The sequence below is a fragment of the Lepisosteus platostomus genome, chromosome 2 (assembly GCF_059453375.1).
Source record: "Lepisosteus platostomus isolate fLepPlt1 chromosome 2, fLepPlt1.hap1, whole genome shotgun sequence".
NCBI classification, from domain to species: domain Eukaryota; kingdom Metazoa; phylum Chordata; class Actinopteri; order Semionotiformes; family Lepisosteidae; genus Lepisosteus; species Lepisosteus platostomus.
The window spans coordinates 72,918,714-73,495,429 of record NC_142612.1 but is presented as its reverse complement, the minus strand read 5'-3'; the positions used below and the strand labels follow the sequence as shown (position 1 = coordinate 73,495,429).

The 576,716-nt window shown below is 36.7% G+C and overlaps 10 protein-coding genes and 2 long non-coding RNA genes across 21 annotated transcripts; 8 read left to right on the top strand and 4 right to left on the bottom strand.

The window, feature by feature from the left end:
- Positions 1–28,147: 28,147 nt before the first annotated feature.
- Positions 28,148–72,556, top strand: LOC148677079 (SPRY domain-containing SOCS box protein 4-like). 2 transcript variants are annotated; one of them, XM_088617620.1, is made up of 3 exons: positions 28,148–28,362; positions 36,968–37,865; positions 71,555–72,556. In XM_088617620.1, exons 2-3 carry the CDS (start codon positions 37,172–37,174, stop codon positions 71,680–71,682), a joined length of 822 nt encoding a protein of 273 aa, XP_088473746.1. In that variant the 5' UTR covers positions 28,148–28,362; positions 36,968–37,171; the 3' UTR covers positions 71,683–72,556. The 2 variants fall into 2 exon arrangements, with proteins under 2 accessions (XP_088473746.1, XP_088473754.1); XM_088617628.1 differs by having other exon boundaries at positions 28,148–28,886.
- A 20,714-nt stretch (positions 72,557–93,270) lies between these two features.
- On the bottom strand, positions 93,271–99,421 carry LOC148677078 (tripartite motif-containing protein 42-like). Its single transcript, XM_088617608.1, has 6 exons — positions 99,173–99,421; positions 97,634–97,828; positions 96,523–97,226; positions 95,342–96,084; positions 94,644–94,874; positions 93,271–93,435 (listed from the first exon to the last, which is right to left on the bottom strand). Exons 2-6 carry the CDS (start codon positions 97,795–97,797, stop codon positions 93,406–93,408), a joined length of 1,872 nt encoding a protein of 623 aa, XP_088473734.1. The 5' UTR covers positions 97,798–97,828; positions 99,173–99,421; the 3' UTR covers positions 93,271–93,405.
- Positions 99,422–101,564: 2,143 nt separating this feature from the next.
- On the bottom strand, positions 101,565–337,264 carry LOC148677077 (calsyntenin-2-like). Its single transcript, XM_088617597.1, has 17 exons — positions 336,997–337,264; positions 227,921–228,043; positions 170,348–170,543; positions 167,435–167,643; positions 164,866–165,015; positions 157,698–157,883; positions 155,201–155,458; positions 153,466–153,587; positions 127,275–127,437; positions 123,755–123,921; positions 118,989–119,137; positions 112,531–112,742; positions 109,940–110,110; positions 109,477–109,622; positions 108,046–108,169; positions 106,255–106,439; positions 101,565–104,329 (listed from the first exon to the last, which is right to left on the bottom strand). The coding sequence occupies exons 1-17, from the start codon at positions 337,067–337,069 to the stop codon at positions 104,126–104,128; spliced, it is 2,838 nt and encodes a 945-aa protein (XP_088473723.1). The 5' UTR covers positions 337,070–337,264; the 3' UTR covers positions 101,565–104,125.
- A 24,554-nt stretch (positions 337,265–361,818) lies between these two features.
- On the top strand, positions 361,819–380,496 carry nmnat3 (nicotinamide nucleotide adenylyltransferase 3). 4 transcript variants are annotated; one of them, XM_088617528.1, is made up of 6 exons: positions 361,846–361,928; positions 366,665–366,724; positions 368,321–368,469; positions 372,703–372,919; positions 376,701–376,795; positions 379,352–380,496. In XM_088617528.1, the coding sequence occupies exons 3-6, from the start codon at positions 368,355–368,357 to the stop codon at positions 379,720–379,722; spliced, it is 798 nt and encodes a 265-aa protein (XP_088473654.1). In that variant the 5' UTR covers positions 361,846–361,928; positions 366,665–366,724; positions 368,321–368,354; the 3' UTR covers positions 379,723–380,496. The 4 variants fall into 4 exon arrangements, with proteins under 4 accessions (XP_088473645.1, XP_088473654.1, XP_088473664.1 ...); XM_088617519.1 differs by lacking the exon at positions 366,665–366,724 and having other exon boundaries at positions 361,819–361,928; XM_088617538.1 differs by lacking the exon at positions 361,846–361,928 and having other exon boundaries at positions 366,593–366,724; positions 372,736–372,919.
- A 3,456-nt stretch (positions 380,497–383,952) lies between these two features.
- LOC148677075 (retinol-binding protein 1-like) lies at positions 383,953–392,109 on the top strand. The gene is made up of 4 exons (XM_088617573.1): positions 383,953–384,111; positions 386,421–386,599; positions 389,633–389,734; positions 391,659–392,109. Exons 1-4 carry the CDS (start codon positions 384,039–384,041, stop codon positions 391,710–391,712), a joined length of 408 nt encoding a protein of 135 aa, XP_088473699.1. The 5' UTR covers positions 383,953–384,038; the 3' UTR covers positions 391,713–392,109.
- A 2,749-nt stretch (positions 392,110–394,858) lies between these two features.
- Positions 394,859–397,101, top strand: LOC148677074 (retinol-binding protein 2-like). The gene is made up of 4 exons (XM_088617560.1): positions 394,859–395,049; positions 395,525–395,703; positions 396,311–396,412; positions 396,974–397,101. Exons 1-4 carry the CDS (start codon positions 394,977–394,979, stop codon positions 397,025–397,027), a joined length of 408 nt encoding a protein of 135 aa, XP_088473686.1. The 5' UTR covers positions 394,859–394,976; the 3' UTR covers positions 397,028–397,101.
- Positions 397,102–400,006: 2,905 nt separating this feature from the next.
- On the top strand, positions 400,007–410,827 carry copb2 (COPI coat complex subunit beta 2). The gene is made up of 22 exons (XM_088617396.1): positions 400,007–400,155; positions 401,077–401,214; positions 401,461–401,547; positions 401,917–402,043; positions 402,670–402,818; positions 402,966–403,112; positions 403,463–403,562; positions 404,045–404,187; positions 404,303–404,502; positions 404,694–404,804; positions 404,905–404,993; positions 405,086–405,192; positions 405,457–405,600; positions 405,831–405,961; positions 406,988–407,195; positions 407,414–407,524; positions 407,825–408,039; positions 408,613–408,705; positions 408,804–408,987; positions 409,069–409,137; positions 409,777–409,884; positions 410,499–410,827. Exons 1-22 carry the CDS (start codon positions 400,153–400,155, stop codon positions 410,592–410,594), a joined length of 2,760 nt encoding a protein of 919 aa, XP_088473522.1. The 5' UTR covers positions 400,007–400,152; the 3' UTR covers positions 410,595–410,827.
- A 66-nt stretch (positions 410,828–410,893) lies between these two features.
- mrps22 (mitochondrial ribosomal protein S22) lies at positions 410,894–415,808 on the bottom strand. 2 transcript variants are annotated; one of them, XM_088617409.1, is made up of 8 exons: positions 415,642–415,808; positions 415,189–415,346; positions 414,565–414,729; positions 413,597–413,740; positions 413,227–413,310; positions 412,845–412,990; positions 412,633–412,741; positions 410,894–411,260 (listed from the first exon to the last, which is right to left on the bottom strand). In XM_088617409.1, the coding sequence occupies exons 1-8, from the start codon at positions 415,769–415,771 to the stop codon at positions 411,171–411,173; spliced, it is 1,026 nt and encodes a 341-aa protein (XP_088473535.1). In that variant the 5' UTR covers positions 415,772–415,808; the 3' UTR covers positions 410,894–411,170. The 2 variants fall into 2 exon arrangements, with proteins under 2 accessions (XP_088473535.1, XP_088473543.1); XM_088617417.1 differs by lacking the exon at positions 414,565–414,729.
- Positions 415,809–416,964: 1,156 nt separating this feature from the next.
- On the top strand, positions 416,965–427,753 carry LOC148677071 (uncharacterized). The gene is made up of 4 exons (XR_015929657.1): positions 416,965–417,084; positions 418,614–422,353; positions 424,082–424,246; positions 425,021–427,753. It is a non-coding gene; the product is annotated as an uncharacterized LOC148677071 (long non-coding RNA).
- Positions 427,754–484,435: 56,682 nt separating this feature from the next.
- On the top strand, positions 484,436–486,528 carry foxl2a (forkhead box L2a). Its single transcript, XM_088617506.1, has 2 exons — positions 484,436–484,722; positions 484,865–486,528. Exon 2 carries the CDS (start codon positions 484,873–484,875, stop codon positions 485,749–485,751), a length of 879 nt encoding a protein of 292 aa, XP_088473632.1. The 5' UTR covers positions 484,436–484,722; positions 484,865–484,872; the 3' UTR covers positions 485,752–486,528.
- Positions 486,529–500,512: 13,984 nt separating this feature from the next.
- On the bottom strand, positions 500,513–503,290 carry LOC148677069 (uncharacterized). The gene is made up of 2 exons (XR_015929680.1): positions 502,461–503,290; positions 500,513–500,891 (listed from the first exon to the last, which is right to left on the bottom strand). It is a non-coding gene; the product is annotated as an uncharacterized LOC148677069 (long non-coding RNA).
- A 194-nt stretch (positions 503,291–503,484) lies between these two features.
- Positions 503,485–576,471, top strand: pik3cb (phosphatidylinositol-4,5-bisphosphate 3-kinase, catalytic subunit beta). 5 transcript variants are annotated; one of them, XM_088617464.1, is made up of 24 exons: positions 503,485–503,761; positions 520,492–520,571; positions 541,010–541,196; positions 543,410–543,638; positions 545,777–545,985; positions 551,490–551,669; positions 554,035–554,202; positions 556,141–556,230; positions 557,339–557,590; positions 558,347–558,443; positions 558,894–559,024; positions 560,123–560,176; positions 560,437–560,625; positions 563,961–564,082; positions 565,325–565,468; positions 565,822–565,921; positions 567,640–567,836; positions 569,455–569,564; positions 569,978–570,056; positions 571,930–572,097; positions 572,290–572,413; positions 573,364–573,509; positions 573,878–574,010; positions 574,505–576,471. In XM_088617464.1, the coding sequence occupies exons 3-24, from the start codon at positions 541,044–541,046 to the stop codon at positions 574,640–574,642; spliced, it is 3,213 nt and encodes a 1,070-aa protein (XP_088473590.1). In that variant the 5' UTR covers positions 503,485–503,761; positions 520,492–520,571; positions 541,010–541,043; the 3' UTR covers positions 574,643–576,471. The 5 variants fall into 5 exon arrangements, with proteins under 5 accessions (XP_088473590.1, XP_088473601.1, XP_088473611.1 ...); XM_088617475.1 differs by lacking the exon at positions 503,485–503,761 and adding an exon at positions 510,426–510,540; XM_088617485.1 differs by lacking the exon at positions 503,485–503,761 and adding an exon at positions 519,780–519,799.
- The last annotated feature ends 245 nt before the right edge of the window (positions 576,472–576,716 follow it).

The following is a 576,716-nucleotide window of genomic DNA, read 5'->3' as shown; positions in this document are numbered from 1 at the left end:
TTGCTGCTACTTTCAAGGAATAATGGTGGAGCTGGGTTTATAGTAGGGGATCTTTACTTCTGTACATTATTTTGAAAAGCCGATTTTAAAAACTTAAAAAATGATATTTATAAAAGCTCTGATAAGTCTTATCTATCACTCACTGATGACATTTTACTAAAGTGGTGCTTCTTTAGTAGGCTTTTCTTGTTTGCTTTCTTCTTGTTTTTCCTGAGATGAAGAAAGTGCACTTGAATGGATTATTTGCAGACGTAATGAGCAACCTAACGTGGGAAAAGTATATTTAAGTGCTCTGTTGGGTAAATAAAAAGTAACACATTTTCTCATAACTTCTAATGTCTGAAGCAATTTGAGCTGTTTTAGCCACTTTACTCATGAATTAATGACGATGTTGTGAGAAACGTATTTGGTCATTTTAAGCACTCATATAATGTGTAAACTGTATGATTCCTGTACAAGTTCCATGCTGGAAAGAAGAAAGGGAAGATGAGAAAGTACAGCGTTTCAGCAGTGGAGCCTCTTCAGGAGTGTGGGGGCTGAATTATGAGTCAGAGTAGTGGGGTTGGTGAAAACAGCTCTGGGAGGTTAAAAGGGGGCTAAAGAAATGGAAATGTGGGGGACGAATTTCAGGGGGGGTGTTGAAGGCAGCATCTGGGATTGAACAAAAAGATTTTGTTTCCTATCCGTTGCTCTCCCTATCTCTCTCCTTTGCCTCATATTCATGTTGTCTCTTATTCCACACGCCTGGAAATAAGGCCACTTTTTTTTTTAACTTTGCAGCAAGGAAATAACCCCTGCTTGTTCCTATGTAGCTCATAAGCTGACACGGTTCACTGTAACCTCTACTCAATATAGTCCAAATGTGTGTTGCCGATGGGTCTGTTTAAGACATTGTCCTGTGAACCGAAATGAGTATAAAACTCATGTAGAACTGATCACTTTTTTGGGGGGTTAAAATAAGCACTTATTTTTATTCTTACTTAAGGTAGGAATAAGATTATTGCTTGTAGAAGGCAGTAGTCAGGCAATCAATGTTCCTTCACAGGAAGCCCTGCTCTTCTTGGATCCCATCAGTTTTTCTCTGCGTTGCTGTTAGCTTATCGCAGAGCTGTCTGGTTTTCAGTCATCCCTCCGTAAGCCTTTATACAAAAAGCCTCTCACTGTCTGTCATTTAAACTTAAAACTGAAATCTGTAGAATGTCCTCTGTAGCAGATGATCACAAGGTGGTTTTGTGTTCAGCCCATCTCATAACATTAATCAATGAATAAAAAGACATTTATGAAGTGGCTGCTGGAGAATTGTTTGTTTTTTCATTTTGAATGCGATGGCTACATATGTTGTAGCATATTTTGATTTATTAGATAACTGATTATTATCAGTAACGTTAACCCATTTGATCTTTAGAATAATATAAAAAACTGCATATTTTGCACATTTGTGTTTAATTCATGCTATATTTGGCTGTTTACAAAGCTATTATACATTGTAGGATGTATTGCCAGAAAATGCAAACTGAAAACCTCTGACTCTTTGTGTGGGATAGGTTAACTTGTTTTCCCATTTTCTTTAAACTCTTGAAGATGAGTTGTGTTTTATCTACCGGTAATATGATTTACCTTGGTTAATACTAATCTCATTAGTAGATCTGTGTTTTGTTGTACAGCATTGCAACTAACTAAGTTAATGATCAATTGTTTTTGAATCTTACAGACATGCATAATATGAATGGATTGTTTTGGTGGGGAAATCAAGGTATGTTTATTTACTATGAGATAACATTTGCTTAGCTTTTATCTTGTGAAAGAAGTCATATGCTGCTAGCAGTTGAACCTTGTCAAAATGCTGTATTGTGCAATTATTGATGACAGTTTTTTGTCTTTGCTGTATTGTTTAAAGTTGCAACAGTAATATTAGAAGTCAATAGCTAATAAAAATATTTAACAGAAAATAACATTCATTTAATTAAACATTACATATACATTGTATTAATGTTATGAACATTGTTTTTATTATTAGTAACATTTTACAAATGTTATTATGAAAATTTTATCATGTTAATATTAAAAGGTTTCTGTTGATAATAGATTAGAGGGTTTTCATCTAATATCAATTAACATGCTTGAGAATTGTATTGTTCTGTAGCTCCCAAACACTAACAACCAAAAAGCTCTGAACCTTTTGTATTGCAGAACAAATTAATTGCAGGAACTGTTAGCACAAGAAGTAGAACTTTGTAGTTCTGATTTTAAATATGATAAGAAGGACAGCATTCTACCTCAGTGCCGTTTGTAAAGGTTTGTATACTTATACTGACAATTGAACTCATTCTTTGGTGTTTTTGACGTTCTTGAACTTTTTAAAACTTGTTCAGTCACAGTAAAGAGATGTTTAAACACTAACACTGAGAACAATTTAACTCTGATTAAGGGTATACAAAGGATTATCCATAACAATATTGTAGTAAATAATTAATCTAAGAGATAACATTTAATAAGTTTTATTTTACGATTTTGAAGATCTGTGTCAAAGCTATGCAATGAAGAGACTTAGAAGACAATCACCTTTGCTGTCTGGTGGACAACAGACTTCTGTTTGAATTGATTAATTCATGTTTTGACAGAATGGAGGCAATCATGGACTTTAGCAAAATACATTATACAGTTAACAAAATATTAATCCATCTGGTAGTTTTCAGTTACCAGCATAAATTCAATTTAATAGTTATCCAGGTTATAACTATTTGGTAAGCTAACTCTGTGTAAATCCAGGAATTTGACCCCAAATGACTGGAATTATGTTTCCTTTATTCACATTTTGAAGAGATTTAGTGGAATGTGAATCCAGCAATATTCTTTGTGTCTTGTTTGCTTATTTATAATATGTTCCTTAAATCCTAATTATATCAATCAAAAGGCACCATGCACAATTGTGATTTTGTCACAGAAACCTATTTAAACAATATTAATCAATTATGTTGTAGGCTAGGTAAGACAAGTCCAATGTAGCACAAAGTCCAGGCCTCATTAGAATCAGCAAACTATTAACTTCCTTGTATCTGAGTACAAGCCAAACGTTTCAGTTTTACTTGTTACTCAAAACAATACTTTTTGGAACTTTTCTCTTTCAGTAAAACTTTGGAAGAGTTTGGAAGAGCTTGGGGAAAACATGTTGGGGTTTTGGAAGAGTCAGACGTGAAAAGGGACTGGAGGATTCCTATTCAAAACATGGTGAAAAATAGGTCATCAGACACTTAGATCCCAATCATCTGAAAGCGTGTTCACAGTGGATCATCAGTTTTGAGTTACCAAAGGCATGGATACGTTTTTTCTTGAACTATTTTTTTTTCCCTGGATATAGGCATTCAATCAATCATAGCCTAAACTTTGTTGATGCACAGTCAAGACTGCCAAACTCAATACATCGAACTTTGGAGGAAAAATAGCACAAAAAAAACCCTTTCTGCAACCTTTTGCACAAGGTTCAGTTGGCTCATAAAAATAATCATCTGAGCTATCCAAGTGCTTAAAATAGTTTTCTTCTATCTCATTGTTCCCTCAAGTAATTTTACTCAAATTCAAAGACAGAATCAAAGAAAGAAGAATGCAGTATCCTCTGAAATATTTGTCAGTAGAAGAAGTGTATATACAGCTTGAAAAGAAATTGATCGTTTATTAACAATAAATTCACACAATCATTATCAGGAAAATGACATTCTTTTTGTAGCACTTGCAGTAATGTTTTATTGCACAGACCGAACATAGGTAAACTCATTCTGCTGATTAACCTCTGTCATCAATGGGGCTGAGTAACAGGGAATCTACTGTGATTATCACAGGCTAGTAGTGTTTGAGGCTACTTCTGCAAGCCATAAAATCTGTACATCTGGAAAAGAGTGTAGATGCTGTCTTGTGGGCTTCTGCCCCAATCATTTGATAGAGTCTGAACATAGCACCATGGGTCTATTGACTGGTGTCTGTGACCTATTGTAGATGCCACATGTTCTCCCAGCTGATTCAACAAATGTTCAGTGAGACTCATGGCGGTCATACCTGCCACATTCTCACCTCTCAAAGAAGCTGCTGCTACACAAGCTGCATGAGGACATTCCTGCTGAAATGTTGGCACATGGAAATGAGCTCATTGAGGGCAGCAAGAGAGTTCCCAGGACTTGAAGATAAGATAAGATCATTTTATTGACCAATATACAATTTCTTGTACTAGGAATTTTTCTTTACACATACCCCAACTTGCTCTCCATGAGACACACAGACAGCAAGAGAAGCTTGGGGTCAGAGTGCAGGGTCAGCCATTTATACGGTGCCCCTGGAGCAGTTGGGGGTGAAGGGCTTTGCTCAGGGGCCCACCAGAGTAGGATTCCTCTGCCAGCCGTGGGATTTGAACTGGCAACCTTCCAGCCACAGGTGCAGATCCTTAGCCACAGAGCCACCGCACCTATGAAAAGCATAGGTCTGTGCAGCTAGGTTGCTATCAAACATTACAAGCACAGTTTTTTAGTTGTTGCACAGTCCTGGCCAGATCATGCTTGGATGTCCCCAGCAATTTGTCTGTTGTACACAAAAATTCACATATCCTTCTGCACTTTTGCGCCTCATTGTAAGATTTGTCATGGTGGTTTATACCTTGACATTCAACAGTTTGAATCACCTCCTCACCTCTTGTGACCAATCACTAATGAGTTAATTAAGTGTTTTAGCAACAGTTAGTCAAGTGTATCATGGTCAGTCACAAATGATCAATTAATTACAATTCTGCCAATTACATTGAATCCATATCCTACTACTTATTATTTTATTTTGATATAAACATATTCATATGTTTAAAAATAGCCATGTGTTGAAAAGTGAAGCACAGAAGGGTCTCAATGTGTGTAAGGGTTTGCAAATAGCCAAATTCACATATAAACAACTCCAAGTCTATTCCATTTGCAATATGCACTATAGTGTATAGTATGTGTGGTTAAAGACACAAGTTACCTTACACGATATTTAAGGTACTAACGCATTGGATTTAAGATAATTAGAATAACAATTACCAAGGTAAATACTAAGCTCACAGCCATCATGAACAACGCCTCTCATCCGCTTCATGGGACTGTAATTGGGCAGTGGAGCACTTTTAGTAACAGACTGTTCCAGCTACAGTGTTCAAGGGAACGTTTCCGCAGGTCCTTCCTCCTGGCAGCTGTCAGGGTGTATAACACTGCCCTAGGCTAGGACTGTTAGTCCTTCATTTGCTCGTCTATGGACAGCATGTTGCTCCATTGTACTTTTTTTGGACACTCAATCTGTATATACCTATGCACATTTTGCACATATTTTATTGTTTTTACAGTGACTATGATCGTATTTTGCACACACCTATGTATTTATTTTTATTTATTTATTTTATTTTATATTTATTTTGTATTACTGTACGTGTTCTAATTTTTCGTCTATTCTGATGTCTGTTTTTTTTTGCTTGTATTGGGCTTGACTTTTCCCTTTGGGATCAATAAAGCCTTATCTATCTATCTAAAACAAGCAACGCTAGTTGCAAGCCTACAATAATCACCTACAGTGAACAACATGAGTCCCTCTGCATCAGGCTGACAAAAACTGGACTTTCTCTCTCTGCCTTCCCAGCCGTTTCCCCGCTCTGTGATCAGCACGCCCCACTGTAATGGAAAGGGCAATAAAACTGTCATTCCCCACACCACCAGCACAGAGCCAGGGGAGTTATTTACATTAGTAACTACAACACAAGAAAGACCACGTTGAGATTTGGGTGCTGGGTAGTGGGTACCTGGGCAGGGGGCAGGGAGTGGCTCTCTGGCTAGCTACATTTGTCTCACTATCCTAGTCTGTTTTACAGCTAATTTGAAAATAGTCCTTTACAACGCTCGCCTCAGTTTCATCTGCTCTGCTTCCATCTAAAACCCCATTGGCCAGACTTAATCACGAATGATAAAACTCACAAATGTTAAATCTGCAAAAGTCAAGACTACTGTATATTTTAAAAAACAAAAAGATTAAAAATATCTAAGAGAAATGTAGTGCCATGACATTTTAAGGAGATTGTATACTTTGAAAAGTCAGCATATTCATGTTTAGAAACACGAATATCATTACTTCTGAATGGATGTCCTCATGACAGCTGCAATCCATTCTTGTAACGATCGCTTTGAAATTGTTTAACACTGTTTTCAGGGTAACTTGTCAAAGCTCGGAATTCACAGCAGGAAGCTTCGGGAAGATGGTGGAAAAGCAAAATACGATACTTTTGTTTCAGATATAAATTATCTTGCTTCTAAAACATTGTAATATTGTTTTGTTGTTTGACAATTTCCAGAATATCCCTGCTGTGTGCTTGGAATCTTTTGTTTATACTCCAGTGCAGTTTTAAATCATTTCGAATTAAGATGTAGAATGTGACAAATATCAAAACATGTGTGGATCATGACCATAATTAGGGCATTTATTGCTAATGTGCACAAAAGGCGGAGCGGTGGCTCTGTGGCTAAAGATATGTGCCTGTGGCTAGAAGGTTGCCGGTTCAAATCCCACAGCCAGCAGTGGAATCCTACTCCGTTGGGTTCTTGAGTAAGGCCCTTAATCCCAACTGCTCCAGGGGTGCTGTACAATGGTGGACCCTGCGCTCTGACCCTAGGCTCTCTCCCTGTCTGTGCGTCTCATGGAGAGCAAGCTGGGGTATGTGAAAAGATAATTCATACTGCAAGAAACTGTAATGGGTTAATAAAGTGATGTTATTATTATTATTAAATACATTTATATAAATCTTGAATTATCCTGTGCAAATATACTATTTTTATTCTAAAATGTGTTTGGTGATATGTACATGTATTGTGCTCTCCAGATTTAGACATCACTTGAATGAAGTAGGAACAAAAAAGATTATGTAATAAAACGATTTATAGAACAGATAATGTGTCTTGCTAAAGGAATTCTAAAAATATTGCACTGCAATCTTGAAAATGTGTTGTGAAAGTTTTTTAACTCTTTCTTTACATTTTGGAAATCACACTTAAGTCATGTGATGTTGTAATCAGATCAGAATGTGAATTAAATCACACTTTGCAGAGAGAAAAGATTCTGTTGTACATACTTTAACTCTTTAGGATGAACGGCTTCACTCCCTGTTGCTGAACACTGGCTGCAGTTAGATTTATAAGAGTGCATTGTAGATATAAAGTCATACTCCTGTACACACTATGTACAGTGTATCGCAGTACACTGGGCTTTCTGTATGACATCCAAGATTGCCCTGAATGTTGTTGGAATGCTTGAATTCAAACTGAAAAAGGTTGGCTGCTTGTTTTGTTTTTTAAAAGCAAAAAACATTGTGGTCTAAGTCTGAACTAATCATGAGCACTGAGGCTAAATGGTATGCTGAAACAATCTGACTGGCTGTGACCTTTGAATTGAAGTGTTTGTTGGTATATTTTGAATATTCTTAACTGTGCCTTGTTATGTATTAAGTTTCTGTAGATGTTAAAGCAAATGTCATTAAACCTGCTAGATATAGCAAACAACAGATTACATGAACAAATAAATGAAGTATAAGCCTTTGCAAGCATTGTGTTATCACTGTGATATTAGCTCTAATACTGCAGATATAGTGTACATTAATATGATTTTATTATTTTCCTCAGGTTGATTTTCAGACAATATGCTACCACAAAATGTAATTTTTTTTCATATTAAATTTGTATAGTTTTGTTTTGTAAACACTATTAAACTGCTTTAGAGAAGAGATATTACAAATATAGTGTTTTCCTTTGTTACAGTTATTTTTCTATTTGAAGTTGGCACTGTATGGTCCTACCAGAATCTACCTTCCCATTGACTGTTTTTTTTTATTTAATTGCATGTTCCCCTGCTACAATAGCGACTTGTTTATCTCTTTATATGTGTAGATGTGAATCTTATTCATTTCTGTTGTGAATTGTTAGTGTTTCTTCTTCAGTTAAAACTTTTTCATATGTCTCCATATTTAGGGAGTCAGTCCATAGGCTGTTTTAATATTCTTAGGGCACAACATAGATAATTTATTTCTCCTTCTTTGATTACTTATTTTTCCTTCGGTGATGTACTCGCCTGACTCCTAAAAACCTTTACACATATAACAGCTTTTGTTAAGCTTGGCTGTCATTCGGTGGTTTCCATGGAAACTTTTCTATTTAAACAACTGCAGTTATAACCTGCATGGCTAAAGATGTCTAAAAAATATTGATTGATTTTCTTAAATTATGGTTCAGGAGATGCTTCTTTTTACAAAACGTACCTTACTTCTTGCCTCACATCTTTAGCCAGTAGCTATATCACCATGTAACTCACAACTGGCAACCTACTGAAGCTGAGCAGGTGTGAGCCTGGCCAGTACCTGGATGGGAAACCTCCTGGGAAGGCAAGGTTGCTGCTGGAAGGGGTGTTAGTGGAGCCATTAGGGGGGGTGCTCACCCTGTGGTCTGTGTTGGTCCTAATGCCTCAGTATAGTGACGGGGACAGTATACTGTAAAAATATACAGCCGTCCTTTGGATGAGACATAAAACTAAGGTCTTAATTTTCGGTGATCATTAAAAATTCCAGGGCGTTTCTCGAAAAGAGCAGGGGTGTTACCCTGGTGTCCTGCCTAAATTTCTCCCTGGTCTCCACCACTTATGGTCTCCTAATCTAATAATCACCATCTATAAACTGGCTTCTTCACTCTCTTCTCCTCTCCATTGATAGCTGATGTGTGGTGAGTGTACTGTGCATACTTTGGCTGCATCATCCAGGATGGGCTACACATTGGTGGTGGTGGAGGGGAGTCCCCATTACCTGTAAAGTGCTTTGAGTGGAGTGTCCAAAAAAGTGCTATATAAGTGAAAGGAGAACCAGGAGGATCAAGCCAGGTTGTCGAGAGACTCCTCAACCTGTATCAGGAGGTAAGAGTCCTTCAGAGTAACCACATTCACCCTCTGCTAGTCCACACAGAAATACCAGGAGCCATCTTTTCGCTGGACCTTCATGATTCGGAACCTCCAATAGTTGTCGGATAGTTCAATGATCTCTGCTTCCTTCATCTAAATCAGGGCCCGGTCAGTGGCTTGCCATTTAACCTCAGATAGCTGGCGTGGTCTCTTTTGGATGGCAAAATGGTGTTGGCAGAGTCTGTGTCGTGGAGAAAGAGTCTTGTCTGGGCCAGGTCCTGTGGGGACCTGCGGAACCACCGCACAAGGTTCGAGAGGCTTTATCCCTGTTTCTTTGACTCTCCATCAAGCATGCTGGCTGAACGAAAGCGGGAAGTGAGACGGGGAGGTCACTGCAGCGACTACAGGAAGGCCTTCGGTGCTGCCCATGGCTGGGAGAAAGTCCTGGTCTCACCTTCCAGAATGCAGATGAAAAACGGGGATCCCTGGGGCGTGCAGTGGCTGTACCTCAGGATGGCTGTGGGCGCTGTCCGCTCTGGTTCTGTCTACAGCAACGTTTATTTATGCAGTAGACTGTGGGGATGCTAAAGTTCAGAGGCTCACTGGCAGGGGTGAGGGAGGAGGAGGTGAAGTCAATGGGGATGCGGTAGGAAGAGTTGTTGATACTTTGGTAGCCTTTTCCGCAGTGTGTGTAGGTATGTGTTGGGTCCTCTTGAAAGTGGATGGACCCTTGGCAGAAGTTCAGCTGAGGAAGTCCAGCCCCAGGATGCATGCAGCGTTCATCCATATCAACCATAATATTGCTTATTCCTATGTAACATTGTTAACATTTTCTGCTTTTCACAGCAAACGTTCACATAAATGTCTTCTATGTAGTATAAATATAGCGAAAGGGTTGCATTCATCAATACTGTCCCTGGTAATACCTTTTGAAACTTTGCTAATAGAAGCTGTGTTCAATGGGTGTCCAAAAACACTAACAGTGTTTATGTTTAACTCGTGTTAACTCACTCATGTTTAAGCGTGGAAAATGGGATCAGATTCTTTAGGTTTGCTCTGAAATCCTTTCAAAATTTCAAGGGACTAATGTTTACCCTAGAGGATTTTGCATGCTTTGTTTCTGTGCTCAAATATATTATATTAAGTCAGTTCTCTAAGGCATTTAATGTACCCTTCTGAACTATTTTCAAGCTCCCATAGTTGGGGTTTTATGAACCAGCACAAGCAATGACAAATATACCTATATAGGTTGCTAAATATTACTGAACAACGAGTATGATTATCTGCATTACTGGTCCTTCCCGTATTTTAGATATTTTCCAATAATTCAGATATTTTTATGAATATATTTGTCAAAGGTATTAGGGCAAGCAGAGTCTTATTGAATTTTGTTCTAGAAATGGGATTCCTTAGAATGATGACATTTACAAAACCAACAAAAAATAAGTTGTAGCCAAGTGATGATATGAGGTGAAGTTATGTTGATAACATTATGTAGGTAAGCATTCTAATAAAAGTACAAATAGTCTCTTATTAATGTTTCTTTTAAACAGATAATGAGTGCTGCTGGGAAAAGTATTTACATTCTGAAGCTGTTGAGAAAATTGCACTGTTTTTCCACAATCAGATCTATGTTATGAGAATTTCATTTCTTATTTTTTTGAAGCTTTGGCATTTTTCTTACAGTTTTTCAAAGGTTGGAAATAATCATTTCAATGCATATTTAACAGCTTTGTTTTTCCATAACCAAAGTGAGCAATGGCTTAATGAAAATGACATGATGTGTTCATTAAAAAATGGCAGTTCAGATTTTTTTACATGCCTTGCGAAGTTGAAATGCAAATAGCAACAGCAGGAGTAGCAACTGGTGAATAAACTCTAATTAAAATTATAAATACCCATATAAAGATGTACAAAACCACATTAAGATGTACAAAATCATGACAGATGAAAGACTTTCCAGTTCACAGTACTTTTATAGTCACAGTTTTCAAGAAGATGGCAATAATTTTACTTTAGAATCTAAGATACCTGTACATTTATGCAAGTAACATTTTGTTTCAATTCAAATAATAAAGGTTTAGGAAATATTCTTGGGAGTACTACAGGTAATATATATTATATAAGTATAATTCATGTTAACTCGATTGTCATTAAATAGATTGAAAGACTGCACAGCTAGCGGTCTAGGTAGGTGGTGTTTCATATTTACTTGGCTAAGGATATATTCACACATCTTTTGATTTTTTATGAGATCCCAAGTGAACAGATGCTCTCCGGTTCTCAATATTTATTCTGAAACGAACACAAAACAACTTTGAAGCTTGAGGCATTCTCTAGCACAAAATCTCAGCTGCTGTCATTGTGCTCCATATTGGAACTTCAAGTATTAGCAATGTATTGAGTAGTACCATAAAGGAAACAAAATACTAAACAAATTCAATCTATAATGTCAATTTACGAATCCTTAATTTCATTAATTTCTTGAGTTTATTCACATGAGGATGCCCCTCATATGAATAAAAAAATATATTGTTTATTTACATTGTTAATATAATTTTTAATAAGCTTTTGTGCAAAATGCCCTCCTTGCCTTTTTGTCTCCTTGCTCTTTCGGATACATTCTTACCCAATCATTAAATGCAATTTTCTGGAAAAAAAAACAAGCAACAAGGGGTTGCACAACCCAATGTACTGGCAAATAGAAAAGTACATTCTATAGTTATGAATTACCGCAACTTTAATCTTCATGTATGTTCATACAAATCTCTCTGATACAAAGCCAACTGAGTAATAAGAACATAATGTGTAAAAGAATTCGCTTTTAAGGTGATTCTGTACCTCTCAAGTTGCTTTACATTTTGCCAATATACCTTGTTTTCCTAATTTACCTGATGGTATAGTAGAAATTACACTGTAACCCACCAACTGGTAGGTACAATTATATTAGATAATGATGTGGTAGTAATGATAATGGGGTACTACGATGACAGATGACAGGTGAGGTTGAGGATAAGCCCAGTTATGTATTTCTTAGTTGTCTAATACAGGCTTCAACAGATTTAACTTGAGCTTTTCTCCACTAGAGAGACATAGAACCATCTGTTAAGAATGGCACAATTTAAATTGATTCCTCGTACAGTGACAGCTAACCCTCCAAGCTTCCTGACTTGTCTGTGAGGCTAGTGTTGAATGTTATTTCTTGTTGCATTGAGAAGTCCAACCATTATTAACTTTGTTCTGTGTAAAAATAAGAAAGGCATTTCTTTCTCACTGTGTTTTTTTTAGTATTATAACTAATAACTAGGATTTGTAAAGAGCTTTTCATCCTAAAGGAACCCCAAATGTTTTTCACATAGGAGCGGACCAATTTACAGTTTAACATTAGCTGATGTTCTTTTTGCTGGTTAGTATAATTTGTTTCTCTTCTTTTGTAACATTTATGTAGAAAGACAAGTCAATGTTTTATGAACTATTGTTGATTACTATTCATTGTGAAATTATTAATCCACCATAGCTTTGAATGAGACCAACCTGATAATAAGACTTTCTGGCAGATAGTGATTTTCCAGGTAATTATTTGCTGTAACTGAGAAAAAATGTACTGGTTGTATGGTATATTAATAATATCCATTGAAATATATGCTATTTATAAAGTGGAGATAAGGAAAAATGTTTGCTGCCATTAAAACTTTCTCAAAAGTTAACAAGTTTGTGCCAGTTTTAAGAGATCTGTGTGAAGGCATTCTTGTCGCATACAATGCTCAGTTTGAGTATATACTGAGTTTTCTTTTTTAGGATGACTTACTTATTATACTACCCTCGCCCAGGACAGAGATGATCAGTCAAAGGAAACGTATTTTCAGCATGAACTTAAATTGTGCATTCAGAAGCTTTATCTCTAAAAATGTCAAGGGACTCCTGTTTACCACGGAGGGTTTTGTATGTTTGCTTTGCTTCTGTACTCTTGTATATCACATGAAGTCAGTTCTCCAAGGCCTTGTCATACAACTTCATAAACTATTTTCAAGATCCCACAGTTGGTTGGAGAATCTGATATTTTTAGGAACAGCACAAGCAATGATAAATATTCCTATATACATAGTTAAATAAATATCTCATAGTAATGATTATGTTTCTCTGCATTACATTACTTCTTCCCTGATTCAGATATTTCCAGCTGAATAAACCTGTCAAAGCAAAACAAAAGATTTACTGTACTGAAAATGCTTTTATGTACTGTAAGATTTATGTGCATATCTTACTGTTAGGACAAATTGTTATTTTTGTTTTAAACAGTGATCAAATAGGTATAGAGATGGTTGGAGTAATACTGAGCTGAAGTCCTGTAATTCCACAAAAACACCAGTTTTTCAATGTTTGGTATCGGAGTTGAGTTGAGTTAAAATCAACTAAATGAGCTTATGTAAGAATGTGTATAAATAGCCTTTCAAAATGACAACATTTTAACTCAAGAACCGTGAGAATTTTAACAATGCCCAGCATGAATAATGACGATAGCCTGGCTGCTATCTGTGTGCCTGAAGGAGGCCTGTCTGTGAGTTGTGAGCAGAATGAGATGAGTCCAGGGAAACCAGCAAACTGGCTTTGAGATGGACAGGTAATACCTCAGAAGGCTAAGAATCACCAGGCTGGCCCAGGACCATCACATCTGTCTGAAATATCTGTGTAATCATTCTGAGGCTGCAGTGGCTACAGCACAAGATATTTCAGGAAGCAATAACCTGCGTATCAGCAGAATAACTGTAGCTCGCCATCTGTATGAAATGATCTGTAAGCATTGGAGGCTGTGCAGGGGTAACTTTGAAAGCTGAGAGCACCTTCCGTATGCAAAGTATATCTGAGATGGTTGTAAAAAAGGGTGTGTTTGTGCATTGGTGAATGTTATTTTGCCTTTAACAGATCTGATTGGAATCAACATGCACCAAAATATTATGGTGAGTGTTATAATGACAGTTGTATTTTCAAGGTAACCAGCTGGGCAGTGGCAGGAAGTTTGATCATTTGAGGAGGAATCTCCTTTAATGCAATAACACCTTGGGTGCAGATTAAGAGCACGTTTACTGCTCAGTCATTGACAAGGTCTTTGCTCCAACAGTTTTGGCTATCGTAATGGTATGACTTCAGAAAGCAATGTCAGGGCCTTGCTGTGGTAAGGTTTTTCACCTGACCTGAATCCCACAGAACAGTAGGCAGGACCAGCTACAGCATTCTTTCAACACAAGACAACTGTGACCAGCCTTGTCAATTGCTTGCTATTGCACAGGAATATCCCACAGCAATCTATCCAGAGGCTGATAAGGTCCATGCTGCTAGGATTGAGTCAATACTCAGGAAGGTCATACTCAATATTAACTTTGCAATGTTTCTTGACAGAAAAAAACTATCATGATTTTGATGCATATTTTGTTTATATATATGTGATTTTGTTTGAAATCTGTTTAATATGATTTGATTAAATATATTAGACCTGAGAGTCACTTTTCTTTTGCTATCAGTATATACTTTTATTTACTTATTATTTTGTTTGTATTTGGATGATGTTCTCAATGCAATTTCTAAGAACTTTTCATGGCACGCTGTGTGTGACAGATATGCTACATTTTTTACCTGTTTTTACCTGTTACAATAATGAAGAGTTTCCTGATGAAATATAACTTTTTTTTTTCTAAAAAGAAAGAAAATATGGCTGGGTGAATAAAATGGAAGATATTAATTCGGGAACAAGTAATAGTTTTATTCCATGCTGAAAAGGGAAGAAAGAAAACACAACGTTTCGGCCGTGGAGCCTTCTTCAGGTGGCTTATTTCCACCTGGTTCACCTCACACCTGAAGAAGACTCCACGGCCGAAACGTTGTGTTTTCTTTCTTCCCTTTTTAGCATGGAATAAACTTATTACTTGTTCCTTTGCAGCCTACGCATGCTGACGCAGCTATAGTACCCACCTGAGATATAAATTCAGGTCTAGTTCGCTGTTTTTACCCCTTTCACAGTTTGAAAACCATGTTTCACAGACACTTATCTGATATTCCTCACTGACTGTAATGAGGGAATCGTGTGTCTAATGAGGAATCATGCTCCCTAATGGACAGATACTGGTTTAGCTATGGTAATAACAACAAGGAAATAACTTATTTTGCCAAATCTAAGGGTTTGGCTTACATATTCTTGTTTAAGGGGCTTTTACAAATCTCAGTGAGGTGAAATGATTAGGATAATATATATATATGAGCAGCTTTCTTTAAACAAAATGTTACTCAGTCTGCTTCAGTATTCTAGTATCCTAAAAATTACAGTTCCTAAGAAGGTTTGTGAACCCTCTAGATTGATCCATGTTCTCATACATTTTACGCCAAAAATGTAATAAGATCATCATGATGACATTGAAGTTAACAAAGTCCTTGATTTAATTCTGACTTAAGGAGTCCTCTGTGTGGTTTTAGCAATGTTCGCTCTGTATCTCTGTTTTCTCAGGGTGCTCAAGTTTCCTCCCACTTTCCAAAGACACACAGATTAATTGGTGTTTCAAATTATCCCTGTAACCTCGTGCTTGTGTATATGTAACCCATAGTGAACTGAGGTCTTAAGTGTCATTCTTTTTATAAATAGCTGTATCCCACCGCTTTAATATTAATATTATTTATAAATAGTTTGATTTAGAGACCATATGGACTCCTGCCATTGGCTGACCTGCAAGCTTAGAAACAGAAATCTGTGTAATTAGCAGCGATTCAATTTTTGAAAAAAAAAAAAGTCAGTGTGCATAATTGTAGAAAGGTCAATGTACATACTGTAAAATTACAACAATACTCTAGAAGCATCACATCAATCCCCAGGTGCCGAGAAATGTAATTTCCATGCTTCATTTCCGATAGTTACATTAACCTTCGGCCATTTTAGTTCCATAAACATAAGCAAAATCAACAACAGAGAATCCCACAGGACTCCCATGAAAGTGCACAGGCCAATTAAGAAATAACAGGGACACGCGAGTGCAAATTAATAAGAATTCTATATCTCTGTGCGTGCATACAGTATAGTACATACAGGATCTCTCTAATATTGCATTCAGCTTGACAATAAACAACATTTGCAAAGCTTTTGCAGTGGGAAAGCTATTTTCCATTGTCTGGTGAGCATATGGGGATATACGAATAAAGGAAATGAAAATTCAAGGTAAGCTCTTTTTATAAAAACTATTGGGTCTTGGGTCCGTAATACCTACAGCGGTCGATAAAACTAGTATATTATTTTATGATATATTCAATGCTAAAAATCTATGATGCTATAAATTAAAGTCTCCTTTTTTTAATTATGGAAAATTCTAAACCCATAGATTCATTTGAAAGATAATGCATCCTATTTTGACCAAGGGCTACTGCTGCAAAGTAGACATTACATCTAGTCTCAGGAAAGATGTTGATTCATCTCAAGCAATAATCTGTGAGTGACACCTGCCAAGACTTCTCCGTCTCTTGCTGAGTCTTCAAACCTCTCATTTTTTAAAAGGTTTAAAAGCAGACTGAGAGAGATAAAGCACTGGGTATCTTAAACCAAACAACTTCTTTGAAGACATTTATGCCAATCTTCATAATTATAGTCAAATTAAAAATGCACATTGTCCAGCAAGTACATAGATGAAGTTACAGGCTTAACAACATTTCTTACCTCACAATTGAACATGAATCGCAATGTAATTGTAATTGGCCAATTCAGTAATTGACCAATGTACTGTAATTGTTCTGTTATTGAAGTTAGAAAGAGAAAAATGAACAGAGAGCTCTTTGCCCTGTTGGTTTTTAAAAAATCTGAGATTTTAGCGGCTCTTCCCACAAGTGGGTGTAGGCTGTACTGACTGGGGATGAGTGGTCTCACTGAGTAACATGGATCGTATTCAGAGTCCCTCTGGTGGGGGGGCTGTTTGACAGCTGTTCACCATTCACCATTCCTTGGATTTCTATGTGATCCATTACTGAAACAGCAGCCTCACATCTTGCCTTCTTTTGAACATTAGTCTTCTTGGGCTTATAGGTGCTGGCCTCAGATCCTGAATTGTACCTGAAGGCTATAATGGATTGTAAAAATGTGTATCTATATGTAAACATTGCGTCACAAAATTAGCATACATACTGTATCTAAAGCCAAATAGCTAAATAATATTAATTCTCACTCACTCACACTACTTGTTGTTGGTCAATTTCTTCTTCGTTTGTGCTTTTAAGGTTTCCATTTATTCCATGTGATATGTAATAATAATAATAATTATTTAAACTTTAAATGTGTTTAAATGTGTAACTTTAAAAGGTATTATTAACACGATTCAAATGCTGAGATATAAGCTTGTTTTGCCACTTCAGGGACAGGAGGGAGGAATAAGATCATCTAACAGATTGCCAGAAATTCAAGGTTTACTCAATACAATGTGATATTCATTGTTTTTCTTAATATAGTTATTGCATATCTTGACATGTTTCAATATTAAGTAAGCATGGTTATAAGCTAAAAGTAATTAATATTTAGGCCATGGGCAACTTAAGGACAGTTTGTAAGACAAATATTGAATACAAACCTTCATTCTAACAATTCCAACATTTTTTTGAACTTTTTGAAGCTGTTTGACATTCACCTTTTTGGTTTTGTTCCTGCTAGAAAGCTGGATGATTTTCTGGGATATGGATGGTTTTTGGCACATATTTATTATGTATAATACAGTGTAAATGTCAAGACCATTAATCATTAGGAGGTATGGTGGACATTGTTGTTTTTTAACTAGTGGAGATTATTAATAGTTCAGATTAGGTAAATACAATTAAAATGAAGATGTTGGACGACAGCCAGAGAAACAAGCACTTTAGTATAATTTAAAAAAAGCATTAATTGTTGTTTTCTGTCATTTGTACTCAATTGTACCCTGCTGAGACATACTTGAACATTTACAAAACGAAATACAATGTGTTATCTTGTTCTGACAAAATTAAATTCAAATTACATTTAAAAGAAATTGCAGGAGTATCTGTACTTCTTTCAGAGCCAAAGCGGCATTTTAAAGGATAATTACTGTTGTATGTGCAAACAGTCATAGCAAGAGCCCTGGTGATTAATTCAATAAACCAAAAATATCAACTTAAGAACACAGCATAATTACAAGGTAAGTAATTACAGCTGAAATTGTCTTATTAATAAAGTGCTAATTTTATTTCTCGATTAAGATGCAGACACCAATTTGGTCTGTCTGTACATTTTATTCATTTTTTTTTTTTTGGCATATGCTCTCCATCCATTTGTCCCAGGTGGCATCCTTATCAGTGACAGCCCTAGGGCTGTTCTGTAGGTCCTGAGTGAGGATAAAGAATTTAAAGCAGTGTCTGTTACGTGAGATAGGCCTGTGCTGGATGATAGGTCTATCTGGCCTTTAAGATTAGCCTGTTCAGCATTCAATCACCATCAGTTCCATGTTTTACTACTGAACCTGAGGAACTGTGGGAAACTGCAGACCTCCTTGAAGATGAATTTATTTGTGATTGAATTTGACTGTAAGTAAATCCTTTTACAAATCATCCCTAGTGCTCAAATTGAGCAAATTTAAGAATGCAGTTTCAAATACCATTTACTGTAAGTAACTCGTTAGTTTTTTTTCTGTTTTTGTTTTACCTTATTGTACGAGTATGATATATGTACAGTACGATATAGACATGATTCTGATCATGAATTTATAAAGGCAAAATTGTTTTATTAGACCATAAAAATTAAAGTTGGCTTTAGTAGACAGAGATGGCTTAATCGTCCTTGATGGAAGAACAAGCAGGTTTAAGCTGACCACTCACCATTGAAAACTAGATGCTTGCAAGCCTGACTGCATGTGTTCATCTTTTGTCAGGGCATTGACCTATTTGCTATTCTCTGCCTCTTTTATGATGACTGAACAAAGTTAAAGCGACAGTTAATAGATGAGCTTAAAGCATCAACTCCATTTTTTTCTGTCATACACAGTTTCTGTTATTGTATTTGTTTATATCCTGGACAAGAATAATTTTACGAGGGGATGCCAATTTATTCATTTAACACAAAAAATAAAAACTCGCATCCATTGTGTATGAAGACCTATACAGCTAAAACTACTGGTACAAAAACCGCAGGACAGTTAGTGCATTCAATAACTTTACATTTCCCCACTCCAACAATATTGTAGATTTTGCCCTGTAATCATTCTGTTGGATATTATATTGAGTGTATGTGCTTAATGGGTCTAGTTCTATACTTTGATTATCTTCACACTCCCACTGATATTGGCTAAATACATGCAATGTGCTTCTTCCTCTGTGTATCTATGATTCATGGTTTACCCTAGCAGGATGCAATAATATAAGGTGTGATTATGGTACCATGTTATATATGGTATTGTATTGTGTTTACTTTTCCTTGATTTATACTGTAATTATAGTGAAAAGTATAGTGACGGGGACGCTATACTGTAAACAGGTGCCGTCCTTCGGATGAGATGTAAAACTGAGGTCCTGACTCTCTGTGGTCATTACAAATCCCAGGGCGTTTCTCGAAAAGAGTAGGGGTGTAACCCCGGTGTCCTAGCCAAATTTCCCATTGGCCCTTACCGATCATGGCATCCTAATAATCCCCATCTATGAATTAGCTTCATTACTCTGCTCTCCTCCTCACTAATAGCTGATGTGTGGTTTAGTCATGAGTTCTGGCGCACTATGGCTGCCGTCGCATCATCCAGGTGGGGCTGCACACTGGTGGTGGTGGAGGGGAGACCCCATAACCTGTAAAGCGCTTTGAGTGGAGTGTCCAGAAAAGCGCTATATAAATGTAAGAAATTATTAATGATTATGAGTATTATTATTATTATTATTAATTGAATTGTTTCAATTATTACCTGAATTATATTGTAATATCATTACAATTTGTATTATTGTAATAATATTATAAAAGTTCAGAAGGAAGGAAAACCAAGATTTCTCTCCAGCTCTAACTTGTAATCCCATGTGACATCACTTCCTGAAATGCTATGAAAATGACAGTAAGCCCCTCTCTTGCTCTCATTTATCTTTTCTTTTTCTTTGAGTTCCTCCACTACCCCATCTCTGCCATTCCAACGACCCCCTTGGTCAATTTTATTCTGCCTAATCTCTTTGACTCCTTGTCTTACAACCAGGTGGTTGGCTCCCAGCCAACACTCTTCATGCTTTTTGTGTTTATTTTTCAATAAACATTCATAATTCATATCCTTACTGGTTGTCATTAGTAGGACAACAAGGGTGTCTATGGATATCTTAGGATGGGTGTCATAAACAGAAAAAAATCTAAAACATCTTCTTAGCACATGGCTTTAGTATGTGTATTATTTATTTATTTCCCAGTGCCAGTAGTGTGACAGGTAGGATGAACCTGGAAAACCATTAAACACTATAACATTCGGCTACAATAACTCTCTACTTTAATAGTAGATTGTGCAGACAAAGTATGTCACTGATTCTTGCTGGCAGTGTAGCACAATTAAGAAAGGAAACTGATCAAAGGTCTGACTGATCTTTGCTAGGATTGAGTACTTTGCAGCACAAAGATGAACCCTCATTTTCTTTGACTTGAGCCCATATTCGCTTGTGCTGTTACGTAGGCCTGGCTTTTGTCCTTTCTGTGTTACATTTTAAAAACATATATTAATTTAATTTTCTACTCCACATATTTTCTATCTGTTTTTGTCCAGATGGACCAGAGTGCTGCCCTGGAGACTGTTGATTATACCATCTTGCTGAATAGATTAGAAGGTTGTTGATATAACAGAAACTGCTACCTTAGAAAATTGCAAACTGGGCATTGTTCCTTCTCATCAAAGTGGTCACACCTGGCATCCCACAGAAATGTGTTCTTGATTTGATTGCATTTTCTTTATATGTTGTCATTGAGTCAGATTGCTCCTACAGCAAAGATTCTTAATGGTTTCACCTTGTTAGTAACTGTACTATTGTTCTAAGAAACCTTAATTGTGAAATATGGATTCCTTAGGACATGCACTGTACTTAGTACATTTCACGGCCAGTTTGGTATTTTAAAAATCAGTAAAAGAAATGTAATCAGTAAAAGTATAGACATAACTTGTTTAAATGGGGCTTGTTTCTTCTTTTATAAATCGGGGCTACTCTTCCAGAATTCTGATACCACCACACCATAATATTCTAACTAATAATCAGCAGGAGTAATGTAGAAATTAAAGAACTGGGTGTAAAATATTGTGGAAGAGCAGATTGGAAGGACCATATGTTCTATAGCCTAAATGTAAATCTTCTTTGTTGCATAGCTTTGATTCATGATGTTGCATTGACATATACAGTCCAGCTCTTCAGAGTGTATGCTGATGATATTAGCCAATTAATTATATCTATTGCTACAGTGCTGATTGCAATGAAGGCTGAATAATATGGTTGTGAAGGAATGATTTGGTCATCTTTCCAATTACGTTCATCTAGAGTCACAAGCCATTTGGTGAACTATTTGGCCTCTGAAAAAACCTCTGGAGGATCAAATTGTTCTACAAGGATTTGGTCATTTTTTCTCTTTTGAGGAATATTGGATAGATTGTCTTGTCACAGTATGTATAACTGGAACCAATCAGTCAAGTGTTTCCCAGTCCAGGCACTGTAGTAATCCTGTGATTTTCATTCCAGCTGAGCGCTATCTCATTAGTCTGAATGAACCTTTTAGTTGATCTGTTTCAATAGTTTTGGCTCTTAAATAGTAAGATGACATTAGAAGTTTGTATGAGCCCTGTAGTATATGCTGTAGTAGGCTTCAGAACTTTTCAATCAGGATTAGGCTAGGACCAATTTAACAATGAGTCTATATATATACTAAGAATATGTATAACGTGAATGTTTGAGACAGTGTCATTTCTACCTGTAAATTATAATTAATTCATAGCCAGCTAGGAGGCGGTTAGGAACCTTTGTGAGAGCAACAGTTTTAAACCAAACTGTTCTTTTTGCTAGATTTCTCTGAAATAATACACATACATTTCTGGATGTTTCTGACAATTAACACCAAACAGCTGATGAAATTAAAGGTTTAATCATTTTAAGATCAACGGTGGTGACCATGCATCTGACTTGGGCTGGTAATCCTGTGCAAAAAGCAGTTATCCTATCACAACTCAAATGTTACATATTCAGGCTGTGTCCCAAAAAAGGTACTTCTGAATGTAAAATTTACAGTTAACCACAAATTCAGATGGACAAAAAAACTAGAAGACACAGGTGCAGCAGGCCCAGGAGTGGAAAACCCTGCGGTAGGTTATTGATCATTATACTATTTATTGAAACACTTAAGTGCAGTTAGCCCAACTTTAATCCTTGTATTGACTCCTCTAGTCAGCCCCTGTGCCCATGAGTAAAGCAGAAGCAACAGGAACCTGAGTAGAGCCTGGGATATGCCTTCTAGGTAACAGGAGATTGAGTGTCACTAAATATTTCACAGAGACTTAGTACAGACTGGCTTCCAGGCCACATCTGAAATGAGTCTTGTTTTTACCACTGCACTGATCTGGTTGCTTTGCTTAAGTTTCTGCCTTCGTCCTGTATTATGCAAGCAGGGTAGCTCTATCCGTGTGGTAAATTTAGTCTTATTGAGATAACTGTAGTCATTTTTATCTTGCAGATGTAAAATAGGCAGTAAACTGCCTTGTCTTGATTCCTCCTCCTTCTTTCTTGCCCTCCTTATGTTAATGTCACACTGTTTGACTTTATTGCTCTTGCTGCGGTTTGTGAAAGGTTTGGTTGTTTTTGTGTTTGATCCCCCTTGCAGACTTGTGCATTTTCCAATAGCTTTTCAACTTTAATGATTATAAATTATTAGTTCCTTGCACGTTTCTGCCAAATTATCTTTCATGTGTTTATGTGAAAAGCTCTAGAAACACACATGATGATACTGTCTTAATTTGAATAATTCGTACCAAGTTGTACCCGGTTGTACATTTTTTACATGGGAGTAGTGTTCAGTCATTCTGTTTGTAAACCATTTATAAAAGCTCGTCTGTGCATTGTTATAGAAGGATGTGCTACAGCACAAGTTTTCATTCCAAACCAGGATACAGGTCATTGAGGTCATTGCTAGTCTTCTATCATGACAAAAATGATCCAAAAGCTCTTCAGTGGCCTCTGATCACACCTTACATTTTAGGTTCCATTATAATAAACATCTGTCACCCCTCTTTGTTCTGAGGCAGTTACATAAACAGGCATGGTGGATGTCATTAGCCAAATAGCGTTCTCCTTTCAGAATGAAATGGTAGCTTATTGCATGCCTAAATAATGCAGTGGTCTAAAATAATAACAAAGCTGCATTTTGTAGTTTAATTTCAACTGCAAATCATTAGTTCATGTTGTCTCATGTAATTTAATTTCTTCTTCTTGTGGCTGAACTGGTGAATTATTCCTCACTACCAATGAAGTTCATCTCTTCTTTGATCATGCCCTGTGGGGTTCTGCAGTCTTGCCTTCTAACAACATTTGGCACTAGTGAATTTGCAGCTCAGATAACTACCTTAGCGGGTAGAATATATTGAAAGCAAACAAATGAATTAAAATTTCTTTAAGAATACGTTAGAATTTCAGTTTGTTTTTCCAGGAATTTCGAGCTGGGTAGTAAGAGTGTATTTCTGTATTGTTTCACCTTATAAATGTATAATGTCTGTATTTTCTACAAATTCAGCTTTTATGGCTTTTCTATACTCCAACGTCTACTTTGTGGCAGTTTTTACTTGATGTGGAAAACCAGCTGCTGTGCTGTTTGAGGAACAGATCATCCATTAGATTAGTTAGTGAACTTTGACCTCTTGAAATGCAGCCGGTACCATTCTGTCTTTTTCATAGAGCCTGAATGGTATCATCAACATCTGTGGCGTCAACAGAGAGATTTCTCAGTCACACACAGCTTCGACAGTTGACTTAGGCCACATACTGTACACCATGTAGTGATTGCTGTCATTGGGCCCAGTTACAAACATGTACTTAAGGTTTAAATATTTTGGTTTCTTTTTCTCAAAAGGAAAACACATATGCTCTGTTCTGGCCATCCTAGCAATTAAGAGTCTGGATAAATGAATGCTTGATGAAGGCATAATATTTTTTTCTATCTATAAACTGTTTACCTTGCAAATACTCTAGCAGCACAATCTGATTCCTTTATTTAAGGATGGTATTTTGGTTCTCTGCGGCAATGTTTTGACATGTGAAACACAAAGGAGACAAATTATAAAACTGGAAGCTTAACAACAATCTGCTATAAAAATAAAAGAGAGCTGTCAAATATTATCAGTTTGAATTTAATTCCATTGTTCAGAATGACATACAATGTAAACACTATTGTTAGAGAAAAAAATAACGAGACCAAAAATGTTAATTTTGTTTAAATAGTGTAACCAGTATGTTAAATTAATTTCCTCAGGTAGCAAATGCCAAGTCATTGTCTGTGCAGCCATGGAGATGAGGCTTCTGTTAGTAGTTTTATAACATTACAAGCCATTTTTTAAAAAAAGGGGTGATGATTTTTTTTCTTTACGTTGATAGTGTTCAGTGAGAACTCCAGTTTACCTATTAAAGTTATTATTACTATGCATTACTTTTACTATAGCATGTTTATTTGTACTTAATGAGATTGCATATCTCTCTAAAAACTGAGTCTTGGGAGAAGCAGTGGGCAAGAACGAGTTATATCTATACTGTATGTCTGCGCAAGAATGCTCAATTAAGGATTTCATGGTTGTGGAGATATCACTCACCCCAAAATTAAATTTTTACAACAGCAAACATGCACAAATATAAGAAAAAATAAAGTGACAAAAAGAATCAACGGGGCTATGTAAGAAACTGACTTAACTGCAAGATAAATTTTAAACTATGTGAAAATACACAATGCTTTATTTAATCACACAAATCATAGTGTTCAGAATAATATGAATTGAATCTGTTGTCTACATGCCATGTCACAGGCAATCATTTGCATGTTGTTAAAATATGAATAACATTAAATATAGTTAAATCAAGTTTCTCCTGTGCTTTATACCTGAGCGTAACTTGAGAGTACTTTCATGGTATGAGAAATAATCCTACTCTTTCATACAAAATGACTCAACCCAATGAAATACGAATGATTTTCTGTCTGCTTCTTTTATTGTAGCAGTTTTATAGAAATAAATGAATATTGATGCCATATGAAAAAGCTGTTAGACAATGCCACTATCCGAAATGCTATATGATTAAGGCCTGCTTAGAAGTGCAGGCTGAGAATCCAAAAACACTGTTTTAGTGAAGCTACAAATCTTTAGCCTGTAAGCTCTGAGTTATCTCACCTTTGGGGTGGAAGAAACGAAAACAAACCGGAAAGTCACTGCTTTTCCAGCAGCTTTTCTGTGTTGTGCATTTCCCCCTTTTGATCAGAATTGAGAGCAGTTCCGCTTCTCTTAGATATCTTCTGCTCAGTCTAAAATTGAAGTTGTAATGATGGAATACGAGTGCAGAAAATCATTATGACAAATAGCTTTCCATCGACCTTGTCTTCCGAAGCACCACTTCAGCATTTCCAAACAAGCTTTAAGTTAAAATTATTTGATTTTATCCAAACTAGATTAATTGCACTTTAAGATGCATTAGATCTGTGAAATTTGTTAATAAGATAAATAATTAACAGTTCCTTTGATTGGTTCTTGGCAGATATGCTTGTAGGTCTTTATTACAATTTCAGTGCTTTTAAAATTCCATTTAGTATGGAATAATAAATTATTCTTAAGACTAAGGACTGAAAGCATGTGTTGCAGAAGCAATTTTTGGTAATGTTTTTCACTTCTATGACTTGAAATCTGGCAAAACTATTATTTTGCCTAGGAATACCTATTTTTGTTTTTCTTTGCAATTTTTTCTTTTGTTTTTTAGAACACTTTATTTTGCTACATGATTTAAATATGTAGCCGCTGTCTTTATATCTTTATATCTTCATGTCCTTTTAGAAATGAATAACTTAGGACTGTGTAAGAGCCACACTGATTTAGATGGGTTCTTGAATGCTGTATTGTCTGACACAGAATGTGCCTTTTTTCCTTGTTATCTTCCTCTTCAGGAGGAACTTTCTTGCTGCCTTTCAATGAAATAAAAAATAAACTTACCATAGAGCTGAAAAGCTCCAGAGTAACCATGTTTTATTGTTATAGTGATCCTTTATTAAAGGTTTAATTTGATTAACCCCTTTGTTTCCCAGTTTAGCAATTCAGACAATAAACAATGCACTCTCAGCTACAGACAGCCATAACCATATTGTTCTTATAATGTAGATAATGAGTTTGGGATGTATCTTTTGTTTCATTGTTTCATTAAATTAAATAGACATCATAAGTCTGAGTGGCAGAGGAGTAGGAAGAAAATAAATACAAGTGTTAAGATCTGGATGGTCTGTGATGAAGGAGGGCACGTTTAATTTAATTTTTAATTGAAAAGAAAACCCCATTTATTAAGGCAATGACAAACATGTTTAATAAACTCTGCATGATCCTTTTAAAACTACCACCCCATCTTTGCAGTCACTCAGATTATCCACTTCTGAAACACACTGACAGGCCAATGCACAAATTTTGGGTATTGTCCTCCGAAGTTTATGTGTACCTTTTAAACCCTTCTGCACTGTTTCTGCCCCCTCTGCACCTCCCCAAACACACACACACATATACACTCAACCCCAGTGGGGATTTCCACCATATGCTCCCATCGTTGGCAGGAAAATGATAAAAGTATAAATTGCGAAGTTTTGATGTGTGCAGTGCCATAATTGTGTGGGCAGACAACAAAGCGAACGGATTCGCTCCCTGTCTCCATCCACTTTTGTTTGCCATCTGTCCTGGGTCATTCTGACGTCTGCCAGCTGAGACCCCCTTCCTGCTCCTGCTTGCTCCGTTAATCAGATGCTCGTGTCTCCCTTTAAAGCTGAAACAATAAATTGGCTTTGTCTGACGCCCATGTATAGCCTAAGGGGGCTCTCCCTATCCTACCCCAAACTGCCAGTGTGACGTGAGCCCCAGATGGCCTCCTCCTTGGAAGAGCGCTTTTCTTTGGGAAACCATTGTCCTGCAAATTACAGGTCGCTTGTTCTTTACAGTACAATGCAAAATGTTAATCTGAGGCAGTTTACACTCATCCCTGTTTTGATAAAGAGTTATGCAATAAAGATGGGTTTGTGACAGCTTTCCTGGGAGAGAAAAAATCCCTTTATCCCTTAAATCTGAGGCCTAATTCTGTATTGTCCATTACTTACATTTCGTTATAAAATGTGTCAGACTCTTTACCTAGGTCTACTGTCACAAAACTGTTTAGATTCATTTAGAAGTGTAATTTTATGTAATAGCATTTTTATTGTCTTTGTTTATACGTTTATGCTATTTAGACCTACGTGCTTGCGTTTTAAAGCGTTTTAGATTCAGTGTAGCTAGAAAAACAAAGTTTCAACTGTGCTGTTTGTTTTATAAAGTAGTTTTCAAAATATTACACGAATGTCAATGCAAACAAATCAAGTAAAGGTCTTGTAGTCGCTTCTGTTAGCAAACGGGATGAACGGATACGAGTGGTGAGTACTATTACCCCCACTGGGGTAATAATTTTTCAAGATAATCTTTTTTTAATCCTTCTGAAAACAACATGTTGCAAATATCGCACGCAATCAAGTGGGTTTCTTAAACTAATCCTGAAAGGAGTTAGGCTAAACACATCTCATTGGCTTGCCTTTTATATAAATATACAAACTTTACTTCTTTGCCGAATTCGTGTCTTCCCTTTACAATGTTTTCGTTAGAAAGGGGGAGAAAACTATCCTTTATCTCTCTTGAATTTGTTTTTTGGTTTCACGCAATTGTTGGATATATATATATAACTAAAATTACGCAATAGTACAATAATAACCCATATACAAACCAGTCTGTACATACAGTAGCTAGGATCTCAAAGGATAATATAAGGGAGAAGGGTAGCGGGATGTTGCTAGTTAAAGAAAAGGGAAAAGGTGTTTTTGTACTAGTTCACTCCAGTACAAAAGAGGTTGTTGAAAAAGACGAGCCATTTGCATGGGGAAAGAGGGAGAGAGGGCGATATATTATCTTTTTGTAGTCTGCTGAGCGGTTGATCTGTGTTTGCGAGGAGGGGGGGAAGGGGCGTCACCATCTGTTCCTAATTCCCTGGCCTCTGCATTACTAGCCCTCCGTGATGAGATCAGCAGGATCAGCTTTCATCATGGGGAAGTGCTTTCGCTCCCCTCACAGGCTTTTCGCACTGGAACTGCTGAGAGAAACGGAGGAGGAAACAAACTAACTCCGCTCCTCAGACACCACAGCAAAAGCCAGCAATCCAAGGGGAATCCTCAAGGTACATTATTAGGTTTTCGCTTTTTTTTTTCTTCATGCTGTTTTTTTTCCGTGCTGAGGTGGAAGACGGGGTAATTATTTGAGACTAATTTGCTGAACAGTTCCCTAGCTGCGCTGAGTCTGGCAGCCTTCTCCCATAATCAGCTTGTGTCCCACAAAGCGAGCCCAGAAGAGAGTGTTTGTGTTTATGCTTTGACCGTTCGGGGGACCGACTGTGCCGCACAGATGTGTTATTCCCGCAGCTTCTGGACTTTTTTAAAGTAATTGAGAAGACTACCTAAACCCAACAATCTGGTGTCTTGTTTTTTTTCTTCTTAAACCTCAAATGGTACTAAGGACGATATTGGACGCACTGAATTCTCGGAAGTTTTCTGTCTGTGGACAGCAGTTGTAGCATATAAGCTTTATATATAAAAAATCCTAAACAATTACGGATACCATATACATTTACTCTTACGCACCTTACGTGTGGGTGTTACTTTTTGTGTACTTAATGCTGGAACAGCCTTGATGTGAGGGCTAATGGTAAGACATTTTATTTCATTATTTCAGATTCCGTATATATTAGTGCACTAAATAGCTGTCTCAGTTTTTAACCTTACTATGCCATGCTTAAAGCTGCCTTAGAGTTCATTTTGTTTGCGATTGCGAATGGTATGTTTCGTCTGAAGAGAACAGAAGAGAATACTCGTTTCACAGTTTTACACCGTACAACTTCTTCTAAAACGCTTCATTTTAACATAATAGACCCAAGGGTCACCCTACAATACAAGTTAAAGGCAAAGGGGACGTGTGATTAAGAACGTTTTAATTTATTATTTTTGTTTACACATAATAGCCTTTAGACTTTCAAATTGCTGTCTGTAAATCTACCCTTTAAGCTTGTCTTTTTAAAATCGGCTTTAGCTCAATGCAACCGGCAAGCATCCATTGTTGGATTTCATTCAAACTATGAATGAAATCTTACAAACCTGACTTGGCAATCATTTTGTTATTCAAAATGTCCAGTGTTTTCTTTTGTCAATCATTAGGGCTTGACCCCCAGGTTAGGTCATTCGTTCAAAAAATATCAAATGTCAGGAGACTGAATGTAAGATCATTCCGTGCCTGGAAAATAGGTAATCACTTCACAACACAAACCGGAATGACATAAATTAATGAAGAAACTGCTCAAAAGTCCATAAAAAATCTGAAAAGGGTTAAGCCGTTATCAGACCCTATCAGTATGTGCTCCATGCTCGACAGTGTTGTTTAAGAATTTAAATATTTGTTGGTTTTAATTTGCCCGTTTATGATAAGATATCTGTTTAAAATATGCACTCAGCTTTGTCACTTTGTCTACTTCTGTTGATAAGTTCTAATAGTCATTCTACTGTAGAACTCAGACAATTTAGGGGAACACATTGCTTTAGTTATTTTGAACTGATTATATTTAATGAATAATTGATTTTACTTTAAAAGAAGGCTTCTTTATTTGTAAGGTTGTATTGTTTCTGGAAAAATTGGATTGTATTTGTAAGAGGGGGGGATGCAGATTCCTTACATGTACAGCTATTTTTAAAAATGACATACTTTATTGACCAGACGAATGAGGCTAGAATACCAAACCTGTTTTAATAAAAGTTATGGCAGACAGAAATTAGAAAAGGGCACAAGCCTGTAAACAACAGATGGTAACTGCTGTTGGGAAGCATTCTTCACAGTGCTTGATAACTTCTGTTAATTTGCCTTTAAAAGTAACAGTCTATCACGGTGGCTTTGATGTAGTAGCTCCCATGCTTGTGATAATGGAAGAAATAGTGCAAAGGACACAGCAGATGGCTGTAAACAACAGTGAGCTAGTAAGGAAACATTCTAACAAAGTGTCTTCGAAATCCATTGGCAAACAGGGGCAGGATTAACCTGCACAATGGGAGAAGTCAAACAAGGTCAGGACACGGCTTCAAAGCAGGGAAAAACCTCCCTCCTGCAGCACGTATGGATGTCTTAGACAGGTTATAGCTGAGAATCAATATAGGAATGAAACTAGTAGTTTTTTTTCTTTTTTCCTGGGAGAGCACTGTAATTGGCACATTGTCGCAAGCGGTGCACCGTAAGAATATGTCTGGGTGATTGTGCCAGAAGAAAAAGTGCCACAGACTATTTTCACTTCTAGTTAATTGTGTATTACACTAGAGAGGGATTAATGCAGGGCTATGCAGTAGTCCTGTTGCAGCAGTGAATCCTGCTCTTCATTGTATTGTTGCTTCTTTCTTTTTTGACAGCTTATAGCCCTATAGGGTTCTGCTTTTGTTTTATATTGCAGTTTTTTAATAACAGTTTATGAAACTCTGTATGATTGGTTCAGGTGGGTAGCTGTGTCAGCATGTGTAGGCTGCAAAGGAACAAGTAATAGGTTTTACTCCATGCTGAAAAAAAGAAGAAAGAGAACGCAACGTTATGGCCATGGAGCAGAAGGCTCCATGGCCGAAACGTTGTGTTCTCTTCTTTTTTTCAGCATGGAATAAACCTATTACTTGTTCCTTCTGTATGATTGGCTGTATATATATTGCTGCTGCTGTTTTTTTTGTCCTTTCCTGTAATCATCCCAGAACTTCAAAATATCAAAAGCTTTTAGTGTCTGATTTAATGGGAAACTCAATATTACAGATGTTGGAAGATCCTTTTACCTTCCATCTTGGGGGAAACCTGAGGAGTGAGGTTTTTTTGAGGCAGTTCTGAAAATGCACTTTATACTGGAACATACTTTGCCTTCTGCGTACTGGCTGTTTCCTGGCTGTTCCACAGGACCACCAGCCTGAGGGGACTACATATTTCTCCATGTGTTTATGTATTTGTTTTGGCCTCCAAGACTGCCTCAAATTCTTGTACGTCTCAGCACAGTAAAATCTCACATGACCATTATTTCATCCACATGAAAGTTATCTGTAGCTGTGTGTGTGTGTGATGCAGTAGCTGTGATAATGAAAGTCGAATTTCAGTGATTATGCCAAAGCTCTCTTATTTTTGTTTAATCTTTTACGATTTCATAAAAAGCAACTAGTTAACTTTAAAGGAAGTAAGCCGTGGTTTCGAAGGTGACCTTATCTCCCCCGAGTGGATGAGAAATTGTCTAGTGAAAAATCTACTGGTATTTGTGTACTTTTGTAGTACTTTTGTGTCCCCAAAGGGATTTTGATTTCCTGTTCCTTTTCAGATAACCCCTGCATACTTAGTTGTTAAAACCCATCATGAAAGTTGTTACAGTATGTACTCCTAGGCAAATCTCATGATTATTGTGAACAAAAGCTGAAAGCCCGAAAAGAAATGTCATTCATTAAGACCTGACAATTAGCCAGTGTGGGCTAGCCTTTGTATATCCGTTATGTAAATTAATTGAATGCCATTTCTATTGTTTTCCAGAAGAAATTCATTAGCAACTACTGCATCCCTCACAGATCACCTTAATAAAAAGCCCACCAGACAACGGGTGCTAATGTTCTCTTAAGCCTTTTATTATGTCTGCTATTCATTGGAAAAGAGCAATTCTGAGTAACAATTTATGTCAATGTGAGGTCAGTGTTGTTGAAAAGCCCAGGGAGGTTTATTTGTAAAAGTTGAAGTTATTTCCATACTCCCTGGAGTGCAAATCAGAATCATTGTTAAAAAATGAATTTGACTAGCTCTTCATTTTTTGACTACTTCTTTTGAGGTATAGTGTACCTCAAAGAGGTAAAGTGTTAATGAAAAAATTGTGCCTGAGCAATACAGGGTTACTATAATCTTACAAACTCCAGAATAATCTTGCCAGGCCTTTGTACAAACTATAGAATTGTCTCTCTAGATTTTTGAGTTTACCCTAACTGAAATGCAATGCTTTTTTTTCGCATAAAAACAACTAGTACGATGATTGACTTACAGCACTTATACTCCCCAAAACAGTAAATTTATTATCTTGTAGCATGAAATATGTATGTATGTATATGGACAATGTGTAGGCTTTCTTCTATCAGAAAAGTGGTAAAAACCTATTGTGTAAAACATAGTGGATACATTTAAGTAATTTTAGAGAATCTGTGGGTAAATGATGACAGATGTTGGATGTAGAAGTGGCACTATTAATGTTCACTGTATCGTTAGACCTTGAAGAGACCTGGGTACTATCACTGATGTCTGCCAGTATGTAGCTGGAAAAAGCCACAGGTGGCAAACATGTATTTCTATTATCAAAAGCCAACAGAAAATAATGTGCTATTTCCCTTTGGTTGAGGTGTGTTAGTGTGCAGCCACAGAATCTGTAGAGTTCTCTATACAGCTTCATTGAAAGTGTAACAGAGCAGATTACATAGAGCGATTTGTTTTGATTATACACGCCTTGTCTATTCATGTAGAAAAAATGTTTTTGTAAAAAATAAGTCTAGAAGGGAGAGATTTTCAATGAAGTTTAAGTGGCAATGAAATATTTTATTATTTCGGGGGCACTTGAAAAGCTATAGTTCCCCATTAGAAAAGCTTATATTCCGGTGAAGTGTTCAACTGTGGAAGAACTGAGTCCTAGGATTAGGTGGCTCCTTGTCAGTTGCTTCCCTAGTGCTGCTGGTTTACTGTACCTTTTCATTAACCCTGCTTTGTACAGTGCATGAGTCTAGGAGGACATGAGCCATGTCTCATGCTCCTGCTACCTTAGTAGTGTTCTTTTGTCACTTAAGTGGGTATAGAAAGTCACCACCCCCTTTCAAAGTTTGTACCTTTTATAAGATCAATTTATTGGCCAATATATAATTTCTTGTGTTTGGAATTTGTCTTTTCGCATACCCCAACTTGCACTCCATGAGACACACAGATAAGGAGAGAAGCTTGGGGTCAGAGCACAGGGTCAGCCATTTATACGGTGCCCCTGGAGCAGCTGGGGTGAAGGGCCTTGCTCAGGGGCCCAACAGAGTACGATTCCTCTGCTGGCTGCGGGATTTGAACCAGCAACCTTCCAGCCACAGGCGCAGATCTTTAGCCACAGAGACGCATTAAATTAGGCTTGTTCTGTTTTTATTTTCAGTAACCCACATTAGCCAAGTGAAAATGAAATTCTGAAAGTGGATTAATATTACAACAGTAAAATACCTTATTTGGATAAGTGAACACCCCCTTACAAAATTGCATTTGTAAACTTGTTCAGGAACTGTATAACCAATCACCTTACAGATCACACAACAAACTAATTAGCTCCCACCTGTGATCAATTGTGTTGATTTTGATTAGTTGAATAAAAGCAGCAGTCTCTAGAGGATTCCACTGCTTGGAAGTGCATTTCAAAGCAAAGAGTCCACTATGGGTGGAAAGGTGCTTTCAAAAAAACTTTGAGATAGTTGTGGAAAGGCACAAGTCAGGAGATGGGTATAAAAAGATTTCAAAGGCTTTAAGTACCCCATGGATCACAGTCAAGATTTCTCGTGTTTGGAATTTGTCTTCACCATCACCATCATGAAGAAGTCGAAGGTGTATGGCACCACCCAGACCTTGCCAAAATCAGGCTGTCCCTGGATGACCAAGCAAGAGGGAGACTGGTCAGAGAGGCTATCAAGAGGCTGATGGCAACTTTGAACGAGCTACAGGCCTTTATGGCAAAGACTGGTCATTGTGTGTATGTGACAATATTGCAAGCGCTCTACAAATCTGGCCTGTACTTGAGGGTGGCAAGAAAAAAGCCACATCAAATCTAGTTTTTGTTAAAAAGCATGTTATTGATTCTGTGGCCAAGGGGCAAAAGGTGCTGTGGACAGGTGAGACCAAAATTGAACTTTTTGGCCGGAATGCAAACGGTACGTTTGGTAAAAACCCAATGTGTCTTACCATCCAAAGTACACCATTCCTACAGTAAAGCACAGTGGTGGCAGCATCCTGTTGTAGGGGTGTTTCTCTTCAGCTGGGACTGGGGCACCTGTCAGGATAGAAGGGAAGATGGATGGTGTAAAATACAGGCAAATTCTTGAAGAAAACCTGCAGCCCTCAGTCAGGAAGCTTAAAATGGAAAGATGGTTCACTTTTCAACATGACAATGACCCAAAGCACACTGCCAAAGCAACTGTACAGTGGCTGAAGGACAGGAAGGTGAATGTCCTTGAGTGGTCTAGTCAGAGCTCAGACCTAAATCCCATCAAATCTTTGGAATAACTTGAAAGAGGGCAGTCCATTAATAGTCACCACACAGTTTGACTGAGCTTGAACAATTCTGCATGGAGAAATGGGCAAATATTCCTCCCTCTAGGTGTGCAAAGTTTTTAAGATGTATCCAAACAGACTCAAGGCTATAATTCAAGTAGAAGGTACTTATACCAAGTAGTACTTTTTTTTAGGACATTTTGTGTTCTTTTTTTCCACTTGGATGTTGCAAGGTACAATTTGTGAATACAACTGGATAAGGTCTGTTTTTATTTTATTTTTTTGGGCTTAAGGGCCACAAAAGGTGAACATTTTGAAAGGGAGTGGTGACTTTCTATACCCACTGTGTGTCTATTTCTAAAATTGAATGCGAGTCAGTATCACTGCAGTATTGTCCTGTTATTTCTGTGCCTGTCTTCTCGTTTTCAATGAGTACATGGGTATCCCCTGAGATTCTAGCAGTCTTTTCCCAGCAGGCGATGGACACTACGGGTGCACAGGAGACTGACATTGTTAATCTTGCAATCACATGCCTCCTCCTCTCATCATTCCATTAGTATTATTGTTCCAGTTGGGGTTGACGGGTTATCTGTAGCTTCCAATGCCCTTTAGTTGCCCTGTAGCAATAGTGGAAATATGAAACCTTTCTTGTTGGTGCTGTTTGCTTTTCTTTGCTCAGACAGCTGCTGTAGAACAAACTAAAGTTTCCTAACAAACATTGTGAAGCAAAGCCGTTGCTTATTTTAAGAATTTATTTAAAAATTGCTGCAGAGCCGAAAGAATAGATTTCTCTATTTGTAGTCATGAATGGATTAAATAAAAAGCAAACTACAAGGGAGGAGTGTTTTTGAGAATACATTTGGCTTTCTGTTTAAAGACACTGTGAAAAAGATATGAAACATTCCTCTCAGCTCAAAGATTGTCATCATTGGCCATAGCTATTCTGTAAGAAGCCCAGTGATTGAGAATACTCACTGATGTGCTGAGAGAGCATGGTTTTTCAGCATGGCACTGATTCCCCTACTGTGAGCATTTGACTGAAATCTCTAAGGGTGTTCAGTGATGTGTTAAGAAGTGAGATCACTGCATTTTTTCTTCGACTTCAAGGTTAAGAAGAAACAACTTTTAAATCCAAAAAAGTTTTAAAGCAATGCATTAACTAATTGCACTAAAAAATCTTGATGGGTTTTATTCATGTCCCCATGTCTCTTAAAGCAGGAGAGTTGATGTAAATATCTGAAAAGCATACCCTGAAATGTCTGCAGTGAAAACAGGTTATTGTCAGTTGGGGGAAAATAATTTACAAAACCACAGCACTGCTCAGTTATTTATATGAATAAAAACAGCTATTGAAAATATGACAATGAGAATGTTTTGATTAACACGTTAAGCTTTACAAATGGGATATATTAATTTATTAATAGACCATAAATGTAGTAACTCTACTGAAGACTAATTGTATGTCAAAACCATAATCCTGACTATATCCTATACTACACCTCTAACCCTGGGGTTATTTGCAGAGGGAGCATGTTCCCTCTATAATAAGCAGCTGTCTTATCAACTTATGAAATTTGATTTTGCAATTCCTAAGATGTGACTGTGAGCAATGTAAATTCAGATCTATTTGTAGTGGTCTTTCCCACTTTAAATCCTTTATGTTATCAACTTACAACTCATAGGCACAATAAAGTGTTTAACTGTGGTTGTAATATCTATTTGTTAATTATTCTATAATGTCCAGTAGCATCTCACAGTAGTGCTTATTAGTCTTTGCTTTACTTATCAATCACTGTAGAGAAGATTTAAGCAAAGACCTCTCATGTACTTTGTCTGCATTTTACAGTTTGTTTAATTTTACTTTTGTCAATTGTCATCCCGGAATCAAAAGCTGCAGCTATTGATGTTTTTAAAACTTTACGGAAATACTTTTTATCCTTGTTATAAGAGCGGTTAAAATTTCCACAAAATGCAGTTTTACAGAATTGTCCTTCTTTCTTTAAACGCCCTTATAAAAAAAATACATTGCCAAAAAAAAGCAAGCTCTCCCACTGTCTCAAAACTAAGGCAGATGCATGACCATGGTTTCGGCAGAATCCTATCCTGAAACAGAACTTCTGCAACATGGGTTTCCCGTTTATTGTATGAAAATGCCGTTTCATTGCTGCTGGAATGTTTAGTGTGCCTGTCCTTAACGTGACCTGTTCCTGACTGCACTTGAGGAGGATGTGTGGACATTGAGACAGTCTGCATCCTATAATGAGTCAGAGGAAGTTTGTGTGTACAGTTTGGATGCCGCTTATTGTTGGTCATTTATGCGCTTTCTTGACTCAAAGGATAGTGTGATATACAGTTCAATAAGAACACTTTTATCAGAGCCTGTTTTGAAACTTCTATTGCATGAAAAATGAGTGGCTCAGTCTGATTGCTTTTGATTCATGTACGTGATTAACAGACACTTTCTTTTACAGGGGTGCAGCCCATTTGAAGGTGGAGTGTGCCTTGGATAGGGGATCTGAAGCACAGCCAGCCAGCTTGTTTGGCGCCTTGTGAGCTGCTTTCATGAGGTAACGGTGGGGAAAAGTGGAAAAGGGACCCCCACTCCCCACCCCCAAAACAACCAGTGCTCCCCCACCCCCTCACCCCCTATCCTCCTTCAGCTCTGCGGTCGAGCGATGGGTCAGAAAATCTCAGGGAGCATAAAGTCTGTCGATGTGAGGGAGCCCGCGTACCGACCGGTCAAACGGGAGCTAAGGGGTCCTGACTTTTGCAAGCCAGCCCGCCTTGACATGCTGCTGGACATGCCATCTGCGACCTTGGACGTCCAGCTGAAACACGCCTGGAACAACGAAGACCGCTCGCTTAACATCTTCGTCAAGGAGGACGATAAGCTGACCTTCCACAGGCACCCTGTCGCGCAGAGCACGGACTGCGTTCGGGGGCGTGTGGGCTACACTAGGGGCTTGCACGTTTGGCAGATCCACTGGCCCACCAGGCAGAGGGGGACTCATGCTGTGGTGGGGGTGGCGACTGCGGAGGCCCCCCTGCACTCTGTGGGGTACACCTCCCTCGTGGGCAGCAACTGTGAGTCGTGGGGCTGGGACCTGGGGCGCAACAAACTGTACCACAATAGCAAGAACCAGCCAGGGGAGACCTACCCTGTGTTTTTGGAACCGGATGAATCTTTTGTGCTGCCTGATTCTCTGTTGGTGGTGCTGGACATGGATGAGGGGACACTGAGTTTTATAGTGGATGGGCAATATCTGGGAGTGGCCTTTAGAGGACTCAAGGGGAAAAAACTCCATCCCATCGTCAGCGCAGTGTGGGGGCACTGCGAGATCACAATGCGATACATCAATGGCCTTGATCGTAAGTTTATTTTTGTTGTTTTTTTGGGGGGGGTAATGCTTTTGCACGGGGAGTGTGTAGGTGGTGGCTTCTGTATTGTTTGCATTGGTTATTGTGTTATGCCTGTAGTCGAACCTTAATACAGGATGAGGCAAGCCTTTGCAGGAAGGTGGTTTCATATCTGAAAGCTTCCCTGAGAGAAGGCAAGACTGCAGTAGACTTCTGGAAATCTTGACTCGTCCACCCTCATAATGGATAATCTTCCCGTTATGTGATGAAAGTTTATTTGAAGCGTAGAATCTCTATGAAACCTGGGGAAAAGATGTGCCTGCTGCGATAGGCATGACAAAATATTCTAGAAGTGGATCAATCATGCAGGAGATGAGGGTAGAATATTTTGTACCTGTGCATTTATATAGACTTTATAGAATTGCCCACTTCTAACATCTGATGCACAAAGCAGTTATTAACCTTGGGCTACTATAGAGCATTGGCCTTTTAATCTCTTCACAGTCAGGATGTTTAAATTTGGATTACAAAATAGCATTTGACTATTCCTTTTAACTGGGGTGGTACACAGTGGTGCTTAAAACCAACAATGTTTCAAATGCTCTTGGAAACCATACTGTAGGCAGAATTCCAATCGGGCTGACTCGTCTCTTTGATTGACACAGTCCTTTCTGCTTTGCATGAGGCTTGTGATTATGATTAAAATAGAAATGGTAAGCGCTCTTACTTCCTGGAATTAACTTTTTTTTTTTTACAGTTTACCCTCAAACCATTCTAAAGGCAACTGGCTATTGTTTTCACAAAGGAATTAACTCATTGTTAGTGAGTCTTCCGTTAAAAATGGGAAGAAACTGATACTTTTACATGTTTAAGGAAACCTTTTGTTCTAAATATACCACAAGGAACAAATTCTGTGTCATGTATGTATACTTCACAACATCATATTTTTCAAAAAATAAATCTTGCTAAATGTTTGAAGTGAATCTGTGTGCCTATATTAGAAAATAACCAAATTTCTTCCAGGGTAATGTCTAGTCAACTTAACAGATGGAGTACAGAGCTATTATACAGCACTGTAATTTTCAACAGACATCTATAAAACCGAAGTAAATGAGAGGGAAAAGTAGTGAAAATTACATGTGACTGACAGGGTGATGGCTCATAACAGGATGAGGAATTTACAGTCTGCAAAACCTGAGTTTCCAGCCAAGACCTTGTTAAACTGCAACAGAAAAAATTGTGATTTTGGTTTAATAAAAGCACTTTAGGTTTGCAGATGAAATGCCACTTTGAAGGACCTTACATACATTTTTTTAAGACCTGCTTTAATGGAGCGTGAAAGTAGGGTTTTAATAGTCCCATCAGCTCCTGAAAAACTTTTGAATGCTAATTCCCATCTCATTTGATAACAGTACAGTACACAGAAGTCTGTGCATGTACTGCCAGTGACGAGCATTAATCTTTTGTATTGGGGAACTCAAGCTTACTTAATATCAAACATTTTAGTAAAGCTACAGATGAAAAGTTGTTGGCAGAAAATTTTCAAATGTGAACTGATCATCCTTTATAATTCTCTGCAAATTCTTAACATAGGACTTTGATTGAAGTCTCATTTTATGTTGTCAGCTTATTCTACCAGTTACACCATCGAAACGTGCTATTATTACTTGCTCGTGGACAGGATCCGTAAAAAGGAGGTAAATGTGAGTTTTGAACATTATGCCTCTTCCAAAAGTTTTAAGTTAAATCAAGCTTTTTCTGAATGAAAACAAACTTGCATTTTCCCAAACCCTTTGCTTTCTTGTTAGCATATAAGAAATATGAATGAACCACTTTGAAAAGTGAGTTTTCTGAGGAAAAAACAAATCATGAGTCGGGGATGATGGCTGTGCATGGAAAGAATAACAATGAGAAATGCAGTAATTCATCTTGTGATGCAGGACAAGGTGTGTGGACATTGAATGAAAGATCTTTTAATTGAGGAATGGTTTAAAGTGAGATATATTGCACATTGTTAGGATGTATAATTGATTCCAAGTCATTATTCTGGATATGCATATTAACTGGTTCAGTAAATCACTAATTTCAAGTGCTCATCAGACATTTGGTCACCATTGTCTTCATTTGCATGAACAAAATTACAGTACAGAAAACCTATTGTGCTTTTATCGTATTGCTTAACTTTCTCTTATCAGTAATTGCAGTATTTCAGAAATACAGTAGCAACCTGATAGCAAATCCTAGTCAATCAGTGATACAGGTCTAATCTCCCAATCTCAGAGTTTGTCCCCAAGATTATGGCTAATCATTTATTATTAATGTATGGTGTTTTGTATGAGAAGGAGATTCCAGGATTTATCCATCCATCCACCAATTTTCAAATTGCGTCATCCCGTACGGGGTTGTGGGGGAGCCAGGGTGCACCCTGACCGGGAAGCCTGTCCATCACGACACGCACACGTGTGGGACTGGGGGAGGGAACCCATGCAAAGACGAGGAGAGCATACAAACTCCACACAGATACCACTCCAAGCCCGGAATTGAACCCAGGGCCCCAGTGCTGCGAGACACATTGCTAACCACTGTTCTCAGATTTACAGGATGTTCAGTCAAATATATATATTACATACATGTTGCAAGTTATGATCCTTTGCATCTTTGTAGCCATATTGTTCTGGGAGCAGAACAGACGAGGCTGAATGTCGGTCCCTACTGTTTGCCCTGATTAGAAACTTGGCAAAGTGTAGAATCTAGGCCCAGTCTCGCCAACTCCTTCTCTTTGCATTCGGTCAATCGAGTGGTGCCACAAAAACTTCTATTGTTCGATCGGGGATAAATTGGAAGGAAGAAAGAATTTGGGAGTTGACGTTCCGTTCGTTCTAACATATGTTTTTTGTTTATTAAACATGGCATTTTTTCAGTTGGTCTTTTTTCCCAGTGATCTCTTAAAAAAAATAAAATCAAATCAGGTTTGCTCAACAACAGGGAAACAGATGGGCAATCAAAGACCCGAGGTTTGTTGAAACCAAAGGGTATCTCATCGTTTGTTTTTTTCACTTTCCATCTCCCGAACATATTACACAAAACAAAACATGAGACAACTGTGGATGGAAATGAACAAAATGTTCACAACCCTGTGCCAAGAATCTCAGAATCTGGAAGGTTTCCTGAGCTTTCTGTGTAAGGCAAAGGAACTAAACATCAAAAAGTCTAGTGCTCTTGAAATTCCTGAGATGGGTAGAAAGCTCTGGTAAATAACTATTATGTACGATTGTAAAAAAGGATGCCATTGTACATGGGCATAACATTGAACTTGCCCGAATAAAACTCCCAATGTGTTAGACGTATTCAGAATTTAGCTTGGAGGGTAGGTTTGGCAATAATACACTACCCTTGCTTGTTACCATGCTGTGATATTTAAAACCCATGTAATTAAATGGCTGTCAACAAAATAAAAACAAATTGGTTGGGTGGCTTTAATGGAGTGCAGCCCTTATAATTAAATATGTAATATTCAGTGTATCTTTTCAGTTGAATACCAGCTATTTTTGTTGCGCTTCTGGTAACATAATCTACGTTCATGCTAGGCAGGAGTATGACTAGTTTATTGGTGATTGAATTAGCTAATGAGCTTTTTAACTGTTAAAGCTCATCTAACTTGTAATTGAACCTGCTAATTAGTTTTTAAATACAGTATGGCACATGTACCAATTTATTCCAAAGAAGATCATGGGAAAAATAGAAACAACGAAAGCTTATTTGTTACAGTGTCTTTTCGGATTCATAAAGAAAACCAAGGATTACGACCTGCTACCTTGGGCAAATAGTCCTATATAATTATCTGGGTCACTAGATTAAAATGTAAGTGTTATGCTAGGACACTTATCAGTGTACTGTCTGCAAAAGTGTCTGCTTGGCTTCCTTAATGCACTCACAATGGAGCCTTTGTATGTTTGTGTCTCTCAATAGTGCATTTGTTTGTCTCCCTCTATCCAGTATGGGGAAAAATGTAAACCTTTTGTACCAACACAGTCTAAAATGCAAGTGTCCAGTGCAGGAAATGATATGCAGTTACAGAGGTATAATGTTGCTCTCCTGATAGGCTAAGCATTATTCTGTCTGAATGGCTAGCTACATGTTGTTCACTCCAATTAAGGGTTTATAGATGCCTTGTGTTTTCTAGACAATGTAAATGACACAATTCTGCAGCATATATGACATAAAAAATGAATTGATGAACCAGCTTATGTATAATGTATCTTGTTAATGATGAATTATTGAAAAATGTAGTGTTGCGTGTGCAGCACATTTAATTAATATTATGGGATATAGTTTAGATCATTGAAGCTCTTTGAATACACTACTACTGCATTTGAGGCCATTAGGTTACTTGTGCCATCCCAAGTTCCTGCTGTAAACATAGACATTGCATTAATTCCTCTTTTATTTTTTATGATGCTCCAGCCGCAAATGAGTTCCCTCCTTACAGGTGGCCTGCCTCATTATATATCACTTTATGGCTTGGACTCTGACGGTACAACAAAGATGCACTTCGTGCAGATTCCAAGAATGAGCGCTCGCATTACGAATATGATTTGCAGCAACTGCTGTGAAACGTTATACTTTGCCAGGTGTCGTTTGTCTTGCGAGACGCGAGTTTAATGACTTTGCTGCCCTTCTCCTGACTTCCTGCAGCCAATGAATTTTAAAGCCATTCCACATAAATCTCAAATCTGTGAGAAATTTGATTGGTTGCTGAAAGCAATTGGACAGATTTTTATTTTTTTGTTTTTTTTGGTTACCGCATAAGGAGGCTGCTGTTCTTTAGGCAGAGGAGTAAGTTTAATGATGTCGTACAAAGACAGCCTGGCAAGAACAACTTGAAAGGAACAGTTTTAAAATCTAGTAAATCTGGTTTGCGAACATTGAAACCAGCCCATTGATTAAAAATGCAGGAAGCAATGCTTATTGGTTGTGTTAAATGGTGGAGTCATTGGTACAGTGCAGTCCTGCACTGATAGGAGCTGGATAGAGTTATTGTGTTCTATCCTTGTGCTGTTAGCTGATGTCCTCTTAATCCCATTAATTGTTAGAAATAGGCACTAGAATCTGAAGTGATGAACTGTTAATGCAATCAAAACCTCATCTTGATTAAATTATAGGACTTTGCCAGAGATAAAAATCATGACAGACCTGCGGATTGAAGTTGACCTATTTTGCTTCTTTTGACAATGAACTGCAGAAGAGGCTTCGACTAACGGCTGCAATTCTGCGGCAGAGATTTAGGTTTAAATAGTCTCTTAAACATTATTACAAAAGGGCAGTGGTGAAATTAACATGATTTTGGCATAGTATAACCAGTCAGTGGAATTTTGTGAAGTATTGGGGGGGAGGAATCTGTTTCTAAATACAAATGCAGCACTGCAATACCATATCTCTGGCCAAAGGTGGTGATTTTTTTTTTAATGATAAGCATGATATTTTCTTGTGGGAATTTTGAAAGTGTTTCTAGGTGGGTGAAAGACTCAAAGGCATTAAAACCTAACATAAGGTAGTGAAATAATTTCATAAACAGTAATTAAGAAGGAAGTACAAAATAAGTACATATTCCAAAACAAATTCATTATTGTACATGTGTAAAAATTTTTCTTCTTGATCAATTGTTTTTGTGATATAAACAATATTCTTAATAATCATGATAGTCATTGAAAGCCACACACCCCTTAAAGACTGACGGCGAGCCTGGTGTTAAATCTGTTGTACAGTTTACCTTCCAGCCCTGTGCAGATGCCTTAGGTCTTGGCCTTGTTGATAGGCCTCTGTTTGTTTTTGTCTTATTTCATTAATAAAACATTCAGATTCTACACAGGATGTGAATGTATAGGAATCACATACATTCCACAAATAGAGCACAAAAAGCCTGATTATTTTGCTGTTGTTGTTGGCATCACGAAAGGCAGGTGTTGGAGGTCAAAAGTTAATGTAATGGCTTTGCTTTGTAGACCATAACTTTTAATTTGCCTTTCTGCATTTGATGTTTAAAGTATTGAGTTGATGAAGGGTTTTAAACACTTAATTCATCACTTTTGAAGAACCATGTTGGAGAAAAGTTATAAAATACAAAGTAGCATTCAAAGAAAGTACTTTTTTGGTGGTGCAACCAGATTCAATATTCCTTTACTGTACATAAATTCAATACATTCCTTTAATGTGGCAGTGAAGTGAGCTAATGCTATCTTTTTCATGCGTAGCAGATTTGAGCTCAAAGTTCATACAGAATGGGAAAGTTTGTTTTTCTTACCGTCCTTTACCGTGCTACACCTGAAATAGTTTAGTCTGAATGTGGTGAAAACCTGTTGGCTGCTGTCAGTTCTGACTAGCACCCACATCCAAACAAGAACCACAGAAAAGAAGCCATTGGCACTCAGGTTGCTTTCCTTCACAATGGTGGCGAATTTAAACCAGCAAGTTGCCGGTTTGTAATATTCCTGTTGGAAGTGTCTGAGGATCTGTCCGTCTGCAGCTTCGCCTATACACAGTAGATTGTGTCAGTAGACAGAATAATGGAGCTGATTGCTGCTCTCCAATCCACATCATTAAATGACCACACAGGCAAACCCAAATATGTTGCTTTACACCTCACCATGCAGTTTGATCGCTAGTATATTAGCCTTTTCCCCGTTAATATTTCTCTATTTACAATGTACAGTGCTAGTGTTCATAACTATAACAACATTCAAATACGATATTTAATAAGAATAAAAAATCAAACGATCATGTCTGTTCTCCAATATTTATCCGATTTACTTGCTCTGATCTTAACGACATATACAGGGGTGTGGGGTTGAGCTGACGATTTAAGATGTTATGAAATGGTAGCTTAATATTAAAAATCGAAAAAGAAAATGAATTTTTTAACTTGCTTTTATTCTGTACCCAAGCCTTGTTAAATGTATTATGTATGTGCATAAAGTATACAATTGGGTGTTCGGTGTTAATGAAAAGCTTCAGAATGGTGAGGGCTTAAGGAGTTTAGACCTCTTTCTTTTGTTGTAAGAAATGTATACATCTACACAGAGTTGGAGAAATTGACTGTTTGTTGACTGAAAAGTGTATGCTGTTAACAGCATTTGAAGCGGTTGACTTGCCCATTAACTCAAGCCCCGACACTGTATTAACCAGGAAGGTTAATTGTAAGCAGGAGTATCACATGAGGTACAGTGGGACTTTTTCAATTTGAAGGAAACACTATTAGTAGGGACAGGACTGGGGAGCAGTGGTTTGGTTTCTGGACTGGAAACCTACAGGCTGTGGGTTCAAATCTCAGATGAGACTGCTGTCAGTTGTATCCTGGAGTGAGGTACTTCTCCCAAATTGCTCCTGAGAAATATCCAGCTGTATAATAGGGCAGTTTTGCCGTTGCTAAAAGGGGGCACTTTCATGCTTTTTTTCATTGCTGCTTTGGTATAAGACACCCATGAACCTAAGTTACTATTGTGAGAGCTGTTATGTTTCCAGTTATTTTAAAATTCAAACCAAAATGAAAATTCCTGTTTTTGTTACCTTTTGTGTTAGTGTTGGTAAACATCTCTAACCCTTACTGTTTCAAAGGATGGTGTTTTAATTCAATTTTTTTTTACTTTGTGTACTCATTTAAGTGGCAGTTGAAGTTTTATCAATGCAGTAATCATAGCTGCCTTTGCCTGTTTGTGCGTTGAAGGGCTCTGTCATTGGTTGCAATTAAGTTAATGGAAAGTGTTCTATTCAGTACATAAATGGTGATCTCTTGCCTCTTTTTTTTCCCCCCTTGGTGTGATCAAAGGAAGGCAGAAGGTCACTGTAGCTGACTGGCAGGCATCTCAGCACCACTGTTACATAAAAGAGACTCAGTCTAGTGTGGCTGTAATTCCAGCCATGTGGTCCTGTTTGGGTAGAAGTCCAGCCTGGGGGGTTCATGTCTGTCAGACATGTGGCACTTCCCAATTGCTTTTTCTGGCTCTGGTGCTGCATCATCATCCTGGTATTTCTGAAACTAGATCAATTCCCAACTAGTACATTTTTGGGAATTTGTTACATAAATCAAAAAACAAAAAAAAAAACAAGCAGCTGATTGTGCAATCCTTGTTTCTTCCCCCCATTTTTTTGAAAATCATAGCAACTACAGGTCATGAACCTACTGCAAAGCTTTAGCCAAGTACAAAATAATGGAAGATGCAGGTTTTCTAGATAAATAGCTACTATTTGCTTCAGAGTCACTTCCAAATGGTTAAAATAAAGTATAACATAAGTATAGTAAATTCCATTAGAATACAACTATGTATCAACTGCTACTATAACTATTATACTAAGCCAAAGTATAATTTATAATGCACATTGTCTTTTGACTCATCTTGTATGGTTTTCTTCAGTTTGTAAAAAATGGTGTAAATTGGTTCATAATTAATATACTTGATTTTTCTGTTAATTACATTTACAGTTTTTAAAAAGGTATGTATAGAGTTCAGCTTAGTTGCTTTTGAAGCCTTCGAAGAGGGCGCTGACAAAAACTATACAGTTGTTGGTCGAGTGATCTCATCTCCTCCACTTCATTCCTAATGACTGGACTTTGAAGGATCCCACCCCCTTCTTGTGAGAAATATTTCCAGGTCATTAGGGAGTAGTTTTCAAGGGGTTATGCAGAGTTTAGAGAGTGTAAGCCCTACTGTGTATGGCTGAAAAAATGATGGTGCTCTGTGGAAACTGTTTTCTTTTTGTTTCCAGAGAGCTCTGCTCAGGATTGCAGAGAAACTTGTGGGAGGAATGCATTGAAAGTTACGAGTCATTAATATTCCATGCATATCATTTTACTCTATGGCGCCAGTTATTTTCTCTGCTGTATTGATTTTGTGCTTGGGACATTCCTCAGTTTTCTGGTATCAGATAGAAAACCTTAATTGGCACTTTCTCGACAGTCATTTAGTATTCGATAATGATAGGCCCTTTGCACTTTTTTCTTTCACCTTTGTCCATTTTTAAATGTGTTGTGAAATCACTTTCTTTTGTAAGCTCCTTTCCGAGTGGGTGAAGCAATGAGATGTATGATAAGAACAGTGCTAAACAAATGCTTCCTATGATTGGTATATTAACTTAACATTTTGTTTGCAAGTGAACACTCGCTGTAGGGTGCCTGTAACATATGAAAGATGAGATTTAAAGAATATATATTTTCAAGTGGTTTTCAAGTACACTAATCTTTTTTGACATAGCTGTCCTTCAAAAGACTAATGTTTAGTATCTTGAAAGCATCATATACCTGCAGAAAATCTTCATATGTAATACTTGTCAGTCTGAAATGTTTTGTATTAAAAAAAAAACCTACAGATATTTAGAAGAGCAGTGTTGTCAATTGTGTTTTCCAAATGAAAAGGCAGTTATGCTTTATTAAAATGAGCAACATGGGGAGGTGGTGCTGAATCAAAGCAAAAGGTAATTAGTTGTAGGTATCAATCAGGGAGCAGTCCTGTCATGAGTCTTTTAGTATTACCATTTCTTTCTTGCTGATGTACTTTCATTTTACACACACTGTCAGTGTGTGTGTGCCCTCTGTTTTATTTTTTGTTTGTAATTTTAATGTAGCTTAAGAACCTCTTTAAATGTGATGAAGTGACTCTGTGACCTTTGGTGCATGGAAGAATGAGGGGAGGGCTCAGAATGAGTTGGATGGTTAAAATAAAAACTGTTTTCAAAAATTAAATTTTTGATTAATTCCCAGTAGTGTGGTGCCCACTGTTCTGTTTTTTTACCTCTATTCATATGTATGTTATTGATTTTAGTTTCTTGGTTATTCCTAACTTTTATACCACACTTTTCAATGTCTGGTGGGGAAAAAAACGATCACACTTCTAAATAGAGAACTATATCCTGTTAGCAGCATTATAAAATTATACATTCTGTTCTGCCTACTTGAGTGTGAGCCAGTCTGAAAAGTATCACACTAATGTTTATCAGAATGACCATGATCAGCACTTTGTGCAGCTCCTTGGAAACTGTCAGTATTGGTTATGCTATACAACAATACACATCTCAGTGCATTTGCAGAAGTGCCATTTAAAAGAGCTCCGTTTTAAACAACATTAACATTTTATCATGCAGATAAAGAAAAGCTAAACTGGGGGGTCTCTGATATGGTTGACACCTTGTACTTAAAATCTTATGGGATACTAAGAGTAACAAAATGAACAGAATGGGCCAAATGGCCTCTTCATCTGTAATCTCTTATTTCTCACTATGAACATTTCCCATAGAAATTCCTTGGCTGGTCAGACCCTGAGGAGTTTGTAGTACTGTTTTGTCCAAAATTTGCAGTTTTCACCTTTAATAGTTAATGTACCTTAAACTCATACGTTTTAAAATTCTCTTCCCTAATCTAAGAGGGAAGTGGTTGTCTCCAGAAAAAGAAATAAGATGACTTCATGCTCCTCAGAGGGAAGATGAACATGCTAATAGAGTCATACTATACACAGAATTATCTAGGGCTTCCCAGATTGTAGCGCACAAAAGACAAAACATCACTGTTTCAAGTAATTCGTTCCTTTTATCTTGTAATTAACAAATGCTCTGGGCAAATGACTAAATAATACTTTAAATTAAACTACATGCAAGTTGTATATTGGCTCCTTACATTTTAACCCATGGTTAAAACTCAATTTGCGAGATGAAAGGGACTTGTCGAGAAATGATAAGCTGCTTCACTGTTCTTTCAGTTCCGTTCAGTTCAGTGTCTGAGCTGTGAGGTTTTGTAGCTTATGTAATGTCTTTGCAGCATTTGCATGCTGAAGTTGTTTCTAACAACAAAACATTTATAGCATCTTGCAGAAAATGAAACGTCTTGGTGGAAAACCGTTCTCTCATACCAGAGGTACGTGTGCAGATTTGAGCTGGAATATTCTGCTTTTAAGGCATCAGGTAATGTTAATCTTCACAGTTGGGTGTTGGGCACAGACTGTTGATTCCCATGTGGAACTTACATGACCTGGTAGGTAAATTTTGTCGTTGGGTCATTTTGAACTATTTAAAGAAATGCAGGGCACACAGTCATGTGCTGGTAACTGAAAGATGGTTCATTTTATTCATGGGGCCCATGTCTAGTATGTAGGGCATCTACATGTTTCTAGGAAGCTGCTGTTACAGAAGAAGTGTGAGTTGTCCTGCAGGAATATTAACCTTAAAGCCGCAAATGAGGTCAAAAGATGTGATCTGCATAGTACTGTGCAGTAAGGTTGCCATTAAACACTACAAGTGCAGTTCTGGCCTAGGACTAGTTACTACAGGTCATCACTCTCCTCATCAATTATATTAAGCTATGACTTGTGTTCTCCTACATCATGGTCATTGATCGACTGTTTGGCTATATTATCTTGCCAGGTTAGAGACTGCTGGTTATGAACATCTCAGATGGATAGCGACAGTGTTCCGATTTAGTCCAGCTTCCAGCATACTAATGACATGAAGGAATTGTTCTCTTGATAGGTGGGGCTTATTCATACTTTTGTGTTTTTTTTCTCTTGTTTTTCCACCAGGCTTCACATTCTTAAATCATCACATAATTAAATCACCTCATCACCTGTGCCCAATCATCTCTCAGTAATGAGGAGGTTTAATCACTTGAGTATATAACAGTCAGTGATGAATGATCAATTAATCAAAACCCCACATTCTTTATTTTTCTGAAAACATGAATAGTGAAGTTTCTTTTAATGCTCAGACTCTATTTAAGTGATTTGAGCTTTTGTGTGTAAACTGTTACACAGTTTGCTGCGCATCAACAATTACATCTTGTTTTAGAAATACACATGAGCTTTGACGAACCCCCTAAAAAGGCACTTTTCTGCTGGTTCTCCGACAAGCCTTCTGAGCTGAAATGTAGTAATCAAAACACAGCATTTTAAGGAGCAATCTTGTTTCATTGCTTCTTTCAATTTCTTCTTCTTCAGGGAAAAACAGAATTTAGGAATGACTTAACATTGAGCAACACATCATATTTAATGATTAAACATAAATAGTGAAAAATAAAGCCTACCAAATAGAAAATGGCAGCTGCAAGTACAATAACAAAATGAATGTTCAGTTTCATTTTTAAAGGCATTCTGCAATAATTAAAATATATACTTCAGTTTCTTTTTTTAGTGTGTGTGTAACCGATCCATGTCCAATTCATTTATGAACATTAGTAATACATTTGGAATGCTCCTGCTTTTAATGTAATTTTAATTTATTTTTAATGTACCCAAACCAATGACTTGAATTATAATATTTTAAACTCAAAACAAATGGCCTTCGGAGTTGATTGTTTATCCTTGAAGAAAAACGTACTTGTAACGGGGGGAAAAAAAAAGTCATCAGCTTCTTCCTCCGTCTGATTTTTTTTTTCTTCTGGTGACCTTTACTTGAGGCCTGAGTCTTCCTGCATGACCTAGCTGTGGCCATCGGAGTGCATGGTCGATGTCCGTGTGCAATTATCTCTAGGGAGAAGAAGCATGCATTTGCTAAGGTTCTGCTGAAACATATGTCGTCCAGTAACCTGAAATCTGTCTTATTTACACAGTTGGCTGGATGGCGTACCCTAGAGCCAGCAAGAGGTTTTTGGTCCTCCAAGCCTGTCTGAGCCATGAATAATGTATGAAGGGTCGACTTGCAGCTGCTTTAACCGAGACAGTTTTTCGAGTGCATCCCCATCCTGTCTCATCAGAAAAGACCACAGGAAGGGCACTACAATCTTAGATTTTTTTTTTCATTGTTCTATGCGTTTCATCAGATTTCACCTGCGTGCTGATTTCTATTTTAGAGGTCACACAAACGGTATTACAGTCAGACTACACCAAATTCATGTCCGGTGTAGAGACTGCTTATGTGTATTGATATCTGTGGGGGTGTGTGCAGATGGATGCAGCTAGAAGCTTTCTGCTGCCCTTATTTTTGTTGGATTGTGACCATGTCAGAAACAATAAGCCGGGCTCTCGAGCTGAAGAAAAATGAAGGATGCTTGGTGCTAATTGGAGGCCTCTCAGATAAGGGTTTGATGACTTCCCAGGGAGACAAATGTTTTCAGTAAACACTGACTGGTGTACCCAATGTTTAACTGCTCTGAAAGGGTCTCATGAAGAAATATACTGTGTCTGAAATATAATTGTGGTAGTAGTTAATACGTTTCTTTCCTTGTTTTTCTCTATACAACAGCAACAGAGTAGATGAGCTAAAAAATACAGGTTTAAATTTACCACTAGTCTTGCACAGTGGCTTCAAAAGGTTGGTACTTTTGGGGGTTAAGCAGTGCTCTTATAGCTCTGCTTTAATGTGACAATTAATCTGACTCCTCTGTAAGAGGAGTCCTGCTAAATTGGGTCCCTGTGGCCAATAATTCTGGTTTTCCATGAGCACTGATGGCCCATTAAGTTTTTTTTCATACTGTGACTAATGGACTGCCTTTTTTTGGCTATATTTATTTTTTTAACATTTCTCAGTTTTTTCAGCGAGACTTGACCCAAACAAGGCAACAGCCTCATGTGAAACTAAATGTAATTTAGAAGGTGGTAGACATGTTTGTACCACCTCAGTTAAGCTAAGAGGAGATTGGAATGAATGCTGAATGATGGCACAAGTGTATGATCGCTAACCACATATGTCAGCAGTGCAGTCTTGAGCCCTACACGCGTATGGTGGATGCCGTTCATCTTGAGCTGCAACACATTAAATGACATTGATACTTTGCTTTTGGACAGATAAGCTGAAAGTTTGGGTGGATGGGTAGTGGAGAACTGTTCCTCTGAGATTTATTTTCATAACTTAATAGGGCCTGTGAGAGCACATTGCCTAATGAACAGTAACCTTACTTTGTCACTTCTGCTTTATCCCCTCTATCAACAGCAATGCTGAAAACTAAGGTTGCTGCAGAGAATATTTAACGTTTTTTTGTCCCCACTGTATTGCCAGTGAGAAAATTCTTTGCCTGAAGAATTTGACAGCTCTCAAAAATACACCATTGAGAATCCCGTGAACTAATAATTTGCAAGCTCAAGGGCTCAGCATTCTCAGGTTTCTTGAGCTACATTCTATAATGCTGAAGCTGTAAACATTTATTTAACCCAGTGTAAGAAGGCATGTAGCTTTGAGTACATTATCCTATTGAAATAAAATCTTAAGCCAAAGCAAATAGTTAAATTGCATGTCCAATTTGTTGTACTTGCAGTGTGATTATGATGACACTACTAATGGTCTTCCACCCAACAAATTATGCAAGTACTGTTACAGTATGCATCTGTTTTATAAGATGAGATAAGATCACTTTATTAGCCATATACAATTTCTTTATTGCATTAGGAATTCATGTTTTTGCATACCCCAGCTTGCTCTCCACGAGACACACAGACAGGGAGAGAAGTTTATGGAGTGAAAAATAAGCATTTTTCCTCATGGTAATTAGATTTGTAATGGATAATGTTGCATCCTTCCGTGGGTTACTGATAATTTTGTAGCATCGGTACAAACAGCAGAACCTCTGGCTCTTCTTTAGCGTTTTGTATCTGTATATGGGTTTAAGTACGCTCACTGTCAGGGGTCACAAAACTCCTGGTATGAAATACTTTGCGACAGACTGTCCTGCATACATTGCACATTCATTCAAATACCCTTTCAATGACTTATGTCAAATATGTACAAATTGGCCGGACATCTGTTTGGATCAATCACTAAAGGAGGAAATACTTTCTCAGTGATGCTCAGTGCTCCAGATTGTAGAGTACTGCTTCATTTATTTGTAGAATGAAGTATTAAGTATTAGTTTTTAATAGCTGATGAATAACTGATTGCTTGTTCAGATAATTCAAGGAGAATGGTGTGAATTTATCATTGTACTAGTAGTAGTGTGGTAATTTGCAGTAGTCTTCAAAAATATTTCCATCTTTTAGACAAAGTTTTTGTTGTATTCCTTTACTTCAGAACTTCGTTGGTTTTTAGTTTGTTGTTGTGTCCCGAGTTTGTGTACATTCTGCAGTGTTTTAGCCGCTAGCCTCCTTTTTTAATGAAAAACTGCTTTAGTCTGCAAAATGTAGCTGTGTGGAAATGCAGACAAATACGGACAAAATCCATTTCACAGTCATCGGATAACCACTCAGTACTTTGCTTCAGTCACATTCAGCAATTGCTTCAGGAACTAAGTCTTTGTGGAATAGGGATTATTACATTTTGCTGGCAAGACTCCTGATTAACGCACGGCTATTGTTTGTTGTTTTTTGCTTCTCTGAAAAGGTTTGCTCCGGAGTCACAAACATGGATGTGTAATTTTATCTGTACACAATACTAAATTAAACGCGTTGTCAGTAATAGATAATCTGCCTTCTGTTCGTGTTTTGAGCCAAATACAGATGGATATTACTCTTACATCAGCAGCGTGCCTCAAGTGCCAAGAGCTTATGCACCCGTCATGGGTTTAAATTTGAATTTGGAATTCCTCTTGATAGCTAACTCAGTCCAAAATCCCAAAGTGCTTGTGCCAGAGTAGTGAATCCATCTTTTAAACAGCATTAAGTCATTGAAATTCATGTGCATTGCCCAGCACCTGCTAGTAAGCAGGTGGACTGCAGAGCAGAGAAGGAGTAAATAGTTAAATGAACAGTTTAGGACATCCCATCACAATTATTTTTTGTTCTTGTTTTTAATATAAAGATAAAGTAAGCCTTCATGTTTGCAGTTCCGATATCACTCTTATAATTTTTGCATTATAATTACATGAATGAGAAATCTAGATCCATAACCCAAACTGTGGTTTAAACAAGTATTTGAAAGGAGCATTTTATTTTATTTTGCTGTATGTGTGGCTTGTGAATAAAAAGAAATATGGATTTCCTGACTGTATCCCATCTGTAGTTTTTTTTCAGGGGAAAAACATCCAGTCATTTATGGAAATGCATGATGTAGTGAAACACAGTAAGCACTGCTTTGTCAGTATGTTGGATTTGCTTTTTTCTGCGGCCTTGTATTGGTATAATACAACTTTTATTATATTTCCCTGAGAGTCCTAAAAGTATATTATTCTTGACTTTAAAAAACACTTTGGTTTAGGAGAGAGAATATGACCTATATATCATTATCAAATACAATTGCACTGAAATCCTACTTTCTCACTAAGTAGTTAATGCTCATTGTAACCAAGATGTGCTGTGTGTTAGCAGATCTACTTGTGTAAACTGTAAGCTGTTTTTGTGCTCCATTTGACATTGAGGTGTTTTCTGTCTATCATGTGCACAATACTTTTGGAGGTAAGCTGAATCTGCTACTTCTCAAAGGACACTGACTTTCCATGAGAAAAATAGCTTCACAGACTCCCCTGCCACTTTAATGAAAGTGCACAGTCCTTTCAGAAGTAGGTTAATTCAAGCAAACCAACCAGAGAAGAGTTGCAGACCGAATACCTCAGCTGCAATCTTTGATGAAGAGTCGGAGGTTTATGCTTATTGTACTTCCTAATGTCTGTTTTAAATATTAATGGAACAGTAGCTTAATGTTTCTATCGGGATTAGGGGATGTTTTCTCTGAGCTTCCTACAAGTTTCCGATGTAAGGAGTACTGAGTCTGTGAATGTGTTTTATTTAACAGTCAGCATACAGTGCTTGTAATTCCAAGTCTGGTGGCTGGGCACATTTTCTTTAAATCTGATGGAAATACTGAAAAGCTTTCACTGTAAAATAAAATTCAAGTAAATGTTTTTCTTTTCTTCACTTGCTTCCTAACAAAATCGAAGAATTTTCTGGACCCACACAATGCTGAAGAGATTTAATTACGCCTTTGAAAATGTGGCCTTTTAATGTAAGATTTCTTGCAGAATGTGTGGTTGTCTGGCTCTAGAGGTTTCAGTAAGTTGAAACCTTACAAAAATATTTAAAGAAAAGGCTCATTTTTGCTTCTTTAGTTCCATAGACCTTACCTAAACAGAAGATTTAATGTGAAATAAACCAGTAGAAGATACAGTAGTGTTTTGTAAAGTTGGAAGCCCTATTTGATTCATTCGTTGTCTTTTTAAATGTAAATGTTTTCTGTTATGACTACACAATGGACAAAAACTGTTAGTGATACCTTTAATTATTGTGTGGAGTCTTGTGGGAATACTAGACACTGTAGTCATCGACTTTCATTGTGGATTATTCAAGTACTAATAATTTGCGTAAAACAATGAAATGGCTTATTAAACTGAAACTTGAATAAATTGAGTGTATTAGCTAACAGATCCTCTACTAAGTTATGTTGATGCATGCTTCAGTCTATTTGTTTCTTGAATACATCCATAATCTACCTTAATGGATATCACTGTGAGTAGCTGAAACCAATATGAAAAGGATAGTCATTTACTGAAATCCTTATTAACTTGTAAAGGTTTATTTTCAGTATATGCATTTTGTCATTCAAGGTTAATTTAGATGTTAGAGCTATATCAGTTGATAGAACTTATGATACCTGGCTTATTTTTTAACAGGTAAAAAATAAGATATTAATCAAACCCTATAGAGGATGCACTGTGATGGACTTGAACCCTGTCCAGAGTGAATTCTGCCTTGCACTTATTGTTTGCCGTGTTAGACTCCAGGTCCCTTGCTACTCTGTATTGGACTAAGTGGTTATTGAAAATGGATATGTTTTATCCTTCTGCTTTGGTATACAATTTTAAGATGTGGCAGATAGCTCATCCCTTCTACAATGATTTAACTATGCAACTTGAAATTTAAGCTTCTCCAGAGGAAGGAAACTTGGGTTAGATTATAACCAGGAGAACATTTACTCATAATCTAATTTTAGCATAATTCTTCATTGTAAGAATATTTATCTGTCAATATGTCCTGTGCATATTGATGTATTGTATGTATGTTGATGTTAAGCCTTGTAGCACATTTAGTTAGAGAAGTGCACCTTTTTTTCTTTAGTGTAAATGTACAGTAAGTCATGCATTTTTGAAGTATGTATCATTTTGTAGCACATGGAACCAAAATCCAGGAACATGCTGACGGACTGTGCAAATCGGGCTGAAGATTTGTTACTGGCGTACAAAAACTCTGGTTGTTCCAGGGCAGTTTGCATTGGCCTGTTGTCTCTCTGTAGGAAAAACGGAACACAATTCAAGCTCCAGTACTACTAATCTCCCATTTAATTTAATCTTGTGATTAAAAAAAGGTCCAAAAAATGGTATTTGAGATGCTGAAGTAGTCAAACAGCTGTCCTTCTCTTGGACTGTGTTTATTTTCCTGGGCAGGTTTTACCGCTGAACTCTGAGGTCAAAGATTGCTGTTTCACCAGGCTATCAGATATCAGGAAGCTAGAAATAAAAAAAAATGCTTCCAGATGGTGCACTTTCATTTCCAGTCGTTCTGACATATGAAGGGTAGACCCTATCTGCAAGAGGAATATTGGCGTTCAGCGTGTATAAATAAACCTGCTGTGCGATGGTGAAAGGTGGCATTGAAAAAATGCCAGGATTTTCACCTCAGGCTCCCCATCGCATTAGTAACTCATTGGCTTATTTGGATAATTCTTGAATAGGCACGCCTGTCAGTTTGTGATTTAATGGGTAAATATTGATGTTGTGCTTTTCACAATCGCACACTCTTGACTTAACACCGAGGGCAGAAAAAAACGAATAACTTTGACACGGAATCCAGAGAAGTGTGTTCTAAATCCTGTGGTTTTCATCTTCATTTCTGGCTAAAGCTCCCATTTTGTTTGTTTTTAAAATATTTGCGAGGGTTAGGGTTTTTACTGGGTGTTTTGGAATAGACCTGTCCCTCTGGCTGCTTGAAAACAAAAACAATATTATAACAGTCAAGATGTACCTAACTTATTTTTTCTAGCCTTAAATTTTGAGTTTTCTTTTCTGCTATTTTAGATTTAATGTTTCTGAATTGTTTTAAGTGGTTAAGTTTTTGCAAGCTTGGAGAAAGTGCTTATTTTAGAATGATAGTGAGTGCTAAAATCTGGCAGCCAATGTGTTGACCTGCCTGTAAATTACAAATTTTACTAATATCCATATTTAGATTCAATGCTTTACAAAGTCATATGCTGCGGTATGAATGCTGATATCTAAAGTCAAATCAATTTTACAATCTTTAGATTGCAATTTTCATTGGTACCCAAGACAAAAGATGAATTGATTCCGTGTTAACTTCCTGACACGAAAAGATTTTTCTTTTCAAGAACCTTTATCATTTTCAAAATGAGTACCGAGTTTCCTCAAAAACATCCTTTTTACAAAAAATTACATTAAACAATGAAAGCATGTCCTTGCCATAACCCATGTGTACTTCACAGCAGGCATGTTGTCATTTCCAGACCTGAAAAATGTGTAGATAAATAAGACAATATAGCATTAAGAGATTTTTTTTATGCTTTTTGTTTTATATAAATTGGGAATTTTTTTTTTTGTTATCTTATAAAATCTAGATAATGTAGCATGTGATTGATTGTGAAATGTGGATATGCAGTGTTCTTGTTACAACAAATTGTGGTAGTTGTAACCTTGGCTACATCAAGAGAAGTTGAACACAAGTAAGCAGCATTATTTACAGAATTCTGTGCACTTTGCAGTCTTAGTTGGCTGGGCTGTATGTTAATTACCAGTATTGTTCTGCTTTTAAAAGTGCCGTTATTAGATGTGTAATCTTTTTTCCCCGTTGTGTGTTGATTGTTTCAGTAGCTGCTATTTTATTACCATGTTTGTAGCTGCCTTGAAAAATAAAACCAATAAAATCTCAGATGGAACATTTTCTGGTCACTCTGCTAATTTGGTATTCACTGTTTTTATTCTTTAATTTGTACGAATGCATTATTTAGCAGAGTGACACACTAGGAGTGTCATAAGGTCTTCTCAATTATGACTCTCCTGCGCCCTCCATTTACTGACCTTAATCTTTAATTAAAGGAGCGGGAGAAGTGTGGATGATTTCATGAAATGACTAACCTTATGTATGGAATTGTGAAAAATTACGTATGTATGAAAACTTTCATTATCTGGCTGGATATGTGAGAAAAGAGACTGAATACATTATACATTTTAATCTCAACCTTCAATTCCTTTTCCTTTTCAGTGAACATACCATACAGTATATTCATTTCCAGGTGACAACAGATAAAATATAATTAAAAACTTTCTTAACATACGATTTATGATTCTGGGATTAAAATGTTCCACTTCATCACCTCTTAGAATGTTATAACCTCCTTTGCTCACAAAATTTCAAATAGATTTTATATTAATTTATGAGCCTCAAGCATAGTCTTTGAAGGGCTCCTTGAAAGGCTTTTGGATTATTTCCTGTGTGGATTATAAACCGGTTAACAGCAAATACCTGTGGTCCTGTGAATAAAGCATATTAAAGGGTAATTGCAACACTATTTTTATGTTTCAGGGTTAGAAAAAATCAGTATTGATTGCATTTCAAACCAATGAAACTAAAACGTACGTTACCGTGTATATCTCCAATTAACATCACCAACTAGATTAAATTTCCAGGTATGCACAGCGTCATGTTCTGCGATTTAGTACGAGGCAACCAAACCTTCGCTGAGGCTTGCGAATACATCTTTTTGTAATCCAAAAATCCTTGCTTGTTAACTATAAACTTATCGCATTGGAACATTTCTGCGGTGAAATGACTGCTGCACAACCTGTGCTTATGCAGTGTACGAGCAAATTGCGTTAGTCATTACAGTGACTAGTGAGCAGAAAGGGCAAATTCACGTGAACTCTCGCTCTTGCCCGCGATGAGACTAGCAGTTTGCCGCAACATGGCAACCATACAGTACAGTACAGTCACAAAGTTCACGATTTTGTTCTTAATTCACAATGTATTACATTTTGATGCATCAAGGACCAAAAGATTGCAAGAAGATTCTTGTAGGAAAATTTCTGATTTTGGCCAAATAAATTTCCACAGTATTTTAACACACATGATCTGTTTACATTTAGCAGAGTGACAAATAACACTTAACTATTTTTTAGCTTTTTTTGTGAGTGGGAAAAACCTGACTTGGTCTTTACCATGATTAACTGTATAATCAAGAGATCCAAGTTAGGAGAAGATTTCATCACCTGTCCAGATTGTGTTGTGTGGAATAAGAAGCAAAGTTGTAAACCTTGTCCCATGTCTGTTGGCCCCTGTCTTTCTTAGTCAGTGGACCCTACTGAACGGTACGAAAAAGGAAGTTTGGTTGGGATGCTTTATAAAAGAATCTTTCCTGGAAAATGTTTGATGGTACCGGAAACAATTCTTCTTGCTGTGCTTTGAAGAACTTGCTGTAATTGCAAAGATCTCATCAATCTGTTTTTTCTTTCAGTTCATTGGTATGGTGATGTAAAACTGAAGTGTTTTGCTTTTCTTTAATTAGGAGCCTTTCAAAAGCATAAGAGATTTAGAGCACACTGTTTATTCAGGCAAAATTCACTTCATTTGCCCTATTTAAGTTCAGAAATTCAGAAATCTCTTTACCCATTCCCCATCTATATATGCGTCTTGTGGTATCACCATATGGATATTTACAGTATTGTGGTACATGACCATTTATCTGTCTTTTCTGGGAGGGTTCTTGTTAATGGTAACCAAGGGATAGACTACATGAGGTCATTGGTAGTTATTAATAGAAATTTACAATCATGGATTTAGGACACTAAGAGATTAAGAAATCATCAAAGGCTGTGATTCCTGTGTAAATTAAGTTTAAGGATTGCTCTCTTCCATCAGAAATCAGGTAAAAAGATATTTCAACTTCTTGCTTTAATTTAAAGTGATTAGCGGATCTAAAAATAGTCCATCCATTTGAAATGACCTCTCGCGTATTTGAAGGGATAATGGCTCACTGGATGTTTTAGAATACAACCGCATACACAGTTTTAGGCATTGAGCAGTGTTGTAGTTCTCAAAGCAGGCAAAGTTAATTTCATGATAAAACTCTTTTAAGGTGACAGGATCATCCATCACCTTTTCCCACAGTGCCATTAATATTTGAAAACCCAGTTTTCACTGCCTGTTTTATTTTTGGATTTTAGCCTGATCTCTCTGAAAACCTGAAGTTCAATTTTTTAAAACAAATTGTGGTTTGAAGCTTCCTCTTATAAAAAAGATGAACATGTAAAACTTTAAAAGTCTTTTCAGATTTAAGATAAACATGGTAAAAATAAGAGAAGCAATTGTTTGATTGATGCAGCACCACCAGTGTGGTTCTGATGTGTCGCTCTGTGTCTCTTGTTGTGTGGAGAAAGGCAAGGTGAGGAACAGGTTACCATGAACTGCAGGAAGCTGAAGGTGTCGGGTCATGAGCCTGGTCAGATCACAGGTTTGCTTCTGAATCGCTCCAGGCTGCTGGAAAGAAAGGTGTCGCTTGGAAAGCAACGACAGTGTGGCAGGTCTGGGGTATCAGAAGAGTAATCCATCAATTTGTGAATCCTACCTGCAGTCGGAAATAGAAATTCCAGTTAAAGGAGGGCAGTGTTATTATGGAGCTTAGGTCTTGCAAGTTTACCGATACTCATGTTTGTGGAAAGAAAATAGAATATTTTCTGAGAATATAATGAATCAATTGAACAGTTTTTTTTCCTATTTTGCCTATACTTGATAAAATGCTAGATATTTTCCATCTTGAAAATGATACCTAGTTAAAGGGTCTAAAAAGCAGACAATACCATGGGAACTGGATAAAACAAAGCAGGAATTACGTACTGTAAAATGTTCAGTCAATGACCAACTTACCCCGTTTTCTTTAATACAATGGATATTGAGTTTCTGTACAAGTAATATCATCGTCATGGAAATAATAAAGGGTTTAAAATAGATTTTCTAAATTAATTACTAGAAACCAATTCATGGAAACCATTTTGTTTCGCTTTAGTAATCAGCCATGTCCTGTTTGTAGCGACTCTGGTAATAAGTCATGTAAAAAGATCCGAAGCTCCAAAAGGAAGGGACGTCTACTTCATCTGCCGCTAAAGTGCAGCAGACATTATTTGTCGACATCCCCCATACACAGCAGATGAAGTGGAGAAGTAAGAGAAATTGTCAGTTTAATGAAGGGGGAGGTTTTGGCTGCAGATCTTACAAGCCCAGAGCAGAGTTTAACTTGACCAATTGGTCAGGGCCCTTAGTTTAATATTTCTTCACAGTTACCTACTAGAGCACCATATCCCATGATCGCTGTACTGGGTTATTGATTTGTGGAGAAATGGGTCTGGTGGGGAAGGCGCCACCTAGTGTTCTATCATGTACCACAGCCATACAGCTTTCTTTAGAGGTCTGAGGCCCAGCCCACACAGGAGAGCTGGTCAATTGTAAGAACATTGTAATGAAAGCCAGTCCAAAATTGTATTTCAATATACCTGCCATCTACACTTGCTGTTAAAAGCTTTTGACCTTGCTTTCAAATGTGAAGGATTTATGTATGCCTCTGTACAGTGCAAGATGGGGATGACCTTTTGCTCGAAACAAGTTAACAATCACCCACAGAATCTGCAAATTGCCTGCTCCTTGTCAAGGAGGTTTGCAAAGTAAAGAATCACCTTTCCTCATTTGTTCAGCTCTCAAACAGAAAGTGAAAGGTTATGGAAAAAGAAGAGCTTAACTTGATCACCTGGTCTTCCTTTAAGCTTTGTGAAGCACTGGTAGACAAACTAAAACTAGCCTTAGTACTTTTGCCAATTGCAGATGAATAAAATGATACGTCTTCTGTGTCATAATCACAGGTTCAGATCTTAACCTGAATGAACAGGATTCCGGCTTTTCGCTGAATACCATAACTGAATTATTGCACTAGAGGCTAGTAGGTCTACAGAAATATGTGCTAAAGTGCAAATGTTGGTATGTAAAAAAGCCAGTTGCCAAAAAAGTACCTCAATACACAAAAGCCTTTCTATGCTTTCAATTTGACATTAATGTGCTTAAGTGGATGATCTTTGTTCAGACTAAATTCTCTTATACCCCTTCTGAAAAAGAAGGGCTTTTCAGCTGGCCAGGGCTTCCAGTGTAGAATTATTTAATTGAACTGATTAACAATGAAAACACTGTTATGGTGGGTGGCTTCAACAAAGTCTATTAAAGGATTGAAACATTAGCTCTTTCCGTTATGTCTGGAGCTTATATTCCAGAAATAATATCAATTAAAAAAAACAATATTTTATTTCAGACGTTACGAACCACTCTGTGTAAAATGTTATCCTACCCACTGTTTTGCAGCCATTTCATTTTCTTATGAATTATTTGGTGGTGCGTTAAAAGCTCTCTTTCTCTCTCATTAAGCTGCAGAGACGCTGACTCTGAGAAAAGCCTCACCATCCCCTGTGGGGACAATATTCTCCCTCCTTTTATATTGAACTCTGGTGGGTCTTCAACTCCTCCTAATATGGGTTAATGATTATATCTTTGCCTTGAAGCCATGATGCATAGACCCATTTTATTGATCCTTTAAATTGCTCGTCTGTAGGATGAGAGAAGAAACTAGTAATATACCTCAATTGGAGGTGAGCCTGCAAAGGCTTTCTCATGGAAGAAGAGATTTTTGTATCTCAGATAAATAAAGGCAGTCGACAATTATATTTTTTACACACTGTATGCTCCATGGGCAGCATAGTGGAGTGGTGGATAGCCTGATGGTTAACCCCGATGGCGGCACCATGGTTTGGACTTGGGGCCCTGTCTGCGTGGAGGTTGCAAGTTTTTCCCTGGGTACGTGTAAGTTTCCTACAGGAGACATAGTGGTAGGTTAACTGGCTTCTGAGAAGATCAGCTCTTGTGAGAGTGTGCATCTCTGTGCGCCCTGTGATGCACTGTCTAGGGTGTATCCTGCTTGTGCTTGTTGTTTGCTGGGATGGACTCTGGCTCCCTCATGGCCTTGTGTTGGATTAAGCGGCTAGATGGATCCGTGTTCCGTGTCGGGTTTGCTTTTTCTTCTGCACTTTTCTTTCCCGCTAAGTAGTTGTGAATAAGAATTACTGCATAATGAGTTAATGTGATAATAAATGAGGGGTTTGAATGATTGCCAAGTTAATAGTTGTAAGGATACAAAGTGGTTATTTCAAAGTCTATAGCCATCTGATTTAAAATGTTGAAGGTTAGTATTATGTGCACTCTAATCCAAGGCAAAGTGTGCTGAATTCGTTTACTCCAGTTATAACTGGAAAGTCTTCCCTGTTTGTATAAAAACATGTTATTGTACTTAAGAATCTAGTTAGCCTTAGTCTATCTAAATCAGGTATAGCTTTCAGCTGCATTTCAAGTTTTGTTACCGCATGCCCTGACATTAGTCTTGTTCTGTGAATGAAGGGCTAGAGTGAAAGTAGCCTGTTTTTTTCCCTCTACCTCCTAGTTTCCCATCCCTTCTATAGTATTTGGATACTAATTTGAGTGAGGCTTCATTAACTCCAGTCATAACAGTTAAAACATCCCAGCAAACTGCCTGCACATTCCGGCACACTCCAGCACATTTTAAAATCCCTGGCTCCTACACAAAATAACATTTTTTGGACAAGTCAGTTTGGGAAACGAAATACGTTTGTAGTCATAAAAGTAAACTGTAGTAAAAAATATGGTCCTGTTGAAGTTTTGACTTTTTTTTCGTTAAGTGCCACATATTACAGTTAATGAGTGAAGACTATACTTACCTACAAAAGTGTAAAATATTTCTCATTTTACAGCTTACACCATTACTGAATAATGTGATATTGTTCTTCTACGCTGTATCTAAGCATAAAGAATGAAAGTATTTTGTTATGAATGACTTTTTGGCTTGATCAAATGTTTCATTTCAAAGAACTAAACTATACAAGTTTCATGATTAATGAGCATCAGAAATTTAGTCAATCCCTTCTGTTGTGATGTAGTAGTTTCTGACTTGAAATCTGATGTAAAGGCCACAGGAAAGTCTAAATGTTGTCTAGAACTGTTACTGAATCTTTCTGTTTCCCTGTTTGAAGTATATCTGCAAATTTTGCAATATACTGTCATTTGTAATTGAGTCACCCTTAGCCATTGAAATGTTGCAATTTTAAAGGTGGTTCTACATTTATTAATACCGTATATTGTCTTTGTTAGTAAAATCTGAATCTTTGTAATCTATACTTCATTGTAGATCTGGGAGGATATAGCTAAGAATGCTTAAATTTTGTTTCAAAAAGGCTGAAATTGTTAAATGATAGATGTCTGAACCAGTGCATTGTGGTTCAGAGGTTTGTCCCACATTGTGCGCACGGAGTGTCTGTCTCTGGATCCCTTCACCCTTTCCTTACCAATGTACATGAACTGTGATTTTTTTATGGACCTTGTGATCTTTTTTCATTCCCATATTGGCCTTCTTTTCTCCAGTAAACTTATTTCTCCACCTTCTAGTAAAGTGATTTTAAATTGGTATTCCCAGAATTTCTTTTTTCATTTTTGTCTTCTGGGATAGGTATTTTCTGAGAATTGGAAGAAAACACAATGTCAGACAATGAATGAAATTTGATTTCTTTGTTTGTATTTTGCTCTTTTTCTTGTTGATACAGTATGGCGTGTTTTTTTTTTCCTGTAACTTGAAAGGACTCGATCTGTAGTCTTGGATGATGAGTCAGTGCTAATTCATCACCACCATGCTTTCAGTGTCTGTGGAGCAAAAAACCGGTACTCATAGTGTGAATCAAGTGCTGTAAAAGATTGCATTAGTAGGTTTTGGCTGGCTGCCTCTGTGACCCTGGTTTCCTTCTGAAATAACAAGTGTGATTATAAGTGAGCCAGGTTATATATTGTATAAGTCACCCGTCTTAGCCACTGACATTTATGCTGTGCTGTGGACTGTTTTAGCATGCTTTTAGTGTATGGGAAGTCTATAATTTTGTGGTGCAATAAATTGACTTATTTCAAGTCTACAAATTGACAAGACTAATGATAATGGGACATAGGAAAGCATATTGTTAAAATTTGCACTTGAAACCTTGTAATTCATCCTAGTCCATCTATAGTCAGATGATGCATTCCCTTATGCCCTCGAAATATAGTAAAATAATAGCACAAACAGAATAATGCTCAAGTAGTAATAAACACTACTAGTAATATCCACTTTCTGTGTGTAAATTCTGTAGTATAATCTGAACATGTTTAAGAGAATTGCATCTACTTTCTCAATCCTTCAGTCTAGGATAGAGTTGCTTGAAAAATACTGTTCTTTCGTAAGGTGCAACATAAGAAGCCTTCTACATACAATGTGAATAGGTTACACTAAAATAAGCAAATAGAAAAATAAATGTATCTTAATATTAAAAACACGTGTTTGTATTTTTTAAAAACATTCTTTTCTGACTGTTGAAGAGTGGAGTGGAAATATTTCTGTGGCAGGAGATTTCGTAGACTGCTGAGAAAGCAGAAGATGTTCAGCCAAAGCTAGATTCAATCTCCTCATGTGCTCTGATGAATTAAGCACACATGCAATACCTTGGAGTGCATGAGAAGATGAATGGCAGAGCACAAGGTGACAGTAACTGTTAAATTTGTTGCTCATAAACAGCCCTTTATGTAAATCCTTCCCTCGTTGTAGTGGTACAAGGTGATATGCCCGAAAATCACATTTTGTACTCTAGTAATTTCTAATTTATGCATATACGGTAGGTGCTCCAAAGAGACTTGTGTGAGGATCACCTCCTGGATTTGCCAGTGCGTGTAGAGCAAACACAAACACTGGTGTGGACAAGAATGTAATTAAACAAGTGTTCTACAAAGATAACATTTTAATGGAGGGCATTTCAATCATTAGTAATCCACAAAGCAGCAAGATACTAGATTATGAGCTAAAATAATTGAAGCAATCCCTTTTAGACCAAACCATATCAGGGAAAATTCTGAAGTGCCCACACAAAAAAAACATTCTAAAAAAACATGAAATAACTTCCAGTCATTCTTTTTCATTACTTAATGAAGCCACAGTGCTTGCTAGACATGTTTTGTATAACTTGAATTTAGAGTACTTGAAATACAACACAGAGGGTGTATGCTGTGCTAGATTGGGGTACATCATAATCTTTGATTTGTCTTCAAAACTGTAATTCTATGTATTCTAAGCCATCTTCCGACTTCAAGCATTACTTCAGTGTGGGTTGAATTTGTGATAATCAGAAAGGTCTGTAATATTAAATGAAGCTGTTTTGCAAAGCTTAGTGCAGTATTTTTATATGGGGAGTAGTGCTCTGTGTCACACTGTGTCCAATCACTAAAACACTAAGGGCAACACTTGGGTATGCTATGTAGTCATGTTAAGAAATTTATTTTTGTCTGAAAATGTCCCTGACATTTGAAACTGGAATTTCTCACCCGAGTTCTGAGTTGCCATTTTTAAAAATGGCGTGAAATGTGGAGATGGTGGGCTTGAAATTTGAAAAGGGGAGGGTTGTAAATGCAATCTGAACTACTCTGGTCAATTTTCAAATTGTAGCCTTGTGCCGCAGCCCTTAACCTATTAGTTCATGTTCGTGACTTAGGTGCCTGAACCATCTTATGTTTTAAGGCTTTTGACTTGTATGTGATAGCTTCTTTTGTTCAGCCCATTTAAACTCAAGAAACTTAAGAGGCTTGGTGTCACAGATTTTGTGCTATTTTAGCAGCATAGTTTTCTATTCAGCCAATACTCCATGATTTCTGTTTTACTGGGGGAAAAAGGTTTATTCAATAAGTCTTTAAAACTGGGTCCTGTACGCTGACTTTTGAAGCTCCTTCATGTGCTACTATCCCTTACATGGTTTTCAAGCAGTGTTAAGCAGGATAGATGAATTCATAATGCAGTACCTCTTTCTACCTTTTTTTTAAAGCTGATTTGATCTCCTCTTCAAATATTAGATCAAAGATTTTTTTTTCTCAGATTCACCCCAATGATGAGAAAAACCAAGTCCATCCAAATGTATAATTTTTAAAGGGAGCACAGCCAGCCTGTGGGACATCCATTTTGAGAAAGATAAAGCACTTCAGAGAAATGATTGAGGATTACATGTCCTTTTGTTGTTCAGTGCCTTGTCCAATATGCTATTCTTTCATCTGCAAGCTTTGAGGACAGGAGAGAGAAATCAATAGTCCCAATTCTGCAGTGCTTTGTAAGTTGTCAGTTTGTAACCTTAATGTTCAGTAAAATTAAAAATAAAGCATTTACCTTACTATACTGGTTGCATCAAATATAACCTGGGTTTAAGGATGTTCCTTTTTTATCTATATATTTATGAAAATAGCTGTATATATCCTTTTCTGTCTGAATATTGCTGCAGAACATGACTGCTTTTTGTTACCCCAATGAACACTGCTTCTAATTCTACTGATTTACAGCATTTTTTCCAATTATTTGCTTCTAATGTGAAGGCGACTTCTAAGAATTATTAATCTGTCTGAATAAGCAGTGATTTTCAACTGGATTATAAATGTTTACATTTTGCAATTACCACAGAAATGGTTATTTTTAATTTTGAGTGGGGAGCTGTGTCAGCATAGGAGCTGCCAAGGAACAAGTACTGAGGTTAATTCCACACTAACGGTGAGAGAGGAAAAACAAAAGAAAACGGATTGTGAGAAAGTGTCCAAAGAAATGGAAATCTAGGAGAAGAATTCCAGGGGAAGTGTGAAAATCAAAATCTTGAAACGAATGTCAGTCTTTTGAAAGCTGGGGGAAGGTGTAAAGCTAGTTTAAGGATTGGAAGCCACATTTGTCTTTCTGGAGTAAGAGTACTGGAATTAATGTAAAAAGATGCAGATAATTCAGTAATGTCTAGTGTAGGTACGGTAAACTGCAATTAATGGGTTGCAAGAACAAAGCCAATAGAAGAAAAATAAATTTCTGCTGAAACATTTGTACACTTGGCATGTAAAAAGATGGCGACACTTGGTTATGAAACCCAACCTGTAGCTGCATCATTCTCTTTTATGAAGTGTTTTAGTTTTACAAATGTTTTTCTAATTTTTTTTTCTGTGTACATTGTTTTTCAATGAAAAGGTTAAAAGGAAAAAATTGAGAATTTATTCTGACCCTCACTGCTCTAAATGCGTCAGCCTGGTGTCTTCCTGTCCGAGGGACTATACAATAAAGGCTTCAGAGTATGTTCAGGTGTGTTAAAATGTGTATGCAACATTGCAGAAATATGTTCCCTGTATTGCATACGCTATTTAGTACATTCTCTGAATTCTGTTTTAAAAAGGTCTTGCTGATTCTGCAAACGCATGTAAAGACCCTTTTTTAGAACAGATTTGATGTTTTCTTAGATGAGGAGGCATTTACCTTGGTTCTGTCTCATTAACAACATAGTGAAGAAAGCTGAGCATAGCTTTGAAAACAACTTGTTCCTCAGCAAAGCTGGACAGAGGGCTTCGCACCAGTATGACAATAACCGGCCTCATTATTGCTCTTCCATGTAAATGGAGCTGAAACAGATGGTTATCACAAATGTAATTTTAGAAACTGTTTTTCTTTGTTTTATTGCTTATGAAAGGATGGTGTCATCTATTATTTAAGCTGCCTGTCATCTGTCCATTCCAATAATTGCAGGTGGCACAACGTGGCTCTTATCAGTTTGGACTCACTAGAGCTGTGCAAGACTTTTGCCATCTGTTACTCTTTGGAGACTTCTTTTGCAAGAAAAAAACCAAAGAACTATAGATGCCAGAAATAACTCTATTCTTGATTCTAGCATTTTGCTATTTCTCCTCAGACCAGTAATGAGAACAGTGAGCTTTATAAATAGTTTCATATAAGCCAGATTGTTTATATGAAAAATGCTAGCATATGTGAGGAAATTATCAAGTGAAGCTGCTAAAATGTTTACAGTTGGTGATGAGTTAAATGCTTTTTTTCTTGATCTTGCATCTGGCACCACAATGGAGAGCATTATTATATGTAGACTTCATTTATATAAATAACCTTTACCTTCTGCTGCTGTATTAGTAACACCTCAGTGATGTTGTGCTGGGCTAGGTCTGTTACTGTGGCACCATCACATCAAGTGCTTTGTCATGCAGTAGTATGGAGCTGTGACTGCTGTTTTCTGTGTGTTTAACAACCGTTAAAGGTTAAATTAAAAAAAACGTAATTACCTGATTTTCTTTTTTATCCTTATTTTACTATTTTTGTTTGTGTCTGCAAAACACCTAAAAAATCAAATGCAATGTTGCGTGGGTGGGCTATGCTGGTGGGGAATCTTGAGGTTTCCTTCATAATGGGAGAGGTCTTGACCTGTGATGTCAAGGTCTCCCATTACCAAAGAATGCCCTCTTTCTTTCTGTGCCTTCCCATACGCAGTCCTCTCTGTTCATTTTCCATTTTCCCAGGAGATTAGTTCAGGCAATTATCTGCTTTCCAACTGCCTGCATAACCAACAAGGTGGTGTCCCCCCCCCCCCCACACTTGTCTTAAATGGCACGGTGGCATGACAGAGTTTGAGGGTCTGAGGTTTGTTTCCAGCCTTGGGTCTGTTTTGAGAATCTGCATGTTTTCTCTGTTTGTGTGGGGTTTGGGTAGTCCGGTTCCACATGTCTCGCAGTCTGGGTTTGATTGCCAGTTCAAAATTGTCCCTTTTCTTCATGACCCTGTGATGTCATCCTGTCCAGGGGAGAGCAGTAATGTGCTTCCTGTCCATCCTTGCACTCCTGGGTGCTCTGTGGTCATCTTTAGTTTTCTCAATCCTTGAATCTAGGATTTGAAAAGCATACAGTCCCAGACAACATGATAATATTTGGAGCAAAAGCTGTATGAATCAGAATGTACATTTTTTTTTATTGAGATACAAAGGCTTCTTTTGTGGGACATTAGTCAGGCATGCAAAGCGTTGCTTTAGTCTGTTAAATTTTGAGTCTCAGCGCTTTTAGTTATGCTCTCTGTTTTTGCAGGCCTATTTCAGCTGTCGCTTCAGTGATCAAGACCCCTTGGGCCTTATAGTTGCCACATTAATATTGCAGTAATGATTTATATTCCACAATACATCTGTCTTTATTTCAGAAGATGGCAAATGTCTGTCTTCCAAAGAGCTTTAGTTGTAATAGTGATGACCGTAACAGCATAGGCATTCTCGTTCTGATCCTGCTAAATCCCACTAATGACAGAATAGCAATGCTTGAGTGTTGATGGCCCCTTTGTTATTGTTTCTGTTTGGTGGTGTTATATTAGTATTTTCTAATGTGGGGGAATTAACTTTAGAATGTATCATTAAAAACCCTAACTTTTTTTTTATTCATACCTCGGGTCAGAATGTATTTGACATCGGGGAAAAAAATAACCCACACTGAACTTCTTTATAATTAACATTACAATTAGATAATATAACGATTAATGTGAACAGACTGCACAATCAGTTAAGTATGAAAATCGCATAAGGAGTACATCTTACAAACATATGAACACAGCAGAGATTGAATAGCTCACACAACATTATGACTGATCTTTACTGTTATTGCACTTCACTGTTGAAATATGCCAACATTATCAGTGTTAATGTTAAAATGTCTCTGGCAAGTTTGGTTACAGTAGTGTAAGCTGGCCTGTGAACCAGATCTCTGCTTCATGAGATCTGAACCCTGGTTGATTCAGAAAAAAACTTTTAAGGTTACACAAAAGAACATCATGTTCATTGTACTTTTCTGGGAAATGTGGCAAGGGTGAAAGCATTAGAAAACTTAGAAATTACCTTTGCTTAATGGTTTAGGAATGCTTGAAAGCAAGACCTATAAAACAGGGACAACTGTAGATGTTGGCACCCATATTGTATACATTACAGCAGTGTGCTAGCAACTGTGTGTAATTTTCTTTGCTGGTTAGCACTGGAGCCTGAAAGGAAACCTCAGGTTTCCTGTGAAAATGCCTTGAACAGGGACGTGTTACTGTTTAGCCCACTGTCTGCCAAGTGCAGGGACTGAAAAGGCCCTTTTTTGCACAGTCTGTTTTGATTACTGTTTTATAAAGAATGTTAGGAGCCTTTTCTTTTGGCTAAACACATGAGGCCTTTTTTCACTGCTGTCTGTGTTCCAGTTATTCCAACCTGCTTGTTACCAAATGCCAGTTAAGTGTTTGTGCAAATAGATTATTCCCTGGAGATCTTGGACAGCGGACACAAGTAGGGAGGTATTCTTTCGTTTCAGAAGTCCACCTTTACCCTACGTCTTGTCCACCACTGCATGCTTCTTAGATAAACACAAAGGTCTGTACTATAGGGCTTTTCTTAAATGTGCAGTTCTGTGCCACATTTGAACAAGGGAAGGTTTCACGGTATGGGAGAGTTTTTCTTTTCATGAGAACTAATGTCACAACAAACACTGCATGACTCATTTTGTCTAGTTCATTGTGGTACAAGAGCATTTAAATTATATTCTGAATATATATGCCGGTGTGTGAAAGTCATGGTTCTGCTGGGGACATTGGTTTTCTCCCAAGTTTTTAAGACATGCTGGCTAGGTTAATTGGAGTCTCTAAATTGCTCTTGTGCCCTGTAACGGACTGGTCTTCCATTTAGGGTTTAATCTTGTCTTGCACCTTGCACCACTTCTGGGGTAGGATCCATTTTGCCATGGCCCCTACTACAAATAAGACTTTCTGATAATAAACAGATGTTAGTTATTGACATGATTGGTTGCAGAATCATAGAATTGCTCTTCAGATTTGACATTTGACGGCAAAGGAGAATCCCAAAAGTAATTTTCCTCTTTTTCTCTTTCCAGCGGAGCCTCTTCCCCTAATGGACTTGTGCCGGAGATCAATTCGCCTAGCCCTTGGCAGAGATCGACTGCATGAAATAGAAACGCTACCCCTTCCTCAGTCTTTGAAAAACTATTTACAATACCAGTAAATGAGGAACGCTTCTGGACCTGGCTGGACAAAATCAATGCAAACAGCGGAAGCTATTGTTTACATTGAGAGATGCGTCTCTGTGGTGGACACTTGAGTTTTATTTAATATATTGTTATTCTTAATCAATATGGGCAGAGCTCTACAGAACTGTATAGGAACTAATGCAGGAGAAAGATGCACCAACCCCCCTTGAACGTTGTTTACATGATCAGAAAAGACAGTAACCTTGGGATGTCTACTTTCTTAAATATCGAGCCTTGTCACACCCTCTGTAGCCTTCTACAAGGCACTTGAGTACTATTGCTAAGTAGTCATTCTATTTAAAAATGAGGGTCCAATCAATTGCAAGAGTCTTCAAGTGTGAAGTATTAGCTAGGTCCAATACAGTATAATTTGGTATTTGTTTGAATTTAGCATAAGCCTGGCTAAACAAATTATGGCAATTCCAACTTAATTTCAAGTTCCCTGGAAGTTCTGCATGACCATGTGTCATTGAGCTCTTTGCTAAAGTGAAACTTTTTAGACTAATCACCTTTTCAAAGCTTAAGTCACTTTTTTTATTTCAAACAAAATTTAATTTGTACCTTTTAAACTCTTAATGTATGTGTGATTTCTAATGTTTATTTATCTATCCAGACGATTTCTTCTTTATTTAAGCTGTTATCCAGGTAAAAGACCTGGCTGAGATCTGAAAAAATATTTTTCTTTTTTTTAACAAGATGCTGCTTTTCCTTTTTTTCTAATATTAAAAGTTATCTGCCTGATCAGTTATCTAGTTTGTGACTGGAAATTGTTGAAATGGCAGGAAGTCGAATGTATGGACAATGCTGCCCTTAGCATATTTAATGTGAATAAAACAAGAATGAAGGAGACTTTTCTAATAATGTTTACTGCTCACTTTGGAATGACAGTTTTACACTGGATTGACTTTGCATCATGGGATTGTGAGTCTGACTTCATAAAAACATTTGAATAATCCTCATATATGTTTATTACAAAAGCATACCCATTGGGTGCTTAGTTCTTTTTAGTTAGTTTATATCAATTATGAATTATAGAATGGCCACTCAGCTTTCAATAGAAAGAAGGCTCAAAAAGGCAGTCTAATAATCTTTCTTCAAGATGCACACAACCTGGCTTCCAAAAAGATTCACAACAAAAAGTGATAACATCAGTCAACTTCAAAGATGTTTAATGACTCATTATTACTTGGATTAAAGGCAGCAGCCCTCTTTCCAAGAGTATTCCACAAATCTGTGCTTTAAAATCAGAAACTCAACAACTTTGGTAACTTTCAATGACTCTTATGACTGCATAGTGCTGTAATTCTTCTGCATATGACTGCAGAAGCACTTATTGCCAGACATTTCCATTCTGGTAATATTCCAGATAGTCTCATCTCAGGGTCCCTGTTGGGCATCAAATTCTTAATGTACAGTTTCTTCAGACCTGACATTTTATCTCCTCTCTACTTTAGGAAATTACTTTCTCCTTTCCTTTAAATAATGCGTCTTGAGAGAGCTGCTATAGTTGAATACATTTTAAAATTAATCAAGATTGCAGTCCATTTTTACCTGCAAGCAGCTTATTTAATTTGCATTTGCTTCCATTGGAAGTAAATGTATTTCGCAGCTTCACAGTGTGGGTGATAGTTATTGAGTGAAACGCACACTGGTATGTTACTTAAAGTCCTGTCGTTCCATACTCTTTCCATTAGATCGTGACTGAGCCCTGGTCTGTGTACACCACAGTCCTTCCTGAATGTCCATACATAATGTCATTTGCAAATAAACATTTAAGTTGTGTCAATCTGCTGTACACAGGACTTATTTCTAGCACTTGTAAGAAATGATATCTGAACACAGATTGGGGTCGCAGCCATGATGTGGGGTAAGACTTTTGATCTATGTGCTTTAAAGTATTTTACATGGTGTGCATGGTTTAACATGCCATCAGTGCTGATATCATAACCTAACAGTGTCTTTAGCATTAAAAGGTCATTAGAAAGTAAAGCTACATTCACAATAAAATGTAAGGAATGATATCTGTATTAATTGGAAGAGAAGGGAGCGTAAAGTTTCAGAAAATAATAAAGAACGTTGTTTTGTGCAGACAAGCTATCAGTAGGGGCAGATTAGCAGGACTTCCCCTGCTAATGGCTTTCTGTACGCAACACGGGTAACTGATGCCAGATGCAAGTTGTTTTAGAACTGGCTTCGGAGGGTTTTTGAATTCTTCCATTTAGCTCGACAGCTTAAATTTCTCACCCCATGTCCTGTCACTGGCCGACTGTTGTGTGGCTGGCTCAGCACCTTCAGGGCTAGTGCTAGTGCCGAGATTACCTGGCCAGGGCTCTCTCAGCTCCCATGGAAATGGTGACACCTGCCTCTTCCTGGATGCCTGGCATTGCTGAGGAACACGCCTCTCCTCTAGTTGGAGCTTGAACCTTCTGTATGTCCCTGGAGACCTGAAACAATATCCGAAGATAACTTGCTAGATAAGTGGGCATGTTGGAAGAGTATGTCTGCACTGACGTCATCTTTTGTCCTCCTTTTCAAACTGAATGCATTCATTCCAATAGGTGCAATGTGAACAACATGACTGAAATGATTCAAAGTTGGCTAAGGTTGCCGAACAATACTAAAAATTGAGAGGTGGAACAAAGTTGTTTAAGCTAATGACTCAACTCCTCAATGACTCCTAATTATATGTTAGGAGTGTGACTTTGTATTAATCACTCTGCACCTTGACACAGTGTCATCTTCTGAAGCAATGTTTTTCCTAATGTTACTCTACTGTTGTTGCCAGAAGGGAATCTGCTGTTTTGCAGTATGTGTGTGTAGCTCAAAGCAATGTGGCAAGTTACTGACGTTCAGAAAGAAGAAACCTACAACATTTGGGCTCTCTTTTCTGTAAAGATAGAAGAACAACAGTAAAAAATAAAACATAGGGGATATCCTAATGGAAAGAATTGACCTCAATAGGTTGTATAATTCATGATATTGAAGAGGTATTGTGGGCAAATTTATGAAGTGACAAGTGTTTGCATGTCTGGCTGTGAAACTCTGGAGAGTGGCAGAGGGCAATTATGGATGCATTTGGAATTGTTTTTATTTAAAAAAAATGTAAATAGCCACAGCAAGCCAATTTTCAATGCTTCGTACTGTGTTTAGGCTCCACTTATGCTACCTCACACAGAAAGTGTGCATTATTGTCCTTATATTTGTTACATTTACTTTCTTGGTCATTAACAAAGATGGTACAAGATGCACCTGAAAAATTGTTCACAGCACAAAGGAAAACTTCAAATTTTTAGCAATACGAAACAGTAAATCAAATATTTGAGTAAACTGAAGTCTCAGTCGCTAAAACTAAGCTGTCAAACCTGTAAATTAATGTCATAGCTGGTGATTCAAGTTATTTTAAAAAATGTTTTACAGCTTTGCAAAATCTTTTCTAGGTTGAAAAACTGGGTGTTCTGAATTGAGGTACACTAACTGGTTTTAGTAACACAACTCTGAAAAAGGTGACTATTAAGATAAATGCACAATATTTTCTAATGTTAATATGAAAAATATATGCCTATGCATAGGTGGTGATGCTTGGTATCTAGAAAATTAGATAACCTTACAGATTTGCACACTTGTCTATAGAAGGTGGGTACTCAGGTGATTATAGTAATGTGCTTGCATGTTAGTTAGGTTAGCTAACCTGGATTCTTTCGTAGATTTCTCAAAGTCTAAAAGATTGGTTATAAGATTGGTGATCATGTCACTCTATACATGTGTTTTTACAGGTGTGTATGGATGGAGGAGGGGTTAAAGTTCAACATTCAAAGCACCTTTTGCATTCTCCAGCTTGAGCTGGATGAGTGAATTAAATGTTAACATTAATTTTAATACAATTCAGAGCACGTTATAGATACACCAAAGTGAACAGGGGGTCTTGCGAAAAGTGTATTTTGTATCTTAACTAGAGCACTGAGCTATAGAACATCTACCTTTAATGTTTCAGATTATATACGTGTTTTATATTTGCAGTTAGCATGCAATTCTAAGGCTTTCTAGATAGTCCCTATGGTGTTCTTTAAATTGCAACAGTTAAAGCCATTTTGGCAAAAAAACAAAAGAAGTGGAGGACCAGATGTGAAAATGCAGCAACTTCCTCTGCTGTTGTGAATTATCAGCTGTATTCAACCAGAGCATGTAAAGAAAAGGCACTTAAGTCTGTCAGGATCTTGTAGGCTTTTACCACCCGGTCCCACTGGTATTTATGGCACTCTTAACCCATATCATTTGACGTGTCAAAAACGCAATCGTGAAATAAGCAGAGTTACTACTATTATTGGTATGATTGTCATTTCTGTGTTTTTACTGATCAGTGCTTTCGAAAAAGCAATTATGGTACCCAATCATAATTTTGGAACAGGTGAAAATTATACACCAGTTTATAGCCTCCAGAGTGCAGAAGACTTTATTGCAGTTGCTGTTTGCCTTTAACAAGAAAAGATTGTTACCTTATTTCTCCTCTCTAAAGTGCTTTGATTTCTTTGAAATTGAAGATTGACTTGTTCCCCATGACAGCCTGGGCATAACATGTAGATGTCATTCTGTACACCATAGATTGTGACTCATCCTTATGCAGATCTTTAAGTATATTCTTCGTCCTTTATGTACGATTTATCAAGATTATACCCACTACTAATGATCCTTACATTAAGTATAAAGATATGTGAACAGAGAGTAAAAACATGTTTTGGAACAGAAGGTGGAATTCTGATTTTTTTTGTATTAGAATAAGAACTTCCAAGCTTTGATGTGCCTAATATTTGAATGTCAGCTCCTGCAGTGATGTCATTTTGTTAACTCAGTGATGACTGATTAGCTTGGTTACATGCTGGGATCAATAGCAGGAATCAAGGCCTGTGGTTGGCAAGTCATTCTAGCTAAGCCCTAGCTACAGAGGTCAAAGATGAGAACAACACCATATTTGTTGGTATTTGTTCTTTTAAATTGTACATCTTTTGATTTTTTTTCTAAAGGCTGGCGAATAAGAAAATAAATGCTAAATTTCCCATCTCCTTAACTGTTTTCTCTAATCATGTGGATTGCCTGGGAATTGCCCTGACATACAGTTGGCCCTTTTCATGTTTGGTTTTGTGAAGATGTTAGCTTGTAGATGAAAGATAAATGCTAACACAGTGATTCATTGAACAGGATACTAATTACAAAGTTTTCATTTCCCCAAAAAAGTTTGAATCCACCTATCAAACCATCTATAGGATGACTTACAGGAATCGCAGATGAGTGGGATGAGCAGTCTTCCAAAAAGTGATTCATTGTTGCCTACTTTACTGAAGTGTGGCTTTCAGTGGTAGAATGTTTTTGTAGAAAATAGTTTTGAGGTTTCTTTTCACAAAAGTTATGTAAGAACAGGAGGATACAGAAAATAGCTAAAAGCAGTGTGCTTTGAACATTGAGACGGGAAGTTTGGAATGTTTTACATGCATGAGGCAGAGAATCATCACACTAGTTTAAGCCTGTAGGGTAGAGAACAAATTGTGTGTAACTCAAGAAGTGAAAAGGAAAGCACCCCAGTTACCTGAGATTTTTGGAACGCAGTTTGAAAACTTTTGTTTTTAAATGAAGTCCTAAAATCTTAGAATCAAAGAACAGACTCACAGTAGGTGCCCTTGTGATGTCTGAAATTTAGTTATAACACAGAGTTTTACTTTGTCATATGACTATTGTTGGTTTTATGCATCTCTCATAGAATAGAGAGTAAATTTCAGTTTTGAAACAGTATACATCCTCTCTTAAGTAAGATGGCAGTTTCACATTAAGGCTTAAACAATTGTTGTTAAAGTTGCAAGCTATGTCGTGTCTGGTTAATTTGGGTTGCTGCTCCTTAATCAGTTGCACAGAGTGGGAACGTGTATATACTGTATATACAGCACACATTATAAGGTTCACTTGTCATTTCTTTTTAATGAAGCCTCGGTCTGCGACATGGTGGCACTGCTGAGTACTTTGTTTTAATGCAAACAGATGGCTCAGGGGATACCAGCACGATAAAGAAAATTGTGCCAAGAAACTCCTTGCTGTCCCCATATGAATTAAAGTTTCAGTCGTCTCTCCAAGTTCAAAATGGTAATTTGTAAAACTGTGCTAGAAAGACAATTACTGCTGACAGCAAAGCCTTTCTGGGGAATATATTTACAAGTCGTGTCTTCTAAATTGTTTGTATGTGGGAACCAGGACTAGAGGTTTTCAGAATTTGAACAATTGGGTTTTTTCTGTCTTCTGTACTATGTACTTATTATCTGCAGTTTGCTAAATTAGTGTTCTGTCATTGACAAAAGGCAATGTATTGTTTACTTGTCATCGTGTATTTTCTTTTCTTACATGGTTTCCATGGAAACTGGCCCAGTTTCAGTTTAAGTTAAAATAATCCAGAATTGCAAATTGTGATATTTCTAAGTAGAATAGTTTTTTTTTAAAGTTGACTATAATGTCATTCTGAACAACCTGACGTATTTCCCACTCAGAGAGTTCCATCAAATTTGCTCTTTTTATAGTATCATAGCATCACACACAAAAGTGCATCATGTTCCACATAGGAGTTTCTCCTTGACCTATCCACTGTGAAACAAAATGCAGAAAGAAAAAAGTGTCTGACTGCAGTTCAGTGGGAAGATGGGATCCAAGGTCTTCCAGGGTTAAGTATTAATTTTATGCATTTCTTCAACACCACTAAATTATGCTGAAACATTTGTACCCCTTCATTGTCCTCCATACATCACAAGGCCTTAGTCTTCTCAGAAAAACAGTCAACTAGAACATGTTGAGATGTTAGTTATTTAACTTTGTCTAGAACACGTCAGCAGTGCTGCTGTTCTTTAGCTTTGTTTTTCAGTTTAGAACACGTTGAGATGTTAGCAGTGCTGCTGTTTTTTAGCTTTGTTCACCAGTCTACAATATTTTGAGATGTTAGCAGTTCTGCTGTGTTTTGCTTTATTTTTAGTCTGGAACATGTTGAGATGAAAGAAGTCTACTATCCTTTAGCTTTGCCTTCTTGTCTAATGGATTTAATGGTGGCCTGTGAACAACAGATTGTACATTGTACATTCTTTGAAAGAGCACACACAATAATGCTCACATTTTTAGTTAGAAAGTTAGACATTTTTGCTCTTTTTCTGGGTGCATTTTAAAATTCACCTTGTTATGATTACTTCACAGATGTGGAGTGGGATATATTTATAAGGTGCAGAAGTCACAAGGTCAGGCCAACAAAGTTTACACAAAACCTTCCTGATATTGATCCAGGAAATCGAAAATATTCGATTAAATTAAATTTGAACATTATGATGTGTATGTGCCCAAAAGAAAGGACACAGTGTAAAAGAACTTCCAATAATTGTGTATTAAAGCTATTGCATATGGGATTCCAATTCTTCTGGATGAAGGAATTGTTTAATTTTTGTTAATTTTGGATAATTTTCTTTTAAATCTGAAGGAAACCAAGAAGAGATTTTCACTTAAATTAATTAAACAACCTTTCACTGTAAGCCAGCAGCTATATCACCCTGCAGCTCTCAACTGGCTACCCACTGAAGCTAAGCAGGGTTGAGCCTGGTCAGTACTTGGATAGGATAGACCTCCTGGGAAGCTATGGTTGATGCTGGAAGTGGTGTTAGTGGGGCGAGTGAGGTGTGCCCACCCTGCGGTCTGTGTGGGTCCTAATGCTCTGGTATAGTGGCGGGGACACTATACTGTAGTGGGCGCTGTCTTTCGGATGAGATGTTAAACCGAGGTCCTGACTCTGTGGTGATTAAAGATCCTCGGGCATTTCTCAACAAGAGTAGGGAGTTATCCCTTTACCGTGACCTTTCAAAGTGTCCCCATGTACGATTGGCTTGCACTGGCCCTGCGATAGACTGGCACCCCATCCAGGGTGTACCCTGCCTTGTGCTCGTTGCTTGCCAGGTAGGCTCCGGCTTCCCGCGACACTGTATGGTATAAAGCAGTTTGCCAAATGACATGGCATAATCTTTCACTTTTTGGTCAAACGTAAACAAAGTACATTTCATGGCAAAAATGATGCAAAGCATTTTATTTCTTATTTTCCATGTTATAGCATGTACTGATCAACTGTTACTTAAAGCAATTATTAATTTACTAATGAATTAGTGTGTTGAGACATATTATGGAGTACTAATAGAGATTAAATTAATTATACAAAAACAAAGACCTCAAGATAGACATACTAATGCCTAATCATCTTTAATTATTTTTGGACCTTTTACCTATTACTTTTGTTTATGACATGTTCTGAATTGTTGAGTACGTGAAACCCCTTGCCTTTTCTCCAGGTGTCTTGTCTCTGCTCTGCATCTGTTCGCTTTTCCTTTTAAAGAACTTCCGCAGTCTATTGATTTTTTTTCCTGCTGGAAAATTGATTCGTGAGACATCATACAGTGAATGCATCATTGAAGTAACCTAGAAATAACTGAAAGCCTCTTTAGTGTCAGAGTCACAACACTGTGGCACATTTACTGTTCGAATGCTCTGGTCTTTGCAAGAAGAGCTCAACATTTATGCTATTGGTCTGTAGTCTAATGTCAAAAAACTTGAAAGCAATTTTATACAGAAAAGACAGCCTTATAAATATTGGCCTTTGGTTGTTATGGAATGTGTCAAAAACAAAAAAGATTCCAAGTAGAAAAGGGAAAGTAGACTGTTTTATACCTCGAATTTGGACTGATAAAGACAAATAGAAGAGAGAAGATGGCAAGACAGATTAATTGTCCTTTATTTAGAAAAAAAAAAAATCTTGTTTCATATGCTATAAAGCACTTGTTTTGTCAAGAGTGTTTTATCTTGCTAGATATTACAGTATATAGAAATTGAAGCTGCTTTGCTATTTCCAATTACACCATGGAAAGATTGTTGGGATTATGTTGTACAGCTGTAAATCTGCACATCTTTAAATCAATGGCATTGTGTTGTTTTTACAATTCATTAGATTGCTTTCCCTATGAAGTAAGGAGTGGCCTTATCTAAAGATTCTTGCCAAAAGAATCCTGTTTCTGGTGAACACTGTATATTCTAGCCAAAATGTGTAATAAGGAATATTGCAAGACATGTACAATAGCTGTTTTTAAAGTCAAAGCAAATCCTAAACTAAAATGCCACACTACATCTTTTTGCTTTCTCAGAAGTTCCATCCATTCATTTTCTAACCACTTTATCCAATACAGGGTCATGGTTGAGCCAGAGTATCCTAGCAAGCTGCAGGTGCAAAGCAGGGTACATACCAGTCCATCACAGGACAGAGACACACACTCACTCACTCACTCCCTCCCTCCCTCCCACAAGCCAAATAGTGGGAAGAAACCAGAGCACCTGGTGCAAACCCTCACAAACACTGGGAGAACATACAGACCTCATGCAGATAGCACCCCATGTCCAGGATTGAACCCAGGGCCCCAGTGCTGCAAGGCAGCAATGCTCACCACTGAACCACTGTGCCACCACTTTCTCAGAAATTATTCATTTTCAGAGTCAGTGATTTGCAGAATTGCAAAGGGTGTCCAGAGCTTTTAGGAACACAAGAATCCCCTGAACATTTAGGATTTCATTATGGTGCTTCATGTTGATGAAAATTGGTCAGAGGGGACCTAAGATGCAGCCTTACCTGCTAATAGGATAAAACAACGTTCTAGTCTGTTTTCAGATAAAGTTAATAAATACAAAATACTAAAAGGACAAATCTTTTTTACAATGTGTTACTTATTATTGTAATAAGTAAGGTACAGTACAGGTTCTTGAGCAGTTAGTTGTTAAAAAGGCATTATCAAATTATTTTGTAAATATATACTAAAAACAACACAAATAGTTAAAAACAATGTTGCTGCAGCACTAATGCATTAATTTGCTCAGAAACACCTTTAACCTACCTAAAAATTAAATTGTGCATATTTTCTGTTTCCTCAGGCAAAATGTTAAATGGTTAAATTAGTTCACCCTTTTGCAGCACAATCCCAATCAATCTGGACATTACTGCAAGACATTTAGCAATTTTTGTTTCCTGACAACAGCTTAGTATTTTCTGCCCGTTTGCTGAAATTGCATGATTGCGTCTTCAATGAGGCAAATAAATTTGGTTAAATAAAAAGAAACAACTGATCCTACCTTAAAGCTGGCATCTGATTCTCTGCTGTCTATTGCAGAATAACAGGGCAAATATTTCCTATTCTATCTCATCATTCAGATGAGATAAAATCACTACTGTTTTCATGTGGCCTGATAGCGTAAATGCAGAGATTGCACGTTAAGTCTATTCTATTGTGCAGTATTTTGTTTAAAAATAATTTGTCTAGCCACAGCATAAAACTATGGAAGTCCGTTTCCGCCAGGGAATAAAAAAAGAAACGCGCTATGGTATCTCAGAATTGCCACTTAGTATCTCAGAATTGTGACTTAATATCTCAGAATTGCGAGCCTTCCTGACTTTTAACTTTTTTTCCTGGTCATTTATGCAAAAATCTCTTAGATAACATGTAAATGAGTAAGGAACTCTTCAGCCCGTATGCAAAGCATCTGATAATTTTTAGAGTACAGTACATGCAAAATTCAGACTTTAAATTTTCTATTTTTGAGTTGATGTCGTGCATGCACTGATGGTGATAATTTATTTAAATGTGCTCTGTACACAGTGCAAGATTGTGGCTGGGCCAGCCGTTGGCCTATCCTTAATGAGTTAATTAGCAGGATGTCTCCGTGGAGTTGTCTGACTGACCAGCATGAGAATGCACCCAAATGTCATACATTGTTTGCAAAGGAAATCAATCAGCTATTTAAAGATGCCATCTCCAGCTATGTCAGGCTGAGCCTGCAGGCTTACAGTTAAGCTTCAGACACCTTAGTGCTGAAGTAGGCCAACTGGAGGCTCCGTGCTTTGCTTGTGTCCTTATAATTTGTTGAACCTACTGTGCTTTATTTTCTAACTAAAGGCCAATATTGTATTGTGCAATCTTTTAAACATTTTGATTATTTCTGAACTGCATTTGTGAGCTTGGTCATTGTTATGACCCTTACAAGGCTGAGCCTCCTAAAATAATTTGCTTTTCTCTCTGATTTCATAATGGTTGCATGTAGGCTGTTTACATGTGTATATACTGTACAGTTCCCTCCTACTGTATTCATATCCTCAATGAAATAGGAAAAACATCATATACTGTAGCAGAATGAGTTGCAGATGGAAAAATGTCTCACTTAAAAGTAATAATGTTATACTGTAATCATAATTGTATTGCACAGACCAAAATCATATTTTTTATAAATATATTCCTGAAAACAAGAGTCACATTTATTAACAGCCCTGTAGTTAGTATTTTGTAAATCCCCCTCTGGCAGGTATTACACTGCCAAGATATCTCCTGTACTATGCTATGAGGTTGTGGAACTTCAGAAGGGAAATATCCAAAGACTTTTTGTATATATGTGTGTATATACATTAAAAATGTATTACCTGTAGTAATTGCAAATTGAAGCTTACCAAATAAAAAATTCTTAGATTTACAGCTGAAGGAAAAAAAATATTCTAACTTTGACAAGAAAATGAAACAATGTTGATTTAGGTCTCAAGAGAAGAGAAAGGTTTGCTCCATAGAGTAACAAGTAATTGGTAAAAATTAAAGTCATTTGGCCCTTTAATTGAAGTTCTGCAAATTGAATATTTTTGTTTATACGAGGCTTCATAGATGAGGGTACAATGATTCAATGTCTTTAGCTTAACAAATTTAACGATGTACAGTATGTAGTACCTGCAAATAGTACCGATAGAAATAATTACAAATAACTTTCTGAGATACGTTTTTACACCTTTCTTGAAAATAAGTTCTATCTCAAGGTATATAACAATATATGGTTTGAGACATTGGACCTACTGTATTCTTAACGGAATGTATTTTTTGGTTAGAAACTGGAGAACCTTTATTAAAATGTAACAGCACAGCATTTCCGAGTACTTGATCCTTCTCTGTTTTGTCAAGACTTTCAAATGCTTTCAAAACATTCTATCATTTATAAATAAGCTTCCATGTAAAATGTTTCAGGTGTTGCAACTGAATATTAAAACAAAACAGGTTAATTAGATTTCCAAGGTTGTCCATTCCTGTTAATGCCCAGTATATGCATATTAATTAGGAAGAGCTGTGGTCCTATTACTGATCTCTCTGGCACTAATTACTGTCCAATTCATATTTGAGTACTTGCCCCTTATATGTACTCTATTTTGTAACTATCAACCAAGTTTGCAATCTGAACACATCCTTTGAAATTAAATTTTCTTTTTCTTATTACTCAGCAAATGTGTTTTGTTTTCACCGTCCGTACAACAAAAAGTTCAAATCTATTTGAATAAATCTATCTACCCATCTGTCTCTGTGACAGTCAGTAGGATAGTCTCTGAAGTGTCAAATGCTGTAGGTCCTGTCTTTTGAAGATTTCTGGTCAGATTATTGAGCTGTAAGAGTAATTCAATCAGTGAAGTGTTTAGAAAAAAACAAAACACAAAATATGGTCAATCACTGGTATATCAATCAGTTGTACTATTTTAAAGAAAGAAAAGTCAGACTGCTATTTAGTACAGTATACAAATATTTTCTGGATTTGGTGCAGCCTTAATTACATTGTGGGTTTGTTTTATACTCTCACGCCTATGTTTATTTTGGTGTTTTCTTGAAGGAAAGCCCAACCTAACTGCAACTGTGTCTCCTCTCTGTTCTACTATAAATTCCTGACTGGCCTAAGCCTTAAGTTGAGAATAATGTGTTGATATTTAACTGAAACTCCAGGGCAATAAAATTTCCTTCCAGGAAGAATTTCTAATTGAGGCAAAGTTGAGATCCGCTAGCCTGGGACAGGAAGACAAAATTTCTGGGATAAGATCTTTTGTTGACTGTACAACCACTGAAATCGCTTTGCCATGTTATCTTACTGAAGCTTAGCACTTTCACAGCACTGCCTTCACAAGTGTTTCACAAGTCCTGTACTTCTTCTGTTGCAGTATTTCAGTAGTTCAGTCAAACCTTAATTAAGGAGAAAAGGCATGATTCAGATAGTGAGCTTCACGGGGGGCAATTCCCCTGTCTGAGGAGGTCTTTGACCCATCCATAAAGAAGGGTGTTCCTTTAATGAAGGATGAGCCAGATAGGGGTTGTGAGGGTGAAGATGGGGCAGAGGAATGGATGAGAAAATAAAACATGCACGTGAGTAAACAAGAACCGTGATATGTCTACATGGGTAGGCGGACATGAGCAAGATTTGACCTCCTCCATAACTATTATTGTAAACTCCTTTTTGTCTGAACGATGATGGATATGTTCATGGGTGCAAAAGGTAATTGATTTGGAAATAGAAACCAATGAATAATGAATAGTTATTTCAATTATTTTTATTTATGAACAATCAAGGAATTAATCTCATTTCCTTGGTACAGAAAATACAAATATTTAACCATGTCTGAGAAAACAAGAAAATATGCCATGTACTGGCACCCAAACAGTAAAAGATAGGAAAGACGAAAGTTAATGTTGCACTTGGGTACAACAAAGAATCCTTTTAAAGAACACTGCAATAAAATGGAAAAAACAAAACAAAAAGTAAAGCGTACAAATTATTCAAATTGGTAAGATGACTACCTTTACAGCTTTAAACAAAAGTAGCATAAAACAATTTTTCAGCTTTGGTTGAAAGCACTGAAAGCATTTTTTCTGTACAGTTGTGGGGTTTTTGAGAGACATCAGGAAATGCTAAATTTGCTCATCCATTGGTTTCTGTAATCAATTTGAACAGGAACAGGGTTTGCCAGCATCCCTTTGTAATGTTTAATGGACTAATGTTCCATGTAGGTATAAACCAGCATGAATACTCTCCAGAATACTGAAGCATGCTTTCTGTATTTCTGGGGACTGGACTACCGAAATTTCACTTAGATTAAGTAATCCATATTCTTTATCTGTTCATTTTTAAAGCAGTGAGAAATGGTTTAAACATTTTTAAATGCCCAATATTTATTTATGGAGTGAAGGTTTTCTTAATTGGTACTGTTATTGTAGGACTGAAGGGCCTCCCAAGCGAATGCCACTACTTAATTTACTGTTTGTGAAGAGTGTCAAACGAATGCTACCATATCAGATACTCAGACAGTCAACGTAGCTGTCTCCATGGCAATAGGATACTCTAATTGAATCTGAACACTTTGCACATGCAAATACATCCCTTGAGATGACAAATGCTTTTAAAGCCCTGTTGACAAGGGGGTTTGTACAGTCATGTGTTCAAAGCTTGTAATTTTGTTACATTATCTCCATCTGCTGGTGGCATTGAAGAACTGCCACAGTGGTTGTGATTAACATTGTATTTCAGTCTACTCTACAGTAGCTCCAACTGGTATGTACACAGCAGCTACTAATGTTAACTGGGCTTATAATAATATTTTCAATACACGTATTACATTTCATTTGTTCACATTATGCCATAACACAGTCATGAACAAAAATGACCACTGTGCTTTCATCCCTTAGGTTTATGTAATTTGAATGTTATGTAGTTTATTTGAATTTTGTGTAATCATGATGACTAAAATATTTTAAGTGGCAGTATGACCTACTTTATTGGGTGGTTTGTGAGGAGAGTCACAGAGGAACAATGTCACCTTGAAAAAATGTTCTTCCAGTTTTAAAGGTTCTGTAAAATCTAATTTGGCATTGAAAGGTATTGAATTCACAGGTTATATATGGGGTCCTTTAGCCCTTCTTATGCGATAGAAAGAAGAAAGATGATAGTGGTATACCATATGATTATGTGCGATGTCCCTGAGCACAGTAACAATTGCCAGCGTCTCCAACAATAGGAAATGCATGAACTGTGGCAAAAGAATTACTGAATTACTGAGGTAAGTAATTTTAGATAACGAGAATCTGAGGAGCATGTTTTGCCTGAATGAAATGAACAAATTATGCAAAAAACAAGTGCATGCTACAGTGTATGGCAAATATGCTTGCTACTGTTTTGTTACTATTATTTTTTCTTGTTCTGGCATTCAGATGCTTTGTGAATTACAATGGTGCTGAAGGTATATACTGAGCTTAAGAAAACATATTGGTCTTTTTACTATGCATGGATATCCTCGTGAAAGTATGTGGATTTTGGAAAATGAAAAATGGGTTGGGCTTCATTTTAATGAGATGCTCATTCATGGCTGTGGTATATCCGCGTGGCTTTTAGCTTGTTGAATGTCCGGTGTGGAAAGCATCAAGAAGAAATAACAGCCAGGAGCAAATACGCCCCACTTACCAAGAGAACAACCCCTTCATGTCACCTTATGTGTGTTAGAGGCTGGATTAAATTAGAGCTCTGTCACTCACTGCCTGGAGGGTTCACAGCCAGCCAGAAAGGCACAATGACCACAGCCACAGTCTGTCAATAAATGCCCAATAACCCATGATCTGAGACACCATCAGTCACAACACCTCGTCTAAATCGATGGGGTCCAAGCACGGTAGTCAGGCCGGGAGTGTGTAGACCAGTGGTTCCCAGTCCTGGCTCTGGTGACCCACACCTGCTGGTTTTCACGTTTCTAGTCACAAGTTTGGGGTTTTATTTCACTTACAAAATACAGCAGTAAAAGCTCCAACATGTTTAAGACCTGGGAACAAACAGTTCACCTTTATCGAATTATTTTGAAGTTAATGAAGGGTTTGATTGTGTAACCGAAGCCTCGCCTGGAACAAAAACCATCAGGTGTGTGGATCACCGGGGCCAGGAGTGGGAGCCACTGGTGTAGACGCTACAGGAGGCAACGTGTAGGGATCGATGTCAACCAGACTACAGGGCGCTGTAGTGATCATGCCCTGGGACTTGTAGCACAGCCCTTCCTGACAGCTCATCCTGACATGAAATCATTCCAGGACAACACAGGTCTTCACGCTGCTCAAGGGAAATGTTGTTATGCAAGCTAGTACGATGTGTAGGATCTAGGACTCGGAGAGCAGTAGTTACATGGTCATCCAGGTTCCACTAGAGGAATGGGACAGAACCCCAAAAGACATCTTTAACCTCACAAACCTGTGTTGCAGATGTGCTGCTAGTTTTGTTTCCAACTGTGACCTCATGTTTTACAAGCCTGTGACTTGCACAGTAGGTACCCTGATGATCAACCTTGTTGAAATTCCATTTTGTATGTGCCGAATGAGCTAAGGACTTATCTTATATGTAAGTTACTTAGAAAGACTTTTCTATGACTATACAATCACAATACATTTATCATGATCTGTAAATATACATAAGGTGTGAATGAAAATGATTAATTCACAGTTCAATTAAATTCAATTAAAATATTTTTTAAATTTGTTTTACATCTATGTGAAGCATTTGGTAATTATATCTACAGAACATTTTTGATGTTTCACAATTGTTGTTTTCTAATGCTTTTGAAAAAAAGATTACAATTTTCTAACATTTGCAAAAAATAAGGATGGAAAATGCTTTTATTGCCATTATAGAGTAATATAACTAGAAACATCTGTTGTCTACTAAAATGTAATTGGAGATCACAAGGATGAGCTATATTGCCTTTAATATGCTGCTGAATCTTCTTCAGCAATTTTAATATTTCATTTATTTTGTAGATAACATTTTTCATTACAGCATTATCATTACAGCTCCTGTAGTTATTGGATACAGCTCATAGTTTAAATCAGGTGAAATAGAGTATTACAGTACCCTCCAAAACTACAATATTGTCAACTAGGTTTGTCATTCAGAATTTTCTCTAGATTTGCTCCCAGTGGATTGCAAACCATTAATCCAAACAGCCATCTAGTGGTCTCACATTATTATTGCAACCAGATAATATTCTACTGAGTGTAATGGCTCTCTATATTGGTTAGGCACTTTATACAAAACCACTCATGTCACAGGAAAGATTAAAACAGTGTAAAGTAAACATTAGATTTGTTCCTAGCATTCTCAGAATTCCAAGGGGCTATAACTCCAGAATTTTTTTTCAAATGCTTTCAAATTTTTTCAAAGAAATCTTGTTTTCTAATTTGTATACCGTCATTTGTAGTGCTACTGCCTCTCCATGTTTAAATTTAAGTGCTCATGTAGTAGAAATTCATGCTCATGTTTTTCAAAAGTGTCTAAACGAATGAATTTGTGTTGTTTTGAGTTCAGAACACTTTCAGTTTGTACAAAATACCACTCTGACATCTGACATTTTAGGGAATACTAGTAGCAGTGATCTGACTTTTAGTAACTATTCAAGGTAGCATATAGTGTACAGTGTTCTGTCTGAATACAGGTTAGGCAATGTCTCAAATAACATTATGGTCTCATTGACATTACAAACTTTACAAAAATTAATTTTGAATTCAAAAGAGGTTAAAAAACGACAGCTAAAACAAATGTTTCTATATAATATTGAAATACTGTTGAGCTGGTTAGCACTGCTTCCACTCTGAGATTTTCTAGTCTGTGGCTCTTAAACTGCCCTGACTCGTATCAAGGCTGGATAGGTGAAATGATGCTAATAAGATCACAAAGACTGAAAGTTTATTATTAATTATAATGTATTGACTTATAATAATAAAACCCATAGGGGTTTTATTTAAACTTGGATACATTGCTGCAGTTTTCATATTCATAAATAAAAATGACACCTTTGTCTTTTTTTAGCTGCCAACAAAAATAATCTTATAGTAAGGCAATAAACATTAGTACATGGAAGAATTAATCCACAATAAATTTCAACTATAGCAAATAGCATGCTGTCATTTTCTATCCTTTTATTTAAAAAGACATTTATACATGCTTAAGAAATAACTTTGAATTTCTGGTAATTTGCTAGTTACAAAAATGTATTAAATTACAATACATGATTAAATAAACTACCAGTCAATTACTTTTTGTTTGCATTCATTACATTGTCTCCTTTTTGAATTTTCATAGAAATCTGCAATTCCTGTTTTATGAAAAATGCTAATTATTAAACTAAAAATGTAGATATTTAGATCTTAAGTAATAAATGGCATGGTAGAAAAATACATGAAATATCCACCCATCTTCTAACTGCTTCTTCCAATTCAGGGTCACGGGTGAGCTACAGTCTCTACTGGCAAGCAATGAGCACAAGGCAGAACACAGCTTGGGCAGGCTACTAGTCCATTTTAGGGCACACCCACTCACACCTATGGCCAGTTTTTCCAGAAGCTAATTAACCTATCAGTATGTATGTGGACTGTGCGAGAAAATCAGAATATCCAGAAGAAATCCACACTAACACGGGGAGAACATTCAAACTGCACAGACAGCAAAGCCAGGAACTGAGCCCAGGGACCCAGTGCTAACCACTACTGCAGGTGTAGGTTAGCGGGTGGTGTGAATTTAAAATATTTATATAAGAAAGCCTCACATCTTTCCACCACGCTGCCCCATAAATTTAATGTGAGTAAATAATCTTTTTTTATATTTTCTTCAGCAATAATGGCTTTAGCTTGACCTTTGAGGAAAATGTCAAGAATAATTCTTACTTCGCTTCAGTACATTCATTCCTCGGGCTACAACTTAGGGTGAGTCCATCTTATTTACTCTAGCCGGTGACTATTCACCTTGTTAATTTGTGAATTTCTGATATCAAACTCAAATGATTCAGTCATTGGTGACATGTTGTGCTTTAAGTGGGGAAATATCCCCACCAAGATCCTAGAGGTGATGTTTCGGTTTCCATAACAACTTCTTTCAAGAATTCATGTATTTTGTTATTCAATGTCAGTATTATGACTGTCAGAATCATGCAAAGATGAGCTCAATTCATTCACTTTCCCCAGATTATCCACCAGGCCAACAAGTCTGCACAGCCACATCTTGCCTTTGCAAACTTTCTCCAGGGGAGGCCAATGGACTTTCCATTGCTGGCGGAGTATCAGCTCAGTATGCAGTGACCCATTGTGGTATATAAAACCTCGACTTGATCAGATTTCTAACTTTGCCTACTGTTATTAGGCAGCAGAGCACTTTTAGCAACAGACTGCTCCAGCTTTGGTGTTCAAGGGAACGTTTCTGCAGATCCTTCCTCTGTCAGGGTGTACAACACTGCCCTAGGCTAGGACTGTAAGCCCTTCATTTGCTCGTCTGTGGACAGCATGTTGCTCCATTGTACTTTTTTTGGACACTCAATCTGTATATACCTATGCACATTTTGCACATATTTTATTGTTTTTACAGTGACTATGAGCCTATTTTGCACGTACATATGCATTTATTTTATATTTATTTTGTATTACTGTACGTTTTTTAATTTTTCATCTGTTTTTGCTTGTCTTGGGCTGGGCTGCTGTAACACCTCAATTTCCCTTCGGGATCAATAAAGTCTTATCTATCTACTGTATTCATGCTAATCTTCTATTCTGCCAAGGCTAAGCGCGTGATGCAATGGCTCCACTGCACTTCTGGATTCTCTATTTTGATCCATGCAATCAAGAACATTTTCCTTTCATTGAAGGAGTACCATCAGCAGACACAATGACCATTTCTAATATGTGCCAAAGGACTTTGAAAGAGACTGTCAATTATTTTGAAAAGTTCTTCACAGGCAGTTCTGGTGTGTCCATATTTTGTAAAACAGAAACTGTTCCTGCTTAACCTCAAACCACTTAAGCTTCACTGGCAATATCACTTTATCAGCAGGTTAAAGAACTTCATCTGTCTTGGACATCACTGGATTGATGGAGTATGGCACTTTTTAATTGCTGTAACAGCTTCTGAATTTGTTAGCACTACCAAGAGCAACTGGGCCATAAAATGTTTCTACTATTGTGTGTTTGTAACAACAATACTAGCAACAAAGAAACTGCTTTTGACAATTCCAGTGCTTTTGGTGACTGAGAAGTGGATATCTTTAAAATTGAACTGCTGGTATTTAATTGGTTCAGTTGCCTTTTATAAAACATGAGCGATATTTCTATACTTAATTCAGGCTTTGATTTTAAATGCCTCTGAAGATGTGAAGCTTTCTTATATAAATATTTGACTGAATTTCACACCACCTGCTAACCTTCAGCTGCAATAGTGAATAATTTATAGTCAAAATGTCGACACCAGTTCTTGTCAGTTTTAGTTTTTGTCTTTTTCTTAGTAGTTGCTTCAGCGGAGGAAACTGTGGCACTCAGTTCACTCTCTTTACATTTTTATTTCACTGTCACAAACTGATCCATCCTTTCTATTCACTTTCTGACCCAGTTTTTTAAAGACCTCAATTCTATGTTGATATAGCATGAAATGATTACATGAAATTAATCTCTGAGAAAACAGAGTTAACAATACCTGTAAACTGCAAAAAGAAAAAAAAACAGGGTTTTTCAGTGCTTCACCTTATCTGTGTAAAAACATTTTCGTAGCATTTTAAGCACTGTTCTTATACTGAACAGTTATTAGCCATTTTTATGTTTAGAACCTCAATTCTGCATGGTAAAAATCTGCGCTGCCATTTCTTTTCTGGTCACAGCACTAAAATAAACCCAACAACATAACTGTTACTGCTACTGAGCTGTTACACCTTTATGTACTATTTCGTGTACACAAACCATAGGTTGAAACCACTGACATACATTATGTACAGTTCAAAGCAGCTTATTAAACCACAAGAATAAGGGTCACTGTGCAGAACATATAATCTGCGTAAGGTCTGGAATATTGTTTACAAGGTCAAGCATTTTTTAAAATGTGCAAATTTTCATTTTTTTAAAAAAGGTGGTTTGCCCCAGACTAAGGTCATTGTCTTTGTTGACAATGTTAGTGGAAGTATGCATCATATCTGCATTCAAAGTCAAATTGTTCAAGGAGTGCTTATTCTTAAATTACAGCCAGCTGGAAAAAAAGTATGTTATAAAGGAGTACATACAGGTAAAAGATCCAACATTGATCAGATTCCAGACTTTGCATGCATTAGCATTAATGCCTGACTACAAATACAATTAACCCAAGTTCAGACCATGAACACATGCATTTTTTAATTGGCTCATTTAGTTAATTTTATAAGTGCAGTAATGTTTTCCAGCCACTGCACTTTACATTTCTAATTAAAATTACAGACTAATGATGCCCTTGATACCACAGTGGCATAAAAAACGATAATGTAATTATGTCATGATGTAGTGGTGGCAGTTATGCACGATGCCCTGCAGAACACATTACCTTGCATGAATGTTTTTTTTTAATTATTAAAACGTGCACTTCAGGTTTCTGATCAAACTGTTTACTTTGATTAAAGGTCCATGACTAAAAGCCTATCTCTGCATTTATTATCTGGGCCTATACCTCAGAGGTTATATGTAAGGGTTTAGAAATTCATCTGCCAGTGCTACAGCCTTCTTATTTAAAAAAAATCTATGCATATCAAATCTTATTAACTTTCTAGCATCTTGCACAAGCATATGTCGAATCTTATTAAAAACTGTATTCCCTGAAATTAAGCAACAAGACTAAAGCTTGGATTTGACACCAACATAGGAAGATAGAGATATTACGAGAGCCATTTTTAATACTTGAATCCAATCAACAAAAAATGGCACAGTTGAAGCAGGTCTGGAGATGAATGTCAGTCTTCTCAGGTTGCTTATTGGACAATTTAAAGTTAGTTTCCCTAGTCCGTCCAGTCATTCTTCATCAGCATCTTCAGTCATAACCTGGAATTTACAAAATACATTATGCATAAACAGTTTCCTTTATTTTATACAATAATAACTATACCAGTCCTTCATTCACAATTGTTCACCATTTGACACATTTCTGCAAATCAAACACTTTAAGGTGACCTAGAAACAATTTTAGAAGAGTCCTTTTTATTGTGTATTTAGTTGGCCCTAATGGATCACAGCTTTAAAAGATATTAACTGAAATGAACAGCTGGTACTGGATCTGATGTATTTATTATTTATTGAGCAACAACCCTAGAATGCTACCCAATTACAGAGGTAATATAATAGCAAGTCCTAAGCTACAGAAATAGAAGCTAATACTTTATATTGTACAGAAGTGATGGATGTCTGTCTCATTGATCGGCATGAAAAAAAAAGATTTCCTGCGTCATGAATGTTTACAATGAAATATTCACTAAGTTATTAACCAGTGAAATTTAGAATTTACAGTAAACCACAACATAAAGATGGAGCAAGCAATAAACAAGTATTTTAAAATAAAAGTTCGAATCATCCAAACACATATAATACCTCTGGATATTACAATCAGTGTCCTTCATACATCTGTCAGATGTTCAAAAAGTGACAGCTTCATGAGAAATTATGAGAAACTGACAGTTGATATTCAGCATTGCTCAGTCCACAAATACATGGAATATTTAAAAATAGAACAGTTTATTTTGATTTTAAATGTTATGCTACAATTCAAATGCTGCAGACATGAGTTATTGTCACATCAGATTATGCCTCCTGTTCCTGACCTTGGAATAAAACTGATTAAGGAACCTGTTGTGCTTGGTAATCATTTTCATTAAGGAAAGGTTAGGTCATAGTAAAAGGTCAATGTAAAATTAGCATTAAGACTCCTTACACTGCTGTAGCCAAAGATTATTTCCCAGTGGAGACATTTTTTCTCTACAAAAGAAGGTAAAATAAGTATACTTAAACCACTGTGCTTAAATATGCCTTCAGCTTTTTAGTTTTAAACCAACTTTTACAGTTACAGCAAATATTGAATCAACATCCATCTAATTTTTTTTTCAATAGAATACAGTCTAAAAGAATCATAAAATTAACAAAGGGTCCAGTTTTCTTTTTCTCTTAAACTCTTATATTGTTTAACCAGTAAAAGTATGACAACACAAGGTGCACAAAGGTGAAATAATAGAAACTTCAAGAGAAAAGTAATAACTCACCCAGTAAGGACAGCTCCATTTTCCATGGCCATATTTATTTAGTGCTCGCACAGTGAAAAGATACTGGGCTTTGGGTTTCAGAGGGCCTGCTCTGAAAGAGCACATCTTTATGCCGAAGACCATTTCACCTTGATCTTGAGGCAGAACATTGGTGGAACGGATAGAAACTATTTCTTGAAACTTGACATCAAAAGTATCCACCTGTTCTCCAAGAGGCACCATCCAAAAGATCTGAGAAAAGGAATCACATACAGAATTACCTTTCAGGTCTAAAAATTATTGCAAGCAGACATCTAAAACTTTTCCATCTGCTGTAAGGAATCAGGTTTATAACAAAATTAGATGATAAAAACCATCTGGAGTATATTTGTACAAAAGTATAGAGCATAAAACCTATCTTAAGTAATTTATAATATAAATGTATCCTTCTCAAAATAGCTGAAATATATTTCTGTTAAACAGAATAGTCTAATGTTTTGACTGACACACTTAATGTCTTAATTTCTTCTTTGTACAGAAAAATCATGAATGATCACTTAGATAATTTTTCTCTGCAACATTTGTGGACCAATACTTTTCCAAAGAAATTACTGTAATGCCGAATATATTAAGTAATAATATTTCAGTTCTTTTTGGGGTACAGTTTGGGATAAGTGTGTTTTTGATGGTAATACAGTATATTAGTCCAAAGGTAATACCTCAGCTGAGACTCCTTTCACATTGTGCTGGTAGATGACTGGTGGTCTGGGCAGGTGTATCTTACCCTCAGACCTGTCCCCAGCTGGTAAAATCTCTAATTCCTCACTGTTTGAGTTACCCCCAGTATCACTGGAAACCACCCTCATATTGTTTTCCTCAGGCCTGTCCTGGATTGAGTTTTGGGATTCTTCTTTCTCCACTACTTCTGCAGCAGCGCCTATTGATGTGATGGATTGAGCAGTCAGAGTAGCGCTATAGGTTCTTTGGACATTTGGTTTCTTGATGTTTTTATCAAAGATGAGGTACTTAGTATAAAGATCACTCAAACCATCCATGACACTTTCAAAATCCACTGTTAGGTTTTTAAGAGGTTCTTCTTTTAAGCTCTTGTTGGGCTGGTAGATCTCATCTAAAACTGTGTAGATTTCTGAGACGGTGTTATCAATGCCCTGCAGGAACACTGCTTTGTTTCTTTCCTTCTGTGCCTCTTGTGAGTACTGGACCAAGCCCTCCAGGAAAGACAGATGCTTAGAGGAGTAGCTGATGAACTGATCGGCCTCCTCTTGACTTTTCATCAAGAGCATTTCGATCACCTCTGTTATCTCTTCCTCTTTTTCGGTGAGTTTTTTGTGCAAGCTAAGAAATCCTTCTGTTACCCTTCGATGCAGCTCCACACCTTCACACTTAAGCCTGCATGTAAAAAGCTTTACATCCGTGATGTCAGCTTCACATGCATCTTTAACTGAGGAAAAATAAATATTGTTCCTTATTATTTTAGATATATCATATGCTTAGCCCCTGATGAAACCAGTGAATGATAATTAATATGAAAATAATATACAGTATGACTTAAACAACTTCTGGAGTTCTATTTAAGTTGTGCATTGAGTCCTGTGTACATCACACCCTTACTTGAATGTGTGTAGCTTCTGTAAGATATTAATACATAATAGTGACATCTATTTAGAAATATGAAAGATTCCAAAGTTTTTCAGCTATTTTGAGGGCTTCTGAATCCTACTTGATGACATGCATTATAATTGCAAAAGGTTTTGACCCATTTTGCTCTTTATTTTTACAGAAAGCCATGAAAAATAATTTCACTCTTACTGTATATACTTCTGTGGAATCACAGAGAAAACAAATGATCATTGTTGCAGTTAAAATACAAAATACTTACTTCTCCCTGCTTGCTCAAGAGCTGCATTTAGGCTTTTTACTCTGTTAATATAAGCCTCTGAGATCTCTGCTCTTTCATGGCTGATGTGGTTGACTTTCATACACTCTTCACAAATGGTTGCTCCATCAGTGAAGCAATAATATGTCAAGACCTTTTCAGGGTGGTAGAAGCATGCTAGTTCACCTTCCTCTTTGTTGACAGGTTCTGTCAGCATGTGAAACTGGAAAGCAGGGTTACTGTGAAGTTTCTTCAGACATTTCTTGCAGTAATTGAGCATGCAGGTCTTACAATATCTCTCAGATATGTTCTTGTCCTTGAGGCATAGCTCACAGTTGACAAACTCCTCAAATGCCAGGCCCTGCTTCTTTTTAGAGCTACGTGTCTTAGACTGTTGAGAGTATCTTTTCACAATATTTCTAAGAAGGCGGTTTTCCGGAAAATTAAATGTGCCATTGTGCTCACATCTGTGAAGCAGGTTGCAGACTGGACACATGGCAAATTGCAGGTTGCTCTCATCTCGGGATGCCTTTTTCTTAATGGCACCCAGGCAGTGCTTGCATAAACTGTGATTACATGGCAGTACACATGGCTGGGAAAAGATCTTTTTACAGGAGGGACATGTAAGATGTTGGTAGATAGAGCCATCGAGATGAGCAAGTTCTGTTCTGGAATCTGTTGCTCCTGGGGCAGAACCTACAGGTAAACTGTGACAAAAAAGACAACACTGGAACATACTTAAAAGATTGCACTTAATTGTTTCTGTGAAGAAAACTGATTTGAATTAGTGAGTCTCTCCTTGTCTTTAAATGTATGCATTGTTGTTATATAGTACAGACTTGTCAAGCTTTGTGTTAACATGTTTTTCACAATTGAATCTGTTGCCACTTCAAATAGGCAAAGTAAAGAAGGTTGTGAATTAGTTTTTAAATGCATAGATATTAATAAAATTAATAAAATTCTATTAACTTAATAATGACACTGCAAAAGGTATACATATACACACCTAATAATATATATATAATATATATTTAATAGAAGATTTTATATCTCACACAATAAATGATAATGCCGCATTACAACAAGCCTGAGTTTTAGCAAATATCAATTTTACCGCTCATTTGATGTCTCTTTTTTGGGAAGATTTTTCAAATACAGTTGTTTTCCAGGGCTTTTCGGCAAGCTTTCTGTCGATGGTGTCTTATCACCACTGTTCTCTCTCTCTGTACTGCCTCTCCTCCACCACCTGGTTTCTGCCTCGTCTTTTGCCTCTGACATTGTCGTCCACAAGTCTTTCTCAACTCCCCCTCTTGGAATAAATAAATAAAACACATTTCCTCGAAAAGGGGTAAGCTAACAGAAAAACGTCTGAAAACAAAGTCATTCTCAGAACTCGTACTTGACTGTCAAATTTCATTACAAAAATGAGGTTAAAAAAATTACATTAGGGCCCACAAGCCTGCAGAAGGCTCTCTTATTCAGTGCTTTCCTGCACTGATCCCGGGGGACTACTGTCTCTTCTGCGTTTTGCTCTTCCTGAGTTCTTAATCGCAGGCTAATTGATTTCGGTTTTCTATTCAGGGCATATTTTAAAATTTGCGTTCAGCCCTTAAAAGGCCGAATGGGATTTGGAATCAGCCATGTACCAGTTTCTGACTGTTGAAACTCCCTTCATTCAGGTGTGCTGCCTGAAATATGTTCAACTGGACTCCTCGATTTGAAGGAAAATTAAGTTCAGCCCCACCTATGTCCTGTGCATCATAAATTGATACTGAGAGCTATATAGTCAGAAATGAGGATAGGAAAATGGAAGGGATCCTGTTTAAAGTTATGCTTGCTTAAGCTGATTGCAACCATTACCCATGAAGTAGGGTATTTTTGAAGCTCAAGACTGAATACAGAAACAAATTAGCCCTAAGTCAAAACCAGGTCAATTCACACGAATAGCTGCAGCTCGGCTGAAAAGAAAATCAGCAGATATAGAGGTGCCCACTGTCGCAGTTGGAAACCACTGATCACTACAGCCTGTTTTCTTTTTCAGATTTCATGAGTCTGAACTTGGACAAGGAAACAAAGCAAAACAAGGTCATCACACATATTTGCGTAAATGGAACAGGGCTTTACAAGTAGGAGTAGGCAAAACTAAAACTTCGAGTGTATTTTAACTATCATGTACGTACGCTGCACGGTTAATATGTTCGCGAAGTAAATGTCAGGTTTTGACAGCTTAAGATGCGAATGCTCTCAAATTCGTTAAAATTATAGCTCATCTATATCAGGCAGTCTAGAAAATCACATTATTATAAAAAGTGGAATACCTACTCAAATTATTAGCACAAACCCATTATTACTGACAACTTTCTCTTAAAGCTATAACATCTATAGGAAGGTTACACAGTAATACAATCAAAGATTATTTTACATACAGTACATGTATCCATTTAATTTGATGTAAAATGCTAACATCAAATTAGTTTTAGTGTAAAGCCCAGTGTATAGTTTTAAACAATGAGCAAAAGAAGGACCAGCTAATGGCAGAACTCACTCACTAGTATAACTCTAGTTAGTGAAGTTAGAGAGTCACTACGGCGGTCCAAAACTATAGAAAACACTCGTTATATAGAAAACAATATCGTTTATTAAATTAACTCACCAGTCTTCTTGCCTTCACTCTCAAGACATGAGAAATTATAATCACGTTAGAAATTACTTCGGAAACTTAATTATGCCTATTCGTTCAAATGTAGAGAAAATAACATAAAATAAGATAAAAATAAAATAAAATAAAAGAGAAAAAAAGACGTTCACTTTCTTCTGTCAGTAGGAAGTCAGCAAGCAAACGGATAAGAAAAAAAACCTCTAAGGCAGTGTGTTTATAAGCAGACCCACCTGCGACAAAAGCAACATCACAACAGGCTGTATCTATGACGCAATGTACATGCAAGCACGCTATTAGATAATTCAAGCCATAATGATTCAACACCATTGTAATTAATTGAGCTGACGTTGCTTTATGTTTATGACTATTATTGCCATATTAATATTACAAACCTTCGGTTTATGTCCGTATGCAAATTCCTTTCTGCTTCACCAGTTGCGCTATAGCGTCGCGTTAAGAATTTATTTTCTTTAGCCGCTGTCTTAAATGGACGTTCCGCAGTAAACGATGCGTTGGGACATTAACGGAATACGTAAGCGCCATACTCTGCAGATTCATCCATTCATTTTCTATCCGCTTCTTCCAATGCAGAGTCGCAGGGGAGCCGGTCCCTGTCTCGCGCAAGGCAGGATACGTCCTGGACGAGACGCCAGTCAATCGCAGGGCACTCAGACACAACTAGGCCAATTGTCCCAGAAGGCAGGTAGAAACAGGTGCACCCAGAGCAAAACCACGTGAGCACAGGGAGAATATACTGTACAAACTGCATGCAGATTTCACCCCATGTCTGCCACTGAACTCAGGTCTCTAGCCCAGTGAGGCAACATTGGCAACTACTGTGCACTGTGCATCTCTTAACAGAGTCTCCAATAGTAAAAACACCTCTACAGCACATGATTAGCTAATTCTCAGCAAACTCCCCAAAATATAGAAAGATGGGTTGCTTGTGTGAAATTCATATATAACATTATAATTTAAAGCTTTTGACATTATTTGGCCAATATAATAGACCATATCATTTTGACAGTTTACACCAGAATACTTTCTTTCAGTCATCTCTAGTTACAGTTAATCAGACTGAGTTTAAAAGGTAAAACATCTCACTGGTTATCCTAAACACACCTTTCTGGAATGATAAAACAAAGGCGGGGAAGTGCTGTATATCAAGAAATAAGAAAGACAAGGCTCTATGCTCAGTTACTGAAGTCACTCAGGTCAACCAAAGAAATATTTGTCCATGTATTGCATTTTCTCTCTAAAACATAGAAAGTGTTTTGTCTCCTGTAAGAGCAAGTTTATCATTCTAATCCGGTGCTGTTTTACAGCAGTACTCAGTCAGGACTGCATATAGGATTTTACAAAAAGCAAAGATGACCTGCACAGGGCCTAAAACTGTTATAAAAAATGATTTCTGGATGGGTTCTACTTGTGGAAGTGTATAGGGAATTAGGGCTTCACACACTTTCTGTGCCTGAAACAATTGCAGAATAGAAATGATGAACAAAGGAGGTCACCCTGGACTCCCAATTTGGTCTGTGTTGCTCATAATGTTATGATTCAAGAAGCCTTGAACTTTGCCTTGAAATTTCCCTGTGAGTCCACATACAAAACTACAAACTAGATTGTCGGCTCATTTCATACACCCACCTCATTGTGTGTGAAGGCATCCGAATATGTTTATTCCTGAATCTACTTCCAGGTGTTCCCATTGGCCCCGATGTCATCAATCCTGCCGAAAGTATGGGTAGTTACAATCCGGACTTTCTCGGCATTAGCCATCCCCAGAGACTGTACCATGGTCCTTTAAAGTAGGTACAATAACAGCAGGAGATGATAGAAATTCAGTCTCCAGACTTTCTTGGTCTTTGATGTGTTCATCTAAAGTTATGATACAGCTAGCTGTTATTGGGAGGTATAAACAAATTGTTACAGCAAGCTCATGGACAGTTTTAAACCCATCTGAAATCGGACCTGAACTGTACTTGTCTATGTGGGAATACATTCTTTGTCAGATTAGAAATCCACAATTTTATAATCCAGGTTGATTTTTTCTTGCATTTTAGGGAGAAATAGACCTAGAAACCCCAGGGGATTCACATCATCAAAAACAAAAATGCCTCTATTACTTTTGGAGTGTTTTAAAATGATTAATAATCCAAGAACTGAAAATGATTTTAGTCAGTAATATACTGTAATTAAATATTCCAAACATCTAGTTAATAACATTCAATATTCCTTTGTCACAGTTTTCCTAGGTGAATTCAGTTTGGACAATCTAAACAAATATTCCCGCAAGTCTGTGTTCTAGCAAAATGAATTTGCGGTATCATGTTTTACTAAAAGGTGTGCTGTTCTACGAATGAGTGTTCTTTGACAAGAACCAGCTAGATTCTAAAACAAGGTTTTATTGGCCAATGTACAGAAAGTGCTGTAGTGACCACCAAAAAGGGAAAACGAAAAAAAGACACATTTGTTTTACACATTATATAGGGTTGATATTTTAAACAGCCTTTTTTCCTCTATAACAACAGACATTTTGAAAACCATGAATCATATGTAAAAATTTGCCGGAATCTGACAATACAAACATAAAAGCAAAAATAGCAATGAGCAAGGCTCACAACAGTGACATCACAAGCACAGGTATTAAGCATATGAAATCCTAATCACTGCCACAAACTTCACTTGTACCTATACATTTCAAAATTACAGTCTCCCAGCTAAATCACAGGGTAAAAAGCAAGCAAGGTCCAATCGTTATCTAGGAATCCTCTGTCGTGATTTCTTGTGAGGGGAGGAGGGTAAAATACACAAACACTTTTAGCCTTTGCAAACATATTTAACCAAACTAACCCCTTGACTTAAAGTCTGTTTCGTGAAGCCCTTTGTCTCCAGTTTATTACCAACCATTTCCAGTCTGTGCATCACTGAAATGGAGGATGTTCTTTATTAAGTGGAAATTAAAGCCATTATGTACAGTACAGTAATTACATAATATTGTGCTGTACTCACTTAAGTGGCCTGCCATATTTTTATCTACAGCCTCATTTAAAAGTGTATTTATATGCAGCTATCCTGTTAATATGGTTGTTTTTAACTATAGCATGAGCTTTTCATCTTCACAGTTTGCACCTAGCTAATCTTTTAATCTGATCTTTTGTTCAAATAAGCGTTCCACATTTTTTTTTTCAGTTAAATGTTTGAGACCGTTAAGATGTCACAAAGGCTGAGAAAAAAATGAAAATTAAACTATGGCTTCCTGACTTCATAATATGTAGTCCTGGAGTACAGACTGATTTATGTGAGCTAGAAAATTATACTGTATATTTTTTAATGGGAAATAGTTAAAAGACTTTGAAAACGACAATGAGTTTCTGCAAAGGATATTGGCTTGGCTCGTGTGTTTTATCGTTTCAAGGCATATAGCATGATCATGCAGTACCCACCATTTCAAAAAAAGGCAGAAGAGAATCACATTGACTTTCCATAGATTTCAGGTTTTAGTATTTGCACTTTAAAAATAAAAATTAATGACAAGCAGAGACAACCTTGAAGATGTTAAGACAGACATAGGATAAGCAGGTCATCTACAAATATAGAAACAAGCTGAGCTGCCTTTCAAACAAGCAATTGGAGGTAAATACAAACGTAAGAAGCCTGGATCAGGCCTTCAATTTCCTATTCTAAGTGGTATTTACAGAATAGTATATAAAAATGTAGATATTGTCTTTCCCCTTGTAATGTGCCATCAAAACCTAAGAGAAAAAAATAGACCTATCAAGAAAAGCAGAAACATCAAATCCACAGCTCTGAAATCAAATATTAACTACGCACAAAAGAAAACCTTTCAGTGCATTTGAGCCAGCCAACGTTTTTAAGTGTTAAATGAACAAAACATTCTTAAAATACTAAAATATTATAATTAAAATAGATTCCATTGAGAAAATTTAAATATTAAAATATTGCAAAGAAATGCAATAATGTCTTTATCAAAGAAAATAATTCAACACTTGTTGTATTTAACTTAGGACATACAGTACATCATACAGTGTATACATTGCAAGGGACATTTTAGAATTGTGTTGATTTTCCCAACTTCACATGTTGTGGTGGTTTTAATTTCGTGGATATTGGAAACTGATTACAAATTCCAGAGGCTGACAAATTACTTTGGACCCAGAAATATGTGAAAAAAAGCTATTAACAGGCAATTGTACTTCTAGCATCATTAAAAATTAAGCTGTTTGGGCCAAGACTACAGATTGTTTAACAAGACTAAGTAGACATCTTAGGAGAAAATAGCTTCACATGTGCAAGATCACTGAGGTTAACGCAGTGGAACAGAGGTCTGTTACCCATGTCCTGTAAAGCAAGCAAGCCTTCTGTTTTAAGATTTTGCTCTGAAGGACTTAACTGGATTGAACAGTTGTTCAATTATTAGACCTTAACACATTTTCCACATCTCTGTTCACTGACCATTTAAAGCTACCTAAAAAACCCACAAGACAATGGCTCTCCAGGCCCAGGGGTACAGATCCCGACAGCAGAGGGAGCTGGTATTGAGCAATACCATTTTATGGAATATCGGCCAGAGCATATTCATTAACTGCCATAGTACTACAAAGTTATGTCATGCAATCATCTGGATTTTGTATAAACACAAATTCACTGTGATAACCATTGAAATATATTATATATATCATATAATATATATATATATGGAATTATGATAAATTGCTATGTTTTGCCAATGGAAGTGCAAACATGTGGCCAATATTAATGCTGTATCAGATAATGTAGTGGTACACATTTCCAGTCAGCAGAGGGCAACATTTCATTAGGTGTGAAGCTTCTTGTCAGACTTGAATTCAAATAGGTTGATAGTCTTGCCAATGAATCAGTAGCCTTAGATTTAGGCATAGATTTCAGAGTATGTCTAAAGGATGTCTAGTAAGGTAACGTTGAGGTGTCCCACTCCAGATGTTCCCTCCTCTTGATGTCCTGCTGACCCCCAGCCCTGACAGGCTCCTCCTCCTCACTGTCTTCTGACTCAGCACTAGTGATGTCATCTTCCTCCAGCTCGTCTTCCTCCTCCTCCTCTTCCTCTTCCTCACTCCCATCTTCCTCAGCTTGCTGTGGCTCTTCATAGTTCTATAACAGTGACAGACACGTTAAATATCAGGGTACTAAACAGTGTCAGTGGAGCTCTGTGTATAGAAGACTGTATTAACATAGGCGTGATTGATTGCACATGCATTCAAGAAACCTTTTTTTTTTCTTCTGAGGACAATAAATGAAATTTCTCAGATTCAGTGACATTAATCTATTTACACAGCAGATGGCTTACGTTGAAGGAAGAAATATTAGAGCCTGATGTAGCTTTAAAGAAACAAGGAATGGTTGATTCCAGACTGAGACGTAAAAGAAAAACAAAACGGGAATCTTTTGAGTGTCGAGTCTTCCTTTCATGTGTTGGAGAGAATGAAAAAGAGCAGAAATATGAGGCAAAAGGGTGAGGTAGGGGAGGCTAAAGAAAGGAAGTATGAAAATGGGCAACAGGATGTGAAAATATGACTAAGGTGATGGGAATCCGGGGAGCGAATTCCAGGCGATGTATGGAAGGCAGCAATCTTTAAATGAATGAAGTGATTAGAATGAGATTAGTCAATTGCAGTTGCTGGGGGAATGTGTGCATCAAGTCTAAGTCAAAAGTAGAATGCCCATATTATAGGACTGCTGAACACAGTGTTTGGATTATTAATAGATGATGAGCAGAGACTTTCTGTAAAACATCACATAATGGAAACGAGTTACCACAAAAGAGGAGTCATGGAACTTATAGTACCTCCAGAAATATGTATTGGAGGTGCCAGAGACCTTGAAACATTTATTTATGTTTGGTCTAATTCACTGGTGTGGAGTTAATCATTGTAATTTCAGTATTTTCTTGTTAGAACTATTGGCACTCTCCTTCATGATGATGTTAATAAACAAAATGTCACATTTTGAAGTTTATTTTTCAGCTCCCAGAAAAAGTTCCATTTTTGCAGTCCCTAGACAACTTTTCATTTGTGTTTCATTATTCATTGTTTTCCCCACTATGAAACCACTGCTCACATTGCTTTCTTATAAACACATTTGTTCTTTTCACTCAGACTGCAAAAAAAAGGTTGTACTGCCCTGAAGCATTGTTAATAAAAGGCTACGTACTTATTAAAGTGAGGTTAGAATTTAAAATCTGATGAACAAGAAAAGCATGCCGTTTCTAAATAAAAACAACAAGTCTGTACTGCCAGTGAAGCAGTGAGTAGCTATGTAAAGAAAGGGTTTTCATGACTGAGAGGATATTGGCAGGAAAAGAAAGAAGGGTGATGAAGATATTAATCAGTTTGACAGGTGTGCTGGGGTTTACCTTGCACTCCTTAATTTATTTATGTACTGATGCTCATTCTGCTTCAAGAACAATACTAACTTAGAAGACCAAAAAGAGACAGATTTTTCAATCATGGACATCCCTCAAGGGCAACACTACAGAGCAATACTTTAAGAAGAGGCCAGAATTAGTTCAATTAAGGCTTAATCAGACCGACTGAAGGAGATTGAAGGTGCTGGTGATTTAAGGAGATCTGCTAAACCCGCTGGGCCTGATTTTCTCAAAGAACAGGCTTGAAGAGCCCTGTAGACCAGCAGTTATTTTGTCTACCCGACTCATGTTAGCTTCATTCAACACTGTAGTGTGTACTGTACATTACTTCACATCACAGTGTTATTCATATAATCTGGTTATGTGTATGCCTCTAGGTTCTGATACCACTGTTAGTATTTTCTTACATCACACTGCATGGGACCTGTTGGAAATATGATTTTGTGTTTTCATCATAAAATCATGTAATGCTTTGACTACCACATTTAGTCAGACCTTAGATGTGGTTGACCTAGCCATCAAAGCCTAAGATCTCTCAGATGGGTTCAAGTGGATGCTTTTATGAGACCCAATGTAGTAATGTCACCATGACAGGCTCATTTTACACTATGCTTTACTGTACGTGAATACACAGAAAAGACCATGGACTTACTTCCATTGGGTTTACAGTAATCGTCAAAGCTGAATCATCCCAGTCCATCTCATTTTCTTTTGCTTCATCTCCATTCTTGGAGGATCGTTGGTGAGCTACATGGATCCTGTAGATGCCCAGGACTACAATCAGGACCAGGGAGCTGATGCATACCACAATCACCACTGTTGCAGCACTTGGGATTGCTGAAAAAAAAAACAGATACATCTTGTACACACATCCACTGCACACTGCTAACAAACAAAAAACTTACAAACATATACTCAGTTGGCTTAAAAAATTTTTTGGAGAAAAACATTATTAACTGGAAACAGAATGAACATTTATTCCATGAACATGTTTGCAACATCTGGTTAAAGTCTGGAATGTGTAATTATGAGCTGGCAAATGGATGTCTGATATGTGAACTGGTACCACACTGAAGGTATCCTCCACCCAAGAAGAAAGACACAGGCTGAAAACTAGAAGACGAAGCCTTCACGATGGCAATTGTATCTCTTGGCATTCTGCTATTCAACTAACTACTCAGACTATAACTGGATGGATTTACCAAACGTTTCAGAAAAGTTATTCAAATGCCTTTTAGAAATTTGGGAACCTGGTCACAAAGTAATAATATCTTTACTCATGCAGTAGGGACAGATGTCCTGGGAGGTACCAGGTGGCTAGCAGGCATCATCCCCCAGCAGAATGCATGGCAAAGGGAACATTTGGAAGGCAATGGACAATGGACAATGGATTTAACTGGATCTATTTCCAAAACAACAGTGTGGTTCCCATAGACCGATAAGAAGTATTTTAATTCATTGCAGAAACCTTCTCTCACTGACAAAGTCTTATTATTTTGATCAAGTGTAGGTACAGACAAGTTGTCTTATGTTTCATAAAGTTAAAGTAAGCATTTTAAACCAGTGTGTGGAGAAAATGGAACAAGCAAAATTCACAAGTATTTTTTTTGTGAATTGGAACACACTGTCTATCTTAATTACTTTCTTAATCCCTTGTAGTCCACACGAGTGACAAACCTGACATTGTTATGAAGTCCTTACAGCCAGCCAACAGAGCAGTAAGGTATGAAGGACTCACTTTAATTGACCGTTTTATTCATTTTCTTTCTTCCTGTATGTAATAAGTATTAAGAAATCAGCTGCAGCTTTTGATCTTAGTTGAGATTCAATGTTTCTGCCTCTGTGAGGTGATCCCAAAGGATGTATAATAGAATAACTCGTATTATCCACCTTGTTAAAATACTAGAAGAAAATCGTTTTTTTCCAACTACTGCTCTCATCTGCAGCCTTCTTTATGAGCGAAACTTAATTATATTCACTTATTGGACAAATATAATAACCTCGCAGCAGTGTAAAATCATTGGCAGAAGTGTTAAAGGCAACACATCTGACAGCTTCCAGTCAGACTGTTTTTTTTATAAAAACCAAAACAGATTTTTGGAACAGATTAAATTAGTTAGCCTTTTCAGCATAACAAACATCTTCTATTTGTGTGACTGACTTCATTTAGCTCTAGGCAGCACCATATACTGTATGTACAGTATTACTGTATTAACCCTTTAATGACCCATGTTGAAGGAATGTGTTAATGTGCTTGCTTTATTGAACACAAGGTGTACAAACGTACTAAGGGTTATTCCACAACTCTAAAGTCCCATTTCTGTAATACAAGTCATAATATACATTGAGAATGCAAGGGCTCAGACTGGAGACATCATGCAGAATAAAGTCCTGTACTGTATGTTGCAGCCTTTAATAGCAAAATGCGGCAGCAGTTTGTTACCTGAGCTGTGAGCAGTGTTTAAATTGTGCCCCATCACTGGATGGTGAATTGCCTGGAGGTACTGAGGCTGAACAGCCATGTGATTTACATGCTCCATGAAATTCGAGCTGTGTAGGACATTAACCTTTAGAAGGGAAAGCAAGTGTTTCAGTTAGTACAAGCTTACAAATCCTGGGAGAGAAATACCCTGCAACTAAATAGAAGGCTGTTAAAAAGAGAATAAATTAAGGAAGGGACACAGTGAGGTTCAGGACAATTTTGAAAAGACATTACAGTTTAAAAATATTGGCCATGAAAAATAGATTATTTACCATTTCACTAATTTTTATTTGAAAAAGTTTTAAAAGGTGTTCAGACAATGAAGTACTGGGATCCAAATGTGAGCTTTCATACAGTTAAATAACTATTCGATATTGCTGCTTGCTTTATAAATTTGAGAAAAATATATTTTTATTTTCTAACCACCTAACGTGGAAATGCCATGTTTTCAGACTCATGGCTCTCAAGCAACAACTCCCGTGTCCACAAAGTGAGAACAAGAACCATGTTTTTGCAACACACCCCCACAAGACAGAGACATTCATCTGTTCCAGAGCGGCGTGTATGAGGGCTGGTGTCGACTGGATGCATTTGTGCTGCATCTCCCACTAATGTAGCAGCAAACTTGCTGACATCTGGCACAAGACACTGGCTGACTAACACCCCAACACTAACTACCCCAAAACACTCTGACAGTAGTGTGCTCTGCCACTTGGGGAATCTCATTCAAAGTCGGCTACTAATATGAATCAGCTTTGATTTAATAATATCTTGTCCATAATTCTCAACCTGCTCCCTGAGCAATCACAATTTAGGTAGGGTAGGTAGGTCCCCTTTTCAGGCCATAAAGGCTCATGAAGGAATGGGGGGCAAGGGCCACCATTTTTCTCGACCATCCACCACTGGAGGTGGAGGTGATGTGGTCAGCATCACACTCCGGCCGGCCTGTTACCCCTGGAAGGATTAACCCCCGGTACTCGTTTAGAAAGAAGGCTGAGTGGACCTGGGAGCCGTCTGGAAGGAATTAGAACAACTACATCGCTTGACCCTACCTGGGCTTAAACCCAGAACATTCCAGTCAGGAGCTACACGGCCTTGTCGTCTGAGCTACCACGGCTCCAAACACAATTTACATTTTGGAAAATATTGTAGTCTTTGCATCAGCAAAGAGCCCAATTCTATAAAACTAAGAACTAATGTTGCTTTTTATAGCAGTATTATTCCGAGATCCACTTTTAAACGGACAATAAAAACAATTAGAATATAATAAAAAAGTGCCTAATTCAACATTAGTAAACCTGATTTTCCAAGAGCTATATAAGTTACCCATTACTCTTAATTTCTTTAACAGTTCTTGGGCATTAACAGAATATTTAAAAACAATGTACATACCTCTAAATTAAATTCATTACTTGTGTATCTTCCATTCAGCTCTGAGCATGTTAGTCTAAATTTCCTCTCGAAAAGGTCACCAGTGTGCCAGTTGCGGTATCGCACCTGTCGGATAACTTGCTCATAATTTGACATTGAGTCCACACCTGTGACAAAAAAAGGATTGATATTAATGCAGAATATCCATCTGGGTATATTACGCATTATGCTAAATAAAATAATGAAATGTGGTTCCTTAAAACGAAGATTCCAAAACAAAATTCTTCCAGTCGGTTTCAAACCTCACCTTTATTCATCTGGGGACAAATGTTTAGTAAATACTGCTGCCTGCAATTTTTATTTTGTGACTGGAGAGAATTCATTATTATTGAAATATAAGCACTGTTCACTGCTCCTGTGATGTACAGTAATTTCGTCTGGTCAATTATTCTAGGAAATTCCCTTTGATAATTCAAAACCATACCATAAACAGAGATTCCTGATGTGGAGTTTGTGGCATCCAAATGTTTTCCACGCAACTCATTGCCATTCAGCTGAAGACACTCCCGGTCTGGGTTAAGTTCCTCCCCAATAACCAGAATATCACAGTAATCCAAGTTGTGAATGATTTCCTCCAGCACACCAGCCCCGTGAGCTGCAAATGCAAGACAGAGAAATCATGGGCATGACTATGAATCAAGATAATGCACTTAAATCTCATTGTGACAAGCTGCGAGTATGACCAATTTTACTTTAACTCTTTCTCATTTCTGTATAGCTTGGCGACACAAAGTGTGAGGTTGGCTTCATTATTCAAAGGTGACTGTGGCTGATTGAAGAAAACCCATTTAATACAATAGCAATATCCAGCATTATGTTGAGCAAGGGCCAGCAGTCTTCTTAAGTAGAGGGCACTAAGATTTATGGTGGGTTATCCTGGCAAACAATGGCAAACTCCATCCTGTTATTCAGCAAAATTGATTGAATGATACCTGAAACCCTAAACCACCACATGAAAAATATGCTAAAAAAAATTAAAAAAATTAAATGGCACTACAAACTAAACACATTTTGGTTACTGAATGCACTGTATAAAACAAGCCCTGTTTGCCAAGCAACTGCCTGAACATTATGAGACTTCTGAAATATTTGTACATGTAGAATTATTCTATGCAGCCTTTCTCTAAAGAATCATTCCACCTCTTGCGGGTAAAATCATGTTTTTATTTCAGAACATACGATTGTGAAGGTCCCTAGCGAGACAATAATCTTTTTCAAAGAAGATTCTTGGAGGTGTGAGTCATTTCTGGCTTCTTGCAGATTCCCTCAGCTCCTTTTCCAGGTGTCTGTAAAATCTTGAGACTGTTGCTAAGAGGGAGCTCCTGGACAGCGGTGGTGATGTGAGATGCAACTTGCAATTTCAGCTGTTGCAAACAAGAAGGGACAGGCTATTTCTGCCCCCCATGAGAAAATCTAATCTAAAAGTGTTTCTATCACCACCTGAGGCTACCTCTTGACTGACTGGTTGTGTGAGGATCACTGAGGAACAGGGAAACAGGCAGTGGAGCTTTCACCTGTACACTTATTATTTAGAAATCAACAGGGACACTCAACACAATATGAAGTGAGCTAGTTTAATAAACTTTATATTGAAGACTTCTTGTAGCTTGTCTTTTATTCTTTTGTCTTTTGTATTTTGCATATTTTAATATCTCAGTTTATAGAACTTTTTATAGTAAAGTGATGTGCAATTTTGAATCTTTTTGAATTGTTTTGTCTTGATTGGAATTGTGTATGAAAGACACCATATAATGTGGATGTGATAAGTCAAGCTAGCGATCGAGTGACTAAAAGCAAATTTGCACAATTGCTTTATGACTATGAACCAGATAGTGAGAACAATAATTAATACTGTATACAATGGACTTGTTTAATAGACTGATGATTAACCATGCATCTAGACTTGTTAACCAGAAATAACATTAGGCAAAGATAAGTGCTCATCAGGTCGATGAAACCACTGTAATTCTTCAGCTTCTCATCAGAAGTGATAATGTGAATACTTCTAAGGTGTTTAAGATTCTGATATGGATATTTTCCTCATAAAGGCATTTAATTTCCATCCCATTTATTAATTATGATAGTCCTTCATAATTTACAGAAAATTCAACTTTGAATTTTAATTTTCATTTCAAATTTTATTCAGAGTCATTTTTAGCTAGGCAGAATCCTTACTCAGCATGAGAGCTGATGATGTCCTGATTCTGTATCCTGAAGGTTTGTTGCCCTTCATCTTTCCTCAAAACCCTGTGCCTGACAGGTGATTGAAAACTGGACTTTAAATTGCACTCAGGTGGAACCCATCATTAGTAACCTAGCAAAGCAATCTTTGGAGAATAAATTCCTATAGCAGAGCATGATAACCAACACTTTATAATACATTGTAGGCCACAAGGAATACATTCCTTTTACTGCATTAGTTTAAAAATATTTATAAATTTACTTGGAATCAAATCAATGCATATTCAATATACATTATGTTAAAAAAGAACTAGACACATCAATCAAGAACATTAGAGACGAGTTGTCTTTACACATTGGGAAAGAGACAACAGCATTTTAATGCCACAATTTTCATAAAAGGAGTAAGAAGGACTCTTTGTATCATAAGCACATGGCTAAATTATTTTATTATAAAACTATCTCAGATTAAGCTGGTTTCCACCAAAGCCATTGTGGGGAAAGAAACAATTGAGGTTGCCCCAATGAAAATGTATAAAATTGATGTATGTGGAAGCAGACCTAAATCATGGCAGCTGTTCAATTTTCTTTACATTTAGGACCAATACTGTATATCTGGATCGATTTTAGGATGCTGTGCCTAGTTTGGGAGGGTACAGAACAGTATAATAAACGAACGAGAGGCATTCAATGAGAGAAAGCAGAAACACAATCCATCAACGGCCGAGAGTATGAGCAGTTATTGGATACTTTGTCCATTGTACGGCATTCATGTGTCCCTGAGGCTTGGTGTGTCTTAGTTTCCCCTGCTGCTGGCTCATGAGGGCGACTTGCCTGGTCTTTCTGCCGGCTGCTCAGATTTGATGACGGTGCTGATGATCCGAATGTCAGGGAACAGCACGAAACCCTGGGAGCTTTCAAACTCAGCCGCCGGGCGTGCAAAGTGGTCCACTCCATTGATGGTGATCCGCGGCTCACTGGGCTGGAGGACCATTACAAAGGCATCAATGTCAGGGATGGTGATGCACGTGTCTTCCCCAAAACACCTGCAAGTTAAATAAAAACAACAGAAAACTATGAACGCTGACCCATCACTACATGGTGACCTCAGATCCATGAAAGTGTCGCAGAAAGATTTTTTTTATCAGAAGTGCATGATGATAAAAATATAGAGCAGCCGGTTGACAATTTATGACACTAAATGGATACTTCATAATCTTCATGTGTAGCCAAGTGCAGGAGTTCTTTGGAGTCCTTTCTATCAAACGTGTATAATTTATCACAGCATAGCTTAAGCAAGAGGCTAGGCTTCAGGTAAGATTCTCAATATCATGTTCCAAATTGTACATAAAGAGAAATAAATATCCTAGAAGGCAGAAGTGACAGATAAATATTTAGTATACTGCTGTAGCTATAGCCTACTGGCATTTACTGTCAAAATGGTTGTCATAGACTGTACAATACTTAGATATAGTCTGTGAAGAGGACTTAAACCTGAACTCTCTATAAACGAAAAATCAGGACGCTTTATGAAAACTTGGCACCATCTACACATTAACAGAGAGCTGCTTAATCATATTAAGGGTCATGGCAATTCACTACCCAACCTGGAAGGACAGTGTTAGGGGGCAAAGTGAATTTTATTGAACATTTAGGTTTTCAAATGCCAGTATCAGTATTCCAGTACACATGTAAAAAATGCAAGAAGTAAGAAGTGGGTCAGTTAATCTATTTTCCTTAGATCAAAAATATAAATATTAATATTTTCCGAAGCTATCCTCTTTATTGTTCTTTATTGGGGATTCTTACAGACCAGCTGTATATATTAGTACTTTGGTGAATGCTACAGACTAACTTCTTTAATATACTTCATTACATCCATGTAATTTTTACTTTTCTGCAATGAATACCACGTCCAAGACAAACGAAAGAAACGTGCAATACTTTCCACCAACGAAGTTGCTGTTTCCAAGTTTTATATTTATTTCCACTTTGTTTAATCAAAACACCATATGACACAAGCTTTTCCCCTTTGTTTCACTTGCCTTTGTTGTGCTTTAAAATGTGTTGTTCTGGAAAGATTTAGGCAGTGAAGTGGAAAGACTGATTTCTAAAGCTGCTACTTAAGACTTGGAGGCGATCCAAATTAATTAAGAAGAATATGAAAGAAAGAAAACTTGAAAGATTAATTCAAGCTACCCTTTTGCCTCACAGAATAATTACCATTATTAAGACTGTGAAAGTACATTTTTAATCAATTATTATTTTTGGTTTTGTTTCTATTGATATTGTAGAAGCAAGCTAATTTTAACACTACTCATGTAGCCTGTGGAAAATGTGGTTGCAATTTTTTAGTAAAAATTAAGAGCATAAGAAAAGTAATGAGAAGAATTCCATTTACCCCACAGAGGTTGCCTGTCTGCTGCAAAGAAAATACTATTTTCCTGGAAGATTCATAACAGCTTCAACAACGTGTCCAGGTAGCATGTTTTACACTTCCTGTGCCCTCGGTGTAATGAAGTTATTTTCAGTCTTAAATACACTTTCTGTATGTGTTCTCTAGTGTGCATTTTGATTTTGCTCCTGTTAGCTTATTTTTGTTGTAGAAATTCAATGGGTTACTTGAAACACATAAAAGTGTAGAAATTAATGAACCATATCATATATGTTTAAGGCAGCAAGCTCACAACAGTCAAATCTGGTGGGATCAGGAAAGCACAGTACAACACTAAGATAAGACTTAGAACAAACAGCAAATCCATTCCTAAATACTTACTAGAGTGCTAGAAGCAAAAGGAATAAAAAAATCAAAGCTTCTGCATTCACAGTTGAAGTTATAGAAACAATAATTAAACCTAAACTAGAACAATACAGTACTTTCATAACAATGACATTTTAAGAGACAGTAAACATAGATTTAGAAGGGGAAGATCTTATTCAATTAATGTAAGGACTGACTTCAAATTATGGACAACAGTAGTGGGTAACACTAAAGCATACAACATTTTGTTATTAGATTAGCATAAAGCTGTTCATAAGGTCTCTCAGAAAAGAAAATGATCATTTTAAATTAAAAGCCATAGTAATTGACGTCAAAAGATGCACATAAACTATGAACTGGTTTAATGAACACAAAAGAGTATGCCATCTTAAAGGACATAATATCTAGTTAGGCAGATGTAAGCAGTGGTATACAACACTGATCTTTCAATTGCAAAAACGCCTAGGCAGCATCATGGACTGGACAGACACTTGTCAATGAAAATTTAATAATATACTTCAGGAAAATAACACTATATCTCATGGGTGATTCTGAGCTGTAGGAAGTTACGCATGAAGGGGATCTGGGTGTTTATGTCTGCAATAAGAAAAGTAAACAAAAGAAGAGCAACAAGAATGATTCCTGGCCTCAGGAGATTGTCATAGACAGTCGGGTTAGAGGAGTTAAATCTCTTCGGTCTAGAGGAAAGGAAAATGAGAGGAAATGTGATCTAGGTGTATAGAGCCCTTAGGAGTGAGCCAGAAGGAGAGAGGCTGAGGTTATCAATTGCAGGTTGATTAAGCGAATTGTGTTGTACAAACGTTTATGAAGATAATCCGAGTGAACTCTCTTACATTCAAACCCTCCACATTACAATTTAAATGAAGCCCTCTGCGTTGGCTTTAGCAATTCCTTTTCTGTCAGTACTAGCTACTAGAGAAACACATAGCTATAATATTGTAGAAAAAGATCACTTCTACTATTACATATTATATATAATATCATTAATTCATTAATGTTGTGTTCATTTTTATTTGCCTGTTTATTGTTTCACGGGCAGCACTGAAAATGTGCAAAGGACTTTGACAGTGAAGGCACGGTATTCAGATACAACTAATATAACACGCAGGATAAAAATAAGAAGGTGCAGCTAATTGCTTTACACTGAAAAAAAAAAGTAGCAAAATCCCTCTTTTTGTGAAAGCAGGAACATTTCTCCATTTGCTCTCATTTAAAAGAAAAAAAGAACTTAATTCAGACATCTATTTCCTTTCACTTCAGGCCATTACTTCTTTATTAAAAAATATCTTTTAAAATTCCTTTATCTGGTCTAGCCATGACATTCTTAAATTAGGTATCTATTAAATCTCCCCTTTTCAGATTTGTTATTGATCAGGATTGTCCAATTTGATATGACCAATTCTCCTCACCATTTGACCTGTAGACGTTTCCTAGAGCCTTGGATTCCGTTATCAGAACAGTTTCATTTCAGCTAAATTGGGTTACCGATGTAAACTCAATAGACTATATTAGATTCTCCAGGTGGTTCCTAGGCTGTTTGTGACTATATCTATCACGGGCTAAATTCTGATTTTTATTGAATAGCCCAAACATGTTAGTCATAGAAAATGCATTTTTGTACTACAGAAACAAGCTCCTTGGTGAATAAAATACAGAAGCCTTTTATTAAGTATCCAACCTGGAACTCTGAAATCTACACAGAGTTTAAGGTGCTTCTCTAGATCTTGACTTATTTAAGATGGAGTGTACCTAAAGGTACTACATTAGAGTTTCTATCTAATAAGAACAAAGAGAAAAAAAGAAATAAAAGAAAATGGAAATGAAAACTCTGGAAAAGTGGAAGACAACTGATTAACAGCATAGAGGTTTTAGAATCACTTGATTACTTGCTGGACCTTGACAGAACCTACATGTCATTTTTAATATAACAATCAGAATAATTCACAGGCACAGCTGCGAGTTCGGAAACAACAGCTAAGCATTAAAACTGGATTTTAGTACACTTTTACTCACACCTAAGGAACATCAAAAATTTCACATGGAGCTCTTCAAAGCCTTCTATATTCAACAGACATACTTGTGAGGCATAGCGCATACACTATGTCCCACAGTCCATATTGTCAGTCTGATTTAATCCTTTAAAGAGATAAAGATAAATCATACACAGATCCAAAGCATAATTAGTTGCAGGGAAACAAAATCAAGAACGACCTGGTGTTAAGAAAAGACCAAGTGAACGTTTGCTTAATTCTATGACCTCATGATAAGCTAATTAAAAAATTCCCAGCTAATGGAAAACATTCAGTTGATGAATCTACAGAAATATTCAGAGACTTCTTGATTCAACATTTTAAAGAATCTAGACAATTCAGGTAAACACTGTCACATAATATAGATATTAAGTAAAAGCGTAACCCCATATTTAGCAACTTCATATATTTTAATAATTATGACCATAAACCATCATGTTTATAAAATAATGCTAACAAGATAAACACAACACAAAACACAACGAGAAGAGACAGCAGATGGGGGTACTGAATACTGAGCAGAGGGGTATATAACAGAACCAAAGAAAAATTAAAAAGAATCCATACTAGTTTTGCAACAATGATGTGTAAGAATGTCCTGATCCCACCAGATCTGGTCTGTTGTGACCTTCCATGCTTTATACTGTATATACAGTAAACATATATGAAATGACTCCTTAATTGGTAAATGTTAATGAATTTAAAGTAACTCATTGTATGCATAGTGTCTTTTTCTACTTTCCTTGTATCTGTTTAACTAGCAGGCAAATCTACTGGGAAGCATGAATATTTGATTTGATAATTATAAAAGCAGAACGGTACTGGGAATTTACAAGTTTGTCCTCTCAAAAATATAAAGAGTGCTTGAGGGCACATGCAGATATAAATCTAGATGGAGCATCTACAGAAGCACTAAGTAAAATTTGTCCTCTGGGTTTTGATACTGACTTTCTGTTATGTAGCTAAACTGATGCATATATTTATGTGTTTTAGGCTAAAGGTGAAGATAAAGTTACATAAAATGGCAGAGGATCTTGAGAAATTAAAAATAAAACACTTAATAATTTATGAAGCAAGATTACTCATATGAGTTTTATAAAAATAACTGGACTAAATTAAACCAATATCAAAAAGAAGTGTGTGCTGATAAACACCATACTTGACAGAGAAATAGAACTAATGAAACGACTAATACTGTAAGTATCTAATGAAAAGTTGTGGAAAAATATTTTAAGAAAGAACATATCACTCATCTACATCACTTTGACATTTTCTCTTGAGCCAGTTGTGCATGTTCCAAACTTCATTTTCAAAGGCTTACATTAATCTGGAGATTTTCAATTTAAAACAGAATATTCAACATTAGTCTGCCTCTGTTTTTTGACCTCCTAGACAGTCTAGCTAGTTTTGCTGGTAGACTTTCCATTTGTGAAATGTCTGAAATAATTTAACTGGACAGCTTTTGCTAGACTTGGAGGGCAAGTACACTGAAGCTCTTGGGGTTGTCAGAACAGCAGTGACAGTACAACATTCCAGAGTAACCTAGGCAACCTCATGAATTAAATATGTCCCTGGCCTTGCTGGAGTGAGAGTATTCTGTGTCAAGCCAGACACGCACAGCATTAAATGCTGATTTTTAAGTATTTGTTTAGAAAATCTGTACTAAAGCATAGGCATTGTACTGTATATAATGCACAGGTTAACCTTACCTGTATCAAACCAATCATTGGGTCGTAAAAATATTACATGCCAATATCAACAAAGCCTAATAGTTGGCACAAAATGCTAAGACAGTACTTCAAGAATACTAATGAATACACATTTACTGGTGGCATTACTTTTTATATTTAATGTTGAAAAAAATCATGCTTTTCTTAGAAAAAGTAATTCCAATATTTCTTTCTGCTTATATTTTATGTTGGTCTCAATCCAAAAAACAGAACAGGTTTAAAAGTGAAGTTGTCCATGAAAACTTTTTATTCATGCATTAGAACTGTTCATAAAAATGAAACTGAAAAAAATCTGAATTTTCCTCAGTCATTTTCAAAATAATGAGGGATAGTAATTACCCATTGGTCATTTGGAGGTCAATCTACACAGCACAAGAGGACACTTTTTTAAGCTTCTATATTCACCTAAGGGCGGAGCGGTGGCCTTGTGGCTAAGGATCTGCGCCTGTGGCTGGAAGGTTGCCAGTTCGAATCCCGCGGCCAGGATTCGAACCGGCAACCTTTGGGCCCCTGAGCAAGGGCCTTAACCCCAACTGCTCCAGGGGTGCCGTATAAATGGCTGACCCTGAGCTCTGACCCCGAGCTTCTCTCCCTGCCTGTGTGTCTCATGGAGAGCAAGTCGGGGCATGCGAAAAGACAACTTCTTAATACAAGAAATTGTATATGGGCAATAAAAGTGATCTTAATGAACCAGAGAAAAACTAATCAAAGAAATCATAAGCAAACCCAGACCCAGGTCTGTGGACTTACTGCACGGTAGTTGAAATTTTAAGCCGTCTGATGCCGGGAGTTGGAAACTGCCTTGAGTTGATGTAAGACACCTTCCTCAGGGCTTGATTGATGTTCTCCAGGTCATCGCCTTCCATGGCTAGGATGGACTGAGCAGGATTGAAGTGGAACTAAGAAAAACAAAGAAACAAGAACAAAACTGCATTAATTCATTAGCAGGTTTCAGAAATATGAAATTCAAATACTCATGGTGGGGCAATTTCTGTTCTGCTATTCATGAGTTAGTTACATGAAGCTGTTTAAAAAGCATTCATTGTTCAATGTATCTCCACATTTTGCCTTTTGTTCCAGGTAATTGTGAAACTCTGCTAGATCTTTAAGAAGAAAGTATAACAAAACCTTCTTTCAAAAGGTCCACACTGCTTACTCCCTACTTCTAAATGTATTTAAAAAATATAGTCATAGAATAGGAAATAGGAAATTGATTTACTCTGTTTGCTACCTTAGAACCCCATTATATAAACAACGTGGTATTTTTCAGTTTGCAATTGTGAAATGCACAATTTCTTTTTCTTTCAAAATGAACATGAAAAGCAAGTCAAGTGCCTACTCCAAGCATATACAGTACATGTTTTTTATTGTAGTATCTGCCAAAGCGATACTGCTTCCACACCGACTGAAAAGCATATGGGCCTCTTTGTGTTTGTACATCCTGCAACACAGGCCTATTGTTTAAAGCCAAGGATCACAATCTGTTCATGCTGAAAAGACAATGCAGTCCCAGCAGAACAAAGTGAAGCTGAAAAAGCTCTTCCTGTAGGAATAAATCCTCTTTAAGTGTAAATGTAGTAAAAAAGACTCATCTGAAAGAGTGTACAGTGAAGCAATATCAAGTGTACACAGATGATCATATTATAAAAGTTCCCAATAGATCTTACACTGTTCCACTTTAGAAGCATTGGGAGGTACAAAAGAATGCATTAATAAAGTTTCAAAAAGTACTTACTAGGCTGTGAAATTTTCCCTTTAAAGTTACAAGATGTTGCTGAAGACGCTTGGGTGATGCCCAAGAGCTTTTAAAGATTACAGAATTTCATCACTTATCGCTACATAAAATGTCTTTTGATAAAACCACATCAAAAAGAGTTACACAGGATTAAACTCTAATTTCTACATAAAGGTCTTTAATGACTAGAACTGGGGTAGACAAACAATTAGATGGGTTGTTCCTGCAGCTCTTTGATTTTCCTTTTCAAATTGCAGGCTATACAAAACCTCACCATGTTTATTTGTGGTCTGGTTGTTTAATTCCTTAGTCATAGTTATTAATCACTTGCTGTTCCAAACGTTAATTATACATCCAAATCAATTACATGTTCTTTTATCTACTAAATAATCAATGCACAGTTTACATAATTAAGATGCTTTTTGCAGATATTTTAATAATCTGAACAATGTCATGACTCTATCTTCTAATAACTATTCTAAAACAAAGAACTCTTCAGATTTTAAATTCTGAATTTCAATTTACCTGAATATAACAAGAATATAAGCCAACCACTATTTTATTACACCAGCAAATTATATCAGTTAATAAAAAACTTTTCGTGTCATCTGTTTTGTCATATTAAAGGAAATATACTTACACTATGTTCCATGTTTATATGCTATATGATTTTAGTTGGATTACTCTTTAAAAGCATGTCCCTTTATTTATGGAGCTGATAACAGAAGTTCGGGAGGAAGGTTAGATCACAATCTCCCATAGTTCCACTCGTCAACATACAGCCGACTCAAAATTTACGCAGTTGGAGATTTATGTGGTCAAGTCCAGAAAATAAAAAATAATGAAAAAATGCTTTATTCTCTGAAACATTCATCAAGCACAACTATGAGAGCTAGTTACTGAGCCTATACATTCGTCCCCCATGAAGTGAGTCTTCTCCCCTCATCACTCCCACTCAGTGATTCAGCGACTCAGTGACCCAGCATCAGTACTTCTGTGTAGAATATCAGTGATCAGCTCCTGCATTTATATTTTCTTTTTGTGAGAAAACTCCAATGTGAACCCTAAACTATGGTTCCTAAGCAAAAGTCAAGTAGTGAATCAGGTGGTGAAAAGAAGAAAAAAACGTTCAGTGCCTACATTAAATGAAAAAAAAAAAGAAATATTAGACAAACTCAGAGGTGGCGTGTCAGTGACCAGTGACAGAAATATGGCTGAAATGAATCCAGCATTTATGGCAATAGTGTAAGTGTCAAACTCATGGAGCTGTTGTGCCAAGTGCCCCAGGGACTGCAAAAGTGGCAAGCCAAGTGCAAGACAAATATTTAGTGAAAACTGAAAAGGCACTGAATGTTGGGATCAAAGACCAAAATCAAAAGCATATACCTGTTGACAGATTTACCTTGAAAGATAAGGCTTTTAGCCTTTACAAACAATTCATACCTCCTGGTGTATTTCCTGAAAAGGAGTTTAAAGGAAGCCCATGCTGGCTTAGTAACTTCAAGAAGAGATAAAACCTCAAAAATATGAAGGTAACTGGTGAGTCTGCATCAGCAGATGAGGAGGCAGCACACGCTTTTCCAGGACAATTAAAACTAAAAAAAAAATAATTGAAGAAAAGGGTTATTGTTCTGAACAAGTCTTTAATGCTTATGAGACTGGGCTGTTCTGGAAAAAAGTGCTAACTCGCACCTACAAGACAAGCATGCACCTGGATTCAAAGCAGCTAGAGACTACATTACTCTTGTTGTGTGGGAATGCAGCTGAGGATATGATAAGACCCGGGTTCCTATTTCAGGCAGGCAACCTGCATGCACTTCGTGAGATAAACAAAATCCCCTGCCTGAGTCCTGGCAACACAACCCATAGGCTTGGATGATGGTCGCTGGAGTGGAGTTTCTGGAGTGATTCCATAAGTGGAAAAATATTTAAAATTTAAAGTGTTGCTGATTATAGATAATGCTCCTGAGCAGCCAGAAACAGTCCAGTTCGCCCATCTAGATGTTGAAATCATCTTTCTTCCACAAAACACCAGTTCAATCTTTCAGCCTCCTGATCAAGTCATAATTCGTTGCTTTAAAGTAACATATACCCGCCTTTGTTTTGGCCATACAAGGAATGCTTCGGACACAGATCAGGACCTAGATGTCATTCAATACTGGAAGGCTTTCAGCATTGCAGCTTGCATCTTGTATGAAAAGGAGGCGATGAATGCACTGAAGCCAGAAGTGGTGATTGAATGTTGGTGTTTGAGCCGTTTTAGGTGAATGTGTGGGTAACTTTAAGGGCTTCCCTACCACTGACGTGGAAGTGAAGAACATTGTTGAGCTTGCATGACAATTGGGAGGTTAGGGAAGATGAAGTTGACAAATTGATCGAAGGATATAGAGAAGAGCTGACAATGGAAGAATTAGAAGAAATAATACAAGTCTCTAGTGAAGAAGGAGTGGAAGAAAGTGAAGAGGAAGAGCCAGAAATCTTGAATCTTGAAAAATTTCGGAGGTTTTCCAGCTAGCCAAAAGCCTCACAGATTTAATCTCCGATTATGATCCATCAATAAACCAGTCTGATGTTCCCATCTTATTAACAAGGCTATTAGGCCATATCAAGACGTTTTTTGGGAACTGAAAAGAAAGGAGGGCTGATTGCAATGTTCTTCTACAATAATTCTGATGAACCTATACCATTTACATCCCAGACGATCCCCTGCCTGTGCTCTTGGAGGGAGAGGACGAGTCAATCCACGGAGTGCATACTGTACATCGCCCATCTCACTTGTCTCATCATTCACCATATGGGCACAGTACCAATCATCCTCATCATCACAGCAAGACGTTCTAGGATTAATGCTGAGTATTCGTAATGTTTCCTTTTTTATTTCGTTTCCATGCTTGTATTTAATAGCTTGAATTACTGTGAAAATTTAGCTGGGTTTTTATTAGTGTTTTAGGGTCAAATCTGACTATGGGCAAATTTGGGTTTATGCGCTACTCAAAATCCTTAATCCCCGTAAATTACGAGTTGACTGTCTTGTAGCCAGAACACCCTTTGTGCATCCCCAGTCTCCACACACACCTTGCTCCTACTCTCTAGTTTAATCCTTGCAAAAGTGAGGGTAGCGGGGAGGAGGTTTGGCTGTCAGATAGGCTGTCATTCCCTTAGCGAGTCACACCAAATACGCTCCACATATTTGTCCCTCTATCTCATTCATCAGGGTCTAACTGAACTCCTGAATGATTTTATGTAAGAACAGTCAGTACCTTTACTGCAACTGGTTCTATGAAAAAGTCACCTTATCTGAATTCAGGTTCTAGGATGAGAAATAAGAATTAAACAATGAGTATAAAGATTCAATTTATGAATGTTTGTTACATTTACTTGTTCTCTGTGAAATGTACAGGTAAAACGCTCTTAAAAATGGGTAGGCATTTGAACACGCACACATATATTTTAATATAGAATAAAACCTGTCAAATGTAACTTAAGTGGGGGAGAACACTCATTTTTTTCTTGATTCGGTAAATGTGATTTCAGAGGAGACTGTGATAAAAAAAAAGATCTCTGCAAAGAACTGTTGTTCATTTCATCTGACAATGCAAATGAGGAAATAATGCAATTTTTGTTCCATCTACAATGTATTTTTTATTGACTGCTGGTAATCTCAGCCTCTGGGAAGAGGGACTCAGAAAAACTACCATTGCCTTTAACGCACTTGAGCTCTTCAGACACATAAATCAGACAGATAATGTTTTATTAGAGGTGATGTGCTCCCATTCTTTACCTTTATTCCTTTCCCCAGGCTCTCCAAGGAATTGATATCCAGACCCTCCTTGCAGGCCTGAAGGCAGGAGATCACTTTCTGACTCTCAATCTTCCCTGGGCGAATGGTCAGACCAGAAAGGCTGCCTCGGAAATACTGGGTGAATCGAGGTTTCATCACTTCACCTCCTATAAGTGCAGGTAACAGAGGAGTTAATAAATAGCTTTTACATTTTATTCCTGTAAAACATCTGTTCCTGCATGAACATGGTGTTAGAAGACCACAGAAGACCATGCCAAACTCTTACCTTTTCTGACGAACTGCTTGTTCAGTGTTCAGCTGCTCAGTTATGCCATGCAGAAAGCAGTCATTTTTCTGCACTCCAGCCTAATTGGTTCAGATTTTCTATTATTTTTTGACAGTCGTTATCAATTAAGTGTTAATACATCAGGAAGAACCCAAACATACCACAATAAATGCTGAAGCAGAAAAGAATGTATTTTCTACCACTTCCTGTCATGCAGAAAAAATGCTGATTGCTCAACTTGTGCTTTTGTGTTTTCATTTTTTTCCCCCTTTTGCAAGGTCTTGAATAAAGCTGAAGATGAAATGATAAGACTGCATGCCGTATAAGGTGGCTTAAAAGTCACTTGTCTTGATCAATTTTGTTTGATTTGCCTGGGGAAGAGTATGCAATGCAAAAAAAAAAATGCTGCTTGGCAGGGAGATGAGAAAGAAAATGGAAAAGAATCTTGTGCCTCAGAAGGAAATGCCTTTATATTTCTACAGATAAATTGTGACAAGTATCTACACTGCACATGACAATTCCCCTGATATCACACAAAAGCCATATTTAGCTACGTGTCAGAGGTCAAGTTAAATTCTCTAAAAAGCTGTTAGGCAAGCAAGAAACAAACTAATGTTCTGAAAATGCTTTTCACAACATGTAATTTTGTGTTGAATACTTAATAGGGTGTGCTTTCGCAGTGATGACTCTTTCTCCATTTTGGCAGTTCCATTATTTTCTCCAACTCAACCATGTGTTATAGGCCCTTGTAGTCTTAGTCAAAGAGATCATAACCTGGGCATACAGTTCATTTCTAAAAGTAATCTATTTATTGATATGGTTTGCTAAAGAGATTTTCTGTATTCTTAAGAACTGTGGAAAGGCACCAAGAGAAAAACTAAAATAACAGATCTCCCTTCAAGAATACTGGACCACATCACATTTCCTAGTCTTGCCTCAGGAGCTTCTGGAGGGAATTTAGATCTGAGTTTGCTTAAACATATGCAGGAAACCCTTCAGGTAATGGTTGGTTTCATTTGTTTCAATATTATCCCTAATCAGTGATTGGATTCTTTTCTGCAAAACATGAAGTAAACAGTGTCCCTGGCAGACTGATGAATAAATCTGTTGGAGTAAAAACTGTTTACAAGCATTTAATTTATACATGTGTGTAATGCATAATGAATTTCACATTTTAGTGTATTACTATTGATTTCTCTATTCTTCCATGGACCGAAAAGATCAAAATCAATACTTTTAAATCCTTAAATTACTGCTTTGTTGTGTGTAATATACAGTACTGTATCCATCTTAAAGTTACTTTCGCAAATATGCTATACTATATGTCTATCTATAAAATCAGGGCATTGAAGCATTGAAACATCTTTAAAATATTGACAGTATGTTAAACAGTTGAACCCTTTAACTTGGAAGACACCATACAGTACATTACTTATTTTCAGAAAAGGAAACACAGGTTTAGCCACCAGAAGAAAAGAGTATTTAAGAAGATTTTGAATACTGCTTCAGAATGACTTGCAGGCCGGGCTTTGCTTAAGAGTAATACATAAAGAGGAGTTTTATGCTCAGTCAGTTATCTCTGTTCTGTTTTACAGCTTACAGATCAATTAATTAAAAAAGTGACAAATAGTTGAGTAATAATAATTCTGTAAAGATAAGAAAAATGAATACATTGTCTTTACTGTATGTCAGAGGCAGAGGGCAAGCTGTGCTTTTAAGAATGTGTCCAGAAGTTAAAAATGCTCCTGCTTATTATTAGTTTGTAGATTAAGTATAAAAATGACCTTGAAAGGCAAATCAGTGTTTAAAAGCCTAAAAGGCTCTCGCGAGCAGCTTGGTACAGCTACAATAGGCTATATAACTACAAAAGTATGTCTACAAAAGGTATATACAGTAACAGCAACGGATGTTGTTTTTATTCAGAACATTTAATCTAGACATCAAGGTGTTATTTACTAATGCTATTTTTTAATAATGATAAAATAAATAAACCAGACTGTATTTCCTAATTTAAGAAATTTAGTTTCCAAAAATAGAAAATACACAGCCTGGGACTATCACAAGTCTAACTTCTTTTGGAACTAATCTATGAAATGTAGAAAAAAACTGCTGACTCCCGTTAAAACTGCCCTCCTTCATACAAGCCTCATTTGTTGTTTCTCATTTCACATTCCCACGTTATAAATGAACACCGATTCGGGTATATTAATTACTTTTCTGTTTTCTTTTCCACCCCCCCGTTTGAGGAACTTTCAATATATTCATTCAAGAATTGTTACACCAGTGACCAGCAGGCCATTAGAAAAACAATGAAACATAAAAGCTTCTCAAATTAATCTTTGTTAGTTCTGCTTGTCTCATGCAGACAGAGTTTCATGATTTCAGAGTACTGGGTTAAGAAATTCTAACATTTATTTTATCTACCAGGAGAAAAACTTCACAAAGTGTAATGTCAAAACATGAGCACTGTTTAAAAGTATACCCAGACCCGCTGTTAAAAAATCATTTCAATATTTTAACATCTGTTTGTTTTACTATATAGTTTGCCCTATCTCTATAATTGTTTTTACTTTCTTTTAAGGGGGCAGTCTTGTGGATCTAGACTCACTTGGTCTTTGAGGCTATTACAATGACGTAATCCCCTTGGGACCTCAACAGTCCTGGATTCTCTTGATATGGCAAGCCTAGATATTTAGTACAGCACCACTGCCTGAAGAGGCTCTGTGTGGTGAGCTCGGGGCTATGATATGTGTAAGAGATGATGAATAAACCTTAGAAGGATGTTTAAAAAAATGGGAAGGGGGCTCATTCGAGCACAGATTAAGCTGTATCTGAAGACGGCTTCGAGTCTGGGTGATGTTGCCAGCCGACTGTGACTGGAACTCCCCCAGGAGCAGCTGAGTGCCATGAGATTAATCAGACAGGGTCTCTTGGCTGTTAGCAACACAGTGATCCCTGTGTCTTCTCAGACATGCAGTGCTGTCAGTGAGAAATGCACCTCGCTTCCAATCAGCGCTGAACCTCCGGTTTTGGGCCTGTGTTGCCGGCAACATGTTAAAAGACAATGACTCAAAGGTAAAAGGGTTGGAGGAGTCAGCCTACACTTCCTCATTCTGCCCTGTGTGGAGTCATGCAGCTTGTAGCTATGAAACTAGTGCTGTTCTAAATCAGGCGGTTTAACAATTTCTGTAAAAAAAGGTCTCAAAAAAGAAAAACATAACCTTCTCTTCTTACCTTGCCAGCACGCACCAACAGTCAGCTGCATGTCAATTTGTGAGGGGTGGATCGGCCAATCATCAGTCACAAGATACGGTTCGTATGTAACTCCATCCACATACAAGGTCACCACGGGAAACTCCACATTTATGACATAATAGTGCCATTCCTTGTCACAAATCTATAAGAAAGAAAAAAAAATCATTTTGACATAATTTTTATAATGTGCCCGAGTAACAGTTGCTATCCTTAATATTTTGAGCAATTCCCCATACGAAAACCTAAGAAAGGTTTAAAGTTATTTTTAATGAGAATAAAGCATGGATAAATAATTTCTTTTGGACAAATGAGACACCAACTGTTGAGAAAAGGCGTTAAACCTAAATTCTCCCTCGTTCTATGCATTAGGATTCTCTAATTGCCCCCAGTGGGAACATCCTGATGAGAATTACCCTCCTTCAAGAAGGCCTTGCTAAATGGTCCTATAATGGTGTTCCTGCTATCATACCAGATGTACAGTGTATAACTGTTTTCTGGCATGTTCAGTCACTACTGGCTTTAGTGATTAAGCATGCACATAGTAATATGTTTAAATGGTCACATTACTATCTCTAACTTATCAAATGACAGCCTAACTTCAGAGAAAGACTTCTAATTATCAAGAATGCCAAAAGGACAGAAAAGTAATACATTGCATAATACATTGTAATACATATTGAATTTACAAGTTGTGAACACTGTGAACTGTCTTCAGAGAACAGGTGTTATGTAAGGCCAAGTACTGAACAATGCAGGGAGCCAGTTTTTACCAATACCGAGAAACAGATGAGATGGTGCCTTGAGCCTCAGTGACTAGGTTGCATGAGCAGCACAGTATTTAGAGCTGAATTCTTGTCAGGATCTACAGTTGATCTGTTTACCAATCGTGTACTACAAAGGATTTTAACTAAAAAACACACATGCCTCAAGAGACCGGGGAATGTATCTTGGCCTTTGTCTAGATATTTAAGCCTCTGCTAATGCAGCCTGATTTTAAATAATCAGCTTAACTTTACAACGTGTTTGCTCATCTGTCTAAAGTGATGCATTTCAACAGATGCTGGTCCCTATGCGTCCAATTAGATTAGCTTTTTATCTCCAAGCAGACCAATCTTGAGCAGCAATTGACACATGGTACAGTATTTCACAGTCTTAAATTTAATCTGTACTGTATTTCATTTGTATGAGAAGAGAAGAAAAGAGACTGCCAATCATATGGACAAACATTTATGTGCCAGTCAGCTACCACTGCAGGGTCTTTTCCCACTGGGTTATATAAGCAGTGCTCATCTAGCCCTGCCATTTCATACAAATACAATCATTTTCTTATTGTGTTGTTTTATTATTCATTCTATACTAGAAAATAAAAGACGGGCTTAAAGAACTGCTAACTTTATTTGTTGAAAAATTTGCATGAAGCACAGAAATGTGTTATGAGCCAAGCATCCCTACAGTTTCATAAATCATCAGGGAATACAAGCTGCAATCTGCAATGATGCAAAGAACTTAAAACATTAAATGCAGTTTTTCATTTATACCTTAGGAAAAAGTATGTTCAATTCTAAGTTAGGGGTTTCCAGCCATCGTAATGGAGAGGCCACGTTCAGGTGACCACTAAATCATCAATTTCTAAAGCCTTGGAACAAATTAACCGTGATCAAGTAAACAGGTAGCTTGTTCTATTAAGTAATTTAGAGATCAATTGGAACTAAAAGCAATATGCCCTTCAGCCCTCAAGGACCAGAGTTCCCTTAATTGAACAATGTACTTGCTTAATTGATCAATAACTTTTAAGTGCCCCTAATCTTCAGAAATAGGTGATTTAGAATTTAGAGGAGGACTGGAAAGCCCTGTGCTAAATACATCATGTAAATAAGTACATACAGTACTGTATGTCACATACTTGTAATTTTTGCCTTGTATATGAAACACTGTTAAAAGTGCTGCTCTCAAACCTTAGGGCATTTTGCATTTTATTATCATTTAAAGAGAGCATAAATAGCACCAAGTTATCACATGTAAAGCCAGTCTTAACTAAATATCTTTAAATCAGACACTAATTATTTTAAAGAAATGAATAAATAAACAAGCAATTAAAACAGCATGAGGCAAAAACATCATCAGTATTAATGAGCAGGTGTGAGGAACTGACATTTACACAATACGTCCTGTAGATCATTAAAACAGATTACACATTCTGTGAGTATCATTTACATTCTGGTAAATACAGCAGCTTTTAACTGATTGCATATGCATCATAATTTTGAAATCGGAAAAAATAACTGACAGCTTTTAAAGTACAACTGTCTTCTATTAGGAGCTACAATTAATTTGGTCAAGGAAGACATCACAACCCTAGACAGTAAAACACACAGTCACATCTGCACTCAATGCACAAAATACAGTAATTATTAAAATGCAGTAACAGGTTTTTATGGTGTTCCATTTCTTTTTCATTTTCTGTCTGTCAAAGTTTGTAGAACATTTTGGTGAATTTCCAAATTATGTGAAACTGTAACTGGAGAGTTTAAAGATTTGAGCTAAGGGCGATTAATAACCTTGGACCTAAAGGTGAAAACAACATCTTACTGAAAAGGACTATGTTTTTCTCCTAACAAAGCCTTACACATAGTGTACGTGAACTAGATAGTTAATTCTGGTGTAGGCAGGCACCCCTGCTGGGCTACTTTCAGATTAAAGTCATAAGCATCATCTGCCTCTCTAATAAGGTACTGGTGATAACAGCATGATAAGGTCACTTAGAATTGAGCCAATTCCTCCAGGTTTCTTTTAAAATGATAAACATGTTTCCAGTAGGCAGTACTGCCCTCATGTTACTTTGTTTTCTAACAGCTAATTTAAATGCACAGTGTTTAGATGCATCATGTTTGAACACTGGAATCTGGTCATTTGCAAAATACAAAGTTGCATTCAAATCAGAATATTGAACTGCATTTTGCTTTCCACAAAAAATTCAGTGCTTCTTAAAAAGGGGTGGGGTGTTGTCCATTGATGATATCTGGTTGACTTAAATTATACATAAAATAAAAACCACTGAAGAATGCAAAGGTGTAAAATTCAGATTTTATTAACTATTTATGAGTGTTGTCCAATATGGACAGAAAAAGAATGGGCCCTCTTTTTCTAAAGTCTTTTTCCACAGACAACAACATTTTATTTAATTTCGTTTTTAGTGATTAGAAAATATATTGGCGATTATATAAATTCCTTATTCAGCTCTTCGTTTTGCACTGGTAAATGAGAATGTCTGCAAAGCTGCACTGAAGAGCAGTCGCATCCTAACCCTGCCCTGTCTGGAATCTGGCTGACCTTTACTAAAAGCAGTGCTTTATTGCTAAATGATTTCACACTGGAAGTGGGAAAATCCCAAATGACTGACACTTTCCCTCCCAAGGAGACACCTGAAGATCTATCTTTGCCCCTCAATGCATGCTGTGCCAGACTTCATCCATCAGACTGCATATGGAAGAAGGGGCCACACTCTTTGATCCTTTATCCCCTACATGATCTGAGGCTAATGTAACGGGATAACAGCCGATAATGGCCTGAAGCTTTCTCTTCAAATTTCTCTTATCTTTGTCCCCCAGAGTCTATATTTGTTATTAACCTTTTCTCTCCTCATCTTTGTGGAGACTGATACACTGCATATTCAGGATCCCGGCCGTCATTCATGTTCCACCATCTGAACAAAAACCCCGCTGACATAGGGTTCTGGCAAACTGAAGGAATATTTTCACACCTTCTTCAAAAATGTAGTTACCTTGTCATGAATAAATTAATAGTAATAAATAGTTAATATAATTTTCAGTTCCTTGTTTACAACTCCCCTTTCAATTAATCAAATGAATGCCAATAATTTATTTTCAGCTAAAATGAATACACACTAGTGATAAAGTTTAGGAAGCCACTGAACTAGAAAAACCCATTGGTTCTTCATAGTTACCTAGAAAGGATATTATAGGTACACCTACTACTGCTGCTTTTACCATTTATATTACTACTTAATTATTACGGTATTATAAATAACAACAGTGCTGTAATTTAGAAACTATGATAGGTATAACTTCAGTCATAATTTTCTGAAGGAATCTGTCATTTCCAGAGTTATGTATCACACAGTTTGATGGCTATGGTATAGTGAAAAACTGTCATTTTTGTTAAGTCTCTTTTGTGTGTGTATAAATTAAACGCAGGAACATAAACTGGCAGGTTTATGAAACTGAAATATAAACAACTAACACACTTTAAATGCTAGTAGTCATCGTTTCTACAGAATATGCAAATGATAGCAGGGCTATGAGCTACTGGACAGAAAAAGGCAAAAAAAAAAAAGCACTAAAATTCCATTGTCTACACATAACAATGGCTGACTACAGGAAGGCCAAAAGGTGGATCTGTTCCAAACATTTGAATCACTATTGGCTGATAAATGTATTGCAGGTGGATTGTGTGACCTACATTATCTCTGCAGCACTGCCACACTTCTGTGTGTAAACATGTATTGTCGGTGCCATGGGTGGATGTCATAGTACCTTGCTCTTCATTCAATGGATATGCAGCATATTCAGAATGTTTCATTTGCATTTTGGACTATTTAGTAATGAAGTAATCAGTAATAGAAGAAGAGCTACATTAATAGATTATTTGATTATTTGGATGGTGTTCACCCGGAGGAGGGGTCAGTATGAATCAAACCAAAGAGATTCACATTACACATTAAAGAACAGCTACAAGAATCTGTAATGATTCATCACCACCCTGAGGGGTGAAATGAAGGAAACTTATTTCATCCGGTGAGAGAGGAAAATGTATGCTTCCCGTAACCATGTTTTCAGGTTATATTTATTGGTCCCGATCAATTGCAAAATCATTTTTTTTAATCCCAGTGCTTTTCACTTGATTGCATATCTAAAATAACCTGACAGCTAAATGCCCAGGAAATGGAATGCAGAAACTCTCCTCATGAATCACATCTAACACCTCCCAGTAAGCGGATATAGAAAAAATAGCTATAAAGGGAAGTACCCAAAAGTTTAACAGAAGGAGGTGCTTCGTTTGTAAGGCCATGAATTCCAAAGTCTGTTAAAGCACAGCAGAGTAGTACACTTGATTCTACCTGATTCTCTGTATTCGTAAAGTCCATATAAAATCTAACAGAGGAGTTTGATATTAACCCTTTAAGACATATACGGCAAATTCAAATTTCTATAAGTAGCCTTTTTTCCCCGTTTACAATGCCAAGGGAATTTTAAAGACATTTATTTCTGCAGAGTCTGTTTCAACTGGTAATTAATCAAAATGAGCTAACACTCTGCTGTGCACAGGCTGTAGGCACAATAAAATAATACAGTTGTAATTTCTTTTTCAGGTATTTGAATCGAAAGTTATTCATCATTGAACTGAATTGTAATAAAAAATGTGAGCACCGCCAACTACAGTTCAATGGGTGTGTGTGTTTTTTTTTTGTTGTACACTTAATTTAAAAAAACATTTAATTGTTTTGTACAGTATTGGTTATCAAATCTGTGAGATTTTTAAAAGAGCATTTTACTCATAGCTACAAGGATTACAGCATAATCTGAATAAAATGAGATGAAAAGCATGTGCTAGAGTGCTTTCTAAATAATAACACATTCTTATAAGCTTTACATACAGTAAAATAATCAGCCTTTTGCAGAATATCACATCCATTCTAGACGATTTTCCACACCTCACCTATTTATCATGCTGCACTTAATGTCCAGTGGTACTGCCAAGTATTGGAGGCACATTTAAACCAAATGATTTGCCTTTATTTTAGAAGACTGATCATTAAATTAAGTTTCCTTATTGACAACATTAACTGAAAAAAATCAAACATAAATCAGGAATGCTACTTCTACAGATGCAGTATTAAAAGACCTGTCCTGAGGATGTTGAAATATGTAAAATGTTCAAAAATATAAGTGAAAAACAAGCTAGCAAAAATAAATTAAAATAAATGAAAGGCTGAATCTCACTGGAGAATTATGCAAAGCAGCAAAACACACTCCTTAACAATACATACAAGTTTAAAGTTTCACATTACTTACATCTGTCTATGTCTTACATCTTTTTAGAATACGTATTTAATTTACAACGACCCACAGTAACTTTTTAAGTTGTGGAAGTAAGATTAAGGACAGAGAAGAACCTCGTGAAATTCTTAATAATACACTACTGGGTTCATTTTATAATCTCACAGTGCTCCACCCCAGTGTCTAGACACACACTATGGTATGGTGAAAATGGCAGCCCGGTAGCTCGTTAAATTCCTGTGTGAGCTTGTTGATTTACTGCATCAGGTGGTAGCAGTTCAGCCCTGCATTGCTGTTTCTGTCACAGAACATCTTAACAGGTCCTGATGACTAAGCAAGCTTTCTGTGGCCCTTGGTCCCAAAGTAATTAAAAGAACAATAATGCAGAACTGAAGTTAAAAAAAAGAAAATAATGGAAAGTTTGGTGACTGGTTAAGGGCTAGAAGTTAGAAAGTTAGAACAATTTTCTTTGCAATGCTCAAGACATAGAATTAAAAAAGATACTCTTACCTCACCCCCCTCCCCAACACACACAACATTCATCCTTGAACTGCACTGCTTTCTGCTCTAAGTGGCAGGATCAGTCAGTCATTGGGAAATTGCTCTTTGATTTGTGGCTGGAAGGCACCAATGTTAACTGTTCTGCCATGTTATCTAGATCAAATAAGAGCAACTGCTGTGAGGAAAACCTTAGACTGCGCTTCTGCAGCTGTGTTCACCTGCCATTTCTTTAAATAGGCCAGCTTCCTCCGGGGCAGGTTACATTAAAACAGGCTTACAAAAAGTTAGGGTATGTTGAGCTTTCTTGAAGTATAAGAGAGCAGTTGATGAGGTGTTGCAGCTGTACTAAACTTTGAACTGATGTACTAAAATACAAAAAATACAACATTATTTTAGATACAGAATAACAACAAGGAAGATTCCACATGACATCAAAGAGACTTTATCTCCTGGGTATGTTACGTTAGTATGAAAAGAAGCAATTCACTTTTTAAGTTTTTTTTGTCTTCTTGCAACGCAGGTATTAAGTAGTCAAACTTTTACAGAGTTAGATCCAGCACCTACTCATTAACTTCAAACAAATTATTTCTCAGGTTGGGTTGTAAATTAAATTGGAGTAGCAGACAAGCTCTCGCTATTTATAGATTTGTTTGTCAGATCTGAAGACAAAACCGGGTCCGGCTTTTGTGAACTGATTCGCTGTGAAAGAGGAGATTGATGAGGCCCAGACGAAGGTGACTTGAAGGTGAGAATGAAAAGCAGGCTTTCATGTACTGTGCAGAATTGAAAATCCCCTGCTCAATTTTCAGCAGCAACCAAAAAACGTCAACACCAAACAAAATTCCATTGAGTAGCAGTGAAAAAAAAGGCCAACCCCATATGTGTACATTCGGAGGAAGATCTCTGCTTTTTTTGTTGGCTGCATCTGAGCTATTTCAGGAAAGGGTCACAGAACTAAACTGCATGCTCATTTTCAAACGAGACATCCCTCAGGCAATGTAGAACTGTGCAATGACTTGAAGGTCGAAGACCCAGCTCCTGTACAGAAGGTTCTGGGGGGATTTTTTCATCACCATGTCACCGAATTATACTCTGTAATATTAAAATGGGTGATTTCACCATGAGACACAAATAAAAGCTACTGCACTACTTACTGACAGCCTAGTACCTTTAAGCATCCTTTCAAAGACAGGGAATCAACAATACTATATTTGCTAAGCTAATGTGGAGAAGCAAAGATGTATATCCCTTTTTAATGCCATTAAAACAAAACATACTGTCTGCTTATCTCAGGAACTCAGAGATTCACACATAAGGTCCACTTTTCACTCATTTGTGTTGTGCTGTATTCCGGCTAGCATGGCAATTTAAACTATTGAGAGATAAGGAAATCAAACAATTTTATTGAATAATATATTGGCAGCTACTCACGAATTGTTCTATTACAAAACCCACCTTGACAATTACAAAACATTTCTAAGATGCATATTATATACAATATAGAACATATGCTACTAAATAGAGTATGAGAAAAAAAACAGAGCATAGTCAATGACTTCAATGTCAGGGTTTTGTAAAGGTTTAAGAAACAATAATACATCAGAGCACACAGATTTTCAATTTCCCACAAGGCTGTCATTCTTTATTTCTGATAGGCGACAGTTTGGATGCCACAGTACGCATAGAATAAAAGAATCTGGCTTGTCAAACATCACTTTCAGAGCTGTAGAAGAGATTTCCCTTATCTTACTCTGAAGACATGTTTCACTTTACATGATAACTTCCCATAGGAATTCATTGGGCTGGATCTGTGCACATTTAAAGACAAAAGACTCACATCAAAGCCATCAGTACCATTAATCTTCAACTCTCACTATGGTATTGTCATTAACATTCTCCAAGCATGAAACAAGACAATGTATCCTTTAAATCAAAATGCTATTAATGGGTTAACTTCCATTAATTTAGTAATCAGTGCAAAGCATTTAATAATTTTCCAACTATGCAGTCTTATTGTTTTAGGTTTCTTCTAATTTGGGCCACCTTGTAATTGATTAATGATGGTTATATTCAGTCATTTACCATATTTCTTTTGTTAAACAGCCATAGAGGGCTTTGCTTTTGTGCTTGACCTCAAAGAGAGAGGCAGGCACAAGGTACTTTGTGTCTAATATGCTTGAAGGTGACTATAAATTATTGCTAGGCAAAGTGACTAATTAGTGCAGCAATTACAAGCGTTTCCCTTGGGGACAAAAGTCAACAGCAAAATGACCCTTTGCTGCCACCTAATTTTGTGCTCTCAATTTTAAGTGCTTCTGACTGTAAATTCTCAAGGAATATAAATGACCAATGAAGAGCCAGAAGAGGTGGTTCACAAACTCCCATATTTGAAGATTGATCATATGACACTCTCAATGCTGTCTAAAGCATTGTAGCATTAAGCAAATTCCTGAATTCGTATTTAATTCTCAAATCGTGTGGATTAACACATATAAAGGCCAGGGATCACTTTGACTAAAATAAACACAATTAATCCAAACCTTATATCAATCTGAGAACAGTGTTGTCCTCCGGTAGTGAATCTCTTTATTAAATGGGTCCCAAGTATACATGTTATACATACATTCAAAACTAATCTGCAGAATGCAGGCAGAATTTACACTGAGTTCTACAAGCATTAGTGCCAACGAGCCTAAATCTTGACATGATATCTAAATTTCTTGAGGGTATTCTTTTTTTGGTTTAATATAATGAAACATTTAATAAATTAGTCTATGCTGCTCATTCTGTGGTTATGTGCATTAAGTTCCTTTGAATAAATTTTGATAAAGCCCTCTATCCCAGTAGAAAATCAAATTCCCTTCCCATGGATTCAATAAATATTTTCATTTCCACACTGGCACTCACAAATCACAACCTCAACTCCAGGCTCTGCTTTAATCTCTTCAGGTATTGTTCATGCAAATCTTGTTGGCTGCAGGTCGACACCAGCATCTCATTTACTTTGTCATTAAATGCGTCTGCTTTTCAGGAGGAAACCAAAAGGGAGAGCCTTGGTTAACTTTTCATTTGGGATGCTGTAAAGAACTAATTTCTCCTGGTGCCACATTTTCTCAGATTGCCATTTAGACATGAGAACTTAACTTAAGTGATCCTCACTTCCAAAGCAGAAAAAGTAATTGAAAGTGAGGAAGCAAGAAAAAGAAAAGAATACAAACTAAATCTATTTAACAACTGTTGCAGGACATCGTTTGTCCTGTTTATTAAGGTGATCGGAGCTAACAGTGTAGTTTCATGGGCTCAAGGACATTATTTAATACTGTACCTCAGCTGGAAGTCATAAAGTTGGTATTTTATATTGTGTCGCCCTTCAAAACGCATTGTTGCATTCTTAAATTATTAATGCATATACATTATGTATCAGTGAAGATGATTACAATTATCTGGAAGCCGACAAAGCTGTAAAATGCATCATGTTTCTCATAAATGCAGACTAAATTCTTGAAAAAGATTAAACATTTATTGTCTTGAAGTTTGGACTGTGTGCAGTAGTACAGTTTATGAGCAAATGCAAAACAAAGACAATAATAGTTATGTAGTTTTCACACTATTTTATGCAATTTATGAAGAATTACTATTCTACTCTAATTCAATACAAAGGGCAAAGTGTACTTAGTAAATACATATTGAACAATGAAAAAAATGGATTTCTTCTACATGGAAACACTGCCTCTATACAGACCTATCACATTGTCTATCATTTTTTTCTCTGATTGATTTCTCTTTTCTAAATGCAGATGAGTCACAAACTCTTTGATCAGTTTATCATACTTAGCAATTTGGATGGAAGTGAGCCAGATAAAGCATTTGCTTATTTGGCAGCCTAGTCAAATTAAGTCATTTCTGTAAAACTAAAGAAGCTCTTTTACATGACCTTGCAGTCAGTGCAAAAAAAGCCATGGCTGAGCAGATTTTTTCAAATTTATCATTCATCACACTATGACTGCTTTCTTTAGGCAATTTCTTTTTTAATTAAATTCATTAGAATTAATTGCTTGCATTTGTATGGTGCTTTGAATTTCAAAGCTCTTCACATACAGTATAGGAGGAGATCCACTTCATGCACAACTGAAGAGCAGCACCCACCTAGGTCATGTGTGGCAGCCATTATATGCCAGTAGCCCCACTACACAACAGACCAGGGAGAAATGGAGCTCAAAGTGGAATTTAGCCAAAGACATGCATCTTAACATTCCTGTTCTAATGAGCAGTACTATGCCATCAATGTCTTAAAGCATTAAAAAATGCAAAGATGAGAGGCAAAGATAACAGTCAGTGATTGCAACTACATTTGCATCACATTTGTCATACTGCAAAATGATGGCAAAGTACAAACCTAATTTATTTTCAAGGGAAATACAATTTCTTTGGGGCAGAAAACTATAAAACTGAATTTACCACACATCTAAATCATGCAAGAATAATCTACTTTTTAGTATCTCATAATCCTTTAGGGACACTACTGTAAAGACGCAATGTCATGGTACTAATAAAAATCAGGTGGAATATTGTGTACAAAAATGTAGCAGCATGATGTGCATATAAAATAAAACATTAAAAACCATTTTAAAAGTGGAAAAGGTTCACCTTCCCCTTTGGCACAAATAACAACACAAGAACATAAAAAACATTACAAACAAGTAAATGGCATTTGACCACTTTTCCTTCTTTGGTTGCTAATAATTTAACGAACCAAGAATCCCATCAAGCCACTACTTTAAGAATACTACAAAGTCAGCTTCAGGAATGTAGCTAGGGAATTAGTTCTTTTCTCTGCTGAATGCTCCAAACCGTCCATTTCTCCAAACATTTCCATTTGTCTACTGACGTCCTTGATTCAAGATTAAATAGGATATCATTACTTGACAAGTTTCCTTCAGGTGGTAAAACCCTGTCTGTCAAGTGCTGAGCTGTACCATTTGAGTCTGTCTACATAATACTGCAAGACCTTTGTGTTTATACAGACAATGTGTTTTTTAATTAAACGGATGTGCAGATAAAATTAGCTTCTGGTTTCTGAAATAGAATGCAAACTGTGAACTCTAAATTATTTGAATGGCTAATGAATTATATCCTTTCATATTACAGTTAGTTTCACACTAAAAGATATACTGATCTCTTACACTGTAGGTAAATGGGGTTTTTAAAGATAGCTCAGGAGGGTTGACAGCAGCACGTTTTCCTTCATCTCTGCTGCATTAATTTATAATCCACCATGATGATGATGTCACTTCCTGAAAATACAATAGTAAGGCTGTCACTTCCCAGCATCCCACTGCCACCTGTACCTAAGCATCGGCACCTTGGTTATCTCCTCAGTCTGAATAGTGAAACTAATGTCTTCCTCCTGTGAATAATCCACTGTCAACAGCATGCTGTTTGCAGTGCTAAAAAGCTTTAGTCACTTCGTGAAGTTTTGTTGAAAACATTTTTTAACTGCCAACAAAAGCTAATGAACATGGGCAAAGACCAGCCTCCCCCTCTATTTACTTTAACACAGCAAGGAATCAGAATATGCTAACTAGGGAGCTGGGGAGAGTGAATATGAGCTTTCTTTTCTCCTGGGTCTAAGAGTTGATATTGAAATACGAGCTTACTAAATTTAGATAAGAATAAATTAGCGGTGACAGACTTCAAGAGTAATGATGTTTTAATTTTAAAAAATCCATTGTACTAATTGATGAGTCCATTATTTTGACTAGTTGAATGTTTTGTGCTGCCCAAATTGTAATTAGTTCTTTCTATAATGTATAGTACACACGGATATAATTCTGTCCAAATATATGTGCAATTATGATCTGTTGCTTTGCTGATTTTGCATTTTCTATCATTTGCTGAGTTTAAGTTGATATGTGTCAACCAGCTGAATGTGGTCACATGAGCACAGGAACTAGTGTGCAGGTATGAATGTACCTTTAATGAAGGGACTTTCTAATGTAATCTTTAGCAATAATAAAGGTCAGAAATACAGATATAAATTTCCAAAAGAATCATACCATCCTTTGAATGTACCCTTTGATCCTTTACTTCTTCAATCAGAGACAATCTGTGTCTCACAAATACAGATAAATCTTTTATGAAACAAAACAAAAAAGAACTAGGAATTTAACTAGTGCCTTTTAATGCTGAACATTATGTTTCATTTTGCATCACTAATGATGGAGTAAATATATTGCAATGGCAATAGATTGGGATAGATAGATTGATTGCACAATGTTGGCATGCTCTTGGAACAATAAAATATGGCTGCAGCAATTACAGTATTTCTGGATTGGACATTTAAATCCTGCTTATGAGTTGTGTTATCTTGTTCAAATGTCAGTATTATCAATATACAGGAAAATCAATGAAACACAGGATATTGACATGTGCCATAATGAAATACCTGTAATTCATCACTCAAGTGCATGCTTTCTTGTGACTTTGTCATTATTGATCCTTTTCAATGATATTTCTACTAACAAAAGTTGGACCTTGATTTACATGTGTGAGAGAATCAATGCATACTAAATTGCTTTCATACTGCAACTTTCCACCATCAACTTAAATCCAGACAAAAAAACATATAATGCTAGAACAATTTTTATTATGGATATACTGTAAATGTGGGATTTTGGATGGAAAACAATCAGTTTTATAGGTTTATTCAAAATCCATTGAAAACGAAAGAACCATCTGTTCTATTTTATAAAAAAATGTTATGTGACGCACAACCAGGTAAAGAAATGAAGGGTGTTATTTTAAAAATAAGAAAAATTATTTTCTTTTTGAAATGCATTTGAAAATCATAGCTTTGAGACCCCTCAGCAGTGAAGGCTGATATTCAGATATTCATTATGATGTCATTAGATTTGCACAGGGGATACTGCTGTCAGATCCCAAGCAGATAAACTGCACATTTCGCCTTCTTCATTCTAAATTATGCAGTTCAGACATTCAGCATAATTGGGGAAAGTGCAGGAAGGTTTCCCTAATCTTATTTTACTAGTCATTCTTCTGAAGAGGCAGCTCTAGTAGGGGCTCCTTATCTCTGTTGGAACTAAAGGAGGCAGTTCAGGATGTGACAAAGAGTAAATCTCCTGGCACTGATGACATCCATTCTGAAATCTATCTAATTCTTTGGCCCCAATTAGCTTCCCTTCTGCTTGAAATGATGCTTACTACCATTCAAAAAGAATAATTTCAGAATGTTAATATTGCCATCACCCACCTGTGATGACCATGAAAGACAAAATCCCTCACTTGTGCAAGATATGGTCCTATATCTCCTGACTAGGGACTTCTGACTAGGGACTTCACATCTAATAACATTCCCCACCTCCTCACCATTCCACACACAACTACAGGATAGTACCTCCTCCTGTGCTGTTTGTTCATTGGATAGTGAAAAGGCATTTGATCAACTAGAGTGGGAATATCTATGACCATTTCAGATTAGGTTTCACTAATATTGTGACAATTTTATGACAGCTTTCTTGTCTTCTAGGGGGCACTTATCAGAGATGCCTTGTCTTTAGAACCATAGCTCCAACTATCTGTCAGTATAATGTTTTCTACCCCTATTTCCGGTAACAAAATTCAACATTGCATATTACTCTGTGCAAATGATATATTGTTACATGTAGACAACGTTTCCCAATTTTTAAACAGGTGGGCACTGAATTGAACATTTTCCAAATTCTCTTCAGGCTAGCATCTCCATAATAAGAATGAATGTGCTTACAAGCTAGTATTTTTTTTAGTTTCATGACTCCATTTTCTGGCCTTTTAGAGTATTAGGACAGAATGCACACTTGAATTTCCAAATTCATCCAGAAAGGGAAAGGACCATACTGTATATTATATTTTCCACTCTGCAGCATGAAATATCTGCAGAAGGCCTAGTTCTGCCAAATTTTAAACTTTATTTTTATGTCTTAGTTTTGCACTGTTTGGTTTAATCCTGACATTCCTGTATCTTGGCATCCATGTGAAGTAAATATGGTATTTTTATATAGAATTCTAGATTTAATTTATTCTAGTCTCTCCTTAGACATTGTACTTAGTGTTTTGGCCCCAAAATTTTACAATTACTGTAATTATAAGCAGGAATTTGTTGCAAAGATGTAAGTTCAGGAAAACACAGTATGCTATCCCAACTATTTTTTGTAAACATACTGTAAGCTCCGTAAGGTATTTCCCATTTCTCGAATTGACTATAGAGAGATAAAGAGATTCACACACTAGCAGATATTTTTAATGAGGGTCTTCCTGAGGTGTTTTTAATGAGGTGGCTTGGAGTCCTGCAGCTAATTTGGTCAAATACTTGTTGACAGTGCTCCTGTCACTCCTGTCATAGCTGTCTGATTCTTGCTTTTTGTCTTTTGGTTGTACCCTAGAGGAGAGGGGAGAGTACCACCAGTTATGGGGCGGAGAGGGGGAGAGATGCTACAGTATGTTAAACTGTTGTTTTCATTTTTGGTGCTTTTTTTTGTAAAATATCGATAACTACTTTAGAACATTTCCATTGAAAATCAATGTGCAATAATATCTTTTTTAAAACATTGCTCACATTTTGAATCTGAGATTTAAAAATCACAGAACGTTCTATACCAGATTAATTACTTTGCATTCGTCTTTTTACTTTTTACCTCTTTTCCTGAATGCTTGAATAATGACGTTTGAGGCAACTGTTATAAGTACTGTATCTTTCCTTATTGTGTGTAGGGGACTTGATTGCACTCCTTTTAGCCTAAGGAGAAAATAATTTGTAATGTCAGTGTTCTGTATTTGATAAAAAACAAACCAGAAATTAAAAAAGTTTAAAGATAACATATATAAGATAGCATATTTTATAGCAATGAATTAACCACTGAAACACTTCAATGTCCCTTCATACTAATGAGTATGTATAGCAGGCCAGAGGCCAATTAATACTTCAATTAGACACAGCCGGATGGAGCATGAAGCTTCTGGTGCAGTGATTAGTTGATCAGCAGTATTCTCTCAACATTGTCACTCAGTCACTGAGCATATTCTGATATTCTGTGGACTCATCTCCAGATATAACACTTGCATGCTTGCTGTGTTTTTTGTTAGTATTAGCCTAGAGAGATGTTTTTGTTAAGCCATCATGTTGTTTTCTTTATGTTGTGCCATGTTCCTCAGTGAAATCCTTTTGACCTCATTATGGTCTCTGGCTTTGCTTATCTAACTCTGCCTGGACTTCACTCTGCCACAGTCATGTTTGACAAACACATTAGAAGGACACTGTCAGGAATTTGCCTTCTTTCCTTTAGACTTCAATCTTTAGCCCCCCAACCAGATCAATGACTTATGTAGAAGGGAAAGCATCTGACTGCGCTGAATTAACAGCAGATCAGAAGGCTGTGTAAACGCAATTTGTAATAGTTTATAAAAGTATGGCTTTACAAAACAGAAAAGAAGAACTATTAGGTGTGCATTCTAATGAAATGTAATAGGATATAAAATTTGGAAAACCTTTGGAAGGTGTGAAGGAGAATGCTGTAAAGTGGGAATGTATTCTGGACTGTGATGTGGGAAAAAAGATATGGGACTGTTATCTTGACCCCACAAACTGTTGAAAGGAAATATGCTTCATAATGTTCTGTGCATAACTCAGAGATGACACTGCAAACAGCAGTACATGGTGAGCAGAATGATCTCATAGCCATCAAACACTGGTATTGCTAATCAGATTAATTCAAACTGAGGGACATTTTCTCCACTGGGTCCACTATTCTGAGTTTAGAAAAGTTGCAAACAAGTCAACAACCCATAATTCCTAAAAGGTATGTAGATAACGACATAATTCTGTAGGACAAAGCAATCAAGTACTTAAACCCAATTTGAGACCCAGGGGATGAACAATCATCCCTTATCAAACATTTGGTATGGTTATGATTTTTTCTTAAAGCTATCAGACACCTCATCTCATTTTCAGAATTCTCTGGGTGCCATGAGTCTCAATTCGAATCTGAAAGGAACAGATCTTAAATTTCAATATCCTCAAAATTGATCTCTCAGCCATCCATCGATAAGGCATAACTGGTCATCACTTCCCTGATTTGGTTAATTATTCCACAGGTGCACATGAAAAACACCTTTAGGATAATGTTCATGCATTTCTTAATTTTAAATCGGGTAAGCACATATAAAGTCATGACTGTTTGAACCAAAAACACTGTGCTGAATTCCCTTGAGAAACAACTTTTTTAATGCCCTGCAATAAAGATTGCTTCTAGATTATGAATGTCTCTTTAGCAGTATTTTACAAACATAATTCATAATGTCAATGAAAAATACCCTTTTGTATACATTGAATTCCTTTACTTTGATGAAAAACCAGAAAGCATAAATAGCAATTAATTGTGTCATTTGCCGAGTTATTTATCTGACAAAGTTTTAGCACATTTTCATACCTTTTTATTTCCACCTGTGTTACATATTAATTAAATCAAGGTACTATTCAATAGTAATTACACCATACTATATTGGATACTGGCTCAGTTAAAATGGAACATCTACCCTAATAACCCAATGTAAAATCCAGTCCTTAAGTGGGTTATGAGTACATAGGTCCAAGACACCTTAGGGAAAAAAAAGCATCCATAAAAGTTTTAATCTGTGCTTATTATGTAGACGTTTACAGGAATGGGTTTTTGTGTTTCTATTTTTTAATTAAACCCTTTCTAATTTCATTTCAGTAAATTTAAGCTTCAATGTTGTTTATTTCTTTCACACAATACAGTACATCAATACCAACCAGACCTTCTTTACCCACAATGTTTCACATTTATGTAGTTTTGTTCCCCGCCTTGGGGAAGTAAAGAAGCTGTTATTTGTTTTATTGAATACAAATCATGAACATTTTTGAGTAAAAGTTACAGCACTGGCATGTTAGTGACAAAAATGCATTAGAGATATAATCAAGTCAATATTTTTTGAAAGAAACACATTTTTCAAAGATCCTGCAAATCAATTATAGTGAATGATCAAAGCTAAGAAATTCAGGCTCTTTAATACACTGCAATAAAGCTGTAAAACTATATTACAAAAGCAATGCTCAGTGTGAAGATTTAAGCTGTCCTTCATTCTGAAAGCAGCTGTTGTCTCACTGATGAATGTTATATAAGTGCGTGGAAGAAAAGACCTGCAAAGGTAGAAAAGGGAATACTAACCTTTTCTTTAGAAATATCATGTGTATCACATAAAAGTTACATTTCCAACAGAAATGATCAACGGATGGAGAAAAATAATCAGCTAATGAAAGTATATTTCGGATGCTTACAAGTGTCGACAGGAAGTGCCTGACTGAGTGACACAGCACTGTATCTACTATTTTGAGTATTTGAAGAAAATTAAAAGCTTACACATTAATCATGTCTTCCTTTACACATACATCCCCGGTTTCATTATGTAAGGCTGCATTATTCAAGCTTTCAAAATCCACAAATGCGTTAACAAACAGTATCGCACAAACCAAAATTACACAAGTGTAAACTTCAAGGAAGACGCAAGTGAAAACTTCAAGGCAGTGTACTTAAAACTGAGAACAGGAGACACTTCTTTGCCCAAACGAAACCATCTTTGATGAGCTGAATGGTCTGCTTTCGCCTGTAACCTTTCTTATGTTCTTATTGTAACTGGTGCAGCTTGAAATCATTCCATGTCAGACGTTCCCTAATTACCTACAAATTATTTTTCCCCTGAATCAACCATAATTGCAAAACAGTGAGTCTGTTTATTCAAATATAATATTGGGTTTTCCTTTTTCTGTGTTGCCAGCATATACAGATACCACAATTTAAATAAAAACAATTTTCTTCAAGGTTAGTAAGCTTAATGAGCTCCGTGAAGTTGGCCCCTCTACAGACACCACAAACGATGGAACCCACCTCATTCGTAAGTGCTACGTTTGTGCTGCTTTCGTTTCTGAGATAAAGCGCCTTGTGTTTTTCGGGTGAGCACGTGACCATGCACGGAGACTTTGACCTCCAGTAACCCCGTCTGTCGAGTTCAAGCGCTCTGATACTAATATTGAGACGTGCTAGTTAAAGACTCTTTCTAAGAACCAGCAGTTGCTTCATAATGTTCACCTTTTAAGGCTACATCCGCAACTCTTCTGATTAGGGAATGATATTGGTGACAATTTTAATTTTCCTGGTCACACAAACCCTCAGAAGATACTGGTATTAAAAGCACAATCAACCGCCACCCTCCACCCGGTCAGAGACACACAATTGCAGAACTGTTACTCTAGCAGCAGTAATGGAGCGATTGAACCCAGCAAATGGGGTCCCTGGAGGTCAAAGTCATAGTGCACAGTCACGTGATCACCCCTAAAAAAAGGGGGCTATATCTCGGGGAAGAAAGAAGCTGGGAAGTTACTTTCAACGGCACAGACCGGCACAAACGCAGCACTAATGATGTTGTAGGGGAGCTGAGTGACATCACGACCTCGAAAAAAACAAGGCGCTATATCTCAGAAACGAAAGCAGCACAAACGCTACTTTCGACGGCACAAACGTAGCACTAATGAATGAGGTGGGTTTCATCGTTTGTGCTGTCTGTGAGGGGGGCAACTTCACAGAGCATCTTTAATGCACTATAGCTGAGTTTCTGTATGGTTTTGCCATCAATGAATGCAATGGACAGTAAAAAACATTCCTCTATTACCAACAGAATTAATTAGCACTGGAACAGCAAAAAAAATGGCTAGAACTGCTTGATATGTCACCTTTTTTAGAACAGTTTATATCCAGAATTTTAGTTTTGAACAGTAAAACGCCAAAGAGGTGAACAGAGTTGCCACACATTTTTTAGGAGCATCATCATTAGTGCAGCTGCAATGAGTTGTGAGGGAGAACCCAGTTTGTGTGCCAGAATGAGCTGCTGCCTTTCTTGCTTGCTTTCACTTATAAGTGGTCTGGTCTCGAGACTCAGCCAAACCAGGCACATCTCCAGACGTTCCCCGAGTCTGAGCATTCTAAATAATTTTTTGTTCAAGTTTCCGTGGAAAAGCTTAATGAAGTCACAGCACCCTGGGTGTTTAGTTTTGCACAGCCAGGATGCTTGCCAATCTGCATTCCATTAATGAAAAAGAAAAGTCCAGCAGCACAAGAATGCATTATTGGAGTCATAGAGCATCTCTTTTTCACTTTCTATAGTATTATTTCAGCTGCTGCTGTGGCATGATAGTCAACACAGAAAGGGGATTACAAACGGCAGAAAGAATGGAACAAAGGTGAAGAAAATGTGTTAGCTTTGAATTGCGGCAGGCGGAAATTAAAGACTGAGGAATTTTGTTGTTGGCAACTTGTTCCGTTTTTGGGATGTGTTAGCTGAACTCATCTGCAATTTTTCATTTCTGATTTATCTTTTCTTAAAGGTGCTTTTCTGATTTTCTCATTGAAGATGTCTTATCTAAGGAAATGCAGTTTCAGACCTTCAGTGTCTTCTGATATTATAGTTCAAAACCACATAACTGGCATCCAAACTTTAAGAAAGCATGTTTACGGTATAATATCTGTACGATACGAGGACAGTCAAGTTTTAGATAATAGGGATACAGTCTATTAAACATCCCTTTCTATCCCCACTTGCACTATACTGTGAACTTTTACTGACACATTTTATGAAACATCATTTGACAGGTAATTGAATTTTTTTATCACTTTCAGGTGCATCAGAAGAAAGGAAAGCTTTGAATTATATTTATGTCCTTTGAGTTACAAGAGGTGCTGTAAACAATATTTAATGTCAGTTCCAAAAAGGAAATTACAAAAATACTAGGATGGGAAGCATTCATTTCTAAATTAAGACTGAAGGCATAGAAGGTAGATGCCTAAAATAATAATAAAAAAAACTGTTAAGTGTTCAATAATTTTTTCATCTGTTTCTACAATTAAAGTATGCCAGGAGCCACACTGTGATAGGAATTGTATATAAGGCACATATGCACTGCTGTAGTTAACATTCCAGAAGGCTTTGAAATCCCCAGGAGCCTAAAGTTTTTAATTATGTTTATCCAGGCTTGATTAAATCAACTGCTGTTTTGCTTCCCTTGTTTGTTTTATTACTTTTCTTTCACTTTCCTTAAATATGGCAGCCTGTGGTTAACAAGACACTGTGTTTATCCAAACTACAAAGTCCTGACCCATTTTATAAAAGACAGCAATGACCAATCATACCTGAAGCATCAGAATTGTCAGTTTTTCTTTCAAACACCATGAATTATGTTTGATAATAATATGACCTGTTTTTACACATTGAACAAACAAGAGTATAAGAAGATTTCATTAAAGTATTCAAAATCCTCAAAGACTGTGGTAGTCAGTCCAACAGGCTTTAGAATCAATAGTGAATCATACTATTCACTTAAATAAAACATAATAAAATAAAGTGCACTTAAAACTAAGAACAGGGGAATATTTTTACACAAAGTGTTGTAGTTTTGGGATCAAGATATCCAGCAAATGTCATCAAAGGTAATTCTCTGGCCCTTTTCAAGAAATCCTTGAATTGGTTTTCAACCAAATGATTTTGATGGGCCGGGTGGTATCCTTTAGTTTGTAACCTTTCTTATTTTCTTATGTTTGTGAATATTGAATGCAGTCAAAATATTTTATGGCTTTCTCTGTTTCCATCAGAATTTAACAGTCTACAAATGTATATGCATTCTGTATGTAATTAATTTTTCCATCCCACGGGCCTAATTGAAGGCACACTTTAAATTTGAAAGTCTTTATACTTCAGCCTATGATGTTCTCTGTGTTGTAGAAGGGTGGCATGGTGGCAAAGTTGGTAGTATTGCTGGGGCCCTGGGTTCCATCCCAAACCTGTGGTACTGAGTGGAGTTTGTAGGTTCTGCTCTGGCTTCCTTCCACTGTGCAAAGACATACTGATAGGTTTATTGGCTTCTGGGTAAATTGGCCCTGGTGGGAGTACAGTACAGTAGAGTAGTTTATTGCCATAAGAACACGTACATTGGAATTCTCAATCTCGCTGATCCCTAGTAGTGAGACAAAAGAAAAATAAATGGTAGACCATGTAAAAAGTACGTACTGCAGACGTGTATTAAGGCGCCGCAGTTAGCCGTTGAAGATGCAGAGGGGTAGAAGCTGTTCCTGAGTCTAGTGGTCCTTGCTTTAACAGGTGTGTGCATGTCTGTCTCTGTGTGTATGGCCTGTTTGCTAGCCAGGGTGAGCTCTGGCTCTCCTGCAATCCTGTATTGGATAAAGCACTTAGAAAATGGATGGATGAATATATATACTCAGGTGACCAAAGTGCTTCTTGCAGCTGTGAAAAATGTTTTTCTCTGTATTCAAGTCACCAAGGATAAAGGTGCTGGTCACATTGAGATGACCTAACACCTCTGGTGTACTGTTATGTAATATGTTCTTCATCGACCCATCTGAATGTGTATTCAATTTCTATGCTCAATGGTGCAAAAGCTCCCAGCTAACCTTATTCTGTATGCTCCCCATACAAAAACGTATTAAGTGGACAGTCTAATTCACACTTGTGTAAACACTAATTCATGCATTCTTTCGCTGCATTATAATCAATTAAAGCGAAATTAACTGTGAGCATCAATTCCTAGCTCTAAATACAGTGAAAAATAAACAAAAGTTTGAATTAATTGATAAACAGCAAACAAGATAATCACTGAAGAGAAACATTATTTAATTTGTAAATGCATTATGATAAGCATCAAATTACCTACCGAGGTTCTTCAATGGAAAGCATTTTTACTATAACACTGAGGTGCTTTAAAGCATCATAAACATGTGAGTAAATAGAAGGGATTGTATTTGAACAATGCAAAACAATGCAAGTGTTTTTTGTAATATCAAAAAAAGCAAGTGAAGCATGACATAGTAACAACTAAGATTCCTAGTTTCCCAGGGTATTATTCATTAGTGTTTTGAAGATGACAAGTAAATTAGGATTTGAAAGCTCTAGTGACATCCTGCTCACTGACGGTGCTCTAATGAAGTAGAGTAACACTGGAAATGGTTTATTATCAAAACACCACAGGTTATCCAATGTGCGTTAGGAATGGGATGTTTTCATGTTGAACACCTTTCTAAAAAGGCTATTAAGTTCTCTAAATCATTAGTAATTTCCATGCATGTTCAATGCTGCTTGGGTTAATAAAAATGTCCAGATTCTAACTTCCCTATTAGACAAATATTGAAGTGCTTTTAGCTGTACCAAAACACTCCTTTTACAGCTTTTAATTCCCCCAATTTTAGATGTACATCTGATTATTGTTTCATCGCCATCCTGCAGTGTCACCTTGTCTGCGGTTGCCCTGGGAAACCGGAAGCATTCTCATGGGGGCTCCAGGTTTTCCATGGCTCTCTGCCGAGACCACTTCCCCGTCAGTCTGTCCTCCTCCATCACTAATTGGGCCCTCAATTATTCCATCATCCCTTTACCCTATGTAATTCGCAAGCAACTCTGTAGCAGTGCTTCATCACTAACCATTCACAGGCAGTACTGCCTACATGCACGTCACAGTCCGGCCTCTTTCCTCGGCCTGATTGGTCAGCAGTCTTTACTTCATGCAGTCCTTCCCTGTCTGGAACCTCGGACCTCTCTCCCGTTGCCTGACCCCACTGCTATCAGGCTCCATTCCTGAGGAGCTTCAGTCGTCCAGAATCCCAGTGCTCACAGCAGACTACCTTCGTCTAACCACTGAAGCAGACCTTACTCTGTGCAGTCTCTCTGCCTGACTGCCTCCATCTGGCTGCTCTCTGAGCAGTTTCTCTTGACTCCTGAACCCAGCTTCCACTGGTCAGCCTCTTGTCTAGGCAGCTCCCTTCGTCTGCTGTCCCAGTGCTCATCTTGGGCTGCCTCTGCCAAACCTCTTTTCAGCATCTCTCTCAAACCGCTTCACCTCCTTCTTTCTGTCTCCCTTTCTCAGTCCTCCTCCAGAGGCTCTTCCAGCTTTCCCAGTAAAGCCCTCCCGGTTTCTGGTTCACAGTTTAGTGCTGCACCTGGGGTCTGCCCGTGGCTGTGCCATTCAGAGGTTGCAGGTTGCCAAGTGTGGAAGTGAAGCTGGGACCCCCTCTTTGGATCTGGACCTCAGCAGTGGGCTCCCTCAGCCCGGTCCAGGTGGCACCTGTCATACCTCCGTTCCGTGCCATTCCAGGTGCTTTCCTAAAGGACTGCCTTCCAGGAGACAGTGTTGACAGTGCATACCTGACCCCCTCTAGGCATGTGTGTTGAATCAGCCCAGCCCCAGTGTCCTTTGGTGGGACCGCTCCGAGAGGGAGCCTCCTGTCTGGCCTCGTAGGTCGACTGCTCCTGGGCTGCACTACACCAAGAATAGACACACCGCACTGGGTCTAGATAGCTCTTCCATTGTTCCCCCTGTCCTTCCCTTGGAGCCCTGCTCGGGATCCGATCGTTCAGGGGCTCATGCTTCAGCCCGGTCTCAGGTGCACCTGTGGTAAATCCGTTTAGTCCAGTTCCATCTGCACTTCCGAAAGACTATCCCAGTACTGGGTGCAAGCTCCTTTGGACCCCAAGCCAGGCTCCCCGTTCTCCTTACTGGTCAGCCATGGCTTTCTAAGCACCACCGACTAGGTACTTAATTCCCTATTATTCACTCACTCAATTTCTTACCATCCCTTTTCCTCAGCTGTTCCGGAGCTTGACTCCTTCACCGGCTTACACTGATAGTCAACACTTAGATATTCAGCATTACCCAAAGTTATTACATTCTGATGCCCTTTCTTCTAATAACAAGCTGAAAAGTTCCCAGGAAATAACCTAAAAGGCAATTTTTCTAAAATAAATTATAACGTACTGTAGTTGCCATCTGCACAACCAAGGAAGCAATAAGTTGTTTGGAGACCCATTTTGTCCAATTCATTCTCCTTAATACCTCTGTATTCTAGTAATATAAGGTTCTCATGTATACAGTATTCAAACGTTATATACAGTATAACTCGCAAGGTTTATATGTATTCATTATGTGAAAAAAATGTATATCAAATTGCAGTATACTACACTATACAATTATATATGCATACTTACGTGCAATAAACATTAAGGTTAGTTAAATGTAGATTTTGTGTAACTCTTCTTTCTGTGACTCGAACATTTAAGGGAAACATCTTACAAAATTTATAGGATAGAGCTCTATTGTTCATACACACTTTGTAAAAGCACACAGCCTTGCAGATTGCCAAATGCTGTTAAACCCTAAGGAAAAAACTACAGGGAACAGATTTTGGAAAAAGAGCTAGCAAAGCAATATGAAATTATCAAAACATGCATAAAACAATGCACAGTCATTCTATACCTGTTCATTACTAAGGAAAACAGGTAGTGAATGCCTTGCAAAAATGAACCACACTTAAGTGGAGGACCTCAGAATCACACTGACACATTGTGCAAAGTTTTCTGCCAGGAAGCAGATTTCTCAACAGCTTGTTAATTGAAGGCTCTGTGAGTTGATGTCCCAAAGGATCATCTTCATGCCGCCAGATTACAGTTCATGAATTCTGCTAAACCGCCTGCGATTAGATTTTTTTCTTTGGCAATTAAAAATCTCTGATAAATAAAGAAGGGGTGGGCATTATAATAATTTTTAGGAAAACTGATGAAGAAGGCTTTAAAATTCCATTAATTCTAACCCTGAGGTTTTACTTTTCCTGTGCCCAAATCTGCAATAAAGGTAGACCTTACTACCAGATAGGTAAAAATAATTAATAGAGCAGAAAATAATTGGCATGATGAATAAGTTAAGAGACCAAATCTTCTTTTCTGGCTTTCTATCCCATCCTTTTCAGGTCCCTTGTCCTCAATTGCCTAGCTCAGGAGAGATGTATTGGAATGGTAGATGCATGGTGAATTAATGCCTTCTCCTGATGCATATCATCATTTTGAGTGCCCTAGTAAATCCTCCCTCAACTAAACAGAGGCTGTGATAAATTAAATCTCACATTCCTATTGAACTCCTGTGCCATTTGCTCAAGATCATCCAATTGCAAGCACTTAACTAGACTGAAATTCAAATATTTTCCCAATCAGCAATCATACAATGTACAGTAAGGACTCAAGGATACCCATGACTTGCTCACTGAATGATTCTGGAGAGAAATGTGTGCAGATATCTTCAATTTAGATCCAAACACTTCGGGTTGCAAGATAATAAAAAAAAACACTAAAGCAGAATGCATTCCTCCTTGTCTGAAAAAGCAGACGCTCTATCTCAGCCTTTAGCTCACTCTAAGCCCAGTTACAAAGAAATCCCTCTCAATGCTTTGTCTCCAGCCTGAGATACCATTAGCAAGAGTAGTGTCGCTTGACTTCTGCCACAAATGCCCACCAAACATTTAATTTATTAGATGTTCCTTACCCTTTATCTAAGAAGCAAGGTAAAACTATTCTCTTAAAAGCCCTAGCTCTTCAAGATTTGAAATAAAAAAGGAAAACAATCAGTACGCATCTAGAGCCACCAACATTAATATCCGTGTAAGGCCCTTGTCTCAGAATGCAAGAAGGCTGCTTACCTGATCCAGTTTCCAGTGGAACTCAGCGGGACGAAAAGTGTCAACCTGATTAAAATCTCGGCGAAGTAAGAACACCAGTCGACAGTTGTGCACATACAGAGCATAATGGTGACGGTTCATCTCTGCAGTAAATGAAAGAAAAGTAAGGTGCAGATCAGTATCTATTTTATTGTGAAGGCTACTGTAAATAACAGGGCTCTTGTCTGAAGTTCTGTTTTCATCCAGCATGAATAAACAGGACAAGGATTGAAATGAAATTCTTTGCACTTTCTAAAATCTGCTTCTTAGCTGTGGTGTGTATTTCCCTCACCTAAGGCTTTCGTCCATATCGAATAATAGACAAAAACCTGTTCAAAACATTTATATCTTTAGTTATACTTTTAATACAGTGAACTGCAAACAGGAAAACAACTTTTATGGATATTAAAGAGAAGATTATAACAATAAAAGGTCTACATTTTACCAATAATCTCCACATAAAATACAGAAAATTTACATCTACACAAATGTATTCTTACTATTACTGAAGGAAATTCTGTATTAAAAAATATGATTTAGACATTCTATACTTACAAGCCTTGAGTTACAATAATGGAATATTTCATGAAGATAAAGAAATGCCTCATTACGTCAACATACTATGAAGTTCTTATTATAAAATATAATTGAATGTTGGTTATCTCACTTGATTATTGACAAAGACACATAAAAGCCAATCAAAGAATAATCAGACAGATTTGTCTAATAAACTCTACAGAAGTACCATCGCCAACACATTTTCAAACCAAGACCTTTTTTAAAAAAAGCTGGTCACATTGCTGACATCCAACAGTTTACCAGCTAAAACAAAACATCAAATCACCCAAAAATAAGCCTCATAGGAAAACCTCTGTATGCCAATCTGAACCTTGGGCAAACCAATTGGAGAGAAGAATTACAAATTGGTGTCTACGTCTTACACACTGTAAAGTTATAAGAATTTCCATGCTTCAGTCTTTCCATCCTAAACAAGAAGATCTTGAGAATGTGAATCTAAACAAATGCACCTAATTCATTCAATTTTGTATTTTAGCTTAAGCAGTTCAATATTTATTTTGTTAATGGGTTATTAATTGAATAACATGAATAAGAAACTCCAGCAATCCATTAAACCATGGTGAATGCATGACCTTTCATTGCATTGAGAGTATGACCAAGACAACATCAGGGCTGTTGAAATAAATTGCCACAGAGACAAGATGAATGTGTCTGACTATTGAATACTTGAATACAAGAAAAGATGATTTTGTGTGTGTGTGGAAAATCTACATGCTAAATAGTTTTACAGTCATGGTCAAGTTAACCTCTAGAGTAACTCAACTAGTAAACCAACCATGATGTATTTAAATAGCCATCTGTGACTGAGATCCAACAAGTGGCAGAGCTCAAGGCCGGCAGTGCATCGTCCATGACATGCTGGGCTCAGAGAGCTTGAAGTTATGTCACTGCCAGGAGCACCACACTTCCAGTCATGCTAACTCTTCTGCAAGGTACAGTCGAGCTCACAGTGTGTCAAATACAAAATGGCAAAGAAGTCCCTGAGTTATTTTTGTTCCTGTCCCTGTCACTGCTGGGTAGAGGCTGGCAATTCTAAAGTCTTAAGGTAAAAAAAACAGAAAAATAATGTACAGCCCCACTTAATAAAAAAAAAAGATACGTCATGGAGAAATAAGTAGCACAATGAAATGCTTTTTACCAGTTTTGTCTGAATTGCACAGGAGGGTCTCTTTTTCTGCTCGAAGACCAGGGCTGGGTCCATGTTTCATCCACGTGGCAATGGTGAATTGGTCGGTCAGATTCTTTGGCACCACTCTGTCAGGAATCTTTGCGGCTTGCCGGCCATCAAACTTAAATATTAGGTCGCTGTCCCGTCCGCTGTCTGTCAGTAGAGTCGCTGTCCAGTTCGTGGCAGCACCCGGGGCAGGAAGCAGGTCTGTGCTTCCAGATGAGGCCCCTGAAACACCCCGCACCCAACAAAACAAACAAGAAGGAATGAGGAGAAGAAAAAAAGATCTTTAACGTCTCATCGATACTTTGGTATCTATCCTTCTATGCTTTAAAATACTCTGAATTGTAGATTAAATTATACAGTTCAATTCCAAGGTGAGTGCCTTGTACACATAATGTACACATAGTTCTCTGAAGAAGTATATATTCCTCTCCCTTTTTACTTAAATGTTTGTGCTTTAAAGGAGACCAGTTTATGGTTAAGCTTTCAAACACTTTTTTTTATCCTGTAAATGAAACATTTCTTGAAAAAAGTATGAAGAATTTTGTACTGTGAAAGCCAAATTAAAGCTTTTCAGTGTCTCTCAGTATCTTTTCAGTGTCTCTCCTGTATCTAGTTTTATTTAGAGTACTAAAAACAGAGAAAAAAGTCAATATTTAATAATGAACACACTCACTTGCATTCTATTTAACTATAAGCATTGTTAGTGTAGTTTTCATGAGTACACATGCAGCATTACATACTGTATGTGTACTAATTAAAATTACACTAAGTATTTATATTCAGATTTTACATTAAGTTTATAATAACATAGGTTAAAATAACAAAGATTTGATTTTCATTACTTAGGTTAGAAGTTCATTTAAGAATCCTTAATAAGCCTCAGTTCTTAGCATATTAGGGGTATTGTTAAGAGCAGCAATATTCTATTAAAAGCTCTTAAGCTTAATAAGAATGAATCCATCTGTTAGGACAATGAGTCTAGTTGGGCTATTATTCACCCACTATTGTGAAGTTTTGTTTCTATTAACTTTTTTCTCTTTATAGTTTGGCAAAAAGTTATTGACATAGTTAGACTATTTTAAATTAGTTCTTTTAATGGATGTGAAAAACAATGAAATAAGAAAGCTGTCTCCAGTAAGTGTAATGTATTCTGTTTTGTAGTGTCTTTCAACATTACTCAAAATTGATTTCGTTTTAAAAAGCAATCACAATTTATTTTTATATTCTATTAGATAATGACGGTAGAGCTTTGAAAGGCTGATTAGCAGTAAACCATGCATACAAAACAAGTTAGAAAGGACCCGAATGCATTTAGATTAGGTTATCAAGACATCTTAAGGGCCATTCCTTAAGCTTTTTGTAGTACTGCTGATTTGGCACAACCAGTTCTGTGTTTGGCCATAAGTAAATAGACACCTATAATTTAAATTATGATTGAACAATAGTTTTCTCAAGAAACACAGAAATACTGAAACTAGTAGCTGTAGCTGTGTCAATCATTATTTGAATGTCTATAGGTTGTAGCAAGGCACTAGCATGCTGGCACTGTTTTATTATTTTCATTGTGGAAAACTCCCTCACCCTGCAATTTTGTTTCACTGTCATTCAAAACTTCCCACCCGTACAAACCAAGATTTTCTTTATAGACACGATGGTGATTGTGATGGGGATGGGCATTAGTACCTCCCGAGGAAAGTAAAATCATGGGTTGAAAAAAGTTCACACCATATCCAAAATACTTTTCAAGTGTTGGGGGTTCACATCATAAGTAACTAAGACACTGTGAGAAATGTACTTTTCCTTATTTTTCTTGAAATTCCCAGACTTTTTTGCAAGTCACATGTATCCCTCCTATATTAAAATTGGACCTTTTTAATTGCTTGTGTGCTCTCTACTGTGCTCATTGTTTCCTTTGTGCAATATCCTTTATTATTACTTCACTTCTTGAAACAAATCAATCATAGCCCATGCGATGGAGATATTGCATGACTGCTCTGATTGATTCTTGAGCCTGTATTGCCATTTGAGCGGCTGATTGATGTAGGGTGCTCTTAGCAGTCCTCCTGAAGTTAAAAACCTTTCATTCTGTGGCCTTTGGACAACCACTACTAACTGCAAGAGCTATCTTCTGGTATCTTTTTAAACCTGACCATCATTCTGTTCCCTGTGGATATGGGAATCCTGAGTGTCCTTGATATTTCTGACTGCCTCCACTTTCCCACTGTTCAATGATTTGACCTAATGTGAAATGTGACAATTTCTTGGAATTTGGCTGGTTACACACTGCAGGTATTTTGCAATCTGTTGCTGTATTTCTCCGAATAAAGACTTTATAGCACACTCAGAAAAAACTACACCTCATTTGACAAATAAACGTATTTTTGTCCAAATAGAAAATAAAAATAAAGGTTTTACTTCCCACTACTTTAATTGAATAACTGTATTTTCCTACACAACATACCACAAAGCTTTTGTAAAGACTTCTCTGAGTAGGTCTCCCTGTCACATCCTTTTCCAATGTGGTTTGTCTGTAGCTCTACAGTTGTTCTTACAGAAGAGACAGGGCCATCACAAGTTTCCAGATGCATTTTGGGAAACAGCTGCTTGCTGCCTGTTCCTGGTTCATATTCAATCCGTTTATTCCAGCCTGAAAGGAAACATAATAGCAAAAATATTGTTTTTCCAAAGATATAAAGAAGCAAAGAAGTCCTTCACTTGGTAATCAAAAAAGGAGCGTTCCCTTTTGTTAAGATATGTCAACATTGATTATAAAACATTGATATGAAAACCACATAGAAGCTCATTTTTAAAGTTTCGTTCAATGACATATTAAAAAAACCACCAAATATATCTGCTTCCTTCTGGCTACATGAGATCATATTAAGCTTAACTTAGCTAGCAACAACATTGTATTTCGTGGCAACAAAATAAATATTTCTCCAGAAACATAAATGCTATGTTAAAGCTCATTAATCCACCATGCATTGTGCTGTCAGATGCTGTGGCTGTATAATAACAAAGCTTTTAATCGGACTCATCACCATATGCTGTTATGAGAAATCAGAAACCAGAGTCACGTGCTACATCTGCCAGGGTTGTGCGATGCTGCTGTGATTGCTTTCATGTGCAAGGTAATTGGGTGTCTCTGAGGGAACTGCATTAGGCAGTACTTTTTACTGTACCCCCCCACCAACATACCTGTTTTAAATTCATAATAATATTAAATAATAATGTAAATATTTGACTAATATTGGAAGAGCTTCTATACTCTATACTATATTGACTTCAAAGTCTAGGGTTAAGTCTGCTTTGTACTTCATTCTTTTTGCAGAGAATATTTGGTAATATCAACAATACATGTGAAATTAATTAAGGTTTAGAGTCCAGTACAGCAAACTATTCTGGTTTAACAGTCTATTGTTGTTAAGCCCATTAGAATCTCATTTCCAAAGCAAAATATGCCTATGTATTAATGATTCGTTTTAGTTCCACTAATTTCATAATTATACCCGAGGAAATCCAAAAACTTACTCTCAAAACTAAGAGCATTTCAATAAACACTTACTTGAGGGCTGAGAAGCTTATTTTCTGATGCTTACAGAATGTTGAAATGGTTAGATTTTTCCCACAAGTGAATAATAAGACTAATAATTAATAATAATGGACAAGCTCTGCTAAAGCTTTCCTGTGGGAATTCTTACGTTCTGTCCTCTTTAGAGTGTGGTAACCAAGGCGCTTTCAAATACTCTGCAATAGAAACATACTTTACAGCAGCAGAATACTAGGCCTTCCACAACTTTAATTTTTAAAGAGAATTTTAGCTTCAGGAATATTTTGAAATTCTGGCACTTTCCTCTGTCAGCAGATATTTTCCAGTCTCTTTTTGCCAACAGCTCAGAGATAACTGGTTTAAAATAATCAGTATTTGTAGGAAATCTTTGTCTGCAGTAAACTGTGATGATTGTGACTAACGAGATATAGCTGCTTATAGCACATGCAACATCTGTGCATTCGGACTATGCATTATAAATCCTCTTGAAATCTCTGTCTGGCCATGTACAGTATATCTGTTTATATAACTACCAACGTTGTTGCCATTTCTACTGAGTTACAAAATTCTATTTTTTGTTGACAGAAACACCTGAAACATTCAAAAAAGATTTCAACATTTTCGTATAACAAATAATAAGGGAAAGGCTTTAAAAGTCCTTAAATCTCTTTGACAAAAGAAGTCAATTTCCATGTTTGAACAGTCTCAGTTGCAAGCATTTTGAGTCATATGGAAATAGTAATATGCTCAATTATAGAATGGAGCACAAGTCTCGGAAAAGCTGCACTCATATAAAAACATTTTAAAATTCAGAAAATAAACATAAATCCTTCTGAAATGGAAATACTGGTGGAAATCCTCTGTAAGGACTTAGAGCAAAACTAAATGGCAGTTTCAACAGAGAAGAGAACAAGTTGAGCAAAAAAAAAACACATTTAAAATACAAGGGCACTTCTAAACTTTCATTAAAAAGGCTTTTATTAAAGGCTAATTTCATGGTTTTTTTCCACACTGGATTTGCAAGAAATGAGGAGGATGAAAATTTCAAGTGTTCTCCACTCCAATCTATTAATCAGGTGCTCTGCAGAAACTGTTACAGTAATCAGCTAGACCCTGCTTCTGCATTCAAAACATCAGCCAAACCCAGCCAAACTACAAACCTCCTCGGAGGCTTCAAGGTAAGACCTGGACAATCACCTTTTGCTTCTTGTCTCTATCTAGACAAAGTGAAGTCTGAGTGAATGGGATAGTGTTCTGGTTAATTCTACACAACTAAAATCTTCATTCCAGGCCAAAACCCAAACACTTTGAGACAGACATCTCTATCTGAACAAACTGCAGGAGACCTGAGATTTCTTTCAGATTCAATTGCAATATTAAAGCCCCCTGGTGTTTGATAGCTTGACAACAGGGGATGTATATCACCCTTCAGTATTTCATATACTGCATTACATCTACCACTGATTTTAATAAGACTAAAAGACGAGCGTGAACATTGGAGTATAATCTGCCTAAATTAATAATTAGACTCATAAGCACCCCTCTTCAGGTTTAGAACAAGACCAATCACACTGAGAAAATTACAGCCTTGGAAAACAGGTATCTGTGAATTTAGCCATTTAAAAAAAAATGTCCTCCTAATCTCATCCTATTTATTTTCACCACCACCTTCATCCTCACAAAAAACGTCCAGATAACAGATGGCAGGTGTGCATGTTCCAAACGTTATCCAATCAGCTAAGCATAATTTCATACAAACCAGTGGCAAAAAGTTTTTTTTTCCCTTTTCCATCTTTTGGACGTAACAGCAACAATTTAATCAGGAAACGTCTCGAAAAAGAACCAAGAAAACAAATCAGCAAGAGCAGCAGTCAGCCTGGAACCGATGATTACGGTACAGTTGTATCAGGACAAAGAATCTGAATGAAAAGCATGATGTGTCTGAAATATGAAGACTGTTTAGTACTGCACCAGAACAAAGGAAAACAAATATGCCTACACGTTAAAGGGCCAGACAAATAAAATCCATTTTTCACAGAAATAACTTAATCACAGATAAAAGTGGCCAGATTGAATTCAAGTTTAAAGATTCAGATCAGAAAATGTTCAGATCACTAGTAATAGTAATAGGAATAGTAAATATTGCTTTAAAGTAGGGTTTTCCAAGACCTAACATAAACAAATAGCTTTCTGAAGAAAATTGGGCATTTTCAAATTTAAACTGAGGCTAAATGTTTTGGGGTACATATTCTACAGTACGTACTGTTTAATATAAAAACCATCCGGGCCATACTGAGGGAAAATGCAACAGAAAGTGGCAGCATATCATTTGTTTTCCATAGCTAATAACAACAGTAGCGTTTCCCATGTGGAACCATGTAAATCAATTTTATTTCTCTAAATTTATTTATTTCAATTTATTTCTTTTATTTTTTCTCCAAATCAGGAATTGAGTTGATACTTTATTGTACAGAGTGAAGCATAATGTAGTTCCTTATTTTTATTCTCAGCCTTGCTGATGTTAAAATAGTAAATGAAATGTGAAGAAAAACATATGAGAAAGAAGAGAAGAGAAAAAAAAACTTTCAATGAAATACACTGTAGCTGTCAAGCATGATAGACATAAGATGTAAAGAACAATTTCCTAAACATGGAGGTTTTCAGTGAACTGTCACATGGGTGCAGTCATTAAAAATGAAGAGAACAACTATGAGTTTCAGTGGCGCTCCAGAGATTTATATTATATTTATATAAAAGGACAAGTACAGCAACAGTGTTAGGGTGCAAAAAGAAACATTCTGCCTAAGGAACTGAAATGAAAGAACTGTTTAGATTTCAGTTTATGTTGCGGCTTTACTTATCTTATCTTTTTGTTTCCATGTTTTTGTGCATCTGACTTAATGTAATCTATATTTTTCTCTGGTTTCCCGAATATTATCTAAGCGGTCTGAGAAAGACCAAACCAGAGCTTTAATACCATGCTGTGGGACTTTACATCTTGTTCCCTAACAACAGTATACCACTGAAAGTTCATTAAGCTGGTCCTAGTTACAGGTGTTAATCAGTGCATGTACAGTAACTGATCTGCCTTCTTGTTTTTTTATTTTTTCTGTACTGAATCTTGGGTTTCAAAAATACCTTAGTTAATATTATTTCCAATAACGTCATCACGCAGAACTTTATTCAGTCTCCCGCTCCACATTGTTAATTAAGAATGTACTGCTTTACTTTTACTAAACACCTCCTAATAGCTGACAAACTGATTTAGGGCAGGCATAGTTGGGAATAATAGCATGTAAGAGTTCTTTCCTTCTGCTTCAGTCAATTTGGTGATATTTCAGCTAACATACCTGAATGAGGGCAGTTCTGAAACTGAAACTGGAACAAGATTAATAGTAATCACAAAGCCCATCCAACTTCATAAAACCTGAATGATTTTTTTTTAAATTAAATCAATTTGCCTGTGATTACCGGACAGAGGTCCCTCATGAGCAGGACAGACAATCACAGCACTCGAACATCATTTCTCAACTGATATTTTCGTTACCCTCAGATAGAAATGGATGAGTTACAGGATTGAGGAAAGTCATACAGTATATGAAAAAAATGAACAAAGTGTTTTGAGTATACAGGAAACAAAGGCCATGCTCTCAGACTGTACATGTATATGGGAGAACTGTGTATTTTCGAGTTTGATAACAGAGAGCATCAGAGCAATAGCTGTGTACTGTATTTTACTGTCATCGGTCTGACTAGGATAATGCACTTTGAGGCAGTAAGTTTAAACATTCAAATATTTTTTTTATATTATTAACTTGCTTGATATAATGTATGTGTTGCTGGGAGGAGGGTGATGTGCTGTAATCATTTTATCTTTACAGTATGCTACGTAAGCTTATTAGGCATGGAGAAAAAATATCTTGTTTATATGAGATATACTTCTGAGTCACTTATTGAGTCACTTCTGTCTGCCCTTTTAAAGAGGTGAGGAGGCCAGATCTAACATTGTAAAGGTGGAACGGGTTTGAGATAGTATTGCTTTTATATGAGAAAAGTATCTCATTTATATGAGAAAATGATTGAGTTTATACAAGAAAATTATTGCATTTAAATGCAATAGATAATTTGTGAACAATGATGCCTATTATATATATATAATACTGCATGTTGCATTTTACTGTACTGTATATGCAAAAATATTTCCCGTGCAAAGTAGCATTGACTTTAACAACAGCAGAATAGCGTCACAATCCTCTTTTTGGGACAAAAATAATTGAACAAAATAAAAATCTTACAAACAATAACTGTTGGTATACAGTAAGTCCCACTAACAAGTCATCGTGAATTGACTCCATCCAATGTTTAAAGAGTAGAGAAAAACCTATGTACCGTCACGTCAAGAAGAACATACGCTTGGAAAGCCATGTCATTTCCACTTGTCACAGAAACGGCGAAAACAATGTGTATAACCTGGGAATATTTACTGACACGGTGCTGTATTTCATGCACTGTACACAAAAGACTGAACACGTGCTCCTTTAGATTATTTATTTCCCAAAAAGAGGAGTATGATGATATTCTAGTGACATTAAAGTCAACGCTACTTTGCACGGGACAATATTATTGCATATCCAGTAGAATGCAATATACAGTATTAATATAGTAAGCAGCATTGTTCACAAATTAACTATTTAAATTAAACACAATATTTTTCTCATTTCAATGCAATAATTTTCTTGCATACACGAGATAAGTTTCTCATATAAATGTAATGGTATCTCATGTAAACAAGATTTTTTTTTCTCTGTGGTGCTAATGAGCTTCCGTAGTATACAGCAGTGCTGGGGGATGGAGAAGTTTGAGGAAGATGCACCAGACATACTGCACTGTAGTGTTTTCTTAACAGCAATGGCAGAAGTAAAAGTTAAGTAATTGGAAGAAGCAGGACAGGTGAAAAGTCATGAACAAATGTTCTAACCATAATGTCACATCATTATAAAAAGGTATTTATTCAGGTTAAATGCTACTTCTATAAGATCAGCTAATTGTCTCCAGAATACACAGGACAAGCACAATTTGAGGCAAAATTCCACTTTGTACCAAGATTGGACATTCTAAGATCTACTCTTAATCTTTTCTGATGACATTTAAGCCTGTCTCTCAGCATTTAAAGGATATTGCCCTTCTCTGTCAGGATAAGCCCCTTCTTTGACATTTCTGTGATGTCCTTGGAACTCTCTTGGTAATGAAATGTCTAAATCCTCATTTGCAAAGTGCAAACTGGTTTTTAAGAGGAGATTAATTTTCTGCAGCTGGAATGATATGAATGCTACTGTGTACACATGAGAGGACTATTTTTTCCCTTCTTTTGCATGACACAATACAAGAAACATAAATCCCTCCAGGAAAAGGTTCAATAAACATTAGTCATGTACTATGGAAGTGGATTAGAGAGGGAAATGAAGTACCATGAATCTTCGGACAAAGACCTTGGGTTTGTTTTGTTTAGATTTACTGAGTCACTTCTGTCTGCCCTTTTAAACAGGTGGGGAGGCCAGAGCTGATATTGCAAAGGTGGAACAGGTTTGAGTAGCCTTAAAAGCAGCTTTTAATGCCAGCAGCATTAAACAATGTTTAAAAAGATTACAGCTATATCTCCAGCTATTAGCAATATTTCAAATTTGAATCAGCTTGTATTTTTGAATTCAAATTAAAGAGTGCATTACAATAGCTTCCCTCCTCGCAGTTCAGCAAACCAGTTTGACAGTTGGAGACGGCATGTAGACAGACATTAAGTCTGTTTCAGAAAATTCTGACCTAATAAATACCGATAAACCACGAATGTAACACAAACGCAGGAATTTTAAAGGTGTTCCTTGAAAAAAATAGCCATCAGGTCGCAGTTGGAGGTGCAGTTCTTTAGATCTTCCTTCCAGCGGAGGCAATCAGGACGAATAAATGAAACAACTGCTTGGGATGAAGTGCCGAATTACTCCAATCAGGGCCATTTAACCTCTCCACAAGAACACCACTTCTATGATTAAGCAATTTGTTCAGACAGAGTCACCAGCCTACCTACCTTGCCAACCGGGTTTGCACACAGGCTTGACATCAATGCGCACCAGAACACTGTCTGCTGCTCCCTTCTGGCCACAGTCATAGGCTGTCACCATGATGTTGTACTGCTGCTCTTTATCGTAGCTGAGCTTCTCCGTGTTGCGGATGTTACCTAAAACAAATCAAATGCCGTGTGGATTAATTTATACACGTGTATACAAAACACACAGAAAAGTAGCCGTTAGATTAAAAAAAAAGGCTGAAAATGATTTCTGTGTGATTCAAGGTTACTCCCCAGACCAGATAAAAGGAGTCTTCTCTTGTTTTTGTTTTTTCTCCCCAGTGTGATTTATGTAACAATACTTTAGGGCAGGCTCATCCTATTTTTACCTCATATAAAGGGCACTCAAAGCAAAGACAAAGATCTAAACCTATGGTTTTTTTTTACATTTTGACTGAAATGACAAAGTTTAAAGCTTTTACTTAAAGCAAGAAGAATAGGTAGACAAAGAGATATAAAGTAACCTAAAAGCAACAAAGAACATCCATAGTTTGCCATTGCCAGTGGTATCTAATTGCTAATAGAATCAAATAAAAAAAATAATTCACGAATATGTCCAGACAGGTATTTTAAAGATCAGCGCATGCGCATTAATGCCAAGTTATGATTTTCGATAACATGTGCTATTCAATGTCAATCTCAGAGGCACATTTCCAGTCTTGTGCCCCAGATACAGTAGTGTAGAATTGAACTATTTTTACATTAAAGTCTGGAACCACGTTGTGGGAGAATTCCTAGGTGCTGCGTTTTGGAGCAGATTATCCCACAGTAACGTGCTCAAGGACAGAATAAGCCTCTTTTGCCTTTGAATAATCCATGCCAAAGGTCCATTCTGGTGTGTGCAGCTCATCTCTTGCTGGGATTCTATCTCCTTCTCACAGGCACATCGCAGACCCCGTCTACACAAAACTGCTCAAATAGTAGCACCAAAAGTCTGATTCCCATAAAGGAAGAATTACAAACTATATATTTTTTCTGAGAGAATACATTACCCTTACACTAACATGAGTAGTTATACATACTGTAGATTTTCAAGTTTTCTTAACATGTGATTCTATGATCAAATATGTTCAATAGTGCTGTAGACCGAATGGGTAATCTGGAAGGTAACAAATCATTTTCTACAGAGTGCGAGTCACCACATATCCCCAAAAGACAAAAATGAGATTAGAATTATAGATACAATAATATCAGCTAAAGCAAAGATCTTTATCAATTTGAACAGTTCGTACGAGTATGTGCAAAATAAGATGATCGTGAGATTATTAATTTATGGTATTTGTTTTTACAATTTCAAACAAATTTAAAGCTGCGGTTCAAATTTTATTCCTTATCACCTTCATTTCTGAGTATAAATGCTGGACATACTGTAGCTCTTCCTACGATTTCCAACACAGTTTCCTTTTTTAATTTAAAATTTAAATCTTTGTCACAGGATACAATATTGTGCTACAGATGACAACTGTGAAAAGACTGAAATTGCCTTTTCCCCCGAATTGCATGAGACTCACAAGAAGATGGGTTCAAATCAGACTGAGGCTAAAGAGGAATGAGGATGATTTTCCTCTCTCCTTTTAACTTGCAGACGAGGTGTGTCAGAGCTTCTGAAATGTTTATGTACTACTTAGCAGCACGGTTCAGGCTTGATGTGCTGTTGTCTGGCAGTCTTTGATTTTCTGAAACCAGCATCCTTACTTGTCAAACACCTAATCAGTGGGTGTATTCAAATTTAATATTTCTTTTAGAATGGATAACATCTGTGCCAGCAGATAGCTGTGAGATCAACATGCTGCTGAAATTGCATGTGCCGCCTGGAAATGCTCTAGCAAGCATGGATGATAAAGAAGCAAGAGAAGCATAAGCTGAAAGGATTTACTTGACATTGAATTCACACCTCCCCTGTGGTCACCCCACAGCAGCTTCGTTCTTTGGCCAGTCTGCAAATTTTATCTCCATGCTAAACTGCATGATATGAAATGCCGATTGTTATTTAAAGCTATGAAATTTGCTTAGTGGGGCGCAGAAAGGGCTAGTTTGCCTAAATATTTAGGGAACCCTGGGCAACAACACGACTCCTGCATTCATTTGGCACTGCTCAGCAAAAGAGTATTTGAAGAAATTAATGTCTCCCTGGTGCACTTTAAAGCAAGCAGGCCTAAACCCATGCCAACAGGCCTCCGTTATGCCTGAGTAAATGAGAGAAAACAAGAGTGCGCAAAGGAATAGGCAGAAAAATCTGTCAAATTTCATTTGGCTGGAACAAAAAAAGTTCAGATGACACAGAAAGTCCTTATTTAGGAAGCAAGCAAAGACTTTATTCCCTTCTCTACTAAAGAACAAAGGTCACAACGGCAGACCGCAGTGCACGGAATAAAACACACAAGACACAATCGAATGCTACAGGCCCAGAGACCATGGGGACTAGAGCACTGTGCTTCAGACTTTCATTTTGGAAAAAAATCAATGATATTTATTAAATTTAAAAGGGACACAGAAAATAAAATGAAAACAAACAAGAGCAGCACCTTACCATTGCGGTCGATAGCAAAGGGGATGTCTGGGGTGACAATCTCATAGTTGCAGATCTGACTGTACTGAGGGGAACAGTCCTCATCTGCTGCCTCCACCTGCAGAACGCTGTCATATATTTTGCCCTCAGTCATAGTGGCCTTGTACATTGGCTCCCTGAAGGTGGGGGCAAACTCATTCACGTCGTTCACTTGGATGTGCACCACAGCCCTAGGAGCAAAAGGGAACACGCATACAGCTTCAGGGGGGTATTGTGTTAACAGCAGCTTTTGTTGGGATATAACATTGAGAGCCTACTGCTTATGATTTTATTAAAAGGCAAAAAGGCAATAGAAATCTGACAAGACCTGCATGAAAAAGACCTGATGGTTTTCAAATAGTATGAATGAAGTGGTGTAGTTTTGAGCATTTTTTAATAGTGAACTACTGTAGGTTTGCATTTTGCTCAGGTTAAGCGTGTGATACTGCAGATGAGTTATGCACAGAAATGTATTTTTTCGAATGTCCTGTTAGCCTTCGCTTACTCAGACATATTCCCTCTAGATGCATGAATCGGCAGCCCTCATTTACAATCTCATCTCTCTCATCATGATGAGACTATTCGGCGAGATCATTCAGCTGTAAATAAGGTTCTGCAAATACTGACAGACGGTGGCACCCTCTTTGCAACAGGGAGCCTGTAAATCATTCAAAAATGCTTGTCTCTTCATATTACAACACACAGCTTTGCAGTTTCCCTTCCCAGCTCCATCTCAACCCCTCTCAGAGATTCAGAAAGTGACATATGCTACGTGCTGGGTTTCAGTGACTGGACCCTCCACTCAGAGAAAGCCCCAGCTTGAGTCATAAGACTGTTAAGACGCACACATCTTGAGAAAATGGGAATATCATCTCCTGAGGTAGAATCAATAACACTAATTAACGGGCATTGACCATTACAAAAGCAGTTGCACTGTTGCTCCTAAGGCGGTTCTGTGCATAGAATGGCTCTGCCTGTGTAGACCGTGTTTAAAAAGCTCTTCTCCAGTTTATGCTATTAGATTGCTTTATCTACAGGTACAGTATATATCTATGAACATTTAATATTTTCCTATGTTCAGTTTTTAACACTCACATCTCGTGTTTTCTTTATGATTAGGATTTTTTTCCCTCTAAAAGTCTACTTTGAATGTTTAAACACAATTCAATGGGCTCCCTTATCGTTTTTTTTCTCCTATGAGATAAGTAGAGAGCAAAACAATACATTCCCCATTATGTACATTGAATTGTTCATTAGGATTTAGAATGTGTGCTTCATACTGAGAAAATTACCTAGACTAACCAGTAAATAAATAATAAATGTTTTATTCAAAGTCAATTTTACACAGAACAAAAGTCTAAAGGTAGCCAGACTCTTTACCTTTAAAGTAAAGGTTTTATTTTCTTCACAATAGTTCCCTCCCTCAGTCCTCAGAAAATGACATATAATAACAATAATAGCTTTTTCACAGTGGCAGTGGTTTTCTGTTTTGTGCATTCATTACAGGTGAAATACAGGTCAGGTGGCCTTGGGATGCCACTATGGTGATTCTCGTCGACTACTTGATGAGTATCTTTATTAAGAACGTGCAAATTGCTTGTCTTTTAAAAACACTGAATCTTTGGATAAGTCCCATTGAAATGTCATTTTCTGCACTTCATTACCAGCCATTTAAAGTAGAAGAGCACTGAAATATTGTGCCTTAATTTGTATTTACCTTGCTCTTGTGGATGTCTTTTTAACATTTCCCTAAATATAAAACATGGCATTAAATCGCATTAGTACAAATTAGTGTATTTAGTGTAAGATATACAGTAGAAGAGCAATACAATCTTTCGTTTTCGGAAAATTGTAGAGGCACACTGCCCGTCAAGGTGGCATCTACCACCTTTATAAATGCGTTTGACAAAAATCTCTTATTCTGAACTTTGACAAATATACCATCTGTTGCCTTTGCAGAAAGACATCCGGGTTGAACTGACTAAATAAACTTGGTGTGTATACAGGTTGATGCTCACTCACACAGTATCAGTAAAGAGAAGTCCCTTTACGGTGTAAAATCTGGTTGTTCTGAAGAGTGAAGTCAGTTTTTACTCTATGTCAGTGTTGATCCTGTAGCATCAGATCTCCGAAAGGCAATTTCCTTGACTGCTTTTATACTTGGGGCCTATATGTCAAGAGTAATTTGGACTATGCCATAAGCACAGATTTGTATTTGAAAACTCGTCCCTGAAGTTAGTACTGTAGCTCCAATGAAGTAAATATAACACTTGAGCACAGTGACTGTCCCCTGCCTTAAGGACATGAGTGAAGTAGGTCAACCACTGTGCACATTTTCAGCCAAATAAAGGCTTACCATGCAATACATTGACAAGCAAGATATTGATATTGGCTTTCTGAATAAAGAAGAACAGTAATTCACATCTTTCTCCTTCAGAATAAATTAATACAGTAATTGTCCACAGAACAAATGCACAAGAACAGAAAGAGCTATACTGTGGCATGAGTTCAAATGAACTGTTCCTAGTCTATGTTTGTTTTATGAAATAATAACTCACATTTACTATGATTCACTAAGTCTTGATTGTTCTTTCTGTATTTCAGAGTGGCCTGTCATGACAAAATGTACCAAAACATAAAAAACTCAATTCAAACTGCAAATTCACTTAAAAGGGGGGACAGGACTGGTGACAGATTTGTCACACTTTGCTGCAGGACTTGACAGGTTTTGATTTCCAATCGCAAAATCAATTTAATCCTGCTCTATTGAAGAAAGATGAGTGCTTTTCAGTGCTACGGTATTTTGTTTTCATTTACTTTTAATAGGTATGTAATGTACAAAAACCCCTCAACCTGAACAGCTGCTCAGAGTAAATACACGCTGCTGTCACTCACTTGTGTGACTTCTTCCAGTTTGTTCCGCTAGGCCCGGCTCCGCAGTCATACGCCTGAATGATGAATGTATACTCCTTTTGAAGTTCACAGTCAATTGGACTCTTCGCTCGGAGAAGACCCTCACCAGATGTCTTATTCAGCACCACGGCTTCAAAAGGTGCATCCTGCCCATGAATTTTAAAAGCGCAAATTTCACCTAAAGGAGCAGGAAAAGAGAGATTTTGTATTTTCAGTCAGGAGGCCTCAGATGTCCTTGGAAAACAGTGAGGAGTTGATCAGATATGCTTTGTAAATCTTAAATAATGCACAGCCTAAAGATGCCATGAGAAGAACAGGCTTATGCTTTCTGAATACACAAACAAAACAATGTTACTTGGTTTTATAATTTATATAAATTGCTTCACTAATGGAAATAGACTTTTCTTCAAGGATTTCCTTTGAACTGTCACTTTCTATGGCATGTGGAATTCGGCTGCCAGACCTTCTTCTGCCACTGTGTTCAGCTGGAAACCTTGTAACAAACCTACACTAGGTTAGTACATATTTCCTTTAACTAACTTATTCACTTACTGTACATTTAGCGTTATTAGTGACCTGCCATTAAATCACAGGGCTTCTATTTTTCCTTGTACGAGCTATTTCATATCAAGATTCCTGTATTAACCATCACACAGGATTCATGAATACATTTTATCCAGAGTGACTTACATTTGTACCTATTTAGAAAGCTGCAAATTTTACTTTGAGCTAAATGCCTTGAAGATTTTACTTTGAAAATTTAGAAGCAGTGTTTTTCCTTGCATTAAATTATAATACCCAAAACAGCAATCCGTGTACAGTACCATCAAAGGAATAATACGGAAGTGCAGACAGGCCCTTGACAACCCTCCCATTCAACCATCAAACTATTCATCATCCCAACACGTGCTCAGAACAATTCTTGAGAACAACTTGAGCCATTTGGGAGCCCTAAATTATTTTTAGGAACATTATTAATCCCAGCAAGGTTTCAGTGTAATCAGTGGCAGATTCTAATGTACCTCACAGTTAGCAACAAGCTATTGTGTAGATTTTATGGGTCAAGGTCACTTGTATGTAACCAAGAGTCAGTAAACTCATTTAAACACATCTTGTTAACAGAATATGTTCCGCCATATTCCAACTGCTTTAGCTGTAAACATTTTCTCGCTTATCTTAAGTCCATTAATTTGTTAACTGTAAAAAACAAACACAACAAAATGAATCAAAGTCACTTTAAGAAAGTTTACAATATTAGCACTTGTGAAAATTAATGAGGAGAATGTCTCTCATTATCTTTAGGCATATCACAAGCAGTAGAGTTGTCTAATTATACTGTATGTGAGCCTTAAAATTAGCTTATAATGCAACATTTAAGATTTTAGAAATCACTATGTAACTTTTGACCCATGGTAACTAATTGCACTGATATCATTAAAAACAAGAACAATAATTAAACTTCTTTCTGGCAAGGCTTTGTTGGCTCTAAACTCCTGGCAAATGCTGACAAGATAACTTTTTTTTCATTTTGACCCCATCACCCTCTTCCTGAAATGTTAAAACAATAATTTGACCTCCACAAATAGTGGAGGATACATGGCAGTTAAGATGGAGTTCAGGCTTCTGTTTCAATTTACTCTAAATGTTAGCCTTATCAAAAATAATGGCCAATACAATAGTAAAGAAAAGTATATGAAAAATATGAATAGGCCTGCCAGTGTGTGGCACAACAGTTAAGGTTGGTAAGGAAGGATATAAATTTCAGGAGACACGTTCAATGTATTTAAATGTTGTGAAAGGAAAAAAAAATCATTATGAAAAATGAATATATGTTACGGAGTGAATCCAGGATAAATATTATTGTAAGAATAACACGGTAAAAACAAACTAAAAATTGTCTTTGTGCTTGATATTTTAGTATACAAACCTCATTACAGATAAACACAGTTGAATTCAGTATTTTTTTTAATCTAAGGTAAAAAGAACAACTATAACAAAAGAAAAAACATGAATTCATGCCCGTGCAAAACAAATAACATCATTTAACAGCTCCTTACACAGCTCAAACTTCAAGCTGAACTGGTGAGGGTTTGCTGGATATGACAGTATGTTCAAATTATGACATTACATCATCCATTTCACCCTTCATTAGACAGCAATGTCTGCCATTCTGGAGAAAACAATGAGCAGAATGCTCGAACAGCAACATTCACCCTTCCATTCTCTACAAAGGTGATTGACAACAGTAAGAACAGTAGTCTTTGAAACACATTTGAGGGCTCCCAATAGACTGAACTATTAAGAAAGGTTCGGAACGAGAACCTTGGTTTCACTGTTAGATCCAAAGATGTCATGCAGCTATTTTAAGACAGTATCTGCTTCAAAACATGGTTGGGTATTTAGTTCCAGACTCCCACAGCAAAGTGTGAAAAAGTGCCCTTTGTTATCAGTTTCTAAACGCACTTCCAATTGTCCCCTCTAGCCTGTGTTTGATCGTTGATTCTAAACAATTCCGATGGGTTAACTTTGTTAATGCCCCTTGAGAAAAGGTACACTCTTGGAGCACAAGTTGAGTCCTATGGCCTTAATGTCTCCAGTCCAAAACTGGGCCATGTCACTTGCTGACTGTGCACGGAATCTCCAAGAGACAGTGTACAACTAGATGAGAAACTCAGGGGTAGATGTAGGAACTGCTGGCCACTCTTGAGACTTGTCAGACTCAGGTGTCTGCAGGCTTACAGTGATGCCAGTGACACATACAGTATGTCAGTCCTCCATTTGATGCTAAACCTCCTGTCGGGTACCATAGGGAATCTAGCATGTTAAATTATGACTGGCTCTGTGGGTGGGCATGTCAAAGAGCACATAAGGAAATTATTGTTGTCGAACCAAGTGTTATATAAGCAAAAGTATATATGTCTATAAGCTCATATAAGTAAGTATCTAAGAAAATATTAGCCATATGAATCAACCTCTGCTGTGTAAAAACATCCCAACTTAAAAACAGCTGACCTTTAAACTTAACTCCCCCAACCCCTGCTGTTTCTATGATCCTGAAACAGAAAGTGAAAACACATGGTACAAGTACAAACTACACAAACATTAGTCAAGATAGTTGTATGAAAAGAAAAGCTATAGTTCTGAAAAAGAAAGCCATAGCATCTCACAGGGAAAATGAAATTGTTGAGAAAATTAAGAATTTTGCCAAGTTGTGTATTTGGAAATTTCCATTGTGCTGGTAAAATTCATATCAGGTTGGGAAAGGTTAATGTTTGGCATTGTCAAAGCAATCATACAAAAATGATCCTATAAAGTACTGGTATTGTACTCTTTGCCTGTCATCTGTAAATCAGGATCCAGATCAATACAGAGTGGGCATCAACTGTTACACCAAGCACTTTTCCTGTAAAGCCTGTTTAAAATTGTACAGTATGCCTAGCTTTAGTGACTTGAAAGCAACCCAAATGCCTTGAAGGAGTAAATTCTTCACAGTGCCATCTTTTTGGCTCACAATAAAAGGGATTTCAGGATAAATCTTGCTCTAAATGCTGACATTACTTACAAATACCAAAACTACAATGCTTTGCTAAAAGGATAATCATGGATCAATGAGAGCTCCCTTTCCAGCGGAAGTGGAGATGCCAATGACATGACATTGCTACCTCACGGCTAAGGAACTTTGTGAATGTACTGTACACAGCCCATTAATCTTACTTTGTAGTTTAGGATCACAAAGTAGACACAGAAAGCTACGTTCACGTCCTGATATTAAACATTGGCATTGTCAGCCTGCCAACACAGTTCACTCAGGGCAGTGTTAAGAAATTCCCTTCCTTTATATGCCATTAAATAAGCTCCTGCCCACCAGCCTCTGGACTCAAACTGTTTCAGATAAGTTTTAATATATAGTCCATTATACATTTATTTACAGTATGTCATGCATTCTTGTATTTACTGTTTTCGACCAGAACTACACAATTATGGCAAAAAACAACATTCATGCAAAAAATTAGAGTAATAGATAGTGAACTGAAGGTTTTGGATTACTTTAAAAGGAAAGGCTGAAGGGTTTTTGTATGAAAATAATAAAAAAACATATATGAATGACGTTAAAGAACTCAAAGCCCACAGTCAACCATTTCACTTGTATTCTGCAAAACCAGCTTCTCTTGGATCTTTAGTAAATCTAGTGTGGCCTATGGAGAAACACCAAAAACTATGACGTGCCATTAAAAAAGAAAATAGGGACAAAACAAAACAATATAATTACAACTCTGCAAAAACGTCCTTCTAGTCTGTCTAGTTCTGAGACAAATATTAACCCCTATAAATTGTATCGCAGTTTAATTTTTAATTAAAAAGGCACATCCTCCACCGAAAGAGCAAAGACACAGGCAGAATTCGTTTTATCTTCCAGTTGTACTTCCAGTAGCCCTCTTAATTACCTGCCAAGATTTTCTTTTCACTTCTTGAAGTTGAACTACTGTGACACTTTTCAGCTTGTCATCTAGGTTAGCGGCACTGTTCTATCCCTACGTAAAAAGCACTTGACAAGACTCTAGGAGAGTGGGGGATCTGGTGGTAGCTGTGAGTGTGGCAGGGGTACTGACAGATACTTAATTCACTGAAATGACAGAACACGGCCACGCTTGGTTACCATTCCTGATGGGGGTTAATGCTTTCAAAGCAAAAGGTTCCTGAAGAAAAGCTTAGGTGAGTTGTTGCAACACAGGCCTGTGTAGGCTTTCTATGCTCAAATGACAAAGATAGAAAAGTCAATATGGCTTGATGAATTATGAAGACTTCTGAAGACTAGACAGAAATGTCCATACATAGTACCTGGGGAGTCAGACCAACTGCTCTGGACTGTAAGAAAATGTCTATAAGATGGCTGATAAACTGCAATGATCACAATGAGCCCCAAATGAGCTTCACTGAGCTATAATGATTACAGAGACCAAGACCACATGTCTATACAGGATCCAATAAGATCAATGGATTGCTAATGCCCAGAAGGGTTTTCTGCCATGACTAGGGCATAAATGTCACTACTACATTAGAAGAGTCACTGAAGGATACAAACCAAAGCAGTCCTGTGATCATGCTATGCTCATATTAACTACTATGGCATGCTTACTGTAACTGTTGGGGTAGGGCTTTCAAGAAAATGATGCAGACAACTTCCTCTTAGACATTAAATTTATACTGGAAATGATTTCAGAAAAAGAACATTTTGGGGGCACATAGCTGTTTTCAAAAGTTAAAACATCATCTACCGTTGTCTCTATAATAGTAATTTAGTCATATTGGTTTACACTGTATGACTTAAATAAAATGTAAGTAATTGATTACAAAAATGAAATCAACATAACTAAACTGATGTCGATGTGTTTTTTCTCTGATTTGCTTCAAACAAAATCTGCAACATGGCTTCCTAAACAGTATTTTGAATTCAGTATGTTTCAGTCTCTGTGGCAGTGGAGAGGGTTTCAGGGATGTTAATGAAGATGTAGAATAGTTAATGGAAACAGAAGAAATAAAAGTCATTCCATTAACCTGGTGTTAATAACAGAAGCATTCAAAATGCATTACAGATAACATCTGTTATTTTTCAGCTGAAATTTCGAAAAGAAACAAATCTAGCAGGACAGAAGAACATCTGGGACAATTACCTTTTATTTTCTCATAAAAATTAATTTTCTCAGGCAAAGCTTAAATGTATATTCAGTGTGCATGGAAGGTATTTGATGAAAACACTCGTTTTTCCTTTTTCAAATGAATATGTTAAAAGGATTCAATCACACTACACAGAATAAAAAGTTAAAAGACAATGATGCCATGTATTTTTACTTAAGTTATGACTTGTTTTAGTCATCTTATCAACAAAAGAGAAACGACTTTCAATTGGTCTCAGCACAGCTGTTTACAATCATAAGCCACCAATTCAATTCCAAGAAGATCAATAAAATTACACAGTCAATTTACAAACTAAAATTGCGGTTGGAAAAATCTGCAGACAAAATTTAGTAACACATATGATGAGAAAAATGTGTAAAGATTTTGATTTCCAGTTTTAATATGGTTGTTTAATATAGTCAAGGTCATACCTGACAATAATGTGATATGTTTGGGATTACTAGCCTCATTTGTAAAATGTTATTGGGTAAATATAATAGACTTTCTTTTATAGCACTTGAAATTTAGATTATATTTCTAAATGTCTGTATTCTACAATATAGAAAACAGAAATATATGGTACCTGACCATAAGGCTAAGAAAGTATCCCTAATGTCTAAAAGATAATTTTAAAGAATGTACCAACAAATCACGATGCTCTACATGGATGCTGACCTCTATGTTCTTCATAGAGGACATAAACCATCACCCACATTCTCTGAATGAGATTGTGATATCTAGAAAGTTAGTTGTTTTAATCAAACAACTTGATTGTAAATTGTGGTTGCTGTTGAACTGCAGGTGGATTACTACAGGTGAAAAATATCCCCAAATATTCCTTGTTGTTATATACTGTACAGTATAGATGTTACAAGAAGACAATATCACACCTTCCGGTGCGTTGTGTCATTTTCCATAGGAACGTATTCTGCATTTTTCCTTAAATATGTGTGCCAAGATTCAATGCTACATGGTTTATTATGCTTCTATAAATAACGTGTATATTAGTTACCACCACATTAGATACAGGATGAGAAGTGCTTCTTTATGAAACTGTATCCTTTCAATACTGGATATAGTAGACTTTTGTAATTTACAAAGGAAAAGAAAGGGCATCCAGTAAGTGTTTTGCAAATAGGGCCCATAGTTAATATTCTGAAGACAGAAATGCCCCTTTGTACTACTGTAGGTAACAAGCATGGCTAAAATCATCCTAATTTCTGGTTGTAATTTATTGTCCAGTGAATGGTAATTAAAAGTCTGGTATGGAAATTCTTAACTTATGGTGTCACCTAATGTATGTTTAAAGTTTTTCCTCATTTTGCAATGACACTCTTTACATCTTAAATGAAAATATAATTTGTAGTTTTCCTCATTTCAATTAAAGCATAATTTATTTTTCTCAGTAACAGTTATAATTTCTTAAATACTTATCTTCAAGTACCAAATGTTACACAAACTCTCTAAAACAATTATAATAAAATACAGACACCATTATCAACAGTGTGCTTATTTCTACCTACAGCACTTCTCTGAAAGGGACTTAAAATACTGAATCACTTGCACTCCCTAGTGACCACCAATGGCACAAATGTTTGAGGCAACTGCTGTGACTCACTTCATGGGACCTTCTGCAGAAAACAAAAATTACCTGGTAGTTAAAAAAATGTTATTGAAGGAAAGTTTGACTGTACCAGATTGTAAAGTGTGTGTATTATCAAAACTGTTTAACCTACTTTTTTCCTGTTGGTTTAATAGCAGTAGTAACAGCTCCTATTGATATGAAGCATGATTTTAGTTCTGAGGCACATTAACTTAATATTGATAAAGTACTTATTACTCAGTCAGTTCTAATCAATTTCTGCAGAATGCAGCACCTCTCAATATTTAAACATGGGATTGTTTTTCTTTTCTTTTAATAAATATGCCATGAAACAAACAGTATTAAGAAGTTAGAGAAGGTGCAGAAAAATAAGAACATTTTAATATGAGAAATATTAAGTATAGGTTAATTTGTATAAAACAATGTATTTTCATCAAATTCACCATCATGTTAAGTGCAGTAAATGAAAATAATATTCTACACATTTCAAATTAAAAGAATGTATGGTTGTTATACCAGATACAATTTTTTTTAAAAATCTATTGAAATACTTAAAAAGCGGTCTTTGTAGTATAGACAAATACAAAGTCATGAATCATTGCAAAATTAAATTGACAGCACAATATGTCATTAGTGCTTATTTTCCATGTTTCTTTTCTGGCACCTTTACAGATGACAATGAAAGATTGTTTCAGAGGCAATTATCAAAAGGCACAATCCTTTTACAGCTGTGATGATATTTTTGACAGGTCTCAATTTAGTGACTTTTAAATGAAAACCCAGCATTCATTACCCACTATTCTAAATTTGCAGTTACCCAAAATGTGCAAAATTTGGATAATTGCAACCCATAAGCAAGTTCTTGGAAACAAATTACACCAACATTATTTCAAAGTGGTGTTAAAAATGTGATTTTTCTTTAATGCAATATGCACAGTCTCAAGGGTATTTCAACTGTGAATGGTTTACATTCCCTAAGTATTATCCAACAGTACCTTCACATCTTCATTAGTTACACTTGATGGATAAAACAAACTGAACACTCAGTGATGTTTAACTGTCAACTTGTCACGATCGCAAACCCCTCCTCTTAAGGACACCCCAGCCCTTCCTTGTTTTATACTCATCTCCCGCACCTGCCTCCGGTTCCAGCCCCCCGTGCTATATAAGCCAGACGTTCCTGCCTATCGGGGCTCAGCTTCGGAAGATGGACTACCGGAAGCCCGCCTACCCGTGAGTCCAGGAGCGATTCGACGGCATAGGCTTCATCACGGCGTCCTGACCTTCTGAGTCCGTGATTAGGTAGCGTCTGGTCCCGTTACCCCCTTTTATTCCCCTGACCCTCCACCGGATCCCGCTCCGGTTTTTAACTCTGTTTGTCTGTCAGGATGGATTACCCGGTCTTGGACATTTGCTACACTCCCGGATTTGCCTCGGACTCCCTTGGACTGTTTGCCTCGGCCACACCTCCCCCGAACACCAGTGCACCATGGACACGCCCCCTGTTTTCCTTCCAGCCCCCCTGCTTGGCCGGAGAGGTGGCCCTGTGGCTAAGGATCTGCACCTGTGACTGGAAGGTTGCCGGTTCAAATCCCACGGCCGGCAGAGGAATCCTACTCCGTTGGGCCCCTGAGCAAGGCCCCTAACCCCAACTACTCCAGGGGCACCGTACAATGGCAGACCCTGCGCTCTGACCCCAAGCTTCTCTCCCTGTCTGTGTGTCTGTGTCTCCATGTATGCGAAAAGATGAATTCCTAATGCAAGAAATTGTATAGAGCTAATAAAGAAACATTACATTACATTGCATGCCTTTATCCCCGTGTTTACCTCACTTCCCCCTTGGATTGTGTTGTCTGCATAGGGTCCTGAAAGAACGCTTCGTGACACAACTTTAGGCTGATGGCCAACAAAACAAGTCAATTTTCTCTGGCATTCGTCATCAGTTGCTTCATGTGACTTTTAAGTTAAAACTCTGGCTTTGTACTTTAATGTGTCGGTGTGCAATATTCATGAGAATTTCAAAACTCATATCATGTATCAGTACACTCTGTATATGTGTACAGTATATGTACTGTATAAAGAATTATCGTAATAAAAATAGAGTTGTTGATGCAACTGCTATTCCTCATTAAATAAACCCTTTGCAGACATTTTGAAATGTACTAGGATTCCAAAATGGCAAAGAAAGCTGTACAAACAATGTTAGATGAAAATCAGAGCCATTTTATACCTGCTTCTCTAAAATATCAGTCAACATGAACAAAAATGAAAAAAAACAACAACCTAAAATGCTGCAGGATTTGTCAGAGGCTACAGGCCTGTTACTAAAGGCCATAGTAAATAATATCTCTTGGAATCAGTCATCACTATTTTCAAGCTCTGGTCCTTGAAAGAGACACTTAAGGAGCAAGGCAATTTAGCAGCATAAGGGAATATTATCACAGTGAATTGTGCACTGATCTTTGTGCCTTTCACAGAGTTAGTGCAACAAATAGGAAGTACCATATACAAAGGATGAGCAACATTCTTTAAAACATGTTCAATTTGTTCTAACAGAAGTGCTAAGAATATCATCCTCTGAGACAGGAAAATGATTAGAACACACTGGTCTACAAAGTCATGTGATTTCGTGTCTTCCGCTGTTCAACAGCTGGAAGTCTTCCATAGTGGGCTATCTTACTTTATAAATGCAGGGATTTGTGCAACTTTGTGCTGTCGTACTTTCAGCAGGCTAGAAAGCAGCTGCCCCTTTTGACTAATACAAGACCTATATTTTTTGTGCCTAAATTGTTTCTGCTGACACACTTATTTTATTATTTGAGAAACACAGTGTTTCATCATAGAAAAAGTATTTGTAAATCCATCATTTTTATGATGTTATGATAATAATTAATTATGTCATTGTTGATGGGGGAAAAATAGAATGTGTATGTTTTTTCTCTGAGATTTACTGTATGAATCTGTTCCCTCAGTAAAGCAGCAAAGTTATTTAATTTTTTTTTTTGCCCTGAAGCAAACTGATATTAGAACAACTCAGAGAAATAAATGCCTAAGGTCAGAATGGGTATTTACGAGCCACTAGCTCCAAGAAATCACTGCTGCTCTACATTCCTTTAATAAAACACTACCTGCTGAGTCATTCATATGTAAAACTAGGAAAAAACAAATTTCTAATGGTATTTCATATAATGCTATAGCAAATGAATTAAATGGAAATCTAGAAATCCAGGTACAGTATGAAAGCTTTTATAAATCTGGGTTCACTTTGTGAGTGTTTTTGTGAGTGTTAGGAACAAACAGCATTCAATGTTAATTTAAATGATAGCTCTGTAATTTATTATTGAATATGAAATACATATTCCAAAACTTCTTCCAAGTAGCCTCCCTACCAGCAGTCTGTGTTAATTACCATTACCATTAGGAAACATCTATAGGAACAGGAACCATTTCTGTACGGTTACAGAGTACTAATACATGAAATATAAAAATCATAACTTAGTTATATGAAAAGCCTTTTTTTAGTTTTTTCTTTCCTCTTTTAAAGATTGTTTACATTGTGGAGATACTGAATACATACAAAAACAATTAAAATTAATTGTAAGCAGAGTTTTGAATGTGGCTAAGCCATGTAAAGGAAAAGAGTATAATAGTTATGATACTTCCCTTCCTATTTACTTTGCATTTGATAGTAATGCCACGTTTTTAATATGTTAAGATAGAATGCACAAGATCATAAGGCAAATCCAGATATCATAGGATACATTTTTTTTCTTAATTCAAAATAATGTTTGTGGATTCAGGCAAATCAAGACTACAATGGACTACAAATGATAGAATGTTTACATACAGTAAGACACAGTGAGATGTTCCACAAACCAACTGGTCATCCAGCAGAAAACTATAATATTTTCTAGATTAAATGCAGAATAATTCAGAGTCACTGTGGTCATTCAGGTTCTGATTACTGATTACATTCTGATTTCTTTAACAACCTCTAGAAATAAAGCAGATTGCTGTCTGCAATAATTTTCCCTAGCACAAAATGATATCCTACTGTATGGCAAAATGACACCCTTCCAGTTGTAACAGGCAGTCAAAGGGCTAATTAGCTACAGACACCAGGTAAAATCATAAGTGAGATTCCTTGATTAATGGTGAAATATAGTTAAAATCTTGTTTAACATGTACCTACATGAAACTTTTCAGATCCTTAAATTCAACAGATCAATGCAGAAACAGCTTTCCTGGAATCACTGAAGGTGTGTCAAGATGTTTTAATTACTTGTCTTATGTTAGGTTTGTCTGGCACATTAAAAATGGAAAGCAAATTCAGTCTGCCAATTCAGGCACGCTATGAATAAACAAGATCTTGCTTATCTCAACAAGAGGTCTGTATAAACAAGGCACAGCTTTTGTATTGTACAATACAATCTGGCATCTTTGCAAGACATGATTAGGTCATATCATTTCCGGGATAAACTAGATTATAAGAGGTGATATTGGTTTTATTTTAGATGGATCTAAAACATCTTTGTATTACAAAGGTTTTACAGAATCAAAATGTGAAAAATTGATTATTACATAACATCAGTAATGGCAAATAACATGATCATGTGTGTCCTACATTGCAGCCTTTTGAAGAAAGGTAGAGAAATGCATTTCTATGACAGCATCTAAATCTAAGTGTGTTTAACAATGATGTAGCCCAGCTATGAGTAGTGGAATACTTAATCTCTATAGTCTTGCATCCACTGACAGACTCTTGAATGCTGGCAATGTCTATGAAAAAATTACATTTTATCAGGGAAATTAGAAGAAGATGAAAGCTTTTCATTATGTTAAGTTTACAGCTAGATCATTCCCATATATCTTCTTCCAAAATGCGATTTATTCTGCATCATCAGATGTATTTATCTTGTGCTCAATTTTCATCTACCATTTAAATATCAATCTCGCAACAGCTTTATAAAGTCATTTATAAAAACAAAAATAAATCATTTTGCTACGTGATTAACAAGTCTTAAGAATAAAGACAAAAGGTGCTGCCTGTTCTGTGCAATGATAATGATGTTAACATAATGAGAGCAGTCTTCTAAAACACATTAGCTTCAATACATCTCTAAACAAAACGTTATAAAGACAGAGAACGATACATTAGGGAGAAGTTCCTCTTGATATACATTATATATAAATAGATGAATTCTATGATATAACCAATATCATTGAACTTTTAAGTAACTCAACAGTGCAGACTAGTCTTTATTGATTGGTACTGTATATCAACAGCAAGAAATTAAACTCGGTGATAGGACGCCAAAAGCATCCTATGAAGACTCATTGCTTCTCACTGTGACTGGATTAACAGACAGTTAAAACTCAACAGAAAATAAAAGAAGTACACAGTTAAAACTCCTAGTCATTTTACAGGATCTTCAAAGAGCAGATTTATTATAGAATGAAAAGAAGAAAGTGTCTCTTAAGATCTCAGTGCAGACTGAGCCCTGCACTGCAGGTAGTGTCAGTATGAGGCTGGGCTTGTTCATTAGCTGTGACTGAAATCCCCTAATGCATCACAGCTGCACTGGTCTCATCTTGGTGGGTTTTTTAGGCATGCTCAGAGGTTTCCTGATCCTGCGGCATTGGAGGCCAACCTTGATGGAGGAGATTTGAATTTGTGATTCATTGTGTTGGACTTCTTGTGTGTGGATCAAGGCAGAATTGTTGTTTCAGGGGTAATGAGCACATCCATTTACTGGCCTTGAGATACTGCAGCAATGGCAATGAACACTTCGCAGGTCTTTTTAGGTTGGTCCTAGTGCTCATGTGTCTTGGAATCCACCAGGATCTGGACTCTCCATGTGGATTTCAGGATTGGGTTTGCACACGTGCCAACTTTTGATACTGTGCATTGCATTTTGGACCTCTCACTGATAGTTTAGTTACAGATTGGTGTTTAGTTCAGACAACGTGGCATGCCTGAACTCCTGTGTCACATGGTTGTAAGCTCCCCTCTCTCATCAGCATGTTGAAAGGCTGGGGATTCACATTTTGGCAGATATTTATGGTGGAAGCGGTCTTTCGCTAAATCCAGGACTTGCAATCCGAGCACACCCACGCTGGTTGCTCTTTCTTTTTTTGCTTGAATCTCTGTTCTGTAATGTGTGCATGTAGTGCCTCCAGAGAAGCAGGGTCTTCTGCACACCTGTACGAGGCCAGGAGGTTTGGCCTTCTCTGTTTATGTTTTTCTGTTGCAGGCTTCATGCAGGCCTTTGGCACCTGTTGCTATTCAGAATTGGAATGTGTCTTGGGGTACTGTGGCAGACAGGTGTTTGCTGCACAGTGCCCCTCTTGTGGCTCTCTGACACTTGTGGCAGTACTCTGAGGAAAGACTCGGAGGAGCCATCACTGACAATGATAGTAAGATAAGATAAGATGACTTTATTGGCCATGTATAATTTCTGGCATTAGGAATTTCTCTTTTCGCATACCCCAGCTTGCTCTCCATCAGACACACAGGAACACAGATGGGGAGAGAGAAGCTTGGGGTCAGAGCGCAGGTTCTTCCATTTATACTGTATGGTGCCCCTGGAGCAATTGGGGTTAAGGGCCTTGTTCAGGGGCATGACGGAGTAGGATTCCTCTGCCTGCCGCAGGATTTGAACCAGCAACCTTCCAGCCACAGTGCCACCACTCCACCACAGTCCTGCACTCCTATCACTATCACTGCAGGAATAGTGAGTGTTGCAGTGATAGTGGTGTTCTTGTTTTATTCTAAGACATTTAAAACTAAGTAAAAGAAAATCTGACTCACAAAAAGAAAAATAAATGGTGATTTCAACACTGGGCTGGTCCCCTTCATTGTTTTCATCTGGAACAAGGTGTTCTACACTGCACATGTAAAATTAAAAACATAAAGCATGTAGTGTTGCAAATGTTTAGTTATTACTGTAAGATGAAGAGTTGTCTAAAAAGTATTTTACAGTAAATTAAAGAAGCAAAACAGGAATTGATGCAATATAGAATTCAAAAACTGCTATTATAAATTGATTTATAGAAGTTTTCAAGTTGCTTTGGATACTGGAGGAATAACACTAGCAGATATATTGGATTTGTTTTGTCAAACATTTATGAATATCTATTTAAGAGATACTCTGAAGTTAGAAGGACCTGTAAACTGTATACTCAAGAATCTTCACCTGGGTGGTGAACCAGTGATTGCTTCGCACAGTATATTTTATTTTATTTATTCATGTTATTATTTGTAGTTTTTATTGATATAAAAAGCAATTCCATGTATAAAAGTGTTTCCTTATTTCACTCACCACTGTGTGCTAGTTAACTACTATTAACATTGCAGACTAATAAATGTTCCTTTCCACTCATGTTATAACTATTATTGTCTTCTGTCACTAACATTTCCTACATATACTTTTGTCACATTCTGAAAGACCAAATGTGTGTGTGTACTACTTAAAGGCAATTACAAGGTTAAAGCTTAAAGTCTGACATAAAGTATTATGAATCTGTGACCTTGGCACCCACAGCATTGTGAAAGTCAATGGCTAGGAATTCATTTGTAAAGCACTTTCTTTCCATTATGTCCTACTGAACAAATTGATTTTCTGCAGTTACTGTGGTGATTTCTTCTAGCTAAACTATGACATTCATCTGCAGTTAACTTAATGAAAGACTAATAATCTGAAGAATCACTGTGCTGATTCCATTTGTGAAGCAAGCAAGCTTAACATTTTACCACCTTTTTAAAGATCTGTTTGCAATATAACAATTTATGGAAAGTTTCTAGACTTATAGTTTTATATTGTCAAACTTTTAACTATCTTTTGAATTTTGTTCTAAATGAAAAACACATTAAAGTTTAAATATTAAAGTTATTATTAATACTAATATTACCAACATATTAATTCTGGTGTTAATGATAAAGTGTAGAGAAGTTCCATTATTGATTTACACAATTTAAATCAACAGAAATTATTCAAATATAGTGCAGGGTTAAGGTGCAGCAATGTCTTCACATAAACTTCCTCAGTTAAAAAAAAACATTAGAAGTAAATTGGCTTTTGAAATATATCCAGTAAATATAACACTGGACATTGAAAATATAAAATGCCAAACAATTAAGAGCAATCACGCTTAGGTGTAAGACCATCAATAATGTCAATCTATCAGACAAGACACCAGATACAACAATAAAAACAATGTTTTGCGCAGTACTGGCATTTTATACTTTCACTAGAAAACAGTCATTCTCCAGAACTTTTTTTACTGCATTGTATGTAATTTCATTTACTATGGAGAAGAGAGGATTTTATAACATATTTAAAATCCATACATGTATAGGGCCTGATTTCACAAGTCTTTCATCTGCATCTCAATGGCTTGAAAGCAAACACATATGATAAAAATCACTTTTCCCCTATGTCCTCAAATATTGATTTTCAATGTTACGTTATTTCAGTTTATGAATAAGAACCTAACTAAAAAATAGTTCAATAAGGTAGTTCAAATCAGAAATCACATAATAAACATATGCCAAGAACTGCCCTATTCTGAGAGAGAATGCAATTATCTAAGCATCACACACCACAATGCTTTTGTTCCCCTTTCAAGCAAAGAATGTATTCATCAATAATACAGAACTACCAAGAACTGCTGTGTTATTAATGGAGGAAGCACTCCAGGTAAAGATGCATCAGCAGAGTCAATGGCCAAAACAGATTAACTCTTATTCAGTCAGTACTGTATATGAATAATGTACTGTATCTTCAATCCACACATACAGTATACAGTGGCTCTCAAAAGTATTCACCCCCTTGAACTTTATACTATGTTACAATACACAGTAGAATCACAATGTATTTATATGGAATTTTGTGCCATTGATCAACACAAAACACTCTATAATCTCAAAACAAACAAAATACTACAGATCCTCCTGAGTTAATTATAAATATAAAACCGAAAATAATTGATTACTTAAGTTCTGCCCCCTTTACTATGACCCTCTTAAAAAGGCTCTGCTGCAACCAAATTTCTTTAGAAATCACATACCAGAGTCCAATGAGTCCATCTGTTTAATTAGGGTGTTTCACATGACTTCAGGATAAATACACCGCTCTCTGGGAGGTAACACAGTTGATTAGCACAGTTCCCAACAAAACCTACACCATAAAGACAAATGACGTTTTAAAGTGAATCTGGGTTTGGGTTATTGAAAAGCCCCAATCAGCAGAAGGGTACAATAACTTTTCCAAGGCATTAGATATCCCCCTAAGTACATTAAAGTCCATTATAAACAAATCTAGAAAACTTGGTGCAAATGTGCAACTGTGAAGAACAAGGTGCCCTCAAAAACTGGGTTTCCAGGGTTTCCAAGTGCACTAGTCAATGAGGCCACCAAGAAGCCTGTGACAACTCTAAAGGAACTGCAGTCTTCCATGGTTAAGATGGGAGAAACTAAGCACATGACAATTGCCTGGGTACCTCACATATTTGGGTTTCATGGGAGAGTGAGAAAAAAGTCATATCAAATCTTAACTACACTACAGTCATGTGGGAAACTCTGAGACCAAGTGAAAGTCTGTCTGGTCTGACAACACCAAAATTGACCCTTTTTGCCTCAACAGTAATTGTTATTTGGTATAAGCATGACACTGAACATCATTCCATGAATACCATCCCTTCTGTGAAGCATGGATGGTGGTTACAGTACCGTGCTAAAGGGATGCTTCGTTACTTCACAGCCTGGAAGACTTGTGAAGATAGAAGAAAAAATAGATGCAGCAAAGTGCAGAGCATTCCTGGAGAAAAATGTGCTGCAGTCTGCAAGAGACCTACAGTAGGATCTGGAAGAAGGTTCATCTTCCATTATGACAATGATCCAAAACACATAGATGAAGCCATGCTAGAGTGGTAAAAAGAACAAAAGTCAATGTACAGGAGTGGCCCAGTCAAATCCCAGACCTCAATCAAATCAAGAATCTATGTCAAGCGTTGGAAATTGCTATTAACACACAGTTGCCAAGGAGTTATTAAAAATAGTCTGATGTTTTTGTGTTCTTTACAATTCTTACACTATATAGATTAAATACATTATTGTATAGTGCTAAATGTTGCTCGGGAGAGCTTGCTCAGACATGAATAAATGAATAAACATTGGTGGTTTATTCTAAAAGCTTGCAATTCATCACAGGGAACAATCACTCTGATTTTGACTTATTTCAGTCCAGAAGGTAAAGTGTTAAAAACCCATCTCTTTGTGTACGATCAATAAGTTAATCATTATGAATGCGTTTTTAAAAGCAATACTCAAAAACACACATCAATATTTCTGCATGACAAGCCTTAATTTGCAATCATTTAAAAATGAGAAACAAAATTCTGCAATTATCCCTGAAGTCACAATGCACAGTAATCCACTGTAAAATCTAATGTGGGATTTTTTGTTCTGACCTGTTTCACTATTAACTGTTCTTGCACAGAGCATGATAAGCCTAAAGTAATGCTACTGGGCAAAACAGGAAAATAAACTCCCACTTTCCCTATGTGACAAGAATACTGATTGAGAGCAGATTGTCTTCCACTCACATCAAATACTTAACATCCTATTACTGTATGTGAGTTAGAATGCTGAAGCAATGCTGGCACAAATGAAGTGAAATTCTTCATTCTTGGATTTTTGTCCTATCAAAGCTGCTGGTTAATTCTACCCTAATAAAGGACTTATAACACTATTGACTATATCACTATTGATACAGAAACTGAGAACTTACTGTATTTACCATTAAACCATGAGTTACATCATTCTGTTATATTTCATATTTCTGCCCAAAGCACCTAAGGAAATCACACTTTGCAACCTTGTTATAATAGTTAAGTACTGCTAAACATTTCCTTCGTCTGTCTCCTAATCAAATTTGTTTCCTACAAATAGAAAAACATATGTCCTTGGCAGGAGATTTTAAAACAAACCTAATCCCCTACTGTGACCATATGTTTTCAGCAATTTGTATCATTCATGGGTTTTAAAATATCGGAATTTCCTAATTTAGATCCCAGGCTGTACATGAATAATGCTGATTCTTGAGCATATCCCAAAAATACATATATAAATGTGAATGCATCTCCTTGAACCTGACATTTTGCATTAGTACACACTCACTCTTGGACACTGAGAACAGTACTTTATTTATTTAGGACCACGTGAACATCAACACTAGCTAAAATACTTAAAAGATTAAAAAGTAAAGAAAAATTAAAAAATCACTACAGTGGCTATGGGAATTGCTACCTTGTTGTAAGCGAAAGGGCTGTGAAATGAACTTATAGGGTCTAATGTTGCCAAAGATAAATAAATCCTACGTTGTGTGACATCTACAATTGGAAAAGTGGTGAATTATTTTGATCTCAACTCATTAACACAACAAATCAACAATTTATTTATAGCCTTTATATCAGGCGGATGATTGGGTATCCTCTGTAAAAAGGCATATTACCATTTGGCATTTAATTTCAAATATTTAAAAAAGAAGGAAAAAATGAATTAGATTTATAGATCTCTAGAGATCCAGATCCATATAAAATAACAATACGTTAAACATGAGATTGGAAAAAGCAGCCCATGCAGAAAAAAAGTCAATAACAATTTACTTAACCAGCAATAAATTGCAAACTCAAACTAAGGCTTAGAGCAATATAGGAGAAACGAATAAGGAGCAATAAGAAATCAGTTTACTGAGGTGGTGGTGGGAGGGGATCCTAATCTTATAGAGAAACTTGAAAACAAGATTGAGATAAATTACATGCTAGGCACTGCTAGTGGCAATGTCATGGCAAAATGCTTAAGCCACTGTCTTTTAAAAGTGTTGTACTGCACCACAATATTTGGGGACTTTTCAATGTGAGCTTAAAGGGATCAAGAATAAAGAGAATGGCCAAATGCTTTTGCATGTTTACAAAAAAAGGATAAGACAATTTATTACCAAGAGTCTAGATGGGGATTTAAAATGATATATTTCAACACAAGCGAATATTCCAAATGATCTGCATTCCATAATGCAGTAATTTGACTAAAGTAATGTCAGGGTACAAAGTCAGGACTTTGAAGCACTAGATCCATTCTGGGAGCTTAACAAGTCACAGATCAATGTTGAGTCTATATTCATGTTTGATTAAACCTTGGCTGGCTGCAAAACATACTGTCAAACTTCATTTGCCCTTTAAAGGAAAATGTTTTTACGGACTCTGGTTCTCAATTAGCACATTAGGAGTTAGTGTTCACCAGCTTGCACTTCACTTAGGGAAAAAAAATATGAACAAAACATACAGTAGAGAAACCTGAGCCCACCACTCTGCTACCATTATTGCATTATTGCAAAAGAAGCTAGGGCATATATACAGAGACAACACTAGACCAATATTGGATGACTGAAAGTGAACCTGTAATGTTTCTATATATTTAAAAGACAACAACTTTTTCTTTAGGAAACACAAGCTATTGAACAAATATCCAACTCTATCTACTGTATGTACCATCAGAAACAAACAGAATATGTTACATCAGGAGTTCACACAGTACATATTCATACATCTCAAAATGTCTTTATAAGTAAGGTGTAAAGTGTTATGCAAAGAAGCATTTGAATTTAGTATGAATATCAGCAACTCCTTGAAGATTAAAGTATTTTCTGGACGATGCTGACTTTCAATGGAAGACAACTGAAATCTTATTTCCCTTGCAACGACACCAGCAGTATACTGTAGACTTAGCCCCTAACAGATTTTGCACTGCATGGCTGCAAAAAGCAAGTTCAAAGAAGAAGATAATAATTGACATGAAGGTCTTTTTAGGATACTATTACAGTAGTTGTGTCATTCTGCTTATCTGCTAAAACACTTATCATTTATTTTTATATTAGAGCCACAAATGAAATTAAGGAGTCTGAAGCAGAAACTTTAAACAGTTAGCACTTTAAAATGAAGGATGACTCTGATAAATGTTTCTGCTTTGGAGATTTCATTAGGAGGCTAATAAGTGACGGCATGCCTCAGCATTTACAGAGATGTAATCAACGAATACTGTCCATGCCCCTGAAAAATAAAACCCACAAAGTGTTCAAAAAGCTAGAAAGAAGTGGTCTTTAGGATGTCAATATTATCCAAAGTAGTAAAGAAGAAAGAATCACAACAATAATAATCCTTTTTTGCAAAGTTTTATTTCATTTTACAATGGACTGACTCATAAAAATGCATTAAAGGCATATCATTTTAATGGTTACTTTGTGCCACCTTTTTGCTTTGCAACACTAGAACAGGTTTTGAGCACTGATTGATTTCTTTTACTTTCCCTCATCCATTCCTCTGTCACCCACCTAAAGTGCCTTTCAAACACAGCCACACTTCTGTTAACACTTTTCAGCATTACTAATTGGTTGTTGTAGCCAAAGGCAGAAAGCACAAGACTAAATTCAAGCTTGCGGATTTTTATTTAGAGCTGAATAACAAAGTTTTCAAATTGTCTCCAAACACAAAGACTCTAAGCCTTCAGCATTTCTTATAGTTAAATTCCCAGATACTGTATAATTCAGTTATGTCTTTGAGGCATGCCTCTGAACAAACACAATGAGCAAAGTTCAGTTACCTCCTCAACAGTTAGAATTGAAGATGACTTAATCCACAGGGGCTTTTAAACCTAATTAATAAATCTGAATCTGATATAAATTTGCAATTTAAAGGTATTCAGAAACGGTGCCAATTAGCTCATTTAAAATAATGTACAATATGCTGCTGTTTAAACGTGGTTTGAAATGAATAATCCTGTTTTCTGCTAAGTTTAGTTGATCCAAAAACCAGTCATTATCACAGAATAGTTTGATTACAAACCTCCATGAAAACAAAGGATCACCAAACAATTTCAGTCAGATTTAGCCAGGTAGGGTCAGACATTGCAGACATACAGTATTGCCCTGCAACTCACAACTGGCAGTCCACTGGAGCTCAGCAGGTGTGAGCCTGGTCAGTACCTGGATGGGAGACCTCCTGGGAAAAACTAAGGTTGCTGCTGGAAGAGGTGTTAGTGGGGCCAGCAGGGGGCGCTCACCCTGCAGTCCATGTGGGTCCTGATGCCCCAGTATAGTAACGGGGACACTAAACTGTAAACAGGCGCTGTCCTTCAGATGAGACATAAAACTGAGGTCCTGACTCTCTGTGGTCATTAAAAAATCCCAGGGCGTTTCTTGAAAAGAGTAGGGGTGTAACCCCGGTGTCCTGGCTAATTTTCCCATTTGCCCTTACAAATCACAGCCTCCTAATAATCCCTATCTATGAATTGGCTTCATTTCTCTGCTCTCCTCCCCCCTGATAGCTGGTGTGTGGTGAGCGTTCTGACGCACTATGGCTGCCGTCGCATCATCCAGGTGGGGCTGCACACTGGTGGTGGTGGAGGGGAGTCCCCATTACCTGTAAAGGGCTTTGAGTGGAGTGTCCAGAAAAGCGCTACAGTATATAAGTGTAAGCAATTATTTAATTATTATTAGTAGAAGTTACAGATTGAATTGTTATGTTTCTTTTATTTTTTAAAGGACATCACCGTCCAAAATGTCACTATGGACACTAGAGTGGCTCAACCAATAAAATCGTTCCTCCAGAGTTCAGGGAGCTCCTGTATAGTTCGGACATCATAGGAATATGAATCTTTAGTTATCAGTGACTGGGATTCCTAGAACCACAATGCACAATCTAGGTGGAATGAGTCAGACAGTGTATCCTTTCCTTGCTGTGTAACAGCACCCCATAGACTTGTAGCAGTTTGTTAGTGAGAGCTGCATCACTTCTCCAGCTCATAATCACTATAATCACTCTGTTGTAGGCACTATGGGACTGAAATTAGAGACTTGTTGTGATGGTGTAAGTATCAGGGTAAAGTGTCCCATCTGTGATGGTACTGTATGCAGATTTGGAAGAAAATTAGTCTGTGGCTGAGGGGTTAGCGATGTTTGAAAATCAGCTAGTCCTCAAGGTTAAAAAATAAATAAAAATTGGAATTTGTTGAATTTTTGTAATTTATAAGGCTAAAACCTCCATTCCTTTCCATTTTTCTTTAGAAATGAACTAATGTCTGAAGCATAGGAAGTTAAATGTATTTTATGAATTATTATACCTACACATAGCTTCATTAATCTGAATATAACTGATATATGCATTATAATAATCACATTTGGCATCTATATGGAAAATGATCAAGAAGGTCCATGAGTTCTGACCCTAGGACCCTGATTCATAGGGTGGAGGAACTGTGGCGTTTTCCTTTTGAGTGGTGGAACTACAATGGAAACATCCTGGTTTGGTCTGATCCAAAAAAATATATATACATACAGTACAAGAACAAGGGCAAGGTTACACAAATGAGAGAAGGCCATTCAAGCAAACCTACTTTTTTGGTCACTAAAAGCTGACGGACCTAAGAATTCTATTAAATAAATCCCCTTCTTAATGGATCCCACTGAATCAGCTTCAACCACACTCCAATAATCCTCTGTGAGAAGACATTCCTGCTGTTTTCTTAATTTCCACTTCTCTTAAGTCAATGAGGCTGGAGGAAGTTCCTGACTTGACCTGGTCAGGGCCTTTCAGGATTTTGAATATCTGAACCAAGTTCCCCAGAAAGCTTCTCTTTCCCAGGCTGAAAATGTTTTCATTACAGCAATGGTCTGATTGTTGCAATAAGGTTTGTAGGGGAGGGAGATTTACAATACGCTGCAAATATGAGCTGCAAATATGAGCCTTAAGTCCTACAGTGACATATTGGAGAAACTCAATCTTTTTAGTCATGAGTAGAAGAGATTGTGAAGAAGATTATGATTATTATATTGAAATAATTGTTTTATACTAATAAAAGATTAAAAGGTATAAATACAATTAATGCAGGAGAATTCTGCAAAACTAACACTGAAACACAACCCAGAGGAGGCAAGTGGAAACTGCACAGAAGTTCACTCAAAACAGAAAATGGGACGGCCTTCTTTAACCAAAGAGTTATCTGAGCATGGAACAAGCTGCCCAGCAATGTTGCTGAAGCCAATATCTTGGCTTACTTTAAGAAACAGCAGGGTGACATTCTTAAATAATTAGCCACTAAAACACCTAGACGTTAGATGGGCAACGTGGCTTCTTATTGTTTGAAACTTCTCTTGTGTTCAGATCTTTGTATGAGTAGATTGTTTAAAAAATAGTGTGGTGCAGGAAAACAAACATGGTAGCTTAGTGATCAGTCATCAAGCTTAATCTGACAAAAGATATAACATACCAAAATAACTGGTAATATGGTATATGATGGAATTATGGTAATAACTTCCATGTGTATAAACTTTCATCTGTTTCATCTTATTCTTGTGATCCAAAGAGTGCAGGGTGTCGCTTTGAAGACAGATCTCAAGGCAAACTCAGCTGTGATGGATGCTTATGAAATAAAAAAGACCTCATTTATAAACTGTGAGCATGCAAGTCCCCTTTCCAAACTGAGTTCAATGTTGAGCCATGACTGACCGAGACCCCGTCAGTCATCTGTTCCCTCAAAAAAGTGGACAATCTCAGAAGCTCTACATATTTTTTTCTTTCAGTAAGTGACAAAGCTGCCAGATAAATTGACCTGCAGTTGCTGATGGTTTTAAGACATGTATAGGATATCGTGATAGGATTTATTAATAGGTAAGTGCTAGCACAGTACATACCAAGCGTATTTGTGTGGTACAATGTTTTTCTTTATTCAGCTCAGCAAGCAAGTTGACTACTCTCTATACCACAGCACGTCATACACTATGGACTTCTACTGTAGATATTTCCAGTAGCCACTTAATTGTTCTTTAAAAACAACCTAAATGATGACAAAAATACATTAGTGAGAAAAAACAAAATGATAGGAGTATCAAGATTAAGTACTGTATATTTTTTATTTCCCCAGGAGACTGTTTAGTTTGCATGGTCTATGAGAATAGAACAATGTTCTGGTGCGCCTCTATTCTGTGTTTCAAACTCCATCTGTTTCAATGCGGAAAAGGTGCTGAAGACGACAGTGAACTGTTAACATTTTAGGCTTTCGGTGAGTTGACGTCAGTTATCTTACTTTTACAGGATAATGGCTTCACCAGTATGAAAAGATCATAAAACCCTGACTACCACACAAATGTGAATTTTGAAACCCATAACAGACACAAGGGCGCAGAGACATATATACAGTATAATATATAGTTATATACTGTATACTGTTATAATATATACTCACAGAGAAAATAAGTCATTATCATTAATGGAAAAATGTTTGCTTTAACAGGTTGGGTGACCTTGGGTTGCCATTTTGTACCTGTTGTTTTTTTTAATAGGCAACCTCCTATTGCCCGTTACAGTATTGACATCGTTCCCACTGTATCCATGACAATATAAATTTAACATTTTTTTAAATAAGTGTAAATTACAACCAAAAAAGGACTGAGGTTTGTATGTAAGTTTGGTCTGTTTTATTTATATTGTCCTGAAATAGTGCTCACTTGTTACTACAGTGTAAACAAATTGTTAAAATCTATCTGAAAGTAGGCCCTTTATTAACATTTTAAGAATGTTCAAATGTAGATCAATGATCCCCTTTGCAAAATAGGCAAATGATTCACAACATTAAAATACTTTACTGATCTTTGTTTGGTGAAAAACACCTGCCTTCATTCAGACTACACTTCCTTTGCGTGTTACAATTTAATTTATGACACTTTTATCACATTTTAATGTCCTAAGAGCAACTACCATTTTGGAAGCACGTCATTTCAATTCTTAGGACTGGAAATCTTCTGCTGAGTGCACTGGATATGAGGACATTATTAGTTATATAATGATTATTCTGTATGATTATACTGTATATATGATTAAATCTTTCCATGATATTTACACTTGTTAATATTACCAAATTCTGTTATGTCATGTGCATTCATGTTAACTTTTCTTTGATTGCTTTATTTTCAGTGCCACGATGGTCTTAGAAACCTTACCATGCACTGAATAAAAATTAAACACAATCATAATGTTAGTCACTCTCTGGCATGATGATGGCAAATCAAAAATAAATGTCAGTACCTGAAATGCTATATACTAAAACCTTCAAAGTTTCAGCACTCTATATTCACAGCTGATGACTATTATGCTTACTTGATATCACATGCTACAGCTCATTTCATTCATAAGAATGTTTGAGTTTTTTTTTCTATTGAGTTCTATTCATTATTAAGAAGGTGGCACTTACATGTATTATTAATATGCCAGGAGCATATTGAAATTGCAGCAGGCGTCAGGTGTCTATGACTGTGTCATTTTTAGCTTTTGGAATCTTTCCCAAGGTCAGGCTATTGTACTTGAACGCAGATATTTTAAATGTGTAATGAGTCATTTAAATGTGTGTCTCAACGCGCACGCGGGACACAAGCAATTCGCACGGGACTGCACATTCCCCATTTACGCCCCTCCCTTCACATGAACATGTTCTTAAACCCTTAGTCTTACTCAAAACTGAAGAAACAAGCTCCAAAGACATGCATTGATGAAAGTATACTGCTCAAAATAAGAGATATTGCACTTTGTTCAACATATCTTGCCAAGGATAAAGGTGAATATTTAAGGTGATGGAACTTGTAGGACACAAGAGTGTGCAGCTGTGTAGTACAATGAAATCCAATGGAGAGATTCTAAGGTTCAAGTGTGAAGCACTGCAATTTTAGGCACACTGATCGAATCTACAGTATGTACTGGACCACCCTACAGTGGGGTCACCATGTGCAGATGGAAGTGGGCCTGGGTCTCTCTCTGGAAGACCTGGTATCCCAGGTCTCCCTGTCTCCTGAGAACTTCATGCTCTCATTTCACAAGTTAGTATGTAAGAATGAACTCACAATGCACACTGAGAAATATGTAAAATCAACACTTCAGTGTATGGAAGACAGCTGGATTCAAGGTCCACTGTGGGACATTCATCTGGTGTTGCTATCTTTCCAACTGAGTAAACAAGAGGAACCCTATGCCTCTGAAACACGAGATGTATTAATATAGCTGAAGGATTTATTAAATACAAAAATATAATATTTAAGACAGATTAATAGTAATGAAAATTATGTTCTCAACTATAAAAAATTGACACAGAGGTTCAAAAATAAGGAATATTGGTAAAGAATAACATACTTTAATTAAGAATGAAATTATTTAAGTTATTAGCTATTCAGAATCACTGACCATGATTTTTTTAATAGTGTATACATTTTCAAGGTAATTCTTAGCTTTGACAGCCAGGAACTGTGTACTATGTTTCCTTTTCTGCTACAGCTACAGTAACTGAAAAAAGGCTGACATGACCCCAGATTAAATGAGCTACTTTAAACATTCAAAAGTGGATTTAGTTAAAAAAATGTACTTGGGTTATAAATGAATGTCTACTGAAATAGAAACATTCAAATGAGCATTCCACTTTAAAATCAAGCAAATATAACATTGTATCAATGCAAAAAATGCAACTTGCAAAGATAACTTAATTTCAATTTTAAAATGAAAAATAGCAACTTTATGGAAAGTTTATCTACTGTATACTGCTCATCTAGCTCATCTACTGTATACTGTATATGCAAAAACATAATCAGCATAAAGCAGTACATGCTCCATTCTACAGTACCTCTTCAGCTGTAGCCATTGTACTGTGTAACAACTGTCTCAGAATGCAAATTCAACCATCAGTCTAAACACAATGATACCAGCCTATGCTCTTGTGATACAAGTAAAAAAATGCTAAGGTTGCCCAATGGGCTACTTGATTCTCTCTCTTCTTTACACTGAAGTGGAGGTAGACATACTATCGCTTCAGCACCAGTATAATGTGCTCTGTTCTACCTATGCTACCAAAGACGTTTAAGGTACAGTATGTTTCCTCTGTATCGGCACTGAGGAAAAACACTGCCTGTTTTTAAAGGACTCCGAGGGATCTGAGGAATCCCAACTCTACTCTAAACTGTCTCCACAAACGGGACATCTTTGCTGACTTAAGAGGAAACTGCAAATGCTTCAACTCTCACAGCCTTTATGAACGCAGCTCAACTTCTTATAAATAACACATTTCATTATTAAAACGAACTGTGAATGCCATATAAATATATTCTAAAGTTAAATGTCATCATACTAAATCTTACACAGTGGTCTCCCAAACTACATACAGTATGCATCCCGGCTGTGTTTTATAGGAAATAATAAATCAAACTTGATTTTCATTATCTCTTTGAATTATTCAAACTGAATTATCCTCAATGTTTTGGTACAGAAATTTCATTTAGTTTCTATCACACGCAGTTACACACAAAACAACCTTTCAGAAAGATACCCACATCTTAGCCCTATACTAGGCAAGTGAAACACGGGAAACACAGGAAAGAAAGGTTTTGTTCAGAGTGGTTGTTGTCAGAATAGTATCTGTCAATTTGCATTACTAGTGGAAAACAGCTTGTCAGTAGTCACTTCAATAAATGACTCAACAATTAACTATGCAGTGCACTGAAAAAGTATGCACTCCCTTTCAATAACGTCCCATTTTACTGAATTACAAATTATACAGTATGTACACTAGTGTACCAGTGGTGAATATTTTGCCAAAACTGTTTCAGAGAAGAAGCCAAGATTAATATCAAAGTAATTACAAAAACTTTTTCCTTGGCTCCCTTCGCTGCTAGCTAAGGTATCAGTGGGACGGACTCGGGTAATAAAATATATTGAAAAAAATGACTAAAAATGCAATTTGATAATTTTGTACATGTATGACTACGTCGCCCTTTAAAAAAGGTACAATTATTGCACAAAACTTATCGCAACAATTCTTTAAGTTCAAAATCTTTGGTAAAAGTTCTGTTGTCTTGTAGAGGTTTTTATTGATTGTCTGCATTAGCTATGAAGATTTTCAGCTCGTTTTAATCTCTGGACCTGGAAACTGCTACATTAAGTTGTCCATGAGCAAAAATTGGTTCCAGCAGGAAACCGCCAACTTTGTTGAATATCTGACCCTGAGATTTGCTGATTGTGATGACAAAAGCTAAGATTATAGGAAATTGTCTTTTAGGTTGAGCTTATGAGAAGGCATACCTTAAGGTGTTTGCTTGGTCATATATCAGTTGGGACATTTAATAGTGTTTCCTCACCATCTGTTCCGATGGTATCCACCCTTCCATGTTGCTCAGATTCTCCAGGAATAATCTGTAAGACTTTATGATTTAGCAATAAGGCGTCTTTTATGTTGGAAGTTAAAATGATTTTGCTGGAGAGCCCTGAAATTGATTCCAAGCTGTTGACACTAACTTTGCTGCCATAGATTGCATCAATTATGTTGTTTTCCTCCAAATATTTTTCTGGGATTTTAACCAAAGTTTCAGCAAGGCCAACACTGCTGCTTAGTAGTCCATCTCCAATTGAAAGAATCCAATCATTGAAAGCTGCTTGTCCTACAGATCGCATGTTTGATTTCAGGAAAACGACTTCTATGTACCTCCATAATGGTCAGCTCTTAATGCATGCTTCGATGACATCAGCATTCAATCCTCTTGGCACTACAGTTGTTGTCTGTCGGACGTCTCCTCTCAGCAGTAATACCTTACCATTAAATGGTCGATCACTTTTCATGACTTCTTTTAACAGGAGATTGATGCATCTCAGAGCATTTGATGATAAGACGGATGCTTCATCAATGATAAGCAAGCAAGCATTCCTTGATTTTTGGGCTTCGAAGGAGTTCATGTTCATACTGGATACAGAGGTTTCAAGGATCGGAACTGGTACAGTAGTTTGAATCCACTATGTGCTGTTCTTCCTCCTTCAAAATGTCAGCTGCAATTCCAGGTTGCAAATGGAAAGACAATTCAACTGTTCCCTCTTCAGTAGCTCATGAGGGTGCCGTACAAATAAATTTTTCCAGATACTCCTGTTCCATCCCCCCAAAAAAATGACTCTCTGCTGTTTCGTTTTTTGATAGCAGTTAATTTTTTTTTCAAAATCAGATCCTTGCATTTCATTAAGACTTGTTATCCTTTGTACTGCCTCTTGAGCCTCTGTCGCTGCGTTGAAGTCGTGCTGGGAATTCATAATTGGTCCTGGATCTGGAAAACCAGGGGATGCACAACTGGAGGCATGAATTTTCAGAAATTCCTCAATGTCTTGCAATGATCTGCTTCTGGATATTTGCTCACTGAAATCTCAGCTGTAATCATAATGGAAATTTTGAAAATCGATTGGCACATTTTTTAGATAATTTTACTGCAAATTTTTATTTTCTCAATTTAACTGCTAAATAAAGCCTATTGCAAAATGAATCAGGTCAAAAGCTTGTTTAGTTTTTTGAGTTAGTCAAGTTCAAAGAGTGGTCCGGACAGAGGGACATAAGAAAATTATTATATAGATATTCAAAGTGAGTATTTTGTTAACTGATTTGTCTTTGCAATTTTCCTAGCTTTTGAAATTGTTTCATCACTTGTTCAGGCTCACCTTTTGATTACATATATTCACCTTATACTGTATGTAAGGCAAGTGAATACTTTAGCAACACGATGAATATTGTGGATATTAGAGTAATTATTTTGATATACAGTAAGAAGCATTCAGACTCTTCAAAAATAAAACGTAAGAGGAAGGGTAAACAACAGGAAAATTCTACTACATTACATATATAAAAAAATATTTCCAGTATCCTAAGGGGAGTATATCAAGAAAGGCATTTCTTCACTGAATCTTGTAATGCTTGGGTATTGCAAAATCTATCTGATCGCTGTGAACAAAGCATTTTGGTACAAAGTATTCAGAAATAAGGAGAAAGAGAAAAGAAACAGGAATATATATATATGTTTTAGATAAGGATTTCTAACCACTGACTACATACTACAGCCCTTGAAACTCCTCAGAAAGCACACAGTCAGAAAATAAGGAAAATTAAAGGCTTACTTGGGGAAAGCAGGAAAGATGAAGAAAAAGACAGTGGTACTGGCAGGGGGGGTATCTTTGTCTGTAGTGTTAACAGCAAGAATACGAGCAAAAAGACAAATTTAATATAACAGCACTTCCTTTCAGTAATTCCTATTGTGTTGTATGTATTCCTTTGGTCTTTCTGCCTCACATTAGAAGCATAATACTTAGCGAACGAAATAATAAATTGAAACCAATATTATTTTCATTTTTTTACATGTTCTTAAGATATGAATGAGATCCCTACAGCAATTAGTAAACCAGTGAAGTAAAAACTCATTTAAAATTACTGTATAAATAACACGAAATGTCTTCAAATTTAGGGGCTCTTGTGCTATTCCACATATGCACTAAACTGAAAGCTAGCTTTTTTTCACAGCCCCCTCCACATAACAGGGCTCGCTGGCACATAAACACCTTTCAAAGTTCTTCATAGACCAAACATTGCTGTACCCTTCTCCTTTCAAGACGATTGAAATAAAGAGTAATAGAATGGAATCCAATTCACTTCCAGAGCTGGAATCACTCTCATTCGTCTTCTTTGGCAGCAGCTGTTTGGAATGTAAGTTTGAACACTCTGAACTATCTCCTTTCATCTAAACTTTTCCCTTCACAACTGTTGGACCTTAATGCTCGGTCGGAGATACAAGTGTGATTCATTAGATTAATTTGGGGCTAACGTTTAGTTCCCAAAGCAAGTGGTATAGAGGATACAAGACCTAACTGATCATTTCTGATCCTTCCTAATATAACTGCAATAAAAACAGGGATGCTTATTTGAACCTTTCTTGGTTCCTCCATGATTTTTTAAAATTCTTTATTTGACCAGATTACGCAAATCTCATTTACAATGAACAACCTGGAAACCAGTTTTTACAGAAGGGCATTTACTGGAATGACCTGAGTGCAGTATGTCACTCAAGGGTACAAAATCAAATCAAAAGGGATTTGAACTTTTGAGAGTCAGGCCCAGAGCACCAGCAATTATTCCACAATTCTATATTAATGTTTTTAAAAAAGAATGTTGTTAAACAGAATTTCGGGGAGGAGGTCAAATTCTTATTTTGCACATTTGCTATGCTACATATAAATATGTGTGTAAATCTTTCCTTGCACCCCTTCGTCCACCCTAAACACACCCTTGCAGCAGCCTCCCTAGCTAATTCCTTGCGAGTGGGGTTATGACAGTTCTTACTTACCTGTACATCCAGAGCATTTTATTTTCTCAGCCAGGTGAGTAAATGCCAAACACTAAAGTATTAAGAACACTACCGTATATCTTTATATTCATTGCTTTGTTTCCTTGTATTTAGAATTTGACCGAAAAGCTGAAAATATTTTGCATTCCAATAATCGATTTACATTTGATGTAATGCCGAGATGTTTTTTGGGGAAAAAAAATCTATTATCCCTTCCATAATTTTATAATAAAAATAAATTAAGTTAAGTTTAATTATATTGTTATGGAATATGTGATCAAAAGAATAAGTATCATTCAATATAATCTGGCCTTAGGCTCAGAAATACTTGTGCATGAACCCTAACAGACTTGCTAACAACCAGACTGGTAGAATACTGTTTCATGAGTTCCTGTAATCTCGTCAGACTTCACCTTAGATTCAATACTGTCCTTACATAGGGAAATACAAGAGAGATGTTGGTTAAACATATTAAAAGGGTTATATAAACACTGATCATCTAAATGACCTTCACATCTATATGTGAAAAATAAATGCTTGGCAATTAAGTCTGCACTAGTGTCACTTCAATACTACTGGACCTTTTAAATTTTTGTGATTTCTGAGGTAAGTATAGCCAGTACACAACTACTGTAGCAACCCACTGAAGCTAAGCAGGTCTGAGCCTGGCCAGTGCTCTCCCCTGGGAAAGCTAAGATTGCTGCCGGAAGAGGTTTTAGTGGGACCTTTAGGAAGAGCTCAGTCTGCGGTCCTGTAAGTCCTAATGCTCCAGTACAGTGACGGGGACACTATACTGTAAAAGCGGCACCGTCCTTCGGATGAGATGTAAAAGTGAGGTCTTGTTTCTCCATGGTCATTAAAAATTCTAGGGCCTTTCTCACAAAGAGTAGAGGTGTTACCCTGGTTTCCATATTTTCTCCCTAGCCTTTACTTATTATGGCCTCCTAATAATCCACATCTCTGAACTGGCTTCATCACTCTGTTCTCCTCCCCACTGATAGCTGGTGTGTGGTGATGAGTGTACTGGCGCACTTTGCATCATCTAGGTGGGGCTGCACATTGGTGGTGGTGGGGATTATTATTATTTTTTTATTGTACATATTTATAAATGTGTAGCATTGATAAACTAGAACACTCTTTCTTGAAGATAAAACTTTTTCAGATTTGTTCACCCTGTCTCGTTTACTAGGGCACTCTCCTCAGTAAATTAATTGCCCCCCTGCTTCAAACGTCAGGATGTACAGTAGATATGAAAAAGCCCTTCATGAATGCAACACTACATGATTTCAATTATTGGAAGAGACCATAGTCGGAGAAAAATTGCCAGTCTCGCTTAACACTGGGTTTCTTAAATATTACATTTCTATTTTATGCTTCCACAGACAACATGAATTCATTCCAGAAATATGCAAAAGATTCCTTGCTGGCCTGTCAAGAACATCATAGCTTTGTCAAATTCACACGCCTTCACAATGGTTTAAAAAAAAGAAAAAATGAAGATGGGATTTAGCTTGTGCCTTTTTAAATTTCATTTGGTAATATAAACGCATTTCACTTCGGGTCATTAAGCCATCCTTGTACTAGGATGTCTTTCAGGCTTCAAAAGCAATAGAATTAGTGTAATGTGAATGTCACTTTTTATTTCTTATTTTGCCTTGCAGTGTTAAAATTGATAAATTCAGAAAAATCATTCTACAAACGCACAATTTGACTGTGCCATATATAATATCAGCACACTGACAGAGTAATAAACAATCTAAACTACACAAAATAAATTATATTAATGATTAATCAAAGTGTTAAACAAGTGTTAATATTTAATAATATTTTTGTGTAAATGGTGCAGTGCCAATATTTGCTAAATCATTTTTTTTAGCTTTAACCTCTTCAAGGTTTTGCCACAGCTGTGTGAGTCTGTGGAATATAGATGCTCAATAGAATTCATGTCCCTAGTCTGAGGCACTGTGGGAAGAAATACTTAGCCCGGCCCCAGGAAATTGACACTTATGGCATTCTAGGAAGACATGCTATTCATAAGGTGGTACCTTTCTCTTCTTGGGAGAAATCTTCAACCACTCATTTATCAGGATATCATTCAAATGGAAACAGAAATTGCAAGAAAATGCTTCCTCCTCTTACACCTTCAAATCAATATCTGCCTGGAGACCAGCAATACACTTTCAAGCTGAAAAATGTAAACAGATGTTGATTGTCAGAGTTTAAAAAATCTGCTTGAGAAGTTATTTTTTATTTCTTATACAGTATGCAGTGCAGTGAAAGGTCCTGAAGGAAACAAGGCTTCTATTCCCAATTAAACTTTTTTCAAATATATACTTTGCTGACGCTAAATATGGTGAGGGGGTTGTGTTGTGTTGGGTTGTGTTGTTTGCTGTTGGCACTATGTAAAGGAGGTCAGTTAAAATTCAGTTATGTACAGTAATCCCTCAATATACAACCAAACACTATATGACTTTTCACTTATACAAGATTTAGTAATTCCTACCTGTTTTTGTGGAATTTCACTCTTACGTTCTGAGATTCTTTTTCTCACATCTTCTCAGATGAGAGATTTACTTTTATTTTCATTACATTTTAATTTTTTTATAATAAAGAGTCGTGTGTGTTATATGCATGTATATGACAGAATTGTACCTATTGTTTATGCATTTGCTACCGACTATAACAATGTAATACTGTACTGTACCATAAATGTGTGGGTGTGTTAGTTAACCAAAAACATTATTGTTTTCATATTTACAGTAGATACCATTCTGTGCTGTGTTGAGGTGATGTTTGGATGTTTGAGGGAACATTTTTAAGTTCTGTAACCAATCCAAGATTATAACATGGTAAGTTTTTATGGGAATTTTATTTCTATGACACACATTTTCACTTTACTAACAGTTTTGGAAGAACAAATTAAGGTGATTACTATACACCTTACACATGTTTCATACTGGTTGTGGGATGCTCTCCACACATTTTGCCAGTATCGCCTTCTATAATATGGTTTTCTGGTATGAATGCATGACAGTGCCACACTGTTTTTATCATCTTGTCTCTCCCTAGTGGGTAATGGACTCATTTTATTAGGTGCAGTGGTATCTCATCAAGCCTTTTTGGTTTAATTAGCACAAAAAATTAAGTCCAGTCATGTGTTCAAATGAATTCACTGAAGAATTCACACTCATTAAAGCAGTAACAACTAATAACTTATTAATCAACTAAATTATCTTTTAAATCAGACCTGTTTTGCTGTCAATAAGCTTTAAAAGCAGGGGCTTTGCAGACCCAGGATGGATTTAGAAGTATGGTTTTAAAAGATCTCTTAATTACATTTGAAACTGCATACCAAAATACAGAAATACATTTGTGAGGATCAATCAATTTGCTTTCTATTCACGCACACCGTTAAGCAGAACAATTTGCAAATGGTAATCATTTACAGAAACAGTCACAGTGAAGCTAACCCATAGTTAGTAGAAAGTAGCTGTCATATAATTTATTATACAAGTACAGTACAAGTAAACACCTGCATACAAAAATAACTTGTGTATTATGAGATTAACAAAGTGTTTACAGAGGCTCAGCCTCTGGTTCACAATGAAGAGCTTTGGCGTGCAAAATAATCTATGAATCATATTCCTGGGATTTCAGTGGCAGTTTCTAGGAATTTCTAATACCTATCTACAGTATGCAGTGGATCATGTTGTTATTAAATGAAACAATAAGTTTCAAGGTCTGAACTGCTTTCACAGAATTGAAATCATCCCAACTATTAACTACCAAATGGGATTGATGGGCCCAATGGCTTCCTCTCATTTGAAACCCTTCTTTTATTATTTTGTTCATTCCCATAATGCACTGGGGTTGCATTACTCTGAAGATTCATTACAGATTAATCTTCCATCTCCTGTTGGAATAAATGGAGAGGTGAAATCCCTGGGTTTTATAAAATGCAATAAATTAGCTTATTTATTTTTCATTTTCTGAGCTTTATGTAACAGTTTTCACCTCCCTAGATCAAGTTGATTACTTAAAGATGTTGTAGAGGCTTGCTTAAATATAAATGACCCACAAATCCTTACTAAGGATACATCTACTATATACTGTATGTATCTTGCCTATAAAATAAATTATTTTTTTAGCACTGACCTGTGATTGTGAACGAAATCTTTCAAAATAACAGAGTGGATTATTTATTTTAATATAGTGATAAGACTATACCACCACAAATTCAAAACAAAGTATGTGAAACGTTTGCATAATTAAATCACATTTATTTTGTGGAATCATAATCTATGAATTCATAAACTGCACAAATTAAAATAACGAGCCTCCCGTTCTCCAGTAGTAACCAATTCACATTTAATTAAAAAAAAAACAACAAATAACCTCAGACAAGAGTGTCACTGTCAAAACTATGTTAGCATAACAGATTTTTCCAAGGAAAAAAAGATTGGATTTTTCACAGAAAGCAAGTAATGGCTTCCTAGTGTGACACAGCAAGGCGCTGCGGACAGCGGAGGAGCAGGCAAGGCTGAACTGGGGATCACTGACTATGAAGCGGCTGTGTGCTGCAGGTGGCTGGAACCCAAGTGCTTGAGCTCATGGGTCTCCGGGTGGATTCGGAAATTACGGCGAGGCTCCGCCGGAGCCAGCCGAACAGGCAGCAGGGTGGAGCGGAGGCTGAGACCCCCCAAAATCACCGTCTTATTCTTAGGCTGACGGGGAAAAAAAATCACTGAGTATCTGGAAGCGCTCCAAGCCGCAGGATGAGAAGTCTTCGTCAAGACCATAAGGGGGTCAGACATACTGTCAACGCAGCGAACTCATCCTCAATCTTAGAGCGCTTCCACAGTCGCGTTGTGGGGAAAAAACAGGAAAATATACGGTACATAGACGATTGGGTTCCTGCCTAGATGAGGAATGGTCGGAAGGAGAAGACCCCCGGCCCTTCCTCAGCACCGCGGGAAAGCCGCGATCCCACGCGGGAATGTCACGGTTTTCCGTGAGGGCTGCGAGTCGCCGGCCGCTCGGGCGTGACACGTACTTCGTGGTTAGAAAAGTAAAGATAAACATGCGTGTACAAGTCAACCACCCTGAGCCCAGTCATCAAATTGAATCTCTATTTACTAATATGCTTTTCATGTTGCAAATAAAATAGCCACAATAACATTTGAATAGCTGGGGAATGAATATGATGTGCACTACATACAGTGTCACTTAAGAATTTTAATGAAGAAACTTTGAGTGAAAGAATGCCTTCAGAATAAGCCTTTGTATAGTCTGTGAACTGAATAATAAGACAGGAAAAATCAATGGTGATGATTTAGCCCCTGTAGATAAATAATGCTTCACACTGTGTGCATTATTAAGCACCGGTGTTCCAAATAAAGATTGGATCTCTTGAACAAATTCATTAAAGACTAATGGAAACCACTGAGACATCATATTCGGTTTGCTGTTTGAAAGCCTGAAAATTAAGCTGGCTTTCATTTCGAATGCACTGAAATAGCTTCAATATGATTGCTTGCACCTTGTATGACAAATTAGTCCCTTATAATAGGCAGGACCGTATATCAAGAGGAAAAGAAAAAAAATGATTGCACAAAAGTGTGAGTTTGATTTTAAATTTATCCTAACTTTATACAGCAGTGTTATTAAGAGAAATGCGACTAGAACTCTCTCTGTAAACAGCCATCACTTTTAAGCTACTCAACAGAATGTGTACTTCATTGTTAACACCAGAATACTGATTGATCCCTCTTAAAATATGCTTTGTAACATGGCATAAGTTTCAAGTATAATAAGGGCACCACACAGCTAGCAGAAAATTAGTAGGGAAGGAAAAACCAGTCACATCCTTTGATTAGAATGAGAACAGTGAGCAAATGGAACATAAAGCACTTTAATAGCTAGTGCACTCCCAATGCCTCATTCATGCACATAGGGATTATGCGCTTGATTTTTAAATTCGTTCAGACAACAGATGTGAAATAGGTCTTTTAAGCTCCTGCACATACTGTCTCTTGGTACTCTCATTAACACTTTGGGATTAATTCATTAGGTCTCTCAATCACAGTGCAGCTGGAATCATGATTTGTGGATGAAGCATAAGGGAGACTTTTTTTTGAAGACCTTGAAAAGTAAAAAAAAAAGATTAATAACCTGTAAGAAGAAGCTGAAATTCGAGTACTCTACATTGTTGCAACAGAGCAAATTAATGTATATACAGTATGATATACTTTTGTATTTCCCTCAAAACATACAGTATTACATCTAAGTAGGGTTAACATGAAGTAGCATACTGGTTTCAGATACTCAGAATTCAACACTCAAATAGTCTACCCACGATTTGTTCTGCCATCCATTAGCACTGAGGCAAAAAGAGAGGGAATTCAAAGTGACAACAATAGTAAATAGTTTGCCCAGCTGGGCTTTAGGATTTGAGGGATCTGGGTTATTGTTCTTGTTATTACCATCAATCATTGTACTTGTCTTCATTTCGTCCCCTGCCACTGTGTCATTTCCTGTGGCTGCCTAAGTGCTGCAAATGTTAAAGATGTTTGTTTTCAGATGTCTATAAGTCTCCGTGATGGTGTCTATGTGTCCATGCAGTTGGGGACGTGCTTCTGTACCTCCTGTTTAGCATAACACGGTTGTCACCTCCCACCTTGCATGTTGACAGACTGTGAAAAGAAGATTTTGAGTAGTGGCTTTTTTTTGACAAACAGCATGATACCAGCTACTCTGCTCTACAACTACTGTGTGTGAAAATGTAACCATAGACTCTAAACGCTCCAGGGTGTAGAGGCTGACCCATTATAATATTTATTCTAATCTCCTACAGCTCATCCCGCATGACAAGGCTGGAGTGCCTCTTTCCCCAAAGCAGTTGGAAGCAAATTAAAATTTAAAACAAATACTCCACTGTTTTGTTCATATTGTAATACAGTACGTATGATCTCACTACTGTAAGGACGATGGCAGCTTTAGTTTTCAGTAACTTCACCACGCTTACCACATTCTGCTCAACTTCTGATAACTGAGACTGACCCTGAGCTTCATTTTCAAGATCAAAACATATCAAATTTTAAAGGACGCACAAAAATAACGCATTTAAATAAATCCACACGCAAAATCTTTTAACTAAGACAAGCGCCTTAAATATGTATGGTGACATCACTTCATTAATATGAAAACAAAATTCAAAAGAGCTGCCATCTGAGATCCAAAGTCTGTGATCTACACTTAAAAAAAGAAATGTATCCGCATTTTCAGCCACAGCTGTGATAGTGTGGAAATAAAAGAAGATTACAGCATAGCAGCTTTTAAAATATATGACTTGCTTGAAGGTAAACAAGGAGAGAATGAGATGCGGATCCTTGGTAGACAGCTGTCTGGAGAGATTGGAGAATCAAAGCCTTTCTAAAGCATCTGATGCTGCTATTATATTATTTAAAACAAACAGATGCTCATGGATGACAGAATATTGACAAGAGCTCTCCAGTTTACTTCTGTGCAATTGTGCTTTTTTTCTGACCTAATATAATCTTTTAATAAAGCAGACTGCACTTTAAAAGAAGAGAAAAAGAAAGTTTCTCACAGAGGTATAGATATTTGTGAACTGAAGCCACCATTTGGTTTTTCACATTCACAATATCCATCTCAGTAATGGAGGGACATTTTATCCCCTGGGGAGCTTAGAAATAGGATGTAATATTATTTGCATGACCAAACACTGACAGGTGACCAGTGAGTGCACTCTTCATGCTTTTTCATTCACAAGCATATTGTAAGTCTAGTAGTACTCTAATGTACTGGATCATAACATTAAAGCAGAGGTCCATATAGTCTGAAACATACAGTACCTACAGAACTTACATTAAATTCATACACTAGAACAGCTAATTACTACAAATGTTAGCATCTGCCTCAGTTGCTCTTTATAGAGCTAGTTGCTTAAATTTTACCTAGTAATACATACTGTACGCTGTCATACACTACATTTTCCTGTATGACTTCAGGAAATTCAAAGAGGTGTGGTTGCAGTCATTAGCTCCTGCTGCTCTATAGTATACCACTTTCCTGAGCAATTTCTACAGGTCTGTTCTCCAGAGAATATTCAAATGTAGCATTAAAAGTGAGGGGGAAAGTAAAGTGAAAAAACTGAATCTTTTTGGATAGTATCTCCAGCTTCCATTTCACTTTATAAGATCTGCTAGAGTTACACAGAAATAGCCAATGTTTAGGTCAAATTATGCAGATTTTAAATGAGTATTCCATAATGTCTTACCCCACTATTTCTTCAGTGAAAGACACAAATAGAAAAATAATTTAAAAACTAGTTAAAATACTTGTCCTTTCCTTGTCTAAATTAGGAACTTCAAAGAGGCAGAACATTATCTTACTGAAGTAAGGGAATTAACATCTAAGTAATACCTTACCATACAGCACAATTTCATTATGTTCCTAAGGTAGATATTCATTAATTATATAAATTCATTTCAAATCTTGTCACGGGCATAATTTGAGCTAAAATTCAATATGTTGTTTTTTTTTTATATTGTGATACTGGAAAAGTACTTCATAGGCCTTTGGTCTGATGGAATTTTAAAACATGTAGTCTCCCCTGGTTGGTACAATTTTCTACATTACACCTGATCAATTAACTGTACTGTAAGTGCCAGTTTACATATTGTTACATAGAGCAAAGAACTTATTCATGTTTAAGGCTATAAAATATATTTATTTTAAAAATACAATAATTAAGTGATGATGGGTGGTTGTTGATGATGTGTACTTATTTAATCAGTGCTAATTATGGCAGCAGTTTTTCCAATAAAAAATATAAGGTTGAAAGGTGCTGAAGTGTTTTATTCTGATAAAGGAATGTAAACTACCTGATTTATTAATAATGTTTTATTTACTTTATTGTTTGAATCTGAGGGATTTATCTTCTTTTGTGGAAAATTGCTAAATGGTAAAGGCATCAGAAAAGAAGAATACAAGAACATAATGTCTGCAGAGTCCTGCATTTGAGCCATCTTGCTCATGTGGTGGTTTAATAGCAAGTCAAAAAATGTCAGAAAGCTGCTTTTGTAGAAATCTTGGCCTCAACCAACTGGCTGAGAAGTCTGTTCAAGACACCTATAATTCTGTGGTAGACCTATTCTCAGGCCTGAATTTATTGTGTTCTAGTTTTTCATTTGTGACCCCGTCTCCAAATGTCACTATTGAGCATGAAACAGTCCCTTAGCTGACCCTAACTACTGCACACTCTTTCAGATTTGAAGTGCTTAGATCAAATCTCAATTGTTCTAGACTGAAAATATTTATTTCTGTTGCTTTTCAAACTACTTCTAAGGTTGTAATGCTTTTCCTGTGATATGCTGACCAGAACTAAACAATATTCTAAATGAGGTCTTAATAGGGTGTTGTAAAGCTCAAGTCTATCTTTTTAAATTTCACACTTTTGGTGGAATGGATATTAGATCAAAACATTACACTAAACTTTTATCAGATTCATATAATTCACATCATTAGCCCTTTTATTTTTACTCTCCTTCCATATGTACCAGTATATGTGCTCTGAGAACAAATACATTATACATAAGCTGTAACTGGGTTCTGCTACAAAGCAGCTGGACCAGCTGCATGGGACTGATTGGTGACCTTGATAACTGGATACCCAATAGGTTTGTCAGTACATGATTAATTGAATGGATGCATCATGGACTCCTGGTTACATCCCTGCTCTAATCAGATACCCCTGTAACATGCCCAGTCCTATCACTTTCAGCACACAGATAAAACACAGCCATTCTTGTTTGACATCAAGCTAATAAAGTAAAGATGACAGGGTTTTCAGACATACAGTACCCTTAATGAATAAAAAAGAAGTTATTTTACTGACTAAAACAAAACATGAAAGCTTTTCAAACCCACAACTGAAAAAAGTTTGATAAAATATGCATCTGTATTTAAAACTTGTATCTAAAGTTTTTTGGTTCCTGTCGAAATAATTTTGATAAAGTAGACATTGTTTAATTTTAATTTGTCACAATTATTGAAGCACTGGGATCTTCATACAGTATGAGGGGTTGTCCTGTGTAATCTGATGCACTTGCATGAGTATTCATTGGCCAACGTAAATTATGCTGCTTCTTTTAAGCTGATAGGAAAGGTGATTCAACACAAAGAGATTGTGGTTTATTCCACTCAGAAATTAAAAGGGCACCCAAACTTCACAAACATACTTCCAAATTCATATATTTAATATTCGCAGACATAATACATTTCTGTAATCCACCTTGTAACCTTGAAGGCAAGCTGGTATTCCACTAAGGAAAGCAGAAGAAAGTAGATAAATGATCAAGATCAAACCCAATAAATAAATAATATATAACTCAATAACAGAATCAAAAACCTATATTGTACCATTTTCTGTCGCAGAGGCAAAACTTAGAATTACAGACCCCACTATCACCAAAACAAATGTATGGTTAAACATTTTAATAGAACAGGTGGGTACAATTCCGGTACTTGGGACTTTTTGTCTAAGGGTTTTTATTCCAACTCAGCTCTAGTAGTTTAATCGCTTAACTGGACTATTTTATCAGCTTCTCCCAGCTCTCCAGGTATGGATGTTTTGAAGAGACCTGGCATCCCAGGTGTAGAACATAAAACCAGAGTTCCCTAGATACTGTCTTTAAGGGTTAAACCGATATTTTACCTAAGGTAAAAGGTCTACATTAATTCAGTTTGGATAATTGGATAGTTCAATACAGACACATTAAACATCTTGTTAATAAAGGTTTCAAGGCTCTCTTAACTACTCTGGAACTGGTGAGGGGAAAAAATGACGAACTGCATTTTTAAAATGATTTTTAAAAAGTGCCCTTCCAGAAAAAAAGGGAAAGAAGATCTATCATATTAATGCATCTAAAATGATTAGGTCTGGTGTTCTTAAAACTAGTATGAATAGTGAGGTGAGAGGGAAATACAGATTAAAAGAGAGGAGAGAGAAATGATGTTAAAGATTTTTGAAGTAGGAGTTTTGGAGAGAACTATTCCTTTCTGTCATGCCACGAAGCAAGAGAACACTTATCCAGGAGGAATGAAGTTTCTTCGTTCCATTATATGGTTGGTATGACTCCTGGGAGATCTAATGAAAGCTTACTTCACACCTGCTGGCCTTGTCCCCAGAATTGAACTCTGTTAGGACCGTGGTCATGATTTTGAACAAGTAATTGCTTTTCTACAGTAACAATATTTTTATGGTTAAGAATGGCAATAGTGGCTTATTTTAATGCAAAGCATACACAACTATTTTCTGCAAGGTATGTTTGTGATTCACTCTTTGTATTGAGCTAGGAGTTGAGATCAATGCAAAATATATAGTATTTCAAAAGGACATTAACCATGCTTTTCTTACAAAAATGAAAATACACAGAAATTGAAAGTCATTTAAGCTTCTCAGCTGAAATTATTGGGATGTAACAATTTGCCATGGCAAAAAACAAGTACTTATTGTAATTGTAATGTGGTGTGATCCAGGAAAATACAGCCTCCTGTTGTTACTCTGTGCAGGTTAGAGTTGTATTTTCATAGAATAATTCCAGCTTCTTTATAAGCACAAAACTGATTAAACTTTTCCTGTGAAGCGTATAAGTAACTCACTAATTTCTGTGCCATCATCCAATTAATAAATTCACAAATTCACAAAGCATTGATGAGTTATAAAAAATCTCTATTGTGCTAAACCTTCATTTTCATATTGAAGAAATTTCAAATGTGAAGAAAAAAAAACAACTTAACATCTTTCACACCGATGAATTAACATTTACAAAATCATCAACAGGAAGTCGGAGTGTATTAGTAACTGGTAAATGCAGAACAAATCTAGCAAAAACTACAAAATTAAAAGCAGCAGATGTTGAAAGCTATACTGTAGGTTCAGGAGGAATAGCAAAGATTTGAATTAGTCCTTTAACTACATCTTAGAGGGTGTTGGGACTGGATTTGTCTTCTTGCAATTATTGTGAGTTGATAGTAATAGTGTTAGTAAGGATTATTGATGACCACGAGATTACTTTTTTACACTTGGTTAAACCTGACTCATCTCAATTGGTTCAATGCATGTGAGAGCAATGTACTTTAAATACATTTTAAGAATATGTATAGAATTTTACTAAAAGATGTGCATTGGACTATGCCTGGTTAAAAATAAATAGAAATCCACTAATATTGCTGTCAGATAAGGGAAATGTAAGCTCAGCAATCGAAAAGTTAAGTTAAGGAATGGAAAAAAAGAAAATCTGCAAAAAATATTTTCCTTTATTTTATATAAAATTTAACTGCGCAGACCATGTACCAATGAACAGTGTGTCAGCAGCTTTGCTATACAGCAAAATGAACGTGAGAAATTCCTTTATCAACTGCATTTAGGGGGAAAATTAGGTAGGGCAGATTGTTCAAGGCCTGACCAGAATTTGCAAACACCCTACTCTTACAAAGTGTGTCAAGGAATCTTTATTGACCAAGTAGTCAGGACCCTGGTATATTGACTGAAGAACCACATCTTTGGTCTGGGTAATTAGTTAGAAAATTCTGGTCTAGAGGGAAGAGTATCTCCTACAGGTGCAACAACAACTTACCGCAACAACCTGGCTGGCCTTAAGGGTATCACACCCCAAGACCTGACCAGGCCCAGTCTTATTTAAATTCTACCATCTTAAAAGATCAGGCTACAAGATGGCAACATTGCTGTCGTATAAGGTCACACAGTATGATGATACATATCTGTGGCTGTTTTACAATTTAAAAATAAAGTTCCTGGGACAGACAGGAGTTCACGTGACAAATAGTTTTAATGCATTTTTACAATGATAAGTGTGTGGGTGTGCTTATTGAATCAACAGCCTGCTGAATAAATCTTTTGCACCTTAAGGGCAAACTTATGCTGGAACAATTATCTATTAAGAATCATCTAGTAAAGGAACTTGGAATGCAGACAAGGAAATCAGCATGTTAATGTTTCTCATTGGGTTTCCTTAGCATGGGGGAAAGCAAGCTGGTACGAAATGTTATCTGGATTGCGCAGCAGTGAGAAACAGAAATACAAGACCTTTCCAACTTACGAAGTGAAAGCGACTCTATGTGAATCTGGCAATAAATAAACATATGATAAACTGTAGACAGGGAAAGATGCCCTGAAGCACATTCAGATGGAGCTGCCTGATGAAGTGGTCATGGGCTTTTAAATAAGGAGGCTGCCAATGCCAACCGAAAACCTACTGAATTTTTCCCCGCAATTCAGTTTTCCCTGCAAATGAATTTCATCTATTTCCCGAAATTGCTTTCTACTGAATCTCTTTGAACTTGCAGGATCTAAAGAAACACGGAGACAGCATTACCTGTTTTAAATCTGTTAGCTTATTAAAACTATCCTTCAAGCCCTTTAGAATTTTGTCCTACTCATTAAATTATTTTCAAAGACACAGAAGGTCTTTAAGGCATCTCAGCTCCAATTCCCATTTTAAATGTTTAAATATTTAATTATAATAAGCCTGGATTAACATGCTCTATGTACGTTTAAATGTTATATCAATGTGACATAAGATGAGTTGATTTCACTGATAGCCCTTAATTTAAAGATGTAGAATACTTGACCAAAACCATCATTGACAGTTTCTTTTTATACCAGTTTTTAACTAAATTTTACTCCATAGGGTCTTTGAATTAGGTTTATTACTTGTCTAAAACCTTCATAGGCACATACAGTAAAGATGTTCTTAATCTTTTTTACTGTTTATTCAGGAGTGTACTGTATATTGTAGGAGAATTATTGAGGATTCCAGAACAAGCCTGCAATGGCTCACTTAAACTTAAGTGAACAGTGAAGTTATTGTTAGATAACTTGAAAATGAGAAAAATATGTTTTTGTTGTAATTCACATTTAAAACATTAGTTTGAACAATTTACAATGTCAGTTTTTTGCTCTGTTAATAGAATGTAAAGTTGTCCACTTTTTAAAGATGGTTAATGTATTCCTATGATAGAAGTAATGTAGTTTATTGTGAATAAAATTGTTAAGTTTGTCCACCAGGGAGAAAAACACCATGCAAAAAACATAATCATATTTACATTAAATATGGGAAGAGGGCTTTATTTAAAAATTACATGATAACATGCCATTAGAAGGAAAAAGACCACAAAGAAAATTTTAATGTGGAGATGTGAAGACCTTAAAAGAAAGGATTATTTTAAGGAGAACACAGGGCAAATTTAAAATGAAAATCTACAACAGTCACCTAGTTATAAACCTCCAGGCCAACACAGCAACAAAACACAAACCTCAAACAGCCTTGAAAAGGCTTTCACAATACAATTATTTCTTTCAAAAGCATTCACCAAGGCTGTGAATTGCACTCTGTCTTTCCGGCATCTTTTTATATTTCCAACAGGCGAATATTGCCTCAATATGGAGATCCTGAAATATTAATCATCCTGTTCTAGTCTTTGGTCTAATTCACTTGCTGTCTTTACAAGCAGAGCTACCACTCTGGCGGAATGATAAAAAATTGATACAATGTTGTGTTGTGTCTGAATCAGCATAATGCCCAGAGAGCTTCTTTTTTTCTTTAAAATACGGGATACTGCTTTCATGTTTCCTGCTACATCCTTTTTTACTGCAAGTAAAGGTCCATCAGAAATGAATGACATGAGGGGATCCATCGAGTTCTGAACCTCTGTACTCTGAACACACTATCAGACTACCATAACACACACCCCAACTGGTATGCTGTGACATTTGCTTCTGCTCTGTGCAAAACCATCTACCTTAAACTCCCTTGGGAAGTTACTGTGATAGATTACTCTTTCTTGCTGTACTCAGGAGCCAGGTTTGTATGACCTGTTAGACTTGTACTGTATATTAAACAATGCTAAATATTAAACAAATCCCAGCACATGACTCACACGGGATTCAGGCTTCTTAAAAAAACAACCTATGCTCTGTACTTTACAGAAGAAAGTACAGAACAGAACGAAGTCATAAGGGGCAATGACTACATCAACATTGAGATTAAGAGATTGCCCTGAGAATAAATGATACCTGACATGCTGTTGATAGAGATAGTCCTTACACTGTACAACAGTGCTACACTGCATGGTCTAAATCTAATTAATACAGGTGGAGCAGAAAAGCATAAACTCTCGGCAGCTTCTATGAAAATTAATAAAAATAGTGACATTGAAGTGAACAGGGAACATATCCCAGGTGAGACCGTACTATTGTACCCTTGTTCAAGGGACTTTGTCCAAATGGCTCCAGAACAATACTCAGCTACATAAATAGGTATAAATATAAGTTGTTTTGAAAAAAGCATGAGACAAATAAATGAACAGAAGAAAGGCTTTACATTCAAGGCATCCTGATCCACAGATGCTGGCAATAATAAAACAAACCTGCAGTGTTGGTTGACAATAAAGTAGGTCTAGTTTTCAATCAAGCAAACAACTAATTCATCAATGCAAATTATTCCTCCCAATTGCTAAACAATCTTCTGGGTATTTGTTGAAATTTATTTGCTCATCTACACAGTTATTAAATTACACTTCTAACTAATCCAAATGGCACTGCAATCTATAATTGCGAGGCTTGCTCTTATCAACTGCCTCATGGACATAAATTGGATTTTAATCAAGGCTAGGAATAAGCTATGACAAAAGGGAGGGGTAATATAAACATAACTGAACTGCATCTGAATGAAATTATTCAGTGGACATGCCTGAAATTAGGATTCTGGAATGCAAAAATGCAGATAAAAGTAAGACACAAATGAGAAGAACTACTCCAGCGTCTTGAAATATGTAATTAAATTACCCATTTTACACTTCCATGGGACTGATACTAAAACCATCACAATAATCATCTCGTGCGTGGAAGGCACAGCTTTGCCACCTGGCTTTTAACAACTAATTAAACTTCAGCTAATTCAAGGCATTCACTCCCCATCATGCAACATGGCAGTATTTTAATTTACTTTGCTTCAATTTATTTTTGTTGTGCCCACCCAATTTGAAATAGCCAACTGTGTGTTTTTTCACATCTCGTCTTGCTGCTCTAAACCCAAAACCAGGGTGAGGAAGTGCAGGCAGACTCCTCTGACCCACCCACCTTCACGCCACTAATCTTCTAACATCACAGGCGGCACAGCCACATACTGGAGGCACATTTTCAATTGGAGGAGAGACACATCCCTCGTTGACAGTACTGCTTGCCTGCAGATTCCCTGGAGGCTGCAGGTAGTCACTGTGTCTCTGAGAGAGCTCTGGCCAGATAATGCCACCCTATACTCAGAAGCACAGAGCTAATTGTGCACTGTGTTTTGAGGAATCGCAGTCACAGCCAGTTAGAGATAATCCAGGCTTGACCCCGTGATCACATGTCAGCACTTTTACTTCACTGAGCTATTGGAGAGGCCCCAAGGGAAAAATATTTAAACAAAAGGGTTACCTATGGTGTCTGACGGCAATTCTGTGGTTATATAGAATTATTATCAGGCACCACAGAGTCTAAGCCATTAAATGCATACAGCAAGGCAGTGATGACTGAGAATGTGAGAGACATGCTGTTTGGTTAATGTGATTCTGTTTACCCTGGCCTGTGTCTGTCTAGAAGGTGTCTGTCTGGGATTTGGTCTTAAGTCATAGTGACTAACTGGTTCCTGCAGAGGAACGAAAATACCTCAGGATAACTATTGTTTATTGATCACGGAACACACTCTAGATTCGGAATAAAACTCTTGATTATTCATGAGAGAAATGACCAGGATGCATTTCTGGGGACTGGTGTTTACTATAGTGCAACATTCTCTGCTCTCAATGTGAGGGGAGTAACTGGTTAGATGCTACTTCTCCCAAGAGCAGAAGAGATCTGAGTTTATTCCAGATCTGGATTTTGCAGTGGACTCAGTAAGTCTGAGGCAAGATGAACACCAGCACTAATTTTCATAAATTCAGTGAACAGCATGGGAAAAAAGATTAGTGCCAGTTGGATTTTTTGTCCTGTGAAATATACTTGCGGAAAAACAAACATGCTTGCTTCAGTGCTTCAGTAATTGTCAGTGTGGCACAATATAACAGGTTGTAGTAACTGTAAGATATACCACCTTTAGATTTCCTTAAGATACTTTTATATGAAGGTTATATGCAATTTAATTCCCCCTTAAGTAAGTTGTTATATATATCATGCCCATACTTCTACCACATACTGTAATATGAATACCATACCCTTAGTAAAAAGCCCATCAACTGTACAAATCTCTAAAGTTTTAAATTAGGATGTACAATTTTAGAACAGCATACTATGAAAGACTGACAGAGAGTTTACAGAGTACTGGAAATAGAATGATTTAAAGTCAATAGAAAATGGTTGGTTATACTTCAAGAACAGTTTAAAATCTTATAATAAATTAAACCCTGAAACAAACAAACAAGTCCAAGTGTAAGGAATAAGGGCCTAAATTGACTGATGGAGAAAAGTGGAAAAACAGAAGTGAACTGTTCTACAGACTTAATAAAAGGGACAAAGATTCAAAGATAGAAAAAAATGTTGCAGCTGAAAAAATGTTGCAGCTGAAAAAAAAATCTCAGAATCACCAAGAGGGAGACAGAAAAAAATACTACAATGAGGACAAAAATAATGCGTTTTTCAGTACTATAACACTAAAATAACTGGAAGCAAATGTAAACACGATAATAGGAAACTAATAATAGAAGATGAAGAAAGAAATAGTAAGCATACTAAATTAATATTTCATGCAGGTTTTACAACAGAAGACATCAATAACATGCCTGATGTTATAGAAGGCATTCTGCCAGTATTGAGTAATTTTAGCATAACTGACACTAGAGGCTCTACAGGGGCTAGGGAGGCTTAAAACTAATGAATCATCGAGGCCTTATGGTATTTTCACAGTCATACTTAAGGAAATGAAGAATGTTATTCATAGAACCTTAACCAGAAAATTTCAGTGTTCAGTAAAGACTGGATCTGCACCCACAAACTGCAGAGCTGCTTATATAACAGCAGTTCATATAAAGAGGGGGGGGGGGGGGACTGAAACAGGAAACTACAGACCGATCCATTTTACTTCTGTTACTCATCAAGTTGTGGAAATAATGTTGAGAGCTGATGCACAGTAGAAGAAAACGTACAAGATGATAGCACTATTAGAGATAGCCAATATGGACTGAAATTGAAGGTTTTTTTTAAATTATTGCAATTCTTTAGACAAGAAACAAGGGCAGCTGATAACATTAAAGCATACTGTACAACATGGAATACTAACATTTCCCTTAAAAAAACAACAGGTTCCTTCAAAAAAGACCATTCTCAAAAGAAATAAGTAAACCATAAAGTCAAGGTAAAGTATGCACATAAAAATGGGTTATAGTTTACAAATCACAGAGACAGTGGGCATCAGAAGATATTGAATTTGCCATCCAAGCTTAACTGTAGGCGTGTTTGCATACTGATATTCACTTTCTTGTGCTCTATTGGCTTCATTAATATATTTCAGAGGTGCAAAATCACATCTCGGGCATTTCCTTCAAAACATATTATTGTGAGGAATATCTCAGATGGGTTCATAGTGGTGTTAATTGGAATGCTACGTCTTGTGGTTATTATGGTTCAGTGCAACAAATGAATGTGAATGTTCTAAGCCTCAAAAAAATGCAAGTATTGGCTCTAGTCCAACAGCAAATTGGGCATCTCATCAGATACGAAATTTAAACAATTAAACTTGTCACATTCAATATGTAAAGAAATAAATCACTGAACTCAGACTGATAATCAGGGATAGGAGAAATATTTTCTTTATTGTTCCTACTTACTATACCATTCATGCCATTACTTAATATGAAATGGGTTATTATCTTCTTTCTTATGGATTCCTGTTTCCTTGACAGAATAGAAAATGTCAGCTGAAATTTAACAGCAAACTGTTTCTCCAATATTAACAAATACATGCCATCAGCTCCTGTACATTACTTCATAAATTAAACAGGAAAGTATACACCCTGACCCCTGTAAGAGTTTAATGTCTCCTACTTCCCTGAGGCCAGAGTAATGATGAAGCAGTTGGATACAGTATGTAGAAAATAGGTCCAATTAACAGAAATATCAAATTAGACCAACCAAATGTCTATTAAACTATTATTAAGTAGATACAATTTAAGTACTTGATTTATTTAAATACGTTATTAAGTATATTAACTAGAATGTAAACAAATAAACAAAAAAGCAGTATTACTGATATTGTAAGATAGGTACAGTATGTACTGTATCAGAATAATATAAACACCTAAATGTAAAGCTAGTGTATATTATTATTATTAGGGTTTCACAAGATCTTCATAAAATCTAGACATACTGTAGAACCAGTTCAAAATGATATGTTTACCTTGCAAGATATAGTAAATGCAAATAAGTCTTAAGTACTTTATGCTAACAAGTTATCCTTTCTGAATACATTTACAATGTTCTGACTCCACTTTAGTATTTTTATTTGCGATTTAATTCACAAGAAGGCCATTAAACTTTTGTGGAAAATTTGCTAAAGACACAGGCATTTCAAATGAATTTCCTTGTGAAATCAAATTGAACTGCATATATATTACTAAATACAGTGAACAGCGCAAAAATAAATGCAGAAAACATGCTTAATAGGAATGGTTTTCTTTTTTTGAAGGTAGAAAACCTTCAGCAATTCAATTGAATAAATTAGGAAAGATATTGTGATTCACAAATATGCCTTTTCTTTTTGATCAGTAAAAAAAAAGAAAAATTGATAAGAAATCAGTATTGGGAAATGGAGGGATGACAGTTTACACCTGATCTATTTCTTATTGATGTTGCAGGAAACAAGGGTTGTACTATGGGAACATTTAAAGATCTGGTTTAGTAAGGCGCACAATGGCATTTAAGTAGTAATTACAGAAACGTACATGGTGGTGGGATGAGTCACATCTGCTCTATTTGATTACAGTCTGACAAGGTTAGCTGTACCATATAATACCATTTGGCCTGTGCAGCTACTGAAACAAAGCCAAGGTGTAATATTGATCAACTATATGTCTACAATAAACATGCTGCCAACAACACATGCTACAGGTTCAACTAATCTTATTTTCATATTGAACACTACTACTAACATTTTGGACCTTGAAAAATAAAATAAAATTGTCACTGTGAATTAAAACTGTGAGTCAAAAACTGCATACTTTCCAAAATAGTAGAAAACAAATAACAAAATAAAACAGAAAAAGTGCTGACAGTATAACTCAAGTTATAACGTCAGTGAGTGTTAGAATAAAGAAAAAGAAAACCTTCTATGTTGTGTACAGCCTACTTTGCTGTGGAGCCTAACCACCTCTCCTTATGCCCAATAAGAAGTTAAACAGTTTCAAGGCAAGGCCTATTTCCACCGGTGAATAAGGAATGAAATTCTTTTGTGCTAGCTTGGAAGGTTGCAATATTCATCTTTCTAACGACATCGTTTCCACTGCAGAGACAGCATAAAATCAGTACCGACAGTAGCTGTCAGATCCACAGTCTGGGTTACCCAGAACTTATGTAGCACAAAAGTGAAACTCTCCCTTAAGGCACTGCATCTTCTCTTGTTTCCTCTTGAAAATTTCAATGTTTTGCTAAACCTATCAGTACCTTTTAAGAAATGGCTTGCATTTATTACCCCTTATAAAGTAGGCACAAGCGCTTCTGATTAATGTCACTTTGACTCACAGCACTGATGGAATATAAACAGCATTAAGCTGACAGATTGTAACCACAGTCCCATAACTTCATTAATATTACTGCTCAGATCAGTGGAGTGAAAAAAATGGGAAATAAGAGCAGGCTTTAAAATCAAAACTGAATAGAAGTCAACAAAACTGCAAAGACTTCCAAAGACACTACGTGCACTTGACATCAGTATTTTTATGCCTTCATGCAGATACAGTATTTCACTGATGTCAGTAAATGTGGGTAAACTGTATATTCGTTTCTAATTCTGAAATTGGCATTTTTAAATATTCATTGGCTGTCTCTCATGGTGAGGAATGATTGTCTTCCATGAATTGATAAGGCCAATGTGGAATCTGTACTGTGTCTGGGATTCACTGTATGACCCGCTTGTAACATCTGCGAGATCGTGATCAGAAGATTCCAGTCATCATTCTAATGTTCTCATCTTCATTAGCTGTTGCCAAAGGAGTTGCAGAACGTGCTGAGGATGGAAGACATCTGGGTGAAGTGTGTTTTTATTGTGGAGAAAAAAGCTGGATACACACCAGCTTCTGCACAAAATAAAACCTTGATCTAATGGCATGGAGACAAGACAATTGGAGGTCTCCAGAACAGTGTTTGACAATTCCAGATAATACATCTTCTTCTACCTGTTCTGCCATTGAGAACATGGTGGCAAGACCCCTGTTTGCTGAATATTAAGGGCAAAGGAATCCTAAAAGGTTCACAGTAACTGAAATTGCTCTTGGACTAAAAGAGTACTTCCTTGTTACATCACATCATTACCCAGTGTGCACATTACACCCTGAGGCACAAGGGGGTGAACTTTGTAAACTCTGCTAAGCAATACTGAACAACTTTTAAGCATATATTTTCTGAACTGTTTCTCTTTAACATTATTACAAGAGTTACAGTGTAACAAATCATTCACAAAGTATATCAAATCAAACCTTTATTCATATATATTGTATATAAATTAACACTCAAACAACAACAAAAAAACAAAAGTTGAGTTTTATAAGTAAATGGATCTGTGCAAAAAAATCTGATTTTATATGAACATACAATGATGATGCAGCAGTTGAGTTCCGTTGAATAAATTAGAAATGTATTTTACAGGGCATTAAACACAATCTATTGCTTATCACAACTCACTTTTGCCCCTCATTCTATAGACAGAATGCAATTCAGCAAAGTCTAATGAAACTACAAGAGCAAACAACACTCACAATACCCTTTCAAGCTAAAGTGCTCTTAATAGACCTTTTTATTTTAATTGGGAGAAGTTGTGTTCATGTTATGTATTTTGTGGATCTATGTGCATATTTTATTATTGGACATGTTCTTTTTATTACAGCCTATGCACAATATCAAACTGTCTCACTCATTTTTTAATATTATCTACTGAAGATGTCAACTTTCTTATAAAAAACACATGCTACACCACATGTTCTCATTTGCTTTAACATTTGCTCATGTAAGAGTTTAATCAAATATTTAACGTAAAGATTGAATAGTATGAAGATTAATATAGGCTGTCTACAAGAGCCACAATATAATGTCCCAAAATATTCAGTCCAGAAAACATTTTTTTTTAACCTCCATAGCTCACACTGGTTACATGGCTTAGAGTTATAGCCAATTACCCCAGCTCAGGAAGTAGTGGGTAATATGTCACATCCACTGCAGTATAGACAGTGGCATATCTATTGCAGTTGCAGACAACTAGTAACTGCAGGGGAGATTTCATTGACTTTAGTGCCTGGCAAAAACAGTAATGAATCAAGGGAATGTTCAAATATTTTATTTTTTACTTAAAACGGGAACGCACAGTAACTTTCAAGTTTTATCTAAGCTTCTCAAACCCTATAGCAATTTTGTTTTCTCCTCAAACAGTCAATAGTCTCTGTATAATTGGTAATTGGGTGTAGCAGGCAGTTTATTTACCTTTGTTGTTTGCTACTGAATAAATGATGGAAAGAATACAAGAAAAATGTTAGCCACTTTCCAACAAACTCGTCAGTAAATAATTCTGAGCACTGCATGAGTATTCTGAATCTGACTGAGTGAAAGAAACTGTGTTCTGATGTCACCACAATGAAATGCCAGAAGAAGACCAAAATACTGCAAAGAGCTACAGTACGACTATTTTTCTTTGTCCTAATCCTACTTTACTATCTTAAACAGAGGAATCTAGTAACACTGAAATGCAACCAAATGTAAATTATGAAATGCAATCCTTGAAATAATGAAATATTTCTTAATGTTTAATTTTTAAATATAACAATCTGCCAAGAGTCCCTGGTAACAGTTAACCAATTCAAAGGTATTTTACAAGATGTATATGTTACAGGTGTATTTACTGTACAACTAAACAGCATGTGAAAATGCTGTAGAACATTTGACGTTTGTGATGCTTAAATACATTCTTTTAATACAGACAATGGAGTACGATTATAATTAAATATGAGATGGAATATTATGGGAGAAATCTAAAGTTTTTTTTAATAGTCCTGTTTTTATATTTTTTATTTTATGGAAAAAAGAAACCCAAAGACACATATAAAAGTATAAAATTAAGTTAAGAGCTCCAAACTAGAGGTGTTTTTACAATGGTCTCAGTTATTATCCCCCAGTGTACAGTATAGTGTACATCATTTTTATACTTCCAGTGAAAAATAAGTTAGGTTAGCTGCCATTTTAAACTGTCTTCAAGCTGTGAAAGAATGGTTACGTGTAAAGCTGTTAGTAAACAATAGTTAGTCAAAAAGATTGTGGGAGTATGGAACAAGCTACCCAGCCATGTTGTTGAAACTGATACCCAGAACTCTTTCAAGAAACAGCTGATGAGTTCCTCAGATCAATTAGCTACTAAATACCCAACAATATTATACAACTATACTGCGTACTGTATATCAAGTATTTATTCACTTAAAAATTCATAAAGTTTAATACATGTTAAAATCATGTTCCGCTTTCTATGAGGTATAAAAAGAAAAGCTATGATCTAATCAATATGCCAAGTGACCATTTTTATTTTCACAATTCTTTAGAAAAAACTAATTTGAAATCCAATTCCAATACCCTAATTCAGCTTTGCAGTAACACTTCATGTACAGTATTCTGAAAACACCAAGATTGTTTTGTTTTCTGCACCAAATGCAAAAGCTCTATTTAGAGCATTGTCTATCCGAAAAGAAAACGTTTATGTATGTTGACAAAGGATAAAAATCAGAGATTTCAAATTCTTACAAGATTCATACATTCCTTTTTTAAATGATGAAAAGTGATGTTAACCTGAATAATTGTATTAGATGTTCATAAGGCCATCTCCTCTGTTATGACACCAACATGAAATGAATACAGTACTTTACAGATTTATAGTTTATTACTCAAAACTGTCAAAAACATGCACTGTTGGGACAGATCCCATCGTGTGTGTTCATGCCCATTTTACATTTGAGATATGGGAAATCATTAATATTTCACATTATCAGCAATGTAGCAGTAAAACACTAGAAGTCCAACTCTTACTTTGAAAAAATAAAACTTCTAATGTAGGAGCTCACATAGATAAAGTGAAAACCTTGTTACTCTGAGACTCAGAGACTCTGTTAGCTCTTTTGCTCTTCTGATATTTTTTCCTTTTATTCTTTGCTTATCAGAATGGCTCTGTATGATCAAGATCTTGAGAATATTTGGCAGAATTTCATCTTCTCTGTTATATAACCCTTTACTTGAAACATCAAGCTCAGCAGAACAATACGTAAATGGCATTGAAAAGACGAATGCCAAAAGAAAAATGTTCTATGTAATTTGAGCTCAAATGACAAATTAACAAATTAAACTGCATTATGCTGTCCAAGTTGGAATCATCCTTTAAACTAATTTGATTGAGAACTCTGGATACATACTGTACAGTGTTTGATCTAATCAGTGAAGAGTTGCTTGTTTTGCTAGAGGACAATTCTTGATGACAAATGTCTTTAGTTCTCAGGTTTCAGTTTGTTCATTGTATATCCCAGCAAAGCAGATCATATTACAACATGGCAGCCACCTCCACATCTTGGGCCATTACCCCCAAAGCAATAAATGTGATGCTCATGTTATTGCTAGCTTGTTTCATGAAAACAAAAAAATGTATTTATCACAAAGCCTCTAGTGAACAACGCAGGCTGAATTTAACAACTAAAAATGTATGGTTAAGAAACTCTGTATTCCTATTGTAGAGTAACTAAGTGTTTTAGCAAAATGTTTTTACAAAATGGGGCAAAGTACTTGGCACCCTCTCCGTTAACACAGCTCTGCTCATGCAAGATTTGCTAAAGAATACAACAGAAATGTTCACCAAGACAAAATGCAAATTGACAGACAGAGAGCATAAGAATGACAGTTATTTATTGCTGTCAAAAAAGAGATTAATTTCACCAGGTTTAATTAATGAGGTGTCAATGCTACCTGAGTAAAGACTCATCCTTCAATGAAAGGATTATAAAGAATCCAGTAACAGCTAATTACTGAATTGCCTATCATCCACCTCTACTACTCAGTAAATTATGAATTACTTTAAACCACTCCATATGGCCTTTTTTTTAAAAAAACAGCTGAAATAAAGCTTACTTTTCATTTAGTAGCCCTTCGTTTAATGGTGAATGTTTTCTACATACAAGCTGCTTCAGCAAGTACTGAATTGTCAAGGTTTATGATCAACCAGCCATAGAAAAAATGACTTAGAACAATCCTCCGGGCAAATGCCCACTTTCCAATTGTGGAAAATTGCCCATTTATTAGCTCATTGTCTTGTTAGTATGACTGTGATTAATTTATGTTACAGAATTAATTAAGGAATGTGTCCTGAGGTGATTTAGCCGGATGTATCCGAGGCATAATCCAATGAAGCCTTCTTACTTTTAAGAAAGACCAGTTGTCTTATTAGCCTGCAGAGAATACACAGACATTGATTTAACAAGGAGCCTCATCTGTAAAAAGGTAAGAAAGTGATACTGCAATGAAGTCACCTCAGGGAATCTGCTGAAACGTATGAGCAGCAATGACAGTCTTCAAAAGTCGTTTTGTAAAGAGAAGGATGTCAAAACTGCTGTGACGATGAGATTTCATTCAGCATTTCCCAGATGTGATGACTTAACTACTGGGACCTCAGCTGACCAGATTATGCAGGTGAGCCCAACACCTTAGCTACAGTACATACTGTATGCTTTCCATACCTGCAAATGGTACAGGAGCATCCTTATCAAGAGCAACCAGTGGAGGGTCCAGCAGGACAGTTTCAGTGTTCTCCGTTATAACTCCATGGTACGATGTCTCAATCCAGGGTTTGTGTTTGTTTACTGCAAAAGAAAAACACAGGAGGGGGGTCAATTCAATCATTTTTGGCTCAGCAGCAGAGTATCAGGAGTATAGAAAATACTTCACCCAGAACAAAAAAGGAAGAATTCAATAAGCATTAAGGTAATACAGTATGCACACAATGTTCTCTGTTCTATTCTATAAATCTATTACATTATTTTTGTCCCAAGAATATTTCATATTTCCTTACAGGTGCATAAAGGTGATTAATTACATAGTAGTTTCGTACAACATATTTATGAGTAGAGAACATCCAGCAATGTCATTTTTGTTAATCACAGCAACACAGTATTACTATGGTTACAATTAGGGGTTCACCAAGAGAATGTTATTCCACTATGACTAATATAACAAAAAGTAAGTCTTTATTTTATTTTCATACAATGTATCCTGTCTGAACAAAGTGATAGCATATTTAAGAAACAACAGGCTGAAACCAAAGGGTCTTTCACCTGCATGAAACCTCCTATTACTACTTTGTGCTGTGATAGCAAATTGGATTAAGTGCTCAACAGGGTTACATGTGATTTTCCTAACTGTAAACCTGGCAGCTCCTAACCTTCCTAATTGCTTGCCCTATTAAAACAACAAGTAAATCTCACTCATCCCCAATGACATGCCCCAGTTGTAAAACATGTCAGCTCTGGAACAGTGATAAAGTTTAATGGAAAGGTGAAAATACTGTGATGCTAATGGTGTCGTTATTTCCTAACAACCTTCTTGGCTGGGGATGGTGAAAAAGTAATTTTAAAACTCTGGAGAAGAACATCTTCAGATTGAGCCCTAAACTCTTACAACACTTTACAGCAGCCACAAAATAACCACCCTTTGGTTAAATAGAGTGCTCTCAGGAGAGCAGGTTCATACTTCTTTTCTCCTGTTTTTTTTTTCCCTGTTTCAAGAGCTTTTTTCTTTGAATTTTTTTTGTTATATTCATTTTGTCCTGTTTTCCAACTTGTAAAATAAGTAAAAAATGCTTATGTGACTGGAAGCTTTCTCAAAAACCCTGTACCTGTTAATAGAGCTGTATATTAGTACTAGAGTCATTTGAATAAAGTGCTTTGCTGAAGGGTAAAACAGCAGTGTCCGACTTGGGATTTGAATCCTCAGCCATTACCATACACTGCTACTTGATTTCTACTTCTTTCCCAAACCAGTGTAATTATTATTATTACACTTCGATTGGATTTATTATGAATGCTGTATGCCCTGACCTGAAAAATCCATATTCCTGCTGCAAAGTCATTAAATTAAATATTCATTAGACATGATCACTTCTCTACTACATATTCAGGCAGTCTGCAATGTGGAATGATGAAATAACTATTACTTTACTTTCTTTACTGAATTCTAAGAAAATTTGTTCTGGAAATTGATTCTAATATGCAAAGAACTTGTAGATTTCTTGCAAAGAATAAATTGCAGTGCTAGTGTGCTGTGACCTCTACTTAATTTTACATCCTGAACACACAAGAAAACTCCCAACAGTACAACAATATATGTTACACTATTTAAACTGACATATTTAGCCATTTGGGCTTTACAGCTTCTTTAACTTAATCTTGCAGTTTTACAGCAGTGTCCCAAATGGCATTTTTAACACCAACATTTAAATCACATCTCCTCTAAAAAGTAATTAAATGGGGAATCCGTCCTTCCAGTTTTATGAGTTTTCCAGAGCTTAGCAAATCATATTGACCTATTAATCCAAAGCAGTACAGCCTGTTTTAAAAGATAAACAGATGACTGGTCAAGCAGATAATAACCCAGCTGTCGGAGATCTGCAACCACCTTTTCTTTCCTTGACTCCAGGAAACACGTTAGGGTCACATTTGAAAAAGAAGATCCATGGATTCTGCTGATGTGCTGGAATGGGATATAAAAGTATCCAGAAAGGAAAGAAATAAACCAGAAGTGAGAGCAAACTCTGCTTGTGAAATACAACCCATTTAATCCGGTCAAGCTATAACGCCTTTCCTTGTTATTGGAAAGGCAACTGCTGTTATTTAAGATGAGAGGACAATCACTGTCTGAAAGGCAACATGGGAGAAGAGATTAGAACTGTCCCACAGGGAAGTAAATAATCTGTACAGACCGCCCTGAATCTTGGCATCTTTTGCGTTTTTCGGCAGAAAAGCATTTTTTGATATGCCCACATCTTTGTATTACAACATTTCAACTCGTATGGGGTACAGCACTTCACTCAAGATAAATGTGATGAAAAGAAGGCCTTCGGATATTATAAATGCCGTAAATTATGCAAAACACTGTAAGACAAATCTATCAAAATACTAAAGAACTTACTCTGTAAATGTAGTAGTTCAGGTGGGTAGCTGCGTAGGCTGCTTCTTCAGGCTCCATGGCCGAAATGTTGTGTTTTCTTTCCTCTTTTTTTCAGCATGGAATAAACCTATTACTTGTTCCTATGTAAATGTATATGTATATATAATATACAATATAATGACAATAAAAATCATATCACTGTATTTGAGAAAGTGTAATTTTAGAAACAAATATACTGATTTGAGATGTTTTGGTGTCATTTTGATTAACTGATCAATCATGACAGACCAGGGTACACCTGAGTATCTTTAACAGTTGCTTAAGCACTAAACCCTGCCTCAGTGAGACCCGTTGATTGGACACAGGTATTAAGGTGATTTAAGTGGGTGAATCTCAGATCTGGTGAAAATCAAATAAGAATAACACAGAAAAGAAACAATGCCCCCTGCTTATCAAGCAAACAATGTCTCCATGCCATCAGTATGTTGGGGCAACACCCCACACGGACTTGTCAGCAGTGGAGCCACGTCCTCCTTAGCAGTGAATCAAGGTTTAGTGTCAATCACCCTGATGAATGTCAGTGAGTGTTACGCAGGCTTGCTGAAAGATACACTAATTGTCTTATACAACAGACGAATTGATGTGGAGGTCCAAGCATGATGGTCTGGGCAGGAATGTCAAGTTAGTACAGAACTCCATTTGCAGTGATTGATGAGAACCTGATTGTGCGAAGCCAACCAAGTCCTGGAAGCTCACTCATTGTCCTTCCTTTGGGATCATTCTTGACACAACAACATTCCAGCAGGACAACACGGATTCACATCCTACAAGTTTTTTTTGTGAGATGGGATTATGGTAGTTACAGTATGTTGTGGGTGTGTTACCCGCCAGACTTGAGCCCCATTAAACACTTGTGAATTATGAGAGGAAAGGGTTAAAATCCCACAACATGGTGCCCTCAGCCTAATACAAATCATGGGTCGCAGACGTACAACTTCGATTGCTTCTATCAGTGACCACACACAGCACTTCCTAGCCTGAGAGTTTCACAGTAGTTCATGATGCCAAATGTACCAGTAAAATGAATTTACCCATGCCATCTCTGTTCTATACAAATGCACTGAAACTAAAATGCTTTTTTTCATTATTGCAATGATAACTTTGTGAGTCTGTTGTTGTTATTAAGTGATAAGGGTCTTTTAATGCTCACTATACTGTACAGATGCAGCCACTCAGGATGCATGGTTTGTCCGTGGCAAGCTTGAAGCGCCATATTGCAATATGAGTCGGCTTGCAGAACCTCAGTTTTCAGTTGCAAAGATCATTAATAGACGGCCCTTGTGGTGTGTTAGATGTTAGTGAAACAGTAGCTTCATTAAATTTGTTGCACTACTTCTTTAAATCCACTTAATATATTCATATGGAATCATGTAACCAAAGGAAATTTTGGTTGCTGAAAATATGAACAACCAAAATGTAATAACGTCTCTGAAAATCATTAACAACCATTAATTTATTAATATGAATATATTTATATACAGTAACTGGGAGTGGTAGCTAAAAACTAAATATAAGGTACACAATAGTATTCCACTTTTTACTGTACATAAACATCTTCTGCATCAAGTTCTTTAACTCAGTCACTTTCTGTGGTTATTTTGGAAATGTTTTGACGTGCTGTGCAGTATATACCCCCAATGAGTAAAGTATTGCATTTTTTACAAATAAAGGAAAGTTTCACATTGTCAAGTTATATTATTTAGTGCATTTTCTTACAAAACAGGGATTTTATACAGTAAATCTAGCCCTGGCCTTATCTGATCTGACAAAAACTCCATCCACACTTTTTTTTCCTTTTCCCTATTACTAAAACAACATTTTTATCCAAATAACAGTGCAACAAGTCTGCCTAGCCCCTATAGAATCACCGGTTGTATCAAGCGTGTACTGAACAAGCATAGTTATAAGGTATTTCAGCCAAAAGTGAAATTCAATCATTACTGATTCAGACGATAATCAGGCATGAACATCTTTAATGCATAATTTTAGGAACTTCAGATAAAAAACAATTCCTAGGTGCTTAGTTTTCAGAATATGATTATGTATATAAATAACTAATGTTTTGTTAAAAATAAAACAGACGGGTTCAACCTGACAATTGTTGTTTATTTTAAATTTTTCTATTCATAAATTTTTTCTATACAGTATATTCAAGTGTTACAAAATGAAATAGGTACTACTGTATATAAATTGTACCTCTAGTACTGTATGTGTAATAAAATGTATTTTTCTATATGCTTAACCCATAACATTTTTAAAACCACAAAAATAAAACATTCAAAACAAATCTGTTTTTGAAAAATATAACGTACATTATGTATGTCATGCTGTAATTTGTAATGCATGGATGTATAATGGATTTTAAATGTACAATTCACAAAGCAATTCAGGGTGGCAAGAAATTGAAAGAACAAAAATAAAGTTGTAAGGGTAATAGATTTAATCATGGATCTGAAAGATGTCTGTATTTATGTTGTATTAGTCTGGTATGAGAGTAGGCCTAAGCTACTTATCTCCTTTTAGGTTAATTGTGAATGACAATTCATAAAGTCCATAATGCTATTGTTGAACCTTTGTTTTGTTTTAATATGGTTTTGAGTATCATGAACACTGACAGAAACATTAGTGATTTCATCCCTATAATTATGAACTATTATAAAAGGGACAATTGAGTCAGGAGTCAGTGTACATTAGTTCACGGTAATGAAGGATAATGGAAAATTGCCTTTCCATTCCATGTCAAATAATACAACCCACAGTACCCAGGTCATTTTCTAATTATTGTCTGCAGAAAACTATAAAGGAAAAGTGTTATTTGTACCTTGCATTCTTCAGTAGTCTCATTGTTACAAAGCACCTTCCACTTGTAAATATTTTTACAGAAATGGTATTTGTTTCACTCAAAAATAATATTTATGAATTAGTTATGTAGCACATATTGAATATTTATAACAATACCACAAGCATATTGAAATTAAAATTCTTTTAAATACCCCAAATACTTGACTTGACACTTTGCTTAGAGATAAGCAAATCTCCAACTGGTGCTGAACAAAATCCACACACACACAGTTCCGAGCCAAATATTAAATAATACCACCAGGAAGCCCAATTTTCATGAGGTTGGAACAGCTTGTGAAAAGATCAAATCAATCAGGCTTGCAACACTGACTTTTAATCAAGTAATATGAGAACTGTCAAAGAATTCCTCCAAATATTATGAGGCATCCTCTTAAAATGTAAATTAACATCCTGGAGAAACAATCCTCCTGATGTGATCCTAAGTGCTAGGACCAGTCAATTCCAGGACTCAGTGGTTCAAACTGTGTCCTGGGATTGACTGATTGTTGCTGGCATTCACCATGCAGAGGCCGACAACTGGTTTAAAATTGTTGGACCTCAGTGCGCCAGGCTATTCTCAACTCTGCACACGACAGTGACCTCTGTGATGTGACTGGCACCTGTGGGCATCAATTGCTTGGTAACTTTGCTGTGGACACTGTGAGGCCCACAGCATGAATAAGACGCATACAGTTTGAGACCACGAAAGGTAACACATGCATAGTAATTCTCCCTTCCTTTCTGGTTTAAGGTTCAAGGGTCACAACAGTGTGGCAGGCTGCTTAATAACAGCCCATTCATTCCTGGGTTGGTTCAGAAAGAAAAATAACTGCTGATCCTACTGTACGTTAAAACAAAACTAACCAAGCATTCCACATCTTGGTCTTTGCCATTTCCCTTTTATAAGTTGGCACAAAAATCGAGTTATTCAGCATTCTGGTAGGAGTACAGTGTTTTATGCATCCCTGCATCTGAAAATATAGTCTGCCTTGTTTGTGCACCACAGCCTTGAACAAGGGGCACCTCACTGTCAACTGGTTAATGCTGGAAGTGCAGAGAAACAGCAGTAAGGAGAATATGTGTAGTCAGTACACTAAATGTGCCCTGTGCAGAGTGAGCTGAATATTGCTCTCAGTGTCACTCACCCTGCTTTCCAAAAACAAAACAATCTAGAATAAAAGAGAATATCAAGGGCATTTAATAATCTATTTTTCCAGTCAGTAGGAGACATTAACTCAATAAACATGGACCCGATCAGTTCATGGATCGGATTGGTATTTATGAGGGTCTCCTACTGACATACCTGTATTTCAACAGGAATTTACATTCCATGACCTTCCTAAGTCTAAGGACACTTCTCATAGTCCACTTATTCCATTGTCTTGCTCCTGTTTGATCCAAAATATTCTTCCATGCTAAAAATGGTCCTAAAAAGCATTTGTACAGCAAAACTAAATAACTAGCAAAAAGAAATTTAACGGCAAAGCTTTCAAGCCACAGGTGAGGTAGCTAAGGATGACTCCTACAAACTTGAGGCTATGCAGTATTGTGTGCTGTGTGATTGATGAGGGAGTAATGAAGAAATGTACACCTAAGACTCCCCTGCAGCAGCAACAGGAGCACAGGCAGAGAATCAGGAAAGTATTTAATTTGCTGGTTGTCTGACCTTTTCAAATGAGTTTTCAACCATTTTCATTTGTACAGTTTGTTTGCTCAGTTCAATTCCTTTTCATTATCCACCCATGTTCCTTAAAATACTTATTTTTTTCTGATTTAAAGCAAATCTTTCTCTTGACTCTTCTTTTCAACAATATAAAACATGAGTGATCCATACTGTAGGTCTACAAAAAGAACAGATAAATTGCAGGGTCCTATTAACCAGAGAATGAGTTTGTAACAATCTTATCAGATTTTTTTTTTAAAAGTTCTTAATAGTTTTAAAATATAAATTATTTAATGAAAAGGTTGAAATCAGTTTTTCCTAATTTGTAAAATTGTGGTTTCATGACATTAAACCACACATTAGCAGTATAAGAAAAAGCAAAAAATGTCCATGCTTTTAACTGTACCTAAAACTTTCATTAGCTTTCTAACAATCTTGTCTGCCTTCAAAAACAGAAGTCAATTCATTAACTGATGAATAAGGTTAATGGACTGTGTTAGCATCGTTTCCTACTGAACTTCAGAAATGGATCTTAATAATTAATTTCCAAAACAGTATTTTATAGAATTGACTCAGTGCAGCAAGCAGGGTGCTTATATTTTCAATATGAAAATGTTTTGGGATTTTCATAAATGAAAGCTCAAGCTTCACAGACCTCAGGAGCAGAATCCAATGAAACCAGGATTAAAATTCTTATATCAGCCACTCTGTATGTTTTTCCTCCATATTATATTGGTGCCTCTTATAAATTTCTACAGGCAGGGAATGGCACGGTCATAACCTAGTAGGTGCAGTGCGCCTAGACCTCAGCAACAAAAGGAGATGATAAGAAGCTGAATCTAAACTTGATTCAAGACCAGGATGATTCCACTAGACTGTTCAACTTCCCTTACTCAGCAGATGCCAGATGACAGCACACACAAATTGTCTTTATGAGAAACATGGTGAACTGCCTTCCAGTACATATTGGGCTATAGCTCAGGGCTGTATACACCCAGAACAGAACAGGGTCTTGCTACCCCAAGCAACTTGACGGTAGGCTCTTGACTACACTTTACTTTAAACCAAATTAAACTTGACTGAGAACAGCCTTACTTGGAAAATATTAACAATATTAAACCATGGGAGACGAACAAAAAGAAAAAAATGTTGTGGACCTCCTGTTAAATCATGAATCAATGAGATCTGCACGTGTGCAGACACAAGTAATTCTCATGAAGACAAACAAGAAAATAAAACAAGAATAAAAGAAATACCAGATAGATTCTTACAGTATGTGCAGTTACATTAGAGATAGCTAGATAATACTTTATTAATCCCGTAGGGAAATTGATGTGTTACAGCAGTCCAGCCCAAGACAAGCAAAAACAGACATCGGATTAGTTATAACTTGAACTTGAACTTGAACTTGAACTTTATTGCCATATGTAACCGGTACTGGTATAATGGAATTCTTACTTACAGAAAGTCTCTCGATTGTAAAACAAGTGTAAAAAACAACAAAAAAAAACAAAGTGCAAACAGTGCATCAAGACAATGTACAAACAAACAATAGACAATGTGCAAGTAAACATGTAGACAGTTTGAATGTAAACAATACAGACGTGTAAACAATGACTGGAGATGTGCAATAGATAAGAAATCATAAAGAGGTAGATGGTGATGGTGTAGGTGTGGTCCGAGGGGGATGGCTAAATGTGTTCGCCAGTCTCACTGCTTGTGGATAGAAGCTATTGAAGAATCTAGTGGTAAGTGTCCGTATGCTCTTATATCTCTTGCCTGAGGGCAGTGGGGTGAAGAGCTCATACCCGGGGTGGTGACTGTCTTCTGTGATGGTCAGAATTCTACCACGGCAGCGGTCCTCATAGAGCTGTTTAATCTCGGTGAGACTGCAGCTGATGATCTTCTGGGCCATATTGACCATTCTCTGCAGTGCCTTTCTTTCTCGCGAAGAGGTGTTGCCATACCACACGGTGATCCCGTTGGTGAGGACGCTCTCGATAGTGCAGCGGTAGAAGTTCACCAACACATGTATTGGCATCCCCCATCTCTTGAGGCACCTCAAGAAATAAAGGCGCTGCTGAGCCTTCTTCATGATAGAGTCAGTGTTTACAGTCCAAGTTAGATCTTTAGAGATGTGAATTCCCAAAAACCTAAAGCTGGTGACTCTTTCCACTTCCGTTCCATCAATACCGAGTGGGCTGTGAGTGTGTGGCCTGTATCTCCGAAAGTCCACTATTAGCTCTTTCGTTTTCTTTATGTTCAAGTCCAGGTTATTGCTATGACACCACCTAAGCAGCTGTACAACTTCATCCCTGTATGTGGACTCGTCATCATCACTGATCAGTCCTATTATAGTGGTGTCATCGGCAAACTTAATGATGCGGTTGTTGCTGTGTCTTGCTGTGCAGTCGTGAGTAAATAGGGAGTACAACCTTGGACTCAGACAGCAGCCTTGTGGGGTTCCAGTGCTCAGGGTGAGTGGTGTTGATGTTTTATTGCCTATCCGCACCACCTGTGGTCTCTCGATAAGAAAGTCCAGCAGCCAGTTGCAGACAGAGTTGCACAGACCTAATCCCCTGAGCTTTGTCACCAGTTGACTGGGTATGATGGAATTGAATGCTGAACTGTAGTCCACAAACAGCATTCTCACATACGAGTTCTTAGTGTCCAGGTGTTCCAAGGCTGTATGCAGAGCCAGGGAGACAGCATCATCCACTGATCTGTTGTTCTGGTAGGTGAACTGCAAGGGGTCCAGGGACTCTGTGATGGAGGAGTTGATGTGTGACAACACCAGCTTCTCCAGGCATTTCATCACCACAGATGTTAATGCTACTGGGTGGTAATCATTCAGGCATGTCACTTTTGTCTTTTTGGGGGTTGGAACAATAGTGGGTTTTTTAAAGCAGGTGGGGACCATGGACTGTGACAGGGAGGAGTTAAAGATGTCTGTAAACACAAAAAATGTCTTATAAAGATGTCTTATAAAACAAAAGACAACAAAATAAATAAAAATAAATAAGTAAAAAAAATAAATACATAGGTGTGTGCAAAATGTGATGATCATTGTCACTGTAAAAACAATAAAATACAGTATGTGCAAAATGTGCATAGGTTTATACAGACTGATTGTCCAAAAAGTACAATGGAGCAAACACGCTGTCCATAGACAAGCAAATGAAAGGCTAACAGTCCTAGCCTAGGGCAGCGTTATACACCCTGACAGCCGCTGGGAGGAAAGACCTGCGGAAACGTTCCCTTGAACACTGTAGCTGGAGCAGTCTGTTGCTAAAAGTGCTCCTCTGCCCAGTAACAGTCCCATGAAGCGGATGAGAGGTGTTGTTCATGATGGCTGTGAGCTTGGTCAGCATTCTCCTCTCAGCCACCACCTCCATGGGGTCAAGGCTCATCCCCAACACAGAGCCAGCCTTCTTGATAAGTTTATTGAGCCTATTTGCATCTTTAGTCATGATGCTGCTGCCCCAGCACACAACAGCGTAGAAGATGGCCACCGCCACCACTGATTCATAAAAAATGTGTAGCAGTGTTCCACACACACCAAATGACCTGAGCCTCCTAAGAAAATAGAGTTGGCTCTGACCTTTCTTGTACAGGGCGTCAGTTACCAGATCACTCCAGCTTATCATCCAGGTGTACCCCTACTGTAAGTACTTGTAGGAATGTATGCCCTCTATGTAACATATATTGTAAAATATAGATAGCTTGAAATATATACTTACCTGAAATGCAACTGTTCGCATGATTTATCTGATTGAATATTTAGGTATTTATTGATGAAAAACAAATGTAGAAATTTACAGGTTAACAGTTTGAGCTAAATACACTAACTAGCTGATTTCAAAGAATAAAACTTTTCCATGTGTGGCTGAAACACAGACCAGATTGGAACTGCAACTGACTGAAAAGTCAATTTTTAGCAGGACAGGAGATAAAGTTATTTCAACCCTACTAAGTCCCATCATGTTGAAAATATAAATATAGCAAAGACAGCGAACATGGTTTTGACCTTTTTGATGCCCAAGCAATGAGAATTTCTTTTGTGATTTTGACAGTAATTAAACTCAGACTTGCAGATTTAAGTTGACAGATAATTTCAAGCATTGCTCAGATCATATGACATTCTATTAATCCCTGACCAGATACTTTTGTTCCAGTTATCGTATTATACTGTACAGTTAAATAAATGAAAGGGACATGAAGGAAAAACATTTTGCTTCACTCTAACAAAAAATATGTCTAATTAAAAAAGAAATCTGTACCAAATTAAACTTTGATAGATAAGGTCAAGAGAGAACCAATGATGAATAAATTACTCAGATGAAGAGAAAATGTATTCCAGCAGGTTATTCATTACTGCTTCCAACAGACAATTAATACTGGGTTTTAAGTACAGAATTTCTACTAGCAGCATGAATCTGAACAAACCACGGGGAGGTCCATCACATTACTGTAATTTAATCTTTGTTCCACAGAACTGAATGAAATAAATACAAAAATCAGATGAGATTTGGGTATGCGCTTCACTTTCTTTGAGCCTTGAAGATGTTTACAAATTTTAAATCTGAGCATCCTCAAAAGTGTTTCTGCATCAGAGAGCAACATGACAGAATACACAAACGACACGTGTTCAGATGCAGAGCTCTGATTCAAAGCCTAAGACTCAAACAGAGTATTAGCATAGATGAAACAATACCAGTGTACTCCTGACTAATGTTAGCATAATGTTTATGTGGCTAGAATCCTCATTCATCAAAATATTTACTGCTGCACCTCAGTCCTTTGCATTGCCCACATTTATTTTTATAGAGTCCGGAGTTGCTAAAGTAACATAATTACTGTATCTATCAAATGTACTATTTGTGTAAATAAACAAAGATACCAAAGAGATTTATATAAAAAACAAAGAGATTTATATAAAATATAAATAAGCAACCCCATCTCTATCTTGTGCTACAAATGTCGATACTGTATGTATTACAACATAAAGAGCGTACTGTATTCCTCTCACCTCTCTTTCCTGGATACTGATCATACAGTATCTTGATCAATTCTTCTATTCTTATCCATGTCAATAGAATTGAAATCAGTCAAATAATCATGTGTAAAAACTTACAAATATATTCCACTCAAAATAGCATAAAAGAAGAACATACTGTATAAATACGTATTAAGCTTTCAGAAGTGCAATTAAAGTTGTTGTTTGTTTCACCTGTTATTAATATGATAGATTTGAAAGGAAGAATGACAGCATAAATGAGTTAGGCACTTTTAAATCATACAGAATTTATATATATATATGGATAAAAATATCATATCTGGCAGAAAGTACCTACTGTACTACCTGATGTAACTGGGCTATTTCGCATGCATGTAAGCAGTTTCTTCTAAAACCATGTGATTCTTTAAGTTTTGTAAAATGGATTTGTTTTAAAAGCTTGGATAAAATCCACTCACCTGGTAAATTACTATTACTGTACTTACTACTCTTAATTTCAGACACCACAAGGAAGGTTCTGAAAAATATTTTAAGCATATTTGTATAGAGTTTCACTCAATATTCCTTAACATAATTTTCCAGAGTGTTAAAGTTTTCCTTATTATTTACTGTATTTACAGAACAATATATATGAGACAAAAAGGTTACAAACTTTTTGGCCCATCTAGCCCATTTGGCAGTTAGTAGATCCCAGGATCATATCCAGATCACAAGAAGTCAGAGTACCTTTGCACAACCCTAAAGGGGTGCACATCTAGAAACTCAATCACACACACACACAAAGCAAAAATCATGTTTCCAGACATACGAACCATACGAAAAAGAACAATTATTATTATTATTATTATAACATTGCAAATAGTTTAAATGCTTTAATTTGGATATAAATAATGGGCTTTTTGATTGTCTATTTGATTGCATTTTGATTTATATAAAGCTTCTTAATGTATATAGAAAATTTAAATCACCAATATTACACAAAACATTTTAGCAAATGTAATTTGGGATTATTTATTGTCAGGAGTCACTCTAACTGAAACACAAAAACTACTTCTGTTCTTAGAGCTTTTATTGCCACCCCAGTTCTGCTTTAAAAACTAACAGATTAACATTTTAAAATCCAATAATGGCCAGAGCCAACTGAAATTAAAAATTAATTCTGAAATATTATAGTGAGGACTTCATACAAATCAAAGGTTTTTGAATTAGTAATGAAGATTGGAACTTCCATTTTCTGTTTCATTTACTGCAGTGTTACATTAAAGTTTTATCAAATTAAATTAAGTGAAATACACAATGTCCCCCTGTCAACCTTAACAGTCATGCCTGTATGAACCTAACTTTATGCAATTTTGTGGAAAATCTCTTAGGAGTCTACAAAGATAACACTGAGCAACATGAACTAGGTGTGTGATGACAATTTGATTTTTTTTTTTGCAATTAGAATTTCTACAGTTTAAGTCATAGCAGGTGCCTGGAATGACACATTAGGAAAATTATTTAAGTATTAGATTTGCTACAGCCATAAATGATGAGATTTTTCAAATTCAAAAACTTCATACCATCTCTACGGGTTTAGGGATGCTGCACAGTGTGATTCAGTGAGTAAAAGTACAATTAAGGCACATATTGAAAACTTCAACCTACCGGTGATTAAAACCTGACTACTTCATTGTGGCTTTCCACTGTGTAGAAGAAAGAGAAAATCAAAAGACTATTATCAAATATTGAGTCTGTAATTTGCAAACAACAGGTAACCAGAAGGTTCAATTTGATCTGGTCCTCAGTTTATAAATGGACAAAAGTATTAGGGATTCAAATTTTAATGCCATTTAAACGCTATTGTCCTGTAAGAATACAAATAATTTATAACTCATAACACATAATTTAGAAGAGCACAAGCAACTACAGTATTCAACAAACTCATGACTATAATTTCTGCAGTACAGAAACGGTTCCTATTGTATATAGACTGTGAGATAAAATAAATCCTCAACAAATCTCATTAGTGTGAACCGGGGTGACTTTAAACCCCATCATTTACAGTACTTATCTGATTGCACTTCTCAAATTTAAACTGAAAGTTGTAGAAGTTTCATGGATAATCTAAAAGCTCCACTAAAAACAAGGGCTTTAATCCACTATTTGTAAGCAGACGCTTGGCCAACTGATGCGTTCCAGTTTTACATTTCTGATAGTACAGTACATAACGTTAATAACATTGTGTTTAATAGCAGCAGTTGTACAGTACATGCACCGCTGAATTAGTATACTTTGTGTCTTCATGAAACACGTGGATGGTTTATCAATACAAGCCCTATGGAGAATGGAAGACAGGGCCATGAAAGACAATAAGCGGTCATAACACACTGATTTTGTTAGTAGTACAAGCTTAGTTCTGTTGGTTCAGATTCTGTGCCTACAGTATGTGCTTCTTCTTTCATTAATGTAAGAGGGAAACCTTATCACACCACTCTCTCACTGACTCATGCTCTTCACCTCTCTCTACAATCTTTACTATTAATATGCTTCTGTAGGCCATAAATCTGGTACAAGCTAGCACAGTACTTATTAGCATTTTCTTTCACAGCTGTCAGTTCCTAAAAAAATGAATTGAAATCCAAAAAAGGGAAAACACACATGGGTCATCCCAAATGCACTGAAGACTTGGCATCGAGCACAAGAACAATGCATGCTAAGTTTTCTTTAGTCACAAAAAAATGCTCTCATTAAGCTAACTGGTAAGCAGGTGAGAAATCTGAACTCATTAGGATGTCAAAATGCCTTTCTATTACCAGGAGGGTCTGCAGAGCTTTCAAGTTTCACAGTTAACAATCATGAGAGGAGAACCTCCTGCCATGATTCTCAGTAGGTGAAATACTCTTGGGCAGGAGTACTTAACCTTTTTGAGAGTGCGACCCTTTTTTTAGATTAAAAACATTTCTTCACCGCCCCCCGCCTCCCTCCACACACACACAGATTTAAAAATCGTCACGTTGCAGAAATTGTAAGCCTACTCACTTAATAATAAATAATAATACATTTTATTTATATAAGTAACACCTTTCATACATTTGCAACTCAAAGTGCTTGTTACAAAAAAATTAAGTAAAGTTAACACTTTAAGCAACAATAACAAATAAAAGAACCATGCACAAACAATACAAATAGCACTGAAATTATATACGAAAAATCAAGTAAAAAGCAAGAATAAAAAAATAAGTTTTGAGCTGCTGTTTACAAATATCCATAGAGCCAGCCTAATATTTTTTAGGAATACTATTCCACGGTTTGGGTGCCTTTCCAGTCATTCTATGCTTAAATTTTTGGAATAATCTTTAAAAGTCGGGCGCTTGTTGCACTGGCCTTGATGGAATTTACAGTACGAACGGCTTCATCAATTACTTGTTTGAGTTCGGGGGGCATTTTCTTGGCGTGAGGGCTTGTCTATGAATCATACAAGGCGTCCACAAAGCGAACAGAGCAACGGCCTGCACTTTCGTGACTAGCCCACTGTGATTGCCAGTCATAGCTCGTGCGCTGTCTGAGCAGATTCCCACACACGTGTTCCGGTCAACTTCATGCTCACGTACATACAGTAAGTGTCCAGCAAAATGAAAAGCTGATCGCCAGTGGCGCGCTTGGGAAGAGGACGACAGAACACAAAATCCTCATTCATTTCTCCCTCTTCAATAAATCTGGTGTAAAAACAAGCATTTGTGCATCTCCAGGGACATCAGACACTTCGTCACTTACCGCACACATCAGTCATGCATCCTCCCCACCACTTGTCTGTGTAAATACGTACTTTAGGAACTTTTTGTAGTATTTTCTAATTTTCTCCTGGGGTTTTTTCTGTTCGGAGTTTTCTGCTGTGTTTTCCTCCACATTATCTTTAGCTCTCACTCTTCCAGTGCCACTACTATTCCTTGCGCAAAAAAAGCTACAAATATAAATGCAATCATGGCCCACCCAATAGAAATTAATGAAGCGCCCTCGCTGGGCGCACCACAAAGCAGGCTGGGAGTTGTAGCCGGGGATCATCTGTGGGCCTGCAGAGTGACCACTAAGTCACCTTGCTAATGTACTTTAAATAGTCTCAACCATACAGGTGTATATAATAGTTAATTGTTTACCTCTGTTATTGTCCTTTGATGTGTAACCTTCCTGAACCAGCGTACGTGTCCTGTTTACCGCCCTAGCGTGTGTTAACCTTTGGTTGATTCTGTTGCACGACCCCTGGTGGCTCTGTGGCTAAAGATCTGCGCCTGTGGCTGGAAGGTTGCCGGTTCATATCCTGTGGCTGGCAGAAGAATCCTACTCCGTTGGGCCCCCTGCGCTCTGACCCCAAGCTTCTCTCCCTGTCTGTGTGTCTGTGTCTCATGGAGAGCAAGCTGGGGTATGTGAAAAGACAAATTCCTAATGCCAGAAATTGTATATGGCTAATAAAGCAATCTTATCTTTAAAAAAAAGTTATTGGGACATACAGTGTATGGGCATCACAAAGGAACTGGGAAAAGAAAGAAATCTATTGCATTCACTATGCATGACATTTTTATTTATATTAATATCTGGGTCAGCAATTCCATGCACCAACTGTGCTCTGAGCTCTACTTAATCCAGAATATTTTTTGCTGGGGTTTACTGTTATTATCAGGTCACATAGCAACTCATCTTCTCTGATTTACTTTCTTGAATTAAAATCTGCTTGGCTGGAAAGGTCACAGCTGATCTATTTTTTACCATTTTCCCTGGATTATGTTTGTGTGAATAACTAGATTCTTATCCAGCTTCATTGTGAGGGAAATGAACTGGTTTTGTATTGATTGCCTTTATTTAAACCACGCTGCTTGGAGACAATTCAGGCTTTGTCCTCAATGAGTGGGGCTCTTGACCTACAAAAGACTTATGGAACACCCAAACAATTATAAAGTTTGGGACTTTGTGATTTTATATGTTTGAAAGATGTACTCTTGTATTAACTATTAGCTTATTTAAAAAAAATTTAACACTGAAGCACTAGTACAGGAATGTCTTAAAAATGTACTGTTACACAGTTTTACACAGTACTCCATCTTGAAAAGCAGCCGTTCTGAATTATCACATGTACAATCTATATGTTGAACTTTTTATGACAGTGTACATCAATAATAATAAGGAAGAAATTATTGGAACTATATCAGCTGTGGATTACCAACTAAGCACCAACGACTCACTTATACTGTTGAATCCTGAAGAAACTTGCGTTGAGTTTGTCTGTTGTCACCATGTTTGTGCAGATTTCTCCCAGGTGCTCCAGTTTCCTCCCACAGTCAAAGACACAAGGTTGCTTGGCTTCTGGGAAAATTGGCCCCAGTGTGAGTTGCCTGTGTGTGCATGTCTGTGTTTGTGACTGCATCTGTGTCTGACCTGTGATAAACTGGTGCCCCATCCAGTGTGTACTGTATCTTGCCTTGAGCACGTTACTTGCTAAGTCTCTGGCTCTCCCATAACCCTGCACAAGATAAAGAGCTTGGTTGAAAATGGATGGGTGGATGGATTAATAAATTGAGAAATTATAGGATCCTAAATCTACCAGGAACGTTGTCAAAGAATCAAGACCTCCTGTCATTCTGAAAAAAAAAGGATTGCAATGTTTCTTTTTCTTAAAAAATGAAAATGTTTAGCACATACTTTTAAACACGTCTATCAATAATCAATAAAAAAGTATAAAGTTAAAGAATTTAGAGTCCTTCTGCTTCCTGAAAATGTGAGGCCGGGCTGATCAATGCTATCACTCAACCAGGACTGATGACACACTCATTCCCTGCAAAAGCATTCTGATGTCTTGCTAATGCATTAGAAGCAATTATGTCCCATTCCCCCAAGCATTTCCTTTCATTTGCTTCTTTCATTTAATTAAACAATGCATCAGCAAGAAGAGTTAAAATTTTCCAACCCCATTTCTGATTTTCCACTCTGCAAACTCCACCATAATAATTCTAAACTTTAATTCATCTCGACATGCGACAAACTACCAACAGTACAACAAAAGAAATAAATGTCAAAATAAATAGCAGAGCACTTTTGACTTTTTCAAAAGTAATGAAGAAATTTGTCAGCTGCAGACAGAAACAATTTTTTTAAAGGAGAATGCATTTAAATGCAATTTTAAAGACTAATCACTTTGAGCTGTAGCAGGACGTGTTTGAGGAATAAGACCTGTTCTAGAAACTAGAAAATGTTTAGATTAGACAGCTTTGATTCATAATTTATTTCCAAGTTGGAAAGGATGATAAGTGTCTGTTGGACAGGAATGTTTAGGTTCCCCATAAGGAACACCTAAAAAGGGTTCCCTTTGAAGATGGGATTGTAATGACAATAACTATTCGGGTTGGTCAGCATAAAAAAAAAGAGAAGAAAGGCTGAAATCAAACTTTTTCCAAACTGTAAAGTTTTCTTCCACACATGGATTTAGCCCACAAGGATAGCCTGAACTCAAACACTACTCAAGTAAATTATTATCCATACATTTAAATGAGGATTTTAAATCTAATGTAAAACTGTCTAAACTTTAGAACAACAGGGAAAAGCACATCAACAATAACAAACTAAAGTCAAGACCTTGCACAGCAGTAAACTGTATTCTTATTTGTGGAATGTAAAAAGACAAACTGTTCCCTGTTCCCAGCTCCCAGTTCCTAGTTCCCAGTTGTGTGCGTTATACATAAAAGCTGCAAGAAACCAAGACAACTGGGCACGGCTGACAGCAAAATGAATATTAAATTTAAGAAAAAAATGAAACACCTTATCTACTGTAGCTTGCCAAGTTAATTTCATGGTACCTTATGCAGTAAGTAGAACTGTATGAAAAAAATCTAGACCTTTGATCCCTATGGCTCCTAATATTCCTTTAGAATATTAGTATAAACTTAGTCCCTTTGGCAAAGAAGTGCTGTACTTGAAAGCACTATAAACTAGACACATCAGAATGGTAATCCTTTTTAAATGGTTACCTTTTGATGTAACAGTCATCTTCTAAAGTGGTTTTATGCATTCTAATCTTATTAACCTTGTTGCAGCTACACAAACAGCAAATCTCAGGAGTTTCAGTGGTCTGTTATAACTTTTAATTAGACAAAAAACAAAACAGAAAGCAATTTGACAGAGCAGGTTAACAGCTGGCATGTGCAAGCCGACATAGGGTATAGTTTGAGACCTATTCTTTTAAATTCACTTGCCTTTGATTAATACACTGCAAGTGAATTGTAACTTGCAGTGTAGTGTAGGTTAAAAATTTAGTGTAGGTAGTGTAGGTTAATAATGGTTATTTCTTCCAGCAGTGTACTCATTACATTCTGGTGGGAAAGCGAGAACCACATATTACTAATGCTCCGAGCCTATAGTAGGTGTTCACACTGTAACTGCAATGTTCCTAGTGGTACAGTACATGCAACTGTAATTGTTAAGAGTTTTTGACAGCAGTCTGTATCCTTAACCACATACAGTACAATTCTGATATTTTCTGCCTACACCTGGAAAATATCTGGTATTACCTCACAATAAATCTTCTAAAGCTTTTGCAATGATATAAGAAACTATAGTAAGAGTTTCCTTTACTTAAAAAATTGAACACATACTCTATATGTGCCGTTCTGTTTTTCTAATATACTGTATGCCATTATACAGTATTTAAATGTTTCACTCAGGAGTTAATTTTTTTTATCACTATTACTACCATTAAACACAAATTGCAGAATTCCACGGGTTTAAAGATTTCCTCCTTTCCTATAAGAACTGCCTGACAAGTCCTTAAGGAGCATAAAGTTCCTAAGAATTTTTAAGGAAAATAATATTCACAGGAAAAAGGCATGTACAGTAAGGTCAAAAAATAAATTCTGGTGCATGTGAAGAGACTTCATTTTTAAAGCATTTAACTGCTAATTTAACTATTAACTTAGAACTTAGAACTTTGATGTTTCAATTCATTGATTAAATTAAACTTAACTCTTGCCAGGCCACCTAACTGGAATTGTTTTCAGAAGCTGCTTCTGCTAAAACTTAAAGCACCAAATAATAAGGCAGCAATAAAAGAAGGTGACAAACATGATACAGTAAGTACTGTAAGTTGGCAACAAATGAGAAGTCTAGTGGCAAGCAATTGCAGAGAATATGAGATACACATTTAATCATGCATCTCTGCTAAGGGATTTACTTAGAATTTACAGAGTTATGCCACTGTAAAGTCTACAAATGCATAACATACAGTACACAGGTTTTAGAAAAATACAAGGAAACCATGGTTTTCAGTTCTGATTAATTGAACAGAATTAGAATAAAGTTGGCAGCAAGGAGGCACAGTGGTTTGTATTTCTTGTTCAAGGTGTCTTGCACCCCTTGCTTGCCGGGAAATGATCCTGTTCCCCCCCACCCCACCCTGGAATTGGAAGAGGTTAGAAATTAATGGATGGGTAGAACAAAGCTGATTATTTAGTTCCACAGATAAATTATTGAGGCAAACTTAATAGCACAATAATGTTCATTTTGCAGGAGTAGAACTATTTTGGAACGAAGGTCCTTATACTGTATAATCAGAATTATGATATTATTGGGTATTGGGTGTTATAATCAGAAACCTAATGAAGGAAATCGATTTCGCCATTATGTGTAGAGAAGAAAAAAATGCAAAATCTAGTGTTGGGTGATTGTATTCAGTTGTGCCTCTAACACCTGGCTGTCTGGTGAATCACAATGCGGACCAGCCAAGTGGGGAGAAATTTAATTAAAATGGTTTTATTAGTGCCAGGTGCTTATAACAAGTCACTGTCATATCATAAAATCGGTCATAAAAATCTACATACAGTTAAAGTGGTATTCTACACTGATTTATCAGGCCGGATCCCTTCTGTTCCAGTTAGACAATGGCTAAGTCAGAAGTGAATAAAAGAGTAAGAAAAATAAAAAAAATCCAACATCAATGTTAGCTTTAAAGCCTGGTCCATTCTATTACTTTCTTTTATTTGCCTGGCAGTCACGGTAAGTGTTTTTTATTCTAAAACATGGCCCCCTTATGACTCCTACATAAACTCTTCAAAAGGCAATTTCATTTGTCAAAAGGAATAAGGTAGTGTTACTGGAAATCAATGTCTTACAAGTCACTTACTAAGGAAAGGTAGCCATTGTTAAAAGTCCCACCCCAGGATGCTTTAAATTCTAGTGTCCTGGAGTGACAGAATAACTAAGGGCCCTGAATCTATAGTAATTTCTTCCACAGGTTGAAGTTTTCCAGAAAGCACTTGCCCCACAGAAAAAAATTTTATCAATACACATCTTTAGAAAAGCTCAAAGATTCCCCACATACATAAAATTTACAGTAAATATTTAAATGAACTCAGAAATAACTTTTGCCATTACAGTAGTATGACCACTCTTTAACATATAAAAAGCACACAATGCATTTTATTACATGGTAGTGATGACAGCCACAACCTAATCATTCTATGAAGGCTGTGAAATACTGGTACATGTTTAAAATGCAATGAAAAAAAAGCAAATGAAAAAAGAATTTTGCAGAACTTTACAACCTGAAGAGAAATAATCAGACCATAAGCATTAACAGTGAATAATTCAGAACATTATAGTAAAGGAATACAAAAAAAACAATTGTCTAGGAATCAGCTAGCAGGTCCATATTGCTTTTAAAATTGCATATTTACATTAGTGTAGGGTGGCAAATCATAGAGCTAATTTCATACATTCATCGTTTTCTGTGTTCATAGTTTGAAGTGCACTGTAAATTGTCTGATTCATCTCTAATATGCCAGTCCTCTGCAGACAAAAAAATTGCTCTCAACCAATGACATATTAAACCCCACCCACATGGACCAATCAGTTAAGGACCATTCTCTGTAGCAAAATAATTTTGCACCTGCAGTACAAGAAAGAGCTAAAGTTGTTCTATCTGGGGATTTTGATTGACTGACTTGGTTGACTTGCTTTCCTTGTGCAAATAATATTTGCTCCATCTCTTTTATATGAAGTCCAAGAAACTTCTAATATTCTGCTACCTAGTAATACTCTAATACTCTAATACCCTGGTGGGCAGCGATTTGTTCCCATGTTTACCTTTGGCCTGTCAGGTTTAAGTTGTCAAGGGTATGTACAGTATGTTTATTGGCAGCAGGTAGATGAGTGGAGTATTGGTTGGGGTTCTAGATTTACTGTACTGTAAGTCTGGAAGGTTGAAAAGGATACTTCTCTAAAATAATCTAAATACCCTCCTGTATTAATGGGTACAAATGTAAGCTACTTTGGAAAGAACCATCTCACAAATACATAACAATAATAACCTCTGTTTTCTAACTGCTTCCTCCAGTACAGGATTACAGTGCAGCCAGAGCCTATTCTGGTAAGCAATGGGCATGAGGTGAGATACAGCCTGGATTGGGACACCAGCCCATCACAGGGCAGGCACACAAATACAGACGCAGACCTATACATACTCACACAAGGGCAAATGTTACTAACACTAATTAACCTATCAGAACAGTACTGTATGTCTTTGGACTGTAGGAGGAACCACAGAGTACCTGGCAAAAACCCATATGAACATACAAACTCTACTCCGATAGCAACCCCAGGACCAGAACTGAACCCAGGGCCCAAGTGCTGAGAGGCAGCAATTGTGTAGCCACTGCACTGCTGTCCCATCAATACTACTGCTATTGTGCTAAGGGCTAATAGGAAATACACCTATTAGCCAGCAGCATTCCTCTTTTATCATTTTTTATTTCCTAAGTGATGAGCTGCATCACAATGAGCAGCATTTGCAGCAAGCAAATATTAGGCAGAACAGTAACAGTTTAGTTAACCTGTTTTTGTTTGGGATTTTTGTTCACTAGAGAAGATTTTAGCTACGTCTGCTTTCACATGGTAATCTTCCTTCAGGGGACATTTTCCAAAAATGAATCCAACCCACTCCCCAGACAATGAACAATTTGTATTCTGTTTATTTTGCCCTCTTCTTTTCTTTTCTGAAAGCATTATGAATGTTCAGGACTATAATGAGAAACTGTACTCAGCTTCTCATTCATCAAACTGCTTTTTTTCAGTAAACAAACCCTATGGAGGTTGGATGTGCTACTGTATGTGGACTCTGTAACAGTTGAGCGATTAATCTTGCTTCCACCATCAGCTCCTATCAGGCTCCACTTATCTGTAAAATGCAATATTCAATTCCATTTCCTATACTTAAACTTTTAAAAAGAAATCCATTTTTGTTCAGATGATGTGCAAAGCAACTGTTAGTTGGTAGTACTTGCAGTAAATGAGCTGAAGTGCCAAATTTTAATCTCCTGAATATTTTTATTTGTTATCACCCGGAGAATGGTGCTCTTCTCACATGAGCAGATTATGAGGGTTTTTGTTTGAAATGAACCTGATGCTTCTTGCTTCAGCTCATTTTATCTAATCCTGGGTTGAATTAGTTCAAGGAAATTCACTAAGCTATCGAGTTCTTTGAGAACTACAACTCTTGCAAAATGCGCGGTCATAGAATTCTCTTATCAGCTGCTTTCCAATTACAGCATTTGTGACTTTTCACAATAAATATGACAATTTCAATGAATAACATCTGCTTATGGAATATATTATTTAGTCAGGCAAATTCAAAAAGGTAAGCATTCAAGAAAAGCTTCATATCCATATTACTTGTTGAAACCCTACAGTATGTAATTACTTCAGGTTATTTCCTGCTTTTTTCCTTCAATATACTGTAAGACCTTTCACAGATGGAAACCCAGCTAATCCTTAATTTTATAGAATATGAACAATTATTTAGGTCAAAAGGACTTTGAGTTACCTTAAGTAATACCACTACAAAAGTGCAGTGTTTGTACACATCTTAAAACAGGATTATTCCTTTAAGGGATTAGAATCACTTCACTTAACTTCAGTTCATTTACATATTTGTGTGGAAAAACAGTCAATGCCAGCATTGCTTAACTGCATAAAATTCAGGGCATAAAAATACAGGTCGATATTGTCAAAACCATATATGTAAAAAAATATAATCAGACTTACTGGGTACTGAAGTAGTAATGCCATTACATTTATATATTAAATTTAAATAGAAAAATACTTCCAAAGTGATTTTGTTTAATATTTGAGAATATTTCTCATATTTCACAAACTTTCCACAACCCAAATCGGAAAGGAGACACACCCTCATCACTGCATAGAACAAAAAGTGAAAATTCACTGTCCACCATTAAATGAAATTTGAAATCGTAAAAGGAGATTCATTGTTTGGATTGCAACTTTTCACTTGTTTATTATATATCCCTGGTCAGGCCTTAGGTCTGCTTTTTGATAAATTCCTACAGTCTCAATCACTAGACCTTTTGTAAAAGACTGTACATCTTCTGTGCATTGCTCATAAAGGTGTGTTTTCCTACCTTGCGCCCCATGCTCTCTATCACAGCATGCCACAAACATTAGAGTCCAACATAAGGACCTGCTGATAAAGGCAGAGATGAATGTCCTACAAATAGCCCGTTAACTGCTATCCGTCTAAGTATGACATTGTGTTCATGGGGCACAAGACTGGATTCTCTCATACCCCTTTCCCTCTTGCCCCTGAGTTCTTTTCAGACTCAAGAGATTTCTAGTTTTTTGATTGCTGGCTATCTTCTACTGATTCACTGTCGCAGGAAACTATGGCAATACCCTTTTTTTCCCCCAAACCTGAAGTCTACCGCACATCTTCTTCCTGTCCTCTAAAATTAAAACATATCCCACTGTGCTTTATTTGTGTTGATGTTAATTGAACAAGGACCATTATACCCTTAAAAGCAAGATGACATGAAAGGGTTGTTCAATCAGCTCGATTTAAAATGATACTCTTTTTTTTCAATCAGCATGCAAAGGTATTTACGTGAATTAGACACTTAACAGTGCATTATGGTAAAGTAACCACGGAGATTGCAATGCCGAGCTAGTGCAAATACAAGCCTCAACACACAGCTCACACATCTTCAATAGCGTAATATACTGTAATATAATGTCCCACTGCAGGAAAGGAAGACAATACTTTAAAGAGATATTTCTTGGAGAGATCACACTCTGAAAGGAAAATTAAAAAAGCCAATCAAACCTCACCAGCATGTCTTGGGATTTCAGAGAACTTGGAGAAAACCCACATGCTGTGGATAGAACAGGCAACCAAGGAACCAGAGAACCACGACCTGTGAGGCTACCCATCTTGCCACTGTCCCTCCTCTAAATAAATGAATACACTACTGAACAGTTTCTCCACTCCACACCACTTTAACCGGTTCTCCTAACAGTTTCACACCATTGTATAATCAACTTATTTGATCATGCAATGAGAGGATGTATCTTTCCCAATTCTGTAAATCAGGGGGTTTGGATATGTGCTCCTCTTTCAGCATAAATTGTAATAATGGCACTTTGGAGTGAACAGCTTTGTGCATTCTCCATGCCAATCTTCTTTGTGCTGTATGTATGAGTGTGATAATGAAAGCAAATTGATATGAGATGTTTACAGAGGAAAATGAGGAAACAGATGTAATGAGCAGTAGCCTTCAGTAACAAGAGGGATGCTTGTTTATGTGTTCTGCAGCTCCAGTATGATACTCTTCTAAAAGTACAAAAAGCAAAATTTCCCAAAAGCAAGTTAACTCTATTTCGGGACATTTGCAGAGATTTTAAGGTTAGGCTGGAGGCAGGCACTCACTGTGAGGTCTGGCAATATACAAAAGGACAAAAAAAAACCCTGCCAGATACAAATATTATTTAGAAAAGCTTTCAGAAAGATCGCAGGCAATACACAACCTCATTCCATCCAATATAGGAAAAAATAGCCTGTCCTATCGGGGCAATGTTGCTTAATGTACTGATCCAGCATGACATTATTGCATTCACGTCTCTAGTTACCCTACAGATAAAAATATATTCTAATAAAAAAGGTATTTTAAGCCGATTTCCACAAGCTATGACCTTAATGCAGGAAATATGATCACTGATGTGAATTAAATATATGGCAATCTTTCCTTTTGAACAAAGTTCAGAATTCTAAAGGCAAAATGAAAAGTGGGACTCTAGACTCTCAACAACAACAGTAATACTAGAATAATAATTTAGAAAATTACAGTATTATTTTTATTGGTCATAGTAATGTAGGATGTAGCAGTTTAGTAATGTCTAAGTTAGAAAATCATTGTGATTTTCTGTTACTGCTTACTTTAAATCTTTGAGCAAAATACAAATCTGTTTCCTACATATGCAGTAACTAACATTTTAGACCCACATCCACTGACAGTCAACACACCGTATTTAAACAACTTCTTATTGAATCCTGTCTAATACCCTGACCATGCCATATAAAAGGACAAATAAAAGCTTTGAAAAGCTTATTTTTTGCTTACCAACAATATTAACCTTATCAACACAAGGTGTTTCTATGAAATGGACAAACTACTCTCTAAACTGTTAAAGAGACCCATTGAGCAATTTCGTGGTTGTGTTAACACAAAACCTGAAAAGATAACCTGTGGTCATGTTGGACAGAAGGTGAAGATCAAGACGACCCAACAATTTCTTCCAGGTTCTCTCTTATGCCTACAGTGTTTCACATATGTCAGTGGAAAGAGGGATATAACTAATTCATTTCACAGAGACTGAAACACCACTAAATCCAGTCTGTCTCTTGGGGATGTTCCTTACAGGCTTCCACAACTGAGCAGCACATTCTTTCTGAGCAAACATACCGCACACAGCTCTCACTTGACACATCAGATCATGATTGCCCTTAAATGCATCTAAACCATTATATTATACAATTCACCTGTACTTATCTAAGCAGGAGGGACAAGTGTTTTATTCTCATGCAAACGACTGTCTGGTATTTTGATTTACAATAGGTGTGGAACACTACAAATGTCATTATAAAATCAATCAAAATGCATTTTTTATATGAACAAAAAGACTAAATGCCATTTCTACAATTTTACTTTTAAAGACAGACTGCAAACAAAATACCTCGAAGGAAACTTTTATAACCATAAAACTGGGAGGGAAAGAGTAGTTCATGGCCAGTGTGTACATCTGTACATGTGCCCTTTTTTTGGACTTAAGTCAGATAATCCTGAAAATCTCCTTAAAGTACTACTAGGCCAACCATAAAGGGGTACCTGTTTGCCACTGTAGCAGTGCTCATTCAATTGAGTCAATCCTGTTAAGGTGATTAGAAGCCAGCATCCTCCTTTGCATCAGATAACATGTCACACTCAGTATGCGATTCCATTAGTGCTTTCTCCCTACTCAGCACAGACGACAATGGACAATAAATTGTGCAGAACACACCCTGCTGTTCGCAGCCAGACTCTGGGTGAACTACATTTACACACCAGAGAAGATGCATGAGCTGTCATCCCACTAATCAGCCTTGGAACTTTATATTAATCAAAGGATCAGCGCTGAGGTGGATGTCTGGCAAGTCATCCAGATGGTAACTTTCCAGAACATTCTCCTGGCATGCTGCACATGCACTGACAACCATAGTATTTCACACTACCTGGGCTGCCTTTGAGTTATACTTTTTTCAACACGCTTAAAATGCAATTATTATTTTTTTATTTGTTATTAGTAAAATCTATATAAAAGCTGCACTCTCAGTGATACCTCAGACGGCAAAACTAGTTTGACAGCAGAGCAGTATCAATAAGTAACTGAGGAAGTGCTGCCTGCAGTGCCTCCTGAAACGAAAGAAAAGAGCATTGTTCATGTCCTGAATGCACCAAAGCTAGAACCAGACAAGAGCCCACATTAGGAAAAAAAAAGATAAAAATGGAAAAGTGCTTTTAGTTCAAATCACCTCCGGAAAGGTTTGTTCCTATTTTATTGATGCATTTCATAAAATCTTTTAATCCAACTTTATGAGCTTGAAGACTGTGTTAAAAGGAGGAAATTCAATCAAATTCTTGATGCTTTAAGAATCTGGCCCTGTGACACAACTGTATGTACTGTAGATACACATACAGTACATCAGAGAAGTCCTGTATCAAGACGACGATGGACAGTGTGCAGAGAGTTAAAATAATAAAAGGTTTGCCAAGGCCCAGCCTTTGCAGTTTATGATCCACAGTGTTCAAGGACAATAATTATGGTAATAAAGTAGTGTTTATATGATAGAGGCCTTTCATCATATCAAGACACCAAACAACATTTATAATTTCATCCACTCTGATGATACAGTGCAGATGACAGACACGTTCGAAAATTAAGCTGCCTTGAATAAACACGTAAAAAAATAATATAAATATTGTTCATTTCAAGTCTAAAGAAACTTATTAAATTCTTTTAAAGAAATCTAGATCCTTACCTCTTTTTTATTCTTTACTCTAAAAACTAAGTATCTCTATGTAAATGCATTGCTGACACCAAGGGAAAAGAAATCGCCCCCTTATCTCGTAATCAAAGTAACATAAATAAAATAAACTTGCCAATACCTCTAAGCTTTGTACTATAAAATACATGTACTATTAAATACTATGTATAACAAAAATACATTGCAGGTAAACGAATATTCATCAATCGAAATGTGGTGACGAAGTACCCTTTATATGCAATCTTTGTACCTAGAATACATACATTATGAATCTAAATTAGCCTAATAAAATTTTGTTTTACATAAAATATTATTCGTTTTAAAACTGTAAAAAAAGGTTACATTTTACTAACACAGGAGCATTTTAGTCTCCATGGCAACTTCTCTCAGCTTTTATAGGCTTGAACATGAAACTTCACCATCGGAGGTGATTCTCTTCAGCGGAGTCCGCTCCGATGGGAACTTCAGAGAAGCTCACTTTGGGGGCACTCCTGGGCAAATTTAGAAATGGCACACCGTACGTATGCCCTTACGGTGTGGCAGACGTTGAGTGGGACAGAAGTGAGCGGGAAAGCGCACAGAATGGGTGCAAGACCACAAGCGTGCATACAAGCGTGCATACTGGGACACGGCCTACGTGCATAGTTTCTGGTGGAAAACATCTGCCACACTGAACTGATGGTAACTCAATTAATATGGAAATACCATTAATTTCACCCTATTGTTATAGTCTCAGGGATAATTGACTAAAGCATTAGAAGGGTTATTAGTCTCAGTAACATCTGCATACTGTAATACAAGATAGGCTGTCACTTCCTGGCTGCTGTTAAAAGGTTCTCTGATCTCTGATGTAGAGAAGCAACCCATGGTGTGGCTCTCAAATGTCAAACAGAATATCGACACACCACACTAACTTCAAGCAATTAATAATGCAGTTAAGTAATTCCTCTTTAGATATCTACTCCTAAACATTTAGGGTCAAAGCATTCCTAGGAAAATACATATTTGTTGTACATATTTATTAGAAATACATTTTACTGTACATTACAGGTTTTGGTTAAGAAATACCTGTTGTTTTGCAATACATAATGCAATTAGGTTAATACATACAAAATCGTAATCAGACATAAAGTTTTACACTGGCCAAGAAAAGGGTGCAGAAATATACAGTATGGATTTTTTTTAAAACATTTCATTCAGAATAGAGAAAAAACAAAACGGACACAGCAAAATCATTTCCAAAAAGCCAATGTTTAAGGGGATTCAATTAATATTGGGGAATAAAAAGCTAAAACTAAACATAAACTGCGTGCAGTCAATTTAAATTATCCCCTTTGTTTTAATAAAGTCCTCAACCCCATTGACTAAGCATGAAATCTCTCAACTAAAGCCTGCATATGGAGAGTAAAACCGTAATCAAAATTCTATTACAACCGCAACATGATAAATATTTAATACGCTTTCAGGTTCATAGCCATACAAAGTAAACTGATGCTGCCTAAAGTTCAAAATCCTATTAGAATCAAAAAGACTCTAGGTTTAAGTAAATTTTGTGCAAAATGTCTGAATGTATAGAGAAAAAACAACCCAAAAAACCTTAGCAGAATGCCACTGTTGAAAGTATGATTCTTCATTGACAAAATGATTACATTAAATTCAATATAACTGAAAGAATTTAATGTAACTACAAAAAATGATTTTCATTCTATCAGTTTATGATCGGATTGATTGTGCAATTCAATATTTCATATTTTAATCAGCAAAAAGGCAGTACTTTAAAAATTAAAAGACAATTGTCTTATATTGACACTTCAGCAGCTTGTTAACTGTGATATGAAACCAGGAGAATCTCAAGTTGTATTCAAAAGACGAATAACGTCTTTTATAATTAGAATTCTACAGATTGCAAGAACATTTGCTTTCTGTTAACACGAAAAGCATTGTATATGTGACATTCCCAGGTCACAGTACAAGAAGAATATCTGACAGATTAAAGATTTTTATGACGTGATTCTCACTCATCTCAATAAGAGTCTGTATACAATATATGAAATCAGTGCACTTTGTTGTCATTATCTATAACACTCAGTTGTCTTTATTTATTGAGGCAAACATTGCTGCTCAGGAAAGTGCCTGACACAAAAACACTTTCAAGTGTACAGATTGACTGAAACAGAGTTCAGGGTTCATTGATTCACTTAGACACGATCATCATTCATACAAGATACCACATGTATTTAGTGCATGATAGGTAATTGCTCATGAGTCACAAGAGGCAAACTTTGAAGATTACAAAAATGCTTGGTTTGCTCTAGAATGTTTATTTATGTACCTTGAGTCTCCAGTGATCCCAATTAAATTTGACAGTTTGAAGAAAGTATATTCTGTTATAATTAGAAATACAGTAGGTTCCAAAATAGAGCATGCTAAACACATTTCTGTCACATACAGTACCATCCATAATGTGCAAAACATGAGCACCTACAGTATACTCCACAAGGGCCTTGGCTACTTCAGCTATCAGTTCGCAAATGTTTGTTATAGTTAGTTAACTATTCAAATTTACAGATTATACCAGTTTAATGGGATTAGCAAAACACTGTAGAAGTGGCAAAGAAAAGGTTTAAACAAAATTCAAGAATGAACAAACCTCTGGCAGATGGCAAACAAATGTTAAAACAATGCAGTTCAAGGCATACCTGTAGGTAGAAGAAGTGATGTTAGGTTACAATTGTACAAATGAAATAGACTTCATTTAAAAGGTTTCCTACAATTTTGATCTTAATACAAAAATACAGATTGCTTCTCTGGAACCAGTTTATAGATGAATGACCAAATATGTCCCCTGGCTTAAAGGAATTGACAGGATAAGAAGACTATGTCTTAATAAAAGAAGATATGAAGGGACCTAATTCAAATATTTTAACTCCTCAAAGGGAATAACAAAGCGAATACAATGGACTCCAAGAACCAATAGTGAAAAACTATAGGACACAAATAGAAACTAAGAGAAACTGTATAAAAAAACTGAGAACAGGGGGTACATTTTAGCACATTGGGTTATACGAGATGGAATAAACAACTCAGCAACTTTCTCAAAGCTTATACTGTACCATTGCTTCTTTCACAAAACAGATGGATGGGATCCTCTATCAATTAACTACTAAAAATCAAAAGAGCTCACTTTCTTATGTTCTTACATTCTTGTTATTTATCTTAGTTTAAAAAAAACAGAAAATTATTTTCCTACTTTCTCCAACATCACTATCACACGAATAAACACGTTGGACTTCTCCATCAAGCTGCAGTCGATATACAGTACATGCCTGAGACAAGCACAATACTTATCATCTGAGTCAGAAGTATTGCCAAACCTTTTTTTTCATATTTTGACCCTGGAACACAGACATAAGAGCCAAGTGTAGGACAAAATACTTGTTTTATTAAAACTACTTAATATTAACAGTGTTTACTGGTGTGCACTAAACCGAGAACCTGCAGGCCAATTTCACCTCCTCCAACCCTGGCAGCGCTCAATCAATTATGCACACTTGCAGTGCCAAGCTCTATTCCCAAAATGCAACACACTTTCTCAAGCCTGCAGGCCTTGCTCTGCACTCTGAGGAGAGGCTCTTTCTGATTTGGCATTATTTCCATACTTTATTTAACTTTATGACTAAAGCAGTTGAGGGAGGTTAACTACTTCCTCACAAAAGACAGTCATGTAAGAGTTTTATTAAAGGTACACAGCACATCTCTTTTCAATATGCCCTTACAAAATGCATTTCTGACAGTGCAATGTCAATGTAATGTTGTAGTTTATGCATTTCTTTATTTGATGTCTTGAAATAATTATCACTCCCCCAAAAAACATTTCCTCCAAGCTATCAATACACTTTTACCTAAGCTGCATTTATTATCCAACCAAGAGAACACCAAGAAATGTCATCATGGTCAAGTCTAAAATAATGTTTCTGAGTAAACAGGACTACACAACACTCGGCTCAATAAAACCAGTGATCACCCATTTCTCAATGCTAAAAATAACTTTCAATCTCAAATATCAAATAAATGAAGTGGGCTGTGAACTCTAAAAATGAAACAAATATTATATGGCATACAGGACAAACAAGAGTTGGGTTTGCTCTCTGGCAGCTCAATCATTTAACCTCAAAAGCTCAATATTTAACAGCACCGGGTGCTGTATATAGCTATGAAGTGTAACACTAAGTTATACTGTATATATAATTTTTGAAGTGGAGAGATATTAAATATCACATTTAGGAGCTTTTTGAAAAGGTCATAACCTTTCAACCTTTCACAATTAGAAATGTCTAATGATGGTTTAGTATGATCTGGCAACTTTAATCTCACTATGAGCTACAGTGTAAGAGTTCAAAGGTAGTAAAGCTAAGCTAAATTTGATAAGACAGGTTTAAATGACCTAGGACAACTAAAACGCAACCAAAATCTTTACAGGCAAGGATAGAGTGAAAAAAAGAAATGGAAAAAATCCAGTTTACAGCAGGAAATAAAAAGCAGCTCACATAAAAAGAACAAAACAGTCTGTAGAAATAGTGTTTTCCTATAATAAACTCCCAGACCAGTACTAATATTATCAGTATCAATCATGTTATGAAAGCACCTGCTCTGTTTTCTTTTCACTTTAGAATCCAAAAATAGGTTCCATCGTTTCCTAAGCATACAATTGTTAAGGGATCATCCTACTGTCATTTGTATACTCACTACAGACTATGACTGCTTAAAAAACGCATTGCTCACTGACTCTGAGCAGATGTTATGACAACCTACTGTCAGCTCAGAAAAAAGGTAAGCAACTTTCTCTAATTAGCTGAAACTGGCTTCATGGCACTTCCTACAGTCATCTAACACATGAGACAACCTGCTTGTTATCACAAATGGTTCCAGAGCTGAGAAAGTCCTTGATAAAGATGAAGTGCCAAAGGAAGCAACAATAATTACTTATTGTTTGTAACAATTAATAACTGCTAGCATTTGCACAGCACTTTTCACCCCTTAGGATCCCCAAGCGCTTCACATTAAGGAGGGAAACCACACTGGATCTGCACTTACCACCTGCGCAACGCATTTGCTGCCATGGTGTGCCATCAGCCCCACTACACTGCATCAGGTAGAAAAGTGAGAAATTACTTTATCAATTGAATTCAGGGGAAAATGGACGGAGGACAGATTATGCAAGTCGAAGTGGAATTTAGTCAGAACACCAGGGTCCACACTCCTACTCTTGTGAACAGTGCCATGAAATCATTAATGACACATTGGCCAACCTTTGATTGACATCTCATCCAAAGAACAGCAGCTCCTATAGCCCTATACCCACACCATAACCCAGTATATAACCATACTGGGCACTGGCTTGGAAAGTCTGATCTAAAGGGAAGAAATGACTTGCTGGTCCACCAGCATATTGTACAGCAGCCACCCAGTTATCCACAGATGTCTCCCATCCCAGCACTGCCCAGGCTCAGCCTTGCTTGCCTCCAGAGATCCAAAGAGATCAGCCCCATCAGCCCCATCAGATAACACTGCTGTCAAGTAAGTGCAAGAAGCAATAGGTAATACCTGGCAAACCGTATGTTCAAATTTCCCTGGCTGCAAGTAAGAGAGATTGGATCAATTCCAGTTTCTCAATTCTAATTCCCTCTTTCCAAAAAAAAATCCTAACTGTAGTTGATATTTTACACTCATGGAAATGGAATAGGTATGAAAAAAATGGGAAATGACCAAGCCTGGTAAATGGAATTGGTTAACACTCTCTGACAAAGTAAATTAAGAACAAAATATCATATCTTGTAATCTCTGGCTTCTCTTTAAAAAATATAAAAAGATATAAAACCCACTACTGCAACTGCAGAAAGGGTATATTTTTTTATTCTAGTTTTAGCACCCTCAGCTTGAAGAATGATTGACTGGCCATATGGATAGGAAAATCAGAGCCCTGTCCAACAACCCTTGTGAAGAAGCTAGGAATGATACTGGGAATGCTGGAAAAACATGGTCAAAATACTATACTATATTTATACTTTACAGAAGGTGACCGACAGGAATTACTGTAGAGCTTATCCTCTTCCTCTATTTTAGTTACGAGTTACAATGAGCTCTATCTTTAGAATAATAAAACACAAAAGAAAAACATACACAGGGTTGCCAATTTAAATTTAAAAAAGTCTCAATTTCGCCAAGAATCAAATCTGTTCATTAAAAATATTTTGAGATAGCTCTCTGTTTTCAATAGATGTCACAGCACAAAAGGTGTACATGCTCTTTAAACAAATTCTGCCATAACCTTGCATATGTCAAAGCTTAATAATAATAATTGGTATTTATATTAAAGGGAGCTAATAACACTAATAAACACATCCAACCTTCCTCAGAAAGGTGATAAGGTACTGACAAACAGGAAATGTACTGTTACTGTTTATAGTAATTGAATTGCAAGAAGTCACAGTCAAAAGAAAGCTAGAGTAAAAGATACATCTGTAAGGCTGTGCTTAATGCAAGAGTTTGTTTCCCTGCTGAAAGGCAACAAAGCAAGGTGAACCCTATTGGTCCTGTCTTTGTGCTTCTCCCTAGTACAAGTGCAGACAATAGAGTATGCAATTCCAACAGGAAATGAAAGAATTCTAGACAGGAGAATTCTTACATAAACATATAACTGAACAAAATAAAAAACAATTTCCACTCTTCAGTAACATTCATATGATAAATATAAGAACCGATATCAATATCGATTTTCACTTTACTTTTGCCAGCCTTAATACTGTATGTACAATGCAGTGATCTTTATCCTAATTTAGAACCATTTAAAATATATTATTTTACTCTCTATCTTTAAACAGTGAAAAGAGTCTAGAAACAAATGAGCAAGACTAGTCTATGGGCTAAAGAGCTTAACTTTTAATGGACAGTTGATGAAAACTAATCCTTTTTTACTTCAAAATTGGAGGTCTTGCAGTATTTATTCCTGCATTTATATTACTTTACAGTGTACATGTCAGTGGGATGCACAAAATGTTACTTTTCTTGGAAGAGTTTAACTCATCTTACAACATACTAGGGTATAATCGTCTCAGCAGGGAATGTCCTGTTGAACCAATTTCGATGTGCTGTAGTGTGCTTGGCAACTTTGACTACAGAGAAGAAAACAGATCATGCACAAACCTGACCCACTAGATCTCCTGTGTCAAGAATGTCAGACTTTTCTCTACCATCTTTTCAGAAAAGTAGAGCACCTTTATTCCAGGGAATTGTGAAGAACACTTTAAAATACTACAGAACTTACTATAAAAACATTACTAGTTAGGAGGCTGACAATTTCTATTGCAACAAAATCCTAATAATGCCAGCTCTGAGCCTGAGAAATAAGTACGAGCACATCATAAAAACGTCAATTACACGTTGAAGTGGTAATTGGAGGAAGGTTACCCTGTGCTATTGTTCTCAATCAAAGCTTAAGACTCAGATAAATCGAACATGTGTTTATTAAAGAACCAATTAGGCTTCTTATAAACACCAATATAAAAAGGCAGTACCTGCAAGAGCATTTTTTACAGTGACAGGAGGGGGAAAGAGGAGAGAGAAGTGGAGATCATGATGTGAAAGCTCACCTTAGCTGGAACAAGGTGTTCAGCGCTGCAAAGCCAAGTGACAAATCACAAAATTGTACAGTCTAAACTTTACGTTCGCATAGAAAATTGCAATGAAGCAAGATTGTTTTTTTTTAAAGAACTCAGCTTCTTAAACAGTACTGAAACAAATAACTTCTGTGATAGTAGGAGATGTATAGATACTGTATATTCCTATGATAGTTCAGGTGGGTAGCTGCATCAGCATGCGTAGGCTGCAAAGGAACAAGTAATAGGTTTATTCCATGCTGAAAAGAGAAGAAAGAAAACACAACGTTGTGTTACTTGTTCCATATTCCTATGATGGCAGTGTCCAGATTAAGCATCACATAGGTACAATGTAATAAATCTGTCAATTAAATTTGGTCGTCTAAAACACTGCAAAGGGTCCTTAGAATGATGCACGCATGATTCTGTCAAAGAGCTATCAAGTCTTTTTCGACGTTAAAACCACATTAAATCCATTTGCCACCTGTGGGTTTTTTTTACGTACTTGTAATTTGGACTTTGTACAAATCATTGAGGGCAGTTCAGTTTCATTAGAAACCATCTGAATGGCAATGGAGGTAGTAAACTAAAAAAAGGAGAAATGCTAGATTCATCATTTACGTAATAATAACATGAAAAGTGGATGAAATATGAAATAATCTTATTACAGGAAAAGTGTAAAATTATACAGTTCAACTTTGTAAATGTGCAAAATAATTTATAAGACAAACAAATTGCACTTCACCAGTGTGACATTCATATTTATTTTACTTTCACTGTAAATCTTTCAGTCAATTTTTCTATTATCTTGTTACGTTTAATGCCCATCATTAAACAAAAAGCTTTATAAAATACACATTGACAGTTGTAACAAACAGCTTTTGGAACCATAACAAGTAATTTAGCATTTCCAGCAATTACGGCTTTAGGCTATTAATCTTAGAACATTTCAGTGTAAAATATTGTATGCTAACAGCCAACGTAGGCACAGTAAGAAAAGAAAAACAAGGCTCACTACTTCTGTTCTTTTGGCACATTATGTATGTGTAGGACTCGTTTCATAAAATATGTTTAGGGTGGTTAAATGATATGTTCCTCCTAAATTCAAGCATTTATTCATCATTAACTTACTCTTAGAAATATTGTATGCATGAAGGAGTTGCCTTTTTATTGTAGGTGGCAAAAATCCATTAGCATTTTGGAAGCTCGCAAAACACTGCTAAATAGGCAATGCATTACTAATGGTTTTCAAAGGTATTTCTAAGGCAACAGTTATATACTGTAGAACAGGTTTGGAATCCGAATTAAATGATCCCATTTAAACATGATCCATTTATTTTTTTAACTCAGTATACTTTTTCCACCATTAAATTTAATTCACAGTTTTACCTAAAATCTCAGCTTTATCAGGTTTATGATTAATTTACCATGACAGACGATACAATTTATTCCCCATTAAAGAATACTCCACTATTTAAATTCTTCCTGTTCGTACTCCACTTTATGAAAGTGATAGAAAATGAGCACTGTTCCTGGAGATTTGTTTCTCAGAAACAACAGCAGAAAATAATAGCCGACATAGTGTAACAAATACGCCCCTGAGCATAACAGGGATGTTGGCAGCCTGGGCTGTGGAAGATCTGCTTTAGCTCAGCTGGAAAGACCTCTGTTGAGTGACGCAGGAGACCCGTGTTCGCGCCCATGCAGTGGAGGGACGAACTGGGGTGGGAGCGGCGAGGGCACGAGCCCAAAAACCCGAATTTGCTACGATATTATTATGTAATTACTCAAATGGCAACTGGTATGATAAAATTAGATCTACTGTACACCATGACTGTGGAATAATCGTTCATTTGCTTTCAAAAATACACTGAAAATTAATACTTTTCTTCTATTCCAACGTCAACAAAAGAGCTAATCAAATCAACATTATAAAACATCTTCCTAAACTAAAAGATACATTGGGATTTACAAAGACCTCCACCCTGTATACACTCTGTGATATTTCAGGAACACAAATAATGTAGACAGATGAACTACAGTACGTTGCTGCTGGGAAGTGGGTGGTAGAGACAAACCACTGTCACAGTTTTGCTGTACTGTAGCATAATTAAAATATTTGATAAATTTCAGACATACTGTATGAAGAGAACAGCTGTGTTTTTTTAATATGCATTTTGGATTTGACAATTATTTTGTAATATACAGTATAAATCCAATTTGGAGTCACCATTTGTTTAAGATTCATGCTTCCCAGAGCCTTAAAGGAGAATCAGTCCTGTCTAGTGGAGGGGAACATCTCACACTGATGGTAACATGCAGGCACTCGTGAGTCCCTGGTGCTGCTGTTTCAACAAAAACTGTGTTAAACCACAACTAGGCAAGCGGGCAATGCCTGCAATCTGAGAAACCCATTTTAATGGTTGAGTCACATAGGAGCCACGTACAGCTACTTTTCAAAACGAATGAAATGAACATCGCCCCTCCCTTTTGTTATTGGTTAAAATAACTGTATCATGGCAAATGCACTATGGGAAGACAAATACAAATTAGTTTGTTCATTTTTATACAATTCTGCAATTTCCCTCACGGGATCAATAAAGTATCTATCTATACAAGCAGTGTTGTCCTTCTTTGTGACCCTAAGACTTAAACTGCCAAGACAGAGACACAGATAGGTTACTCTATTTTACAATATTTACCTTTCACTCTTCTCAGTCATATTTCTTGCCCTATTCCAGTGATGTTTTTGAACATTTGTCCAGTTGATATACTTTTGTAACCCAATGCAGTCTCTCCTATTGTTTGTGCTTTCAGGAACATTAAACAGGGTCAAATGAAAAGTAATCTACACAGGAACCTTGAAATAATGGTTCACAGATTGTTTTTATTCAGAAAAATGTTTGCTCAGAAATATTCCTTAATCATTTTTTCATTTAAATTAATGGTTTATTAAAATTTGCCACAAAACCAGGAATCTGCATAACATACTACCTATGCTAAAAAAGAAGGCAGCTTTATTATTCCAAAGTCTCATGTAGATGAAGCAAGTAACATTCATAATGTTCAAAACTATAAAAAAGTTGCATGTATTCTCAATCTGATTACTTGCATTAGATAAGGATACAACATTCTTTTTTATAGCATAATATTTGGTTTGGTATTTAATTTATTAGATTATGTTGACTAAAATATGGAGTGTCACCTAAGAGAGTTAGCACAATAACACAATAAAACTTAGCTAGCAAATCAAAAGGGTACATCTGGGTCATGGCTCAAGGGAAATGACATATTCTTAGTATAAATCTGAAATGCTCAGCAGCAGAATATTCTCAGTAAATGTACACTAGACAGAACACTTGTGAAAGTAAGGAAGTCAAACGATATTTCATGCACTCCAAGCTCTTCAAAACCTTGGTTTGACTGGAAAGTTCAAATGCTTAACTCATCGTAACTGACTAAACATATGGAAAAATAAAGACAGTTGTTTACAACTGAAAACAAAATCAATAATCATAGCACAGGATAGTACAGTAACACAGCAAAGACTATCAATTTAGGACAGCATAGGAAATTAAAATACAGTACAGTACATAAAGCACATATATATATATACTGTATACAGCATATAAAAGACTGCTTTAAAGTGGATCAGTTACAGGTACAGTACATTGAAAAAAACTATTGCCATACAGTACATGAAGGACAGATAATTGAGCATTTGCTTGGTGGTCAATAAACAGGGCAACACAGATAATAGCAAGTGACTGAGTTAATGCAATTGGGATTATCTACTTAAATACAAATTGAGAATAGAGTAGAGCTGAGGCATACAAAACAACCTCTCTTTTTAAGACTGAAACAAAGTCTAAAATGTAAAATGGTAATATACATTGTAGGGCTGGGAAGCCATGACCGAAAAAAGCATTTGATTAGATTCAACAGTAGTAAATGAGCACTAAATTTGATTAGTGTTTCCAGAGAAAATATCTACACATCAAAAGCTTTATTTTTTTCCTGGTACACTCTTAACTTACAGCACTACTGTACATAGACTCATTTAATAATGATTTAAAGTATTATATTTTGACCTGCTGAATGTTGGGGTTTTATACTGTTCTTTCCATGACAGACGTAACCAGCAGCAGAGTTCAAGTCCTATAGCATTACTTTGCTCTACAGTATGTACAGTATGCTCTCTTTTCAAAATACCCCTTACATGTCCACACCAGTTTTATCTGAATGTCATAATGGAATAAAAACAAGCCATGGCCGGACAACAATATCAAGACGTACAGTAAAGTATAATCAGAAAACAGGCTGACATCTGTTTGTCAATAAAATAATAATGTCGCCTTTTCTTACTATTTAAACAGAGAACATCAGTTTTATTTACAAAAAATATTCCATATTATTGAAAAAAGAAACGGCATTGTTCAACATTTGTATATGTTGAGTGCTGGAATTAAGCGTGTCCTTGATCCGGGAAAGCTCCACTGAAAAATGTATCATGATACCATCTATGTCCCTTTCATCGATCCCCTGTATTTATGAAATGGCTTAGGCATAAGAGTCCTGTATTCAGCAGGGCTCGCCGCCCACATGAGGCAGCGTTTCACAAACAATCTGTTGTAAGCGGAGCCAGTTCCTTGGTGTGGATGTCATACCTGACAACAGCTGCTGCAGCCCACTCCCCCGCTCCACCTGCACACTGCAGTACACTGGTCTGACTCGAGCTGCTTGTCACTTTGCTTCTCCAAGTGTGTAACAAAAGTGTCTGCTCCCTGTATCTCATCTGCACCGCCTGGCACGACCTACTGAAACACCTGTGGAAGCCAAAACATCACCCTCTTTAGTTTCCTTTCCCCAAGAATAACTAGTGTGTGAAGTTACCTCCAGCACCTCAACAATACTGAACGTCCTTTTGTATTTTTTATATGCCAAAATCCCCACAGAATGCTTATATACTGAAACCCAGCATAGTAAAAGACTGAATACTACATGTAATCCTAGTAAGGATGCTACTAATTAATTTGGCAGCTATCTTTAGCTATTCTTCAGTTCCGTTCGGCAGTTCACTGAAGTACACTGTCTCAGTCTCTAGGGCTTGTTTACACCTTTTTTAGCGCTATCCTTCTAATAAAAGAAATCACACTAACATCATGTCAGATTCAGTTCTAAAGACCCTCTTTTATGCAGTAGACTACGGGTTTATGTATTAATAAAAGAGTGATTTACATTAAGTGTTGGCAACAGGGTTAGTGTACAATTACTGTGCCCTCCTTCTTACTACAGGTTAATGGAGGCCATTACAAAGGGTCATTCAAGATGCCCAGACAGCTAGATGTGAGCATTTTTATTTTAATGGTAAGGTGTATGAAAAATGGCCAGGTCGGATCTCTGCTGGATTGCATCGTCTATCGTTTTATATTTAGCAGATGTGCCAATGAATATATATCAGCTCCAACAGAGAGGACTGCCCCAGCTAGCTGTGAGGACAGAGAAAAAGAAAAGAATGATGAAAATTCATATGTGTGAACCAAGGGAACCTCGCAAAGATAAGTATAAAACAGGCGACTTGTGGTAGAGGTGATAAGATTTTTAAAAAATCCAATTTATAATAAAATGCCCAGAGGTGTCTCGACAGATACGCTTAGATACATGTGCTGCCATACCACATACTGTAGAATTCTCTTCTTTGACAACTTTCACAGGTCTGACCAGTACTTGAATGTAGGATCTTCAACTACCAGTTGTATGAAGCAGCGGCACAAGGCTCAGAAGGGATACAGATTACATCCATGGAAGTAGTTCTTCTGGCTGAGAAAGACCTCTGTTGCTTGATGGTTTGGTCTCATCACTTCAGAGAAACAACTATAAAGCTGACAGCTCCCTTCATCACAATGTATTTGCATAAAGGAGCTGCAGTTAAACAGTTCACCTACTGTAACTTGCCTTTAAATAATTTTAAAAAATACCATCTGATTCAAAACCTTAACAATTGTCTAATGCTAGATTTCAGGTAATGCGTCCTTATATAAATCATATGAAGTAAATCACCACACTACTATGACAATTTTACAAATTGCAAAATCCTTCTTCCTTCCCCCCCAATGTATTGCTGATTTTATCTAGGAGTTCTTTAACTGAACACCCTTTCTAAAAAGATTTCCTATTTAAAAATAAAAAGACTATATTGAAGAGAGCATTGAACAAGCACTTTCCCCGAAAGGAAACAAATAGAATAAACTAAGTTACCCCCGGGGTCATTAAGATCCTGTTTGTGAGTCACATGTTGCTAAAAAAATGAAAGCAGTCCAGTGCACTTTGACATTAACTGCAGCTCAACAGCCAAGATGGGAATCTAACCAGCAAGAGCCTAGATATATGGTTACCTTTCACAGTGGCAGAGGTACTGGATTATTTATGTGAGGTGAACTCCTAGGCACACCTTTGCTAGCAATCATAAAAGAGCAATAATAAAGAGGATGAATTTGAGTCAGACCTATACTGTAAAAATTCAGGTTTGAAACACATATTACAGAAATAAAAGCCTCTTAAAATCTCTCCAAAAATACAAAATATTCATACTATATATAAATATTCATAATAGGCCGTACTAAACACACTCCTAGACATGAGTTGCATTCTTAAGAATGCTGTCTAATAACTTGGTAGATATAAAACACAAAAGGGATACTTAAAACAAAGCTCTGCCATGCTGCAGCTTATGTATTCAAAAGCAGAATCTTAGGATGCTTAAACATGCTGAAAATCACATATTTTTTCATGAACATTCCATGAACATACAATAACCACAATCTTATTTCTTTTTAAGATCAAAAAGTATCACAGCACTCCTTCACAGTCAAAGTTTCTTTTAAATATTCTATTGATTTTATGATTGAGCAGCTGAAGGTTTGGAAGACTTCAAATGGCTGAAAGCATAGTTATCAATCATACACAGCTGAACAGAAAAAAGCATCTCACTGTTTCAAGAGTTCTGGTGAGTTATATTAGTCAGTGTTTGCATGGCTCCAGCATTTATGACAGTTTGGCAGATCAACACGGAATACATTTCCTTAATCAATGAAAAATATGTAAGATATGCTTGGCACTGTGCTGTCAAATGTTTAAAGCTATCAGGAAACTCATGACAAGCATCACGTATGATATCCACATTACTGTACTGGTATTCTAGGTTTCACAGAATTGACGATTTAAACAGCTGAATAAGAAATGAATAACAATTTAGCTAAAACCCACTAAAACACACTAAACCTATCAACCATGAATACATACTAAATGGGATAGGAACTTATAAATCTGTTTTTCTTTCATAGTATTTGAGATGCTATTTTTGAACTAACAAGATATATTAGAGGAATGTCAATGGACCCAGAAGGTAGTGAGCCCTACTGTACATTTTGTTCGTACAATACTAATTCTTCTGTCTTTCTTTAAAGATCATCCTCTGCTTACTGGTTTTCTAGAAAATACACTATTATCATTCTTATGACAACCCGACAATGGAAAATACCCACAGTGTATCCTCTGTGTCAATAAACCATAGGATTCAATGTATTTCCTTTAACTTCAATTTTTTCTAACCTGATTTGGGGACCTTCTTCTGTAAGTCTGCCTTGACTTTTTGATGTAGGTGGGATGGAATCTGGAAATCTTGTTGTCATTGAGAGGGCAATGCTGGAATTAGGCATTAAAAATAACCTTTCAGATGTTAATCAGGTCCCTCACGTCCTACCTAGTAAATTATGCAAATATAACATTTGTGCTACACTGCACATCTTAACCTATGGAAGACGACAGAGACACTCCAGTTTAATTATAGTCCTAAGTGCTGTTGTGTGGCCCTTCTTTCCTCCACAAGATTACATGGGTTCTTATTATTTATTAATGAAATGCATTAAAATGGGAAACATTTTCTCATCAGATTTTATCAAGGAACAGCACATTGTTTGCCAGACTTGGTTCATTATAATTACAGTGTCCTAGAGTCAAGAAACCCTGAAGTATACATACTTTAAAATCATACTCTGGTAATGTGTAATATATTATGGGACAAACAAAAAGATGCCCATTCTTACTTTTCAGATTTTTCAGAAAATAGGTTTCCTGTATATATGGTATACGCATAAATATAATCATTGATGAGTCTGTCTCCAACAAGGACATTCCCTAACTGTTCTTCAGAGTGACAGAAGAATTCACACCTTAAAATATTTAATTGGCAATAAATCTTAAATACAATTTACAAAGATTAATGAACTCATATTCAATCAATTTAAATATGTGTCAGTGTCAACTAAGTTTAAACAATATTTATTGCACTTAATATGAGTGAATATCATTCCTGGACACAGAGAGTGTCAATCAACTTGTGGCTGTGGCTGCACTAGAACAGTATGAAGAACATTTAGTGCATTGCACTTGCAAAAAAAAATTTATATATATATACTTTGCTATAAAACAAGTAAAACATATGTACTGTGGTCAACCTCCAAATAGAACACTTCTATTGTACAAATTAATATTTTATTGGGATTTTGGTATCTGATCTATAAGCAGTGGAAACTGAAAAATCCAGCAATTAGTGTCTTGAGGAGTTAAAGCAATAAAATCTAGCATTTTAGTGTGTCTATTCATATCCCAAAGATCTAGTCACAGAGTAGTAATAGATAAGATGTGTCGAAAAATACGTTAATTAACCTTTCTGTAATTACATATTCTTATAAAGTATTAACCAAAGTGTCTTAAGTGACATACATCATATGTTAGATGTCTCTGGGGCTGTGAACTGCAAATCCACTTTCTTTTCCAATGGAAAAGTGAAGAATCTGACCTCAGTCATACAGAGAAATTATGATTTAATTACATTGTAAAGGTCCAAGCTTTAAACAAATATAACAGCATCGCATAAAGTGATAGGCAAAATCATTTCCCGTTGTCAAAAATTACTTTCCGAAAAAAATACAATTGTTATTGCTATTGTTATTGTTATTGTTAAAATCGCAGAAAATGGGAAGGCTAAGCAGGATTTTTCGGAGAAAGGTCAGTAGCGTACAGTGCTGTGATTGCTTATGGTTTAGCAAAGCGTTTCTGCGAAACTTAAATTCTGACAGAAAACGAAATCCAGAAAACAAGTTGCAAACAACATGTGAATATAAAAAAAGGAAACAAAATCAGAAACATTGTTCAAGTGTTGAATATGGGTTACGGTAGGTCAAGAGTTAGCAACCTGTGACACTCAGATTTTGGGTGGCATGTACAGTATAAAGCAACCACTTTTTTGTAAGAGCTGATCTGCTACATACCTACAGTAGCGAGGAACCAGACCATTTAAATCCCGGAAGAGCAGACGTGTTGACGTGTCCATGGGGTCACAGCCAATTAATGAAGAGACGAAAGCGGAAGTGTGAATATTGGGATTGAGAATCAGGTCATGGACGTTTTGTGCTCTTATCCTTACGTACTGTAAATCGGACAGTCAATAGCTAGAATGATAGTTTCCATTCCTCTTTAATCTAGCGTCCTTGCCGTAAAATAAACTGGTAGTTTCCTAGCGATATTCTGTGAGTAAACTAAAGACTCGTAAGTGTAATATGAACGGATGAAGCGCTTTCAGCGGAACGGTTTGTATTGTTGCAAGTTAACACTTTGGAAATCTATCAACGCCAAAGAAAGCTCGACTGTTTCAAAACGAATGTAAAGAAAAATATGGTTCTGTGCCACAAGGAGAAAGATGTGGTAAACTACTGTAGCTTGCACATCTAGTGTTTTGAGACATTTAAGCACAAAACACGAATCATCATTATTATACTATTTATCACATATGGTAATTGCTGTCTACACCAAGCATCTAAATCAATAGGTTGAGTCATATGTCAAGCAAAAAGACAGCCTACGAAGTTTATAAAAAGACGTGAATTTCTATATGTCAAGTTACACAGCGGTATTATGTATTGCACGCAAAGGAAAGCCATTTACTGACGCCGATTTTTTGAAGAGCTGCTTTTAAAAATTCGCAGAAGATCTGTTTGAGGGCTTTGCCAACAAAAGGATGTTTTGGCTCAAATTAGAGACGTACTGTACCTCTCTAAGCTAGAAGTGTTCAGCGTACTGTAGATGGGCAGTTAAAAGCTTAAAACTGGTGTGTTCCTCATCTACTTAAATATAATTCATTTAATCAAATAAAATACATGTTATAATACATTTCAAGTCTATTATTGTAAAATCATTAACCGTGGGAACCAACTAATAGTATGTGGCAGACGTTATATATACAGTACTGTATATATTAGTACAGTACTGTATATATTTTAAATTTATCTGCGGAAGAAGTGACATACGATACAAAACAGGCTGTCCACCCCCGGGGTCAGTTTGTGTCTAGTGCTACGTTTAATGTAGCGCTCTCAGGTGCACGTGGGTATATGCCCTCACCAGTGCAGCCTCAGGTCGGCCCCCCACTGCCAGGGACTCGAACCCGGGCCGCCGGCAGAGACCCAGCCAGTTGAGCTAAAGGGATATTTCCCGTCAGCCTGACAGCTGCGGTCCCTGCCATTAACAGGGAAGGGCGGTGACGTCACCGCGCTGGTAAACCGGCTCAAACAACCTGCAATGGTGGCCGTATGCGTTACAATAGTATTGGAATAAACCGCTTACTGTAGTCATTCAGGAAAAAGTTCCCAGTCAAATATTTGCCTTTGAGCTGAGCTGCTACAGTAACTCCTTAATAGAGTTCTAAAAAAAATCCTGCCTTTCTGAAAAAAGAAAAACATCAAAAGCTTCGTAAAATACTTGCCAAGCTGTATAATATTGGTGTCTGGACCTCCGTATTACTAAAATATTAAAAGAAAGCTGCTTGTTTCTCCAGACAACATTCAAGTAAAGTCACAGTGCAAATGTGCACGCAGTGTGGCAGAAGATAAGTGAAGCAGTTTAAATAAAAAAAGAACCTTGGGAGAGATTGAAAATAAGAATAATGTCTAAAACAAAGTTAATATGCTTTAAGAGCTCATTCTTAGTAAAGTCAGCAAGCACCAAAAACGAAGTTGCCTGGACAATCAGTCAGCAAGTAGAATTATTATTAAGATGATGATTACTGCTATACACTATTCCACGCAGGTAGCCCTACGACACCTTGGGAGCTCAAAAAGAATACTTTACTAGGCCTGTCCAGCCTTCCTTTTATCTAGAAAGCCAAGAGCGCCATGTGTATTGCTTGATCAATTCCGACTTTATCAGATGTTTGCAGTCCACATCTCAACCCTTCAACTCACCTGTCTATTACATAGATGACAGTTACAAACAGAAACGGGTCAAGCCCTCACAGAACCAGCTTTACAGCCCATTCCATGGCAGTTTATTTGGGGGTTTAAGACCCTGCTCTGTTTCTCCCCCCCGATTTCTTTTCCCCATCTTTATGTAGCTAATGGGCTTCTCGTGCGTGAAATTGGACTCCACCTGTCAGGGTGACCTTGTGAAGGAAGGCAGCAAAGCACATTCATGCTCTCTGCCTATTATTTAACACAACAATCCTGGATAATCCATCAGGGTTATCAGAAGGGGCTTATAATTAGAAGCAGTCTGGAAGAACAGTTGATAACACAAAAAATTACAGGCATTAGCTATCTGTTGCTGCACATCAACTCTGCAAGGTCGTCTTCATTTTGAAAGGATTCCTCCGCAGAAAGAAAACACATGGCAATGACAATAAATTAATCCTGCTGTAGGAAAGCAGGTCAAACTGGAGCTCCCTGCATGTTTTACCTCACTGAGCCACACAAAAATGCTAATTGTGCTGCAGCACATGATGACACATGAAATGGCAGTTTTATAATGGAGTAGATCATGGTTATTACATCAAACCACTGCACCACAGAACGGTGAGACCATAAAGTCGTATTGAATTAATGGAAAATCAAATCAAATCTTAGTGGAGACACAGTATATCACCACAGCTGTATGAATCTGCAGCTCTCTTGCGAGTCCCATAAAACAGCATGGTATAAAAGTATTTTATGTACTTTAACTACCTTATTGTTGACTCTCCTACTCAGTTAATGCAGTTTGTTGCAAAAAGGATTTTTGAGCTTTCCAGTGAGCAAATCATTTTGGTTATCACTAAAGAAATCTAAGTACAAAAATGTATCCTTGTGAACAAAACAAAGGCATTTATTTCAGCTTATTCTGAAGTAAAAAAAAAACAACAACAAAAACATATACCTATTCTTTATAGGAACATGACAGCTGAGAAGCCTAATTCCTACATTTAAAAAATTTCAATTTCTTTAATGGAAGCAGGCCGAACTGCCAATGTGATCCCTAATGTTATTCAACTCTTTCACCAAAGCAGAGCTTTAAATATCTCCATTGCTGGGAAACAAATCAGCCAAAGGGCAATAGGGGCAATTGCTTTCCAGCCCATTACTGTCTGGCCCAACCACTGGGCAGGCTGATGGATACACATTATCCACTTGTACCTCTTGACATTTTGTGACAGCGATGAATAAGGAGTGTTGTCCCATCCTCTTATTTACACCAACTATCCCCACATGTTTACTTCTCTTTGTCTTTCTGACAGGCAAAAATGTTGAGTCAAAAGAGCACATTAACTGAGACGCTGTAGTAGAGATATCACTTGACAGTGAGAAATGAGCTTGTTTAAGGCCTAAACAAATGCACTGAAATGACTTAACAAATAAAAATTGGAATAAACATTTTGTTTGGGAACTTCAGCATGAATGTAACAAAGTGGCCTGGAATTTCACCAATTGTCCATAAACCATCCAAAGGACATGCGGAAGTCAGGTAAACTTTTAGCTGATTCTGTAATACTTGAAATGTAATTTGCAAACTTAGGACATGCTTAGGCTACATACATTCATTAATTGCTCTATTTTTTTCTTTTCTTTACTATTGTATTGCTAGGTTTGAAAGTTATAATTTAACACATCACTTATACTGTTTATCACCTCCAAATTATTTTTCCCCCATAAAGTTTTACAAATTTCATATGAGACAAAGTTTTATAAAAAAATATTGAATACATTATACAGTCAACTTTTTTTTCTCATTTTAATACTTAACTAAAGTACATTTTTTTACATACTGTAATTTGTAAGTTGTATAAGGGTTTGTGCTGGCTGTAGGCTTATACAGTATGTTTGTCCTAAATAGTATGAACACTACCATTCGGCCTGTTTGGGTTGTTTGTTAGTTTAGTAACCAAGTGAATTTAAAATTTCATTCAACTGATTCTCAAAGGAGCCTAGAGTATATGTGTCAACCACCTCACTAGGAAATATGTGATTCTTATTTTCCTTAAATCTAAAATGTTAGCCTTCAATCCTCATTTCTTTGTTTTGCTACAGAGTCTAAAATAGTTTCCCTGAGTGAATGTTATCTGTAACCCTTAGGATTTAAACACTTGGATCACATCTCTCAACCTCTTTTGTGCTTGTCAGATGAGATTTTGCTCCTTTACCCTCTGAATAAAGGACTACATAATGATTCAAAAAGTATCAAGGCAACTTTTGTTTTGTACTGTATTTACAAAATGAATTTCTAGAAAACCATTCTAGGACATTTAACCACTGCGTGGACACTCTAGTTTTCTTTAATTAAAGGTTTCAGCATAAACTATACCAAACGGCTACTAAACTACAGTAGCCACAGCCCAAAACACTTGATGAAGGCCATTAGATGCTACAGTCTAAGAACTTTAACCACCAGCTAGCCAATGGCAAATCACTAACGCAGAAGTTGATAGATGAGCTCTTACATAGACAATAAAGTGGTTTCTTAAGGACACCTGTGAGAATGGCTTCATGAAATGACCTCTTTACAAAATATTGATGGTGCGTTAAAGTGCTGATTCATTCCAGGTTTAAATACAATACATTTTTTGTATCAAAACATGACAGAAGCAAAAACGGCTATGTAACGAGTATTGTATAGCAAAGAAATTTGCCATAATAAATTCTGGGTATGTTCATTTTTCACCTTTTTCCTTAACTGACTTTGACAAACATAGTCATAAAGCTGTAAAACTATATTGTATAAAACAGAATTGTGTAAAATAATTTATATAGGATATTAATTTTTTCATGCAGCATAAAACAAAGCTGCTTAAATCATGTACATTTTTGAAGAAACGACCAAAACACAGACCCTGGCTGCTCAAAGGTGAAATGACATTTTATTATGAGAATTGAAATTATACTCTTCCAATCTGAGAAATAGCATTTGCCACAGAAGGATTTAGCACACTTTTAATCAAAGCCAGTCAATTGTATTCATTCTCATCATGTGCAGCAAGAAATAAGAAAAAAAAGTTTCTGACGTTTTGATGACAGTGTGACGGTGTAGAACAAATCTACACCAACAATTTTCTCTGGAGTTTCAACCCTGCAAGCAGAAAAGATGGTACATCTGTTTTAATAATAATAATAATAATAATAAAAAAACTCATCCATGACATTTAGTCTTTTAAAAAAGAACTTTGTTTTAATGTTGTAATGAGAGCTCCATGGACCTTTAAATTACTGAAAATTTCTGCATTTATTCAGTAGTAGAATATTTTTTTGGCTGTCCTGCGGTCACACCATAAGTATCAATCCGTAGAACAACTGCTTTGTTAAGAAACATTAAACCTTACATGAATCTTCAGCCTTGTATAAGAACATCAGTTACCTGGACTACCATGGTGAGGGGTAACTGTAACCAACAGATTTTCAATTACGGAACCTTTCAAAGCCTTGGGAGTCTTATGGTACCTTAACAGTTTACATCTTTAAAATCCACATTTGGAGTATGTCATCTTCAAATAATCATCTACTGTACTAGGTCATGTATAAAAACACTTTAATGATGAAATCTCAGCTCTTCATGACATTATTATCATTATCAAAGCTAAACAAAAGATAACATCTAGAGAAATCCGGTACTTGTGGCTGGGATTAGGTTTGACACTGCACTCAAGAGATAAAACCTTAATTTTTCTTATTCAGAGCCTATTCTAACATTTTAGATTATCATCACTGCAAAGACTTGGTTGTCTTAATTTGGTTTAGGTGAAATTTACTGTTTCATCTTTTCCAGTGGTAAAGATAGATCCCGTGGACTTAAACAGTTCCTGGAATCATGATCTAGCTTTAAATATTGTCAGCATAGAAAGGGCAGCAAATTTGACCAGTCCCAGGCTATTATTCTTAAAAGCCTAATAGGAAATAGAATTGGCCACACTATGAGGACTGCTGTTCAGTTCAAGGGTCATTGATTAAGCCTCAAAATGTCAGGGTCTCAACGATCAATAGGAAACCTCATTTGGAGATTTCTTTACACTGTTGTTTTTAGAGGGCATGAAGCTTCTGGAAGTTTCCTATTCAACTTTACCAGACCAATGAATCATTCAGTTTCACACAGAAAGCAATTTATAAATGCCTGTCAAAAAGTGCAAAAGGACTAAATTCGCTGATTTACCTTCTAAACTAGCTGTATAGGAGAAATAAAATTTCAAAACAAAACTACAAATAACAGTGAACTTTGCATCCGAATTTATATAGTCTTACATCTGAACTAAATCACAACTGTAGTTTGAAAAGCACTGCAGTGAAAGCTCAGTTTTATAATACATTCATACCGTATGTAGATAGAGTCATTGCGATGCACACCCATCATTATTTGAGCACATCAAAATATGCTGAAAAATGAAAAGCCCCATCATTATAGGTTAGTTCTTAGAGTGCTTAGCCCACCTAATCAGAGCAGAACTTCAAAAGCAAATATGCCACTGATGGTGGTTATGTACAAAATGGTTAGATCCATTATTAATAAAGGTCTGTGATTAATCTGAAAAGCATTGAAACAATTGAGGTACTTAAAGTTTACGTGTCTTTTCAAAGATGATACTAAATATCAGAATGGCTTGTAGGAGATCACAAGCAAGGCAAGTACGGTCATTATCGATCCATCAATTTCTAATCTCTTCTCCCACTCGCGGTCACTGGGGAGTCTAGCCTATCCCAGCAAGCAATGGGCGCAAGGCAGGGTACGCCTTGTGTCAGTCCATCGCAGGGCACACGCACACACACACACAGACATGCACACACTTGTGCTAGGTTCAATTTTCCCAGAAGCCAATCAGTTTACAAGTATGTTTTTGGACTGTAGGAGGAGACCAGAGCACCTGGACAAAAATCGTGCATGTGAGTGTAGGAAGAGCATACGAGCTCCTGGCAGATCACATCCCATGTCCAGAAATGTCCCCGGGACCCTGTCACCGCAAGGTAGCAGTAGCAACTGCACCACCATGCTGCCCTATAATAGTCATTATATTTTGCTATATTAAGCACCCAAAGCAATTAATGGGATATACGTTTTTACCATGTAACTTTGGAAAGACGGTAGGCTCTGGTACTAGCAACATACGCATAGTAAAAGAGGGCAGTTGCTTCTGACAAGTTGCAGATCCCTGTCTGAACGAGTTTCCCCATAATGGCGTGAGGACGACTTATCATCCTCAGTCACTTGACCATTTGGGAGAGAACAATTGGCCAGGTGATTTAAAAACCAGAAGCTTCTATCTTTGGTCTGACCTGTCATCTGGAGACAGAGGGCAGATCCTCTGTTGGGAAAATTCACTAGAGGGAGGTTTTGTGTTTTGTGATTTTTAAAATATTTTTCCTGTACTGTAAATAAAGAGTACTTGCTATGTACCTTGTGACTACATTTTATGTTTGCTTTCCTAAAACCATCCATTAAAAGATCACTTGCTACAGCACCTCAACCCCTAGGTGTATCATGATACATTTAGAAATTACCTAGATACCACGCTGCTCTGTGACGTACAGTACATCAAAGTGTCCATGATGAGTGTTCTCAGAGGGAGTGACAGGAAAGGTCTGGTGACATGGGAATACATTTCTGCAAGTGCCTCGTCTTAATCATTACACTCTTAATTAAGCATCTTATAGCCGATAGTAATGCCACCCTTATTAGAGTCCATTCCTTTGGGATATTTGACTCAAACTCCCATTGTATTTAGATGAGCAGCCAATCAAACCACAATTAGTATCTTTACCTTTTTACATGGATAATCCTTTGAATGAGAATACGTGAGAAATAAGTTTTCATTTGGTCTGAAAAACAAATCAACCTCAACCCAATCGACTTCTTCAGAAATAACACTATAACACAAAGGAGAGAACACAGTTTGGAAACTATGAATATGTGCACATAACATAGTTGGAAGGAGTCATTGGATCAAATAGCAACTACAGTAGCAACCAGATGGTCAGAAGAGCCTCCTTTCATTTCTAAATCTTGTTATCAGGTTCTGAAATGTGTTTCCGCTTACATTACACAATTAGTCAGTGACTACCCATCTCCATGCAAAAGATATTCAATGTTTGCAATACCATGGCTGCATAAAAGTCTAAATATTTATTATATTAATGTCACCTGCCTATAACTTTGAATTTTCATGTTTTTATAACATTTGAGTTGCCAATGGTGGCAATTTATCTGATGTTAAACGCTTCTTAATTTATCTCAAAAAGCACAGAAGTCTCGACGCAGGAGCCTTTTAAACTGTAAATTCAACCATTGAACCTTTTTTCATCATTGCTTATTTGAGGTGCCTTCTATCATCAATATTGGATGATTGGTTTAGCTGATAGACAGTGAAGGCTCTGCAGTCTACTTCTGATTTGCAGAACTGCTGGCCCATAGCTTTCTCAATCATTTCTCCAATACGATTTTAGAATTGGTTACCATCACCATCTCCTGAATCAGAAGAAACAAGAAATGCAGAAATGTCCGGCTCTAGCCAGAAATAAAGCAAGCTATAGTTCAAAATTTTAAGTGGCATATAATTTAATTTATGCTTAGTAAATAAAACTGTTGAATGTTGAGAATATTTTGCTGATGTGTCCATTTTACAAAATTAATTTACTTGTACATGATTTAATTCGATGTAGAAAAATTGCATTAATTTAAATTCTTCATTAAGATGTAAGTACTGTATGATCAACATCTGGGTGTTGTATTGTAAAGCAAAATCAACATAGCAAAGGAAAAACTGGATTGTATGTACAGTATTGTAGTTGTGTGAAAACATCACAGGAGTGTCCTTAAAGTAAGCCATATCCTCATGTTCTTCACAACAAATGTCATATAGGATCTTACCATTTAAACACATCTGCAAGGTGACTATTACTGCTGGCAGTCAATAAAGCCCCATTAAAACAATTTTTATAGCTAACAGGAATGTTCCACAGCACTGAAGAGATTCCTTATCTTGACTGTCTTTAAATTTTAACAGAATTCATGCTCAGACTATTTTCTCAGATAACAGGCTTTACAGCATCTGACAATGCAGTATCTGCAGAGTTTCAGATGTATGAAGAATGGATCCTGCACTGGAGTCAGGAGCACATGAAGTACAAATTAGCTACTGGCTGTTTTCCTATTGTGTAATAAAAACACATCTTCATGATAACGGAAAGGGACTTGCATTAAAATTTGGTACAAAAATATCATTGAAATAAAAGGCATCAGGTCAGTGTCAGTCAAATACTGTTTATGGCAAGGTTTCAAATTCAGTTCCTGCAAGGTCTTTTGGTTTTTGTTCTAATATGATTACTCAATTAAACAATTAACCTATTTATTTTAATTAGACATATACCATATACATAGGATTTTCTTAAAGTGGTTTACTGTTGATTGCACAAGGCATTCACTTCAATTAAGGTATAGTTACATATAAATCACCTCAGAGCTGGGTTAGAAGTACAGTATAAGAGAAATTCTGCTAACATAATGTAACTACAAAAATGTTTGAAACGTGAAGGGCAGAAGTCTAGAAGCCCTCCAGGAAATTAGTCTGAGATGCCAGGTCTCTATAGTCTCTATGGTATATGGTAAGTGCTCAGAATGAGTTTTTCCATCCACAGGCTCTCCTGATTTAGAGTAAATGTCTTTTAAACTATGTTTCTATTATCATTCATCATGTTTATTTTGCTGTAAACGTTTGGTATTGTTTAGTCTCATAGCCTTATAAATGTTTTTAAAAGGTCCTCATCCTAATTATCTGAAACTACAGCACCAAAACCATTTTGAATTATATACTGTAACATTGCATGGCAAAGTTCCAACTATCCTGTATTTTGTATGTGTATACAGCCCTTATGGTATATCTTGTAAACCCAAAACAGAGCACAGAGATTATATTTGTGGATTAAAGCGGATTTTAGGAATTTTGCTCCATTCTCAATTCACAAACCCTTTGTAACTACAATTAAAAATGTAGCTCTGCCTGACAAAAAATTAGATACCAAAACTACAGGATTTAAAAAAGGTTTATTAGTATCTTAAAAAAGTACCAAAATGCCAAAAGAATAGTCTCCTTCATTTTTGAGAAGCTTTATCCAAAATACCAAGACTTTAAATTATAATATGTGACTAAAGTATTTACTGTTCTAGAAAGTTTTTGAAGGAGGTTCTGCTTGCGTCCTGTACACTAAGCTGATAGCTGAGCATCAGTCTATTGGGTACTCTCCAAGGTCCTGACAGAACAGAGAATCTGAATATTACACAACATGTCTGCTTTAGGCACAGTGGCGCACTGGTTAGCATTGCTGCCTCACAGCACTGGGGCCCTGGAATCAATTCAGGACCTGGAGTGCTATCTGCGTGAATCTTGAATGCTCTCCCCGTGTTTGCGTGGGTTTCCTCCAGGTGCTCTAGTTTCCTCCTCCAGTCCAAAAACATACCGGGAGGTTTACAGACTTCTGGGGAAACTCTCCCTGCTGTGAGTGTGTGTCTGCGTGTCCGCGATGAACTGGTGTCCCTTTCAGGGTGTATCCTGCCTTGCGCCTGTTGCATGCAGGGATAGGCTTTGGCTCTCCCCCCAAAAACATGATGCATGGATGTCCACTATAAAGACAACTGTGGCATTTGTCAATATGTTTGTAATATTGACAAGCAAATCATTTCTTTGCCCCACGATGGAATGATGTCATGTTCAGGGTATAGTCCTGCCTTGGTCCCTGTCACTTCAGCATGGGAAACAGAAAATAAGCATCTTTCTGACAATGAGATAGATACAGTACCTATTTTTATACTACAGTATGTATAATGTTTTTCCCTACTGCAGTTTCTTTTGTCATCTCTTTCCTTGTAGTAGTCTCCAGATCCAACTCAGCACTAGCCTAGCTCTTTCTTGTAGAATTGCTCCCACTTCCTCTGCACTGCTGTGACTGAAGCTTCAGAATATTGCTTCTCAAGTTAGTTTACAACTATTTGACTGCTTGCATTTCCAGTGCCATGTTTTCTGCAGTATTATCATGTTTAAAATATTTCTTACAAAACTGGGACATAAGACTGACACCAATTTCTGGAGTAGCAGTCATAAAACTACAACTACAATTTCTGTTTATGTGATACTGAACAACTGAAATAAGATAAGACAATTAAATTAATGTGATGCTCAGATTAAGGAGAATTTGGTTCATTTACTGCAGTCAAGCATAATGAACAAGATACAGACATAGTCATGCACATTCTCATTTCTAACTGTCAAGATTTATTCACAGTTAAGGTGTAAAGCTTTTCAATCAGGCTTCAGGACAGTATGATTACATCATCCACATCATTTCTATTTAAGCATTTTACATTCTAATCATTTTAAATGTCTCCAAGTGTACCAACTAATTTTGAAAGGATTTCAGTTACTTTGCAATAAAACTAGACCCATTAACTTGAGCAACCTTTTCAGTCCTTATGTTGTGAATTTAAAATAAATGTTCGGTTTTTGAATATGTGTATTTTGACAAGAAAATACATTGGAAATGCTGACTATATACACACCAAACAGCATGATAATGGTTGCGAGAACAGACACTGAGACTACTGTGGCAAGAAGACACATTCTATTATTATTACTTTATAGATCCATACAGTATAGGAATCACTGAATACACACTTCAAAGACAGCATTTCAGAGTCTGCTGCACAATATATGTTTTAAGTTATTAAATTACATTCATTTGTTATTAATTTGTTGTTAACTACAAGGAACGATAATTACAAGTAACATTGAGACACTGGACAGAATTAAACTCGCTGATCTAAATCTCCTCCAGCATTTTAATGTCACAAGAAAGGGTCAGACCCCCGGACTTGGGATGAAAAAAACGAACAACTCAAAAATCATTATCACTTCAAACAGCACACTATTCAAAAACAAAACAATTTCAAAGCAGGGATCATAAAATGGATAAGGGCTTCCTTTACGTGTATCATTTGCAGAGTGAGGATAGTGGGGTTTCTAATACATTCTTGCTAGAAGCTTTCAGAAAGCCTTCAAGTGGTTTCTGCTGCTTTAGTCCTGTCAGCCAGTAAGAGATTTTGCTGGTTCTTAAAGACCTGTAACAGTTGGAGCTCAGCCCTTTCATTTCTGCAGAATTTTAGAATAAGTGCTCTAAAAATACACTGTTCATCACTGCGTCCAGCCATCATGGCTATGAGGCCCATCCACCACACCTGGACAGCTATTAGATCATTTGGAGGCCTAATGGAAACCAGTTCTCAAGGGACACGCTTTTATGTATTAGCCAACTCTAAGGCAGTAGTGCGGGGGAAAACTCCTTCCTTTCTCTCATTTAATTTTCATGTTTGGTCCAGGTTTGTAATGAGGCAGGAAGTATTAGATATTGCATGTGTTCCACGGCCATTAGGGATAGTGGTATTAAGCACTAATTAGTCTCAAGCTACACAGCAGAAATGTTTTTACAAACTGAAAGAACTTTGATGTCATGCTGATACAAGAGCATACGGGATATCCCGGGATATACGGGATAGGTGCACCTGTAAAAATAAACAAACAAAACTGTGTCACAAAAGTCCCTCATGCTTTTAACCTTATCTAACACATAACTAAAGATACAGCGTAAAAATACAGCGTAATCTCTAAGATGTAACGTTAAGGTCTTAAAGAGCTGCAGAGGTCTGTTGTAATGACTCTTGTACAAAGCAAAATTGAATGCATTTCTGTAAAATGCATTACTTAATCTGTAGTTCATCTGATAATTGCATTACAATTTTCTAGCATTTTTCTTATTGTATTTTGTGAGGAGATATAAGGAACAAGTTTTATGCAGGATTGCAATTAAATCCTCAGTGAAGCAGGGGATGTCATGTAACTACCAATAATGTTTGCGGGCAGAAACTGCTAATGCCGAGCAAATACAATGATTAGATATCTCCCTTGAGCATTACCCGAAATGAGCACTGACAATATAATAAAAATAATACTAATAATACCAATAATAAGAATCACAATTATTTAATTACTAAATGCATACAAATCTATTACAGTATGTGATCCTACTCTGCCAATGATCCCACTACCTTTTATAAATTCATGCTTGTTTACTGAGTATCTTGTTTACTGCCATCAATGAACCCCACAGCAACAACCTAATACAGTATATTTAACATTTTAGTTCATCCAAAAAAACTAGAACAATTTCAATCTTAAAAACAACAGCTATACACTATACTATTGGATTATTTCCTTTTTTTTTGTTCTCAAATAAGCTCTACTTAATGTGCTTTAATACAATATTTTATAATACTGTGCTATAAATTCCATGTTGTGATCTCCCTTCACTGTATCAAATTTGACAATATCAAAGCTGACCTTATGATACTTTATGTACAATAATGAAGATTTTTCACAGCAGATTCATCAGAAAGAAGATGCTCACCAAGATTAAATTTAAAATTTGTAAGTTTTAATGTAGACCTCATCCAGATATCAAGGCTACTGCATTTCTGTGCACTGCCTTTTTTGGCTCAGAAAGTAGTTGTAGAACTTCATATTTGTTCAATAATTAATTTTAAAAATAAATTAAAGCAAGTTACTTCCAATGTTTGTATTATCATACACACCACAGTATATTTGTTGAAGTCTCACTGCAATATTCTTTCCACATTTCAATCAACTGTAAATGTATGAGGAACACAAAGTTTAACTTTTGTGTTGGGATGCATGCACAACAATTATTTTAATAGATCCAGATATTTTGCAGAACACTAAACAATTAATACACATTCAGTGCCCAACACACTTGTTCCATCCCCTTCTCCCTCATCGGATGAAGTTGCAGTGATAAAACAACAACAACAACAACAACAACAACAACAACAACAACAACAACAACAACAACAACAATTCCTTGCATTTACATATTTAATACATTTTCACAGTTCATCTGTATTGTTAATAAATGCCATAGAATCAACTGAACACCTGGTATTGGTTCAATGCAATCAAAAATCTGGGATACAGATTAAAAAAAGAAACAGCAAAATAATTTACTGCTGCATACTAAATGTTTTAAGAATAGCTTTTATAAAAATAAGATATTACTGCACGTATTATGATACCGTTACTTATTCCACACTGTAAATCCTTTTCCTGCTGAAGCCAAATTAAAACAAAAATGTTGGGAACATAATTGATCACATTCCTTATTCCTTTGCAATTAGGGCAACAAAAGTAGAAAAGCCAAATGGAAATGGACACCTTCATGAACAAATGTTTCCCTACTACTGCAATAATTGCAGACATTAACATTTTCGAAATGTCAGTTGAGTCAAGTGATAAATTATGAGAGATTCTGAGGTGCTCTTGGACAATGAAAAGTGACTTATTTAATTAAAAAAAACTCCAGAATTTATTTGAACATTAAAGGCAAAAATTAGATTGTTCATTAGCAGCAAATGCCATTGCAATTGGTGATTTCAAGCCCTTGGGGTTATCAGCTTTAACACTTTTTTGTTTGAAACATTCACAAATGGCAGCTCTTTAGAAACATTACATTTGGGAGAATAATCATACAAAATAAAAATTGATTTCTTCTGGCTTTCGGGTATTAAAGGTTGGCAAGTGATTATATACAATATCAAGAAGGAAAACTATTCATCCTGCTTTTTCAAATTGTTCTTTTCTATTGATGTTTCTTTGCCTTTTTCTGTGTAGTGCTACACATATAGGAATGTGATGCCATACAGTATGCGTATCTTGTTTCAAGTAACAAACTAGGCGTATTGCTGCAGTACAGCACTATTTTACAGTATTACCTTTACAATCAGACCATAAATATCTATTGCATTAGCAATACAATAAAACAGAAGGAAGGTAACTGCCAACTATAACAAAGGAGGATATGTTCCAAATTGATCCGGCAAACAGTCCTCCTTTGCTTTCTCTGTTTCAATGCATTGATTTTCTTTTTCCAAACCATTTACTTTTTCCACGCACCTTGGAGATCTGGCTTGGCAGAAACATACCTATTAACCTCAATAGGTTGTACTAATAGGTTATGACCAACACAGAGTGCACTTCTAGTGCTGGTCTATCAGCAACTCTGCAAGCTGCCTTAGGGGTTCTTAGCAGCAATCATTCATCAGACCCCCTACCTACGTAAAGAAGCTCATTACATGGCATTACTGATACCCTATAATTATGATAATGCAATCACTCACAATCCAGTCACTTTTAATTTTCAGTTCTTGCAGCAGTATATTATATTTAAATAATCTGGCTGAAGATGCTGTGGAACCCTTAGAGAACGGAGCATGGGGTGGATAAAAGTTTACCACTTTTTTTCTGGTCCTTTTCTGTAATGTGTAGTGGATGAAATCCAAATGACTTTCCTTTCTCCGTGTGGTCAAACTAATGAATTCAACTTACAACACATCACATGGGGCTCAATGAATTACTCTGGTAATAAGCTAGCCTCTCTTTTGCGGGGAAATGAGTTTAAATTCAATCAAAACGAAATTGATTATTTTGTTGCCGAAAGCTTAGCCATTGAAGGTTGCACTAAACAAGCTTATACAAGCTACAGATCATTCTCGGGGTGTACATAGATGTTCAGAGACCAAAAGAGACCATGATGCTCACTTTTTAAATTCTTAAGTTTTAAGCTATGCTTCTTGCTCTTCTGTCCATGCAAACACTGGCGTGGCAGTTTGAAAATTATATCAATTATATCAATCATTTGTATCACATAAACAATTACACTCGATTTCAGACTATCCAAAGAATGATTCTGTTTACCTAAAAAGGTGTAAACAAAAGAGATGAAAATTGCCAAATATTTTACACATGAACCCATGGTCCTCGCTGAGCTTAAAACAACTTCCTCATGCTTTTTGTAAAATTGTTTCTTTTCTCTTTTGGTGTTTTTGTAATTTCGTACAAAGATATTATTGCTTAAAAAGTCCAGAATTCCAAACAAACCAACTTTCTTTCCATTTAGACTATTTTAATATTTTCTAAATTTTCTAAAAGCATCAGAAAATATACTGACAATTCCAGTGGTGATAAGTATGCATAACAGGCAGAAACAAAATAGGTACAGAATAATTTGGCCTCTGTCTTTAAGTTAATCAATGCAAAAAATATCATTACTGGTACTTGGTTCTGCGAAAAACCTTCAGAAAATTAATTGCAGCCTGGTTTCTAATTAATTCACTCCATTAAAGGACCTCATGCACTTACAGATTAGCTGTTTACACAAAAACTTCCTTCATAAGCAATTACTCAATTCTTTATATCAGACAATGAATGCTAAACAGTTGAATGTCTCCTGTTACATTTTTATAAGAAAGACCCTCGATTCTGCAATACAAGGAACAAAAATTGTGGTTACTACCGTATGTTGCTGTACAAATCTGGGAATAAGGATTAGAATCAAAGAATTACTGAGAATAAGCGAGATAATTCTAAAATTGTAAACAATTTTCTCTGTCTTAGCTGGGTTGAGCTTGCCTTTTGGTACTGCATGCACATTTAAAATGGAGTGATAATTGAATGTTTTTCAACATAACAAAGGCTGTAGATGACCTCTTTGACCACCATTACTTGCTGGTCTCTTGCACAAAGAATTAGGGTCAATGCAGTTTTTTATATTTTCAGAAGCATCTGTCAGTGTTGCAATATTCCTGCCTGAGCCCAATTGTAAAAGATTCACATTTTCTACCCAAGGCACTGGATTACACACAAAGCCTTTAAATGAAGAAATGCCACAGCACCTCTCTTAAAGTACTTTCTTGATTGTGTTATGTTACGCTAATTTCATTGCTTCAATATCTGTTTCCTTTCATAACACGTAAAATATATTTCATTTGGGACAACGCAGTGCTAACTGAGTTAGCCAAAGAACTGAGGCACAGAGCACAGTTGAATGAATGACCAAATTAAAACTTACCATGTGATGCAGCAGGATGTCTTTTTGTCTTTTTAAAATCAGTGCAGAGAAGTAACTGCAGGCAATGAAATGGCAAAAGGACTGACTCTTATTTATCATCCTATACTTTATTTTTAGGGGAAAAAGCACTCTGCTTCTGCAATGCAGTTATAGATAAAACTGCACAACCTGAAGAGCTATTATTTACAGATATCGCAGCAGTTATCAAAGTGGATGCCTCATGCGTTATTTCAGCAAATGCGTTTTATGATGTGTCAGCTGGTGGGCAAGGGAAAAACATGTCCATTTGTAATGCATAGTACAGCTCATCAAACTGAGAAACTGGACAGACACAGAACAATCAAAAGGCCCCTCTTTTGTGCATCACTGCTATTTCAAAGTCTATCAAGTTAAAACCTTACTCCATGGCGTACCCCACATGCAACAAGCCCATTGAAATTTAATTGAAAGTTAAATAAAAAATAACTATTTTGACACTGTTGCATTCAACCACGTTAAATATTTCCCAATATTTAAGCACATTTACATTCTAAACAGACACAGCTAAGCTAAGGACACTTGACATTTATGACCAACTATTATACGTCACAGCCTTTCAGATTTTTACAAGACACCCCAAAGCTGGCATTACCAAGACAGAGAAAAGAGAGAGATAAGGAAGAAAAAAGTTTTTATTCTGGATCCTCTTTAAGAATATCTGAACTTTAGTCTAGCCATTTGTGTCTACTGAATCATATCTGTGGTCAAAGATAGCAGGATGATACCAGATTGAAGCAACAGTTAGAACACAATAGGATTACAAAAGCTATTGAAAACAATTACTTTTTCCATGTTTCCATAGCGATATAATAAAAGGACAGATTTCTTTTGCTGATTTTGTATAGCGCCTACTATTTGTCCAGCATTTACTGCTCTTTACTATTAAGCTTAGGGAAAAGAATGACAAGAGTAAGTACAGTTCTCAAAGACCCAAGGATTCCTACCTATCTCTGAATCGTCTGAATCTGAAACTTATTGTACACATTATTATTTGTTTTTCACATATTTGATTCATGCATTCAAGTGCTAATATCTATGAGACCTTAACAGATATGTAACTTTTCATAAACATAAGGCTATACGAGGAGCATCCAAAGATTTCACAGTCAAAGAGTACTCAAAGAGGTACTGCATTGTCTTGACTTCACAACACTCACAACACACAGATTTTTCAACAATATTTCAAAATAACAATTGATTAAAATATCAAGTAAAATCAAGCTCCATACTCAACCTCAATATCCTTTTAAATCTAAGAAAAACAAAACTCAGATTCTACAAAGACGGATTATGAACAGGCTTTTTAATGACAAACCTGCATGAGAAATTTAGGTTTTAAAATTCAAACTTTCATTTTCCTTGAAAATATAAAAAATTCCAAATTATACCTTCAAACACATCAGTTGCAAAAGCCAATTAGATAATAAAGCTAGGTCACGACTGGTGCAATGTATAACCATCTAACTCATGGGAAAACAAAGAAAATTGCCCTGTGTGGATGGCAGTACACATTTAATTAAAATGGTCTTTGCAGCCTTAACAGTGTTTATTTTGCCAGCCAGTCTGGGAACAAATAAATTACTACAGGCGATACAAAAGCAATGGCCAATGGTAAAATCTCTTTCTGATAAAAATGTGGCCAAAGAAAACTTTGCCAGAAATATTTAGTTAAATCTGTATATTTATCAACTCTCTGCAACAGCAGTGTTTGGTCATCCCTGCTTCAACACCTTCTCATGGGGCAAAGTTGTGTAATGTTACAGTGTCTTCCAAACTAAAATCATTGGCCACTACGTTTATAAATTATTTACAAAGTCTAAAAGCATTTTATAAGCTATGTGTGTTTTGGGATTATGCCCTCTTTTCAGTATCCGAACTTGTTTAACAAATCTTATTCCACTTAAGTGAGCTCCAAGAGCTAATAGCCCATTTCAGTGTACAAAATAAACTGTACACCGCATGAAAGAACCCATCCCCAAAAGAGATCAGCAATTGTACAACAAATGAGTTAAATAATCAGACAAAAAGGCATAAAGGCAGAGTCAACACCCACGCTGACAGAGGGAGTTAAATGCCAAAATAAACTCACACCTAAAGAAATGGAATAGCTCATTCTGAGGAGACGCATATTGACATGTGTGAATATTGGTGAAAAGCAAATATCACTGAGCTGAGGGCTAACAAGCCAGATTTTGCCTTTGTCTTTGCAAATACAGCTTCTGCATGGCACACTCAAAGGTTCTTCTCACCTGTGCATGCCTTATTAGGCTCAGACGGGAAAATGAGAAGAGAGGAAAGGACAGTGCCTAGCACTGGGAATTAGGGACCAGATGCTGCCGTTCCTCTTCCAAGTCTATCCAATATACAGTAGCAGAGCTTCTATTTCAGAATCAACAGTGCCAGGAGGACTAGATAGGAGGGCAGTCTTTGAAAATTCTAAGAAAGACAATGGAAATTAAAATTCATGCCTTCCTGGAGATACGTTGCCTGTCAATATGGAACAAACTGCCAACAGGTAATTTCTTTATCTGCACCTCAGAGAAGTGTCAAATTAGTAAGTTTCCGTGAGTTTTAGATAAAGCTGTGAGGCAGGCAAACATTGGATAAGTGCAAGTCTGGAGACATAAAATTGCAGAATCATTGGAGAATCACAGAATTAATCGAGGAAACCGTTAGATCACTATTTTCATCATTTCATCTGTATCTGTGTGCATTGTTTGAGCAATCAATTTGATCATAAAAATGTGACTGAAAATCTTTTATTTTTTAATAAAAGAGGGTTATAGATTTTTCTAGAATACAATTAAATCTGGTTAGTTATGATTTTAAATCCATAACTATTGCTAGTTCGGCCATTTTATTTGTCTGCTCAGTAGCTCGATATTCTTTTTTCAATGTGTTTTAACAACTCGTTCCAGTAAAAAGGCACTCCCTGCTCTTCATCTCTTTATCGAAATCAAGATAGTTGATCTTTGTAGTTGTTCTCTGATTTTCTTTTTTTAATAAACAAAACAACAAAAAAAATGAAACATCCAGATTTAAAAATCACATAACTTTATATATATTTGTTTGTTTTGGTACGTTTAAAATTTAACGTTTCCCAAATAAAAGTAAAAAAAGGATTTTCTCCAGACATTTTGGTTTTGATAGGGTGTAGAATATGGTTCAACTGCATTTTCCCCTTTCTTTTTGAAGAACAGAGTTCACATCCAGAGACACAATGTTATAGGAAAGTTCTCTGTTGAACGCTGATGTTCTCATTAGAAAATCTTCCATAGTCAGAAGGTATTGGAACACTTTTCTCAAAGGAGACACTGAAACTTAATAAGCAAGGGGACCACGGTACTTTCCAGCCACTCTCACTAGTCTGTGCTGATCAGAAGTGAAAGATAGACAGCCTGTTCCCAATTAGTGTGTGAAGGTGAAGAAACAGACACATCTGTGCTTTACATATCATCCTGTGAACAGAGAGGCCAGGCACCCTCCGTGTCTAATTCTTGCTCCTGCTATTGATTGTATGTCTACCTCTTCTTAAAATCTGAACTTCTTTTTTTAAAACTAGACTTTTGAAATTTGACAGAAACTTAGCAGGTTTGCGTTAAACTTTTTTTTTTACGAAAACAAAAGTTTCCATCTGCGAGGAATGTTTGTGTTTTTTCCACTGACACTTCAGGAGTGTACCAGCAACTTCATGTCTCCCTCGCAGCCAAAACGACAAAAAAGACTCTTTTAAGCTAGTGTTTTTGACTGTGAAAATCTTTTTTTCAAACAGGCGCAACTGCAAGGCGTTTATGGCAATTATTGATGCTGAAGTCTTCAGCCTATATCACGATGAAAACAATCCACCTGTGCTACCATCTAATCCAGACAAACTCAGTCCTTCTTCAGATGAGGGAATTCCAGCATCTCATAACTCTACTGCAATAAGTGATTGTAGATTTGAAATGGAAGACAAAATAATCCATATTCGAGCTTCAACAATTCTGCAGTTTTATAGCACTTTGTTGAATATTTTATTAAATCCTATCTTTGCCTGCATGTTGACAACCCTTCATACACAGAAACTGTAATGTGTGAGAATGCGAATCTGAACTAGGAAGGAAAAAGAAAAAATACATTTAACTCTTCCCTTTAAACAAAGGTTTTTACCCCAGAGAGTTAATGCTAAAGTAAAAAAGAGCATTGCCATTATTTGCAAAGACATTAACTTATTGTTGTCAGTATTACAGTAACAGAAAAACCTATGATGTAATGATTTAACCATCTACTAATTTATTACCCAGGATTCACAAGTGTGGTCTTTAAATCAGTGGAGGTACTAATGAATGTACCACTGTTATTTAGTAATAAACTGTATATCAATCCTTTGGACTGTTATTCTTGCAGAAATCATTCAACAGAAGTCTGTCAGATGTTACACAATGTGTATTACACAAGCAGCAGCTCTTTGATTCCTGGTTAAATTTACTATCATTGAACATTTGTAATGGCGTTAAACATGTTTTTGGTATTGTTTCAAGAAATCAATGAATTCTTCATAAGCGACCAGTTTCTCCTGAAAACATCCGTGCCAAGCAAAATAGCTAATGAAATATATCCATTAAGGGTTTCACTTCAAAATCTACAAAGTAAAAAGTTCATTGCATCAATTATTTTCAATGAAAATTCATCACAGAGTTCACAACAAGCCTTCCCCAACACTTGAGGTTTTCTTTCTACTATTCCTTGCGAATATCTGCTAAATGAGCTGTTGTTGATAGCTGATTAGGGAACACATTATTCTGGTGCAGTTCTTCTGAAGCAAACTTGATTAATCTTATTTGGAAAATGTTGATTTCATAAAGCGCACTCCACTTCGAATCGGTCAAATCATGAATGTGGTAGATAAAGGCACTGATGAGCCAAGCTCTTACTGTTATTTAAATTTCTTCAATGTGTAGGGCCTTTTGTTTTCTCGGATGCGAAATCTGAATCTCAAATATAATGAAAACAGAATGACAGTTTGTACACACTGGTGTCAAGTGCTATTTTGCTCTTACAATTGGTACAGAATGGACAATGTGATGAACACTACCATCAGAACATGCAGTGAAGCGAATGGCCCAACCAATTGGAATGTGTTCAAGGTGAGGTGGGAGGAGTGCAGAAAAATTTGAAAATTACTTGTAATGTCAGCATGATATTTAGCTGCAATCCGTGTACTGTGCTGCAGTCAGCTTTCGCTATAGAAACTATCATCACTGTCCATTTCTATCACTACACAGCATGCTTCTATATCAGACCCTTCGATAGAGAAAAGGGTCTATGAAAGATAATATTGCTCTGCTGATGAGATTTTTTTCTCCCTCTTCAATTCTGGGCGAGTGTTTCCACATGGACTAGATTTAATAAGAAACCACAGGGACTAGCAGTGACATTTGGCACAGTAAGAGACTACAGAATTAAAATGAAAGTAATAACTGTTTGTTTAAATCTGCCTTGGTAAAAATAAAACAAAGCTTTATTATAACATAATTATGATGCCTGACATATGAGGAAATGTCTCCCCAAAGCTCTAGCTAAAAATATAGTGAAAGAATTCCATAGTGAAAGAATTTAGGTGAAAGAACACGCAAGAATAAATTACGTCTGTTTTCCACCTTTGATTTGGTGGTAACACTCAGCAGTTCAGAAGTCAATATCCTATACATAGTTAGAGAACCTTAAACCTATTGCTCAAGAAGTAAAGCAAAACCTTTTATAAAACTCTGTCAAAAGAATTTCAGTACTCTGGGAAGGGATCCAGGAAGATCCAGGTGTCCAATGGGAAACACCTTACAGAGCACATGAATATACTGTAGAGTAACACAATTTTAGGACACTTCCGCTCCACAGATTATTGTATTTTGTAGAACTTAGATTCTCCTAGGCACTGCCTTAAAATACAAACCGAAAGACTACAATATGGAAATACAGAACTACTGTATACAGCACGTCCCATCCGCTAAGCCTGAAAAGTATTGAATATTCAAATAAGGCACTCTGCTTTTTTTTTCTTAATGAACAAGGCAGAAGACAGTGAAATGCTGTAGAGCCACTGCCTGGCAGATAAGGATGAATGCCTCTCTGATCTCTAATAAAGTCTAATGTTGTAAGACTCAATCTTAAAGATTGTGTTCCTCTTTCATTTATCACTGCCTGAAGCCATTTAGGGGCCTCTTCTTAAAAAAATGCACTTCCCTGCCCATCTGCAAAGCAATGTAATGGTATACAAAATCTGCTTTAATAAGGCTGCAGTGTAAGAGCATTCTCTGCTCATCTATCCTTCTGGCTCTGAATAAGTCTTCAATTTTAAACAAATAGCTGCAAATCCATTTTATAGCACGCACTTATCTTACTTCCTTGCAAATATCCTGTTTTTAAATTCCTCACAGGTAACTTAAAGCACAGGGAAGATAAGGACTTTCGGTTTAATCTCTTCAATATTCTGTACTACCAGATTTCTTTATCACTAAAATGTAAGTCGCATGTTTCAGCAGCAGCAATTTGTTGCCAACGTCTGCAAAATACACAAAAGATGCAGAGGGAAAAAAATGTCATTCAGAGCAAATTCCTTTTCACTAACTTTTAAAAAATATTCTGAAATGAAGTTTTAAAAAAAATTGCACGAAGACCACACAACATAATATATACAAATATACTGTATGTGCTAAGCCCCACCTCTTCCATTAATACTTTTTTAGAATCCATTTCACATATTATCAAAAAGTTGAAAAGATTGTACCGTATAGAAGTATTGTTTTGGGGGCTCCAAAAATTGCAGAAAAGTTCCAAACAGTCTGACCAACACTGTCAGCACTTGACAAGTGAGTTTCAGAAGAAAATACAATGACTTTGCCTACATTTCTCATAAAACATTAAAAGATAAAAAGATGACAAAATGACTGAAATAGTTATTAAAAAGGAACTGCAGCCTCAATTTCCCAGACCGGTTATTAAATATCGGAAACAAAATAAATTAAGTGACGGTTTTGCAAAATGTTACAAATTCCAAATCAAGCACAAAATCGTGAACTTTGTTAAAGTGCTGGAAGGTCGCCATGTTGTTGCAAACCCCTGATCTTGGCACAGGCGAGAGCGGGAGTTTGTGGGAATTGCAACGTGGAGCGGTCGTTCATGCTCACTAGTCACTGTAATGACTGATGTAATGTGATGTATGAGCGAATAAATACAGGTTGTGCAGCAAGGATTTTGCCGCGGAAATGTTCCAACTTGATCTACAGGAGGGGTTAATAAGTTGTATTTTTTGGCAAAACTGTCTCAAAATTGAGAGTAATATTTCTATTGCATTAAAAAATGGTGTATTCACAAGTCTGCTTGTTTACAATGTAATAGGGCCACTTTACCTCACTGGAAGGTTGTTTGCTTTGTTCTGAATCGCAGAATATGGTGCTTCGCATACCTGGAACTGTCATCTATGTTGTGATGTGGAGGTTTTACACGTTACTATTTACTGTCATTGTGGTTTGAACAGTGCTCATCAATGACGATTTTTCTAAACCTAAAATATCAAAACAATGCTGCAGTTCCCCTTTAAAATAATGAATCAACTTGTTGAGTTGTAAGAAAGACATTCAGCTTTTATCCTGAGGGAGACAAATCTCTGTGAAATGTTTCTTAATAGAGGATGAGTATAATGATCTGAGCTGCGGTGTTTTGTATTACATATCGGTATGTACTAAGCTATAACAAAATATCATTACACATTATTGAAAGATGCTCATTCCGTCTTTACTCAGACGTGTTCTAATTAAATCAATTTAATTACACATTCTGTTCAATAGTTATGATCAAAGTAAAAGTTCAATTACATTTTTTTTCATGGGCAAACAATGTTTACAGTTTGATTCTACAAGAACTAAAATGCTTAAATTATAATTATAAAAATGCTAAATTATAAACACAATAAATGAAAGAATAATTCCTAATATGAGCTTTGCCCCCAAAGTAATTTAAAAAGAATTCCACAGGAAAATGATGAAACTCAGTGTTATAAAATTTAACTTTTTACTTCTTATTATATAATTCTATGGAAAACCCTGCAACAATGTCACATTCATATTGACCAAGAACAAAATGGGGAGCATTACTATCTAGGCAATCTTCCCATAAAAAACTAGTTACTGTATGTATGAACAAAACTTAGTATAACTCAGACTCCAAGAATGAATCTCACTGTGATAAACACAGGCTGGTTTAGTAAGCGTTTGGTAACCTTTTGTTGCTACAGTAGATGCGGGTCAGCACTGTCAGAGGGCTTCACAAATCAACTCGACACTTCAATTAAAAATTAATGTCAATTAAGTGCAGAAGGGAGCAATAAAGAAGGGGTACTAGTTTAGTGAATGATTGGCTCCAGAAGCTATAAAGTAGTTTCATGACAAAAAGATAGAATATTAATTTAAAATATTTCATCTTTTATATTTAAGCGTCAAATATGAATAAATATCAATGTTTGCAGGAAGTCAAAAACAACTGTGCAAAGTTACTGTTTAAAGTCTTGTATTTTTCTCTATACTGCTATTTGATGGCACATAACAGAGTCACCCAATTAATTTAATGAATGCAATGGAAAATGCCAGATTAAAAGGTCTCAGACTCTTCAGAGGCTTTGAAGAAGAGGCCCAGGAATCAAAATAAATGATTTTTTTTTTTTGATGGACATGATGAAAATAAAGCTGGTTAATGCAATGTACCATAACAGCAAATCCCAAATATCCTTTTAAAAACTTGAGCTGAATTGAAGTGACTGCAAATTAATTTTGAACAAGCTACAGCAAACGAACAAGCAATAACTACATGGACCATATTCACTTGTTTAGTAATTAAAACATATACTAAGAGGCGTTGCAATGTAAAAAATATTATTGATTTCAAACTCATTTGTTGAATGCTTAATGCCTCAGTATACATTTCCAAGCTTTGTCAATCAAAAATGTCTATACTGATCACAATATGGAAAACAGGACATCTGTTCAAAGTTTTCACATTTATATAAGTGCCTAGTTCACTGCAATGCAATTGAACTTGGAATGGCTTTCTCAAGAAAATAAAGTCAATAATCATTGTAGGTTGATGGCTGTCAATAGACCGAATAGGAGTACATAATCAGATTTCATCCATAACCACTTGACATTGCAGTCTCACAAAATACTACTTATATTTTGCACTTTTATTTTATAAGCATTTAACATGACATAGAGTTTTATAAGCTGAGACTGACAAGTTGATGTTATAGTCAAGTCTAGTTCATATACTGTACAGGTCTGTGGTATTTATCAATTTATGAATATCAATACATCAACATCAATACATCACTTTCATTAGCATTTCATTACAACCTTGAATAACTACATATTTATATTTGTAAATAAAGTACAGAAAAACTTGTACAACTTCCAGATACAGCATGTGTTTACCAGAGGAGTGTTTTGCTAACAGTTGTTAATTGATACTGCTGAAAAATATTAAAATACTCTTAAACCTGTCACCAATGTAGCAGGACAGTTTATTTTAAATGTTTCATTTATCTAAATATAAAATCAGTCCATTGAAAAAAACAACTTTGCCTACCTAGATGATGAAGACCAACTTCAATAAAAAAGTTCCAGTTATGTTACTCCATTATGAAATCTATCATCAGTTTGAGAGCAGCTCAGTGAATCTCCACCAATCACATCTTTAAAAAGCCAGGGTATCAGCTTCAACAACATGGCTCTTTTAGTTTGTTTCAGACCTAAACAATGCATTGTGTGAAAATGTGCCGCCCCTTCGCAGTTGTAAATGGATTGACTTGAAATGAATTGTTTTACAGTTTATAAGATGTTATCTGAAGAACTTTAATGAACAAGAGGATGAAGAGTTAATTTATGTCTTTACAGGAAGTCAAGCATAGACAATTGTGTGGGCACAAGACCAGTATACAGTAAATGGGCAGAGCCATCCTTTCCTTAAGTACAGTACATATTCCAGCGTATGATTGTCTGGGCTTCATCTGTGGCCTTCATAAATCTTTCAAAGGGATATGTGCTTCCCACATCACACTATTTCTCATTCTGATAGTCAGCTATGGGGTAATGGCCCCCTGCAGCACACTGAACCTCATTCTACAGTTAAACATTTATCCACGCTCTTAGCAAGTAGAAAGCCACAGAAGAGACATCAACAGTTAAAGAGTCAGACAAGAGTGGCGATAACTGATCGAGAATGGTTGCAGGCCTCCACATCATTTTTCTGTAAAAGGTGCTTCCTTGTCTTTGTTTATATACAGCAAAAGCACAGTACCTGAATCAAGGAGTTCACTGGCCCTTGAAGTACCAATGACATTTTCGAGGGAGTAATAACTGTTTTTTGCTATCAAATTCAACACAGGGCCCAGGTAACCTGCTGTGGCCTAATTAAGCGTTCTCAAGGACAGAAAAACTGTTCAGGTTCTAACAGCGCAGTGAGTTGCATTACAGCCTCCTTTGTATTCAAAAATGAAAGTGCAATTTATAGAACATCACTGCAGGTAATTGTGCAGTTATTACAGTATATATTCCTCTATGAAGATTCATTTATTGATAGAAAGCAAGTTTTGTATTATCAAATATATATATATATTTTCCTTCCATTTATGTCCATTTCATAAAACCTAGAAACAGTTCTGTCAAACAACAGTTATTTTGTGGATACCCAGATGCATACTCAGAAGGCAAAACAATGTGTTTTGTTGGTCTGAGGGTGAAGTTAGAATAACAATTCCTCTTATGTCTTATTATGTCTGCCCAACCTGCAGTAAATATTGTGGCACCCAGCCAACTATAATTGTGTTGAATTGTAATATTCTTTGTTAGAGGAAGAAAAAATGAATGTCTTATCCAAGCCTGGCACACCCTCTTCTCTTTTTCCCCAAAATGAAATAATATTGAGTAGGAAAGGGAACTGAGGACCTGCCAGACCTGCAAGTGAAGATTTGGCATTCTTTCAGGTTTTGGTTTTAAAACACAAGCAGAAACTCAAACCATATTTCAACTAGTAATTACATTATCTTCCTATATGATGCATTTATCATTTTGGAGAATAAATAATTAATTAATGCACCAGATTGCTTGTTTTTAATATTCATAGAAATGATCCAGGGCCTCTACTTCCTTAATCTGCTTAATGTTTTTTTTTACTTTCAGAAGGCCTTTCAATTTAAAGGGTAAAAGGGTTTGTCCATAAATCACCCAGAACATAAGTAAGTTTATCCCAGTAGAACAACATGAATATGTTTTACTTTCACACATTCAGTCAGACATTGTTAAATGCACAGAAAGTTTTCAGATACAGTACAACCTGGAACAAAACATATTGACTTCAGGTTTTAAGTCTTGTCCTAATACAGTTCTCAGACAATGCACACACAGAAGTGGTGGCCATTTCTTCCTGAATTTAGTTTTGCTTCAGATACAATACAAAGTTAAAAGAACTCATTTGGGTCTCATTTGGGTAAAACAAATTACAGTAAGTTAAATAAAAAACATGCTTGACTGTTCTGTAATTCTCTACACGATGTTACTCAATGGAAGCTCTTTGGCACAGAAAAAAATATTCATTTGATTTATTTACTGCATTATTTATAGCAGGTCTAGCTTATTCCTGTCACAGGAAAGTTCGCAGTCCGTGCTGCTGATGTGTTTCATAATTAAGTGTAAAGTCAAATATTGTAAAGCTGTGGGAAGGTTTTGGCATGCTTTATCTTGATGCAATCAAGATCTTTTTTGACAGAAAAAGGTCAAAACTACCTCAAACTGCACAATGAAAAATGGGTTGTGAAAGAAATATTTCACACATATGTATAAATGAACCGAATCTGCAGGGAGAACACAAACTGTTTTGGACCTTTTCGAAATGTGGAAGGAATTTCTTGCAGAAATTGCCATTTTTTTCTGGGAACACTGACACCTCAACTTTCCACTATTTCCAACATCTTACAAAAATTTCATAATATTGCACAAATCCATGTTTATGATTTTGAAGGATACACATGAAGTCTGGCATTAGAAATTTCTGTGAGATCTCAAGATTTCTGACTTTTTGTTGTGGCCCAATATTGTTTTTCTGATTAAACCAGACAGCTTCGGTACCAGCAACATACATTTTTCAGTGTTTCAGTTTCAGTTTGATACTCACTCAATTTGTATTTTTTGAAACTTCTTAAACCTTAATGAAACCACCTAGAGATGTAAACCTCTTGCATTCTGTTGAGGGTGATTTATTTATTTTTTCACAGATTGTCACTTTATTATCTTTGAGACAAAAGTTTTCAGATGTTAATAACTTTGTGAGGAAAACCCACATAGATTTCAAACCACTGATGTTTAAAATAATGTCCTTCAGCAAGGGAAAACAAGGGCAAGGATCACACTAAATGGTATGATGTACACATTCATTTATTAATTTGATATATTGTAACAGTACCCCGTTTTATCTATGAACAAGCAATGCCTCTGTCAGGTTTACATTGAGTCTCAAGAGTTTAAACTGCATCAATTTTATCGGCACTACTGTATATTTAGGAAATTTCATTCTTTTCTATTAAGGTGTGCACCTTTTTTTACTTTCTTAAATACCACAATCATCAACATAATACAAATGAATAGAGACACAAAAATCGAAGCACCGCATCACCCAGCAAGAAAAGCACGTTTCACCAAAAACTGATATTACAAGTATCTCATAAACAATTCATGGTGGAGAGCAGGTAATATACTAACATCAGATTTGCTCCATAATTCATTTCAAAGACTGTCATAATGTTCAGAATTATAACAAAACAAGTTACCAATTAAATGTGATTAATAAACATTAGGCATACTAATGACCATCACATGAATATACTGTAAATTTACAGCATGAAAATGCCTTTTCCAAAACTTCTGGCTGATTATAAGTAGAATATAAAGTTTTCCCTTTCATGTTACCACTATAAAATCGAGTAGCCTCCAATCAATGAGATAACTGCAGAGATGAACTGAATCTTCTCCCCCTCTCTTGAGAAAATATGCTTTTTTCATCTTTTCATATGGGTAGGTGGCTGAACTACTGGTCTGTCTCTCATGCAATGCAGATACTGTATGTTTGGCATGGCAATCTGGCAATCCTGATCTTGGAGTTGATAGCATTCCTTCCTCCTTCCTTTGTCTAAAGGAGGACCAAGTTCTTAACATGCTGTGCTCTATGCAGGAGTTTAATTTATATATGAACCATACTCTGCCTATATGTCATACCTATCACGCCTTAAATACTGGATTATTTGTAATTTTCAACTGCCTACAAAAACACGGGTCATTACCTCACAGAAGCATTGTGGCAGCTTTTCCAAGGCGTTACACTGTCCAACATCTACAGTATGCCATCTGGGCTATTCTTCACACTTTCTTGAGAGGTAATCACCTGGATTTGGTTTGATTCCCCTACACCACTAGTCCATCAGCCCACCCCATCAGCCCCTGCCCTCTAACTGTTGCATGTTTACAGCCTCAGCCTGCCACAAAGACCATGCCCGCCTGCACTCATGCTGACATTGACGCACACAGTGCTGCATCTGTTCCTGATGTAGGGACAAACAATAACTGCTGAATGCTAAGAAATCCTAAACTAGACCAGTCTTAAAGGAAAACTGAGACTGAAATCTTTGTGGTGCAAATACGTCTTATTCCCGATGTTAGATAATGCTCAAATGAATGGAGGTACAGTATGCACACTTTACTTTTCCAAATTGCTGCCATTCTTAATCCTGTCAATTCAAATTGAGGAAAACGTAAGCCTAGCTGGAAGGGTATGTTAATGTATGCATTTTGTGCCTTGCAGGCAATGTCTAGAAAACAGGGACTTTGAAACTTTCTACACAGAGGTATAGCAAGCTTTCCTATGCCATCTGCATTGTTCACTCTTAAGCACTTTCCTTGGCGGTTAATAAAGAGAGTACATAATGTGTCCCTGAGCGCCACAACAATTATACTCTGCAGGCAATTGCCTTACACAAAATTACTAAGAGAGCTGTCAAAGAGAGCTTGCTTTGCTACCTTCAGAATCAAGAGCATTTACATCAACAAACCAAGAGGGAAATAGCAAGGTCCTCCTTGTTCTAATAAACACAGACATCTAACAGCTAAAGGCTCCAAGTGACTGAGAGAATACTCTGCCATCATGCCATTCTGTACTTCGCAATCACTGGCTGCTTCTGATCTTGTGCATCAAAGGATGATCACTATTATTGCCCTGTGCATAAAAGATTCTAGTCGTCAGAGATTTGATTTACCCATTTAACATAATCAGTACAAAAAAATCTTTCTAGATTCTAGATTTCTAGAAGTGACATATGTGCCAAAACGAGGACATTTTGAGGTTTTATGCTTTCCATTGGACAGGACTTACTAAGTGACTCATGTAATATGAATGTACTTTAATTACTTTTTAATAATACCACTGATACAAAAGAAAGAAAATAGTTGTTTCCTTTATTTAAACCCTTAAGGTCTATTCAGTTACACATGGTTGATGTTTGTCATTATACAAGAGAGTAGTTTTTTAATGCACTCTACAGCAAAGTATGGCAGGTCATGGTTAGGCTTACAAAATTTGAAAAGGTGATCCGCAATTTCCGTCATTTAAAGAATATGATAGGAAAGTGGCTGAAACACCAGGTCAAAAATCCACTTTATATGGCTTTTTGTAAATTAATGATGCAAGTATGACAACCCATATGGGAAAGGGATATAGGGATAATAAATAATAAAATAAATACACATGCTCAGGTCCGTAATAGAAAAACAAATACCTGTCACAAGCTTTAACAGACTTTCCAAAGAGATTGCACCTACATTTCATTATTATTACAAAAATGCTGTTTTAATATCATCAGATTGTTATGAATGTATCAATTATTTTCTGAGAACCCCGTCCCAAACAAATCCCATAATTCATACAAATTCCTGAGGAAATAAAATTTTTCTTATGCAAGACAACAAATAATCATTGGACGTCAGTGCAAACCACAGTTATTTGAGGCTATATGATAAGATGAAGACACTGTGACATTTCCAGAACTGTGCTGACCTAGTACTTGGCATCTTAATGCATTTTCAAAACCTATTTGAACCATATATTGGAATCAGATTTTTTTAGCACACTGCATTTCCTATATCTAGTACCAATGCAATATTCTTCCATGGTGTAGCAAAATTAGATTTTAAATTGCAGATGCTTACAAGTTGCATTTTTCTCCTAAAGTATTCACCACAGGCAAGGATGTTGAGGAAAGTACTGGAGAGGATGTGTGGAGACTGTCAAAGGAAAGCATACATTCTTACATGTGAAACTCATGTCGTCCTTAAAAAAAAACAATTATGAGAATTTCAAGATGTACACTAAGTTTCCCATCCTGAGAGACATTTATCCTTGTCTGTTTTACAAGTTACATAAGAATTGTAACAAATGAGAAGAAGCTATTCAACCCACTAGCTTTTTTTTACTTCAGTAGATTCCAAAGATCTCCTCAGGCCTCTTCCTGAAGGAAGCCAGAGTATCAGCTCCTACAACATGACTGAGCAGCGCCTTGCAATATCCCATAGCCCTTTGGGTACAGAAGTCTCCTTTTCTCATTTTTAAATGCACTTCCTTATAGTATCCACTTGCGTGCTCTATTTCCAATTACCCTATTGATTCATAAGAAGCCCATTCCTTTGACGGTTTTGAAGTTAATACTATTCAAGCGCCTGTCTTCACATCCACAGCAATGGTCTTAACAACCATGAGACCAGTATACTGAGGTAGGAACTTGCAGAGATGGAGCTCCTGTTGCCCTCCAACTCCTGCCTGTTTTTTTTTCAATACACACCAAAATCTCACCACTTATTTTTTTATATTATCTGCGTAGACAAGACACCAGCCAATACTCCTTTGTGCAACAAGGAGGAACCAGTTATAAATAAAGACCTGAATTGACTGATGTGTTGTGTTAAAGCTCTTGTTGCCAAGGAAAGGTACAGTGGTACTTCAAACACGTGTATCACCCCACAGAGACCTGTCCTCCTCCCACTGCGACCTTGCTCACAGCAACAGTCTCCAGCCTGCAGTTCCACACTGTAGATGAGAGATATCCTTGGCTCACCAGCAGTGTCTCTCTTTAACCACATATAATGTGTGCTGTCTGGCAACAAGCCAGAAGTTGGGCTTGATGGATAAAAAATATGGAAGCTGTTTATCTGCAGTAATTATAGTAATATCCTTCTTGCATTCTTAATAAAGACAGCTTCTTGTTAGGAGAAAAATCAGCTAGTTCAGGTATTGACTTATGGTATTATTTACAAAAATTTTTTTTTTACTTAATTAACAGAAGGGGATGTTAATGCAGTGTCATCATTCAATCATGCTCTGCAGCATCAGTTTTAAAAATTATACAGAAAAGCCCAAATTCTAACACCTAATTGCAAATTTTAAACTTCCTTGGAGAACAGTCTCAACAGAATATTATATCATCCATGTAATGTTTTGGATGGAAAATGTGCTGGCATTTCTTAAATTCCAAACACTTACAAAATGCAAGATCCATATCGGGAACAAGTGAATCAAATCAGAGTAGAGGCATGCAGTACAAAAAGAAAACATCTGAGTGATAGAACTCTGATTGTAAGATTAAAATCACACCATAAAAGAAACTGCAAGAAAGCCATCTGAGAGAGACACTGCTGTACTTTTCACATTGAATATTTTTCCTTCTTTTCAAACCACGCATTTAGTCACAATAGCAAGTAAAAAGATTAGTTCATTCAACTGTCAAAGGATGGACTAAATAATTTATTTTTAATTTTAAGCAGAACAACTGACAGAAAGGTGAATGGAGCTACATAAAGTTATGACAGTTAAAAAATTAGCTAATGCTTCAGAAAGAGATCTGTGAATTTTTGACAGGATAATGAGTTTCTCAGGGTAAGTGTCAAATTAACAAATTACGCACTTTGTGGGCACATGTGGGTGAGCTTTCAAGTACTGTAAATAAAAATATCCCACTTTGATGCTGCAGAAATATGAAGACAAATCTCTTTATGAACATGGTAAACTTACTGTAGCTCTTCAAAGAATATATTCATATGAAGAATAATAATAGCAAATTACCAGTTGCATGCTGAATCTAAGCAAGTTACATTGTTACTGAATGCTCGGTTTAACTTGAATTAAGCAATTAATTGTTTTTAAATACTCTATTTAGAGCACAGAAAGAAAAATAAATATTTAGATGTGGAGCAATTTGCTACGTTTTACGTTATAAAGGGGTAAGGAAGTAAGCTCCATTGTAATAAATTTGCATTGTGGGAGATGACTTCATCTTTCTGACCACACTGTCTTTTTCTGGAAAACGATAATGCAAATGAAACACATTTCCTCCATTAGTACAAAATGTTTCTCTACAAGCAGCATTAATGAAGAAAAAACTGCAAAGCTCAGCAAGTTTCTCATTTATTAGACACAATGGAATAAAAACATTGGGATGTTATTTAGCTCATTGGGTTCATACGGGTGCTCTCACGTTCCTTCAACACACATCACTAAACTTTGCACAAAATTATTCTGTTGTTGCTTTTGTAAAGTTTTTCTCATTCAGCTATAAACAGAAGATGTTATCTGGAGCTCTGGTTATATGCAGGGCGGTCTCTAAGGATATTAGAAAGGAAAGGTGCAATATAAATGCTTGTTCTGTTATATTGCATTTTTATGATGATGTGAGTAGTATAATGCTAAACTGCCATGGGGGTTTTCAATTTAGCTGAGATATCTTGTTTCAGACAACACGTCAACTGTTGTATTAAAATGAAAAACAAATTCAAAAGCACATAATGCAAGAAAACAGCAACTTTCAGAGAAAAAAAAGACACTATTAAAAATATGTTTTTGTTTCCTTCTCTTAGAGAACATTAATGTATTAAGAACTGTCCTTTGACTTTGACTTGTCCTTTGATTTAAAGTAGAAAGCTCTCTTTCCTATCAGATTATTAGACGAGTTATTTTACTCAAACAATACTGCAATATTTGTTTGAATATAAAGTGCTCTTACTGTTTATTCTAATTTGAGCTTTGAATGTGTAGTTAAACTTCAGTCATGATGTTAAATGAATTTCACAAGACTTAACTACAGTATAAAACATTTAGAAATATTCCTAAAGTGTATGGGATTCTATAAATTAAGAAATAAAATGTGCTTTGACTGATATAGTAACTGAAATTGCTTAAAACAAAAAGTGAAAAGAAGTTCTTATAAGAATGTGATAATGAATGTTGTTTTTCTTTAAAGTGATCTGTAGTGTGTTGTTGAAGGGCTCTATAACAAATAAAGAATCCATAAGAAGAGACACTTCTGTTTTACATGGTGTGTAATAGGATACAAAACCAGTTAAGTGATCAGGAGTCCTACAGAAATGTTAAAGGAAGTGAAAATGACATGCAGATGAAAGCATAAAAACATAGTTACGGGAAAGGCAATATTTCAGTTTCAACTGACACAGTTAGTATGCTGCGGCACCCAGAAATTCCGGAAACCAGAAATTCCAGATCCCTCTGGGAAAGGTAATATGATATGGAGGTTTTGTTGCCTTCTTTTTTCTTACACCTATCCCTTGTGGAAAAGCAGCAAGGCAGTTTTTTTTTCCACCTGTCTTTGTCAGGAGTGCTGCCTGTTATCACACTCCCACCAAGCTATGAAAGTTCATTATTTCCAATTTCAGATGCAAAGCAAAATGATGGGATCACCAGGCAATGATTCTTGCAGAGGAATTACTCAGATGCATCTATTGGTTTTGTTTCAAATAATTAGGGTTTGTGTTCTTTTCCATTAACCGACAATTCATACAGTATATTCTGAGCAGCTTCTTAATTGAATTCAGGATAAAGATTTTAATTGTCGAGCAAACTATCAGAATTATTTCGCAATTTACTGTAGCTGTAATTAGTCTTTTGGAGATGGATCACAGAATGCAGTCACTCACAACAAGTTTTAACTTTATCCAGGCTTCTTCCACATGCTATATTATTCAGAACAGTTCATAAAACAATAGGTCACTGAGTTATGCTAGTTGTCCTGTTTGGCAGAGCAGCGTATTTATCAGCCGCATAACAACATACTGAGAGGTATTAAAAACACAACAAAGGGGTATTTTGAGTAACCAATGTCATTTACTAGAATTTTGTATATTACATAAGTTTCACGCCCAGTACACCTAGAGGGCACTCTACTTCTCTCCTGTTCCTAGTTCATGTCTTTCTGGTGTGTCTTGTTGTGGAGCCTATTTCCTTCCTGTCTCTGCTCTGCTCTGCTCCTCGCTCAGCAATGACGTTCAGATGTCCTGAGACCCGCCTAGCAACAAGTCGCTCCTGTCCGTGGCCTGAGGGCATAGGTTTCTATACGGCATTTCCTGAACAGCTGTAAACCTTAAGCTTAACAACAAGAAACCTTAAGCTTAATCTACCCCTCTTAGACTCTGTTCAGCTTGAAACTGATAACTTGCTCTGGAGCTTGAGGAATGTTGGCAGTGCAACAAGTACCAACACACCAGTCAGTCTATTATTGTGCACTCATGTTATTTCCAGCAAAGTCCTATGCTTAACCAACCATCCCCAAAAAGTCCAAGCCAGAACAGTACAGCTTAAATACTCTGGCATCTTTACAGATGACAAACTGTAAGTGTATCTTCAGTGGAGATTTGGACATTGTAAGCTGTGCAATTGCAAAGACAGATCAGAGGTTTCTATCGCCTAATCTAATTGCTTGGATGTTGCTGAGATAAAGCAGGAAACGTGAAACAAAAAGACTGATTTCTGACACATTAGTATCCCCTGACTGAACAGTGATTAGCCCCAATAACCAAAAATGCTTTGAACCCCTGTCCTTTAAAATGTATTCATCTTAACTCTGCTAATTGAGAGCTCCAATTAAGTGGAACAAGGCTAAATCTGTTGGACTTCACTGAATCTGGAAGGAAAAGATTTGTGAATTTATACAAATTCATACACAGTGCCCATAGTTTTCCAGAAACTTTAAAGCAATTTTTTTTTCAATACAATCCACCATGGTCATTAAGTGATCATTTTGTTGATTTATTGAGGAATCCAGAATGTGCTTAGACATATTCTACATCTCAAAACATTTTCAAACAAGTATCTTTTGAAGGGACACCTTAGAAAAATGTGGACTCCTCAGTGACAATATACAGTTTTAGGAAGCCTAGAGCTGTATAGAGGCTTCCTCCACTGTATGTTGATCATTCATCACCACTACACTTAGACCAAGATTGGGTTCCCATTGCCTGATTCTTCACAAATGCAATGCTCTAATGTTCAGGTTGTAAGGAAGCATTTGGCATAGAAGACAAATTCTTGGAATCACTTCACATTGCATTGCAAACACAACATCTAATGCACTATGGATGAATATTACCATACTCTGTTAATAAACATGCAATATACAGTGAAAAAGCAGAAGAGTAAACAGTTAATTATATTGTAATGTGTTTAATACTGCATTTAACATTTTGCATGAAGCAATAATGGAAATTAAAATAAAACTTTAAAAGTCAATAAAAACAACCGCCAAACTGCAGTCTTACCTCTGCTTTATAGTACTTTCCAAAATGCTCACCAATATTCAAAAAATGCATTTTTAGTGTACAACCTACTGTATTCAGATGAACAAATTCATTTCATTTTAGTCATCAGTTTAAAGTTTTAACCTCCTAGGCTTTTAAAGTCTGTGTTTCTCCTTCATATTTAAATACAGTACATTCCACTACTGCACTTACTTATAGCCAGATAATTATTTTATTGATGTGAATAATAGTCAACATAAAGATTAGACTGCTTGTTCTAACAATGGACTGCACTGCAATATGTTATAGGGGTAGGCTCATGATCATTACTGAAACTGAAAAAACGAAATCATGCACACTTCTTTTTTACTTAAAAATACTATCAGAGCATTATACTGTAGTTTACAGTGTAGATTTACTTAGAGTCATTAAAATGTGTAATTGCTTAAGTCTGTCTTTTTAATTTTGCTTTTTAACAAATAAAGAGGGCAACATAGTGTAGTGGGTCTGGACACTTGACATTTCTTAGGTTGTGGGTTCAAACTCCAGTGCAGTTGTACTTTGAGTGAGGAACATTACCGCAGCAACTACATTCCAATCAGCTATATAAATGGGAACCAATATTTCTGGTTGTTAAACTCTGTGATGGACTGGTGTCCTGTCCAGGATGGAATCAATGTTTTCTCAGCAACCTGATATGGAAAGCAGAAGAAGTTGCTGTAGTTCTGCTCTGGACATTATCTTTAGCTATTTTCTTAGCCTAATGACACACCATGCAAATCAGAAGCACTTAGAAGTTTTCAATGGAAATAGAAAAGACACTGTTTATGCAAATTCACCAGATATTATATTTGTGAGTCATAAACTGCAAAGGTCATGAAGAAGAATGCTGTAGGTTTAACAGTGCTGTGTGAATTGCTTTGAAGATGACTGCACCCTACACACAAAAAACATATCTGATCTTCAAATTTATGAACTATTTTTCCCTAGTTAGCTTAAAAAAAATATTGACAATGTTTCACACTGCCTTTTCCAATTTTTCCAGAAACTGCTTTTTCCTATGTCCATATTATAAAAGTTATCCATTGTCCTTTTACACACTAGATTATCATGCTGAGCAGAATCATATGAAAGACAAACAGAAACTAGCAGTATGATGGTTTGTCCAACTACCAGTATATCAATGAATGAATAACACCTTATATTTTCCAGAGAGTGTCAACCAAGGGTTGAAACTTAAAGCCAGCAGCTTTGTTAAAGACACTCATTTATTTCTGGCAAGAAAAAAATAGGCGTATTTCAAAGAGGTGTTTGCCTCTTGCAAGAGCTAAAAAAAACAGGTGATCTCAGAAAAAAATGGAGCTTAAAACACAGAGGCACACCTAAAAATAGATCTGCATACATTACTAAAAAAGCATGCTTCTCTTCCATGGATGGCTACCTCAAGTCAATCAGAGTTATTACTGGCCTGATTTTTTTTCTACAAACTCTACTTATTATCTAACATATTGTTATATTAAGAACAAACAGATTTTCTATGAACAGAGCCACTAATGCACAGCATTATACAAATACCAGGGATCTTTACAGCACGACAAGGTATGGCTTAAATCATATCAAAATGTACAATGTGTTTTATATGAACAGCTATTATGTGACAGCAGAAGATCAAACAGAGGTGTGACAGATTTGTTCCTCACTTGAATTAAGGGAAAATTTAGGGGTGGCCAGACAGGTGTCTTACACTTCAAAAAGAGATTTGATTTTTGTCTTTTTTAGTGGTGGAGCGAAAGAAAAATTATAATCTTTTCAAGAACAATAAACTTCCTGCCTGGCTTAGTAGCCTAAGAGTAACTAAACTTCAGATGTTTTCAAGTTATTCATGACAAAAGTGAATGCAGGTTATGACAAGTATCTACAGTATATGAAAAGTCACTTGAACAGGAAAATAAAACCTAATAAACTCAAAGTCTTTGCTTACTCTTCAGAAATAGCTTTCATTTTAATTAGGTATGTCACCTGGGGTATAATCTGTCCTTTGTAAGCTCTGCTGCTAACACATACTGCTTCCATTATTAAGCCACCATTTACCATGGAACAACACCAGCAATCTGCAACAAAGTGATAGTAATCCTCCAGGCTACATATACTCCAGAGTATTATTGTTCTATCATTTAAACAGCGACATAATAATATTCATTAATGTCTCAGTTCCTACATGTCTGCTTTATTTTTGATTGTATTTAATTTTGTATTTACTACTTTTGATTGTGTTTCTCTTTAATAAGAATAATAATAATAGTAATAATAATATACACTGTGATTACACATATTACAATTTGTGCTCTTATCTATACAGCACTAAAGCTATGTATTCATTCTTTTACCAAAAACATTACAATTAATCTTTATATACAGGACAGTACTGTTTTCATGTTCTAGTTCTAATGTTAATCCCACAATTTCCAGGCTTTTGTGTGTGATAAAGGATAAAGCAGTCCACATTGCAAATGGGCTCTAGAACTTGAAAAGTAATTAAATAGTTTTCAGCCTACAGAAACAGGCAAGGGGATCATTTCAAGATACTGTCTGGATTAGATGGTTTTCTGACCCCACAGAAAGTGGGGAGTGCATATTCAAATACATAGCACAGATGGGAATCTTAATTTTGTGCTACAGTGCACTGGAGTGGTTAAAGGTCTTGTGTCAGACATTTTGGTTGGAGTCAAACCTAAATGCAATTAGAATTGACTGGTCAATTCCAATTCTGTTGTGGATTCAGAAGTAAAAACTATCAGAGTTGTAGAATTGGAACGGGAATTGACCAACTGAATTGAGGTGGAATAGGAATTGGAATTAAGCAAAGGGAATTGAACTTAGCTCTGCCTTAGAAAGCTATTTCAAAAGTTACTCAATACTTGACACATGGGCTACAGAAGTAAACGGAAAAAATGCAGCACTAAATGGGAAAACTCTAAATTCTCAGTTTTTAAGTTATTCTGTACTTAAATTGCTTCACTGTGGCCTGTATACAGTATACAGTATACAGTGACTCTCTTCCTTTGATACTCCATAGAAATTGCCATTCCATAGTAGGCAAGATTTGATTCTTGAATGGCTGTGCAGTTTAGTCACAGATTTGCCTTATTTTCTCCTCATGAGCAACTTCACCTTATTTACATAATTATGGTATACCACATTAATGTATCTCAGTGTCGGTGGTCTCCCATCAGTGTGCCAGAAGTTCATTAATGATCAAATGACTAAGTCTGCTAAAGGAATAGATTAACCAAAATTTTACAGATAATTAATGCGATAGCATCTCAAAGGTTCATGGAAATATGAAGCAGTGTAGTCCTTAGTTATAACAGATAAAATAGTTTCCAACAGCAAAAAAGTGTGAACGAAACAAATCAAGGTTTTTATTATTTTGGCAGCAGTGCTGACTTTGACAAAAGCATTACATGTTTGTAATGCAAAATGACCCAAAGAATGTTTGTATTTTTGCTTTGTTTAATTCTAATATGCCCTTGATGCCCTGAATTGCCAAATATGTTTCTCCACATCCACAAAGCAGTGTAACCAAAAAACAGGTCAATGACATTCCCACTACAGGGATCTAGGTGTACTGATGCACTAAGGAATAGCAGGCTGAGCTGTAAAGCACTGACACCAGGGTTCCAATCATACATCTGATGTTTAAATTAAGTGGTATAAAATCCTGCTGATTAATTATACTTTTCTTCCGAACAAACACATGTAAGAGACAAATTAATTAAGGCACCAGTTCAATTAGTCTAATTGGCCACAGGTGTACACATTACCACTTCCTGGTAAATGGGTACAATAAAGTTGTAACTAATGGCCTTCAAAATGCTGAGTCCTGAACTTCAAAGGTGAGGTGCTACATTGGCTTCTAAGCAGCTGCAACCTAAAGACAAATAAAACCACAAATGATGAAGCTTTTTCTCACAGTGTATGCAACATTGCACACATTGCTAGACAAAAAGAAGCTTTAAGATTAGATTAGTCCTAATGGAAAACCATTTTTAAATAGCCCAATAAAAAAAACATGAAAGCGATTGTTGTTTCATTTTATATTATGAATCTTCTACTTTAATTATAAAGATTGAATATATACAGTACATGTGCATACTTATACAGAGAGAAAAAGAGTGTATCTCTCTCATTAGCTGAGATTTAGGGAACATTTATTGTGTGGTGCAATTCCATTGCAAATTAAATTGATTTCTAAATAATAGCTTCATAAGATATGTCAAGGAAGACTGAAATTTACATATTTGTGCTTTCTATATTTTTAGCATCGGGGGACAGCAGCTGTCTCATTTTACCAAAGAAAAAAGAGCTGTTTGGGAAATCTGTTAAAAGGCATTTGTTAAACTACTGTACCTTTTAACAACAACAAGGAATTCAAATTGCTCTCACCTCTAAATAAAATTATCATATCTGTGTGCTATCATCCCCCCTCAGTCACATAGATGCATAGAATCAAATCACGGGCAAGACAAGACACAAGAAGGACTCAATATTTTAAAAAAGAAATGCAAATCTTAAAAAATGAGTGCACTTGTAAGCAGAACTTCAGTGTTTTGTATATTAAAAGGCACTCATAGTACACCCCAGGTACCATCCACTAGGTCTCAGAAGTCAGTTCGTTTTTATATCATCAAGCTTCCCCAGAGACTTTTTTTCCCTCAATCATGTCAGGAAGGCAGCCGGAGAGAAAAAGAAACCAGTTTCCAGGTCTTGCAGGCTCTGTGCTCAGCGAAAGCACTTATTTTCCCATGACACAATGAAAATAGCTCTCTGACACTATCAGTGGGAATTTTCACTAACTGGTAATTGTCTTTGATAAGGAGCAACACATATTTAATGGCTTGCAGAAAAACAGTCAGAGCATGATAGTCATGATGCAATGCCTAAGTATTTGTTTAACAAGCAGGGTGGTTTGCTTGATGTGTCTTTACTCAACCACTTGACACAGGCACTCATTCGTATTTCAAGAAGTCGAGCTGAAAAATGGGAGTACATTGTATAAAGGAAGAGTTCTTTAGAACTATTCTAATTGTCTCAGAAGTACTCTAATGTTTTAAAGTACAAAGGTTGTTTATAAGAAACAAATTTCCTGTTTTTAAAACTATATTCCGCCCCTTAATGAGACAAAATTAAGACTTGTATTACCATTCTGTTCTGTTAAATTAAAGATAATATTTTTACCATGGTTTACCTGCATAAACAAATCAGAAATTTGGTTTAAAAACATCCAAAACAAAAGTCACATATTAGTACCACTTAGCAACTGTTTATGTAGAAGACATTTTGTAGCAGACAAAAACAAGTCTCTCTGTTCTTTCAGCACTCAGATATTAAATAGGCTTTTGTGTGCATACTCATAACGATTCTATGGAATGATGGACAGCAACAAGCCTTTATTCTCCTTTTTGTTGAAAGACATTTTACATTTGCAAAATAGGAGACATTTGCTCTGTTTTAAGTTTAATTAAATTTAAACAAAAAAAATACAAAAGAATAACGTGTGACTTTATAAATCCAGTTCTTGAGGATGGAAACAAGAAATTATAAAAAAAACACTAAGGAGTACTAGTTTTATATATTGAGATTGGCAGGTGGATTCAATTTTTGATTTTACCTACAGTAGTCCCTAGGCTCATACCAGTAAAGATATCATGACGATATTTTTAAAAACTCTATTTCTCCCTGTTTCTTTACAGTCTGGGTTTCAAACCCACCTTATGGATTAATGTGATACAGCATTTTCTCAGGTACCCACTGTGCAGAGAAGGGCTCAGAAATGACATGCCTGTTGTGACCAGACTGATCTCCCAACACAAAAGTCCAAAGCTTGTACTAGTTATGAAGTTGCCTTGGAGTTCTGTAAGAGGCCTCACATGATAAATAAATGAAGGAGCATGCTTTGCCTTCTTTACAACACACTCTTAAAAAGGCGATAGCTCTTGGGAGATACTGGAACTTCTCACTGACCTTTCTCCAGCAAATGCAAACGTGGGGAATAGGTTCCAGTTTTTAAGAATGTACTATTTACTCATACCGTTATAACATTCAGTGTAAAACTCTTATCCATTAGCTTATTTTTTATCAACGGATAGGTCAATCCAGAGCCTGACAAAGAAGCACAGAGGACAAGGAAGGACCACATCACTGATGGGACACCAGTCCTTCACAGGGAGCATTGACAAGCAAAGAGGAAGAATTTAGAGACACCAGTTAGCCTAGCCAGCATGTCTTTGGAATGTGAGAGAAGTATTGAGCAATACATTTAGTTCTGCTGACACCAAGTACTTTTACAAACACCATCAAGACCAGAGGCCAAGCTCTGAATGTGCAGGTTTAACAAAGCAGTCTTTCAAAACCTCTGAAGAAATGGTCTTTACAGGCCAGGGACACAGCTGAATCTTTCACAAGATAGAAGAATATCTCCCTACTGCTTCTGCCACCATTTTTGATCAGATAAACAGAAACAATAAAGCCTCCAGTGGCACCACATTAGTAGTTTTTAAAGGATTCCTGGTTTTGAGAGGAAAGCTTATGTTAATGATGTGATTACAATGTGATCTGGATCCAAACCTTGACCTTCCCTAAAAACCAGAATGATGACAGCTTTTGCTGAAGAGAAGCCCTAGAGGGCCTTACCTAGAGGTAGTTAAGTTCAAAATGAAAAAACAGTTCTGAAGAAAAATGCTCAAGCACAAGTACATCTCCCACTAAAACATTTGGAGCCAAAGGTCACAAGTTCAACTCAGATAACATGGTCTTATTTATCAAATTAAAGGGGGGATTAAGAGAAATGCAGGGGTAGAAAATGAGAATGCTCCTCACGCACAAATGTCTAATGACATGTACTGTATGGAACTTACACATGTTGGACGGGTTGACATTTTTTTAATCTGAGCCTACATTAGCATCTCTGTGTATACGCCAATCCTAATGACATAATTTTCATTTTTATTTCATTTTCACACTCACAGTGGAAGCAAAATTACTCATGGGCACAATAACTCAAAAGGCTTTTCCGAAAAACCATTCCATTTGGCACCAGTATTGTTTTGCTGAATTCTGAGTGCTCCTATGCTTATTGCAGCTTTTGATATTTATTGTATATGAATAGAACTGAATAATGAGTGCGTGATAATTGCTTTTACCTGTAAACTATCAAAGATGATAACTATTAGTCCATTTAACTGTGGAGGTTCATCTCACTGAAGCTGCGGAGATGTTTTGTCACATAGAACGAGATCAAAATATTATGCAACCCATTTCAAATGTCACCTGCCCAAAACACTAAAAAAAAAGGCTATCCCATAGAGAACTGATGGGCTGCCACAGAGTGAACTGAGGACAATTTATAACACATCTGCTAATTAGCGTGCACCTGATCATAAACCCTCTCCTGGGAGCAATCCTTCGTTTTCTGTCGACTTTGCCACTTTCATCAGCATGGTAACAGTAATGAGCAGCGTCGCTGACAACACAAACAGATCACTGTTCCTAAGGACAACGACAAACATCACACATCCAGTCTAAAATGGTACTGTTAAAAATCAAGTCACAAGTTCATTCCAGAGAGCTGAGTTATCATTATCTTTGCTAAATAACTATTTCTCATCTCCTGGCTGCTTGCTGAAAAAATGTATTTTTGAGTAGTCCAGTATGCAATATTCAGACTTTGATAGTGGTTGGGTGAGTCATTAGGCGAACGGCTCATAAAACTTTCATCCAGGTACCATGCCTGCATTAGTGCCTTAGGTTCATACCTCTTTTGTACTCACATCTCAGGCTATTCTAGAAACCCTGGTAAGAATTCTGAACCAAGAACAGATTTTTTTTGCTTGTCAGCTTTCCTGTGTAGTCCCAGTTTCTTTTCTTTGTGCACTAGTTTTCAACAGTAATGAATGGAAGCCACACACACACCAATATCATAAGAATATGCATTTCAGGATTCTCAAATGCAGTTCAACGTTTTGTTAGATCAAAATTCGCAGAAAAAAGATCGTATCGTTTGCTCAGGTGATAAAAAAACAATATGACTTGTTTAAAATATAGTAGATGTTTCAGTGCATAACTTGACTACAGAGACAACAATATATAATCAGCAATATTCACCACATTGCAAAAAAAGAGAAAAATATCACAGCTACACACGTGGCATGGTATTCCTCACAATTAAAGCAAAATAAACATTTTGAAAATTGATGCAAGCATTTAGCCACCACTGAAACAGACTGGCTTAAAATTGACACAATATTGCACCTTTTAGAACAATCCAATAATGTATTAATTGTTAATGATTAAAACAAATGCAAACCATACAAGATTACAATACTGTATATTTGGAAACATTCCAACAAGAAAATCATTTGATGTTATCACTGCTCATTTTAGTGTTATCATTTGTATCATGATGTGTTTAAGTGTGTTACTTGCCCCAGGGGCTCCTCCAATAGAATGCTTGGTAAAGTATGTCTTTAGTTTTTTTTCTGTCCTGAAATAAATACTGTACATGCACCCTTAAAAGCAAGAACTGTTTTATATGGAGGGCTACTCCAGCACTCACCATAAATAGAAGAGGCTGTTTCTGACATTACCTGACTGCAATAAGTTAATCATGATAAATTGTCCGTGAGCATTGCATCTAGAACAGTAGGTTCAGAGGAATCCAAGCACTGCATTTTTTTGTGTTGGGATTCAAAGAAAAAAAAATCACCACTGCACATTTAATCAAGTCACAGAACATCTGTTCATTAGAGATCATCCATAATCACCTGAACACAGCAACACAATGAGATGCAAGTAATTATGATGCAAATACATCATTGCAGAAACAGTAGAGGGAAGAGTTAGAGCAACTTCATATTTCACGTTGTAGCACAGTAACAACTCTATAAACTCTATGAACTGACTCTGCATATAAAATTCCAGACTTTAAAACGTCTATATTCGGAACTAATATACAGTAAGTATATTAGTGTAGCTAGTTGTGAGAGGAATTCATGGAATATGATTTAATATGCATACATTTTGTTTTTTTAAAGCTGAAAGGTTTGGCTTAGAAAAATCAGGTATCAGTGAGATATGTTTTAAAATGAAAAATTAAAGGTTTAAACAAGTACATATAAATAATATCAAGCTTCTTGTACAAGGAAAAAGTCCTAATGTTCAAGAAAACTGGGTTGCTAAAATTGCATTCATTTGATTCTTGATTAAGCATGATTCTGAATCCTTTCAGGTTTTTCAGCCTTCATCTGAATTATAATCTGGGTAAAATACTGTATATTCATTATATTTGGTTTAAGCAGGATAATTTAAAGTGCTCAAACTGTACATTGGAAACGACTGGTTAATTAGTATTAAGCTAGTTTTAAATTACATCATTCTTCTTTCATTTAAGGCTGTTTTGGAAGTTCTTTTTCTGTGACAGTCAAAGGAGGAGAATCACTTTCATTAGCAAGAATTCCATTAATGATGTACTAAATTACAACGACTCTTAACTAGCTATTTAGGATGAATAAACAGACCAATTGTAGCAGCACTCTGAAAACTCTGGTTCTTCGAGTAGTGTAGTAAAAATAGAGAATTTATATCTTCTAAACTGGGGGGTCAGGTGGAAGAGAAAGTTTGCTTCTCATGTGTTCAGCCTCTCTTGCTCTTGTTCTTCAGTTCACTGAAAATAAACCACCTGCTTTTATATTGAAAATAAATCATTCCCCAACCTGCTTTTTAAAGCCATTTCAAACATTTCAATCTGCTTAATGCTTCCAGAAGAGGGAAGAAAAACACTTAGGATGTATTTGTAAGCTTACAACTAAATTACAAAATGCATGTACCCATAAAAGTGCTGTCTCACACTTTCATACCGATGTGTCAAGGCTGGATTAAAACGAATGCCACTTACAGCTATACAGCTGTTGTTTGTTATTGAAAATGACAACGGCCTTGTTAGTTCAATTTATGACATATCAATATATTCAAATATGTGTAAACTGTGTAGAAACAGATGGAGATGTTCTACTCATTGCATATCATTTATCTTTATCATATAGTATATCTTCCTAGCAAAACTGAAACACACTGTTAACACGTTTAAGTATTTTTAACTGAGTTTATCCTTACATATCTGGGAAAGGTTTTATTGCAAGTCAGTTTTTGGCATTCAATGATTAACAGAAAGCTGTAGCATCAATTTCTCATCATTTTTAATGATAGATTATATGCAATGACTAAAATAAAGTGTTACTCTCAATCCCAATCAAGAATGAAGAAGGATTTCTACTTATAAAATTAAATTCTGAATTATGATGAAGTATGACGTTAGAATGACCAAAACACACATTTCTGCTGAATTCTACTATATTGCATGCAACACTGAAAAATAATGAACCCAAAATTTCACGTTAAAGGTTGCGGCACCTTTAATATGCAATTGTATTGTACTGCATGCAGTATGAGGAAAAAGGGACTTTTTAAGCAATACAATGTAAAGAAGAGGTTACAGTTACAGTATTCTGCCCATAACCTCTAGCAGCAAAGCCAAAATTAAATTGTGCTCGCAACATTGTAGGCAGCATTCTTTAAAATGCAAAGTAGACACCCAGAATTATCTCGAACTGTAATTTTGAACTCTCCCATTTTCTTTGTACTGAACCTACAGTACAAATTAACTCTAATTTTGTGACACCGTAATCTGTGTTTTATAGATTAAAACCAAAATGTCAATTTCTCATAGAGGAACGATGGCCCAAGGGATCAATATAAAAGGCAACAGTCCCCACTGTTCAGGTAATAAAATTGATCATACTACCTGAACAGTGTCCAAACAAATTTAACTTGGAAGTTAAGCAGTTGCAAATGTAATAGGAACAGCTATGTGTGTATAAATGACTGTTGTGTTCAAGGATTGAGAACTGTGTACAGTAAAAGCTAATTCCCTTCATTCTTTCTACCACATGAAACACATGGCAAAGAGGCATATGCAGAAGTTTGTAATGGGGAAATAAGCAAGATTCAATATAGGATATACAGTACATGTAAAGATTAGATGTGCTGCATTGCCAATTTCTGGATGCAAATCTCACCAAAATCTTTCAAAACCAAACCAAATCATTCAACAAAGGTGATTAAATCAAACAGTACTCGCCGTAAAATAACAATTATCACCAATAACAGCTACAGTACAATGTCATTAGAACTTAAATGTTCTTGGTTCTTAAATGTTAATGGTTCTTCTAACCCTGCCTCCCTTACCTGATCACTATATTTAAGTTCTCTCAAAAATCCTTCAGTTAAATACAAAATACTACTTTAATTCTGAGCAGAAAAAATACTCACTGTATAATTTTACCTTTTGACATTTTAGTCTGACAGTTATAAACCTCCTTAAGATATGTTCTGGGGGCACCATCTTCCTTAAATGTCTCTTCTTCCCACAATCAATATTAGTATACCACTGTTAAAACATTGTGACATAATGTCAACATAAAGGATAAAATAGGAGCACATGAGGGAAATGTCCATTAAAATGTCAAGCAGAAATAACACGTCTAGAATATTCAGGCATAGGGAATTATTTGCTTCAATAAAATACAATTTGTTTAAAATTCATTTTTTTCCACAAAAAGCCAGAACAGTTTACTTATAAAAACTCTAACATTATCAGTGCTTTTTTTATTGAAACCTTTCAGAAGTTGAAAAAAGCTTTTATCTAAAGCAACTGCAGATACTTCATACGCTCTTCAATCTGAACATGAAAAACATCAATATCTTCCCTGGAGTACAGATCCTGGTTTTGATATTTGCAAAAAAAAAAAAAGTTTCAAATGGAAATTGCAATGGAAAATGGAAGTTGTCTTAATTGGAGAATTAAACAGTGGTGCATGTACTAAATTGTACGATTGAAACAGAAATGTGACAATTCAAAAGACAGCTATTTAACAGTCCCAAGCAATTTAGTTGCACTTAATTTCAACCTACCTTTAATTTTATCTCAGTCCAGCTCATCAGGGAAATCAGCCATATGAAAGCAATAACTAACAGACAAATTGAAAGATATTAATGGGGAGGCTAACAGGCTCACCAGTCTTCGAGAACCATTTTTCATGCAGTGGTATTGCTAGCTCATTTCAATCCCCATTTTCATTATTAATATCATATTCAAGGTTCTTGGGAAGAGAAGTACCTTTATTCAGAACTTTGGTTTTTCTGTATGGTGAGTATGGGAATCCATTGACCCGTGTAGTGCGATCCTACCATTTTAGGATTTTCTGGAGTTTCCACAGCAGCATTATTAATTTTTATGATGAAAAAACACTGTAACAGACTGAAATAGACTACAAGTACTGTATAAAAATACCACTCACGTAGGTCACAAAAGAACAGAAAGAAAAGCACAGCTATAACTGGTCATTTCAGTAGCCCAGCTTTCATTCTAAGAATTCTTGTTTTTGAAGTACATTCCAAAAAGAGGCAGCTGTTCTGCTTCCAATGTGAAGAAGTATTTACTGACATTTTACTAATAAAAACACCTAAGAATAATAATGTGTGCACAAGAATACAAACCTATAGCTGGCATTTGAAAAAATAAATTAATTATACTCCTAAAGACCTTCAACAGTGACATATTCAGACACTTGGTAAAGACCTTAAATTTAAAAATAATGAAATTGGCAAGAAAACTATTGTTATTCAGTCAGCAACTCCTCTGCTCATATCTTGTTTGAATGCCTCAATACCTGCTAGCATTTTATTAAATGTCTTTGTTCAGGGTAACCTTTTGAGAAAAGATAGATTTGGCATGAAATTGTCCAAGGCAGAAAAAAAAAAGTATTCCATGAACCTTACCTATAACAGTTTTGCTTTCAATAATAAATTCTTGAATTTCATAATGCCTTGCAAAGCTCTTGTTTTTGCTTAAAATTACATTTTCCTTTCTCAGGTAACACATACACACTTCCAGAGAAAAAAATACATAATGTGCAATTTACAATACATCTTTAGTTTGAAGGTACAAATTGTGTTGAAACTGGCGCTGAGGATTCTGCTTCACTGCCAAGTTTAATAACTGCAGGTGACCATTACAATTGTTGTGGTACAACATGCTTAAAGACAACCAACATTAATAAAACATTAAACAATAAACAAGATAAATCAAACATAACAGTGTATAAACCAGCATATTAAGAATGAAAAGAATTAAGGCTTAAATATTCAGGTCTGGAAGTGATTTCATTAAAAAAGCCCTATAAGAAATATTTTTATTTCTTTTCAGACTCTCGTTATTAAGTGCTTGGATTACATTCACCACTGTTCTCTACATTGATCAGTTCTAGCAGTTATATTCTAATATTGATTTCTAACTTGGGTCTGAAGTACTGTATAGTGTCACAGTACTCTGTAGCAAAGAACATCCAATCGACCCAAACAGAATGTTACTAAGCTTTCTAAATCCATTTTTTTGAGGAACAGAAAAAAAGGAAAACAAGCAGCAAATTAAAAATTAAAAAACAAAATTAGACAGCATTTCACAGATGCATTGGTGTGTTTATTTGTAAAATAAGAAAATACTGCTCCGGAAACTGAGGAACAATTAAGATATCAATTTAAAATAGACTTCATGACAGCTTTTTTATGTATGCTATCATGTTTTCCCCACCTCTAGAAAAAAAAATAATTTGGCAGTAAAATACAGCACCAAACCGCACAGCGCGAAAACAGTGTTCCACTATGAAATGGTACACATGACATCTCTCAGGAAAGAAAGGCTTTTACAAAATCGCTTGAAGAAATGGCACCATACTGTAAGTATCTTAGAAGAATGAATGTGGATAGGAGTTGAGACAATGAAAGTATCAAATGCTCATGAAAAAAGAACAGCCCCAGTCAAAATATATGAGTCAAGATGCAACTTAGTTTTCATCAGTCGATAAGAGCCATTCACTATGGGATTTACAGATGAAAGAACTAAAAAAACAGGAATGGTCTTAGAAGGTTCCACACATCAAAGCAATAGAAGGGACAGTTATACAAAAGCTATTGTATCATGAAACGTAATGTGAGTAGATCTACTGAAATAACAGCTGAGAAACAATTTGTGCAAGTTAAAAGAAAAATAAATTCCTTGGATGAAGAGATTTGAATGTGTCAGCAGGTAACATGACAGGTTAATGTCCACTGATGGGAATAGTGCCTCATTTTTTCTTGTTAACAAGGAAAAGCATTTGATATTCACAAGCACAAACTTGCAATGTAAGATAAAGGAGTAACTGGGTTTGTTGGCACTGATTCAGACAGATCAGAGCAGCACTTACTGCACTGCAACAACAACTGGGGTGCTTTTATTGGCCACAGTTGACTACAACCAAACAGAAAGCCAAAGCCTAACCAGTGCTGGGGTATGACCAAACAAGACCACTCCAGAATACTATGGTTCACAGTCAGGGTTGAAGAGAATCTCTCTAATCTGAAAAGCACCGCTGACATTTGCCAAGCTACAGACAAGAACTTCAACTGCCAAAATTAAAACACTGTAAAGTTAGTATTAACCCACAGATGAGATGTTTTCCCACTACTTGTGTAGCTGCAGCCAGCTGGAAAAGGTTGGCCAGTCACAGTTCTATTGGTATATTGGTACCAAATATGTTCTATTTGACTCATATGTGAATAATACTTATAGTAGGCTGCCCTAAAGTCACCACATTGTAATTCTGGGAATGTGTGGTCTTATAGTACATTGTCCTGCTGGAAAACTGAAACCTCCAAATTGGATGCATCTCAGTATCATTGAGCAGTAAGGTTACCCTAAATCTGCTACAATTGTACACTTGTATTAACGGAGATCTCTCCTCTACATGATCTCTCTTCAACTACCCCACAAGGTAGCTAGAGCAACAGCACAATGTTCACCAATGTGCTTCCACATATTGTGTCAGCTTTGTAAAGGTAAAAACAGAATTCATTTGCAAATAAAAAATCCACTATTCTATCCATCGCAAACCTCTGATGTTCTTTGGTCCACAGAAGATGACAATCATCTCTTAGCTGTCAGCATGTTATCCTTGAACAGGCTCTGAACATTCAATTATCATGCACACAGCAAGCTACATTGATATGAAGTTACTCCTTCCTGAAATTTCTTGTGCTGTAACTACTTGCAGACTAAAAACAAATGCATCAGCTTGATGATATGGTCCTGAAATGCTCTGGTAACCTTGTGACTTTGAAGATGTAGCCTTTCACTTGAAGGACTGTTTCCCTGATAATAACATACAGATCTTCATCATTCAAGTGGGGCATGATTGTTTCTTGCTGTACAAGTAAAATATGTATATACAGTACTGTATACTTTATACTTACATTTTACATTATAATCAAATACAGCACCAATACTGAGTATCAAGCGTTTTTGTTCAAATTATAACTTGTGTGCAGAATTGTCATCTCAAGGAACAATACTATTTCTACTCCTCAGCAAGCCAATATTTTTATTTTTTACTATATATAATCAATATTTTATTACACTGTATGAAGCCAAACCTACCTGTACTTTATAAATGTATACAGTATATAAATATAATGCACCCTTCAGTCAATTCACACTATTAAAGAGACTATTGTTATCTTTGAACAATGCAAGAAACCATATTGATTTATAATTGAAGAGAAGCAAGGACAAGTAGGAGGACTGGAGGAAAGAGAAAAAAAGAAAAGCAGGTGAAAAAACAGAAGGTGAAATGAAACGAGGAGAAAATAAATACAAAAGAAAGTTGCAAAAAAAACAGCAGAACAAGTAGATAAAGGAGGAAGAGGAAGAGGGAAAAAGCAAGAAGAGAGGGTTCTTAATGAATTTGCTGCTCCAGAAACTAATGGACCTTGATTTGTGTGCTTCTCAAAGGCAGGACTGAAGCACATCAATCAGGAGGCACTGCATTGCAACATTTTTTGTCCATCCACACTTGATAGAGTAGTACAGAGGAAAACATCTATATGTCTTCAATGCCTATATCACTGGTAAAATGTAATAATGAAATTTTATGTGCAGGTCTCATGACTAAGGACAGATTGTATTATAAATCCAAAAAGCGCCAGCATCTCCATAGCCTTCAAATTCACAAGCTTTGCACAATTAAAATACACAGGCTTAGGTTAACTGGTATACGCGCCACAGGAAACAATCTGAAGCTCCTTTATTCAGCCTTCAAGATTAACTTTCAGAATAGCTTATGGATTTTCCTTTTTTAAGAAAAATAAATAGATCCAGTAACAGGGCACCATGTCTGGATTGTGCAAGCATGAGCGGTCTTTTCATCAGCCATGCACAGTAAAATGAGTTTTGCTCGACTGCCTAGCAGGAGAAATGATAATTCCATTCAAGCAACGATGTTGGAAATATGGAAATGATTTGATGAAACGAGACACATTTTAACAAATACATTTAAACCTAATCAAGTGTAGCACAGGATAGGTGATAATTCTTGCCTGTGAAACATATCATGAAAGTAAATATCCCAAGCCAAAAGACAGACATTCACTTTGCTTAACCATATACACTGTACAAAGTCCGATTAGAAGTGATCTACACAATACAACAAAGTATGGGAAGTTTCTGTATTCATCAAAGAATTATGAAAAAAAAACTGTATTTGCATGAGGACATGTACAGTACATGATGACGTTGCTTCTATCCACTTGTTTACCTTTTTTCCTAACTCCATCCACAATAGTTGTTACTGCCATATGCTATTAATTGCTAAACCATCAACTGTTTGCAATTATATTCCAAGTAATATTTCACAACTGCACACAATTATCTTATCTACCAAAATTAGTATTCCATATTAATTTTATGGCCAATTTGGTAATGTGAATTGTCTCCTACATTCCACTGTCACAACTTATTGTCTGTCAAGACTAAATGTTAATGAGCATATTTGCAAAATGATTAGACAGCACAGGGAAGAGACAAAACAAAGCTTCTGGCTTTTAAACTGATAAATGAAAATGGTCTTCTATGCACTGAATCCATTATGCCTACTGCCTTCCCTGCACCAGTCTGTGGTCTCCCACAGGAGCTTGCAGCACTCAGCACATGAAGCTGGTGCTGTGACAAGCCCTGAGGGATCTCCACATGAGCATGAACACTACAGGGGGAAGGCACATGTCTCAAGTTTCCTTCCTAATCTGCCCACCATCATTACAGCTTCCTTGTCAATGCATGGAAATGCTACACATCACTTTTTGTTAGCTTTTCTCTTATGCTTTTTTTCCTACACCAGAAGGCCTTTTTTTTCTTTCCTGAATTTTTTCTTTCCCATTTTGAAACCCATCACATTCCTAGCCTCTAAAAACATAATACTCTCTATGGTCCAGAGACACCTATTACACTGTATGTTGGCTCCTGGACATAGCTGATGGCTTAACACGTTAAAGAAAATGTTGCTTTTTTCTTCAAAACAGAAATGGGCTTTCATTATTTATTATTATAACTAAATTATAACTTAATTCACATTTTTGTCATTCATCAATACACAGTGTTTCAGGGCCACTAAGGAAGTTCTTTTTCTATGAGAACGTTCAATAAAAACGATCTACCTATTGAAAGGTTTGATCTCCACTTTCTGTTTCGCAAAGATTTTCAAGCTACACTTTCAAATTTCTAACCTTATTGCCTTCCCTGAAAGATACATGATGTAGGACAAACATTTGCATCAGAAAACTCAGCATGTGACAAAAGACCTGGAAATCAAGTATTTTACCTTTTTTTTTTGCATAGCTATCAGTAAGCCAGTTGAACCAACTTTGTTTTTCAATTGCAATAGCTCCTTCATTGCCTCCAGACACACCAAGTGAAGAAGCAGAAATAATTTGTTCTACCACTTGCTGACAGGCTAGCCGCTGTCTCATACTTTTTTTATTTCAGATTATTTACGTCTTGAAATAAAATCAATAAAGTCTCTTTGGGATTATTTTTAAAGTTGTTTAGCTTCAACGTGTCTGAATCTTTATCTTTGCATGTGATCAGAATTTCTCACAGTATTTTGTATGACTCCCAAAAGTATGACTCCCTTCAAAAAGTAAAATAAAGACTATTGGTTTGAAATGACCCAATTTTAGTTATTGACTAATATAATTATTTATATATATATATATTATACTATTAATACATAACCCTTTTCTTTTAAAAAGCATACCATCTGATAGGTAATATGCACACATATTACTTAAATTAAGATATTGTCATAAAATGTTCACAAAATGTAGTTATTCAGCAATAAATCTGCAGATGTCTTGCCCTTTGAAAACTTAATGGTGCTGTTCACAGAATCTTCTTTAAACAATTTCTGTAGTACTTATTTTTAATTAAACTGAAATTATTCAGAATGTTTGTGTCCATAAACACCTACACATTAGACTATGTAACAACTCTTTGAAACACTAAACATTCCAATTGTGTGAATTAGTTGTGTCTGCACAGAGTAATGGGCTTTGCAATATACTGTAGCTTTGTTAAAAAAATTGATTTACCCTCCAGCAAATTGTGAGCAAACTGCCTAATTCATTTATCATGGTGTGGGCAAATTGCCCAAACTTTGCTTATAGGGGTAGTAAGGGATGATTGGGCTTATACTGTATGTGATGTTTTACACTGCTTTGCTTTTTGTTACGTTTAATGAAAAATAATGTGATTTGGGTTTTTAGCAGTTTATTACACAGCACATTTTTTACATTGCATATTTTACTGTATGCAATATGGTAGACATTTTTGATATTCTCAGTACATATGAGTAGTCTTGAATAACAGGCAGAAAAACTTGCACGTTTTTTCCTCCAAGTTAAACTCACCTTGAGTGTTATAGGTAAGGGGAACCAATCATAAGGTTAAATATATACACATTTTAAAATGTTGACATGTGTCAAGAGAAGGATCCAAAACAAAAACACTGATAACTATGGCACACTGCAAATGCTTCAGTTTGGCTTATCCAGTATTTCAAATGGGTCCCATTAGGATTTATTGTGCTTAGTCAGTAATGTTCTTTTGTTTCTGAGAAAAAATACAATTAACTGTCAAATTCATATTGCCTCAAATGTGTACAATATTTTATTGGGTTTATATGATGTTTTATAGAAATTGATCCTTGAAAAATGAAAAGAAATCATGGAAGATTTTAATTTTATTACTAGCTCTTCAACAGCAGATGGCTCATTATCAAGCAACATTAAATGCTGTGTCCTGAAACCTGGCCATATCCTATTGTTTCAAACTCTAAAGTTCATAATTCATACTTTACAATTTGTCAATTTTACATCCTGCTACAGAACTTTCCTCCTGGACACTGGATCACCAGTGAATAACCTGAAATAGATAAATTTAATCCCTTTCTTTTAGCTTCTCATACAAATCACATTTGCTTTTTCCAATACGGATTTGTTTTACTGTTGTCTGTTTAAATTTACTAGGATTTATTTTTTCACACAGTGCCTGCCATCTGCTGATGAGAACGAGTCAAACATTATACCGCATGATCATATTTTAAGTGTTGTTTTATGACTGAGCTATGTAGGTATACAAATGCATTGCTAAATCAAACAAGCTACTGTATTTTCAGTCTTTTATATAATACAAAACCATAAATCTTCTGTAGCCTTGTGGAATCCTTAGACAAAGAACAGTAATAAAACATGTCAAAGATGCATTTCTCAATAAAAAAAGCCCATAAATCTGTTACTTGGGGACTTCAATCATGCAGAGGGTGATTTATTTACAAGTATCCAAAAACTTCTGGTCAGTTGGTTGCTGTACCCAATATACAGAACAAGTGATAGAACATAATGCATCTGGTAACTCATTGGAACCTTCTCAAGGTTTTCCAACCATGATCTTATCAAAATTGCACAGAAGTTTGATCATACAGCAGCAGGTTAGGAAGTGTCCTGAAAAGACTAACTCGTCTGCTGATTCAAAGAAACGGCAGTTCTCAACTGAATTGGCAAGAGAGTGAATCTGAAAAAATCTGCATATCTCAATTCGAAATTCAAGACAGGGACAAACCGCTATCATAGTGTACATTTTTCAAAAACATTGATTCCAGTTTTTATATTTTGTAGCCCCAGCTTTCCTTTCAACCTGCAGCACAATAAATACAAACATTCTCCTGTTCTGCTCTTCAGAAGTCAAATTACAGTAGATTGCAAAGACACTTTCTGGTTATCAACAACATCTTCATTAGGAACCAGCCCACATTTCAGATGTTAGCATACAGTATGTCATACTGCTTACCGCCAACTTTGTTCAGTCTCTTTTGCTGATAGCGGGAGTTCCCAATTGTCCTCCAGGCATGCAGGTTTTCATTTTGGAACAACTCTTTTAACTATCTATTTTAACTCATTATTGGCTTAATTGGATCAATAAAACAGATTTTTTTTCAGCTCTTCATCTACTACTTTATTTAAAAAGGCATATTAAATCTGCAGGAGTGCCACCTTCCAAACCCAAGTTTACAGCACAATCACAGTGTACTGGGAACATTCCTTGGATGCACACTACAGAACCCTTCTGGTGTGTATATGTGTTTTCCACATCCTGACTTTAAAACTGGGATTTAAATTTGAGAGGGATTTACAGTGAGAAGTGAGACAAAACTGGACGACTCAGCATTTTCCATAAGCACTGTAGTGTGAATCAATATCTTTGTTTCTTTCTTCTTAGAAGTAGTACTAGCTGTAAAATGCAGCACTGATACAGTATGCCTCATTTGTTTTTCTTTTGAATTTGAGTGGAGTAAAGGGTGGTTTTTTTTCAGTGTTCGTAATTTGTTTAATGCTTATTTTATAAAACTGCACTGTACAATGAATCAAAACTTAAAGCATACAGTACGTATTTCAGTAATGTGGCTTCTGAAATGTCTGATCTGAGCACACATACTGTATGCTTGAAAGCGTTTGTTCTTACTGAAAATGTTTAAAGACACTCCATTTTTGGCTGGAAACTAACTAGATAATAATCTATAGTAATAATATAGTAATAAGCAGCAGCTACTGTATCCTATGTGTTTTGAAACTCTTAACTGTGGCAATGCTGAATATGATCACTAATATGCAGAGCTAGTAGTTTACCAAATTAAGACCTTCAACATTCACCTTAATGTAAGGAATATATCCTGAAATGTTAAAAATAATCTCACTTTAAAGCTGAAAGCAGGAAGGCGCTAAAGGCATATCAACCCTTGTGCTGCTTTTAACAATCACCCTTTATGCTGAGCTAAAACACAGTTTCAACCCCAACGCATTTATTTCAAAATCTAATGGCTTGTCAGCTAAAAACTCTACCTTATTCCATTCCAGTGGAAAAACTGAATGATCAACACACAGGTCACTAGCTATGAACTCTTTTTGCTGTCTTGAAAATGTTTTACATAAAAGAACTTGAAGGCACTCCACAACAAGCTCTTTTTATAAAGACCCAAGAGTACCCTTGACCAATATTTGATATCCTTTTAAAAACTGAACTTTTGCAGTGGATGTAAAGACATGAGAAGAGGATTTCAGACTCGGAAAGCATTACTCTACCATCTAACTACTTTATTAGTCAATGGAGAAGCTTTTTTCAAAGGTATATGTGATGGCTTCGCACTAATATATTGCCACTGGACTACACAAAGTTCAAATGCTTTTTGTCCACAAAAGTGAAAAGCAAAGAATTTGTCTTTTTATTGAAGCTGTTCACCAATAATCACAGAACAGATTTTCTTTTGCTCTGTCAAAAGAAACAAATGTTTCTGTTTCTTTTGTCGCCAAGACAAAACTGCATTCCTTTATATTTTGAAAGATGGCCTCTAAGAATATAATAATTATGATTGTTTATTGCTTCAGGATACAGACCCGAAGATAAAAAATGGAATTCCAATTGCTTTGGAGACCCTTTTAATGACCTCATTGCAGTCTCCCAACCATGAGCTCTGCTGTACTTTAAACAGAGCCTTGGTTTTATTTTGGTTAGGATTTGTGTGAATTCACAACATGATTTTGCCTTGGAAAAAAACTGCAAACTCTAACCTTCTTGGTCACGTAAATTATTCTCATTTAGAAGAAAATCATAACTCTAAATCATTACAAACAAATGTAAAATCATCTGCGAAGACTACAACTGATCATGAAATCATAATAAAATGTAGCCAGAGATTCACAGAGCACAGCAAACCCTTTTCTATCTTTTACTACAGGCTAAACAGATGTCAATGAATAAACTGACAATGGTTGCCTAACAGCATGGAGCCTGAAGGACATTATGCCAGCTACCTGCTACCTTTGTACTGCTTCTGAAGCAGAATCCAAATTCACAAAATAAAAAGCAGGGGGCTGTGGTTATGTCATAGTTTAATTATTGAAATCAACCTTATTACAGGTCTGTTTTGACACCATTAATATGACATTTTCCAAAAGATGTTTTCTTTTAAAACAATTGTTCTGCATTGCAGGGATTTGTTTGGGATTAATAGTTGATAAAAGCTTAATAATTGGTTCCAAGATTTAAAACAAAACATGACTTAAAATCCTTGAAACTCGTCACAACACTTTTCACCGTTGAAAGGTTCGGCTAATTGAGTTCCTAACCTAAGTTCAGGAGGTACAGTATGTCGACAACCAAGTTACTTTCACCCCAACGGTACATTTCCTGGAAGCGGTGTATGCCATAAGCAAACCTCACATTCTGCATTTGTGGCTTGTGATCCTCCTCCACCTCCATCTCCATTCCTTGTGAATTGTGAGATGCAGTAGTAAATTAAAATCGAACAGGGCAGCGCTGTGCAGTTTGTTACTGTCTGCGTACACATCTTACACAATGTAAAAGAAAAGATACGTTATCACAATCAAGGCAGCATTACATTAGAGGTTTCCCAAACATACCATTTCTTTTCAAAAAGGAAAAAGAGTAGCAGTTTGTCATTTTTTTTTTAAATTGAGAATAGCTTTTTCATGAGGAAACACTGTTCAGACCTGACTGAAATTCAACTCTGCGTTTTTATTTTGGTTTTAATAAGGTGAAAGAAATGTTATGGCAGTAAAGGATCGTGACTTCACTGCTGTCACATGCTTTAAAGATTTTGGGAATTTTACAAGCACTTTTCTCCTCCATTCTCAGTTAAAGCTTTTACAATACAACTGACAATCGGTTTCAAACACTATGAAAAGCTCTGTCGTGTTTTTACTTTCGCATCTCCTGCTCAGCAAAAATCAATATGTTGTTGAATGTGGTCTTCCATGCAAAGGCCGCTCAGACTTGTGAAAACTATTAGCAAACCTCGCAGGCAAAATGACACATAGCAGCTCTTTGTCAGTTTTTGTGCAGCTAATTCTGAGCTCACATTGCTACTAATGATGCGTGCAGTGAAATTAACGTTGCATGTCCACTCTTACAGACACTAATCACTGGAGAGTCTTTGAAAAGGAAGTCAACATAAAGCCAACAAAATGTTTCAATCTCTTGGATTTCTTTACTCCCATCTGTTCTGTGCGCAGCATCATTAAATTAAGGGATCTTAACGACATTTCCAGTCACTTTAACATGATACCAGCACTGCGGATCTTTTGCTTTATTCACAACTCCTATAATGCAACTCTTGTCTAAACGGCACAATGCATCAGTTGGTTTTTTTCATAGGTGTACCTTTTCCCACCCAGAATATGTGAATCTTTGTGAACCTGTCAGCTTATCGGGTTGAGCATTCACTGAACAAGTAGCACTATCCAGTTTTCCTCACCTACTGTAGCTGTTGCAGGTTTGAGAAAAATTGCACTTTGCCTGAAAAGTATTTAAACACTGAAGAGCAAAAGTGAATAAAATCAATCCCCAGACGTCAGAGAGTAGGCACCAGACTTGTCCATTAAATGTAAAGCACGAAAAGGTTTCTTTAGGGCCACAGGTGCAACATCCCAGCCTATCTGTTCATTAGTGAGCTCAGTTGCTGCTTGGAGACTAAAATTTGACTAAAACGTCCTTAAATTAATCATCTCAGCAACTTGTTTTCAACAATATGAATGTTTATTTGTGAGGCCTAAGGTCTGTACTTTTTATCACAATTTAGCTAAACATAGAGAACTGTGTGATTCAATGGATCGGGATAAGAGACATCTACAAGAGTTATTTTTTAAGTACCAGTACTTAAAATGCACTCCTTTTCAAACACAAACAGGTTGTTAAAAATAAACTATCAAAATTCAGGGGTATAAATCTTCAGAGGCACAAAATGTCATGCTCAAGGCAGCTCTCCACTTATCACCCAGTCAGAGAACTCAGAAGTAAATCTGTGGAACAGAAGAAAGGCTCTGTATCGGGTTTGTCAGGTAATGCAGAGAGGTTAGAAATGGAGGAGAAAATGAAGGCAACACGGATGTCTTTTAGGTTATTTACTGATAGTGCCGCTTACCTTTGTATTTTCAAAAATATCCCAAGGGCTACAATTAAAGAAAGTCATACGTCCACAAACCGTGAAATGCAAAATAATTTACATTTAAAATCACATTCCGCAAGGCACGCGGCGGTATAATCATGCCCCTGTAAATAACTTGATCACGTGCTTGCATATGAACTCTCACTGCAGATTTGCAACACCTGAAACAAGCTGGTACTGTACTGTATCTTCCATCAGCGAATTTGTGTTCGCAATGTTAATTTACGGAACTGTCAGGTACCAACAGCGTGTTCCCATTTTAATCCGCAACATGCAACGAAATCTGATCATGAAGAGGAAAGGTTTATTTATTTATTTTTTTCTTCTCATTTCCCCAAGTTTTTCTCATTTCTTTATGCAGATGGGTATTGGATTAACAGTATAAAATTTAACCAGGATACAGTATGCTATAAAAATAAAGTTGTTTCAATTTTCTGTATATTTTTAAAGCCGTATAGCATCCCAAGGGACTTAATTAGAACCTTAGTTGTTCGCTTTCCTTTGCCTCCTTGGTAATTTGTTTACTTTAAAGCAAAAGCCACAAAGCCTTCTGCCCTGCGTTTTGTGATCTAAGATAGAGAGACTGATCTACAGAATATAAAAAAGATCTACTTCATACTTCGCGAAAGTTAACGTCGAGCAAGATGTACATAGATTAAAACGTTCGTTCCATTACGCAGTTCACGATTTTAATCCTATTTCAAAAATGCGTATGTTGCACTTTGGAGTTCGGATGAGTTCGTCTGTTCCTACGGTTTCCTTCAAGACTGAATGCACAATCGGGATGTTCCTAAAATAAATTTTCAGATGTTCGATACCAGACACATGCCAAAAGGTAAAGCTCGCATACCGAACTAGGCGATGCCCAATAACTGTTTTTTTGCCAGGATAATCTACTTCCACATTTTGCAGACAGGTAAGGTGTCTTTTCAGTTATTTCGATATTTTACGTCAGGTGAAGAGACGTTCGGTGTGCATGTTCAAGATGAAAGATACATTACCAGTAATAAATAAACATCACCCGTTTTAACAACAAAGCCTAACCTTCCCGAGAGCTTCCAGGAGGAAGCTAAAATATTTATTCCCAACATCTGCAAAGAGGTAGTACCGACTCTTAAGATCATATCCTGTTTTATTACACACGAGCAAAATATTTAAAAATTCAACCGAAACATTTAACCAAAGAAAATAATAACAATCGGTGATTGTTACAACTTGTGCAACAAATAAAGATCCGAAATAACAAGGTAACAACTTAAAACTTTCACAGCTTGCTTAATGTGCATTTATCACTGCGGACCAACTGGTAACAGAAACATTCCACTCAGATGAGTCCAACAGGACAATCACCTATCATGCATCTGCAAATCCTTCTAGCAAAGATGTTCACTGAATTTCACAGTTGTACGTTCCGCTCTCATGCTCATAACGGTGCATCCGTAACAATAAAGACTCCCTCTGCTCTTCACAAGCCCCAGCTACTGCGCGCTGTCGGATCGCTGGTTTCAAGGCAATCTGTAATAAAGCGCTTCTCTACCCACCTTTCCCTGCAAGGACGCTACAGAGCCCCAGCGTTACCAAAATAAACACCAAGGATGTTCTTAGATTCTTCATGATGAGACACAGGGCACGCTGACCTCTCAGGCACCGCGCGTAGTCTTTCTTCAAATCAAAGACGAAAGCAATGCGAGAGAGAAAAAAAAAAACAGACGCGCTTGTTCTAAAGATACCCAGCAGCTACACAGTAAGATCGCTCAGTGCTGTTCACTACTAGTCAATCTGAAAGGACAGGAGCACAGACTAGCGCACCCCGGGACTAGACCGTTACGTCACTGGGAGGAGATGCATTAATATTCATAAGAAGAGCCGCTTTTTTCAACATATTTAAACTGACATTGATGGGTTCACTTGAAAAAGGTTAATTTGTTACGAGCAGCTCACCCACTGGAGACGAATTGTGAGCTCTAACTGGGCTGTTTGTGTCCGTCCGCCTGCAGGGTGATTCTTATCTAGTTTACTTTGGAATTTCAGTTCTTCCCGTGTGGAAAAGTTACAGTAGTTCCCAATATTATGTTTAAAATTGCACCGAGCACTCGCTGAGCACTTGTGCGTCGGTGTCAGAAATAGGCTGAGGTGTCAGATTCACTGGGGCATCTCTGAGCCTTCCTGCAGCATGTACAGTATTTTTAAACTTCATTTGGCATTTCTGAATTGGTTCTCAGTGATGTCGGCTCGTTTTCAGTTTCTGGAGCTGTTTCCATAATCTGGAAATAAAACAGAGGGGCCCACTGGTATCACATACAGCCCTGTGAACTGCCGTTTACTCCGTAAAAATACACTTAGTTTTGCTCTACATTACCTTGATTTATCACAGTAATTACCAAAATATGATAGTAAACATTGTATAATAATGGGATCTGTGATTACCCCTATGAAATGTAATTGCCTTAGTGTATTGGTATTTACTCCATAAACTCTCGTACCTATGAGAGTACCATCTCCTTGCATGAGATTTGTTTAAACGGGAATACGTTTTTTACTGATGAATCCCAAGAGACATTTTTTTCACAAGTACACCAGATGTGGTCGAGGTAATGTTTTTTTAAATAGGTCGTGCATCTGTATAGAAGGAGGTTATAAATCTATATTAATATTAACAGCTGCGAGTGGAATTCGTTCGTGTCTGGTTCAACATTTTGGTCCCTCTGCATCAGTGGAACTGAGCGATCAAAAGAGACATCCGCGATTACAGTTGATGTTTTTACTATAGATATAAAGGTACTATAGAGGTACAGTTGACTGTATCAGTGATTGTAGTAGATAAACGCGCTTTGTTTCATCAGCTCTTTCTAACTTTTGTTTTTTAAGTGTTAAATAAGCAACGTGCTACAATTTCTAAAATGAGCCAACAATGACGGTCGTGGGTGATTGTTAACAGTGTGTAATTTTTGATCAGACTATACCACAATTTAGAGTATATAGAGCATTTTTTATACTACATATGGTAACTACACTGTATGTCGATTAGGTACTGTAACATGGTATATACTCTATGTTAAGCCGAAATGAAACAAAATCATGTTTCGCAAATTTGAACAAAACCTTTAGTTTTACGAGAACAGACAGATGCAAAACTAGATTCTAGAAAATTAGCTCCTTTGGAACTTCTTAAAAGGGAAGTGTGCTGAATTATTGTGGTTTCAAGATATTCTTTATTCACTGGTTTGTCTGTACTGAATATTCAAAGTGACAAAAAGCGCTCTATTTACTATTCTGCTACTGATAAAACAATACGATTCATGTTTTTGTATTTTATTATTAATCTAAAGTGGTGATAAAAAAAACTCTTAAAATCGTGTTCCTTAGTGACTTTTAACAAAAAGTGAAGGCGAGAAATGAGTTATATTAATGAAAAGACATTACAATAAAATAGAGAGAGCACTTACTGTCCAAAAGAACAAACCAGCTGCAGAACATGTCTGTCACATCTATGCAGTAGAACTGTATGTACTGTAGGTGATTCCAGTCTTTTATTCTTACAGCTTTCATTTCTTCTTGAGGACAGTCAATGAATGAGGTATTTAGCAATCAAACTAAAACCTTATTCTCACACAGCACTTCAGTCATTATATTTCATTAACACTGGTTTTTATCTTAGAGAGAAATATCCTCCCACATCTTTTTAATGTCTTTCAGTTGTTATGACTTATTCATAAAAAAAAACTTCAGATTATCATATCTTTTCCTTGTCTAAGAATTTAGTGATGCAAGTCCTTGTCTTATCTGTTTATAAGGGAAAGGGAAGTGAAAGTTGGAGAATCCCACCTTTGTTCACCCAGATATCACAATAAGACACCCCAATCTAGGCAAAGTAATGTGTGTGAAAGAATAAAAACTTCTCTCTTACTTTTAGAATCATCCTTATCTGCTCATGTTGTCTTATTGCAGTGTCCTAGGATATTTGTCCCTCCAAAAAAACTTTTTCCATTATTGTTTTCTTCACTTTGTATAGTTTCTAACTCACACTGTTAAGCATCTATGGAAAAAAAAAAGAATTGCTTAGCAGGAATATTGTACCAACTGATGCGTCTAATTAACTGACTTTTAATAGGTGAAACACTCCATCAGTTCAGAAAGAGAGTGAAAAGGGCTGAAGAATTGTCTAGGATGGGGGATTTAATTTACTGCTTTACATGTGTAATGTTATTACATTCGCCGTGCTTTCTTACTGTATATGCTAAATTGCAATTCTGTGTACAGCATTCCATTTCAGACAACCTGACTGTGTTTTGCATGGGAAGGAGTGCAGGTTGTAGAATATTGTGACACCAATACCATATTTATGCCATTTTGTCACTGGTCCGCAGTGCAGTGTTACTGTGTTTGACAGCTCGGAAGGTCAAATAGCATAAAACACATGACAAAATGAAAGGACTCCAATAGAATTATGGGATAGTAGAAGATAAGAGGTCTGCAAGGTCTGACCGCTGGCTCAGTAAGTGGACAAAATCATCTGACTGCACTTCATTGCACTTGGCTTCCTGCATATTTAGATCTCACGAAACTGCTTCTAAGACAGGAAAGAGAGCAATGATTCTAGGATTGATAAAACAAGGATATCTCCAGGACTGAGAAGAGAGACCTGAAGTGTTGTTGATCTGCAGACAGATACATCGAACAGCCTGTAAAGCGCTCATGTGTAAAGACAAGAGGATTGAGTTTCTCCATCCTCTGATAACATGTGCTTTCTGAGCTTCATGGTGTCCGCAGACAAGGAATGTGTTGTTCAACTGAGATATGTCCATGGGCATACTTGTCATCAGCAGCTAAATAAAAGGTTTTAAAGTTATCCCCTAGCAGTCTGTGTAATGTAATGTAAACTGAACTAGCTACTAATTCTGACTCTCCAACAAAAAAGGAGTGCAATTTGTATAGGCTTTTAAGAAATCTGGTGTGTTTTCCTAAGTATGGAAAACCTGGATGTTTTCTGCAAGGAGAACTACTTCAGATTAGAAAAATTTGTAACTTTAACCCAGCTGACTCAGTTACAATTTGATGAAGATTTGGAGGGATCAACTGAAGCTTAGTGAACTAGTTCAAGCAGGATATTCCTGTCCCAATTTAGTTAATTGAATCAGGTCTGCTCAGAGCAAGTGTAGGAGGTAATTCGTCTTCAGTGACACAGAGGAGTTTTTATAAAATATAGGTTACAATGAGTGTGGTAGGTGATTGTAAGCCTTTATTTTATGAGTAAGGGTTTAGTTTCCTTAGGGTCTGTGACACAAAAAAGTCAAACGAAGTGTTTTGTGCTCTGTTTACAAGGGACCTGAAGATATAAACATTTGTGGTCAAACCTTTCAAGGTTAAGTATTAAGCTTACTTTTTTGACCGTCAAAAATGTATCTTGCTAAAATCCTATCTGCAAAATTAATAAATATGGAAACATTAGAGATCAATCCTCTATACTGTCTTTAAAAGCTTCTATGTAAGATAAAAAAAAACATAACACTGAAAAATGACCTCTAAGAGCATGGTATTAGAAAGGAGGCTATATTCAATATCATTAACAAGGACACTACTGCTAGGCAATAGTCATTAAAAAAAATACGCAGCCTGAGGTTAGTGGGAGATATATTTCCGATCATCTTTTAAAATAATTAAAATCAGAATATCTCAAAGCACAGCCAAATTGACATATAGCCTTGCACAGTGTTTATTCTCTGGTGTTTTCTGGTGGTATTGCCCATAATATTTTTACAGCAGCTGGAAAAGACCACAGAATGCCTCAAGTGAAACCACTTATATTCATGTTTGAGATTGAAACTGACAAAAAAAAACATTTCATTCTGCATATATGAATCTATTTGATTTTTAGCCAGAGCCGTAAGAATTTGTAAATTTCCAAGGATTCACACAGAGCCATTTACTGTGTGGGGAAGGATGGAGGATAACCTCTAAATATTTCATATTTTCCTTGGCTACTTCCACATGTTAAGAATAGTAAATGAGGTTGTTCCTGTGGATATGAAGGAATAATGCTAACATTAGTATATAATGGTTTTTTTCAGAAATTGTTCATTTATAAACCATTATAAATAAATTAGACCTTTGGTATAAATAGAACTGGTGATCCTTAACAATAATAACCCTGTAAGCCAACCAAAGGACTTGATTTATTCCTCTCATTTAACTAGAAAGCCCTAATATAGAAGCAAACAAAACTATAAGAGGAATGTTTTATTCTTTGAAAGAAACCTCAACAAACATAATGCTGAAACGAACCCTCATATCTCTGAGATTGTGTTAATAATTACAGTTAATAATTTATAACATTATTTAATACAATTATATTTACAAAATATTTTGAAGATATTAACAAAGTTGGAACTCACACTTTTACAACTAATTGTATACCAAAGTTATCAAAACATTGTGTGAAAAACAGATGAATTCAACCTTGGTTTCCTTGTGACCAATGTGAGTGAGTTGAAATGAGTTTTTAATTGTTCATTTAAATTACAAAGAAAATGATCTGAAATACAAAAAAATTAATTTTCTGAAAGAAAAAGTAGAAAAGTTTATCTGTTGTCCTTTATTATACTTTTACTGCTGGCCATAGTCTTATGGCTGTTTTAGCTCATAGTTCACATACAGTATGATTCAATTTTAAATACTCAACAATAGTAGTACTACTGTATAACATTTGAACACTTCTTACTCACTATATCCTTTGAACCTTTCATGCTGAAAATAAAAAAATGAGTTTAGAAAAAATATTTCTTATCTTCAATCACATAAAACACTGCTTTTAATCATTGTAATTTATGTTTCACTAGGATTGTGAAAGACTTTGGTTTAATTTTTTTAGGAGGTGACATAAAGCTTTTAAATACATACTTGAAGGATGCAGCTCTATATCCTTTATTTGTGATGTCCATCCAGTTTCAAGAGAATGATAGGTTGATAAAATGTTAACAAGTTGAATTATGATTATTATTTTTAGCTATTTTATCTGATGAACAGTTTATAAATGACCCCAGTTGTTTTTTTGAGTCAACGCTCTCATTTTCTGTGAACACTTGCCGTATGTTTTATGTATCCAAACAAATCAAATGTAATTAATTAAGAAATATAATCGCTCAAGGGATGAAAAGCTTCTAAGCAGACCCATATGGTTCAAAGCTTTCTTATTTGCTCTGGACAGAGGCACATATCTCTCTGGTGTTCTTGAAAGTTTCCATGTTTAAACAATGTGCATTTGCTCATTAGCTGTATGTTGCTAGGGAGCCTGCTGTTATCATGGGTAATACCTAGCTCACACACTATAAGAGGGAATATTTTATATATATAGTCATATGGGGAAGTTAATTATGGAAATAAATATTTGTATACGAAAACCAAATGGTTTTCAATGTCTTAGTAGCAATGTATGTGAGAGATGTGCTACATTCATTTTGAATCCTTTGTTGACGAAAACTGATTGAGTGAAATAAATAGTTTGAGTCGAGTATTATTCATACAAAATTATTAAAGAAATATATTGTGGATAACAAGAACGTGTCTTGAGAGCCTCATTATAGACCTTCATGTAAAAGACATACTGTAACAAACGGCAGAGTGGAGGCCATGATAAGAGCAGCTAGAATATCTCATACAGTGAAGCTGAGGAACTCTTCGTTAATGAAATTGTACTGTATATGGCTGCTTACACTGTGCTGCACATTTCAAGAAATGTATACTAGAAATGTACAGGACAAAATTAAGAGTGTTAGGAAGCACATCCGACTGGGGAAAAATCTCTCAATTATGTCATGTCAAGTGGAACAGGAAGTAACTGGAATCAAAATGGTTCTTGTAACCCTAACCCTGTCCTATTAACTGTACTCATGTGAAGACCATATTAAGAGTGATTTTAAATTATAATAATTTGCTGAGAGAAGAGACATTATCCAAGAAGATAAATTACCAATGGATTTGATTGTTTAAGGTTCATAGTTTTTGGTTTCATGGTCATTTTCAAATCTGATGAATGGAGGGCTTCAGGGACAGATAGCAGAATTGTTCAGTTTATACCCCAGCGAGGGTTAGGGTTAGAAATCCCACACTACTTAGACATTTTTTAGGCTCAATGTTGAACTTTCGTCACAAAGCAACTTTAGGATGAGTGATAATTTCTTCCTATCTGCAACTTTTTTTTCGGAGACGCTTGGCTGGCCTTGTCTTACATTGCAGTGCTTAGCAATAGTATTCCAAACCTGAGTCAGATCAAAAGTTGTAAGAAAACCTGTTCTACTGGGTAAACTCTCTCAATTTTGGTATTTAACGGGCACCTTGATGTATAACTGGAGTCACAGTTTACTCCTGAACTCCATCTGGGGCTTGTAATAAGACCCTATGCGAGCGGCAGAGTCTGGAGGAAAAGGAGATGTACAGTACTTAGGTGCAAACAAGCAGGGATTTATTTGTGCAGAACAGGGACAGCTCGTGAGACGGGGAACAGGAGAAGAGACACAGGTATCCAATCCAAAAAGAGTCCATAGAAAAGTCAGGGCACGGTCCAGGGGTCCGAATCTGAGTAATCCATCCAGCGACGACGCGAGAGTTGCTCAGTTTATACCCCAGCGAGGGTTAGGGTTAGCAATCCCACTGTACTTAGACATTTTTTAGGCTCAATGTTGAACATTGGGTCACAAAGCAGCTTTAGGATGAGTGATAATTTCTTCCTATCTGCAACTTTTTTTTCGAAGACTCTTGGCTGGCCATGTCTTACATTGCGGTGCTCAGCAATGGTATTCCAAACCTGAGTCAGATAAAAAGTTTTAAGATAACCTGTTCTACTGGGAAAACACTCTCAATTGTGGCATTTGATGGGTACATACAGTAGATGTATGACACAATGCTGTCTCACTGGCCATTCACACCACTCTTGAGCACCTGGACAAGAGGAACACCTCCTGTACAATATGCCAGGATGTTATTTATTGACTTCAGCTCAGCCTTCAACACAATTGTGCCAGGCAGGCTGGTGGTCAAGCTCAGGGGTCTGGGCCTCAGCAATTCCATCTGCAACTGGGTCCTGGATTTCCTGACAGTCAGACCCCAGGTGATGAGGATTGAAAATAAAACCTCATCCCCTCTGATCCTAAACACAGGGGTCCCCCAGGGCTGCTGCCTGAGCCCATGGCTGTATTCTCTATTTACAGATGACTGTGTGGCTAGATTTAACAGCAACCACATCATCAAGTTTGCTGATGACGACCCAGTAATTGGTCTTATCAGCAACAATGATGAAACCGCCTACAGGAGCAAGGTAGCAGAGCTAGTGAAGTGGAGCTACAACAACCTCACACTTAACATCAGCAAAACAAGAGATGATAGTGGACTTCAGGAAGCACAGTGGACGTCACATACCCATCATCTTTCACGGGGCTCCAGTCGAAACTGTCAGCACCTTCAGGTCACAGGGAGGGCAGGAGGGGTGCCCAAGGGAGTTCTTTTAAAACAGAATTATAGCTCAGCCGCAACAGTACTTAAGTACAAAAGTGATGATTTATTAGGACAGTGCTCCCCACAAACTAACAAACAATTATATATAGTAAAAAAAAATGGAACAAATACACACAAAAAATCATAAACCCTTCCTCTAAAAACTACAAACCAAGAGGCCTTCCAAACTTAGGTCCTATTAGCTCTCTTCTAGCCTAGCGAAGACACCTCCTAAATCAGAGGAAAGCAGGGATGATGAGGAAATGGATGGTACAGCGAATAATATCTGTAGGCAAATGCAAGCATACGTTAAAGAAAAAACCTCGTCAACTTAAACATGATTATTTATGATAGTTCTTTGGAACACTGTCTCTGTACGTACTTCTCTGTACATATTGCAACATCATCGATGGTCTCAAACGAAGAACACATTTCAGATATAACATCCGAACAGAAAGGACATTCTCTGCAGCCACAAGACGAGACTGACTCGGACAGCGAAGGTCCCTCTGGCCTGGACACTCATGTAAGCTGGTGTAGTGGAGTGGAGAGGGCTGATGTGGAGGAGAGTGGTGCAGAAGATCCCAATAACCAGGCAGAGGGAGATGATAGCCAACACGATTTAGCAGAGCAACACGCCAGTGAGCTCTTCCCCACTTTGAAAGGAAGATGTTGGAGCTGACCACAAAAGAACTTAATTTGAAATGTACTGTAAGCTCCTATTGACACAGGAGGAAAGAGAGAAAACGTTATTTCAAGAGAAAATGGTCTCAAAAGTAAGCAAAAAAGGCACACCATGGAAAATAAATGTACTACCCTAAAAAATAAAAATGCTTAGAAGGTAAGAGGAACAATAAACGTTTCCATTTTTACTCAAGTAATTTTGTTAAGTTTAATTTCCAGTTCTGTTAAAAATAAAACTGTTAACTTTACTGGTTATTAGTTGGTGTCTTTTGTAACGAGTTAGCAATAGCAATGTGCAAAGCCGCAATAGTACAGTAGAATTCCGTTTCAAACGCGCAGCTGCGCTTCTCATTTGTTTCGTGACTAATAGCAATTGAGTATCTCATCCGGTAAATAGTAGCCTAAATGCAGTTCTTAAGTTAAAAAACGAACATTAATTTGTCAGGAAATTTCATTTAAATATAAACAAGAAACAGACAAAGTAATAATTGTAATTAATTGTAATAATTGTATATTAACGTGGCCTACAGTACATATTAACCTACTAATCAGGTGAATTGAAATGTTCTGATGCACAGTCCCCTGCAGTTCGGGCTAATTAGTACAACAACGCCCAGCGTTTGGGATGAATGGTTTTTATCTCCTGTCTGAATTTTTTTTTTCAGAAGCTCCCAGGGGCCTGGATGTAGCGGTCTACAGCACAGCAATTGTATCCCAAAACTGAGACAGTTGGATCAAAAGTTGTTACCAAGCATTATTGAATGTCATTCATATGAAAGTGCTTCTATCAGTGGTCTGCTTCTTTCCCATTCATTCTTTTTGGTTTGGGGAACATGTCAAAATCCTACAGTACGTCCACAGAAGTTCAGCTATAGTTAGTGAAAATGTTCATTTGACACCCCAGGTAGGGTTAGGGTTAGCATTCACACACTCCTTAGACAGTTTTTAAGCTCAGGGCTGGATTTTGGGTCCCATGTCATGTTTAGGATCAGTGGTTTTTACCTCCTTTCTGAATTTTTTTTTTTCAGAAGCTCCCAGGGGCCTGGTTGTCGAGGTACACCGCACAGCAATTGTAGCCCAAAACTATATAACTGTTGGATCAAAAGTTGTTACCAAGCATTATTGAATGTCATTCAAATGGAAGTTCTTCTATATGTGATCTTGATTGTTTCCCGATGATTCTTTTTGGTTTGGGGAAAATTTCAAAATCCTATGCCCAGAGATGTTCAGATATAGTTAGCGATAATGCTCATTTGACACCCCAGGTAGGGCTAGGGTTAGCATTCACACACTTAGGCAATTTTTAAGGTATGGGCAGCATTTTGGGTCCCAAGTCAGATTAAGGATGAATGGTTTTTACCTCCTATCTGAATTTTTTTTTTTCAGAAACTCCCAGGGGTCTCGTTGTTGCGGTCCAGCAAACAGCAATTGTATCCCAAAACTGAGTTGGTTGGATCAAAGTTGTTACCAAGCATTATTGAATCTCATTTACTTGCAAGAGCTATGAACAATGGTCTTGATTGTGACCCACTTCTACTTTTTGGTTTGAGGATCATGTCAAAATCAAATGCCCAGATAGGTTTGATTGTAGATCGTGGAAATGCTCAGTTGACACCCCTAGCTAGGATTAGGGTTAACATTCACGCACCACTTAGGGAATTTCAAGCTTTTTACTGGTTTTGGGGGGCCCAGGTCAGGTTTAGGATTTTATTATCCTATCTGAAAAATGTTTTTTCATAAACTCTTTTGGGCCTGGATGGGCGGTGCACCACATTGTAATTGTATCCGAAATTAAGTCTGTTGGATCAAAATTTGTAACTAAGCATTATTGAATCACATTTACTTGCAAGAGCTTGGATCAATGTTCTTGATTGTGTCCCACTCATACTTTTTGGTTTGAGGATCTGATGTCTAGAGATTGTGGTGCCATGGGGGTAGTTGACACCGCATTGGGCTTGGACAGGCTCTCATTCTCCCCTGTCACACTGCTTTATACTCTCTTTTAGGTTCCCTTTCTTTATCTTACACGCACTCTCCTCCGAGAGTGGTGATCACACTGACCCCCTCATCGGCGTAACAGGATACATGACTCCATTCCGTCACTTCTGGGCCCTTTACCTTCGGAGTCTCAAGTTCGCCAAGTTCATCCGGTTGTCCTGTTGAACCTCCTGCTCCCAGACCCCATCACGGAGCAATTAGTCCCACAGGTGCAATTAGTACCACAGGAATCGTCATCAAAATTCAATTTCAAGATTAGATCTATGTTAAAATCACGCAATGCTCAAGGAAGACCTTTTTTTTAGAATATTATGTGCAGTTTTGGTTACTACGGTATTTGAATATACTGTAACGCATACGGCCACCTTTGCAAGTTGTTCGAGCCGGTTTATCAGCGCGGTCACGTCACCGCCCTTCCCTGTGAATAGCAAGGACCACAGCCGTTAGGCTGACAGGAGATTTCCCCTTAGCTCAACTGGCTGGGTCTGTGTTAAGTGAGGCTGGAGGCCTGGGTTTGAGTGCCCATCGGTGGGGGGGCCAACCTGACCGGCAGCGGTGAGGGTGCATACCCATGTGAACCCATGAGTGCTACAATACCTTGAATACAAATAGTTTTGAAAATCCATTTTCAAAAGTGAGTAATACTCAAAAGATATTGCTACTCTAGAATTAGAATAAGTCCAAAGAAGAGAAATCAAATACAGTCACGTTTAAAGGAAAGTCCTAGACTAAAAGGAACTCAATGTTTTCAATCTCGAGCATAGACAAGTACAAGGGGACCTGATTCCAGTAGTCACAATTGTCAAAGTCAATGTACATTTTAAAAAACACAAAATTCTCAAATCACCTAGCTACTAATTACCTGCCTACCTACCTAGAGAGGCTGAATGCCCTCCTCTCAGTTAAGTCCTTCCTTAGGTACTTGTTCATAAGATCATTTTTTGATCTTTTGACTGGTTGGTTAGTTAAATAACTAGAAAAATGTGTTTTTTGTAAGAGAAGAAGAATGAAAAAACATTAAATATGTCTTAAATCTGAGGAACGCTGTGGCTTTGAGACAGGCTGAGGAATCCAATCGCTAGGTCCAGGAGAAAAAGAGTGGACAGGTGGGGCAGAGGATGTGCGGTGTTTCTGTTTGAGATTTAATTTACTTTTCCCGCTGCATTGTCAACATTTTACTTAAATATTTTAGATTTCTTTCTACCTACATACATTTCCTTATATTTCCCACACAATAATAAAAACTACTTGCTAAATAAGTGCCATTTGATTTTTAAAGTTAAAAAGATAAAATACATAGATTTACAAAGATAATTCAAGCATCACTTGAATAGAATTTTATTGCAATCTGAGCAATACTGTAACTAGCAGCAACCTTCCTACAAGCAGGATAATCACTTTAAAAAAAGCAGTTTCCATCCTGGGAATTTCAGCAAAGTGAAGCAAATGGTGGGCTTATACCACTAAAAAAGAGGTTGTAATCAGTTTTGTTTTAAACAAACCCTGCAAGCTGTTACTTTGCCAGCCCAAAAAAATTGCAATTAATGTGTCTTCCATTACTTACATAGTATGATATTACATTGCATGTATATTTCCTGGAAGCTAGATATTAGTTAGCTAGTTGTGACCCTATGGTTCCATTTTGTCACATTTTTCCTTGTGGAACAAGGATTATGGTTGCTTGGACATATTATTGTATGTATTTCGTGTACATTTAGTGTATATATTAAAATTTTGTTTTATTGTATATGCATGTATTTGAGACTCTGTAAGTAAACACAAAAAAAGACAGTGATAAAGTTGGATTTACTTATCCTTTTAGATGTGGCTTTTGCATGCAAATGAGACACTGGGTTGGACATTAGGAATTGCTTTTGTAATAAAATGAGGCTGTATAAGAATTTCATTTTCAATTAACGTTATTTAAAATGAAATTCTTAAATCATTATATATAAACTATAAACATACCTCACAAAAACAGTGAAATTCAGCTATTCACAGGGTTACTGGACTGTTGGTACTGTATTTTTACCTAAAAATGATCTAAAAATGTTGCAAGTAGACCTTTTTTATTAGGATCCGTTTCTTTGTTGTTGTTGTCCATGTCAGTTAATATCTGTTTTTTCTGTAATATCAATAAAGAGCAATGTGTTTTGGAACAAATATCCCTTCTATTTTGAGCATTTTATTTCAATTTGCTATGGTTCAGTACCTTAGAAAGCTCACAGCTGATTCTGCACTTACATTGCTTGAAGCTAGAAACTCCTCCAACATCATTAACACAGACCTGCCCCCATTTGTGTGAGTGTAGAAAGTAATGGCAGGCAGCTGATACGCACACCTAATCAGCATCTTACCTAAGCTCAGTCTCCTCTTGCCTGTCCTATGTAAAGAATTCTTGTTGAGTTAAATACTATAAACAGTTCTGACTGTTCAACATGGTTTTAACACTGTCTATAATCAAACTCTCTCTTAGCTTTTCGTCTTATGTTTACTGTGAATTTTTCCTGTTTTGCAACTGGTTTGGGGTTTGTTTGTTTATGCAAAAGTCATGTAACCAACTAGCTTTTAATTACTCTCTTATAGTCTATTCGTAGTCTATTAATTTGTTCCAGATTACAACGCACAACAAATGAACCTTTAACGATGACAGGACAAAAGCTCACTCTCAATTAACGCTTAGTGAAATGTCTGCCTTCATGAACTGATTACGTTTTATCACTGCCAGGCAGTGAGTGGTATAACTTCACGTATTGCAGGCAGTTCTACCAGAGCTGTTAAGAAATAAATTTGTATATTGAGAGCAATTAGTCTCACATGCTCAGACTGCAAATCTTGGTATCTTATGGCTTTTTGTGAGTACCACAGAGTAATGTGCTTTGGCTGTTCTAAAAGATGGTATCTTTACAAAATGTGCCACAGCTGACTGACTCCTAATGCTAATTATCATTAAATTAGTGAAGTGCTGAACTGCTTAAAGAATGATTTTATTTACACCCCTAGTGCTCACAGAACAGTCACTTAACAACCCCTTTCTCAGGATTCCAATGAACTACAGTACAAGGTTTCTTTAATTTGGAAACCATTTAGAAACAGATAAGGGGAATGTGAATGATATAGGTGGCATCCTTCTATATATTAAATGCATTAGAATATTACTGTATAAATGTTTTATTTATAGTACATGTATGGTAAAGGAAAAATGTATGACATAACCTTAAAACGACTGATATACTCATTAGACAACTTATACTGTACTGTATATTAATGATCTTTTTAGGTCATTATGAATCCTAATCTATCCTAACCATAACCTAGCTTTGTAGGAAATGTATTTATTTTGTTACAGTTTAATTTTGTTGCTGTTATTCGATTTCTGAATTTAGTTTTTTTAATGGATTTTGAAAAGCCAAATGTGAAGAAAGAAATTAATTTGTTATACTAGATCTGTATGTTGCAGCACATGTCCTTGTGTTGTCCTGTTTTCCGCACTTCCTTTTTCATTCTTTTATGGTTTGTTTTGTGGGATACGTAAGACATGTTGCATGACAAATAATAATCTTTTTTTTTCAACAAACAAAACAGGCAGAACTTATATATAGTTAAGATAATGAAATTTACATCAAGGAGTGTTATGTCAAAATTGCATAATTTTGAGGCCTCAGAATATTGTGTAAACATTTGGTCACCATGTTATGGAAAAGATAATGGTGCTCTGGAATGAGTCCAAAGAAGAGCAACTAATACATTCCAGGGCTTAAGGTAATATCCTGCACTGACAGGCTGAAGAAACTGAAAATGTATTGTTTTCAATCAGACAAGACTATGAAGGCACCTGATTGAAACTTTAAAATCTTCAAAGGTGTTGACAAAGTCAATCCATTGGACTACTTCAGAATAACCAGTGGATCACAAAGCAGAGGACACAGATAGGAACCATGTGGAAGTGCATTTAAAACTCAAAACAGGAATAACTTATCTATAGAGTGGGCTGTGAGAGGATGAAACAAGCTACACAGCCACATTTTTAAAGCCAATACCCTGGCTTCTTTCACAATATGGCTTTAAGAGATCCTTGGATAAATTACCTACTAACCACCAAACTGGCCACCTATTCCTTCATATAAGGAATCCAAAAACTAATTGGAAATGAAAATAATCACATCATAAGAATTAAAGCTTGATTGAAAACAGTTTAAAGTACCCCTTTCAAAACGGGTTACAAGATATAAAAGAAATGCATTTAGCAATGAATCTTCTTTAATACCATCAGTCATTTTTTATCCTCCTTGCCATTGTTAAGTGTTCTATAGCCTGCTTGAAAGGCAGAGTAATATCGCTGGTAGCAATAACACCCCCCATATTCTCTGCTGCTGTGTAATCGTGCTACTGTGCTGCAGACAAAACCAAATAATACACTTAAGTGCCATTCTTGCAGGAAACAAAATGTTTCAAACAATCTTTTAATAAGCATGATGAGATTTTAAACTAGCCACTGAGGTAACATCTATGCTCAGAGTTACTATAAGTCCAAAATATGTCTCTGGCAGTAACCTTTACAATGTGACACTGATCCCCCAAAACAATAATTGCTGAGGAAACAATTGTGTTGAACACAAAGGTATTTTCCCCTTTTACACAAGGTTGAAAAAAATACTACTTGCCACATAATAGTAGTAATACTGGCCAAAATACAGTTATTATGAAGTTATTATGGAATTCCATTGAATATAATGGGGAGTAAAAGTACTATTCTTGCCAGAGCACATCCTGGGATCTGTAGAACTAAGCAAACCAAAGAGCACATGTCTTGCCCACTGGATGGGACACCAGTCCATCACAGGAATTCCCCCCTATAAATCTGATCCCCATTTACACAGCTGTGGGAAATGGAGTAGAGTAAAGTATTGTACCTCACTCAACAACAGCAGCAGTACCTACAGTGGGGATGTGAAACCTGTCAGTTACGAGACCAGAGGCTTATCCACTATACTGTACTATGCCAACCTTTATAACAAAGATGTAACACATAGAACGCCTTTAAACTTCACCTTAAACTTTTGAAGTGTTAAACAAATCCACAAATTTGTTTAGCCAATACACTCTTATTTAATCATTTCATATTACACAAATTACACAAATAAAACAGAGAATTAGATATAGATTGTCAAAACAATAGATCCCCCATTGTTAAATACTGTATATCTACCTTATTGCAATAAGTAGCAGCATGGTTATTTGATAATCATCTTAGTTTGCATGTTCATATTACCATTATGCATTACTGATAAAATTACTGTGGCTGTTGGAACAGTTACCGTATTTCACAAAAACACAGCAGAGGCTATAGTAAGTGTGAATGAGGCTCACAACTGCATTCCTACTAACGGAAATACAATGAGAAGATGATCAGCACACAAGGAACATTAACTTTATCTACATTCATGGCATTTAAAATGGACTGAGCTTTTAATACCTTTAAACTTCACTTTGCATTCGTTTTCTTAGTTGTACAGGCATTCTAGGAGTAAATTCAAGGTAAAAGGTTCCACAACCAGTTTGAAGACGTTGTTGATGTAATGTGAACCTTATTTAGTTAATTTAAATATTTCTGTGGTATTGTATTTGCTGAAAATTCTTTATTTTCCTAATAGCATACAATAATTGCAGAGAAAATAAACTGTTGCAGCTGATGATTAGATTATATAAACTGTTTTTCTCAGCATTAGCAAAATGGAAGCTAGCACTAGTATTAGCAGTGGTATCAACAGTGGGAGTCATGTTTGTGCTAATTTGTGAAGCACTCGTGAGCATCACTGATACACTTTCTCACTCGGTTGTGAGACCTTTTTTTTTCAAACACTGTCTATGCAGGAATATCCAGTTATTCATCTGATCAGAAAAAGAACGTGAGATTAATAACTGAAAAAATCTGGGTGGTTTGTGAAATGTTTCTTTTTAAGTTCCTGCTGAAGCAGAACATTTTTTGGAATTAAAATAGAAAACTGATGCTCATAAACTGAAATAATCATCACACCTCCTGATGGATTTTGATGTTTCTGTCCCCTGCTGGTCATATTAGTTTTATTATCTGAGATCAAGCTCTTCTGAAGAGAGCTATTTCTGGGACTATTCAGCACAGCTCTCCCTGGACAGAATTAGAGAGCTTGTAGGATTTCACTTTTCAGGGCAGCTGGTGTTTTTCCTCCACCTTTGATTCAACGTGAGCTGTTCATTTGAACTACAGCAAACGTTTTTTCAACCAGTGTTTATCGATTAAAGCTAGACCCGCCAACAGTACTATCCCAGAACAATCAGACAGCACACTACAACAAGGGAAAGGTTTGGTTGAGGCCTTTAAAGCAGTGCCTGTAAGAGGAAAACAAAGGACCGGAGAAAGAAAGTGACATGATCCGAAAGTTCTTACAGAGACAAGTGCAAAATGTTCAAATACAAGCTTTTATTTTAGCCCTGCATAGGCAGTGCTTTTCCACATTGCCATCAGTACCAAAAGCCACTATGTTTATGTCCCTTTCGTTATGTCTTGACTCACCCATAAGTAGTTTATTGTCACGAGTGTCTGCTTTCGATAGAAAGTTACTATAACATCCTTGTCACAACTATGTATTCATAGTGCCTCACCAGGACTACATTTCTGAATTATGGTGTTTTATAAGAGCAAACCGTCAGTATGAGTCATGGGAATGTGAATTATTATTTTAAATGTGATGGCTCATATAGTCAACCAAATATGTGGTTTGTCATGCCCTGAAAGGGCACCTTACCATGAGCAGAGCTGAAAGCTGAACTTGTAAGATTGAAAGTGTGGTTTCATGTAAGGGATAAACAATGAATCCTGCTGGCTTAATGTTAAAAAAGAATAAATTCTCATTGCTCTGACTGATATGTATGCAGTTTAACATTAAGGTCAAAAACCATGTTGTCACTGAAAATGCCACAGCTTTTTTCCTTCACTACTGTGAACCAAGAAGTGTGTTCAAATAGAAAGATACAATACATTGTCTTTCACCTTTGATAACCTTTCTTATTCAAGGGAAAAGACACAGCAGTCTGATACAGGTGGAGTCATTGTTATACATTCAAGTGAAGGTCAGTGGGGAGAGAGAGGGATGTCTGAGAGGTGACATTTTCATTAACAGTTCAGAGACTTCAGACAGTAGCCTGCAAGGCAGACTCATTATACAATATTTGAGTGATTCTTGCCACTGTGCCAAGATCTACAATGTCTTGGTATGATTTTAGAATAAGGTTTTTCTCTGTTTTCAATCAGGTGAACCCACAAGTGCTTTGTAACCCCACTGTTGATCCCTTCCTTACATTCATTTGGTACATCAGACTTTAACCATGGTCTGCAATATTGCTTGTAATAAGCTTTTTCTTTTGTATTTTGGCTATCTTTTTTGCTTCCATTTGAGGCTGTTAGGGGCAGCATAGGTTGTGGAAGTCTGCACTGCTGCCCCACAGCTCTTGAGTCCTGGGTGTATTTCTGGACTGGAGCACCGTCTGTGTTGGGTTTGTATGTTCATATAGTTTGCATGTTTGCTGTCCATATAGTTGCCATTTTATGTTTATTTTAATTTCATGTACTCTAACACAAATATATTTTTGCTAGTCCATGGGAATTATGATGTTATTATGTTGTGGAAAAAGGAACTCCCTTAAACTGTAAATGTAATACATACTGTATATTGTATATTTTCAAACTTGTTAGTTAATGTGTAAGAAAAGTTAATTAATAATAATAATTGCTTACACTTATATAGAGCTTTTCTGGACATTCCACTCAAAGCGCTTTACAGGTAATGGGGACTCCCCTCCACCACCACCAATGTGCAGCCCATCCTGGATGATGCGACGGCAGCCATAGTGCGCCAGAACGCTCACCACACATCAGCTATCAGTGGGGAGGAGAGCAGAGTATTGTAGCCAATTCATAGATGGGGATTATTAGGAGGCCATGATTGGTGAGGACCAATGGGAAATTTGGCCAGGACACCGGGGTTACACCCCTACTCTTTTCGAGAAACGCCCTGGGATTTTTAATGACCACAGAGAGTCAGGATCTCGGTTTTACGTCTCATCCGAAGGACGGCACCTGTTTACAGTATAGTGTCCCCGTCACTATACTGGGGCATTAGGACCCACATCGACCGCAGGGTGAGCACCCCCTGCTGGCCCCACTAACAGCTCTTCCAGCAGCAACCTTAGTTTTTCCCAGGAGGTCTCCCATCCAGGTACTGACCAGGCTCACACCTGCTGAGCTCCAGTGAGTTACCAGTTGTGAGTTGCAGGGTGATATGGCTGCTGGCATATTAATTAATTAATGCATAGGGAACCAAAACATTAGGTGTTTGGTAGTAAAGTAAACTAAAATGTCAGATATAAATCACAGTACTGCAGGTGACTGCTCCAGAGAATGTAATGGCAATTTTTGTGACTTTTTAAAACCTCTCTTCAGAAGTTTAGTTTTCACCTCTCCAGACTGAACTGGAATCACCTGACTGAAGATAAGAGACTCTCACCCGCAGGCACTGCAGCTGTCACTTCTAAAAGGAGCTCCTTCACAATTCTGCAGATAGCCAAACCTGTCACATGTGATTAGACTGCACATAACATAGGAGGCATAAAACTGTTTTCTATTCCAATTGTATCTCCTCTCTTTCTGCCTTTTATTTGGTTTTTTAGTTTTAATAAAAGTTACAAAAATGTCACATCATATCATATCAAGGTGTGAAACACATGGCAGGTTAAAGTAAAATTCCCCTTTCCCCAGAAATAATTATATTGCTTTGTCTTTTGATGACATGGGAGCCATTATTGGAAGCTGACATGATCATGGGCAAGGAATTAATGATCTAATCACACTTATGTTACGTAAGTACACTTTGAACAGTTTTGAATTCTATGGTCTCCAAGACGAATCTCTGTTACCCTACAAAAAATGTCTCTACACAGCTCCCAGAGTCTGGGGCTCATTTGTTGAAAAGGGATCTGGCTGGTCAAGCACTCACAGAGCCAGTAATTGACATTAAAATACATGACTTCAGAAGTAGTGCCCCACCACACTGACGAAACAATGTGGAATGTGTAGTATTAGGATTAAACACAGAAACACCCCACAATCTAATTTATATAATCAAACCTGGATAAAACAGTTCACAACTGCTGTGCATGTCCTCCATTTTCTATTATGTTTTTAAATCATACCTCCACATGACTAAAGGTGAGATTAAAGCACAGTGTTTTCAAATTTTTCATAGGCACAAAAGTGGCATGTGCTCTGTAAATAAAGCTGGTCAGAAATATAGGACTCTCTTTATTAAAAGTGACCTGCATGTTGCCTTCTCTTTCTCTGCAATAATAAAGAAAAACAGGGGTCATCTACTTACGAATCTTCATGGGTTTATTTCATTTCTGATGTACTTGTTGAAATTTGGATTAGAGGGATTAGTTCGCTGAAGTTAGAAAGAGGGTCTAAAACCTTTAGATTTCTAAAGCTCTGGATATTGTCTGTCTGATAATATATATAAACAAAATGTTTGTAGAAGAAATAGGTCAAAGATGATCTGGAAATATAATATAAATTGCAGTCTAAGATTACAGCTGTGGAACTGAAAGTAATTTAATAACACAATTTTTCATCACAACAAGACTGTCAAAGTAAAACAAATCTTATGCAAGGTTTTTTCATTCAATAGGAAACAACTTAAGAACACAAAAACTAAAGATGTCAAATGAGGAAGCTGAAAATAAAAATAGATGCTCACTGGAAAAAAGGTAGAAAATAAACCACTATGTAGGCCTATTTTTTGCAGACCAAGATTTACTGCAAGCCAAAGTGTTCCTTCTAGAATTTGATTGTGATAGAAAGGTATTTTGTATCCACTTTCCCTTTTCCTACAGCATTGTGATCATATAAAGGTTAATAATTTTCTAAATGTACACCATTCAAATATGTTAACAAGAATTAGAAATTTGTTTAAGAACATGTTTACGATAAGTAACCAAAGTAAAAAACATTGTAAAAATCACATGCAAGAATAATTTTAAAAATTTGATTAATTTAGACCTTCGGTGATTGGAGCATTTATGTTCAAACACAAAACAGCGCTCTATATTTTAACAAGTGATTTGTATGGCATTGACAGTCCCAGTGGACAAAAAACAATCAAAATATCGCACTTCTTGTACAAGATTCTCACTCTATTTACTGGTCTAAAAGTTTGAACAAGTGATTGGATGGGCTGAAATTAGGCATGACAAACAGACTGTCTTGGAATCACTCCAGATCGTCTTACACAGAAGCAGAAAAATAAAATCAAGTTGCTTTTCCAAAATCACGTAGAAGACAATGTTTAATTTTTAATTATAAAGTAAGATGCTTAAAATAAATGACAGTATTTTTTTCTTTTTTATACAATTCCCTTATGTAAAGCTGGTTGTCTTTGAGAAACACATTACATTATTAATGTATCTAGTCAACTTAAAAAATGTAAGGGATTTCACCATTTAATATTAATTTACAGATCCGTATCCTTCCCTTACAAAAAGATTTTTTGAACTGTCAATTTACATATAATGATGATAAACGTACGTATAGTACGTATGTAACACTGTTATTTCTGTGTTATTTATATTCCAGTTGCTTTTAGGCAGATGGATTCTTATTAACCTTTGGATGGCAAAAAGCCATAACTAATCCACAGGCACGTTATTATGCATTTGCATCTCTTTCAGCTTGTAAACAACACCATATGGATATCTTATGCATCCTATGGTGTGATGGAAACCAATGTCAAAGATATACATATAACAGAAAAATGTCAAAACCTGCAGCTCTGTGCAATGTACTCTATTGTGGCCTTCAGCTGTTTTGTACTGTGGGCTGATAAATGACTTAGTAATCCTATTAGTATTCCTCCTACTGTATAATTAACATAAGTCTTTGGTTGATTGTGATTGCTGATAGGCTTGGATTGGGGAAGACATTCTTACATACAGTATGCTACCTCAGTAGTTCATGGACACGGTAAAACAGTTTTCACTACATGAAAAGATATCTGCAGATAAACATGATGGAGCAAGGCTGTTTTTTTTCTTTAAAGAAGTGATCAATTTTAAAATGTGCTGTACTTATCACACTTTTCCCCTTGTGCCTTGCATACACTTTATTTGTCAGCTGTAACTGCTGATTTTGAATCACCTAACATCTTAGAAAACAATACAAAGCTGGCCTTCCCTTGAACCATAAAGGTGTTGAATAAAGAGCTTCTGTTGTGGCTCTTTCTGTGATAAAGCTTCCAATTGTGATATTGGCATAATATCGAAAAATCTTTTGTCCTCTAACAGAATGTTTTAAATTTCATGTCTTTTCATCCTGCAGACATGATGGTAATGAAAGAGAACGTAATAAGTTAGAGGTGTCTAGTTAACATCTGGAAAAAAAACACTTCCTTTCAAAGCGACAAGACAGACACCTTGAAAAATTATTAATGTTCTGTCATTAACTTTACCTATTTAGTATTTTTCCTAGATATACTTTTTTCACATGCAACATTTCATTTTTCACTACTTGGAGTATGAAAGTAAAAATACAACTTAACACTTCACATTTTTATTGAGGCAGACATGTAAGGAATGGGCAATGTATAATTTCAACAGGTTTCCATCTGCTTTCTGTTCAACATCCTACAGTACTTACTACATCTCTACTGAGAGAATGAACATTTTAAAACTCTTAAAACAAGGATGAACAACTCCAAAAATATAATAATCATGTAGGATTTCTTAAGACTAGTCTTTTTTAAGGCTAGGCTATAGAAAACCAAGTATGTCAATGTAAAAGCCGTCAATTTCAAAAGCATCCCATAGAGGAAGATTGTCCTTTTAACTAACAGAAATAGCCTTCTCCTGAAACATCTTGGTAAGCTGTTTTTTCTGATAGCATTGTATTAAACATTAATACGTGTGTGAATTAAAGATGGGGCCAAGTAGGATGGAGTTTCCACTCAACCTCACTTTGTAAAACTGACTTCCCACAGTGTGAAACCTTGTCTCACCACAATATGTAGTCCTAAAGGCAGACATGAAATGGCATACTGGGACTCTCCCTGTGGCTTGTACATCTGGAGAAATAGAGCAACCCATGACTGCTGTATTTAAGAATGTCATTATTGAAACAATAAATAGGATTTAAAAAAACAACATTTTTCTTCCTGTTTTTTTTTAATAAAACAAAATGTAAAAATATGCACGCATGCCTTTCAAACTAAGGCTTTATATCAAGTAAATGTAACACACTCAGTGATTCAGAAGGATATTAAATCTCTGAACAAAAATAAGTTACTTACAAAGCCTCAGAAAATGAACAGGAGTAGCACTTCCATTTTGATAAAGTCTAGCTCAAGCTTGTGTAGACTTGGGGAGTGGTATGAACCTGCTTCAACCACATCAAAACCCTACTGATTTGTTGTGTATTTCTACATACACATCTGCTTTGCAGTAGGGATTTTATGTGGTGAGGGAAAAAATGGTCTGAATTTGGTTCTGAAGTATGAAAAAATAATGAAACTTTCACAACAAACAAGTGCTTACTTTATAATAAAGCCCAGTATGAGGTGTGAACATGAATAGCTAATCATTGAAATATTACTCTTTTCTGTAATCAAATGTGTCTCTGGCTTAATAGGTTTCATACAAATGTGCAGGCTAATTCTTTCAAACTCGGGACTTTCATAAGCATAAAAATAAAATTAAAGTATAAACTTCCCCCTAGTCATCAGTTACAATTTTTTCAATTGTAATCTTTTAGCCCCCGATATCTCTCAATTAAGAAAATGCCAAAATAAAGCCCACCAATGATTTATATCTTTAGCACACCTACAAAACAAGGCTTCTAATGCACAATGAACAATCTGCAGCCAGTAGTGTAAGAAAAGTGAATGGCAGAATTAAGAAGGCTTTGACACGAAATTTCATTATACGTTTCAAAATGGTCAAGCAACTGTCATATCCATCGCAATGCACCCTGCTGCTTTTTGATGCTTCAGATTATAAGATGTAATAATGGAATAGATGCAGAAATCAAGTCTTTAGAAAATACCTCGTCTTCTTTCTACAATTGAAGCGTTCATCCAACAGTCTTCTATCAGTAATGACCAAATTTCTTATTTGACCTTCCACTGAACTGTGATGCATGAATGCTACCTTTTAAAAGGCTGCAAGGGAAAAACAGAGCAAGAAGTACAAATAAATTGTTTTTTAAAAGGTTTAGGACCTTGTAAGACACATTAGGTAATATTATGGTAACAGTTTAAAATCAATTTTTAGACCTTTCTTTGGCATGCATTTATTATGTGTATTAAGCTGGCAAATTTCACAAGCTGCACAATGATATTTATAAACAACTTAATGTGGATAATAGCACAAGTCTCCAAAGGCTAGCACTAAACCTTCCTTCAGGGATAATTAGAAAACATAACAAGAAGTGTGACCAAAGTCTTTTTCTTGCAGATCGCATATTTATGTTGGGGAATGAATTATTCATCAATGCAAAGCATGCTAAAGAGCACAGAGAAGAATAAATGCACTAACCTATCTAAAGACTTTGGCAGTGGTTATAGAAGGGAACCTTTTATGGGACCATACCACTGAAGCATCGAAATTTATGTCATGACACATCTACACAGCTTAAAAATTATTGGAGATCCCTGCTGTCAGAGGGTAATTTAGGGCAGTTTCAATTCTGATTCTCTTGACTATATTTAAAATACTGAGGGTGAATGCATTCATGATTGTCACAAATATTTATACACGATAAATTACATACCTTTCAAATACACACGAATAATAAAGTGTGTCATGTCCTTGGTGTTTTATCATACGTAAAGATGGGCTAGTATTCAGACGATAATATCGTAATTATTCAAACAGTGTTGGCCTGGAACATCTTTAATGATATATATCTGTAATTTATATCTCCGTCTTACATACTCAAATAGCTCTAGTTATTCGTGCAAGTGCTTCGGACTTCCTCGCACGCTCCTCCTTGTTTAATGAACCACCAGAGGTCAGCGTTTCCTTCACTGTGTTGTGTGTGAAGTCGCTCTGTAGTTAGTAGATCGGTTGTCCGGGGGAATGTTAATGGTGTAACACAGGCTTTGCATAAACCGCCGGAGAAAGGTAATTACTGTAAATGCGTTGTGTTTGGTCACTGCAAATTACATTACAGTTTAGTGACGTGATTTACTGCAACATTTCCGGAAAAGCTGGATTTTCACAAGAGGTGTCTTTTTTTTTTATTTTGCCCGTGTACGAGTGCAAAAACTATATTGAATGAAATAAAAAGAGCATTTCTTGCACTTAAAATATAATACAACTATCTCAACCTGAAGTTGTGTAGAAGTAGTAACACGATAAAAAAGCTAAAAAATATATTTTTTTAATTGACGCTGACGTGAAGTATGACACGTTAACACTTTGTAACTTTTTAGTTTGAATTAATTCTGTCTAGTTTTTGTAACTGTACGCACCGTTCTTTATTCTGCGATGTAATTCTGTGTACGAGTTTATTACTGTTTTGGCTTGAATCCTTTGAAACTGTGTTGCAGCATACAGTATGTAGTTATTTAAGCGTCATAATTTCTTATGTACGTTTTGAGTCCATTATTTGCAAATTGATATAACTGATACAACAGTTTTTTAAAAGAAAAGAAGCATCTCTTTGTGCTAATCTTCAATACTGACTGAAAAAAAAAAAACACTTGTTAGATAATTTGTTGGTAGTGAATTATAAAATGTGAGCTTGGAAATTTTTAAGTATAGCCTGCCAGCATCCGAACATCTCACTTTACTGCAACAGAAATAGCAATTATAGCCCTCAAAGGCCAGAGTCCTGCAGGTTTGACAGGTGCTATAACTTTTAATTAGCAACTGATTAAAACCTTAAAATAGAGGGTGGTTGAATGTATTTTCCAGATAATTAATTTAATTAACTCATTAAGACAGTAACAAAAACAAAGCCTAAGCCTTAGAAGACTGAGCCACCTTTTTGCTGTACATGTGAAGAAAACAGTCTTTGTCCCTTGTTCACAGATCTGTCATGAGATGCTAAGCTTGTGTGTTTGCTGCTTTGCATAGCAATGAGATTAATTTTTCTCATGCCCAGCATGGCATAGTTAGTGTCTAATTCATGGTGACTACTTTATAAAGTCATAAATGAGTCATAAACTGTTCTAATGTGTTCTCCTGTAATTTATGTCATTCATTTTTTGAATATGTATTTAATATTCTCAGTTGCAGACTGAAAGAATATAGTCTTTCTGCATTATGATTTATCACCTAGGGAAGTAGACAGACACTCCAGGTGGTTTTTCTTCCTGCCAAAGTCTCAGTTACACAGTTGAACTTAGATTATTTAAGCATACAAATAATGTAAACTCTCTGAGTTGTTGTTTTTTTTAGCTCTTAAAACATTTTTTGGGGTGGATCTTATAAAACAAATTCCCATCACCCAACTTGTTAGTTCAATTAAGGCTTCAATTAAGTAATCAAGGTCGACAACTTCGTCTAGGATAATGACATGCAAAGAGCTGGAGGACATTTTCCAAGAATGTTTAAGATTTAAAAATCTTAAATTATCTCTTGAAAGTAAGAATAAATGCTTTAGAATAAATACGTTATAAAAGTACAAATTGTATGCAGGCACTGTTAAAATCAAATTGTCACATATTATTGCTGTTGTTTTTGTTTTTTCTCCACTGCAGTTTTAAATTTCCAGATGTCTGTGGATGTATCTTTTAAACCCATGTCTCAAAGTTAATTCTAGTCTAAAAAAGTAAAGAATATGGACTAAATGAGTCTCATATGCTTGTGGTCTTGCTAAGAGCATCATATCTGAGATGCTACTCTCTTTAAATCTGAGAAGGTTAGGTTTATTCCATGCTGAAAGGTAAAGAAAAGAAACAGCTTTTCAGCTGTGAAGCCTACGCAGCTGAAACATACTGTAGTGTCTCTTTTCTTTATCTATCAGCATGGAATGAGCCTTTACCTGTTCTTTTGCTGCCTATGCATGCTGATGCAGTTCCCTACTTGAATGTCTATTTAAAAAAAAATGTTTTTCTGTGCCCAATGTTTTCTCAGCTTTATCCAGAGATGTGAGAAATACATTTTGTCATTGAAATCTGAAGTCAAGCTGAGTATCTGGTTAATGTTTTTCATTTTTTGTTTGAGCCATTGAAGGACAAAATAGGTGTAGGTTGTTTTCAATTACTGTACGTCTGGAAAAGGCTCAAAAGGGCTCAGCAGAATGTACCATACTTAAGATATTTATTGTGAATTTTGTTTTTACCTTTATTTCATCACAAGAGTGTTTTATGATATAAGAAGGATGTTTACTGAAGCGTTGTGCTCTCTCATATAGAATTATTTAAAACATGCTTAAAGTCCAAAGCAGCCAATTAGCATGACATTTTAAGTGACATACCAAAGGAAACAGGGGTCTTTTCATGTAAATCTTTTTTGAAGTGCTGTAAGATTGTTCTTGTTGGCAGATAGAGCTTAAATAATCAATCATAATAAATTGCTCACCTTTTTCTCACTGTATAACAGATAAGAAGATACAGTACTTAAGATACTGATGTCCCTTATAGCACCTCTCTGAAAGCCTTATTTTAATTTTTAATTTAGACATTAAGGAAAATGTAGTTATTAATTTCTTAAATAGGCAGCACAATGTGTCTGAATCATACTTATGAAAAGATAAATGCTTATTATTATAATCAATATAACGTAAAAAATATCTATATTTTTACAAAGATTTACTTGAAATGAAATGTTTCAAACAGCATTTTTCACATATATCAAGGTTTTGAGTAAGGTCTCTTCTGAATTCTGTATATTCTGGATCTCTTCCACTGATTGTAAATAGTGTTCATCTTCCATGTCAAAAATCCATCTTACATTTAAAGTGTTGTCTATGACACCATTATCTTAGAAACACTATTCTCTTCTTACTATTTAGTTTCTTACTTTCATACTTTCTGTAGTTTTTTCCTTAGTTCAGTTCTAAGTTTCAAATGTTTGTTCTATGTAAAAAATTGCTTTCTCTTGCATTGCTTAGCCTGATGGATTATGGTTTGCTTGTAGTGGGCAGTGTCTCATCTCTTCTGCAAATATTTTTTAACAATATCCTTATTGTTTTTTCCATATTAAATATGAAATGAGAAAAAATGAACTATGTACAAACAACAACAAAAAGCAAAGATCTTTGATTCTAGAGGAGATGGTTGTATGCTACATTCTACTTCCTCTTCCATAGGTTTGAGGAAATATGAGAACATGAAGCTTCTTTATTTTGAAGCGCCTTAAATTTTGTGCTTTAACTGGATCTTAGTCAGGGAGCATATATTCTGTACTGCTTTGAATTTCCAGGTCCAGGATACAGTGAGGGCCAAGGTCTGATCTGAAAATGTGTTACATTTTCACAATTCACTTAACTAAGTTATTTCACAGTACAGTACTGGTTTCTCACTGCTGTCCTCATCTGTGGTAGAAGTCTCAACTGTGAATATTAGTAGGATAGGCCTGTCTTTCATTGTCCAATTTCTTTTGTATTTATTGGCTTCAGGAATATTGCCTCAGTGAGAAGTTGGAATGAATTTTGACGATAAGACTTAAATATGCTTAATAATGAGAGGGCCAAAAACCTGTTATGGTTCTTTTAAAGGTTATCCAGAAATTTTGAAACATGCCCTCTGTTAAAAGGGTAGTTATAAAAATCAGACCTTACTGCAGATTCATTGCAGGAGTCAAACAATGAGAGTGTTTTATATTTCATGAGTTTATTATACTGCTCCTAGAAGTCTAGGGTAACCTTTTACTGCTATTCAGCTGTAGAAAATCTTCAGCAATTTGACACCTGTAATAGTAGCAATAATGTCTTTCCGATATCTCTCAGGTTTTTTTGTATGAAAGTGGTTGACCTATGACTCTAACAGGCTTCAGTAATACTGAGAAGCTCAATAAGGCAAGAAGACAGAAGTGTGTTTCTGTCTGTTCAGATGGAAGAAAATGAAAGGCCCTTCGATATCCATAACTCTTGAATATCTGTGAAATGTGTCTCAAGAAATTGTTTATCCTAGCGCCCTTACTTTGATGAATGGGAAATTGGATTGCCTGCCTGTCCAATGGTAGTATAATTTAATGGATTGGCAACTTATAAAACTGAAGGAAAATATGAAATTGTGTTTGAAGCTCTGGACTTTCCTCTGTGAGTTGCAATGTCCTTGACGTGATGTCTACACAACTGTTTTCCAAACTTCTTTAAGTTTCAGGGCAAACTTGTATTACTACTTAGTTCATAACAAAGCCCATAGTCGCTGTTGTACCCGTGGTCAAAAAAATGGGTGGATTACTTACAGCATAGTAAGAGAACTAAATGGACCAGTTTCTAGCAAGAAAACTTGTGTCCATTTGTGTCAAAAAAGGGAAAAAAAATAAGAAATTACATCACTCATTACTGTTTGAGTGAGTTGTGTTAATACTAAGAAGAGGCTCTGCTTAGCAGAGCCACCTTCTCAGCAAAATTCAACATCAACAACTCCTAGACTATCACTGAGACATTAGCAGGATTAGCAAGTGCATAGTTTGCAGATTTCCAATCCATTTGGTATTAGGTCTTAATCTTCTTCACTGACCCCTGTGTAATAACCTTCAGAAACTACATGCTGTTCCAGTGAAAGGAAAATCTTCAGTTTCCATAGACTGGGATGTTCTATCACTCCTGTTTCCAACATTAGAAGTTGTATCATTAGCATTAGAAAGTGTAGACTAATAAACCTGTTTATTTTTCTTAATTCTAATGTATTTAAATATGTTGTCTACATATAATCAGGGCTCATTCTTTCCTGAGTACAACTATTAATTAATTCATTTATTGACTGATTGACATATTAGCCGAAACATTATGTTTTTTTTCTTCTCTTTTCAGCATGGAATAAACCTATTACTTGCTCTTTTTAGATTTTCATGCTGGCCTACAGATTGATCCTCTGTGGTCTACCTTGACATAGTAGCCTGAAGGTAATATAACATTCTAACGAGTCAGAAAGTAATGTGGTTTATAATCCAAAGGTGCTATGATGTAACCAGAAAAGGTTTTATATACTGTATATGGCATCAGTACTAATTAAGCATGAATTGCAACAGTCAAGTTTTATTTTTTTTAATATTAATATAATATATATTGTGGATCTATAGTATTTAGTGTGCAATGTGTTTCCAGAATTGTGAATGCCTTCTGTGGCAAGGGTACTGACATCTTTATGATAATGGATGCTAGATTTCAGTAATATTAAACTGCTAAGTAAACTAAAGCCCATTGTGACCAGTAATGGATCCAGTGCTACCCATTTAATCAATGGTGCAATGAACTCCTCAGGCGTATCATTTTTGTCTCAAGATTTCCGCTTTGATCAAGCAATTTACCACTTTCAGGTGCTTAATGGAGCTGAATTATAGCTCTGCGTAATGATGACTAGATAGAAGAGTTGATTAACAGGCTCTTAACCTTAACAAAACATTGATTTCCATCACAGGGTAGTGTCACCTTTGCCATGTAGTATCTCTCTGAGCTGTTGGCCATTAATGGTGCAAGTGATTATCAGAAATCAGAAGCAGAAAAAAGAAAATTACAGCCTCAAAATGACTAAAGCTAACTCTTAAAGGCAAACACTGGAGAAATATATTGTAATAGGAAATGGTCGAGACACACTTGAAAACATGTTTTGGTGAAGTACCTATTGACAGATATTGAACGTTTTGCTTTTTACCTAAGAGTTTAATTCTGCAGCTTTTTATCTTATGAAAAATGTTAGAAGCAGATCAGAACTGATCAGGAATGTAGTCTATTATTTAATATCAGGAATGGGGTTACGCTGTTACCTAACTAAAACCTTTAACTAAAATGTTTAACTCTGACATTTGTTCATGATGTGTAAACAACACAGATGTTAGTTATTATTTAAGCTCAGGAATGAATTTTGGGTCCCAAGTCAGGTTTAGGACGAGTGGTTTTTAACTCCTATCTGCAATTTTTTTTTTTTAAACCTGGATATCGCAGTCCAGTGCACAGCAATTGTATTACAAAACTGAGTCGGTTGGATCAGAACTCGAAACCAAGCATTATTGATTGCCATTCAAATGCAAGTGGTTCTATCAGTGGTCTTCTTTGTTTCCCATTCATTCTTTTTGGTTTGGGGAACATGTCAAAATCATAAACCCAGAGATGTTCAGATATAAACAGCGGAAATGCTCAGTTGACACCCCAGGTAGGGTTAGGGTTAGCATTTACACACTACTTTAACAATTTTTAACTTATATAAAAAAAAAAACACATTATTAAAACATGCGGGTAAATTCCTGACACCTACAGTACAATATATGTTATCTAGTGCAATCACCATCTTTATTGCTGTCTCTTTCTTCACGGGCAGATTTAAAAGACTGCACATATGAAATCATTTAAAAAAAAAGATTTTAACAGAACCACTTCACTATCCAGTAGGAATTCTTTACATGGAAGGAATGTAGGAATTTGACATCAGATCTATGTCAGCAGATAAGGCAAGAAGATTGCTTTCTGCTTTGCTTTCTTGTGTTCTGCTTTGATTATTTTAGACTGTGGAGTGAACACCTCAGGCCCTGTGTGACAATGGCTTACCGAGGCCGGGTTCCCCTTGTGCTGCTGGCTTGTGGCTCCTTCAACCCCATTACCAACCAACACATGCGCCTGTTTGAACTAGCAAGAGACCATATGCATCAAACAGGTTGGTGTGATTCTGCAGTATTTCGTTTTTCCCACCCTCCTGTGAGGCTGTACCCAATAGGCCACGCATTTAACTACCATTCCAGTGCAAAGAGAGAGAAGTGGTATAGGAGTTTCAGAGGGAGAAAGCAGAGGATCTTTCAAAATGTTCATTTCCACTTTATCTGACTGAGTCTGTGTAGAAACAGAATTAATATCCCATGCTTCAGATTTTGTTCTCTTATGCTTCAGCCACGTTAGGGCCAGTGGGTTACAGCTACAGTGGAACTTCATTTCTTTTATCCCCCATTTTTAATTCAGGCTATGTTCTTAATGTTCCTGTACCGCAGTGTTCCTGTAAGATACTGTAATAATAAAGTATTATCTATCTATCTAATACCATCATAAGCACTGATGTTTAGTAGTTTTGACTTTTCAGATGACGAAAGTGTTTCTAGCTTTTCTGTTTTAAAAAACAATGGGACATATTCTGCTTGGTCCCATTCATAAATGCATTTTATTGTGCATCTGAGGCAGACCACAGTAAAAACTGAACTTCAATCAAAATTTTTCACTGCTAGAGCCTTCGATTTAGTGAATTATGTAAACTCAGAATCAAAAGCAGTTTACTGTCTTCTGTATTTCTTTTATAAAGTGGCCAAATTTTAATCAGAGTGCTCGTGGTAAGAAAAATAAAAACACCTTTTGTGTCATTCTACAGTTTTGTTGTATGAATGCAGTGAAAAATCAACCATTGTTTGCAACTAATAGCAAGTACCCTTTCTGGGGAATGCATTATATTGTGAATAAGGTTGCAAACACATCTTCTCAATATACCATCTGCTTCCCACTGTCTTATTAAATATACAACATCTGCTACTTTGAGATAAAAGATCTTTTCCTATAAATCATTTTTGCATTTCACGTTTTACTTTCTTTGTGCTATTATACAACAAATTTCTTGTTTCGTAATGAAGGCTCTGCATATTTGCATTTTCCTTTCACATTGCTATATCACAGGGAAATTGAAGTAAGTCATCGGAGGGTCAGTGCAAATGAATGATGATTGGAATCAAAGGCCATCTGGCTCAAAGTGACACCTTTTTGTGTTATTTTAAAGTGTTTAGTGCCCTGTTCATGTCTTTTATTATGTTTGAGTAATTAATGTTTTAAGGTGGGATATATGCTAAGGTCCTTTGTGCTAAAGGAATCTAAAGAATTTTTTCATGGCCTTCTGTCACAAATTCTTAATTAATGTAATATCCCAGGCATATTTAATAAAAATATTATTCTGCATTGTAACAGAAAACATCACATGGAACAGTATGCTTATAACATGTTTTTGTATTTCATAAGTATCTCTACAGGTGATTAAAATGCAAACTTCCATCCATCCATTTTTTAACCACTTCATCCTGTTCAGAATCAGGGGTGTGCTGGAGCCTATCCCAGCAAGCCATAGGCTCAAGGCAGGGTACAGCCTGGACACGACACCAGTCCACCGCAGAGCATACACAGGCACACACTCACACCAGCGCTAGTTTTTTCAAAAGCAATTTAACCCACAGTATGTCTTTGGACTATGAGAGGAATCCAGAGAAAACCCACAAAAACACTGGGAGTGTAAACAAGCTCTACATACTGCATTTGGCATCCCAGTCTAGAATTGAACTTATGGCCCGAGCACTGTGAAGTACTACAGCTAGCCAGTACACCACCATGCCACCCAAATGTAAACTTAATATTTTTGTTTTTTAAGAGTGGAATGAAAACAGTGTCTCTAGTGTGTGTCTTTTAAATTGCCTTCAGACCTGGACTTGTTTTTCTAACAATAAAGGAGATGGAAACAAAATGTGAAAAAAGTGCTGTAGCCTTCGAACAGGACAAAGGTGACTGACAGCTATTGCCTCTAAATATAATATTCTATTTACATCCAGCTGAAGGTCATTCATTCATGCTACAGGCAGAGTTTTGGGCAAGGTTATTTGTTAATCTTTAGCTGCTGAACAGATCCCATATTCTGTGGAAATAGAAATCCATGTAGTGAAATATACATGGTTATAAGATGTAATATTGATCAGTAATAAAGTGTGATTTACATTCTGCTCCTCGAAAGCTATGCCTTTTCGTCGGCTGTGTGTTTTTTAAATTTATGTAAGATTCCCCTATTGACTCTGAACCACAAAGGAACTGAGCAGACATAAATTTAGCATTGTTCCATTTTACGATTTTATCACACTGAAATGAAAAGGCACTCTGTTAGGATTCGCAGAGAATGAGGTCTCAGGTGATAGGAAAAATAAGATGAAGGACTATGTCTGTTCCAGAATAAGAAGCCATATTCATAATCTTTTTTTAACCTTTATTCCAGTCTTCCTTTGAAAGGATTATCTATTTCATTGTTACAAAGTGTTTTAAAGGACAGCTATTTGATCATAATTTAAAAACAGACAATGTCCACTTAACATAAATGGTACATTACTATAAAATATACAATGTCATATAAAGTATAAAGGATATGCTAACTTTTTAAAATTGTAGTCAGGTATCGATTGCATCTACTGTAGGGAACAACCCTACTAGAGATTCTCAAATGCAAGTTAGATAGTATGAAGATTAAGTTTTAGGCCATTGTTGGTAAACAGTATATTATCAAAAATATTACCATAAGAATGAGATATTCTCAGGTGCTGTCATAAAGTTTGTAATTATCCATATTCTCAAAGATATTCAAAATATTCCCTTTACTCTATGCCTATCCCATACTGCCAGATAGTATCATAGTGCACATACTGGAGAATTACATTTAGTTTGATTCAATGCTTTAAGAATGAACATACTGTACTGTACCTATTACTGTTTGGAATACAAAACATTTCTGTTCAGGCTGATAAAGCTCTAGATTCACACACTCCTAGATTAAATGGTGGATTTCTGCTTTGCCCTGAGCAGGGTTAATCCGCGAGTGTGGTTTTTCACAGATTGGCAAAGCTGATTCTTTCCTTGTGTTCTTTTACAAAGAAAATATTTCCTTCTAAATCTGCACAGACTTGCATGGAAGGCAGGCCTGTATATTAGCTCCCATCACCCTATTTTCTGTTTATGTAGGTGTCTGGATGGAATTTGCATGACAGGTAATGAAAAAATATTATATTACTACTGACGCTTGTGGACATGTTTAAGAAATTTAGAACACAAATATATTAAAGCACCATAATATTAGAGTGTGGATTTTGTCCTATAAAGCATGCACTGAGAGAACATAATTAATTACATTTAGTAAACATTGGTCATGCACTGTAAACCCATGGTCATTTCATTGCATGATGTATTGTCAAAGCAAGACTAAAGGTGATAAATTGCAAAATGTAGGGAATTACACTTCAGTACAATTTAGGCCTTGGTCCAGAATCTATGTGGCTACACAGCACGTGTGCCGGAAAAAGCTTATTCATGTAAGCATGAGGTCTTTGTGAAAGGCTTACAGTATATGCATCAGTGATCAACAGTGTGGTCTTATGTACTGGGTTAGAAAACTGCTGTTTGGTAAAAGAGTGACAATGTAACAAGAAGCCTATTTCTGAGCATATGAAGGCACTAAATCATAAAATAATAAGCTAACACAAAGTAGGGGTTGAATGCAAACAGGCTTATTTTTAAGGCTGAGTACTATTTATGTTCTTTTTTGTAAGGGCTTTATTTTTTCTATTTGTTAAAGATAGCTTTTTATGTCATTTATATCTTTGCAGCATGTCATTTTATATCTTCCTCATATATAAGTCACAGAATGTACTAAGATGTTTTGTATTGTTTCTTATAATGAATTAAAACACTGTGTGATTCTCAAAGATCCCTGTACCACCACCTAGTAGTGTCTAATAGTCTACGGGAGAGGAGAGAACCCTGTCATTCTTTTTAATCCAGATGGTTAAAGACCATATTTCCTGTTCCCTTTGCCTTGGCATGCTACATTTTTAAAAATTAAACACTGGTTTCTAAAACCCCAGAAATTGGTGGAGTATAAAGTACAAATAAAGTTCTGTTACTATTCATGTGTTAATGTGAAATACTAAGAGTATGTGTTTATTTTCTTCTGATTTTCTATTGATAAACTAAATTGTTTACCTGCAGAGTGTTTTAGGGCTACTTTAATGTGTTCTAATGTGTGGTTGGTTATATATTATATACAGGGGGTTCACTGAAATTCATTAAGGTATCTTTACAGATAGGCTGTACAGGCTGTATGTAATTTCAGTCCATGGAGAAGAGGCTTCTTCTGCTCTTCCAGGGCATTATGAAGTTATCGGAGGCATTGTTTCACCCGTCAGCGACAAATATGGCAAGAAAGGCTTGGTGTCGGCCACACATCGCGTCGCCATGGCGCACCTGGCCCTGCGGACTTCCGACTGGATCCGAGCGGACTCCTGGGAAAGCGAGCAGCCACAGTGGATCACAACAGTCACCACACTGAGGTAAAAAAAAGATAAAGAAAAAACGAGCAAAAGAGGCCCCCCGGACAAAAATAAATGAATGCCTAGCCTACCACACAGCATGATTCCTACAGCACCCTTGTCCAGCATGTTACTTGCACAGATAGCCTTTTAATTACAAGAACCTACAGATCGGTGGAGGTGTCTCACTGCCGCTTTAATTATGTACCTCAGTTTAGTGATTCAGATAACCTGGAGGACTTCCAGTCCCCAGGGGCAGATGCTGTGCATCCCTGCTGTGACCATATTTGACTCATGCGAGGTAATAAAACTGCACTGCACACTGAAGTTAGCTCGATTCCCTGCAGAGGAGAACCACAATATGGCTGATCTGTGTGCATTGGTTCTCACTTTGGTTTCAGAAATGTAGGCTGAGCAAGGAGGGTGAAAGAACTGTGAGGTTTTTGCTAAAAATACTATTATGTCCAAGCTAACTGTGGGATGACTGGCATCTGATGACCAGCAATTGGATGCACCTGCTACAAGAAAATATTAGAATGAAAATGTAATACTGTGAACTGAATTTTTTTTTTCAGGTGTTTAGAGAAAGAAGAAGGAAAGCTATTCTATTTCTTTGAAAAATGTTTACAACGTCAAAGACAGGCCGTCATGTGAAATTAAATTTTAGGTTAGGCTATGCCAAAAATGCTCACATCTTTTTAATTCTTTAAAGGTTTTATTTGTCTGGAGCTTTCACTACAGCAACAAAAACACAGTAAAATCAATGCTGTTATTGTTTTTCCAGAGGAAGAAGGTTATACAGTAGTTTTGACATCCTATAATAGCTGACAACACAATATGTATTAGTAAGTACATATTGAGTACAGCTTTTTGTTGAACAATCCTTTTAGTGTAAGAGAACTGTCCATGGATTGCAGATTCTTCATCTTTTATTTACCAAGCACCTAATAATTTAACATTGCCTTTGACTTAGCAGTGACAGGGGTTACAGACACCCTTGTGCAAACTTTGCTTTAAAGATTGATTTATATTGTAAGGACTCATCATAAAAACACATTATCTTCCTCTTTAATGGATTCTTTATTTTAAACAAAAATGGTTATGAACCATTTTAACATTATCCCTAAGCCCGTTAATGCTTGAATGTTAAGAAAGATTACTTTTATGTATGTTAGTGCTTTTTTTCTGTACAAACATAATTTATAGATTATAATGTTAATATAAGACAGTTGTCTGTTACATTCAGAGTGAATTCTGGACATTTCTGGAGAACTGTATCTATCCCAAAATTTGTGTATAATCACTGTTCAGCTGGAGAAGTTCAGCCTGTTGTTCTTGGATTTATGTCTATCCCCATAAACTAACACTATTTTCATACTACTGTAGGTAATTAAAAATCATTCTTGTTTTTTTTTGTTGCGTTGCTCTTCCAATGACTTAATAACCAAATGATCATGAAGAACAGTCACAGAGTGGTGTTTTGCTCCAGGGGGAGTTTCTGACAATCCTGATAGCAAAAAAGTAGCTTTGCGTAAAATATTTTGGCCTGTGTACAGCGAGCGCTTGGTATCAGGCAAAGCCAGACAAAAAACTGAACTAAAACCCTTGCCAGCGGTTTCCTCTGGTTAGCTGAGGGCAACGAAAGACATCAGATCTGTTGGCTCTCCTGCCCTTTTTGCTAGACCCCAGTAATCCTGCCCCTGGGTCTTGAGACATTATTCTTTTTCGTTTCATAGAAACAAATCATCTCTGTGTTTTAGGAGGGAAGGCTGATAAAGCCACATCCTCCTCTGGGCCTGACTCCATGTCATCTATTCAGGGGTGTGTTTACAAGGCCCAGGATTTCTGTACTTAGTGTTGATAAAAAGAAGAAGCAAATGGCATCTAAGTCCTGGTCGGTTATAAATTTACAAGTGTATTGAAAAACACCTCCAATCTTTTTGGAAAATGGCATAGTTTTTTACACTTGTTATCTTTTACTAACAAGACAACAGGAGTTACAGCAATTACTGGATTAGACAACACTTGTGCTGCACAATACAAAACCGTTTATGCTAAATTGCCACTTCTCTTTTAAGAGCCCTCTGGATGCACTTGGGGAATCTTCTTGTACACCATCCTAAATTCAAATTGTGTTAAACTGGACAAATATAAGCATTATGGGTTTTTTTTCACATTACTGCAGGTTAATACAAAACAGTTACCTCCTGTAACCCAGAATACTCTGCTTTCCATGTCAAGTGTTTTTTTCTTTCACAGTCTTGTAATTTTTCCCACAACTTTGTTCGTGTGGGAAATGAAAATGTAAAAGTTAACAAAACCCTCAAATGTAGTCTGCTATTCCCAAGATATCTATCTTTCATAGATATCTCATAGGAATAATTGAAGTGGTTTTCTCTGCGTGCTGCAGGGAATGAGTGGTTGGCTTTTTAGAGATGATGAACTTTAAAAAAAATCTTGAATGGCCTTCTGTGATTGCCAGTCATTTGGTGAATTTCTGTGGGGAACATTTTTGCCTTTTTTAAAGAGTTTGCTGAGAGTAAATGTTGTTTTGCTTATTGGAAGTGAGCATTCTTATGCTGACAGACTGCATCATAGTTGAGGAAAGAAGTTCGTGTTTTACAATACGATGTTCAAATATTGACTCTTGAGTTTCTTTTAATCTGACTTTCAATTGAGTCTCACCTTGCTCGTTTTTAACCATTATAATAGGTATGACGAAGTTTAGCTAATATGTCTATGATATATTATATATAACATATGATATCTTATAATATATATAATATATTATATTTTATCTATGATAAAAAAAGGTATGCACAAAGTTCTACTGTGAATATTGTAATAAACGTTCATGATGATCATAGTACAATTACAGCAAGAGCTAAATTTATTTTGCACAAGGATTTACTTATGCTTGTTGTGTTAAACATTGTGTTTTTCCTGTGGTTTTTACTATTTATTGTACCTGATAGACACACTCATTTTATTCACACCTACAGAGAGTGACTGCTACAAGTTTTTAAGAAAAATAATACAGTCTATTCAACTTGGTATGCCATGACTGAAGCCTTCATAATGCTTATTCTGTGGTGGGCTTTGGGATAATATTCTGTGTATTAAATGTAAAATATGTCATAAAACATTTCTACATGGCTCGTAGTACCTACAGTGTTGTATGCATCAACATGATAATTTTAGGGGGATGCTGCTATTAAAGTGTTGTTGAATGAGTACTGTAGCATTATAGTGTATATCAAAGTGTAGCTAGCAATAGTTTAGAGAGAAGCTGAAGGTGAAGAATGATATGCTGAGCAGCATAACGATGCAAAATAAGAGCAATTTGATGACAGAGGTTACAGCCATTGTGAGTAGATGGCTTCAGCCCAACCTTTGCTTTCGTCACTGGTTAGATGCAAAGTACAGTATGTCAAAGAGTGCTTCCTTTTCCCCCTTTTCAGTTTTATCACCAAATGAAGTAGGCTTCACTGCTGTGGGGCCATGGTCATGCAAAAGAGCTTGAGAAATGGAGTTGGAGAAGGTGTGTTCAAAACACTTGTGACACATTACAAAGGGCTTTTTGTCCCTGATTCAAATCCCCTTGTGAAAGTTTCATTTTAAGCGGCATTTCGCAAAGACCTGATTAAACCATGAAGTGGCCTCTTGTCTTCCTTGGTAGCACTTTAAAGCCGACTTTTGTTCACGTAATTGAAAGTTAGAACAAATCTTCTTGTTCATCTCTAAGGGGATTAATCAAACAGTAGCCTTATTTTTTCTTCTTCTTCTTCTTCATGCTCTGCAGGCAACATTATAACAGGCTTCTTAACTGGCATCAGTCACAGGTCAGCTTGAATGACATGAGCAAAGTGAAGAAACATAACAACAAATTCCCCGCAGGTAAGGGTCTGTGGTTTCTATCCTTAGTTCTGTGTACCTAGAGAAGAGTAGAAAATTTCTCCCCCAGAATTAATTTCCATCTTCCTTAATAGTGAAACAATTTAAGCACAATAATGTAATAAAACAAAAAATAAAATAAAGTTTTGTTTCATGCTACAAAACATACATATTGTTTAGAAATTGTATTTTCGCTGGAAAATTCTTATTATTCCTTTATGAAATGCTAATGTGAATTTTTAGAATGTGAAGCTAATTTGATTTAGAACGCACACTAATTAATAATGCCAGAAATTGTACTCCAGCCAGAAACAGAAGGCAGTATTTACTTAAGGCCAACACGAACTGGAACCAGTTGCAGAAAAAGTATTTATCTAACCTCATATATTCAGGAAAACGCTGCAAGGCCTCTAAACTGCAGGTGATGCATTTAAAACAGCTTTTGTATAACATGTGAAATGGATAGTAACAATATACTCCAACTTTTCATCCTAAAATGAGCAGCTTTGACACAGAGCTACTGCAGCATTTTGGAAAAAACAATTACAAACAGAGAATGATTTAACCAAGACACGTACAAATCTTATGTATCACACAGTACCTGGCATAGATAGTGATGCAGGAGAAAATTGATCCGTTTTCATATTTTTGGAACAGTTGTTTTATTACAGCACAACTCCATACCATGTAGTTATTTGAAGCGGGGAAAAAGCACTAAAAAACAAAAAAAGAAAGTGTGATGAGAGTAAGCTCCATTCTCATACAAAGAAATCACAAGGTAATGAACTACCTGTAAACTCCCTGGTCAATTTTAATTGATGTAAATGAGAGGCATACAAAGACATAATCTTTTTAACCTTTACATACTGTATTTCCCAGTCTGATAACCTTTCAACCTTCCCTTTTACATTTGACTGAATGATTTGCCTCTTGGCTGTGAGTAACTGCATAACTTTTGTTCCTTTTACTGTCTTTGTTTCATGTAGCTGTCATCTAATTTATCAATGATAATGGATTGATAGTCAACACCTTATGAAAAACCACAGCAGCACAATACAAATCAAGTCTTTGTTTCATGGGAACTTTTATTTTTCCTCCTGACTGAATTGGATATTTGTATTGTAAACCTCCTTACTTCCTAGTGTCATGGAAATATAACTATCAAGGAAGCCACAAGAGAGAGTTCTCACCTGAGTAAGGTCTTTATTTCAATATTGCAATATTGGGAGCCCTGCTGCCACTTCACACAGTGCAACCAGAGACTCCATTTGTTACAAGCAGTACAGGGTTTTTATAAGACGTTGCGCTGTAAAAAAGCTCAGCGCTTTGTCCCTTCTAAAACTTCCCCTTTCCCTAAGACAAAACAGATTACATCATAGAGCGAGAGAAGAAGCACTAGATTTGTTATTCAAAGCTTATCAGTTACTTTCGGCTAATTCTAACGACCCAGACAGCATATATTGTTTTGGTACATTGTCTTCTAAAGTAACCTAAACAGTGTACTTTGTTGACGCAATGTTTTCTAAAATTCTGCACGTACTGTAGCACAGCAATTACATCCTTGAAATATATTTTCTAAAAGCACCAATATATTTTTTGCAAAGCTCTCTACATTTTAAGAATCAATTTACTTATTAGATTTCCATTTCACTAGTCCAGAGATGAAAAGAAAAGCTGTTACATTAATTACATAGTTATTTTACAATTATAGACTGCTTGGACCATTCTTCATGAATTTTTTCCACTCTATCAATGGGATGTAACTTGTAAGCTGCAAATTTTCAAATAAACTGTAGTTACACTGCTTAGAAATGGACATTTACAAAAACAAATCCTGGTCTCTTCATGATTTTTCCTACAGTAATACATTTGAACGTGCTTTGGTTTCATGTGATCTGTTCAATGCACACTTACAGGTATGCCAATGGAAATTGGATATTTGGTCTTAGGATAGAATAGTCTTTAGAGACCCAGCTGCTTTTCTTACCATAAGCACATAGTTTTCTCTGCTTGTGCGCAGTGGGAGCCAGTTGCCGTACTGTGTTTAGATGAGCTGAGTTTCATTAGAGAACTATGCAGAAGTGCTAACAGCATCTATCTCCACAAGCTGTCAGAACTCATGTGAAAATAACTCCAGTGACTGAGTGCTCCCCAAAGCAACCTAATGGGATTGGAAGAGGCAATCGTTCATAAAAAACATTAAGATCAGTTAATTATTTAACATGAAAAAGAGAAAATGTATGAAAATAGAAATCTGAAAATTCTACAGGTGTAAAGTGGGTTTTGAACAAGGGCTGAAACAGAAAGTATGTAATCTCATGTAGTACCATACATGGCTTGCATTATTTAATACGCTGGGTCTTATTAATTATAGAGGGAGTCGGCAATAAGAATTATTGCAGAGGCTGGAATCTCAAAGTAATTCATAGTTGCTTTGGGGATGTAAGAATTTAATAGCTGACATACTAAAGAAATGATACCAATGTCTTAGATATTTTTATGTGATGATGATTGTTACCTCCAGCAGACCACAGGTACCGTATCTCGTGTATTTTACAGTAGACACACCAGAGCTTAAGCTGCTTTGTGGAGCTGATTTCCTGGAAACCTTCAAGATCCCCCATCTCTGGAGAGAAGATCACCTTGAAGAAATCGTCAGTAAGTTTGGCTTGGTGTGTGTCAGTCGTGGCGAACGTGACTCTGGGCGATTCATCCACGAATCGGACACCCTCACCAGGTACAAGAACAACATCTTCCTGGTCAGAGAGTGGATCCAGAATGAGATCAGCTCCACTGAGATTCGTAGGGCCATCCAACGAGGGCAAAGTGTTAAGTACCTTCTCCCAGACTCTGTGATCGAATACATTAAAGAGCACAATTTATACACGTTGGAGAATGAGCAGAAATATGCTGATCCTGCAGCCTCTTAAACAGCAGGGCTCCTAGCTTAAACCTTGAGTGAGTAAATACCTCATCAGATGATAATGGATTTGCTCTTCCCTTTGTGATGTTTTGTGTTCATTTCTGTAAAGGAATATAAACAATGATTATGTTACACAGCATCATCTGGATCTACTACAGTATGATCTTTTTGTACATTGTCATAAATGTCCTGCACTGGTGGCTCCTAAAAATGGAGGAAACCATTAAACATTGGGTTTTGGATTTGTACTGAATGATATTTATATCATAATTATATTTTGAATAAGGGTAGGATGGGACTTACTGTAATGTTTATGTAGCGTAGTTTTTTACTGTTGTCCTATGTGTCATTTTGACAGTCATGCTGATAAAAAATACTTTACAAATGTAAATTTAAATTATTTTATAACTGAAAATTGAAAAACATTAGTCCAGAAACTATAGTTACTACAGTATATAACTAAAAATATAGTGCCTTTTGGAGTAATCATTTCAAAGAATATGTTTGCATCTGCTGAAGTACTCTTTGTTTTTGAAGTACTTTTTGTTTTGTTTTTAAAGTATCTTCTGGAGATGTAGAATCTCCAGATCGTTGATTAAATAAATGTCTATGCATGAATTTATTTTGAAAGATTTCAGTACTGCGATGACTCGCAGTGTGTGCAAGTACAGAAGAATTGATTGATGCTGGGGTTTTTATGAATGGCTCTGACATGGATCAAAGTGCAAGAGGGGTTACAGCTTAATATTGTTTTTCTAAGAAAAGTGAGATTCAGTAAAAACTAATTTAAATAGATTACAAACCCTAAAGAAATGATAAATTTGTTAAATTATCACTTTATGCATCTGTGCTTATAAAAAAAATAAAATATATGGATTTGGAGTATTGATTAAATGTTTTGGTGTCATTTTGATTAATTGATCATTGATGACTGTGATACACTCGAAACACTTTGACTTGCATGTGTACTAATCACCTCATTAGTGAGAGAGTTGATTTGGCACAAGTGATCAGGTAATTTAACTTGTTGAGTGTCAAGCATCTGTATGATGCAGGTCAGGCTAAATCCATGCATTCTCTGTTGCCATTTGGGAAATTCACATCCAGTACTTTTTAATCTGCCAGACATTAGACCCAAACACAGCCCGTCAATGATCGGCCACAAACTGTGGAGACCACAAGTCGTGACATATCATCAAGATCAATGGGGAGAACCAAGTGCTGTGGTTTGAGCAGGAGCATCTAGTTGCTATGGATCTCCACTTGTATTGATTGAAGTAACCTGACTGCACGGCACTCCATTGATTAAGTCTTCAATCGCTCTATTGCTGCCCTTCTTTCCCTTGGGCTCATCCTGATGTAAGAACATTACAGCAGGACAACACACACACACATCCTCATGTCAAAATGTCTTTCTTGTTTGGGAATCCACTATGCACTGGGTCACACTGAGCATTTGGGTGAAGAGATGGTGATGATGTGTAGTATTTGCAGTTCAGACACCAGTGAAAAGCACATGCTTCTTCATGTTTTGTCTGAGGAATGGGACAGAATTCCCCAAGACAACATTTGCAACTTGGCAGTAGATTCCCTGTTGATGACATGATGATGAAATAATAATCAGCATAATGAATTTACTTGTCATAACACAGGAATAATTTAATGAGTACAACACTTGTTCACATGAGGATATTTACTGTTGGATCATTTCATTAAATAGTCCAAACCTATCTTATGTCTTTTGTGTCTTTGGTAACATTTTTAATCAGGTTATCTTCATCTTTTCTTAAGACTTAATTTGAACAAAGTATTGAACTTGACTTTCAATTTTTAATTGGAAGATTTAATTTCATTTGAGGTCTGAGTTATACAATACATGAATGCAAACCAAACAAGGGGGTTCACAAACTTTCATTTGATATTTACAATAAAATTATTTAAAATTTTCAGAAGGCTTTTTCATAATGTTCTGTATAAAATAATAATTTTCAAATTACAGGTGAAAAGGCATTTGGGGAAATGTGTCTGGACTCAAAATTGGTTCAAAAGAAACAGAATCCAATAAGAATAAAAACGATTACAGGTTAGGGACGAATGCTCAGATAGGGGTACAGTAATTAGTGGAGTACAACAAGGATCTGTAATAGGACCACTGCTCTTTGTAATTTATATCGCAAATTTAGATTCTGGTATAGTAAACTATTCTGATTTATAAGTGATACCAAAATGAGGAGGACTGCCACAAACAGTATAAAAGCTAATTCAAAAGCATTTAGATATTATTCAAGATTGGGCAAACATCTGCAGATGACATTTGTTGTACATAAGTGTAGGGTTATGTATGCAGGTAGCAAAAACCTAAACTATACAGTATACAAAATGTGGAAAAGAGATGAGGTTTCACGTACTATAGTTGTGTATGTTAATTCATTATTTACATCTAAAAAGTGTGGAGAAGCAATAAAAACTTAAAATATATAGTAAGGAGTGTGTTAATCAAGAGATGTTATGTTAAAATTGTATAATGCTCTAGTAAAGCCAGATTGAGGATATTGTGCATAATTTTAGGCACCACTTTAGAGAAAATATATTGCTGTTCTGAATTCAATAAAGAGAAGAGCAATCAGTTACATTCCTTGGATTAAGAGAATGTCCTTAACTGACAGGCTGAATGAACTGAACCTTTTTATTCTTGAACAGGGAAGACTGCAAGAGGACTTGATCTAAGTATTCAGAATCCTTAAGGACACTAACGAAATCACCCTGGTGAATTTCAATAGGGCAACACAAACGAAAAGGCGCCAGTGGAAACTACATGGAATCGTGTTTACACGAGGTGAACAGGAGGTGCCTCTGTACCTAAAGGGTTGTTAGAGTATGAAACAAATTACCTAGCCATGTATTTGAAGCCAATATCCTGGCTTCCTTCAAGAAACAGCTGGATGAGATCTTTGGATCAATTACTAACTTCCAAATAGTTAGATGGGCAAAATGACCTTCTCTCGGTTGTAACTGTTGCTATGTACCTCGCCAACTAGTCAGCTTCCTACCTTATTAGCAGAGGTAGGCAACCTGCCTCTGTAGATAAAGGTTAATGGTGTGGTTTGCTAACTAACAACTAACATTGCGATAATTTATGAATGGTGTTATATTTAAATGTTTCAGATTTTTGTGAGTTTTCCTTTAATATAAATTGCTATTTTTTGTGGATGTTCAGTAGCATGTTTCTCGGGAATGGCAATATTTCCCATTCTAGACAGATCATCTGGTCTTCTACTGGGTTTCTTTGTTCTTAAAATCACATTATCTTCTACATGGATAGCAGTACCTACAGTTGTTTTCAAATCGCTATCAGCCAACTGAAAGAAATCCCACGGAGAACAGAATCAGTTTAGTAAAAAGGGGACGAAACAAGACGCAGAGCTGAAACAGTTTCGTTTTTTATAAAAAAAAACCTCCTGTAACAGCTTATGCAACCTTTGAAACACCACTTTGTATTGGGTTTGGATTATTTTTGCTTTCGTGTGCTGCAGAAAGTTGCCACACTGCCCGCTTAACTGGTTGCCATAGCAAATTTTCCCAAAAGAAAATAACATATACAGCAGTGGAATCACAGTGCCCAATTTAGAGATATAGAGGAGGGAGTGTTAAGGTCTCTATGTATAAAGAAATAACAGAAAAGTGAGACATTTAGAAATGAAATGAACCTCTTTTGCTGTTGTAGTTCTATGTTAGCCTACCGATCTACAGCATCTGCAAAAGAATTTCAAAACGGCTGCTTAATTTAAAACTTTATATTGTAAAAATGCGCACTATGTATCAATTTTCAGTCTGGAACTGAAGGTTGAGATACAATACAATACACCATACAATCAGCTGAATTTAAATGAAACACGGATCTGTCATAACGTTAGGGATTCACAAATATCACAATGTTATATTGTGCTTTATGGCGTTTTATAGATGACCAAAATGCCAAAATACGAAATGTATAACTGAAAGACACCCAATCTAGAATTAAATTTATTGAAAATACTACGAATATACGATTCCAGGAGTTGAAAAGGCTTTGAAAGAGGGGAAGTTGTAAATCATTCTTAAATGATGCGCCGATGAACACTGGTAACAACGATCAACAAGTTGCGCGTCTCTGAAGGGAATCGGGGGGGAGTGTTGCACCACTCAAAGCAATACAGTAATCCGATTAAAAACCTGTGCAGATAAATGCTCTTGGTGAAGCGAGACTAGCAGATATAGATCCAAGCACGCACAGGTGAACCTGCAGGAAGGGAATCGGATCGCTGCTCTTAAAGTCCGTGCGAAATGCCCACCGATTTCAATGGATATTGGAAAATGGTCAGCAATGACAACTTCGAAGAATACCTGAAAGCACTGGGTGAGGAATTGTTGTAGCCTGGATAAAGAGTACCCTGAAATGTCGGTGCATCATGAATAACGCAGAGAAAAAATGTCGTAATTCAAGACCTGAATTTATCGCACTTTCTTACTAAGGATAGAACGAGGGGTGTAAGAGAAAAGTTGGATTTCGCAATATTAAATGAAGAACTGTGTTCAGCAATTAAACGTACACACAGGGAGGCTTTACAACTTGTAGTGATTTTCTTCTTTTAAAAATAGCAGTGGTTGTTACAGTTGCAATGTGGTCGCCAGTAGTTTTACACCTAAAACACTGCTGCAGTGGTTCTTAACCTTAGTTTCTCAAAATCTGTTCTCGCACCCCTGATCGAAAATCATTGAAGTAGGTCAATTCTTTAAACCTAAAATATAGTACAGTAAGCGAATTATACATTAATTTTATTTTCGTAGTAAAATTAAGAATACATGGAGCATTCGACTCTTCTTTTAGGCTTACCTTAAAATACCGAGGTTCGATGAAACTACTTCAAATAATACTTCTGTTTACTTGCCTGTGCTTAATTTGTGTTTTCGATGATTTACCTTCTAAACTAATCTGGCATGTCTACAAGGTTGCGTGCACTACTGCCGAACTACTGCACTATTATGATGTTTGTGTAGACTAAAATATGAACTAGACCTATCTGACCGATTGAAAGACTCATTCATTAAACGCTCGATTTAACAAGAGTGTCAATTATGGACTAAATTTGAGTAAAATAACACAAATGTCCAAGTCACGTTATTTGTACCCTAGGTTTTCCTCTCAATGGAAATAGTCTGAGCAATACTCCTAAACATAAAATAAATCCATCTGGAGAAATACCGTAGGGAAAATCTGTATTTTATCTAAAAACATTGAAAATGCTCAAGATATCAAATGGTAGCTTTCTGGGTTGAAGAAAAACTTAAATCGAGCAGACAAAGTGAACAATTATTTCCAGATGTTTATTTATGACACTTGCTGTGTAGGATATTAGAATATCAATCTCTCCGTCTGCGCTGGTAGACAGTTCACTCACGTTTTAATTAGTTGTCTCAGAAGAATGCTCTGAGACCTGAGCTCCCAGCTCAGAACAATTAAAGAATAATATCCATGTGAATGTCAGGCTTTACCCTTTTGCCAGGTGGCAATGAAGCATATATTCATGAATCAGTAATGTATATTTGATTGCTATGTTCTATAAATTAGTGTATTCCAAACCTGAACCAGTGGGACCTGCGTGTCTTCTGTTTTTTGTTCCAGCAGAGTTCTTAATCACAGCCTAATTGATTTCAATTGTCAAATTGGGGCATGTTTTGAAATTTGCATTCAGGTCTTAAAATGCTAAATGGGATTAGTAAATGGTCTCAATCCTGTACCGATTTCTGACTTGCAGTTCTTCCCTTGTTTCTGTGAGTTAGCTGGAGTGTAACAAGTTGCACATATTGGCCGAAAGAAAAGCATACAGTCGCATTGTGAGAGGGTTTGATACATTCTCAATCACACCTGTTTCTGTTCATGATAAATTGATGTCCTGTCAACAGCTGTTTTGACAGAAATAAGGGAGAAAACTTAATAAATAAATTGAGGCAGAGATTGCATAAAGGGTCTGTGTGCAGAAGGAGTTGGAACAATACACTTGAAGTAGAGCAAGGACCTACCAACGACAGAGTGCAGAAATAGGTCAACAAAATAAAACAGCAGCAAGTAAGGCAGTAGATCAATTAGAGCCATCAATTAGCATCAGTGATTACTAGCTTAGTTGCAATGAAAACAAGAAGAGACTGGATTCCCCCTGGAATAGGGATAAGGACCTCTTCTATAAATTATCTTCTCAATATATTGATCACTAAAGTGAAAAGCTGTCCAATAGGAAGGGCTCGATCCGTTAAAGACACCTAACATTTTGCACCTTTCAAAACCTGTTGAGTCCTCTACCAGTAAAGCATTTCCTTGCATTTAGCTACTAGCAAAAACGTACTATTTTAGTTTTGATTTTTATATTCAGATGTACCATAACCTGTTACAATTAAACAAAGCTTTTAGGAGCTATTAGAGTTCTTTGAAGAAATTGTTGTTGAATGTAAATTATTTTGTAAAATTGCTTCGTAACCATAGGTAGGCAAGGGGAACAATTTGAACAGAGAGAAAATACTTCTAGCATTTTAATCTTTGTATGTTTATTGTTAATGGGCGGTAGCATTAATTTTAACATGAAAGGTTCACCACAATATTTTGCTAGTAGACATTCTGTTTGATCAGAACTAGGCAAATAATGTGTTTTACATCTTTGTCAATCCCTGCAGATGTGAATATTGCAATAAGGAAAATCGCCACTTTGCTGAAACCAGATAAAGACATAATTCAGAACGGGGATCACATAATCATTAAAACATTGAGCACCTTTAAAAACTACATAATGGATTTTGAAGTAGGGAAACAGTTTGAAGAGGATTTGAGTGGAGTGGATGATCGAAAATGCATGGTAAGAATTAGCATTGTTTCTTTCACAAAGGCCTCTGTTTTGCTGCAGTCTACAAAGAAGAGATTAGAACTGGTTAGCCATGGGTCATTAAGAATCAAATTGAATAAGTAGCAGTATTATTTGAAAGCTTGTTTGTACACAAACCTAGACTGAATTAAATTGTTCAGATCTTGATGTTAATAAAGTACACTTACTGTACTTGCCAGATGCAATCCTGTGAGTTTTGAGATTTAACATTTGATATTTAACATGCGTGGGTTTGATTTTCATAATGTACTTTTCCTGTGGAATTTTAATGGTATAATATGAGTCTTACAACATTCCAACTTAAGGAACAGAGACATTTTAATAATTTAATAATAATAATGCTTACACTTCTATAGTCCACTCAAAGCATTTTACAGGTAATGGGGTAATGGGGACTCCCATCCACCACCACCAATGTGCAGCATCCACCTGGATGATGAGACAGCAGCCATAGTGCCCCATAACGCTCACCACACATCAGCTAATAGTGGGGATGAGAACAGAGTAATGAAGCCAATTCATAGATGGGGATTATTAGGAGGCTGTGATTTGTAAGGGCCAATGGGGACTTTGGCCAGGACACCGGGATTACACCCCTACTATTTTCACCCTGGGATTTTTCATGACCACAGAGAGTCAGAGCTTTGGTTTTACATCTCATCCAAAGGACGGCAGCTTTTTTTTTTTTTTTTTTTTTTTTTTTTTTAAGTGCCCCACTATACTGGGGCATTAGGACCCACATAGACCACAGGGTGAGCGCCCCCTACTGGTCCCACTAACACCTCTTCCAGCAGCAACCTTAGTTTTTCCCAGGAGGTCTCCCATCCAGGTACTGACCAGGCTCACACCTGCTTAGCTTCAGGGGGCTGCCAGTTATGAGGTGCAGGGTGATATGGCTGCTGTCTTTTTAAAGCTTGCTCAACAAGTAGAAGGACAGTGTACTCTTGCGGTCACAGTTCTAGTTACATCTTATCAGGTCAGTATGGAGTATGAAGGACTAGATGGACTTCTGGTCTTTGTGTAAGCAGAGTTCTCAGTTGCTTAATATGAACCTTCCTTTGAGTTCAAATTTCTTATGAGTTTGACCATTCTAGCAGTAGTCAAGTAGAAGTGAAGGATAATTAAAATGTCAAATTGAAGATAAGAATGAATCTCAATCTCAGATTCCAAACATATCTCTTCATTAATATTTTTACTTGTATTTGTTAGCTGGAAAAATGACAATAGTGGGTTCAGAAATTGCAATTGGTGGGTGGAAAGTAATTTGAGATCCAAGCCTTAGAGCTTTACTTATCTATCTTTTTATTGTGCCAGTATTCATCTATTTGTTGCACTATTTTGTTGATAGTATTAGAGAATTCACTTCTCTTTCTTTCTGTATATCCTATTGGCATATACTGAAAGCAATACATAGACCTCACCTGAAGTACTAGTACTGTATATGCTTATTTAATTCAGACCAATTGAGGAAGAGTAAATATATCACACGCATACAAATTCAGTAAGAAAAAAAGCCTGGACATTATGAAACCATTTGACTGGAAATTTCAGATATAAAACATTAATGTACTTTCATTGTTAAACACTTGAAAAATAAAATTAGTATTTCAGGAAGGTGTGTGAATTTACTGTTGCTATAATTAATCAATTGCATTGCAAAGGGAATTGACTAAGATTCCACATCAAGCAAAGATTCTAATAAATCAGTACATTGCAGCATGTCATTTTAATCTGTTTAAGTGCATAATCCTTCAATTAGGGAAGAAACATGAACAGAACAAATACTCTGAGTGCTCTAGGACTTTCAAGTCTGAGTGATAAAGCAGTTGCCCTTAACAAGGTGTTCATTAACATGTGAAGCCTCATTTTTAGTGCCAGTGCTACACCACAGTTCCAGGTACCTCATGGACTGCTTCCATTTCTTTCAGCTAAGTTGCTCAACAGAGCAATGAGATCAGAGAAAGGTCAGCTTTAAAGATCAGCATGAACCTATGATGGTAAAGCTATAGGCTCTTAATTATCAGACATTTTCACTACTCATTTAATATTATTGCTACAACAAATGCAAGGAAATTATCAACAAAAAAAAATTGTGTAGCGTTAGGGACTGGAGTTAGCCGTGCATTCGTAGAGACACTACTGCCCTCTAGCTGTAACTTTAGAAATATGACTTAAATGGAAGGTGGAAATCTGGCAGATTTCACTAAGCAGCTGGCGACTTTCACACTGTTTCAAAGAGACAGTATAGTTGTGGTTGGTTAAAGAATCAGTTACATGATGATGGAAATTTTTATTTGCCTTATTTAAAAGTGTAGTAATGTGACCCTGAACGCCATCATAGAGGCAGAAAAATCCATTTCAATCGGATCATGAAAAACTGTCTGTCCGAAATGTATAATGATTGAGCTCATCAGCTGGGGAAGGGAGAACTCTGCCAGTGTCTTCAGACTTGATTCAATTTCATATCCTTTTGGACTAATGTAAGAAAAATAATAGTTCACAATTAAGAGTGTTTTATATGTCTTGATGAACTCATGATGTTTGGAATATGCTCTTATCTCTCAGTTTTCCTGTCGTCTAGATGTGATTTGTTTCTTTTATGAATAATGTTCACATAAAATAACAGAAAGCAATATTTAACTCTTTTCTTTTGTTTGATGCCCCCAAGTCAGCTTTCCTTTCATATGGTGTACCAGTGAAAGATATTCATTGAAAGCAGGATTTGGAAAGCTGTAACATAGGATTAAAGTATAATAACAAGTAATTGTTCTTATTTTTATTAAACGTGCTATATAATAACCATGGAGGGAAGCAGTGGAGACAGCATGAAAGCACTAATAAGTTCATACTTGTTTTAAGAATTCTTGTTTATTCTGTCATTTGTACAATATATAGTGTTTTCTGCTACAATAACCTACTGCAGCTGCATTCTTATAATCTTACTTGCATGTACAGATCCTATACATGAGGAACCTCAAAGGTGTTAAATGTTTCTTTTTTTAACAGACCACCATCACCTGGGATGAAGATAAACTTGTCTGTGTTCAAAATGGAGAAAAAGAGGGAAGAGGCTGGACCCATTGGGTAGAAGGAGATGAACTGCACTTGGTAAACCTTCTTGTCTTCTCTCAACACTTTGCTGCATCACCGCCACAAGGCTGCACAGACCTACAGCTTTCACTTTGATTTCCAGTCAGTTTATTTTCTTCTGATGCTGACCGTTTGATCACGATCAACAAAATATCTTGTCACCCATTTGAAGACCCTCCTGTGCTTTCTGTCTGGTTCTTTAATCAAAATGGACAAGTGTATCTCTAAGTGCTAAGGTGTTTCCCTCATTATAGTATTTATTGAATCCCCAAGGATTGTCTGTAATAAGAGGATCTGAGTTGTATGTCTGTATAAAAATAGTTTGCTGCAAATAGTACACTTTAATTTAAGAGACAAACGTGTTCACATTTAGTGCAGTATAAATAATGAGGCCTTCACCTTTTGCTCACTTTTGCAATTCGTTGTTTCTTTAAAATATACAGTATACAGTACCCATGTGTAAAACAAACTAACACAGAACTGTTATTATTTAAATTGTCTTAATTTGTGATGGACAACAACAAATACTAATTTATAGGCTCATTAATGTTTGTTTAAATATGTACCTATGCTGTATTTAGAGAATTTATGGCGTGTTTGTTTTATTTTCTTTTGAAACCCCTAAATGTTCATTTTTACAGTTTGTGGAATACTCTGTACTGTCTCTCTGAGGATGCCAAGGCAGCTTGTAGTTAATTTTTTATCAAAACATTTGTATTATTATTTTCTCACTTTCACAAGAATATTACATCCATACATGTTTAAGATATGTTCCTTTAGGTTTATCCAAACAAATCCTGCTTTCAGATTTAGGATCATAGAAGGTTTATATCTAAACATTGCTGGCTCTTTTTTCTGTTTAGATTCTCTGTTTTGTGTGCTTTACCAGAGATTTCCACTACATTAGTCCGGCATTTAATATTGGGTGTAGAAAACACTCACTAGAACTGGTTATGTATCACTACTCCAGAGCTGTCAGAGCTGGGATGCAGCTGCTGACTCTTAATAATGAATTGCTAAGGAGTTATTTTCATTTTTGTATTTAATCAGCAGTTTATAGAAATATGATTGATAACATATGACAGTTAAGCAGTTATAAACATTAAGAACAACAGAGATAAATATGACATATAAAGTTTGTGTGTGTGATGCATAATTAATGAAGTATAAATCACTTGCATCAGACTATATTAATCATTTGCATTTAAATTGGTGGTCAGAAATGCTCATCAGTTAAAACTGTGTTTTGTACCTTTTCCACACATCTTTATGTCTCACATTTATTGTTGTGAAAAGAGGCATGTAGTCTGTATGGATTAAAAGACCGATGATTGGTAAAGCACAGACAGAAATTATTCTTCAAGAGGTGATTGGAGCTTTAAAGATCCTCTTAATATTGATAACTTTAGCTATTGGTTTTCCGGCATCCTCATACCAGCATTTTGCAGTACAATACTGAAGTATTTTTTAAATGGAGCCTTCCTTTTTAGATAGGTGTGTATTTTGACATCATAACTTCACTGCAAAGGATATATTGAGATTACATGTGGTTTATTTTAAACACAAAATATACAATATAGTTTCTATTGTCCATTAAAAATAGATAAATACTAACAATAACTAAATATTAACTTAAATATTTTAGAGTAACTGAAAATCGATTAATACCAACATTGATGTTGATTAATACTAACACAGATGATGAATAGTCAGCTACCGTATTCACTCAAAGTCACCTACAGTCAGTTTACAATATCAGTCCATTTAAACATTGGGCCCTCCTGTGGACATATTATATAGTGCACTTTAACATCAAAGTATGACGACATAGGAAAAACTGTGGCAGATACTCCTTCCAGTGTGGTGGTAACTTTTCCAGAGTTGCCAATATCAGTGTGGACTGAAAGAAACAAATTAATTTTGTTTTATTTGTTTTCTTTAGGAATTAAGAGTATGTGGTGTGAAATGCAAGCAAGTCTTCAAAAAAGTCAAGTAATAAATCAGCCTGAGATTGGAGAAGACAGAATGAGGCTGGATGAAGAGAAATTTAAAGCCCAGTACATACTGCCATCCCAGGGAAATCCAAGCCTTCAAATCGAGTCTCTCAAAGCAAACAGACATGGCTTCAGTACTCTTTAAGAGTGTAGTGGGACCCACTGTAATAGGCTGTGCTTTTTATTTGTTTCTACTCATTGGGTTTTACCAGCAATATTACTGTGTAAGGACCACTACTCAGTGATTTTTCCAAAACTAAATCGTGGTGTGTTATCTGTCTACATGGTATTCTTCATTTTTCATGTAGTACCATTTGAAAAGGTCTAAGGTTAAACCTGACACTCCTAACTTTGATACACATTTGTGCCAAAATGCAAATAAAATGGAACAAGCAAGAATGTTCATTTTGTTCATTTTGTTCAATTTTTGTAAAAGAGTGCAAAGAGTGCAGTGTGAAAATGTATGTTCTTCTTTTGGTGTGCAAGTTCAAGTTTACATCCTAGAAAATTAAGAATACAGTATCTTCCCTGTGTAAGCCCCTGGTTTAGAAATTGTGTTGTATTATGAGACAGATTTGCTCTATTGCTCAGATTATTTAAGTTTACAGTGACATTTCATTTTTTATTATCTACCTTACTTGAATGTTCTTGATATTTCTTGCTGTACTTTCTCAAGGCTTCCAGACCAGACTGATAAATAATACTACAACATAGGATGTATTGCAATAAGGAGGGCCAAACATCATTTTTGTTTGCAAATTTAAGCTTTAAAAAACTATAAAATGTATCTAAACACATTGTAAAATACAGCAGTATAATAAAGCATGTCAAAGCCATGGTATTTTATAGCTTTCAATGAAATACGTTAATTGTTATCAGTTTAATCACTTCTCCACGCAAGACTGACCTTCACTCCCCCTGATAGAAGTGTTATCTGAAAGAGAAAACTGCCTCTCTGGCACTTTATGAAAAGATTATAAAGCAATTCTTATTTTTTTACGCAGTCTTTGAAATTTTGTAGCTGGTCAAGGTATGCTTTTCTGTGCTAGCAACGTTATATTTGACCAGTATAAGTCTGCTGGGAAAAATTGCATTTCTCTATTCATGTTTCTAGTTTTTAGTTAAAACTTGCATTTCACCAGATGGATATGGAAAGTCTAGTTAATATTCTACTGGGAAAAAGTAGGTAATATTAGGACAAATTCCTCTGTTCAATTCGCTGTTAAAAAAACCCAAACAAAAAACTTTGGTAAACAATGTCAACTGCATTTTCTTAGAACTGTCTGTATGAAGACCAGGTATAGTTTTATACCTGAAAAAGAATAGACCCATCTCTCTATTCTACAAGTAGGCAATTTCTAAAAGAATGATATCATTTAAAATACACTTTCTTAAAATATGTATTTAGTTATTTAAATATTGAGTTATTTAAAATATGACTTTCTTTTGCAAAAGGTATTTCTCACTAAGGGAGTTATTGGATGATTTCACTAGGTATTACATTGTTTACATTGCTTTCACTAAAAGGCTTTTTTGTCTGGTCCATTAGGCTACATCACCCACCCAAAAAACGTTTGTGTAGCAGCCATAAAAATCAAATAATAACTTGTTATATATTATTTTGTAGGGACCATCTCTGCTCAGAGCTTAGAGTCAGAACCAATTAACTTCAAATACAGTACATGTGACCAGAAGCCCTCCAGGACCTCAAGGTGTTTTAATCACTTACTGAACAAATTATCTGCTTTATTGAACAAAAAAATAATTTTATAAAAATTGTGAGAATATTAACCTGCCTAAATAGTTTGTGGAACACCTTTGTACATCAGTTATATCAAAGTTAGGGTAAACTTTGAACTTGTCTGCACAGATAATGAATTTGCACCACAAAACAGCCACATGTGTGCACAGTATTGCAGATTTTTTATGTTGGAATGTGTCAGAGGAGAACTTTAAGGCTTCAGTGTCTTCGTATTTCTTTTCTTGTTTGTTGTCATATTATATATGCTTTGTCTCTTGTCACAATTCCATTTGCAACATTTTCAAGGTTGTTTCACTTCTGAAAAGGATTTCTCAAACAGAGGCAGAAACATAGGGGATTTTTTAGTGTTGCAAAATAATAGTTTATTCACAGGATATATCCTTTCCAATCAGAGAAAAATGTGAGGTCTGATTCCAATTCCAGTATTGCCTTCTTTACAATTAACATTGAGCAGCACTCTGAGAAATTATTTTTGCTTGACTCCTCATTTAGCACAATAAAATACAATCTAAGAAGAAATCAAAGCTACCTATAATCACACAGACAGCATGATAGCAAGTGAGAAGTGAAGAAAGATAATATGGATATTTTCAGAGGAAGTACATGCTGTACATACTGTATAAGTCATATGAATATAATACTTTTCTAAATGCAACTCCTCAAGTTCATTTTTCAGGTTGGTTTCTGAGAAAATTAGCTTTGTTCTAATCCCCAATCTAATCCCCAGACTGTTTACCTCCTTGAGTATGACACACAAATTCAGTGTAAATTAAGACCCGCTATGACTTCTTGTGGTAATGTCGACTATTACAGAGTGTGGTGCATACTGTAAATAGCATCACATGTACACAACATTTATTTATGGAAGAAATCTCAAGTTTTGCATCTAATAAAGGGGTATGCAAGTCTGACTTACAACCTTCAAGAATGAAGAACAATATATTACTGAAAGCATATTTCAAAATTGGATTTTTTAATGCTTCCCAATAGTGCAATATATTTTTAAGAATATCCCTATTCTCAGATAGAAGCAGAAATGAGAGTACAGAATTACAGAATCCAGCAACTGAAGCATTGAAACTTGATGAGCATTTCAAAACAGAGGCAGTAGGCTGTGCATTTCCAAAGATCACATAATATTATGAAAACAATTATTCCTCTGTAAACCACTTATACATCATTGCACAACATCGGGGCTCTTATGGAAAGAAGATTTGTCAATGTATAATCATAAATTCAAAATTGCCTTAATTGCTCATTGCACTTAAGTATATATAATGCTGCTTTAATATCCCTTGCAACAGAAATTAAAAGTCTGAAAGCTGTTCCAGTTACCCAATCCCCAGAGTAATAAACATTTTTATCTAATGAACTCTGCACTGAGGCCATGCTAGTGGGGAAATCGTATAAAAAGGCCTAGATCTATTGTACATTTTCTGTGTGCTTGCAAGTCAAAGTTTGCAGTTTGTGCTCAAACCAGTTTACTTACCAGCAGATTACAAAAATGCCAGCAGATTACAATGGAAGATGGGAGATGGAAAGCAATGAAAACTTTGAAGAGTATATGAAAGCGCTTGGTAAGTATTTCTGCCACACTGCATGGACAAGAGCACAGCGGATCAGTCCTGCTTCATTTACTTATTGAGAACCTGCCAGCACAGCTTAACCATGAGTATTTAAATAATGTCTGCTACTTAATGTGTGAAATACATATCGATTTTATTCCAAATTTTTATCCCTTAGAGAAACCTTGCGTGTCATTCTGTTGCAACTTTTGAATTAGCTGCTGAACAGCATTGACTTGTGAATGGTTTGTGAATCACTATTTAAACTCATTTATTTCATTTGATATTATCCTGGAAAGCCCAAATGACTTTTACCGTTTTAAATTGCACAAGGTGACAGGAATTTATCACAATACAGATATGGAAATGTTATGACAAACAGCAATAAGTGAAATTAAATTAAAATGTTCTGATACAAATGCCAATCCAATGCATCCATTTCTGGAATAAATTGTTTATTTGTTGTTGTTTTTTTAAATAAAAACAGATATAGATTTTGCTACCCGCAAAATTGCCTTGCACCTGAAACAGACAAAAGTGTTTGTTCAGAATGGGGACAAATTTGAGACGAAAACCCTGAGCACATTTCGGAATTATGATGTGAACTACACCATAGGAGAGGAGTTTGAGGAACACACTAAGGGCCTGGATAACAGAGTGGTCAAGGTACAAACCTCTTCACCGTTAAGAAACCGCCTGAAGCTTCTAAGTTATTTTTAGTTATGATGCTATTTATTTTTTGGTAATGTTAACACGTTAAGGGTTCCTGAGGGTTATTCACCAAAAAGAAATACAAAATTATGTTTAATATTCATAATATGGGTGGCTTTATTTGTGCAAGCATGATTAAATATGGGATAATTTTTCTTTACAGGTATTCTCATTTCCTCAGCAAGAGGACCTTTTCTGAAAGGAAGTAATATTTGATCAATAGAAAAAATATATGAGAATGAGTAGAGGTTATTTTGGAACATTTTAGCTATAGAGCTTGTTATTGAGCTTCTTCTCTTGAACCTTTGTCTTTTTAAATCTTTCTTAATCTTTTATATCAAGGAATAATGAAGTCTTCAGATCACAAATTGCACTATCCACTCAAAGAATACATAGCCAACCAAGAAAACTATAAAACAAACGTGGAAGCAAAATACTTTTCTATGTAAGGAGAATGAATTTTCTGAGACATAATGCTTAATCCTGTTCGTACACAGACTGGTCACGCTGTCCAAATGCCTACAAAATTCTGTCATTTTCTCGTTGTCTTTCTACATCCCAGACTGTGGTGACATGGGATGGTGATAAACTGGTTTGTGTCCAGAAGGGAGAAAAAGCCAACAGAGGCTGGAAACACTGGATTGAAGGAGACAAACTGCACTTGGTGAGTCCTCCTCTTTTCACTTAACCGTCATATAAACACTTTCTTCACTTAGGTCTACAATATTACAGTAAATCAATAGTGACTCTGTACTGCTAAAAGGATGACTCTTAGGACAACAGGAACAGGTAACATGTTCCGATTTATTTACAGCAGCTGTTTCAAAGACAACTCATCTGGCTTTCACCCTCCAGGCTTCGAATGGAGAGATCACTACTGAAAAGAATTGTCTTAAACCTAAAAATCTTACAACACATTGGATCCCCTAAAGGAGATACAGTAGCTACAAAATGCACATTTTTAGAAGCTTATATACAAGTAAAGTTATGTTTCTTGGGGTAGATAAGGAGATGAGGCACTGTATAGTCGAATTTAACACTCTGCTTTATCTTCTGGAAACTGTTCACCTCACATGCCAGGCACAACTTAGTTTTTGACCTTAAAGGACTTTTTTTTTTACATTTTGCCATTGATGTTCTAGTTAATGATTTGCAGTACATCATTCAGAATATTTTCTTACTCCGTATATAAATAAATTCCTGTCTTTCTTGTATATCTCTCCAGGAACTGACATGTGAAGACAAAGTCTGCCATCAGGTGTTTAAGAAGAAACAATAACAATAAAGCTGGAATTCCTGTTCATTATTGTCATTTTAAGCATATTAAAACCGGTTTTGACAGTATTGCAAAAATGGTTCTAAAGTCATTGTTTTGTTTTTTTAATTGAGGGGAGAACATAATAAGTGAGAAAAACAACAATTCTGGGATGTGGTCAAAGGAAGGTCTGATTCTGGAATTGTATGCTCACTTCTAAATTCAGTGATTTTCTCCGATATTATATGAATGCCTTATTGAACGTTTGTGACTTTCTGAGAGCTCCTTTTTACTGGAATACATTGATAAATGAGAGGAGAAATCCAAAAAGGCTCTCTAGCTACAAAGCAAAGCTTAACAGCTTTAAGCTGAAAATGTGGAATATTGGACTGCTTCCATATTATTTCTGGCCATACGCTTATGACAATATATATTCCTTAATTCTGGATTAAGCAGCAGAGTCCTACATTGCATTTGTCAGCATGCTTTGGGAATCTAGTAAAGCAATGAAAGAAAGCCACACAATACACAAATACTGTAACAGAATAGCCTGTATGGGGAGTAGGAAAGAAAAAAAGCCAACCCTTGGAATAAATTGCACCATTAAGAAAATAAAAGAAACTGATTACTCTGATTTTCAAGTGCTGCACACTGAAAACTTGCATGATGTGCAGTTTCCACATTTCCCATTATTGTCATTTTTTTAAACAACAGTGTACACACAATTCTTTTCAGTAGACTTGAATTTAAAAACGCAAAACCTGGAGACCAGTCTTCTCGGAAAACTCCCTTCTCAGAATTTTCTTCAGCACAAATCTTTTTCTCCTCTTTTGTTTTCAAGCTGAGTCACATGTAGGCTTGGAATGGGTTTCTTGGTGGATAGTGTTAAAGGTGGATAGTTGGTGGCTAGTGCCAGAAGCCATATCACTCTGCAACTCAAAACTGGTAGCCCACTGAAGCTTAGCAGGTGTGAGCCTGGTCAGTACCTGGAAGGGAGACCTCCTGGGAAAAACTAAGGCTGCTGCTGGAAGAGGTGTTAGTGGGGCCAGCAGGGGGCACTCACCCTGCGGTCCATGTGGGTCCTTATGCCCCAGTATAGTGACGGGGACACTATACTGTAAACAGGTGCCGTGTAAAACCAAGGTCCTGACTCTCTGTAGTCATTAAAAATCCCAGGGCGTTTCTTGAAAAGAGTAGGGGTGTAACCCTGGCATCCTGGCCAAATTTCCCATTGGCCTTACCAATCATGGCCTCCTAATAATCCCCCTCTATGAATTGGCTTCATTACTCTGCTCTCCTCTTCACTGATAGCTGATGTGTGGTGAGCGATCTGGTGCACAATGGCTGCTGTTGCATCATCCAGGTGGGGCTGCACATTGGTGGTAGTGGAGGGGAGTCCCCATTACCTGTAAAGCGCTTTGAGTGGAGTGTTCAGAAAAGTGCTATATAAGTGTAAGCAATTATTAACTAATATAATTATTATTATTAAAGGAGTATTGGGGACTTTAATACACATTAGGACATTGAAAGGAAATGGACAATTTAGAATAGCCAGTCCACCATAGCCAGCATGTCTTTGGGAGATAGGGAGAAGACTCAAGAGCTATGAGACAGCAGTCTTAACTGTTACACCACCATTTCTGCTCTTAATAGACACTATCCTAAACGTCAAATGTATGGCTTCAAATAAAGCATGTGAACACACGAATGCTCTAGTTTTATTGTTGCACCTCTAATAAATCCAGAGATTGCATAGCAAAGTTCATTTCTGCGTTAATGGAAAACAGACATTTGGACCATGGGAAAAATACCACCCCCTACCTACCCACTGACACGGGAAGGAAGCACAGCAGGGCGGCACTTCAATATACTGTGCACAAAGCCAACGCACCAGACGTCTTCAGGATGAACAATTACACGGACGATAGGGCACGATAGGAAAGTATGTGAAAGGGCATTTCAAACAGAACAGGAGGCACTGTTTTTCTTCTTTATCAAAAGCGGTGTGGGAGAGTGGACCAAGACCGTGCTTTCATTGTAGAAACCAGGATGACGTCCTTGAATCAGTAAATACATTACGGACTTCCAAATGAGCTAGGATGGAGCGAATGGACCTTCGTTATTAGATAGATACTTTATTGATCCCGTGAGGGAAATTGCAGTGCAACAGCAGCTTTACACAGACAACACCGCCACAGTGTAACGAATAATAATAATACAATACATACAATACAATCAGTACAGTGAGGGGTGCGCTAAAAGAGTTACTCACAGTCCAGGACACACAAAGAACAAACTAGAACAGAACAGTACGCAGAAAAATCGTATTGCACATATTAATATAAATATAGATGTAAATATAGATATAAATATAAATATAAATATAAATGTATTGCACGGGTCCCTGGCATATATTGCACAAAAAACGGTTGTAAACGGGAAAAGAAAAAGAACAGATGTAGCAGTAGATGTGTAGATGTGTTCAGGCCAGAAACAGGTCACTGTCAATGTTGCCTCTGCCCAGACGCAAGGTGGATGCGTTGTACAGTCTTAGTCTTAAGAATTAATCATTCTTGTGTTCTTAAAAAAATAACAACAGTATAATTCATCCGTGTTCCCCACCTCGAAGATGGGTGTGTGAAGCGAAGCAGACCGCTATCTATTGGGAGGACTTAAAACCCAGTTCCTAGAAGGCAAACATGATTATCAACTAGTCTGGAACTCGCTGGAGGACGGTGCGGTTGAAACTAATTTCTGCCAGCCCCCGATTAACCTTACATCTGATTTTTTTAAAACCAGAAGTTCTTGTGCATACTATGATCGAACCAAAAGGCATTTTTAACAATGATGCGCACATTTTGATTTACTTACAGCCTTACTATTTAAACAATAGAATGCATAGAAAACACTGTGTCTTCGTTGTAGCATGAGACGCTAAATAAAAACGCCCCTCCTAATCGCCATAATACGGTGAAAATGTCCAGGGTTGGATCAGCTGCACAAGATCTCGCGGTGATGCCTCCGGGAACTCTCGCGTGATTCATGGCAGGAAACTCCACGTCAGTAAGTCCAGCGCAGCTCCTGCTGGCCGATACCTAGGAGAGGGGATCCGGTAATCGCTTATACCAGTTTTCCGGCTCCGTGCAATCATGGTAAGTGATAAAAAGCAGACATAGAACACCTTTTTTTATTCGGAGTTACGTTTTAAATAGGTTCCTCTGCTAGCATTGTAGTCTAGGGCTTGCAGTTATTTCTGAAGCCTTGATGTACGAAATGTAATTGAGATGAAGGCCCAGCGCACAATAACATCAACACAACTGAAATATGGTGACGTTGAGGGTTTTATTAATTATTCTAATTGCTGTACACTTAAAAAGTATTTTTTCTTCAGTAAAAAAAAACGGGGGTCCGATGTTTGCAGCACTGTATTGACCCAGCAGCACAGGCTGAAACCTTGCACACACAGGCTGCCACGACAGGGGTTAGCGAGCAGGAAGGAATTAGAAATGCAGAACGGGACTGTTTGGTCATTTATTGAATCCGTTTGTGTTTGTGGCGATTAATTGAGTTAGCCCTGTTGGTCATCATTGCAAAATACGAATGTGACTTGTGATGTCAGCCGTGAGAACACCGTGTTGTCTTGAAAATTAAAGGGAAGATGAGGGTGTGTGGTGCGTCAAACCAAGATCCAACGTTAGAATTTCACCTCTGGCTCAAAAACACTGAAAACCTCGAGAGTTTTGTAGACTAACCCTAATTCTTAGGTTGTATTTGACATTGGACAGCATCTTATCCACTCTATCACTGCTTCTTGTAGAGAGATTCAGCGCTAAGCTGCTGCTTTAATTTTTGACGGTGGCAGACGTTGTAGACTGAAAACCCAACTGTTGACTCTTGTTAAATCGGCCTTTTTTCCTTAAAGCAAAATACAAGTCTCTGACTTTTTAATGTTCATCTTTGAAGACGTACAGTCAGCACAAGGGCCGTTTATATGTTTTGCACATCACTTTTTAATGTTTGAAGCGCCTTTGAGGTTAAAAAAATTCATGTTTGCACTGACCTTCGTTTTCCAGCCTCTGAGACTAGACATTAAGCGGAAGCTGACCGCTCGCTCGGACCGAGTGAAGAGTGTCGATCTTCACCCCACTGAGCCGTGGATGCTGGCCAGTCTGTATAATGGTAGTGTCTGTGTGTGGAATCATGAGACCCAGGTAGGCTACTGGCTGAAGATGTGGCTGCAGTACTTTGAGTGAACAGATAAGTGGGGTCTGCATTATCTGTACTCTGGCACTTGCTGTATTTTGGTGTGTAGTGCATTTTAGTAAAGCTGTTAAAACAAGCAAAACTCCAAAAACATAACCTGTTAATAACTGTTGCTTCATGTGCTGTTGCAAGGGAAATAGCAGTATGCAAATTTATTTGTAGTAATTCAAATAACGTTTTTTTTTTATCCCCAGACCCTTGTGAAGACATTTGAAGTGTGTGATTTGCCAGTAAGAGCCTCGAAATTTGTTGCTAGGAAGAACTGGGTCATCACAGGAGCAGTATGTGTTTTTCTTTTATTTAATAGTTGGGAAAATATTGAATAATAAGACAGAATTAAAACTGTTAGCTAGATTTACAAGTATTGCATTATTTGGTTTTAAACCAAATTAGAGTAAGTGGAGCAAAATGGGAGTCTCAGGAATTCAGAAGACATTATGATGTTAGTAACATTGAAGCAAAATGATTTTACATTTTTAAACTCTACATAGTATAAATTAATTTGGTACACAACATAATATGTCATGATTTTGTTTCTTAAACTCAATTTTAGGTTTTAAATCTTACAATACAAAATTCAGCTGGAGATTTAAGATAATCAACATTGAGACAAGTATGTGTAAGTTTCCTTTCTTTTTTGTTCTATAAAGGATGACATGCAAATCCGTGTATTCAACTACAACACTCTGGAAAGGGTTCACATGTTTGAAGCACACTCGGATTACATCCGCTGTATAGCAGTGCATCCCACTCAGCCCTACATTCTCACCAGCAGTGGTAAGATCTGAAGTGATGCATGGATGTTATCTGTCATGTATACTGCAGTTGTCTGTATGAAATACTTTTTAAATGTGTTCTATGGCAACTCACAAGAGAATAGTCTTTGTAATACAACATGCATGATAAGTTCTTGAATTATGTGGTATTGTGGTGTTTCCTTTCCTTTTGGTATATAGTTGAAAGAATGGTGGGGAAAAAAGGGGTGGTTGAAAGGGAGTTTATAAATATAAGTTTGGAACAGCCAACAGCCAAGTTCAGTCACTCTCAGCTGTCAGGAATGAACAATTCCTAACATCCAAATTATAAATACTATATGTAATCCCCATCTCCACCTGGGTATGTTTTTTACATCCCCCTCCACTCCTTCTCATCCTCTGCAACTGCCCCTTGGTCAACTCCTCCAGGGGTGCCAGCCACCTTGTCCAGGCTCAACCAAGCGTGTTAAGCAAAGTTTACAAAGACTAAAACACTCAGTAAACCTTTCAGTGCACTTAATTCTTGGCTGTTGGGTGTTGTTATTCCTAGTGAATTATCCTTTAGTGTGTTGTGTGGTGTATTGAAATTCAGAGGAGATGTGAAAGAATAGTGTCCGATCTCATGACGGCACGTTTGTGGTGCTCCAGATGACATGCTCATCAAGCTTTGGGACTGGGAGAAGAAGTGGTCCTGCAGCCAGGTGTTTGAGGGCCACACCCACTATGTCATGCAGATCGTCATCAATCCAAAAGACAACAACCAGTTTGCCAGTGCCTCTTTGGACAGAACTATTAAGGTAACATCTCACAGAGGCTACATGTCTTTTTAGTCATGTACATCAAAGTATGTTAAGCTTAATGCTGTTCTAGTACAGAATTGACTGATACAATGTCCAAATCCATGATTCTTTAGAAAATGAGCCAGCATTTTATTGTTTTATCAGGTGTGGCAGCTTGGGTCCTCTTCTCCAAACTTTACCCTTGAGGGCCATGAGAAAGGAGTGAACTGCATTGATTATTACAGTGGAGGAGACAAACCGTACCTCATCTCTGGAGCTGATGATCGCTTGGTGAAGATCTGGGACTACCAGGTATACATTCCAGTAAAATGTCCTAAGAATTGGTTTAGAAGATCTAGTGGTTCCATTCAGTACTTATGGAAAGGCAAAGTATAGCTACAATTAGTATTTATGTATTGTTGTATATGGAACAAAAAACAGCAAATACCTGTAATTATACCTATAATTATAACTTTTCCATTATTTTCTTCTTGGCTTTCTGATGTAATTTATTTTAGTTAAAGAATACAGGGTTGACATACAATAGTGTATTATTAAAATTATAACTAAAAGTAGATTATATGTGACAAATCATGAGACCATAGTTTTAGGTTGTTTTTATTTCTGTGCACTGTATACTGAAAATTGTTTCCCTGTTGTAGAATAAAACCTGCGTGCAAACGTTGGAAGGACACGCACAGAATGTGTCATGTGTTAGTTTTCATCCTGAGCTTCCCATTATCATTACAGGCTCAGAGGATGGTGAGTAAACTTACTAATGTGTTTTGCTACGTTTTGAACTTTGTTCATACAGTTCCCAAGATATCATTTGTAATGCTTATTGAATTTACAGTACTCTCAGAAATCCTTTTCTTATTGTTTTGAGTACATGATAATACTTATAATTGCTGTTTAAGTATGGAATTGTTACTTTCTATGGTTAAAAATCAGTCATGCTTGAACGGTTTTTGATTTATTCTATCTTGGGATTTATTTACCTTAATAACAATACCCTGCATTGCATTCACAGAATATTATTTTATTATATCAGGAAAAACAACCCTAGAAAACTTAACTGTTGAAGGAAAAAACACATTTAAACCACAGACATTTTAGGGCTCCTTTGTAATACTCACTCTTAATATTTGTTAGCTTCCAGCCTGCGTAGTTTTCTTATAGCAAGTTCCAGTTTCCAGGTTTTAGTAACAGTAATGTGTGTTAAATTTGATCTTCTGTCCTTACAGGCACAGTTCGCATCTGGCACTCAAGCACGTATCGTCTGGAGAGCACACTGAACTATGGCATGGAGAGAGTATGGTGTGTGGCCAGTCTCCGGGGGTCCAACAATGTGGCTCTAGGCTACGATGAAGGCAGCATTATCATCAAGGTACACAATTTCAAATCGGGCATGGAGTTCCGTAACGCGGTGTTGAAACCACCGTACCGTGTTTGAATATAGATCTTTACAAAATGGCCATTTCCTCACCTCGGTTCTCTTTCAGCTCGGTCGGGAAGAGCCTGCTATGTCCATGGACACAAATGGAAAGATCATTTGGGCCAAGCATTCTGAGATCCAGCAAGCCAACCTTAAAGCCATGGGTGATGCTGAAATTAAGGATGGAGAACGTCTGCCACTGGCTGTGAAAGATATGGGAAGTTGTGAGATTTATCCACAGACAATTCAGCACAACCCCAATGGCAGGTAATATGATTGTTACAAATGCTAAATTATTTCGGTTTCCAAATAAAATTCTGACTTGATTTTTGGGAAACAAATGGGGGAAAAGTGAACTGATTTTGTGAATGTTTTATCAACCACTTTGATTTCACTATATTGTAATATATTTGATGCAATGGGTTCCATCTTATTCTTTGTCCTTTTCTAAAATTTAGATTTGTGGTCGTCTGTGGAGATGGCGAATACATCATCTATACAGCCATGGCATTAAGAAACAAGAGTTTTGGTTCTGCACAGGAGTTTGTTTGGGCACATGATTCTTCAGAGTAAGTTGATGAGATGAATGTCCGTTTCACTCTTTCCATTTGGATCACATTTAATAAATTGAGTGTGCTGCAGTGTCACTGATCCTTGGTACTGTCACAGGTATGCAATCAGAGAAAGCAACAGCATTGTGAAGATCTTCAAAAATTTCAAAGATAAGAAGTCTTTCAAACCTGACTTTGGTGCTGAAGGTAAGGGAATTCTTAAATTGTAAGAACCTTGATATAATTTAAGTACAATATATGTAGTTTATTGATAATCCTTTACCTGACATTCCCTATAGGTATCTATGGTGGATTTCTGCTGGGAGTAAGGTCTGTTAATGGTTTGGCATTTTATGACTGGGACAACACAGAGCTGGTCCGTCGAATTGAAATTCAGCCAAAACACGTAAGTCGGAGGTTTTAAACAGCAACTTTGTTGATTTTTGTTTAATCCTTTGGCATTGAGTTTCATTTTGAAAGTGGTAGATTTTCAGGTGAAGTAGAAGGCTAGAAAATAGTAACAAGAGAAAGCAGAGTGTTTCTGGGAAATCCTCACCTGCTTTTGTCTTCTGTTCTACAATTGTCAATTATATATTCTACAAGAAGGTCACTTTAGATCAGGGTTATGCACCTTGCTTTATATGGTATGTGTTTTTTTTTTCCTGTATAGATTTTCTGGTCAGACTCCGGTGAATTGGTCTGCATTGCTACAGAGGAGTCATTTTTCATTCTGAAGTACCTGTCAGATAAGGTGGCAGCTGCACAGGAATCCAATGAGGGAGTCACAGAGGACGGCATTGAGGATGCCTTTGAGGTAGAATATTATAAATTTGTTTTTTTATGGATTTTAACATTTACGTCTTTGAAAATAAATATTTAAATTGCTTTGTAAAGGTTATACCCGTGATTCAGAAAGTATTCTGGTAATTGTAAAATCAACAATATTGTGTTGCAGTGACAGCAGTTGCACTATTAACATTGATTGGAGTTAACATTTGATTAAAACCTTTTTATTTCTCTCTGGACTAATGTTCTTTTCCACAGGTGCTAGGAGAAATACAAGAAATTGTAAAGACAGGGTTATGGGTTGGTGACTGCTTCATTTATACCAGCTCAGTAAACAGACTAAATTACTTTGTTGGTGGAGAAATTGTTACTATTGCTCACTTGGACAGGTAAGAATTCACTTAATATTTACTTGACTTACATGGTCTGCTGCTTTATTTTGACTCTGAAGATTTATTTTCAGTAAAATTCATTTTCACAGAATATCTTTTTTTTTCAAATATTTGATTAATGGTTGTATCATCTGTGTTACTGTGTAACTTTTATCGGGGGGGGGAACAAAAGGTTTGCATGGTCTAAAGATTGTGTGTATTAATAGGATGTAGATGTGCAAACCTAAAAAATATTAAAGAATGAAAGTAACCTCTTAAAAGTTTTTAATTTTAATAGTGGGAGCCTACAGGTGTTATCCTTATTCTAAGCATTTTATTTATGAAAGCTGACAGAATGCTTGGGTATATAATTAAGTGTAAAATTCAAATGAAACAAAGTGATGCTTATATTTATTACAGTAGACTTCAGTTCGAATATTGCATTCTGATTAGGTTCTCCCACTACAAACAATGTATTGCTCCTCGAAAAGGCAGTACAAAGAAGAGTAACCAGACATTTCTGGTCTGAAGAGAATGTAAGACTCAGTAGATTAAAGGAACTCATTCTTCCTAGCCTTACAGAAGTGTCTTTGTTGACTTGATTTGGATATTTAGAATGTGGAAGGGTATTAGGGGACCGTCTATGTGATAATAATTTAGGGACCCAGAGACACAAGTAGAAATTAACCTTAAAATCATTAGCTATAGAAAACAGGACACAGGTGTATCTGCAGCAAATGCCCTAGACTCATTGTTGTAGGTGACTTGCATCCTTCAATAAACTCATTGATGGATTTCATGGATCACCTGAAGAAGGCTTCACAGCCGAAACGTGTTTTCTCTCTTGTCTTTTCAGCATACCTATTGTATGTTTTAATGTTCTGTTCTTAACCTTTCTTATGATCTTGGGATCCGTTATAATTTTTATGATTTTTTTTTTTACTATAACTGTTTAGCACAAATGCCCACCCTAGTCAGTTTTAATTGTTCAGGAAATGATGTTGAAACATAGACAAACACTAACTGACTATAATTCCGTTGTAGAACAATGTATCTCTTGGGATACATCCCCAAGGATAACCGGTTATACCTTGGCGATAAGGAGCTGAACATTGTCAGCTATTCCCTACTTGTTTCTGTGCTGGAGTATCAGACCGCAGTCATGAGGAGGGACTTTGGCATGGCAGATAAGGTTCTACCCACAATTCCAAAAGAACAGAGAACCAGAGTGGCACATTTCTTAGAAAAACAGGTGAGGTGTTGATGCCATAAATGTCATAAGTATTATGTATGTTTTATACGTATGCGTACCTTAAACATATGAAGGGATGTTATTATTGCTTTGGAATTATAATCCTTTTAATTAAAATATTAAGTATTAAGTCTGTCTCCTTCCCAGCACTGTTCTGAAAATAGAACATCCTAACCCTGTTTCCTAATAGGCTTTAAAATCATATATTTGCTTCACAGGGGTTCAAACAACAAGCCCTGGCTGTCTCATCTGATCCTGAGCATCGATTTGAACTGGCATTGCAGCTTGGAGAGCTGAAGATTGCATATCAGCTAGCAGTAGAAGCAGAGGTGAAACACTAAAAATGTTTGTTAAATCCTGTGATAATCTAAGCGTATTTTTGTACAGACCTTTTAATTGTAGAGCGATCAACTAATTTAGCATATTTTTGATATAATCTACTTTCTGTTTACAATTTAATTTCCAAATTATAATTGTAGTTAACTACAACTATTAGGAATATATTTTGACATTTAAAATGATATATTTTTAGACTTTTTTATCTTATGCATTGTTAAGTTGCAATTGTATTTTTTTTACAAACTCAAATTTGTAAACACCATCTAAAATGCTGTACGACTTGTCTTAAGTCGGAGCAGAAGTGGAAGCAGCTTGCAGAGCTCGCCATCAGCAAGTGCCAGTTTGGACTTGCCCAGGAGTGCCTTCACCATGCCCAGGATTACGGTGGCCTCTTACTGTTGGCCACTGCCTCTGGCAATGCTACCATGGTCAATAAACTTGCCGAGGGGGCTGAGAAGGATGGCAAAAACAATGTTGCCTTCATGACGTACTTCCTACAGGGAAAGTGAGTATAATACCTGAATCTACATCCCTGAAACTGCCCATTAGCAGGAGAATGTGTACTGGAAATTAGTCTCTTGTTTGTGATGCTATTTATTTAAGAACAAAATAGGCTTTCTGGACTTATTAGTCACTACACACAATGTTCTTGATTTTATAAATTGAGTATCCCTTTAATGATTTAGGTACCGATTAGATATTGTGGTTAAGCCTATTTAGTGTAGTTTTTAGCTCCCTTATGCACCACAAATAGTTTTGAGACCCTTTGTAGCCATCTATATACTGAATAGTTCCAAGGCATTCTAAGACTTGGTTTTCTTTCTTCTTGTACTGTCCCTGTGAACTGCATGGTGTGATCAGTTGTGCCAACGTAACAAGTTATGTCTGTTCTGAAATAACATCTTGTGTCCGTGCAGTGTTTTTCTCTACTGTATGTCTGCGAGCTGTGTAAGTAACTGACTTTGCCCCTTGGAGATTAATATAGTGTATTGTATCATTAATTGAAGCACATCTTAATGTCAGTGGATCAGCTTTATTAGATGATATCGCATGGTTATAACTATTCTTTCCTCTTAAGACTTGATCATTGTCTGGAGCTCCTAATTCGGACGGGACGCCTTCCCGAAGCCGCTTTCCTGGCTCGTACTTACCTCCCAAGCCAGGTGTCCAGGTGTGTGACATAACCTGTGATTGCCGATAAATAAAAAAATAGATGAATTGCTGGTAATGGAGTAAGTCTTTATTACAATTATTTTTATTTATTTCCAGGGTGGTGAAATTATGGCGGGAGAGCCTTTCCAAAGTGAACCAGAAAGCTGCAGAGTCCTTGGCAGATCCAACAGAATATGAGAACCTCTTTCCAGGACTGAAAGAGGCCTTTTTGGCAGAGCAGTACCTTAAAGAGACCAGCCTTGGCCGAATGAGACCGGCTGCAGAATACCCACTTGTCACTGTAAGTCTTTCTTATTGCCCTATTTTTTTTTAAAAAGAAATGTTCCAAGCTGAGTCCTAATTTTTTTTTGTGCTATTCTAGCTGAACGAAGAAAGAAATGTGTTAGAAGAAGCCAAGGGTTATCAACCCAAGGGAACAGCAGTTTTACAGGTAAGAGTTGGCATTAGCGATTGGAAACTTCATTAGGTAAAAAAAAAAAGGATCGATAGTTTAGAATTGGATGGAAATAACAGCCTGTCTTTGTCACTTTGACTGTGATAGAATCAAAGTATGCTAAAGAAATACTATCTGTTTTCAGTGAAGGATGAAACCCGAATCAGAGAACAGAGATGGGCATTTAAAACTAAGAGCAGAAAGTGCTTTTTTTATCCAAAAGGTTGTGCGAGTGTGGAACAAGCTGCCCAGTCGTGTTGTTGAAGTAGATACCCTGGTGTCCTTCAACAAACAGCATGAAGAGATCCTTGAATCAATGAGCTACTACCTAAACAGCTACTGTAGATGGGCCCAACTTCCACACTTCAATTTAAACCATTCTTTGTAGGTCTTTAGGAGTTTAATTCTTTAAACCTAATGGATTAAGAGTTAACTGGGATTTCTAGAATATGTGGTACATGTTAGAATTTATTGAATCTGTACTTAAACACTTCAGCAATGCATGTATATAATTTTATTACATTTGGAAATGTGGTTAAACATATTGCAAAGCTCTTGTTAAGGATTTGTTTCCAACCTTGATGGTAATGAAATTTGTATCTTAAAAAATGCTGAATGTGATTGGTCTATGTGAAGGAATCTGTTCTTCAAGAGGAAATACCAGAAACAGAGCTTGCACCCGGACCTTCATCATCTCAGGCCTCAGCTCCTGACCCCTTGCCAACAAAAGCAGACAAAGAAAAGGTAAGGTGTTTGTAAAGGTACCCAGTTTGTTACAGTTGACTTTGCACTTATTTTAAAAATCCTTAACAAGAGGGGATAAAGTTTTAGCTTTAGTAAGGTTTCACCAATTCCTCAACGGTCTGCCTTAGAGCAGCCTTTTTGTTTGAAGCATTGTTTATATAGAAACAGCTGAAAAGAAAATAATTCTGGTATAGGAAACAATACCTTTGCTTTTTATCAACTTAACTCTTATTAGTATAAAAAATATTTTTTACAGCTATTTTGATTTTCACTTGCCAACATGTTTGGCCTGTTTTAATTTTTGTATTTGTAACAGCAGGATCACAAGCACAAGGTAAATGGAATTTCAGGAGAGTCCTGCATATTGATTTTCAAACCTTGAAAATGTTCTCATGCTGTGTATATTTCTGTCACTGTGGTTTTGTAATTGTTGGATAAAATTGTTTGGATTAAAGGTTAAACTGGTGTCTTGGTTGTATTTAAGTATCTTTTAAGTATTCCTTATCATAGCTCAGGTATCTTAAAATTATGTATATTTTATATAGGCATTTTGATTGTTAGAAGTAAATCTTAATTTCTGTACCTTACAAAGGGTTATCATTTTGTTCTCTTAGACTTTGCAGGAGCTTGAGGATGATTTGGATAATCTGGACCTCGATGATATTGACACCACAGATGTAAACCTGGATGATGATTTCTTGGATGATTAATCCTTGAGATAGCACTACTATTTAAGAGACCAAACCCTTTATATTTTTACTTTACCCGTGAAAAAAGTAATAAGTAGATTGTAGCACCACCACTATTGAGTTTTAATGAGGTGGTGTAGCAACAAAAATGTCTGGTGTTTCTGAATTTTGTATCTTTAAAATATGGGAATCGCTATCTGATATGCTGATACATGTATGCCTACTAAAATGCCCAATAAATCACATTCTTAAGACTTGCCTTTTCCTTCATGTAAGATCATTCCTGGATATGAATGTACAGTACAGTATGTACAAAAATGTAATCTTAATGTTATCCTTTATTTAATCAAAAATTAAAAGATAACCTTAGAGACACAACCTCTTAACAGATTTTAGACTGGTAGCCTGTATGTGCACTAAAAGATACTGGTAATACTTGCTGCATATCTAAAGGGGATCTGTTAAACCAGAAAAAAAATCTTTATTTATAAACAACCTTCTGACTCAAAAGTAATTTATCATAACAAAGAATATGTAATGGAAATCTGTTAAAGCAGCAGTCTTTTTCATATTAGGAAGAGCTGAAGTCAGGCCAGATTAAGCAGAGCTTTCAAGAGTTGTCTCCTGATAGGCTTGTAGAGCAAGTTCAATGTATCCAGACTTCTGGGATTCTGTCTTGGCAAAGATCTTGAAAAGAAAATATTTCAGATTTTAGCCACACACAGTGGGGAAAAAAAAAACAATCATCTAATATTGCACATATCCCTATTTTTCTCTTTAAAGACTACTAAGGCATAGATCATAAAACACTACATTAGATCAGACCATTTCCTTGGATCCATGGATGTCCTGGGTCTTTTTTGTTTTGCTTTACTGCTTTCTGGAACTCACATGTTTTCACTATTAAGAAATATAAAGATACCTCTTTCAGGAATGCAGGATTTGGAATCCTGCTCCAAATGCTGTACCCCTTTTTAATTCTCAACCCCCCAATCTAAAGTGCTCATTCAAGAAGATGGGATCATTTCTGAGGCATGGAGTTAAAATGTGCACAGTGACCCAGGAGCAAAATACATTTTTAGGAGTTTAAATCTTTAGTAAAATGTTTACAGTTCTTTAGGAATTAAAAGTGAATTTGCATCCTTAAATGTGGTATAGATTAAAACTTCCATCTTGTAATTTACTACATCTGTACTAAAACACTTCAGCAATGCATGCATATAATGGATTCTTACAGATAGGAAAGTGGTTAAAGTTGTTGTAAAGGTCAACAAGTCACTGGTCTTTAGAGATTTTTAATGTGCTCCATCAGCTTGTGATGAATTGTATTTTTAGATTTCTTAATATTGAGCTCTAGAATACAATAATGCAAACAAGGTGTTCAATATAAATGAAGATAATGAAGGTTGTTGGGTTTAAAATTTAAAGTTCATAAAAGTGTTCTGCAGTCTTTACATTGTAGGTTAGTTAAAATTGGCATGCAGAAAAGTCCCGCTTTGCTAAACCATATATTAAGAACTCAGATGGCAATCAATGTGTTAAACGAATTATGCAAAAGTACAATATGACCTCAATATCATCCATGACTAAACTGATGCACCGAGTTTGTCAATTCATGTGCTTCACCCAGATTAAGGGAAGCAGCCTGTCATTGTGTAATGATTCACTCTGGAGATGCATAGTTCTCCAGGTGGCCTCTTCTCTTTGAGGTCAAACTTGTTGAAAATTGGTTCTGAAGTGGCCTTTACTTGACATCTGTGGCAAAACAGAAACATTAGCTATCCGAGCCATAACTGAGAACAGGAGACGGAATATCTTTAACCCTTTCTTTTCACAAATGTAGTCGGTACATTCTTTCCTACACATTTTTCTTTCCAAAGAGAATATGTATTTCCCCTGTTTTCCCTAATTCTTAATGTTTAGAACTTACAAACTGAAAAGAGAACCAAAGCACACCATTTCACAAGCATATTTGTATATGCTTGCCTTTGAGTTACAGAAATCCCTAGATTTTACCATCATGTGCATTAATTACACTTCAAAAATGTGAAGTGCTTACCTTAACCAGGTCAATCCCATCCACTTGCTTTTCTGTGGCCTCAGCAGCAGACTGACAATGTGGATGCACTATATGATACAAATGAACAAGACTTGCAGCATCTTGGATCCTGTTGAAAAAAAATATTTACATTCAACATTCTCTTCTCGATCTAAGTTAGATCTTAGTATTTAGCTGAGAACACCAGCAATCTCCCCCAAAAGGTGACTTACAGGTCTCTCTGGATCATATCAATCAGTAGGCCATCCACTCGTTTTGCATTGACCAAATACCAAACCATTCCGCCAAAGTGTCTTGTCGAACGCAGGAGGTCATATTTTCCTTGTTTTTCAATGTCATCGTAGGTTAGCTGGTGAACCTGTTTTTAGAAAAATATATTTAATTAGCTTTCTGATGTTTACTGACAGTGTGACTGAATTGCCCATGTCTAATCAGGATAAAAATCACATCACAAGGGCCCTGTTTGTCATGAACAACATGCATTCTGCTCAGCTGAAAAAAAAACATTCTTCAAATTATAAAGAGAAAAGTTGTATTGCAATGTCCCCAACTACGCTCATAATTTTCCAAATAAAAGAAGGTAGTTGTACTTACCCTTCTGTAATCGGAGGAATCTGGCTCAAACTGGACAAGACAGAGGTCCAGTATATCCTGGTGGCGATCTTGGAGAAACACAACCTGGACAGTGAAACACACATAACAGTTGAAGTAGGGACTAAGGTAGCCAATGCTTGCAGACCTGCAGTCTCTAATAGTAGGTTCCTTACTCTTACGGAATCTATTTTTTACATTTGAATTATTTTAGTGAACACCAGATGCAGTCCAGGTTTTACTAAGGCTTTAGAGGTACATATCCTTTTGACTTTAGATACATGACAAGGCAAGCTTATAATTACCCCAGTTTATATACAGAGAGAGTGCGGGCCAAGCCACAGTACTATAGCCAAGTTTTGTTTCATTTCACCTTGAGATTTTCTTCTTTAAAGACCGGTGGTGGAGTTAGTCTCCTGCCCTCCTTAGGAAAGTATATTTGCAGCATCCGATCCCGTTCTTCCCAAGAAGCTTTGCGTAAAGTACCATCTGGCTCTCTGATAACTATAAAGCGTTCCTGGAGGAAAAAAAACACACCAACCTTTTATTAAAAGCAGATCCTGACAGCTAACTGAGCTGAGCTCAGCTACCCAACTCCTGAGTTGTTCACTCAGTTTAATGCAGCTGCATTTTAAAGTATGATTCGGGAGGTTTTGAATGCAGTTATTACTTCACAAGGGATTCTTACACGTTTACATTCTGGTCAAGATGAAACTGTTGATCTCTACACCAAAATCACAGTAACATTTTTCTCTTAATAATAATAGTTCCTTACACTTATATACAGTAGCACTTTTCTGGACACTCAACTCAAAGCCTTTAAAAGTAAGGGGGACTCCCCTCCACCACAAATGTGTAGCCACCATCTGGATTATACGATGGCAGCCAGAGTGCAACAGTAAGATCACCATACATCAGCTATCAGTGAGGAGGAGAAAAGAGTAATGAGGCCAATTCATAGATGGGGATTATTAGGAGGCCATGACTGGTAAAGGCCTGGTGAAAATCTGGCCAGGACACCAGGGTAACACCCCTACTCCTTTCAAGAAGTGCCCTGGGATTTTTAATGACCACAAAGAGCCAGGACCTCTGTTTTATGTCTCATCTGAAGAACGGCACCTTTTTACAGTAAAGTGTCCCCGTCACCATACTGGGGCATTAGGACTCACACAGACCGCAGGGTGAGCGCCCCCTACTGGCCCCACTAAAACCTCTTCCAGCAGCAACCTTAGCTTTCCCAGGAGGTCTCCCATCCAGGTACTGGCCAGGCTCATGCATGAAGACCTTCAGTGGGTTGCCAGTTGTAAGTTGCAGGGTCATTTTCTTGATGAAGATACTCACTCTGTGTGGAATGTTGTAAGTGATATCAGTAAACACATATTTGGCAGTTTCCAGTCCCTCCAAAACCTTGTCTTCTGCCAAAACACTGTTAATTGGCTTTCTTTCTGGCAGCACAGGGGGCATTTTCAAATTCTTTTTGGCTACTTCTACAGCCTGTTGTGTAGCCTATAAAACATTTGAAATGTTAGTAGATTAATGTAAGCGAGAGAGTGAGTCAAGTTAGGATACTTACAGATCTTATTAGCCGTATGTTATGATTTTAATTTGACACTCAGTCCTGTTAAAATTTAAACTTGCCTCTGGGAATATTTGAGACATAATGTCTCCACCCTTCATACTGAAAAATTCTCAGGAAAAGGCTTCATTGATGTGTACTTTATCTAAAGCAACATTTTTTGGATTCCTGTCACTACAGCATTTTAAAAGGCAGCCACGCAGTCAATTAAATCATTTGAAATAAGAATATAAGTATGGAACTGGTCATAATGGTGCCTTCTATATTCAAAATAGGAATAAAAACCTAAAGTTTACAGTTAAATACAAATTATCTAATCATTTCCGACATGCTTATAATACAATCACTGATAATAAGTAAAATATAATTTAGCATTTAAGGAACTTTACCTCTTCAAGTTGTTTATCTGTCATGAGTTTATATATTGGTGGCTTTAGTTCCTGTTTAATGGGTCGAAATATTTTGTGCAAATCCATCCCGGTGATTTTAGTCAAAATATCCTGAATAACTTCATCTGAGAACTCGGGTTTCCTGACATCTGGTGAACCTAAACAGAGAAATCACTGAAAACATCATCGACATATTTTGAAATATAGTAAATTTCGTACGCAGAAAGCTACTTTTGAGTACGGGTTTCTTTGGGAGAACATAAAAACTTCAACAGTGACTAAAAGAAAAATATGACTGCAAAAAAATGAGATAGAACGTTAAGAATTGTTTAAAAATATAATAAATTAAGAAATAAATAAGGTGCTACTATCAGCAACACCAACATCGACACCACTTAGGGAGCAAGGTCAATACGGCAAATGCATCGGGGAAAACCATAAAGATAAACTCACTGTTACTAGCTGACGACTCACTGCACAGCATCTTTCTTGCACATCTGAGCAAAGTGTGCGGCGTCCGTGCAGCATTTCTGAGCTGAGCTGAATATCCTAACAAACACCTTGTCGCGCTGAACGCTGCCATGTTTGCCTCCCAGCTGACCCCTCAACTTTGACCTTTAGCAAACATGAACTGCATTTTGGGAAAATGAGTTATAAATGTAAAACCCTCAGCCTGGCTTCGGTTCTGAAAGACAGATGTGGTGAGTTTGTTTTTTATTTCAAATGCACTTAACTATACTTTTATACAACGGTGAAAATAACGATTCTGATATGAAGTCACGTACGTGTAGCTCATAGTATTATCAGATGAATTGTTTATTATCTTTTAAATTACATGAAAAGCATGACAATAAACTTCGCCTGAGATACCGTAGTTATTTCAATTTCATAGATATTTCAGACTTTAAATTGAGAATCATTCTCGCTGCGCAAATGTCTGTTTCATGTCTCTTAAAAATAGATTTGGATATCTGTCCTATGTTTCTTCGTATGTTGTCGAATATGTTGAAATGCCAATTTTCTTCTTGGTTTAAGGTTTACAAATTCTGATTTTTTTCTAAGGAGTGTTAAGTGTTCGTAATTGTGTTAATTATTTTGTAGGACTCTATAGAGTACTATATCTGATATTCTTAAGTGGTCGGATATTACAACAATATAGTAGTAGTCAATAGCACTAAACATCTGAAAATGTAAATTTACAGTATGTTATTACTGTAAAAAAAAAGGTTAGCCACTAGATGGCGTAGCTGTCTCAGTGAGCTTACCCGTGACTGAAATCTGTCTGAACGACCTATTCTGTCAGGATTTACTTGCTCATTTAGAAGTTTTTCCTGTCAAGTATTTGTGAACTGAAAACCTAACGGATTGCTGGTGGCTTAGTCGGTGTCGTAATGCAAATGTCCCGAAACTCCTTACAGGATTCATTATAAATCCGTAATTCTCGCAATTATATATTTTAATACATCTCTACAAAACATTTAGTTACGAACACTGTAGATTTCTAAAGCTGAATATATTTAATTACTGTGTTAAATGAAGCAAAAGCACACTGTCAACAAATCACAGAAGGACCCAGATTTTATATTAATGCCCTTCTGTAATAGCTAAGCAATTAAAGATAATTTATTTTAATGAACTTCTGAAAGAATATTTTATTACAAACACCATCTTATCAAATGCTGTATGTACGTGAGCATAAGGAAAAAGAATAAGAAGTAAATGTCAGCAGGAGAGAGCGAAAATGCTCAGTTGCAAGCTTCTTCTTTTACAGGTTCACATTTTTTTAGGGAAAGACAAAGGCAGTTGCCTTGATAGAAGGCCAACAACCTGTGGGGTTTGCCTTTTAAAAACTAAAAACGTCACTGGAATCAAGTGAAAAGCTGACAATTTAGTAAAGTGAGTAGAGCTTTCAAACCATTTCTAATTGTTCAGTGTTGTGAGTAAACAAATCTTTCTTGCATAAAGCTGTATGTTAACAACTCCTACTTTGGAGTTAATATGTTCGTATTTCTTTACTGAAACCTTTCATTTGGTGTCTTTAGCTTTAGCTAGAACAGTTCTAGAGTGTCTTGATTATTTGCTCACTCAAATAAACATGACACATTAATAAAACAGAGTATATGACTGAAATTGTGCATAAATGTTACATGAATCGAAGATATTCAAAGTGCCTGTTACCACTCTTTATCCTCTGTCATTTAACTAGGCAGTGGGTCTATTTTTGTCTACCTTTACCCCCCAAAATATCAACAACACCACGTTTAGCCCTCTTTTAAAAATTTAAAAAATTCACATTGACTTTCTGCAGGGGACTGACGGATCTTTGAAGGAAAATTAATCTGAGGTTCTTAAATTCGCTGATCACCTGGCAACGTGTGGACCTTACTCTGCCTGGAATCTTGTATTCAATAGAGTAGGATTAAGAAGAGATCAGTATAGCAGGTGGTTATCACATTCGAAGGCAGTGTTTCTCAGTAACCACCGAGTAACGTCATATTCACCATTTAGGAAAAAAAGTACAATTACATTATTCTGGCATCTTCTCTGGCTTCAGAGCAGCATTGTAGCACCTCTATTTTGCCGATAATACCTTTTAATCCATAGCAGTTGTGCTTTTCTCCTAAAATAGGAATCTTGGGAGTCTCTGTTTTTGAGCACTTCAGCTGCTACAGCCTAGACATTTTTAAATTAACATTGTTAATCATAAGAGAGTCGGCACACTGGCTGTCAGCGGCAAGAGCTTCTATAAACAGGTAGTACGTACAGGAACCAAAGACCTATTAACGCAGACTTTATTTCCAGTGAGCGTGACCTCGGATAAAAACAGGCAGAATATTCCAGCATCGTTAGATCATGTCCCTCAAGATGCTCATGAGATAAAAATCTTAACATATTAACAAATAAAATGTTACTTTATCTGTGCGTTTTGTGGTATTTTTGATTAAAGGGAATATCATTACTTTTAAAACAAATGCAAAATACTAGCTATTAAACACTAATTGATAATTCTGTGGTGTGTGTGGAGACGTGTCCTAATATTGTGCTGTGAGAAATCTGTGATGTGGTAAAATCTGTGTACAATTTTTAGTTCACTAGAAGAAAGGGCCTAGGGCCTTATCTTCCAGCAATATTATTTAATAGCTGTAATTATACACCCAGAGCTGACATCAGGGGTAACTGCAACTGCATGTAGACCCATAATAACAGTTACACTGGGGGCCATCTTAATGTTTCATACAGACTGCGTACAGTACACCTCCCTAGTTACATGTTTTCTTGAAGCGTTATTTATGTATGTGTTGATAAGAAGCAACATTTTGGAACATGATGGTATTCTCAATCATGTGCAACCATGTGCAAAATAGGCATATACAGGCAAGTGCATCCATATGTTGATAGAATATTCTCCCATTTGCATTATATAGATCAGAACAGGAGCAGGCCAAGTGGAAAAACCTTTTTGACATTTTAGTTTAGCGGATTTGAAAGAAACTCACAGAAAACCCAAGACTGAACCTACGCAAAAGAAAGAATTGTGAGACTTTTAGCTGCTGAATTGCATGTAGGAGAATGTAAGATTACACCTTGTCATTATCAGAGTATTTCCAGCAGGCAGGAAGCCCTAGAGAAGGAGATCATTCAGTGAGTATAAGCCCTGGATCGATGGGGAGAAGGAGGTGTCTGTGGTGTTTTTGGCAAGAATGTCAATGCCTTGAAGTCTGATCATGTTCTCAGAAGCTAAATAGGAAAACACTTAGGAGGAACTCCAGGTTGCCTATGTAAGTAGTGTTAGTAGACCAGTAGGTGGAACTCCTCAATATGGTCCAGAAATGCAATACCAGTGCCCCAGAGACATTAACCCAGAGTTCAGTCTGCTTGGTCACTAAAGATTCCACAGCAGTGTTCATAAGGTGGTAAACTCCAATGTCCTGGGTAAATCGTACTTTGGGCCAGCACAACCTGGCCTCCCTAAAGTTCCTGTTTCATTCTGTTGTTGAACTACCTTGTCCCTTGTCCACCTGAACTGCTGTGCAGTGGGGCTGCTGAGCGTCACTCAGGGGTAAATGAAGTGGGCCCCCACCTGTACTGGAATTATTTTGAGATCCTTTATGATGAGTTTTGTATGGAAGCAAAGCAATTATTAGTATAAGTGATTTGATGCCCATAAGAAATCCAACCTCTGTAGCATTTCAACTGAGGTTTTTCAGATATCATCATAATCTGCATATCTTCTGTTATAATTGTCAGAGATGGCATGTAGCGCATACAGCTTTGGACAGCTGTGCTATACAACATGGCACTGATTAAATACTTTTGGCGAAAGCAGGAAAAACTTGGGTTTAGATTGTACTGTCATCCATTTCCACAAAATCTTTGGCCAGATGAGCTTTTACTGCCCAGGACACTGCAGACATTTAGAATCCAGTATATGCCTGGTATTCATTTAGCTGGACAAGGACTGTATTTCCAGTAGAAGGCAATACGTAAGGTTCTGATGTGTTATACAATTCCTCCTGAACATTTGAAAGTCCTTCCTGCCACTGATTTATCAGTTTATAAAAAAACACTAATTCCTAATTATTGTGATTGCAATTGCAATTAAATGATTAATTATACAGACTATTATGCTTCCAAGCATGTTTTGCTCTATTGTTATCCTATCCTCAAAGATGATGATGATACAACTAACTTTTAGCAGGCAATGGATCACAAAGATCCATTCAGAGCAAGGTGTCATGAAGCTATCAGAGGCTATGTAGTTTAATATAGCAATAGTAGATGGCTTAAGGTGGTTTTTTTTTGCAAAAGAAATGCTTTTCCATAAGGCTTTAAATGTGGATACACTGTGCAAAAAAATACATAACTCATTGCAATTTATCGAACAAAGCATCAAGGCTCTTTTTCTGTTGTCCACACCGAAATCTCCTATTCCTCCCACCAACCCCACCGCCTCCACACGTAGGTGTCTTTGTTTTTCTCAATGCAAGATCTGTCTTAAAATGTGCCAAAAACAGTTCAAAGTAGTAGTTCAAATTCCATGATTTTGGAATGGTCTCTTTCAAAGTGCAGCCTGCTTGCTACTTAGCAGCTATGCCAGGATTAAGAATTTCAACTTTTAACAGCTGTGTGCATCTGGAGCTGAACCCGCTATTACTTTTCTGTCTGCACATCATTAATACAGTCACTGTTGTCTTCCCAGTTTTTACCTAATTGATACAACAGAGACTCTTAAAATTCCACACTTTATACTTTTAATTCCATTTGTTTCTTTACTGAAATCGGTTGGGAATGTTCCTTTCATACATGCATTAGGTCTCACACAACAAAACGACACTTTTCACCACGCAGTGCTGTGATCTTTGTGGGGCAGCATTAAAGACGCAGCCCAGATTTAAAAGAGGTGAAAGATATAGGGTTCTTTTCCAGTTCCAGTTAGAGGCCTGTTTATTTATTTTTCAAATCCGTAACGTTGATGATGGGTTGAAGAAAAATGTTGTATACTTTAATACCCAGTTAAATTCGCATTCATTCACTCAAGATTATACTGACCCTGAATGAAATATGTATGGTCACAGGGCTTTGTATCTAATTCCTTATTTCTCAAAGATAATTCATTCAACTACTTTCCCTTGACATGTTTTGTGATGTGGCTCTGATAGTAAGGAGCATCTTGTTCATGCTGCAACATCTGACTTTCTTAGTGGGAGCAGTTATTTGTAACCATTCGTAAATGTCCATGTTCTGTTGTCATTGTAATTCAGTTTTACCTCAACAGGAGATCATTTTAATGAACAATGAACTAAAGGTGCGTTCTGGTATTTTGCGGCCAAAAGGCAATTATCATTCAGCTCAAGGACTGGGAATATTTTTGGAGGCATCCGAGAAAGTTAAATTACAGGGCACAGTGACATCCTCCTATCTCTTCCTATACTTCTACCCAGCTCAAGTCCTGCCTGTTTCAAGTCTTTCATGAAAGCTGAAGCCTTGTCTCCCACTTTCTCGGTAATCTCCGAGATTAAAAGGGAAGAAGAGGGAATCATTGGCAGCCTAGTAAAGGAGAGAGTTAGGTGCTCTGCAGGGGTCAAGGTGATCACTGCCTGGATTTGCTTTTTTTTCTTTGCAACACGAGAAGCACGCTTTTGGCAATGTTACCTTTTTGGCACAGTCACATCTGTTCATGCTCATAGAGCTTCCCCCCCAAAAGAAAAGAAAATCGCCTCCAATCACCACCAGTTTCAGTTAGCTCCATTTGTTTTCAACTAACTTAGGATTCTGTTACATACAAAAGGAGTGGAAACTTGCAGTTCATGCACCTTGTTATTTTCTCCTGTTGTTATAATTAGTTTGGATATCAAGATCTAACAAAATGGGCCTCTTGTTGGGTCAAATAAGCAACATTCTCTTTCTTTTGTTGTTCTTCAGGGTGGACACTTCTGTATTTTTGGGTGTAAATCTGTTGTATCTGAACAGTTTTTTTTTTTCCAATGAGCTGTTTTAAAGGAAAATCCCATAGGCAACTGTGAAGTTATTAAAAAAATTAAAGGAGCATTAGCGCTACTCAGGTCTATACAATAGTTTTCTCTCCCTTCAACTGTAGTTTGATTCGTAACAAAATATTTACTGGTTCACTTGACTAAAATTGTTTGTTTCACTATGACTTTATTTATGATAACATAGAAATTGGTGGTGGTGCAGGGGAGTCCCATTACCTGTGAAGCGCTTTGAGTGGAGTGTCCAGAAAAGCGCAATATAAGTGTAAGCAATTATTATTATTATTATTATTATTATTATTATTATTATTATTATTGAGAATGTGTTACAGTATTTGTTGTTTGGTTGCAGAGATGTCTTAAAAACGTCAAATGACCATGGACAGGTAAAAACCTTTATAACAGTATTATGTAGTCTGTCATAAAAGTTAGCATATCTACCACATATTTCAGACCTGTTTTTGATGGAGATTGTGAAAAATTGTTTAAAAGATACTGTAAAGTGAATGAGTCTGTGTTTGTTCAGCTCTTTGAAATCTGAAATATATTGTCAGTGGTAGTAATTAAAATGGACTCCTGTTATAGTATCCCACAGGAACATTTCTCACAGGAAATCCCGAAGGCACTGCTGCTGATAACTTCTGATGCCCACCCCTGTTTGTGCCAGCAAATTGGTTTGTTGATTGAAAGTCCTGCTAATTTTAGTGATATGCCTTGTTTTGTTGTATTACTCTCACAGCTGTGAAACATAATCAGTAAAGGTAATTAATTGCTATCATTCAAGCATGCCAGAAGGGAGATATAAAAATGATGAGAATTGTTTCTACTAGATAAAATACTGACTAAATTAACTGATGTAATGGTTTTTGAGGTTGTGATTCTTTCATGAGAAGAGCTAAAAAGAAATATTTCCACAGAAGTAGACACTGCACTAACCGTAATGACATTTAATACATACAGGTGTCATTATTCATTCGTATTAAATAATATATCATAAATCCCGTATATGACCAAATCCTTGTTTTTTTTTTGTGGAGTAAATAAATTATATATTTGAAAGATTAGTCATTATTTTGAACAATATATTAATTACCCCTTTTACCAATTACCAATTTTTTAATGGAAACATTTATTTTGTATTAATATCAGCATGTGCTTCCCAACCTTGATCATCTTTAAGAGCCAATTTTAACAAAGTGATATGTATGAAATTTTAAATGTTTAAAAAAATAAAATCAGAAAACCAACAACTTAATAAGAATGTTTGTGTTTTTGTGCGTTAGCTTGTAGATAGATCCTAAAGACAACTTTTGGATTGAAAACCTGCTGGACTTTAAATTGAACAACAAAAAATTGTTGCCTGGTGACTGACATAATTGTGACTGACTAAGATGTGCTGGAACACCTACAGACTGAACAATAATAGACTCAGTAATTTTCTGAGCTGTCCTGACTGTGATTTTTATGACTGTACATTTTTAAAAACAGAATGAGGTAGAGAAAGACCAGAAAGATCCAAAGACTTCACTCTAAATTTTCCTCAATAATTTAGTAATGGCAAAAATAAGTAGTTCACAACATTTAATGTTCAAGGAATCCTTCACTTAGAGAGTTGATTGTGCTCTATTCAATCATAGCCCAAGTTGTAATACTAGCTGATGCAAAGAAAGTCAATTTGTTTTTAGGCTTCTTGGGATCATCGTACTCTAAATTTGCTCCTCAGAAACATTTTTTATTGAACAACTCAAACTGGATTCTAAAAAAACACAAGGTGTGAGAGTATAAACCAGTGCTTCCCAGTTCTGCTTCCTTTATCACTGTTCTGCACGTATTCATTTAGTTCCCATTTTATGACGCCTGAAATGACTGCAAATTGGAGATTCAGTTACACTGTTTCTCTTCAAACATGTTTTAAGGTTGTGGTTTTTAATATGATGCTGGACAAATGTCAAATGTGTATTCATTTTGCCCTCTGTGCAGAAGATGAGCTTTCTGTAAATATACAGATGTCCTCTTGTTGGCAATATAATATATTTAAAGGCAGAGAATTAAATAAATGAGTAAATTTAACACGTTCTCCAGAAATACTCTTAAATTCTCTATTGGACATAAAGTTCAAACATTTGAGACAGCTTACTTATTTGAGGAACGGTATATATTAGGTAATTGTATTCATTAAAGGGCACTGATAAGGTTTTGGGATGAAAAGTAAGTTTTGAATAGGAAGTTTCATTATGTATGCATGTAATAATATGACACCGCGAAAATGATACAAATGCAATTAAAATAATCATAATGGCATTAGTGGAGTAAAACACCGTTTTAGAGACACTTTCGGGTGGAGTGGAAAATCCTTTTAAATTAAAAAATATGCTTATTACATTTTTTTGTCTTTGCTCCAGGGCAGTGAAACCATGCGGGTTTTTTGGGGGAGAAGCTCGTACGTTTTTGACAGATAAGAAAGAACGCGATGTTCGCTGCACATCTTATAGCAGAAGACGGTCTGTTTAGACCTACCCATTTGCACCAGAAAACAATGCAGTCATTTCTGTTACAGGAATTTTGTGGTGAGAAAAAAAAATGCACTATCACTATTGATAAACGTCGCCTTATAGGATGACCTGTACCAAAACAAGCCATCCCGCCACCCCGTTTATCCTGCAATGCGGTACATTTCTCCTGATTGCACAGCATGGCCTCTTCCTGCTAAGATAACAAGTAGGCAGCTGGGGCAGGTCAGATGGTCTTGATCAATTTTGCACCACGGTCCCATGTGAATCTGCAAGAACAATATCTCGGTATTTTCTAAGCTATGTGCAGAATAAGCTACTTTCCATCTTTTCGATTAGCACAGTTTTTTTTTAATCTACTAAAACAGAGCTTTTAAAGGCACAACACAGATGTTGAACGTCTTTTGGAATATCTACTGTATTTGAAACTTTAATGAATTAGAAAGTTTGCCCAGGAGTGTTGGCTATTACTGTTTTAACATGCCCATCTCCTTTCATTGTAACTTATTTCACATCAAGCATCCTTCCAATTTTACGTCCCTTTGTTGTTTTCTTTCAGTAGATAATCAGTACAGAAGTTCTGTAAAGACAAGTATGCAGTCTATACAATGCAGAGCTTCATTTTAGTCGTCCCCTAGGATCAAATAATTCAATTGTTTGAGACACTTGAGGAATGCCAAGTGTTTGGAACGAGTGAATTGATTTACATTGCTTGTGATAAAGCCATCTCCTGAAGGGAGTTATCTCATCCATTCCTCTGCAGAGGGAAGAAGCAGCTGAGGTAATGTTCATCTTGGTGCTCCTGCCATGATTTGTTTTCCCTTTCCCTAGTGACTTCCAAGAGAGTTCAAAGTGGAATCAGCCGACAGAACTGCATTTAATAAGCTGTGGTGGCTGAAGCAGCATGCACACGATGTCTATGATGCCACTCAAAGCGATTTGGCACATGACCTGTATACAGTATACCCATGCCATCAGGAAATTGAAAACTTCCTTGGAAAAAAAAGTATTCAATATTCTGTATTGGTTGCAGTTGTTCCTTGTTTTATTCTCACATCTGCATTTTTTTTTTAACAGCTTCGATGGTCTCTGGCAGCCTGTTTGTTATAATGGTGGTGAGACAAATAGTGCACATGTGAAGTCTTAACAAGTTCTTTATTGCAGAAATCTGCTGCTTATCTCTGCAGCCAAAACTAAATTGCCTACAGTATACTTTAATTGGAAAACTTTAACCTGACTTTCACCTCTTCTCTTCAGTGGTAGTGTATCTAAATGTCTTTGATGATACCAAAAACAACTTTTGTTTCTGTTCTTTCTGTCTGATTATAACCATACCATTAGTTCGGACGAGCTAACAATGAAACAAGCATCTTAGGGAAAGCCTCATGTTGTGACCTGATACAATCTAATGTTAATTACTCTGTTAAGACCATCAATCCATTTCGTAGATTTATATTTCGACTCAAACCACCTTCCACAATCTTTGCTTCTGTTAACAGATTTGTAGAATACCTCCTTTATTAACGTTTATTAACACGAGCTTCAGTTCTGCTATGCAAGAAGTTAACTAAGAGCTATCTGTCTTAATTTCAACCAAGTGTGCTGATCTAACAAAGGTAAAATATTTACACTTTATACAGCCTATAACTTCATTTCTAACTGCTTCTGAGAAGAAAGAGAAATAGCTAATTATCTGGTTCTTGACACCTCCAGAAACCTCCAGAAACTCTGGTACTGAGTATCACCTTCAGTGAGCTACCATTTTCTACTGTGCTGCTTCAGAAGATCCTGAAAAGACAAAGAGAAAATGTCTCTTGACTAACACTGGAAAGACGCTGCTTTGGTCTGGTCAAAATCCAACATTGATTCATTGATTTAAGTTTTGCTTGATAGATTAAATGATTGATTGCATTAAACAACACAGCTTTAATCAATAAAGCTTAAAACATCAAGCCTTCATCTTAGTGTTAGCATTTGTGCACTAGAGGGGGCTTTCAAGTCCCCTTGGCAGGATATGGCTTTTCCAAATATCCAGCAATTGGTATTTTTCTTTACAACTTGTAGTCCAAACATTAAAACATTGCAGTTAAAATACCAACATGTGGAATAAAACGTTGAGTTAATATCACATACATTTTGAGGGGTACAACAGATAATTTTTAAGCAAACATTTCAAACATTTTAGGTTTGTTTAATGAGTGAAAAATAGGGCTTTGCGTTTTAAAGCTGGGTAATTGCTGGGTAATACATAATTTTATGCACATTCTTATTTCCATTCTGATTAAGTGTAAGTGAAACGGTTGGTTGAGTAAGCCGATCCATCCTAAGTGTCCATCAGAATTATGCTCTGGAGGGATTCGACAGCTCTGCTGTACCGAGGTTTATTTTTTTTAATTATGTAAAAAAAATGGGAAAATGTTTAAAGAGATCAATCAGGACTAATTGCTTACAGCCTTCAGATTTTTACTTAAGCAAGTCAATTATCTGAATCTCCGAGGTAAATTAACATCAGTAAAGCAGTTCATTTTGTAGAATGTATTTTAGTCCCGCAAATATTATAATTTCTAAATGATAAATTACTAAAAAGCAGAGTACATCTTGGGATACATATTTATGTTGGTGAAACATTTCGTGATTTATTATCTTTTTGGAGAATTAATATTTGTGTCATTTGATTTCTGCAGCATGTAATTGAATGACAGTAGTAAAGCTGTGCAGTTATGGTCATGTGAATGTAACACGGCTGCCATAACTTCTATAGTGGCCTCATGGTGAGGAATAACATTTCAACAGCTGCGAGATGAACATCTGGAGTGCTATTCCACTGAAGTGGATTATGAGAAAATCTCATTTTGAATACTGGAAACAGAACCTTAAAATAAATCTGCTTTCTTATTATGGTGTTGCTTTCACATTTGGTGCTCTTAAGGAACATGAAATTTAATTTTATTTCTCTATTTTTGTATTCACCTTTTAAAGTATGGCATGTTCTAAAATAAGGTTACAGTTTTTAAATGGTCCATCATGATCATAGCATGAAATAAGAACAAGCATATATGTATCTGAATATGTAATATTGATTATGTAACCATAAGATATTTCCTTTTTTTGGCACTGTTTATTAAAGATACTTTTGTTTGGATCATCCCACAGATAATCATCTGATGTTAACACCGTTTCTTGACAAAAAATAACTATTTTTTTCCTAAAATCTTTGATTGTGTTTTTGCCATAATCAAAAGAATGCTTCATGGCACAGTCTATTTAATTTTAAACATGGATACACTTTTGCTCTTAATTGTTGTCTGATAACACCAAACCTTTGTTTTGTAGAAAAGTAGAGAACTCTGCCAACCCCGGGCATCCTCAGGTCAAAAGAAAACTAAGAAGCTAATAAAGCAGACTGTTCAAATTATGTGATATGATTATTACCACATTAAATCAATATGCAAAAAACAATTCAATTCTAAACAATGTAAACTGTGGAAGAAAATTATTTCATTATAACATTTCTGAATAACTTTGGGAATTCATTTTTATTTTTAATAAAATATCTGGAATGTTTTTATCTGGATTCTGTTCATTTCTCTGAAACCCTTCACCTTTAAAGTTCTGCTTTTTTCTCCTCCTTTCTGTCTGCCCGCCTGAGCAGTTTGCTGTAATGTGTAAACAGTTACTGTCTTAGTGATGCGAGTGTTATTAGACTACTGTTGCTTTACACTCTTCTTCTGTATCGATCACATACAAGATACCTGAGAGGTAAAATCTCATTTTATTCAAATAGCAGCATTTAGAACCTGGGATATTTGAACAGTCAAATTTTTTTAATGTCCCCTTTTTCCGCTTCAGTTGAAGGATTTTTTTTTTCCAGATTGTAGAATGATCTGAAAAGATGCCAGGTTTTGTTCTTTATCTAAAAGAAGCATTCTCTCTGTAAGCTGCCCCTTGACATACTGTTAATTTGAAGAATGTTTGAAGTATGATGCAACATCAGCTGCATTTACTTAGCTTGTCGCTGCTTTCCTCTAAAATGTTCCTCCTTTGTTCTCAAATTACCATTTTGAATGGACAGCTCTATTTCTGTCATATGGGACACATCTTAATATATGCATTGCCTCCTTTATGTCATTAATAAACAATAACTTCTTAAGGCAGCTAAAGCTGAAAAAGTACAACCAAAATGGCAACACGTAACTTTTTTTTTCTAGTTTTCAAAATAGAAACCGGTAGGCTATTGGCAAAAACAAATAAACACAAGATCAAAATCGTGTTAGAGCAATGGGAGATGTCAGTCTGGTGAATTAATTAGACAAAAATATCCGACGTGAGATAAACTAAAGCTGGCAAAGTGCATATATAATGTTTTCTTATTTCCTTGCTCTTTAAAGTTGACTATACTGGAGGAATTACAGCAGTCCACATTCATGTTGCTGTTAATCTATTTGAATATATTGTAAATATACCTTTTCACACATCCAGTCATGCAATCATGATTTTGTGTTCCCATTCATCACTTGAAGACACATGTGGTGTGGCAGGATATTGGAGAGAAAGTAGAAAATAGTTCTACAATTTTATTAAAAATGAATACGGCTTTGTTTGGAAACTCTACTCATGTGCTCTATACACGCTTCTAGACCTTTCTGAAACCAACCCATATGAAATACAAGCACGGAGACAGTGTTCCAGTTCAGAATTTAATATGGTTTGTCCCCAAACAAATCTAAGAAAACTACATAACAGCTGCAGAAAAGTGTTATATCTAGAGCAGTGTGTGTGGAACTGGAGATGGGGTGGAGCTTAATTTATTCCAAAGTTCCTCTTTAGGGAGCTACCTGGGGCTTCTAAGTAAGATGTTGTGCTGCAGTAAATAGGATACAGATAAGGCAATTAACTTAAGGACTTGAATTAGCAACAGAATCTGCAAGTCATTAATAACTGTCTCTGGAATGTTTATTTTAAGGATAAGAGCTTTGCTCATTTTTGAGGCACCTTTAGAAGTCCAGACAAAACGATTTTAATTGTCATGACTTTGAAAATGGGGATGTGACAAGAGTCGCCAGAGAGCTTTTGTTTTATATTTAGCTTTCAAAAAGAAATAAGTCTGTGGTAGATAAATATAATAACAATTTTTATTTATTTTTTATAACATTTATATAGCATTTTTCATCCCAATGTATTCCCAAAATGCTTTACATATAGTAGGGGACACATTTCCACTGAAATGTAGCACCTACCTGGGTGAGACTTGCCAGCAATTCTGTGTTAGCATCCCCACTACACAGCTCACTAGGTGGAGATGTGACAAATTGCTTATGATATGTCAGTTATGTATATAAGAACAAGGTCATAAACTGCTTTTAGGAAGATTTGTGGTTTAGGCTGATCACACGGTTTCTGGTTCATTAAAATCAATTCTAGATCAAGAATGTCAAAAACATCTTAAAATTGTGATTATGTCATGTCAGAATATGTTGTGAAAATTAATGATTGTTATTTTGAGACACTGATCTTTTTATCACTACATGACAATATGTCACTAACATTGTAACATTGTGGTGTTGTGGCTGAAGCATTTAATTAGTTAATACATTTAATTAATACAGTAGTTAAACATAAGCTTATGTCCTTGCTGCATCTTTGAGACATTTGCGTATAAAAGGTTATTAAACAGAAACGTTTGGAATCAGGAAGCACCAGGACTGTTAAGAACTCATCTTTAGTTTTATGCTTTTAGGTTTCTCTGCCTTGGACAGCTACTTTTCTTTTGCTGGATCCTGGCTCGCCTGAAGCCTCACTCTTGCAGTCTGGTCTGAGACTGAGACTTCCAGGCTCCCCTCGTGTTTTTGTTATGCTGACCTTGTAAAGATTGGTTACAATTTGCATTTAGTAAGAACAGATTACATGAACCGTGAAACATGACCTGATTGTCTAGCTTGACATTGCAGACTCTCGGGTAACAGTCTATTATTTAATTAGCCGTTCAATTGAAATATCGTTTTAAGGGGAGAAACAAGTATGAAAGTTTGCTAATTTATGTAAAATGGGGAATTGGGAATCACAAAAGTATCTTGAGCAGTGAACTTGCACCCACAGGTCTTTCATAGTATGTGCATTTCCTGCAGCAGCCAGTTAGTCACAGATTTTTGATTTATATATCTCTTTTCATGACAGCCATTGCATTGATCAGTTCAGTACAAAAGAACATATCAAAACAAATGTTAGAAAAAAGAGAAAAGCATCAAAAGGTCAAAATGTACATAACACAACATACAAAAGCTCACAGTAACATATCTAAAAACGCATTTTGCCTTTAAATCAGTTAGATCATCTATGTATGTAATAGCAAAAGTTCTGTAGCATTGTTTATTAATTTGCCTTCTTGAGATAGCTGTATTTCTTAAATAATGAGACAGGTTTTTTAAACATACAGGTGTATATGTTACCAGTGATTGCCAAAAAGGCATTTTTGTATACTAATACAAATAACCATAAGAGGAAGTCATGAGTCCCAGTGCCTTCCAGATCCAGAGGAGAAGATGCCAGAAGCAGCTGCAGTGGGCATTCAAGAGACTGCATGAGTGAGTGAGTGTTTGCGTTTCTGGAAACAATGGAAGGATGTTCATTGTTATTCTGTCAACAGTTTTTAAAAAGGCTTTGGTTTTACTGGCGTTAAAGGTGACATGATTAAGAGTGTCTGATGTTTGATGGTAGAGAATGTGTAGTTATGTTCTTTTAATTTAATGTGACATTTATGGATAGTGAGGGATGCCATGAAGCCTGTTAAGTACCTGTAAAGGCTGGGGTTCCTTCCAAGTGTGTGCATGGCAGATCTGAAGTTCAAATGAAAAGGTCTGTGTATGAGCATAAACTGGACAAACATGCCTTGAATGAAGATGGTGTAGCTTGTTTGCATTTCAGTTCACAATGCTTAACTCCCTGTGATGCTTTGTTTTGCCTCTTTATAAAAGTTAAAATATTTTAACATTTAATCACTAGTATGATCAGGAATGTTCAGCAATGTGGAACAATTCCCTAAAATGAGGTAAAAGATGGATCATATTTTCAATTCATTTGTATTCGGGTTAAGAAGGGCCTAACCTGACCTGTTGAACGTGAAGTGACACAACCTCCTCACACACACATCCCACGTCTACCACCAAAATCTGAAGTGAGTAGTGAAACAAGGTGTTGGAATTCTCTTGTAAAGCTGAACATAGAACTACAAACAAAGAATGTGGAAAACAAGAAACACGAGAAAGGAGAGGTACAATTTCAACAATCCAAGAAGTATTTCATGGTTGGAATTATTGACCAATTGACAAAGTGAATGACAGTGTGATTGGAGGACAGATAGCTGGTGGTGTCTTTTCTATTGAACTTAAAATTAAGTTTTCAAAGGAAGTGTATGTTGTGTTAAAGAATTCTTTTCTGATTTAACAGTGGAATGTAATTATAAATGGCAAAGTACATTTAAATGCCACGTTAGCACATGGTCTGATCAGATGGCAATCTCATTATTCAGAAGTAGAAAGTAATAAAAGCAGAGATTTTGAGGCAATAGCACATGATTCATTAGATGCCATGGAATAAAACAAATGTGATTAATCCTAGTTTGTTTTTATTGTGAACTTTGTACTGTGGATGAAGGTACTCTACATGATTCCTACTTATTCTTTTTGTTTTCAGACTATGCCAAAGAAATGTTTTTTTTCCAAAAAGCCATGGTTGTTTCAAGATTGTTTATTCTGACCATTTTACAGGAATTTGAGTGTCTTTAAGTCATGTTTTGGTTTGAAATCATCTTGTATATAAAAAGTAACAGAGCATTTCTTGTCTTTCCATGGCCACAAATTGAATGGATATTTATATAAATTATTTCTAAGAATATTACAATTGTTCGGATCTACTGCTTAGTTTTATTTAATATGTTAAATATTAAATAGTAACATACTCTTTGAGGCTGTTGAAAAGTCAATTGTCTTATTCATAGGGATTGGCAACTACTACTGCTATACGATAGAGCAGCAAGACGTTCCCTTTTAAGACAAACAAGACAATTTAATTGAAGTTCAGATTAGATTTCAAAATGCAATAGACAACTTGCTGAATTTAATGCATGATTTTATCTTCTGAGAGATCACTTGTTCAGATTTTGTTCTTTAGAACAAGAATGTGGTAAGGTTTATTTAAGTGCGTGTTTAAATTTGGATGTACCAAGTTATACAGCCATGAGGGTCCCAGAAAAATCTCTCCTCTCATATATTTTTCATGAACTTGTGCTTTCCTTCCAGTTAATTGATTTGTTCCATAAATCCCGAAAAAGAAAAATTCCATAACAAATTCTATATGTATAATAACATGTAATAGGTTAAAAATTGGTGTTTGGGGGTTCGCTCTGCTACATAATCTTTCGTTTGTTTTTTTACTGAGATATTGAACATGTGTGTTATCCGAATTGTAGGATTTTCTAAATTAAAACAATAGTTCCAAGGAGTAGAAAATTCTGCCTGTGCCGGTATTAAATTTGATTTAACATACCTAAGGTATGTAATGTTTTTGGATGCCAAAGACTGTGTTTTAGACGTTTCCCCGTGGGTAAATACTTAAGTGAAACCCCAATCAGGGCTTTGGTGGGATATTCTGAACTCTTTATGGAATACAAAGTAGTTGGCAGGTGTTCATCCACATTAACTGCAGTGTCTCATTCATTTATATTTTAGTGCCACGTACAGTGTGCAAATGAGAGCAGTATTGTTATTCAACTAATCTTCTATTTTTTTCTTGCATCTTTTAAGTCTCATGAATTAGTCTTTTATGTCTAAAAACTGCACATAATGCCGACCAAGACCCAGGGCTTTCTGTGTTTTACCTCTCACTGCTCAAAGGGCTGGTATAAGGTTTCTTTCAGGGAATTACACTTTTGGTGACCCCATCACATATAAAACATGTTAGCTAATGGGGGTACAGCAGGGCCGAGCTAGAGTGTTTGATCAGGAAATCCTGCATGAACGCACTAAATGGAAATTTGATTAGTAACCTTAGTGACAAAGAGATCAGATCCACGCTGCTAGTACAATCGGATATGACAGCGTATGTTTTCTGTGTCTTTCCAGAGTAAAGAGATCATGCAGCACTGACACAGGGTATTAGATAATGCATGTATAATTAAATGCATGAGCTATGAAAACAGGCCTAGCTTAGGAACTGTTGCTGATAATGTTGCCGATAAGAGGCCATTACGTGATTTAATAGTTAAGAATTCATCCTTTGCGTATCATTCATTTACAGTAGCAAAAAAATACATGGACTTTGCTTTCCTTATCACCATTTTGAATCATTGTGAGGTGCTTTGTCTTCAAGTGAGCATCAACATGAGTGGATTTGATTAAGGTCAACAAGGTTTACTCTGTTAAACTAAGCATAAAATGGATAGACATTGTACATCTTGTTTGTGTAAAAGTAGAAGAGTGTAGTAGTCAAGAATAAAAAAAATAAACAAGCCATCAGCGAACACATTTCTGTTTCTTGAAACTGCAGTCATATAAAGTGAAGAAAACTTATGATGTTTCAGGTATGTTTTTAATACAGTAGCTTGGAAAGGTGTAATTTATTACCTTTTATCTTGGGAAATTCATGTTGTGAAACTCAATTTGTTCTTCACATTTGTATACCATTGCAAAAGATTATATGCATTACTTTAAATAAGAACCCATACTGTAACTGAAGCTTAATTATTCAAAATTAAAATGACAAACATCTATTAGGTGCAAAAAAGAAAAATAACATCATGTGATTTACAGTATCCGCACAGATATTTCTTCTATATGTCATCAGATTTAGGCAATACAGTTATTTTTCTACTGTATTAAAACTGCTTGTTACAATTGTCATAAATCCGACAGGGTCTACATAAACTTAATACAGGAACTTTTTCTTGTAAATACTGTGAAATTTCCAATATTATTTTTAAAAGCATTTATGACCTATTACACCAGCAGATGTAATAGGCATTGTTATGGTATTTTTCATCTACATCTTTTCTTTTAGTGCACATTAATACAACTCGGACCTGACAAAAGTTACTTAAAAACACACCAATTATAAAATAAATATTGTACAGAAAAGGCTGATAATTGTCCAGACATCTGTGAAAAATGTAACCTTTCCTTCGATCTCATGATGTCACCAATTTGATGTTTCTGGGGGGATTGTGTTAAAATGCTTGTGACAGAGCCAAGGTAAACCATCCAAAATCTAACACAGAACTGGAAGGGACACAACCAACAAAGGAGTTAGATATGGATCATTGGGTCTGCTCGTTCTGCATCTTGAGCCAATTATTAGTGTCATCTTGAGCCAATTTAATCAATCCGAGGGGGATTCGTGGGGGGGAGCGGGTGCAAATGTTGGTCAAATATCCTGGCTTAGGAACCTTAAAAAGCATTCCCTGCTGTAACATTGCTGATCAGGGGTTATTGGAGCCTCTCTATTATTTTAAACATGCTTTACATTTTTAATTTCCACAAATGGAATTGTATTCTTTTTGGAAATGTGTATTCAAATGCGTAGTGACCGCATCATTCAGAGAGTCGTTGCAAAACTCGTCAAATGAGTCTCCTGTATCTTTTGTAGTGACGGTTTAGAAAGATAAATGACGCCTGCTTTGATTAAAACCCCCCAAAACTCTTATCTGATATTCATTACGGAGGTTACTTCATTCTGTTCTGTTCTCAGAAAGTTATCTGGGTGACGAGTTTTTTAGCACTCGTTAATGTCATGGATCATTTTTTCCTGTTAATTTCCTTAGACAGTTCTGAGGCTTTTAAAGTCATTCCTCGTGACTTTATATGAGCTTTGTAATGTGGCTTGGAAGTGAATTATGCTTCTTTCCAGGCGATTAAATTAATTGCTGCATTCACTGTTATTGTATCAATTGAATTAATGTGGGTGCAGCACATCATCGATAGTTAAGCCTATCCCTTCCTAAATGAACTATAAAGTGCATTGAGATCATTTTAGTTATTATAGCTAATTTTGTTTTACTATATTACTCAGATTCTGGACAAATTAGGCCTATATAAAGGAGATAATCTTTTAATTCCTTTTATTTGTTGCCCCTTTAAAATTGTGCCATGGCATTTTTTGAATCTCAGTGAGCCTTTAAAATGCAACTGAGGAATATCTGCGCATCAATGAGCTGCCTTCCACAACAGCTTGAGGTGCTGCTTCGACTAGTTATTTCATTCTGACACCCGAGGTTACACTGAGCTTTCATCTGAGACCGCCATCCTTGTGTTTCCAGCTTTCTCCCTGTCATCCCTCAGGCCAACCCTAATGACTGTTGCAGGATCAATTGTTATATTTCCTGCCCTCTGAAATGATCTCCATCTCCTTGCCTTTTGTTCCTTGGACTTGTCTGACTTCCTTGCAAGGGAGAGCAGTTGTTTGTGAAGCCAGGTTATAGGGGATTATTAAACGTGTATATTTAAGCATACTTACAAGCAAGGATTGTTAGCTGACCTTTTCTAAGTTTCAGGAGTGGCCTGTCTGATTTATCAGGGCATTCATTTGTTTTGCTTAGCCAGATCTCATATTAGCAGTTGTGATGTGCAGTATAATACGATTGTACTGTACTTAAATTTGAATGGTTTAGCTTGTTTTCTGCTGTGAATAAAATTATACTGTATATAATGTCTGTATTTTTTTACAGGTGGCCTTGGGAGTTTAAGAATGTCACTGCATTAAGGTATTGTATACTTTCACCTTGAAATAGTTTTCATGGTCTATTATCTGTTTTGTTTGCTTTGTAAAATGTCCCATTGTCTCTTAAGGGATAGCCTTGGAGGTTGTGTTGTTACATGTCTATTTCGGAATTGCACAAATGAAAGTAGCAGATATGCATGCACTGTACATATAAATCCACAACAGAACCATGCCGTTGAGGTGAAAATTGCATTTTTTTTTCAGATACTTTCACATACTGAAAAGCTCACCTAAACTTTGATTCACCTACAGTGTTGCTAGGATACAATGTCTGTAAACACTCTAAATGAGGAAATGTCTAAATACCAAAAATGACGGATGATGTAACTCACCATGAGCTATTGGATTACCATTTGTTTTGCCCAAGTGGCTTTGTTGGGAATTGGTAATGTTAAGGAGAGAAAACTATTAAAGGTTTTTAGACCTGCAGTTTGGCATTTCTGACACAACACTCCAAACACTTCAAACCCTTGTTTTTTTTTGTTCACAAAAGGTTACTACATAAACATGAAAAACACTTAACAAATGAAATGAGGCCATGCATTTATTAGACATCCTTCATTGCAACACAAATATATGTTTGTCACATTTTTTTCTTTTTAGTGATCTTTTGCTTTTTAAATGAAGGATTTCTGATATACAGCTCATACCTTAGCCAAAAGCTTCTGAAGGATGAATAATAGTGAACATAATTTTTTACGTTCAAAATATCGATATACACATTAATATACTCATGTGAAAACTGCAGTTTAATAATAATCCCATAATTCTTTTCTGCTCTCTCTAAATTGGAAATATGATATATTAAAAAAAATATTGAGCTATCTGTTACGTTTGGTTGCTCAAGAATTTTTTATATGGCAGCAGTGCATATTTGTTTTGGGCTGAATGCCAAAATACAGAAAAGAATCATACCCTTTTTGAAAACTGTTAGTTGTTTAAGTAAGTGTTTGTACTTCTAAAGTACATGTTGAATTCACTGTATATGCATGTAATGGTAGGCATTTTGAAATTAAATTGACCAGTATTATTCGTAACTTTGGCTTTCAAGATTGAAACTGACTTTTTTCTTGTTTACATTGGCTAAACATTCGCATTTTCATTGTCATTAGGTTATTAACACGAATCTGCACATACCTTTTAAAGTTTAAGGCAAATTTGATTAAGCCTTCTTATTTGCACCAGTTCAGACAAACCTATCACTTTCCTCTCCTGTCTGTTCTTGATTACGTTCAGCTAAAGACACTGCACACACTGAGATTGTCTCTGACTGAAAGTTTATACCCATCAAGATCTGATGGTTTTGTGAATGCCTTGGTTTGCAGCACATTACTTCTTTATTGAATTAATTACGATAAGGATCATAACTTTAAACAAGGGGTGAGGTGCTGGCTTTCAGTATGATTGCTTGAAGCAATTTCTCTACTGAAAGTTCAGTGCAGAAATATTAAATCTGGCAGGTTTGAACTTCATGGCACAGTAACGAACTCCATAAGTTAAAGAGGTTGGGCATAGTTCGAGGCAATAATCCCTACTTCTCTACACAGAAAAATTTGTACTACATACTGAACAAATAACAGCAGGGCTCAACTGTTTTCCAACTCTGACAACTCTTTGAGGAGACCTGGATTAAAGACCTGGATATACAATTACAAAAGAATAAATGAAGTGTATAATGTTATTATGATGCCTTTTAAATCTCAACAACATAGTAAATCAGTGCACTTACTTGTGTAATGTAGGACAATACAAGAAAGGTTTTAAAATAACTGTGTGCTCTTGTATCTTTTCAAATAAATGGAAGCTGTTTTATTCCTTATTATTACACAAGATTTAACTGAGAAAATTAATCTTTGTTCTACTTAACAAAAAGGTGACAGTGGTGACTTTAGGTAAAATCTAAGAACATCGTCCTCTTAATCCACCATATAAGATTTAGTAATAAATTTGGGTGATGAAAATTTAAGTCAATGAAATATGTGGCATACTGTGCTGCAGCAAAAATTTAGATACTGCTTATTTCTGTTGGCCCTTCTCATGTCAGCTAAAACCCACTGGCAGTGTTAAGTTCATCTAACTAAAACACGACAGTTGGCTGTCATCCCAAGAAACTGCCCTGGGGTGTGAATTAAATGATGAATGAAACACCCAACCACTTGGAAGTGGGTGGTCTCCATTTTGCAAGAAAAACTTATTAATAAAAATAAAACCTGACAGTGATCAAAAACTACTCTATAACCCACTCAGAGAAATACACAGATTTCTTAAAATGCTTTGGGAAAGGAAAATAAGGCACACAGCTTTACTGGCAAAAGTGTTGACAACCTTCCTTGGAAACTGTTTATTCACCACATTGTTTGGTTTTTTACATTTTATTCACTGAATGATGCTTATAAATGATTACATTTTGAAGAATATTTAACACCAATTGATCTTAGTGCACAGTAGTAAAATTTCTTGGTGAGATTACTGAATTCTGACAGAGTCTTCCAATACTCCACATGTATCTGCCTCTGTTAATGATAAATGTTTTATTTAACCATTTAACATTTAAATTGCTTTTACTTTGAATTCTGCTTTATTCAGGTTATCACTGAAAAAAATTAAAACATTTTAGGCCCTTTTGTTCCAGTGTATATTTATGTTCACACCATCATTTCTTTGTATTGTAAAAAATAATAAAAAGTAAATATACGCAGGAAATATAATTTATAAATGATTATTCAATTTTATGTAAACTTTGCAAAAGCTGAGTTAAATGTGTGCAGATGTACCAACATGTTTTCTTTTCCTTTGGCAAAGGTCAATTTTACAGTTAAAAAGGTTCTTTTAGGACAATAATCTACAGCTGAATCAGCTTTCTCTTCACTTGTGATTTGAGAGTCTTTTATTTGAATGTTAAATATCCAAAAAATGTACAAGGTCCAGGGGATATTTTTTTAATTTGAAATCAGGAAAAGAAATGCTATTTAGCATTAAAAAGTTTAAACGGTATTACTAGTTTGTACAGCTGTGGCGTGTTTTGACAATTTAGATTCTCGAGGGAACAAACCTAATTCACATTCAAAATATATTAGTGTCATACTTAAACAAATAAAAAAGTAGAAATAATTATTGCTACCAGTGCTTGACCATAAGAACTCATAGGTTTTCTATCTGTGTGGTTTCACACAGATCATTTTTGTCTATCTGCATTCTAAAAACGTTCCTTGTAGATAAAAAGGAGAGACAGTAGACACTTCCTTATGACTTAAAAATCCATTCGAAATTGGTCATGTAATGTATTAAACATGAAGCAATGTTTAAATTTTAGCTGCACTGTTTTGCTTCCTATTAATACATCTGAGAAAATGGTGTTGACTTTCCTACTTCATGATTTCTAGTGGTAACAAATGATAGTAATGTCACTTCAATATGCTGAAATTTTAGCAAATTTAACTGTTGGTTCACAAAAAGACTTCTGACCCCATGAACCAACACATTGAAGTATCCCTTTGTTTTTTTGGTATTTAAGTATCTGAATACTGTACTTTTTCGCCAGCAGGACCTGTTATTTTCTTATCCCTGGAGATACAGCACTTAGGGGATCTGTAGGAGAAAACGCTGTAATTGTGATGCAGGAATGCAATTAGCTGAGAGTAAACCTGGTGTGCTGAAAGAAGTTCATGCAGTTGAAATACCGAGCAGAGCCTAACAGCTGTCATATAAACTGAATATGTCTCACTGTAAATGTATCTCCCCCACCCTCCATCACACTTTGCTTCCTGTTTTTTTTTTTAGTTTTTCTATTTCCTTATTATTCATGAAGCTCAATTAAGCATCCTTTCGCTTTGAGGGTTGATGAGTGGAGAGGTATCATGTGTTCATGTTCTGTATGTATTCACTGTGACCTCTTTTCCCATAGTTGGTCAGAGCTTTACTTATGAGTTAGAACATTAGAATATGTACTGCATATCAACAGTCAGGGCTCACAGGTATGAAAAGGAATGTCTTGCTTAAATATACAGTAGATTCCCTGAAAAGAACAATAAAACACAATACCTCTCATTTAATTTGAAAACTAAAACTGAAAAAGAATCCTGAATTTATTTACAGCTGATTCGCCTCACTGATTAGGCTTGTTTGCTGTTCGCTGGGATTTTTGTATTTATTTGTATGTTCTCTCTGTGTTAGCATGGGTATCCTCTAGGTGGTCTGGTTACCTCCCACAGTCCAAAGACATACAATCAGGTTAATTGGCTTCTGGGAAAACTGGGCCCGGTTTGAGTGCGTGTGTATGTGCGTGTGGTACTGTGTTTGTGCGTGCCCTGCAATGGACTGGCGTCCCATCCATGGTGTACCCTGCTCTGGGCCTGCTGCTTGCCAGGATAGGCTCCGGCTCCCCCACCACACTGAACTGGATAAAGAGGTTAGAAAAAAAGATGGATGGGTAAAACTTTTGTCATGGTTAAAAATATTTGTGAAGATAAGGGCAAGAAATTCACTGACTGTTTTACCGTTTTTGGTTTTCTTTCAGGTTTTGATTGTTAAATCCTTCCCTATCATGGCACCCCATTTTAGGTTTTATCATTGGTGAAGCCTGCAAACAAAGTCCGAAACAAGGCCTTTTGACTGTGTTGCCAGAGGGGTTCGCTTGCTGCGTTTATTGTCTAGGTTCTTCAGCTTGGACGTGCAGCTTTAGTGGTGATGTGAACCTTCCCTGCCAAGGAGAGGCAGGTAGCCTTCTCAGCATCAGAGCAGACTGGGACTCACACTCCGCTTATTACTGTTTTATACAGTGTGTTTTGTTTTTCTGAAGTATTTGTTGTTGAATGGTACAGTAGACATTCCAGATAAAGAGAAAGATGAGAAATAACTGTTTTTTTTGCTCCTTTTAAATGCTACAAATAAGTAACATGCTTGCTTGCGGCGCTAACATTAAACACTAACCCTGCAGTCTTTATCTGGTAGCCAAGTTTACACATTCAACAAAAGGCTTTAAACAAACAATTGCAACACTTAACATAAACACAAGCGCTAACTCTTATAAATATTTACATTTTCCCTCTCATTTATCTTTGATATCCATGTTCTACTGTACTGCTCATAGTTTATTCTTATTCTGAAGTTTATGAGATGGCTATCTGGCTGTCAGTCTATCAATAATTGGTGAAAGTGTGTTAATACATATGGGCCCCTGAGCCCTTTGACTTTATACGAGCCTGTGGCTGCTTTTAAGATTTAAATGGTAGATGCTGACAGGGAAAGTAAACTCTTATTCTATTCAAAAACATATAGACAGGCGTACAGTCAAAGAGTGTGGTTTCATAACCGTTATTATAACAAAATAACAAAACCTAGCATCAACTTGAATACATTCAAATACTTTTGAACAGAAAAATATTTGACTAAAATGTAAAGAAGAACATTTGCTTCCATGATGCTTTTAACTTTATTTTTGTATATATTTTACAGTTCATATAGAAGTGCCTTTTTCAAAATTTCCTAAACTGTAGACTAGTGGTTCTGAACTCTTAACTCCAAGCCAGTTCTCAAAATCTGTTCTTGCATCCGTTTCAAAAATTGTTGAAGTAGGTCAGTTCTTTAAAACTAAGATACACAGAACTATAGAATGAAATAGAAGGAATTATATATTTATTTTACTTTTGTAGTAAAATTAAGTATACATTAAAAATTACATTTTTTTGCCTTTTCCTTGAATTACAAGTAGTTGTACTTACAGCCGTGCCTGTGCTTAATTTGTGTTTTAAGTGAAGTACCTTCTAAAAAAATCTGGTCTGTTTCACACTCCCATAAGGAGCACTTTCTGGGGTGCGTGCTCCCCAGGTTAAGCACTACTGCTGTAGTTATATTTAATAAGCATTTTAAATATTTCCTTAAATGCAGGACAATTTTAATTTTAATCTTTTTTGACCAATAATGGGTATAAAAGACTTGCAACTGATTGACTGCTATCCGTTTTTGCTGTTCCAAATAAGGTTTTGGAAAGGTTTTTCCTAAAAATGATTCTGCTATTATTAAAATTTGTTAACATTTGCATCTTTAGCTGAATGTTAAATTTCAAAAGCTCTGTTGTTTAATTTTGAAAATCTATACCTTACCTTGAACACATGTTTGAAATCTGGCTTGTGACACTGGCTTTTGGGTTTATGTTAACCGTACACTGTGAGTACTGCCCTGAGTTCTGAATATTTTCCTCCACCACTGTGGTATGTATTGAGTGCTGAGCCAATTAAGCTGACAGCTGAAATGTGACTGTCAATTCACACTCCATGTATCTGAGCACACAAGTTCTACATTCCTCTTTGTCATTGTTCACACCTGTTCATTTGACCTAACTGACTTAGCACTCAAAACAAACTTAGTGCAACTAATGCCTCTCTCAGAAAGTGTGGCAGTATCTAACTAAGAGCACTTTGACTACTATGTTCATTATTTGGATGTAATGTATTTGTGTAATTTATATATATATTTCTAAATAAACCTCTAAACCTCGCTTTACCAATATTATTTATAATATTGGAAATCAACACACATAGTATCATTCACACTAACTGTAGTATATAGCAGTTAGAAATTAAAATGTGTTTGCGTAAATCATTCAAATAAGAAATTACAATGTAATCCAAGTGTAGGACAAATCTAAAATATATATTTTTACAAAAGCCAAATGAAACATATAATCTCCTCTCAGTCAGGTGGAATGATTAAGTGTCTATCAGTTTTGGCGGTGAAATGACAACAAATATCCCTGTAAAGAACAATATTTTTTTGCATATTGTTTATCTATACCAACTTGGGTACTTGTTCTTTTTATGCTTTAAATTTTGGATACATAATTTTCTCCTTCTGACACAGTAATATGACAATGCACAAAAAGGCTATAGTATTACCCCGCTACATTTTCCTTTAGAGATTAAAAGTAGGCAAAGGAGTGCATTTTAGTGGCTTAATCCAGAACAAAGTAGGGCAGTTGAGTGATCGTGTGGGGCATTAAAAAATTCCTTAAAATGAGACAGGTTTTTCATTGTCACACGGTCTTTTATACCCATGACTGGTTCATTTCTGATTTGCATTTGTTAAAAGAGATAGCTGCATGACACACCACACCCAACCAGCCACTTCTGTAGATCCACTGTAGCAACCAGGGTGCTCTCACGAATACCAGCATACCTGAAAATGTCCTCCCACTGAACCATAACTCCATTGCTTCTCCTTCACACTCTTATCATCTGTATCACATCTCTCACTGCTTCCTGTTTTTCCAAAAGCTGTCAGACATATTTTCTAGAACCCAAAGCTTTTATCTCTGGAAATAACTTTTTTTTTTTACATGCACCAGACTATGCTTTTTCAGGTGAATCATGATACAATTTGATCGGAAAAATATGTTCACTTTATACTTTCTGGTGCAAGCTGTCTATACTTGAAATAAAGATTTCAAAAGAAGCCAGTGTTTGGCAACTAGCTGACCTGAGATCTCAAGAACTTTTCAATGGGTTATCACTAGAATATGTTGGATTTGGAATCGCACTTGTGTGGAAAACGTGAGTCAAGACAATGGTAGATGTGCTCTGCTGTGAGGAGATTGCATGGTTTCTTGTTCTCTACTTACTTCAGTAATCATGTTTCATCTTTATTAAGTGCTGTCCTCAGTGGGCTGTCTAATGCCGGGTCTCAGAGATCATTGGTCCATATCATAAAAATACCAGAGCAACAGATTTTCAAATATAGATGTGTTTGCAGCTGCAGTCCTTGTTCTGTCACGCATTTGCTTTGCGAAGATTGCTATCTTCAGAGGCAGACATTAAAGGACAAAACAGACAAGCAGCCTTTTCTGGTGGTGAGAAATTCCCATGAAGGTGTTATTAAAAAAATACACCGGAATATCTTGTACTCCCCCTACACAGAAACAACAAAACACTATATGCATCCTTTTTTTGTTGTTATAATGATCACAAGAGTAATTTAATATATTGTCCTGGCTGATTTATTCTCTTCCTTCACACACAAGCACCCCAACATTGTTCTCATCGGTAAAAGCTAGAATATGCCACCAGTTTATGTAAATTGAAACAATCTGAGATACAAATCTTTTTTTTTTTAATCAAGCAAACAAAAATGGATTCACAACATTTGAAAATGAAACACAACAGACTGTGAAATGGAATCTATATTGGCAGCTATATTCAAATTTCCTCTTGTGAGGCTAGGTAACAAAATCTGTTTTCTTTGCCCTCACTTAGCTACTATCAGTAGACAACCATCTCTCTTATTCAGACAGTACCTCCAGGTTCTGGTAATGCTATCTGCCCTGTGATCACTCAGTGACACTGTGAAAGTACAAGTCTGACTGCATCACCAAAGAGTAGACCAGTTAGCCCAACAAATGTTTGTTTTTGTTACAGTAAATTTGATTTCATTGTCAATTTTTTAATAGTGCTTTTCTTTCCTTATAAAATATATTTATGTTATTACACCTTTTAAGGACAACAGTTGATTGTTAACTACTGTATTGTTCTACTGTATGTGTAGTACCTTGCAGAAGTATGATTTTCAAATTTTGTTGTTTTAAAGCTTGAGGTCATTACACTTTTAAGTGGCAGTTAATATTTGGTTGAGTATGGTGCTGATGATCAATTGAAAGGTTGATACTAGGCAACACTGCCTAGTTTAGGCTTTCCCTCCAAACTGAGCTTTTGGGCAAGGAGAAAACTGGTTAGGGATGTCACCATGAGGTCAAAGGCTGAACGTAGCCTGGGAGAAAATGTCCATGGGTCAACATTATCCCAGTCACTCCACTAAGGGCATTTGAATGGAACTGTAAAAGCATTTCAGTTCCCATCTGAAGTCTGCAGCCAAACAACTAAATGATCCTGCGAATGTGGCAAAAGGTTTTGTGGTTAGCCGAGAAAAAATTGGAACTTTCTGATCTACATGCAAAACATTACATCTGATGCACACCCAATATAGTGCATCACTCATTCAACACCTTCCCTACTGTCAAGCATTGTGGTAGCAACATTATGTTATAGTTCTTCTCATCAGCGGGGACTTGAAAGCTTGTTGGAAAGTAGATAGAGCAAAGTACTTGTAAATTTTACTGGAAAGCCTGCTTCAGCCTGGGTCAAAAATTCACTTTTTAGCAGGACAGAGACCCATAACATAAAGCCAATGTTGCACTGGAGTGGCTTACGAATAAGAAAGTGGATGTTTTTAAGTGGCTGGCTGAAAGTCCTGCCTTGAGTCTTGAAATTGATCATTTGTGGAAAGACTTGAAAACTGCTGTCTGTAAGCAAACGCCAAGAAACTTGAGAGAGCCCGAGGAAATCTGCCAAGAAGAATCGGCAAAAATTGCATCAAGCAGGGGTGCAGATTGGTGAAGGCTTACCCAGGAAGACTCTTGGCTGTAACTGCTGCCAAATGTACTTCCAAGAAATATTTAGTTCATGGGTCTGAATACTTATGCAGTCAACATATTTTTCTCTTCTTTTTCCTCTTTAGTTTTTGCTGCCATTTACTGTAAAGAATTTTATCCTAAGAAGGCTTCAGTTTGAGAATTCACATTTTGAATAAAATATTAAGTTTAAAATAATTTAACATAATGGGACACAAGGGGTATGACTACTGTACTTCTGCAAGGCACAGTACAGTACGATATAATAACACTTTTTTTCAGAACAATTTTCAAGCTTTGTAATCACATTCAATACTTTGTGCATTTATAGATGGTCATTATTTGTTAATCCTTAGAGAAGTTAACTGCTTTTTAAAGTAGTAGCCTTTTGTGGTGAGGTGAGTCAATATACTGTCTGTACCATCCATGACAGTGTTATTAAAGGGTTTATATTGCATATCACTAGACTCTTAGAGTCTATTCCAAGAGGAAAGATGAACTGTATATTTTAATCCACCTTTTTTGTATAAATGATGTGTTATATAATTAAACATTTTTTGTGTTTTCTAGAAAGTCTGAATGATGTACTCTTTGTGCCTTTTTATAGACCAGTATCGGTCATTTTTATACATTTCCAAAGCATAAATACTGTGAAATATCAATATAACCCTCTTCTACACTGCAGTCTTTTTGCGCTAATGTGTGCAGATGTTGAGTACATGTATCAGTTCACTACAGTGTTTATTTGACTTCAGCAGGCACAGAAAGGAGATCTCATTCAAAGCAAGATCTGTCTACTTGCATTTTTATTACCAATAAACGTGAACTTGCGTTACATCCCAAAGGGGGGGAGAAACTGTCACTAACATGGGAATGGAAATGCGAAGGTAACGTGCATAGTGCAGGAAGCTTGTGTTGTTTTTTTTTTATATGTGGCAAGTCCGATCATTTTTTTAATGATTTTTTTCATTCTCTGTGGTGGTGTAGCCTGTTATGCAGAAAAGCTAAGTGACTTACAAGCTGGAATACTTTTGAACTGCAGTGTCAACTGTGATCACTAGTGTGGTCCAACATTAATTACTAAACGAGACTTGATGCCTGGAAAGGGTCAGCAGGAAGTTCCAGCTCAATTACAGCATCCCTGAGTGTGCAAGCTATTAGTGCTGTGTGCTCTCCATCTGAGACATGTAGCTCATAGCTCAGGTACAAGCCGTCTGTTTCTAATAGCATAGCGACTTCTTGGTGAGGCGTTGGACAAAGAGTTCATACGGACAGATAGCAAGATATTAACTCTTCCCACTGATTAGAAGTCTCTTTTTATCTTGCTGTTGGAGTCTGGTATTAGGGAGTTTTGAGCAAGTTTTGTTTTCTGCTAAACAGGCTACACATTTTGTCGATTGTTTTATTGAAATATTGAAGTGATTTATCTTTTTGAATCATTAAAGACAATCAATTATCAACAACAGAGGACCACTCCAAGTTCTCTATTTACATTTCATAGCACTTTACCTGTTATACAACAGGCCTCACAGCTGTTAGGGGCCTACATCTTATGTGGGTTGTGAGTCAAGTTGATGGTGATGGAGATCATATGAAAATGCCACTGTTCAAGATGAAGAACGTTAATTATTATTATTTGTGTTGATCTCTGCTTGCTCTCTCAAGTGAGAAAGAGATAACCTAAGTTTGTTTTTTTTTTCAATTCAGAAGAAAGATGATTATGGAGAATTAGGTAAATTTTTCCTGTCTCAAAGCAGTACAATATCAATGCACTCTGACCAGAGACTGGTGTTCTCTATAAGCAGGTAGTTTAGAGACTTTAGAGATTACATTGGAAAGAATGAGTGGTGTGGAGTTTAAGAAGCTGCCATAGAAATCAAATGATTGAATCAAGCATCCTTTGCTTAGTAACGTGTCAAACTGGTTTATTGGTTACAATATTAAAATGCATCTAAACTACCTGCCCATAATGAACACCAATCTTTGGTCAGAGGGCACTTCTGAGATATGTGCTCTCATAATGTGATGAGGGACCGGTTTTCAAGGCTGATTTTCTCTAGCTTGAGTTGTCACCTGCTTTGTTATTGTACTGTCAAAATAATTTAATAGTCCAGCATGTAGCTTTTCAAGTGTTTATCTTATACCATCTCAAAAGTTTCTTCTGTTTTTTTTTCAGTCAAAATCTATACCAGTATATATTGACTGAAATTGACCACACAGTATATCATAATAGAAATCAAGATGGAATCATCCCAGAACTGGTATAACATTTCTGAATGTGATTGCTTCTTAGGTTAGTGTGATATAATGAAGTGCTCAGGGAATTACATATTAAATATAACCACAGCATAAAAAAATCATTTAGGTTGTTTATACTCACAGTTGTCTCTTTTTTAGATTTGTGGTCCACAAATCATCTTAATCCCACCTGTTAGCTTTGAAGTACATATGGACATGATGAGGTAGTAGTTTGATGTTGTCATACTCACACAAAAGGTTAAAGCTTCACATTGAGAATTTAGCTTGAGTGCCACAGGCACAAGTCAGCCCAAAGTCAAGGCTTGTCATAAGCTTGTTCATAAACCCAGATGTCATTTACTGCAAAGCAAAAAAGAAACATATGGATGTGATCTGATGAAAAAAGCAATGTGCTGGATTTTTAGAGGGACAAGGACCTGAAGCATTAGAAAACCTCTTCAAAGTATTACATGCAAAAAAAAAAGCTGTTACTTTATTTAGTAAATCAAATTACTTGCTTAGTTGCGTGAGTCCTTTTAGTACTTAAGTACTTTTCTAGTTTTGACACTCTTGTCAGTAGTGAAATTAAACACATTCTCTTGGGAATTCTGAAACAAACTACAAGGAGGTTATTTTAATATTGAATTATTTACATTGCTTTTTTAAAAAGGCAGCTTTTACTGCAGATTTTTTATCTGCCTTCCAAATCAATAGAGGTTGGAAAAAATGAAATGAATGAAAGATTTGCCTTTGCAGGAACTTGTTGTACTCGTATAGTCCTCGGCCAGGGTCCCCTTACTGAGAGCTGGAGATGAGTCACAGGCCTCATCTTAAGAAGGTACAGCCTTACTTAAGAAAACTGGAGGCTTAACTCTGCCTTGTTTCAAAGTATATTCTTTCATTTTAATTTAATTTTCTCTAATTGAAAGATTGTCGCTGTGCTGTAGAATGTGTTGTTCCTATTTGTTATGATTGTATTTAATGCCTAAAATTATAAAATAAGAACATGAAAAGGTTCAACAAGAGAAGACCATTGAGCCCATCTACCATATTTAGTAGCTAGTAGTTAAGTTGTTAATTGAGCTAAGGATCTCATCCAGACGTTTCCTGAAAGAAGCCAGAGTAGTGCTCTCAACAACGTGACAGTGTAACCTGTTCCAGACTCCCACATCCCTTTAGGTGAAGGACTGCCTCTTGTTCTCAATTTAAAATGCACTTTCACAGTTGCAAATGACTCACTCCCATTTCTTCTCAATTAGGAAAGTGCGTATATATTAGTTGAATAATAGTTTAATGTAAATTCATAACCAATATTTCATTATTCAATATCATAATGTTATACTTTAACACAAGTTTTAGCATGTGTTCTATCATTTTACATACCAGTAATTCATGTATGGGAAGGATGGAGGAATTCCTGTAAAGAGTATTACTTCTCTCAAACTGATTCTCAGAACTTGAATCAGCTATAATGTCAGCTTCTAGCTTCAGCTGCTAGAAATCTGGAATTGCACAGACTGTATTTGTAGGGCTAGGTTTTAATTTGATTATGTGTTCATTTGACGTACAGTCTAACACTTCCCTGCATATCCAGTCCAATCCTTTGGAATCTCAGAGAAAAATAATTCATTCCAAACACGAAACTGCAAATCTTCAAGAAAAAAGCACCGTTGTTATTATCAAAGTAGATGTAACAGTACATATAAGAACTGCTTTTTGGGGGGGGAGTCTACTTATATCTGGAGAGATCTGAAACCATCAGAAATGGAAGTATGGGCAAGTATCATTTGCAGATGTTAAATTAGTTCAGAAGAGTGGCAATCTATCCCTGACCTCCCTGAATGTAGCATTAACTTCTTCAGCACTACATCACACTTGGGCAACAGTTACAGGTCTTTGTCTCAAGTTCTTATTACAATATCAATGGCAAGAATAGAATGTGATCTAAAACATAAATAAACGCAGTATCTTTATCATGCAGTGAATGTGTGCTTTATGTTTGAATGTTTTCTCTGTTTTGTATTACCTTTCTCTCCGTTGCATTTTTATAAAACTTAGTTTAGTATTTAAGTGTTAAAATACTAAAAAAATAATCAGATTTTTGATTTGACATTAAAATTCTTTTGGTCTTTTAGTATTTTTTCAAAAACATGGAGATGATTAATTAAAAATAATTCTTCAATTAAAAATAAACAAATGTATTATATTTTTATATTTGATATCTTTACTAGATATTTTCAATTGTAAAAATGAATTACTGGAGATTTTGCTTAAATAATTTTTTTAATTTTATAATGTAGCAGTCTAAAGTCAACGTGATTTCAATAGGTTTAGCTTCTGAATTATGATGACTTCATTGCACAGATTGTACCTACTGTAAGTTCAAACTGGCATTAAATGTAGACATTTGTAGAGTAAATCATAGCTATTTTAAAATCACTTTCATTCACTGCCAAGGGTAATCTTCAAATGACAGACTTTGTAACCCCAGGGCATTCAATCAGTCAGCAACAGAGCAAAGATTAATAATGAATCTGAGTTAGATGAAAATTACAATGTACCTCCTAATGCTCCACATCTGTTTTGGTGATGTAGTGTCATTTTTATGTCCAAATACTAATTAGTCTGGATTGTTAGTGATATTTAATTAATGTAATTCCATCTTTTCATTTTAAACCAAATCATATTTAGCACCAAAGTAAGAATGCTGCTGCAAGCATTGTTTCAATCTTTTTTGCCGAAATAACAAAATCCAGGTCTGCGCCGAGCTGTTTGTCTATTGTTTGATGTAGGTCTAGTGACTCCTGGGATTTAAGAGCACCACTATGTGTCTTGTTAGAGAGGCCTTCTCTTTTCATTTTTTTTTTGCAGTGAATTCCACCTTGGCTAACTAATAGGCAAAAGCCCTAAGTGAAACTAAGACATACAACAGCTGTGAAAAATTATGCAGTTTCACTTTTTTATTATAAAACTAGCTGACAAAGAAAGACTTAGTTCAATCTCACTAAATAGATTTCAATTTTTGTGGCTTATAAAGAATGCACCTTTGAAATCTTTAATGAAATGCTTTTTTGGTGTTCAGGCATGAAATACTGCTCCCAACTTTGTAGATTCTGTAGGAGCAGGTGCACCTGGACTGCTCTGATTTTTTTGCCAATACAAAGTGTCAGTGGGGTGTTTGTTTCAAAAGGACAAAACCAAATGTGCATGCACCACGATCTGCACTTTCTATAAACATTTGCACACAATTTTGTATTTAATGTGCACTTTTCCTTATTTTTTGTGCAAAATTAAGACTCCCAGGAAGTGTCTTCTGAGAGGAGGTGAAAATACAAGACGGCTTTGAAACGTTTGCACCAGAGCAACACGCGATGCATGTTAGGAACCCGAATATGAGACTTTGTTTTTAGTATCTAAAACGCGGAAGTTGGTTGCTTCTTTGAAGGAAAGTGAGTTGGAAAGAAAGTGCCACTGTTCTCATTTCCCTATACCGTCTGTAAAAGGATAAGGGGGTACTGCAGTAATTGACACTGAGTGAAGGAGTGTGGATGTTAACTCCTTCCTCTCTTGCGCTGAACTGTCAGGAAATAATATAGAAGCCTCTCCGACAAACTGCAGCGAATGTAGCGTTTAATAGTGGCTCCCCTCACCCTATCCGGGACTGTTGAATTGTGCGTTCCATCTGGTCCAGGCCCCGGAGATCCTTTGTGGCTCTGCCAGTTGATACAGGCCAGGTGGTCAGGTTTTGGGAGTTGTCTGTCATTGCTTCAGAAATGGGAGCTGACCGCAGCGGAGGGAGAATGGGGATCTCTAGAAACAAAAGGCAGTGGCAGCTGTGCGGAGCTGGGCGAGAGAATTCCTCTCATTCCGAGACTGACGCTCTGCTTCAGCTCAGCAACACCTGGATATTTGCTCTTAATGGACACTCTGAGTAGCTGGGGTGGGCACAAGAAGATTGAGGATAGAAAAATGGAATTTATGATTTAGTGAATTATTTATTTTTTTAAGCACCAGCATTAAAGACTGTTTTGTTTTTCATTTCTAAATATTTAATTCAAACCAGAATTAAATATTTGGGCAGTAGATATTTTAAATTAAATTGCTGTCTTGCATCGACATGCAGGCTTATCTCATCCTAATGATTATGGCATGACACTACAGTTTTATTATGTCAGGCTTCAGTGAGTGCCCTTAGAAGTCAACCCAGACTTTTCCTTGATACAGTTATAATTCTGAGGAAGGTGCAGCCAAGATATATAAACAGAAGATAACTGCTTCTGCCTTTCAGTTAGAAATCGAAAGTATGAGTTGTAATTTTTCTGCATGTGTTGTAGGGTACTGGACTACACAACCCCTTAAGGATCCAGGTGCGACAATGATGCCGCTGTGATGATGTCCCTTGTTTTAAATATGCTAAATATGCACTAAAACTATTCAAACTTTTTACATGTGTAACGTGTATTATTGAGATATTGTAAATTTACTGAAGATTGTAGTTTGGACCTGTGTCAGTATGTTAATAACTAGAGGTATATTCCATGCTGTAAAAAAAAAAGAAAAAGGTTTGGCTGTATATGCCTAAGGAGGGCTCTAATAATTAACCTCTGTTTGTTCATCTGCTTGTGATATTGCTGTGCTTCTAACCTGAATGTTCATATCATACAGTATAACTGGTGACCAGGTAGCATGTGAGTCATTTCTTAAAGTTACTGTACACCTTAAACTATTAAGTCCAAATCTGTCATCAGTCATCAAAGAATAACAGGAGGACTATAACATTAATCTTCAGAAATCGGATGTGCTTTACATTCAGAAATATGTGACAAAAGAGTTGTAACAGAGCTAAATAAGAGTGAAACAGATTTGGCATAGTTAACCTGGACATTATAATCATTGGATTTGAAGACAATCTTTTTGTTTTCAATTGTGTCTTTCTCTTCTACCCACACTGTATTGGTTTAGTGCAGTTGGTTCCAAAACTATTCATTACCATTCATTATTCATTAAATCAAAAAGATTTATTATTTACATGATTTATTATAATGCAACTGGAAATTAGTATTAGTAAGAGGAAAATGCAAGTGTACATTCAGTATTTGCTGCATAAATCAATCAGAACATGAAAAGTTATAAGACAAACAATACTGGATGTAATAAAAAAACATCAATTCAGAATAATTGCACATTTTTGTAATTAAATTTGTTTATATATATTTAATATAAATTGACAATTAAAGATTAAACTCAATATATTTCATATATTATATGTAATATGCAAATCTAATTGATTTTAACATGAAGTTTATAGATGTTTATGCACACTTTGATTACCATTGAGTATTTAATATAAGCGCTACTGGTTGAACAAAGAGCCACAACACTTCCATAATTGGAAAAACACTTCTAAGTGTTTTCAGGCATGTCCAAAGATGTACTGTAAAAGATTACTGACTTCAACAACTCTTGTGAAGGCCATGAAAAAAAATCATAGGACATTCCAGTTTTGATGGTGGTGTCTGTCGGCAAGAGATTGGAGATTAATGGGATGGCTGCAACCCCACCAGCACCAGGAAATAAAGTGATTTACTCAGATGTGCTCTCAAGAAAGTGCCTAATTGACTCACAAATCAAATGGGACCTCATGGTGTCATTGGATGAAACACAAAATGAGTTTTGCGATAGTCCCACCAGTAGTTTAATTAGCACTGAAAAGTGAAGTACTGTACACTCTGAAAAAGAATATCATTGATTCTGTGGAGAACAGAAATGGATCTGTTCTTCCTTAGGACGGTCTTGTATTATTTGGTCCTTGTGTGTTGCTGAAATTGAAGGATGGATGGGATCCTGAAGTATATCATGATATCCATCCACACATACATTTACCAACTGCTTTATGTAATACAGGGTTGCATAGTATACCCAGATTTCACAAACTTTTTTCCTTCTGCTAAGAAGCTCGGGTTTTATTTTGAATGCAACAGGATAAGAACCCAAAACATTCCTCCAAATCTACTGTCAAATGAAGCATAAAATCAGTGTTCCCGATAAGTCCTTACAATCTTCAGACTTCAATCCAATAGGACACATGTGGTATGGACTATAGAGAAAAGGCTTACAAGGCCAACCTGCATAATCTGGTCATAAATCCCTACTGAGGAGAGCCTGAACCGATTATGAGCACACCAGGAAGCACCATCTCTGTTATCATAGCCAAAAGGGGATAAGCAAATATTGATTGCTGCAGTATGAATAATTTTGAACATCATATTATTTTATTATAAGCACATCATGGTTTTGCAGTGGTTAACCCAGTTGGGGTCCTGGGTTAAATTCCTGGGGTGCTTTCTGCATGGCGTTTGTATGTTCTCCCCATGTTTATGTGGGTTTCCTCCAGGTGTTCCAGTTTTCTCCCACAGTCCAAAAACAAACTTGTGGGTCAATTGGCTTCTGGGCAGATTGGCGCTGGTATGAGAGTGACTCTGAGTGTCTGTGCCAATATATGGCTGGCATCCCATCCGGGCTGTATCCTGCCTTGCCCATTGCTTTCTGTTATGGGCTTCAGCTCCCACACAACCCTGCATTGGATAAAGTGGTTAGCAAACTGATGGATGGATATTACAAAACTGTATTTATAAATATAAAAAATCATGTTTTCATGTACATATTTCTGCAACGCATACTTGCATTTCTAGCTAACACCAGAATGCATACACATTGATACATTGCATCAAGGGGGATACAACTGTAACAAAACACTGGTCATTGAGGAATACCAATACACATATTGTTTAGCGTGGTAAGCAGAGTGGAACTTTTTAAGGAAAGAAAATGTGCACTCACAAATGGTTATTCACTGTAAGGGATATCCTTGTCGCTCATTTTCAGAAAGAACTTTGAGCCATTTACCAATTGTGAGAGATTAAACAAAGATTCTTCCTCTGCATCAGACTGAAGAGCATTACACCTCTGTTTGCCAGGTTTTGTAGCTTTGTGTTCTTGGATTTATAAGCTTTTGATCCAGGTGAGAAGCACAGCAGTAGAGCTGGTTTTCGTTCTGTCACACTGGCTCTTTTAAACCTGTGGTATCTTAACTAAGAAAGATTAATTACACACCTGGGGTGTCAAACTCCTGCATAGTGGCCTCTGCATTCAGAAAACATTGGCATTGGTTAATACATGTACTTCAAACGTATTGTGCTTTCATTGTAAAGCAGTAGTCATGTTATCCAAATAAAAACCTTAGCAGCTGATTTTCATTGTATCCATTTTTTTCAATTGATAACCTCTCATTTAGAGCAACAACCTGGAGAGCTGTTTATACAACAGTGCATATTGTTCTTCAAAGTTACAGTACAATAGCAGCAGCAGCCCAGCCTGGATCTGAACACATGCGATTCCAGTCTAGAGCTAAAGCCATTATTACACTCTGCTGTTGAGCAATGCACAATATATACAGTATACTCGGTAAAGGATATTTTTGGTTTCACTTTGAAAATGCACTATCCTCTTTTCTTTGATTTAGTGATACAGCTCTGGGTGAAATGAAAGTCAGTATTTTTCTTTTTAGGTCATTTTGACCCTGTTCCTGAAATCAAGGGTAACAAGCAAGACCTAACTGTTTGGAACAGGAACAGTAGGCAAAAAATAAGAAGCAGTATGTGTGATAGCAAACACCAGCTGCATTGAGAGCAAAATTTAATGCAGTTGCTCAGTCCAAGAGGAGGCTGCATGATCGAAAACAGCTCAGTGATTTATTTAACTAATCTGTTCTTACTTTTAATTTGGCTTAAGCTTATCCCAGATTCAAGCCTTTAGGGTAAAAAGTATAAATCCTTTGCCCATCACAGGCATTTGGTGGAAGGAGTAATCATGATATTTTTATTTTTCTACTGTGTGTTTTTATTTTTTCCAGCAATTCTTCCAGTCAGTTAAAAAAAGTTTACAGTGGTCTTTATGCCTGTCAATTATTGTTTTAGACATGATGTCACTCTGCTTTGCTACATTTAAAAAAAAAGATAGATAACTTGTTTCTTTTTCATCTTGCATTTAGGATTCTTTTTCATTCATAATGTTTTGGCATTGTGTTTTCATTAGAAAAGTTTGTTTCTCTTACTGTTGTACAGTTTACATCCATTGACAACATGGAGGTCTATATGAGACTCCTTGTGACTCAGGTCTTTATGCATCCACTACAGAAAGATCACTCCAGCCTGGGAACACACAGGGAAAAGCTCCTTCCTTAAAGCCCTCCTGTTTTAAATGAGATATCCTGTTTATAGCACTGGACAGGACGTGACGAGGCCCAACCTGATACTAGCTAAAAAAAAGATAAAAATCACAAGCATGAAAATGTGGGCACTGGGGTGGATAGCCTTTTTTGCTAAATATCTTAGGAATAAATCTGTTTTTTTATTAAAGACATGTTGGAATTTGGTGCCATGAATCAGTCAGCTGAAAACACACAATGTGCTTTATGTTCTGAACCTCAAATCCTAGATAACTGGTTAGTGATATCTTTACCCCGCTGTGTCCCAAACCTGTGAACAGGAGGACCGTTTAGATGGCAGCAGAGCTTGATGGCATGTCAAGCCAGGAGGGGGAATGTGGGAGCAGAGCTTCAGGTGTTGACGTGACTGAGCGTGAGCCTCGAGAATGGGGTCAAGCTCAGGCGCGTCACTGCAAGAAACTCCAGAGGAGGCTCTTCAGACGGTGAGAAGTGTCAGGCCAGCTGACACTGCCAGGTGCAAAGACCTTCAGCAGATCTATGAAGCAGAAAACATCAAGTTTCTTGCATCTAAATAAGAGGGTGGCGTAATGTGAAACACTTAGCTTGACACTTTTCAAAGGTCTTCCGCTGTGGATGGTTTCAAGATCAAATTTTCCACCCCTCTCTCTCTCTCTCTGAGATCCTTTATGATCCCATCTTCTTAAAGGAAATAAATTAGATCAAATAAAAAAAATGGCTATTATTAAGTATGGAATATATAAAAACATCTTCTTGTGTCCCTCGAATGCAATGTTAGTTTGACAGGCGATCGTCTTCTGATTTGATTTGGGATTGTGTGTGAATTAGCTACCAATATGGCTCTTGTTATTTTGCATTACAGATTGAACTCCCTCTTTCCTTGAAACACCAGCTGAACTTTGTCACTGACAAGTCATACTTCTAGAATTAGATATGGTAAATTCTACAATATTGAAGTTATTTTAATGCATCACAGAGAGCACTACCAAGCAACAGATGTGGTTCCCCTTCACATTGCTTCTTTTTGTTACCAGTTTTAAAACTGACAGTATCCTACCTTGTTATGTACTGTATGACTCATGATCAGATTTCATACTTAATTAAAACAAAATGAGGAAAACACATACTGGTGACACATCTTATTCTCTTAACCAATTGTATTCAGACAAACCAGTCCCTTATTTTAAAGATTAACTTCCTCAAAGAAAGGCTAAAAACAAAACACGTTGACTGATGAAAGTGAAAATGTATTTCTTTTTAGCAGCTATCTACAAAAATAAATTTGACACCCAAACAAAAAGTGTGAGGGTACAGACAATTGCATGCATGTGATTTTTTTAAAAGCAGGGAGACTCAATGGATGTTAAAGAATTTAACATCAAAGGCATGTAGCAATGGAGGAAAAAAACCTTAAGTCCTTAGTATCTTTTGGTTACAATAGAGGTTTGCACCTGTGCCGTGGAAAGTCAGTGACTTGTAGAAGCCTATCCAAAGATCCTTAAGCATTACAGATTCCCAGCTGAGGTTTAAAGAGATGACTGGATTGACTTGCTCACCTTTGAACCTGTGACCTACAGGTGGTTAGAGGTATTGTCTCTGGCATGTAAGCAGAGAAGAACACAGCATTGTTTTGATGTTTAAGATATCCGTTTCAGGTAAGGATGAAGAATAATAAACTGATGGTCACTGGCACCACAGGAAGCATTGACTTTTTTTCTTTTGCCCAGTAAAGAAATGAAAAAAATCAATTTTAGAGGGGTGTGCAGGAGATGGAGATGCTTAGCGCGAATCAAACATGAATTATATCTTACTCTAGATTACTCCATAATGGTTACATTAAAAACTCTGTGAATGATGTGATGTGAATGATAACTGGTAATAATAAACATCTTGATGATGTCAAAACATTATTAATCTTATTTAGACATCAGAAAAATTGGCTAAAGGATCTGAATTAATGTCACAACTTCTAAACTGCTTTATCATTGTCTTAAAGAAGCCATCTTTACAGAGGAGGTGAAGTCTGTACTGCAGAATGTCCAGTCTAAACTGAGACCAGCAAAACTTACATTTAGCCTGTTTCTCGTGATACCCAAAGCCAGCCAACTTGTATCACTACAGAGTCACTGTGGGTGTTTGTATACCCATATGCTTCAACATGTACAGTTCTCTACCCCTTATCTTAATTTCTGTCTTATCAGATGCAAATATACAGTGTAGTTAAAAAAGCTCTTTGGAGATCATTTGACTTTGTTAAAATATTTGTACTTGCTCATTATTTTTTAAAGGAAGCTATTGTATCATACAAACTGCATTAGGTAACCCATATCAAAAATGACATGACAGTATTTTTTATGAAATAGCAAATTTCAAACTATGTACTGGATTTCAGTTGGTAAATTAACCATTTATTAATTAATCAATCAATCTACATATTAGTCTATTACCCTTTAAGCTTTCTGATTTACTCATGTGATTGTGCATTCCCTGAAGAATGCATGTATACATACTGTAAATGCGAGGCTGAAAATTCTATGGTGTATGTTTTGTCTGGTAGCACACCCAAGGACAAGAACTCACGCCTACATAAACATTTTCTGAGAACCGCATATCAGGAAAAGACTATCAGCAAATTGAAAAGGGCTGTCTCTTTTGAAAAAAAATGTGAACCAAGGTCCAATACGTGAATGAAATAAGTATTTAGAATATTTTAAATTAAGTGAAGCTCAATATCAAAACCTTGGATAGTGCCAAAATGGCATATTGAACCAGAAGACACATCCCAGCTGTTAAGAATGAAGTACACAAATGTCCAGCTTTTTTATTGTCATTTCCTTCAGTGGATCCATGTACAGTAGCTCACATGGCTCTGTCACACAAAAGAAAGCCAGACTTAGTGATTCACGTTTTTCTTTCAAATCACAATATACCCATTGGTCTCTGTGAATCCATTTTTTTTCTTTTCTGAAAGAACTATTTTGGGATTCTGAAAAGGGCATTTTAATGTTTTCAAACAAACTTATTTCGGACATGATCATAAAATGATTTTTTTTTATAGAAACTACTTTCGCTACCTTGAAAATGGCTTTGATAATTTGTTTACTGATTTTTTTTTTCTCTGACTCTTCCTACTGATGTCAGCTCTGCTCAGTGTCATTCCTTCTTTACTGGTCAATGATTCCTAACCTTCAATAATATTGTTTGCTGCTCACTTGAGATCTTTTTCAGTCTTTTTTTTTACCTTTTTTTACATTTCTGATATGTGCTGGCCCTGCTTTTTTGTTTTTCTTGTCATTTATAATTGTACTTTTTTTGTTGTTTTTTACAGTATTTCAGTTGTTTACTTTTTGTATTTTCCTGATGTACTATTGTATATGTTTTGTATATCGCCCTAGATATAGGCATCTGCTAAGCTAAAATCTTAATATGGATTTGCAAATGTTTTATGCAATATAAATCTTTTACTGTTAACGAGGCAAAATCAAAGAAGATTTGCATTCATACTAAAAATAAATATGATTACTTTTTAAAACTATTAATATGAAGTGACGACATTTGACTGAAAAGTCCCAAGTTGTTTTCAGATCCATATTGTGACAGTGTGAAGACTGGACAATCTTTCCGGAACTGCAAACTGAAGATGTGCGAAGACACCCATTACTTTGTAATTAACGGACCTGCTTTCTTTGATTTAAGGGTTGCGTCCTTGCTGCTGTGCAGTTTGTACCCTTTCAGTTCTCTTTCAAGTGTGCTCTCAGGGCTGATGAACAATACATGGAACAGTTTTCACTGGTAATGAGAGGGGATTGTGCTAAATAGAGTCTTCCTGGCGGAATCGTGTAAAAAGGTCATTATGTGTGGGCGGTGGGCAGGAATCTCTTTTGACATGATCCCATTTAGAAAAATACGTCAAATGAAAGAGAGGAAAGGGGTAGACAGGGTATCAATAGTAGAAGAAGCTTATCGGTGCCACACTGGCAACACTGACAGAGTGTAAAAGGGCCAGTTAAGCATCTGCCTCACCTCCCCTTCCTGTTATTGCGGCTGTGGAGCTCAGCCACCCTGCCTTCTTCATGCGAGCCCTCAGAGATGAAATGCCCATTTCAAAGGACAGGATAGGAAATTAAATTAATGCACAAGAAATTTGTACATTTCCTAATGGGTGCTTGTTAGAAAAACTGGCAAGGCTCCAGCTGCCAAATCCGAACAGAAGAAATCTCAAAGTGCCCGCGGAAGGTGCTGCTTAAGGAAATGGCAAGAAGCAAAATTTCTAGGGGGACACTTAGTGCTAAAGGAAAGATCTGCGAGAAGGAAAAATCCTGCAAGCCATTTACTGAAACAACATTTGCTAGTACATTCAGCAGTACGGGAGGAAAAATACATCAGTATTCTGCAGCTCGTTTGACCTTACTGTGTAGGAGCTGATTTACCATATTACTGTGAAATTCAGTCTTTCATACACCAGCGCAGGAATGTATATTTTTCCAGAGGGCCTTGGAACTGAGAAAAGAAACAGTTCATAGCTTCCGTACTTTGCTGTGTGATCCCCGGCCCTGTTCTTTAATTCATCAATATCAAACACTGAAAACATTCAATTACATCTGTCACCATGTGTACTTGTTTTATTATTCGCGGTATTTGTGCAAACCTGAAGGTTCTTCCTGTGTAATGCAAAAATAATCAACCGATACTAAAGACACAAATATGTCAGGCCTTCCTCGACGATGTTTATGTCTTCCCTCCTCCCTGATTATTTTTACTCAAACTTATGGGAATGAAGCCATTGCCTGTCAGTTTCATTCTTTTCAGAGACCGAAGGGTTTTGTGAATGAATTTGTAAAACAAGTTCACTTCTGTTGAAATTCTGCCCACTTTGCAGGTAACATTATATCGGTGTGCTGCTGTATCAAAACTGAATGACTAACCAGACATACTGTAGGCCTGGACAAGTTCTTTCCACTTTACAAAGCAGGAAAGTCCATTAACTAACTCTAGTACTTCTACTTTCACTTTTAGTGTAGTCTTATTGTCTTTTTGGCTTTTATTACTGATGTAAAGCAATAGGAGACTTGCACCAAAACGGTTAATCTTTTCTGCACCTGTTAGCATAAAATTCTTAAATCTAGAAATTTGCACAGAAGCTGTTTACATAAAAGGGCGAAAATAAGATCAGAGTTAGACAGTCAGTGTCAGAGTTGAAGAATGAAAATATTTTTGTTGTAAGTGTATTTGTGTGTCAACATCTGATATCAGGATTATGGGAGCCTTGTTCCCACAAGGACTCAAGGAGCAATAAAAGGAGGACATGAAAGATTAAACGTACAAGCTAACATGGTAAATATGTTTTGTAGAGATATCTAATACACTGAGAGTACCAATAGTTTTCACTGGGTATTTCTTCTTCAGTGGCAATTTTGTATTCGACATAATTATTATTGCTGATTCGGAAAGTAAAGTTACATGTATTGTAATTGGCAGACCGACTGTGGCACTTCTGAAAGTTGAAGGATTTTATCATGTTTTTATATCGAAAAAAGAATAAGGGTCCAATTATTAGCTGAGGGTGTTTTGTTAATATTGCTGAAGCGTTCTTTGCCCTATTGGCACATTTAGGCTTGGGTTCATGAATAGTTTGTGTCTTTGTTAGAGGCCAAACGTAAGTTACACTAAGTAAACAGTGGAACTAATTCTGCTTCAGACAGCACACCAGTCCATTGGCTCTTACACAAGTAATTTGACATGATTTGCACTAAGGTCTCTCCCCATTAACACTGGCCTAATGTTTTTTTCTTTCCTCAGTAAAACACCCAGCAGACAATGTTTATGACTGTCACACATTTACAGCAATGCGAATCTATCATTACAATAAAAAGTCTTTCCACATAATAAAATTAAGAGAAAAAAACTTTCTTTTTTAGAAGTTTTGTTTCAGCTTTGATACATGGAGACATTTCTTGGCACAGCCCTTTTGCCTTATTTAACATTATTTTTTGCCTACTTCCTGAAGCCATGCTTTGGGCATGATTATTAGAATATGCTTTTGCTTTCTCTGGCCTTTGTGTCCTGACCAGTAGTCTATTGATGTTGGAATGCACGCAGGGAGGAATTCACCTTTTATTCTGCATATGGAATTCTTTTTCCGAACGTTGGACTGGGGTGAAATCTGGAGGCCTCGTCAGACGATAGTTTACACTCTTTTGTTAGAAGATAAAATGCCAAGGCTGTATCCTTGAATATGAAAACCACGTTAGGAACATGGGGTTCTGAGATCAGCTATGCAAAGCTAAAATCACACAAAGCCAGCGACGGGAACAGATCATTGAGAAGCAAACTGTTTCAGTCTTTCATACATATATAATATATAATATACTGTATACTACATATACTTCTAATACTTTAGGACTCATATGTCACACCTTATAAATATGTGATAAAGGAGATATTAATGGTAAATTACATATTTACAAAACATTAATATCATACAACTATATAATATGCACCTTTTATTATAATGTTATTAATCATAAGTAGTTGCCAGTTACTACAAGGTAAGTGATCTTAATGTACTGGTAAAATATACCCAGTTATAAATAGTCATTAATGTATCAAATCAAAAATGAATAACAATGATAGGGTAAGTCTGCATATTGTCATATTTTCTACAGATCATATTTTAATTTAAATATAATGACTACACAAGCCTGAACCTATTTTTTCTAAGACGCTTTGTGTCAAAACATACATTTTAGTTTCATATGGCTTGTATCCCCTTGTTCATACAGAATAGACCTCACTCATCTCATGTATTAGTAGGTTTTTATAAGTCTCAAACAACTAATGCAGTTTTTTAAGCCAAAAAAATAATGATTATTGTGAAATTTGTTATTCATTATGAAATAAGGAATCTTATTCATGAGCAATGTGTTAATCCATGTGTTCAGCATCATGTCAAGGAAAATAAAAGTCCCGGCTGAAATATTTGTAAAATTTCGAAACAGCAGAAAACCCTAAATTCTGTTCAAATGTATATATGGAACAGCATTTCCGACACAGATGGATAAAATTTACTCTCATCTTCAGACTAATGCATTGTAATAAATTTGATTTACAAAATAATTTTCAAAGATTTTAATTTATTTTTCATTTATATTAATGTTTCCAAAGTGTGACCACATCCTGCTTATGAAAGCACAGCAAACTTCTAGCTTGAACCACTTCTCTTTGAAAATGCCTTTCATTTTGTTGGGGTACAGCTGTTGTGTAATTTTATCGCCACAAGCTCTGTTCATGGGTCTAGGACAATGGAAAGCTCAGTGCTGAATTCAAAGTGCCAGGGCTAATCATGGGATAAACGAATTCAGTATGAAGTATAACGACACTAAGAAATATTGGATTGAGACCTTCTCAACATCTGCATTTCACATTATACTATACAGATGAAGTCTGCCTTGGTTAAAAGTAACCATTTAATGGTGAGAACAGTATATATTGTGAAAGAACACTAATAAGGTTTATAAAGATTTTGAACATTGCAATTAATCCTGTTGTCAAATTTCCATAAGTATGGTCCAGGTGTGCTAATTGTGAACTATGACAGTAATTCCTATACATTGCTTAAGATGTGTACAAAGACAAGGATAGCCATGTATTGTTTTCAATTTGAGAACATTTTCAATATTGTGTCTACACCTGTAGCTTAGAGCATTTTTCATTACACTAATAAAAAGCTTACATTGTAGCTAACAAGCAAAGATGTTTTCTTGATGAGTTTATCCATAGATTATTAGCATGACATTCTCTGGAGCATATATAGAATTACCTTTCATATAGCACAATATGCATAGTAGTTTTGTTTGACTGTTGAATAGTTGTGTGAAAGTATTATAATGACTCTTTTTCTCTTTGAAGTACTGTAGATATACTTCACACACCACTATTCAAAGACGCATAACCGCAGGTCTGTTGTGTGTACAGTGTCTGGATTATAGCTTCTGTGCTTGATCCACAATTACGACAACAAGACAGGTAGAAAAAAAACAAACATTTTTGAGTTATTGGCGTTTGGACCAGAAACACAGAATTAAGAGGCGTTGATATGCTTTCGTGAGTTCACCCCGAGCACTGGCTGTGGGAAGTTTGCTTCAGGAAGCCAGAGCAGAAGTTCTCGTATTTTAATTAAGAGCTCTTTCGTGCAACCAGCCCTCTGTCTTCTCACTGCACGGCTGAGAGATGCTTCCTGACAACAGCACTTGCAGATTGATGCACTTTTATTTCATTCAGGAATACTCTGTGGTTAAAAGGGACTTCCACTTTCTGTTTATAGAAAATCTTGCCTAAATATAATCTTAATTGCTCTGTGGCAAACCAAAAGCATTCATTCATTAATTATGATTAAGCTGATTATAGCAACGGTAGAGTACTCATAAGGTTTACTTCTTTCGCATGTAGGCTTTCTTTCTCTCTTTTTTCCAAACGCCAGTGTTTTTAAGTCTTCCCCGAAAACCTTTAAGAAAGGGATACATTCTAAATTTTCATGGTTGAAGTAACCTCTAAATGTACAGTTTAAATACTGATAATTTATTGATTCCTCACAAATGCCAACATCCTAAAACATAGACTTAAAACCTAAATATTAAACTTAAACTTAAGTATTTACACTGAGATTTCAAGAAAGGAAACTTTCTTCTGTATCTCTTATGAGTTAAATGTGTTTGAGGTTATTTGTCCTGCAAGATTAACAGTGAAGTCAGTGAAGTGCTTGCTTTTGGAAAAAAAATATCCATGATCCAGCAAAATTGTCCAAGTAAAGTATTTGTCATAGTTGGGTGTTCTATCGAGATATCTGTTTTATATGTAGATGATGCATATCTGAGCTAAAGAATGATGTGAATGTTTTAACTTATCATTGACTAGAGAAAATGCAAACAAAACAAAAAGTGGCTTGTATTGAAGCAAACACCTCACACAGTGGATGTAGCAGTTTCCCTATTAGGTGATATGGAAATTTGTTTTAAAATAATATTCCCACAAAACAGATCTTCAGCACTGAACAGCCACTGAAAGTGATCCACCCTTTTAACCTTGAAGTTGCTAAAGAGTACTGTTCCATGCATACTTCAGGAATCCTCATGTGTTGCTCCTGTGTGCCAAAATAAGAAAAAAATAAGCAGGCATTTAGTCTAATATATGTGTATGTCAAACCACCGGCTTCCAAAAGCTAATAAAAATATAGCATTTATATTGTGATTTACGTCCTGAAAGGTCTTGAGATATCAAAGTGCTTTAACTAGAGGAAGAGCCAATTTGATCCTCCACTGAATTGCCCCCACTCACCTGTGTGACATCCAGTACAGACCAGCAATCCCGCAACACAATTAGAGAATTGAAAAAAAAATGTCACCAATTGAATTAAGCAGGAATATTAGAAAAGCTAGATTGTACCAACCCAGGTATTTTGCCAGGAGGCCATAGTTCACACTCCTAATCTTTCAAAAATAAAATATAAGTGTGACATCCACAAATGTGTCAACACAATTAACAATAAGGTAAATCGTGCTTTTACATGTTCTGGTAATTCTTAAGATTATCTGATCCCTGTATTATTATTAGTGTTGAATTATTAGTAATATTATGTCTAGTAGCCTTTTTTTCTGTATCCTTGGAAATAATTCAAATTGTAAATTTGACAAATGACAAATATTGTTTTACAGTGATTGTACACTTCAGAAATATACTGTATGGTATAATTTTGCAAATGCTTTACCTCACAGGAACATATTTCATTCCATTTAAAACTGATCACAATGAAATTTTGTATTGTTTCAATAACTTAGAACAGGAAACCCTTTTATCCTCACTTATTTCTTTTTGGTAAAGGTACTAAGTTAGAAATATTTGTCAATATCAAAATATAATTCAGAAAAATGAACTTCATTATATTTTATAACCTTTCTAGATGCAGAAACAGAAAGGTAATGGTAAACAGTTTTGAACTGTCATCAGACATGTTTTACAAAAGTACAATCAAAGTACTTTTTTGGAAAGCCAGAATGTTTTGAATTACTGTTTATTCACACTCCTTTGCAAACACATAATATAAGAATGCTGATATAAACTTAAGATAGTAATATTAAATAAAAAGCTATAGCTGGGATTAAACACAACTGTGTGTGACAGTTACATAATTGATAAGATATCAGTAATAAAGAGCTCCAGGCAGAATTTACATACCATATCTTGGTTGGTAATATATTTTGCTTTCACTGCAAGCAAGATATAGATGATATAGATATCATCCGCCCCAAACTCTTTGTAGAAAAAAGTAGTACAATTGGATATATAAACTGTTATAGTAAACTGAAGACAGAAAACCTCATATATTTCCTATATTTCACAAAAGTATATTTGAATATCTTAAGAAAACTGGTGGTACAAAATGGAGTGGAAGAGGTAATGATGCTTGGGATGTACAGTAATTATTTTTCCTGTTTTTGGTAAAGAAAACTCATTGATAGTCACAATGCCTTGTTTATGTGTATATAAAGTAAATTAATGTAAAAACATTTTCTGTTGTTTTCAATTTTGACCATATAATTGGATAACATTTTTTTCTTCCAGACATATTCCAGATAAATGCACTACTTTTAAAATCAATGCTTGTCCTTTCATTTCAAACTAACAAAAGTGAGAAATCTTAAAACAAGATTGTTTGATAAAATGAATCACCCGTTTGGAGTCCAAAGGATTACAGGAGTACTATGGAATGCACCATCTACCCCTGCTTAAAGAATTGAAGGAGAAACAATAAAACTATAAAAACGCCACTTCGCTAAATGTCTTTTTATCTTCAAGAAGGTAACAACAGGAAAGTATAGTGAAATGGCTTTCTATTATTTGTGATCTTATGCACTTCGCCGTTTCTTGTAGTGTTCTCTATGGAGCTGGTTATACAAAACAGGCCTTTAAAATATATTTAAAAAGAAGAAATAAGAAAGGGGCCACTTGTGATCCTGCCCATGGTGGTGTACTGTCTTTTTGTTGTCTCCAGAAGGATATGGATGACAGAGGAAGGAGAAAGCTGGTATTTAATATGTGTGGAAAAGGTTTGATAAATCATCAGCAGTGCAATGGGGGCCTCTCATTCTCCTCCGAGCTGAGGTGCATGTCTTCTGATAAATACTGAGGAGTACATTGGTCTCTTCTGCAAGGTGTGCTTTGTTCTAGGTATCTAGGAGTTTAGCCACCATCAGGGTTCATTTTTGCTATCGACTTCTGTTTCATCCAAGTCTGTCGCCTTCGTTCAAACTAGGCATGACAGACTCATTGATTAGGAAACGGTGAGATAGCTGCTTTCAGTGCCTAAGGCCAACTGAGGATTTTTGCAATACACACCTGTTACAGAGACATGTCCTTCCTCTCCATTTTAGTTACTATAGACCAAAGACAAAAATGTCTCCAACGTTATGTGCTGTATGTTAGTTAGTTTTACCAATGTAAAAATGATCTTGAATACAAGTGGGAAGGCTCTGCCTATCTGATCTTTTTGTTTTAATCACTGACTGGGCGACATGGAGGTATCTGGGAGTGAGAGATAATTGCTGCTGGTATCGGAAATTTTCTGAGATGATTCATATAACTAAATTCCTTCTTTAAAAGGATCTGTGGTCAGTGAATAAAGCTTTCTTCTCCCTAAAAGCCTGACATTTAACAAGGGTGAGGATCTTTCTGTTTTAAATTTAAGATATTCTTTGCTTTGTGGCCTGTTTTGTTTCTTGCAACACTGCTCAATTTAGAATATGAGTTCAGCAGATTTTGTATTTGTGTTTTCGCACTGGGATTAAAGGCTACTGTGAGATGAAAGGAAGAGCCAAATGAAATTGACTGGCAATGAAAACTGCTATCTGTAAAAAATGGAAATATACTGTAAATGTGTAATGTATTGTTTTTCTGAATAGATTAACATTTTAGTCCAGCATATAAATGTTACTGTAATATTTCAGTTTCTTAAATACTATAGAAGACAAAAAGAAAGCTTTCATTATTTTTTCAAGGTAATATGGAACTCTAAATTAATTTAATTTGTCACAGAGGTGCAGATTTATATTGGATGCATGCTATCTACAAAACTAATAGCAATTACATTTACTAAAACCTTCCTATCTTTTTTTATTTTTACATTCCATTCATATCCACTACAAGATTAAAAATTACTCTGATTTTAATTTCAATTTAACATACCAAATAATTAAAAACAATGCAAGACAAAACAAATGGTTCTATTAAAATATTTTTCTTACCACAAGATGGCAGTGTGAACAAAAAATAATCTTCTAATGTGTACCATTTTAAACTATATATTACTGGGGGCTGATCTTTGTTGAGAGTGTTGAATTTATAGTTTTAATACATGGCTTCATAATACATTTCTTAATATGAAGTGCAAGGTATTCATCAAGATGTAAATACTGTTTTTAAAGCATACGGGTTCTGTTTAACTTTAGCCTACATGTACACTACATGTACACTACACTACTCACTTTCACTATAAATGTAATACTGTGTATCTCAATATGTGATAATTTAACTAATGTTTAATACTATATGAGCATCTCTATATGAAGAATAGCATATTACACACACCCTTTTTTATGTAAGGCATTTGGAATTAATATTTATGTTTCTATGTTAAATGCATGCCTTCTTCAAGGACCTATTTTGATGAACCTCTCATTTTCCTGAACAGAATAGAGTCTTTGGATATTATCAGGAAAGCTAATAATAATCTAGAAAAGATAAAGTAGCCCACCATGAATTACAGGTTGAACTAGTTTTTATTATTCTGAATATCAAGTAATAGAGCCCAAACAATTGCTTCTCAAAATCAAATTTGAAACCTTGCATTCTTACATGTGTACGTTTAACTGTATTCTTTCATTTATTCTAACATTATGTATTCAGTTTTCTGTTTGCTTTTGCCAAGGTCTTTTGATATCTTTTGAATAATTTATTTTTAAAAAACACACCACGTTACTTCCATATATGAGCTTTAGTATCTGTGGTTCATTATAAATTAATTGCTAAATAAACTGCACAAATTGGATTCTTTCTTCAAAGGAAATATTAGAGGCTGAGTGAAAATACCAGTTAGAATCTGAAAGCCTGCAGTACTCTGAAATGTTTCCATAGTCAACATACACTGTCTCTTCACCTGCCTCTAATTACTGCTCTGTTGATCTTCTTAATCCTTCCATTTGTTTAGGTTGCTTGAGAGAGAAAGAGAGAGAGTTCTATCAAAATGAAACACCAACATCAACATCTGATTTATTTTTTATCTAAATAAATGTTTGAATGACTTGATCGTTTGCTGGATTGAAACATTAAGCATATTGTCTGTTACAACAGTCCCTGCAAGCTTGTTTGTTGTGTTTTCCAAGCCCTTATGGGCCTTTCTGGGTTGTAGAATCTTAACTTGATAAGTGTTGGGTTCTGAAGCAGCCAGCACAGGCAGTCTTTGTGCAATTCTGAAATGTGCTATTACTTGGCATTTTAATAACCATTGTTTTTATTTTCCCTGATTAAGAACACATTGGCTTTTGCCTTGTCCGGGACTTTTAATTCATGGTTTTCTATGGTCTTTCCTTTCCAGTCTTCAGAACTCTTTGGTGGCAGGGCTCTGGGGGTAAGTCCAGTGCAGCTCTCCTGTGGAGCAGTGACCTGCTGGTGCCATTGTCAGGGTAACATCAGTCCTGCTAACAACCCTTTCCCCTTCGGATCTCTGATGAACTACACAGCAAAGGAACAGGGTCAGATACTTTAAAGGACAGCTCAAAAAAGGCCTCCTTTGTGGGTCTGACAGTTCCTTCAAGGAAATTTGTAGGAGAATTTCTAAATAATTCTGCCTTCGCTACCACTATGCAATTACGGTGGTGAGCTGAACATCTATCATTTAGAGTTTTTCATAGGCATGCGAAACATCAACCTCATGAGCACAGACACTTCCTAGTTTGCGATAAACCCATTGAAAGATTTAGTGTTGACAAGGGGTGCCCAGCCAAGTATAGAGCCCACATCAGCAACAGAAATATTCCTCTCTCATAATCAACACTCTTATTCTTAAATCATCTAAAAATATGTTTGAAAATTATTTTAATTTTAAAATAGTGTGAGGTATTTGAGTATGAAAGGAAGAGGAGGAAAATATGAACAACCATCTTCAGTTTCCAACATTTCTATCATTTAAATTATGCTTTTAGGTTTGATTCTAAAACAAAGGTTGTTGCAGTACTACAGTATGTTTAAGCAGTTGCTACACCATACTGTGTCTTGTGGGAAATTATGCACTTATGCATTGCCCAAGTCATGATAATATTACCTTGGATTGAAGAATTTTACATTGGAGCATGCAAAAAGTTGTCATGAGACAGAAAGATACTGTATAAGAAATACATACAAAGATTGTATTTCATGTACAGTATCTTTCTGTCTGTTTCACTCTGTATAGACTCTATTTTGTAGGTACATACAGTATGTTCACATACTGTTTAGAGAACATTTTCTATATTTAGTTTCACATCCATATAAATTGAGCCTTGTGAAAACCGAATGTCTGAAGCTCTGTGTGAGTGTTTTTTTCAGTCCAGGAAGACTGCTATATCGAAAAGATAAACAGGACATTAGCTGAGCTGGTGTAGAGCCCTAATCCTAATCCCTTCCCCTGGGGGTTCAGGAGACCACAGGAAGCGTTTGCTCAGTGCTGTGCTGCTGGAGCCCTGGAACAGGCAGGCGTCTTGCAGAGAAGAAGCCTGGTTCAAATTCCTCCTTTAGCAGAGCAAACAAGGCCCACCCCACATTGCTGCCGCAGGATGAGGCAGGAACCAAAAAAGAAAACCAGCACCAGTATTACAAATATGTGCCCCGCACAGCCATGAGTATTGCAGCAGACATAGCTACAAAGGCAAGATGTAATATGCTGTCCTTCATATGGAGATGCTCATGTAGAAGGAAATATCAGTTTATCAGTTTAAAAAGCTACATCACATATAGAGGAAATAGTATTAAATTTATAGTGAAAGTGAAAATAATATAGTGTTATATAGGAGCCTACAATAATATATACAGCTGTACTAGCACAGAGAAATATTTGAGATTTTAATGCTGCAGCCTCGCTTTGCCAAAAGTAATAAATACAGTGTTTCTATTCTACAGTTTTTGTACAAGAAGACAATGTTATAAAAAAAACTTCTAATGATTACTAAAGTGTCTTCTTTTACAGATGTTTTTACCATGTTCCTGCATTAATTTTGAGTTTTTCCTGACTTTAAAAGCTGCCAGAGCAATTAGGAATTATTGCAAATTTTGTGTTTCATCAACTCTAAAAGCAGGATGAGTCAATCCCATTACACTAGATGAATCACGAGTGCATTGTTCAGAGTTTTCCACTCCGCTGAGAGTCCTCTACCCTGTACGACAGTAATTAGGTGATAATAATTGGGTTTCTGCCTAAACCCAAGAATAAAACAGCTGGACCCAGAGGCCTTAGTAATATAAAACCATCAACATTTTTTCAATAAGAAGCCAGCCAGCACACTGCCTGACAGGGTGGCTTTGCAGTTGTTATAATTGTTTTAAAATATTTCAATTAAAGCTTTTTATTAGTTAATTTGATCTACAAATATACACCAACATTTAAATTCCTATTTCTGAAACCGTAAGAAGAAGATGATACTGTAATTTGTTATTGTCCTGTTAAAGAATGGTCCAGAATATATTTTTTTTCTCTTTGATCATTTTTCCTTTCTCCACATCATCATCCACATCTCCTCATCATTCACACCACACATTAGCTGATGAGAGTACGGGCGCACTGTAGCTGCCATCGCATCATCCAGGTGTGGCTACACATTGGTGATGGTGGAGGGGCGTCCCCATGACCTGTAAAGCACATTGACTGGAGTGTCCAGAAAAGCCGTATATAAGTTCTAGGAATGTTCTTCTTCTTATTGTTATTGTTATTAATATTAATATCATCACTATATGTCTTTGAGTTAAATAAATGTGAAGATACATACAGCATTTAAGTGTAAATGGAGCTTGTTCAGAATCGGGATGAAAGCTAGGTATTCTAAATTTATGTTTAAAATAAATCCTTTTTCACTTTTGAATACAATGTTGTATTGTTTAATAGATTCAATTCCAAAATATATTATAGTCTAGCAAATGAAATATAAGAATACATTGATCAATGCATTGATCAGTAGTCTTCTCAGTTTGCTTGAAAAGTAACATGATTGAAATTAGTTTGCTAATTTTGTTTCCTAAAGTTTGCTTTGTTTTTAAAGGCAGTGTCTTACTAGTGTGAACATAACAGTAAAGTGTATAACACCGACATGGAGACATTATAATGTCTCATAAATGTTTAATTTTTCTGTACAATTTTCTTTTTTTTCTTGCCTAAGAAATATAATACAAATAAACACATTATGCCATTTAAGAAAATCCTCATCATCTGTAACCCATGTCTGCACATGAAATTTGACTTGCTGTGTGCCAGAACTGCACTATTCCAACAATCCCTGACATTAGCCTTCGATTTTTAAGTCACAGACGCAGTACACTGTCAGTATCATGATCATATCAGCTAGTGCAAAAGTCCTTTTAAACATGCTGTAAAGCATCTTTTTGTAAACACCGGCTGTTTCACATCAAAATGGCACCAGAGTTCCAAATTATGAGACACCATTATCCAGCATTAGAAAAAAATGTGCAGGCGCAGGAGACGTCTCCGAGTGGATTGGACACAGTGGGTAAAGCTCCCCATCGCCCCGAGCGGGTGGTCCTGTGACTGGCTGTCAGGCAGGAGGCTGGCTGGCTGTGGAGCTGTGGTCTGCACCTGCTCCTCTTGTACCTTGCTTGCTGACAGACAGCTGGCTTCTGTGCTGTACTGTCATCACCCCGTCTTTCACCAGCATCGGGGCTGGAACAGCATGTTTAAATGATGAATGCACATATATAATTCTGTGAATCAATCTGTCTATATTTAACACTTCTTAAGTTTAATTCTGGAAAGAACCCATGAAAACTACTCCATTACCTTAAATTCATCCAGGTCTGTACTTTATACTTAACTTGTGAATAGGTGTTTCCTTCAGTGCCATGATAGCTGTTTTGTTGCTTTCATATTATTCCACCAATGTGTTACACTTGAAAGCTGTTACACTAAATCACGTGCTTGAAAAGCAGCACTCTCTGACCCCATAGGATTAAACATCCAAGTTAAATAAACAGCTGTCTCTCTGATGTTCTCATTGCGTCAAAGAACTCTTAGGTATTATCATCTTTTTTTTTTTCATTTTCTCTTTTTGTTTCCTGGGGCTAAAAACACTCATGCACAAATATACTTTGATAATTAAAGTGGTCTTTGACAAATTAGATACACATTAGCTGGAGCAAGAAGCACACTGTAATACACTTGTGTCAAGTAGTTCCTTCAGATCTTTTATAATTTTAGAACTTTCTGTCTCCTGCATAGACCCTCATCCAGAGAAGTTCATCTAATCGTGCCGGTTTGAAACAGAAATGTCATGACATATCGGACAGCTTGTTATATGATATTTATTCTTAAATTCTGGAAATTAATAAGGACTTTTTTTTTAAGATTCCAAGAATATATCATTAGATTGGTATATCCATCAAACTTTACCTTCTTCTTTAAATGATTGCTACATTCAGTACAGTTTCTGAATCCCCAAAATGTACTGAAGAGTTAATGACCATACTAAGCTCTCTGATACTTCTGTTGCAGTTCCCTAAACCTTTTTACGAAGAGCCTGTAGTCTCAGTTCACCCTTTTCAGTTATAGAAGAAGCTGCCTTCATGCAGGAATCCCTGAGTAAATAAGACTGCTGGCTGAAGGAAAGTAGCTGTTAACAAGAGGTCAAACAGATGCTTTACCACGCAGTGCAGGTGCAAAAGCATTCATAAAGCACTATGTCATCATACAGTACATGTGAGAGATACAACACAAAAGATAATGGTGATTCTAGGGTCTAGGAAAGCTTGGAAGAATTAGTATTATTTCACTACTGATAAGTCTATCAGTACTGAATATTAAAAGCAAAATGCTTTGGGAGATGGGTCTTTTATATTCCAATCAAAAAACTTTTCTTTCAAGACAGGTGTGTGAAAAAAACAAGAGTCTAACTTTGAAAACATCATTGAGGCTCATGGTTTTCAGCATGCCAAGGAGCTCAGAGTGAAGTTGATAAATATTTGGGCTGAACTCCAAAAGCTGAAGACTGCATTCTTTAATAGTATCATATGAAAAATCTGTAGTATCTGGCCTACATCGCAAAAGTTAGGCTTGACTGGCAACAATGTAGAATTCAGCAGGAAATAACATTAAGAAATATTTTACTCTTAAAAAAGGCTATTAACAATGACATTGTCAAATACCTAAAGTAATGTCAATTTTAATTTAAAGAACACAAAATTATTTCATTAAGTTATTTCCTAGAAGCTGTCACACATATATTGACTTTGTGTATTTTCTACTAGAAAGTGTTTGGTAAACTTTCTTTTAAAACAAATTGGAAGTAAGGAATGGCTTTTCTCCCTGCCGTTGCTTTGCTTTCTGTTTATATTAAAAAGGAGCATCTGCAGAGATTGAGGAGTTCTGAAAGTACTGGTGAACAAACCGAAAGGAACATATCCTTTTCAGTCCACTCTGGATCTGATTAATAATAATACACACTCAGTTGCATCTCCCAGTAATAAGACTTGTAATCACACACGGCTGTTACGAGACTAGAAGGAGAACCCTGTGCAGGTCGGTCTCGTCAGGAAAATGGACAAGACAAACGATTCCAAAAGGGCTAGGCAGAGTCGGTCTCCAAAGCAGCCACTAAGAGATTTAGCTTCTAGGCGGATCACTGGTAGCAGGCGAGCTCAGGAGACAGAGGAGACTGCACAGTACCGAGCGCAGAGCTGTGGACTGAGACGGGTTTAAATAGCAGGCCAGGCGTGGAATGGTAATTGTTAATTAACGATGTCCTGGTGTGCCCGTAACAGCGGCCCTACAAATAATTATAAAATGCCCCTATTAATAGGCTGGTCCATCTCCAGCATCCATTACAGCTGCAGCAAGTCACCATATTGATTGTGCCAGATGTTCACAGATGTCAGTGGAGACATGGGAACATTTCAGAGTACATGAAGTCTGCCATCTGTCATTTGGGCCAGTAGCTTCTCTCAGCCTGAACTGTGCTTCCTGTGGGTGATTTTTATACACCAACAACTGCCCCTTCATCTTTGAGGCTGTCTGAATTGCTATATTACCCAATCCCATTACCCAAGCCTGCACCAAAAGCTCTTCTGAGGTTTACTTACACCAGTCTTCTTTCCTAACACACTTAGGAAAGGGTCTGGTATGCTACTACTTTACATTCTTTAGTAATAGGTATAGGTATAGATCCCATGGAGGGCCATTCCTGTTAATTAGGACAGAGTAGGTTACTCCTATGGAACATATTATTCTTTAAAATTGTGATAAGTCCGGATGTACAGTATGTAACTAGAACGCCTGCTCTATAAAACATCCAAGATCAAAAGTAATTTTCTTCTTCTTTTTTTCTTGACAAGAAATACTAATTGAACAAATTTCACAAAAAATGAAAAGTTTTCACAGTTTACTCTATCAGATGATGGAGTGTTCATAGTACAATTCAGAGTTCACAAGTATTTGAGTATTTTATTATAAAGATAAAGTCATTATCCTTGTAGGAAGATTTAATCACAAGTTTGAATTTAATTTACATGAATGCTACAAGGTTATTCAGCACCATTAGCATTGAACAACTGTAGTCCATGTATCGTAAAACGTGTCTTTGTCTTCAATATGAAACCTTAAGCACAACACCATTTACCTTTCTCCACTTTTCAGAAAACGGTAGCAACAATCTAGAGAATATAGATTTTAACCAGCAGGTCTTGCTTAACTGAGTTGTTAGCCTACTTTGATAGCAACAGCAGTTATAGATACAGAGCATATTACAAGTATATGGTACTGTATACTTAGACATTTACTTAGACAAGGCTTTTTGATAGAGTTCCACATAAAATATTTATTTTCACATTACAGCCACTAGATGTTGTACTATAATAGGTATTGTTCTGCACTGACGGGCTATAAGAACTGATTTGTTTTAGTCTTGAAAAGACAAGAACACATATGCACCTGCCTCCTAACACCTGACTTTTATTCAGAATATCCAACATTTTCAAAGACAAACACAAAGTCAACACAATGGACTTTTTCAAAGCCAGAGTGAGACACCAATCTGTCAACATTCATTGAACTGTATTGCTTTTGAAAACAGTATGAGTGGGTACTCTGATCAGTCCTTATTTTTAAATTAAAAAATTATCAATAAACCTTTGGTTTATATATAAGAAATCAGTTTATATTTTTTAAAGATAATTTTAATGGAGGAGGTACATATTAAATTGCATCCCATAATAAACAAACCATAAACCTTCATGTGTTTTATTGTTTATAATGATACCCAATGCTTTAAGAATACTATTAAAAAACTATTAATATCTTTATCTGTAAAGAATCTGCACGTGTGGATAAAAATACTGCAACACAAATACTATTTCATCTCATGCCAGGTTAACAGTTATTTCTTTTAACAAGAAAATTATTTTTTTCCTTCCTGGTTTTCTGTGAATATGTATCCATTTCAGATGTGACTTAAACTCAAGCATTATCTTTTGCCATTAAGCTCAAATACAGGAATTAGTTTGAACTTGTTAATAATGGATTCCAAACCATCAAAGCCAGCTGCGTAAGTCTCGTGTATTAACATACTTGTATACCATGCTTTTCGACAAAAGACTGGAGCATTGAGGATAATGTGAAGCTGTTCTTAATTTGAATACTCATACTGTTCATATAAATATATAGGTATGACTTTTCAGAAAAATCTATGTAAAGTACTGTATAACAGCATTGCCAATTTTGAAAAGGCAGGGAGAAAAAAAAACATTTCAGAGAAATGGGATCCAGCACTTGTGTTCACAGGCATAGCCTCTACAGACTGATTTTTTCAGTCTCTCCCTGCCTGTTCTGCTGTTCCTTGAGGCATGTTCCACACAGTGGAAAGTCTCCCTCACTAAAAGGGATTCTGTGGAAGACTGGGTGGCAGAGAGAAAGCCCTGTCTTTCATTTCCAGAAACCTGAGCCAGAAGCTGGCTGTGCTCCCAAATGAAATGAGTTTGGTCTAACCCCAGTCCCTGGTGGACTGTGGTCACATCACAACACTGCCATTGAATCTCTCTCAATTGGCCTTCCCACATGGTTGGAGGAAGCGAGATCCAAGTTTTGAATAATTGCCAGCAATTTAGCATCTTCTCATCTCCATTCTGGACAGGGGATATGGGAGGAGACAGTGTTCACCTGCACAATAATGTGGGTCATGGGACATGAGATATGTTTTGCAGACTTATTCAAATCCTTTACTTCTTTGAAAGTTAATTTTACCATTCACATGCTTTTTTGCAAATGAGCCAGGACTTATCCTTTGCCTAAATATTATTTTCCACTAGTATTTACTGAACCTTACCCTTACTGTGCTGTACAGTATTAGGAACTCAGCTTGACAATTTGTAGGCAGTTTCCCTCTGGAGATGCAAACATTGAATTTATAAAACAATCCTGTGTGCATCTGAGGAAAATTAAATAATATTTTGCCATACGTTATTTTAAAAACTTCTCATGTTATTAATATATGTGTCTTAACATTTAGAGAGCAAATATTGATAATATGTATAGTATGTATAGTTATAGTTGCATATTCTGTGTATTTCATTGTATGAATGTCAATATGCAACCAGATATCTCTCTTTCAGACATTTTTTGTCTTGGAGCTTTCTATGGATTGTCTGCTGACAGAGATATTTATTTGGTTGGGTAAGTACTAAAATAATTACATTCAACAAATTGGCGTGTTTTGATTTTGTTAGAAATCTAATCTTCTGGAGAGGAAGAAAGGGGGCAACTTCTCACAAGCTCATTTGTTATTCTGACAAAATTTCATGCCATTAGCCTTTATAGACCAAAAGTAGGATTGATCTAAGTAAGTCGCTGTAGCATAACAAACCGAAGAAGTTCAATTATATGATTTTATATTTAGTGCAGCTTCTGTGAAGCATTCCGAGTTGGCTTCAATTCAAACCTCAAAGAAATCGTTTTGACAGGATGCTCCAATTATTCACCTTATACCAAAGGGCAACCGAAACACATTGTGTTTTCTTAATCAAAATAGTTCCAGCATATATTGTTTTACACCAAGGAATACACATTACGCTGATAAACTTCAGAGAGGAAAACCAATACTTTTTATAAGGGTCTATTGTCATCTAATTAGACCAGGTTTTCTGTCCAAACCTGGTCTGTTTCATGTAATGTATTATAATTATGTGACAAGGGAGCAGTTGAAAGAACAGCATACAGCTTCCCATAGGTTTCCTTTCTGTGATAAGAAAGATAAACATTCTGCATGCCCTGTACAAAAATACTCTGCAGCTTCCGGAGGGGTCACTAAATGCAACGGGGCTTTTGGTCCTTTTTAATTTTAGACAATGATCCATGTCACGGGGAAAGCAGGGTGTACAAAGTGAGGAAGCCCCCCTTCAGTTGAGGTGTGTGTCCACAGCTTCCTTAGAATGGGGCTTATCTATTTGGGATCCTTATGTATTCACACAGCTTTATCTGTTCAGAACACTAAGGGGGGAATCATGTTTATTTTTACAGTGTTCTCTGTTCTGGGGGAACAAGAGATGCTTTTGAATCATTACATGGGGGATGTGGGTATATCCATTTTTTTCGCTGATTCTGAAAGAGAGCTATTTTGACAGCCTAGCTGGCAAGCTGGTGAATTACAAATGATTCCACAATTCAGCGAGATCAATTCCAAACTGTTTTTTGCACTTCCAGAGATTTTACCTAAACACAGAGACAAGCCTCCCACAATCCAAACTCACAGTCCAAACCTTAACCTTGATTTTTAACTGATTTCCTTTCATGATTGTATGTCACAATGACCAGTGCATAATGTAAGCATTTACATAAGAAGGGTGTTAACCATATAGCATGACCAGGATATTCATACAAATACACACATGCATTTCTTCTAATGCGTCAGAAGATTGATTGACATGTAGTTTTGTTTTTCTTGTAGTATCATAAAAAGAATTTCGAGGCGCTGCCATGCCATAACTATAGATCACATAAGTGACAATAGTTGTCTAATTGTTTAAAGCCTTTATTCCTACCAACCACAAACATAAACAGCACGGGGGCGCTTTCAGCCTTCCAAACTTGACGCCTTAGGAGTGTTTAAGGAGCTTAAGAAGCGTGTTAAAGGGTTGAAAAACATAGTTTCACAATCTGAGCATTTTTAAGTGGGTGCACAATGGAGTGATTGCATGGATACGTGGAAGGAAAATTATAGTTTTCCTGTCAATTAAACTGAATAAATGATTAATAAATGATATTTTTCGGTCAATACGAAATAGTGAGGCAGTAAGCAGGTCCCCATTACCGCACGGCGGTATTTGGGGGGGAATTCATGTTAACTTCAACCCTTTATAACAAAACGCAAAATTAAGGCACATTCGCTTAGGCATGCGACAAAATCATATGGCCACCACACCTTTTTTATTCTGACTTTGAGGAGAAACTATAACGTCTCAAACAGAAGTACAGCTGGTTAAAATATAATTGTAATCCTCTAAACGTCGGAATGCGACAGCTGTGTGTCGTACTCACTCCTTAGGTGATGTAGTGAAAAGGCTATACCTTTATATTAAAACCACACCACAACTGGCCTTCTCTTACAGAGCTTTGACTTGTGTAGGTATAAATATAATCCGTTCCTAAATACGTTTTATGTATTAATTAATTTAAACAACAGTATTCAATAAGGCTTTCGCTGCCGTTGTCCTCAATGTGTATTTTTTATCTAAAATTCCTAAAGTTCAGTAAAAAGCATCGGGAAGGTTAACTTCTTTTAGGACCAACTGTACATAAATCGGGCAGGAGAACTAAGCTCCTGGTTTTCTACCTTTCTTCTCAATTAATTGTAGTGGTAGCATTTTTGCGGGTTTGCTATCGCCTCATTTCAAATTAAAATTGATTTCTGAGCTTAGATTCGTTTGTACTCCAACCCCTTGTGTGTGTTCGTCAGTAGTGGAAGAACAAACATCCACGTTATATAGAGGGTACAGGAAGTTTATAGAAGAGGAATTTAAATGTTTTAACTCTGTTCTGAATGCCCTCATGTTCAAGTGCCAATAGTGATTAGATTATTTAAACAGATACAGTACGTGTTGTAGAAACGACAACGATAACAAGGATAGTAGCAGCAGCAGTAGTAGTAGTTCATTAGTTGGGTATAATGTCAAGCTTTTAATGTCTCGAGCAGATTTGGTACTTGTCAACATTCTATATCCTTAGAAAATATTTTTAACACAACTGAAAATGTTATATCTGAGGAAATACGAGGTGCAAAGACCCTTCGTTACTGTAGTTTAATCCGTGCAATTAACGGGGTATAATTCATGAAAAAGATTGCATCGATTGCTGACGTTTTCGTTTGGTCTGGACAAGATTGGTTATTCCGCCGACTTTTACTTCTACCCTAACGAAAGTTACAGATGAATGAACGTGCTGTGTTGTTTTCACTGTTTTAGTCAGGATCGAATGAATATCATTCATATTAGTCAATATTATTTTAAGGAAATTGTATTACCCTAAAAACATATAATATATGATATATTGCATAAACTAGCAGAGTTTGAAACAACACCGTTACGCGAAGAATCATTCCTTTAATATCATTGACATCAACCGCGGGACCTCAAGGGTTTCTGTAGAAATAAATCAAGGTCACTTTTGATAGTGGTACCTACGGACATTTCAGCAGCTTAGTCCTGGCGCTTTCACTGTGAGGCACCTTACCATAACTTATCAAGAAAATGTTAAAATCAGCTATTTCCCCGTGGTGCTATAAAGAATAATTAGAAGGTCGCTGTGTCTGAATGTGTTGTATTTCACTATGACGTAAGAGTACTTAGTTTTAACATTTCAAAACACATTCGGTTATTTCTTTAGCAGGGAAGAGGAATTATCGTGCGGATAGACAAATTCTGTTTCAGGTACGATTCGTTTTATTTTTTAAGACGTTGCAGATAAATGTTTGGGGTTCTCGTGGTACCGGTTTGGCTACTGTTATACAAGAAGTTGAGTGCTTCATTAAAATTTGTCATAACACTACAAGATAAATCCCCTAACTGCTCTAAAAGAAAGCATATCACTTCAGTACTTTTTAAAGTAAAAACCATTTATAACATTTTAAGCATTACCTGTATCTTCTAAATGTATGTTCTTCCATAACTGGTTGTCTAGATCTCTGTTATACAAAATTAAGTACAGTATTTGGATGCATCCAAAGATGTATTAAAATTATAAATAGGAGTGCATTTAATTTCTAGCCTGGAAAAATAAAGTTGGGCCTATGCGAGAATTTATTCTTTACACTGACTTGTGTGTATTTCTGGTCACTTTAACACATCAATGGCTAATCTTTGCCCATCTTCGAGATGTTTACTGATGCTATTATAAAAACAAACAGAGAGCAATTAACATTCCTTTGTCTTGCAACGACAACACTAGCTGGGGTTTCACACTTGCGCTCCGTGTGTTTACAGTTTCTTAACATGTTTATTTACATGGTTGTGATTCGCGTCCTCTCAATCCCGTACAGCTGACCGGCCAGGTGAGCCGGTCTGCAGGGCGCAGGACGTTCATGTTTAAAAGGTAACAGATGCTTTCTTTGCAATTTCTGCCTTCCATTGAAAGAATAGCTTTCAGTGTGAGTAATATCTTGATTTAATATACATATATATCAATATATAAAACGATAATGGAAGTTTTATTCTTCCTTTTGAGGTCATTTTAAAGAACATCAAATTTACTGAAATATATCTAAAACGTAGTTGCATTTTAAAAACTAAATAGATTTGCTTTAGGAATGCATTAGCTGTGAGGTCTGTTATCATGGGTAACTGCATACTGCGACGAAAAATACGCCTGATTTTTGTATCTATTTCCTTGGTCCCCGTTTAAATTGGAGGAAAATGTTTACGTATGTACACTCGGGCGTAACGTAAAATTACGTGAATCTGAGAAAATCTAGATTATTAACTAAAAAGTTATTTAACTGAACATATTGTGCGGAGTATTAAATTCTTTGCATTCGGCTTAATACATTTAAAACAAAGTAGTAGAATTTATTACAACAGTTAGTGTGCGTTTATGTTGATATATATGGAGATGTGTAGCTGTGGTACGAGATATTTCAAAAATCATTTCACACTCAGCTGGCCCAAGTTATCCATTGCGCTGAAAGCTTTGTTTTGTTATCATTTTTCTGTTAAGAATTCATTCTTGTCTAAGATAATGTTTCCTCGTGTAATGTCATTGTTCGTGTGTTTTAATTTCCGTTTCCAGTCTTCACACGCCTGCTGCAGTATAAAGTAAGCGTGGCTAATCTGAATAATGTATGTTGTTAGCATGCAAAGATAAGTGACTTAACTAGCTTATATTAACATGCCGGTTTTGTAGTCAGCTTTTGGGGGGTGGGGATCATCGTTCATTTTTAAGTTGTTTTTATTTCCTGAATTGTGCAGTTCCATCTTTTTGTCTTCTAAACTGAAGGACACGTTTGAGCGCGTAGGCACACATAGGTAAAAACACAAAACAAACTTCTCTGAAACCTCCACTTTACAAGGAAAGAAATAGCCTGGCAAAAAAGTAAAGACTCAAGCACGTTCCCAATTACCATGTTCTGTCAGAGTGCTGTGTATTTGGACAGGAATGTAGCCTTCCAAGTTTCACCGAAATCTTTAGTTTAGCTTCTCCACGAGATAAACAAGCAGGAAAGGTTTATCCGATAAAAATAAGAAAGAGATTTTCTTTTCAAATATTTTTCATGCACTGGATGATTCCCATTTCCATCGATTCCTCGATTATTTTAGTAAAATATAATATTTTTTTCCTTTTAAATTCTCTTTGACCTTCCACCCTCCCTTTTGTTTAAGGCCAATATTGTCAGAGAATGTAGAACACGTAGCAGTGGTCACGAACCTTTTATTTAAACTTTTGTGAATCAAATTATGTTTAACGGAGCAAGCAAAAAATATGTCATTTAAATACTACACCGTTTTTAAAAAGGCTTGCATTTTTTAGATTTTATTCGAAGAATATAAATGCCCCGACATTAATGAGGCAATTAGATGTCTACCTACGTCATTTCTCTCTCATGTTAACTTTTATGAGATCTTCCGTTAAACAACAGAAATTTGACATCTACGTTAGCATTCATCGGTGTTCCGGTTCTAAATTACAATCCAGAAATATGTTCCAACACTTAATGGTACCTCGTTTTTTGCTCCTCTCGAAATTGCCGAAGAACACAATCTACACCTAAAAACCGCGGTCTGAAGAGGAATAAACAACGACAGAGAGAATATCCAGATTCTTTCTATCCAGTTTTATTTCCCGGCATTTCAACTTACTGGTCCCGGACTACCTGAAGCAATCAGATCTTCCCCGAGCTGTTCGCGCGACTCAGTTGTTTCCTTGTGGCAGCACCGCGCGCTTTCCTTGGCTTTGCTCAGACATGATGGATGTGGAGTGCGGAGGAGGCGATGACACACGGAACAATGCTGTTACACCTGCACGGTCTCTGGGTACGGAAATGTCTTCCAGCAAAGGCCGGCAGGGCCAGCATGGGTGGCCAGAGAAATACATACCATGTCAGATCTGCGGCAAATAATTTGTCTCTAAAAAAAAAAGATTCGAGCCGCGGGAAATGTCTCGCTCTAACCGCGCTTATAAACTAGCCTACGATCCCGACACGTTCAGAAAGAAGTAAAATTCTGGTTTTAACATGAAACAAACACTCCGTCTCAAAGAGGGGTGCAAACAACAGGAATAAGAAATTTAATGATGATTACAATCGTGGCAGTGAAAAGCGTGTTTTGTTTTACAGGAAGTCACGTATTTTGCTGAGCTTGGAAAAAAGAAGGGTCACATTTTCATCTAAATAAGCTGTCTCCTTCCGTACTGCATGCAAATCAATAACAATAAAGGTCTTTTTCATTTACAACCATTATTCAAAATTATTTGAATTGCAACCTTATTCAAAATCCATACCTAAGTGTGAAAAAACAATGCGAAAGTATTCCCAACCTCGCGAAAAGAGGGGAGCATGTAGACCAATAGACATTACTGATAATGTATTTTATTCTGTTATCTTTGGATGTATTACTCTGTAATTATGGTTACTGATTCACTTTAAGCGGGACCTGTTCCATTGTCCTAAACTGCTATTTTAGGAAGCCCTCGGAATAGGCGTCTAAAGACGATTAACTGAACGGTTTGTGTCAAGGACTCACAGTTTGTGTTTTACGGCGCGATTATGAAAATGGATTTCTAATTTCAAACAGACGCGATGAGGAAACTCTGTTGCTCTTGTAGGGGGGGGACCTAGAGAGAGACGGAGGCGGAACACATTCAGCACACAAATCAGAGAGAAGTACATCATCGCAGGATATATGAGAAACCCCAGACGAGGTGCCATTCTGCTTCTGGAAGGAAGAAAAGGCTGGACTTAAAGAGGAACCTAATCACAACCTGGGCTGTGCCTGTAATAGGAGCAATCTCATAAGAAGCTGAGCTTCAGGGAAAGGAGTTATTGCTTCACTAGAACAGTAATTGTGGTACTAAATCAATTCCTCGGGCCCTGCACTTAACGCAAGATTCTGGTACGGCGTAAAAAAGAACTTGTGGCTGGAGAATACTATTTGTATTGTTATTCTTGTTGTTGTTATTATTATTATTCCAATTACTCTTGGTTTGTTTTTGTTTTTCTGTGCGTAATGATGGCCACTTATCAAAACCAAGAAGATGACGCAATGGCTTTGATGGTTCATGACACCAACACGGCCAAGGAGAAAGAACGACCCAAAGACGAACCGATCCAGGATAAGAGTTCGGAGAAGGCAGACCCGTCTCAGAAACCCCCTTATTCGTACGTGGCTCTCATTGCCATGGCTATCCGAGAAAGCTCAGAGAAGAGGCTCACTTTATCCGGCATCTACCAGTACATCATCAGCAAGTTCCCTTTCTACGAAAAGAACAAGAAGGGCTGGCAGAACAGTATTCGCCACAACCTGAGCCTCAACGAGTGCTTCATAAAAGTGCCCAGGGAGGGAGGGGGCGAGAGGAAAGGGAATTACTGGACTCTGGACCCCGCTTGTGAAGACATGTTCGAAAAGGGTAACTACAGGAGGAGAAGGAGGATGAAGAGGCCTTTCAGACCCCCTCCGACACATTTTCAACCCGGAAAATCACTGTTCGGAGATGGATATGGTTATCTCTCCCCACCGAAGTACTTGCAGTCCAGTTTTATGAACAACTCTTGGTCGCTTGGGCAGCCTCCCACTCCCATGCCTTACAGTTCGTGCCAGATGGCCAGTGGCAACGTGAGCCCTGTCAATGTGAAAGGACTATCGGCGCCGTCCTCTTATAATCCTTACTCCCGGGTCCAAAGCATGGCTTTACCCAGCATGGTGAATTCGTACAACGGGATGAGCCATCATCACCATCCGCACGCTCACCACCCGCAACAGCTGAGTCCGCCGACTCCAGCGCCTCCCCCGGCTTCTTCGGCAAACGGAGCCGGCCTTCAGTTCGCCTGCTCTCGTCAGCCAGCAGAGCTTTCTATGATGCACTGTTCGTATTGGGATCACGAGAGCAAACACTCCGCATTGCATACAAGAATAGACATTTGAGCCGACGGTCCGCATGGAAACAGGACTTTTTACCCACTATTAAATGCAAGCGAAAGTATTTTGAAATGATCATGGATTCTGTCACAATCTGTTCCGTGCCAAAGTTTCTTGAGGGAACCCTGTGTCATCTATGATTGAACGTATTGTGTAAGTGATGAGACATTATGTCCTTAAAGCTGACAGAGAGAAAGCTTCTGGGGGTCATTTTTTTCCCCAGTGGTAGACTTGGGGGAAAAGAAGATTAATGTGTTTTTGTATGGTACATCTGTACAATGCGACCACTTCCCTTAAAAGGGAATTGAGATTACAAATACTATTTAAATATAATGTGTGTAAGAACGTCGGATTCAGATTCTGTACGTTTACTGTGCTGTAAGAAGTTGAACTATGTGCTCTTGTAAAACAACAAACATTAAGAATTTAAATGACACAGTTGTACGCCCGTGTGGCGTTTCCACGTCATAAATGTGTTACATGCAGAAGTGTTCGCCAGGTTAGCAAGTTATGTTTATTCCGAATAACAGAACGTATGGTGAACTACAAGACATACAGAAAGTTATGGGTTAATGTGTACATTGTTAGACCAAAGAGATATTATCTGATTTAGAAAGCGTTTAACAATTTGCAATCCTAACTATTATGCATCATTCAGGGCCAGTTTTGAACTCTTTCTTATTTTGTAAACTTAAAACTTTGTCTCATTCATGTTGGGACCATGTTAAACTAGCACTTTTTTAGTTTTGTGAATTACTTAATAAACCTGTATTTTATTCAAAATTTTCCTCTTCGTTCGTTTCTCAGTTTCTTCATTTGAGGTGTTAATATTATGTAAAAATAAGGCATAGGCCTTTAATTAACAAGTGAATGCGAGGGTAACGTGAAATAAGCGTTAGAACCCTATTGATTGACCCAATAATTTTTCATAGTTGTTAAATGTTTTTGTTTAAACTTCCGTGCAATGGACTTAAAAACTTAACCGAATTGCCCCGCATCTATTTCCTTGTTTTACTTTTTGTTGTGAAAACGAAACATGGGGCACCCAGAAATATATTTTTAGACAGCAAAACACCACATAGGTTTAGACCATTGAAATCTGAAAAAACAAATTCGCTTGAACAAAAATAGGATTTTTACTTTTCAATAGTGAACACCCTTTTTCTGTTAATTTGTGAAAGGGAATTATCATAGAGCATCTTAATATTTTATATAGATTTATCTTAAAATTGTACGGCTAAAGATTTTGATGCAGGACAGTAGCGGTCTCATAGGTCCTTAATTCGCTACCATATTAATATTTAGTAATTATATATTGATAGCTTACAATGCAACTACTCGTGTTTACAGAGGATGGTTATTCAAATATCTATTTTTTATTTCTAAGCCTTCTATATTGTATATATTTTAAAGAAAGATAATCCCTCGCATTAGCATTAATATAATGACTGTTAGGAGACTAGTATACTTAGCTGTTTTTTGTATTATTTCTTATTCCGGACACGTTTTTTTTTTCTGTTCGACACAGCAATACTTGTTTAACACTTCAAATATGTTTTAGTGCCTACTTTCACCGAATTTTCCCTAGACTTCTCATTGCATTCAGAATGCTGTCATAGCTATTCCAAAGGCCAAAAGTAAATAGAACATTGTTATAATAATGGATTTATATATATATTTTTTTTGGGAATAGGTATGCAAATAAAACTTGGCAAAGATGATTCATGACGCTCTACAGTTCTGAAAACTGAATTTTAACCAGGAGAAATCAAGTCTTTGCTATAAATGAAGGTTTGAATTTCCTAAGGAGATGAGGGATAATTTTAAAGGACAATACAAATCCCATATAATAAGAAACAAAATGTTGGATTGTTTATTAGTTTCAGTCCGATATTCATGGGGTAATATTTAGTATGTTTCGAGGATACCGTCTTTCAGTGAAGTAGAAAACACGGACCTGCATACAAAAAGATCCCAATTTGTTATATTATAGATCTAATTATTAGTTTACTAATGACATATCACTGCTTATTTACCACTGCAAATATAATCTAATTCCCGTGAAACCTGAATTTGTCATAGACAACTCAATAAATTCAAAATACTAACCTTATATAATCATCTTTTCTCTCCAAAGACTGGATAGTATGTATTTCAGGATCTTTCTCAACTTTTGTTCTGTACTTTAAATAATTTATTACTAATGAAAAGCAATGGTCGTACTAAGCTCATATTGCTTTTTTTATCAGTTATGCAAGAATCCGTTTTCACATTAAATGAAAAAGTGTTCGTTCAGATACCTGTTGCTTTAACGTAGACACAAGGTCAATAGAACATCAAAGGTTTTTGGTGATCTGGGTACTTAAAACACTTTCCTGATATTTTGGGGTAGCCAAGCCAGAACTGATACTACCTATAAAGACATCAGTACATTTTGAACAATATTTCAGCATTTATAAACCTTTAGAGTTTCGTTTTTTCAGTAAGGTGTATCATGTTGTTGTTTTAGCAAATGCCTCATTACAAATGATTAAATCAGGGTTTCGGTAATCGCATTACTAAGGAAAGGCTGATAATAAGAAATAATTTGTTTTCCAACATTAATTATTTTGCAGTTGTCTAAATTACCAACAAATGTGTTTGTTGAATTCCTTGCATTACGTCTGCCGTGCTCTGGTAGCTGCATTTGAGAGTCTCGAGGGGCTTAAACACTTAGAAAGAGAAACAGGATGATGAGTGATACGTTTACAATAGACCTTCATTTCTTAACTCTTTTGTTTCGATTATGTAATTAAAGGGAAGCTCATTCGAAAACGGCGCACGAGTACAGTACACTGTCACTTATAGCGACAAGTGTTTGTAATTTTAGGCCCCAAGCAGTCATACGCGTTGCCTACTGTATATCCTTACACTCGTCATATTGTAACAGGACTCCAAAACCAGAATTAATTGATTACAACTTTTTTATAAAACCAATCGAGAGATAGGCGCAACACGATTTAGAGGAAAAATCATGTGGATATGAGTGTAATTGTTTCTTATCTGTACAGTGCAAATACAGGTCTAGTTATTTATTTACTACAGCTATAGGCCTCTTGCTCTTCTTTCTCCACCCCCTTCAGGCTACTAGCAATAATAATAATAATAATAATAATAATAATAATAATAATAATAATAATAATAGTGGTGATGGTTGTATCAGTAAAATCCTATTTAAAGAAAATAGTGAAGAGAGCTTTAGTGGTATTTGAGGAAACTAATCTGTAGTTCTGGCTTCCAAAAACAAAACAAAAAATCATCACAATATTCTTTTGAATGCATCTGGTGAAGGTTTTGGAGTGCGTGTTGAATCACATTATGAATGCTATGTCTCTGAGGAACCATGCAGGTTTGTAATAATTAGAACTGAAGATTATAGTGACAGCATATTGTTGTATCGTTTTCCTTTGTTCATATAGAACGAAGACAATAACCTGAATTAAAATAGATTTCTAGCTTTCTGAACTCAGATGATTCCCAGCGCTCTTGAGCCGCTCCGGTTACAATCGAAGGTTACGATACGGCCATCTGATTTCACTTTTTTAAAAAGCAGGTACAGTGTATTCAACTCGGCGCACTTCTGCAGGAGGAGTTCAACATTTGCTCTTTCTTTATTTAGTCCTTTCATTGTTGTCACGTTTTCGATTTAGTTGGCCAGTGCAATAGAACTGTGGTGTCATTCCATTGTTATGGATAGAAGTGTTATTCTGTCATGGTTTTTATTTGTTCTTTGATGTCTTCGTGTTATATTCGTTCTAGACATTTTAATATAGAGTTTAAATAAGGATTGTTTTAATTTTTTTTCAGCGAAGAATTAAAGCGAAACAACACATGGCCGTTCAGCTAGAGATGTTTAGTGAATTATTGTCGACATTTAAAATGTATGTTTGCAAATGGCGAAGAAAAAGTTCTAAAATGCGAATATTACTACGCTTTTTACTTTGTTAGGAAAACTGTTTCTTCTGAGCCTTTTCAAGCATCTTAGGAAAGAAAATGTACTCCAGTTTTGAGTAAAATGCTGCGTTTAACTAAAATGATAAATACTGTATCCTATCCCTAGCTTTCGATTATATGATATTAAAAGATCTTGATCTTTACGGATGCTCAAATGATAACGAACTCTTGCAGAATAAAACGGCCATTACCCTACGTTATATGATGATGTTAATAAGGGATCGACTCCTTCCCTTAACCATATTTACTGAAAAAAATGTGAAATTCATAAGCTTGAACTTTACCAGTACACAGCCGTGTACCACAGATGGTATTGTATTCATGTTTCTTGGAAACGCAAAACTGTTACAACTCAGTAGATTAATAGCCTACTGTTCGTCAGTATAAAGCCCATCTGCCAATTAGCAGACCCCTCGGTTTCCACGAGTTTCTGTTTGTCATATTGTTTTAAACAGAGAAGTATTTGCTGTTCTACAACAAAGGTCTTCACACTGTTTTGTAGGAAAGTGTTTGTTTTTCTTTCTCTGCAATTTGAGTCTTTTCTTTAGATAACTGCGCAGTCACACAAATACGGTGTTGCGTTTGTAGCTTTCCATTATTTCAAAACAATCAGACAAACAAGGTTCAAACTTATATGCGTAATAATAATATAATATTATATATACAGGATTATAATTTAATCATCGTTATTAACTATTTGAATTATTTCGTTCCCCGGCTATTGCCTGTAATGACCTCGTTGTATGTGATTTAACAAATGACCGGCGTGCAAAACCAAAAACCGCTCTCTGGCTTTTCCATATGCTGAACAGTTCACTCTCGTTTCGAGCAAACCACTTCCTTTCAGAAAAAAAAGAAAAAATATTGAAGAACAGGAGGAAACTGTTTTAGAAGAACACATAATTTCCAGTTCACGTTTTACATTCCTTCAGCGTCTTCCTCTTCAAATAAAACTCGGTTTATTAAGTATGACCTTTCACCGTTATTTCGGGTTATCCTTCTAACATCTTCATACAGAGCAGATTAGACGGCAAATAGAATCGCGCATTCGCCGCTTCCTAAAATGGATGTTTTGTAAATAATCACGGTAAGAGATAAGGGTATTTCAAAAGCCCAATTACAAACACTGAACAAAAGCACTCGTGTGTTAGGACATTTGTTTTCACGTTACTTTTTGCGATAGATGCTTACAACAACAAGCTAAACTCGAATATCGAGAAATAAATGACGTGTGTAATCAGTGCAATGACGTTGAGATGTATAGCTGTCCTATATAGCGACAACGTAATTTGAGAATGTATAAATCATGGTCTACAATACCTCAAATTATATGACAATTGAGTTTTTTTAGAAAAGAAAATGAACAAATACTTTTAAAATAAAACCTATTTCAGAGTAGAACTAATACGGAGGAGCATATATTCTGTCTTTATCAGTGACTATTTTGACCAGAATCACACAGCGGTCCCCCTAATCCGTTAATCTTGGATTTATATAAAATATAAAATAAAACATTTCTAACAGGTTATGCAAAAAGCTGACGCAATATTACCTCAGCCTGCTTTCTAAAACAATTTTCTTTTTTTTTTTTGCCTCGTTATCACTTTAGAAATTAATTACTGCTCTTAATGCTTCAGTGGTGAATTCTTTAAACGATAAATACATATATTTTTGTTACTGCTCGTTTCCAAACCGCTTTAAGTGTTTATTCCCATCGCTTAAAAACGAAGAAACCAATAATCAAACAAACTAGCGGAAGTAAACAACGACATGCAGAAAATTCGCATGATCAACTTATCTCTAAAAGGTTTGGAAAACGAAAAGGTTGATCTTTATTCTGGAGGGAGCGATGTAAGTGGCGATGTCGCGTTTTTCTTGTTTTGGGCCCAGAGAGTTTGGGCCGCTGCATCAGGTTCTGGGGGGAAAGGAATTCTCCTTAAGCCAGTGGTCATCTGTAGAAAGTGGGCAGTACATAGATTGAAAGCCTGTGTGGGCACCCTAAATAAATCAAGAGTCAACCAATCATCGACCGCGAATCATCAGCGTACATTCGTGCGCTTTTCCCCGAGAAGCTTTACCACAGTATCTATTTCCCAGACTTTAATTAACACGCTAGGAATCTGTGTTGCATTCCGAAAAATAATAATCTATCTCGTCAGCAAATGTCTCTCGTATTAAATGCCTATTTGCCTTGCAGTAGCTACAGTGTTGCAGCAGGAAGTAATTCACGTCCACTCCATATAAATCGCACACCCAAATATATACGTATTGTTTTATGTACAACGCTATACCTACAGGAGGTAACCTATGCCCTAGTTTCCAAGTTAGGAAATAAGCAATAACGTACTATAAATGGTGGCTGGAGGATATTATTTTGCAAAATGACGTTATCTGAATTTCTAAACGAAACAGTAAATAACGTACACCCCAATCCCTTTTTTCACCTATTGACACATTACAATACAATGACGTAAACACGTAAAATGTATTAACACTGATATACTATCCGCATTAATATAGATAAATCGACTGTGAGAAAGACTGTACTCCATTGAGTCCAATACAGGACAGGTAATTATTTCATTACACTCCATTAGTTCATTACAGGCTGTATTTTAGATATGTCAGACCAGTTTGTGTTTTGTACGTTATGTAGCCTAATGACGATTTTTCTCTATTTCGAATACTGTGATATTTTACGAATAACTTCAGTTGACGGCAGCATAGGCTAGTTATACCAAAATTGACAATACTGTTTTCATAGCTTTAAATATATATTTTATTTTGTATTTCATTCTTAAATGAGAATTTATAGTTTTATTTCTGGAAGATTATAGTTGACTGAAAGTGTCACGATTCGTTTAGTGGTTAAGGTAAATTGACCTCGATCAATAATTATAGATTCGTAAGATAGTATGGGTGTTGTTTAGAAAACAGCCTTACTGATGAATGAAATATCAATTGTGTTAAGAAAATCATTAAATTTGTATTGCTTATGTCATAAACAACCACATCAAAGTTTGATTAGAGACGATGATTCTTTCGCCTATTCGTAACAGAATTTATTGACCCAGACCTCTGTCTTAGATACTAAAATTACATAAGAATTTAGTAATTCTTAGCGGGTTGAACAGAACAAGAGAAAGATAGGAGTATGGGGAATTATATGCAATAAATGTGTTATTTTTAGCACTATAAGCAATAAGACACTTGCACAGTTTTTTGAATATAGGTACACATAGCCGTGGAAAATGGGAGTAGAAGCATGCCCTCAATTTACATGCATCACAGCCACATGAAGTTCAGATTTCTCCACGGACTTCGTCAGTCAACAGGTGGCCAGTCTCATGAGCAGCCTGTGTCCGCCAGGCGGAAACCGGAGCGAAGTCCTACGCTGGGTCACAGAAGTGGACAAGAAGCAAAGAGACCCGTAAACTCATCTCACCTGTGACTTGACGTACTGTAAGCTTTGAAGCCCGGTGTCTAAAGAGAAATGTCATCGCCAAAGCAGTCAGTATCATAATGCCCTGTCATTGTAGATTACGTGGCATGAATGCGTCGGGAATAGATTACATTAAATTATACCCTCCCTACATCCTATGGAAAAATGCAAAACCTAACTAATTCTTTGAAATAGAGGCAGAATATCTCATCTTATTCTTTCAGCTGGTCGCCATTTTAAGAAAAAAAACACTTTTTTTCTCATTGTGACATAAAACATACAAGTTATTTTTTGCTTGTCTAAGTCCAATCTTTTATTGGCTAGAGATTGAACATTTGCTTTGGGAAAAATGAAAATAATTTGTGTCATCCCTCTTTTAGTTAACATAATGATACCTGCAAAAAATCCTCGGACGATTGAGGCGTATTACCTAATTTAATTTTAAAAATGAGATGTGCCAAATAAAAATAATGCATTGCTATCTCTTGATTTACGAAGCATAAAATATACTTTAATTCTAGTATTTTTATATGATGCCTGAGCCGTGAAGGGCATGCATAAGACAAGGCTGAAACTATTACCATATTGCATCTGAACACCCGTGGAATGGGTTGATTTTGATTATGTGGAGGTCTTTTAGAGATGAGCATGACTACAGTATATCGCAATGTTGTCGTTATTTCCGCTGCTTTTGAAAAACTTCAGGAATTAAAAAAATCAGGAGCAACTTATTAACACTCAGCTGAAGAGAAGAGGTGTTCCAATACATTAAGACTGGGAACATTTAGAGTGTCATGCTGCATAATGATTGTATCTTTCCCATTTGTTATTCATATGGGATTGTACACTGAATTATGTGAACTGCACTACATTTTTAGGCATACTGTAATGTTACCACAAACCTCAGAAGAAAAAACAAAAAGCCCTTCACATGGTGTGGTAACCTCATCTAAAATCACTTGGTGGAAAGAATGTCCTGTTTTGGTACATTAACATATTTATAAGAAATTGGCAAATGTTAGAATATTCTAGGAATACAAAGTAATGATAATTGTACCCAGAAAGATATCAACTAAAAGCATTAAAGCAAAACAAAACTGTCAGTAAAGCCCTAATAAATTACACTGTTAAAAACTTACATAGGTAAAATCTAAACATTTTCCAACTTTGTTTTAAACACCAGAGTTTCTGTTTTGTTGGCAGGACGTTTAGATTTCTTTTTGTTCTTTGTAGTGTGACAATTGGAGCAGGTGTGTGACTAGACAGGGCAGTTGACAATCAGTGAAGAACTGTGTGAACAATAGTCCTGCATACAGGATCTCTTCAAGTGCTGCAGAGATAAGAAAGCACACAGCCAAGAATTCCTAGCATTGGATGGTGTGGCCATGAAAGAAAAAAATGCTGGTAAGGTAAGATATCAGGACACATCTTGATTAAGGAGTATGAAAATTCCACTGTTTGCATTTTATGCACTACATTTATCTCTAATTAAGTCCAAGTCCATTGGATCTTTGTTCTTCATTAAGAGTTTGTAGACTGTGAAGTGAAAACATAATTTACACTGATGGAGCATTTCTTTCCTTCATTAAATCTATTACTGTGGTATGTAATTAAGAATAATTTATATAGTAGTGAATCAGAGGCAGTTTAAAAAAACTGTCACACTAACAGGAAATTATTGAGTTCTCTGATATGTATGCTTCCTGCTAAGAATTGATATTTGATGGAATTTGGGTTGTATTCTAACACATGCTAAGAGGTTTTTATTAGTTGATCTTTTTTGCATTAAGTTGGTTCAGAAATCAGAAAACATTTAAAATATTGTGTGATTTTTGTACTGGCATTCTTTATTCTGTTAAGATGTGAGAAGGGACCAGCAGTTGTACTGACTCATATGATTCTCCCAAGTTACTGTAACACCAAACAAACATACTTGAGAAAGTATGTGGAATTACATGTCTATTCTCCTGCTTCTGAATTTCTGTTTTAATAATTAACTTATTCAGCTCCCTGTAATTAGTTCATATTTTCCCAGTAGGTGAAAGTGGGAAAATGTAAAACAGTCAGGTTTAATACAGGTTGCATTCATTCATTATTCATGGCTTCAACAATTACAATGAAGTGTCTTTCAGTCTGTATCTTAAAAAACATGGCTGACCTTTGAGTACTGTATGAAAATTAGTATATATGTATATGTACATGTACACAACTCAAAATTCAGTGTCCCCCAATTCTTTTTGGTCGGCATTCAGTAGTGTGCACCTTTTAAATTGGCTGTTTTAGAAGAAAAATTATGTTCTAACACAGAATGTGCAGGATAAATTTAAGCTTGGATCGTTGCTGATAGCCGGTAATTCGGCAAATTGTATGAAGATTAAGTGACCATAGTATTTTTCCGACTGAAATTACAATTGATTTTAAAGACGACGTCTCATAAAAGTACGTCTCTTGGGCATGCATGTCTTTTTTCGACAAAATAATAAACCCTTTATTTTTCTCCACTGCCGTTCTGCTGAACTTTCACCTACCTTGCTGTATTGACCTTATCTCTTCCTCTCTCCCATGCATTCTCTTTCGCCCACTGGTGTTCTTTGTTGCGGGTATTCAATACAATTTAAACCTACAAAAATCAACTTTGAGTTCTTGTCATTGAGTTATTTATTTATACAGTAATGCAAAACAAATATTAGAGCCTTACAAAATCCTTGGAGATCAATTCCGGGGGCTTAAATGTTAACAATTGCATGAGCCTTTACATTTTAAGACACACACTATATGATTTTATTTTTTAAAGCATATATATGAAATGCTTTACGTCTTTATGGTAACTTAATGCATACAAATCCCTGCATCAGAATGAGCCCAGCTCATTAGAGTCATGTTGGGGTTGCGAGTTTCCCAATGATTTCACACAATTGAATTCCTGACGTTCTTGAGAATGTTTTAGATTTAAGCACAACCGTTTCCAGTTGTACGGTGTACACATCACCCCAAACCTATTGAAATGGAGAGTGGGGTCACCAGTGTTTATTATACATCAGATGGAAGCAGGAAAATATGCTGAGATTTGATTCACAGAAATCCGGCTATTGTTAAGATCCGTGTGCGTATTTTTTATTCTTAAAAATAAAAAAGGTAATTTGGTGGCATTTCTTTGTCTTATTTATGCTACTGTATAAACATGAGAAGCTTTTATTATTTTTTTACCTCCAAAATCCCGGTTCTTAGACGTGTCTGTATTCTCCATAGAAAAGTACGTGATGTTTTATGTAAAAGTTCTTCTGTGCGTTTATTTTATTTCTCATATGCCCTTAAGAAACAATAGATTTCGTTAAACTGTCCGTTCGTCAGCCAAAATATTGCTGTAATTTTTTTTTACACATTGTAATTGGAAATAAACACTGAGTGTTTATTAACTGGCTAACCGCATCACAGCGAAAAAAATAATTGAACTTCAACCAAAACTGTTAACCATACTGCACGTTAAAACTACAGAGCACATATCAAAGTCTTTCATACAATCGCAAAAAGATTTAAAACAAAGTAATTAATTCTAACAACTGTAGATGTCAAAGTCGAAATGACATGACACAAAAGCCACCATTCCCTGACATCCGTTTAATTTTTTTTTTATTTTGTTGTCGGTATTGAAAAGGGGGTCTTAATTTAACCACAATTACAACACAAAGAGCAAAGGCGGGTAATTTTTGTTTGGCCAAAGTCTTATATAAACTGATTACAACAGTTTTTCAGATATATATAGTTCAACAACATAACCAATATATATGCACTACAATAAGCAGTAGATCTATATCATACTAATGATAAATTCCATGCCTCGATCGATAGATAGCTGCTTATCCCTGTAAACGTCACCTCAATCCGATGTCTGTCACAGAAGCACAGGGCGCAAAGCAGGGCTCACACGCACAAACGCAATTTAGAGACACTAAACAACCTAAACCAGTATGTTTCTGGGGGGTGTGATAAAACCAGATCATGTGTCTATAAGAGGAACTTGCGAACTCCACACAGAATGCGACCTAGCCCGGAAACAAGCTCCATGAATCAAAGGTTATGAGACAGCAGTCACGGCACCACCCTGTCCACAATCATTGTTCTATTTGCTACTGTTAGTGATTTTAAGACAAGTTTCAGATTGTAAGACAATCACTTACAGTACATTACTGTGAATGGGAACAAGTAATAGGTTTATTCCATGCTGAAAAAAGAAGAATGAAAACCCAACGTTTCGGCTGTGGAGCCTTCTACGGCTTACAAAGAAGGCTCCACAGCCAAAACGTTAGGTTTTCTTCCTTCTTTTTTCAGCATGGAATAAACCTATTACTTGTTCTTTTGCAGACTACGCATGCTGACGCAGCTACCCACCTGTATTATTGTGTATTATAGAAATCCCCCCCAAATAAAAAATCTTTGTGTAAATGGGGATCTCATGGGGACCATGGGCCATGCTAATAGCTAAAATAATTATAGCGAGCCCAGAAAACCAAATTAAGAACGGATTCAATTGTTCAGCGGAATGTGCACTGTGTGATATAACCAAGCACTTCTCTACAGCGGTTTCTCTTAGCGTGCGGTTCATAACGTGCCGCGTCAACTCGCACTGATGTTTTGCTGTTTCCTAGCTTCCAAAACCAATTCAAGCTCAACTTTATTTTACACTGAGGAGGTTTTAGGGCTTGGACATCTGAAAAGCCGAGGGTCAGAGCATCCGCAAGATCATCCCGTGAACTTGGTTTCAGTAGGTTTTTGTTATTTTTGTATCCAAAGTTCCCCCAAAACAGACCATGAAGGCGTTTTTATCCAGTCAAACAAGAACTTGCCGCTAGAGGGAGGTACACATTGGAGTTTTTGTACTTTCAGGTACAGTATGTGATGATTACATTGCTTCACATAGAATAAACCTGAAACCAAGCTAATCACATTACAAAGTATTTGTTTGTTTGTTTTTTGCTTAGCAAAATTTTAAATAGTATACATGGGTCGTAACATTCGTTACTGACATTTCGTCAGATGTTTGTTTTCTTTGCACAGAGAATTTTATTGAATTCTATATTTAACTTTTTTGTGTATGATGTTTTTACAAGCTTCCTCTCCATAGGGGTTCTGGTATGCGGATTAAGTGTAGAACCACTGTTCCTTTATTATGAGTGTTACTCACTAAGATGAGAACGCCGCGGTGTATTCAGTTCAACTTTTACCTTAGCATACTATCCTTACAATGCAAAACAGAACAGTTAAAAGAGAACACCATTTGAAATTAATCCGACGCCGGAAAAAAGATATTTAAATCTACATGCTTAAGGAGTATCTTATTGTCAACGTCCCATTTGTTGTTGTTTTTATTTCAAATTATATTTTCTATCCTTATTTAACTTTTCGTTTTCATGATAAGTTTCAAAACAATATAGCTGTCTAATAATTTTAAGAATAGAGGCGAGCATTTCAAAAAAGCAATTAATGTCTATTATTTCACTCGGTTATAGGTTTACTCATCCATCGTTTAATATTTACAGTATGCCATTAAAGGAAACAGATTAAAGTTCTAACATAGGACTTTGAATAATACTGCACAGATGTGGCTCAGCACTCGCCTTCAATTTGACCTCCGTATTATGCTTTCATTTTAAGTGTGCATTGTGCTTGATCTTAGGGTTTCAGTATAATTTCATTGGAAAGTATTCCTTTCAAGCAATTATATCTTTCTTTCTTGGCTGGAATTCACAATTAAACAAATTATATATTTTGCTATATGTAATTATATGCATTTATATGATGTTCCCTTTCATGTCCAATCTGTTTTTTATTACAGGGTAAACTCATATTATACGATTAACCCAAATTCTAGTTTGGATTGAATTAGGGTATATTTAATCAAATAAAAACAAAATAACTCCGTAATAGAACCATGCTGGATGTTACCCTGTTTTGTTTTTCGCTCTTAAAGCTGATCATATGTTTAGCAAATTAAAGGCAATAAAAATGTATATGGGTTAAAGTGACTGTATGGGTAGAATTATTCTGACCATTTGCTTCTGAGAAAAATATATTATGCAGCCGCACAAAACCTTAAGGTCACATTTAAGGGACAAATACTTCGGTAAAGTGATACTTTCAACTTTTCGTTTCCATTTGGCTAACAAAATGTCCAGAAAATCACAAGTTCTTATTTGGAATATTAAAAGCACTTAACGTTGAAAACTAAAACCATTATAAATTGATGATTTGCTCGTGTGTTTGTGTCTGTCTGCATTGACTTGTCAACTGGCAGCTCATGTGTTAAAGTACTTTTACCGGCAATAAATTGTTAATTCGGTCTTTCTTGTGTAATTGGAGGAGCTAGACTCAGTGATTAACCTAAGTGGGAATTATTTAATTGCTTCAAAAAGTTTGAACTGGGGGGCTGTGTCGGCGTGAGCTGGCTGCAAAATATGAATACCTGAAGAAGGTTCGACAGACAAACTGTTGTCTTTCTTCTGCTTCTCAGCGTGGAATCAACCTTTGCACGTTCATTTTACTTTACGTCTTATGTTCTCAATCTGAATCTCAATATGTTTCCTCAATCTGAAGCAATTTTCCAAACGGTGTCATTGCTTGGTACTTTGCTTTTAATTGTGAATGTTGTAGAAATAGGATAGACTTGTACAGTATGTGTTTTTTTTTACAAGACTTAAAGAACAAATCTCCTGGTCTTTCTGAAACGACGGTACAGTAACCGTATTGATGTTTCTACTCGAGATATAGCTGTGGATAGTTCTAGTACAGCAAAGTGTTTCAGGAAGATGCTGGCTTTAGGAAGGACTAGTGTTCATGTCTGTCATGTATGAACATGACATTATTTACTCATAATTCAATAGTGGGTCGTTATCATTATCTAAAGGAGGCTTGGATAGTAACAAGAATACTGTTTTTTGTATTTTCAGCTCAGAAGAAAATATGTAATCACGGATAATTTTTGTAGTTAGAATAATACGATTGGGAATTAATATTTACAGACAAGTATGGCGAGATCTCTGCCTCTTTTCTGTTCACCGCATTTAGTCCTTTGATTTATTTTAAACGATTGAGAGTTGCCGTTGCACTGCATCACAGATACTAGCTTGGGGCTTACAACAACTGTTAACACTGCCTTTTGTGTTTTGATGGAGAAGAATCAGGCTGAGGCGATTTTAACTGCACACTACCTTGATCCATAATACGGCAAGGAATTTGTTCTACAAGCTGAGAACCGACACCTGCAGGATCTTCAATTGAAATCGGATATAACTTGACAACCGGCTCTGAGAACACTTCCAATTACCAGTCTTGGTCTTTCGTGCGAAAATCATTTTATTAAAAAATCATTAAAACATTCATAACAGAAAATATTTATACTTCTAACACATTTTCCACAATTGTTAACACACGGTGATTGAGTATCTTAAATACAGAAAAGGTAAAGTGGAGCTATTCGACGTCAGCTTGTGTTTTCATCAACGAATTATTTACGAAGTTTCTTTTAGTTGCTAGTTGCCTGCACACACCAGCTCATCTTTTGCCAGTCAGAATAAACCAAGGCGAGACTGCCACACAGTTTTTTTTTTGTATTGTTAAACGACCTCTTCCCTCCTAACCATTACATCTTCACTGCCGTCTTGTGAAAGTGTTCGTACAGCCAGGGGGAGCTCCAAGAACATTCAGTTTTCGGAGTCTGTAAAGAGGAATGAGTGAAAAAATATTGTCTATGACACCATCAGTTTCCCTTCATTCGTAGGACCTGCGGGAGGGGTACCACACCACGCAGTAGCAGGAGATGATCTTTTAGTCAGAAAGTTTATCTTTTTTTTTTTCATTCCGTTTTGTAGGTAATCCAAGTGGAACGGGAGTTTAGTGTTGTATCGCAGACGGAGAGAAAAAACAGCCAGCTTGGGTCTTGTATGCATGCCTGGCGTTCTTTGAGGTTAAGACCAGAGTCTTTTATTTGCTGTGCTGGGATGCAGACATTTGAAACAGAGCCCTCTTTCCCCAACATTGAAAGACCACAGGGTCGTTTTAATCCACCTCAGCTGTCCTCGCCTGTTAAATGGCACATTTTAACATGTTCTATAGATCTGATGGTTTACAGTAAAAGTCTAACAGCTAAAACATTGCAATTGCGTGTAGCTTCATGCTGTTACTGCTGTCAGGCTTTTATGTATACATTCTTGTGATTCCTGTAATGAGACATGCTAAATAAAGATACTAAAGATTATTATTGGTACTTCTGCTGCTATTTATTGAAATTTATCAAAATAATTAATCATGTCAATTAAGTAATAGAAAAGCCAACCAGAAATCCAATTTACGTACAAAGGACATTTAAAAAAAATAGGTTAGCCAAGAAAGTCTTAATTTGTATCTGCCTGGGGGCACCTTTTTCATGTATTTTAAGCTGGGAACCCTAATCATCTCCCCTTCCCCTCTAAACTCAAAGCAAAATGCTATAATTCTCATTATTATGTCTTATTATTTCAGGTTTATCTGAGGGGCATCTTTGCATTTATCTGAGACCCAGGAATCATCCATACTGGGGGATGTTCATATTGTGCCACTAGAGGTCCCTGAAGAACACAATTTTAAAAGATGTAAACTGTGGCGCTTTCCCATTCTGAAAGAACTGCTTGGGAAAGTTCAGACTTATCTTTCATTGCTTTGAGAGTCGTTTCTAAGATTCCGAGATTACTATACTAACCTGAGCATTTTTTATCCGTAGTTTCTGGAAATAATAATAATAATAATTTTTGGGGTTATAGAACTGTAAGAATAAATTATTATCATAATTCCTTACACTGTTATAGCACTTTTCTGGACACTCCTCTCAAAGTGCTTTACAGATAACAGGGTCTCCCTTCCACTGTCAATGTGTAGTCCCCACCTGGATGATGTGACAGCAGCCACAGTGCACCAGTACACTCCCCCCATACCTGCTCTCAGTGGGGAGGAGAACAGAGTGATGAAGCCAATTTATAGTTGGGGAGCATTAGGAGGCCGTGATTGGTAAAGGCCAGGGGGACATTTGGCCAGGACAATGATAACACCACCAACTGTTTTCAAGAAACACGCCGGGATTCTTAATGACCCAGGAGAGTCAGGACCTCAGTTTAACATCTTTTGTGAAGAACGATACCCTTTTTACTGTACAGTGTCCCTGTCACTCTACTGGGGCATTAGGACCCATGCAGACTCCAGGGTAGGCCCCCCCTACTGGCCCCACTAACACCTCTTCCAACAGCAACCTTACCTTTCCAGGAGGTCTCTCCACTAGGTACTGGCCAGCCTCATTTCTGCTGAGTTGTGAGTTGATATCATTGGTAGCTTAAGTGTGCTAGACCAAGTACATAGTATACACCGAAGAATGCCTCGCCATACTGTTCTTTCTGAAAGTGAACAGCTGCATTTCATGAAAAGGGGTAATAATAAATTAATATGTAAAAACTTTAGGTTTTTAATAATGTATTGCTAAATTGGCATAGTATTGTTTTATATTAAGACATTGTATTGTTTCTAATATTACTGAGTCACTACATGTTGTTTATTGTTTTTGTTCAGATTAAAGCAAAATATTCCAAACACAATGTTCTCTTTTCCATAACTACGTCAGCAACATCTCAGTTCGGTGAAATGTTTTTGATAACAGGTTTAAAAACAGCTGAGCTTTTCTAATACGTTCTTTCTGTGTCTGAGAGTTATTCAGTTTAAGATGATGCAAAACTAGCTGACACCCACGCATATATGTTAACTGTCCCAAGATTTTACCAGAACAGCAAAACTATCATTAGTTATCATGACTGTATAAGGTTGAGCTGATCAACAATTACGTATTCACGCACCTCCTTCAAAAACAGACAGTTCATCTTCGGAACCGTCTGGCTAATGCACTGTCATATGAATTATGCAACGCTTAATGATTTGCTCAAGAAATGCTTATGCCGTGGGGCAGGATATACAGTCTAATTGTCACAAACCGGATGAATATCCTATCGAGTTAATTGAGCTAAACTATTGTGGATTCTGAGGATTTCAACAGGAGGGTCAAGCGCATGCCTTGATGAAACACTTGACAAGCTGGGTCGAAGATACGACCCGCCACATCAGAAAAACAAAAATACCTCTTTTTCCGATGTACTCAGCGACGGACAAACTTCAGTAAAAAGAAGGTCTTTAGCATTTTTTCGGAGGCTGACAATTGCTGTGGGAGGGTGTTGAGAACTTTGTGTTTCCGGGTGAAATCACAGCATAATAATATCCTGAAGTTAGGGAGTGTGAATCTGGGAAGCGACCGGCAGCGCCGGAGTGCTGTGGCTGTGAGAGGCAGGTTATCCGACAACAACGAGAATGATCGAGGAGGTTACTTATGTTTCCCACCTGCTTTGAACTGTGTCCGGTTTGTAACAAAGCCTCCAAAAGAAGCCGGATTTATCATTTTGCGCCTTTGCACGTTTAATGACTTTGCAAACTGTTGGCAGGACGTGAGCGCGTTTTAATTTCCTTATTAACACGGCGAACATCTCAAACATTGAGTCGGGAGAACACGACTTTAAGGTAGGAATTTTAACGATAGCTTTCGTGTTGGTGCTCTTTTTCCTTTAAACGCAGTTCATGCATTTCTAATGTTTTTAAGAAAGTTTAACAGAACCAGAAGTGTAGTTTTATTTAGTGGACCTACATTCCGCCTGAGTGTTTTCTGTTTGTCATATAGTGTAGATGTCAGACCTGGAAAGTTAACTATTTCGATGCGTAAAACGCTCTACCAGCAAGATTATAGTTGACCTGTTTATTGTTTTAAAGGTTAACGTGGTTTTATTTTATCCACCCAATACTCTTGTTAAGACACGTTGGAAACACGAAATGACAAAGTAATCGAGCTAATTGCGAGATAGACGCTTCCTTGGACAACAATATGCTTGGGAATGAGTCCTTACTGTGGTATGAGTCTTTACTGCTTGTATAATGTATAATGCACGTTTGACTCTGCTTTTACGAAGTAATTCTAGGATTTCTGTGGAAGAAAGTTGGATACTCAGATGACAAAGGATTTAATTTGGATGTAAAGCATTACTTTTTTTATATCCGGCTAAGCTATTGGAGTTCTTAAATGAGAAGTTAGAAACGTCTAAAAGGCAAAAGTTTAGTCAACTCAATTAAGAACACTTCATCTTAAACCTTGTTAGACAAATCAAATACCTGTTGCAGAAGATACGATATTGTCTCGGGCACAGTGTTTTGTTATCCTTTATTATTGAATATGATTCCGGTGTTGTCAGATGTTTTGCCTTTGTCGCTCTGTCGGCTCACTTAAGCCAACATAAACAGTAGAAAATCCATCGTTTTTTCTTAGTATACAGCATTATGGACTGCTGAGTAAGTAGGACAGTATCTATTGATATTACCCAAACAGTGGTGTATATTTATAACACAGATGTTATATAATAGACATCAAAATATTAAGGTTAAGCAATTTTTTTTGTCTACATTAGCTCCAAGGAGTATTTACACTAACGGCAATTAAATGGAATTAGTAATAAATAGAAATGATGTGGAATGTAGTCTAGCAGCCTGTGATTATCCACTATGTTTTATGGTGATTAGTTAATTTTTAGAGGTTTAATGGTGTAGTGACCTTGTAATCGCAAGGTAGGGAGATCAGTAAAAGTGGACTGTATCCCTACAACTACAGTATGTGATATCGAAAATAAATAGCATGGAAAATGTTCTACAAATAACTTTGGGAACTCTGGTGTTGCAACCCCCAAGTACCTGGTATCCAATTTTGATTAGGAGTTTCATTGTGTTAGAATATTACATTGCCAGCTCTCTGCTGTTTTCTGCAGTGTTTATTTTTCCCATAAACACAAAACAATGTGACTATTGAGCTGTGCAGGCACTACTCAGCTGTCAGTTCTGTGACCACCTGGAATCAGGATCCTAATGTACTCTTTATTTGCGTCCGCTTGAAGTTCTTGTTGTTTTCTTGTAGTGTAATCATTGCGCCTTGCACACAGTCTAATCTGTGGAATTTCACTTTTATTTTCCCAGTCAAATTTTCCCCTGCATGTTTAAACAAGTAGTTATAGTGCACAGTCTCTCTTTGTTGCTCTTTCGTTTGCTTATCTATTGTGTACATCGTTCGTGACCTAGTAGTTCTTTCTTTTGAACTTATTTTTCACCCTCATGCCAGCTCTTTCTGAATAAAAAGAGAGAGTTTATAGTCATTGTTGAGATCTATTGCTTTTGCTTTCATGTAGGAAATCTGCTGCTAACAACAGAAATATGGTTGCTTGTTGGTTCATTAACAAGTTCATTGCTCATCCCCCATTTCACATGTTGTAAAGCTGCATCTTTTCCATCAGAATAGTGTTTTTTTTTTCTTAGATCTGCCCTTTGTTCACAACGGATTTTCTTTTAGTCATTCAAATTGGGCACTATATCACTTATGCTCATTGGGTGCTAATTAAAGAATTAGTCTCCTTGACGTTATAAAACAAAATACCTGTAAAATACAGGCAATGCATATCAGGGCCCAGTTATGATGAATCAAAAATCTTTCTTTCATAGCATTAATGATAGTTCTGGAAATGACCTTTTTGAACTTCTGCTGTTGAACTCTTCAAAACTGCACTCCTCCCACTACAGGTATGTTTCAGTAGTTTGGCTAATTTAGCCCAGTCGTTCTTTTGTGCATCTGTATCCTTCTATCCCTGTTTTTTTTTTCCTTGCAATATGAAGGTAAACAAGGTTGTGAATCTAGTGTACTCCCACATGCAAGTGCAAGAAAAAGGTCTAAAAGCCGTTTTCTCAATTACTGTTGTGGCCATTGACTAAAAGCATGTGACTTTAAGTCATTGGAACATTCTGCTGAAAAGCAGTCAACTGGAATGCAGAAATAGCCCGAATGATGTCATTAGTCAGAAGACATTGTGTAAATGTGTGGTGGGTTTCACCCATTTAATTTTTGAAGCTGATGTTAAAACCTACTTTTGAATTTTTGATGGGTTGGCATTTTGGCTGAAAAATGCAGGAACAGGACAACTCTGTGGCTTTTAATGTGAAGGGGAGAGGCGCAGAATCTTATTTTAGTGGTCTTTCTCTTCGAGGCACCACACACATGAAAGATTCGCCCCTGCCTGACCAGCTCCAAGAGTAGAATCCTAAAGTAAACGAGAAGGTTCCACGGGAGAATTGAATTTGGTAAAAAAAAAAACAGTCAGTGTATTGATTCTCGCATATGCTGTTGAGAGAACATTTGTTGGACAAAAATATGGTGGTTTCTGTATGGAGTGATCTTCACACGAGCAGTCCATTATTAGCATGTTTAAAGTAACAGTAAGACTACTAACCACTGTGCCACCGTGCTGCCCCAGGTGCCGATATTTAAATTTAAAGTCTCTGTTACAGTGAGTCGCTAAGTGACAATCTTAAGTAGCAGCTGAGCATGAATGGCTTTACTTTTAGGTCACAGACTCTGTCTGCATGACCTAAAAGTAACTGAATCTGAAAAGATGGGTAGGGAGGTGCTGCTTAGGCAATCTAAAAATATCTAAGGTCCTATATTCAATGCTAGTATGTAGAGAATGTCACTTTCCTATATTTGATGCCTTTCAGAAAGCAGTGTCAGCAAATGAGTTGGAAAACCGTTTGTGTGGAGCTTTTTTCTCCATCTTTAAAAAACACCTTTCCATATCATAGTTAGAGGTGTTAGTCTAACACTGTAAGAAATAGAAATGGATAGTTTTTCCTCTTTATACCTACTTTGTTGAGCAATTACTCTTCAGCCTGATTCAGTGCTACCATGTCAGTCTACCACAGCTGAATAAGCTTTCCTCTGAAATCTGTATTGTCAGGGCTTTCATTTTCATCAATGAATTAAGACTGAGCTCTTATGATGCTATCTGCAGTCAGCTATATTAATGCATTTGGAGTCAGTAACCCTCTGTTCCAACAGTTCATTTTGCCTTGTTCTGGGATCATTTTTAGTTTCTGTTGGCCTTTAAATGCAACCGTACCAGGTTTAATGACTGTTCATAGGGTATTAAAGATTCTGAATGGAAGGATTCAAATGAGCATTTTTTTCCACTAAATCAGATATTTTTATATTTTACGAAAATTGTATGACCTTCATCCTAGTAAGGAATGGTTATTTTTAGATTTGATTCTTCTTTTTTTTTGTAATGTGATGCTGAGAGGCATCAGTAACCAGAAACCTAAAGGAGGAAGAGAATGTTTCTAAATACATTTCACAAAATCCTGAGGCAACGTAAGAATTTTGTCAGATTATTAGGTGTTGACACCTTTGCCAGAAGTATTTGTCTATTGTTTTTGACAGCGTTTATTTTTGTAAGCTGTTGCTCACCCCAGTGGTCACCCAGAACCTAGGTAGGCGTGGTCTAATTGTAGAACATCACAGTTTAACATCTACAATGTCTTTTGCTTAACCTAGACAAGGTAACCACTGTAACTGAGTCAAAACAAAAACGTATACTTGGATTGTGTCGCTTGCGAATCTGACAACAATGACTATGTGATATTTTTTGGTTCGTCCAGATTAAACGCCACCCCTGAATTGGGGTTTTACTTCATTTGCTTGAGTGGAAAACTGGAGATTTTGTCTTAATTTTTAAGAGTAGTTTTTTTTTTTTGGAAGGCACTAGCTCTATTTTGACAATTTTTTAGTTCTGCTGTATGAGTACACTTGAGTAGCTCTAAAGTTTAGTGTTGGTTGAAATATTTGTTGGAGGCATAGTTTAATCTTTAGAAATAGATGATCCAAACATATTTTACTCTTTGGGTTGTAAACTGTCATGGTTTTATTTTCTGCAAAAGGGAACTGCAGAGTAGTGTATCAATCTCTTTCTCATGCAGTACTTTCATTCTTGATTAAAGAAATAAAACATTGCTATTTTGTCAGCCTTGAAGTTAAATGATTTCCCTGTACTTTTTATTGTTTGAGTGATGTCTCAAAACTGCTGCCTTGACGAGGGCAAATGTGGACTAAAAAGACGTTTTGCTTTTAAGAAAGAGTGCAGCATGCAGTCTTCATAATCGTGCGCCTGCTTGTCTTTCAGTTTAGGCTTGTGCATCACAACGCTGAGATAAGGTCTCAAGCGCTGTTTTGCAACATGCGCAGGAAATGAGTACCCCCCTGTAATGGCAATACATCTGTCCCTGCCGTGCAAAGCAAGTGAAAGGAGATGCTTTTAGCAGTGCATTTCTTACAGAATATTATGATATCTGTTACCAAACTGAATGTTAGAAATTTGTTCAAGTATGCTTTCTAACATATCGTGAAAGGGGCAAGCACTTTAGAAATAAAAAAGGACAGAAATCGGTTTATTCTAGGAAGGGTGCTGAAATTCTTATCTCTAGCTGCATGCAGATTTGTCTTTGTATTCACTGTAAACAAGGCAGGCAGCATAGTGAGAAGAGATAGGCAGTGCTGTAAAACCTCCTGCTGTTTCTTGAGTTGATTCTTGGAGGTTTGGGGGGATGCCTTTTGAATTCCTTCAGGTCTGTGAGACGCACAGGAAGTTGAGAGTGTGTTCCCTCACGAGGTGGCTGTGGCTGTAACTTGGTGACACTTCAGTCTGCTTTGTCAAGTGCCGCCCATTGACTGAGAAAATTAGCCTCTCCTAAGAAAACAGTTCAGCCTTAGATTTGTTATTGCTTAACCTGGAATTTGCTTTGACAGCTGAAGTCATTGCTCAGAGGGCAGCGAAGTGGTTAAGTACAGGGTTTTGCATGCAAGAGTAAGTTTCAGAAGAGTTCTGTGCGATATTAAACTGGAAGAAGGGCGTTGAAACGGGTACGATCCCAAATGAAAGGATTTTGACCGAACGTATGACACTTTGTGTAGTAGTCTACATTCATATCCTTTCCCTTTCTGTGGAGTCCCTTGCCAGCAAAATGCTTGGATACACTAAGGGTGTAGAATGTAAATTGAGGTAACTTAAAATTCTGCAGTGAATTCATCAGACGTGATTTGGCGTGGTGTGTTTTTAATTCTAATTCTACTTTCAAGGAAGATTTTGCTGATCTAGAGGTTGTATGTAGGATTTCTTGTCCTGAAGGGAATGTCGTTCTTCTACAGACTAGGTGAACCACACAGTTACTTGTCTGTAATGGTGAAATTGTTCAAAATTCTGAAATCTTGGGGGAGTAAGCTGTTGGCAAACAAGTGGGATGGTCCCAATAGCTTCCTCTTATTTAGGTGTTCAAATAATGCCTTACATTGGATTTTTGCAGTTTGGCTCCTGAATCATTGTCATGAATGATGTATATTGTTCTTTTATGCTTTCTGTGATGTTAAATTGGGGGTTTAGATACTTATCAAAGTGGTATCTAGGTAAAGTGTTTCACTTCCTTTCAGTGAAATACACTTTCTATATTGCTCTTCTAATAGCCATACTAAACTTATCACATTTAGGGAGATTTCCAGAATCCTTATACCTATTAAAATATGATGAGAATCAAAAAGTGCATTATAAGGTTTTATTGGACTGCAGCTGTATTGAGCTAAATTTTGCTACATGAAGGAGGCCAAGCGTTACTAAGTGCAAAATCAGGAAAGAAGAATGAGCTTTTGGTTTACTTCTCCTTTGGCATGCCTACACTCTGCATTTTCACGACTATTGTATTTCAACGAATACTTCCAATTTGTGAAATATCCTCTCAACAAAAGGGCAGAAGTGTCCATTTACACATACATACAACTTCTGAATCGCCCATCGACAAGCTGTTCTAGAAAGGAGGTGTGATGCTTTGTGTGTAGCCTCAGTGAGCATTTGCATGACAACAATGAACTGAAGAGGGTCTCTTACTGTAGGCATCCCGAGGGAAAGAGTTGAACTTCTAAGGAACCAGCCAAATGAGATTCTCCCAACGAGATAAGACTTGTAATTGAATTTGAATAGGAGGCGGTACTCACGGTTGGAGCCTGAAGGTACTAAAGTTTTCTTTGCCACGTAAAAAAAAACTTGCTGCTCAGAATCTTATTTCGTGAGAGGGGCCTCCTTCATAGAGGTAAACCACATTGAGTAGTACACATTCTGGGTATTTTCTTAAGTTTCCGATGTTTTGTTCTCAGTTTGAAGGTTTGACTTCAGTAAATAGAACTCTTAAAGTGTTTTTGTTGCTTTTCTTGTGACTTTTGAAGTTAAAAAGGAGACCAAAGGCACGGCTGAAGATGATTAATTTAAGATGAGTTTAATTGCTTCAGTTGGTCTATATTTTTTTGCCTTCTCAACCACCTCGGAGATCCAGCTTTGATGTGCTTCAGCAAAAAGATGGCTCTTCACATCTAGTATCATTGTGAAGTCTTTAACAAGGTAAAGGATACTTTTCGGAATTGTTAAGCTGCAGATGGGATTTTACAAGTAATCATGGGGCTTTTTGCACTCGAATTTATATAAAACTTCCTGTGCCTTCTGTGTGTATGTAAAATATACTGCATGGATCATTTATGTTATCTTTAATAGATTCTCTTCTTGCACATAATTGATCCGGTTGGTAGCTGCTTCAGCATGTGTAGGCTGCAAAGGAACAAGTAATAGGTTTATTCTATGCTCTAAAGAGAAGAAAGAAAACACAACGTTTCGTCCGTGGAGCCTTCTTCAGGTGTGACTTGCACATAATTGATCCTCCTAGCAAAAGTTAAGGTTCTGGTTCTGGTTGCGGGTTCAAATCCTAGATAAAAAAAAAACTGCTGTTGTACCCTTGAGCAAGGTACTTCACCCAAATAGCTCCAGTATGATATTCAGCCGTATAAATAGGTGTAAATGTCAGTCACTTTGGATAAAGACGCCAGGCAAATATATTGGTATTTAATTCAGGAGATTGTATGTTTTATGTTTTGTTGCTTCTTAACTGGGTTATGTTTTGGATGCAGCAGTCAGGTTCCTGGAAGTCTGATTACTAGTGACAAGATGCTGTTCATTTCAGTAGATTACATGGGGCATGCTTCAAATCTTAATCCATCTTTAACAGAGGTGAAGAAACACTTATATAGTCTCCTCCCTTTTCATATTCAGAAATGTACACATCTTCCTCATTTTGAATGTATATAGTTTTGTTTAAAAGTTATATAATTGTAAACTACTAGGGGAACAAACAGGAATAGACCATTTTTGCTTGTGATGTATAGTTGAAAGTGTATTGTAAAAGTAAGGCTGAATAATGGTGGTTTATATGTAAAATGTTTTTTTTTGTTCTCTAAAATTAAAAAGAAAGTGAAGAGGTTTTAAGTATCATTTAGGTTTTCAAAATCTTCCCAGGCAATGCAAGTGCCTAAAAATCCAGTTATACGGTACATGTAAATGAAACATGACATGAAAAGGAAGTGACTCACAATTTATTTTGAGGAAGTGAGATTGCTTTGACTGACATCGTACGAACACTTACGAATAGTAAGCAGTAACTGGGTCAGAATTGTGACTACAAAAATATTGAATTTTCTGAAATTGTCTGATTGGGTCATATGTTATCAAACTAAACCTCGCTTGCAAAAAAAGGTTGTCTGTGCTGTAACTGCCCGAAGGATTCCTTTTTTCGAACTCGGGCTGAGGTATTGTAAGAAATGTTAGAAATGCTACTTGCTATTCCGCAACTGTTTCCCAAGGCTTGTGGACCTACATCGGGATTCAGCCTAGTCTTAAAGGTTGGCTAGATAAAAGGGAATGTATTTGTATCTTGATCCCATGATTTTTCTGTAAAATATTGTTGGATGGAACCCAAACCTGGAGCAAAAAGAGAGGTGGCATATTTAAAAATCTTAGTTTCCAGTAAGATGTAGGTGGAGACCACAAAGTATTTTAAAACCAACATTTTAATATTGGCTGGAATTTTAATTCATTTTCTCTCAAGTCAGCTCTTCTGATTTTGTTGTGGTTTCTTTAATGTTGTCAGAAGAACCGTTGCTTAGATTTTCAACTCCAATTCAGACTAGCAGGGACGTTTTCCCATCGACTGTCCAGTCATAATCAAGCGAGGCGTCCATCTTGATGAGGCTTTGATTCAATCTCACATTCTTGGCGAGAGGATCAATCAAAGTGGAGTTTGATCTTGGTAACAGAGTGTACTGTGAAAACCTTTGTTCTGTCTTCGCTGAAAAGGTAACTTATTAACACGGTTGTCCCTGTAGATTTCATTGTGCTGAAAAAAGAATGGTTTGAACAGAAAAGGTCACTGGAACAATTCCCTTCGCTCTATAAATAGTGATACCCTGCTGGTGGCAGACAGGAGAGAACTAGCAGTGCTCAGGGCTGTATCTGGACAGCTGGTTACTGATTAAGCTGTGCACCTTTTCAGCTTCCTCTTTCCGTCTCTGCTAATTGAGTTGTTTATGGACTTCGCATTTGCGTAGTTCCTTGTGGTGGCTGAAATAGAGCAAAAAAGGCTTGCTCTTGAAGAAAACATTAGGTCAGTACAAAAACACTGAGCTCAGTGTTTATGCCATTGTACCATGATCATCTAGTGCCCTAGAGAGAATTATTTATGGACTTCTGTGGGTATTTGGTAGTTTTTTTGCATTTTTCACGTTAAAATTTACTTTTGATGTGACCCAGCCAATTACCAGTGCTAAGCACTGAAGGCTGATTAATCAAAGAGAACCTACAAATATTTTTTTTTAAATTAACTTAGGAACTTCCTTCCTTGTCTTCTGAAACAGAAGTCTCTGGGGTTCCAAATTTTAGTTTAAATGGCTCTAATAGGCAGTGTCTGTATGCAGAACTCAACCAAAGTTTTTTTCAAAGTATCTGAAATTTATAAAGAATTCATATCCTTATCCCATCCACAGGCAACAATGATTTAAATCTGAATGTTTTGTACCAGTCTTTTACCTTTCCATTCTATTTGGTGCCTTTTACAAAGTAATTTGTCAAATCATTTTTCACTTTTAAGTAGATTAAATGTTGCCATTGACTTTCATAACAATGTACTGGGTGATGGGTGTTTTTTTTTTCTAATATAGGGAAAACCTTTGGATATAACAGGTAATAGAAATCTTATTATAAAATGGATAGGGAACAGTTTTACTGGTTACTTATCAGACTACATACCTTTTGTGTATTTACTTGATACAGGGTCTTCTGATTTTGGCTTGTCTGATCTGTGCTGCATTTACAACCCTTTGTTTCTGCAATTTGTAAGAGAAGGAAGGGGAGACAGGGGAAAGGAATTTGTGTTTGTATTTTTGTGGTGAGCTTGTTGTGCACAAGTGGACATTTCTTGATCATTATTGATTTAATTGGAAGGCCTGATGAAACAACCCTGATAACTGTCATTGTGAGTTTCACATCAAGACTGCTCAGCCACTGGAAGTGGATTCATTTAGGTAAAGGGTCTAAAGGGCACAGACATAAAAAGAAAGTGTATAATATCCAGTTTTTCATTTTTGGTGTTTTTTTCCTCGTGAAAGCCCCTTAAATTTGGATTCAAACTGAGTGAAAAAGGCAAGATGTCCTTCAGTTTACATTATTTTGCTTTGTCAATGCCTTAATTAGAGTTAATGTTAAATGACCAGTTAAAGGTGGTCATTAATTGTAGAGACTCTTTAAGTTGCATTCCAGTCCTGTAGTTTACTGATATTTGCATGTGCCTGCTCATTGATTTTGCTCTTAGAATGACATGTTCCACGCTGAAAAGAATTCCCTGGTTTATTCAGTGTGGAATAAGCCTTTACTTGCTTCTTTGCAGCCTACGCATGCTGACAGCTACCTACTCGAATGAGATGTTTGTCAACCATCCTTTTCAATACAACAGAGATGTATGTAGTGCACAATCCGAGCTGCATCTTTAATTGTTTAATGAAATACAACCTAGGAATATAGGGAATGAAATTGTTAAATTGGGATCTTGTGGAGACAGTGAATGCTAACTATAATTTAAAGGGTGGTAAAACAACCAAACTATGTGGTGTTATCCATGACATGTATGTTACAGACAACCATATTTAGAAATGACCTACATGTAAAATATTATCATGGGCAACATTCGTTTTTCCCCAATCTACATGAGAAAAATTATCGGCGACATTAATGCTGAATTGCAAACATGGCTCGTGACTTCTTACTCGGTTTGTGGGAGTACCTGCTTGAGGGGATATCTTTCTAGATGTAGACTAATCTACGCAAAGTGAGGGAAACAAATGTCAGAAATGTGAGGGATTGGTGCACATAACGTGTTATGCTTTTGAAGTGTACTTGGATCCAAGAGAAGGCAGACTCGGGTTTACAGTTGTACAGAGGTTTGCAATTTCAGAAAAGCAAAAGTTTGAATGAGAACATTCACAAGAAACCAACTGAAATAGAATAAATAGGAATGGTCAACAAATCCTGCTTGGGAAATGGAACAGTACACCAAACAAGTAAATCAAAGGCTTGAAAGCAGTGGCCCAAATGGGTTAATAATATTAGTTCAGGAAAATACAGGGATAAAGGCTTTAAAACAAGTCTTATACCTGTAGCTTTATATTCTAGCCTATATATCTTTGAGCCTGTTTTACCCACAAACTCCAAATGACTCATTGTACATCGGATGCTTTCATTACACGTCATAAACCCTTCAGCCTTATAGTGGTTTTGTTACAGTTCTGACTGAACCTTATGCTATAAGGAATGCTGTCATTTTCACCATGACAAATCAGAGGAAGGGTTTTGGCCTATCTAACATATCTGGATGCAAGTAGTTATGTGGTCTGCAGATCTAATCTAGCTGTTTCATGAAAGAATCCAGGGTATCAGCCTCAGGAATATGGCTGGGTAGTTTGTTCTAGACTCCCATAACCCTTTTCATGGTTTAAAAAGACTCCCCCCTTAGTTATAGTAATAATAATAATAAAAAACCTTTATTTTATATAGTGCCTTTAAAGGTGGCTTCTCAAAGGGCTTTACAGGCTGACAACAATAAATAAGAATACACAATTACAATATATAGAGGAGACCGTGGATGGTGGTACTAAGAAAGCAGAGGGGTGAAGAATGGAACCAGTTAAGTAAAGGCTTTTCTGAAGAAGAGGGTTTTGAGTCTGGATTTGAAGGAGTTTAGAGAAGGTGACTCTCTGATATCCTTGGGGAGAGAGTTCCAGAGCTTGGGGGCATAACAGGAGAAGGCCCTGTCCCCCGTACAATGTAGACGGGCTTGGGGGACAGTAAGGAGAGCAGAATTAGAAGAGCGATTAGTTAGTTTCCACTTAGTTTCTCCTTCTTTGGTTGCCATTGTTGATTATTCTTAAGGATCAAATTGAAATTAGATTGCATAAAATTCAATATACTGACGTTTGTGGAAATGAAACACTTGAGGATATTTTTGAAAGTTTTGAGGATTTATTTAGGCGCTCGAATGTTTATCTAGAACATGACAAAGGATAATTAATTTGACACTATAACATTTCTCCACTAGCTGATTGCCATGGACTTGAAATGTACATTGCCAGATGTGATGAGCTGTTTTTGCGCTGTAACCCAACCCTGCAGTTCTTGGGGACTTTTCATGGCAAAACTGGTTGCTTGTGCCCCAGGTTTTAAATGTGCAGTTAATTGATCTGCAGTTGTTTGCCTGTTTTGTCTTGCACTTCAAATTAATCCACGGGCATCACTGTTCCAGAATGTGTGCTTCTGCCTACTGTTACCCTGTGCTGCTGATGTCTTTCCTTTGTAGTTCCATACTGACATCACCTTAGACACCATTGTTTGTGAAACATCAGCAAGTTGAGCTGTCTTGGGCATTGAAGATCTTGCCCAGCATGCCCCAGTAATCACGCCCCCACCCCCTTCAGAGTCACTGATGCCTCCTGTTGCAGCTTTACGCATGAGGCACACCTGTATTAAAAGCCTTGGCTTTGATATACTTGGTGACCCACATTTACCTAAATGATTAGATATTATTGATTGTCTGCTGCCTTAAGATCCTTCTATTAGGTTGTGCTCTATGGAATAGGGTTTGTTTTTCTTTCTGATGAAGAGTCTCCTTGCCATTACTTTGACCCTCAGAATGAAATGCAGGCCCAGTTTTCGGAATGGAAAAGTTGGGGAAATGAGTAGACCCAGCTGCAATTAAGCTCTTGTAACCTTCAGTGAGACAGAGTGGTAGTTTCTGCAAAAGTTTTGTTTTTTGTCACTGCCTTCACCTTCCTGTATTATAGGCCTTTATGATTTTTTTTCCTTTTAACTAGAGATCGAAGTATCACTTGGCAGGAATAAAATAATCTTGCTTATCCGAAAGATGTTTGAAAGTTGCGCGTGTGATGAAGTGGGGAGCTAGTGTTCTGCATTGATAACTTAGGAATAACTGCTAGTGCGCTGGAGGACATATGCTGAATGCCTGGCATTCCACAGCAAGAGTTCATCAGTTAACTGCACCCAGCAGCCCTCGGGGGAGGTGAGTGGCTTTCTAAACAAAATACCTTGTCTAAAGGGCTTACACAGAGAAGGCAGGCAGATGCTTGGTTTTGTAAAGTAGAGCTGGAGATTTGTTTTTCTCAAGTTCCCTATTTGTTCATAGGCGTTGTGAATTGTACTTAATTATTGGTACTGTTTCCAATAGGAAACTGCAGAGCTCCGACAGATGTCTGTATAAAGTTGCGTATATCCCTCAAAGGAAATAAAGAGTTGTAAAATTGGTTTGTCCTCTGTACAGTATAGAAGGCTTCTGTTGTGAATATTATAGTAATGTGATTTGTAATTCCCGGTGTTATGGTTTGTTTATTATTGGGGGAAAAATACTACAGTCTCGCAGCTTCTAAATCCACATACCCAAAGAACACGTTTTTGTATGCTTTTGTTTTAAAAATGCTCTCTTCATTACTTGTTCGATTAAAAAGGTAAGCTTAATGACGGCTCCTTGGCTGTAAATAGTGTTATGGTCACTGAATACTGCTGTTTCAGCCTGCTGAACACAACATTAAATGAAAGGTGAGAAATATAGATTTAATATGTAACTGTACAAAAGCATGAAGGTTTTCCAAATTTTTTTCAGACTGGAATTTGAAGCTCATCCAAAATAAATACTAGTTCGTTGTCATGATTTATTCCTTCATTGACTGGTTTTGTCTTCAAAGCTTCTTCTGGAAGGAAAATTAAGACTTTCATAAACACGAGGGCATGGAGTCTCCTTCTTAAGCTTAGCAGGAACCAAAGATGAATATGTCTCATTGTTCCTTTGACTTTTATAATTCAACCTTCCTAGTAGTTTGGAGAAAGCCCACAATGGAATAAAGCTCCTTTAGACGCAAAATCACACATTTACTCATTTGTATTACATTTAGTATTCCTAAATGTACATATTGTTATATGTATGCTGTTAATTTGCTGCCTTGTTGGTGAAACTCACTTACTGGAGTCCATGTCATCACTTATAGGTTAGATTGTGTGTTTTGGTCTCTCATGTAATCAGTGGAGCCACAGAACTGTAGATGTTATTGACGTCATTAGAGAAAATATTTCCTTGCCTGACTACCCCACAATCTCATGAGAAGCATGAATGGTCCTTTTGGTTTAATCCTCCTGCTGGAGTTTGTTGCTCAGTTCAGGAAGAGACCAGCATTTTTTTATGCATTGAGAATTCTTTACGTTGGCTTAGTTGTAAATCTTAGTTTTTAATACCAAGTTTAATTTTAGATAAACTGTCTTACCACAACAAAGTGCCTTTTCCTCTGAAAAACAGCAGCTGTCCATTTGATGTGTTGTCAGATGTACTCCCTGGCTGTGCCAGAAACTGCACATGGTGAAGCTTGGTTCACAGATTGTGAAACTACTCTAGAGTATTGGTACCCCTTATGGATTTTACTTAGGAACCAAAGAACAGGTCTAATTGTTTCAAATACTAGAAATGCAACAAGGAACTCTGGAGATCTGTTAACTAAATAGTGTAACAAATCTTGCACATGCTTTCTCCTTTTGAAAACTTACAAATGTATTTTATTTTTTATTTAGCCAGTATTACAGGTATTTCTTTTGTGACTGAATGTTAAAATGCATGAACATGATTATTGGGGGGAAAAAAGATTATTGTAGTGTTACTTTGTTGAATTCCTAAGAATTTACTGAATATTAAGGATGTATATCAAGACGGAAGAAATTAAAGCATAGTGTGAATTAGTTTTTAGACCTGTTTTTTTGTATATGAAGGAAAATAATTGTATTTTCTCTCCTGACTGGTTCATATACATTAACTTTTACACTTGTTTCGAAATCCTTACATCCGAGCACCAAGAACATTATTGCACTCTCATTATTTTATATCTGTCACAGCTCTTAGTTTCACAGTTCATTGTGTTGATCTGCTCAGTCCATTTTCTAAGAAATATACCGAGCCAACGTGGGAATGTTTTGAATGTTCAAAACTGAAGTTTGTACAATGTCACCTTTTGTTTCATTTAGAGTTTGAAGTTGCTACTACGAATACACAATTTGATCTTCTGCTGTGTTTGTGTAATTTGAGGTCATTTGCTGTTTGCAGCATTTTTTTTGGTGACTGTTACTTTTCTAGGTCATGCCTTCCCCTCTTTACAAGATCACAACTCTTGCTTGTGGAATCCTTCCTATTTTGATGATATTCTGTCTCGCCTTGTGCATGGGAATATTTTGTTTTCTCTAAAATGTTAAATTGCAATTAAAGTTAAATTAAAGCAGTCATCTCCTAGGGATGTTTAAATAGCATTGCGGTGTGCCTAGTGAAACAAGTGAGCAATATTTGTGTCTTTATGTTTAAAACCAGATGCACATCAAATTTAGAACTCAGCAAGAAGAACACTCACTAGTGAAGTGAAGCAAAATTGCACAGATAACATGAAGCTTGAGGTGCATAACTCTACAAACCAAGTACATTTGTAGTTTTTAAAGAACATGATGGTAGTGCAGTTTTAACTAATGCTTTTACAGGAAGAAGAAATAAACCTGTTAATATTCCCAGCATAGACGATTGTTTTAACCCCTTTAGATATGCAGTGGATGGCTGTATTCTAGCATTCAATTTCCTCCAGTCTGTCAGCAGAACTTCTAAGCTGTTGCAGGGGGAGAAAGTTTAGAATAATTTCCTCACTAATACACAATATATAAATAAGCCCAGCTAAGGAATTGAGAAAGAAGACCTGCTTGCCACTTCAAATTTCGGAGACGTTTGTCATTCGTTTATTTACAGTGTGACTGGTTAAGTTTTGTTAAATCTGTGACTGACCCAGCTATTCTGAAAAATACATATTGGGGTGGGGGGGGAAGAATTACAAGACCAAAGGATAAGTCTTGAATGGGCAGTAACAGTAGATACATCACTCTGAAGTATGTTTAGCACTGATTTCTAATTACCCATTAATTCCTTCAATGTTTGTGTAAGCCCAAAAGTTTGGGAACTGGAGGAAACTGAATGCTAAAATTTAGGGGTGCGATGTGAAGGAGTACACAACATCTATGACTGCTGTTTCCAGCTGGAGTATACTGAACTCCACTTGTGTGGGTCTTGTGCACAGTTACACTGTTAATGTTTAAATGTTGTTATTTCTTACAGGAGAAACATTCATGCCTTGGGCTGTTGACTTGCAAATTGTTGTTACCTGTCTGGTTTTAAAATATGAATCAGCACGTATCTTTGCTTGTAAGTGTCGGCCCTTGTCAAGAAATCTGAATAATTCCCTTAATTGTAAAACTACCGATGATGGTGTTTACCCTGTTTTAAGCACTATGTATAATTATGTTGATATGTTTTTTTTTTTCTCGCTCCATGCGTAATCAGCAGCTTTAGTGCTTTTTGGGAGTCTATTGTTTTGCTGCTCGGTGCAAACGGCTGTTTTTGAGCACAGCCACATGTGTACAGGTTAATAGCTGTTCGTGTCATAGTGTGAGCAGATGTTTTGGTGTTTGTGAGAAAAAGTCCTGCTTATTCATTATATGATGTTTGGAATGACATCACCACTTAGGAAATCTAGTGCTCCTGAGAGCAGATGAATTGCTGTATTTGCAGTAGCACTGTAGCATGTGCTCTTGAGCTTTGTACAGTTGCTTGGCTACTGAGTGCATTGAATGCATATACTAGAACTGCACTACAAGCTTCCAGGCCTGCCTTCAGTACAGCACAGGTGAAATGACCGTGTCTTTAAAATAGGTTCATTATCGTTTAAGCCTTTTTTTCACAAGTGTGTGTGTATATATTAAGCTCGTACTGCTATTCAAAGAAGAGCAGTGTGCTTGGAATCCACAACCCACACATTCAGATGTGATATACAGTTGTGAAAGTGGGTTTGCACCATCTAGAAATTAATTTCTGATTTGAATTGGTGTGTTTTTCAGATGCTATGCAAGCCTGCTGCCCTTGATCTTCTGAATATGAAGGAGTGCTACAGGAAATAAGTGTCTCAAGGTGACATCAGGTAAGAGATGTGTGTGCATTTGGAGTTGCTGCGTTATAGAATGAAGGAAGGGGGGAGGGGGACTGCTGTATAAATGCAGAGGTAGAGCAGCAGAAGTGTTTTCCCTTCTGCATCACAGTGCTGCTAAGCAATTTCTCAGTGATATTGAGATTGGTATAGCTGTTCTTTTAAACTCTAGCACTATCATTTTCTTTGGTAAGTTTTCAATGATCTGGAAAAAAAAGTTTAGAATATTTTCGATTCTTTAAATGAACTACTAGAAATTCAGTTGACAGTGCTGTTACTGATCATGTACGAGTGTCTTAAAAGGTGGGCGGAAAGTTAATTTCTTGAAAAATGAGTGGCTTTTTGCCGAAAAAGAATATTGTAGCACTCACGGTGCTCTGCAAAATATAGTGCTAAACAATGTGTACTAAAACCCGCCTGGAATATTTTTAACCCCCCCCCATATCCTTGCATGGCCTTACTTTTAAGTTCATTCTGGTCAGTCTTCACTTTAATGAGGTGAAATGATGTAAACAGAAGATGATCTAGCTGTTGCTAGTTGGATTATTCCTGTGGCATTCCGTGTTTGTGTTTATGCCCTGCAGAATACAATATGGAATTAATGTCCGGCCTTGGGCTTGTAAAACGGGCTCCGCTCACACTCTGAAGTGGAATAAGATGCTCAGTCAGAACAAAATGCCCTTTAAAGGCAGGGGTGGGTAAGCATGGGCCTGGAAGGCTAGTATGTCTGCAGGTTCACATTCTTACCCAGCTCTTAGTTTAAATCAGCTCATTAAAGGCTCAAGGGGGCCAATTTATCTGCCTCTCCCAGCTCTTCAGGTGCTTGTGTGTTGAAGAGACCCAGAAAGGCTGCAGGGGCAGGATTGCTTAGCCCTGGTAGAAATATTATTGCTGTCCAACATCGTGAGATCAGGTTACTGAGCTGCCTTCGTCAAGTTATCACTGCAAGAGAGGAGAGAGAGCAAGTATCTCTCACTTTGTTTTTGGAGAGGCAGCTGACCACTCAGAATGAAGGCGAGTCAGGTGTTCACCCGGACTGATGCCTTTGGCTCGTTAGTTGGGTCTGCTGTGGAGCTGCTGTCCACACAGTAGGCTTCTGTGATTCAATTGAAATGTTCCTCAGTTTTAAGGGAATCATCACCTTGGGAATCCTCTTGAAGGTCACGTCACCATTTCCCCTTGGTGGTGGGGTGTGTTTTTTTTTTTAGAGAAGGCAGTGCATGGAGTGTGTGTACGCGCTGCATGTTTGCCTTCAGAGAGCCGAGATGCTAGACTGCTTGCTAAGATCAAGCTAAGCTGAAGGTTTTGTTAATTGCTGTTATCCTGTGGTTTTGCAGTTGTAAATAAAGCATCCGTCTCGTTGTGGCGCATGTGCATATGCAATATTTGCATTTCTCAACAATGTGATCCGATGTTCTAAAAAGTCTCTGGCGAGGCAGTGGGGAAAAAAGCAGCTCTTATGACCCATCGAGTCAGCAATCTAATTCTAGTCTGGTTTGATCCTTATTTCATCCCAGTCTCTTGGAAACTGCAGACTCCAGTTTCCCTGCAGTGCCATTCACACTGGCTTTCTGCACACTTATTCAATGTAAAAAAACTGCAGATTGTATGTTGACTTGTGGATTGGTGGTTTGTAAGTAGTCAACCACTCCAGACATGTCTGAGATGCTAATTGAGGATAGTTTGTAAATGCCACCTGTTCATTCTAAATTGTTGTATAAACATGGGTGTATATTGTATTAATTTATTTGTACAGATCCATAGGTTTTACATCATGGACAGTCTTTAACAACTAGCTTATTACTGAGTGTTACCACTAATGTTAAATGAGGATTATGTTTGGCATATCTTTAGTTATTAGTTTCAATGAGCATTTAAAATAGGTAGGTGACCTGTGTATGGGTACCAGTATAGAAGAACTGTTTTTTTATCTAGTCCCTAAGTCAAACCTTTTTATTATAAGTTGTGTACGCCAGAATGATTCTGCAGCTTTGGTTGGAACTTCCTCTCTTTTCCTCTAGAAATAAAAGCACTTTTTCAGAAAGAAATTACACCTGTGGGGAATTGTATACCAGAGAACACAATAGTGCCATTGAAATTCTCACATGAAGTACAGCATGAAGTTATCGTACTGGTTTCTGTGCCCATTTCAGAACAATTATGGGATATCCTGTCCTGCTAAATGAGCTAGCTGATGGCCTTTGTCTTACTCCAAATATGTATTTTCTTTTGCTTTAATGTAAAGAATCTTTTTTCTTTTCCTCCACCCTTATTTTTCTCAAAGATTCTCGTGCCAACAGAAAGACATGACTGTTTCAGTAGGATCCCGATAGGTGCTTAGCTCAGACGATGATTAATCAAGCAAAGCATCTGTTAAGACTTTGTGTTGGACTCCTACTACTGCTTTTCCACACAAATGAATCCTTTGATATTATGTAAGAGTTCTGAATAATACTAAATGACACTAGTTCAGTGCTGCATAGTCATGTACTGTACAAAGGGTTGCATAGTACGTGTAGGACTTAGTGACTAAATCTTTTTTTTTTCTGATTTGAAACATGAGTCATTAAAGCAGACTGGTACTAGGTACATAATACTTAGAAATATAACGATTCATAATTCCATTTATGTAGCACTTTCCGTGCTGAAGCACTTTACCTATAGGAGGGGACCCGCTTCATCCACCAGTGAAGTGGGTGACATGCAGCAGCCATTATATGTCAGTAGTTCTACACAGCAGATCAGCAAGATATTGCGTCATCCATCGAGTTGACATTTAGGTCACATTGTGTTCAAAGTGGAATCTACTTTATGTAATATGGTAAAGAAGTGTTCGCCTGCTCTTCCTCTTATTTGAAGAGTGTGAGGACTAACACAATGTCAAGTAAGTCCAGTTTATTGTTAAGGTAAAAATTCACTTGTGCATCATATACAGCTGTAGCAATACTGGGTCTGCAATTTAGATTTTCTGTTTGACAGGATACCATGTTTTTCTTCCTGTTGGCAGGTGGCTAATGTCTTGTATTTCCTTACATCACAACAGTTTTAACAATGTGACATGAGTGCAGCTGGCGTTGCTTTGACAATATGGACAATACCCATTTTCAGAGCATAATTTCTGTTCTTTAAACTCCTTTAATGGGTGACTGCTTATTGACATTAGTCTGGACATTGAGTACTGGATTAGTTGAAAGGTTGTTGTCCAGGAGTAAAGAAAATACATTATTAGAATGATTCTGCTTGTCTATAGTTTGCCCTTTAAGGATCTGTCAGGTCCCTGGATTTTATTGAAAATTTTGATTTTGTGACTACAAGCCTGCGTAACGAAGTTCTTGAAACAACTGGTTTTGCAGTAAATGCTGCCCCCCCTGTTAAGTATAAATGCTTGTGTGGTCAGCAAGACCCTCTAAATATTAACTGAGTATTCTACCAACTGCATGTTTTTTTCCACCCCTAAAGTAACAGACTGCTGAAAAAAGGGAATGAGTTTCTGATGCTAGCTTCCAGGTATGTACTGGCGGCACTTCTTGTTGACTTGATCTTGTATAAAGCCGCCTTTTCTGTTTGTGGTTCTAACTTGTTTTCTAAAAGTTACTTAATGAAATGAATGCAGGTTTAGGATTGCATTTCCTTTGTAATGCTGCTTTTCACCGTGTAATCAGTCTGAGGTTTTCTTGTGCAAGATTTTGAATTGCATTGGAGCACTCGATTTGGTGGGGGGGCAGCACTTTTTTTTTCTTGGTAATCAGCTCATAATTCTCAATTCTTCCTAATTAGTGTCGTTAGTGGCTGAGTGGGATCTATGCAGGGTCTTGTCTTGATGCTTCCAGTACACCAAATGCTGTTTGTTCTTGTTTCGAAAAAGAGGAAATTATGGTTTGACTCTTGAGGAACTGCTGACATTGTGCAATATGATCTATAGATCTCAGAACTGAAAGATCCTTCAAAATCCCCCCTTTCAAAATGTTTTCTGGCATTTTTTAAACTGACAAAAATCAATATAATTTTAGTTACAATTTGTTTGGGGCATCAAACCAATTGTAGTTTAAAATGGCTGTATAAAATGTGTTATACAGAAAGTGCTGTAAGAAGTTATTAGCCTGAGTAGATTTCTTGTACTTAAAAAAAAAAAATTCATGCATTTGTTGAAATAAAAGCCTGGTGTATTGGCTGAAAGAGGGATGTATTGCTTTAACAGTGCTTTTGACCGCCTGTATTTGCCAACAGTCTTAAAAATGCCAATCTGTTTTATGAAGAGAAAAAATAATTTGGACGTTTAAATGTTTTTTTTCAGAAAATTGACTTAAACAATTACTTGAAGCCATGTTTGACATGGGGATTGCGAACATGAGTCTGCTTTTGTATCTTTTGCTGTTTATGTATAGGTGAAGGTCCAGTGTGATATTTTTAAATGCTATGTGCACTCCTCGTTGAAATTTTTTTTTCCCATGTAATCCTCAGTATAAGCTTACGCTGTGATTGTACGCCTTGGGGTTTCGTAACCACATTGTGCCCCTCTGCTTTCAGAATTTTCTCCAGTTTTCCACAGTGTTTACCCCAATTTAAGCAGATGGGTAGCTGGAGTATTAGACTTTTATAAATGTTTTTAGAATTATATTTATAATGTGTTGTTTGAGATGAAGTTTTAGCTCGTACCAAAGAGCACCAGAATAATCAGCAATGGAATTTGTAGAGTCTGTCTGAGCATGCTTCTGCTTGCCCAGGGTTGCCTGTTATGGACAAGATGCTGGTGCACAGGCCCTCTTTCGCTGAATGCTAACTAGGAGTGGCTGGTCTGAGGAGGCCAGACTCCAGAAGTGTTTTCCCTTTCTGGAAATCTGAGCCCTGAAGTAAATGTTCTGCTGCATGAATTAGTGTATTTCACTTTGACATAGGAGCCTTAAGCACGTACAGTGGTTATAAAGCAAATGTGGTAAACATTTCAGATGGTTGTCAGATCATATCTGAATGCATTTTCTATTCCCTGTTGAGAAGTCAGCTTAGTTTTCTTTATTAAAAGTAGCCACATGTTTGTAAATTTGCGTTTTTAGTCATATTACGACCTGCTGAATAGTTTTTTTTGGGAGATTGTTCTTTCAGAATGCAGGTAAGCTTGGATTTCTTGAATTGCATCCTCTTTTCTAAGTATTTTGAGTTATGTGCATGAATACACGAATACAATTTGTGCTTTTGAAAGTTGTAACTGAAGAAAAGCACAATAAAAACAGGATGAGTCCCCCCCCCCCAATTTGTAAGGAAGCTTTTTTTTTTGTTGGATTTTTTTTTTTACCCAAAAAACACTAATTAGGAGAAACTCCTGAGTTGTTATACTTGATTGGCTTCCACTTCTCTCAATTGGGTGCTTGTGCAGAAGGGTTTACAGTAAAGTAATCTGGATTTCTCTTCCCTAATGGTCTGGAATTCAAGGAAACCTCTGGAGTAGAGGCTTGCTTGGTCACATAAGCTTTTTTTAGAGGGCTTCAGCCACAGTTCAGATTATTCCCCAACTCTCCAACACTTCAGTTCAGTGTTAGTCTTTGCCCTTGCTTCCTGCTGCTTACAGAATATACTGCGCTGCAAGATCAAGAAAACAGATCCAGTGTCACAATTTCAACCAAGACCTTCTGGTCTGGCTTTTGGGCATTAATCTGGCCTACAGTTACTGGTAACTGTTAAATGCTTTGTGCTGTCACATTCACATGAAAGGTGCTTTTTAAGAACATGATTGCAATGGATTAATGTCTAAGATTATAATGTGGTGCTGTTTTTCAGTACTACAGCTGCTCCTTGGTCCTTTGTCCTTTTTGATTTCTGAACTACAGGTCTGAGATTCTTTTTACATATGATTGCTGCTTGAAGTTGAAGGTTTCTTTTGGTGGAGTACGTAGGTTTATTTTAATCACTTGATCGTGGTTTTTCCTCATCTGTTGTTTATATAGCAGTTTGCTATGAAAAGCCGCATTTTTCCAAAAATAATGTAAGGAAAAAAACAAAAGTGGATTGTTTTACCATTTTACTGTAGTCAACCTAAAACCCTTTTCACCTGGTTTGCTTCTTTAAAAGATCTAAATGTTTGTAATTATGCTGAAAGCATATGCTGTTTTGGAGTGTACAGTCAAGCCAGTTCCTTGAAACTGTGTTTTCCAAGAAACGGGGCTAATTCTTGTGACCTGAGAGGTTAGTTTGACTTTGCAAGTCACTCCTCTACGCTTGGAAGACCTAGAATTATGTTGTGCTAAAAGTGGAATGTATAAATAATTTGTTCCAGTATTTTAAGACCGGCATGTGGCGTTTCTCTTGCTTCTTTTATGCCAAGCACAAAGTTTAAGCAAGTGCATCCCAACCAAGATGGGTATAAGGAAACCAGCCTGGTTTAGGTTATGGCACCAAAGTTTTTCAGCACACGCCTTTCTTTTAATGCATGGCTTGCAAAATTAACACACACTAAAAGCAACATTTTATTTTACATTATGTCCTGAGTTTGGGCTGTTGCCTTGTCTTCTTGAATAAATGACACCGCAAAAGCCCATTATTCTGTGGATGATTAGTGCATTAGTCTTGAAAATGACACCTGTTGACTCTAGCACTAGCTCCTGGTGTGAGGTTCTGTTATGTTCTTGGTGGGGTGCAGTGTGAGCACTGAAGGAATCTATAAGAGATATTTTGTATTTAAATGCATGTGCACAAATATCCAGAAACTGTTTTTATATATTTATAGCAGATGAGACTTTGGTTGTTCATTTAATCCAGTCAGCGCCTACAGATGTGCCACTGATAGTCAGTTAGAATAACTATCTTTTCTGAGTAGGATTGCACCCTCCAGGCCTTTTGAACTAAGGCAATAGCATTACCTGCTATTAGAATTTCTTTTGCTATTTCATAGATCATGCAGGAGGGAACTATATTAGGACATTGGTTCACTACTTAACTTCGCATCTAGTTTTACAATCATTCCTTTATGTCGGAATAATTACACTACAAAGTAACATCACTATCAAATTCACCTGTCTTCCTGTGGGCTTTGGGGGCTGGTTCTCCTGGTCAGGTCTTGGATCTTTACTCCTAGATTAATTCAATCCCTTTATAGGAGACTTTGATTCAGGACAACCTTGGAGTTCCTACTATTCTACTTTTAATCTTGTTGCTTTTCAGTCTGCTTTCTGGTGCAGTTTTAGCTTTTCTAATGTCTGTTTAAGTAAAAGACAATAGATGTTACTAAAAAATGTAAAGCAGTCTGAGAATGTAATTTGGTATGTTGCCGAAAGAAGGTTTGTGTATAAATATAGCTGTGGTGTCCTACATTGTACGTGCTCTGTAGTAAGCAGCTTGGTATCTGGATAACTTTGTTTTTCACGTTTTGCATTGACAGTGCTGGATTTGTTGTCAATTAGGCATTTCTAGTTCTTATACACTGAAATGTTAATTCAAATTGTTTTATAATGGTAGTTGTTTTCCTACTAGGTTCTGCAGTAAATTTAATTTAACTCATTTAATGGTCCTTTTGTATATAATGGTGGGGTTTTCAGACCTTTTTTGGACATAATCTGTTGTAAGAATGTGTATGTAAAGAATGTTTGCAATGGTTTTTCTCTGAAATGATCTCTGAATGTAAACTGAATGCTGGTAAGTGTGAATCTCATGTTTCGTTTGCATCATTTACTCAATGGATGATGGGAGTTTTCAGTGGAGTGCAATCGTGTTTATTTTGTGTTATTTTTGATAATGGTCTTGGGTCATTCAATACTTTCTAGCTCCTCCATTAACTCTTAAGATTTTAAAAATTCTTGCATTTTACATATTTTACATATACTGTGATATAACTGACAATTAACACTGAAAATGTGCGGAAAATAGCTTATAGATCAGTTTACAAGAAATAATTTGGGATATGTCCATCCTACAATATTTGATTAGGTTATTTTGCTCTCGTATTAGTTAATGCATTGGTGTTTTTTCTGGTGATTTGAAAGAAATACTTTGGTTTCTTGCGATATAAGGAAGTGCATTTTCTGGTAATGTGCCTTTTTTAATTTTCCTAGGAGTTCAAGTTCGGAGGAATGGAGAAACAACCCTTTTTTACATACACATTTCATGTGTGTGGCGATTCCTGCCTTTGTTTGTGTAACATGTAAATGAAGAAGGAAATGAATGATCTAGTTCATTTGACTACAGCCTTTTCATATAGGACTAATTTCACTCGTTTGGATTCAGTGCTTTTCCGTTATGGAAAGAGTATGAAGAGTTTCTGAACCAGTGTCTAAAATCATCAAACCGTAGTCTTCCACACCTCTATTATTCCCCTGTGATATTGTAGTTCTTGCAGTTTTTTCCCATTTTTGTGTTGCTGTTGGAAGAAAATGGCAAAAAAAGTCCAGTATAAAGTTTAAAAGACATGATTCCATTTTAGGACATTTTATGTTTTACACTTTAAATTCAGATCTGCCTTTACCAATGAACTCTCCATTGTGTTTGTTGAATTCCTATTTTTATCGGGTTTTTTTCATCATTAACCACTTACTGGTGTAATTATTCATGTTGAGTTTGAACAGGCAGCTGTGTCGCCATGTGAGCTGCAATGGAACTAGTAGAGATTAGTTCCACACTGAAAAGGCAAATAAAAAATGCAGTTGTTGAGCCTTCTTTGCTTCTTGAGGTTTCGTTTGTCTTGATTTGAGAAAACTATTTAGAAATTCTGTGTTAGATACGTTATTAGGATAGTAGAAATTGAAGCAGGAGTTTTTAGCCAAGCTGAAATTAATTATTAAATTCATGTGTTCATCTCTCCATTAGTAGACAATCTTCTGCTTAGTACCGGTAAGGCCAGAGCCTGATGCAGATACAAGTACCTGTCATGGTACAAGGCCGGACCACAGTCTGGACAGTACAGAAGCGTGTCTTGTTGCAGCAGTGTGTAGGGATGCAAGGAGTAACGGTGGAATCCAGTGAAGGTTTGAGATGAGTTTAATTTTTTTAAAAAATTGTCCACTTCCGGAAAACGCTGAAGGAGACGCACATGAGGTGTATTTCCCACAGTGCCCCGAATTGCAACAGTTTTACAGAGGTGTTTATAGGCTGAGTCCAGCCATGTTATTCCAATGAAAGGGGGTTTAAGAGTCCACTTTGTACTAATGGCCCACTGGCTATTCTTAAAGATATTGTCCTGCCTTTCAGCTATTTCTGTGGTGTCGCGTACAACAGCAGGTGTCCATTCTGAGACTCTAAAGCCAGGTTAGGAGACCAGGTCAATGACCCCAGGCCAGAGCCAGATATCTACAAGTGCGCATTCATTCGGAATCATTTTGGTCATGATTGTGACTTTGGGTTGTGCTGGAGGGACACAATCCACTCGAGCTCCACTTTAAGAAACTGCAACTCCAAAGACATGTAATGGGGCCCCACTTTAAAATATCTTGATTGGGTGGAGGTTAAATGTTAAGTCATTAAGAGTGTTAATCTATGGGGACTTTTCTATTATTTATTTAATAGTTCTGTTACTGAGAGCACTTTGTACTCTAAGTTGAACATTAAATAGGCTGCCTCAGAGTGGCTTGTTGGAGATTTGTCAAGCCATAAAGCACTTACAGAGTCAAAGGACAGTCTAAGTATTGGCTAGCTTATTTTTAAAAAGCATGCCTGACAAAGTAATTTCTTTGTTTTTCTCTGACTTGTGCCTCCGAGACCAAAAATAGTTGGTCATGTTTGATATACTGTTGAGTTTTCACCCATGCTGTTGACACAGTTGAAAAGCAGTCAGACAAAGGTATTTTTGTACTGTAACTGGAATTGCTGCTGTTTGACAGCGTGATAAGCTGTGGTTTGACAGAAGGCTATTGTGGACGCGTCTTTAACTCGTCTGCGGCACACAATGTGGTATTGTTTACTGCGTTTAGCACACTCCATCTCCATTTTAGGGCTCAGGCAGTTGTAACTTTCTGCTAGTTGTACACGTCTTTGTTTTTCTGTGTGCACGCGCTGTTTAGCATTCTGTCAGAGTGACGTTTATGCAGGGAGAATGTGGAGGGAAAAATTCTAAACTTGAAATTGCTCTTGAAGTTTTAATATTGTAAAGGTATTGTACTTAAATGCCTTAGGTCTGTATCCCTAACGTGACTGAAACCTTATTTTGTTTCCATTAAGGTGCGTGTTAATATAAAACAATATTGTTCTAAATTGCTGTATGTTCAGAAGTTCAAAGGTTTTTGGTCAGAGTTAGCAAGCATAAGATACCATTACATGTTAGCCTGGTCTTTTATGACAAAAATGGATCAGTTGGTAATCTTTCTGTTCTTGGAATCCTTGTTATAGTGATTTTTACTGGGTACTTCCACATTCTGTCCAGCCTAACGTGTTCCCTTTTTTCAGTTCAGTAAAGTGGGGGATAGGATTAAACAATATTGAGAAGTTAAAACTTCTTATGGTTTCTGTTCTCTTGTAGGGGGGATGAGTTGTTTGTGCAATGTGGATAGTAAGCTACTGTTCGCAGAAACCTTTGTAGTCATTACACATTCTCTGTGGTGCACAGAGTATGTTAAAGGAGCCTAAATACACTGCAAAGCTTAGCATAGTAGCCATAAAAAAAGGTCTGGGAATTGTTTGACCAGAACTCATGGGGAAAACTGTACATAATGTACTGATATCGGATGCTATATGAGCATGACTTGTGCAGAAATGAGTACCTACCCTGTACAGAAAAGCTTCTCAAACAAGGGAAAAAGTGGTCTTTAAGAAGCACCTCTCAATGATATGATAAGGTGCAGGTCTGAATACTTTCTGTAGGTAATGCTGCTGTCATTTTGCTAACTGGACACTGGCATCCAGTTCTTGTAGATTAAAGCTCTTGAGTAACTGTCCCATGATTTGCAGGTCGGCTTGTTCAAAGCCTTTTGCATTATTACAAAGCTGATGTTAAACTGGATTGAGACGCCATTACAAAGTTGAATCAGTGTACTGTATATGCAGTAAATAATTTATAAATATTATGTACTATCTTGCAAGCTGCAGTTAATGCTTATCTTAATAACCCTACAACATCATACTGAGTTGCTTAGATACAACTTTTTCCTTGCGCTCATCATATTAGAGGAAAAGGATCTAAATTGTTTTGCTCCTTTGGTTCTCCAGATTTCCCATAACTGCCTGTTGTCCCACAGAGCGGGCATTAGCTTTCCTTTTCCTAGTTCTTTTAGACTATAAGCTTTCACAAAGTATAATTCCAGATGTTTTAATCTGTTATTTTTTGTGTGTTCTGTGTTTTGACCTCCCAACTTGTATGCAGGGGCTTTTGGGAATTTGGAACAAGCTACTTGGCCGTTTTGTTGAAGCTGATACCCTGTCTTCTTTCAAGAAACAGCTGGATGCGATCTGCTGATCAGTCAGCTACCAACTACTGAATGAGCCAAATGTCTGCTGCCATTTGTAATCTTTCTTTATGATTTTTCTCAATATAACACTACACTGAGGAATCCTACAGTATATTAGAAGCCTGAATACCATTGCCTATTATAGGGTAGGAGCCGTTTGAAATTCCTGGGTTGTTTTAATCTTTGACATCCAGATGGCTGCTTTGGCCTCCTTTCAGATGCTCTGAAAAGTGGTGAATCAGTCACTCAGCCCAATGTTTGTGTTCTGGCAGAGGTCCCGCCCTCGGTGACTCACTCTCACTGATATCTCGTGGTCATGACAAGTGCCTGCTCCAGCAGTGGTCACTCTGCTTTCTGCCTCAGTGATGTCTCCCGATGGCGCGTCGTGAGCCCTGCTGTGGTCTCTTAAACCCCAGTATGGATTTTCTTTCATGAATGTCAGTGCCAAAACTAGATTGTTCTCTCAATAACTTAATAATGTACTGTAACTCATTTCCTCCTTTGATTAAAGACTTAAGTTATGGGACCTTAAAAATACTGTTGTTTCTGTTTATTTGTCGTTGTAAAATAATTTAAAATCGATCGATGTCTACGCTCAGGTCCTCTTTGTCTTAAGAATGTAACATTTTCTTAATTTAAAACTCTACCAACACCAAAACTGTGACACTTGAAGGCTTGTAAAAGTCTTTTTTTCCCCCCCTTTTCAACATAGGCTGAAAAGGGCATATCCACTTAATTTCTTAAAGCTTAAAGTATATTTTAGGCATACACATTTTAGGTTACCCATACACATATACTTTAAAATACTTTGTAAACTTCTATTTGTGAACATAGCACTACAGAAAAAATAGTTGCATTTACTTTTGTAGCAAGTGAACAGATGTGTGGCTTGTAATGAAATGTTTACATAGTCTTTGCTGTGTTTTATTTCTGGATACAAACAATATCACATCTCTAGAGAACAACATGTCCCCTACAGCAGTCGACACAGTGGCATTATCTTGGATAAAAACATCATTTTTGAGTGTGGAACGGATCGCGTGTCAAATTACTCAACTGCATTTCCTTTGTAAAGGTAATTGAGCCATGCTGACATCCGATGATTTTACTCTTGTTGTGGATTAGTAGGACTTAAAAGCAGGGAAATGCTTTGAGAGATCAAGCTATTTAGAAAATCTGTTTTTAATAGCAGATGCTGAGTAGGAATGGACAATCTAGTGAAACCATGCTGATCATATGATTAATACTTTGTAATGAAGAAATGGGCCCTCTTACAAATGATTATCTGTTTTAGTTTGCCAGTCCACTGACTGGTCTCTGACACTAGGAATAACTGTTTACAACTTCAGATTCTTTTGCCTGTAAATACACTAAATGTTATCCTTATTTTGCCCAAAAGCAGTTATATTTTTAGATATGGCCTTTGTATAGGGCCCTCACTGAAGTGGTGTGTATCTGTATGATTGTATTGATTTTATTGTCCCCTTAGGATAAACGCCATGTCTGTTTTTATGGTGTCTTTTATGAGAGGACAGTTCTCCTTTTTTTTCGGGCGTGACAAATTTTTAGCTCTACTTCGATGCTGTTGCTCCCAGAGGGTGGTTTTTTTTACTGAACAAAGGCTTATCTTTCAAAGGCTATTATTTTTAGAAACATTGGCTTCCCTCCAAGGAAATAAAAAATTATAAAAGAAGGACATGCAACAAAGCAAATCTAGTTGGCGTGTCTCTGGTCTTTGACAGTGGCAGCGCCAGCAAGGAAGAGGAGACCAAGCTGGTTGCCATACTGATAGCTGAGCAGCCTGATGTGTAATGCACAGCCCTCCACTACCACATTCACACAGGTTGTCACTGTGTTCCATTCAATCTCAGCCTTTCAGACAGTAATTCTGTAAAGGCAACCTTGTGTGACCTTAAAATAAGAATCACATTCAAATAGTCTCTTAATCTGGCATCTCTTCCATATTTTTACACTATTTTTCAACTCCTTTGCTAAATATGTTCAGTGTAACTTGTTGCAAATTGCATGTACACCATGCACACAAAAGTGTACATAGCCCAGATCAGTGTTCTATTTGTCTGCATTCAGGTAAATTAATTTGCAAAACAGAGGGGGGAAAAAGTGTCTTTCTAGGATGTCCTAACTGAGTTTGAAAGTCAAATAGCAGTATTTTCTGTACCATCTCGTTCCCATGTCAAGAGATTTACATTTTTCCTAGAAAAAGACCTGATCTGCATTTAAATTAGATGGGCTTCACCTCTATCAGGTTGTCTCAGAATATGCTATTTTCACTTCAAAGCATTATCTGACACATTTCCTTGATATTGGCTTTGTTAAAACCAGCACAGACATTGTTAATGAATTAAAATGCGAGAAGCCCTGATTTGGGGTACCTTAGAAATTAAAACCACTAAGAACTTTCACACCAGTGTGTGCTGTACAAGGAGGACATGCGTTTTTTGGTGGTTTGTTAATTAATCAAGGAGTTAAGGTTGGGTGTCTCAGAAGACACGTTTCCCGTAATCATTCTAAATGCTTGAGTTTTTATGGGTATAGATAGATAGATAATACTTTATTAATCCCATAGGGAAATAGACGTACTTCTCCCTTTAAGTTAAAATACTGCCCTGTCTCCCTCAGGGACATTCTTTCCCTCTTACTCCGGTTTCAGCAGAGGAAAATAACACTGCCACTGGCTGCCCACACTAATTGCTCAATATGCCATCCTGAAATTCCAACATCCTGCCCATTCTCTAATAGTCTATCAGGCTATCTCATGCATTCATGAAAAAGTGACTTTGCAATAAATAGTCTGGGATCAGGAAAAACCTTTAAACAGCTTTATGAATCCCGCAGTGTTTTAGAATATTACTGTACGTGGATTTTTTTAAATATTTAATTCCAAGTGCAGCTAGTTTTTGTTTCGGCTACTGAACTTCAGAGAATTGGTTGGAGTTAGTTGACCTTTTAAAGTGTGCTTTGGGTCTCTGTCAAAGTCCATTGTGCGCCCAAGTGTGGTTGGGCCACTGTTCTTCAGACATTACTGAATTTAACCTAAGCAGTGGTTTTAATGCATAATCTTAGAATGTGGTATAGCTTCTAATTTACCGACAAGTGTGCTGAAATAGCAAAATAATTAGCTAATCCAAATGCAGTGTATTTGGCTAAGTGAGTATTAAATAGTTCATTTCCATGCAGATTATATAGCATGTGAATAGGGACCTACCTGTTTCTGTGAGTTAAGGTAAATATGTCTTTACCACAAATTCCAGTGCTCTGAAATTTCAGATAGAAAACTGCTCTGCCAGCTCAGAGCACACATACTTGCATTGAGTCACATTTGAGTTTCCTTTAAGGGAAACTTTCCTTTCATCGTTCTGTATAATTTCCCAGTCGGCAAGAGAGCCACTTTGTGATTGGTTTGAACTGGTCCCTGTATTTCTGGACACCAGGCAAGGGGATGGGATTCGTTCCCAGCTTTGCTGTGTACATTAAAATGACTTCTGAGCAGGAGTGCTTAGTGGGGAAACAAATTAGGAGAACGGAAGAGGAAGTCTTGCAGTACCCAGCTTTTTGTTGTGCAGAAACGCCCACAGCCGGTGACCCGTGTGACTCAACACTGTTTACGCCTAAACATCTGAGCACCAGTGAGCTGACCAACCCCCCCCCCCCCTTACACATGCTGTACTGATGTTATCGTTAGGCTTAAACCTAAGCGGCCTCATAATACTGTGTGTGTCTGCTGGCAAAAGAAACTTCAGCCTTAATCAGAATGCCTGAAACAATCCCTGTTTATAGTCACTGAGCCATATTCAATTTAGGAATGCTGATTCAGGTTATCCGTCAGTCTCCTGCTTTTAAAGTCACAAGTGAGTCGGGCTATTTTTAGAATGGAAATTCAATGATTTTTTTCATTACTCACACAGGAAAGAATTGGAAGCTTTTTTTTTCCATTGGCATTTCATATTGGTTCAGCTCTCCTTTCCTATGCATGAGTGTGAAGAGCACCGACTACCCTGCAAAAATCCTAAGCTACGGTAGTACACGGATACAAGAGTCGAGTTCCAAAACCCGTTTTTAGCTTTATTTTTAGAGCACATCGCACTTTCAGAGTAGGCTTATTCCTGTTTTAATCTTTACAAATGTTAAGACTTCTTTTTTATGTACCTAAACAAAAAGAAAAAAAAAACATTAATAAGTGCAAAAAGTTGGTTTCTTAAATCAGCTTCTTTTTGTCATCTCATATCTTCTGTTTATGTAATGTTTTCAGTTAAAGAGCTGTAATAGCTTTTGATGTGCTGTCTGTATGTCCCTCCCTATCTCTGTGATAAGTGTAAAAATGAGCTTTTTGTGGTGTCTTTGTTTTAATTTTGATCATGGTTTGAAATATCAACAACGGGCATATTTATTTTTACAGGAGTGTGAGCAGAAAATATCACCTCCCCTTCATAATCAAACAATCCTGATGCAATTCTTACAAGAACAACCCCCCCCCATCCCCACCCGCTCATGTGAAAATCAACACTTCCCTCAGCCTTCTCATTTTAAACCACATCTTTTTTCTAGAAAAGCTTCAAGTATGTGTAAAGTGCCATCTTTTGAGCAAAACACTTCCACATTTAGAGCTTTATGGGACCTTGACGAATGTGAATATGGACGCTTTCTCTTCTCTTGGAAAGAGCGAATACTGTGTTCAGTTGTCGTGGAAAAATTAGCAAAGCCCAAAACCATCTTTTCAGCTGCTCTTTCAAGGAATCAAAGGTTCCTGAATAGTGGTTTGCTCACCTTTTTCATTTCTGGTATGGTATCTGTAGTACTCTCGGTGGTTTCCTCGTGCTCTAGCTGCCAGTGCAGTTGGTTTCTTATAATATGGTCTCCGAATAGCATCGGGACAGGTTGGAGTTATAGTCCACTCGGCAGGCTGGCTTGCCTTAATGTAAGTTTAGTTTAAAACCTCTTCATTGATTGATAACCCCCTTCGTGCCCGTTCTTTACCTGTCTGGCTTGGCACTTTAAAGTCCTTACAAACAGTCTGTTTGTTTGTGTAACTGTTCCATCCTTTTGCAGTTTTAATAGCGTGTACATACTGTAAATGTGTGTGCATATATAGGGCAGATGAGCTTTTACATGTCGGTTTTCTACAGTGCCTTTGGAAGTGTAAAAAATACAGTACAAGGCACTTGCATAATGCAATGACACATGATTTGTCAATATCCTTCATGTTCTGGTAGATTTTAATTTTGGCCCCATTAAATTCTAGGTTGTAGTTTCATCGTTTGTGTATGGACCCTGTGCTGTTTTCAGACTTTGCAAATAATTGAGTAACTTAGTTCTGGCAATACCTGTGGGGTGTTGGGTTGAGTGCAAGGCATTTCACTAAAACAAGGTCTCACAGATGTTATCCAATGCAGTGCTGCTGCTGAGATCAAATAGCAGTCAAAACCTGTTGCAATAGGTGCTAAGGGAGAGTGCAGGAATCGCGCTGAATACCAGAACAGTTTCCTGTGAACCTAAAGTTTATTCATTTTGTACATACAATCTCTCTCTACAGTGCCTTGCGAAAGTATTCGGCCCCCTTGAACTTTTCAACCTTTTGCCACATTTCAGGCTTCAAACATAAAGATATAAATTTTTTATTTTATGTGAAGAATCACCAACAAGTGGGACACAATTGTGAAGTGGAACGAAATCTATTGGATTTTTGAAACTTTTTTAGCTAATAAAAAAATGAAAAGTGGGGCGTGCAAAATTATTCGGCCCCTTTACTTTCAGTGCAGCAAACTCACTCCAGAAGTTCAGCGAGGATCTCTGAATGATCCAATGTTGTCCTAAATGACTGATGGTGATAAATAGAATCCACCTGTGTGTAATCAAGTCTCTGTATAAATGCACCTGCTCTGTGATAGTCTCAAGGTTCTGTTGAAAGCGCAGAGAGCATCATGAAGACCAAGGAACACACCAGGCAGGTCCGTAATACTGTTGTGGAGAAGTTTAAAGCCGGATTTGGATACAAAAAGATTTCCCAAGCTTCAAACATCCCAAGGAGCACTGTGCAAGCGATCATCTTGAAATGGAAGGAGTATCAGACCACTGCAAATCTACCAAGACCTGGCCGTCCCTCTAAACTTTCAGCTCAGACAAGGAGAAGACTGATCAGAGATGCAGCCAAGAGGCCCATGATCACTCTGGATGAACTGCAGAGAACTACAGCTGAGGTGGGAGAGTCTGTCCATAGGACAACAATCAGTCTTACACTGCACAAATCTGGCCTTTATGGAAGAGTGGCAAGAAGAAAGCCATTTCTCAAAGATATCCATAAAAAGTCTCGTCTAAAGTTTGCCACAAGCCACCTGGGAGACACCCCAAACATGTGGAAGAAGGTGCTCTGGTCAGATGAAACCAAAATCGAACTTTTTGCCCACAATGCAAAACGATATGTTTGGCGTAAAAGCAACACAGCTCATCACCCTCAACACACCATCCCCACTGTCAAACATGGTGGTGGCAGCATCATGGTTTGGGCCTGCTTTTCTTCAGCAGGGACAGGGAAGATGGTTAAAATTGAGGGGAAGATGGATGCAGCCAAATACAGGACCATTCTGGATGAAAACCTGTTGGAGTCTGCAAAAGACCTGAAACTGGGACGGAGATTTATCTTCCAACAAGACAATGATCCCAAACATACAGCAAAATCTACAAAGGAATGGTTCACAAATAAACGTATCCAGGTGTTTGAATGGCCAAGTCAAAGTCCAGACCTGAATCCAATCGAGAATCTGTGGAAAGAGCTGAAAACTGCTGTTCACAAACGCTCTCCATCCAACCTCACTGAGCTCGAGCTGTTTTGCAAGGAAGAATGGGCAAGAATTTCAGTCTCTCGATGTGCAAAACTGATAGAGACATACCCCAAGCGACTTGCAGCTGTAATCGCAGCAAAAGGTGGCTCTACAAAATATTAACGCAAGGGGGCCGAATAATTTTGCACGCCCCACTTTTCATTTTTTTATTAGTTAAAAAAGTTTCAAAAATCCAATAGATTTCGTTCCACTTCACAATTGTGTCCCACTTGTTGGTGATTCTTCACATAAAATAAAAAATTTATATCTTTATGTTTGAAGCCTGAAATGTGGCAAAAGGTTGAAAAGTTCAAGGGGGCCGAATACTTTCGCAAGGCACTGTATATACAAAAGCATTATGAAACTCCCATGAGACTGGCAAAAGTGCAATACCGACTTCATCTGGACATAGTAAAAGCCTGCTCAGTTCATGATAATCATGTAAAAGTGTATGGAGCAGAATTCTTGAATAGAAATAATGCAGCAGCACAGGAATAAAATAATCGGAAAGTGCTTGTGATCTGATCATTGCAGCAGCCAGTACCGGTGTAGTGTTGATAAGATGTGGGTTTTGGAGGTGTGGGGATGGTCAGAAAAAGTCCAGGTGTTCACAGGGAGCCTAGTGCTTTTCATAGGGCCAAAGGTAGGGGCCAGATGTACAAAGCACAGCTGGAATCATCACGTAGCTTCTGTTTAGAGAAGATCTGTTGAAGATTCCTTTTGTTTTCTGTTTAATGCGATATAATGCAGCTTCTAAACCAAGTTCTTTTTCCATTACAGTACCGTCTCGACTTTTGTGTTTTAGGTAATCAGGATAGTTCTGAATGGCGCTTGTGTGGATGTAGATAATCGGTTAACGGGGCATATTCTGTTTCAGTCCAGGCATAAAACACTCACAGAGTGGAATCTTTTGCATATTATATTAGAAATGCCAAAGGAATTATGTGGCTGGCCAGAGTGGCTAGAAAAGTTTGGTCAGAATACTTTTCATCCAATAAAGTAAACTTTCAAAAAGTTTCTCTTTTAAAAAAACAGGATTTTGTTTGGTTTTCCGTTTTGAATCAATGTGCCAGACCTGGTTCACTGATGATGATGTTGAAGCAGCGGATCCACTCTACTCTTGATACAGGGGTGGAATTGTAAGCTGTTTTGTACACAAACATGGATTAAAATTCAATTTATGCACCAGCTTGACATGATTCCATAAATTCTTATGCAACTATGGAAGAATCCCAGCTGATAAGATGAGGAGGAAACCACTCTCTAGTGCATAGCTGGTTCTCTGGAGTTGAAGGAACTCTGCATATTCTAAGGCACTTCATATTTATATTTAACTTCATTTAAATATATTCAGCCTTGACTCACCTGATCTACGCAGCTGACTGATATTGGTCTAAAAGGTTCTGGTTTGTTTAAATATCCCCATGTAGAGTATGAACGTTTTGAGTCTTCCTAAGCGCAAGTTAGAATATGAAAACAACAACAGCAGCATACCTCTGACATCATTTTAAAAAAATGTACTGGTTCCCTCATTTGTAAGCCACAATGTTTTTTGGAAAGTGAGTTTAAGTTGAAGGCTGTTGTGTGTTTTAACATTGAAACTGTTTGCTTGCCCATGTTATACATATTTGTGCTGTCTCTGTTGATGGGGATTAACCAAGCCATCAGTCAATCTTGTGTATTGATTTGTTTAATGCATTTGGAAACTTACATCGTTTTTGGAGTCGTCTTACATGTTAGTAAGGTTTATTTTAATCTTTTACCGACGAAAGGTTAAGTCTTTTCTGGGTATTGTTTGTAACAGAAAACAGTAAGGATCTTGGCAGCATATTTCTGAAGAAGGACAAAATTAATTCAAAGTCAGAGAAGCGGAACTCTTGTATTTTCTGAAAGGTACCTGAAGTAAAATATCAATGGAATCTCAGGTTTACGTGTTCAGTGCTTTGGTATTCTCCTTGTTTTTCCGTTTCTATTGCCATTCAGTGATGTGGTGGATCTTTTTAATGCCAAGGAAGGCAGACGGATGTCTGGGATGGCCAGCATGTGTAGTCTGAAAAGAGGAGTTGGATCTGTTCCTCTGCTAACGAATGACTCAGAATTCTCTTGATATAGTGACAGTGAAAATGAAGGATGTACAATGGGAAGGGAACATATCAGTTAAATCATAAAGGAGGAAGCCATCTTTTGTTGGACAGTCTGATTTATACACGCTTAATCCTTTTTTTTCCCCTTCCAGATCCCTATGGTTGTCCTGGAGTCTGTTTCCCACAATGCCTCCTGCAGTGATGGATACACTGGATATATGGGCCGTGGACTCCCAGCTGACAAACGATGTTTGTGTCGCCGTGGACTTCCTTCTCCCCACAGGAATCTACATCCAGATGGATGTTCCTCGAGAAGCTACCATCCAGCACATCAAACTGGTGAGTGGAAAAGGTCTGGAATTGTCCACTGGAGTCTTCATACCCTGAAAGCCGTTTAAACAACATTTTCTGGAGAAAACATCTGAAGGGTGTTTTGTACGCAGTAGTAGTATAGAAATATTTCTAAGCATAAGCAATACATTCCTTGAAAAAGATCTACATAGCTAGGTTTGTAACAACAACTGGAGAAGAAATGACTGCTTTTGTTTGTAACAAGGAGCCATTAATTGGTGTGATTTGCTAGTGGCAAATGTTCTCTAGCTTTCTCTTCTACACTGGAAGTGTACAGTAAATGTGTCAAAAATATGTGGTACTAAGTTGATTAGTCTCAAACAGTCTCAATTCCAAACTTGTTTTCTTGCCACTTGGATCCATCATGCAATTCCCATGACATTTCTAGCAATATAAGTTTAACTGTCGCTTTAATAATTGAAATGTCCCATTTCGTCTGACAACTGATGATTCACTTTCACAGAGGCACCATTTAAAACTGTAGTGATTACTTGGAATGAAAAGATCAAAAGCTTCTGGGGTTTTTATATTGAACAGAAAAGGTGCTATTTTCAAACTATTAGCCGAGGAATGGAAATGCTTTTCAAGTCCAGCCCTTGCTTAAAAAAAAATAATCTATGAACTAACTGTTTGAAGACAGTGCGTCTGATTCAGTTCTTACTGTAGCTGTCCGCAATATGCCTCCCAGTTCTGATTTCATCCTGAATCATAAGTCATTACTTTTACAGACTCCCTTTTCTTAGTATGTTCTTTGCAGCTTGAAAGAAAACATTCTGCTATGCTGTCATACCTCTGGCATTTGTTTTTTCAAAACACACCCCTCTTCAAAAACACTGAAGCTACCTACCACAAACCACTACATCAGGAAGTAGCCATTAGATCTGTTGGGGGGAAAAAAATAAACGTGTATAGCCATACAGGCAAAACATCTTTCCATTTGGAATATGAACATAGAAAATGCAGAAGGTGAAAATGGCCCCAGTGATTTGCATTTCAGGAATAAAACATGATTATACAGTCTTGTCACAACGATCCATTATATACAATGGCACTGATATTTCCAGATTAGAGTAGCAAGTACACAGCAACATTTCCATTACTGTTTATAAATGACATTTTTACAGATTCTTTCAGAACAAAATCAGGGTTTCATTGCAGGATTATCAAGATCGGATACAATGGAAAATATCACATCCAGCCCTGTAAAGTTCCTTAATGCTAAGCATAATGTCATGTATAGGAGACTTTAGGGGATTTTTGTGAAAACCAACACGTAGTTTGTTAGATATTTTTCATCTTGATGAATGCTGGGAGAGCTGATGGAATTAGGCAGCTAAGGAAGTGTTTGGAAATTGAACATAAAACTAAGAAAAAAGCTATTAATTGTTTTTTTTACCATCGAATTAAGTAATTGTCCTCTTTTTTTAATCATTGGTGTGTTTTATTGCAATGAAAGCTGTAGTTGGGCACATAAAAGTGTCATAATATGAAATAGATTTATTTTTATGCATTCAGGTTGAATTTTTGCTCTGTTTGATGTTGTGTATTAGGGTGTGAAAAATGTATTGGAGTTAACAGTATCCACAAACAGAGGAAAGAAATCCTGCAATTGTGTGGGAATGAGACTGTTTAACCTGCCTTAATGATGCCTGAAGATTTCTCATTTTATATTTAATGGTGTTTAATTGTTAATTCAGTTTTGTCTGCATTCTTTCTCAGTTTTCATACCATGTTGTTCATACCCTCAGTGGTTTTACTTCCTCTTTATAACACATTTGATGATTATTCCTTTGTGGCATGCATGCAATCTGTTCTGTATTTTGGCTGTTATGTGGCTGAAGTCATTTTTCATACAAACATTTAATTTAGACTGTCTAAGCTAATGAAGACTACTCTGGTCTGTATCGATGCATTACATTTTTAAAGGGGTGTGTAGAGGAAAAGCACGATAGGACTACACAGCACCTTTTCTTACTTTCATGCAACTGGAAATGATGTATACGTTTCCAGTGTATTGCTGTATGCTGGTATTTAAAAGTTACTTTATATAAAACTGTTACTTTTAATATTCAGTATATAGCATATGATGGGGGGGGGTTCACTTGCATTCTATGCTCAGGCCACTTGTTAAGGAATTACAGGTATTTTGTGTGTGTAGTACTCTGGGCCTTGAACTTATCCGCACCTTGTCCCCTCTGCAGTTACTATGGAAACAGGCCCAGAGCTACCCACTGTTTTCTTTCCTGGGGGAGATGGAGTCCTACATGTTCGAGTGTGTGAACCAAAGCGCTGTGCACGAGGAGCTGGAGGACGAGACGCGGCGGCTTTGTGACGTCAGGCCCTTCCTCCCCGTCCTCAAACTGGTCACCAGGAACTGCGGCCGAGCAGAGAAGTTACTGGACTCCAAAATAGGCGTTCTTATAGGCAAAGGTAAAAAATGTACTGAAACAAGCCAATTCAGTTTTTGTTACTGTATTCTGTTGTATTATGGCCTCAAATGTCTCAAGTAAAGACACTGGGTGCCTATAGTCTGAGCATAGCTGATTGCAGCCTGTACTATCATTAACAACTGTGACTAGAATTCCCCAGGAGAGGTTACAGGTGGCTGCTAAGATTAGAAAGACTAGAATCAGGCAGGACTTCCCTGGCTTGTCATGAAATGGTAACTCCTAAGGCCTGCCAGGGACGTCTGTGATCTCCTCTTAAGGCACTCAGTGCGCGTCAAATGACAAATGGCCCTGACAGCTTGATGTGTTGGAGGAGCATTATCACAAGTCCTCATTCTCTCTGTGTGGTACAGGATTACAGTGGTGAGCTAACCTGACTCAACCAATGTATTTAAATTGGAAAAACTGATTTATAAAGAATACATTCAGCCCCATAGGAGCAGTTAGGTGACAGATGATAAATACCCTTATTTTTTAAATATATTTTTATATTTGTGTAGAAAAATGCTGAGGGAGATGTTATAACTAATTTTAGGGCAAAGATGTTGGATGTATTCTTAAATTTGTTTCCATCTACTAATGGAATCTTCTTGCGATATAATACTTTTATGTAAAAAATGTATTACTAAAACCGTAACTGAGGTTTATGATTGTTAGAGCTCCAGGATACAGTAGTCAATTATTTTTTTCCAACAGTAGCTATATTGTATTGTGCTTATTTTTCTGGCAACAAACCCCATCTTCCTGCATTCTGAGTTTATCATTAACTATGAAAGGGAGAAGAAAGTGAGATATCTGGCAAAAGCTTGCTTTAGTTCCAGCATATTTCTCGATAGTCCAGATAAACTCTTTGGATGCCTGCCAGTCATTGAATTGCATTCACCTTGCATAATTCTTCACCAGAGACCAAATTTATCAACAGGTTTTTAAAAATTCAGAAGGATGTGCTTCATAACTTGAGTGGGAGAGGTGGGGAGAGCTGTGCTGCTGTATGAAGAAGACAAAATAACAGTGTAAATATATGAGAATATAAATAAAAAGAGATTATTTGGTCTGCCTCAGTCATTTGGTTACTAGCACTTTGCTGATTGGAGAGGGTTATCGAGCCACTTCATAAAAAAACCCTTTCCAGTAAAAAGGTTTCCTTTTCTGCTTCCATGATGTCTGCAATTTCTCTTATTTTCCTCTCATCTTGATTTCTTAACTACACTTAAAACTATCATTCATATCATTTTGGAGGTGCAGTCATCCAAAAACAGATCCATGTGCTGCAGTAATTACTCTACTTTGAGCATTAACCCCTCATTTCTGCTTTTGCAATTTTAATTTAATTGCAGACACTCTGAATGTCTGTACCTTCAATGCCTGCTGACTCCAGTATATATCTATTTTTATATGGAACGTTATGAAAAGCATTCTGGACATGTAAAAATTGGCATATCATATGCATTTTATCCACTATATCCATGCTGATTCTCCCATAGAATCCGACAGACATCCTGATTACCCTTTAGTTCTACTGATCGTTAATATAACCTTACACATAAGTGAAAACACAACATAAGAGTTGGTCTTTAGTTCTGATTGATTAGCAATTGTTCAGTCAATGATCTTACAACTGTCTTGAGTAACAGTGAGAAGTGTTTTGTTAATGGCCTGTAAGTGACTAGGTACAGTTGGCAGAAAACCGTCAGGCCTTCCTGTGTGCTGTAACACCTGTTCTTTGCACGAGAGCCACCAAAGTAGTTTTCCAATGCAGCCTATCTAGATTGGTTAAGTCACAGATATGACGGAGCTGTTCTTCTGGAGCAGAACTGCCTTTAATAGATCACTTTATTGGCCACATACAATTTCTTGTATTAGGAATTTGCCTTTTCGTATACCCCAACCTGCTCTCCATGAGACACACAGACAGGGAGAGGAGCTGGGGGTCAGAGCACAGGGTCAGCCATTTATACGGCACCCCTGGAGCAGTTGGGGTTAAGGGCCTTGCTCAGGGGCCCAACGGAGTAGGATTCCTCTGCACACCGCACTGCCCCCCCCCCCCAGTTAATGGGGTTTAACTGCACAAAGGTGCCTCTCCACTGCTCTACAGGTATGTTGTCTTGTTCCTTGTCCCAGGTCTCCATGAGCTGGACGCTCTGCAGGACCCCGAAGTGAAAGACTTCAGGACCAAAATGTTCCGGATCAGTGAAGACAAGATGCAGAAGCTCCAGATGATGACATGGATGGAGTGGCTGCAATGCTACTTTTCCCCTGTGCTGGACTCTACCGTCCCTGATGGCATCCAGGACAAGCTGAATGTCACCATGCATTTCAGCCACTCCCAGGTGAGGACCGGCCTAGGCCTTCAGCTGGGCAGACTGTGATAAACCCCTCAAGGTTGTTGGAGTTACAGGAGACGTGTGAAGGATGTTAATGAAATCGGCTTCAGAAGTGTTTCTGCTGCGTGTGCTGACAAAACCGATCTTCCACCTGTACCTTATGAAACCCAGTTTCTTCTAAAAGTTGGCTCTCTCTGTGTAAAACTATTTTTCGCCTTTACATCCTCTCACATTTCTTACGAGTTTGGTGCCTGTTGGACAGATATTCCTATCCGCTGAAGCAGACCCGACACAAGTCCGTTATTGCTTTAAAAGACACCTGAAGCAATATCCTTGATGTACTTTTTTTAAACTATGAGTTTTCAAACTATTGAGAAATATATTAGGTAACAGTCTGAATGTGGTAATTAATAGCAACAGTCTTAGCTTTCGTATTTGTATATTCTTATATATATGTAAATATCCTTTTCTAAACATGTTTGGATCTTAAGTAGAATCAATTAAAAATAAAAACTCCCCAATACGACAGTTAGATATTTAAGATTTATTTATGTGACATTTGACTGCTGGTGTCTATTTGAGTAATTGTTTATTTGGATTTCAGTGGAATGGGAAGTAAGTGGTGACTTGTACAAACCTAAATTATATCCATCCTTTCCAGAAAATCCACTGGAAAGGCTGTCCTTGTGTTTTTTTCCCCATTTAAAGGCTTCTCAATTAAATCCAGTATTGGTAATTAAAATCGCTTGTTTTGATAATATGCCATTCTGATCTTTCCCCATGTTAACATACCTTCTGTATTGTACCTTCGAAAATAATCCTAGCAATTCAGTTTATGAAATTGATTGTCAAAAGACCCACCTGGAACTGGTGACTAAGTTAAGTCTAAAAGCAGAAAGGTTAAGCCTGAGAGTTTACAAAGCGAGCTTTGCTTTAGAAAGGTCAAAATCTGCCTTGCGGCAGTCAAGCTCACACTTCACGCTGATGAAGAATGTGGGAGACGTGGCTATCAGCCATGATTCTTGCGCAGACTTGTTTTTGAACTTTTTTTTACCTAAACGATGCAGCAGTTGCTGTGCCTTAAACGGAGAGTGATAAGCTCTCTAAGAAAGTATGATAAACTTTCATTGCTAGAAGACATTTTTTTTAACTTGTTTTTCGCATTTATTGTGATCCATTATTTTAACTGATGCGGGCTTTTACCGTTTTAATTCACTCTTTTACGTGCTGTTTTTGTTAGTGAATGAGAATAGAAGGTTTAGATGTTGGTTCTGAAGAGGGATGTTCAGTGTACATACTGTAGGTTATAACTGAATGCTCTGATGGCAGATGTTTTACCATCAAGCCCTTTTCAGTGCACGGTCTGTTAAAATATAACCGATTAAGATACACTTATCTTAAGATGCTTAAAGATCTGTAGTGTCTTCACAGGTATCTCATGGGAAAGCGCTCGGCCTGTCTAGACAGGATGTGACTGTGCCAGAGGTGTGCTATACTGTGTTGCACAGAATGTAATTTCAATGTATCTGATGATCAGCCCTGAAACATTTTTCCTTTCTGAAGAGGCATGCTATGCAAAGCAGGCAATTCATATCTACTTCACTTGGCAGGGACTTGAGCAAAGCCTGTGTTAAATTATACATTTAAAAAAATGTGCAGTGAAATTTAATATAGATATTCCCAACTCGGCAGCTGTAGTTACAACTAGGTCCCATATGGTCAAATGTGAAATCTCTGCACTGGTTAACTGTTGATTTTTCATATAGCTTTCAAGGTCATGCTCTTGACTTTTAAACCCCTGAATAGTCTCTCCCTTCTCTCTTTCTGCCCTCATGAACTACACCACTAGCCATGCACTCTCATCCTCTGACGTTTGCCTTTTGGCCCCTCAACAAGATTATATAAACTGTGGGTGGTGAGGGTGGGTCATTCTCTTGCTATGGACCTAGGATGAGGAATATTTCCCTGTGAAACTGTGAATGTTGAGTCCATCTGCACAGATCACTTGAGACTATGGTATCTCAAGTGATAGTATGATAGTATGGTACACTATGGTATTCTTATAAATGTTATGTTTCTAATTAATTTCTTTTCAGTTTTATGGCTTTGTTGTATAGCACTTTAAGCCTTCTTACGAATGATGCATTATAAAACGGTTTAATAAAGGTAACCAAGAAGAGTTTTATGGAAGGATCATCAGTAGCACACTTGTCAAACTCCATTGCTTTGTAGTCCCTCTTTTAGATCTAGAACAATTTATGTTGCCTTTAACCTTTACAGCAATTAATAGTAGGCTATGTGATTTGAGGAACCTGTTTTTTAATCACATCAACTGAAAGATAGTGAAAGTCTGCTTCTCCAGTAATTGCATTGTATTGCATGGGTTGGGAAGTTTTTAGTCATTTTGTTTGTAATATATATATATCCACTCTGCCTTTGCCTGGCTATATCTGAATTGTTCTGATGCAAGTTGGTATGTTGTTTGAAATGTGTGTGTTGGAATTTGATTTTTCTATGGTTACTTCCTGTTTGTAGCAAAGTGAGTGAGGCAGTAATGAAACTGGCACTACATTTGTCAGAATTTGTGCTTTGTCCCTTGAACAAAGTCAAATTTCTGAAGATGTAGTGCGTCACTGTTTTATCTGGTTCATTCAGCTCCATTTCACTTCCTTTGTCTTAAGTTGGACTTGATTGACCAGTATCTTGGAGCCACAGTTCTAAACCTACATGTGTAGCAGTAGACCACTCTTAACTTTATACCAAATGTCACTTACATAGAAATTAATTCTTATGCACTGACAATTATGTAACTGAGAAATCTGTTTGTTTAGGGACAATATATTTCCCTGAAAATCACTCTTAATTCCACGAGAATAGGCACTTTCCAGCTAGCTCCCAGTCTAGGATCTTGTATAGGTCTTCCAGGTGAAAGTATATAAAAAGTCAATGCTTCAGTTCATTCCATTAGACCACTCAATAGCCAGACGGAGTGATGTGGTTCAGCAGTTGACCAAATTTAACGTTCATGTATTTTTTATATTTGTAAACTGAACCTCGGAGAAACAAAAACAAGTTGTTTGAGCTGCATTCACAACCTTAATTAGGTGAGTGCGGTGCTACAGAAGAGTTTTACCTTCCCTGGAAAGTAAAGTGACCAGGGTCTTTCGTCCACGCAGGAGTCATGAGTTCAGAGAGGGTTCTTCTATTTATACACTAATAAACATCTGCTTCTCAGTCTGTTCCCAGAGAATGTTGTCTCACAGGTTCATAAATTATCCTGTTACAACCTTCAGCATGACCAGCACTGACTGAAAAAGACCAGTGGTGACAGTCTACCCTGAGTTCAGCTGAACAGGGTGTCACTGGTTCCCATGAGTAAGAAAAAAAAAACAGTTTTAGAACATAACTCTAGCAATAAGTGCAGTTAAAAGGAAGAAAATAATTTCCCATCCAGCACTATGTAGAACAAAGAATTGCTTATACTATTCCACAGCTGTTTATAAATATCAAGAACTTAATTATAATTGGTAGTAAAATGCACTGAATGTAGTCGGGCCCCACACATGCTTGGACAGAGTTGAATTGGTTTGGTGAAATAATTTGTAAATTAAGTTTTAGGTTTCTGGTTAACCATACTAGTATAGCCGTCCATACATCTCTGAGTCAGGCTCTATATTTAATACCATAAAGAGATCTGGTCTATTTTAGCTTACAGCTGTAGTCTGTTGAGGCTTGGGCCACATTTCCTCATCAACAGAAAGCAGTATTTCAGAAGTGCAGGTCACCTGCATTGTAAATACAAACTAAATCCATGCTAATTCTGTAGCTTGGTTCAGGATGTCTGCGATGGCACGCTACTGCGTATCTTGGTAGATTGTTTTTGTTTCACTTTACATTGTCTTTGTGTGCAAACATTTAAAAAAACGTTTAAAACAGTTGTTCTTAAATATACCGTTTGAAAGACGACAATTAAATCCAACAGTTCTTAAATTTCAGACCATTTTCTATCGGGAGTGCAGTTAATGCTGAACATTTTACGCTATAGATTATTTGCTGTTGACAGAGAACAATCTGTAGCTCACCACAGAAATTAATGTGCTCAAGAGAAATTTAAACATGTTATTATTCCTACCCTAAGCATGGCCTGTGAAAATCGCATAAGATGGATCTGAACCAGAAAAATGACTTGCACTTTACTAATTCTCTTACTCGTAGTGCTTGGTGGTTGCCTTAAACTGATGTGACAGGATATACTTCAAGAAGTCAGTGAATTTAAACTGAAAATGAGATTAAACCAAAGCAATAAATGTGCTTTACAAGGACATTGATTTGAAGAGACATGAGACTTGAGGAGGAACTTCATGCAGGAGACTGATGGGAAGATGTCATGTTTTATGCAGCTCTGTCTGAGCTGACTGTATTTATAGATGTGTTTTTCCAGAACTAATAGCTGACGCAAGGCATGATTGGACTCAGAATTTTTTATGATGGTTCATAAATCTCTCTATGAACTTAAAGGATGCACAGTTTACTCTCTCATGTCAGTCACGGTAATGTACATGCGGATGCCTGTGTTGCTGGGTGATGTTCGAGTCTGGCTTTGCTTTTGATTCTGCAGGCCGCCTAGCTAAAGGCAGCTTGTGTAATGCTGGTGGCTTCCACTCTAGCAGTTTGCTTTTTGCATCTGCAGCTGATCCCTTTTAAAATTGTGTTTACAGTCTAAATCGTCTTCAGCCAGGAAAACGGAGCTGTGGAGGTAGTCGATACCTAATACAAGCATTTCAGTTTCTTCTCTGTCCATATTTCATATTCTATCCCTACGTAATGCACAAATTCCACTATGCTGACTTCCTGTCACTGAAATCAACATCATTGGGTGTCCTAGGACCTTAGACAACCAGAAGAACCCATTACACATCTGCTCGAAGCTAAATTGAAGATTAAAACCCAGTAAAAATGTATTGAATATTTTTCTTGAGATTCACTGTAATAAAGGAATCGGTGCTCTCCACCAGGGAAGCAAAGTGTGGGAGACATATTCAGTGTGTCTCCAGACCTTTTAAGTCTAGTCGTGTGCGATATCAACCTTTGCATACCCTGCACTTTGCATTTTCATTTATTTAACAGAGTTGAGTCTATGTCCGTTTGATATTTTTTGTTTTTTCCTCAACCTACAATCGGCAAAGCTGGTAACCTGCTTTTCGTAGAACGTTCATGACGTAAATAAACTTAATTGCAAACTCCATACTAATCATTTACGTTAAAGATGTTTTAGCATAGGTGGTCGGAATTCAAATGTCTTTTTCTCTGTCAAACTCGTCTTTCTTCACAGGCGAGCTTTGGTACTGCGAGTAGAATTGTACTTTTTGCTGATCCTTACTATAAGAAAGTGTACGCGCACATTTACAGAAACGAGCAAGGTTTCTGAAAGGATTTTTTTATGATCTAGGAGGGACTTTTAAGAAATTATTAAAAGAAAGTTATGTTCTTTTCTTTCTTCTTCTTACCAGGACACAGCTAGCCTTGCCATATCTCCTTACATGACGCCCAACGATCTGACGGAGCAGGCTGTGAAAAAGTGGCTGACCACGCACCGATCAGAAGAAGAGGTGAACTCGAGCGAATATGTCCTGCGGGTCAGCACAAGGCTGGACTTTCTCTTCGGAGAACACCCACTAATCCATTACAAGGTGTGTAAGGTGTTTTACTGCTGGGCTTGCATGACTGGAAAACAAATTTCCACAACATGTTGGATGACTTGTGTAATGCTGTCTTGGTAAGGTCCTTTGTCCTTTACACCAGTGTGCACTGTTAGAAGGGAAGGTTTTTCTTTCACATAGACCATTGAAAGAGTAAAAAATTTCACTGTTTCCATGCAACATTTTCAGGTACATATTACTTTTATTCTTTGTTTTTATTGTGAGCTACAGAAAGGAAAGATTTTCCACGTGAAGCATGTCTTTTCTTTTCTTATTCCACTATGGTTTCCCCATGAAGTGGGGAATCTTAAAGTATTTTCATTTAGTTTATAACTACGACAGCCATTAAGTTGAATGAACAATTCCTAATCTCCATGGGCGTGGATTATCATAATATTAAAAAACAGGATACTGGTTTACTTCATCTTAATTCTTCAAAGAGGAATCCAATCAAATACTGAAATGAACCATGTCACTCTTATTCCAGTAAATCTTTTAACTGTTTGTTACAAAGCCACTCCTATGTGGAAAATGGCATATAACTACGAAATTTAACAGGCCTGTTTTGCAAATAGATGTTTAATTTCAATCACATACTGTTGTGCCCCTTTAAAATTATTTTGACGTAATTGGGCTTGTTAATTAAAATAGTAGAATCCATTGATTAGGAAACAGGATAATTTGTATTTAATCAGTAATCTAATCAGGACTTGAACTTTTCACCTTTCTTGTACTTGGTACACTGACTGATGGTTTTGATTGCTCATCTCTGCAGTTGCTTTCCATTCTTCCACTGTATGTAGTTTTGTCTTTGTGGTTTAGTTATTTTTGGCACTTCTTGAGTGATTGAAAGATCAGCTGACAAGTATTGCTTCATCTTAAAATAGCTGTAGACTCATAGGCTGTCTGAAAATCACAAATGCAGCATTCCATGATGTTTGTGCAAAATAGACATCAATGAAAATGTATTAAAGATGCAGAGATAAGTTACAAAGCCTTAATTGTGTATTAAAGGAAAGTGTGCATTTAGAAAATGCTCCAAACCAGACTTCTCTACCTTACTTGGCCTTACCCATTGTTTTACAGTATTTTTTCCGATGGCTTCAGAGCTGCTGACCGCATTTTTCTGTAAATTTAAATCTTCGCTGATTCTGTTTCATTTCGGATTGTTAAAATCGGAAAGCATTTTTTTCAATCATTGTGTAACTCATTTAATCAACATAGCCCTTATTGATCAAACCCAGGGATAATCTCTTCTGTTTCTTTTCCTTATACCGGTCTCATAAATGGTGAAATAAGGATATCATGGTTTCTTTTAAGTACTTTTAATTTTCGTGCTTCGAACATTTTACTCTTTTCTAGCTCCTTGAGACCTATAAACGTCTACGCGCTTAGCTTCAAGCACCTCATTTAATCAAGTTTGATTTTTTTTTTCATTCTTTTCTGGCATTAAAATGTATTAAATTAAAATGCAGAGCACAAATGTGTGTCCTGTGTTATGCGACATCTGCAGATGTTGTATGCAGGTGTGCCAAGATCATGCTAAGTGTAGAATGGCACTTGTATACCGACATGTTGAATTCAAGGAAAGAACAGAGCTCGTGATTTCGAGAATGTGAACTGTTTTTATGATCTCATTCTTTTTCAAACATTTTTTACTAGGAAATGCTCTGGCATTTTGGTTTTGTTTGCCCTCTGGTTATGCATTAAATTAGTGTACCTTGAAAAGTCCGAATGTCTCATTAACCTACGGTTTATGTTGTAAAAATGCATGATCTTCATCAGCTGATGCAATTCATTACTGGGCAGGGGTTTTCTGCTAATTTAAGGCTTATATGAAGTCGGGCTGTTCTGAGAAGAAGCCATTGACCTGTCAAATGGAAAAGGCCTTATTGTCGTCAACTTTTAAGTCATCTGCAGAGTTCTTTCTTTTTCTGGTAGCGTCAGTGCCATGAAATCCAAGTCTACAGCAGTATTGGGGTAACAAAGACTTAACTGATTACAGAGCCTGAAGCAAATTCTTGGCTTAAAAGTGTCATGCACTTTTGACATTTTTCTGATTCTGACCAATTCATGGTTTGAGAACATGTGCTAGAGCTGTTTGCGGTAAAAAATGTTCTGCTAAATTTGACATAGCTGATATATATCCTTATATATATATATTTGATGACTGATTATACAGAACTTCAGTATTATTGCTCCAGTATTCTTGAGGCATTCCATGTTGATCCAGTGCCTACTTTCTCAAGATAGTTTCCTTATAGTGCACTGGCCCTTTTAGATTAAGTGCAGCATCATTTATTTTCCTTCCAGTATCAATTGGAATGTACTAATTCCATGTTATTCTGTTCTTTAGTACGTAAAGACCTGCATGATGTGTAATGAGAGCCCCCACCTGACTCTCGTCGAATGCTCCACGGTCAAGGAGATGTTTGAAAAAGAAATCTCTGCAGTTGGGACAGTTGTGAATCGGAAGTCCTCCAATCCTCCATTTCCATTACCTCCCAAAAAAAGAGGTGTTTCGGTGAGTTTTTAAAAGCCATTGAAAGGTTATGTTTCAGAATGTGGTACAGTGTTAATCTGTCACTCTTATTTTTTTATGCCTTTTAATAAAAAAAATAATTATACTTAAAGCTGTAGGGACTGTATTCTTGGATATTCATTACATTTCTTGAACTCTTTTTTTCGTGTCAAAGTGCCTGAACCTAGTACATTCTTATGTTCATCTTGGTCTCATGGTCTTCATACATCGGCCAGTGTTTCTTCACCTCTGAGAAGTGTACTGGTCTTCTCTTGAAAACTTTTGCCATTTGGACCATCTAACTTGTTTGTAGTAACAAGTTAGATGGTCCTATCTAAAGTTTTCCAAAAACCTTATCTTGCCTCTTGAAAGTAACCCCAATTGTGCATCATATTCTAATGGTATTACAATTATATTATATATTTATAGCTTAGTTCCAATGGACTGTTCATAAGACAGGGTTATTAACACATGTAGATACACTATTCTGAGTGTACAAGAAACTACAGTAGATCATAGATCTAAGTTCTGAAGAGCAGTGGTCCAGATCCTTCTATCCTGATACTATTAAGTATAGAATTTGCTTTGCTTTTGGCATCCTAGCTGTTTCTTCAGTACACCAGAGTAAAATGCATTAGCCACTTACCTTTCATTGCCAGTTCTGCACCCTCTTCCACACTGTTCTTTTGAGTCCTTTAATGTTCTTTTGATATTGTGATACTGAAAAAGTCAACTTGAACCTGCATGATAGTATTTCTTTCAATTTATTGTGGCTTTTCTAAAATATTTCATCAGCGTTCAAACTTGTATTTATTGTTCTCCATTTGTTTAACTAGAAACCACGTGTTAAAATCGCATTTCTCCTTTTTCATATTTTTCTTGGTGTGTTAAAACTGTATCGGTTGCTGCTTTCCAGCCTTTATTTAGACTTAGGGTGAATCTGTTCTGTGCTTCAGGGTGAATCTTTCCAAAAGCTTGGCATCATTGCCATGTTAATCCTATTCCATTTTATCGTACTCTTCCTTTTTTACTTCCTGACGTTGTAAACCTATGTTCTGGACTTTTATATAATGATAATATTTCCCTGATGGTTCTCCATTTTCCTGTCATTATTGCAAAGCTAGATTTAATACAGGAATTTCACCTTGCAGGTGCTCTTGTAAACTTAAACTCTAATGGTAGACATACAGTAACCTATTACGGTCTCAGTTGTTGGCATCAAAATCAAATCCTCCCATGATATCCACTTGCATTACATGCATTATAACTATTTGACCATTATGATGGTTTCAGAATAAATAAACTATCTTTGTGACCCAAAAATCAGCAGGCCATTGCATTAAAGCCTTTTGTGTCCTTTGAAACGGGCCACTTCGAATGGTTTCTGTAGAAGGTCATTTGAACTGTTGTATTCGCAAGAACAGAATTTATTTGCAAACTCCACATTGGCATGTGCACTATGGTGTGCAGGATTTGCTAACATGTGTCTAGCCTAGGGATTGGACCGCTACAAATTGCAACTGGAGCCCACGTCTTCTCTTAGCCCCGTGGGGGGGCTCGTTAGACATGGTTTGGCTGTCTTGTGATTTGAAATCTGTGACGCGCTTTAAAGCAGTGGCCTTGCCAGTGTTTATTTTCAACTAAAGAAATAACAAATTGACGAATAATAGTGTTTTGTTAAATGTACTGATGAATAAATACAGAACCTTTTTTAAAGAGCTTTAAATAACATGAAATGTGAAAGGTAATGATCACCTTGTGAAGCATTCTGAAAGCTATCAGGATGGTAAATCCACAGGTTTTGTTTCCCACTGTGTAAACCCATAAGGTCCAGGTCACATTCATAATAGCCCTGTTTACCCTCTTAATATTCTTTTGTTAATCTTTTCTGTTAATAAATCCTGTTTTAGTTGGCGTTAATGGCATTGTCCTCCCTTTTAGCAAATATCAACCTGCGTTTGGGATGTTGCAGAGCCCTTTAGGATTACTCTTATCAAGGGAAGCAAGGTCAATGCAGAAGAAATGGTCAAGGTAAGATTTGTTTTTTCTAGGACTCAAGAAGTTCTAGGACCGATCTGTTAAAAACTGACACCACAAATTTGCAGCCTGGTTAGGATCGCGTCTTTCCTCCTGCCATAGTGAAGTAGTCTGTACTTACAAGCCTCTGGATGTTATTCCATAACTTCACAAGATTGCGCAATTTCAGCAATATACTCAGTTGGAACTGAGGCATATTCTTCAGTCCTTGTTAAGAAAGGGCATAGTTTCCCATTTCTTATATAACGCATCTCCAACCTTAGGCGTAATTGTTAGTTTAGATGGCATCATTTTCAATGTGTTCTATATTTGCATTGCAGAACTGTAAAAAATGTAATGTGTTAAAAGTTGCATAGTTTTATAACAACATAACATCACTTTATTAGCCCCTATACAATTTCTTGCATTAGGAATTCGTCTTTTCGCATACCCCAGCTTGCTCTCCATGAGACACACAGACGGGGAGAGAAGCTTGGGGTCAGAGCACAGGGTCAGCCATTGTACAGCACCCCTGGAGCAGTTGGGGTTAAGGGCCTTGCTCAGGGGCCCAACGGAGTAGGATTCCTCTGCCGGCTGTGGGATTTGAACCAGTGACCTTCCAGCCACAGGCGCAGATCCTTGGCCACAGAGCCACCGCCCATTGTTAATGGGCTCTTTAATCAATTCATTGTTTTAATGGGTATTTGTTGAGCAAACTATCCTTATTGCAAACTGTGGAAGCCAAAGAGACTGTGAATATTGCTAAACTAAAATGCCTATTGTGTGGATACAAAATGTGGAAAAAGCTAAGTGGTTTGGCTTTACATATGGGATATAAGCCACACTACGGAGAAAAAGGATTTTTGGAATTTCTTGGTCAGTGTCTTGACAGCAAGTTCAAATAGGAAGATGCGTCCGCATGCGTAGAATGCAAAGGAACAACTTTATTCCATGCTGAAAAGAGAAGAAACACAACATTTCGGCTGTGGAGCCTTCTTCAGGTGTGAAAGAAGGCTCCACAGCTGAAACGTTGTCTCTTTTCTCTTCGGTCTTGACAGTAATTGGTGTTTGCGCTGTCTAGTCCCTCACGTGGTACAGTAGTGAGTGTGTCCTTCCACCCCAGGTGCAGGTCAGGGCAGGGCTGTTTCATGGCACGGAACTCCTTTGCAAGCCAGCGGTGAGCTCAGAAACCTGCGGGAAGAACGAGCACGTCTGGAACAAAACACTGGAGTTCGACATCAATGTGTGTGACATGCCGAGAATGACCCGGCTGTGTTTTGCGGTCTACGCTGTGATGGACAAAGTGAAGAAGCAGAAGTCGACCAAGAACATACATGCTACCAAGTACCAGACCATAAGGAAAGCGGGGAAAGTGGTACGTTGACAATTTCACTTCCTACTTCAACAAAGTTATTTTTAAAAATGGTGGGGTGTAAAGGGATATTGTGCACATAAGGCATTCTGTTTCAAACACTTGACACTTTTCAGTAAGGATCTGAGGGTTTTCAGAAGTAGATTTTCATATTGTAGTAATGATCCTAAGAGTTGATATTGATACAAATCCTTTCTTTTGCCTGACACTTGTAATAGAATTCACAATCTAGCTCCAAAGTGTCCATCATTTCTGCACTGGCTGTGCTGCTGTAACTAATGTTCATGTCCCACATGGAATACCTCTGCAGCCTAGTTTTTTGGATGATGTCCTATATTTGACTTTTCAGCTTTCTAGAGTTAGCATAAATATTGACACAACGTGTATTTCCCCAACCTATAACAAAAATAGTCAGAAATAAAGAAGCAAGGAAGCTTTTTGGACGAGAGCAAGAGGGATGAAAGCTTGCATTTTTAATCATGTTTAAACAGTGTCTCAAATATCCAACCACCCACATGATGAATGCCCACATTCAAATTGGTTAGGATGTCAGGTCGTGCATTCTGCTGCTGTTGAATCCTTTCATTTGTCTAAAAATAAATGTCCTAAGCATGACTTTAAAGATCTGTGCTTCTATGGAGAAGTAAATGACAGCCTGTGTAGCAATTACTTCAACTTTAAACAAGGTGACGGACTGAGCTGGTTGTATGCAGGGCAGAATTTAAGCAGTCGTTGGACAGATTTTTATGTTTTTTGCAGCACTATCCAATTGCTTGGGTGAATACCATGGTGTTTGACTACCGCGGGCAGCTGAAGACAGGTGAACTAATACTCCATGGCTGGTCATCTTTTCCTGGTGAGTTTCCACACAGGGGCAATGTAGAGTCGAATAGCCGAGTACACTTATCTGTGCATTTAAACCAAGTTCTGTGTGCGTCATAGAGGCCTTAAGGTGATGTACTGAAGGATCTGTATGTACATTTTAAAACAAGGGATTATTAAAATCTTTTTTTTTTAGCTGTATGTAAGATAACCATTTTGGGTTGGTTTGCCATTTCATAAGTTTTTTTTTTTGCAGTCTTGCATGCACATCATAAAAGCATTAGTTTCTGTTTTTATTTGTATCACCCAAATGCACACTTGCTGCTTTTCCAAAACCTAGAAATGACATCTACCATCGGACGTCTTCAAACCATAACGGATAACCATTGCCGATCCCACTTCAGTTGTATAAGTCACGTTGCAAGACTGAAGAAGCGCTTTTTTTTTGTCTTCCATGTGAAGGTTTTAAACCATTTTCTTTCAGATGAACTTGAAGAAATGCTGAACCCCATTGGGACTGTGCAAACCAACCCATACACTGAAAATGCTACTGCTTTGCACATTCATTTCCATGAGTGTACCAAGTCCGCAGTTATCTATCCCCCCTTCGACAAGGTACGGTGTACACTTCGTAGTCTTTTTAAAACGAGTCACGTTGTCCTTGGTCAGACTTAATTAACAGGGCTGTGTGCTTAGGCGTCTTTGCTTGCCTGTTTGGAACATGCAAAAATGTTTTCAAAGACCTGAATAGTCTTTGTTTTCAAAAAGCTTGTTTTCATCCCTATTTAGGGTAATGGCTAAAAGGTACTGTCGTTTGTGGTGCCCTTAAAGTTTTCCTGTTACACTAAAATAGAAATATTCAGAGAGAATAATTAAGGGCATTTGCTTTATAACACATCTGTTATTGTAACACAATATCAATTTGTTTTCATGGTATTCCAGATAAAAAATAGACTGGAAATTAATGTTACATAAAATGTTTTATGATTTCACATAATAACAGACTGCAAAGTTGGTTTAATTCCAAAATTACTCTTTAATGGGATTTACCTTGTGGAAAGTACCCAACGATTTCAAGATCCAGTTTATGGAAGGATGTTGATGTTCATAACCTAAGAAAACATGATACAGGGATTCTCCACTTCAGCTAGTGAAATCAATCCTAAAATTAGAGCCTTTAAAAGGGAATATCTTAAGTTTTTTTTTAGGGAATATCTTAAGTTTGACCAATTTAAGAAAAATGCAGTTTAGAAATTGGGCTTGCAGGCCACCTGCTGGAGAAAAGCAAAATTGCTTTTTTCCTAAGTGCACACAGAAGCAGTGCATACTGAAGGAGGCAATTGTAAATGCTTGTAATAATTAACTATTGAAGTATGGCAGTAGGTAGTCGTCTTTTTAAAGTCATAATGACCTGTACCTGACCTTAAGCTTATGGTCCTTTAATGGTATGCACGTTCATAATTTAATAAATATGCTACACATAGAAATAAGTTAATCTTTTTCAGACAAATCTTCCGTTTGTCTTTAAAAAAAAATTGTGCATTGCAGCTACCTGAACATCAGCCAGTAATCTTCAAAGATGTGAAGGTCTCACATGAATATACTTTTGTGACTTTATAAAGTATTACGTACAACATTGCTTTATCCTTGGTGAAGCTGCTCCTTGTCTGTATCTATTTCTCTGCAATTTTTCATCGTTCTTTTTTTCCATAGATCCTGGAAAAGGCAGCTGAAATTGCACGGGGTAGTGACTGCATGCCTATGGTTGTAAGTTTATTCATTCAAATCATGATAATTTCGTTTTGCTGTTATTGCAGCTTCATTTTTATGCTGGGGAAAAGGTGATTTAAATTGAATTAGTGTAGGGTATGTTTTGAACTTTGCGCATTTGTAAGAAATCAGAAGGAATTGAATTTGAACATCAAATTCTGACGACAGTTAAGTCGGAGTATGCCTCTGTATTTTAATTTGCCTGTTGTGGTGCCCTGCTGCCCTCTGGTGTTTTAATTCTGAAACTCTATTCGCAGGGTCGAGGAAGCAAGAAGTTCCACATCGAATTGAAAGAAATAATGGAGCGAGATCCCTTGTCTCAGCTTTGCGAGAACGAGAAGGATCTCATCTGGACTCTGCGTTACGACTGTCGAGAGAATTTCCCCCAGTCACTGCCTAAACTGCTGCTTTCCGTGAAGTGGAACAAGCATGAGGATATGGCACAGGTAAAGCAACATCGTGATTGGCAGACCGTTAACATTGACCTGTATAATTAAGTCTCGTGCTGTTTTTTGTTTGAATTTTTTTTTTCATCTGCACCTCTAAACCTACAGCCTCACTCTGCCTTATTTTAGAACATTTAACTGTATTATTGAGATCCTTTTTCAATGTTCCAGTGTGGAAAAATATTTTTTTTCTCTGTCAGTTCAGAATAAGCTTTGTAGTGCTTCAGAAATAAGACCCAAGGTGTCAATGCTATATTGCTGGGCACATGCAAAAAAATCAATTTCTCAGATGTATCCCGCATGTAATTAAATTAACTGGTCCGAGAATAGAATATAAATTTTTTAGACGTTCACTATGCAGGTCGAGCGCCAAAATTGTTGCGACCTCAGGGCTTTTTAACGCTGGCCGTGAGTCACGAGCTGAGAGAGGGATTTGGGTTTGCCCGATTGTGGACATCACAAACTGCTGTCAAAACAGTTCCTAGGGTGACCTTCGACCTTACTGCCACTGTTGCCAGGTACCCACCCTGCCTGTGACTCACGCTGATCCAAGCTTCCGTTCACAAGGAACAAGAAACATAAATAAACCTCCTGGTACCTCTTTTCTTTTGGAACTTCCGTGACTGGCTCCATGGTTTGAGTGTGTAGTGCAGGTCATTCCAAAGAGCACTTGGCCCTTTTGCATTTTTTTAAGGAAAAAGTCGCTGTCTGTCATCTGAGAAAAACTTACCAGTCTTAAACTCCTGGGTAATTTAGGGAAGAAATACAGCAACGCTCACCCAACCCGAACCAGAAATGTAAAGCAGCTTTTGGTCTCAATCAATTAAGTTGGAGGTATTTAGGTACTGTGGTCCTCTCTGCTGTTTAGCAACTTGAACTGAAGTGATAAAAATGGGAGTAAGCCATTTTTTAAATTCAACAAAGCATGGAAAGAGAACTATGAGAGCCATGATATGCCATCTGAGGAAAACCTGATTTACTCTAAGAGCAAAGTTGTGCCAGTGAAATTATTTACAGAAGTAATGCACAACATACAAAAATGGTTATGACAAATTCTCTAGTTTACTGATTTTGAGTATACAGTCATTAAATGGTCTGGGGTTTTTAACAGTTGACCCATATATTGATATGAGTGGGAAGATGTATATAAAAATGGGTTCAAAATGAGACAATTGCATTGCATGTTTTTGCTAATTCTTTTAGAGGTCCTTGTAAAAAATTATTTGGGCACATAAAAAAGGTGTATTTTAACACTTATTAGAGGCAGGTTTTGGTAACAGTATTTTGTTAAAAGATTATGAACCCACGGTCTGATGTATCCACTATATTCTACCAAGTTAGATCCTCACCAGGACATGTTGCGTTTCACTGGTGGATTTTCAGCAGCAGTTTTTCATGCATTTTTGCAAATATAATAATGTAATAATAATAATTGCTTACATTTATGTAGCACTTTTCTGGACACTCCACTCAAAGCGCTTTACAGGTAATGGGGATCCCCTCCACCACCACCAATGTGCAGCCCCACCTGGATGATGTGACGGCAGCCATAGTGTGCCAGAACGCTCACTACACATCAGCTCTTAGTTCAATTCAATTTATTTTTATATAGCGCCTTTCACAACAAGGTTTCACCAAGGCGCTTAACAATATAATTGGGAGGGAGAGCACAGTAATGAAGCCAATTCATAGATGGGGATTATTAGGAGGGCATTGTTGGTATAGGCCAATGGGAATTTTGGCCAGGACTCTGGGGTTACACCCCTACGTTTTTCGAGAAATGCAATGGGATTTTTAATGACCACAGGGATTTAGGACCTCGGTTTTACGTCTCATCCGAAGGACGGTGCCTGTTTACAGTATAGTGTCCCCGTCACTATACTGGGGCATTAGGACCCACATGGACCGCAGGGTGAGCACCCCCTGCCGGCTAAGAAGTATGAACTAAAAATGTTAACGTTTAATAACTGAAAGTCAGTTTGTGAAACCAATAGAGGAAATAAAAGTGTTCTACATGCTTCTGGGAAGACTTCTGATATTATATGGAAATAAAATATACTATTTAAATTAATAATTAATATAAATTATATATAACTTTATATAATGGAAATGAGAGACTTCTAACTTGAATTTGAAATTCTTAGAACTTGTCAGCAATATGTATTTAGTGTATTTTATGTCAAGTGTGGTACTGACATAACAGGGTAGTATCTGTGATGCCAGCTGTTGGGCTTTTGTGAACATCTGTCCTGGACTGAGTCAGTGGTAAACAGGGCTGTGACCACTTAGCATTTTGCTATGAAGCACCTGTGACTTGTTTGTCAGTTATGCTTTCCCTGATTTTAATTGCCAACCTTTAGTGTTATCTGTGTGAATTGGGGATGAAGTAAACTGGTCCTTGTTAAAATAAAAGCTAAACATCAGCTCACATTTCAGAAAGGAAATGAATCATAGGCAGACACTATTCTGGCTATTATCCAACTTTGAGCAATTGTTGAAAAGTCCACTAGTAAAACAATGTGTTATGTTAAATTTTATTTTTTGAGGTCTTTTTTCATTGACTGCACCCACCTGGGGAGACATGCAGTTCTTATTAATAGTTTACCATTGCTGCAACAATAGGCTTGTGAATTAATTGTGCCTGCCTCTTTTGAGGAAACATTATAAAATGAAAAAATAGTCTGGACCCGGAGTCACATATCCAGTTTAGACAGTAACAAACATATGTAACTTATTAAAGACCTTTTAAATAGTTGTTTTTAATACTGTTATTGGACTAAGACTAAAGGTACATTCATTGTCGTGAAGTTGATGGAACATTGAGCTTGTTTTTTTCTAATCTACTAATATAGCAAATGACACAATACAACCTCATTTGAAACTTGCATTTTTCCATGTCGTAAAATGTAATATTGTAATCTGTTTCATGCTTGAAGACTTCAGCCTATGTCTGCCTATGCTTTTTCTGCCTTTGTTGAGGCACTTTTAAAGATGTGGTGCTCCTTGCGGCAGAGCTTGCTTAAAGCTTTGAATGATCTTGAGTAAATCTTCAAAAATGTAGTCTTTGTGTAGTAGGTACTGTATGCAGAATTGCCTAATCCAGGTACCTGAAAGTTACAATACCGTAGGGTTTCTGTGTTTTGGCAGTTTAAAATCTGTTGAGAGTGTTTAAGTTGATCCCATCTGAAGCAGTATTGGGCTACTTGAACCCCTGGTTGAGAATTCATCAGAACACACACCGTAAATCATGAAAGGGGTTGCTTCTAAAATGTTAAATTGAATGCATATACCATCAATAATCCTGATGTTTGTTTTCTTTGGCTTGTCATTGACAGCTTCAAGCCCTGCTGCAGATCTGGCCCAAGCTGAGTCCCAGGGATGCACTGGAGTTATTAGATTTCAACTACCCAGACCAGTATGTGCGTGAATATGCAGTGAACTGCCTTAGAGACATGAGGTAAATGCTGTCCAGTCTTGGTAGCCATATGTGTACTTTCCCTTCAGCTTTTTATCTCGGTGAAATCTGTGCTGTTTCTCAGTTTCATCTTCCTTTTGCTAATTTGCTTTTGTTTTCCTCAAGGTCATAAATACCTGCCTAAAAGCGTAGAAAAATTTAAAATTATCTACCCAACATTCTTTCTTCAGAACCACCGAAATTTTCACCAAGCTTTAAAATGCTCAAAAACATGCCATTTTTGTTACCGTTGACTAAATCCTCACAACAAGGTTTTTACACGAACAAAACCCTAAACACTGTTCCAAGTTTTTGTCTTCTTTTTATTCTGGAGAGGACAAAGTTGATCGGTCTAATGTTTGACATGCTACTTAACCCACACCAGAGGGCCCAGTTCAAACATTCTGCTACTTCATGCTGCCCGTCACAAACATAGAGGTTCCATGACCAGAATGGCAGTCAAACATTCTCCTGGGTGCTCCTGGAATGCTAATATTCTGAAGAAATTCTCCATTACAAAGAGAACACGTATTGGGATTAATGTAGCAGCAGCAACTGGGTCCAAAAACTAAGAGAAGCCACATTTGACCATGCAATATGCAATAGGTCTCCCCCCCCCAACCCACTTCAAGCTCGTCCCCTATACCTATCGTGTAACTGTCCCTTCCTAGAAAAGAATTTGTTCCAATTCTAATTTGTTCCAAATGATACTATGGTCAGCGAGAGCCTATAATAGTAGATAAAGGAATTTCTGAAGTAATTCAAACCTCTTAATGTGTAATTAACCTCTTCCTGTGAAACGTCAGATTTTTCTACTTGCCTCATTAACCAGTATTTTTGAAGATCTTCGCATTTGTTTTAGACTTTATACACTTAATATGCTCAATTGTTCTAAAGTAAACTCTCACAGGCTGTTTCACTAAACCTGCCCCCCCACACACACACAGATGTTTTTTCATCAATATTTGGGCAGAGTAGTTAAGGAAAAGAGTAGAATGTGTATTTTCTGTGCTTTGTCCACCAATGCTTCTAAGAGCTATTTTTTAAAGCATAAAAACTGACTCTGGATTATTCTCCTGAAAGTGTATATGGTCTCTCTGAGTTTAAAGGAGATTCCAGTCTCAAACTGTGATTTTTTTTTCTGTAGGCTTGAGAAAAGCATAGACTTTCTGTTTCTTATCTTTGAAAGTATCTGCTTTGCAGGTTGTTGTGCTGGTCTTCTAAGTTTTGCCCTCTCCCCTGCAGTGACGAGGAGCTGTCGCAGTATCTCCTGCAGCTTGTGCAGGTCCTACGTTATGAGCCTTATTATGACTGCGCCCTCTCCAGGTTCCTCTTGGAAAGAGCACAGGCCAATAGGAAGATAGGCCACTTCCTGTTTTGGCATTTAAGGCAAGTCATTCGGAACACTGCTGTTGGTTATTGTGTCTGTCAAGCACACTTCAGGCCTTGTGTGTGTAAAACAACACCAGTTTGTGGCTTAAAAACACAAATAATAAATCCTTCCGATAGTGGCTCCAGACCTCTGGTGTTTATTTACAATTTCCTGGGAAGACTTTAGGTTTTGATCTCCTGACTGGATCCATTTTAATTGAGCCCACAATGCACACGGCAAGGGATCCAAGTTGGCCCCTTTCCTGTAACGGCAAACGCATATTAAGAAAGACATACACAAGGCCTGCAATGTTCCCAGGAGCTGTTTGTTTTAACTGTGTTAATGGTTGCTTTTGTTTGGTACCTGGCAGGTCTGAAATCCATATGCCTGCAGTGTCTGTTCAGTTTTCATTGATACTGGAAGCCTATTGTCGGGGCAGCATTCCTCATATTGAGGTTCTTAAGAAACAGGTAGGTTCGGGCATTCTGCTGTTTCAGTCTTCAGTTTTTAAGATCTTATATGAATAAGCACATAAACCTCTATGCACCATTTAGCTTCTCTTTTTACAAGCAACTTCTTTTTTTTTTTACGGAAACCATGCCATAAATACAGTCCCCACAGAATTCTGTTTTTATTTAAAGCTTTGTTCGGTTCTCATCTCATGTAGAATTCAGTTTTAAATTGCATTTAAAACCTCAACACTCCAGATGAAGGTGAAATTCAGCACATTTTATTTTGGTCTTGTTTGGGGTGGGGGGAATTGTAAGGTAGTGATGTAATAAATGTAGTTTTCACTGTAGCCTTTATCATTTTCAAACCCTCACTCAGGCAAGGGAGTCAAGTAAGGTACCTTGACTGATCAGGAAACCAGACTTCAGCACCACTGGAAAAAGGGTTGAATGAATTCCCAACTGTACAAGCACGGAAGAAATTCAAAAGAGAGAACAGTTCAAAAAGTTCCTGTTTGCAGGGCTTGGGTTCCAGTGAAATTTCCTTATCGCTGGTGATTGCACAAGCTCTGAGAATAGGGAGAGGTCTCTGAGTGCTGGGTTTTGACAGCTGTTTGACCCAGTAACACTTCTTGGCCACCATTTCACAATCGCACAGCTTACAGCTTCCACTTCATCCTGTGGAGCCCCACTCAGAATGACTCCACCGACTTTCAGCTTTAGGCCTAACACCTACTAGATTAGGCGGCTATTTCCTAGAATAGAAAACTGACAGTATTTCAGAAGAGCCCTTTCTGTTCTTGACTACTTGTTCCAATGCGAAACCTCTCAATGGCCTTTGGTCATGTAGTGAATTTGGTTTCTCTTTTATCATGCAGACAACGTGCCTTTTCACTTCACTGCTGGGTTAAAGCCATTAAAGTCTTTTGCTTTAATACAAGTGTAAAACTTCTTACGGGAGAAAACAGGCCAACTGTCTGAATCCTTGACCAGTTTAAAATAAATATTTACATCATTGTGATTGTCAGGGAAGGTGTACTGTTATGTCTCCTCTGCTGTTATTCTGTCCCGTTGCACTTTTTCATGTGCTCATTATTGCGGCAAATGTTTTCTGAAAGTGCAATACATAGTCTATCACCATGATGTTTTTCTAAAGTAAATTAACACAAGCTCTTTTTTGTCCTTGGTAATTTATTGTGAAATGTTTGGCATTTAGGTTGCTTTACATGGAGTAATTCTGCTGGCAACGTTGTCATGCAAGAAGGAAAATATACACTTATTACTTCTTATAGATCCTATTGCATCGTTTATAAGTTGGGTAACAGTGAGGTGCTTAGTCCTACCATCTTTCCTTTCTTTATCCGATGAGAAAAGGCACATGGACGTGCTGAAACGACTTCGGCACACAGCCTGGTGTCTCTCATCATGTTCATATTTTTCTTAGGATCGGACCAATTTCAAATACAACTAACCCTAAATATGTTGTCTTCTTATTTTCTCTTATGATAACTGTAATCTTTTCAGAATCAAAAAGTTATTTGAACTCTTCAAAACTCGATAAACCTATAGCCTGTGCAGTAATTTTCCTTCTGGCTGAAATGGCAGTGCAGTATTTTAGATTTTGTAATCTAGCTGTTCTGCTCAATTTTAGATGACTGTAGCTCTGTTATGAATATTCCCAGTTTCAGACAAGCATGTATTTCTGTACACTTATTTCTCCTGGCTTGCTGTTTTTTTAGGTCGAGGCACTATGCAAGTTGAAAGCTGTAAATGAATTAATCAAGCTGGGCACTTTAAAAAACGCCAGGAACAAAACTAAAGAGGCAATGCTGACCAAAGAAGCGATGATGACCTGTTTGAGACAGACTGGGTTTGCAGAGACACTCTCCGATCTCCAGTCGCCTCTCAATCCCAGCATCCTCCTCTCGGGAATCCAGTGAGTATGTCTGCAAAAGCAGAATTATGAATTTGCAGACGTTGAATTTAAGGTACCAATACATATTGAGACAGTTGTTTGAACAGTTAGTGATACCCTTATAATACCAAGACCATATGTTTTTTTGTAAAGATGCTTGTATGGAAAAGTGAAAAGTGATTTGAAATATCCTTGAAGAGAGAACTGTAGTAAAGTGCCTCATTAATAACGTGTTGACATATTGGGCCACCTTTGTCCATTCTTAGTTTTTTTTCCTAACTTATTTACAGTCCTTTTCATGCATTTTGGGCATCCAGCAAAAAAGTTGTTTTTAAAGATTTCTTTCCACTTCGGACCCATAGTTACATCATTCTTTCCATCGCACATGTGGAGTCCTTTAAATAAGTGTCTAAACTTTACCACTCCTGTAAATGTAATATTTAAGCATACTGTTGCCAGTCAGAAACCAACTTCAAACATCATTAGCATCTTATCCCTGTAATGTCTTGAGGGTTAGGAGATGGAAGAACTGCAGAACATGATGTACTTTTTCCGATTTGAAAGAAATTCAAACGTATCCCTGGCTGAACTGAAAAAGTCTCCTATCAGTTCATCTACTTTGTGGTGTGATTTAAAAGGCTCCATGTTTTTCTAATCTGATTCCAGCCCAGGTGCGCCCACCATTCTGGCTAAAGTGACAAAACCATCCTTTTGAGTTTCCAGACTGCGCAGAAACATCTGTTCCCAGTTTGTCTGTCATCAGGACGTAGTTTTTGACGATATTGTTGACATTTTTTCTTCATTACTGGCATGTTTTTTCATTTTAATGATTTTTTTTAAAAGTCATTCAGACGTTCTATAAACCATAGCAATTTTAGGTTGTCCTAAATTTCAGATGTATGAAAGTGAACTGCTATTTGGTGGTTTTTTAAACCATGTATTCTGCACATTTTCAGTTCTGTAACAGATTTATTTACAGTGCTCCAACTGTCTTGCCATATTGAAGATTTTTGGGAAAACCTTGATTTCTTAGTGATCATTTTATTAAATTGACTTCTTTCGGCTTAAATAAGCTTTTGGCTTTTTTGATTTAAAACGAGTGTCAGTTAGGTGGGTTTTATGAGATGGTCATTGAAAAATCCTTTTGGTATCTTAAATATGTGAAACCGTCTTGAAATTCGTCCTTATTTTTTGATAGAATTTAACATTTTCTGCTTAGTGCTGTTTTACGGTTGATATTAGGATGTTAACCAAAGCTTTGATTTGGGTTGCTTTCAAAAATTCTGAAACTAATTTTTCATAGCACATCTAGACATGCAAGCAAGCCATATGTGGCCTAACATTGCTGCCAGGGTTCCAGAACCAATGAATGAAAACTAATCTAATAAAGGCAGATAATGCAAGTACAGTGGTGTCATTCAAGCTATCTGTGACTAGTGATCTTGATATTGCTGGCTGGCTTCCAAAACAAGCAGTCACACTGGAGCTTCAATGTGTCTCGAGCTCTTTTTTGATTGAATTGTTAAAGTTTTTCTGTAACGGTTTTCTTACGCTTAGATTTTTTTTTTTCATCTGGAAGTGATTTTTACAGTAGTTTGGCAATGATTTTCTCTCTCTTTCTGCTTTCTATTCCATGCAGTGTGGAGAGATGCAGGTACATGGACTCTAAAATGAAACCACTGTGGGTAGTGTACAATAACAAACTGCTAGCAGGGGATACATTAGGAATCATCTTTAAAAATGGCGATGGTAAGTAGATCGGATTTTGCTCAGATAACAACTCTGCTATGTGTACGATGAAATTAAGATGTCTTCCCTGTTAGGTTTGTGTTAATCTAACAGAGCTTTCAATTTAATGTCTTAGGAGCTAGTGCACTCTGCAAATACTCTTTGATTTAAAAGTGTAGGTTTCTTTGTCTATTTTACCCATGCTTAATCATCTTTGAAAATATTAAGAGCTTTCAACGCCTGTTTTAAATAATTGTAGCACTTGAGAAATTGAATATAATCTGCTGCATGTGTGTTAGGTCATCAGGCACATTTTGCTACAAATAGAATGTTGCTTTTGCCACCAGCTCAGGACTTTTGAGGCATTTAGTTGCCTTCAGTTCAAGGGATCCCAAACCAGAGTTGTCCATTGGTCTTTATTGTGAATCTTTTAGACCTCCGCCAAGACATGCTTACCCTGCAGATCCTGCGTCTGATGGACATGCTTTGGAAAGAGGCTAATTTAGACCTGAGGTAAGAATTTCAAAACTCATACAGAAGATTCCCTTTTTGTTGTTTCAAGCTCCTTAGGGATCAGCAGCGACCTTTTTGTTCCTCGAGTGAATTTTGCAGTGCCTTCTGAAAATCCGGAAAGGCATTTTGCTATGACCTGTAAAATTGTAATAATAGCCTATTATTTGCATTTGCTGATTTGGATTTTGTGCAGCATGTCGCCAGGTTAATATCCGAGTCCATCACACGTGGCGGTACCTCACCATGCTTCAGACCTTTGAGAACGTGCAGAGAACATGAGGGAAAACTCGAATCTTTTCTGCCCCCCGATTGTTTCATTGTGCTTTATCTCGGCGCAGCAGTTTCTGAAAGCCAGCTGGACTTCTCCCGAAGCGTGTTTAAAACTCGCTGCAACGGAAGGAAGAAGACATTGGATTGCCAAGAATTGCTTATAGATCTGTCAGTAGCTGTCCTCCATACGCGCAGCTTTGTCGGTGAAGAGGGGGCCCGAGTTCAGAAACCCCAGGATGAGATAGAATAGACCCACAGGACGTGTCCTCGAGTTGACTTGTCAGAATGCCTCTCTGACAAGGATGTTTTTTCCTCCGGCTCGGAGTGTTTGAGCCTCTGGGGAGCAGGGAGCTTTCATCCTCTCCTGCTTTTGAAAGGGAAGCAGTTGGAGGAGAGCCCATAGAAGGAGCAGGCCTGAAATGCCATGGAAGAGGGCCAGCCTGACCCCTGACCCTTCGGCACTTGGCGCAGCTTTGTCATGTTGTGATAAGACAGGCAGTGATTCCACATGTCTCTCGAACTGAAAGCCCTCTTAATTATCTTCATCCAGCACTCCATATGTGGCACATGACTCTTAGTACATTTGGCAAATTTATATATGCAACCTCAGTCTCTAAATCTGCCAGACCTCTGCTAGACATAATGTTATATGACAGTGTCTGGGTGCCAGAACTGCATGTTCTGGGAGACAACTCTTTTTTCAAATGAAGACCAGCTTTCATTGCTAGCTGAAGACCTTCTGCCAGAACATCCAGTTAGACGGTTTTATTGAAGGAAGTTGTTTTTTTGGGGGGGTTTAGAAAAGATCTAATGATTTTTAAATGCCTGGATTCTTCTGTACTAGCTAGCTACCTCTTAGCTTTTGTCGTACTGTTGTGTTGCTTGCTGTGACAAAATATCCCTCAAGTGCAGTTTTTGAGTAGGAAGGTTCTCCAGAAGTTGAGGTTTTTTTTTACCAGGCAATATTTACAATGTGGATCTTATATTAATAAATTATTAATCTCATATTATTTTTATATATTTTTCTAAATAAAAGTTTTTAAAGGATTTTCAAACCATTCAGTATATTGCTGAAGTTTCACCAACTCTGATGCGATAACCGGTTTACATAAAGCACTCCTGTTTCTTTTCTTCTGACAAGAAAACCTACAATTTCTTGCACAAAATATTGAAGGGACTGCTCTCTACACATACTTGAAATTAGTCTCCCTTGTCTACGAAGTCCAGTTTGTGGCCCGTTCAATGTAAGCGATGACTCCAGTTGAGCTGCTTTTAACTTACCCCTTTTGAGTTCTTGTCTATTTTAGTGGCATATGAATGTTAAATAGTCATTTTCTAAACTTAAGTCAAAAGCTGTAACTATGACCAAAGAGCTGAACCTTTTCATGAGAGATGCATTGTGCCATCTACTGGACAGAGTGAGAACTAACTTAAACCTGCCCTAAAATGAAATTACACCACAATGTACAGAACATGGAGATTTAAGTATTCATGCTTATTTTACTGTAATCTCTTAAAACCAGACAATGTATTCTTCTGATTCTTTACAACCTGGACATTTGTGTTTTTGGAGTAACTACATCATATTAACTTTTTTTTTCAGAATAGTGCCTTACGGTTGTCTAGCGACAGGAGACCGAACTGGTCTGATAGAAGTTGTTTCTGCTTCCGAAACAATTGCCAACATTCAGCTGACCAGCAGTAATGTAGCTGCCACTGCAGCTTTTAACAAAGATGCCCTCCTCAACTGGCTGAAAGAGAAGAATTCTGGGTAAATATTACGTCCTTAGTAAAATTATACCTGTTAACTTTTAGCTCCTTCAGCAGGAAATCAGCAACAGGTTTAGTTGGTACAGGAGTTGTTGCTACAGTCCCGCGTTCTAAAAATGGATAGGATAATAATTACAAACCAAGAAAAGTCTCTTTTGTGGGATAACCTTGCTTTCCTTGTGTTTCTCTCCAGAGATGCGCTGGATCGAGCAATTGAAGAGTTCACATTGTCTTGTGCTGGCTACTGTGTAGCTACCTATGTGCTCGGAATTGGTGACAGACACAGTGACAATATCATGGTTCGGAGCACAGGGCAGGTAAGGGTGTATGTTGAACCTACATCTCACTGCAGTGGTGTTCTGCGAGAAGCTGTACATTCATTCCTTTAGCCTCGCACCCTGGTTGTGAAGTGGCGAAGCCTTTATGACTCTTGGCAGTCTTTGTTTTCCTGGAAGTTAAAGCTCTTTATGGTGGTTTTAAATCAATTTCCCGAAGGCTGTTTATTTTCTTTGGCAAGAAAATATTTTGGTTTTGTTGATTTATTCAGATTTCGCGTAGAAAACTGACGGAAAAGTCACTTTGCCAATCTGTTTCTGTCAGTTGTAGAAGAACGGCACCTTATCAATTCAGTATTCTTACTTTACCCCTGACGTGAAAAGTTTTACAATTCCAACCTTGGTGCCCAACAATGTGCTCTCCTGCAGTAAAAATATGGTTCATTGTGTGTGGAGGAGTAGTTCAGAGACTTAATTCATGCAGTAAACTGTTTAATGCCTTCATGATAAGTAAAGCATTTTGTAGGAAGAGTAAAGTGTGTTGAATATTGAAATGAGAAATGTCCCATGTGCTCTTGTATATATGTAATGCCTTGTTTTAAAACAATAAGCCTTGGGTGGCACAGTGGTGCAGTGGTTAGGACTGCTGCTTTGCATCACTGGGGTTCAGGGTTCAATCCCAGACCTGGGGTGCTGTCTGCATGCATGGAGTCTGTTCTCCCTGTGTTTATATGGGTTTCCTCCAGGTGCTCCGGTTTCCTCCCATAGTCCAAAAACATACTGGTAGGTTAATTGGGTTCTGGGAAGACTGGTTCTAGTTGTGTGTGCTCCGTGATGGACTGGTGTCCTGTCCAGGGTGTATCCTGCCTTGCATCCGTTGCTTGCTGGGATAGGCCCCGGTTCCCCCATGGCCCTGAATTGGAAGAAGTGATGAGAAAAGGGAAGGATCGATGGACGTTAAGCTTTTTTTTTTGTGCGTCTGCATGTTTCAGCTCTTTCACATAGACTTCGGACATATTCTGGGCAACTTCAAATCCAAGTTTGGGATCAAAAGGGAGCGGGTGCCTTTCATTCTCACTTATGATTTCATCCATGTCATCCAGCAAGGAAAAACGGGCAACACTGAGAAGTTCGGCAGGTAGGAAGCCTTCAGCACCTCCCAAAGAATATACAGTATAGAATTGCATTTTGAATCTATTGCTTTGTAACTTAGCCTGATTCCGAACAATTTACAGACTTCCAATTTGCTTTGCCAGCATCTACTGTTTTACTTTGAATTATAGCAGAGCGTACAGCTACATATATTACTAGGGTAATGGATCGTGTCCGTGGCAGTTTAAATGAAAACTGACATTCAAACCTGATGCTTCAGTTTCCTTTAAAAAAAGCAATAATACCATCTAGTAAAACACTTTAGCCTTGGAAGTTGGTAAATGTGAGGCTTTTTGATGCAGGATAAAGCTCTGCCGACTTTAATGTTTTCTGTATTCCGGTGTTCATTGCCAGGTTTCGACAGTGCTGTGAAGATGCCTACTTGATCCTTCGGAAAAATGGAAACTTATTTATTACTCTCTTTGCACTGATGCTCACAGCAGGCCTTCCAGAGCTCACATCAGTTAAAGACATTCAGTACCTTAAGGTAAGAAATGCCCTGGAAGAGCCAAAGGTTGAAATCTATTATAGCTCACGTAGGTTTTATATCCATAATATACAGAACATTGGTCTGTTTTCAATAGAAATTCATATAATAGGGTAAAATCAAAGTCTTACATAATTTTCCCAACAAATTCTTTCATTCTGTGAAGTGAAAATAAATGCTTACTGACCTGTTTTTAAATGTTATGAAATTCCGACCTCTTGTCCCTTATCTTTTCACAATTCAAGAGTTTAATCTGGCTCTTCAAACAGTGGTGTCTTGTGTGTGTGTGGGGGGGGGGAATCTGGTCATGTAGGAATGTCCCCCCAGAAATAACCTCAATATCGACAGAACACCCAAATTCTAAACTAAGTGGGTTTAACGGCGACAAAAATCTCAAGACCCTATAGATAGATAATAGATTAGACTTTATTAATCCCGAAGGGAAATTGAGGATGTAGCTTAATGGATTTTCTTAAAATGTTTTTTTTTTCTAGGACTCCCTTGCGCTGGGGAAAACTGATGAGGACGCACTAAAACAATTCAGACAGAAATTTGATGAGGCTTTGCGTGAAAGTTGGACTACAAAAGTGAACTGGATGGCACACAATGTGGCAAAAGACAACAGATCTTAGCAGTTGCACCAGTGCCCGAACTGACTGTGGGAATCTGTTTTTAAAGAAGGGAACAGTTGAAGTCTGGACCATATATTGGCACAGGGGTGATGTGAATAACCCGATTGTTGCACTGTCAGCTTCACTGCTTCTTCAAAACTAGACCAAGATTTTTTTTGTTTTGTTTTCATATCTGTATATAGTGGGTAATCGACAGTTGCTGATTTTGCACGCTGGGGGCTACTGGTTTCTTTATGTTCCTGTATATTTTATTGACGAGGTTTGTGTGAAACAGCTATAAAAATGGCGTTAGTACACATTTCTATGTGACTGTAATGATAATATATATGTTCAACAGCTTTACTTCAACAGACATGGTGAGACATGATCACATTAAACACAGTGTAATTAAATACTGCTTAGAATGCAATATAGGTAACTCCAATTGTGATGAGTTTCAGCCAAGAGATTTTAGATTATGTACATGTTATGCATCTGAGTTATTGCAAAGTGACTGCTATGATATACAAATGTAAGGGCAAAAGACTACAAAATAGGTTAGACTCAACAGAATGAAAAAAAACGTTTCCTTTTAGTGAAACCTATAGTGTTGCTGGGGGAAAAAAACAACAATTAAGCCAGACGTATTTCGTCACAATTGTAATTCCTCTTTCAAAGATTTGAAAAATGTGCCTCAAATGTGTGAAGAGAAGATATTTTAAATTTATGTGCTAGACTACTTCCTAAGCATTGCTAGCAAAGCTTTGAACTTCCAGTCTAAATGATGTTAGATAATATCATTGGACTACTCTACACTGGAATTTTTAGAAACTTAGTTTGGGAGTCTGGTTCATGTTTTTTATACCAGAGATGAGTGAAACTTTGACGTGATGTGCTAAAATGAAGATGTGATTCTTAAATTTCTTCCACTGAAGAAACTGGCTGCAGGTACAAAGCACTTTTTTATTGAAATTTATATAACTGCCTTGTCTTATTAACAGGTTTCAATGCAGGTGTTTGTACTGTCACTGACATGCCTGAATTTACTTGCAAACATCATTCAGAAAACGGACAAAAAAAATCTCATTTTTAAAATATCATTTTAAAATGTTTTTAACGTTCTCGGCATAAGACACCCTGACTTCATGAAGCTAACGAAACTGAAGCTGGTTTGTTTTTTTCGTTATGTGCCAAAAAACACAAAAGTAACATTTCAGTACACAACAGGTTGCATAGTTGCCTTTATTTTTATAAATTTAACAGGGTATAAGGTCTTGCTTTGGACACCCTTCTTACACACTCCAATGTAATCATTTCAATAAAATGGGAAACAAAGTTTAAAACCTTAAATCTAACAAGAAAAATCAAAGATCGAATGATGGTAAAGTCAAAAGAAATCCACGCCACAGGACCAAAATGCAGTGGACCAGTTTTTATGCCAATTATGACTTTTTAATTTACAATTATGTTTTGAGCTTTATAGGGAATGTACCTTTTAAAGTGTCAATGCATGGAAAAATTAAACTTGTTTAAAATATGTATTTTTTTTATTGATGTGATCTGTGAAGTAAAAGAGCATTCAGTACTTTTCAGTACTAATGTATTTAAAAGCTATCTTTTTTTTTTTTGAGGTGCTCTTCCACCATCAGCGGTTGATTTGTGCAATATAACCAGAAAGTTCTGCAAGCCTGCTGTGTAATTTTTTTTTCACTTTATTTGTAATGCTGTTCTCACACCAGTAGCCTTGAGTTCTTCTAGACACTGAATATTTGGAAGATGTACATGCTTTTGTTTTGTTGGTAGTTGTTTTTTCTCCAAAGGGAGTTTTATTAAAGTTATTTTACATTTAACCTCTCATTATTCCATTTTTTTGTAAAAGGAGCTTCTGTGGTCTTGAAGCACTCAGACACTTCCATTTTTCATCAAACCTTTATTTTTAGAAAAGGGGAAACTGCAGTATGTCCATTATAAATTTCAAATGTAAGATTTAACAGCCCTCGTTTTAATGTACTGCTGCAAACTTAATGAATCACGTACTATGTATTCCAAAAAGTGTAAACTATGAAAAGACTACAGCTTCCCTTGAATTCAAAAG

Coding starts and splice junctions, on each gene's coding strand:
- LOC148677079 (XM_088617620.1), top strand. CDS start 37,172: ATGGGTCAGAAAATCTCAGGGAGCATAAAGTCTGTCGATGTGAGGGAG. Junction 37,866..71,554: donor ATACATCAATGGCCTTGATC/GTAAGTTTATTT, acceptor TTCTCTTTCCAG/CGGAGCCTCTTCCCCTAATG.
- LOC148677078 (XM_088617608.1), bottom strand. CDS start 97,797: ATGTCAGAGGCAAAAGACGAGGCAGAAACCAGGTGGTGGAGGAGAGGC. Junction 97,227..97,633: donor AAAGAGACATCAAATGAGCG/GTAAAATTGATA, acceptor TTTTTGTCACAG/TTTACCTGTAGGTTCTGCCC. Junction 96,085..96,522: donor TCTTGAGCAAGCAGGGAGAA/GTAAGTATTTTG, acceptor ATTTTTCCTCAG/TTAAAGATGCATGTGAAGCT.
- LOC148677077 (XM_088617597.1), bottom strand. CDS start 337,069: ATGAAGAATCTAAGAACATCCTTGGTGTTTATTTTGGTAACGCTGGGG. Junction 127,438..153,465: donor TCCACTGGAAACTGGATCAG/GTAAGCAGCCTT, acceptor TCTTTCTTATAG/ATTTGTGACAAGGAATGGCA. Junction 104,330..106,254: donor TTACTGTAAACCCAATGGAA/GTAAGTCCATGG, acceptor TCACTGTTATAG/AACTATGAAGAGCCACAGCA.
- nmnat3 (XM_088617519.1), top strand. CDS start 368,355: ATGGCTTACCGAGGCCGGGTTCCCCTTGTGCTGCTGGCTTGTGGCTCC. Junction 368,470..372,702: donor AGACCATATGCATCAAACAG/GTTGGTGTGATT, acceptor ATGTAATTTCAG/TCCATGGAGAAGAGGCTTCT. Junction 372,920..376,700: donor ACAACAGTCACCACACTGAG/GTAAAAAAAAGA, acceptor CATGCTCTGCAG/GCAACATTATAACAGGCTTC.
- LOC148677075 (XM_088617573.1), top strand. CDS start 384,039: ATGCCCACCGATTTCAATGGATATTGGAAAATGGTCAGCAATGACAAC. Junction 384,112..386,420: donor AGAATACCTGAAAGCACTGG/GTGAGGAATTGT, acceptor CAATCCCTGCAG/ATGTGAATATTGCAATAAGG. Junction 386,600..389,632: donor TGGATGATCGAAAATGCATG/GTAAGAATTAGC, acceptor TTTTTTTAACAG/ACCACCATCACCTGGGATGA.
- LOC148677074 (XM_088617560.1), top strand. CDS start 394,977: ATGCCAGCAGATTACAATGGAAGATGGGAGATGGAAAGCAATGAAAAC. Junction 395,704..396,310: donor TGGATAACAGAGTGGTCAAG/GTACAAACCTCT, acceptor TCTACATCCCAG/ACTGTGGTGACATGGGATGG. Junction 396,413..396,973: donor AAGGAGACAAACTGCACTTG/GTGAGTCCTCCT, acceptor ATATCTCTCCAG/GAACTGACATGTGAAGACAA.
- copb2 (XM_088617396.1), top strand. Junction 401,215..401,460: donor TGTGGAATCATGAGACCCAG/GTAGGCTACTGG, acceptor TTTTATCCCCAG/ACCCTTGTGAAGACATTTGA. Junction 404,805..404,904: donor TGGGCACATGATTCTTCAGA/GTAAGTTGATGA, acceptor GTACTGTCACAG/GTATGCAATCAGAGAAAGCA.
- mrps22 (XM_088617409.1), bottom strand. CDS start 415,771: ATGGCAGCGTTCAGCGCGACAAGGTGTTTGTTAGGATATTCAGCTCAG. Junction 415,347..415,641: donor TGAGTCGTCAGCTAGTAACA/GTGAGTTTATCT, acceptor TTCTCTGTTTAG/GTTCACCAGATGTCAGGAAA. Junction 413,741..414,564: donor CTTACAACATTCCACACAGA/GTGAGTATCTTC, acceptor TTTTTCCTCCAG/GAACGCTTTATAGTTATCAG.
- foxl2a (XM_088617506.1), top strand. CDS start 484,873: ATGGCTTTGATGGTTCATGACACCAACACGGCCAAGGAGAAAGAACGA.
- pik3cb (XM_088617454.1), top strand. Junction 559,025..560,122: donor TCTATCCCCCCTTCGACAAG/GTACGGTGTACA, acceptor TTTTTTCCATAG/ATCCTGGAAAAGGCAGCTGA. Junction 574,011..574,504: donor AAGACATTCAGTACCTTAAG/GTAAGAAATGCC, acceptor TTTTTTTTCTAG/GACTCCCTTGCGCTGGGGAA.